This window comes from Pseudopipra pipra, chromosome 1, assembly GCF_036250125.1.
Source record: "Pseudopipra pipra isolate bDixPip1 chromosome 1, bDixPip1.hap1, whole genome shotgun sequence".
Taxonomy (NCBI): Eukaryota; Metazoa; Chordata; class Aves; order Passeriformes; family Pipridae; genus Pseudopipra; species Pseudopipra pipra.
The window spans coordinates 86,727,444-87,231,688 of NC_087549.1; the positions used below are offsets into that span (position 1 = coordinate 86,727,444).

General features: G+C 41.4%; 10 protein-coding genes and 1 long non-coding RNA gene across 22 annotated transcripts in view; 2 read left to right on the forward strand and 9 right to left on the reverse strand.

The window, feature by feature from the left end:
- The window catches only part of RPP40 (ribonuclease P/MRP subunit p40), a 12,843-nt gene extending 24 nt beyond the window's left edge, over window positions 1-12,819 (reverse strand). The window contains exons 1-8 of the mRNA XM_064663644.1: window positions 12,673-12,819; window positions 10,586-10,730; window positions 9,269-9,337; window positions 7,219-7,314; window positions 5,957-6,082; window positions 2,626-2,824; window positions 1,552-1,686; window positions 1-271 (exon numbers count right to left, since the gene is read on the reverse strand). The exon at window positions 1-271 is cut by the window's left edge and continues 24 nt beyond it. Of these exons, the coding sequence (XP_064519714.1) occupies window positions 73-271; window positions 1,552-1,686; window positions 2,626-2,824; window positions 5,957-6,082; window positions 7,219-7,314; window positions 9,269-9,337; window positions 10,586-10,730; window positions 12,673-12,789 (1,086 nt within the window). The 5' untranslated portion in view covers window positions 12,790-12,819 and the 3' untranslated portion in view covers window positions 1-72. The remainder of the gene's footprint in view (window positions 272-1,551; window positions 1,687-2,625; window positions 2,825-5,956; window positions 6,083-7,218; window positions 7,315-9,268; window positions 9,338-10,585; window positions 10,731-12,672) is intronic.
- Window positions 12,820-28,155: 15,336 nt separating this feature from the next.
- On the forward strand, window positions 28,156-37,197 carry PPP1R3G (protein phosphatase 1 regulatory subunit 3G). Its single transcript, XM_064663657.1, has one exon. It carries the CDS (start codon window positions 28,432-28,434, stop codon window positions 29,284-29,286), a length of 855 nt encoding a protein of 284 aa, XP_064519727.1. The 5' UTR covers window positions 28,156-28,431; the 3' UTR covers window positions 29,287-37,197.
- Window positions 37,198-37,516: 319 nt separating this feature from the next.
- Window positions 37,517-128,751, reverse strand: LYRM4 (LYR motif containing 4). Of its 3 annotated transcripts, XR_010432402.1 has the most exons (5): window positions 128,639-128,751; window positions 105,236-105,356; window positions 82,427-82,541; window positions 81,378-81,480; window positions 37,517-37,887 (listed from the first exon to the last, which is right to left on the reverse strand). XR_010432402.1 is itself a non-coding variant. In XM_064663674.1 (3 exons), exons 1-3 carry the CDS (start codon window positions 128,722-128,724, stop codon window positions 37,825-37,827), a joined length of 270 nt encoding a protein of 89 aa, XP_064519744.1. In that variant the 5' UTR covers window positions 128,725-128,751; the 3' UTR covers window positions 37,517-37,824. The 3 variants fall into 3 exon arrangements, 2 of the variants coding, with proteins under 2 accessions (XP_064519744.1, XP_064519739.1); XM_064663674.1 differs by lacking the exons at window positions 81,378-81,480; window positions 82,427-82,541; XM_064663669.1 differs by lacking the exons at window positions 37,517-37,887; window positions 81,378-81,480; window positions 82,427-82,541 and adding an exon at window positions 103,181-104,564.
- Window positions 128,752-128,763: 12 nt separating this feature from the next.
- FARS2 (phenylalanyl-tRNA synthetase 2, mitochondrial) lies at window positions 128,764-369,255 on the forward strand. Of its 9 annotated transcripts, XM_064663596.1 has the most exons (10): window positions 128,778-128,838; window positions 134,762-134,828; window positions 135,383-135,456; window positions 142,611-142,626; window positions 185,751-186,386; window positions 196,033-196,192; window positions 203,551-203,682; window positions 270,954-271,114; window positions 293,463-293,614; window positions 368,930-369,255. In XM_064663596.1, exons 5-10 carry the CDS (start codon window positions 185,769-185,771, stop codon window positions 369,066-369,068), a joined length of 1,362 nt encoding a protein of 453 aa, XP_064519666.1. In that variant the 5' UTR covers window positions 128,778-128,838; window positions 134,762-134,828; window positions 135,383-135,456; window positions 142,611-142,626; window positions 185,751-185,768; the 3' UTR covers window positions 369,069-369,255. The 9 variants fall into 9 exon arrangements, with proteins under 9 accessions (XP_064519673.1, XP_064519642.1, XP_064519701.1 ...); XM_064663603.1 differs by lacking the exon at window positions 134,762-134,828 and having other exon boundaries at window positions 128,764-128,838; XM_064663562.1 differs by lacking the exon at window positions 142,611-142,626.
- A 45,273-nt stretch (window positions 369,256-414,528) lies between these two features.
- On the reverse strand, window positions 414,529-416,610 carry LOC135418374 (nascent polypeptide-associated complex subunit alpha, muscle-specific form-like). Its single transcript, XM_064663682.1, has 2 exons — window positions 415,997-416,610; window positions 414,529-415,834 (listed from the first exon to the last, which is right to left on the reverse strand). Exons 1-2 carry the CDS (start codon window positions 416,094-416,096, stop codon window positions 414,801-414,803), a joined length of 1,134 nt encoding a protein of 377 aa, XP_064519752.1. The 5' UTR covers window positions 416,097-416,610; the 3' UTR covers window positions 414,529-414,800.
- A 2,842-nt stretch (window positions 416,611-419,452) lies between these two features.
- On the reverse strand, window positions 419,453-421,547 carry LOC135418383 (nascent polypeptide-associated complex subunit alpha, muscle-specific form-like). The gene is made up of 2 exons (XM_064663696.1): window positions 420,921-421,547; window positions 419,453-420,758 (listed from the first exon to the last, which is right to left on the reverse strand). Exons 1-2 carry the CDS (start codon window positions 421,018-421,020, stop codon window positions 419,725-419,727), a joined length of 1,134 nt encoding a protein of 377 aa, XP_064519766.1. The 5' UTR covers window positions 421,021-421,547; the 3' UTR covers window positions 419,453-419,724.
- A 2,828-nt stretch (window positions 421,548-424,375) lies between these two features.
- On the reverse strand, window positions 424,376-426,229 carry LOC135418392 (nascent polypeptide-associated complex subunit alpha, muscle-specific form-like). The gene is made up of 2 exons (XM_064663703.1): window positions 425,844-426,229; window positions 424,376-425,681 (listed from the first exon to the last, which is right to left on the reverse strand). The coding sequence occupies exons 1-2, from the start codon at window positions 425,941-425,943 to the stop codon at window positions 424,648-424,650; spliced, it is 1,134 nt and encodes a 377-aa protein (XP_064519773.1). The 5' UTR covers window positions 425,944-426,229; the 3' UTR covers window positions 424,376-424,647.
- Window positions 426,230-429,299: 3,070 nt separating this feature from the next.
- Window positions 429,300-431,153, reverse strand: LOC135418395 (nascent polypeptide-associated complex subunit alpha, muscle-specific form-like). The gene is made up of 2 exons (XM_064663719.1): window positions 430,768-431,153; window positions 429,300-430,605 (listed from the first exon to the last, which is right to left on the reverse strand). Exons 1-2 carry the CDS (start codon window positions 430,865-430,867, stop codon window positions 429,572-429,574), a joined length of 1,134 nt encoding a protein of 377 aa, XP_064519789.1. The 5' UTR covers window positions 430,868-431,153; the 3' UTR covers window positions 429,300-429,571.
- A 3,070-nt stretch (window positions 431,154-434,223) lies between these two features.
- Window positions 434,224-436,312, reverse strand: LOC135418396 (nascent polypeptide-associated complex subunit alpha, muscle-specific form-like). Its single transcript, XM_064663735.1, has 2 exons — window positions 435,692-436,312; window positions 434,224-435,529 (listed from the first exon to the last, which is right to left on the reverse strand). The coding sequence occupies exons 1-2, from the start codon at window positions 435,789-435,791 to the stop codon at window positions 434,496-434,498; spliced, it is 1,134 nt and encodes a 377-aa protein (XP_064519805.1). The 5' UTR covers window positions 435,792-436,312; the 3' UTR covers window positions 434,224-434,495.
- A 29,335-nt stretch (window positions 436,313-465,647) lies between these two features.
- Window positions 465,648-471,281, reverse strand: LOC135418401 (uncharacterized). Of its 2 annotated transcripts, none has more exons than XR_010432425.1 (3): window positions 470,132-471,281; window positions 468,942-468,992; window positions 465,648-468,604 (listed from the first exon to the last, which is right to left on the reverse strand). It is a non-coding gene; the product is annotated as an uncharacterized LOC135418401 (long non-coding RNA). The 2 variants fall into 2 exon arrangements; XR_010432426.1 differs by having other exon boundaries at window positions 468,942-469,093.
- Window positions 471,282-474,587: 3,306 nt separating this feature from the next.
- NRN1 (neuritin 1) lies at window positions 474,588-483,263 on the reverse strand. Its single transcript, XM_064663751.1, has 3 exons — window positions 482,938-483,263; window positions 478,817-478,961; window positions 474,588-475,899 (listed from the first exon to the last, which is right to left on the reverse strand). The coding sequence occupies exons 1-3, from the start codon at window positions 482,990-482,992 to the stop codon at window positions 475,668-475,670; spliced, it is 432 nt and encodes a 143-aa protein (XP_064519821.1). The 5' UTR covers window positions 482,993-483,263; the 3' UTR covers window positions 474,588-475,667.
- Window positions 483,264-504,245: the final 20,982 nt, after the last annotated feature.

The window sequence follows — 504,245 nt, forward strand, 5'->3', positions numbered from 1 at the left end:
ATAAAAAATATTTTATTAGAGTTTCTATCAGTAACACGGGATTATTAGAAAACTGCTTCTGTAGATGTAGCTTTATGGAGGACAATCATCATGAGCTCCTACAGCCATCTGAAGCCAGTAGTCCAGATTCCTAAAAATTACAAAGTTGTACAAGTTCTCTCCTCCTTTGTGGAAACCATGTTCACTTTCTCTCCAGGAAACAGGGCTGTCTGCAAAGCCATGCACAGTTAAGGTCAGCCAGTAAGCCAGTTTTGGTTCACCAAAATAGCAACTGCAAGCAAGAAGACAAGATAATCAGTAATTATAATGGAATAGACAGCACATTCAAATATACAGTATAAAGTAAAACAATCAAAGAAATTTCAGTGAAAATTTATTAACAGTTAAAAACCCCTCTTTAGTACACAATAAATAAGCTCAAAAGAAAATATTCTATCAGGAAATGAAGGAAAATATGAGGAAATGAAGTAAGATTGACTCTTCATTATTCCTACCATACTTTTAGACATGGCAAACCTGCAAGTTATAGCAATTAGAAAAAGTTCCAAGTTGTGAAGCACCAGTTCTGAACTTCCTACAGCATGCACTGCTTTTCAGAAAATAGAACATTCAATGAGAACAATTGCTATCAGAGAAAAAAAGACATCAGAGGAAGAAACATGGTCAGGCTACACTTGACACAAATCCTTTCACCACTAGAAAGGAAACAGATTATAAATAATCAGAGCCAGACATTATCCACTGCTCTTAAGTAGAGAATAAAAGCCAAGGAAATTTGTGTTCCAACCCTTGCCTAGGGAGGCTTTCTGCACAAGATTTGGAAATTGCTCAAAGAATAATGATCATATTCCAGCTAAAGCAACAGAATTATTGTCACAAGTCAGTGCTACAATCAATAGCCACCATCAAGCATTGTCTCACACATGGAGCAAGGAGCTTCCAAAATTTACTGCCAGTAGCACTAGTATAGAATACAACAGATTCCACACACATTCATGACACACTAATATAAGGTACTTTGATACTGAATTAGAACTGCAGCTCCCCCATTCATCATTATCCAGTGTCCAACATTACAGCACTTGATTAAAAAAACTCACTATAATCTATTGTAGTGGTGTAATAACCTTGAAGTACCTTGTGATACTCTTTTTGGTTTCATAAAGGGATTTCAATTATATTTTCCATCACTAGTTAAAAATACTAAATCAGACGTATTTGAGGGCATCTGATTCTCACAGATGGGAAATTTTAAAAATGTAGTAGCTCAGTACAGCCACAGTTTCTTGGAAATTCAGATGAAAAACAAAGTCATGACTAGAATACAGGGCAAGCACTTTCAAATTTGAAGTATCCAAAATTGTTTATTACTTTTTTTATACTGATGTTCAGCATAAAAAGCTCACTTCCTAATTAAAAAGAAAGTCTTCATTTTATATATTTTACTATTTATCTCCAACAGCACTACTGAAAATTATTTAAAAGTGATTTCAAAAATTAAAAAATGTTAAAGTACAAATGTTTTAGTAATGTGCTCCTGTTAACCCTTACCACAGCTGCTCCAATAACTGAATTATCTTCTCAGGAATTATAAAACCTGTGATTGTGCACAAGAAAGCTTTTTCCACCACTGTGTTGGGCTCAGGACAGCAGTAGGTTGATAAGAAGCTAGACGAATTGTTGTCTCTGGAAAAAAGCCAAACAACAAAGCAACTAAAATAAATATACTTTAAATATTTTATAGGAAGTCTTAGTAATCAAAACTAGTATCAAACAAGTAGTCTCTGTATATCACTTAAATTAATGCCAAAGCAACTAAAGACCAAGCAATTTATACAAAAGATCTCACGGTCCTGTGTGTTAACCCAGGTAAAGCTCCCAAACGCCACACAGCTGCTTGCTCACTCACTCCCCCCCAGTGCAATGGGGGAGAGAACTGAAAGGGTAAAAGGGAGAAAATGCATGGGTTGAGATAAAGACAATTTAATAAGTAAAGGAAAAGTTACACGTGAAAGCAAAGCACGCTAAGGAATCAATTTACTCCTTCCCATCAGCAGGCACGATATGTAGCCATCTCCAGGAAAGCAGGGCTTCATTGTGTCTAACCGTGACTCGGGAAGACACATGCTGTAACTCTGAACACTTCCCACTCTTCCTCCCCCCAGCTTTTATTGCCAAGCATGTCACCATGTGGTGTGGGATATCCCTCTGGTCAGCTGGGGTCTGCGGTCGTGGCTGTGTTCTCTCCCAGCCCTCCGCCCACCCCCAGCCTCCTCACTGGCAAGGCTGTACGAGAAACAGAAAAAGCCTTGACACTGTGTAAGCCCTGCTCAGCAATAGCTAAAACATCCCCGTGTTACCAACACTCTTGGTCACAAATCCAAAACACAGCACCACACCAGTTACTATGAGGAAAATTAACTCTATTCCAGCCCAAAACAGTACATATAGGCACCTCTAAAAACATAGATAAGTCATTCAAGAGTTACAACAAACATATATCAGCATAATAGCCTTTCTACTTACAGAAATGTGCCTTAATTATTATTCAACTATTTCTCAAAATAAATTGTGCCTTTCCTTACTTAAAATGTATTTAAAGATCAAAGAAATTCCGATACTTACAAGCTAACTTGATTCAAGACAGCACCCAGCCATTCAAAGAGTTCCTCTGTACTGCAGGACTCCTCTGGCTTTCCTTGTAGGTCATTACTTTGTAACACTGGACACTGCAAGTCCCTTAATGTGCTGAATGTTATTTTTGGCTTCAGGGCCTGTATTTGGTTTTTTGAGAAGTATGACATCAGTGTTGATCCCTCTGCACCTTAACAACACAGTACCATAAACAGCTGTTATGAAACTATGAAACAAAACAAGCACTGAATACATGAAACCTTTGAATATACATACAAAAAAATGCTGTGTAAAACTGCTTTCGTGCTGTTATCTTGCCCAAAGTCATAGAATCTTCAGCTTCCTTATCTTCTCTGACATAAATATTAGTGGAAGATTCAGAACTCAGTATAGCTCAGTAAATTTACTATTTAACTAACAAGCATAAATTTTCCAACAGAAAATTCAAACAGAATCAACTGGGTAAGTAATAAAATTAACCCGTTAGAAAGAGGAACTCAAGGATGTTCCTGAAAAGGAACACATGCAACAGAGCAGGAACATCATCCCAGAATGTTTTCCCTGAATAATGCAAAAGTGAGTGACTATAGGTTTAAGAACAGATTTATCAGTGATGCGAAGAGGAATTCTAAGGTAGTCTGGGGCACAGAGACTGAAGAGAGAAGAAAGGGGAGAAGGTAGAGAAATCAGACCGCGTCACAAATCTTTACTAGAAGAATAAAAGAACCCAAACAACAATGCTAAGTCTTCAAATGCAGTATGGCTGTAAAAGTTAAATGTACCTTGACGGACTTGTGGGAAAGTACTAGTAAGAGATCCAAACTAGCAGGTAAAATTCTAAAATCCTAACCTAAACTAAAAAACTAACCTAAGCAGACATATTGTAAATTCAGAGATATTAACCACCTTGATTTTGACGCAGTAAGGTAATTGACATGGAATCAATTCTCCTAAATTTCAAATTCCATTTCAAATATGTGTGCTATTTTCATAAAGTAACAATGGGTCTCTAGGAGAACAACATTTGAATACCACAGAAAAGGCACGTATGAACAGAAGAAATTCAAGAACAGGATAGTTAACTGCAGAATACAATATCTAAGACTTGCTGTCAAAAGATATAAACTGCTTAAACTCCCTCAGCCATATTTATATCATCAAGGAGAATCATTTGGGGGAATAGAAAAAGGAAGATTAAGCTGATCCTTTTTAGTCATCCTTCAAAAAAAGGCTTTCCAAGTACCAAAGGGCACAGTGACAAAGACAGGCAGCCACCGAATTCTTGTTTTTATATAGATATATTTAAGACTGAAGTGTGCCAGAGCAGATGATCTTCCTTCAGCCTATACTTCCTATTGGAAATTGTTCGACTAACAGGTTCAAAGAACATAAAATATCACCCTAGAATTCTTTGTAAAATATAAAAAATCATACATTTTAAATATCTGCTGCGTGTCGGAGCCTCAGCTATAGCCCTCACTTCAGGAAATTTCAAAGACTACAGTCAAGACCCCAACTGAACAATTCCTCTAGCCTACAGCATAACTTTCCATGTCAATGACAACCAGGCACATCGTCAAAGCAGTTTGGAGGCCAGCGAATTTCATCCAGTAAACATGTAAAACTGTCACAGAAATTACAGCACTAGAAAACAGAAAAGATTGTTTTGCCTCTGTCATCAAAGACATGAGACACTCCATATTCCCTTTTTCTGTTCCTCTTGGTGCTGACACCACTATGTGGGAAAAAAGGGTATGAAAACAAAAAATCCTGCAGTGCTGGCCATAGCAAGAAACACCAGTTATCAGCAGAAAGGCTGAAAACAGAATGTTCACAGAGGACACGATTCTCTTGACAAAATACAGCCCTTCCAGCAGAATCTACACCATGTCTCATGTCTAATAATCAAAATCTATAAAAGTTTTATTTTTGTCAGTACTAAGGAACTAATAGTCTTTCATGCATTATGAGTGCAAGATTCTTGCACAGAAAAGCATTGAGATTTAACTCCATACTCATGAAATGATTGACCTGACTTGTTTCGGAGATGTAAGAAAGTGAGGAAAAGAAATGCTGTTCTTCCTGAACACTGTTAACATGGGCAGCAACAAACACAAGAGACATATCTCTGCCCAGGGTCAATAAATCCAAGCATGAAGATATGCCACCTTTAGTTGGATTTATGTCACCATCTACGGTTGCAACCACCTTCACTATGACTCTTTCTTGAAGACAAGGACACGAATTGCAAACCTTTAAACAATTTCTGTATGACAAACAAGGAAGGATCATTTTCATATGTTTAGTTCTTAAAAAGGGGGAGGCGAAACATGAAGGACTAAAGTGAAACATGGGACACTCCTAAAGGAGCTTGTAAGCAGCTTTCATTTCTCAAGTAAGTTAACTCTCAGACTTGGAGAGCCAGGAAAAATGTAAAGAGGAGATGGGAAAGCATTCTCAGGGACATTTCTGATATCTGTTCTTACTAGCGTGGAGACTCAAAGCAGAACAACACTAAAAGCTATATATCTATGATGAAGAAAAACATTTTTGACAGTACAGACACCTGCAGTTTTCATCAATTCTATGCAAATGCTATATATGCCTACATACAGCCTGTTCTGAGGCAATACAAACAACTGAGAACTTTGAAAAATGACCCTCAGAGGAAGAACAATACTTAAGTCCCAGAAGAAAAAATAATGTAGTTAGAAAACAGTAGATAAACAAATACTAGAAGACGATTTGAAATAGTATAATTTCTTGTAACAATCTCTTACTCGGCTCCAACCTCAAACAAGTGCTTGAGAATAAAGTGATAAAGCAGCAGACTGTGTGTTTCAGTGCACATAGCCCAGAAATAGGGACTCTGTAATGTCCTATAACTCATGATGAAATCAAAGTTCCCCGTCTCAAGTATATGACCAGATACGTTACTTATGTGGACTAATAAAAAACCTCAAAAAATGTGTATTAATAATGTTTATGTATGTCAGACATTTCTAAAGAAGAGGCAGCACCATCAAATAGGAAAATTTTGCCAGAAAGCCTGGGCAACATAAAGAAAAGGAAATGAAGTAACTAATATATCTCCTATGAATTACTGTTGTGTTCCTGAACTGAAATGTTCTGTGTGTAGTAAATAACACCCTCCCCACAACAAATAAACAAAACAAACAAAAAATCCCACCCAAACACATTTTAATCTAACTTTTCCTTCCACTAAAAATGCATATGGACAATCACTAGAAAAGAACGGTAAACTAAAAATATTTGGACTTCATGTCAGTTACATCCTAGTTTTACATTTAGTTCTTATTACCTGTATTATACCAAGCCAGTAGGAAGTCAAATTCTAAAGGTTTCTTTTCTTTCAAGGCCCAGAGCACTCTGTTATGTTTCTTGCTCTCAGGGTGAAAGCCAGCATCGGTCAAGTCAATAGTTATAACTGCAGAAAATGTACAAAAGCAACTGGTACTCAACTAAAATAAATTTTATTATTAAATTAATTAAGAACTAGAAGAACACAAAGAAACCAAAGAATATCAAATACATCTTTACAAAGTATTTGATTATGCAAATATGACTCCCCATTATGTACATAAATATTCAACTCCTGCTGTCCTTGTTTTGATATAATCTGGAACTGCCTTCCAGCGACTGGAGGGACAGATTCCTTTTGAAATGACACTGACAGAAGGCCTTAAAAATATCTTCGTAATTATGAAAGCTATTAGCAGTAAAAAAAAAAAGCTAGAATTTCTAACAATAAAAGCCATGTAGACAGCAATGACACTTTTTCAACAGGTTGGTTTTTCATTAGGTGAATTCGTCCATGGCTAAATTATACATATTTTTCAAACAGAAATGTCGTGGATTTACTTCACAAACTGAATGGTAAAACCACGTCCCATTTTGCCAGAATACTTACTAGACATAACCAGTTTCCCCTTCTAAAGTTTTCATGTAACTACCTATCAAGTACTGCAAGTTCCAAAACATTTGAGATGGCATAGTGTTCATGTCGGTTATTTATTTTTATTTAACAAAAATCACACTCAAGATGTCTCCCCTGTAGTTGTTAAAAAATTACAGCATTTTCCAAGTACTCAGTATATGGAGATTACCATTTTAAATGTATCAAACATAATGCAATCCTCCCTTTCAAGCAAGCAGTCTTGGGTGAGGCTCTTCGCTGATTTTTTTTTTTGTACAGTGCACAAATTTTAAGCTCTACCTTAATCAGTTTAGTATTTTTCTATTTAAATCAGAAGGCATGGATACTATGCACAGCATACAAAAATTCTTGAGTCCTACATCGCTCCAGTATAAACAACACAATAAAAACTCTGAAATTAAAAATCTTATACAGTACTGAAACAGTCACATATTTGTTTCCTTATAGCTGCTTTATTATTTGGGAAAAAAGTAATTTTTCTTTTCAGACATTGCTTGTATTTGCACCTGGAAAAAGATGACCTAGACAATAACTAATTTCAATAAAAGGGAAGTTTCAACATTGCTGGTTCAACACCCTAATAAGGTGCTTCTGAAATAAGCGCTGTTAACATAAACAATACTTACTATATCTCATTGCTTTTTTGCCAGAGTACCGAGAAGGGCGACCTTGGAGTCCAAGTTCCTCATAAGTATCCTTATCCACTGATAGAATTAGTTTTCCTATAAACGAAACAAACTTTAATAGAAATAATCTTCTACTTGGTTCCCTTTGAAGTCTTCAGAGAACCATATACCTTTTACAACTTTAGCTTTGGATCAATGGCATTACTAATGTAATGCGGACTCCTTAGTTCCAGTTAAATGGATTACCAGATTAATCTTTAAAAAAAAAGTTATAACTCAATTACTGTTTTTTATCAAAAAGGTCTTATGAAGTAGAATAAGGAAAGTGTAATATTATTCCTGATACAGTCCTAGGTTTTGGGTTGTTACTACTTAGTTCATTGCCTCAATCTTTCCTCTACTTGTTCCCTAGCACTTGCTGTGTCAATAGCTGAGCGCTACATTACACAAGGGCCAGATTTAGTGAACATACATTGCACTGCTCAACTAAATAAATGAAAGTAGTTCTTCAACCTCCAGCAGGACTACTCACATTGAATAAATTATACCTGTTAGTGATGAGCAACTATGTGCTGGAACAAGTCCACTCCTGTGTTCATAAACCAAATCTGGCAGCTGCTGCTTGGTACAGAATTTCACACAACAGCTCTCTGCTACAGTCTTTGGGTTCTACTGTACAAGTAAGAGTATAGCACAGAATACAAACAAATCAGGTTGTCACTGAAGAGTTCACATAGTGACATCACCAGGAACTGTTAACACTGTCTCTGCATTAATTGTGCATACCTTGTAATAACTGTATCAAACAAACTCAACACCACTATCAAGTATCCATTTTGCTAGGACTGGGTTAACAGACACATAAAAGAATTCTTCTGAAGAATCTGAATTACTTATGCCCTCATGGGCACCTGTCATATTACAGTGACTTAGGCTAGAGGGCTGACAGACCAACTTGTATTTCTATAATATCTGAAATACCGTTAAACAGAAATAAGACAATGTATTTGAAGCCCAAAATAGCTTCGTTTTCTCTGCATGTAAAATTCTACCTGAGATGTGTGATGTTTTATCATGTTTTGTCATAAAATGTGATACAGCTGAAACATACTTTTAACGGGTTACGTAATTCTTAAGGAATCACGGAATCATCGTAGAACGATTTGGGTTGGAAGGCACCTTAAAGATCATCCAGTTCCAAGTCCCTGCCATGGGCAGGGACACCTTCCACTAGATCAGGTTGCTCAAAGACACATCCAGTCTGGCCTTGAACACTTCCAGGGATGGGGCAGCCACAACTTCTCTTGGCAACCGATTTCAGTGTCTCACCACCCTCGCAGTAAAGAGTTTCTTCCCAATATCTAATCTAAACCTACTCTCAGTTTGAAGCCATTTGCCCTTGTCCTCTCTCTACATGCCCTTCTAAAAATTTCCTCTCTGGCTCTCTTGCAGGCTCCCTTTAGGTACTGAAAGGTGCTCTAAGGTCTCTCCAGAGCCTTCCCGCTCCAGGGTGAACAACCCCAACTCTCTCATCCTCTCCTCATGGGAGATCATCTTCACGGCCCTCCTCTGGACTCACTCCAGCAGGTCCATATCTTTCCTGTGCTGGGAACCCCACAGCTGGATGAAGTACCCAAGGTGGGGTCTCACAAGAATAAACACCTAATATTTTAAAAGTGCTCCTAAGCAGTGCTGATGACTTTCTGTTTTGGCACAAATTCTGTCTTAAAAGATCAGTAGGAAACAAGAAGTTGGAATGCAATGTTTTCACAAAAATAATCCTCTGTAGCAATTCAATTATGATTGAAGCATTGACAATTTGACTATACATAAGCAAAGTTGCTTTTAAATTTCCTTTATATTAAATAATTTAACCATATGAATGAAGAACAAAATTAAAATCAATATTTTTCCAATTCAAACTTATTTCTAATAAAGTTAGCAAGTACAGTAAGCCTTATTTTTCAGTTTACATCAACCCAAATAAAAAGAAAAAACCCAACAGACCGCAATTGATACATATTACCAAAAACAAAACAGACCCCCATACCATTTGGTAGCAGAGCTGCAGTATTATCTTGATCAATTTTTGTATTATAGGTAAGGGCGTAGCATGAACCTTTAACAGCAAAGCAGAAAACCATGAGATTACACAGTTTTTAAAGACAGACATGACAATATAAGCAATTCACCCCAAGATAACCAAACATTGCAAATACCATTGGAATCACTCTAAACCCTTGTGTTTTCATCAAGTAACTTTCTTCTACCTTCTCAAGCAAAACAGCATTGTTATTATTTTTATAAGCCTTGGACTGGCAACATTTTAAAGGACCTATAATATGGATAACATTAACAATATGCACCAGTATGAAAATACTTCCTTTCATTTCACCTGTGACTCTCCCCGCTCAGCGTACAGAAAACCAAATTTTTTTCCAGATACATTCCTATTATCAGATGACACAAAGACAAGAGGGAAGACACATTACTAAATATATTTTGTAGCATTATCTAACTAAATAGTTTTTGTTTTTAAAATAGAAGTGTCAGATTCTGGGAACTCTGCACACAAATGTCATATTGCTTCCAGAAAACTACTGGCATAAAAGAACATTAATGAGATTAAAGGAAGTAAGAAAAGAGTCCTGCATTTAGCAAGTAATGGATCTCTTGTTCTCCTATTTCATCTGCATGTTCTCTGTTCTCTTCTCTTTTCCCTGTAAAGTTTTTTTGTTTCTCCCTGGCTATCAGCTGAAGGTTACAAGAGGTATCATAAGCCAAAGAAGTGGGCCCTGCAAGATGAAAACAACGTAGTCTGAGTATACAACAGCAAGTTGGCTGGGCAGAGGCTGTATCTTTCTTCATATCCTCTTTACTCCTACTATGTAAGGATGAGCTGCTGCAGCTCCATTAGCACAAAACAAAAAAAAAAAAGGGAGCATATTTTTTCTCTTGCCTGCTGTGTAACACAGCTAGCACAGCTCTTCGCTGAAGTATGAAGGAATGAGAATGGGAGAAGGGAGCTGATTTCTACAGGAATCTGCATAAAGATAAGTTGTGGAAGAAACAGGTGTGAGGACACATGGAAGCCCTCTTGATATCTGGCTTGCAGAATTAAGACAGAATAGGGAGAAATTAATAAGCAACATTCATAGGAGTTTTGGACCCAGTGGGTGTAAACAAATGCTGACATACCACAAAGCAGAATAAAAGCAAATAAAGAAATTCATGGAGAATTTGCTTAGTACTTTTCCTTCCCTTCCTTTAAAATATTTTTCAGAATAAAAAATAATAAATGGATTTTACTGTGCTATGAAAAAAATACACTATTACTGCATCTGTCATGTTATGATTTCCTCCTTACCTTTCTTCACGAAAGCATCAATGAATTCATGAGCGACCAATTCATGAATGGATAAATTCCTCACCAGGTAGTACTCTCCAATATCTGCAATTGTGCTTTTCAGCACTTCAGGTAGCAGGGCACATTCCGGGATCAAAAATGATACCTATTAGGAACATATTTGTAATGTAAATCCTATGTAAAAATCTGTTTTGGAAAAAAATCCAAACAAATAAAAAACAAGGAATAAAAAAAACCCACCTTCAACTTTTCAGACATCAGTATATTATACCAAAATGAGGAAAAAGGTAATATGAGGTGATTGTCTTCAAAATGTATCCATTTGTGTAAAGCCTCAAGGTACACCCAATACATTATTTGGGTTTTTTTCTTGCATTTTATATGCTATACAACAGTATTTTACATGTTACGTAAAGACATGACTGTACACAGCATGAGCTAACAGAAGATCTCGTTTCACATCATTATACATTTAGCTTAATGTCACACTGGAACACTTCCTTCAGCCCTTGCTGACCCATTTGTTGAAGCAGTTGTAACTAAATAGGTAGGCTAAGCATTTATGTAATCTTAGTGGAAAAGCAAAGACCAAAGCAGAATTAGTTTTGAATCAATACATTCTCCTCTGTAGAATACTTTAGAGGCCAGAAGAGCAAACACACCACCAGAGCAAGGCTTACAATTTTCAAATAAAAGTCACGAGACATACAGTAAGGCTACACCTTCTGTAGCAGCCTTCTAATTTAACATAGGAAACTGATTTTCAACAGGGATCAGCACCCAGCTTTTCTTAATAAACTCAGTATCCAGTCCTTTGGTCCAATTGCCTATCTTCAATTTACTTTTGGCTTAAAACCTTTCTGGTACGTGTTCCATACTCAAAAGAACCCTTCAGTCCAGCAGATCAGAGAAAATAAGGTTATTACATGGGCAAGTACGAAGCTTCCCAAGCAGCATAAAGGTCTGTCCCCTTGCTCCTCCCTCCATCCCTCAATAAACTTCTTTCCCAAAGCTCTTCGAGAACAGGTACATATCTCCCTTGGCATGGATGTAGAAGAGAAGCAGGGCTTCTGACAGACAGGCTGCCTGCCACACCAGTAGAAAGCTTTCTAATTAGCTGCTAAGAAACATTACTAAGGAATTTTAGGAGGAATTTTTTCACAGAAAGGGTTATTAGACATTGGAATGGGCCACCCAGGGAGGTCACAAAGTCACCATCACCTGAGGTGTTTAAGGAAAGACTGGAGTGAGTGCAGTGGTCTAGCTGACATGGTGGTGTTAGTCCATAAACACATACAATAAAGGACTCTGATGATCTGAGAGGTCTTTTCCAACCTAACTGATTCTGTGATTCTTTGAAACCGCAAGAGGGTCTGACTGGAACTTACAACAGTCAAAGACACGAGAGCAAGCTGCCAAAACTGGTGTCCAAAGTGTCCAAAACAATGGAGCAGTTGACCATTGCATCACATGACACTTTGGCAGAAGGAAGGACAAAATGCGAGAGGGCTTTCAGGTTGCCACCTGCAGCCAGGCTTCAGCCAAGGCCTCCCTCTCTGCTGAGGGAGCCCCTCAGCCCCCCCCCTGCTTGGACTGGGAATCTGTGGGTGCCGCTCCCCGTGGGACTTGCTGGGTAGGGCTGACAAAGCGCTATTACTTCTTCCACTGGCTCATCCTCTTCTCCTCCTTCTATAGGTTGGACTCGATGACCTTAGAGATCTTTTCCAACCTAATTGATTCTGCGATTCCTCGTGCCAGCGCCGTCTTTCACTCTTTGAGGCGCTGCGCGAGACCACAAACCCAGCGGGGGCTAATTTCTCCCCTTCTCCCCCCCCCAAAAAAAAAGAGGCACGCGGGCCACTTCTGGCACGGACCGAGGGACCCTCCAGAACACGCAGCCTGCGGCGACTGAAGCACCAGCGACGCGCCCCTGGGAGCGGCTGGCCGGCAGAACCGCCAGAGGGGAGAGGGGATCCCTCAGCCCCGCCGAGGTGGCCCGGGAGCGTCTGGCAGCTCCTTTCCCCTGCTCCCTCCCTCAGGATGCTCAGGACCGCCCCGCCGGGCTCGCGCCATCCCGCGCCACTCACGCGGCAGCTGTAGGCGTGGTCCCGCACGTGCGCCGCGTGCCGCGAGCGCGGGTGCCGCGCGTGGCCCTTCTCGCACACCAGCAGGTGCCGCGGCGCCCGCGCGAGCTGTGCCGGCATCTTCCCAAATCCTGCCGCTCCTTCTTCCTCCCCCCCCCCCTCCTCCTCCTCCTCCTCTGCCGACCGGGAGCGGCCGGGCGCCTGCAGGAGGGCGGGGAAGGGGCCGTGCCGTGAGGTCACGTCCGCCGGCTGCAGCGGCGCAGCTCCTTCCGCCGTGGAGCCCGCGGGCTGCGGGCGCCCTGCCCGTGCCCTCCCTGCGCGTGTGGGCGATCGGGGCTCTCGGTCCCCGCGGGGCCCGAACGGCCCCGGAACCGGTCGGGCAGCGACACCCACACGGCTGCGTGTGCAGCTGCGGTAGTGAGCGATGGTTAAAGCATGTGCGTGTCAGCGCCCAGAGGGAGCTCACGGGAGCTGGAGGGGGACAGCTTACGGGGGCATGCAGTGACAGAACAAGGGGGAACGGCTTCAAACTGAAAGAGAGTAGGTTTACATTAGGTATAAAGAAAAAATTCTTTGCTCTGAGACTGTTGAGGCATTGGAACAGGTTGCTCAGAAAAGCTGGGGATGCCCCATCCCTAGAGGTGTTCAAGGCCGGGGTGGATGGAGCTCTGAGTAACCTGGTGTAGTGAACGGTGTCCCTGCCGACGGCAGGAGAGTTGGAACTGTATAATCTTTGAGGCTCCTTGGAACCAAACCATTCTGTGACTCACAAGTTGCTCTGCAGGTATTGAGGGGCAGTGTTGAAAGGGCCTCAGGTTTCCGGAAAGTCTGCTTAGTTAAGCAAATATTGCACAAGGGCCATGAGATAGGGCCCTGCCTCCCATGTGTTGTCTCACTGCCCCTTCTGCACATTGTATATTTTATACAAAGAATGCACAAAAATTTCTTTTCTGCCTTTCTGCAGTATTTCTTCTCCCGATCCCCTACCTTCATGGCTCCTGATTTAAAGTGGTACCAAGCAACTTTCTTGGTAGTTGCTGTTTCTGTACACTGTATGAGGCTGTATGTAACCTTACCTTAAACACCACTCAAGTCTGTTCACCAAAAGTCCATCGAGCTGGCAAACCTGACTCTTGGTTTCGATGTCAGTTTTACAACAGTTGTTCTAGAGATCTCAGGCTTGCCCTGTGGAGATTTTGATCTGCTATTTCTAGATGACACACTCAGTGTTAATGTTCAGGTGTACGTGAGTGATTATTTCTCTCAAGAGATGCCAAGGGGAAAAGTTTCTTCAATGTATATTAGTATAGGAACTTCGTTTAGTGAAGAAAATATAGGTTATAGTAAGGTCATTTGTTCCAACAACTGCAGTGTTACACAGATATGAACCATCAACTATGCTATGACTTTACTCATTCACCACCTACATATCTTGGTGGTTTGATACTGTAACTCGAGCTCTCTCACTCACTGCCTGGTCAGGTATTGCCTGTTTGGCTGAGGTAAGCAGGTAGCAATTTGGTTTTCTAGATGTTCCAGGCTGGTGAATTTATGTTACAGCTCCAGCTTCAGCAGCCAATAGGCCAGGCTCCACTTCTAGCACAGACTGCAGTTTCCTGGTGCTCTGTCTATGTTTGAGTCTGCTCCGTGTTGCTGGCTTAGTAGCTATGAACAGTTTGCAGTGTGCAAAGGCCAATCCTTGCAAGGTCTGTGTTACAGAGCCGTGATTGCCTGATGGAAGGGGGAATGCTTGTTAGGCTGATTCAGACCCACTTGTTTCAGGGCATGTGCTTTCTGAGTGCTTGTGGGCTGGAGTGACATCAGGATGCTGCTGCTCAGAACTTGGTGGCTTGTATCCTCCACTGCGTGAGGCTGAGATGAAACCACACGTCACGAAGTCACTGGCTTATTAATGCCTGTGGAGGAGGGCTGAATTCTGCACTCACATTGCCTGTATAAATTGGATTGATTGGATTATTATGAATTGAAAAAAGGCTATGTAATCACGGTAGCCTTCTAATTTAAAGCATGCAAACATTAATGGGAAAAGCAGTACAGGATTAATGTCAGTTATTACCATACCCGCAAGCAGAAGCCTCTGTGTGCAGATCAGCATCACACTGTGATGATCAGAAAGCCTGTTCTACTACAGGGGTGAAAAGTTCAAGCCTCTGATCAATAAGCCCAGGGAGCCAGGCAGGAAATTCAGCTGTACTCATACTCATGTGGAGGTGGGAGGTTTTTTTGTGTGTATATGGGTTTTGTTTTGGTTTTGGTTTGCTTTTATTTGTTTTGTGGGGGTTCTGTTGTTTGGATTTTTTGTGAGCTTCTCTATGCTAATAAAATCTATGCTTTCTGCTAGAGATACAAAAGGATGGGAAAAGAAATGAGACGTTGGGGAAGGGTCAAGAGAGTCAAGATTCATGGTTGCATATTAAGTCAGTATTTTATGGATTCTGGCAGGAGTAGTTCACTGCAGCTCAGTGAAGCATGGAAGGATTCACATCGCTGTTAGTTCATATGTCAGGCAATTAATCTTAACCCACTCTTACTCATATATGTTGGCTGTTCTATTATAGAGTATGTGTGTTTTAGAGAACTCCCTGAAGATACTGAACTACATAAAAAAAATCCCACTTAGCAGTACAGTAGTCTGTGCTGCAACATACAGAATTTCCCTATCTTTAAATTATATATATATATGTGTGTGTGTGTGTATGCTAATTATTGGTTAATGCTGACATTTTTATAGTGGTTGTTACAGTTTTATGAGTAATTTGGTATGGAATTTCTATATATTGTAAAAAAACTCAAACCTTTTAAGCTCTAAATAATTTAAGATTTAAAGCTATCACAATTTTCCCAAGGATTTCAAACCTGTGACAGGGTAATGCAGTTCTACAGCAATTCAGCTTCGCTTGCTTGAACAGGCTGTAGTAAAGAGGAAAGGATTGCCTTGAGGCAACTTGTGGTAATAGCTTGGAATAGAGAAGGATCTCAGATGTTTCCTGAGACTGGTGAAATTCAATTCTGTTTTTGTATCAAATGACAGGGTTTGGAAAGAAAAGTCTGATCTTCACATAATGTACAATATCTCTAGTTGTGAAGTCCAGTTGCTTCTTGCATATATTTTTTTTTTCACTATGGAAGAACTATCTTAGCCCAATCTTTCTGCTGGATTTTCTGATTTTAAAAATAACATTATTAAGAGACTTAGAGTTTCGTAAAATCAAATATAAACAAATTATCACAGTATTTTGAAATTGGTTTATGCCTTTAAGATGAATCAAAGTATTTTTCTTTTCAGTCACTGTTTTTTCTTTCTTAGATTGTGTTGACTGCAGAAGACAAGGAAGGTTTCTAAATCTTTTAACCTTGGCTATTGTAATTAGTGCTTTGCAAAACAAACCAAACTGATACCTCTGGTGCCATGTCTGAAATTAATAAAGTGCATAAGACTGAAATCCAGCAATTTACTTGATCGGTATCAACTGTTTTTTCCGTTGAGGAAAGTGGAATATGTGGACAGCTAGTTTTATACCCTCTTTTTTACACACTTCAGTCCATATAGTCAGAGCAGTGATGGACTATAAAAAAAAATCTCAGACTTGTTCTTCAAGGGGATTACAGAAAAAGCTCTGCCAAGCTACTTCAGAAATCAGTTGTTCAAGCCAGGAAGAATATTGAAAGCTAACCGTGGACAAAGTGGTTGGATTTGGTTTAAAATGCAATTAAAAAAAACCAAACAACCAACCATCTGATCTGTTTCCTTTAGAGTTAAAGCCACTGTAATCTGGGAAACCTCATACTCACTCAGTTTTGTAGTATTACAGTGGGAGAAGAAATGTGAGGGATAATTCCTTCAATAAGGTTCTAGGGAACAGAAGTGTATTTCATCTATATTCCAGCAGGGTCTTCACCTCCACTTGCCTCCTAAGGATCAGATTTTTGTCAGGAACCTGCATGGTACTGGGGAATTATCATGCACTTTCTGTCTCCTCCTAAGCAAATCAATTGGCATTCACATTATGGCTAATATAAGACACATGCACTCTGTTCTCTATTCACACTTCCTTGCAGTAGGTAACAATCTGTGACCATGTTCCTCTGGTTCCTCCTTCATCTTCTGGGAAACATCCTCGGGAGCACTTCCACACCCACCTCGACCTTCCACAGGCAATAAATATGTGTCCTTCTCCTTGTCCCATTAAAAGATGGTGAAAAACTGCTGCCTTTTCCATTGCTAAGGTCTATTCTCCTGGCATTACATATGAGGCACTATTTCTCCTCAAATTGACTAACCAATTAACATGATTGTGTTAAACTTGTCCTAGCAGTTTTGTTTTCAATCTGTACATAATTTTTCCAGTTATATGAATTGGTGTGCTAAAGGATATTAGTTGTCCCTGCACAAGTTATCTTGATAGTATCCTTAGAGCATTTAATTTCTAGAAACACTAGTGCTGCTCCTAGGATTGCAGCAGATCACACTGTTACTTTAATATACTGTCATGAAGATTCGGAATGCAAAGCAAAGAGAAAATAAAACTAAGCAGTCCTTCCTGTACACACCTTAAAAATAATTTTTAAAAAGTGTGTAAATTTAGAAGTAGAATGCATTTTCTCTTAAGACCAGTGCAGAGTACTTTTTTCCTGTCACAAATCCAGCTTCCAGACTGCTTCAGGGAGAGGATTTGCCATTTGCACCAGTAAATCAGTAATATTTCCTGTACCTGTTATTGTGCAGTCCTTTGTATGTTAGTGCATATTGGTAATAAGTATTTTGATTGTCACTGGCATTTTCCCCCCAAAAAACTGTTTCTCTGGCACCTCCAAACCATAAAAGTTCCCATGCTGCACTTCATACTTCTGCAGCCTCATGTGGGGCTGGCTGTAGGTGTTTCCACCGAGGATGGACAGAAAAGTGTGGCCCTGCAAGTTTACAGGGATAAAATTTCAATCACCCTTTTACCATGCAGCCTCTGAGTCATGTGGTTGCTGGGTTCAAGCAAGGAGAAGCTGGGTTCAAGCAAAGAGAAGCTGCCAGCAGAGGCAGAAAGCCGCAGAGACAGGAGGCTGTTCTCTGAGCCAGCTGGAAGCCCGTTTCCCCATGGCTGGATGGAGACCTTGTCTCAGCCACCCTGCCTGCACATAGGTCATCAAAAAGCAGCTACTGGAGTGCTTGGATTCTCGATTTCTCTCTCCAGTATTATTGACAAAATCAAGGAACAAAAACTGTGTAGTAATTTAAAATAACCCAAGATTAAAAAAACCCGAACAAACAAAAGCATAATCCCAGATAAGAGTAGTACTTTCAGCAGGATCTAAATGTTTAGGGACCGGTGTGGCATTATCAAAAGTGAAGGACACAAGTTTAAAATTAGAATTGTACATTTCATTCATTTGAGCAAGATTCAAAGTTTTAGTCTAGAAATACACTAAAAAAATTATCCCTGCCCCCACCCTTCTACAGTGCTTGACAGCAGCTAATGTTTAACTGGCTAACAGGATCAGAGGAAGCAAATTTGGTTCAGGAAGTATTGAAAAGACTGTGTGACAGATTAATGTAAATACACACATGTATATGACTATAAACACATAAGAATATATGAAATACGGAAGCATAGATAAGAGTATAAACATATTTTAGACTTCACTGGTTGCCTGGAGGATTAGAGCTCTCTGCAGAACATACTGAAAGGTCACCATCTCACTGCTTTTATCCACTGCACTTAAATGTGAAAAATAAAGAAAGCGATTTGCATCTTGTAGTTGAATGCTACTACTTTACGGGTCTTCCTGTTCTGTCATATGAATCAAGAAATGATGATTACATGGATTCAATTGTAAACCATAGTGATAAGACACCCCCTGAACATACGGCAGGAAAGAGACATAGAATTTTACACAGACTCATTAATCTGCAAATTTGAAAGTGACACAGGCTTCACAGTTAAATAAAAATCCTCTGCATTCAGCCAAGGTAAACCTTTGGAGTGAAAAGGAAGGAACTTCTTTTGGGGAATGAACGCATCCTTCTTGTGGGAGAAGTAAGAAATGCCATTTCTTCTTCACTTAGTGGGATAAGTTGAAAACAGCATATAAAAATAAGTGAAATTAAATGCAAGGAGACAGAGCAGGGTGTGAATGACACCGCTTCTTCTTCAAGAACATCTTTATTTTGGAAACAAAGTGTCTTCTTTCAAGTGAAATTCCTTACAAGGAGTGGCTTCTTCTTGAAGTATTTTCAAACTGAAGTGAGTCCTTCTGCTTCACCGAATAAAAAGATAAACAACTCAGTTTTGGCACCATTAAGTTGCATTCACAGTCTATCATATTACAGAGACATTAGAAATGATGCACTGAATCATGGAAGTAGCAGCCTTTAAATGTCTCCTCAGTTTGGGAGCAAAAAGAAATAGGAGACATGGGATTTGTCCTTTTGTTTTAGTTGGATATGAAAATGGAGACAGAAGCAGTTACAGCAGATTAGTATCCAGATACCAGCAAAGGAAACATATTTAGCTAAACTTATTCTTAAATATAAAAATGTGAACTATGTATTATCTGCAGACGGCTTGCAAAAGGAACTGCCCTGAATTGTGCCAAGCCAGTACTAGGAAGAAGGAGTTTAAAAAAACTTTATTAAGGTTGCAATTCCAATTCATGATGATATGAATCATGATAACATTCTTTGATAAGATTTTAATGCCATGATCACATACTACATACATGGCTGGAGAACTTAGACTTCATTTGCTTCAGATGACAAAGAATGCAAGAAGGCAAAGGATGGTCCTACCATGGAGGCAAGTGATTTTCTGGCCTAAAGGGACTAAATTTTATTGCTGCTCCTGACATTAAGCATCTAGCAGTGCTATGCAAATTGCTTAAAATAACTTGGCTACCTGTTGCATGTTGCTAACTTTCTATCCCAATAACTAAAGCAGTCAGATTTCAGAGGTACTGAGCACTTAGAGCTCTAGCTGAAATCAAAAGGAGTGATGCTCTGAGTCCATGAAAAATATTCTATACTCATAAGCAACATCAACAGTCAAGTTGCACACTTCCAAAATGAGCACTTAGAATGAATGGACACTTTTTACCTTGGCCTTTCCACAGCTTGGCTCTCTAATGGTAAAATCAGGAATACTTCATCTCATAGTAGTCTACTATTTTGGAGGCACTTGAAGATACTGTGAGCACAACTGGAGATCCCGTGAGGAAATCCAATCACATCTCCAGAGCAGGACTGGAACACTGTTCAGTAAGTAAGGCCTACAGCTACACTTTGAGATCTGTAGAGAAAAGCAGTGACAACACTATTGAGCAGCTGTCTATCTTGTGTGCTTAATGAGACAGTCCTGAGAGAAAAATGGCCTAAAATGCAGAATTAAAGGCTGTAACCTAAATGATACGCTCAAAAAAATAAAAAAGGGCTGCATTAAGGTTATAAAAGCAATGTGACTTGGGGCAATTTTTAGTGTATTGGTGCTTGAATCTGTATTCCATCATTCTTTTAAGATGGATTTTTTTTTTAAATTGAGTAATTAATACTAAGCTCTGGTCTACTCTAAAAAAAGTAATGATGCATTGATTTGATGAAATGCAGCATATTGCCCTTTAAAATGTGGGGACTACAAAAGAGTGCACAAAGTGTATTTTTTTTTACTGAGTTTGCAGGACAAGGTTTATGTATATCTGTGTTTAAGATTGTTGGGTTTTAGCACAAATGTGGGCTAGGATACTGTCTTGAGAGAAATTGCTGTGGCTTCTTGAAGGAGCAGTAGCAGACATGAATTTGTACATGAAACGAGGCATAGAATTTCAGTGGCTACACCTAGTATCATTTACCCAATTAGTTTTATATTTTACAATGCTTATAACATTTTATAACATCAGCTTGGGGTAATGTGTCTCCCAACCCTGCAAAGCAGTAACTTTGCTGAATTTACTCAGATGTTGCATGTACACAGATACTTGCAAATAAATACTTCCTAAAAGTATTTGTAAGCTTGGGTCAAATTATTTTACCTGGCCACCAGCATTTTGTTCAACAATTCTTTGCAAATAGCCAGTATAGGTGTTGATCAGCCTGATCTTTTATTTTTGCTAAGCTGTTCTGTGCATCCAGGTTCCTTCATTGCTTTTGTCCATGTCTACAGTTTTCATAGCTCAGGTGGTAAGAATATAGTGGAGGCAGGGAAGAAGAAAACACCTTCCCAAAATTTAGTCACTTTACTACATAAGAAATTGATTCAAGCATCTACTTTGTTTTCATACTAAGATGTTGCAAATCTGTTACAGCTAGAACAGTTCAAGATTTTTTTTTTCAAGACATCTTTTCAACAAAATTGCCATCTGGTCATTGAAGAAAAGTTAATTTATTATAAAAAATAACAAACTGAAGAATGGTTTATTTCCTTATTATGACACACAGCAATATTCTTTTTAATACCTCTGTAAATGTTCCATGAACTGTTATGTGACAGGTTCAGCAGCAACCTTGACTTCACATTTACACACCTCCTCCTCCTTCACCCTTTAACCAGTGATTTCTGCCTTCTTTTCTCCCCACCCCAGGCTGCAGCAGATCACCTCTTGAAGTGTGCTAATGCACCCTTTCATTTCTGTATGATGATCTTTTTCTGTCCCAGATTAGTACACTGACAGTACCTTGCATTGAAAGGCTTCAACTGATTTGCCTCAAATAGAAAAAGGTCCTGATTTTAGAGTGTTTTCCAATCTTAAAGTGTTAGACAATGCTGGTTCCACTTGCACAGCAGGTGATCTTTTACACATTCCTTCAGTTTTTCATGTTGCTGCTGAAAAGGAATGTATTTACAATTAGATGAAATTGAAAAGCAATTGCAATCAACCATACCACCAGATGGAGCTTCTTTTCTGCCTTTCCTGATGAAGGTGCTGAACCTATGGGACTGTAGCTGTATTTATGGTCAATGAAATAAAAAACACTCTTTCTATTTTTACTTATGGTGATGCAGGACAAAGCATCCCTGCCTTCATAGATAGCTATTTCAGTGACTTCTGTTTGTATACTGTTAATGACAGCTATTGTGCCAGTCCTTTACTTTTGCAGCATTAGGCTGTGTCATGCAGTCTTGCTTCTTGTTCATGTACTTGAGAGTTTTCAAGTACAGGCTTACTTTTTAGAGCAGGACACTAATATTAAAGCAGCATTTCTGCTCTTTTTTCTTTCCTACTGTAACAACTATTAACATTCTTTAGAAAAGCAAATCTCTCTTAATTCAGCCCACTACAGAATCTATTTTATTCACTGAAATTCAACTCTGAAGTCTCTTTTTTGTGCTTTAGCAGTATTGTATTTTGTTACAGATATCTAGTCACTGGTATATATTTATATCAACTGAAGTTATGATGTTCATAAGTCATGAGAATCGATATAAATGACTGTCTCTCTTACAGGATATATTCTATCAGATACCTGTTTTACTATCTATTATCATAGCTGAGCAATTGAGGACGGACTGTAACTGAGGCTGTCCTTGGGAAATGCAGAGAGTCAGGGTTGAATTTACTCCTTTTCTGACAGTTTAAAAAAAATACACATTCAAGCATACAATTTTTAACGTAGAATTTTTACAGCAAGATTACTCCTCTGTTTTAAGCCAAGTGAAAAAAAATGGGACTGACGTACAACTTACCTGTCTTGTCTGCGATTGCTGGACTGAAAAGGTTGGTCTGCATTTGCCAGCAGTTATTAAAACAGGCTGTATTACACAACTCTGTTTTTCCAAAGGACAGGGAGGTATCTAAGCTGATGAGGTCAGGTTAGCATTTCGTTATGCCACGTCAAACGCAACTCTGAAGACCAGCAGGGTTTTGCCAGCCAACGTCATGAAGGTCCTTCTGACGAGCTGGCAAATTCTGTTGTCGTAGGAGAGACCAAATGAGTTCGTGCCACTATTGATTTTGAGTGAGTTACACACCTTGCTGCTTGTAACAAACACAGAAATACAAAACAGAATTTATGTGGGTACAAGTTCATGTTGTTTTCCATTTTCATGTCTCATTTCCAATGGGTAAATAATGCCTTAGAGAAGGAAGAAAGGAGAGGGGGAAATCTAATGTCTCAGGCACGTAATATTCATGTCCTAACAAAGAGGTGGTTTAAAGATGTGTTGTTTTGTCATGTTTTATGTAGTTTCTAGGAGTATATTTTGGAGGGTATATCAAGCATTTGGAATTTTGGAGTGTCCTTAGACAAGAGGTAAACATATCTTCTGTCTGAATAAGTTTCTTTACAGAGTTTTAAGAAGACATTGGTTTTGGTTTTCTGAAGGCAGACTGCAAAGTGGCAGAGCAAGAGCAAAATCCAGCAATTTAAGAGAGACAGCAAGAAAAACTTAACTATTTTAATAGCCTAGCAATAGTTTTGGGGGTAGAATGCCCTTCATACCAACATACTCTGGGTAGGATGGAGCTTCTTTCTCACAGAAATCCAAAGCAATACTAGCATAATGTAGGGCAAGATTTTGATGCAAATTATATTTTTCCTAGATTGCAAAACAAAAACAACAACAACAAAAAACCCACACAAAACCCCAAACAAACAAAAACAAACCCAAACAAAAAGCCCCATAAACATAGAGGTTTTACATGTGAGAACCTGGATCCTAGTGTTCATCAGAAACTTTTGAAAGAGATGCGGTTCTGCAACTTTCTGGAGATTCACATTAAAACAAACAAAACCCCTAAAACAAAACCCTTTTCAGCTCCTATACTGTCAATACATTTTGGAAGTTGAAACCATTTTTTCTCACTGATAATCTGAATTTCTCCTTTTCAAAGACTGTTTATTTGGGGTAAATTGTTGAAATGCAACAGTAAGTCTATAGGGAAGGCAGGATGACAGCTTGTATACGGGAGGGCTTTTTATCAGCATATAGTTTACTGACTGACAAACGCCTTAGGATTTTCAGTGTACCACATGAATATAAAAAGTTTAGATAATACCTATAACTATCAAAGGTATTAAACCAAATCTTGACACCTTTAAGAGCCACAAGATCCAAGCAACACTTCAGAAATCATAGTGCATAGAAGATTTTGTGCAACATGGTTATGTCACAGTTAATGCCAACTCTACTCTGAATTTAGAATCCTTTGTACCATTACTATATATTTACTTTTCATGAAGAATGGCCTTAATTTTATATCAGAGGCAGGGAAATCTTTGACCTACTGAAATCAATTACAAAACTCCATCTTCCAGGAGGTTAGCATTTCACCCAAATGAAGGGACATTCCTTGCCTTATTGCCAAATACTCAGTATTTGTAATTGAAAAGGATATTCAACATCATTATAGGAAACACAGCCATTGCTGTAGTTCAGGAAAATGGAGTAAGTATATTTTCCTGTATTTAAAGGAATCTCTACATCCCATAAGAAACATCAAAGTCTGCTGAGACACAAGAAAAAATATACAGCAGAGATCTCTAAAAGTGATTGTCTGAGCAATTCAAAGCTCTAAAGGTTTGTGCTTGCTGAGCATCCTGAAGAAATTACATTTAAATCTTGGTATTTAAGATGTGAAAACTAAAGTAATCACTTCCATTTACTTGTTTCCATTTCAGTACTTTTCCCATTACAGATCTAATGCATGCCTTCCTGAAGTACAGCTGCTTGGTTTTCCTGCATCAAGAAGAAATTAGGTCTAATAATCTAACTTCTGAATAATTTCTATTCTAGTTGTATGGACCCACTGAGATTTTCACTCAGTGTTGACCATCCTCATAAATGCAGTAAACTGAAATCCCATCCTTATTAGAAACACAGAGAAGTTAAAATTTCTGATGGGATAGGGAGCATTTTACTTTTTGTTAAAAATAATTGAGGAGGCTATTAATATCCTCGCTGACATTTTTGTAAAAGGAACATGACTGTTAAAACTGGGATGAAGAACTACACAATTTTCAAAGTGAAGCAAGTATGAATGCTGCTAGCATTTGGGAAAAGATGGTATTAATTTTGTGTGTGAACTGTGATAATCCCTGCATATTTCTAAATCCCTGTAAATTGTTTTATAGTGCTTAGCAGTTATGACTCATTCACATTTTCTTATAAGCTTATATTCTTTCATGGGGGACTGTCCTACAAAAGACTTAAGCGGGAAATTGGAGAGATCTCACATATTTGAACTAGGTACATCCAAAAGTAGAATACTTTCCCCTTGGACTAACTGGGAATTTTACTAGTTTTGGATTTGAAGGTTGAAGCTAATATTAAAGGTGCATTAAAAGAAATGATGAACAGTATTTGAATGGGTTTCACTATTACATTATGTGGTTGAATGGAATCCACAGAATCCCCTCCAGTTAATTGATTCTGGGTGTCTGCAAACAAATATTTTAATGTTCATTTCATTTTCAAATGATGACAACTATTGATCTAAGCAGCTTGATCAATTTATTAATCTGCATAGCAAACAGAGCTCCAAACCAAAATCTCCAATCTAATGAGAAATACATTCCCATGCAATCACAGTGAGAAAAACAATACCATGGATTGCTTACCAGTGATTTTTGCATTCCTTTTTAAAATGTCATTTTCAGTTTTCTTCTGAGGATGCAAATACTCCTACAAGATGTGTTTGTTGAATGCAGGATGGGATCAAGGTGGGCAGTTGGGAAACAAGATGGGGCGAAACGAAAGGTGGTGCTGTGTTGATCCTGTGTGTAGTTTATGACCTTAAACACATCTGGTCCAAGATCAGGGAATGCAAAATGCCTCCTGACTGCAAATATGCTCTCTCTCTCTCTTACTAAGAAATCTCTCTGCTTTTATCTCAACATCTTCTTTAATAACAAATGTGGTAAATTAGAAGCCTGAGATCCTGGTTGCCCTGTTCTTTTAAGAGAAGCCATTTCGAAGTATGTAACTTATCTCCTTAACTAATAACTCCTTAACTAATGTCCTCTGGCATCGTATGTTGCATAGTTGAACATCTGTTCTACAGGTTTATCTGACTTTAAATTACCCCTTTCAAAATGGTAGCAATTGATTCCAACTAAAAATCCATCTTTGTATGCCTTTAATTGCCTGATTTTAATTATTTTCCTGCAATATGCATTCACGTTGCCTTAACTGCTTTTGCTTTATTTCTGTGAATCGTGGTTCTTTTTCAAGGCCTGTCTCCCAGAGTTATGGAACATATAAGAAATGTGTATTAATTGCTATCCTATGACTTAACTCTTATCAATATTTACAGTTGGTTTCGCTTTTTCCTGTCCCTTATTTTGCTTTAACCTTTCACATTATTCTGTAATTTCTAGTAGTCCACATGGTTTTGCCTTATGAGCAAACGGCAGATTTTTTTTCCCTTTGCTGCTTAAAACATTTTTTAATGATTTGGCAAGCTGGGAAAGCTTCCACATGAGGAAGTAAGGACTGGTTTCTTAATTTCTGTTTTCCTCACCATAAAATAGATAACACTTCAAGAAAATAAAGTGGTAGTGTTGTATTTTATGAAAAGGATCTAGAACATACTATAAGTACTAAGCACCCCAATCTAAACATCATCCATCCATTTATTTTTCCTTCCAGCTTGTTAATTTTGAGGTGCCACAAGCCTCAGATAGGTGAGTCATGAGGTCTCACTTCCAGGGACAGGTGAGAAAGCACCTGCATTGCAACCTGTTTTCATCACAGTGAATGTTAACAGGAGAGTGGCCCAAAGTTTTTGTCCCCTGCTCTGTTACAGCCACTGGCAGGTCGGGAGTGATGGTGAAAGCAGCTGACACCAGCACCTTCCCTGTCAGCAGGAAGAAGACAATCGTGTTCCTCTTTCTTGTGTTGCATAACAGACCTCAGATGAGTAACTCAGGACCATGCTCTGGGGTTTAGTACCATTAATTTGAGACTGGTTAGTTCAAAGAGCTGAAATAGTGGCACACCAGCTCACTTGGAGAGGATTAGGCAAAGAAATGCTCCTATGAAGGGGGGCAGCTCGCAGCAGAGTGCTGGTGATGAACAGTTAATGGCAAAGTGGTGTTTGTCATGTTTTCTATTAGCACAGCGGGTGCCAGCCAGAATGTTTGTCCTTCGTTCCTCTTCTTACAATGCTCCAAACCAAACTACAAACAAATATTGAGTAATGAGATTATCTGGCACCTCTAAGTAACATTTCGCTGTTCAGCTCTTCTGTCAAGGTGTAGTAAGAACATCCTCACAGCAGTATCTGCTAAGAAAACTGTTTGGTGGTGTTTCTGCTGCTTTGATATTCATTCCTCTGTGAGACCCAGACTGCACACTCAGTTGAACTGCACTGTATTCACTCACACTGGGAGGCTGCTTTTTGGAAACCAGATTGATGCTAAAAATAAAACAAACTATGCAAAACGAACAAAAAACCCCTCCTTGCTATCCTCCCCATCCATAGTGGGAGTATACTGCTTCAGAAAGCATCGTGTTATTTGCATATGCTTTTTAGTGTCTTTTCCACAAGAAAAAGAATGGAAGGGAGTTTAATAATGTAGTATTTTTGCAATCATCCATGCAAATCACCCCCAGACAATACTGCGGCACACACAAAGTATAGAACCATGTTTGGAAACTTCTCAGATATGGATCTCACCGTACTAATAAAAGTATCTTGTTATGAGGATGCTGTTTACTATGCATCATGCCTAGAAAATAAAACTGAGGGATTCTACTTCTCTTTATTCGATTAAAAGGTAATGCCCGTATTTTGATTTTCCTCCTTGATTCTTTAATCGGAAACTTTAACGATAGTCTGACCTTCTAAGAGGGCATGTGTGCACACGTGTGTGCCTCCATAGCCTTTGGACTCGATTTTCCACGGGTACTGTTAGTACCGAGTGTGGGTAAAAAATAAAGAGATCGGCTTAAAAACTGTATTATACTTTAAAAAGTTAATGCCTTCGGAGTTTGTTTTACCTTTGGGGTTTTGTCCTCGAGCTCTGGTCTCAAAGCTTTTTCGCTGCAGTTAGGATGGGTGGAAACCAAACTAAACACAAAAGCCAGGGGTCTAAGCCATGAGTCTCACAAACTCCCAGCGGCTCACGGGCAGGACCCCGCGCTACTGACGCCCAGGCCGGCGGCAGGGCGGCGGCTCAGCCCCGGTCCCGAGGGGCCGCTCAGCTCCCGCCGCCTCCCTCCCCTGCGCCGCGGGCTCGGCTGGAGCTCCTCGGTGATGCCAGCACGGAGCTGGGGGGCTCCTGCTTAATCCTGACCCTCCAGGCTCTTTCTTCGGTGAATCTCCGACGGGTGGAAGCCTAAATTACGACGACGATGATGACAATAATAATAAATTAGAGCAATAACCAAGCCCGCTCCAGCAGCCCACGGCCCCGCGTTCTCCCCCGGCCCGACAGTGCGGGGCGGGGCGGGCGGACCCCGGCGGGCCCCGCGAGGCGCCTCTCGCCGCTCCCGCTGCCTCCCGCAGCCCCCGCAAGGCCCGGGGCAGCGTTGCTCTCTGCTCGCTCCTCCGCGCCCTGGTAACGGCGGCCCCCGGAGGGCGAGAGGACGTGCGGGGCCGCCCGTCGCGGCTGTTTCCGCGTTGCCCGTCCAGGGAGGTCCCGCCCCCGCCCGCAGCCGCCCCAGCCCCAGCCCCGGCCCCGCGGGGAGGCTCCGGGCCCGGCGGGGGGGGCGCGCCCCCCGCCCGGGGCCTGCGGCGGGGGCGCCGGATAAAGCGGTGCCGGCCCGTCCGCCTGCCGGCACAGGGGCGGCCGGGACGGGCCCAGCGGGGCGCCCCGCCATGGCGAGCCCTGCACGCCCGCGGCAGGAGCTGGCGGCGGAGGAGCGGCGGCTCCGCGGCGCGGCCCCGACGGTGCCCCGCGACGCCAAGCGGGACGCGGCGGGGGAGCGGCTGGTGCTGCTGGAGCTGCGGCGCTGCGGGCGGCCGCCGTCCCCCGGGCCCGGCGAGCGCCAGGAGGAGGGGGAGGAGGAAGAAGAGGAGGGGGAGGCGGCGGCGGGCGAAGACTGTTGCGGCAAGTGCAAGAAGCGGGTGCAGTTCGCCGACTCGCTGGGGCTGAGCCTCGCCAGCGTCAAGCACTTCAGCGACGCCGAGGAGCCGCAGGTGCCGCCCGCCGCGCTGTCCCACCTGCAGAGCCCGCCCGGCGAGGAGCGGGACCCGCCGCCGCCGCCCGGCGGGGACCCCCTGCCGCCCGCCCTGCTCCTGGTGCCCGACTTCCCCGACGGCGGGGAGCCCAGCGCCGAGCGGCTGCGGCGGCAGCGCGTCTGCCTGGAGCGGCTGGGGCGGCCTGCGGCGCCCACCGACGTGCGGGGCACGGTGCAAGTGCTGGGCGGCCCCGGCCTCAAGGAGGTGACGGTGCGCTACACCTTCAACGAGTGGCTCTCCTTCGTGGACGTCCCGGCCGCCCCCCTGCCCCCCGACCCGCCGGCCGAGCGCTACGGCTTCACCCTGTGCGTCCCGCCGAGCCTGCGGGAGGGCTCTGCCCTCCACTTCGCCATCCGCTACCGCAGCGCGCAGGGCGAGTTCTGGGACAACAACGGCGGCCGCAACTACACCCTGCGGTGCTGCGGCTGCCCCGGGGGCGGCCCCGCACCGCCCGCCGCCGCCCCGCCGACCCCCGCCGCCCCCCGATACTGACGCCGGCCGGGCGAGGGGAGCCGAGAGGACCCGGCCGGGCAGGGGGAGGCGGCTGCAGCCCTGCTCCCGGAGTGAGGCCCGTTTCGGGAGGGAGACAGCCAGCGCGCCGAGGCCACCGTCCCGGAGATTGCCCCAAGTCTGGTGGTTTTTAAGCAGGCACTTCGGTTTTGCCAGCGAAACATGGATGTGCGTAGGCTCGCATTGCTGTGGCTTGTGGAATCGTTCTTTTTTCTTTTTTTTTTTTTCCTTTTTTTTTTTTTTTTTTGAGGGAACAAGGAGAATGAGTAGCGTGGGCTTTGCTTTTCCCCTCTTGAAGTGAATTTTTGAGGTCTTGATTTGGGCTTGACTCCACTTACCCGATTAGTCAGAGATGCACAAGAGCGCTCGTGTGAAAACTTGGTGGCGTGTTCGCTACAATTTAACTTAGGATCCCAGCTTTCTCGTTCTCACATCCATTTCAAAGACATAGTAGTGCAACACCAATGGTGTGGTTTTTCTTTTTTTTCTTTTCCTTTTTTTTAGTTCAATGGACTCTGTAACAATACGATTCACTGTTGTGAGCACCTGTCAAGCTCGTGACAGGCTTGCGTGCCCGGCCCACCTTTCCAGGCAGTCTGTTTTGGGGCTGGATCTGGGGCTGGAGAGGGCTGCTCTGGTTTTTGTCATTCAGCACACTTTGATACTGCTCCCTGCTCCCCAGGCTTGCATGTAGATCCTGTCTGGCTAATAGCAGCCAACAGGGACTTCTGCGAAGATGTTTTTGCTTAAAATAGACTGGTGACTTCTTTTCACACAACTGACAAGTCTAAAACCGGGACGAAGGAGGAGTTTAAATATTTGCTGATGCTGCGTTTATCAGGAGAACTTTGGTAACACCTTTGAGTCATGCACTGTGAAGTACAAGATGGTGTTCGTCTCATACACGCTTCTGTATTTTCAGATTTGGGGAGCAGATGCTGCTTTGGATGACCTTCTCACTGAGGAGTGACGATGCGATAACAGAGAGGGTGTCCTCAGTAACGAATGAAAACAAGTGCCTTAGTTCAGCTCTCCTTATGTTACATTTTGCACCACATTTCTCAAGTATTTATAATTTATTCAGCTTATTTTGCTACATATTTTTCTGTATTTGTATGTTGCTGGGAAAGGACTTTGTTGTGCACACAGCTGGACTTTATAGCGCTGGACACTTGAAATGATTTTACGGTCTTCACTGTTGCACTGCAAGCCTAGAGGTTGACTATTGCTGGTGTCCCAAGTCCTGAAATTAAGCAAAAAGTACCAATGCAAATGGGTTTGTAAGAATAAAAAAAGTTTTAAAAAAAGTCAAAAAGCTCACCATTACACATCTTTTTTTTTTTTTTTCCCCCATATAGCAAAATGTAACAGGATACTTCTTGGTTTTGCAACCTGGTTATGCCCCTGCCCCCTGCCAAGGGGATCATGCTGTTGGTGTGCCCCACTCTGACCAGGGACATTTCCTGTCTGTAAGCAATGTTTAGGGCTGTAGCTGGAAATGAGTGCTGTCCTGCCACAGCCATGAGGCAAATCGCCCTGGAAGTCTACGACAGCCACTTGTGACAGGCATCTTGTGCAGAGCTGTGATGTGAGGAAGCTTCATGAGCATGGGTGGAAAAGAAGTGGGTTTCAGTTGAGTTTTGTTCTGGCTCCTCTGCAGCTTTGACTCACTTGTTTTCTTTTGATACAGTATCTCAAAATACAGGTTAATTTTTTGAATGAAAGAAAAGACATTGCCACAGTGCAGAAAACGTCCTGACATGGATGTATGTTCTTCAGTAAGACTTTGGAACATTATTTTCCTTTTTTAAAACAGAGATTTCTCAAGTCTTCATCTCCTCTGAAGATGTAAACATCTTAAAAGCCATTATGAGAACATTAGAAAAAATAGCTTGTTTATAAAATTGCCCATACTTGAAAATATTTTCAAGTCTATAGATAACCTGCCTTTTGAGATAGCTGGAACAGACCCAGAGCTAGCAGGGAGTCTATTGTGGGTAAGACTTGAAGCAGAGGGGGCTTCAGACTAAAGGTCCTGCAGTTTTGCTAACATGCGCACTGCTTCTGAAATGGAGCCTGTCCTCCCTCCTCCCTAAAAACCCTGCACATAAACCACAATGTGAGAATACAGCCAGGGACAAGGAGGTGTTTTAATTCCTTCAGAAACCATCCTGTTGTTAGACTGTACCAGTTGCTTTGACAGCGCACAGAGGAAAAGCTCTGTGCAGGCAAACAGAAGGACGTATGATTGTTTTCCAACTTAAATGTAAACTCTCGCCAAAACCATGAAAGGTTTTAAGGGAGAATAGCAAGCTCTACTACATCCCATACAACTTTGTTTTAAACCTACAATGCGTTACAGCATTACAGGATGTTACGTGGGATAATCTGGTATGAATTAGCCTTTCTTCAGATTGTTGAGTCAATGACACAGCGTGCTCTTAAGCTGATGTGTGGGGCTAACAGTGTCAAGTTTGATCCTTCATTTACTTTGGATTCCAGGAGCCCATTCTTTGTTCTGTGCTTTGTTTATTAATTGCTTCGGAGAAGAAGGAAACAACGCCAAAAAAAAGGAGGGGAGGGATCTCTCCTTAAACAGAATTTAAAGGAGTAGCCATATGCTAGTGGTTGTGTCTGGGCAGAGGTGCAAAGCTGGTACCTTGAAGAATCTCAGCTAGCTGTGCTTGTTGATAGAGGGCTAAAAATGTTCTCTGGTACACTGTAAACTATGGGCAATGGGTGTGAAACATCAACATCCAGAACATGTAACATTGCTGTGTGCTCTTCAGACACATGATTTGAAATTCAAAGTGCAAGAAAGTACTTGATGAGGCTAAACAGTAAAATCTTTTGAGTGCTTCCAAAAATTGGTGCCAATCCAAAGTCCTGCGAATCGTGTTAGTTAAAGCACAACATTTTTGTGCTTTGATAACAGGTAAAGTGCTTTTATTTGTTATAAGTAATTACTTTTTGTGAAAGAAAGGGGGGAACCCCTCTCAGAGGAGAATTAAGCATACTCCGTTTTAATAGACAGTACATTTTTGTGCTTTTAAGATTTTATAGAAGCTTAGGTTTCCAAAGGTTTCAGAGACAGCCTACACACAGTTGTCTGTATTTTCATAGCTACGGTTACTGAAGGCTATGGAAATGCAAGGCTTTACCAAAGATTACACTGGGCAGCAGTGTAAAAATCCAAACCGGACCATGTGCGTACTGAAGGATTGCAAGCCCGCACCAGCAAAACACGGGGCTGCTGCTCATGGTCATAGGTTGAGATACATGGCATAATTGCAACGTTATTCTCAAAGAAATATATTCAAAATGAAGCAGTTCTAATTCTATAAAATCAGAAGGCCAGTGGAGTAAACTGTTAAGTGAAGCACTCTTCTTGCTTGGTTGCATTACTGTTAATGTATTTTATAAAGATTCGAAGCATAACTTTTGGAGGATGTGTTCATAAACATGGTCCTTCCCCTAACTTTAATAAGAAATGATAAAGATTTATTGCCCTTTTGGAAAAACTCCATCTCCAAAGATTTTCATTTTAAGCATACTTCTGTCCCCTCGCCATGAATTAAGGGCTTAGGGGAGAAATAGCTGCCAAATGGTTTTATAAGTATATATAACCCAAAAAAATTTAATATAGTTGAAACTCTATAGGGGTAAATGTGAAGGACATCAAAGTTAAATCTTCCTTAAGCAATTTTTTTGCCATGTACAATTGCATTTAAATTCAGATTTAAATGATTCAGAAAAGGACTGTGAAGCTAAATTTATTTTGGTGTCATGAAGATCTGCAAACTTGTGTGAAAACTACTTCTGTTTTATTTAAAGTTGGGGCTTTTAGTCAGTACTTGGAAAGTCTGGCTTCTAGTCCCATTGGCTTCCCTGGGATTTGGATCCAGCCCAAAGTACTGCAGGAAGGTAGGGGAAATGATCTAGGCTTAATTGTCTATTCTGTTCAGAGTCTTGTGTTATGGGGTTAGGATAACATGGCACTGTGATGAATGTTCATCTGTCAAGAGTTCAAAATCTGCTGTCTATGCATGGCAGTAATTAAATCACCTTAATTGTTTTTTCATGATTCTTTTTAAGAGAGGGAAAATTACTTGCCTTGGATTAGCATATTGCCAAAGACTGTTATAAATATTTATGGAGTGTACTCTTTCAATAGAAAGCCTGCACATTCTTCACAGGTCTCCATAGTTTTTTTCTCTGAACACAGAACAGTAGTTATTTGAATGCACTACTTACCATCATTTCCCCCTCTTGCAAAGGTTCAGCAGATACTGGGTTTAACAGTAAAAAAGGTAAGTAGTTTAGAAAGAAGCATCTCTTGCAAAACGTATTTAATTTCCTCTGTAAGCTGCGGAATCCTTTTGAAGGTGCATATGTTTGTGAAACAGGTTTGAGAGTTCCATATTTTTTCCTTTCACACTTGTAGAAAATACACAGTTTTGGAAGACTTATTGGCTTCTCTATCTGTTTTTTTTTTCCCTGCTTCCACATTAAAGGCTCGTGCACTATTTTTATATTCTAAAATACTGAAAAAAGTAGGAATGTAAACACTCAGTTAAAGAGCTGCACACCTTACTTCTTTTTTTTATAAAGGTAGTCAAACAAAATATTCCTAAAAGTATGAAATAATTTGCCTGTGTTACGAATGGTGGAACAAAGCGATCAGTATAGTCCTGACTTGAATAATGCCGGGGTTTCACTGTAGATCATTATGGAAAACTCAGGAAAACAGTAGGTGCACAGCTCTTTCATGGCTCTGTTTACGCGTACGTATGGCCTGTGCTGGGGATCTGGAGAGATGCGTTTATGTTGCATTAAAGGAAGTAAGTTGAGGGGCTGGTGCTTCTCCATAAAATGATTCCACCTGCTGATGTTAGAGGGTAAAAGTCATGCTTTTAAGACCTGGAAACTTGGTGAAGTTTTTTATACAGAAATACCATTTGAGAAGAGTGAGTAGTAAATTAAAATCCTTCTTAGGCTGTTTCAGCATTGTATGTAAAGTGTTCACATGCTTCTCTCTTGGTTGCTCTCCTCCCGGACAGCTGTACCTCTGGTATATCTGGGTATTTTGAAACTGTGCTTTCTATTTGAGTAAAATTTCTTGAGAAGCTGTAACACACAACAGAAATGCCTATCCTTTGAACAGTTGCTAATATTAATCAAATGATTACTTTTTTTCTTTCAGAGTGCTGTTTCCAAGTTTATACTGTAAAAGTAACGACAAACTTGAGTATATGCAAACATTCAAATTTTGGCTTATACTGCTGAGGTCAATAGTTTGCTAAAATGTCAAGATCAGGAAAAGACAAACATTTTTAATATAATACAAAAGCAAACTTGTTTTGCTAAGACACTGCAGCTTTAGTAAAGATATTTATTGAGCTCCCTTCTAGTCTAAGGAAAAAATATATACTTTTTATAACAGTGGACATTGTACATAAGTCATGGGACCATTCCTTTGTGTTTTAACTATTCCTGTTGTTTACACTGCTTTGACAAAATCCAACAAAGCTTCTGACAGCGTGCCAAGAGAGATTTAATGAGTATTGCAACGTAAACGGAACTGGTGAAGCACAGAAGGTGCAGCTGTAAGAGCACAGCAACTCCGAGGCTGGACCACAGTGCCAGCTCTCCAGTTCGCTGTCTCCATCAGTGACAATGAGCACATGCCTAGCCAAGCCTAAGAACAGGGCAAGTGGACACAAACATAACACTAAAGTCATCCCAGCCTACAACAATTATTTCTGTGCTGGACTTCCTAAGCCAGATGTGGTTAGCAAATATTTTCCATCCAGTTTGTAGGATTTCAGTGATAAAGCATTTGGCAAGCTATCTTTTTATACAGAACTGGGCATGCTATGATAAAATTCCTTAAAATAGACATCAGGCAAGGAAAAAATAATATTTATAGGTATCTTCCAATTATGTACCACTGGTATGCACATAACTAACACTAGTTAAGCATGCACTTAAATGTGTGTTACAAGGAAAGGAAACACACAGGTCTGTCCAAAACAGGGAACAATCATCTAAAATGCCACGACTGTTGGGTTTGAGTAGTAAATGCCAATACCTTTGCTAGCTTTGCACTTCTGTTAACAAGTTAGATAGCGTTATGCAGACTTTTGGACTGTAGCAGCAGAAGCGTTCTTACGTTGCTTCTGATAAGTAATGCATAAATAATGTATGATAAGCTGATTATTAATTTCACATAAGAACTAATTTTTCCTTGTCTGAGAAAGTGAGCTGTCTTAACCTCTGCAGTACTGACTGGGGAAGGAGGGAAATTAGAGAGCCTGATTAATGGAGAAGTAATCTCCTTCATACTTCTGAGGGAAAGAGTAAGACATTTCATATTCCCATGGCTGCATGCCTATATGAGAGCATGTACCATCTACAGCTGTATTCTTGACAAAGAACTTCACTGGAAAGGTACTGGCATTTTGGAAGAACTGATTATGTATTGCAAAGGCCTCTATTTAAAACCAAATGCTTACTTTTTTGTAAACACGGTGAAAACCTAGATTATGTTATCAATGGAGTTGTACCTCTTTATAAGTTAGGGCTACACTATTTATAAAGATGTTTATTTTGCTTCCTAGCATACATTCTCATATCTTGAAATGGTATGCAGTGCTTGTTCCAGTAATTAAGCTGTTTTAAGCAAGGATTTTGCATGTACTGTTTTAGGGACCAAATTTCTTACAGTATAAAACTGGCAGTCTTTCCAAGCCTGTGTCATCTAAGACTATAAGATGTTACTACATTTCAGTGAGCTCAGTGGAAACTTAAATAGCAATCAAACCTTTCTTCCCCTGCACTTTCACCATTAAGTGCACTTAATTATCCACTTGCAAATATGGAGATTTAAAATGCAGAATATAATGCATTTTATCTATTAGAATTAATTCAATTTGAGTAAAATGTTCATTAAAAGCAATTTACATTGCAATACTTATATATCTAATAAGAGGAGAATTGTTAATGTATTTGCCTCTTATCTGAAAGTGTGAATGGAGGCTACATTTATAGTCTTAGGTACACATAGTATTTTATTCTGTACACTGTATTGTCCATGAAATGCATCAGTATACATTTCAATCTAACTGTACAAAATTGTAAAATACACAATTTTTCCCATTCCAGTGAGGAATGGGAGTTTGTTCTAAATTATACACTACAATTAGATACTTTGCTTTAATAATGTTAACACAGAACATGAAGAACACAAAAAAAATGTAAGTTCTAAACAAAGATGAATTTTGTAAAGCAAGAAAAATAAGAGGGGGGGTTTAAAGGCCACAGTGTCATGGAACTAGTTTTGAGTTTCTGTTACTTAAAAAACCCACAATAATCCACTGAAATAGAAGGAAACTTTTTTCTGCATGCCATTAAAATAGCTTTGCAGTGCTTAATTTTTCTGCACATTTCTCATAGAAAACAAACTTAAGCACATCAGTGACTTGAGCAGAACCTGATCAGAAATTTTGCTTGCTTTTGTTTTAATGTATGGTCTTAAAAGTGTTGGGTATTCTACAGATTTAATAATAAACAATAAAATGCGATACTGAGTGTTCTACTGAGTACTTTGCTAGGCAAAGCTTGTTGCCAATTCATGACTTACAGCACTTGAGTTACTGTTATAGTTAAGTTACTTTCCTTCTGCAAAATTCAGGAGCTTTGAGAAAAAGAGAACCTCAGATTAAGTGATGTGGTGCTTTCTGCTAATAGCTGCACCTCAACAAGTTAAAGGACTCTGTGGTGAAAATACATTTTAAAGCTTCCAAGCCTCAGTAATGCAAGTCTTACATTCTGCTAGTATGATCTGTTAACTGTTAAAAGTAGGACAAGACTAGTTATTAATTCTTGGAAACTTTAGTTTCCAAAGAACTAGTGAAATTTTTATGGCACCTCCTGAAATGTCAAGGGATCCTCTTCAAAGAAACCACAGAATTCAGCCTGTGATATTTGTAAGTATCAAGGTCCAGGAGACAAAAATTCTGTTCATCTCTGATTTTAATATTTAAAATAAAATATGTACTTAGTAATTTAATTCAGATGCTATATACTTTGAAATGCAACTAGATCAATAAGAACTTAGTAACTAGGTGAGGGATTTTAAATCTTGAGGGGTTTTAAATCTAACACATTTTTCATGGTCATTGAGAGACGAGGTCAGCAGCAGAATAACATATCTGGTTACAGGTAGTTTAATGAAGTTTTATTGTCAGAGTAGGGCAGGAACTATTCCATCACAGGGAACATACAAGCAAACGCATTTCAAGACTATCTTACATGCTATTTTAAATCACAGCCATATATCTTAGAACGTGTGAACCACTAGAAAATAGTACTTTGGTTGCCAAAAACTGAGTCTCTCAGGCATTTCTTCTGCTGAACAGAAAAGCTCAGATGTGTGCAGTGAATTTATGCTTCTGTATGTGGCACTGTAGGATGCTGAAGATGGTCCAGTGTTCCTTCAGGATCAGAGGCTTCTCATAGCTATGTGTTTCCTGGACTCTCAATAACCAATTTCTGCGTGGAGTACAGTTGGCCAATAGTAACCTGAAATCAAACCAAAATATCAGAAATCCGAAACTGGAAAGTAACCAGGTTATAATTTAGGCTTCACAAGAGAGGTTAAAAAAACCCCTAGGAACTGAGTAGCCCATATATTAAGCTTTTTCATAATTACATTTTAATTTCTACTAGCATTTCTTTTTGTAAATAATACTGTTGTCTAGACCTTAAGAAAAATAACCTATACATAAAATACCTGCATATATAAAATCTTGAACTAATGACATTGAGGAATACTGTTCAAAGTCTTATATTAAAAATTAACATTAGAAGTTATTACAGAGGAAAAGCAAGCAGGTTCTGTGTTTAGAAAAATGAAAAGAAGAATATAACGAAAAACCAAAATATGGATATAGTCAGATATTTTTTATGCTTTTTGGGTAGAGAGCCTAGATATAAATTGTGTGGCGTGGTATTATTTTTCAGTTCCTTTGGAACCCTAATTTAATTTGCCTTAGAAATGGTGAAAACAGTTAAACAGTTGTTAGTTCAGCACCAGCATTTTACACACACTGGAACTACCTCTTGTTAATGAGATGGTATTCAGACCTTCTGTTTTTGTGCTTTCTAGTGCAACAAGGAAATGAAAAATGACAAAAATGCAGCATTGATGATTTGATTCCTCTTGTTCTTTAGTACTTTTGAGTCTGCCTCATAACATTAGTAAATTGTAGTCGGGTGTGCAGTTAGCAAGTTGTCACACACAGCTCTTTGCTTAGCAGCTGAGATGTGGAAGGAAGATGTTTCATTCATATAGGGTAATGAAAGCAGGAGAAGGCAACATTTATTTTTAAAAATATGAATTCTGGAGTCTAATTTTTAATATCTATTATGCCCTTTCTTGCCCCTGCTTTCTCCCTAAGGCCTGGGTACACAGTAGCTCTGTGTCCTTTTCACAAAAAATTCATATATTTAATTATGGGATTAGGACAAAAAAAGCTAAATGCTTAATTACACTAAGCACAATATATTTAGTAGAATTTAATACTGTTCAAATTAAGTCTGACAGCAAGTCAGGCTCTCAAAGTAGTAAAAAATTAGGGAAGGAATTTTTTTGGCAGTTTCCATTTACCATTTTTGTGGGGAAAAAATCCTGGCTACTCTTAAATAGAAATTTCTCATCTATGCCCACACTCATATAGAATGTGAATAATATTGCCTTTTAGGAAATGAACTATTTCATCTTGATAAACAGCCTTGTCTGAAACTTGTAACGCATTGATTTTAGTCTTGAAATATTTATTACAAGGGAGCATTTATGAGCTGCTCCAAAGGAACAGAAGTTTTCCTTGCCAAAAAATATTCCCTTCTTTTGGCACTCTAAGTTACTAACAGCATATGAACAACTCTGATTATTTTTGAAATTACTTAGGAAGTATGTTGCATATGGAATATTTAAAACAAAGGCCATACGCAACTGTGGCATGTGTTACCAACACAAATTTTAAGCTGTCAACAAGTGTTACTTGTCAAAGAGAACTCACTGCTCTGGGTTATGTGTCACGCTGTACACTTTAGTTGCTGCCTTACCACAAACCATGCTGTAGTACTTCATTTTTGTATACTGTGTTTTGGAGCCCAAAGAATCTTTAATCCTTTCCCACACAGTAGAGCAAATTTAATGGGAGGCTCAGAGGGATTACAAAAATGCTGAAACCTGAATTGCATTTTTTTTTCTCCCCCAACTGGGGAGATAGATGAGACTGAGTACGTGACTTCTCAGTCAATCATATTCAGCTGGGGCAGACGGCTTTGTAGAAGAAAGGTACGAGCTGCTGTTTGCTGACCCTGTGCCAACAGGTGACATTATCTACTGCTGCACCTCTTGACTCAAACGCAATAAAAACACAGATTTATGTGTGAGCTGCTTCCTTAGTAAACCACAGGCATGCAGGCATTTCAGAGAGTGCAGAGCCACCAGTGCTGTGCTGTCAGCCTTTGCTGGGCTGCTGCAGCTTGCCTGCTCTGGTGCCTCCCTTCCAGAAGCTATGCCATGGCATTTTAAGCTGAACTTTGAAACGTAAGGATTTTTTTTTAAGCCATTAGCCTTGAATTTCTAACGTTATGATCAAGCCTTTCCCATGTGGTTTAGACAAAACAAACAGACCTTCCATTTATAGCTGCTGAAAAATTCGCATCTATAAACATCCACTGCCTCAGCAGAAGGACTGCACCGGTATCTACACAGACACTCATTAACCCTCAAAACCAAAACAGCCTTCTTACAGGGTCCTCACAGACGCCAAGTCTAAAGAAAGCCCTTCAGCAGCAAACGTCCATGTGGATCGTTCTCCCAGATTAGAGACTTAAGTGGCTACCTATTGTGTTCTTTTCTCATCATGCATGTTTGTAGCTTGTACACCACATGCCATTTACTCTTCTGGTAGGTGGCTGGAAGCCAGTGCATAGGTCAGTGTCAGGGTATTTTCATTAATCACAGGAAGCTCTTGGGGAAAAAGGCTCTACTATTTGTTCAGCAACTTTGTTACCCAAAATTTTGTTTACCTCTTTTAAGTAACACATTGCAATTGTATTCTGCAGGAAAGAATGTGCAATAAAGAACCACTTTGCCATCAGGAGAAGACAATAAATAGAAATATAAAAGTTGCTTTTCAGCTCTTTCCAAGTTATATGATGTTTAAATTTGCCTGCAAAACTATGGGCTTTTTAATCTTACAAGTCAAAACCTGACAATTTGTCCTTATTCAAAGATTTAGTGCAAGTCTACATGGTATCAGCTGTTTCTTGTGAACTGAAAAACTTACTACTGCCTTCTGCCTGAATCCAGGATAAGGCTTAGGACTTCAGAATGGGATTTATCAGCAAATGTGATACTACAAATGATGAAAAAGAAATGACTGAATAGTTACTGACCCATCCTGTAACCAACTATTCCCTGGTTATTAGGTGTTTGTGTGTTCATATGGAAAGAGTGCTTTTACTTTGTTGCGGGAAAGCAGCAATCACAGGAATAAGTCACTTCATGGAATCTTTCTTTGCTATTCGGGAAAAAAGCAAGTAGGAGAGGATTTCTCCGAGATAACAAAGTATCAGTGGAGTAGATCTTGCAGACCTATTGGCACTACTTGCAAAATATTACTGGAAGATCTTCTTCAACTTTTGAAGGTACGTGGCATGTTTTGGGTTTTTTATCCATACAGACATTTTACTTTGCAGCTCTGAGCTGAGGTAGAAGTGACTGCTTCTATTTTTGCCGGGCAAAAAGTAAGTTGAACAGGTTTTAAAAAAATTATGCCTCACTCATTTTAGAGTGCATAGTTCTGCTCGGAAAAGTATGATGACATCTTTCCTTGACAGCTCTGTATAAATTCCAAATGGATGTCTACTTCAATAATCGCCACATTTTCCCCTCCTTAGCTGTGTTGGCTCTTCAGTATAAAGGTGTCCAGGCATCTCTTTTTCCCTGTACTTTACAGAATTGTAATTACATGGTATAATAGCCTGCAATCTCTAACAAATCCTGCTGAGCCCTGATGAAGATACTTTTTCTCATTGCCACTGAACACTCATCTTCCTGCCAAACCTGACAGTCTCTGAACTACTAGCTGCCTGCTTGGGTGAGGACTCACTGACAAATTCCAGTGTGAATGCCCTAAAATTACTCAGGTAAGTAGCCAGGCAGCAGACCTGAGGAAAGGCAATGCCCCAAAGGCAAAGTACAGCCCAAGTGTACACCCATGTGGGTGGAGCAGAATAAGAATGTCCACAGCTTCAGCAAACAAATGCAAAGTCAAAATTCCAAGAAATCTGGCTTGTAATAGCTCTTAGTAGGATGGACATGTGAGAAGGAAAGACAACAGTATAGGTCTCAGCCTCTGAAGGAATCTTAGCACATTGCACAGGGGGTGACATATCTTGATTGAGTCTTCAGCACACAGAAACATCATCTTTCTAACTGCAATCAGGGGATGTTCTTATGTAAATCAATGCAATATGGCTACAGACCCTTGTAACAGTACTTTTACCATTGCTTTCTAAGCTATGTTGATATAACAGTCGTACAGAAGAGTTTCCCTCCTCTGTCCCTTCTATGTCTCATCCCATTTGTAACGCAAGTAACAAAATTAGCAAACTGTCTTTGTTTATTTAATAACTTTCCCCTCATTAAAATATAGTTGCTGATGTAATCTCTAGGGAACAGTTTTTGCCCTCAAAAGCAAACCAAGCCCTGTTTTTTTTTCATGCTACTGTTTATTTTTCGATGGCAGACAAAAGTAGGAGCAGGCTAACAGGAGAGGGTGCAACACTCTCACCCTATGTAGAATCAACTTAGCGGTAAAGACAAGGCCTAAACACAAAAAAGTGCCACCACAGCATAACAGTGTGAAAACACTGTAATGCAACAATTCCTTTAGCTCTCAGTTATTTAAAAATTGATCTCATGAGAGGGTCATCACTGGAGAAGTAACAATGCTTTCCTCTTTTTCTTAAAGAAATAAAACTGATGCACTACAGATAGTTTTACATATTAAACATGTTTACGTATCTTATATATATATATATAGATTGTTATATGCACAAGCATAAATATATAAAAATATATTAAAAAACCACAATCTCTAGATAGTAAACATAGCCATCCCCTCTCTTTTGTTACAAATGTGCAGGCAAGAAACGGTTACCTTATAGCAGCCAGGGATCACATATTTTCATAGGTCTTTATTATGGAGAAAAAGGAAAAAGTCCTGTTCATTAATATATTTGTACCACACACACACACACAAATACACTAAATCAGATTGTTTTTTCCTGTTGCACCTGAAAAGTTGACAGGTGTATCTCACGGGCACAATGCTGAATCTTAACTAGGAAGAAAACTCCCCGATGACACTGCAGTCATATCACATATACTGCTGCCAATCTGGGCCTCTAACACTATATGAAGAAGTTGCCCATTCACATTTTCTTGCACTATGACTATAAAATGCATCTTAAGTGAATGCTGACAAGAACGGGAATGTAGAAGAATAATGATTACTTTTAAGAGCTGGCAACAGTGTTATAAGTTGTTTACCTACTATGTTTTGTGTTGGATGAGGCAAACCAATTTGCAATCCTATTGCAAACCTAAGCACGGTGGTTATTGTTTTTAAGAAGGAATATCTTTTTTCCTCATGCGCAAAACCGGATATGCTATAACACAGCACACTTCATCATAAATATTTTTCATATTAACTGAGGTCAGATTAATGCTTTTTTCTTTGTTTGTTTTTAATTAATACGGACAGCATTTTTTGCAGTGATCTTATATTGCAATAGCAAACACACCAGTGTGGTACATAGTAAGTACAAAACTCAAACAGAACCAAAAACTTAACAATAACTTCAGTTTTTTGCCAAATGTTTGTGTTGGTATTAAATGCTGCAGCAGCAGCCTTATTTCTCTTTACTCAGGAGAGAATGTTGAAAAACTGCATTTGGCTTCTTAAGCACATAGGTTATTCCAGTTCTTCAGAGCTAGAATCAATGTGGAAAAAACTGATTTTGGAGATATTTCCCTTATTTTAATTGATTCCATTTATTTACACAGAATGGGAAAGGAAGTGAAGGAAAGCACAGAGCTGAGAAATTAGAACTATTGTGTATTTTACTTTGCCTATGTTTTGCAAATGCTGGCTTTTTTGTTTCATTGTGCCATAACATCTTCTACAACCACTGCTGCATGGAGCTTTTGAAAAGGCAGGAAAAATTAATTTGTAGCTGCCATTTTTCTGGCTTTCACTAGGTAGTGAAGTAAAGTAAACCAGCTAATAGGCAAGAATTCATCTGAAGGTTATTTCTCTTAATAATGATAAATTATGTAATTTTGTTAGAACCATATGCACTTTATCTCAGTACACCTTTGTTCAGCCTATCAGAAGCAGGATGACACATTTATTTAGCACTCTTATTAATTTATTCCATGGGCCTCCTTGAAGAGATACTCTTCAGTGAAAAGAGCAGCGAATCATATCTATTCCAAAAACTATTAACACGTAAAATACTGTAAGCATATATATTCATGTGTATTCATATATGGTGATCTAAAATAGCAAGGGAATCTTCTTTTAAAATGCTTATTATTTCTCAGTTAAGAGAGTCCATTTTTTTTAAAATTACACAAACATGCTACTGTCCTTACAGACAACACAGGCATGACAGATGTGGCCTCCTGCTATGAATAGCTACACACTTGATATACCTTGAAATAACAAGTAAGGGTCCTCAAAAGGGAAAGGAAAACATTGGGAATCTTTCAAGTCCCTTCCAATCTGGGTTGTTCTATGAGTCTATGAAAGCCAAGTGGACCAGATCATGTGGTCCTTCAGTAAAGTCACGCTGTTTCACTTCTGTCATTTCCTGCAATCCACTCAGCCTACAGATAAAAAGGAGCGTGACAAGGAAAATGCCACCTTAAAAGCACACAGGGCCCAACAGCAGATGGCATGGGCTGCAGCCTGCTGCATAGGGGAAGAATCATTCCTCTGCTGCTGCAAAGGTCACCTTACAAAGATGTCAGACAGCGGGTCACAGCAAAGTAAGCAGTGGCTGATTTTGGGCTTAAACAGCCAGGTGAAGGTTTGATACAATACACACCTAAGGAAGAAGCAGATCTGCAGATGTAATACTCTGACTGGGTGTGATCTTTGCATACTTTCACCATCCTGGCAATCTCCAGGCTCCCATCTCTCCTATCTCCCTACTTGTTACCTGCTAATATTATTTCAGCATCTTGCCTTTTTTCTCTCATTTTGCATAGAAAGCCTCTGCCTTCACAGAGCAGCTCAAACTCTTCAGAAAGCCAAACAGGGAAGAAGCAGGTCTTCTAAAGAGTCAGTCCCATCTGGGTAAAGGGGAAAAACAATATAGGCTGATCTCTTCTCAACATAGCATGCACAAGAGAAAAATCACTCAGTTAAGATTCTGAGTGTGACAAGGAAAGGAATATAAAACATTAGTACTTGAAAATACAGAGACAAAGAACTGGATAACATTGTGCTGAGTGTGGTATAACAGGTACTCTAGTAATGCTGAGACATTTGGTATGTAAATGCCCAAACCATTCACAGAGGACCCTATGTTTTGTAGCAACTACATAAGCAGAATTCATCAATGCCAGTGCGAGTGCCTGCCTTACTTTTGTCAGTAGTATAATACAACAGCCACTGTCACAAAACACACATTCTGCACTATGTCCACAAAAATACTGTAATGTTTGTGTATTGCAGATACATTAACTCCACAATACATACAAAAACTAAACTGTCATTATAAAAGGAAAATTTCACTCTTCAGTGTCTTCTTGGATCACTAATTATAAGAGAATTTTGCAATGAAACACTGAAGAAAATTAAGTCATTATAAACAGGTATAAGCAGATAATAAATATACTTACTGAGTAGTGTGATCAAGCAATTCTTTAGCACTAACAGGCTTTCATACTGTGAACTACTACTGCAGAACTGAGTGACCACAACATTATAACAAACATCATAATTTAAAGACCACCTTTTACAATCTTTGTGTATGAAGTCAGAAGCCAGAAATGTAATGTACTGAAAGAATCAACTTTAGCCTTATTTTTCATGTAAACTGGGGAACTTGGCTTCTGGGAAGAGCTGCAAAACAGTTACAAAAAGCTGTTACAGCATGTTTGTAGGTTAATATCTTTCAGAAAATTACTTATCCACCTGTGCCCCCCTGCCTTTTTTTTTTTAATACAGCACATCACCTTCTACATTTATCCTCCCTCCCAGTTCCAGAAAATTTCTGTGAAATTTCTGATTTTGTCCCAAACCGCTGGAACTTAGAGAAAGTTCCAGAGATAGTGAATACTACATGGACTTTCCATGTTTTTAACTGAGATTTCCCTGTCTAATTGATGATTGTCTAAAGCCTTGAAAAGCTTGCATGCTTTATCTTCACCCTATTTTTAAGTGAACGGTACATAAAGTAAGTGCAAGACCTCAAAGTACATGCATTGGGAAAGGCTGAACTTCAGGAGCTAAGACATCTTGGGACAGCAGCTACCAAGATACTAAGGACTGAAAAGCAAGACTGGCTGGATGCAGTTCTGGGAAGATACATCTGAGTGTCTATATAGAAGAAACATGCCAGAGAATATGTCAGAGCTCACATAAAAGTAGTCCAGGAGCGTGCAAGCCCAGAGCGGTGAGAACAGCTAAAGCCGATGATTCTTCAGTGAAGAAAACACCACAGCATTTTCTGCACAGGGCAATGCAGATGGCTCTAGAAAATGCTTTTGGTTTGGTCACCTGCTGCCTTTGAAGCCAGTAGCTGTTCTGATCCCAGTAGCTATTCTGATCCCAGCTGGGCTTGCGCTCACCTCCATTCAAAGTTCACACCTGTAGTATCTTACATAGCACAGAGTCACCCACGCGCATTTGCTACACTTTCACTTTGATTTTTAAGAGCAAGAAGCTTTCACAGCACCTGCAGTACCAAAGCATGTGACTGCACGAACACCTGCAGTAATAACTTGTCCATGAGACAAATGGATAATGAGTACACAACATGTATTATGCTTGAGGACTCTCCAGTGGGAGCTGAGATACCGCTCCATGCAGCATCCTGCCCAATATTTTATAGTAAGTATATATAAGTAGCAGAAGAACAGAGAGGTACTTCATCAATGCCAGTGTGAGTTCCTGCCTTACTTTCAGGGCTTAGATCTTAGATTATTCTCTTAAACAAAATAATTAACTGTAATTAGTAGGAAAACTGTATCAATTAAGGCAGGCTGGCACAATCACTTACTATAGAAAGATGCATCAAATATTCTTCCTTTCAAGCAGAACACATATGTGTACATCTGGTAAGGCAATACAGTATTTAACTAAATAAACTTGGATTTGTTTTTGTTATTTATACTGATTTTATCCAAAACACCAAACATAAAGGGGAAAAGTTCAGGTGACTCAGAACTGTAATACTGTTTAACCTAGCAATTTAAAATTTTCTGTTTTGTTAATGTCCTTTGAGCCACAAGGATGTTTTTAAAAAAATGCCTCTTTATCTGCTACTGAAGCTATACTTTGGGAAGTGAAAGACGTAGCGAGCTGCTGAATTTTGGATTCAAATGGATGTTAGCTGTAGTTTAATTATTTGGTGGTGATATGCCTGCTTCAAGACTCCAAACTCTTCTTATCAAAATTCCTAGTGCTGGTTACAGGACGGCACCAGGTACATTGCATTTTGTAAAACTGACAGGTGCCTTACCTTATTACCGTTTTAAAGTAACAAGGCCTTCTGTGTTTTGGGAGAAAAAAGTCAAGTCTGTAACTTACACAATTTTCCAAGACATAAGAGACAGACAAACTTAATTTTTCCTTGTCTTCCAAGAAGACTATAACCAAGGATTAGACTCAATTTTATATGAGGAACAATTTACTTTAAGGTTCCAATATGTCTCTTTCTTTGCACTGTTACCTTTCACACACCTCAGATGTGATTACAGGGTGAGCATTTCTCTGTGCCTATTCAAGTTACAAAATTAAATTTCAAAGAGCAGAAATAACAAACTGAATTTATCTTTAGAAAATGTAGCTGTATTTACAAAGATAAATTTTGTTTTGGATGTTTTTGATTCAATCTGCATCTTCATGCAGAAAGGAGCATGCCATCTAGGTAAATATTTAAACGTTGAGTCCCTACTGCAGTGTTGAGATCTCTAAGTGTAGCAGGACAGCAATAATATTTTATACGTCTGCATTAAAAAGACTTCCTTTTTCTTGGCAAAATTCTTACAGATTACTAAACTACACTCTGGTACTGACAAAATCTCCTTGTTTATCTTACTTTCTCTGATGGATGATATCCAAGGATTTCTTTTTTCTTGCTCAGCCATCATTCTTGGTTTAGTATCTCCCAAGCTTCAAACAGCATTTTTCTTTTTCCCCTCTCTTTTGGAAGAGTTCCACGGAAAGATGTACAAAAAAAGAGCATTGCCTGGACTGTCTACATTCTTTAAAAACCTGAGTAGGGAGCTGATGAGAAGAAAGGACGTTGATGTTTTAGGACTGAAGATGGATTTGTCGAATTTCAGTCAAAGTTTGTGACTGAGTTGTCATTTGCCATCCACTGTACCATGGACACCCTGAGATCACTTCTCTGGTTCAGCTCAGTTTCCAAACCAACCCACCAGTCAAAAAACATGACTTTGATCTACTTTATTAAGCAACCTCGTGGAGCTGCAACTGCAAACACAGTGAACCATTCTGTCCCCCTTGAAGATACTCCAGGTGACGGCAGGTAGACTTCTGTCTTCCTACAGCCTCTCCCCTGGGGCAGGAATTGCTACCCCTGCCTCTCAGCATCTCACCAAGCCGAATCCAAGCCTTTGTGCTCAAACCTGCCCAAGTTTAGGCCAGTGTCCTGCCATTAAACTGCACTTGAGCCGGGCAGCTCACGCTCACTCAGTTCCATACACGAATGAGTTAACTTCCCAGTGCTCTTCAGCCCAGCCTTTTTAACAAACACTAAGAAGAATTCATGGCTAGGCTTCACGAACGAAGATTTGGGAAGGCTCTATCCACATTTGTTACAGGCACGCTGGTGGCTTATGAGGCCAATACGAGACAGAACTAAGAAGAATTAATGAGGGAGAAAATAATTATTTGCAAACCCTCCAGCTTTTGAGCAGGAGATATCTGTGTTTGTATGGATATAGGGTATAGCTTACATTAACTTGTTTAATTGGACTAAACTAAAGCAGCATTTTTTTCTTTTTTTTTGGCAAAGATAAATTACTGGGTTTAGCACAGCTGGTAAGAGCTAATTCTGTACAAAGAGTTCTTTTCAGTAGTGTGGGTGGCAAAACACTTTCAGCAACTGGCTTAATTAGTTCTTCGCTTTTTGCAATAGAACAGGACAGTTCACAGAAGGAAAAAAAAAGAGATATTTTAACAGAAGATGTTTTATAAAATAATCCTGTTTGCTCTTCCCGTTTTGCCAGTCCTCCCTTATTTAATGCTACACTAAATGGAGGCTTGCCCTAGTATTTCCCAGCGCAGGTAACAATTAGAAGTGGGAGGGCAGCACTTATACCAAATACAGGCAGGAAGCAATGTCTGTTCCTCCGCACAGGATGGAGCAGAGCATTCCTCAAGCAAAACACCCTGGCCAAAACCAAGCCACACAGTGATGGATGCACCTCTGAGGGCTTTCCCCTTAGCAGAGCTACCATAAGGCTTGTGGGTGGCTTTTTTAGCAAGGACCGGGAAGCCCAAGCTGCTAACAAGTTCTGGTCCCCTGTGCAACCTCCCTGACACGGATCATTTATATGACAACAGGCAACACGGGTGCCAAGTACAGTCATTTCAGCTTCACTGCTCCCAGTGTACAGCCCACCAACTGCAGTGTAATCACCCACTGCCTCAAACAAGCACGAACTTTAACACAGACACCTTCCTTTCCATATGAGCTGGTCAAAAGCACTCGGACTCTTCCACTAGCACACACATGGATGTGCTGCTGTCAGCAAGTTACAGCTCCTACCAGATAAAAACTGGGCTTGGCAAGATCCACTTGACCTTCTGAATGTCAGTGAGATAAAGGGCAAAAGGCCAGGGAGGGCACAGATGCTTTAATTTACCTTCATTATAGGCCATCTATGAAACTGCTGGAAATTTTTTTCTACCTCTGTTGCTTTGAATAATGACTCTGAAGCTGTACTTCAGCGAGTTAAAAATCTATTAAAAAAACAATCCAAAATGCTACAAGCCATTACCAGTGTTTCTTTTTATCCTATTTAGACTGAAGAAAGGCAGGATTATGAAAAAATTTTGTTAGGAAAACTTGAACAAGAAGGGGAAAAATAAATTAAAAGCAATAAATAAAGAATATTTTACAAAGATAGACAAAATGACCAATTAATGAGGAGACTCTCCATATACCTTCAAGAAAAAGCCATCAATGAAACTGCGAATAACAGTGTTAATCTGTATCTATAATTCCTGTTTTTTTTTTTTTTTTAATTATTTTGGTATTTGTCCATTTGTTTCTGTTGGCAGCAAATAGAAGACAGAGGGGCTTCTCCTATAGATAATATTAGTCAGATTGATTTAAAACAAGAACCAATAAAACGTCTTCTAACTGCCCACTGCTCATTTACAGTCTGAACAGTCTAATATTGAGAATAATATTTCCTAATACATGCCTCTCCATAATAGTTGTTAGAAAGTCTATGGAATTTTTGGTTCTTGGAATGTTGTTGATGAATCTTGAAAAGACTGTTTAAACACACATTCCACGGCGGGGGGGGGGGGGGGGAGAGGAGGCAATTATGGGGAATAAATTGAATCTAGGAATTTGACAGTGAAGAATCCTGTCAGAAATAATTTCTAATACAATGCTTTCCTGTTTCTGTGGCTTGACAGCTTACATATTTTTTTCATTTTCTTTCCATTTATCTGTATAAAAACATCAGACCCAAAAGGGACACTGACTGACACTAAACAGAAGACATTGAAGCTACTTGCACACAAGCTACTATGAGGGACATAAATGGAAAACAGAGATTGATCCTTTATCTTTCAGTGTTAATCATCTCAGAGTTACTTTTAAGAAAAGGAGAGCAAGACTAACTGGCAAGAGATTCAAAATGATTATTTAATGTATATAATGTATTATGTCCTTTAACATACATATGCATTCAAAAACTATTTTGCTCATTCTATGCCAGCTTGTTTATTTTTCTATTCAAAAACGCTGTATAAACCTTACATATAAGCCTGTGTACAAAAGAAAACCCCCTCTGGGAAAAAAACACAGAAAAGTGAGCCAGTAGATGGCATTGTGGCACTTCAAAAGATATTCCAGAAAATTCCACTTAAAAAACATGCAAGCCTAACTATTGTGTTTAACCACTTACTGCTTAACCAATGCAATATTTTACTCCTGCTCAATGCTACAAATGCAGAACTGAATAAACAAAACCACGTGATGTAACTCCACTGTCATATTAGCCCTGACACAAATCTTGTCTGCTCTGATTCCCAAATCCAATTAGCTCTATATGCTAGATTTACAAATCTCTGTCTTAAAAGATGGTCCTTATTTGATGACTAATGTGCCACGAGCCATGGCCATCAAGTGTATACCAGAAAAGATGTGATTAGTTGAAAACTATTTACTAAAAAGCAATCATATACAAGATCTTACAACCAATGCAGATGATATTATTCCCTGCCATACAGAAACTACTGTGGAATAGACATCCCTTAAAAATGAAATATTCCCACTTTCTTTCAGTTAAACTGCTGATATGCCCTCACAGCTAGAGATGAAAAGACTGTAGCAACCCACCAGTTTCTTGTGTAACACAGCAGTTCTCTGTAGTGCTAAAACCACACAAACTCAGAACCATACTTTATTTTGACCATCTCTGAGGAGGGGTTTGGAGCAGAGACTTCTGGAGGCCTCTTCCAGTCTCAGGTATTCTATGAGGCTTATATATCAATACTCCTCATGACATTAATCTTTTAGAAAAGGTCTAGTTTCACTATGGTATTCAATTGGTAAGGAATTTCTAAAAATCCTTGTATCATAAAAAAACCTTTCAGTATAGTGTAATTGAGTCTGCCTACCTTAAGAATCTTCATTAACTTCAATAGTGCTCTGTAAGTGTCCAGTTGCATATATTCCTATTTTTTCTATGTCATTTCTTCTAAAGCAAACTTAAACAGTTTAGTTTTCCTATGGAAAATTTCATCTTCAGGTCTCAATTAGAGGATAGCCTAATACTTGGATTAAGAAACAAAGAAGCAACTTAAACTTCATCCACAAATTAATAGATCAAATATTTTTTCAAATCTAATATCTACAAAAACATCACACTCACTTGAATAAAGCTGGGCTTTGTATGTTGAATTTCCCTTCTTTTAATTATAAATAGCTTTTAAAACCACAAAAGAATACAAGAAAAATCTTTCTTCCATCCCCTATGAAGTTTCAGCATTACTGTGAATGTTGAAATATTAAAAATGGGTGCCTCCTTTGTCAAACAGAGGTGATCAGGTTGGACAGGAGCAGCCAGGAGAATAGGGAAAACAGTTCCTTCCTCTTATCATAACTTTTTTTAAAGTGATCCCATCCGTACAGGTAGATGACAAGCGTCACAAACCCCAAAGCATTTCAAGAGAATAGGATGGTGTAGGGGAGAACATAAGCACTGATCAATCTGATCAGTTCAATGATTCATCCTTTCTGGTATGTTGTCCCCACCATGGGTCACGAGCAGTTCCTCAGGGAAAGGGAGCGTGAATATGACACACATGCATACGTCCTTCTGCTGAAATGCCTCCTCTGCTTCCAGTGACCACCACTTTTTGGCAACTTCAGGGCCATGTGACTACAGCCATAACACCATTTTAACAGACTTGATTAATTTGTCTGATCCTCGTTTGAGCTCATCTACCTGCTGGCCTTCCCCAGTGTGCTGTGCCAATGAGTTCGACCATACAAATGTGCACTTCGTATTTCTTTTGAACTCTCAAGCTTGGTGGCTGATCATTTTGCTTAGACCTTGTAAAACATTAAAACCAGTCCAAAAAAAAGTCACTATTTTTATTCTCCTCAGAAATACTTTTTTTTTTTTTGTGAGAGCTTTCGAGTGTTATCTTCCACATGGAAAGATTAATTCCTTTGTGTACAAATATCCAGATATCAGGAAGGAAGAGATAACTTCCTGATTATCCACTAGGAAATACTCAACAAGCTAATATCCATGTGGTCAGGAGCAGACGAAGCAGGACTAATAGGTGGCACCATTTCTGAACAGGCTGGGAGCATCTTGACCCCTGCAACTGATCTGACAGTAGAAGTAGAAAAGGCGACCTGACTGACTGTTCTTACTGTTATTAAGGCAGAGTCTTTCAGAGTGTCCAGCTGTGTCTAGTGACCACAGTCTTAGTCAGAAAGTCTATTGTATTGGAGTGGATCCTTGGAATAAAGACAGCATGACCTTGCGTGGTGAACTCCAGAGTGTGGTGGCTCATGGGCAAAGGCAATCATCCTTCACCATCTTATTTATGCTGTGTATTTTGTCTTGTATCCTGTGAGCATTGGTGCTGGGGACTGACACAGAACCAGGAAGAAGATGACACTGTCTCACCCCATAATTCTGCCTTCTGGGAAATTCATATGCAACTTAAAATTGTTACAGGCCTCTCTTGCCTGCATCGAACTGTGATTTACAGGGGACACCACTTACGTGCCAGTGAAAAAAGAAATTTGATTATTTTCTTGTGTTCATCAGTTACCCTTTGCTATCATGAGAATGCTTGACGAGGAAAGCTGCCTGATCCAAGACAAGACACTTTCTGTGGCAAGATTTGTGGTATTTTCCCAATGCATTTAGTGGCTCCCGGTGCAGTGGCCAGGCACACATTAACAAATTATGCTGCATCTAGTATTGGTTTGTTTTAGAGAATGGTAATTATTGCTAACCCCAAAGACAAGAGAGTTTTTGAAGATGGCTATTGTTCCAAAACACAAGTTGTAAACAATTGGTACAAATTATTTAAACATTTTTTAAAATGGGCTTGGTGCTGATTCACCAGAGCTGAGGCCACTGTTTAACCAAGCACCAGTCAATGGGGATTTTCTCAGATACTAAAGAAATGGTGACAACTGAGGCTGTGCCACAGGCTTTCATTGCTCTTCCAGACCAAAGTTATAGTCAGAAAAAAATCCAAACCAAAACCAATTGCTCTTGCTTGCCCAGACATAAGGAAGATTTGTGGTAGACTTCACGCTAACATAGTCTCTGAAGTGCTGCTTATAGGACTGGTAACTATTTGTGAAAGAGGAACTTTCTAAACCATAGACACATAAAACTATGGATCATCTGGACCAGGCAGTGAGCTCAGTCTTACCATTCCCTCAGGTTGGAGGCTCCCCACTGACAACATCTGTCCAGAAGGAGAAACAGATGGCCAGCTTCTCTAGACTTTTCTGCCCGCCTGACCTGATGTTCTTTACACTAGTCACTTGGGCAGATAAATAAATAAGATTAATAAGACTAATAAGAACCCCTGGGTAAATTAAAGAGTTAATTATGTGACAGTACTTCTCAGTCCTAAACATTGGGCTAAATCACTGGGGTTCTCTGTGCAGTCACTAAAAAAAGCAGACTGACGGAAAATGCATTATCCTCAAGATACTACACTTTCTAATTTGCTGTACAATTCCAGGGTTAATTGACAACTTCTTGCTGTTTCTGAGAGCAGTTTGACAGATTTTTCCAGACACTCCGACACTGCCTACAGCAAATCTTTGTGAGGTACAATAATGTCTACTGGTCACAAGTAAAAGTTCTCAACTCAGTGAGAATTAAGTTTCTTAAAAAAAAATTTAAACATCTTACAAACTGGTGCACAGGATCTGCTGTACACATCAGCATTTATAGACTAATATTTCTCACTTTGTTGCAAGCTCGCAATCCAACAGTTACATTAAAATATACCAGCAAGGAAAAAATACAAAGAAGTAGAGCTAGCCAATTAGGAATTTCTTTAAACTGCAAGAATGCAAAATGAAATATAACTAATAAGTTAAAATTTTCTAATCTTGATTTTTGAGTATGTAAATCCTTCCTTCCAAAAACTCAGTCTTTAACTGCAAGTGAGTTATAGCAAAGTTCTTAAAAGTGACATTTAAACCATTCTTCTAAACCTAGCAGGCTTATATTGTCTGCATTTGTGCTGGTAGTAACTTGTGAAGCTGCCACCTCACTTTTAAAGCAGAGTAAAAACATTAAGTTCTCACAAGTTCCTACAGATACCTGTCAGCCCCCTACCAAATTAATGGCTTTTGTGGAGGAAAGGCTACAGCTTGTGTGCAAGCCTCTCCATTTAATCACTAGAGAATCAGTTCAGGAGAGGAAAACTGTAAATGTTTCAACTACAGGGTAAGCTTACACAAGATCTTGTAAGGGATGAAAGAACCACAATCATCAAGCCATGAGACCCAACAACATAGAAAAGGAGATTTCCAAAATTCACAGGTCCACAAAATGTCATTTAAAGTTCAGATAGGACAGACCAGCAAGCTACCACAAAATAAGGGAAGGTGTATTCAGAATCACTGCCAACTCCCTGGTGTTCTTCCTCCTTACAGTGGCTACATACCTCATCACCTACCTTTCTTTACTGGCCCACACTTCCAGTGCCAGCTTAAATTACCTTTTGATGAACGCCGGGACAAAAGCCACATAACACAATGGTTGCAAATTGAAGTCACTTCTTCCCTGAAAAGTCACACTGTAGCTTGTCCCATGGGGTGGCAAATATCTGCCCATCTCTCACTAGTTTAGATACAAACCTTCTAAAATTTATAGACTGGAAGCACTCGCCCCAGGAGCTTGTATCTCACTGTGTCACTTTGTCCCAGCTGATGTAAAGAGACATAAATTCAATTTTTTTCAGTCACAGAGGGAAATGTTGAATTGTTAAAGGGTATTGCAAGAGACGGACTAAAACTTGCCCTAATTACTACAGCCTGCCTGAGTCAATATGCAAGTGCTACAAAGCTTCCCATGCAAACTGAAGAAGTTAATCTTAGAAACAAGAATGATAAATACTGTGCTTTCATGAAAAAAAGCTTTTTGTTTGAACTTCTGATTAGGCAATAATAATGTATTAAGCATTTGAGGGAGAAACTTTCTCAGGAAATATAGTGATAACACATAATTTTCTGTGGCTCAGATGATATTTGACATAATTTCTCCTTAGGACCACCCCCAGCTAAACTCTGATGCCTTAGTTCCACAGTTATTCCAAGTTTCCTTCCATTAGGAAGGTTATGAAGAATGACAGAATAACTCCTTAAGTCACGATTTAGTTAAAAAAGCACGGGGAAAAACAGTTTGAGCAGATGCGATGTGTGACTTGCCTCATGTCAGATTAATGAGTTTTCCATTTTATGTTTTTATACCTGAAAAGTGAGTGAATGTTATTTTCAGTCTTTGCCTTACTCTATTTTCCTTAAAAAAAGAGGTGCAGCCCCTGCACGTGATACAGCCATGAAGTAACCCTGTCAAAGAAGTACCGCTCCTACAGAAAGGATCTTGTGCAGTTTGTTTGTGCAAGAATCCGACTCCGGAGGAAAGTGTAGTCAGGTCACTCTGGATCTGACAGCAGACCAGAGGTTCTTGAGTATGTGTTTCTAAGGCAAAAGGCAGTCAAATGCCATAGAATAAAATGATGGTGTTCAACATCATCCAGTGTCCCACCTGCAGCCACTAGTTTCATAGTGAGGGAATTCGGGGAGAAGAAGCTACTTCCTAATGTGATGGCAAGTCCTCACTTACATGTCTGTTCAGTAACACCCACTGAGAAGGGCAGAAGCAAATACCAATAGGCCACAGCTAATGTAAACAAATCAAACCCAACATTAGTCAATGCCAGTCAAGGAGAAACCATCGTTTGGAGGGTGAAAAGGTACTGGCAAAAACTGGCAATAAATTAGAAATGATCCACTGTGTTCATAAAAGGCATGTTGCCGTGGAATTTTGGTGCTGAAAAAATCTCCAGAGCAGTTAATTAGGGGTGAGATAAGAAAGGGTTTATTTTGCCAAGGCAGTAGATGTTACAAGACGCGCCCCTGTGCCCGAGAGGTTTATAATACCATCCATCCAATCCCAGATGTGTCCACCCTGTGGCCTTTACTCTGGTCCGCCCCGGGTCCACCCCCTGAATGGGTCTGGGGTGCACTTCGGGACCCCCTGTTCATCCCATCTTCATCTCCCTCAGAGCACAAAGGGTACACAGTTACCTAATTCTTGACCGTATTCTGTGGTTTAGGCCCTGATACGCTGTTCTGCCAACAATCTAGGCCTTGCCTTGACAAAAGACTAAACATTTCTACTGGTTTCAGGAGTAGGATTGATATAGGGAGCATAGAATGGGGTAAGAGGGTTAAGGAATGTGTAAACAAGGGTGCTAGAGAGAAAGGGAAAGGGACAAGGGACAAAGGAGGGAGGGTTGCTGCTTTTAAAATCTACTTCCACTACTTATAAAACTTACAAGTCTTATAAATATTAGAAAAATAAAAAAACATTAGGGGCTTAAGGCATCAGGCAGGGGCTTTCTATCTATTTCCAAACACAATAAGACTGGATGAAATCAGACACCAATTACTGCTAAGTTCAATGATGGGAAAGAAAATGCTATGTATGAGTGCCCAGAATTTTAATACGCTGCTTTTCTATCCATAAAGGGCCATCTCTATACTATTAAATGCTGAGAACATCAATTTTTACTGAATATGTTTTGCTTCCACTTTAAAAATATAAGAAAGAAAAAAAGTACCTGGCATAGAGATTTGGTCTCCTTATGCCAATAATGCTAGTCAATATTAGCATGTAAGTTTTTAATGATTCACTACACTGTTTGATTATCCACTCCCAAAACCCACCTTAATTAGCAGAAATATTGATTTTACAATGTTCAGTCCTACAAGCTTAAGAAATATGAGCTGATAAACCTAGTCCTGAATAATAAAAAATTAAACTGATATGGTAATAAAATTGTAACAAGGGGAAAATGTCCTCTTGCATCTAAATTGAGTTGCAGTAGATAACATTTTAAATAATTTTAGTTTATTGCCTCCTGCTGAGGCAATCGTTTATTGAATGCTGTCTTGCCAAGCAAGTCACCAAGTGCTCCTTGAGAGGATGATTGTACTGTTGCCACAACGTACCGTCTGGTTCAAAATATTCTCTGCAAAGTAAAATAGAGTCATAGCAGAAAGCAAATGGTGCCAAAGGTCTAGCTGACAGGCTTTTCCTACCAAGGAGAAAAGCCACATGGTCCAAATTTAGTTTTTAAAAAGAATGACAGGAAGTTAGTGCATACAAAAAAATTCCTGTCAACAATTTTTTCCGGATTTGTACCTCATAAAAACGAAATTTCTCCTTCTCTTTTATATGAATAGGAAATTCTGAGCATCTTTTCTATCTTGGAAACCATAGCATAGCTACAGTCAATGGACATACGTTTAAAATAGCAAAAAGAACTCCTGTCTTCATAACATTAACAGATAGACTCTTAAGTCTGAAGGGACAAGCATAATATGTCAATATTACCTTCTGTTTTAAAGTGGCCATAGCATTGCCAGTAGTTCCCAAGATAAAGCTGTAACTATTTAAGCTACAAAACCTTCACTTCTTTTAAATTCTGCATTTGCACAAGCGTTTTTGAAATAAAATGTTACCAGCCTTCTATAATAAAAGACTAAACACTCTCATTAAGTGCCCAGAATGACCACTTAGATGAAGACTCTTGTCACTTCATAGGTTTTAGTAAAAAATAGGACACACCTCCAACACTACTGTTTTTCCTCATTTCTTTAAAGGACCAACCTACATCACTGGGTCAGCACTCATAGAAAAGGAAGGAGCAAATGGTTTTATGTAAAAAGAACACATTTTAATCCATTCTTCCTTGAAAGCAAATGTATCTTTCAGAAAAGATAAAAAGCATGTCTCAGCTGTAAGTCAGTTCTCATGTAAAGAACTAAAGCAAATAACTAAATCCTGGCTAATATTTGACAGTTGCTGCCTTATGGAAACACTGAGGTCTGCAAGGACGGTGGCAGAATGATTAAATGGTAAAACACTATGTCAGCTGTTGAAGAGATTATAAACCAACAGCCTGTGTAACAGTAACAACAAAAAAGGCCAACAGGACAACAGCAAGCAGTGGCATCAGCATTACCAGAAACATGTGTGTAAAAGAGGCTTTAGTTCCTATTTCAGCATCAAAGCAAGTACCTTAATTCTCAAGGATCCCAGGATGTGGAAGGCAGTGAGACCTACAGAGATGCAGCCCATTTGAAAAATTATGATCTAAACATCTACTTGGAAAATCTTTTTTTTTTTTTTTCTTCCCTCTTCTTTTTGAAGAGATTTTTGGCACTGTTGATGTTCAGCTGGTTCTGAGTGTTGGGTGCCTGAGGATGCCCCCTCCCCACAGCTGGAGAAAAGCAGCCCTCAGGCCTGGGTAGTGCTGCTGAGAGGGAGTCTGTGCAGAGCTGCTCTATGCCTGCTGCTCCCCAAGGTTAAATAAGGGTTATCAGATGGTGCTTCAAGTGCATTGACAGGTCCATAAGGCTTGTTATGAGTCATATACACACTGCAACACAGCCAGGACTCTCAAATGGCACCTCAGGTAGGACGTACACTGGCACATTTCCTTCCCACTTGTAAGAACCAAGATGCTGGATTGTGACTCCTTTGCTTCTCTAGAAAAATGCATCACAAACACAGTCAAAACCAAGCAGTGGGGCTGGCTACAGAAGATATTAAAACCCTCCCATGATCGTATACATACAAGAGACGGCCAAAGGAAGTTTTCTTACGGCTGGCCATGCCCCTTTAGTCTCATCTATGCCAGAACAGCTATTCTACATCCAGTGCAAAAGTAAACTGGATACACTGCCAGCATAAGCACAACCCTGAGCAGACCTGCCCTAAAAGACATTTGATGAAGAGATGTATGAACTGCCAGCATCAGTCAAGAGCTGACAAACGGTATCTCTCCCTGTTGTGAACAACAGACAACCTTAAGAATTGGGGAGTTTCTGGGTGATTGCTCTGAGCTAGACTAGGTACATAACTAGGTACAGTCCCCCCTTGGGCTTCCAACAGACGGTGGACAGTGCTGGGTTGCAAGCAAGCAATGTTGTAGCAACTCAGGCTTTCAACATTTTAAAAGTTCTCCTTCTGTTTCAGCTTTAGGTGTATTTTTGTTTTCCTTTTGTTAACTTTATTGAGAAGATTACTGATGAAAACCAGATCTATAACAGAATGTTCTTCTTTATGTGAATGGCACCTTCAAAGTTCACCTAGGACCTGGCAATAGTCCCTAAGGCTCCTAATAAAACTCCTAAATGCAGCATGCTGCTTGTACTAATCTTTAGCTATTTACAAGAAAAACCTTGACTTACATTCCTTAATTAGTAGAATTTACTGAGAAATTAATACACAGGACAGATAGATGCATAGACTTAATTAATAAGGCAGCAAATAATGCAAACAGAAATAAAATATTATCTACTTAAAAATAATTAGGTACATAGATCCCTATAGAGAAAGCAGTTTTCAGGTCATAGTCTGCGCAATTGCAACAACTGAAATGGACTGGATACTGATTTTTACCTGTTACTAAAGCTTCCAATTCTGACTTTTTTAGTGTTTTGTACTAAATATTGCATACTTCAAACTTCTTTCTTAAATCAGTAATTTGGAAAAAATATGTGCCATTCTATGACAGTACATTTTGTCACAGGTAATTCAAAACATTTTGCCAAGCAGATCAGTTCATTTCACAAGTTTGCTGTGATGCAATGCAACGATACCAAATTTTTTAACATATATCTGGTTAAACTTTGTGGTAGAAAATCTGCATATTTGCATGTAAACAAAAAATGATTTTTCAGCCATCAGGTCCACTTGGCATTGAGAAGAATGTCGTCAGCACTCACAAGCTACCTTTAGTTTCTGCCAATAAGATCCATGTTGCTGCCTCTGAGTCAGGATACAAAAGGTAAACTGATGAAATTTTAGAAAAATGAATCAGAGGACCCAGCAGTGCACAAATGAAGGTGAAATGTTTCTATTTTTTTAAAAGATTCATTACAAATTATAACATTTGTCCTTATTTTTTTCTGTTGACATAAGTTCCTGATCCAAAGTCAGCAAAAGAACAAGGCAGAGGCTGATAATTTCTAATATGGGTGATGATTTATGACTGAACAATCGAAGGCAGTGATCTCATAAGGTCACTCCATTGTCATTGTCCTGTTACTGAACATTTTAACGGGGTATACTTAGAGGACCTTTTAAGAATGCCAGCAAGAAGCTTCCTAAACAGTATTTTCTTGCAGCTGCAGAGCAACCTAGAAATGTTCTCTCGTAGTAGAACCAGGACTGCAATAAGGTGAATAAAAAGGCAGTTGCGAAAAGCAAGTATCATGCAAAAATTGACTGGTGGTGCCTACAGAAAGGAAACAGCATAGATGTGGACCTACCAGGCACGCAGTCCTGTCAGATCTCCTCTTCTTACCAAGAAAGAAGTTAAAGCATGCAAAATAAAACTAACCTCTCCAGATGTGTATCAATACTTTAAGCATGGCTGCTGAGTTACACATCTACACTGCCAGCTAAGACTTCCCAAATTTTGAAAACTTCCAGTACTTGTAGCTGACGCTGTGGATGAATAATGCCAGAGGCTGTGCATGTATGAGGAGACTACGTACCTAACCAATTTCAACAAACTGAAGCTAGGAAAGGATGACATATGGTGGAAAGGAAATGTGGAAATTACTGTATTTTTTACTAGAAAGCTCTGGTCTCTCCAAGCATGTATTGTTCCATATAGTATTATTCTAGGTGAGCAAGTAGATATCTAATGACTAGATTTTCTTGCAAGCTCAAGTTCTTAAGTGTGAGACTGATGGTTCAAAAACACAACTGTGAGCCAAGTGGAACTACTGCCGTTATTTGTTATAAAAAGCATAATCAATTTCTCTCAATTATAATGTACTGATAGAACCTTACAGAATTCTCTCAGGTTATCAGAGACAAAAAACGTGAATACACTTTTACACTGTTACTTTTCCCACAGTCTTTGGTCCATGTCAGGAATGTAACCAACAGGCAGTAGAAGAAACTAGCTGCCACAGCCAGTTTTTATTTTTTTTGCAGTGGCTGCCAACTCACTGCATGGCTCAATCAGCTCAAATGGATTCCCTGTTGTTAATTTTCATGAATCATGAAAAATATGTTGGAGGACAAGGATGTCTGAAGTGTTCTATGCTCCCAGTCTACAAATTCACTTTATGCTTTGCTATTATCCAGCCTGAATTCAAATTACAATAAAGTGGACAGAAGTTACTAGTTCATAAAGTTCAAAACTGATAACATGCAAACATTTATTAAAGACAGGGGTGTGGAAATTAAAGAGAAAACAGAAGTATCTCCACTGAGGTAAGATACATCAAAGATATCCCTCTCTTTCTCCTTCATCTCACCTTTTCCTTTCCTTACAATACAGTAGACAGGTTTCCAGCCTTTGTCCACGTCCTCCCTTCCTGACAAAGTACTTTAGTTTTTACAGCTCATTCATGACTGGGAACACATCCACTCACTCCACCTCTGTGCAATGAACTATATCCAATCTCTCTCTCTTCAGCAAAGCATAACTTAATATATTAACTTCTATCTTCCATATTGTGTGTCAAATGCATGATAAATGTTGGTGCCCTGAAAGCTAGCACCATTTTATCATGCAAAACTAAACAAAATTCACCCTGTAAAATACTAGTATTTCATGCCAAATAACATCACATTGATAAATACACTCATCCTCTTCTCCTTCGTAAAAGACATGCAGGGGTTCTGACTCCATTAGGTCCCCTCACCTTTACTGACCTTCCTCGATGGTCATGAGACCATGGCTGCAGAAAGTGCAAATATCTGCAGAGGTTCTTTTCTGCCCACATAAACTAAGATGCAAAGTAGAATCACCAATCTACTTCTTGCATTTGTTAATTAATTGAGCAACTTAAACCAGGTTATGTTCAACAGATGACTTTTAACACATACCTCAAATTCTGTAGATTGTTTTCCTGCTGTATTTTCTGAGACAGCATAAAGTGGCCTTGAAATAAGTAAAGAAACCTCCACCAACAGATAACAAAGCAATAAAACACAGAACCATGTAGCATATCTGATAAAAGAATTCAGCATGGAAGGAGAAGCAAGGAACAACCAAACAACTTTATTTTATTTTATAAAAATCAAATTCTCAAGTTAGAGGAGAACTTGGGCAGGTCTAATTCGACATTTTCTGCAGCAGAAATATTATCTAAGCTCTTTTAGAACTTGCTTCCATGCCAGAGCAAATATTTTCATTTCATTGACCTTGCTAGGCAACTCCCCAACATAAAGTGTATGGTAAAAACACTCTCCAGTAATATCAAGCCTGGAATATTTATTAAAAACATTTGCAATCCATGAAAACAAATTCTAATTCTGTACATATTCAAATCATGAACTCAACTCTGTGTATTAAATAGCACAACAGAACCTCATCTAAAACAGGTTTTCATGTGGGAGAAGAGGAGGTGGTGGTGAGTGGGTGCTCTTCTCTACATTATTACTAAGATTTGACCTTTTGAGCCATCACTGACTAAAATTAGCATGCTTGATTTCAAACTTGTTTGGATGCATCCTGTACTATATTCCACTGCTCTACAGTAAAATTAGCAGCAGGATTTAGAAACATTATAACGTATTTACTTATGAGAAAATAAAGAGCGTATTAGGACATAAGTTGTGATTCTGTCTGTACTCTTCTCTCTGATATACCTAATATTGTGCCTAAATGACTACACCTTTCTATCTACACCATCAAAAATCAGAATATGTCTACCTACCACTGCAGCCTCTAAATAATAGAAATATTAGTGTGGAAGAAGACCTGTTGTGGTCTTATGTAGGACAGTTTATATAATAATACCATCACATTTCCAGGTCCCACTACTTAGGAATACTGAGTCAGCTTAGAAAAAAAATTGTTCTTGCCTAAGTTATGATTCTTTCAAATCCATCAAGATCGTATCCTGTTCTTCTCTAACTCTGTGGCTGACCCTGTTCTGTTAAGTAGAAGGAATAGGGAACTTTTTTTACGACTGAACCAAGAATAACTATCATTCAGTTTCGTAAGACAGTTGAATGTAATGGTCAATGGCATTTATTTAAGCAAGAAATACCTTTCTGAATGAACTGAATTCATAATGACTACTGTTGCTTTAGCTTACTGACAATTGAATTTCACGCATACTTGAGAGATACACAGATGAAACAGAAGGATTTCTACTATGTGCAAATCCAGAAGCAACATGTATTAGCATGAACGATGGAAGACAGCATAAAACATGTCTACCTTTTGGAGGCCAATTAGTACAATTTTTGGTGCTAACCTTTGTATCATACACAAAATTAATAGCAAAACAGCTATTACCGTCTTCATGGTTAAAGCCTGGTTCTTACAAAGACAGAAAGCTTATTTATGTGGATTGCTATTTAGTGAGCTCTGATCCACATTCTCAGTGGAAACTCATCTTGGCAAAAGTGCTGTGAATTTCATTCTTGTCCTTGAAAGGATCACATGAGAAATGCCAGCCAATTTCTGTAAACTTATCTAAATAAAGAACAGAAATAGCTTGTCCATTTTTGTGATTCACAGTAGAAATCAGAAACTGAATAATAGCTGGGAATTGATCAGGTGAGCATTGGAAAATTGGGAGTAGGTACAAGCTGAATCAGATGTAGAATATGCAGAACAGACATTCACATTAGACTGTATTGACAGCTGTAAGCTAGCACAAGATATTTAGAAAGATGAAACTAGAACAATGGGAGTAGAAAAATGTACTGACATAATATCTTTACCATTACCAAAAAGAAATACTGTGGGAACTGTAATATTGTGTCTGGACCACCAGACAATACTAATTACTTCACCTTTCAGAAGCAATTTTCTGGGGTGAAGGGAGAAAGAAATAGGTTGGTTGTTTACCATTTCTATGGCACTTGAAATATTTTTAAGTATCCACTTGAAATCTCCCCCTTAATTATGTGAACATCCACTTGTGAACTGTGAAAAGTTAGAAGTGTATGTATAGAAAAAGGGAAAAACACATTATTGAAAGAAGTACAGAGAATCAACAGATTACCTGAAAACAGGATGTTATCAACTATTACTGACTGCTTGTATTTTTGCTTACACATCTCTCCAGCTATGACAAAGACACACAGTTTGCTAGAATCCAAGCAGCTTCAGAAAGCTGGATATTTGGTACAGGCATGGAAGTCAATGTCCTCAGTCCTACAATACTCCAGTTAAAGAGCTGGTAGATGCACACACTGCATACTGGAATGAACAGAGAAAGACACACAGTGCTGGGAATTCAACTGTATCCCTGAAGAACCTTCACAAGTCCTGGGGGTTTACTGACCCACCCAGCATCCCTAGTTTTGGCAAAATGTGCTGCTGGTTGTATAACATGAGTCATGCCTGGACTGCTTGCAAGTGCTATGGAGTTCAAAGCGATGGGTTCTCCACCTCTGCTCCTCCGTAGCTTAGTCTAGAGTGTTTACAGTGGGAATTGGCTACACAATGTGTTTTTCTGATTTTTAACAACTATAAAGTGTAGACACTGCTAGTAAAATGAAATTATAAACTATTTATTTACAAGGGGACCAATGTTTAAAACATTCACTTGTGAACACTGAAAAGCAGATACTGAGGAGAGGATAGTGGAGAGGAAGGTACTTGGCAAATTGACAATTGAAACAATATAAAAACCACAAGTAACATTTTAAGTTCTTCGCTTACAATGTAAATCCCTTATCCACAACAAATCAAAGTAAAAAGAGTTGCTGAACAATAATGCAAGGAATCTGCTAGAATCTGACACTCCCAGAACAACAATGTTGCAGATACAGATTGCCACTGCTACCTGTAAAGCATCAGCTTCAATGTTGCACAAAACTGAAACAAAATATTGAAGCATCTCTCATAGATCTGCTCTTCAAAAAGATTTAAAGCCACTGATTTGCAAATACAAGACAGTTGTTATAACTATGGAGAAAAAAGTTAAGTCTTGTTTGAAGTTTTTACTGGTTAACAAATACAAATTTAAAACACCAGGATGATTTGAATATATTTTTTTTTTTTTTTTGCAAGGGCAACATAACTGTAGTAAAAAATTACTTCATGCCAGAGGATGAACATACACATTTCTGAAGAATGAGTAACTCTAAGACCGTCTTGTTTTAAGAAAGTGCATTTCTCAACAGTGATACTTTATGCTTTCCAAAGTGTGTGTGTAAGGCACCCAGGCCAAACTGGTGACAAAGCTTTTCTAAACATCTAAAAATATTATAAGTTGGCCACTTGCTGAGATACATGACAGTAAATCAAAAAGACAACATAGATTGCAGGCATAATAATTTTGAAATTCAGATATTCATCTATCTATACATTGCTTATTTAGAATTCCGAAGAATCAATATACAAGTGTCCTTTGGAGCAACGCAAAAATTAAAAAATTGAGTTTCAGGTGCAATTTGTCTTTAATACCATAAACACCACTCTGAAACTCCTGAAACTGCTTGAGAAAACTGCCTACTCACATTTGCATCCACTAGAAAGAGACTGAAATTCATAGCCAATCCAAGTAAGATACTGACTGAAACCCAGGACATTTTTTACACAAGGTCTATACAGAGGCACTAACATACAAATCTTTTCAGGAGCTCTTATTTTTCTTTCTCTTAGCATGCTTGTCATAAAACAAGAAGCACACAATGCATTCATTGAAATTGAGCAAAACCATGGCATTTCTGTCCTGGGAGGTACAAGGCACAGCATTAGCTCAGTTTTTTCCCCTTTACCGAGGTCTCATCACAGCCCCTGGCGCTGAAATCTGCCAGATATAATATATAAATGGAGCTGTGGCTGCATGGCCAAGCTTCCAGTGCGCTCATCATGGGCAAAAATAACAGCAGTACAGCTTAGCAGAAGTACGTGGGGAGACATTTCACAGGACAAATGAGAACAGTTAACAGTAGTGGTTTAGCCCTACTAAACCCTGAATTCATGGATCGGTACATTTGTTATTATAAAGGATGTACTTTTCAGGAAGAGTCTTGCTCTACAGACTTAGCAGAGGAAATGGTGGAAGTTAAATGATGTTTTTGCTGAATCCATTTGCAAAATTCCCGTGTGCTTAAGGTGGTATAAAACTTTGTTTGTGGAATATTTTTTTAAAATTGGTTGTATGGCTTTTTGATCAAATTTGAGAGATAAAATAATTCTAAAAAGAGATAATTCAAACTGTTCTAACTTAGGTTTTCCAGAAATACAGAGGCTGCTTTGGCTCAAGACAAACTGGTTGCCTCAGCAAGCTCAAAAATATCCCTGTATACAGAAATTTTGATTGGAGAGACTGAACTCACATGGAAAGTTTCAGATTTACCTCTCTGCCACTGAAGAACAAGGAAATGCACCTATAAACCAAATAGAAACTACCAAATTGTACCAATAAAAAAGGTTTTAAGAGCAAGATAGAGTCCTGTAAACGGTAGATGAATCAATAAGACTGTGGTTCTTCATGGAGAATAAAGATCAACAAATGACCCTGTAATAATCCAGTGATGCTTGTAAAGGATTCCAGAGAAGATGTGATTGCAGGGCTGATTGGTGCCATGGAACTTCATCACACACTGCATTTAAATCATGTTTTTTAACTCTGCAGCCAAAAAAAGTGGAGAAATTTTTGTTTTGTTTCTTGCAGTAATGTAAGAAGCATTCAGCACCCATGATGATATACTGGCTAACTCTAAATACTGTGCTCTAAAAACTAGTCTTCATCAAAGCATTGCATAGTCTAAATTCTGCAAAAAAGTTTCAAAGGATCACTTATTATGAAATGTTGCATTTAAGCTGGCTGTGTGTTGCAATGTGTCATGATAAGTAGGTCATATTTTCATCTTCTGATTTACCATATAAAAATTGTCATCTCTGTTTACTGTCAGCATGAAACCAACATGCTACTTCTGTCATAACTTCATAAGACTTACAAGGCTGAATTTTGGCAATGGTGGACCACAAACAACAGCCATGCTACTGTTTGCTTACTGTGCTGAGTTGGCAGAAGTAAAATAAAATCCACTGAGAGAATCTGCATCTCCTTTACTGTTCGCAAATCCATTTCATGTCTGCAGAGAAACACGTCTGCACTTGGCAAGGGCTCCACTTAAAAACAGAAGAACCATTGTTTCAGTGGACATTACAGAAACGTAACTCCCCAAGTGAATCTGATGCAGTAATAACAACCCTTCAACCGCTGTCCAATGATTTTTGCAGACATGAAATGAAGTATTTTATTGCTGTTTTCAGCCATCTGTGCTGCTTTTTCTTTCAGCTCAGGTTTACCAAAACTATAATGTAAGTCCCTGTACTTTACATCGCCACATGTTTCTTTGTATCAATACACCAATTAAACATATCACCAGTGTCATGGCTAACGACTGCTGAACTCCCACTGGCAGAAACACAATTCAATTGTGTATATAGGTATAGCCTGCTAATTATTAAGCCATGCTCCTATTCCAATTTAAGGTTTCTCTTAACCTTAATAAAGGGAATTCAGAAGGAAGCTTGCCTAGAAGTTGTAACGTGATGATAGGACTGGGAAGGCCGTTGCTAATTTGTGGTCTGACCACTCACTTTTGTCACTATGCACAAGTTAATCAAGCACCTACACTGAGGTTTTACTATGTACACAGAGTACAGTTGTAAAGTGAATTTCTTTTCTCCGTGCTTTGTTTCACATCGTGGCCCAGCATCTTGGAGTGCATGGGTTGGATTCTGCTCCAACTAAACCACTTGGGAGATCTCCAGAACTATGCTGAGTGTGCTCCAGCAGTAACTGAGCATTAAGCCATCAAGACTAGGCAGAAGTTAGTCCACAGTAAAAACCGAAGCGCAAAGCATATACAATGCAGACATCAGGTTCTTGACACAAAGTATTTTGCTTTCCTGGTATGTTTCTACAGATCTGCTCAATACATTAATGTGGGCATTGCTTCAACTTTTTCAGCTCCTGAGACAGACTGTATCTTTTAGGGGTAGTGATGTTTGAGCCCACACCTATTTGGTGGTGCTGCTTGTACCAACTCCAGCAGTTCCTTTTGTAACCATTATTTGTAATCACTCCTTGATTATTACAATGTATACATTCATGGCTATGAGGTGAGAAGGTGACTTTGCAACAAACAGTAAAAAAATAAATTAGCGATTGAATTAGCCTCTTCTGTTCTACAACTGAAAAACATGTTACTTTTCAGCTGGATCAGCTTTGTTGATCTAGATCACTGTTTTGGCTTCACTAATTGAGACAGTATCACAAAAAAGGGGAGAAGCTACTCCTTTTGACACTGAAAACATATTAACCAAACTACGCCCTGAAGCACAGACACAGAAATGCCACAAAACCTTCCAAAACAAATAGGAAATTTAAACTTGTAATATTTACAATATTTAATTTATTCACAGTAGAGACTATTTTAATTACTAGGACAAAAAAGCAGGGGCACAAAATACAACCTGCAAGTTCAGAATGAAAAACAACGGCTCAATCAGCAATGATTTCAGAAAGATTCACAAAATCTTGTAGAGGTTTCTTTTTGGAACCTTGTGGTTGAAATTTATTATTCTCTATTAATATGTAACCTCCTAACAGTTCTCATTTAACTTACCAATATACCACTATTTTCCCTCCCTCCCCTGAATTCCTCATCAGTTGAGCAAAATGAATAGCATGTGAAACAAATTAGGAAAAAATTAGAAAGCAAACAGCTTTATGCAGATAAACAGTATTATCTGAGGTAGTGCACCCAAATTTATTAGCATACATCATTAGAGAAAGGCTGCTGCAAACTGACAAGTCAAAAGAAGACTAACTCACAGGTAGCAGCAATGGGAATGACAGATTATTCACTGAAGTAGAAAAGGATTACGTAGAAGGAAAAGAGTTACGTATGGAAAATAAAGTGACTTGTTCTTCCATTTTATGCTCTTCCTTTAAAGCATGGCAGCTAAAACCAGAACTAATACATACATCACAAACCGCTGAAGGGCAATTCTGTACAATGCAACTATCACACAGAAATGGTGCTTTTCTTCACTTTGGTAGAGATGTATTTGTGAATTACAATGGTGCTGAGCAAGCCTGAAGTTTTCCTCACAATTCCCTGGATAAGAAGTGTGGGTTTTTTTCCTGCCTTAGGGCAATGAGTTTCACCACACAACCTTTGTCATTGAGGACTTTTCCCGAAGCTAATTTGCAAAGTGTTTTTTTCACACGCCCACTTCCAAGGAGCATTTCTAGCACAACATGTGACAACTTTAAGTACACATCAGAGTGGCTGAAGAAGTTCAAACCTTCCAGCTGAGGTGAGCAACTGACTGCACATGATGCAAAATTAAGTAAGCTTACTTAGGTACTAGTAATTTTTATTTGCACTATTGCAGGATGGGGATATACTCATAGCTGGCTGCTGCACCTCAGCCGAGGTAAGCGACTTTCACCAGAAGGTTCTGTATTACCAAACCTGGCTCAGCTGCAATCCTTTGTCTATGCTCTCAAAGCTCTGTCCAGCCCCACCTCTCATTCTGTACGGCAACAAAGCTTAAACATTTGTAGAGTGTGTTCTGTAACCAAGCTAAAACTACCAAACAGGAAGAAAAGAACAATTTACAGTAAGTGAAATGAGGATGCTGGGGAAGGAAGAAGACTGGGAAAGAAGGCATCTGAGAAAAAGGATGGAGACAACTGGGTTCAAAAATTTTCAATTGTGGCAGGAAAACATGTATGTCTCTTATGTGACATGTTTGAAATTTTAAGTTCATCAAATATTACTCAAGGAAATCAAGGTAAAGATCTGTGCCTTCTAGAAGCTTTTACTTGATACAGAAAAGTTAGACTAAAGCAATAATTTTAGGCTCAGTGGACTGTGATCTATGGTAACAGCTATTTGCTTGTAGGGGCAGATTAAAAAGTAATTTCACACAGTATTCCAATACGTATGCTATATCATTGACAAAAGAGACATTTTGGCAGCACCTGGCACTAAATAAATTGAAGCTGCTGATACATATTTAATACACAATGTTAACTCCTCTCACCCTATGGCCCAGATGAGAGTGGTCACCATGACAGGAAAATCTGAGTGCTGCAAGAAAAGTTCTAATGATTTAACATGTAGCTTCACTTATTTCAAGTTAGTCCAGGCAGAATTCTTATTCAGAAGCACTGGGGATCACTTGCTTGTTGCTATCTTTGTAGCCTAAGAAGTCAAGGCCCTGAAGATGTCCCCACTTGCCCAATTTGGTGAGGGTTTCTCTCTGTAGCAGTGCACTGCACTGTGGGCTCCCCCTCTGCCACTTGCCCCCTGTAAGCGATTGACCCTCTGTCTGGGCACTGCCTAGATGCCTTCACTGGGAAACCAACCTCATGTTTCTCCAGGGAGGACCTGCTTATACCAGCACTACTGCTGAAAGATGCTCTTTGTAGACCTTTGATTAAGCTCTAATTGCATCTTTTAGAAGATGGGGGATGATAGTCCACAGCTTTTAAAAATCAGCAGTTGTCATATGATGCACATTTTATCCTGTTACTGGCTATCACTGTCACTCAAAAAGCGGTCATGCCCCTTCCTGCATTTTCTCTTGCCCTCTCTGCTCCTGCTGACACCAAAATCTGTACAGCTTTTTGGTGAAGTGACTGTGAAAGTGGCCAGGCTATCCACCAAAACTCCGGTACCTGCCTGGAAAAAACTGTTTCCTAGGCAGCTTGATCCTCTTTCCCAAGTACCACACCAATTACTTACACCCACATAAGGACTGTCATTTCCAGAGGCAGTGCCATCTAAGGCTTTTCTTCAATGACAGACTGATGGTTGCAGTCTATACCCATTAAATCCTTCTTTCGTTTGAGACACATATGCTGCGTTTTCTTCCCTGAGCTGTTGAGTGACTTGGCTTAATCCTACATCACAGGCATGTCTCAGTGAGGTGCCTAATTGATCTCCCTGAAGTGTTCAAGTTTGTGCTCAAGAGCCAACAAAATTCTTCGCAATACCTCAGTATCAAACACACTAAACAAGATCTCATTTTTAATTGTGTTCAAACTGCAAGAACAAAGAAGTGTGCCAAAGTAACAGTTTTAAGCTATCGAGAAAGCAATTAAAGCAACAGCCACACTACAAAATAAGTTACTTCTACTACACCAAAGATGCTTTTTAAGGAAAGGAAGTTCAGCACTTCTGCAGAAAGTATAGTCAGCATGTATTGCAAACATCAATAAAGAAAGCAAAATTTGTGCCCTTAGTGACAGCTGTCTGTTTGAAAGTAGCAGGGGCCTTTTCATTTTCCAGTATACAGGGCACTGCTTTTCATCAAATATATTAGAACAGCAATAGCTATGTTCTGTGTCTGTCTTACCTGAGGAAAAGCATCTGGAAAGCACTATTGTACAACAACATTAGGTCCTTGCTGTGAATTTTTGTAGGGGTTTCTTCAGATCACTACAGGCCATTAACCTTTCGCTTCAGGTAAGTAATGAACAATGACTTTTCCCACAAAGGAAATCAGCTGTGTTACCAGTGGCAACTCCACTTTTTAATACATGCACCAACCCCCTGTGCATGCACTTGTTATTTATTTTTTTAAAAAATCAATTCTGGTATGAAATAAGAAAAGCTCCCCTTGGCTTCACCTTGAGCTGATAATGAACAAACACTCAGTGAAGCCTGCTCCCAAGGAAGTCTTCCTTAATAGCACTGATTAAAAAATAAAATGAAGTTTCTACTTAGGAAGCAAGATGTGCTGCTTCCTGCTTTCCTTCACCAGGGTATCTTGTAATTGGACTGGTGCTAATTAGACACTTCAGCCAAACAATTTAATTTCTAAAAAGTAAAAAAAAAAAGACCAATTTCCCTTGGTTTCTAAGAGAGCTATTGCCATTGACCAACACCAATACGCAGAGCTGTGAAATCAACACAAGACCTTAATTACACCAGGGGAAAGCACAGAAAATCCTGGTGGAGTCTTTCTTTTTTGTTTTACTTCTGTGCCGAATCAACATACATATTCAAGCAGAAACACAAAAGTGTTTCTTAAAGAACTTGCTCTGATTTAACATCTTGTACTACGGTAGGATGGGCAGAATAGGTGCAACTACCACAGGTTGAAAACTGTCTCTGTAACATTGGTGTGATTTTGGATCTATATTAAATCATCGCTTATAAAACAAGTTAAAATTTTTTACCTGACATCAGGGCATATAATTTACAAAAGAGGTGGTAAAAGCTGACAGATTCAGGACAGCAGCCCAGAAGAAATAGAGACATAATTAAAAAGTAGATTATTTCTTAGGCAGACACTAATTGGTAAAGACTTGCATCTCTCTGTTTTTTGTTTCTACACAATGGTGGTCAAACCCATATAAATACTACCAGGAAACTGAAAATCTTAAAAAATTGTGGGAATGCAGCAACAACTATTTTTTCTTTCCCACCCTGCTTCATTCTATCCATTTAATTCATCCTTTACCCTTGTGCCCTTAAGTCTTCTCTTCCTTTCATCATTTCTCCTATTAGCAGAGCTTCCTTCTCTCCAGAAGCAGCAGCTGTGAACTACGTCCTTTTAATGTCTCATTTCCAAAATGAACTTCCTCCATGAAGCGGGCACACACACCAGTCTGTCTCAACAGAACATGTAAGAGCCTTGGAGAAGTGTTGGAGAACAAAGGAGAGCCAGGGGAGACTCTGTCTTGCATCTTCTAATGCTGCCTCTCCCTTTGTACTTTCTGTATGGCAAAATCACTAAAAAGGATGCACTAAAAACCTGCATCCTACTATTTCCTTCCTTTAATTTCATATATTCGCATTCATAATTAGATTTTGTTTATGAATTTTAAGACAGATTTTATTTCATTTTAATAGGATGATAGACTCTTATTTTCTACAGAATACTTGTAATATTTTTGTGGCAGCAATAGATAGCTGCAGGGTGCCTCAATGTATTTTAGTAATCTTCATTCATACTTCTTTAATATTCTGCACACAGAAACTAGAATCCAGCAAACTGCTGATGGGATGCATTTCTAAATTCTGTATTGCCTCAAATACTAGCTCATAATTAGAAGCCCCAAGAGATCAGAGAGACTGCTATTCTAACCTGTTATGGAAAATCAGGTTCAGGAGAAACTTCTGATTCTAGGAGTATATAATTCACAAAACCAGAAAGCACCTCTTTTCTTTTTTTCCCCCCTAGAGAATAAAATACATAACGCCAACATGTTACAACAATGTTAAAAATGCAAAACCAAAGCCACAAAAGATGACTTGACATTTATATGCTGAATTACCCAGGGTTTACAGCACATTTTGTATTTTTAGACCTTTTGTCTTATAAATACAATTTAGTTCCAATCAATCACTTCTGTATAAATGTGAAAGAAACAGTTCCCACAGTGGACCTCTGGATTCTACATTAATCATTGCTCTGAAAGACCATTTAATTATAGTGAGAACAAAATACATCAGAATATTTCCCCAAAATTTTTCTGCATTCTACACAGAATTTTCTGCCATGTTGTCTTTGTATTGAGACCCCTTGTTCCCTGCTAACATCCAGGGAAGCTCTGCCTGCAAAACAAGATATGAATACAGATTTCTGCTATTCATAATGCCTGGTAACTGCATACACCAGATAGTTCAAGTCGCCAACTCCTTCAAAATGGTTTGCAGGAGAAAATTGCAGGATGGTGATAATATCCAAATATCTGCATAAGGAAGATTTTAAAGACTTCCTCAATTTTTCTTCTTATGTATGTTCAATTCATCACCTTAGAAATCGGCATGAAGATGCTATTACAGTAGCTTGAACACACCATAGGTTCCCCCAAAAGATTAAATAGTGAGTGATCCCAGACCCGCAGGCACTGATGAAAACTTTAGACAACAAGGAACCAAGGGAGGCACAAAGGGCAAGCTTCATTAACATACTTTCAGGGGATTAAAGAAAAATAAATCCACTGCAACAGGTATATTATTTATTCCTGTTGTTCACCTATGTATTTGGAAAACTAAATATCCATCCTGTCTAGCCTTTTTTTCTTGCTTAATTTAAAAGGAAGCCAAAAGTCACCTAAAAAAACATAGAAAGTGAATATGAATCAAAGGGCAATTATAAACTTACACTTCATTAAAGTGTACTACATTTGTAGTGACTGAATTACTTCACCATCGTGAGCAAAGTGCAGCATCATACTTACAGGTGGTATCTCTTCTTTGAATTCTAATTTTCAATCTAATGTTTTTGCTAACATCAATGTAAGATCAACTAATACAAATTAATCTCATATAAAGATAATCAAGAGTAACTCGAGTTCTTATAAATCAATTGCTCTTTGAGTGAACCTTGTTTTAGCAGTAAACATACATCATCAAAAAAAGAAGAAAAGCATTTTATACACTGGCATGTCTTTTTAAGAAAAGAGATTGCCATGCTTCAGGATTTTTTAAAAAAGTACAGATAATTACTGAATACTGTCTTAGTTAGTACAGCTACAATCCCATCAAATTAAACTTTATTGGTTTCTTGCTTTACGTAACAGTGATGTCAAAATAATTTGTTGTCATGCAGAAAACAGAACAACTGCATCAGGTGGGATTCTACATTACCTACATTGTCCAGCAACTATTAGATTAAATCTTTCTCTCACTGTACTGCTCTGCCTAATTCCTCAGTCTTCAGAGATGCCTTTCCAGACTGAAACCATGAAGTAGTAATACAGCACTGATTGGCAGTGTGCTGTTAAACAAGTAGTTTCATTTTTTCAGGGTGTTTTGGTTGGATAGCTCTGCTGTAATGATCCCCTTGATGTAACAGTATGATTCATAAAAAACACAGTTCACTGCCACAGCAGTACTGCTATGCCAACATCATGGACATTACTGGGAAGAATTCTCCATCAGTTTACAATCAGAAACAATCACGTCTCATTGCAACTTATAATGCCACACCAGATCTCTGAATTTGTTCCCATTCAAATCTAGAAGCATATTTTGCTTCACATTATAGCTCCAGTATCAGGTGTTTTCTCAGATCTCAAGGGTTACTACAAGTCTATTGCAGAAAGTAAAGCTGCCTTAAAACATGTATGTATTAACTGGGCTATGATGCATTCAAATGTTGTTCATAATAATAAAGAGAATGGGCTAGATTGGAAGGCTTCATTGAAAACTGCTGCTTACTTCTAGGCACACTCTATATAGCAAAAGGCCACTGTTACTACATGTAGAGCAAAATTAAGATCTAAACACAGTAGATGCAGACCTACCAACCCGTGAAGTGAAACACAACAGTTCTTTCAGTACCACAAGACCAAATGCACACACAAACAGTAACCAACTGCAAAAGACACAAATATTTTTGTGGAGAAAGTGACCCTACTTCTATAAGGGTAGCAGTAGGTAATGCAGGTGTAATAACTATGTATGCAGGTGTAATAACTATAGGTGGCTTGCACACCTATTAAAAACTTGTGTGATCATCAGCTAATAGCTCAGTGTTGGCAATGGTTTCGATGGATGCCAGGTAACCGCAGGACAGTTCTTCCCATTCTTCAAAGCATCTGCCATCCAGAAAGTGATCCAACAGCCTGGGCATCAATAGGAATACCTGCCTGTGTGGACATGACCTATGTGACAGTCATTGCACAGCAGATAATAAAGACAACAAATTTCTCTTACGCATGCATCATCACAAAGTCAGCAAGCACTTGTCAGAATTCACATAAAGAACTGTATATAACCTGTGCTATCTTCCTTATTCTACATCAAAGCTTTCTGAAGAGGTAGTTAACTTTGTGTAATGAAACAAACAGTTATATATGTTAAAGATATGTCTGCTTCTTTGCAGACATGCAAAAATAGATTAAAAATGATCATTCAGGGAACTGCCTAATGTGGAGGAGGCACCCTTCAAACCCATTTTTAGAAAACAAAAGCATGTCTGTGATTACTTCCCTCACATGGTAAGAATGACATACACTTTTCTTCACTTTGCACTCTACATGTTTATTCTGGAATACAACTTTTCATTCCCAGTTTAGCCTTTAACTGCTTCTTAAATGACTAACTGTGCTACGGGGAAAGGAGCTTTACGTTAAGACCAAAATTCTCAGCCAGCTTTGCCCTTCCCTGCTGGGCTGTATTTACAACCACACCTTACATTACTAAGTCTTGAGCAAGCACAAAGTGCCTGCACAACTGCTGCTGATTCAGAACTCTTCACCTGCAGTGAGACAGCCTGTTACACCCACGTTAAACAGGGGTAGGTGGCCATGTGAGACATAAAGCAGGGGAGCAGCAAAACCTGTGTTATAATTCTTGTTATGGCTTCGGGAATTAACTTTTGCTTTAATTTAAAAGACAAGACATTAAGAAGCCAAAAGCTCTTCCTTCACCCACAAGAAAAGACATTCAAGTCATATGTAGTGTTATTACTCACTTGAATCAACCATAATGCTCCAACGTGTCCTTCCCTAACTGAAATGTCATCTATACTACACACTTTATAAATGAGCCTAATGAGTGAGAAGGATTTTTGTACTGCATTAAGGAAAATGTGAGCAAGGTTAAAAAAGAAGGGATGAAATTCTGACATCCCTTCCTGAGCCGAACACTGGCAAAACACTGCAACTTCCAGGGATATTGTGCTTCCGCTTCAACACCACATTGTAAAGGTATGAATGATGATTGATGCTTCCTCATCAGCTTAAAAGATGAAGTGAGTGAAGATGCAGTCAGAGATTTCTGTGATGGAGCAAGTAAAAGTGACATAAAATGCTTTAAGTCCCTCTGGCAAAAGAGAGAGGCAACAGCCATATGCATCCTCTGGAGGAAGGCACGAGAGTACAACTGATATTGAAAGTAGAGTATGATAATTTTGTTCTTTTTTTAATTCCCATCATAAGCAGCTCTGCTACAGTTATCTAGAGCTATAGGGGATTCAGGACATTAAATATTCTACATTTAATAGTCTATAGTCTCTAATTATTTCTGCTGAATGGACTACTTCCCCTACATAGTACAAGGCAGCTGAACTCCTTCACAGTAGAGATGGGAAATGCCTGCTTGACACTTGGAACAGAACGACAGTGAATGATAAAGGGTTACCTTACCAGCTCTAGTACCTACTGTAATTAGAATTAGCAGTATGGCATTTTTTGCTTGATTCTCAGACAATATTAAAAGCCAGAAAACATCTGAGTGGAAAACTGAAGATCTAAATAAGCAGAGAAGAAAGCAAAAACACTCAAGGAATTAGAAGCCAAAACAAGGCTGAGGATGTTAAGTCTGTACCTAGTAGTTCTTATTTTTTCACCTCTTGGGTTGGGGGTAATGGAGCATTTTTAAAAATGCAAAAATACCTGACAAGTGCATTTATATGGGTATTTATAAAGTTTGAAAACAAACCCAAAACTAACCTCAGAGCAAATTATATGGGCACAGTATTCTGTTAATTTCATTACAGTTGTATTGTGAAACAAATCAACTCTCAAAATAGTAGTCTGAAAATAGTATTCACACATTATGTGAAATGTGTAATACTTGGCTTTTTGGATTAAGAGATGTAAAATTATTACAATTACCTCTACCTAGAAATAATCTCTTTGTTTTTAAAAGCGTGTATAAATAACAACACTTCATAGAGCTAACATTTAACTTCCTAGTTGAGAGAACTACCTGAAATAACTGGAAAGTTTAATCCTTTAAGAGATGACTCATTTCATGATGAAGGAAATGTAAGGCACAGGTTCTTTAATGAACACAAGAATGAGGGTGGGATATGAATTTTTTTATGGATATCACATCTCTATAAACATCAAAGACTGACAAACAATCTTTCTCTTCTCAATAACTTGCCCTATGTGCATTTGCAGTGGGCAACCTGAGGAAGTAGCTTATGGAGAAGGGAGATCTTGGAGTTTCCAGGCATACAGAATCTGCAGAAGTTTGCTAAATATGGTATCCCCCACAGACAGCTCTGTGAAGTGGTTTGATGCCTGTGATCTCTGGACAAGGAACCAATGTGTCCTGTCCATGCTTGGGATATTCCCAGAGAGCAGCCAGATGACCCTGCCTTTTACAATCAGCAGAGGAAAGACTCATTCTGGGTCCCATGGAGAAAGGGAAGAAGCCACTGGAGGCCAAAAGTTACAATGCCAAAAGAGGAAAACATTTTGAGCACTGACAACGAAGCAAAATGAAAAAAAAATGGAGCAAGCTGCTGCAGCAATTGAGCAGAGACCAAACGTCAGATACTCAGCAGGAGTGAGAAAGAGAGAATTGTTCCTCAACTAGAAGAAATGGCCAAAAAGGAACAGAAACTGAAAGATCACAGGACAAAAAAATCAATGCAGAATGAAAACAGGAGCCCTCCTGCCCCTGAATCCTAGCTCCAGCCCAAGGCACTTGAGAGGAACTGTGATACCCATATTACTTTGTATAAACTACATCTGTTTACTATTAGAGTTACCAACAGAACATTTTTGGAGAATATTTCCCATGGATGATTGCACTTTTAATAGTGCATATAACAGAATATCTAGAATGCCAAGGTTTGTAATGACCCAACCAAACCTTTATGTAAAAAAATGAAGAGTAAAAAATAGCTATCCAAAATGCCTGTTACTCTGCTAACATCCTTCTACAAATATCCACACGCCACCTACAACACATCAATAAGAAAGCCTCAAGCTTGGAATGAAACAACAGTGATGGGAGAAAATAAATGGAAAAAGATGTCCTCTTGCTTTTTATCCCCTTCACTGCTTTGGATGTACACACTGTTAGGCCTTTCAGCTTTGTTTAAATATTTTGTGCAGGAGACTGGAATCCTTAAGTGTTTATATGTGCATGAGAGAGTGTGCAAACATGGTGAAATTCAGTAGCTATATGAAGAAGTTAATAGGAATTTTTTTAAGCTACTGAACTATTCCTCCACTTCTACTGTTTCAATTTATCATTCCTTAAAATTCAATAAATCCATACCAAACCATTAAGTAATTTTGTATCTGCTTCAATAAGCAACATTTGATTAATGATAAGAAGAATGACTAGGGGTGGTATTACCACGAAGACCCATGCAGTGCAACATATTTTCTCCATCCTACTGGAAAAAAATATTGTGTAACTGAGACCAGTACTGTCTAGCAATGGCAGACCCCAGAGTGGAAATTCAAGGATGCCATTACTCTATCTGTGACCTGTGTGAAGGCTGCATAGATCTGCTGTTTTTTATCTCCCCCATGTGGTTAAGAAAGTTAGTAAGTTCGCCTTAGAGCAGCAGCTTCCTTCTCCTCCAGAGTATCCTCGAGTCAGATGAAAAGACTAGTGGTGGTCTAGGAAAACTTTAAGGCTGAACAAAAATTCATTAAAAAAGCAGAAAGCACAGGAAATTCCCAGTCTCACAAGTAACTTAGTTACTCCACATATTCCCATGTAACCCCTAAATTTACCTCTTAACTCTCTTTCCGGTATACAAAGACTGAGTTACAACTTGAAATAGTACCGACATTGGGCAGTTTACAAGTGGGTTTAATCACGTCAGTACAGATTTACTAATAATTTATAATCCATTTTGTCTTTGAAATAACTAATATTTCAAGCAGCTGGTATCAGAGGTATCTCAACTAGTATAATCTCATTACAATTAATAGCCTCAAACCATTCAATTGCCATCTCTCACTACTTCTCACACAGCACTGATTAGTTACTTTCCATTTTTCTTTAATGTCTCCTGTAAATTACAGTAAATAAGCAGATTACCTTCACCCTTTTAATTCTATGTATGTTTAAACAGTGGTGGAAAGGGTATGGAAAAAGAGGAGGAAATCCTTACTGTTATTGTTAATGTTCTAAATCTGTTATAAACATTAATGTAGCTGTAGGCCAGTTTAGACAGGATATAAACGACGGTCCTCTACTTTGCTCTTTTCTTCAATCATTAAAGTTTACTTAATATTCATGAAAAATACTTTTTATCCCTGGAAGCTAAAAGCTTCTCTTTATTCACAGACCAATTACACCTCTGGCTGTATCATAAATTACCTACATTATCAGGATAATATACCTATAACCTTATCTGGAGGACCAATCTTAGATACGAGAAAAGAGATTTGTTTTCATGCCTAATAATTAATAAAAATGCTTTGCTGTTTATTTTAGTTATAAAAAGTGCTCTTTATTTATGGTTGTTAAATATTACAAGGATGACTAGGAAATCTTTCAAAGTCAGTGAAAAATTTGAAATAGGGAATTTCTACTACTGTTTGTGCTTACTGCTCACACACACTGAATTTCCCAAGAGATATATATGCAATCTGGTGATTGATCTTCCCAAAGAAAGGCCTAGCTGGAGGCAGCTGGCTTGAGCTTGGAAAAAGCAGTCACCAAACAGGCATCTTTCTCATTATGACAGGCAAGGGTGGCATTGAAGGTGATATTAAAACACTTTTCTTGTCTTGTCAAAGCTGTCCCTGCAATGGGGATGAAACGCGCACGGTTTTCCACAAACTGAAGTTCAAAAGTACACCCGAACTTCTACTTCCATTGGGGGGAAAAAAAAAAAGAAGAAGCAGAATTTCATAGAAACAATTTAGCAATTACAACTTTTGCTTCAGGTGTAATCTTATGGATCCACCGCTCTTTTATGCCCACAACTTTATTTTTCATTTCTTATGGCAAGTGGTGATGCTACAACAGCTAAGACTAACAGTTGTTTTAGTCAAATGTCCATTCTTACCCTGCAAAAGTTTTCAGAAAAATTCATGATGTTGATTGAAATTCCAGTGTTTATCTATTCCCAAAGCAGTATTTTCTCCCACGAAGTATGAGCAAGATTCTTCCTAGATCCAACAGGTGATACAGTGGAGACCCACAAATTAAAACATCGTTTGTTTTAAAAATGATTTAAAATACATTGGTCTTAAGAAATAAGGCTAAAACAAATAGGCTTAAAATCTGAAAGCTGATTTGGATAGAAATCTCTCCTAAGTAGTACTTAAACGTCATTTTCTACATGAAAAATAATTTGTAGCACATGTACCAGAGAATAGTTACATGATTACTTTTAAGAAAGAACAATGGAAATTACAGGTTTGACAAGTATATACCATGACCAAATTAAACATTGTTTTTCTGCTCTGCATAATTTAAAGATACAGAATTTGCTTTTTTAAACAATACTGGCATTTGGAAATTGTTTATATCACAATAAAAGTATGCAGCATTATTCCTGCTCAAGTTCCCAAGCTTTGTGTAGCTAGACAATAGTGTTATCCTTAATTCACTGTAACCATTTTTGTAAAGTTTCTTTGTAATCAGTTCCTGTGCACAAGTGAAAGAACAAAACCAATAATAAAGTTCAAGACACTACCGTTAAGAGTAGCTTTTAGCTCTGTAAACTCAATGAGTCACTGCTGATGCTTGTTAATATGGCAGTAGAAAATGGTACAAGTGCTAGCAAATCAGAGCAGCTTTGCAGTGATATCCAGTCTATGCCACCTGCCCTTGTGGCCTTCAACCTTAAGAAAACCCAAGTTTGAACAGCGGTGGTCGAACACTTCCAAACACAGTGGTCAACACTTAGCCAGCTGTGTGCACTGTACAGGGATCTTCATGCCCACCATACAGTGAGTACTGTGCCATGGAATTGGCTGCACAAACAGGTAAGTGGCTTTTTAATATTATTATATTGCGCATGTCTCCTACGTTAAGTTTTAGAGTGTATCTGTATACCAACTGTGTACAACTTAAAAGCTGTGCAATATAATAAAGAAAAATGCCACTTACCTGACTTTCCATAACTGGGTCTATAAGAATTCAGAGTCTCACTAGTATGCTAAATATCAGCATGTCATAGGGGAGCAAAGAGTCAGTCTTTTGACAACGAAGAATGTCATGTAGCCTAAAAAAAAATTACAAACGGTTTTTGCTTCTCTAAAAGAAAAAACAACTATATTAATTTTTTCTGTCAAGCCAATCATTTAGGCCTTCCTTCCAAAGAAACAGAAAGTGTTTCTGTCACTTTCTGTCAATATTTCACAGGTGTTTCTGCCACTCCACATACCCTTTCTATATTCCTTTAGAAGAGATTCACTAATTTTCCTAAGTGTTTTTCCTAATTGTAATTTCTCTGTTGATAAATAAAGATACCTCCAATAGATACATCTCTTTCTAAATCTATTTAAACCATGTTCAGGGGCAGGAAAGAGTGTAACAAAGTTGGAGGAATTTCACAGCCAGACACAAAAAATTACTGTCAATAACCAAAATAACTGTAAAACCACAGAAAATATACTGCAGCTTTAGAACACTGTTTTAGTGTTCAATCAAGCTCAAATAGTAAAAATAAAAAAACCCTGTATTTTGAGAATGCATCAGTCCCGCAGGTGTCTTGACACAGCATGATAAATAAAATTAATGAAAATGTGACTTATAAAGGGCATGACAAAAAAAAACAAAACCAAAATCAAACAACCCAACTCTACCAAAAGCACACAAACCCAGAAAATCCTACTAAATTCTGAAAAACTGAAATCGCAGTGTGCCATCAATAAAATTTATACATCAAACTTTGATTACAAAAATAAAAATTACTTGCCCTTTACATACACACAATACAGAGAGATATGCTGAAATATTGATATACAAAATAACAGCAAGCACTCTGAGATCCTCTTAGTGCAATGAAAGCTGATTTGGTGGGAAAAAAGTACGTTCAATTTTCTGCAGAGGCATACTTTACTTGTACTCAGTAATCAGGCTAGACAGATACCTAATGCCCAAGTGTACAGCATCCTTTGATATGGAGTACAGAAACCTCAGGTACAGAACATTATATGGAGGCAAAATTCAGCCCCCTTTTGACTGAGGTCAACCGAAAACCAGCTTTACATGTGAGATCAATAGGCAAATGAGTAACATTTCTAGCCTGACACTATCTATGCAGTGGTAATTTGATACCACTGATTCTTTTAAGAGTATGGCTTATAATGATTTAATTTCCTTCTTATTCACAATATCTCCAATTCAAACAAACCAACCTCTATGATGTAAAACTGTTGGTTACTGGGGACAGACTACAGCAATATATTTTCCTCTGACATTACACAGTATTCCAGTTAACATTTCTTGACTCCAGTTTGACGTTCATTTTTGCAAAGATACGTGCCAGTGAAATAACAAAGGCTGAACTTCAGGTTTATAGTCAATTCCACACAAGCTCACAACAGAATTAAGAATAAAATGTTACTCAGTTTTAAACAATCAGAAAACTTCCACTGTGTCTCTGTAATGTCTGGCAAAAATGTTTCTGTACTTGGTGCTTTTCAACGATAATCAAGAAATTCATTACCAATGCTCACAAGTTTTAACAATAATTTGCTCGATGTCTACTGCTTATTAAGGTTTCCATTCCCAGATGCTCAATGGAATTAGAATTCAAAACTGAGGAAGAAAAAAGTAAACTTGAATTTCTTCACAGATTACATAGGAACTAAAATAAACTCTTTGGGATTCTTGAGAACAAATTCAAAACTCACATGAACTTTAAATCCAAGCCACTGTAAGCTCTCTAAAGGGAAGCTGAAAATCTAAAAGGCATTTCCTGAAAGAAAAACATACTCACAGCACCCAACACCAAAAAGCGTTTTCATATTAAGCGAGCTGTAAACCAACTTTGGTATATATAAGTGAAGGATTACCTGCTTTAAGAAGGGAGAATCCAAGCAAACAGGCTAAGATAAAATGCATAAATCATGTTCTACACGACTGAAGTTTGTGGCAGAACCAGAATTAAAACGCGATTTTTCAAAAATTCTGTTCTTTCATTACCTCACAGTCTTCGCAAGTTTCTTAGGTATCCAAAAATAGAACAAGCATAAATATACACAGCTTTCCCACTGTTATAGGGCAAAGGGATTACACTATTTTACTCTTGCCAAATTCCATTAATACTACTTAAATGTTTTCTTTCATCTCAGGAGAGACCTTTTCTCCAGTGTCATGTCCTTCACATTCATTCTTTAGCTGTGGCATTGCTCTCCATGCATCCTCTTTTTCACTAAATGGTGACTACCATTTCATATAGGGTACTGCAAAAATATCTATAAATAAAGTTGTGTCACAGAAGCATGGTCCTTACATGTGGTTTCAATCTTTCGGATGAAAAGACTACGCCAACAACTATTTGTACCATGGGTAAAAAACCCTCAAATTGTTTATTAAGGAGCATTTTACAACAGCACCTGTTTGTTGCCTTATAGTTAAGTGCCCAAAGATAGCTTTGAAAGAAATGTGTTCCCATGAGTAAGGGCTATGCAGCAAACACATAACTCTCTCTTAAAATGCCTTTGAAAATTCTGGGGAGAGGAATGCCTTACATGCCTTAGCCATTGTTTTCCAAAAGACTTCTGATGAAAAGAAAGCATGAGTTTAGTTAAAGGTTAAAACAATCATATACTAGCACTAATAACCTCTAAAGATACCAAACCCATCAAATACTAAAACCAGTAACAACCACTAAACCCCCTACTACATGTTTTATACAGAAAAGAACACCTGAATCTTCCACAATACCCCTACAAAAAATTGTATCATGAAATCACTAAACACTGCAGGACTATTACATATTTTGGAGCCTCCAAGGAGGCTGCAAGGTGGAGCTGTCATGAGGGGGAATATCCTTCATTCCTCTGATGTGGCTCCAGTGGGAACCAGAAGTTCATCAGGTAGGGAGTCAAGAAAGTGCAGTCTATCTGCAAAATACGTTTTACTGATACCCTCTTCATTCTTCCCATCTGTCTGTGATACAGGACTTCAACACCCCATGTGCAGGCCCTGGGATACAGAGACACTCACTGGCTCCAATTGTGGAGTAACAACTTGCTCCCCCTTCCCTCCAGAGAGGTGCTGGAGAGAGCAGTTATGGGACCACATCAGGAGTGCAGTCCCCTGCAGAAACACCATCAAGGTGGGCTGAGCAGTGCCCTGAATTGTGTAGAGTCACTGCTTTGTACCTTTGGTATCATTCACTGTCACATACAGTTGTTATTGGTTTGCTGTCTATCTTGGTAGCCTTATCTTCTGATATGTAACTGTAAGCTTCTTGCATTTTAGCTCAGTAACAAATGGTAGAAACAAGTCAAAATAACTGTGTGTTGATACCTACAGCACAGGAGGACAGTCTGCTAACAAGAACAGACTAAATATTCGTAGAAACCACAAGTTTGGTGCATTTTTGTACTCACTACAATAGCAGCAAAATGCTTAATTCTAAATATACAGTATCACAATCCAAACAAATCTTTGAAAAGTGATATTTCCATTCCTGTCATCCCAAAATTCCCTGTTGCTTTCACAACTAGAAAGAAAACCAATATTGAATTTTCAAAGAGGTTAATACCTCCAAAATCTGAATCTCAGCTAAACCCCAATTGGAAAATTTTGGAAAAAACATGTTTCTAAAAGTGGCCCGGTATATCAATATAGTACAGCACAGATTTTTACTAAGGGTGTGATTTTTATCTCAGTGGGATATTGGAAACAGCATTGCAGCATCATTTGAGTCACAGTCCCCTGAATGGGATAATAAAGAGCAGGAACATTAATGCAAGAAATGTCATCAGCTCCTTCTCCTCTTCTTGGGTTTCTTGGCACTTGAACCATGTTGTCACCTTACTTAATCCAAAACCAATACAAATGTGACCTGGAGACACAGACGGGCAGAATAGCCAGCTGGAGCAGAGCAGACGTGGCTTCCTATTTCAGACCTGCCTCTTACAGAAACCTTCTTTTGCTGTTAAGTTGCTCTTCCGGCTTTTTTTTTTTTATTATTATTCTCCTTTTAAAACACGAATTGAAGGATAGTAAGGTTTAAGATCAGGGTTTAAAATTATCTGGAGGTGGATAAGCACATACATATATAGAGCAGCCAAAAGGAAGGAGTGCACAGCACAGTACCTAAATAAGGGCACACTACCCAGAGCCGTTTAAGATACGAGCAGAATAGCAGGAGCAACTCCAGGAAAAACCTCTGCATGCAGTCTTCTTCATTATGAAGACTGAGTACACAAAAAGTATGTGAAATGTTTACAGCTTTGTTTGCTTTTCCCCCTCCGACTGATCCCAGGATTAACAATTAGTCCACGAAACCAAAGGTAAAAGTCCAGTAGATCATATGATGCTTGCTGTATCTGCCCAAACTCCTAGCATTTCCAAATCAGAAATATGTGCAATTGATTCTTTCAATATAGGAATATTTCCAGAAGAGATACTGCTTAAATGGATCTCAGTAACACAGAATTTACATTGTCCCCCCTCAATGTGACTTCTACTAACTGCCCTGTTTATCCAATACTATATAAAAGAAAACAAATAGGAATCTGAAATTCCCCTATTACCATTCCAAGGAAATGTCATGGAAAGATTCTTTGTATTAAACCAGGAGATCAAGTTCTCAGTTCTTTGAAAAATTTTAGATGGGACTGGGAAGTATTTAACGGTTTCTATTACAAAAGTGTTCTGACCTGATGGGTTCACTGTGAACACCACACTTAAGAGACTGAGAGTGGTAAAGAGCGGAACATTTATAAATAAATGTAATAATATCACAGTTAAAATTCAGGTCAAAATGCCAAGTCTTTCTAATACCATAGTCAGACCTCCTCACCTCCTGCTTTCTGTGCAAGGAAGAGAGATGAAACTTTCTATTACTTACCACAATGCAGGACATTCTGCCTAGAAATTTTAAAAACTGCTAAATTTCTGTCTCTGTAATCCAAAAAAACCCAGATTTTGAGTGCAGTGAGTTTTCTTAACCATTGAATCTATATTCCATGCTGGGATATCCTGAATCCCACATTGTGCAGTTTGATGGATGATTGTAATAGCTAGGGTAAAACTGGTATGTGGAATTGAAATTTTTTGCAAGAGTGGCAGGATTTTAAAATGTTATATCTAGGCTAATAAGTGTTAAATATATGCTGTTTGACATCTGAAAGCAGACTGATTCATAAATGCTATTACAATTCATAGAGCACTTCAGAAGGCCCTGGGCAATGGCAATTCATACATGTAAATTGCCAAGAGGTGGCAAGGAAGCTAGGTTTCATTTTTGCTGCTTTACCAAAATCCTGCAAAGAAACCATTACTTCACAGCTGAGATCTACAGGAAAACTATGGTAAAGTCTATCTGAATCACAGGAGTTTTTATCTAAATAACTCAAGCCAGATTCCTAGTTTAGTTGAAAAAAAACCCAAAGGGCTATCTGACTATTCCCTCATGTTTCTACAGTTAATACACAAACTATTATAAATCAAACCTGGAATTTGGAAGACTTCATGTCTCTATGACTAAAAGTCAAGTTTGAAAAACAAATTCCAGATCCTACCATCATGTGATGTAGACTCTGATCTTTTCAAAGCACAGTTTAAATACCAATTATAGCAGGAACTCACACATAAACACTTCATTATTTCATTTACAAAGCAACAGTCTGATTGTGTCTCAACAATGATTCAGGGCAGTGTTAACCTAACTCAGAAACTGCAAGCTCAAACTACAGCAGGCTTCAGAATCAAGATTTTTGAAATGCTTCAGGTCAGTAACATCATTTCACAGCCACTCTCATGGCTCTTGCTGCTGGGTTGCATGGTAGGTGTGCATGGATTTGTTTGGTGGTTGTTTTTCTTTTTTTTTTTCTCTCTCCAACTCAACTAGATCCAGCAATGGTTTCCAAACAATCAAAAGCCATTGCTGCTGCTGCCAGCAGGAATGTTCTAACCCAGACAGAACCCCCCAAGAAGGATGCAGCTGTTCAGGTCACTGGCTGTTGGGAGTGTCTGAGCCTGGCGTTAGTACCAGAGGACAGTGTGGGAGACACCTGGGTACAGGCGTCTGCGATCAGGTGAATAATTTGCTCTGTTTAGTGTCAGAGCTTAAAGAAGAAGTATAGAGGCTAAGGAGTATTAGGGGTGATGAGGGAACTGGCAGAAGAGCTCACCAAGCCGCCCTCTTATCATTTATCACCAGTCCTGGCTCACCAGGGAGGTCTCAGATGATTGGAAGCTGGCTAATGTAATGCCCATCCACAAGAAGGGCCAGAAGGAAGACCTGGGAAACTACAGGCCTGTCAGCCTGACCTCGGTGCCCAGCAAGGTTATGGAACAGATCATCCTAAGTGTGATAAACAAGAAACTGAAAATGAGTCAGCAGTGTGCCCAGGTGGCCAAGAACGCCAGTGGCATCCTGGTCTGCATCAGGAATAGTGTGGCCAGCAGGATCAGGGCAGTCATTCTGCCCCTGTACTTGGCACTAGTTAGGCTGCACCTTGAGTACTGTAGCCAGTTCTGGGCTCCTCAGTTTAGGAAGGACACTGAGGTTCTGGAAAGTTTCCAAAGAAGGGCAATGAGGCTGGTGAAGGGACTGGAGCACAGGCCCTATGAGGAGCAGCTGAGGGAGCTGGGGTTGTTTTAGCCTGGAGAAGAGCAGGTTCAGGGGAGACCTTATCACTCTCTACAACTACCCAAAAGGAGGTTGGAGCGAGGCAGGGGGTTGATCTCTTCTTCCAGGCAACCAGCAGTAGGACAAGAGGGCACAGTCTTAAGCCTGTAAGTCTTAAGCTGTGCCAGGGGAGGTTTTTTAGAACTGGAATTGCCTTTGTAAAATACCTTTTGTTGCTCCTCATTTCCAATCAATTACATGTGGACAAGAGGACATATCCCACTGTACATATGTTAGCTGACTCTGCTCATAAGCAGTGGAATATCCATGCCAGTAATTTTCTTCTGTACAGAGACTGGCTTATTTGGCAGCAATGAATGCCATGGGCACAGAACTGTAAATGCCTCCATGTAAGTGCCTGCCTGTCTGGAGATAGGCACACATGTCTGTGCATAGCACTTTTGGTAGACATTCTGCATCCTGGGAAAAATGGTGCAAGAAGATAATGGACCAAGAGGGTGGAGATGGGTAAGTCTGAAGCTAGTTAGAATGTAGGAAACCAAATACCAGGCAGGAGCATTCAGCGACGTCCAGGTTGGTCCTCTGAAAACTGCCAAGGCTTGAGCTATCAGTTATGCCGAGGTAGAGAAACATTAACTATTACTTTATGTTCACAGTCAAGAAGAACCTATCTAGCCCCACACTTAAAAGACTGGTCCATCATGGCCCCAAAATACTCATCATGTGATCCAGTTACAAAGTTTTAAGCCATCTCTTCATTTGCTAAGAAAGAAACGGCCATGATGTACACAGCTCCACCACTACAAACAGAAAGCCGACACTTCAGACAGCGGGTCTGATCGCAAAAAGGAGGATGTTGCGTCCAGAAACTTACAGTACAGCTAGTGTAGCTCATGCAGGGTTGAGATTGAAACTGCACTGACTGAGTCTGTCAAAGTCACACAGAATTACACAGAGATCCGTGATCACAGCACTCTGCTGGGCATTATTTACTGTACTGATCTACATCCAGTACCTTAGTAACAGATCTATCAGTAGCATGCTAAGCATAAATTTGCATTCATACAAGAAACGTCACATTAGCAACATTGTTCTGAAAGTCAGGTTGCAAAAGACGTGGTATTAACCTACAAATGCAGGACCCCAAATATATACACCTCACTGTGATGAGCTGCAACTTGTCATTTTTATTACAAAACACAGGACAGTGGGCATTCAGTGTTTCTCCCCAAGTGCCTAAGAGATCTCCTTTAGCTGTACATCTATTCCACAACCCTAGAAGCACTAAGTTAAAATGAACTTTGCCTGTTAATGAGTGTTAAAAGGAGCATTGCATGTTAAGGAATACCAGTTTTTAAGAACTGAAAAGACTGAATTTAATGCACGGTTGGATGAAAAGCAAGGAAAGGAAATACAAGTCTCCAATTATTCTGCAATAAGACAGGCTATGTTTTTATTCCCTTTGTTGAAGAGACTCAGGAAAGCATTACTTTAAAAACATGTTAAAATGAGAAGGAAATGGCATCTAAAACAGTTTCACTTCCTACTTAGGGTAGACCTGAGAGCAAGGGGAGCAAGCATGTAGGAAGGAGAGTGCTTGAAGAAAGGAATAAAAGCACAGTAGCTCGCACTTTTCTGCAATAACATTATGAGCCTGCTGAGAGCAATTACAGTAGCACAGACAGCACTTGCTTTATTGTGATCTTATTGAATTAAATCTGACGAAAAAAACTCTGAGATTCAGCAGGGAATTTATTAGAAAATTTTAATGCCAACCTAAATCTGATCCAAAGGCCTCCATATTAAAGGTCGTATCCATTACTATATGGTGGGAAACCTTGGATGTCTCTGGTCCTATGTTCTGCCCTTTCTCAGTTTTGTTTTCTTTTGTAAGAGTAGGTCAGACTCTCCTTCTCTCAGCTTCACAGCAATCTGTATTAGAGGTACAAGACTGCTATTTACATTTTAAAAAGCCTTAGCTAGCAAGTCAAATAAAGAACTCCAATCTTACTTTTTTAAAAAAGTTGAAAACGAAAACAAAAATCAAGTGGAACTCATGAAATGAATGCGCTGTGCAGCTGGATTTTTCCATTTTAGGTGGATATACAAAACATGTAACCTGATCTTGCCTGAATTATCTGCCACTCTTTCCAGATCAACTGTCATCCTGATAGGGCAGTCAGGTATGAACTGACTACTGACTTGCACGGAATAGTAAAAGCTGTGTAGTGTTTTTAAAAAACAAATTCTCAACTCTTGATTGCTACAAACATTTGAAATTGGAAGTACCATAACTGAAATCTGACCTTCACTGGTCTAGTGGAAGTGTCCCAGCCCATGGCAGAGGGGTTGGAACCAGATGATCTTTGAAGTCCCTTCCAACCCAAACCATTCTGTGATTCTATGAAAGGCTCCTTGTTTGCATGTCAGTGAACACAACGGTGGCAATGGTTACTGGGCACTTCTGAAGCCCCATCATTCCCCTACACAAAGCTTTCAGCTTTACAACAGGAGATGCACATGTTAAGCACCTGTGAAAAATATAAAGTGCACTGTGTAGCTCCACAGTGCTCTTCAGCTTCCCTGAAGGAAGTATTCCCTACAGATTTGCAGCATAGCTACTTGAAGTTACTCTTCTTTTAGCTGAAGATTTAGGAAATGAATAGAAACATAGATGACTGGTACTTTACTAAAAGATGAAAAAGACCACAAGTTCTACTTTAACACCGTATTCAATTTTTCAAATATGAAACTGTATTAGAAGGAAAAAGTTCATGTTCTTGAATGCTTATGTAATTTTGCAGCTTACATTCTAATGACTTCCAGAGTACCTTGAGCTCTCAAGTGCCCATATTAGTCAGCATAAATGTGTGAACACAAGTCTGGATGCTTGTTTTAAATCTCCTCAAGGTACTCTCTGAACAAAAGAGTCATCCTCTCTTCTCAGCCTATAAGATTATACATTATGGATATTCACTGCACCCCTTACTTTATCAGTAGCCCCAGTATTCACTCAACGTAGGATGTCTCAGAAAAGGAAGAAGGTTGAAACAAAAGTTTCCTGTACCAGACCCACTTACGTTTGAAAATACATCCCATCTGATGAGCTGGTAGCAGCAATTTCAGTCTTCCTCCAAAGTACTGGAAAACCTGACAACTGAACTAGGAGGGGGAAGAGGTGCTCCAGGTGCCAGAGTAGAGATATCCATGCATCCTGTGGTGCAGACCATGGTGAGGTAGAATGTTCCCCTGCAGCCCATGGAGGTCCATGGGGGAGCGGAGATCTACCTGCAGCCTGTGGAGGACTTAATGGAGGAGAAGGGGAATGCTCAAAGGAGGCTGCAACCCCATAGGAGGCGCTGAAGCAGGCTCCTGGCAGGACTGTGGACCTACAGAGAGGAGCCCACACTGGAGCACATTTGCTGGCAGGACTTGTGACCCTGAAGGACTGCAGCCCCTGGGAATGACTAACACTGGATAAGTTCATGAAAAACTGTCTCCCAAGGGAGGGACCCCATGCTGGAGCAAGGGAAGAACGTGAGGAGTGCCCCCTGAAGAGGAGGGAGCAACAGAGACCAGGTGTGATGAACCAAATGCAGCCTGCATTTCCTGTCCTCTGTGCCATTTGTGGGGGAGGAAGCAGAGAAAATTCGGAGTAAATTTAAGCCTGGGAAGAAGAGAGGAGTGGAAGGAAGGTGTTCTTAAGATTTGGGTTTGTTTCTCATTACCCTTCTCTGACTTGATTGGTAATAAATTAAACTAATGTCCCCAAGATGAGTCCGTTTTTCCTATGAGTGTAATTTGGTGAGTGACCTCTCCCTGACCTTATCTCAACCCACAAGCCTTTCATTGTATTTTCTCTCCACTGTCCAGCTGAGCAGACAGAGCAGCTTTGGTGCGCACCTGGTGTCCACTCAGGGTCAACCCACCACACAGCCAAACTAAATTTAGTTTCATATACACCTCAGGTACCTTAGCAGATTTGAAACCAAAAGCGCAAATACAATTTGAATGCCATTGAAAGGTCACCACTTCTTAAAGACTTGTGTTCACACAGTCATATGCTGACCTGAGCTTACCCTTCTAGACTTGGATGTGAATGACCTCTAGCTCAGGACCTGCGCAGTATTACCCATCAAAAGAGATTGATTGCACACACTTGTTTTAATGCAATTTGATTTGATAACTACTGTAATTTTGTTCATTAGATAGCTGTTTCTTATCAGTCTTGTCTCATTCAAAAAGGGAAGGAGAGGCTTAATTTCTTACTTATAACATTTGCAAGAAGTCAACAAAATGGCTGCTAGATTAAACAGGAAATATTTAATACTTAGTCTTTTCATATAAAATCTAGCCTTGATGCTAGAGTACAGACATCTTAGTTTTGTACACTGACAAAATCTCTGGGTTTGAATTTTTTTTAGGACTTGAGCAACATATGATTTCAGTTAGTAAGAAGAGGATAGGAACTGCAGAAACAGAAATTTCAGCAATGACACCAGGTAGAATGGCATCAGATTTTGCATACTAGTGTTTAACTCATCTCTTTGCCAGCCACTTTCCTATTAAACAAGTTCAAAAAAGTGAAATAATAACTATCATTCCATTAATAACTTTAGGTTAATAACTTTAAGTACTTTAATTAATTTTAATTAATAACTTTAAGTACTTTAGAATACTAAGAGTATTATGTGAGTATGGAGCTGGGATAGAGAACAAGAAAGGCAAGAGGAATGGGAACGCAGACATATCTGATCTTGAATTGCTCAAATGACAGGGAATTTTGCTAATTGCATCGATATTTGAATGTTTAAATCAGTCCTTTTGTTTTCTAGGACTGAGAGGCTGGTGGATTTCTTACTCACCTCTTGATAAAGAGGATTTGTTATCCTCAGGTTGATATTCTTTTCCTACTGTTTCAACTGATTAAAGAGGTCAGTCACATGCATTCTATAGGTCTTCCAACTCCTCACCTGCTCTTTCCCAATATAAGCATTTATTTTTCTAATCTCGTTTTCACCTTAAACAAATGGTGTATATGTAATACAAATGCTGCATTTTTATCTATGTAAAATATTATTTAATTCTACAGCATTTCAGATAATAACTACTTTAGTCAACATTTCCACTTACAAGTAGCATTGCAAAATTAGGCTCTACACAGTAAGACATTAAAATAATTAATTTTGTATCATATTTGAGTTTAATAATGTTAAGGACTTTTATCTGAATTTTTGTATATATATCTATATATATATATATTTACTTGAAAATCTGCAGTTCAACTTAAGGATCTCAGTTAAAAAGACAAGTGAAGTTGCAAAAAATACAAACAGCTGCTTCCCTACTTCTGTTTTTTCCTATCCTGGAGTTCACACTGGCTCTCACTTACATAGAAAATAACAGCATTAACTACTAAGTCTTTCTTCACTATTAATTAGGCAGGGTTTTTAGTTTAGTATTGTCTTCTATGTAGCCCATAAAACATGGTAAGACTGACACAATGTGATCAGCATCCTGCCAGCTTTCTGTCTAGGCAGATTTCCTCCTCCAGAATACTGCTGCTTAGGTGTAAAGGGAATAGAGAACAGATTGAGTTAGATGATAAAGGGATAGTGTTGTAAGACTAGGAATATCGTGCCTTAATTCCTGCTCTAAGCATATTTTGCAAACCTGGGCAAATAATTTTGTTCCCTAGGAGCCCAAGTCTTTAAATACATGGTTAAAGTTCAACAAAGTTCCTTAATTTCCACCTCAATATCTTAAAGACATCGGTGAAATGCACAGCTAAATCGGGCTACTTCTGTAAAGGAGCAGTAGCACGAGTAATTCTCTCTGCCCTCTGCCTTGCTTGTACAGCTGAGAGAATAGAAAAAGTCCCAGCTTTGACAAGTCCCTGGGGATGACACAAGAAATGTATGAGTACTGTCATACTCACAAAATTATTAGTAATAAAACAAGCAGTTTGAAAAGACTTACTTCCTTTTTTTCCCCATAAAGCATACCATACATGTGGCAAAGGTATGTTACTGTCAATGGGCTAGTTCTTCAGTGTTATTCTACAGCACAACTTAGCATACCAATTTTTTCTCCTCTTCCCCCATGAGCATAGATGCATCATTTTAAAAGCAATTTACAACATGTCAAACTGCTTAAGGAGACTCTTAAAAATCTAATGTATGAAGTTAACCATTGGCATGATTTATTATTGATGTTCCACTGTTATAACTTGACAATTAAGAAATATTGATAAATGTAAACACATTATTGATGTCAATTAAAAAGCACAAGATTGATTAACCTCCCAGAGGTATACTGGCGCAAGCAGCTAGACTAATCACTCCCAGTAAGTATTCACTACTGACAAATGTGTATAGAAATTAGACTTCTGAGAGACAAAAAGTACTTTCAAATAAAATTAAGATAATTTGAACACAGAACCAAAGCATTGGGTCAACAACAAAATCAACAAAATTACAAACGAGATCTGTATTAACGTGAAAAGCTAAGTGATTAAGTCATATAATGCTCTCGTTAACCACATGTTTGGACAAAAATATGGTTAAAAATTACCAAAGCAACTGCTCAGCAGTGAATTATGCTCACAGGAGAAAAACCATGAATGTATTATTTAGCCACTATACTGCAATATTCATAACTGCTCTGGTGAGGGACAGGATATTATTTCTACAGCATAAACAGCAGATCTTTGTTTCAAACTACGCATTTATGTACTTTCTATGGGTGACCAAATTATAAAGGTGAACTTGAAACTCTGGTTCACTCGCTGCAAAGAAAATAGCCTAGGAAGGATGTTCAGGCAGCCCATACCTAGAAGAGGGGAAACATATATCTGATGTACCCCAGAGAAAATAACAACAAGAATTAGTCAAATTTAAATGTGACTGGAAGAGTTTAGGCTTCTTTTTTCTTCTGCTTTTTACTTGCTTTCAGAATGAATGTACTGGCATAATGCCTGTCACCAAGATGAAGGGCACTGCAGCTATAGCCTTTAATGGACAAAAAAACCCCAGGCTCACCTCAGAAAGCACAGAGCTAAAGACAGCAGCAATGCACCAAGTGCCAAGGAGACTGCGTAAACACTAATTAAACTTCTCTCTACAGTCTTGTCTAGAAAACAGCTTTCCCTGCTTAAACTTCCAAGGGCTGGATGAGGCACGCTGATACTTGAGTCTAGCAACTTTCTTCCCTAAATCTTGGCCTTCATAACAACTTGATGGATCAAAGACATTTTCCTAACACAAGCATCTTACTACAGAGACAGTAGACAGAATCTGAATTACTGCAAAAAAGGTAATATTGAAACATAACACATCAATGATAAAGCTTCTTTGTTTGGAAGAGCTTTTATGTGAAGGCCAAACATAAGTTTATTGTCAAAATAAAACCAGACCACTGTGAATTTATCTGGCTGCAAATTCAGTCAAATGGTCTTAGTGAGAGAGACCATGTTTGGTGCTATGATAAACCACAGGGGTATTCAGTGGACCCCCAGAAGATTACAATATATGCAGGCACACCAGACACAGAGGACAGAGAAGAAGGCTTCCTTTTCTTTTTTTTTTTTTTAGGTAACTGGTTTTTTTTTCAGATTTTTATTAAATGACAGTTAACATTAGTGGATTTTATAAACAGTTTTCATTTTGACAAACATTTTCAAAATAAGAAAAAAAGCATCACCTTTGCAACTGGAATAATGGAAGAGTTTTAGTGACTGAACCAACAGAAGAAGCATGAAGATAATAAGATGGGGAAATAAAAAGCACTCATGAAACCAGATTCTTGAAGCAAATAGGACAAACAGGAGCTCTTTGCAGGCTGCCTTTATGCTGAGAATGAACAAGAGAATAAATTCTTTAGACTTGACAAACTATCTGTGAAAGAAACAAACAAAAGAAAGGCACCTGATTTAGAGTGGCAGGGGATGATTTTACAGCACATTTTCAGTGTGCTGAGAAGCATCTGAAAGGTCAGAAAAGAATTCAAGTAGCTTAAGGAGGAGCTAAAGTGCCTTCTCTTCCCGTAACAACAGCTAACAAGCTGTAAAGGGAGAAAATGTAACTGTAATATACGGAGAGACTGATGAATGAGCACGGGGGGGGGGGGGGGGACGGACGAAAGAAAATGTACCACAGCTACAGGACTAGGTGACTTGTTGGATAGTGAGGGTGTCAACATCAACATCGTCATCCTGAACTACAGACTGCAATTCAAGGGCAGCAAAACACAGTCCTGGGGATCAGAGGCACCAGACAAATGTGCCAAAGCTCCTCCTGGAGGGAAGCGTGCCTGCTCAGTTGCTGCTGCGCCATTGAACTGAACACTGTCTCCTTTTCATAAGCAGTACAAAACCAGGAAGGAAAGTTTTCTGAGCAAGGAAAAAAGAAATAAAACAACAACAGATTAAAAAGCAACCAACAAATGGTGGGAGATCAAGAGATCACTGGTGTAACAACAGCATTTTTCTTTCTTACTCTTTTCACAAGTCCTCCAAACAGCAATCTCTTTAATTTCCTGAAGGTCTAGCTGTACATAAAACGGGTTTACCCCTGAAAAGGGATGTTTGTTGAGAGATCAATGATCTGACGTAAGCATAAGTCACATTACACATATAAGGCTGTTACTAGGTTGTATGTTTCATAAATAACACACAAAATTGCCATACTTTTCCTTTTCCTATTCAGTAATAAAGAGATGCTCCACAAATGTTCTGCTCTGCAGTAGACCACATACAGCAAGAAAGACAAAAAGTTACTCAAAGGTTAATATAATTTAATGCAAGAAACTCAATCTTCAAACCCTCCCTCAATGGGCACCGCTATAAACCAGACTGACAGGCATCAAAGCAAGATCACACGGTCAGATTAGTAACACAGCAGAAGTAATTTGACCTGTGATCAAAACTTCAGCACTTATTTCTGCTTTCTCTCTCTTGACACTATGTTTTATTTGTACTAAGAAACACAAGCACTTGCTGTTACCTCATTTGGAAGAGGCCCCCCTCAAAGTTTTATTGCAACAGCCACTCCTAAGAACCATATTCATTTACACACTGGGCTGAACCCAGGAGAACTGGAAGCACAAGGAGTGAGTGGCAGATGAACTCATCTGCCTGAAAATGTGAGCCTTCTTTGCTTCTGAAGCTTTCTTGAGCACAGAATGGTTAGTGCTGCTAACTATTTCAAGGAGCTACTGACCAGCCGGGCTGATAAAACTTACTCTTTTCTATGTGGAAGTTTATACCTAACATTTGTTTGACTGGATGTGACATACTGCCACTCCAAACTGCTCATGAGAAAGTAAGTCCTTCTCCTGTCCTTCAGACAGCCCTCCTCTGTGCATAACATCAGATGCCTAGATCTCTGGAGGCATTATATAACTACTGTTACTATTTATGATAAGGCCCCAACCTCACTGGATTAGCCATTAAATACATGTAACAAAAATAATGACAGTTCTTTATGACAGATAATTAGAGTATTTTAAAAGCAGCTGCCAACACTCAACAGTCTTTATTTTTTTATTTTTTTTTTAGGAAAGGTAACCGCATACCTCAAATGCTGTGTTTTACCCTGAGCTCTTAGATCAGAAAGACAAAGCTTCATTCTATCCTCGAGTTGCCTCTGCTGGTGACCTAAAGGTTACTTTGAATGCAGGGTCTACTTTGGTATTTAATACTGCAGACAGAACCTGCCACTTGTAGTTTAGTCAGCAAAGCAAACGGCAGCGAATCACTTGTGAAAACACAATCTTGTTCTCCATCAGGAGAGTTAAATGAAAGCCTAAGGAGTAACACTGCTCTGGGGACTCACACAGGTGTAACTCGGAGAGCCATGCCACCTGAAGACGAATAAAATGTCTATTACACTTCCTTTACCCTCAGATGCCAGAAATTAAGCTGATATGACAGCTCTGAGCTTTTGGCATCTGTTACAGTATTCCAAATCTCCAAAGCTAGCCTACAGGCCAAGATGAAAAAGGTATCTGAAAAAGCTAGACAAAGTAGACCGTGCTGCTAACAAGTCCTGGAAAGGGACAAGTTCTGATTTACCTGGGTTTCTCCTTAAATTTACCAACACTTTCTCAAAGTCACTCCTACAACACCTATTTCTTTGTTCCTCCTCCCTTTCAATCCCCAAAACCATATGGATATTTACTGTATATAAAATGCATTTACTCTCCTATGGGAATATAAATCCAGTATAGCTCTGAATTTACTGCTTCCCAATTTCAATTCCAAGCTTTCTCTTGTTTACTGAAAGACAGGTATTATCCCTCCTATGTTATACATTCCTCTACCTGCATCTTGGTCTCTTTCCAAGCAAAGAGCACTGAAATTTAATATATGTTCAGGATGTCCACTGCTGTCTTAATCATATTCTTCCTGGTAGGTTACTGTTATAAAGAAGTTTTCAAACTGCATGCAACATAAGTGTAACTTGAACATTTAAACGACCTTAAAGGAAAGAAAATATCTAAAAATATCACCCTAAAGATCTTTGAAATTTAAAAAAAAACAACCAACAAACACAGAAAAATCCCCCCAATGGCTTCTAAACTGTAAGTCAGCTGATTTAAATCTGTTTTGTGGCTTTGCCATAAGCTTCCAGTATAATTTTGCTAAATGCATGTAAGGAACCAATCAAGTGAGAATTCATGATCTGCTAAAGCAATTAAAAACTGACTACCAGGCTAGGAGGAAGAGAAGTGCAAGAGGCTCGTGCCAATCATTTGCTAAATTCTAGATGCAATTCCAAGGATTTAGAACACAGCACATTGATGCTGTGTGCTGATTTGATAAAACTGTTTCAATAGGATCTTTGTCCATGTTTCGATTATGCCACTCACTTCCTGCTTTCCTACTGTGAATGAGGCATTTGAAAACTTTACTGTGTCTACACTTGCTTCAACAAGCTAAGTGGCTTGAGATGTAAGAAAAGTTCTCTGTGCATACTGTTGGCTCTATCCTGGTTGGAACATGAGGTCCAACTGTAATAAATACAAATATATTACACAAGTAAAAAAACCCAGCAAACTTCCAAGGATGTTCCTCTTATTGAAGAACTGTAAGTCTACAATTTTTTGTAGAAAAATGGGTATTTGCCATTGTGAAGCTGAAAAGAAAAGAAAGGAAGATAAAATTCAGGGAGATTCTCAAGAAAAACAGTAAATTAATCTGTGATTTTAAAACTTCCTTGCAGTGACAAGCCTGATAAGAGGAAATCATATTAGAGCTCCAACGTAATTGTCTGCCAGCAGGAAAACATGACTTGCCACTACCATACACATTCCTGAACAGTAGTGTGGGTGCTGGCCCCTGTGCTCAAGAAGTTTTTCCAGCTATTCTTTTCTCTTGGCTTTGAAACTGCTGTCAACATAATGAAATACATTTTTTTTTGCAACTTTCTTACATATTCATAAAAATTAGACAAAAATACGACTTGTAGCCTGAAACTAGATTTTTGATAATGAACCTTCTCCTGCAAAGGGCATCTAGCCTACAGTTCTCTGCAGTATAAACACAACTATGTTCAGATATACAGAATATTTCCTAAAGTTTCATAAGAGACAGTCAATTCCAGTGTTGTTCACAACTGTGTAAACTGGTACCAGACCCCCAATACTCAACAAAATGCTTTCAGTCCATAAATACATACACCTTGACACTTACTAATTTACCTGCTATTGCTGAAAACAAATCACAGGATTACTAGAACTGAACTATGGAAAACAACGGGAATATTTGCTGCTCAAAGGATGAGCAATCAATCCAAAGCAGGTGCAGTAAACTAAGATAGTACCTCTAGCTTTTGCTTTCTAGAGTGACTATAATTGAAATTGCTTGTCGTGCTAATATTTATTAAACATGCTTTAATACTTATGCTATTTTGATTAACAGAAAATTTCCTTATGCCATGGCTATATTATCTCCAGTTCATAATAATATGAGTGCTATATTTGTACATTCATTCAGTATAATTTCCACTTCCATTCAGTTGTTACTCAAATTTACGACATTGCCAAGATAAGATACTGCTAATGAACACCTCAAGAAGGCACAGTACTTGACTACACTCAGCTGCACTGACAGTTTGGCTTGCTAAAAAAAATAAATCCAAAAGAACTGTTATTTTGCACAAATTTCAAGACAAGACCATACTAATAATTTTGAATACGAAGAAACATAGGAATACAAGACCAAAATCTCACACTAAGTATGACATTGGCTTTTATCAAGGCATAGTCATGAAGCATTTTATTAAAAGAAATGAAGCTAAAGTTACTACAGTCAATGAATATTTCAAGGATTAGAATGCACTTTACAACATGCTGCAAATGTGAAAAATGCTGGAAGTACTCAAAGTTATCATTATCAGTGGAACCTTTCTAATAGAGTTCTCATTCCTTCATTCTTCTACACATCTGAAGGGAACAGTAAGAGAGGTCAAGCCCGAAAAAAAACAAATTCAAAAGAAAAGTTCATCTGTTCCCTTAAAAAAGCACCAATGACCAGATAGCTGTAAAGGAAGCAGATCCACATGTCCTGACTGTCTAACTGCTCACAGTACAATTTTTGTCTCCTTGCCCAAGGTTTGTACAAACCATGATTCTCATCAGTTTGGACTATTTAAAGAGACAAACGAAAGCTGTGAAATATCAAAACTGCTGAAGAGTACTGTAGTTGTGTGATGTCAAAACCGGTAAAATTGATAATAAAACCTTCAGGGCTGCCAGGAAAAACAAAATACAAAGCAAAACTACCAACAAGATGGCTGGTAGCTACAATATAAAACTGAGAAGAAAGTACTATGGAGGAGTATGTAAGAATGAGATCTATAAAATAAAACATGGCTTTAATCAGAGCACACGGGTCTAATATATGTTTTGAATTTCACTTTTATATTTTCATTTCAAAACTTGAGAGACAGCATGCCACAAAGAAAACTACTTCAAAACACTCAGTATTAGCCTATCTTCAAAGTGGCTTGTATAAATCTTAAATTTCAGCAGCAGCAGTACATTTCAGTGCAAATTCTCCTACTGATAACATACTCCAAATAGTAATGGAAACTCACAAATGAAGTCATATTAGCATAGCTGGGGAATGGCTGTTATGAAAATCCTCAAAGGACCTCAAGAGTTTGCCTCAGAACTTTTTAAAACTTTCTGGTTCAGACTTACTTGTGACAATGCATTTCTCGCAACACCTTTCTTTACAGGAAAGACACCACAAATTGTGTTGTTTACACAGTAAATGCACACATGCAAAATCTTTATAGTGTTGAAAAAGAATTAGAGTTGTTCCTTCCTGTAGACAGACTATTTTTAAAATAGAAACCAATAATAAGCAGAGGAGGATCAAGGCAGAGATTAATGTTCCTCCATGCTTTTCAGCATTATAAAGCTACTTTTATAACACTGAAGCAAATCGTACAGTGACTGACACGAACAAAATGACAGTAATCTGTCACTATTTCACATTTTCCACTAGGCTGATTCAAATAGTTATTTATGAACCTTACACTTCAATGGTCACTTTGATGACTAAACCATAAATTAGAATGTAAAGTGAATAGAAATTTGATTTTAGAGTAACAATAAATTGTCAACTAGGAGGGATATTATTTAATTTCTACCGACATACTATGAAAAAGTCGGCAATACCAAGATGATCTACATCATAATAAACCCCAAACTTAGCAAAAAACTGTATGCTACATCTCATGTTTGCTTCAGTACTTCTGCATTTAAAAATAAAAACACTTTATATTATGCTTGGTTAGTTTTAAATATAAAGTCTTAATAATGCCAGATGACTTCATTACTTAGATCTTCAATTAAATGGGGAGGAAGAATGAATTTTTTTCCACAGAGTATGATGAAATTTAAGAGCAAGTAAATATTAATATGAATTTAGATGCTAAGGTTTTTAATAGTCCCAATGAAAAACTGGCTTTAAAGACAGTTGCTGTTTTTACAATATTTATCTCTTGCTTTACAGCTGAAAGTGAGTGACACTGAAACATAACAGAAGTTCTGCAAAGCACAAAAGTTCTCAATTTTTTACAGCAAAAAAGATCTTTATTACCCAAACATCAAGTCTTACAGGGATTTGTGTAAAAAGAATTATCTTGATAAAATAATTTTCTTTTATCAGATTATTTTTTGTTAAAAAGTTCCATTGTGTATTATGTTACTCTGTGTGTTACTGTCTGTTACTCCTGGAAACGTGTAAGATAAACCCTTCCAAAACTGAATGCTTTGTCTGGAAAATTTCTACAAGTATGACATTTAAGATTTGATTTAAGAGATACTTCAACAACTGAACCTGGGTCCAGGCAGATGCACAGCAAGAAGGCATAAATGAAGTTAATCCTATTGTGTGATGCTATTGGTGAGAACTCAGCACCACACTCTCAAAAAACCTGGAGACAGGTTGTATTAAGTGCATTAACACAGCAGAAGGTCTGACTCCACCTCACAGACTTTACGCTATAAATATCTGCAGCCACGAGGTCCCTCCATAGCCACTGTCCCTTGAGCAGGGATGCTTCTCAAGGTGAGCTACCCCATGTGGTACCGAGGCTGAGAGATACCTTACCTGACACCAGACATCAACAGGTTGGTAACTGATGTTTTTTGCTTGTATGTAACATTTAAGATACATATAGCAAGCTTAAGCAGTAATTTTTGTATCCCATACTAACTTTAAGGGTAGTATGTAGTGGAGCATTGACCGCCAATCTGTTTGTAATAACTAAGTATTTCACATACATAAATTTACTGATTAGAACTCAAGAGACTAACTACTAGGTCAGATTTGTACAAGTGATACCCGACTCTTCTCCTGTGACACCCCTTCCTTCATTTTCTTCTCCAGCCTCTAGTACTTCCCTGGAGATGTATCAAGGATGTCAAGGCTTTCCAAGACAAAACCTCAAAAATAAGAGCTGAAAAGACTAATTATCACCTACAGATACGAGAAAAAACACCATAATATTTAAATGCAATTGCATTGTAGCAATCCAATCTGAATTGTTTCTTCGAGAAACACTTAAAATACAAAAATAGCAGTGTTTAGGTTAAAAAAAGATAGCAAAACTATGGTAGCACAAAACAACACCTGTTCCTGGAAGAAGACACGCCAAAGAAATAATTTAAGTTGCACCTAAGTATTCATACTTAATTGTCAAATCAAAGGGCCCAGCTTCCTACTGAAATAAGAATCCATCTAACTGACCTGTGGGTTGTTTAAAGATGCATGTTAAAACAAACCATGGAGGAACAGGTGCACATATTCATTTGATGCTTAATAAAAGTACTACTGAGCGTTGACTGGTGTCAGCAAGTGAAGATTTTGCAAGGAGGAACTGCTTAAGCATTGCAAGTGCCCTTAGAGAGTTCAGATGTAGAAACTTGCTTCCTTCCAATTTCCAGTGGTCACTGTAGACAGACAGTGGGTATGTATGAGAAGTTAAAAAGTATCTAAAGTTCAATGAAGTCTAATTTGTGTCTAAATGAGATGTTATAAATGCTACTCAGACAAGAAAAATACTGCCAGCGACTCAAATAATCCAAAGAAAAATGTATCATGCTGTATGGACACATTTACCCAGAATTTACTTAATTCACTTTAGGATTTTTTCGTTCTAACACTGTATCAGGACATAGGAAAAAACAAACACGGAAGAAGGCAAGACTATTTGAAGTGAGTGTCACACTCATCCTTCTAAACCTATGATGTGAGGAGGAAAGGCTGAAGAAAGGAATCTAACACACATAACCTAGAGGAAATAGATTCAAAGGAAAATTAGGGCAGAATAGAGAAGCAGAGTAAAGAGACAGCAAAACAAACAGCAGAGAAGGCAACAAGAGCATATAAACTTTTGACAGCAAGGCCTGTTCCAGTTAATGGAACCAACAACCCTAAATCCCCCTATTGCAACCATCATGTACAAACAGATGTTTCCCATGATTTCAAACTCAGACATACAAAAATCAACATTCATCTATGGATGTTTTGAGCAAGGATCTATTTTTTCCATCTCTGGTGGCATAAGATAGTTAACTGAGGAGGGTACAACTCTTAGATAAACTGAGAGAAATAAACATACCTGCCGACGAACAACCTCTAGGTTTGCTTTGGCTTTGTTCACTAGTTCTTCTATTTTTTCAGAATCCTTTATATTCTTGTTTTCTCTGAAGGCATCTCTTATCCTTCTGATGGCATACGTTCTAAACACAAACAATAGCAAGATGTGTATTCACAGGTGTGCTACAATTTATGAAATTTCAACATTCCTTAAAACAAGCTAATGTAAAGAAAAAAATGCATACACACACATACACATACATATTTTGCCCAATTTTATTCCTATATCTTTTTATTCAGGGTCTTGTCTTGCCAGAATTCAAACAGTGTCCAGATTCTTTAATTTAAAAAAAAGTGGGTTTACTGGAAGTTGTTGTAGAAACATTTAATATTTCACATATCAATCCATCCTTAGTGCTGTAACAATACTGTTAGATGCCTGGCATGAATACTGCAAAGCTCAAGAACAAAACAAAAGCCTAAGGACCAGAAAGTCATTTCCCAGATTATTTTGAATCAGTATGACTATTCTTAACCTGCATATTTTAAAGGTCATTGAGCTAGCCACTAAATACATTATATATTTTTACTAGGTCTGATGTTGTAAACTAGCAGTGAACAAAGGCAGACTGATGGATCAGCCATAACAAAAAGGACTCCTTCCCTGTCATCCTTTTCTTCTCCTGTCAAGGTATATTTCACCTCTCATTCCAACATCTCCTCATCCATTTCTCCATTAAGAAGCAATAACAGGACATTATTCTGCAAGCAGGAAGATGCTATGATCTCTGCTTTCAGAGAGGAAGATCCAAAGCTGTAGCCTTTTCCAACTGCCTCTTCTTTCCAACTGCAGTCTGCAGAATACTGCTCAATACAAAACGGGGCCCATTTCCATATTAAAATAAAATTTTCAGACTTAGAGGTAGATACTTTCTTTACATGGGTCTTTGGGAGGGGCAGGAGAAATGGCAGTAAATTAATCCTGCTCAGCTATCTCAATAGTGTCCCAATTCTGTACCACCACATCACATCAATATCACTTTTACTCCAGAAAGTAAAACCCTACATGTGGCACTGGAAAGAAACAAAAGGCTGCTGCAAATACCATAAATAGTTTAATATTTCAACAACCCTTTTCAATCTTGTATAACAGTGGAACTTGAGAGACAAAATTGGCTAAAACACTATCAAAAAATGCGAAGACAACGTTGAAAAATAAAATTATTGCAGGAAGAGACTGAAGAAAGGAGAGGAAGAAGAGGGAAGATGAATAGCCAGTGGCACTCTGTTCCATTAGATGGTGCTATCCAGCTCCTAATGCAGCTTTCACCAGCCAAACAGTGTGTTTTCTCTTTGAGCTCATAAATAATACATTTCAATCACAGGAATCAGGATGGTTATGGAGTGCCACTCTGCTGCCGCACACTGGCAGATGGCGCGTGCTTTTAATTAGGGCCTGTTCACCTATAATGTGACACTGGGGTGCAGGAGTGAGTGTGTGTGTGTTTGTATGTCTGAAGTTAATAGAATGTATTAAATATGGAAGCTCATTCTCATCTGCAGCTGCTGTCCCAGCAAGATTTGAAGGGGAAGCTGATTATTTCTTCTAGAAAAGAAACAACCTCAAATCATTAGGATGTAGTATAATTCTGTTGCTTGATAATGGATTGATTTCAAATCACCCCATATACATATGTAGGTTAAACTGTGCAGAAACATATATTTTCTGAAAGGACATGTTTCCAAGAGATACAAAGACTAACATAAACATATTTAGCTTAAAAGTAAAAACACCACCACCACCAAGTATCCATTAGTGGGTACAAGTCTTTCAAAATGCAATACAAACGAGTAAATGCTATCTACATAAAAAAGATAGATGGGACAAAAGCAAATTCTTGTTCAGTATAATGCCTACAGCTGGTTGTTTTTTTTTTTTGTTCTGTACATATGATGCTTTAATTGTTACATCTTGTTTCTCTTCCTCTCACTACATCCAACAATTGTTGAGAAAGAAGAGATACATACTTAGAAAACAGATCAATTTTTATCTATAATCATAAAGTTGCACTGTTTTTACCTTTTATGATTTCTTTAAACTTTTATGAATATTAACACCCAGCTACTCTAATGGAGTGTATTTTCAGTTCAAGAAGCATAAATACTAAAACCAAACGTACCATTTGAAGGCACAGCTCAAAATGCCAGTGACAGTGGTTATCTTTATGAAACTTCACAAGAGTAACCTAAAAGAAGCACTATCTGAAGACAGAGAGGCAGATGAAAGGCAGATTGGCAACTGAACAAGTGGCTGTACTATATGGATAATTATTTATCCAGGGGGGCACTAAGGAACAGAGGGCATACAGCACTGCAACAAGTTTAAGCCAACGTGAGTGAAGAGGAGCTGCTGCAATTTTGCCATGCTCCCTGGTAGGCACAAACCCTCCCTCTGCCTCCTTTAGATGAGCACAGTCAGTCTGATTTGGCCCAAGTGAGCCAGATGAACTTGGTAACCTGACAGAAGGCCTATGTACTACAAGAATTAACTTCAATTTTTGTTGTTTTGTTTTTTTGTTTCCAGATTAGTGAGCTTCATATACTCTGCATGGGATTGGATGAGTATCAGCACTGAGGAGGAGGGAATACAGCAGTTCTAATTTTGATGGATATAGTTTGCAATTGATCCCTTTCAGAAAGGCTAAGCAAGTCATGTAAACAAAGGGGACTCTTCAGTGAGAAGGTACCAAGCAAACTCTCCAGAGAAACAGAATGGGAAAGCAATTTTGGATACATACACTCAAAGAGCTCCTATAGACCTTTGGGAAAGGTCTAATTCTTAATGCAGTAGTATTCATGAAGAAACATAATGTAAATGAAAACTTGAACTACATTTCACAATGCACTGTTTTTCTCACTATTCTTTGAAAACAGATATTGAAAAATGGCTGAAAGACCCAATAAGGCATTTTGCTTTCGTCATCCAAGTGCACTGAAATTTTAATAGAGAACACCTTTGATTTTATCTTCTGCAAAGACTTCCCAGCAAGCTAGTGACAGCGGGGCCCAAGCAAGAGTGTACAGTTGAATATATTCACTCGGCACTCTCTTACTGTGCACACTCAAAGCACTTCTTGTGATCTCTACTTACATGCACCTGTCACACAATTAGTTTCCAATTAAATCAAAAGAATGTACTCAATGAGTAATAGACTTGGTGCAATGGCTTCAGACCAAAGCCATTGCAGGTGGGTGGCTACACAAGGTAACAGATGCACATCAGCAGAAAATAGAAAGAGTGATTGGGGGTTAATGCGCGAACAACACCAGGGCCAAAACATTACCGCAGACTCACAGGCAACGGGCACTACCTGCTAATGTTAAGAGACAACAATGGCTCTAAATAATAGTAAAAAACACAGAGAAACTGTATTTGTCCTAATACTCTACCTTGAAAGAGTTCCTCTTTTTTCTTCTCTGAAGCACAATCAAAAACCTAATGTGTCCTCAAAAAAATGAAGCCTGTAAGAAGCAAAGTCTGAACTAACGACTATTAATGAAAAATGAAATTGCAACTGAGGTACTTCAGAAAATAGTATCTGCTCGGGGATTTAGATATTTTTATTTCAAAATGTTTACTTATGTCACATCTGGCCAAAAAAAATTAAAAATCTTTGTGCTTTGCTAAGCCAGAGTGTAAAAAAAGAAGGTGAAACATCAGGCAAACATACTTGCTTTTTAAGTACATAGTACCAAGCTTTCAAAATAAAACTGGTCAAGCAATGCCTTTCTCAGAAACAGTTTGCATTTACCAGTATCACACACGTTAAAGGTTTAAGTCATCTTTCCAAGACACATTTACAAACATGTTGACATCTCTTGTCTTTGTGATTGTCAACAAGTACAATGTATTGTACCACACCACAGTTATAGGCAACATACAGCGAAAACAATGGCTGTTAAAAGTTGTCAGCCATTGAGTGCACACGCAAAGACAGAAGAGGAGGATTGTGGTATGTATACTGTGCAAGCAAAGCAGAGTACCAGGGAAGAGCCCAGCAAGTTAGAATATTCACAACTTTCAAAAGAGGTCTAGAGTAAAATGCACTTTTCCTTATTAGTTTGAGTTGTATTTAATAAATTAAGGCAAGTGATAAGTAGCCAACCTCTAGGAAGCCCACTAGGGTTAATAATTCTGGAATGAATTATATGATGCTTTTATTTCAGGACACAATGTACAAAAGTGGGATACTGATTTAGAATACAGTACCATTATATCAAGTGAGGGATCCTTTTTATAAAAAGGTCAGCTTTCTCTCACTAAATTATATTTTCTTACGACTGCTGCCTTCCAATTAACATCTATTAACTTAAGGTAGAAACAACATGAATTTTCAGAATTTTCCATTATAACTAGCAAAATGTGCACCAGATGAGATTTGCCTTACGATATTTTCAGAATTACATGTCATTTAAAATAGAAAATTTTTACAATAAAAAACTATACGCAGAAAAATCATTTTAGCTTACTTTAAAGTTTTATTAGCATTAGTGAAGATGTATGTCTCCATATACAGAACTGCTTCAGAGGGAATGATTATTTATATAAATATATGCAGGTGTACTCATACATTTTCCAAATATATGTATGTATTTACAACCTTTTTTCCTCTATAAAGGTCTCATTGAAAGACACCAATAAAGGTGAAGCAAAAGCTGCATGTAATTACTATTTAATACTAAAGAAAGGAACATTTGACAACAGATTGTGTGTTTGAGACTAGGAGGTAAGTACTTCATAGGGAAGTAGTTGCGATTTGTCTAATTAAACACAAGACCACAAGAGGGGTGTGGATGCAATGTTTTATCATCAAGGTGTTCCTCAAACTCCATCACTACACAGATTTTCAGCAATGCCACCTCAAGAGATAGCACACCACCACCACCTGCCTGTTTTCTAAAAATCAAAGTAAAGCTTATTCCTGGAAACAGGATTTGCTTGGTGGAGTGGGGGTGGTGGCTGAATGCTGGGACAGGAGGAAAGAAGAGTAAAGAAAAAGTAAAATTATATTGTTGGTTAACTCAGCATTATTTCCTCAAATTTTTTAATGAAGCAGAGTCACTGGACAGTCTTCACAAAAAGCCTACAGAAAGAAACCTACAAGCCATTACTTGGTTTCTTTGCTAATACACAAAATACAAGTTTCAAAGAAATTGTTAAGGCATATGTTTGGAATACAGCAGCACTAGAGATACTTTATGAGAGAGGATTTATAAGGTTCAAAAAGGCCAAGTGCCGGGTCCTCCACTTTGGCCACAACAACCCCCTGCAGCACTACAGGCTGGGCACAGAGTGGCTGGAGAGCAGCCAGACAGAAAGGGACCTGGGAGTTTGGATTGACAGGAAGCTGAACATGAGCCAGCAGTGTGCCCAGGTGGCCAACAAGGCCAAGGGTATCCTGGCCTGTATCAGGAACAGCGTGGCCAACAGGTCCAAGGAAGTGATTCTTCCCCTGTACTCAGCACTGGTGAGGCCACACCTGGAGTACTGGGTCCAGTTCTGGGCCCCTCAGTTCAGGAAGGTTATTGAGGTGCTGGAGCAGGTCCAGAGAAGAGCAACAAGGCTGGTGAAGGGACTTGAGCACAAGTCCTGTGAGGAGAGGCTGAGGGAGCTGGAGTTGTTCAGCCTGGAGGAGAGGAGGCTCAAGGGAGACCTCATCACTCTCTACAACTCCCTGAAAGGAGGTCGTAGCCAGGTGGGGGTTGGTCTCTTCTCCCAGGCAACTATCAGCAAGACGAGAGGGCAAGGTCTTAAGCTGTGCCAGGGGAGGTTTAGGTTGGATATTAGAAAGAAATTCTTTCTTAGAAAGGGTAATCAGGCATTGGAATGGGCTGCCCAGGGAAGTGGTGGATTCACCGTCCCTGGAGGTTTTTTAAGATGAAACTGGATGTGGCACTCAGTGCCATGGTCTAGTAACCACGGCAGTAGTGGATCAAGGGTTGGACTTGATGATCTCGGAGGTCCCTTCCAACCCAGCTGATTCTGTGATTCTATGATTACTCTCAAAGAACAGAGAAGAGGAATAAAGATTGATGAACATTAGAAACCACATTTGAGAGCTGGTGACTGTGACCCAGTGCATATGATACATGCTGTATGATCAGATACAAGGTTTTGTAGCTTATTTCTAAAGCAAATATTGCTACTTTGCATCCCAGAGCTCAAAACATCTAATAAAAACTTCAACCTTTTCCGTGAGATCCCTTTCATTTTCTTTAATCAATCAAAAACCAAAAATGCCTCCCCAGATTTTTAGAGAGAAAGACTCGTGGCTGTTTTATGAAAGAACTTATTTTTCTGACTATATCTTTTCATCAGTTTGTGCCTGTACCCATTTCAAAGCAGAGATCACGGATGACCACCTGATCAACAGTCATTCATGTTGGAAATCAGTTTTGAAAATCCCCTGCTGAAAGGAGGGTCAGTGATGGCATCAGATTAGATTACTCACAGCTTTGTCCAGCCATGTCTTTAAAAACAGGATGTTGACCAGGTCACCTAGCTGGGAAACATGCTCAATTGTTTGGCTGTCCTTATGAGGAAAAAGCTTTTCCTTAGAGCCAGTCTGAAAAACCCCTCTTCCTGCACTTTACATCTGCTGTCACTTTTTCTCCTGTCAGGCACCTCTGAATACTTTGATCTACTGGCTGCTTTCAGGTTCCCTCAATTTTCTCTTCTCCAGGATGAGCCAGACAGCTCCCTCAACCTTTTTTCACAGTGCTTCAGCCACTCTGGTGGTTTCTTCTCATCTGGCTTCAGGTTGTCCATGCCTTTCCTGTATGGAGGGCTGAGGAAGGCAAGAGTGGATGCCTTACTACAGATATGATCTACCAAGCACTGAGTAGAGAGGGACAATTGCTCCCATCAATCTGCTCGCTGAGCAACTCTTGATACATCTCAGGATGCTCTTGGCCTTCCTTGCTGCCAGGGCACACAGCTCAGTTACCAAACACTTCCTTCTTCATGGTCCCAGAATACTATCAGTGCTATTCACAGTTAACTATGATTATTTTTGCCATTCATTGAAACATACATTTTTGTTGCTATACTTCTAAACATAAAAACAGTTATTGGTTTGATTTTAAGTGTAACGAATCTTTGCAGAAGGGAATGGTTTTTGGAAGGTCAAAGTTAAAAAAAAAAAGTAAAGATGTTCAAATGAAAGCATTCTTTTAATCTTAATTGGAGTTGCAACTGCAATGTTATATTGCAGGAGAGGTTAAAAAAGAGGGTTACCAGTGAAGGACCCAATTGAACAAGTTGTTCAGTTAACGAGGGACCGGGCAAGGATGTGCTGCAGGAACTAGAACCAGAATTTGCTACAGATGAAAAGTGTCCTGATGGTCTGAAATGAGTAATAGCTCTCTGCTGAGCTTTCACTGCCAAGTCCCTGCCAACTGCTCACCAGGACACTGGGGGAGCTTAACAGTCCAGTTACCAGGTAGGGAATGCCATGAAACTACAAGTTCAAACCCTGACCAAGCTGATTTCTCTCTTCTTTCTTTTGAGACAGATATACACCATTCCATTTGCTGTGCTAGTGTTTCTGAACAGTTCTTAAAAAGGCCTGGCCTGCTGTGTATTATCATTACAAATTCCACTATATTTTCCTGGAAAAATCAGAGTTTTACTCCAGTGCTGTGGCCAACATTTCACTCTTCAGCATAGCTGGAGGTTCCCCTTCCATTCTAAGAAGAGAGACAGTTTAGCTTGTGACTTGGGTACCCTGAAGGGGGCTAAACATAGTGCACCCCTTGGTGATTGTAACTGTTCATTTAGAAACCCACTGGGTGCTAAGCAGCCTTGCTGGAGGCAAGCATTTCCCACTTGACAGTGGGAAATGATTTGCCTTTGATGAAGCAGTAGTGCTTACTTTTAATTAAACAGCAAGGCATAAAGCCTTGGAATATTCTACCTTCTTGGACTGCAGTGTGGTTGGTCAGGATGATGATGAGATTTTGATACAACATTTCTGAAGCGGAGCATTATTTCTGAAAGTAAAGAATCAGATATAGAAAATATCTACAATACCCATATTATTATTTTAATATGGAAATCATAGAAAAGCTAATTCCTTAGAAGAGAAAAGGGATTGAGTATCAGAAATGTGTTGTTAGCATAGAGTTTTAGAATAAATAAGATATTTTGACTTACGAAAGACTTAAAAAATAGTTCTCCGAAGGTCACCTGAGGTGAAGCATTGTTCGTCATCTTGATAGACTAGTACTTTTGAGCATACTGAACAGATTCCTAACAAAGTTTTATTTTGTAAAAGTGATCCTTAGATTCTAGTAATAAAGATGATTAATTTTGCCTCTTGGTTTTTGCTCAAGTAAACTTGTGCTTTTTGAGATAGAGGGATTTAAGCATTGTAAGTCCAAAATGAATCTAGTAAAAGAAATTGCATTGAAATTAGATAGGATTCAGTCACCTCATGACCAAGACAACAATAAAGCAGAAATACAATTTATTAAACAATCCAAATGAAATAACATACCACATGTTCAGACTGCTTATATATAACATACTAAAAGTTACAGGATTTAGAACATTGAAGTTATTATCCAGTATTTATTCTCTCATCCATTTCTATCAGCTTTATAGCTGATCAAAAAATCTTTGTTCCTTATAAAACTCAGTCAGTAATGACAAACATCCCCCACTGGATCTCCTATCACCATATGGCTCAATGACCTTCCCTCATTTATAGCAAAGCACTGCATGTTTAGTTTAGCAAATCTGCAACATCAATTTTGACAACAATGATGGATACTTGAAATTACAATGTAATACTTAGCAGCATAGAAAATTCTAATATATGCAAAGCCTATTAGTCAAACCTAGAGCCTAAAAAAATCAATTTGGAATTCATAACAAAATCACCATCCTACTTTGTGCATACAACAGAGTACTGAATATTATTTTTAGACATTTGGGATTGTAAATACAAGCCTTTGGACAATGCATGTAATGTTTCAAGGCTCAGAAAAAAAGGAACGCAGGTTATTTTGTACACTGTGAACACTACCTAAGGCAGAGAGAGTCAAGAGGACTAGATATTTCTTTCTGTAGTTTTTTCTATTTAATTAGTTACAGGAAATGGAAGTCTACACAATCTTTACCGGTGATTACACTAGCGTGAAAGAAACAGGGGCTGAAAACTCCATCCTTAAACAAGAGTGGAACAGTAACCAGAAATGCAACAGATACAAACTCTGGGTGTCTCTTCATCCCCACAGGAAATCAGAGGCAGCTTCTCACAAGATGACAGAGCAGGAGGATCCATGGGTGAACAGAGGCAAGGTTCGAAGGGAAAAGAATATTCTGCTCGGTAAAGCTGAGCGACTGATTCACCACGTCAGAGAGACAGATTTGCAGTTCTGAGGCAGGCATAGCTGATTTTCATCACCATAAATAAGTACCAGAACTACCCACCATACTTTCTGCACTGCCCGGCTCTCCACTCCTTGTACTTCCCAAGTGCTTTCAGCACAAGCAAGCATTGGAAAAAGCCAGACCCTGCGCAGGCTAGTCACGGAACAATATGTCCACAGCTCTATATCTTTGGGGTATAATGATGATCAGCTAAGACATATCCAAGATCTCCACTAGCTCCAATAAAATAAATTGTGCTTCTCAGGACCTGTACATTGTACATATTTTTCTGAAGTCCAGAAGTAACATAGTAATCAAAGTATAATACTAAAATCTGAGTGAAGTAACACAACAGTCTTGAAAGATACTTCACATAAAAGAAAGAAAGAAAAAGAAAAAAAAGGGTTACACCCATTTTCCTACTATTTCTCCTACAGTGACAATAAAAAAAAAAGTAGAATGGATGATTATCTGCCAAATATGAAGCAAAGAACATCTACCAGCCAAAATGTTTCTTTTAGGCTATGTATGGCCTCTACCTCTAAAACTGTGGTGCGTACACCCTAACTCTCCAAACTGTAGATCCCAGCATACAATGCAATACTTTGATCTGACCAGACAATATATGCTTTGAGACAGAAAAATGAGATTAAACTTAAAACTCAAGTCCAGTGAACAGAAGTCATTCAATAAACCTGCTGACAGATCTTCTGTGCATTGAAACAGTTTAATCACTGTAACAGAACTGGAGATCAGAAATACTCAGGAAGACAACAAGAGGGATCAACTTTCCTACTTCAAGAAAAGAAACATTGACAAATGTCTTTTAATCTAGTCAAGCCTAAGTACGTTAAGTATAGATGTTAAAATTTAAAGGTGAAGACAGGCTAGAGTCAGTAATTGTTAAGGAATCTTCCAGTCAATCTCTTACACTCTCTCTTAGAGTCTTAAAGTAAGAAGGAAAAAACACCTCACCTTATTCTATTTCTGTATCTATATACATTTTATTTAATAAGACTGAGTTCAGAGCGGTACAACTATATATCAAAAAAGGTTCTGCATTTCAAGCCAAAAGTGTGCTCCAAAAAAACCCAGACAGTACTTAATAGCTAATTAAAAGTCACAGGAAAATATTCACTCACATGAGTGATGGTAGCACTTTTTGTCCTCTATCTGCAAGGAAGGAAAAAGAAAACATACAGCGAACACCAGCTCCTTTTCCTCCCATAAGCACATGATTGCTGGCTGCAAGAAGTTCTTCTCAGATAACATTTACTCTAAATGTAGAATTAACATCTGCCTTAAAACTCAGTAACTCAGATGAGTACTGTCTAAGGTTACCGCACAAGATAATAGCAGAGGAAAAGAGGTATCAGGAGTGGTCTATTTTTCATAACAATGTTTTCAGTATAACATTTTATGACCAGATTATCTTTCCTTTGACATGTGACATGACCTTCCATTCCCCTGGGTAGCAGAAAAGGTTTCCAATCTAGGAACAAATTACCCACAGAAGTTGCAGAAGCACCAGGTCCCCAGCTAATGGTAACAATACCTTGCATTGATAAAGAATTTCTCCTTCAAGGGTTCCAACAAATTGTTGGGAAATAAAAGCCCACAATCAAGCCTCAAAATCCATACAGGTTAGTAAGCACTGCCAGTAGTTCCCAGAACAAGGAGTTCTGTAGATATACGTATAGCATACTTTTTTGCCCAGCCCTGCACTGCTGTGGCTAATAGGACTATATTCATCCTATGTTGCCCTTGCTTTCGGAGGTAATTGTGAGGATGCCACCATCAGTTTGATAAATACTCATATTTCCATGCAAACTCTGCAAATAATAGGCAGCAATCAGGGGTATAAATTATGAACTGAAAATAATAAATTAAATTTAGTAAAAAATATACTCAATAACTCTGGACATCGGGAAACCTATTTAAAGGTCTACATGAAATGCATTGCTTATTACTGTTTTGTAAACAAAACACTTGAACATTTATTTTCATACTATAAATTAGTTAGATCAGGGAAAAAACCATTATGAGCGAGACATATAATTTACTTTGGCCTGTAATAAAACTACTTAATCCATCAATGTTCCTCCCTTCAAAACTAGTTTACATGTGAAGACCATTAATTTGAAAACCTATTTGCTAATTAACTTGACTAGAAAAATGCTGTGATATTTTAGATGGGTCAAAGATGTTTTCTGAAACTTAGTAGCAGCTTAGTTTCAAGGCAACACAACACAGCTCTATTTGGCATCACAAACATAATTCAAGCTATAAACTTCAAGGGCCATCTTACACATTTCATTTGAGCTACATTGACTTCAAAATATTTTTCTGAGAAGGAGGCATCTAATGTTATTTAAATAAATAAAAACACTGAATACATTTGGATGAGTGAATTAATTATTGTTTCACAAAGAATTCCATTAGTGATTCAATACAAAACTTCACGAAATGTGATGGCTTGTACCTGGCCCTTTCCACTCCCCTATTCTTAACTGTGACTAACAATGCAAATAAATGAGGGCTCTGCACCATACACCCCCCCAACCACCCACCCTGGCCACATTTGACTCTTTCATTGCCATTCTAACACAGTCTGTAGAAATTTAACATTCATGAAATGCATAACTGTGACAAGATAAACTGAGTTTCTCTGACACCAAGGCTCTCAGGAAACCCATGCCCACACTTCTGCTTATGCAAACAGTAAAGATGTTTACATCTGTGTGTGACTGCAACTGAGTATTGTGATAACATGGATGTTTGTTGGGGAAATACATGATGCCACTAAATAAATACTACCAAGCAAAAATACGATGTATCCTGCAAGCAAATACCAGTTAGCAGAAATCACATGCTGTGTAAGAGAAGGATGGAGACAACTCTCTAAATATTGACCTCACAGGATACAATAAATTATTTTCATAGGCACTTAAAGTCACAGAATTAAGTTTAATTACATAAGCTTCAATACCACAAAGGATTAGTGATTATTAACAATGTATTAGAATGAATTATAGTCTCAGGGAAGTATTTTTAATTAATTTAAATTATACACACTTTCTCTGGCAGCTAAAATAAGAGAATCTTACTCTTAACCAAGCTAATGATGTAAAAACAGGTCTTTAATGGTTCCAGACCAGGATATGCCAGACAAGAAAGGACCATCAAGACCTGCCAATGAAGATTCTTCTGTAATAAGACTAACACACCTGTCATACTTCCTCTAGTTTCCACAATGGATTCACAGCTTGCTTTAAATAGGGATTTTGCAAAAGGATTACTGAGATTGAACAGAAGTGAATTCCCGACCTCTTGCCACCAATACATTCATATATGCATACACACACATAGTATTTACTTTGTGCATAGGCTTCTTTTCTTTAGAAGATGCAATGAGATATAACCAATTGCTATTTATTTAATAAGTTACCAAAAAAAAAATGTATCTAAGCAGCAGCTTTCTCCAAAACTTTGTAACAAACATGATGCTGAAGAAAGTCTAGTCCCAAGTACTAAACTGAGTCCTGAGTTTCTGAATACCATCCAAGCCTGGCATTTAGCGATTCCCAGCACAGGACCTTCAAATTTTCCTGAAGAATACTTCAAATATTTTATTTCACATACTTTCTGTTAAGGAAGAAAGCAGCTGAACTCAACTGAATTCTTTCACTATTATCATATTAAATGCATTGCATCCTGAGAAGAATGTTAGAACTTTATAAAGAGATCAGGTAAAAAGGAAAAAAAATCAATAGAATAGAATAGAATAGAAAGTAGAAAAAAATGTGAAGGGAAAAAAAGTCACATTCCATAATGCCATCAATAGTGTCTGGATGATTTGTGGCATCTTCGCTCTTGAGAAAGAACTATATCAAGAAGAATCACCAAGAATATTCCTCACTTAGGACATCCTCTGTACTGAGTTCTGTGCAAAACAGTCATGGAGCAGCTGGCTCAAGTATTCACACATGCAAGAAAACAACCAAGAAAGTTTCCTTTCATGCCCTCTTTTTTGGAAAAAGGAGACAACCATGCATAATCCAGGATTGTACTTTGTTGGTTAGCAAACCCAAAACCACATGGGAAGAGCTTTATCGAAGAGGCAGTTTAGAGACCATCCCTGCTGAGTGTTGCTGCAGCAAGTGGTTGTGAAGATTGCCTAATCTACAGCAGTTTCTTTTTCTTACAAAATTACTTTTTTCTTTTTTTTAATCCAGAACGCTGTCCTTGTAAAGAATACTTTAAATAATAGCTTGTGTCTACTGTGCCTTGAACCAACTCAATGTCACGAGGTCAGCATCTTTTCATTATGGGCTGCAACACATGGATATGGTGAGGAAGTAAATGTTAAATCCACATCCAAGAGTAAGGAAAGGAGGAGGACAGCATTTTAATACTTTGGAACTATATTTCCATTACAGAGTGTTTTTCATCAACCAGAAATCATGTGCATATGTCTATGGGCATGAATCAGTACCAGAGGCAGTAATTTTTCTATTATTATCATTAGTTCTCAAACAAATACCACTGGTAAATAAATGTTATGTAAGAAGAAATATGTCCCTCTTCTACTGTGCTATAGAAAGAATAACAAGCGGCCACAGCAGATTTAGTCAATTTGGTGCCTTTCCTAAAATAACAAAACAACTAAAACAGCAAATCAGTCTTTTGAGGAAGCCCCCACTCATCTGTCTTACAAATATAAAATTTCAATTTTTCCAGATCTCTGTATGCCACATATGTGCTCCAAACTCTTCCTTCAAATTATTACTATTCAAAATCCTCCTCTGTCAAAAAAAAAAAAAAAATGAAGTCAAGAAAATTACACCAAATCCAATGCATAGATATCATTTATTGTTTAGGAAGAGCATAATTTTACAAGGGTAAAATGAATGTATTTGGAAAATGAACTGTTGAACCTTTAAATCCAAGACAGCAACTCCAAATGAACATGATCAATTGAACTTAGAGGCAATGATTTCCAGTTGGGAAATGTTACTATAAAGAAATCAAAATATTTGGCCGAACTGTTTCCATTTAGTTTAAAATTCCTTTTCAAAGGATGATATCTAATGGTTATGTTTTGACATTTTGGAATAGAATGGTTTAGTTGTCATTCAAAAATATTTTATATATATACACAATACTGAAGTCAAATGGAAATACTTCAATACTGTCACACCCCAATTCAAAATCATGCTCTTATACCTCTAGATTTTCCCCAAAAGCGCATATATTTCCACGTTTTACTACAATTCAGATTGTCATCATCTCAGTCCTTCTCACAGTTCTCATCCTAATCAGAACGCTGAGCAGCATCCAGAGCTCTTAGAATACTGACATCTCTATTCAGGCATACATGATTCTGGCAAAATAAGGCAATATAATATACATAAAAGAGCCTGAAATAATCTAATGGCAAAATATTATGTGGTCACTGAAATAATAGCTAAAATTTCCCCAAGGAAAGAGACATTAGTAAGGCCAACCACAAACCTGTAAGTGCTCTACAAAATGATCTGCAAACATGCAGTGCCTGTTTACCTGTGACTTTGGGCTATGCTGCTGCCAGGTGAAAACAAGTGTCTGCAATAGCATAGGATGGTAACCACCCTGCACCCCGGGCTCTGGAATATCACAGCTGCTTGGAGCCTTGACTTTTTTATACTTTTCAAGTACATTACAGAGGGAGCCACATACTCATCATATGAGAAATTAACTCAAAGACTCCTAAAGTTTATCATCACTCAGAACACAGACAGCAATTACAAAGAGAGAGAACGAAAATAAGTTATCTGCCTTCTTTGCACAGCCAAGGAAAAACACATACTGTAAAGCTGAAATTCTGTCATCTTATTCCTACAAAGAAGTCAGACATCTCTGCTGGACAGAACTGACAATTTTATTTTTTTCCTGCATTTCTTATCTCAGCTACAAACTACCACTTTGGGTAGTTTGTCTTTTTTTTGTCCCTAACACAGAGAAACATAAACAATCTGCTGGCACATCTTGTCAATCACAAACTTCATTAGGAGATCCAGCAAGAAAAAGGCTTATTCAGCTTCGATACCTGTCACATGTAAAATTTTTAACAAGACTGTTAAAATACCTGAATGACAAAAGTGAAAAAAAAGACAGTGACAGGATTCTATAGACCAAGGACTAAAAACAAAGTGAGATTTTTCAATTAAAGTGACAAAATAAGGTATGTTGGAAGGAAGAGAAAGAAACACATTTTTGAAAAAAGAGTGTTCTTAAAAAAATTAACTTGGTGTGAATTATGTTGTCGAAAGAGTTGCTAGCAGAATCTTAACAACTTTATGCCCTCTTGAAAAACAGGACATTATGCAAGTACAAGTCAACTCAACCTATATTTGTGCAAAAATCCAGGTGCTCTGAACTGGTGTGTATCTGATATTCCCATAACCTGCTCCTTCCCTGGTTTGAGGAACCACTGAGACAGGTGCCACACAGGAATGGACAGCCTGACTTGCTATGGCAGTAATAACTTACTCCTGGACATCATCTTTCCTACTGTAACAGCAGCAGGAGATTGCACCTTTTGAGCAGCTTCCCTCCTTTGTATGGGCCCATGGGAAGTGGTGGATTCTCCATCTCTGGAGGTTTTTAAGATGAGACTGGATGTGGCACTTAGTGCCATGGTCTAGTAACCGTGGCGGTAGTGGATCAGGGGTGGGACTTGATGATCTCAGAGGCCCTTCCAATCTGGCTAATTCTATGATTCTATGATATGATGTGGCCAGAGTCCTTTTCTGAAATCAAGAGCATTAAACCCCTCAGCCCAAAGCCCATGAGCAGAATACCCTTGCAGCCTGCCGAGTCGACCTACTTGATCACTGCATACCAGACCCCTTTCCCTGAGGAATGAAAAAGTCCTCCTCATCAGACTTGTGCTCTAGACCCTTCACCATCTCTGTTGTCCTTCTCTGGGCATGGCTCAGCACCTCAGTGGTTTTCTTTTAGTGAGGAGCCCAGAACTGAACATGGCACTCAAGGTGTGGCCCCACCAGTGCTGAGTATAGGGGGACAATTGCTTCCCTAGTCCTGCTGGCCACACTATTTCTGACACAGGCCAGGATGCCTTTGGCCTTCTTGGCCACCTGGTCACACTGCTGGCTCCTGTTCAGCTGCTAGTCCCTTTCTGTTGGGCAGCTTTCCAGCCACTCTTCCCCCAGCCTGTAGCACTGCAAGGGGTTTTTGTGACCCAAAGGCAGGACCTGGCACTCAGCTGTGTTCAATCTCATACAATTGGCTCAGCCCATTGATCCAGCCTGTCTAAATCCCTCTGCAGAGCCTTCCTACCATTCAGCAGATCAACACTCCTGCCCATCTTGGTGTCACCTGCAAACTGACCAAGGGTGCACTCAATCACCTTGTCCAGATCATGGGTAAAGATATAAAATAGGACTGGCCCTAATACTGAGCCCTGGGGACCACCACTTGTGACCACCCACCAAACAGATGTAGCTCCATTCACAACCACTCTCTGGGCCTGAACATGCAGCCAGATTTCTATCCAGCAACAAGTACACCTGTTCAAGCCACGAGCAGCCAGTTTCTCCAGGAGAATGTTATGGGAAATGGTCTCTAGGTAGACAACATCCACAGCCTCTTCCTCATCCAGTAAGCAGGTCTGTCGTGGTTTAACCCCAGCTGGCAACTAAGTAACACAGCAGTCCACCTCCTCTCTCATTCCCTCTCACTGCCCTCGGGGGCAGATGGGGAGGAGAATGAGAAAACAGTAAAATATAGTACTAATAACGATGATAATAATAATAAAAACAAACAAAACAAAACAAAAAGATAAAAGGAAGAGAGAAATAAAACCCAATAGAAACAAGTGATGCACAATACAATTGCTCTTCACCTGTTGACCGATGCTCAGCCTGTCCCCAAGCAGCAGTCAGCCCCTTCCAGCCATCTCTGCCCAGTTTATATACCGAGCATGACGTTCTAAGGTAAGGAATATCCATTTGGGCAGTTTGGGCGTCTGCTGTCCTGGCCATGTTCCCTCTCCCAGCTTCTTGTGCACCTCCTCGCTGGCAGAGCACAACACACTGAAAAGTCCTTGACCTAGGTTAAGCACTACTTAGCAGCAATCAAACGTCAGTGTGTTAGCAACATTATTCTCATACTGAATCCAAAACACAGCACTTTATCAGCTACTAGGAAGAAAATTAACTGAAACCAGGACAGAGTCACCCACTCATAGAAGAAGACTGGGTTGCTCAGGCAGGACCTGCCTTTCGCAAACCCACACTGGCATGGTCTGATCCCATCGTTGTCCTGCACATGCTGTGTGATGGCACTAAAGATATCTGGCTTCATGGCCTTCCATGGCACTGAGGTCAGGCTGACGGGTCTATAGATCCCTGGATCCTCCTTCTGATCTTTTTTGTAGATGAGCACCACATTGACTAACCTGCAGTTGCCTGGGACCTCCCTGGTTAGCCAGGACTGATGATAAACAATGGAAAGTGGCCCAGTGAGCTCTTCTGCCAGCTCCCTCGGTATGCCTCTATGGATCCCACCTAGCTCCACATGCCTGTCTGTGTCTAAGTGCTGTAGCTGGTCGCCAACCATTTCCCCTTGGATTATGAGGGCTTCATTCTGCTCCCTGTTCCTGTCTTCCAGCTCAAGGGGCTGGAGACCTAGAGAACAAATTGTCTTTCTATTAAGACTGAGGCAAGGAAGGCATTAAGTACCTCTGCCTTTTCCTTATCCTGTGTCCCCATGTTTCCCCCTGCATCCAATGAAGGATGGAGATTACCCTTAGCCCTCCTTTTGTTGCTGATGTATTTATAGAAACATTTTTTATTTTCTTTTATGGCAGTAGCCAAATTAAGTTCTGCCTGGGCTTTGGCTCTTCTATTTTTCTCTCTGCATAGCCTCATGCTATCCTTGTAGTCCTCCTGAGTGGCCTGCCCTTTCTTCTAAAGGTCAAAAACTCTGCCTTTTTTTTTCTCTTTTTTTCCCCTTTGAGTTCCAGCCAAAGCTCTCTGTTTAGCCAGGTTGGCCTTCTTCCCTGCTGGCTCATCTTTCAGCACATGAGGACGGCCTGGTTCTGCGCCTTGAATATTTCCTTCTTGAAGAATGTCCAGCCTTCCTGGACACCTTTGTCCTTCAGGACTGCCTCTCAAGCGACTCACTTGGTCTCCTAAACAGGCCAAAGTCTGCCCTCTGGAAGTCCAGGTGGCAGTTCTCCTGATCCCCCTCCTTACTTCTCTGAGAATTGAAAACTCTGTAGTTTCACTATCGCTTTGCCCAAGGTGTCCTCCAACACTTACATCACCCAACAGTTGGCAAAAACCAGGTCCAGCGGGGCACCTTCCCTAATTGGTTCCCTCACCTGCTGTTTTAGGAATTTATCTTGCACACACTCCAGAAGCCTCCTAGACTGCTTCCCCTCTGCTGTATTATATTCCCAGCAGATATCCCATAAGCTGAAGTCCCCCTGAGAACAACAGCTAGCAATATTGAGACTGTTCTATGGCTCTATGTTCCATGACTCCCTAAAATCAGATCAACAACCATGCTGGTCAAAGCAGGAAGAGCAACTGGCACTGAAAAACCAGTGCAAATTATTTTGTTTGGTTTTGTTGTTAGGTTAGCAGAGATTTGCAAAAATCAGATGTACTAGTTTTAAAATCTTGAAGGACATGTCTCAGATGAAACTGCATGCATTCAATTAACTTGTTTCCAATGCAAAATCTGTTTTGACAATTTTTTTCCCTGATTCTTCTATATACTGGGTAGTTTTATTAATCAAATAATATTGCACATTCTAATAGAAAAATCAATTCCATTAAAATGCAATTTACAGAGACAAGGAAAAATGTATCTATAAATAAAAATGCAACATCCACCAATTAACAGAGAACGTAATGGATAACTGAAATAAATTTACAATAAATCAAGAAAAGACCTTAAAAAAAACCCATAAAAAAATTATTTGCAGAAAAATTCCAACAGAGAGACTTAAAGCTTCTGACACTGCTCATAACTACAAGAAATTAAAGAAATAGAAAGGAAATGAGCTGGAAGCATGCCATATGATGCTACCCTGAACTTATTACCACTGTTAGTATCTTTACAGGCCAAGGAAGGCTAGGGATGTGAAAATCATAGTAATGTTGCTTAGCTAGAATCTCTGGAGCTTATCCAGGCTAACATCACACTTGAAGTAGGCCTACATGTAACAAGGTCAGGTCAGCCATGGTGCTGTTTGGTTAAACCTGTCACAGAAACCTTCAAGAATGGAGATGACAAACTCTCTCAGGGGAGATCTGCTCCAGCCTTGCGCTGCCCTTCTGAAGAGAACTCCCTTCCACTAGATTCCCATGTATTAAGACCACTGAGCTTCAGTCACATTAAACAAGCAAGAAACTTTTAAGTTCGGATTATCTTCATTTACAACCAGATGTTTTCTGTACCAAAACTAGACACAACATAATGCCATTATTTAAATCACAAATGATATTTAGAAATACTCCTTAAATCCATTTAGTTGAGATTGTAATCCAACACATCATAAACCATCAGAAGTTCTAATTTTGTCAACCACACAGAAGAAAATAGTACACTCATTACAAACCATCTTTTTGACTCAAAACCTAACATCTTGCCTCTCTGTATATTGATTTTCCCCCAGTACAAGTCACTTTCCCTTCCTCAGACTGTCTGCATGGGTAATAAGGCAGAAGGGTAGACATGAAATTACTTACAGTCTACTAAATTCTCTCTCCCTGATGTTAAAACCTGGCCTATACATCTGGGCCTCTAAACACTCTGTGACATTTACTTCAGGACTCTGGAGATGCTCCTGTGTTATTCTGAAGACTGACAGCGGTGACCTCAGTTACTCTAAGACATGAATGATATTCTTCAAAGTTACTGGTCAAGTTCTTCCAGGTGGTAGAAGAAAATCCAGCACTACTAAATGACATATAGAATATATTTGCCAGGAAAGTCATAAACAAAAAATATTGAATTTTCCATCACAATCTATATGTACACCTGTCCTGGTTTGTCTGGGATAGAGATAATTTTTTTCCTGGTAGCTGGCACAGTGCTGCAGTTTGGATTTAGGATGAGAGTGATGTTGATAACACACTGATGTCTCAGCTGTTGGTAAGCAGGGTTTACACTAAGTCAAGAAATTTTCAGCTTCTCATACCAACCCACCAGCAAGTAGGCAGGGGCACAAGAACCTGCGAGGAAATACAGCCAGGATGATCCAAACTGGTCCAAAAGATATTTCATACAATATGGTGTCATGCTCAGCATATGAACTAAGGAGAAAGCTGGCTGGGGGCTGATGCTTGGGAACTGTCTGGGCATTGGTTGGCAGATGGCGAGCAACTGTATGTGCATCACTTGTTTTGTATATTCTGATTCTATTATTATTATCCATTAATTTTTTTGTCCTATTAAATGTCTTCATCTAAACCCACAAATTTTACTTTCCTTCCCGCTTCCCCCCCATTCTCTCCTCCATCCCACTGGGGAGCAGGGAGTGAGCGAGCAGCTGTGCGGTGTTTAGCTGCCAGCCAGGTTAACCCAGGGCAACAAAATTAGGAGAAAAAGCACAGTAAGCAAATAAGGAGACAATAAACAGCTGATCATACTCCAGACGTACACTTACAAATATGCACCGTTTGCAATAACAAAGTATTCTGACATTCTCTAACCAAAATCACAAATCAATAATATTAATCTCTAATACTTCCTACTTTGCTACAAGTTGGTTCTTTACTAAGTGTTAACCTAAGTGTGGTTCTAACCTAACCACACTTAGGTTAACACTGGAGGTTAACTCCAGTGTATTGCCATATCACATTACAGCAGCTCTGAGGACACGGCAGGACTGCTTATCTTGGCATAGAAGAAGCTAACGGGGCATCTATTTTACCTGTGGGTGTGGCATGAACACCGAGGCAGAATTGTTGTTGTCATCCCAGCAGATCTCTAAACATAACAGCTGCTGATCATTTCTTGCTAGAAAATGCTATTGCTTTTAGTGCTCACAAATGTGTATACACCACAAGATTTAATATGGTTGCTGATTTTACAGTGTCTGAGGACAGACCCATCAAAAACTGAGATATTTCCCTTACAGAAAGAGACAACTTGCACTTTGATATGGTGGCAAAAATCAGACGTGCAAGGTAACCACATATCTTAGTTTTCTATCCTTTAAAATTTGCCAGTGAACCAGGTACATACATACTTCATTTTTTGGGGGATCTGAGGTTTGAGTATGGTTTATTGGCAAGAGATTACAACAACTTCCCCTGTGCTCCAGCAGCAAGGGGCTGAGCTGAGGGAGGGGTCCATAAATGGTCTGTGAGGCTGGTGCCACCAGTTACTGGTACAACCAGTAAGGTGGTCCTGGCTTGCTTCCGCTGACTGCTGCAGATTCAGCTTCCTCACTGCTCACCCTCCAGCACAAACCCATTGCAGAAAGCATGCCATGGCCCAAACAAGAGCTTCATTCGGCTGTTCACCAACTGCACATCTTATGGGCCTCAAGCCATCTTTATTACGTACAATCCTTTCTTTGTTAGCCAGAACCAGGGCAACCTGGGATACAGGACAGTGAAAAGCAGAAGGCGGCCTTGATAGCAAGGGAACATGATTGAACTGCTGTCTTTCTTCTCATGAGGTTTGTGGAATACTTGTGCCTTGAAGAGCACAGAGTGCACCACGGTTATGCAAGTTCAGAGGCTTTTGTTCCCAATTCTTCCCAGCTGGAGATGATTCACTGCAAAAGTAGCTCACATGTCTCTGCCTGTGGTCCAGTTAAGTGGAAAAGTGAATAAACTACCAGTGGACAATGCAATTTTGCAGTGCTGGTGGGTAGCACCCCCCGTACACACAGCAGATTATCTAACATTCACCAGGCTTATGCCTAACCTTTGCCAAAAAACAGTGCGTGTCTTTCACTGATAACCAGAGAAGGCAGGCAGGCAGGCAGGCAGGCAGGCAGTGTAGCATCCTGTGTGGCAGGATGAGTGAACCCTGCTCCTGTTGCACACAGCACCCTGAGCCTAGACAAAGCACATGGTGGTAGGGTTTGGCTGTAACCTGGCTCCGGCTCTTCCCTTCCAGGAGAGACACAGCAGCCAGACTAGACACAAACTTTGTCAAGTTCACAACTTATTTAGGGTTGGAAGGGACCTCTGGAGATCACCTAGTCCAACCCCACTGCTAAGGCAGGGTCACCCAGAGCAGATTACACAGGAACATGTCCAAGTGGATTAGGAATGTCTCCAGACAGAGAGACCTCTCTGGGCAGCCTGTTCCAGTGCTCTGCCACCCTCAATGTAAAGAAGCTCTTCCTCATATTGAGGTAGAACTTCATGTGTTTTAGTTCATGGCCGTTACTCCTCATCCTGTCTCTGGGCACCACCAAAAAGAGTCTGGCACCATCCTCTTGACACCTCCCTTTGAGATATTTAGATGCATTGATGAGATCCCCTCTCAGTCTTCTCTTCTCCAGACTAAACAGGCCCAGCTCCCTCAGTCTCTCCTCATCAGAGAGATGCTCCAGACCCCAAAAACATCTTTGCAGCCCTTTGCTGGACCCAGTAGGTCCTTGTTGTTCTTGTACTGAGGAGCCCAGAACTGGACACAGTACTCCAGGTCGGGACAGTCTCTGTCCTATCCCTTCCTCCTACAGCAGGCATGGCCCTTACCCTGGTGCTTTCGAGGCAGCCCTGGGTCTGGCACAGGGACCAGGGGCTGCCCATTCCCTGCGCTCCGAGCCGGGCCCAGGGCAGTGCGCGTCCCGCTGTCGCTCCCGCCTCCAGGGCAGGCTCGGCTCCCCCAGAGGCTCCCCGGGTTCCGCACTGCCCCGCACCCGCGGCCCTGCCCCAAGCGCCGCCGGGACCCCCACGCCTCGGCAAGGAGACCCGGTGCCACCGTCCCCCCCGGAGCCCTTCCCCGCACCTGTAGTTGTAGCCGCTGAAGCGCTGGCTCTCCCGCAGCAGGGCGCGATACAGCCGCAGCACCTGGGCACGGCTGGACGCTGCCATGTTGCCGGCACCGGGGCGGCTCCTCCCGCGACGGCGGGGCCCCTTTTCCCCGCCCTCCCGCCTCCCGCGCCGGGCGGGCGCAGCCGCGGCGGGAGCGGGGCCGCAGGGCCGGCGGTGAGTGAGTGGCGGCTCGGCCCAGGCCCGGCGCAAGGCCCGGGCGGGGCGGGGAGAGGAAAAGGCGCGTCCCCGGGCGGGGCAGCCCCCGGGGCGGCGGGCTCGGGGGGCCCGGGAGGCCGGGTCCTGCCGTGTCGGGACTGCCCGGCAGCTCCGGCGGGGGGCACAAGGCGCGACCTGCCCCGAGGCTCCTGTCGGGCTCGGCTGTGCCCCTGTGAAAGGCCCGAGGCGGGGAGGGAGGCCCGAGCGGCTGGGAAAGCGAAAGCAGCGCTCAGAGACGCTGGTCGGTGACAGCAGCGTGGCGGTGCCCACCCCGCCCTTGTTGGTGTGTCACAGGCGGTGGGATGTGGTCCGGGGCTGGAAGCTAGCAACAAGTGATGTGTGCCAGGGGATTGCATCGAAATCGCTGTAGACATTTGCAGTCAGTGTTCCTGTACTGGAGAGGGTCCAGTGGAGGGCCACAAAGATGATGAGGGGTCTCGAGCATCTCTCTTATGGGGAGAGACTGCAGAAGCGGTGCCTGTTTAGTCTGGAGAAGACTGAGAGGGGATCTCATCAATGCATCTAAATATCTCAAAGGCAGGTGCCAAGAGGAGGGTGCCAGGCTCTTTTCAGTGGTGCCCAGAGACAGGACAAGGAGCAGTGGACATAAACTCAAAAAGTTCCACCTCAGCATGAGGAAGAGCTTTACGCTGAGGGTGGCAGAGCACTGAACAGGTTGCCCAGGGAGGTTGTGGAGTCTCCCTCTCTGAAGACGTTCCAAACCCACCTGGACACCTCCTCCCCATGTAACCTGCTCTAGGTGACTCTGCGTTGGCATAGGGCTTGGGCTAGGAGATCTCCAGAGGTCCCTTCCAACCCTAACTGTTCTGTGATACTGTGAAATCACTGCAGACATTTGCAGTCAGTGTTCATCAGTGCCAGTGTACTAGACTCGAGTGTGTTACAGTGTCATATGAGTTGTTCCTCTCTCAATATCCCGTTTTAAGAGGAATTCTCCTATTTAAACTAGCTTGACCTGTATAGTTATAGTTCAATTGCTGGTTAAGTAGTGAGAGCCTCTGACAGAGATTAGCAAGGATTTCCTGCCTCTTTTTATTTCAGTGCTTTCAATGCTTTTATTTCAATGGGAAACCTCTATTTCGTAACTCTTTTCTTGCTTTTTTCACCACCCTGAGAAATGACCACATGGGTTTTATCAGTGCCCTCCTCTAAGGTTCTCCATTTGTACAGGTTTTCAGAAAATGAATAACTGTGTTGAACTTTGGGTAAATTTAACACACAGGCCCCATGTGTGCTGAAACTGGAGAGGGTAGGACACAGTAAGGAATCAGTGTACAAGTGCCTGTGTATCTTACAGTCCACAGAACAACAGACCGAAGCCATTTAAAAAGTAGATTCTACCTGTTTATTTGCTAATTTTTGGTCTTTCCTCTCTGCTGTGAGTGTGAGCCTCTTCTTTTGCTTAAGAACTTCTTTTGCTGTTTATACCAGAGGCATCCTGATCCTTTTGTTGCTGGAAACAGCACATATCTAGCATCCTCCTTTGCAGAAAGTTTTACCACTGCAGAATAACTTTGTACCTTACAGGTATGGTGCTGCAGGTATATTTAGTACTGATATTTTAATGTTATTAATAATACAATTTATTTATAATCATGACAGAGCTCCTACTTTCTCCACAGTATGCTTTTTATATAGTAGATGTATAAATATCTATCATGTAGATATTCTACATGTCTCTGGCAAAAGTGTTTTAATTGCTGCTACTAATTAAACTCATTTTATTATATATGCGCTTTGGGTATTATTATCTGTGTCAGTTGTGCATCTAATACAATTTACAGTTTGTTGCAAAGAACTAAAATAGTTCTGTGCTTCTGAATGTAAATAGAGACACATATGGAATTATGTCAAATTCATCTCTACAGGTATGTTATGTTTTAGCAGCCCATTAGGCTTCTGGAAATGGAGGTTTTTCCATACATAGAAAATGTCTTGGATATTCTCTTTATCAAAGCCCAGACTAGAAATGTTAAGAGGAAATGTTGCATTTTTCTAGAAAAACGTGAGCAACTACAACACTGGGATAAGCAAAACTTCGGTTTGAGAGTTTAACAAAGTTATGTGACATCATTCTGTGGATGAGTGTGGCAGTTGTTCCATGGAATTTTGCAAGAGCCTTCAGTTATTGTTGGAAATAAAGTTTTTGTGTTACGATCTTCAGCTCTAAAAGATGAGAGAGTAATTAGGATGAAAGCATTAAACAAATTTTGTTTACATGAACAGTATTGATTTAATAGTTGAAAAGCAATTATAAATTATTTTGAAATAGCCTCTGGTGCTCATCCTGTTCCTGAATCTCCCTGACAGTTTCTGTGAGTTTCATTTTTAATTTTTTTTTTTTTTCAGTAACCATGTTTTTCTCTTAAAGAAGCCTGGAAACCCCATATGTTTAGAATAAGCAATAAGATCAGGCAATGCATTATCAAATTCAAAGTAAACCTATCAAAGGAGAGAAATCTTTTCTCTTGTCTCCTTTACGTAGTGTAACCTATAATACACTCAAGGAGGGAAGAACAATTTTTAGCAGAAACTTGTAATCTTTGTGCAGTTGGATTGACATTTTTATCTGGAAAAATTAATATTTTCTTATGTATTTTATTATTGCATTTCCTTGGAAGCAGTGGATTATGGTCTCAGAAGCAATGAATTATGGTCTCAGAAGTCCTGTCATTCTGCAGGAAGTGGACGTTGCCTCTGCTGTGACTGGAGTACACGTGTTTCTGCTGGCCTTTGTATATGTGCATCACTGCAAGCCTGCAGAGAATTTGAAGGACAGACACAGCTCAAATGACCATTGTTGTGTCCTGTGCCTATGTATGGGGAAGCACTAATAGCCACTTAATTAACTACCTCCTCATTCCTAGGGGAAAACCACACCTGAATTTAATGCAGTCATCAAGCCAGAACCAGTCAGTACATGGGTGGATTCTCCCCCCTTTTCCCCCCCTGCCCCCAAACCTCTCTTGTTTAAAATTTAGTGCTGATTAATTATTATATTTTATGGAGATTTTTTTTGTACTTGCAGTGATACATATAGTTAATGTCTAAAGGAGTTTGTGGGTGTTCATTTGTGCAGAAGTCTTTGCCTTCACCATTTGGTCTGAGGAAGGAAGGTGGCATGTGCCTTGCCTTTCTGCATCTCTTGGGATAAATAAGCACTTTGAGAAGGACAAAATAGTATCTGTACCTGGAACATTTACTAATATTCTAAGTATGTAGCTGCTAAAAGTAAAGGAGGAATTTGAATTAAATACCTGCAGAGACTGTGGACTGGTGTGAAAAGAAACAGCTGTTCTATTCTCTGGAGCATATTTGATGTCTTGTCGTATGTTGCCGAATAGTTCCTTGTAGTGCACCATTTCAGCTTTATGACATGGCACTGAACACTTTCAGAGAGCATGTGTTTTCCTGGTACACTGCTGTTGGTTTTTGTTATTTTTCTTTGGGGGTCAGAATGATAATTGATTGTTGTGATATTATCATCATCTCTTTTAATTATTGTTTTTCAGTTTATGACAGCACTGCTAACTTTACCCTGCTGCTGTGGTATGATGTCTCTCTTCTTCTCTGCTCTTAGTTCCTGATTGACAGTGTTGTGCACAGGGAGATCCTATACAGCAGAGTAGGACCGTTAGAAGAAGGATTGTAAATCACAAGAATTTCAGGATTTCAGTGACAAGTGTAACAAACTATAATTTAACCATTCCCTATGGTGAATAAGATTTCCACAGTATTAACAGGAGGCCTTGACTCACTCTGCTATTAAAATATTTATATTAAATTGGTTGCCCTAAAGAAAGGAATATTTTTATTCAGGAGGAGAAACTTCCATTTTTCAAATTCAGCTGTACCCCTAAATTCTTCGTGCATTTTGAAAAATTTTGCCTAGAAGTTCAAAGGGAAGGAAAAACCATGACAAAACTCTTATCTCAGTTTTTGTGAGTTTTCCCCATCTCTTTCCAACTGAATTGCAGAATGTTGTGTATTTTTTAAAGTAAGATTGTAAGAACAGTAATAATACGAAAACCAAATTCCAACCAGTAGTGCATTTCTGTTGTAATACTTGGTCTTCTAAGGGAATACCTGTTTTACCACTGATCCTAAACCTTTACTGGTTCATGATCTCTTGTGCTGCAGGCACTGAACTGAAAGAAACACCAAATTTTGTTTTCCTTGTTGGCCACAGTTTTAACTTTCTAATTTCTTGTGGCAGTGTGCAACAGCAGAGGACTTCATGGGCATTGTGTTGGCTGATAATTAAGCAGCTGATATGAAGCAGCTGGACAGTTCAGCAATCCCAGAATAACTTCTGGATTGATGATATGCATTGTTAATATATACCATATTGATTTTAAAAGATGTTGTTAGTGGACATATGTTGGAAAAGTACTTTGAAATGCTTGAAATAAAAATGCTATGAAACTCCAGAATAAAAGGATAATTTTGTGTAACAGTAATAGGCGAGAGAATAAATAATAGAGGATTAAAATTACCAATAGTGCTTAAATAGTTCAGCGTGTAATGGTTGTATCAAATGTGAATGACACTTTGAACCTTAATGCTGATGAAAGCCAAGGTATTTTTTATAATGAAAACCCCATAAGAAATTAACATTTTTTTGCTATGTGGTTCTTTGTTATACTGCAATCTTACTCAGAAATCTAATAATGAGAAGCATAAAGGACAGAATTAATTAGGTGTTCCCATCTATGGCCTCATCAATTCAGAAATGTTTTCTTTGCTGTGCTTTCCAGTGTTTTATCAAATTTAGCCTTAAATAACTTTCCTTTCTGTGGGAAAATATATTCTACTTTATATAGTGTTGCTGTTCAGAAATGTTTTCTGATGCTCAGCTTATGCCACTCTCTTCCCTGAGTTCATCCCACTTTTTAATTCATGCCCTTAGAGTCAAGCTGTTTAATTCCTCTCCCTCCTCTGTGATTTACACTATTGTCATATTTCTCAAGCGCAGTCATCCAGCCAGGCCACCTTATGTAGTTATTTTGGTATTTTTTCTGCCCTGTTTTAGAGGATGTTGAAATTTTTAACTTAGGAAGCATATTTAGTGTAAAACAAGGATTGATATTTTGTTTAAGAGCAACTGAGAGTCTCTTTGTAGCCAGCCCTGTATCTTTTTTCTTGACTTGTGATTTCTGGTTTGTCAGGTTGGTTACAAATGGTACTGCCAATCACGATTGCATCCAAGGTATTTTGCTAGAGCAAAGTTCCTTCTTCTCTTGAGTTTATTTTTTGTCATATGTGAATGTGCATGTGAATATGCATAAAAATGTGTGTAAGTGTGTATACAAGCATGCACGCAGTCATGTTGTGGTGGTAAAGGATGGGATGCCCTTCATCCCAGATTCTCCGTGGTTCAGCGCTGGGGATTGGTGCACAGCTAGCACAGTGCTCTGAGTTTTTTTTTCCGATTACCCGGTCCCCATGTCTCAGGTATACGAAATCAAAGACATCCTGCTGCTTGGGTGCATCCCAGTTCTTCTGCTCTCTGGATTATGGGCATGGGTTTTCTTCTCAGGCGATACCAGGAGCTAGCTCTACTCAGGTCAGGGACTACTGCTTAAGTCCTTCCCTGAAAATCCACTTCACTAACCATTTTCTTATAAATACTTCTTGTGTGATTATTTGCTAGAAGCAATTCCTGGATTAAAGTATCAGTAGGCGTGGAAGTATCATGTGGCTGTAAAGTAGTGTGGAGCTGATATAAGAAAACATGTTATCCAAGGTAAGGTAGAAGTAGAAAGTTCTTGTATAATGTATTGAAAAGGTGCTGTTGGGGAAAGGTATGACCTCTGATAACGGGACATGTGGAAGAAACTAATATTTTTAATTTTTTTAGGGAAAGAAAAATTAAAAAAAAATTTGCTTTACAATGGATGTGTAAATCATCAAGGATTAAGTGTATTGTAAGTAGGCTATCTATTTAGTTTTTCTGACTGTGGGACATGGGGAGGGGGAATGATTTTCCACTTGTAACACATTTTCATTTTATATGATGCTGTGCATCCATATGACTTTTTGTTCTGGTAACTTGGACTTTTACTCCAGCTAAAAAACCAACAGTTTGAATAGGAAGCTGAAACAAATTTTTTCTGGGGAGGAAAGAAAACTATGGAGCAATGTTTTAGTTGAAAAGAGGAAAACAATGTAGCCATATTAGGAACTGTAGTAATGGTAGAGTTTAAAATACTTACTTTTGCATGATCTTTGACATTTTTATTTTTCGTCTTGTGTCACTATCAGTTTTATGTCCTCAGAGCTCTGGCCACGTGTGACAGTGCATTAGGGACATATTCCTATATATATCACGTTTCTGATGCATTTGTAAGATCAGCTGAATTGTCAATATTTCCTTACATGCCTTCACACTTCTAGATAGAACTTCCTTTTTATTTTATTTCTGTTTCTGGTTTTTATATCTGTGTAATCTGGGGTGACTGTGTCAAAATTTTTCTTTCAGACAGTCCTTGAAGAGAAGAAACAAAGCACTGACTAAAGCTAATAGAGCTGAGGGAAGATTATCTGTGCTTGCAGGTAAATAATAAATTTAGCTTTCTGAATCTCTTTGCCACAAACAGTGCTAGCCTTTTTAGTTAGTAACAAGTTTTCAGTCCTTCTACATTTTAATTAATAATTGAATTTTAATTTATTTAATAATTAAAAATATTTCTTCATCTTCACCAGCTGCTAAAGACAGGTATGCTGGCTATCTAAAGTTGCTTTCCATATAGAATTGATGCATTTCTTTAGTCCTAATACAAAACCAAAGAAACTTTTGAGACATAAAGATAGAACAATAATAACAATAGATAGATAAATAGGTAGAAGATGATAATCTTCCAAAGAAGAAATTCAGAAGGACAAATTCTATCATCCTTATAGCAGAGTATTTCCATATCTTTGAATATAATCCCTTTGAAATCTGCCAAACCACCTAGGCAATAAGTTGCTGTTCAGCGTGTGAAGAGGTGGCAGAATTAGGTTCTCCTTACTTACAAACCAGTTATAATTGATGCAGGTCAGAATTCAGCATAGGATGCTCTGGTGAATGGTGAGGGAGCTCAGGGAGCTCTTGGGAGAGGCAATAGTTATGTTTTTACAAATCTCTCAGCCTTCCAGTCTGTTACATCCCTGGCCCCATGGCAGAATAAGCTAAAGGCAGTGTGTGTTTGTGTCTCTTTATAAAGTTTTGTGTGTTACCTCAAAATGAGAATGTGTGGCAGTTTAGACAGGGATGCAGGCCTATGAAGTGGAGCTGTCAACTTTCCAATAGGAATGGCTTTACATTCTGCTGAAAGGTGGGAAAGGGGGAAAAAATAGTTTAAAATATCAAATACTGTTCTGGGAATATTTTTGAGAGCCCAGGTCTCTCTCTGGAGACCTGAACTAAGTATCTCCCTGGTCTACTATTCTGAAGCATACCTATTTCAGGTATGCTTTGTAGCCTAGTGTTGGTTTTGCCCAGGATCAGACTGTGGGGTTTTTCTGTTTGTTTAGTTGTTTGTTTTTTGTTTTTGTTTTTGTTTTTTTCCTGGCACTGTACATGCGTTGTTTCTTTTAATTCATTTTTATGCAGGTGCTTTTCATTGTTATTTAACTTTTTCCTTTTTTTGAAAATGATTCCTGGTGAAGTATGTGTGCTCCACCTAAAATGGAGAAAAACAGATAAACAGAGTAAATATTGGGTCTTCACAGAGATTTAATGGTGCTTCATTTAATTTTTTTGTGTGTGTATGATTTCAGAATTGGTTTCACTTTGAAGAAACCGTTCAAGACCTTTGTTAAGAGTATACTTACTTTTGAGACTTTTAACATAACTTTTTTCATTGCTTTCTTATCTATTTTAGATTTTTAATGTAGCTTTTTTTCCCAACATTTGTTTTAACTTTGATTTTATTATACTAATTACTCTCACTGTGAAAATTACATAGTGCATTACACCAGCTCTTCCAGTGGGAAGATAATATTGTAAAATGGACAGATATGGTATTGTACATGTAAAATTAATAGATATTGAAGATGTAACTAAATATTGACTCTATATAGGTTTGATGAACTTAGGAAAGCTGCTTGCTTCTTTTATGTTGGCACCCTAACTTCATCAAGTTTTATGAAAGAATGTTGTTCTGAACAGATAGAGAGATTAAAGGTTAACTTTTCCTGTTTTCCCTTCTGTCCCTCTCCATCCATGCACAGATTGTGGTTCTTATTCCACCCCCCACTTTCACTCACAACATATCTTATTCTAATAGTGCCATTTTTTCACTGTTTTCTTGTGGTCGGTTGTATGGTTAATATAGTATTCATTCTACAAACAGAAACTCTGCCAGATAGATTTGAACTAAGTATGCGGTAACACCGTGTTTGTTCTAGTAACTGTTGTTATTTAAATTGTTCTTTTTAAAATAAACTTAAGAGATATTGCAGGTTCTACCAAATCCTATTTTCTCACGTGATATTAGGAGTTCGTTTGACCCCAGTGTCCCCTGACTACTCTCACTCCAAACCCTGAGTGGCAGAGCCTGCTGGGCCTGTATGGAATATGATCTTTCAGCATGTGGCAAATTGCAATTCTACAGATGGTTTTAAAGAAAAAATAATAACAATTATTATGGTTTAGTTTTTTTTCTCTCAGTATGTAATGGACATGGAGTTAAGTGAAGATTGTTTTATCATATGTGACCTTGAGCTATAGTAGCATCTTATTCTTCATTAATAATAAAGATTTGATTCTTTCATGTTGTTATTTTCTCTTCTTCCCTGACTTGTATGGCTTCTTTTGCCTGGTCAATGTGTGTATCTTGGCTTAAAATGCAAGATGAAGGGATGTTGCCTTTGTTATCTTAAGACTGGATGGAGAAACACTTCTGTGTGCCATAGTCTGAGAGGTGTATCCCAAGCTCTGTCTTAGGTTTTCTTTCACTGAGGCTTGCTCTGGAGGGAAGTGCGACTTGCAGATGTCTGCTGTCACAGAGAGGTTCTCTGATATAAATAAAAGACATGGCTTTCTCAAGGCTTTTCAAAGGTTTTCTTTTGTTCTTTGTGCTGGGTTTTGTGTGGTATATTGACATTATATGTCTAAGTATATCAATATTAGAAAGCCTTATAGGAGGTGTTACAGAGTAATATTAAAGATGTTAAAACATTAAGCTGCTCGGGAGCCCATTATCCTAGGATGCTGTGAGTCATGAACTGAAATATATCCTATTTTCTAGCATTAATGGCAAAGAAAGAAGTTAGTGATACTAGTCTTGTTCTTTTTAGTGTAACACTCTCAAACTTTTTTTTTTTTAATCTGGTGGTAGCAGGACTGGATGGAGACACAATTTAAATCTATATTTTAAGTCATGCTTGCCTTGCTTTGCTTGCTACAGAATATTTTGGAACTAGTTTTTCTTAAAAAGTTATAGGAGATGTCAGCACCTCCTGAAGGTTATAAAGACAGTCGTGTTCAGATGTAATCAAATAGAGTGTTAGAAAGTAGTCTGCCTGAACACTTATGAATTAATCCTGGCTGTAAACTTTTACCAGAACTGGAGAACAGTTGTATCAGGAAATTAGACCAGGATTAAGCAAATGCTTTTTGAAATTTGACTTGTATTTATTTGAATAGGCAGAACTTTAAATTGAACATTTTTAATAATAAAATTTATCATCAATATTTATCAGCAGCACTGTTTATAATTCAGTGTCAGTTGTTGCAGTTGAAGTGTTTTTAAGGAAAAAGACTACTTTTTTTTATCCTTAGGCTTTAAACATAATTAATGCATTTATTTAGCTACAGTTACAGAAAATGTTTCATAATGTAAGTAGAATATTCACATATCAGGTCTTCTGTCTTTTGGTAACCTATATACATTCATAACTGTAGAATATGCAAAGTAAAATTTTTAAGCTTGTTAATGGAGGTTGCCTAGGTAGTTAATTCTTGTGTGTCTTCTTGGGTATGCTTGTCCTTAAAAAAGCAAAGTTAAGTCTTTCATCTTGCAGCTCAGCACACTAAGGAGGCAGCACACAGGCTTGAAATGTCATGTGGGATTTAGAAGAAGAAATGCAGTATCCATTCACTTGTGGTAAATTTTAGTGCTGGAATCAAGGAAATAACAGCAAAGTGTTTAAAAAAATGTGTGATTATAGTAAATAAGTTTACTAAAAAGACCACAGTAAAGGAAACCAAACTGAAAATGTTTAGCAGTGCAATCTTACTTCATTTTTGTTTTACCTTCTGAAATTTGTATTGCTGTGAGACCAACTGTATTGAGACAGATACTATGATTGTGTGAGACTTGCTGGCAGAGCTGTCTGTATTGTTTGCAAATTTTGCTGTTCGTGTAGGTCCAGCATTTTGTGTTGGTTAAATGGATTGGAATGAACTGTGTCATTTAGAAACTGATGTGGTGAGTTGTTTGTTTTTTTTTTTTCTTTTTCAACATGCAAGTCAATACAACACTCTGTGTAGGCTATCTGCTTTTCCCTATACTTTTGTTTTATTTTTTTCATGCTTTATTTTTCTTTGAAACTCATGTGATTGGGGATTGAATATACAGAGTTTCTAGACAGATTTTCTTTGCTGTAACATAGTATCTATTTGCAATTCTAGTCTCAGACTTTGGGTTAATAGGTCTTGAGAGATCAAGGGGTCTTCTGCTTCTAGACCTCATTAGCTGTAAGGGAACACAACAGCCTAAATCACTAGCAAAAGATGGAAGAATAAAAAAAACCTGGTTGTTGATTTCTGTTTCGCTCAGTCAATAGGAAAGAGCTCCAGAGATAGGCAATCATAAATAAATAGAGTTTTTTGCATTATCTAAAAAAAGTGTTGGAGTAAATAGAATTTACTTCTTAGTAAAAGTTGGAGGTCCCATTTGCACATTTCAGAGATAGTGGGCTCTTATGGAGAGTGAGCTGACAGTAGAGTTTTAAAGGAGAAGAAAGTCTCTTTTCTTCTTTCAAGAGCGGTAAATTTATAGGACTCACTTTCTACTCACAGCATCTTAAACTATAATAATCCATGTTATCCTGCAGCTGTGGCTGTACTCAGTCAAGAGCTGAGTCTAGAACCATTTCTTACATGTCTTGACCCAGTAAAAAAGCCCTGCTAATGTTGTTTTTAATTGGATGCCTGAAAGTGGCTCTGCTGGCAAAGTGAAGGAGAAGAAAGATAGTAGGGATTTCAGTCACCATTTTCTGACATGTGTCTCTTTATTCTCTGACAGGGGTTGAGTGAGAAGGAATCAAGCAGACTGGGGAATCATTTCACATCCCAATTTAGGATTTTAGGGCTCCATGAGGGATGTTTTTCCATTGCATGGGAGTAAAATCCTGCAACTGACTCCCTGGTCATGAAGGCATAGCTGTCCAGGGCTTCTGAGCAGCTACAGCAAAGGAGGCCTAAGGTGTGGTAATAAAAGTTGTACTAATATCATTCCTTTTCCATTGTTTTTAGTATGTTTCTCTAACATGAAGTAGAAGGAGGTGCTAAGAGCAGACCTCTTTGGTTATATCTACAAAACTTTTTGAACTTGGATGCCATGGATTTGATAAAAAAAAAAAGGCCTTTTCCAACAAGAAAGCACTCATTCTTTATTTCTTTTGACTTTAGATGACACCAGTTTATCTTTCTGTTAATCTTCAAAAACCTTATAAATTTAGTGCCCTATTTCCAGTATATTGGAAGTATTCCAGTATATTTCCATGCTCAGATATGGCAATATATTGTTGCAGGGGTGAGCAATGTGACACATAAATAAATTTATAATGAAGATAAACCTGTATAGGAAAGAAATAGTTGGAATCTTTTAAAGCTATTGATGTAACAATAATAATAGTAGTCTGTTTTCCTTCAAAACCTGGAGTAGCCTCTAATACACCTTTATGGAAAAAGTTACTTTATTGTATGTAATGTAGTCAACTGTCAAATTATTAATTTAAAATTCAGATCTGAGGGGAAATTCAAAATCTGTAGACTCATATGGAGTCCTCTTCACTTTCACACTGCTGGAGTGCTTTTTGATGAAGACAAAAGAGGATGGAGTAGCAACTTGCTGTCTGGAACTGATCCATGGTTCATTGCATTAAATTGCAATTTTTTTCATTAACTTTGATCATCCTTGGATTGAACCTGTATGCATATGATTTAATTAGTAGCAAGCTCAGGAAATGCTGGTATGTTGGCTTTTCTAGTTTCTTGCCTACTGAGATGATAATTGCATAAACCAATATATTTGTATGTCTATGATATGGGAAGTGCAGAAGTACCCACAGTTTGCTTTCCTAGAGGTGGACCTCCACCTTAAAGTTAGACATTTTATGCTAAACCTCTTTTTTCTTTCTAATTATAACATCAAATCTGATCATCTTATGTTACACATAAAACAGGTCTATTTCTATGTCATTATGCTGAAAAAATGAGCAGATTGTAACTTTATTGTATGTCTGATTTTGAAACACATCAAAAAACACCCTACCCTTATGTTTAACCTTCTAATATATTTAACTCTTGATAGACTGATTTCACCTGAGAGAAAAAAGGAGATTCTTTTAATGTCAAATGTTTAGTTATCCAATAGAGTATATTTTCATCATGAATCACATTGAAGGTATTAATGCTGTTATTTTATTTTAGTTTAGTTTAAATTATGTAAAGCAATGTAGCTTCATGTTGGGATGTGCCTTTACATTTATGTGAGTTTGGGGGGCAACCAAAGGAAACCTCTCTCCATAAGGGCAAGTTTGTAGACAAGACTCTGAAGCATTTGAAATGTTTTTACCCTGAATCAGATTTCTATCACGTTATTCCTTGCTTTATTGTACCTTATTAGGTGAGCTGCCCCAATGCCTTACCTGTGGCAATTAATGAAGTTAAAGTATTTTTTGGGGTAAGGGAGGAAGGGTGGTGGGAGCTGGCTGGGGGTGTTGACACTGGATGCAGAGATTGCAGTGTAGATATGTCTTGTTTGTTTTGCAAATATTGGCAGACCCAGTTGTGAGTCTGAATGATTTACAGTCTAAAGGTTTATGAAAGCCACTAGGCTTCTTATGTATTAGTAGCATAAATAGGAAAAGTAGGTATAAAAATCAGGGGAGAAAGTGGGGTGGTAGCTTGTAAGCCTTTCTCATTTTAGCAGGTGTATAACTAGACATAAATCTGTCACTTGGGTTTACTTATGCTTTGGATAGTTTGCACCCAATTTTAGCACAATAAATAGGGATTCTCTAAGATGTCAGTTACATGCCTGTCAATGAAAGCTAACCTAAAAAACTTAGATCTGTGTCAGAAAATATTAAAAAGAACCTCAACTTTTTTTCCTCAGGAGCATTTAAGACCTACCAAAGCAGCATTAAATACTATACCAACAAGATTCTAAGGGTTTAGGTGGTATTTTCTCTACTGCTTTACAAGAAGAAAGGTTTCATAGTGACTGCAACACAGCACAGAACATATGCTCCTTTTGAGGCAGACATTACCTTCTTGAGTAAGCGTGACATATGCTTAGACCATGCTGATGGGTGATTGCATATCATCTACAATGATTTTAGGGCATATGTATTACAAGGATATTTATATGCTTTAGGGAGTGATCCAGACCACAGAAAATGAATTAAGTGGTGATCTAAGTTGTTTGTTTTTTTTTCTTTGTACCTAACTGCTGCTCGATGACCTTGTATTGCTACTTCTGCATTTGCAGTTGAGAAGGGATGTAGGTAAGCAAATGATTTTTCTCACTTGCCTTTTTCAATCTAAAAATTAGTAACTCCTTTTAGGAGAACAATATTTTTAAGGTGCACATCTGAGAAACAGGTGTATGAAAATGCGGTTTCAAACAGAAATAAAAGCAGAAAAATATCGTTTAATATATTAATGTATTGTGAAGCAAGATATCCTATCTTGCTTGTTATATATCTTGAGACAGCATAGGTAAAAGATCATGGTGTTATTGTACAAGTTAGGAAAACTTCTCTTGCTCTGTCACAAAACTGCTGTTTGACGACTGCCACAAGAATTTCTAGGATATAATTAGAGAATAGTTGTCTGACCTTTAATGATTAGAAATTGGGATTTGGTTTCTTGTGTTTGAATATTTCAGTCATCAACTTCTCTGGCTTTGAAATGCCTTATTGTTTCTATGTGTTTTTACTCTTTCAAAAAACTATCATCATTGCTGTTATAGCTCCAATACCTCTGAAAAAGCAGACCTTTAAATAGTAATGACTCTCAGTCTCCTGCCCAGGATCACCCACATTGAAATGTGCAGTTTGTTGCACAGCCCCTCTCTGCATGTATGGTTTGACTCTACAAAGTCTCTCCAGCAATCCCTGTTCATCTACAGTGAAATGCAGTGGCAGCTTGTTTCAGATTTCTAGTTGTTAATCAATTTGTTCACACTTAAAAGTGTTGCAGCCCGGTGAATGCAGTGAGTATCCTGGATGATGATATGAAAGAAGTGAAATAGATGTATGTAAATGTAATCTGCCCCCAGAATGGCAGATTATTTTCACTGACGAAGGTCATTGCTAAAGCAGACTATAATGTTGTATGATTTTTGAGAACCAGAGTGTTACTTTCATTTAAGCTGTTGCTGGGTGCTATGTTTTGCCATCAGTTTTTGAAGACACTATTGGGTTGAGTTTAATACTCATTCTTAAAAATTCCAGGTTTTAAGCATAGATTTCTAAGGAAATAATGGCTCCAAGATGGTATTTGTGTATCTGCTGTAAGCTCTCTTTTTTCCACTTCAGTTATATTTCACAAGGAATATCTGAATCACCAGAGACAGGAAGTTACAGGTGATGTGTGAGAAAAAAGGGCTTAATGAAGGAGAGAGATCCTGTTAATTCCTCTGCTAAATTGGAGGTAGCAGGATGAATTTGTCCCTTAGCACTGAATCTGCAAACAAGCTTTGCCTCCAAACACAGAGGAAATAAAGTTTTGCTGGTTCTGCTGCTTACAAAAAGAAAGCTTACTGTAAACTCCTTAGCCTGAGGATGAATTGTGTTCCATTGGCTGACACAACTTACTGAAGAGGAAAATAGAATAGTGCTGTCTGAAATATTTTAAAAGAACCAAGAATGGATGCTTTAGGAGAAAGAATTGGCATGTGTTGTCTTTCAGAGTTTTAGAAGAATAGTGTATCTACAGGAGAGGGCTTGAAACAGATGATGCTATTTTTCATAGTCTCTGAGATGATTAGCAAATGTTGGAACTTAACAAGTTATAATCAACTGTAAATGTAAGCTGTAGATTGTTGCAGAGGGAGAAGGCTGCTGCTGCTTAGACAATAAACCTTAAAGTAACACATCTACTTCTTTAAAGCTGTCAGTGTGTTGCCATCATCTGGAAAAGTACACAATAGCTTGTCATAAACCTATCAGCTCTTCTGCTTAAATGAATGTCTCTGTTGGTGATGTATTAGATCTGAGATGGATTATTTTTAAGTGAAAACTGTCATTTTGTAATATAACAACCTCTTTTCACAAATAAATTCTGAAGTAGAAATATTCTAGATGTTTGGAATATAAATCCATAACTGAGAAAAATAATTTTGCAGAAAAAAAGTCCAAGAATCAATTAATATTTACTTATTTATTTATGTATTTTAAATCTGTTTGTTTGCCTCACTATAGAGATCACAGAAATCTTCCAGCATATTTTGGGTTTTTTTTCACTGCTGTGGATAAGCAGCTGTGCAGGAGAATTCTATTTTCCTCATCTTACAGACTTGCAAAGTCCATTAATATCTTGTGTTCATAACTAGAAAGAAAAGAAAAGGTAGGGCATTTGTTGTGCATTGTGTACTACAGGTCAGGTGGGTAGTAAGTGGGGTTTCTAAGACCCGAAAAGTTGATGTTTAAGTGTAAGATTTCTCTTTGTGTGACTTGTTGAGATATTTGTGAACCTTTGAGTCTTTCCCAAGTTTCGCATGTATAGTCTCTACCCATTTTCCCATTTTGAAAATATCAAAAAGGATATTAACTGAACTATAGGTTTTCTTCTGTGTGTTAGCAATCAAATGTATTGTGTGGGTCTCTCTGAGGAACTCATGGCGGGGAGAGCACTAAATCCAAATTAGCTATAGTTAGGTTGCCCAGAGAAGTTGTGGAAACTCTGTTACTGGAGTCATTCAAACCAGCAAGACAAGTCCCTGAGTGACCTGCTTTGAACAAGGTGTCGAACTAGATCACCTCCAGTTCTCTCTTTGTACCTAAGGAAGTTTATGATCCTGCAATTCTGTGAAATAAAGAAGTGAAGTTTGTATTCATTTCCACAGGAGACTGGTCCTGGAGGTATCTTTTAAAAGTCCTATCATCCCTAAGCCCAGCTCTGGGACTGTCCATCTCTTACTGTCATTAGGCATTGTTTTCCTTGTGGGCAGTTTTGTTCCTCAGTAGATTGTATTTGTCATGAGAAGTTAGAAAGTGGGAGATAGACCTTCACCTTAACTGATGCATTAATTCTGTGGAGGACTTATAGCTGAGATTTTAGACAAGGATGTGCGTGTTGTGAGCATCTGGGATGTGGAGGAGAATTCCAGTTGTTAAACGATTGGGTTCTTTGTATCAGGATCATGTTATCCTACAGCTTGCACTTCTTTCTGGGGTGGACTAAGGTGCAATTACTGAACCCAAAGAAAGGGCTCATGCATCCTGAGAGCAAGGTTCAGCACAAACTCTTTTCCTTGTGCTGCTCATCTGTTCAGCCCTGCAGTTTTGGAAGAGCATTTAAAACTTAATTTCTCTAATCTTCCATTTGTACTGAGAAAGCTGCTCCTTTGTAGTACCTGTCACCAGTGAAAGGAAGTCACAGTCACAGCAGTAGTTTATTATTAGTTAATTTTGAGAACTGGGTATCCACTTTTCCCATTCCAGGGGAAATTACTGCAATTCCAAAATGTGATGGAGAAATACAACTCTCACTTTATTTTCTGTATCCCTTTCCCATTGCTTCTGTTAAAATGTTTTGGAGCTCTGAGAGTATCCCAGTCTATGCTTCAGCAATTAGTACAGTGGGCCATCTGATGCAGATTTGATTGCTTGAGCACTATAGTACGTGGAAAAATCCTCTATGCAACTTGAAGTGGTTTAACAAAGGAGGATGTATTTTTGCAGTCCACATTCCCCATGTACACACATGCAGAAAACATACACACACCCATTGCAGCCAAACCACCTGCCTTTTGGAGATCATACCTCAGGTGGGCATGGTCAGTCCAGAATTTGGACTTAGGTGACCTTATTCTGTTGCTGGGAACATTCAAAGTAATTTGATTTTTAAAAGAATGCTTTTCCATTTCTTGAAATATGAGGTAATGTATAAAAAGTAAACCAACAATTTTTAGAGGCTTTCCTTCAAGATGCTTGTCTGCAAGGCATGTATTAGGTAGTATACATCACTCTTTAGTACTACATGATACTATATTTTAAGATTTGCACTTGTCAAACTGTACCCATTCAGAGTGTCACTGATGATATTATATAAAGATCTCATCCCCAGATGTGAATGCAAAATTCTTAGAAAACTGTGGTTATATTTCTTACTGATGGTTGATAATAGAGGTTCCCTTCTGATGACATATCTATCACCTTTTGGTATTTATAATCTGTGATTTGTATTTGAACTAGACTTTTACCCTCATAAGAGGCTAAAGCATAAACACAGTGAGATGTGAAGCATCCTTTCTGTAGAAAGCTGTTTATGGTAGCTCTTGAGAGTTCTCTGTTGATCCTGAACCCTAAAATCCTAGATACAAATATACCACAACCTAGGGAATGAATTTGCACCATTGTATGACTGCTGTGTAATGCAGGTGATCTTTGTGTCTTCTAGTCATCATAATCTTTTCTTACATAAGGTAATAAATAATACAAGTACTTTTAAAAAGCTGATTCTTGAATATTCAGGGCTGAAGGCTCTGGGCTGACCATTGCAAAAAGACATCCCCCTGCCATTGCTCATGTCTTACAAGTGGCATGAAAGACCTGAAAACCTCCTTTTCTTGCCTTCTCTAGATGCTACAGAAAAAGATGTCGACTTCACTTATACTCTCTTTTTAGTAGTTGCAAGAAAAAAATGTGCTATTTATTTTGTCAATGAAATGCCGAGTACTTCAAGATGAGATTAACTCAGTAGAGGACTGCAAAATCTTTACTGCAACAAGCAACTTTACCCAGATGACTTGTTTGCTGAAAATAATTAAGAATGTCTGGGTAGCTGAAAGCTTTCATCTTCTGTGCACCAAGAGCGTCTGTTTTGTTTTGTGCATTTGTTTCTTTGCTCACAGAAGTTTCTTAATTTTCCAAGCCAGCCAGGAAAACCAGCAGAATTCTCTAAGGAAAACTCTGCTAGTGCACTACAATAAGGCCAAATAATTAGATTCATACTGTTAGAATAGATACACAGACAGCTTACAATCAAAAACAAAATGCCCCTGATTCAGCAGGCACAAGTTGGTTTCTGGTATAGTAGGACAAAGAACAAAGTTCACCTGTCTCATAGCAGGCTGGTTGGACTTTGCCAGCATTAGGACTGTTGTCCTAGAAAAACTCTGAGGTTCCTGAGTGGGAGCTGAAATAACCTGGTGCCAGCATCAGCAAAGATTTCATGTGTTTAGTTTGTTCTTCCAATATGGCTAACATAATTCCATTTCATATATCCACTTCCATAGAAAGGAATCTTTTAGAGCAGGTAAATATCATACTTTTAGAGCCATTTTCCCTAAATACCTGTGCTTGTCATTAGCCAAAATGACTTTATTAAAAAGATTCAGTGGTACATGACAGAACTGAGATTTTATACTTATTGTGTCATTGATTACCCATTGATCGGTCCGTTTATATGAAAGTAAGACCTTTTCCCATCAGGCCCTTCAGGCTCTCATTCAGATATTTAAATTGGACTGGATACCTTTGCTGGTTGTGCTTCTATAAATTATGGTTTCCAGAAGTGTAATTGTTAGCGGTGGGCTACTTATCAAGTTCTGTTTTCAGTGAGTCTGGCACTGACCCTTATTCAGTCTGGAATAAGGGTGGAAAGGAAAGAGAAGAAAACCTCTGCTTTTGCATTGTGAAGAGTTGATGCCAAATAATTCTAGATACATTCAAGAAAAAAAGATCTATTGGTCAAGGCTTACCTATGGTAACAATTTTTGGTTGCACATGTGGTAAAATTTCATCTTGACGAGGAATCATAAGAGATCAAAACCTGAACCTGTTTCCACTGAGATAAATCAAAATGTTTGTTCCTAGGAAGATTTTTGAGCTCAAATTCTACAATGCTGAAATATTTTCAGGTCGGGGTAGACTAATTCTTACTAACTAACTGTATTTAATCAAATGTGAATGCAAGACGGATTAGGAAAGTAAAATGCAGTATACAATTATGACCTGGAAAATTGAATTGAGTTTTATTGCTGGCATGCACATCTGATTTTTAAAGAAAATATGAAACCTCATTATGCATTTTGTTTCATTTTTATTTTAAGCAGGGTTTTAGCAAACTGAAATGTATTCAAAGGTTAAAATTTAGGAATATATCTGCTTAGGTGGGATGAATCCTGTCCGCACAAGACAATTATGAAAAGGATTTGGAACGGTCTCAGTGGACTGCGTAGCTGTAGATCAGTGATACCACTTATGGGCGCGCTTTTTTCTTTTCATAATGAAGGCAATTTAATGCCTGATAAAATGAGAATTTGTGTTATATCTTTAAATAATTTTTGTTTTGTACCATTTTCAAAGGTATCAGGAGAAACCTTCAACAGTGGGTGCAAAGCCATATCCAATGCCTTTTAAAAATTATCTGTCTGTTGGCACTAGCTGCCTCTGTTCATTCTTGTAGCATAGGTAAGATCTATCTACCACGGCAATGTACCTTACTCATATTATATTGAAATGCAGATCTTTTAAAAATAAGATGCAGTCAACTAAAGGAGGGAGTAAAAGGAATGTTTTGCCACTAGCATTGGATGATTAACGTTATAGAAGGTTTAAATTTTATCCTGGTTCATTTTTATAATAGAAGTGAAAACTTCAGGATGTTCAAGTTTAAGGTGATGGAGGCTTTGCTTCAAGTGTTTCATAAAATTATTTATTTAAAAAGACCAAAAGAGTTGTTTTTGTTGGACTAGAAAGGGGATGTCATGTGGAAAATGCTAGGGGTAAAGTCCTAAAACTTGACCTCAAAAGTTTATTTTCTTTGGTGGAAGGCTTTGTTCATTTGGATTTAAACAGAGCCTTCTGTTTGTATTATATTTGAGAGGTTGCACTCTAAACCCATATTATTTCAAAAAATGTGGGCCAGTTTACTGGTGAACCAAGTCATGTTAGCTGGTTTTTATTACTTCGCTGTGGGTTCATGGTAAGGCAGGGAATACAAAGCAGTGGAAATAATGTGCATAGCTATACTATAGTCTTGTCTTCCGTGCTTCAGCTGGGAGAGCTGAGTTTTGCAACTGGTATTTGAGACTATAGGAGCCAAGGATCTCAATTCTAACCCAGGAGCAGTAGGTCAGATTTTTGCAGCTTTTGTTGCAATACAAAATTCTGAAGATAACCACGTTTAAAAGAATGTACACAGTCAAAATAACTTTAATTTTGAAGACACTGGTTTCCTGAGTATTGAATTAAACAGAGAAAAAAGAATTCAGTGGTGCATAGCTTCTGTGTGTTGCACTCAGTGCAGTATCTGTTTGCTTCATTTTGGTAAACTGCTGTTTGGGAGTTTTTAAAAATCTGTTGTATTAACTATGATGGAACTCTGGGCTGTGTGTACAGACATTTACAGAACTGTGGCCTGTGTGGAACCATGTTCTCCTTTCTCTTCATACATGTTTACATATGCATATTTTAAGTTTAATTGTCATATTTTTGCCAAAATTTAGTGTAAAAATGTTTATGTACAAGTAATATGACAACTTAGTATTTGCAAAGGTGGATTGTAGACAGACCTGTCCTGTTCTGGATAACTTTATGTGAATCCAGACAGTTTTTTGTGATTGAGTTGCTTATATTGAGGTGGTAGAATTGCTGATGTTAAACAGAACAGAGTATTTTCCTGCTGTGTATGTGTCTATGAAAAATAAATACACCACTGAATTAAAAGTCCAGCTTGAAAGTATCTCGGTTTTAGCAAGTTCAAATTGCTGTTCCATACTTTTGTGCCTTCATTCATTGCATAAGCAATGGTTGGAGCTGTTAAAGGTTAGCACTAAGGAACAGGCATTTTGCTTTCACACTCACAAAGGCAAATCCATCTGTCTGCCTCAGTCTTCTCTTCCATGCCATTTCTTTTTGTAGTGGTACTTTGAGAGACCGAAGCATTCCTCATTTCACCTCCTGCCAGCTCTGACCTCCTTTCTCAATCCACACTTAAAATCAGCAGGATGGTTGGTCATTGCCATTTGGGGAGGTCAGGAGAGGAGGTAAACTGAGCTTCTACCATGGTTCTTATTCTTCTTTTTGAATGGAGGTACTCTTCACTGCTGTTATCTCCAGAGGAGTACTAACTTTTCAAATTTTGAACTGCCCCTCTCATGTAGGGTTTGGCCATGAGTCCATTCATTTGGTCAGAGATGTCTTTCTAAAGACATTTTGAAAGCAGTGATAATTGCAGTGCTTTTTCTTATTTGAAAGGAAGTTATTGGAGCTTTCTGTTTTCATGAATTCTTACAGCTACTGACTTGCCCCATGCTTCCAAGGGTCCTCTTAAAACAGTATTGTGTTCATGGCAAGTAGTTTTTAAGCCACGTAAGACCCAAATAAATATTTTAAACAAACAGATCTGCTGAAAACATGTGAGTAGTGCTGAGGGAATTATATCCCTTTATATTTTTTCTAGTAAAGGTTATTTATTAGGGTGAGCAGATGGGTACTACTCATTTTTGGCATTCATTGATAAGCCTACTACTTCTCCAGGTGGCTCTACAAAAACGATAACACTGTGTCCCTGCTCCCATTTTATTTTTATTTCTCTCAGACTGGTTAGTCACCTGTCTCTGTTCTCATCATTTAGAGCCATCTGCTGGATTCGTTTGCTTCTGTGTTTTTTGGTTTTTTTTTTGGTTCTTCTCTGTTCTAAAGTCACCAAGGGATCTCCAATACGGGCTGATGCAAAGTCTTTGTATGTTTGGTGAGTATTGGACTCAAGGATGTTTTCCTTTTGTCATTTTCTCTCCAGCCAGCTTGCAAGTTTTATTTTCTGTGGCCTGTCCTTATGAAGTAATCCATGCAACGCTGAATTATGCTTGTCCTTAGTGGACTGTTTTACCACTTCAGTGATTAATATAGGGGTTCTCTTGCTGGTTGCTTTTTTTTTTTGTTGAAATAGTAAAAGAATGAAGAACAATAGAGAATCCATCTCTGTTTCATTTGTTATCTCAAGAGAGCAGAAGAGCATGAATTTGTCACATAGAAGTGGTTAAAGCACAAGCTTTACCTCTATAAAACTACATTTAAAAAAGGTTAATCAAGAATTTATTTCTTCTCTGAAGAGATGGGATAGGGAACACGCTTCTAAAATAGAAAACCTTTTGCTGTGAGTGTGTGAGATTGTCTAGACTGTGTTTAGACTTCACTGTGTAGGACTAACCCACAGCTATCATGAGCATGCATCTCTGAAGTAGGTCAGTAGCTTCTTTTCCCCACCTGCTCAATATTCAGGTTGAAGTCTCCTCTTGGGTATTTTCATTATGATAAATGTACTCCCCTTTCTTAGGAAGTCTTTTGAATATATGCACTTTTACTGCACATTAGTTTAAAGTGTATCACCTGCTTGGATTTGAGAATGGATCAACAAAAAACATATACTTGATACCAGATGAAACAACTTCCTTGGCTGAAAGGCCAGGCCACAGTTTCCTGGCTCTGTTTCCCTGTGCTTTTCTAGTCTTCTTTCCTTCTTCCTTGCAACCTTATCCTACTTCTGCTTTGGTAGGCAAAGCTGCTTTGATGTGGGTAGGGAGTGGGAAGTCCCTTGTGCTTTGCCCCTGAGAGACCTTGGAGGGTAATGTGGTACATGTAGAACATGAATTCTCTGCTGTCTTTTGTTGAACATGTAATCAGGATTTGCAACAAAGACACTCTTTTCCACCTATCTTTCTGTGGAATTGAGTCTTAGTCCCTGGCGGGTCCTATTGACATAAGTGGAACTTCTCGTGGAGTTAGGAGCTGTTGTTTGGTGTGTGTAAAACTACTCTGGTGGGAGCCACAGAGATGAACTCATAAGTGGTGCTCGTAAACAGCTTCCAAGAGAGCTCACCTACACTACTGGACCTTGTTTCCAGGTTTCCATTTGTAGTCACAAATTTTATTCTCTAATATGTTATTAAACTGGTATAGGTAATACTGGAAGGCAGGTCAGTATAGACAAACATACAGGTAAACCTTAAATGTTTAAGCACATATTATGTGTGGCCACAGATATAAGAAAAGCTGAGGAATCTGATTATCTTGAACTCAGAGTTATGTATTTGTTACTTGTTAGTTATTAAGATTATTGTGTCACATTGCTCTTAAGGTTAGATAGCACTGATGTAACTGATCTTTACTGCCTAGTGGCCGTACCATAATAACTATGTAGTTTGAATTTCCATTCCAGTGCCACTTTCTTGAATATTTTTGCTAGAAAACTAAAATATTTTTCTTTGCAGACGTCTAGGATATCCTCCTCCTTTCCCTTCCAGACATTGTACCGTCTCCATATCTTTTTGTACCTCTTGCTTCAGCTGAATTTTATGCTGAATATTGAATTTCATAGTGAATACTACCAGAACTTTCTCTTGGCTTGCCCCTACTCTTTCTTCCCCCCCTCATTATTAGTTGTATGGTTCCCCCTACCCTGTACTGCATTTTGTTTTATGTAGCCGTTGAAAGAGTTTCTCTTGCCACTACTCATTTAATTAAGGAGATATCTGAACAGCGCATTTTTCTCTTTATGGTTACTGCATTATTTTTTCATTACCTATCCTTATATCTATTCTTGCTCTCCTGTTTTAATAAATAGCTATTGTCACTGAAATAGGAAGAACAAAGATAAATGACAGATGATAGATTTGAGGAGGCAAAGAGCAAAGTTTTGTAGATCAGGGTTTGGTGGTCTTTTTTGGGGGGGGAGGTTTGGTTGTTGTTTTTGGTTTTGTTTTTTTCTGTTTGTTTTTTTTTTTTTTGTTTTGTTTTGTTCTTTTGTTGGTATGAGGTTTTATATTTTTTTTTTCTGAGTGGTAGTGTAATATCTATGCTGGGATTTATTCTAATCATAGTTCATTGTAATCTGCTTAATCTGCAATGACTTGAGAACCCTGAGGACTGATGTAATCTACAGTGATAATACTACTGGCTAAGCAAGAGTGAAATATATAGATATTAACATACATTTGCATTTTCACAGGGTATTACTGTGTTCTTGCAACTTTTCTGCATCCCAGTTTGCCTCTGGTGAATGACATATTTTGTTCATGGCTTTGAAGTGTTAGTAACTGTTCTTTTTCTCTGCACAATTATTCTATTTGATGATTTTGCATTTCTGTAATATTGAGCTTTAAACTACAGTAAACAGACTGAGATGATAGCAGTAGTTTGTCATTTGTGATGGAGAATCGTGTCAATGTAGTTGAATTTAGTTTGACCTCAGTGATCTCCCCCAACTCTAAATGTCAGTCCAAAAAAAATAATATTTTCAGGAAGAATTTCTTTACAAAGGGAAGTCATCCTAGATATCTGGGTTTTAGTATTGATGATCTGGACCAGTGGATAGTGATATGTACTCTGTGTCAGTCAGAACTGCTTGAGGGAGAGCTTAGGTAAGTTTTCTTCACTGGAGTCCGTATTGTTTTTATTTCAGTGTAAGTCCCCCACCTCAAGTTTAAGGTATATTGCTGATTTAGAATGGTTTGGAGTCACTTTTTGTGGCTCTCCCCTAACCTCTGAACTGAGGCACACTCAAGCCTCAGAATGTACTGGTAAAGAACGTGATTTTAGTGCAAAAAAATTCTAAATTAATTTGACAAATGAGGACCAGATGTGTTTCTCTTCCTACTTAGTTTCTTGCAATTCATTCTCTATTCCAACTTGAACCTGTAGAGAAACCTACCTGGTGGGCATAAAAAGGCCATCTTTTGGAAGGAGATCCAAAGTAGAGACCCCCAGAGCAATGATCAAACAATGATCAACAGGTGCATCCCTTCCTCCTTAAGTCACAGTACAAATGGGCCATTATCTAATGCCTTGAATCAAGGCTAACTTATGTAAATAATAACACGGGGGGGATTCCTGCATTCATTTATTTAACAGGCAGAAATAGAAGTGGTTGAAGAGAGTAATAAAACGATATGATCCAAGTGGAGGTGTTGACGCAGATGCTTTGTGAGTACACACTTTTTACAGTTTTTGTGATGAAACTTGCTCATTTGCCTTACTTGAGGTAAATGAGCTCATCAAATTGAGGAAAATTTGAGAGATTGTCAGTTGTAGATTTCCCTTGCTGATGTTGCACATTTTTATTTATGTATAGTGTTCTCATTTACTGCTGATCTCCTACTTGGTGCTTTTTAAGCAACTGGGCTCAATCACATTGTCAGATAAATCAGGCAGCTACATGAAGCATCTGACCCATGGGTCAGTGTTCTGTCTTTTTCTCTCATAAAGGACTGAGGTACTGATACTATCATCTAAAGAAGACCTTAATCGTGGTGGAGAGGGGATGAGATGCTGGCATGGGAGATCTTTGAATAAGACTTGTGTCTTTTTGAAAAAGAAAGATGAGAATAATAAATAAATAAATAATCAGATAAATGGATGGCTACTAAATATTTTAGAACTTCACCCTGCTTGGGAATTCACCTTTATGAAGGTCATCTAAAGATGAGGTAGCAAGTAGAGAGAAATGCACATGAACCTGCAGTTCTGTAGGTCCTTAAAATATGTTTTTCTCCTCCTTGTTGTTTTTAATATAAGGTACCAAAGTTAACTGTTATTGATGGGAAAGTAGGAGGGAGCTTTATATTATCTAGATTGACAGTGTGAGTGGGATGATCAGAGGGAGTTCATCTATTCTTTCCAATAACTTCTGGCTAGGGCAGGGCATAACTTTCAGAGATGTGTTCAGTCTGCGTGTAAATACTTTGGTTCATGGAAATTGTATCACATGTGTTTCCAGGTATTTTTAAAGCCAAAGAGAGATTGGCTAGTAGTGTTCCTCAGTCAACTAGAGAAAAGCATAAATGAGTAACAGCTTGTAATCAAATACATATATATATATATATAAAATCTGCAAGTGTGTCTGTATGCACATGTACGCACATGTGTGTAAATGACACAGACCTGAATGATTATCAACTGCAGCAAACTTGTTACCAGCTCCTGGATAGGATCTATCCCAAATCAAGGCCTGTTGATAGACTGGGAAAAAATTCTACTTCAAACCTGTTTTCTAACCCAACTTAACCCAAACTAGTGCTTTTCTTTTCCAGATATGTCCATTTCCACAGTATATGTGCTTTGGGCTTTTCTTCCCTTTGTTCCTCACAGGTGTTGAAAGGGATCAGAGTGCTTTCATATATTCAAACCAAGATTCCAAACCATATATGCTTCATTTTCAAGAAACATAAACAGAATTTAATTGTGCTTCCTATTGTCAGAACTTGCTCTTTAATTCATGTGTAGTAAAGCTAGTTAAGTGATAACACTGATATTCTCAAACCATGATTTATTTTTCTGTGTATTTAAAACAACATCTTTATGTTGGTGGTTGCATTTACCATCCACCATTGTTGTTCTGGTCTTGGAAAATTACAAATTTACATTTCTAAATGTAAAATACGTCTTAAGGAATGTATGTTTCTAAAATGAAAGCTCCATTTCTGCTCTCATCTCCCATTCCAGAAGCTGGAGACGTTAAGTACAATGCCAAGTACTTTAGAGATGCTCTATAAAAATGTGATAAGTAAAGGACAGGCATGGATGGAGACCTCTGCTTTATTTTTTTACTCAGAATTGTGAAGAGGGCCTTTAGAGCTGAGCAGTTTTCCTATCTGTACATCACGAAAATAGTCTCAAATACTAGGAAGAGACAAACTTACTTTTATATGTGTGTTTTCTAAGCATTTTGGAATTTTTTAGGGGTGACAAGAAAAAATACCTCTGATGAAGAAAATATGAATTTATTTTTCTCCTCCAAGTATCACTGCTACTTCCCCAAGTAATCAAACAAATCAACAGCAAAAAAACCAGCTGATTTTCTTTCTTTTCTGTCTTTTTTAATCTCTACAATTATTCCATTTTATGACATGTGTTATCACTGTTCCTTCTAAAACTTTATAGACTCTTTGAAGTAATCAATATGAGTTGAGGAGTCACATGCATAGCCACTTAAACCTGTGAATTATGATGGGAGAAATTTCTATTAAACTTTATGGTGGGTAGATAAAGGCTTGTAAGATTTTCAATTAACCTGAAGGATTAAAGCATTACAGCTATTTTTCCTGCTTTGTGAGAGTGAAGAAATGGTAAGCTGTTCATTACATATAGGTAGTATTTAAGCAGGAAAATCATTCTGTTTTCTTAATACTTTGGGAATGAAATTAATAATTACTTATGGGGTTTTGATAGACTCCCAGATAAAGGCAAGAACAATAGTTAACCAGCAGCAGCTGCGTGAAAGATACTGGAATAAATAGATGTAAGTATCATGACACTGGAAAATAGATGTACCAAAATAATACTTAGTCTGGTTGATTGTGCATGTAGTATGCATAACAGGTTAATCTGAGGCAAAAAATCCAGAAGGATTAAAAATTTTCATGCTATAGGACGATGGGGCAGGAACAGCCCCATGGTTTTGCTCCATTTTTTTTTTGTATGTTTGTTTTTTTGTTTTGTTTTGTTTTTTTCTTTTCTCTTAATATATTGTAAGTGAGAAAGAAGCTTCTCCAGGAAATGATTCAGAGCAGGTGCCCCAAGTGAAAAGAAATCTTCTTCCCAGTTGATAGAAGGAAAACTTTGGTTCTTCCGGACACTGAGTGTTCTGCTCTGATCTGCTGAAGCCGTTAAGGAGACATTTGGGTTAAAGTATTACAAAGACATTGAGAAGTATAAATGCTTGACTGGGTTGGTGTCAGATCACAGAATGACTTACAGGTGGTGTACTAGAGACTACAGGAAGATTAGAGGAGTGGGCAATACTGATTGTAAATACGTAAGGAAAGGCTGTGGCCAAAGAAGGTAAGGTGTTTATAAACAGAAGAAGGATGTTATTATGTAGGAGAGTGTGCTCGCTTATGCCTATGGCTGTGTATGAGTTTGTTGTACTGGGATAGAAGAAAACAGAATATGGAGCATAACTCCATTGGATTAAAAGGTTGAAAAGAAATAATGACATGAGAGAACAGTATAAAACTTAATCCTATTTTTTTTTAATATTGGCAAAATGCTCTGGGGGATACAAAAATGAAAACCAGAGTTAAATAGGACGTTGAAGATGTGTAATAAATATATAAGGCTCATGGAGTAGGTTAGCAAGAATGTAAGCCAGAAATTGTTTAATATTATTCTACGGATTCTGAGAGGAGCAACAGAAGACTTTCTCTCATTTGCAAATGGTATTGTCTCTGTCCCTTCCTCTTCACACCTCGCTGCACTGTTTGATAACACCCTCTAGATGGTGATGAGGGATCCCAGCACATTTGAGTTTCTCCTGACTCCAGAAGTTAGGATGGATACATGGTGTGGGTTTGGTTTTTTTTAAAAAAAAAGTTATTTTGGACAAAGTGTTGGCATAATTGTAGGTGGTGTTTGAGCTAGTGTAGATTTAAATACTTAGATGATGAAATCAAATACAGTCATGAAGAAAATGTTCTGTTATCCTTTGCTTAAAACATTGCATAGATACTGTAGCCTGTTATTTCATAAGAAGTTATGAGCATACAGCAGAGTATTTCTAGGGAACCCATTTCTGGCAGGGATTATGTAAGTTTTGCCTTGGCTTTTCTTTGGGTTGCATGCCTGTGTTACTCAACAGCAGGACACTGTTTTAGAGCTCTGCAGTTTCCTTTTCTTAGCACAGCTAAGAGCTACTATCTCTGCTTTCTGGTAAAATGAAATAAATGCAGTCTTTACACCAGAGAGTGTTGGGATTTCTTTGATTTGCAAGTAGTTGCAGCTGCTCTGTTTGGAAAAACTAAACAACTCATCACCCCCACATACCTGCTAGAAGAAATAGAGTGCCATTGCAAGAGTATTTTTGGCTTGTCATATGTAAGACTGGAAGTCAGCATGTTACTGTTTGTTTGGGTGGGTTTTTTTCCTTTTTTCTATGTTTTATTTGAAAACAGAAATCTTATGTTATTTTTAAAAATACTGAAAGAATTGATTAGTCATCCTTCCTCTTGAAAATATCAAGGTAGTTTAAAACATTCTGCTGGATGAAAAGCAAAAGGCATTACCTTTTTAATCATTTTTGTATGCTGGGACATGTTGCTTTGCTTTCTGTGGAGTAAATCAAATACAGTATTGTTACAAAGGCTTAATGTTAGGCAGGTATTAGAGGAAATAGTGTCAACCAAAACAGATGGAAACCTGATTATTGCATCATTATTCCAGTATTTTCGTAGGACGGTGCAGTGATGCTGCAATCCCTTCATCTCTGTGACCCTTCCTTGGGCTTCGCTGGGAAGCCCAGAGCTGGACAGAGCACTCCAGGTGTGGCCTTACTAGTACTGAGCAGAGGGGAAGGATCACCTCCCTGCCCTGCTGGCAGTGATCTTCCTAGTGCTGCCCAGGTTGCTGTTGGCCTTTTGTCACATGTGAATGGCTCACAGTCAGCTTGTTATCCATCTGGACCATCAGGTCCTTTTCTACAAAATCACTTCCCTGCTAGGCCCCAGCATACACCAGTGCTAGAGGCTGTTACTCCCCAGGAGCAGGATTCTGCTCTGCATTGAACTTGATGAGGTTCCTGTAAGCCCATTTTTCCAGTCTGTAGTGATCCCTCTGACTGGCAGCATGTTTGTCTGGTTTATCAGCAATGCTTCCCAGTTTTGTATCTTCTGTCTAGGTCTAGGGCATGAATGGACATGTTAAAACAGTATTGGACCTCATATTGACCCCTGGGGTACACTGCTAGTGACCAGCCTCCAGATGGACTGTTTGCAAGTGATAACAGTCTTCTGAGGCTGACACTTCAGTCAGTGCTCATTCCACCTCACTGTTCACTTATCTAGTCTGTACTTTGCAGTTTGTTGATGAAGATGTCACGGGAGACACTGCCAAAAGCCCTACTAAAGTCAGGACTAACATGCCCACTGCTCTCTTCTCATCTGCCAAGCCAAAAATCTCTTTGTAGAAGGCTAGCAGGTGCATTAGACATGGCTTCCCCTTCACAAATCCATGCTGAAGACTCCTAATCAGCTCCACATATTTTGGAAGTTATTTCCAGGATTATTTGCTCCAACACTTCCCCAGGGATCAGGTGAGCCTGACTGGCTTGTAGTTCCCCAGATCCTCCTTCTTGACCTTCCTGAAGATAGGACTGACATGTTTTCTCCCATCTCTCTTTTCTGCTAAACTTATATAGGGAAGACCTTTAGACTGCAGTTGTTTTTTCTTGATGTAACCTGCTTGTTATTTTTGTAATAACACTTTTAATTTAGACACTGCAGATAAAATAATACTGTTCACTGATTTCAACTTTATTATATGTTGATCAAATCTTCATTTTAGATTTTGAAGCAGGTTAAATTTGTACCAAATATAAATAAGGTCATATGCTAAAAGTAGAATAATATATTTTGTTAATTTTTTTCCTCACTTCCACTTCATTAGCTGAAACCAGCCCAGGTTAATTGAGATTGGGAACTCTATTCCAGATGACCATCTTTAGAGAGTAATCAGTTTTCCTGAGAGCATCGCTTGGAGATTGTTAGGGAGGACACTTGTAAAGGCCTTCCTTTGATGCACACAAGAAATCATTTATGCGAGCTAGCAGCTCCCTAATACCCATTAGTCTGAAGCTTCATTCTGGTCGTGGGAGGGAGAGCTTGAAGTTTGGTGGGAGCAAACCAGGACATCAGTCAAGCTGAATTGATTTAAATAATAATTAAAAGTGGATTCTTTAAAGGAGTAGAGAAGGTTTTGCACATTATATGTTGTTTTCCTTGAAAAGGCTTTGTTCTTACCAGCTGGCAAAAAGTGAAATAAATTGTTTGGTAAATAGTGTTAGTTCCTTATGCTACAGTAAGCACTGATTTTTTTGCATGTTTAAGCAGTTATACAGCTTAACACAAATATAGCTGGTTTCTTAATATTTGCATGTTCTTATTTTATAAAATAATAGTTGATACATTTCCTACTTACCAACTAATGATTGATTTTGATTCGGGACATGTACAGTTGCATTTACATGGAAATTTGAATTCAATTAGAAATACAGAAACTAAACATTATGCACTTTTTCCCCAAAACATATTCCACTTTTAAAACTAGTGGAATAGACTAAACAAAGGCTGTATTTTTGTTAAATGAAGCAGAATATTTCTGGATATCGTGTTCTTCTAGTTTTTATAATTAATGGGCATCATCTTGAGAAGGAAAGGTGCAGGTGTTTTTGGTCTGACAAGACCATTATGATTTTCTTCTGGAAAAGTTAATGCACGAAATATGATTTATGAAGTGGCTAAAAGGCGTTTATATTATTTTCCATGGTTTTTAGAATTATTTTGATCTATGGTTTATTACAATAATTAAGTATTCCCAGATGTTAGCAGGTGCTTGTTTTACCATACAAGAAGATAGTGTTGCCCAGCTTTGTTCTTTTTACTTCTTTTTTTTATTGATGGATGTAAGTATTGAGTATATAACATTTTTTTTCTGATCTTACTAATTTTGACAGAAGAAAAAATATGAAGAAACTTTCCATGGACTATTTGTTTTTGAGTTTTTCTCCTTTCTTGTGGGTTGTATGAGAGGAGGACTGTGTATGTATGTATGTGCAGAGCTTAGATTATAGTTCAGGCTTTGATTTGGGCTTCCTCCATTCCACTAATAATAGTTTACTCTAATTGAAGGGAGGAACATAAATGTCTTAGCATGCCTCAGACAGATTCAGACAAATTTTTATTTAAATTTGTCCTTGTCTGCTGTTCTCAAGTAAGGAGACACCCATTATTTGGGTGTCAGATGCCTGGGCCAGCAGGTCTCTTGTTTCAGGTCTGAGGGGCTCATTTCCCACCCTGCCTGGACATATGATAGCAAAAAGGCTGCAAGATCATCTTTTTCCATTACATCAGGAGAAAACACAGGCTACCTCAGACTTCATGGCATCTGAAATTCAGACCAGTGCAGTAGATCTGTTTCCTGGGACACATTGTGTGCAGTCAAACCTCAAGATGATCAAGCTGTCAGGAGGAATCAATAGTGACTGAAACAAATGGTTGCTGTGACTGTTGCAACATGATTGCTTTCAGTACTGTTTTACTGCCTTATTTTGATGATGAATTAGGCCTAGGATGCTTAGGGGTAAATAAAGAATAATGGAATAAAGTGTGACTGTATGACTGTAAATCTACCTCAGAATATGCAGTGTCTGAAAGGTTAATATAATATGTAATAGTTGATAGAAATGCTGACAGCTGCCATATTAAAGTGGTTTTTAAGAGATAGCTGCAAACTTACTTATCTTGCAAACCAAAAAATCTGATTTCTTTCTTTTGACTTTAAGGCAATTAAAATTAATGTATTTGAAGAGGCAAAATCTGTGCTGTTGGGGTTTTGTTATGGGAATCCTGTAACCTTTAAATCGATTTAATAGTGGTATCCAAGCAACATATATATTGCATGCTTATGTTTAGGGAGTCTGGTTCATCAGGGATACCTTAAATCGCAGGGATTGCCAGCCTTTTTTTTTGGTTCTTTTTTTGGCACTGGTGGTAGTGCCCACAGCATCTTCCAGCTGTTAGCAAAGCTGTTACATATGTGCAGGTAGAACTTTTTCGTTACCTTGGCAGTATTTCTCGTCTGCTTTGAAGTAGCTTGCTGGAATTTGAAAATACTGTTTTCTAATGTGTACTCTGAACATTTCGATTTCAACATTAAAAGAAAAAAATATCTTCCACCTTTGTTATTTAGTGCTTTTACTCAGAATTGAACAAAACGTCCAGTAAAGGATTAGTTGTTAGAGAAGGGAAGATGATTCTACAGTTACTAAGCTTCCAAATTGTGTCTGAAGGCACACCCTTTACCCAAGCCTGTGAAGTGTATAATTTTTTTTTAATGGAGATTTTTGTCAGAGATTTTTTTCTTTTGTCAGGAAAAAAACCTCATTATTCCCCAAACCAGTAGCATGGTTATCCTTTTGATATTACTTCTCAATGACTCTGCAAACTGGTACGTTCCTACACACGTGATGCACACAATTTCATGCCTGCATGCATTTGAATGATAGAGATCCTGAAGGGAATGAGAACTTACTTTGGGAAGTGGTTCTTAGAAATATCTGGACACGTGGCTTACAACATTATGTGGGACCTGTTTATTTTGCCTCCTCTACAAGCAGAAAGCCTTTGGCTTTCCTGAGTACTTTTTTTAAGCTTTTAATAGATATGCTTTAAAACAGATTTGGTTTGTATGGACATGTTCAATACTGACGGTACTGGTGCAGCCAAATCTGACATGCAAGAACTCAGCTGATTAAATGAACAGATGCTTTTCAGATGGAGACAGACTGTTCTAAACTCTGCTCTGGCTCTTTTCAACAAGTGAGTGAAAGAGGAAATGAACATTTTTACTGAACAAGTAGTTAGCTTTTAATGTAAATTGTTATTATTCTGCAATACTACTGCTGCTTCATCATCTGTCAGTAGGTCTTTTGGGGGCCAGATCTCTTCAGTCTCCGTAGTGCTGCTTAAGTCAATGTGGCTGCTCTGCACAGTTCTTTTACACAAATAAATGAGAAGATGCAAGAGGAGAAGATGTGTGTGATTGTTTTGTCAAACAAAGACCGATCCCCTTCATTTCTTTCCTTCCTCTTGTCCTTATTGTACTAAAATTTATTTAAAGAATTGGCAAAAGAAGGCTTTTCGTCAAACTTTAAACTATTAAATTGTTATGCAGTTTTTACATGAATTCACTGGGCAGAGAGAAAAAAAAATCTGTATGTCACTTAAGGGAAAAAAATGGTAGGAAGACAATTTCTTCTTTCTAAAGAGGAAACCCCTATGCGACATTAGAATCATTACACAAAGCGTCAGGTTTCATCCAGGAGTATCCATTGCTCCACAGAGTCTGCCTTTGAAAGGGGAAATGGATTAGGAGATCTGTTAAAAGTCTGTTTCACTTTAGGTTGCTGTAGTCATGAATTGATATTCCATGGCAGGTGAAGACAACTTTTCCCATTTTCTGCAAACTCTGTTTTAGGGACTTTGAGTAGGGACAATTATTTTGCACGTTGGTATCATCCTAATGTGCAGAGGAAATTGAGTTTCAGTTTTACTTAAAATTTTAAGAAAATCTATTTCAGGTTAAAATTTTGTTCCTCCCCCCTCACCCTTTGCTGTTGACATGAAACTCTTTCTTTGCAGCAAATCATGTGGTTTAAGTTGTTGTGCAACATGGCATTTGAGGATGGGAATGATTAATAATTTTCACTGGGTTATGCACATGCCTACACCTCCAGAAAAGGACTTGATGAAGTGTGATGGATCAGACAGTACTTGGCTAGCTTCAGGTTTGTCTTTGAGCTTGTATTCCAGTAGAATCAAGCAAAAGTCTAGTTGAAAGTCCAGTAATTAAAATACAGTCGAAAGACTGAGATGACAGGACTTTGGGGTAAGTCTTAAGTTCTTTGGAGTTTCATAAAGTTTACAAATTGTACTGCTCAAAGCCTCATTTTACTTGACTACATAGTTAGCTTCATTTTTACCCAGTGTTGGTAACCTCTGGAAGCACAAGTGAATGCCTTGTGCATTGAGATGCTGAGCAGAGCTGAGTGAGTTTATAATTTTAATGGGAAGAGTGAAAAGCAGGCAGAGTCTAAGCTGATGCCAAGACAGATTTGGCAGGGGAAGAAGGGAATGGTTGATTATCAAATGGAAATTCAGGAAGACTTTAGACCCTGTGTGACCTGTTAACAAATGTCCCAGCATTACATATGTAATTAGAATTTTAGTCAGCAGAATAGTGATGGCCTGTGTCATAAGGTATAAAAGTTTTACCATCACTTCTATATGGTAGTTTGTATAACAACTGTTGTTGCTTGTGAGTCACAAGTGGTAATCTTAAGATCATATCAGTAAAATTTTTATGCTATACACTCTCCATTGAGTTTGATATACAGTACACCAAAAATATTTTACAGAAAAGAAGTTTATTTATTGACAGTTTAGAAGGTTTTACAATTTTATTGTAGGTAGTTTTCATTTCTCTCATCTGTAAATCTACTCTTTAGTTATTTCATTGCTGTATATAGTCAAGAAAGGAAGATATTTCAATACACATATAAGAAGCCTGTAAGAATTACTTGCAGTAAAATTCAGTACCTAAACAAAGTGCACCCAAGATTTAGTACCTTGAAACTTTACAGGAAATAAAAAACATGTGCTCTCCAGTGGATGAAAGCTGATAATCCACCTTTTCCCGTATGAAAAATATGGGAATTTTAAAATCCCATGAGTCATGATTTAAAGCAGGATTGTGATTATAATATTATGTTGCGTGTCTTGCTCCTAAAGTCAGAATAATTCTGGAAGAGGAAAGCCTTATTAAAAAAAAAAAAAGGAGGACTGGCTGTCTGGTCAAGATATTTACATAATATGATTAATTTATTTATGCCTGTGTGGAATGAAATTTATTTGAAGTAGTTTGAATATCTAGGAGGATTTGGAAGTATTATAGGTTTAATTGGTTTTGCAAGAGTCATACCCTACATACTTTGTAGAATAAAGAAGTTCCAGAAAGATGGATAAACAGGACTTTCAGAAACTCATGTTACATGAAGTACGTAGCAGATCTCACCTGAATTTACCTAAAGGAGAAGTCACACGTACCCTTTAGATCGATATTTGAGTGGGAAATTAGTTTAAAAATATGAAGAGCGTTGTCAGTTACTGTATTTTCTCTTTGTCTAAGCATTATAGTAGGTTTCCTGGATGACTTATTTGGTGTCATTTTAGCCAGTTGAGCATTAGTAAAGTTTAAAAAGTATGAAACTGTAGGGGTTATTCAAAGCAGGATTTATGGTCTAGAATCTACTCATCCAACTTGATTATACCCTGATTTCTGTTCAGTGTTTCCTTTGACTGACTAGATGTTGCATACCTGTGAGTAAGCTCTGCTTAGGGACAGAAGTGGAAGTGAGGCCTGATGAGACTGTGCCTCAGGACTACAAAACTGCCACGAGGTCTGTAAGGGCAGGGAGAAAGAGAGATGTGATTTTTACTTGTTACATTAGGTGGAGAGCTTCATTGGGCTGTCAGATCTCTGAAGACAGTACATCTCCATTGTGCTAAGGCTGTGGTTAGCATGCTGTGCTCAATGCCCCATTCTTTCTTTACAAGGATGTTGTTGCATCTCTTTTTTCTACATAGTGTATCCACAGTGTTTTCTGGTCTGCTGTCTGGTGGGACTGGGTTACACCTTACTGCTAATACGTTTGAGTTGACTATCAGTGATTTCCGTGTTCTGCTTTTTTGTTTGGTTGGGGGGTTTTTTTGGTTATTTTTGTTTGATTGGTTATTTGTTTGGTTGTTCTTTTGTTGTCCCAAGTTAAATCTATGTTTTGTGTTCAGGGCTACTCGGAAAATACCCCCTTTGGAGACCTATTCTTGAGTCTTTAATTTGCTGGAAGCAGAGCATAGAATCGCACAATGGTTTAGGTTGGAAGGGACCTTAAAGATTAACTAGTTCTTTGGGCAGCCTGTTCTAGTGCCTCACCACCCTCACAGTAAAAGATTTCTTCCTAATATCTAATTTAAGCCTACCCCTTTTCAGTTTAAAGCCGTTACCCCTTGTCCTCCTATCACTACATGCCCTTGTGAAAAATCCCTCTCCAGCTTTCTTGCAGGCCCCCTTTAAGAGCCTTGTCTTCTCCAGGCTGAACAGCCTCAACTCTCTCAGCCTGTCTTTTTTTAGGAGAGGTGCTCCAGCCCTTGGATCATTTCTGTGGCCGTACTCTGGACTTGGCTCAACAGGTCCATGTCTTTCTTGTGTTGAGGACCCCCGAGCTGAACATAGCAACACAGGATGCATTTTTCTGGCTAGAGTAGACTTGCCACTGAGAAGAATGACCTCAAATGAAAGCTTTTTTAGGGAGAGATTTTTTTTGTTTGCCTGCTTGTTTTATTGCACTTCTTGCCTGAGTGTGTTGGGAACCTTACCTGATGAAGATGGATGCGTTAGAACCTCAGAATGATGGAATGGTGTAAGGAAGAAGAATGTGAACTGAGGAATCTGCTTTAGCAGTAAAGAAGCAATTTGCTTGCCAAGTGACTGCTTTTCTATCATTGGTACATGGAATTTAAAAAGAGACTATTTTGATTCATAGAACTGATAGAGGGAAGGAGAGAAAGGAGTTGTCTTCTATTCTGAACATTTCTGTGATGGATTCCCTTCATCTTATATTTGTGTTTCTGATGGAAAGATCAATGGTAAGTCTACAAGGAGAAGGAACAAAAGCATGCTAGAAGGCATACTGGAAATGTTTTTGATGGGGTGATGACCTCATTTTTAGTTTCCACTTAGCTGGCCTCTTTCAAGGAATGGTTTCGTGTGCTAACATATATGTATTTGATCATCAAGTCTGTCTTGGAGCTCTCTGTCCTGCAAAATGCATTAAATAACTCATATGGGATTTTGCAGGATTGGTGTTTTAAAATTTCTTCTGTGTCTGGTTTGTTTATTGAAGAAAACAAAGATTAAAAAAAGTTGATTTCAAGCTGCTTTGTAAGAGGGTCAGGCTGTTTCCTCTCACAATTAAACTTAGTTTTCCTGCTGTCCTGTTCTTTCTGTAATTACGCCTCTAAGATGCCCTTTGCAGACTTATTCAAACAGCCCTCCATCTTTTCTTTTGTGACAGCATGGGTCTACTTGAAACGGCCTTTTTCAGGGAAACAGATCCACTATCCTGTTCTTTGTCTTGCCTTCACCTTCTCTACCCTTATTGGCGAGATGCTATATTAGTATTTTTGCTCCTAGTGTAGCAGATTCTGTGATTATGTAGAAGTGCACCCTGAAACGTTCTCTTTGCTGGGAGAACCACTCTCCCAGCATTGAGACCACTCTGTGATGTGCAATGCAGTAAGAAGCTTTCTACTTTGGGAATTGCATTTTTAGGTTTTTTAGTTGTCCTACTTAAAATTCATCTTCAGATGACTCTATATGTACTTTAAATGCATAAAAACATTAAATGCATTGGCACATACTGTGTATCTGACATCTTACATGACTTTTTCATGGTTGTGAGCATTTTTCACTAGGAGGCAACTGTTACTCAAGTGACATATTGTTAAAAAAAAGTTTTTGCTAAATGCCACAGAACAGATAGAAGAAAAACAACTTCTTTTTTCCTCTGCTTCTGCCAGTATCCACCTGTATTACCACCTTCTTTTACCCTGAAATAAAACAGTATTGACAGTGAAGCATCATTTCTGAATCACTGGGGTGCAAGCATCAGATATAACTAGTTAGGAGCCCTTGCTGTTCGTATTTTATAGTAATGGACAGAAGTAAAAACTTTTTTTTTCAAGTCCTTCAAGCAAGAAAGTCCCAGGCATCATACAGGTTCATGTTGTGCTTAATGTGTAATCTCACTGTTGTCAGGAGTGTAGCCAAGATGAAATGTAAGTAAAGAAAAACATTGGGATATGAGGAGGAGATGACCTTCCCAAAGTATTGTATGTTTCAGTAATATCAGTTGAAATATTGAATCTTGAGTACTGTATTCAGTTTCAGTCCCCTTATTCTCTAAAAAGAGAGATCGAACAGAAAGTAGTAGAAGTTACTCAAGAACTCAAGTGCCCAAGTGATAGAAGTGGTGACTTCTGTATGAAGGAATACTAAAAAAAAAAAAAATAATTAAAAAATCACAATACATACAAGTGCAGTTTGAAGAATGGAGTAAAAATAGTATCTTGTCAGCTCAGTTTGTTTCCACAGATGTTTCTGGTGTCATTCCCTAATTTCAGTGGGAGTTTTTACCTAGATCATCTAGAAATCTTAAACATGAGTAGGATGAAGTTATGAAGGGAAAATCCTAATCCAAATGAATTTTTCTGCCTATCCTATGCCATGAAACAAGATGAATGGACTAACTGAAATACAACCATGATACATTTTAAGTAAATCAGGTAGCGTTGTTCCAACACACAACTAGCAGGTGGTGTCTGTTTGGACAACCACTGCAGTTTGTCTACCATCATATTTCTTGCTATACAAAAAATTGCTGAGAAATTTTGTTGTAGTAGAAAAGGAACATTGTTGTGTTGTGTTTTGTTTACTGATAGTACACAGCTAACTGACTGTCAGTGAGCACTCAAACTTTGTTGTTTAAAATTGCTGTGAATATTTGTACTTCTGCCAGTTAATCCAAGAGTAGGAATGCCAATGAGGGGAATAAAATATGGAAAATAATGCTGTGTTTTATATAGCAACTGCCATAATCTAGAATGTTAAAGCACTTACTAAATAGATGCCGAGATGGATAAAATATGACAGTGCCTGTAAGCAAATACATCACCTGCTAAGCTTTCAGCGATATAACTGCCATAAAGCCATAAGCACCATTAAAGCTGCTACTAAAAGAAAGACTTGGCTAGACCTCTAAGGAATAAGCCCCTATTATGTGTTTCATTAGAAAATTTGTGACAATGATCATAGAGATTATAACAAACCAAAACAAGACTGGAAAGACTGTAAGATACTGACTAGTCTATTCTTTAGCCCCCATAGCAGGCTGAATTTTACACCTTTTTTTTTTTTTTAGCACAGCTATTTAGAAATTTGCATGAAATAATAAAACTACAATGGGGTCTGCATAAGCATTTTCTTACAATATGTCACGGAATTTGTAGAAAGACTTCTCCTTATAACTGAAATACAAATTTTTCTAACTTTGGTTTTGGTAGGTGAATTGCTGTATGTCCTAGCCAGGGTACGGTAGAGGCAAGTTTATTCCATAGAGAAGTCAACTTTCTATCAGATCTGATGATGATGGATGGAGCATTAATTTGTTCCTTCTTTAGGCTAAATGGTCCTAGTATATTCCACCTTTCTACATAATTCCTTCTTTGAGACTTGTGGTAATTTCTCTTACTGTCATTGGTCTCTTCAAATTGCTTCACATTTTTTATAAATGTTATGCCAAAATTTTGACTCATTTGTTCCTTCCTGCTAAACAGTAGGACAGGAGTGCTTCCTATTTTATGTAGTATATATTCCTGTTTATACTCCTGTATGATGGCTTTTTGTTTTTTTAAATCACATTTTGAACTTATGTTGAGCTCATGGTTTATTACAACCCTTGATTCTCCTCTGAAGAAGCTGCTGTCTAGCAGCGTATTTGCTGTGCTGCAGGTGTGCAACTGACTGCCAAAATACAGAAACTTGCACTTACTGTGACGAATCCTTCTGTTACTTTTCTGACCAATTCTCTAGTCTGACAGAATAATTTCGAGTTCCAGCCCTGTTATCAGCATACCTGCAGTGTCCTCTGCTCAGTTGTGTAGGCTGCTAATGAAAACACTCCCTGAAATTAGACCAATTAGATCCTTGCAAAAACCCACTCGGTACACCTTCTTGGTTTTGATAGTGAGATAGTAACAATTTTTGGGGTCACAGAATCAACAAATTTTGCCTTCATTCACTAGAAATTTCATGTAGAAAATGCCTGCTTATTAGAAAGCATATGTGAGGGAGTCATCTGCCTTTCCTTTGGTAATACAATCTGGAAAAAGGGAAATTAGGTATCTTGTGGTTTCAGGCATGGGCTGTCTTTTACCCACTATTTCTCAGTGGGATAGAATAAAGGTTGAAATTTTGAATGATCTGCTGGTGCATAAGACAGAAGTAGGACTAGTTATTCATATGTGCAAAGTAGGACTTGATTGTTGAGAAATGATCTCATAGCATAGAAAATAAAAGGTGGAGGTGCTTGTTTGCACACTAGTAGCTGCCAATAGTTGGATGATGACAGCAGGATATTCTGAGGCTGTTTTAGTAGCTTTGATAGTTGGGCTTATGTTTTGGACTCCTGTAATTAATTACTGTGTACTTGTAACAATGCAGGTCACAGTTGCTAGAGAAGAGGCAAATATGAAAGTTCCTTTCAAATATCAAAAAATAGTCTTTTGTTTCAGAACTTAACCTTTCACTTTTTCACTGGTGAATACTTTGTGTCATGGAATATATATGTATGATTTATTTGACATTTGTATCTATAGAAAGAAATATGGCAGGGGCTAAATTGTGTGTCATGAAGCATTATTTGACATACTGAAAAATACACAGAATTCAATGTTGGGGGTTTTTTTTGTGTGTGTGGAGAGAGACAGCCAAACACAGCAGCATGACTATAGCTGGATATAAAGTCATCAGTATTCTTACTGTAGTGTTTTAGTGGTGATGTCTTGTTTGCCTGTGGAATTGAAACAAACACTGATTAAGACGAATCCAAGTCTGCTGATATTTACACTAATTGCCCACAGGTTGCTCATGATAAAGTTGTGATTTTTGAGTGAAATGGTAGAAGTCAGCATGGCAGTTGTACTGACTGCACTAAATTTGATGCTCGTGGAATTTAAGCTGAAGAAAGTGTGGATACCGTTAGGATGGAATAATTATTTGAACAATTGAATGCAAGACATTCATGTGAAGATGTAATGTTATTTACACAAAATATCTTTGAGCGTACCTGGTATGTCAGAAGGCTGTGTTCTAAAGTTCTCAGATTTGAGTTCAGGCCTTAAGGTGCAAATTCCTGCTGTGTGAGGTACATCTAGTGCAGGATTCAGGCATCAGAACTGTACATGATTTTATAGTTTTCTTTATAAGGCTTACCTGGCAATGAGTTGGGTGCCACCCTTCTGCAAAGTGGTGAATTTCAGCTTGAAGTGTGAATATGTCATTTTCAGACATACCAAAAGATACTTTTTTATCATTTATTTCCCAATTTACAGCAAACTTAGAAAAAGGGCAACAGAAAGTGCCTCAGGTTAAAAGACCAGTGAAATTTAGCTCTTCTTTTTCTGATGAAACATTTTGCTTTACCCACTTTACATGGTATCAAATTTAACATAATAACAGAGAAGTAGTTTGAAAGTGTAAGACAGTAAAAGACCTTTCCCTAGTTTTCTACTTTGCTGTGAGAAGAATTTAAGGGAAAAATGTTTAATTTAGCGCTTTATAGTTATTTTATTTTAAATTCATGTAGTGCTAAAGAAGACTGAATGCCCACAACAGGCCTATGACAGCAATGATAATGCAGGAAACTACATTTCCCCTGCTTCTGTCTTAATTAAACAGCATCAACCTGGAAGCAAGAGGTTGTAATTTGTTATTTTTTTATATATTTTCTGTCTCCCTGTACCCAGTATTGGATCTTCTGCTGTAATTATGAACAGAGGTGCTGACTGTAATGATGTATTTTATACATGATTTTGCAATAGTCTGTGATTGAAGGTCCCTTCACTGGATGTAATTCTTCTTTAACTGATGTTGAAATGTTAACATCATGCCATGGTTGCTTTCCTTTCCTTTGAGCTGTATTTCTTGGTAGCTCTATAGTAATAAGTAAATAGGAATTGAAAAGACAGACTTCAGTTTCATTCAGCTTAAATTCAAGTCTTCACATCTCTTTGGTAAACTTGCAGTAAACTCACTCATTTTTTTTTTTTCCAAATAACATGCCTTAAAAAAACAAAGTTCATTTTTTGTGGCATTGCTCTTCAGCTTTGCAGAAAATTTAAACATTCCTATCCAGTCTATTGATCCTTATTTATCAACTCTGTGGTGTCAAGGAGTGAACTACACACTGAAAGCAATCAGCAACTGTTTGAGTCGATCTAATTATTCTACTCTGTCTCCCAGCAGATGACAGAGAGAAGAACTGGAAAAAGAGAGTTTTCAGCCCAGACACCAGTGAGTGCATTGGAATGGCAGAAAATTAAATGCCATAAAGGCCCAGGGTAGCAGCTTTAACTGTTAGAATTAAAAAAAACTTCATCCTGAGACTTTTCATCCTTGGCTTAGTTACCTGATAGATTTTATGGAAATATTTCTCAACAAAGTTTAGTTGTTCTACCGTGTCTAAGTAAATGTCAAAGGCAGCAGTTGGGCATTCAGGGTTTTATGGTGGGTTGACAGAAAATAATTGTTATTAAAAAGTCCCAAACAACATACACCAATACCCCTTCCCCTGTCCCAAACCCCAAACAACAAAAAAACGATGTCAAATAATTTAGACTGAATAATAAAGGATCTGATAATTTAAGAATGTTTTTCAGCCCTTATGTTATTCACTGAAATAATGTTTTAGCTTCATGTGAGTAATTTTTTTTTAAATAGTATTTGGTGTTCAGTCTGGCTTTAGCTAAGAACAGACCCCAAAACAGCTTTAGAAATGTCTGGGCTGTCATGTGGTTGGAACAGAGCAGAGTCCTGCAACATCATCCAGCTGAGCACACATCTTGTTGTGGCTGGAGGGTGGTGAGGGTATGTAAACAACTGGAAATGTTTAGTTGTAATTTACAAATATTAAATTGCAACGTGCAGGTTTATTTTAGAGGCACAGAAGTTAGATGTCTACAATTATGCATTGAAATCTTTACCGTTTTGATTACTTGTTTTTGACTAAATTGGGAGTTCACATTTGGGCATTCAGTAGATTTGTAGAAAGTCAGGTTCATCAGACATGATGAATATGATTTTGTCTACTCAGCCTCAAAAGTAAAGTCCAATATTCATATTTTAATGTTGCTTAGAAAATGAGATGATATACTATGCTAGGCAAGATTTGGTTGTATCAAATAACAAACTGGACAAATTTCCTGTAATTTTTTTGGTTCTTTGAGTATACATAGAGTAGCAGCATGAAAATAAAATTAGTATTTTTTAAAGACCCAATAAGGTAATAACTACAGAGAAAAAAAAAAACGAAATATAACCAGTCAATCCCTATGTTGGTTACATGATAGCTTATATTTGGGAAATTGAACCGGTGAACTAACAGGTACAGATAATAAAACAAGTCTAAACCATCATTTTTATTTAATAGGTCTGGACAGTGGTCCCTGGAACTCCAGGAATTTAATATAACAGGTTCGTAATGAAAAAATGTTAGTACACATCATAAATCTGTGGCTGTCTGAGTTAGATGTTGTATAGATGCTGGTTATGTTTTCCTTTGCTGAGTAAGAACTGATTGCCCTTACCTGTAGCTCATTATAGCAGTAGTCTCTTAGTTTTTATGTCTGCAAGGGAGAGGGACTGTGGCCATGCCTTTAATCTTAAACTAACTCATTGTGACCTTCCAGGTCCTGTGTAGTTGATTCTGGCGTCAGCAAGTCACTGTCTCCTGCCTTATTGCACATTTGAGACCTGCATCTCTGTTCAATAATGATTTGGTTTCAAAGCAAATTATAATGCTTTTAAATTAGACTGTCAATTTGCTTTCTGTGTGCCTACTGGTAATGGTAAAGATTATAATGTAGGATTATTTAGCACTAGTATGTGGTATCTGTCACTACTGACCTCACATTTCTTTCTGATTGCCTATACTGGTGCCACCAGGCATGACAATTTTCCTTTCTAGGTACTGTATCTTCGTATTTCATCTCTAGTCTGCCTTTCATCAATGACTACTACAGTGGTAGCAACACATGGTGTAGGAGACATCTTCTTTGCTGTTTCATGACACTGGTTAGATTTGCTTTCTTTTTCCTTTTCTACCAAGTTGTCATGGGCTTTTTTTGAGCTCTGCTGAGCTCTTGGACCTTGGTTCTGCAAAACTCTTCAGCAAATGCTCACTGCTATACCAGGCCGGCACCAGGTGCTTTGGCCCCAGCAAAGCCAAATCATAAGGCTGATGACATTCTGTGGCTTTTGTCTAGGTTTTCACTGGTAAATATGATTTAAAAACTCTTATCTTAATCTTATCTGCTTTAGATCTCATTATGTATTGTGTTTGTTTGAATCTCAGATGACTCTTAGTTCTGACAACTGATACAGGAGAGACAGCCCACCATGTAATACTCTTTTCCCTGGCTGGACTGGCAGGCTGACATGATTCACTCTGCATAATCTGAGGCAAGAGCAGCAGCACAGTTAGATGCAATGTGAAACTTTCTCAAAAGAGGCACCTAACAAACAGAGTTTGGTGGATGACAAGTTGACCATGAGCCAGCAGTGTGCTCTTGCAGCCAGGAGGGTCAGTGGTCTCCTGGGGTGCCTCAGGAAGAGTGTGGCCAGCAGGTCGAGGGAGGTGATGCTGCCCCTCTACTTGGCCCTAGTGAGGACACATCTGGAGTGCTGTGTCCAGTTCTGGGCTCCTCAGTACAAGAACAACAAGGAGCTACTGGAGAGGGTCCACTGAAGGGCCACAAAAATGATGAGGAGTCTGGAGCATCTCTCTTATGAGGAGAGACTGCGGGAGCTGGGCCTGATTAGTCTGGAGAAGACTGAGAGGGGATCTCATCACTGCATGTAAATATCTCAAAAGTTGGTGCTGAGAGGATGTTGCTAGACTCTTTTTGGTGGTGCCCAGCGACAGAACGAGGAGTAATGACCATAAACTAAAACACAAGAAGTTCCACCTCAACATGAGGAAGAACTTTACGTTGAGGGTGGCAGAGCACTGGAAGAGGCTGCCCAGGAAGGTTGTGAAGTCTCCCTGTCTGGAGACATTCCAAAGCCACCTGAATGCATTCCTGTATAACCTGCTCTAGGTGATCCTGCCTTGGCAGAGGTGTTGGTCTAGGGGATCTCCAGAGGTCCCTTCCAACCCTAACTGTTCTGTAATTCTGTGATATAATTTCCTCATTGAAGTAAATGCTGTCTTTGGTTCTGGTAAATGTGGTGAGCAGAGGTGAAATCCTATTTAGAAGAAGACAATTTGTGAATGCCATGTTGGATTGCAGGCCAACCCTGCTATAGGCCAGGTCCAGTAGCAATAGTCTGTCCCATGCTGCTTCACCCAGTTTGTTGCTTTCTTCTCTCATATCCCTGTTTGCCTTAATAATGCTTCATTTATATACCTTCCCATCTTCCCTAAATGTCTTCTGCCTCTCCAGTTGATCTTTCCTGGTCATGCTAAATACGTAATTGTAATTACAATGTCATTGAAGTTTGAGCTGCAATACAGACAGAGCAGTGACTCTGTAATTCTTGCTCAGGGGAATGTAGGTTTGAGCCTTAAAGTTCTGCACATTCAGGGAGAAGGTTGTTTCAGTGGTAATAACTCAGTATTTCTGAACTATTCAGCTTGGTTCCTAAAAAGCAGTTTTGGCAAGCTGCTTTCAGAACGTTTTGATTCTATTCACAGTAGCCATTATACATGCTAAAATGTTGATAAAATGATATTGCAAACAACAAAAAAATTCTGAACATGGAGAAAAATGACAATGTAATCAAAACAACTTGGAAAAAAACCACACCAACGTATTCAAGTACAGTGCTTTTGACTTGGGAGCTGCCGGACTAATGGATATAAATAATGCAATGCTTTTCCCATGAGGGTATTGTAGAGCTTAATTGGTTAATGGCTGAAAAGCACTTTGAAATCCAATGTAGAGATATGGTTTGGAAGAGCAGAGTGCTGCTTAATGAAAGTATAAATGCTTCTGCATAACACTGTTCTGGATATATGTCAGTGTGTCCAATTGGTGTCAGTGGTGATTGAATCCACGGATCACATTGTTGGACATATTTAACATTTGGCAAAGTGACTATGGCTATGTTTTGGTAAACCATCATACATTATTACTTTGCTTTATTTGCTAATAGGACCATCTTCTTTTTAACGAAAATTTTAGATTACTTTTTAATATACGATGATGCTTTGCATGCTTTTCAAATTTGCTTACAGTAAAAATTAGTGATGTCCCTTTAAAAACTAACCCTTCAAATTTATTATATAAAGAATGCTATATAAAATTATAGTATGCCTGGCCCTAAAACATACTTATATTAAAATTATATGAAAATTTATGAATAAATATAAAACATGGAGTCTGATGGAAACTTTTTTAATCCTTTTGTTTTGCAAGTTTTTGTTATGAAGAAATGAGACTTGGAAATTCAGAGAACTGATTTAGATCTTTAGTCTGTTTAGGGAGTATAGATTTTAACATGTGATTTGACAGAGTGGTCAAATTTTGTCTTTGTTTTTCTTCACAATGATTTGTGAGGAAACCTCAAGAAGAGTGTATGTGTTTGGTCTTGTGTATCTTTATCTTTGTTGGTTTTGGTTTATTTGATTTGTTGGAATTGGGGGTTTTTTTTCATTTGTTTATGTGAATTTTCAATAATTAAGTGACTTCTGTGTTGCCACCTTTTAGCTCCCATATTACATGATAAGCAATTTATTTGCAAAGAGCATCACTAGAATAAATGTCTTGAATGAATCAAGATTTTAAAACATGAATTCTAGACTTTGAGCAGCTCACAGTCCCTTTCAGAAGTTAGTATCTGTTATTACTAATTCTGAATCCGATGAATTTTTATATTTAAATATTCCCATTCATTAACGTATTGTTTTCTTCCAAAGCTTATGAGTATGGACAAGCAAATGAAAGTGATTTTTTTTTTTCCTTCCCCTTTTCTCTTTTAAGTGCTTAGTTTGTACTGCCCTAGCTTGGTATCTTATTATTAGCCTCTTTGTGTGGCTGCCAAGGTTTATTGCATAATTTTCTTGACAAATGGCTTAGTCATTAATATTTCAGCTCTGTTCCTACCAGCCTCAGAGAAGTGGTATGCCCCAGGCAGGTAAATGTAGTGCCTTCCTTAGAAGCCTTCTAATCTTTTCCTTAAATGCTTTGTCAGAGCCCATAACAGATAAATGAAGATGCAGTTCAAACTAGGGATGACTTATTTGTACACACATGACCATACATTTTCTAAGTAGGAGGTCTTGGACTGCAGTGGAGTTTCCACTGCAAGCATCTGCATATTCTATTCTTCATCCCTACTGAAATCTGTGAGACTTATTGATTCTGAAGTAAAATCCATAGAGATATTTGTGTCTGTCTTTCTTTTTTTGTTGAAATATGCTGTTGAAAAATGCATAGTCCTGATAAAGGCTCTGTCTGTTCACACTTTCATTATTTCTATAACAGAGACTGCTGAGTCAGAGTTTGAGTTGAGATCAAGTTCACATCACAGCTAGGTCTGAGGTGTGGAACTCTGGTGATATTTTGGCTCAAGATCATAGCAAATTTGTGAAACTGATCTCTTTAAAGGTTGATGTGACAGAAAATTGATGTGACAGAAAACTTACAATACTCCTGCTGCTATTTAGGGATGAAACATCATAAAAAAGGCTTGTTCGATTTAAATATTGATTGCATACATATTATAACCATGAAATAACTCCCTGATCTAAAATATTAATTATATTTTTTATTTCATAATAATACTTAAATTATTCTTTTAAACTACAGTGAGTTGGCTAAGGTATTACTAAGGAGGGCATCTGGAGATCTGTGGTAAGTCATGGATTTCCCTAGTTCTCCTGAAGAACGGACGGAGAATCATTACTGCAGGGAAACAGCAGGTAAAGCTGAAGACTTTTTCTCGTTTGTGGATGAACTGAGTGATTCATGTTAGCTGCCTCCTCTGGCACAACGTGTCTCAATCATTCTGTTTTCTTACTATTGAGTGGACTGGGTTTGTTTCTGAGGCATCAGAAACTTGGGTTGTTGGGCATGTTGAATATTTTGCAGCTGAAGTTTAAATGTAGCCCATTGGGTAGCATGTGCATTGTATCTGGGTGTGTAAGATGTTACTGAGTTTCTTTCTGCCATTTCCCTGGAGGAGGCAGGCAATCATTATTTGATTGGTGAATGACACCTTCTGAGTTGAAGGATATCTTCTTTGTCTGCCACAGGCACCTCCAAAGGGCTGGGCTGCTGTTGCCATTGCTGGGAAGGATCCAGCCCTTCTGGTGGCTGTGCTTGAGTGGTTGAGCCATTCTGCCTGCAATTGTAGAACTAAAGCATATACTTATAGCTTTATACTTTTCTGCAGTGTATTGCAGTGTGCTGCTTCACCCCACAGAGATCACCAACATGTGGTAACACACCCAGAGGTGACTTTTCTATGTGAGAAGCAGGGCTGAGGTTCAGGAGGTTCTGCTGTTTAAGGGATGCAGTGTGCACCACACATATGGCCCCCCAGACTGCAGAGTTTTTGTTTTATGGTGTAGTATTTTGCATTACCATAATAGAAATTATTAAGGCTTGAAATTAATTACTTAAACTTCCTTGGCTATCCTTTGCACTGTTACCGAGTCTACAGATCCAATTCTTGGTATTTAATAACTGACTTCATAAAAGTTATTGCTCTCTCCTCTTGTTAAGGCAGGATAAGGTCTCTATTGTTCAGTTATGCCCAAATAGTGTAGTTAATCCATGAGAACTAAGAAAGTACACCACTACACATAAATACAGCTAATATTTAATTTCTAAACAAATTTATTTGTACTCAGATGAAATTCTGTAGGAGTAAAATTCTTGTTGGAATATGCCTCTGTAGAAAAATACAGATAATTGAGTTGCAGATATTGAAGATAAAAAGAAGACAGAAGAGGTAGTGGTCAAATCTCGACTACAGTGAGGATTTTATAGGTATTTGAAAGTCTGTCCCTTTCATCTGACAGTTATTTACAATATGTCTTCTAACGCAGAAAGCTGTTTGGCAACATTTTCAAGGTATTGGAAAAAGAATATTCCCTCAGCAGCCAAAGGTAGTGTTTTTTCAGATTGCATTCCATGAGAAATGGATATATTTAAAAGCAGGAGACACATTTGAGAATATTTAAGAATGATGTGTGCATTGCCTTTTCACAGTCTGTAATTTGTAATATAATATATTCAAAATGTGTTTGGATAATGATGATTTTCCCTTAAAATATGGAATTGACTATTAGCTGTTTTGTGTCCTTGTGGAGAAAGGGGAGAGCCCAGGTATGTCAGCAGGAGCTCAGGTTCACAGCTGCTTTATTTTCAGTAGTATTTTGTGCATTAGTCATAGATGGCACACTATTGAAAGCTATCACAAAAGGGCCTTATTGCCATTTCTTCAGTAAATGACAGAGTCTGTTTTAATTTGTGCAAAAATAAATCAAGAAATAATTGATGTGTAAATGAGAGAAAAACAGATATTGTTTCTGAGCAGGGGTGATTTTCCTTAATTTAATCTACTGTCATGCATATATATAATATTTTTTTCAACGATAATGAAATCACTGTATTTCCTCTGAATTTGCTTGATTTGCTTTTATTCATCTGTTTTTTTTCAGTCTAACTGAAAATAGTATGGTTAGACGGTTCACCTTAAACTGAATTTTGCATATTAGGGAGTTTGGTGTCTTTCCATCCCCCCAGACATCTGAATTTGTTAACTTCTATTGTCAATTATGCTGTATACTTTTCTCTTTTGAAAAATTGTATACTGTCTGACTAGCAATTTGATGTACCTGATTAGCTTGCTGATCACAAATTCCAGTGTGTGGATATTCTACTTCTGAACTGCTTAAACCACATTCACTGTAGGTTGTCTTGAAACCTGATTATGGCAGTCTTTGAAACAGTCTAATACCAGCTTGACAGCACAGCTACAGAGTTTGCAAGTGTTCTGGCTACTGAAGTGCATTTTTCTTGTCTTGAATCATATATCTGGAAGCATTATCCTTTTAGTAAGTGGGAAACTTATGAATAAATCTGAACAATCCTGGAGTGACACTGTTTATCAGGGGAACTAGAGCCTTTGGGAGACCGCATGGGGAACTGAAACTTGTTGCAGTGGGATTACATTTGTCATCATTTGCAATATCTAACCTGAAACTGAATGGTGAGTGGAATCAAGGGATGATTCAAAAAGTTTTAAAAACTGGTGCTTGCCTAGACGTGTGTTTCTTTCTCCAAAGACTTGCTGCTCACTATGACTGACTTAGCCATTCTTGCAGTCCTAAAGAATGGTAAAGGTGTTTGAAGGTGGGCCTCAGAAGTAAGGACCACATTTTCTGTGCTTGCCTTCAGGTGCTCATGTATGTAAGACAGACCATGAAATGCTGGCTTTTATTCAGACAATAGGCATCTTCTGGATTAGTGTAAAAGGAGCATGGTTGCTAATACCTTTTATCATATTTAAGAAGTTCTTATATGTAGCACTGAGAGAAAGCAGGGTCATGCCTTATCCCAGAAAGGTTTTTTTAGTTTTCTTTCTTGATATTGCAAGCTGCAAAATGTTGCCGAAGGTGACATCATGATTAATGTATCACCATTACAGTGCAGTCAGCCAGCCAACTTATGAAACATTTTTGCTTCAGTTAAGAGAAATAACAAAATAAAAAAAGTAAGTTATTCTCTATGTTTCATGGAACTTGCTGACAGATTATTAACTAGATGAGCTCCAAGTATATGAAAAAATTAAGAGCCAAATAGTTGAAGGCTATGTTATCTTGCCAATGCTTGGTAGTGCTTGCAGCATTTTATTCGGTTGGTTGTTCAGCCGTCATCAGGGGGATCTAATAATGTTCTGCCCTGGGAAGGTCAGGTTCTACAATGCATCCATTCTAAGTTAACTGTAAGACTATTTCAGAGGTCTGTGTGTGTTACATAAATTCAGCATGCTTGGTAACACTGAAAGTCTGTTCTAGTGTGCAACAGTATATCAGCATTTTAAAATGAGCAAGAAAAAAATCTGAGCTTGTTATTAGTATTGCATGCAAAATAATTTATGTTATATCCTATGCTATATAGATATGGTCATGGCAATACAATGATATTTGCTGCTGTAAGCCTGCATAGTTTTCAAAACTAAAATTCAATGCTTAGCTAAATTGCTAAGCAGACTGGTAAATGTCCAATTTTAGCAGCCTAACATATGTTTATAGTTTTTGTTTTAACATATGCTATGTTGGTTGAACTCCCCTCCCCACACATACGGTAGATAAAAGCTGTCACATCACAAAATGGTGGCAGCCCAACTTTTCTAACATTTTCCATGGCACTTCAGAGTCTTGCATTAATTAGCTATTCTTGGATAGGAGACAGACTCTCATCTTCATAGAATTTTGGTTTCAAACCCGTCATGTACTTGAGTTTATGTATGCAGTAGCCCATCTGTGTTTCTGCAGCCATAAGCTGTAAAAAGCACAGGGCATAGAGAAAAGCAGTCAGCAAGAGTGAGGCTGCCCTTGGCTCATGGACAATAATACCTAGCAAATGATCATGAAAGCAGCCCCATTTGGTTCACTGTGGCTCTAGTTTGCTCAAACAGGAGCGTTCTTTCTCTTCCACTTCTCTGTGAGAGGTGAGTGAATAAAACAACGCTGGTGCACAGCCCTTATTCTTTTCATTCTGAGCTGCTAAACTACCCCTCTTTTGTCCTCCTTTTCCAAGACAATTTCACCAAGTCTGTGATTCTTTCCTAAACCGCAGTTGAGTTGAGGGGAATTGTGACAAATACCACTGCAGCTGTGATAATGCTGTCTTAATCCTTGCTGCACTGTGACATGGAAACCTGGATTTAAACATGAAAGGACATGCTGTAACAGTACAGCAGTATGATCCCTTATCACATCAAACTGCCTTTTGCATGTGCTCCAAAATCATGATATTTTTTGTCTGATGTACTTTGTGTGCCATTTCCCTGTTGTTAAGTTCTTGACTGTGGTGTGCTCCAGCATGTGTACTAACTGCTGAACCGCTGCATGGGGGTGGTTGGTTTTCTGTGGGGGATGAAGGAGCCTTGTCCATCAAGTGAAACTGCTGTAGATATGTCACAGGGTCTGTGGTAGAGGACTGACATTGGCAAGTGCGGTCACATCTGTGCTTGGTCTATGCACAGCATGGACAGAGTTGTTCTGATTCCTTCATCCCTGGGTGGCATGGGTGCTACCTCATGCCCCCTGGTCTGCCTTGAAGCTGCTCTAAAGCTTATACCCATGTGCAGGCATAGTTCCAAATGTATTGCCGCAACGTAATGTATGATATCATCCCTCTCAAAGCTCTGAGTTCCTGCACTTGTATTACACATCTCAGTATGGAGATTGAGGGACTTGAGGCCCATGGAGCTTCAGATGAGCTGCTGAGGGACCCTGGAATGTGTTGGTGGCAGTGGCTGGGTAAGTATCTGTGTAATAGGAAATCATGGGCCTGGTGCTTGCATGTCCACCTGCAGTGCTTTGAGAAGCCCCACCAGGGGCTGCTGGCAGGGCAGCCTGCTTCCAAAGCCCTGCCTCAGCTCCCAGCTGTGAGTTGGAGCCACTGTCAGGCTCCGAATGTGCGACCCACTGGTAATGCTGGTGGAGTGCTTTACCATCCTTGGATTGTAGATGCTAGTGGTGGTTGATCAATGTTTATTTCCCATTTATGTACTTGTTTTCAGCTACAGGACCTGCAGCTGCTGTTTGGCTCACTGTGCTTGTTAGCTAGCTGGCAGTCCTTTCTGTGGGATTCAGGTTTTGTCAGTGTGCACAGAAACCAGTTTTGTTTCACTGCCAAATAATAAGCATGGTGGAAATAAAGAAAGAAAATTATAAACTGGTTTTTTGTAGATGTTTAGGTAACTGTAGACAGAAATAAATAGACTTAAATAACTGTCTATTTGTTATTAAGTGAACATAAGTAATTAATGTGTTCTTAACTCTGGGTATGTATTGGTATGAGAAAGATAAAAAGATTCTTTATTTTCCAGTATTGGTCTCCACCTTGGTAAACATTATTTTGATTTGAATATTTTGTGTACGGTGTATAGAGTGTAAACATGTTTTCTTTTCTTTCTTCTCTGTGACTTCTCTCCCCAAATGTAAGTTATGACCAGCTGAGTTGGACTAAATTCAATACCATCTTTCTGTAAAGATCCTGGAAAAAGAGTACATGGGTCTGTGGTGAGAGAGGGAAGCAGCAGAGTGTTGGTGAAGGACTTCAGTGTTGCTGGTGCTCTCTATGATACCATGTCAGTGGCTCCTTTAGTGCATGTTTGCTGTTGTTTGCAGTACTTGGGCGTTGGATAACTCATCAGAAAAGATTAGATAACTGTAACTTTTTTTCCTTACTACTCACAGTAGATTTTGCTTCAGATTGGAATAATAGTACAGGTAATAATGCCATTTAACTATCTAAGGCACAAGCATAATGTTAGGATGAAAACTCTGATACAACTTCTTCTGTAGGTTTTTCTCCCGTACAGGTTTGTGAGGAGTATATTTCACTTGCTCAGAAAAATTAGTGTTTCTGAACTATCAGGAACTGATACCAAAATGTTGCTCATTACAAATACTGAAATATCAGATAGGCCCTTAGAGATGTATACATTAGAGTCTCCCTGATAAATAATGAGTCTTAAAATAAACAGATGAACAAATAAAAATCCCCCCTCCCCAACACTTATGGATCACGTTCTAATTTCTCTTTCCATAGATTTATAATCATGAGAACTCTTTCTGTGAAAGTTCAACTTCTCATATGGTTGTCTGATTCTCAGAGGAATGATACTTAGGAAACCAGCAAACATCACGAGAATTACAATAAAGTCACGAGAGTTTTTTGTACATTACAGTTATGTGTAAGTTTTGAATTGAATTTTTTAGAAAAATAAATGTATGGGCAGATGGTGATATTTACTTAAGGGAAGCTGAATTCATTATCTGACTAGAACTGGATATTTCAAGCAGCTGTTTAAAAATGAGAATTTTCGTTCCATGAAGGAGAACGTATGTTTCGGAAAAATGGAGCCTCTTCTCAGAATGTAAGACTGTCCCTTGTTTAGCCTGTGTCAGAGAGGTTTCTGTGTCTGTGTGAATTCATTTATGGGTGAACTTTCTCAGTAATGGTCAATAACTAATTTGGTGAAATAGTTTTGTAAACTCTTAACTGGCACCCTGCCAAAGGCAGTCCGTCTTAAAGGTTTCAAAACTAGATAAAAGTTGCAACTGCTCTTTACTTCTGAAGATTTTCGACCAGAAAAAGGATTAAACCAAATATTATGCTGCCTGCCAAATTTAATTTCTGTCTACCTGACTTGCCTTTATTTTAATTGATTGAGATGCAATTACTGCATGAAACAGACCCATAGAGAACATCTAGGCATAAGACAGAAGAAAGGAGGCCAAATGTGAACATACCCATTGTCTTTACAGTTTTGGTTTTTTGTGACTATATTCTGCTATGTGTTTATTCTATTCGCATACATATTTTAAAGCACGACAATATGAAAAATAATCTTAACTTGCTTGTTCTTTATTTACATTTGTTTCTCTTATGTTCCTGTGGAAAGTAAGCCAGATTGTAATCCTAGCATAAAGATGGAAAGGCATCTCTTGAAAAGTGTGCTGTATTCATTGTTAATGTCTTGTCTTCCCCCAGTTCTTTAAGATGACTTTCACAGAAAACTCTTTCACCCAGGAAACCTGTGGCCCTCTATTTCTTGGTTCATAGGGAAATACAAACCAGTTTGTTTGGAGCAGATGTCTTTACCTAGTGACTTAACTTCTAATACCTCTGTTTTCCCAATCTGTAATAAGGAAATCGTAATGCTTTAATTATTTTACTGGAATTTATGCTAATATTTCTGAAGCTCAACTATAGATTTTCAAGAAATTTTGCATTTCAAAGTAATTCGGAGTGACTGAAAGGTTCATCATCCTCAAAACTTCTTGGTTTTGTAAGTCTCTCTTTGAATGCTGCAGAGTAATGCAGCTGTGTATGCATGAAACACAAAGCCTGTTTGTAAACAGGGAGGATGTGTAAAGATGGCCCTTTGATAGGAAATGAGTACTTCAGTCCAGACAACTTTAAGAATCTCATCACCTCATTTGCCTTCCTGATATCTGACAACCTTGTCTGCCCAGTACAGCAGTGGAAGCTGTAAAAATAGCCTTCCTGGCAACATGTGGAAAAAGGGATTTTGTGCTTGCCCCAAAATGCTAACACTGGTTCTGACTATATGGGGCCTTTATTGAGAATCTCGTGCAATACTCATATGTGAACTTAATGTTCTGTTTATATATAAATAAATGGCTTGTGGTCTAACCATCTGTTTGTTTGTTTTTTTTTTTTTCAAAGTGGTTCAGTAGTTTGAAAGGTTAAACTGGTTTCGTTTGGTGTTAAGTAAGAATTAGTGGTGATTGCAGTGTGTGCCACATACATCAGGTTGATCTGAAACGTGTTCTGCAGCTTCTGCTAATGGGGGGAGGTGATACAACAAGAAGTTAATGCTTGGGGTTTTATTATAAGCAAGTTCTGCCTGCCAAAGGCCACTGTTAAATTTGAGTTTCTTGGAAGTAATGTTTGGTTATTGCCTCATATTTTAACTGGATGAAAAATACTGTTCGAAAGAAGGTCTGATGTTTATTCAGCTGTAAAGAGCATTTTCTAGAACAGGGCTAAAGATAGTTCTGGAGTCATTAATACTGATGCAGTGATGCAGAAGCCTGATAATTGAATAAGATATCCTAGCTGAAATTTGATCACAAGGGTATTTTCCCTCTTCTGAAGTCAAAACAGTGGTTTATAACAGAAACTTGGTCATACTAATCTAGCAGACATTTGGATTTATGTATACCTGAGATACTAGCAATTCCTACAGCAAGATTGCTGTTCCTAACTCAAATTTTTTTAATTCTTTTTTTACTTCTCTAGATTATAAAAAAGTTCACAATGGCAATGCTGTGGAAGTTCATGAGAGTAGCTAAATATTCTAAAACAGCTTTATCACCAAAAGTAAAGGTAAGAGGAATTCCCACCCATTCAAGGCATTCTTCATCCAAGTCTGTACCTTCAGATTTTGCTGCCAGTGCACCATGCTCAAATACTGTGGAACTGCTTGGTAAAACTTATCCTCAGGATGACTACAGCAATGTCACAGAGAAGATTCTTTCCAAGGTGGGGAAGAACTTGCACAACAGAAAACATCACCCACTGTGGCTAATCAAGGAGCAGGTGAAGGACCACTTCTACAAACACTATATAGGACGGCGTGGGACTCCACTCTTTTCTGTTTATGATGGTCTTTCTCCAGTGGTTACTGTACAGCAGAATTTTGATAGTTTACTTATCCCTCAAAACCATGCCAGCAGAAGGAAAGAGGATAACTATTACTTGAATCGTGACCACATGCTAAGAGCACATACATCAGCTCATCAGTGGGACTTGATACACTCTGGCCTAGATGCCTTTCTGGCAGTGGGAGATGTCTACCGCCGAGATACAATCGATAACACCCACTACCCAGTCTTCCATCAGATGGAAGGAGTTCGGCTCTTCTCCTGTCATGAGGTAAGAATTCTCTAGTTGGGGTGACAGAGACTTTGGATAAGTTGCGTGGTCTTGTGTTTGCTGTGAGCCAAGTTCATGCACGAAAGTGTGTTACAGCAACACATGTTATGCTGTACATTGATAAAGATGGATCATGCAGTAATACTTTGAGAAAAATATAGACAGAAAATGTTGAATTTGAAAACTATAGACTTCCCCAGAAAAATATGAAGAAATGAAAAGACAATATTATTGAAAGCTAAAAAACCATAACCTGAAAGGAAACAACTTGTTCAGTTAATGATCTGCACAATTCAATTCTATTTCTGTCACAACTCTCTTCTGGTGAGATCACTTTACCAAAGACCTGTCAGATTATACTTGAAGGACTCATGGATGTGAGTTGTTACAGCTACATCCAGCGTGCAGTTTTTATTGTTGTCTTTTTTCTTCTTTTAATAGCACTGACTGTAAATGAATGTCATTTTTTAAGGTAATTTTCCATTTTTCAGCTCATCCTAAAGCTGCATTGAAGGATTCTGTTGTAGCCAATCCTTATGTGTGTGTGATGCATACGCAGTAAACTCATTAGAGTCCAGAAGCATCAGCTAAAGAGCTCTAGGTAGATGTCCAAGATTCTTAAGTTTATATATTTTGTTTGCACAGCTTGCATGTTCTGCAAATGCCTGGGTGTCATTAAGTACTCTGCTGCATCATTGATCAGTGGTAAATATAAGCCAGTTTGTTTTCCAAATAGTAATTGATTTGTATAATTTGTGTACGCTTGTAGCAATACTGCCAAATTCACATTTCTATAACTAAAACTAGCTTATTCTAATAATACTGAGATGTAGACCGTTCTTAATGTGGTTGCCAATGGGTGACAGAAGCTTGGCAGGGAAACCTGATGGGTTTGGATGCCTGAGGGAAAACCAGGGTAATCACAGAGCACTGCTTTTCTCTGTGATGGGAGGTGTTTGCACTGCCTGCACTGGTGTTTCCCACCTCATGTGGCCACTGCTTCCTCCAGTACAAACACATTCCTACCTCTGCAGGTGTTCTGTGAGCTGTGTGGTGTGGAATCCAGCCTGCAACTGCTTCTTTGGTAACCAGGAAATGGAAATCTTACAGACTTCTCCGGTCTTCTTTATTTGCTGTTCTTTTCCCATAGGCCTACTTATTAATACAATCAGAGTATATGGAAAAAATGTATAATACTATATTAAGAAAATACCATTTCTTAATGTTTTTTGTTCATGACTTTTTTTTTTAACTTGAGCAGAAATTCAGGCATTCAGATGTAAAGGTTTTATCTGCCACAAAATTATAACATCAACATTCTTGCAGGAGGAAATTTCTGTAAATTTTGGTATGATTGATCTAATTATTGAAATCCTTGTTAATGAATATACCCCTTAAGGAATTTTAATCTTAATGACAGACTATTTCTTTCTATTCTACAAATTTAATAATAGGAATAGTAGGATTTTAATAACTGGGAACAGAGTAACAGAAATGTTCAGTGTCATATTCTATCTAGAAAAATGCAATGTTTAACAATCTCATTCATTGCACTGGAAATTGCTTGTTTCTTTTTATCTTCTTTCTTTCACCAAGAAAACGATTGAAATATTGGAGAACATTAATAGCTGATGGATTTGAAATTAGCTATGTGCTGGAAAATGTATCTGTCTCTCTAAAGAATGAAAGTCCATTGGACTTTCTACATTGATAAAGAAAGAATAGTGGTGTGGTGTACAATGCGTAAAGTCTTGTTTATTGGGCAACATGCAGAAATTCTAAACCTGAGCATGATCTGAAGCATTCTTTTTTGCTTCAGTTCATGTTTAAATGTTGATAGAGCCTTGCCATATATAACACTTTTTACAGTCATAATCACAAGAGCCTCGTGGAAAAAACTGAATGTGTAATTCTGAAATTTCACTGGGGACTGTTCCTGTGTTTTATATTCTGGTTGCCTGTTCAAAATAATCCACATTTAAATAATTCCAGGAGGAACTGCCTGAGCGGAACAAAGACGAAATAGAGGTAATACTACATGAGAGAAATATTCTAATAATAATTTATTTGTACTCATGTTTAAATTGCAACCCACTGAGCAGAAATGTGTGAATGTCAAGGCCTGTTACCCTTGCTTCAGACTTTTCATTCATAATCAGGCTGCAATCTCCGGGAAGAGGAAATTTCCACAGCACCAAGGATCAGAATCTTTGGAACCGAGGGAAAAACTGTTAGCTCTTAACTACAAGTCCTGGGTACATTTCATCTTATGGCCAATAGAGTAATTTTACACGCTGTAGTCAAGACTAGGTTAAAAATCCTGCCCTGTATTCAGTATAATCTTCTTCATATCAAAGGTAAAGTCAACACAGTGGAAGTAAGAGCTGGAAAAACAAATAAGAGTTTGGCAAATTTACAGTGTTTATTCTGAGATATTTCTGAGCTGTTTGTTTCTTTGGCTTCATGATGGTTGGTTGATTATTTTTTAAAGAGAAAGTTAATCTATAATTTAAAGATGGGCAGGTAACTGATGCTTTTCTGTGGCTTTGTTTGAGTGCAGATATTAAAGTACTAAAGAAATTACATCTTCCAAACTAACTCATTGCTAAAAGTTAGAATAATTCATGCTTAAATTTCTCATAAACTTTTAAAAAGTGTCCTTGGACTGGCTATCAAAGAACATTTGAAAATCTATTTAGACATGTTTTCAATATATTTAAAAATATTTTAGGTAATTATTACCTGAATGTAATATATAAAACAGTTAGAAATGAACTAATATAAATAGTTAAAACCAGAGCCAAAAATAGCTTCCTAGATCTGCTTCAGATCTGAACATAAAATGAACTGTTTTTCTTAAACAGTACACCCAAACAGTCTTTCTTTTTTATTATCCTCCTCCAACATACCTGTTTTTCTTCTGATGGTTGTTTAGATTTTTTTCCTTTCTATGGATTATGGTTTTTTCCCTTTTTTTAGTCTTTTGGATTGGCAGTTTTGTTACTGCTGTAGTCAGATTTGAACTGGCTAACTTTCCTGGGTGGATTATAAAAGAAATTATTTCTCTGCTATGCTGTTGTCTTTGATGCAGTTCCATAATTTATGGAAAAGAGAAAAAAAATCTCAGTAAATTGCACTTTTTGCATGTCAGCCAGAAGAGGGAGCCAATATAAACCCAATGGCAGTCAATGAACAGCTTTCAGTTGATATAAAAAAATGTTTACACATCGGAAGGAGACTTCATACGGTGTTTTATAGTCTGTACTGAATTATACATAAATTTTAAGGGGAACAGATGCTAAAACATAGGAATCGCTCCTCTTATTCAGTAACTTTGTTCCAATGGAGGTCAATACCAGATTGTTTAGATGAAGAAATGCATGTTTGTGCTAGAAGTAGTAGGGATAGATCTTTATTCTCCACTGAAATGTTTATGGTGGAAACGACAACTTTTTTTTAGGATACAATGTAAAAATGGTAAATATTCCAGTTACAAAGGACTACTCCTCCAAAGCATTCTATATAAATGCAAAAAAAAAAAAAAGAAGAGTAACTTCTAGTGTTTATATCCTGAAATGTAAAGAGTCTTAATCTAGGTAATATAAAAGGAGATTTTTCTGGTTGTCATCTAAATACGTACTCCTTTCCTCATCTTCCCATGTTTGTATACCTTGACAATAATACTTTTGTATTGTTAGAAAGAAAAAAAAAGTTGCTTTTGTCCTTTTCCTTATACTTTGGGATAGGTATGAACACTTGATTGACCAATAATCTACAGGAGTTTTTTGTTTGTTTTTGGTTTTTTGTTAAATCAAGTGCTATCCTAGGTTTTCACTTGCAAAACAAGTGTCTTTAGGTTTGACTTCTCCAAAATTCTGTATGCTACTGCAGCTTTAGACACTGTGCTTCTGCTCTGACACTGTATCAAAGGACAGCTCCTTCTTGTCTTCAGTCACTTTTTTAATGCTCACATGTAAAGGAATTTAAATCAACTTATAGTGTTCCAGAGATCAGCCTCTTATATGTAGTGATTTGGAGCTTTTACAGTATGTTTGAGAATACTCGTGTATGTAACTGGGAGTCATAATAGCAATGATTAGCTGAGCACTGAGGAACAAATATTTTAGAAGGTTTAAGTGGCCAAGGAAAGGTACTCTTCTTAGCCCTCTGCGACTCATGGATAGGGTTGTGAGCAAAGCATCAGTCCCAAGGAGCCTTAGAGATGCCTCTCTTTCTCTCAAGGAGCAGTGAAGGGTGTCCAGGAGCAGAGCCACCTTGATAAGAAAAAGAGCAGCAGCATTACTTTGCTAGAATATTCTGAGGTGAATCTGTTCCTGGAGTTTGACTGAGTGGTAGGAATAGAAGGCCTGTCTAATTCAGGTGGAACTGACTTCACTTTTGCAGTTGTCTATCTTAGTTGTGCATATTGTAGTATTCAGTATTTTCCCAATTGTGGTATATAAATCATGCCATAATAAATAGATCTTCACTGGTCTGAGGACCCAAATTGTATTCTTTGTTATTTTTAGTTGAAAATTTGACAGTGAAGGACATCAGAAGGTCTGTGAAATTTTCATAGTGGTCCATGGTCTAGAAAGTTCGAAAACCACTGGTGCATCTTTTATTGCAAAGATGTTATGTAAAATATTTTTTCGAACTTTGTCTTTGTGTCATCCAGCTAAAAAAAAATAAATCCAACAATACTGTTCAGAATAAAGCAGTTAAGTCTATTCAATGTGGTATTTTAATTGTGTAGGAAAAAAAAGGGCAAAATATCTACAAGTGTATTTGGGAAATCATCATCCTGGCTAGGCTTTGCGAACAAAGATTTGGGAAGGGCTCTACACATACTTGCTACAAGTGCGCTGGTGGCTAAAAAGGCGAGTGTGAGATAGACACGTCCGGTTGCAAAAGGCACAGCAGAAAGACTCCTTAGGTGGTATCGACAGGACATGGTTCTTTCTGCGTTGTCTTTTCTCCTCGAGAGTGATCCTGCGTGCGTTCTCAAAAGAAGCAGCAGCTTTATAGATGGTGTGTCTCCAGACCTCCTGATTGGAGGCCAGAATAGACCGATGATGATAATGTATTTGGGAAGTATAAGGTGCTTAAAAGTAAAGGAATTTCTATTGCCACAGAAGCAGAAGTCTGAGTCCGATAATATATGTCTCATTATAACAGATATCTTTGTAGCAGTGTTACTTTTTCTTTATGGTTCAGAGACATCTCAATTGTTTTCCCTTTGCTTCCAGAAGCATTTTCATTAAGTAAAACAAACAACCAAACAATAGAAATAACCTTTCTTTGCTGTAATTGGAGGACTGAAAATGGAAGGATGTAGAAGTTAAGGTGAGCACCTGCAAGCTTGTGGCTTCAAGTGATTTTTGCCTTTTTCTCCCCAAACCAATTCTTGATATGCAATAAAGAGCCTTCTGTCATGAAGACAGTGGGTTGGGGTTTTTTTTGGTACCTAAAATTGCCTGGCTTGGGGTGCAGGTTTACATCTTGGAGGCTGACTGAGACTGACATTAGGTTTTCTCTTTGAGATGTCTATGAGTGGCATCATCTTCATCATTCATGATCCATTGGTTGAGTTTTGAGTTCCACAGCACTTTTAAAATGTTATGGAAATGGCTTACTCTTAGTAAGTGGATTCAGAGTGCAGCTGTTGGTTCATTTTTAGGGACATTTATCGGGGCCAGTGAGACAAAATGTATTTGGTGTGGCAAGGTCAAGTGTTGCCACATGCAGATCTTCATGTAGAGATAATCTTAAATGCTGCTTTGTCTGTGAGCATGATTTATTCATTATCTTAATCAATGCATGACTGGCAGGAGGAATACACAACTGCATTGTGGAAAGACAGAATGCCGTCCTATAAAGAGACACTTAATCTTGGATTGAATCCTAAACGTATGGATAATGAAGGAATGTGAGACCAAAAAATCTGTCAAGTGACTGAGGAGACATTGGGATCTTGATTTAAATCGCCTGTGTGACTTCTGCCCTTTGTGCCAGGCTGAGAAATACGAGAATGTGCTTTTGAGGGAGCATGGCTCCATTTGTATTTGTCCAATTAAAACCCTGCATCTTCTTGCCATTACATGTTATCAAATATCATTTTATTCTTATTATGAACTAAGTTGTGAGTAAATTTCATGCCGCATGGTTAGGTCACTTCAATTCCTTTCTTCCTGCTCCTTTGTAATGCAGCATAATTAGATATGCTGTTAAATCCTGGTAATTATTAATTTTTTTAACTTCTGCATGGTGACACAATATTCAATGTTTTGCACACTTTCACTAAAAGAAAAAGCTTCTTGTCCTTACACTAGACAGACACATAGGTGCTTGATTTATGGCTACAGGAAATTTCTTTTCTGGTAGTAGTAATGACTGACCTTATTCAATACAATAAAATACTGCATTTTAATTTAGTGTACACTGAAGGAATAAATGTACATGAAAATGTGATGTCTTGAATGTGTCAGTGTTTTATGCCAGTTTGTTTCATAATTTTTTTCTCCATTTGCTCAGATATGTGCTTGAGAAAAATTGACATCAAAAAGGAGCAACCATAGGTGATTCTTCATTTTATCCAACCTTTGACTTTCCTGGCTTTATAGAAATGTTGAAGTGTTCCTAATCCAAGAGATCTACTTAGCACAGTTCAATCACTGTAATAGTGAAATTAGTGTATAAGTTAAAGCTGTTCATATTGAATGAAAAGTGGGGATGGAAAGTGGGGAATAAATATTAATACAACTGTGAGGGATCTTTTTTTTCTCAGTATAACCCCATCCACAGCTGCACTGGAGTTGACAGGAGCTGATGGAGCCTCTATGGAGAATACCAAAGTGCATCTTGGTGCCTGCCTGTAAGGGGGGCTGTTTTCTTGCCACTGACTGTTTTTGGGGGACTTTCCAACAACTGTGTTTTCACAGCCTGTCTGAACTGGAGTAGAATCACACCTGTGCCTAAAGTGGCCCAGCCCTGTTCCATGTGCCAGAAAGTCTCTTAGTGTCACTGGTATGCTGATATTTGATTACTGAGCTGAACTTGACCATTTTCATGCCCTCAGTTTCTTCCCTTCTCCTGGGTTACTGCTTAACCAGACCCATCTCCCAGCCTGGCTCAGTACACTGCCACATGGACACTTACCCTGGCTTGGGAAAGGAGATGGTGCATATGACTAGTTTGGCAGGATGAAGACTCAGGCAGGTTAGAGGGCTGGAGTATGGCTAAATGTGTTTAATGGTTCTTGCACAAGTTTTATTTCCACATCTGATATAAACTACTAAAATAAAATCTTGCTTAAGACAGTAATTACAACATCCATGTTTCAGGAATAATACAGCAGTAAGGAAAAGTATTTCTATGTACTTGTTGATACATATGCTGTATTTTAAAGACTAGTGTCCAGACTGTTTCTTACGGTGGTCTAGGGAGCCAGTTTTAAGCTGAAGGGAGGAATGAAGGGGAAAATGAAGAAAAGAGTTTTGTGTCCAAAAATACTGCTGATAGGGAAAATAGTGAATGTACCTTCTAATGTGTAAATAGAGCGTGTTCTGGTCAAAAGGGGAAACATCTCTGTTGCCTGAAGGAAGTTTCTGGCTTACTGAGTCAGGCAGTCAATAGAAAGGAAAATAGCTACTTGTATAGGGTAGTTCAGAGCAGGAACCTAATTTAGCCACTCTGTGTTTCTCTGTGAGGAAGCCTGTGTCTCTCCATTCACCACCTGGTGAGCCTAAGACAATTATCCTCCTTGGGCTAATGCTGGCCTCTGTGAATTCCCCCTGGCTTTCAAAACCACATGCTGGATGACCAATCTGTCCTGCTGAGAGCAAATTAGTTATAGGGTGGGTGTCATCTGCTTGTTCCATCCAGGGCAGAAATAATGCCAGTAGGAAGAAGGGGGTTTAATCTTTCAGGTGCACTTGAATAAAGAATCTATTATTTAAAAGTGTAATGCCTAGTTTTGTCAAGCTGTTGCCTTTTGGTTAGTAAAGGCATTTTTGACTGATGGAGAATCGTTTTATTTGGTTTTATTTCCTTTTTTATTTGGTGTTTTCTGCAGCACACTAAGGAGATTAAGTGGAGAGGTGCTTTTTCAAGCTGCCAGCAGTCTCCTTGTGACTAGCAATAAAAAGTTAAACGCTACTGGATTTTTTTTCTATTCCTTCAATCCATTTTGCTGCTAGTTTGCATGCTGTCTAAACTCAGACTTTTCAGGCATGCTCTGTGTTTGTATGAAAAGTGCTAGAAACTTGTCTTAATTAATTATATCAAGCATTTGTAGGCTACCAGAGGTTCACTTGAACTTTCTGTTGAGAGCATTTAGTGCGCGGAAGGCATCAAACTGCAATTAAAACAACTTCTGTAGGCATCTGTGAATTGTTAAGGTTACACACTGTTCGTGGCATCTCCTGAGTAAGAGCTAGTTATGCTGGGAAGCCTAATGGGAAGAAAATCTCGGTGCATGTTTTTTCCCTCTGTGTGTGCTTGATTGACTGTGGGAAGCTGGAGGAGGAGAGGTAGGAAAGGGCACTAGAAACACTTTCACAATTGACTCTCCCTATTCTCCAGACTTTAACAGATATTTTTTTTTTTTGTACAGCTGTAAGGATTTCCAACAAAAATACTGTTTACAGTATAAAACTGCCTGCTTGTCTCCCCAGGACACAGAGCCTCCAATGATGCTGTTTAATTAGTGTTTTATTGGTCTCTCTGAGAGGATGTAGATTTGCTGGTTTGTATCTGTCTGGGTTCACCTGGCCAGAAACTTGCAGGGATATGCAGGAAACAGAAATCTTCAATTTGCAGCAGATGTGGTGGGGAGCAGCCTCTGAATAAAGAACAAGTCTGTCACATCCCAAAAGAGCTGTCCATGTGCTTTGTAATTTATCTGGAAACCCCAGCTCAAGAACACGAATCCTTAAATGCCCCATAGATAAAAATTCCTGTACACAAAAAGGATGCTGTGTATGGGAATATGCAGGAAAGTGGTAGTTCTTAAATGAGTAAACTGTTCTCAAGATGAATCAAGTGTAAGCATCTTAAGGTCTCATTAAACTGCCAGTGATTTTTTTTTTTTTTGTTTAGGTGGGTTTTTTGTTTGGTTGGTTTTGGGGTTTTTTCTTGATTTTTGGTTAGTTGGTTTTTTTATGGCTTTGTGTTTTTTTTTTTTTTATTTTTTTTAATGTTAATTTGATTATACCTTTTAAAAAGTGTTGGATGTTTTGATACTTCTTTTATATCATTCAGTTACTAAAAAAGTTGAAGCCGTGAGATATGGTTTACTTATATGGTACAGAGGACTTTGTTCTGCATGATAGCTTTCACAGTAACAGAATCAGAAAAAGAGAGATTGTTCTTTTATAAATTAATATTTTCCTGTAGCTAATCATATTATTTGAAGATACAGTATACAGAAATAAAACAAATCTAATTGTTTGAATATTTCTGTTCTTATGATGATTTATCTCTGCATTTAGTGAACAGAATTTGTATAAAATCACAGTCTTTACGTTTCTTTTTCATGGTGCAGACTTAGCAGGTAAGATTTCCACTTGAATCAGTGAAATTTCGTTTTCTGTTTTCATTTAGAAAGTCATCGATGCAAAACACTGGTATTTTTGTTCTGTTGTAGTTGTTCTCCAACATTAAAGATGGCGAAGGTTTACAGTTGTTCGAGCAAGGCCATCGCACTGCCCACAAGCAAGAGTGTCACACCATGGAGGCAGTGAGGCTGGTGGAGTTCAACCTGAAACAAGTGCTCACAAAGCTCATGACTCACATCTTTGGTGACGGTAGGTTCTCCTGGACTGCTCCAGGTGGCTGTAGTTGCTTGGGCTGTGGAGACACATTTTGCTGTATAAATACAAACAGGAGGCTTAGGGGTGATGTTGACAGTTGGAATACAGAATTTTTTAAAAAAATTATTATTTTCAAGAGGCCACACACTCCTTTCTTGGTTTTCCTAAATACCGGTGCACACAACACTGTGTTGAATCATCCATTTTTTGTGAAAATGTTCTGGTATGCAGCATGTCAGAGTAATGTAGTGGGCATGAATACAGGTGGGGACACATGCCAGACTCAACTGCGAACACTCGTCGGGCAGAAGCAGGGTGTTAGAGTAAAAGTGGCGGACCTGTCGGTGTGGGACCTGCGAGGAGAGGCACCTCTAGCTCCAGTGCAAAGCTGTGCAGGACCCCCTTTGCTTTGTCTTCATGAGCCTCCCGTGTCCCCGGAGGGACAGGGAATGGGTGCACCATCGCATCTAGGGGTGCGTGAGAGCTTGAGTGCTGCTGGGGAGGGTGCAGGGCAATTTTCACTTCTCACCAGCAGCATGGAGATGGACAGGACCAGGGAAAGGGGTATGTATGTGCACATGCTGCTTTGCTGTGTACACACACGAAGCGCCTTGAGCGTTTCCCATGTGCAAATGAATTAAACCTTTCAGCTGAGGGGAGACGGTGTTTGCTAAGTTCATGCCAAGCTGAAAAATACTTGTCTTTTGGTACTTACAGTGGGATGAGGAAAGGTAATGAATATGTATATGAATGAAATATTCTCTCCTCAGAAATACCTGCTTTCAATTTCAGGAACAGAATTTATAAATGGCCTGAGTCAAAATTGCTACATTAATGCTATTTCCTTGCAAGGAGGCTGCTATTCTGAGCTGATTCATTTTTCTGTTGAGGAAATACTGGATGGTATTAGAATGTATCTTGCCTACTTTCAAAGGTCTTTTAAGATGCTTACTGCACTTAGAGCAGTATTTCCAAGAGTGGATTGATAATGGTACCAAGTCCTATATATGATTTCTTGAATATTTTTCTGGTTTTATTCTATTCCACCTGAACAAAAATTTTTAAGTTCTTCAGTTCAGAGTTTCTTGTGGGTGTATTTTACTGAACAGTGGTCTTTTGAAACATACAAGATTAGGATCAAAGTGAGTAATAGTAAGAATGATATTTTTAGATCAACCTCAGATGCTGGGGATGTTGTTTAAAGTGAACAACTTCTAGGAGTTATTAGTGATATCTCAGGCTGCAGTTTCATCCTTCTCTAACTGTTGACAGAGGCTACACTTTAGGCTTCAACATGCTGGCAGTTCTTCTGCAGTCCACACAGTAACTAGAAAGAAATTAAAAATATATTAATAAATTATTTTAAACATACAGACTAAAAGTAGATGCCACCTTCTTACTGTAGGGATTTTCCATTTCTATACCAGCTACATTTTTCCTGAAATGCAAAGATAAGATGTAGTTAGTGATTAAAATGAAATTATATATATATATGTATATATTTGCCCCCCACATTTCATGGAAATACTTGAATATAGTATTCAGAGAGCAAACTTCATGTTAGGCATTAGGTGTATGAGATCAGTGCACTGCAAGTGTCTCAGGACACACATAAATAAATTTCTCTTTTGACTACTGTCATCTTTTAGCTTCTGTTTTACTCTTGACACAATACTTTTGATAATTTTTTTTTTGTCTCAACACCTGTAAATTTTAACTTAATCTTCAAATGTGTTTTACTATGTCTATTGCTCTTGGGAAATTTCTGTATTTTTCCTTTGTGTGGGCATTCCGTAGGACCTCATGTTCTGTTGAAAGCAAAAATTTCATTCCTTTTATACTTCACATCAGTTGTGTTCTTTACAGGCTGTGTTGTCAGCAGAATATTGTAGTGAAGTTACACATCTTTTCTAGCAGGACAGCATGACCATTGCTGCAGTGAGCTATTGAAATGTTACGTTATCACACAGTCAATGGTTACTCATAGGCAGATTGTTTAGATTGTAGATTGTTTGCTGTGCAAGTTAATTTTGCATAAACTAGCTTGTGCCCTGAAGTCCTGGAATTGGATAGTTGTGCTTCTGCAGTACGTCTCTGGGAATTTACCATGTCAGATTGATGACAGATTGAGGATCCCTGTAGGATTTCTGCAGAAAGGTCAGATCATTGACCTGACCTTTTTTTTTTTTCCAATGTTTTTCCTCTACATTGTTCTAGGTTAGTTTTCATAATATTTAATGAGACAGTTTTGCTTTACCTGACTCTTTACCTACACTTATTCCAAAAGTTTGTCTTTTTATTTCTTTCTGGCTTTGACAACAGACAAAGGAATTACTTAGATATTAGATGGAGGGGGAAAGATCTGGATCATGCAAAGAACTGTCTTAAATACTTCACAGTGTAAGACAGTTCTATTTATGAGATTTTCTAGTGGTATACCACGTCTGATTTTGCATTCTACAAGTAGTTATCTTTAGTTTCTTTCATGAGATTATGATATCAGGAAGCTATTTCAAATACTACACCTAGATATCACATTCTTAGTTTTCCTCTATTACCTCTAGGTAAGGTGTACACTTGAAATCCCGTAATTTAACTTACACCTCCATCTCCCCATACAGATTATCAGTGTAGGAATTCTGTTATATCTCATTTAAGTTACCTTGTAATAAAGCTTTCCAAGATAAACTGTCTTAGGTTTCTCTATAAAGTTAGTTAGTCCTTCTCAATTACAGTTCTTTCTGTAACCCTTCCATAGTTTGTCAAAAGCTTTCTGGAGCCTGAGAGATTCAGAAATAATCTTACTATAGCAAATAGAAAAGAATGATTGTGTGTTACTTCTGTGATTTGTTGCTTTACATGAAATGGCTCAAAATTCACTGCTGTCCCATATTTATCTACCCAGTTTCTAGGCACTGGTAAGGGGAGGCAGAAGAGTGGGTGATGCTGTGCTTTGACTGATGGCTTTGCTGCTGCTGGTTTTCACTGAACAGCCACTGGACGTCTTTTAAATCAAACATGTTGTTCTGCTCTTTCTTCTTTTTAACTCTGTTGTACTGATACCTCCTTTGAGTACATGGAGATCTGTAGGTGTAAGGAGTCTAAAAAGAAAGAAAAAAAAAATCATTTATTGAGGACATAATGGTCTGGCAAATAACTTCTGAAAAATGTGAGCTAATGTAGGTTTATGGGCAGCCAGCTCCTGCCTGCTGCAAGTGTGATGAATTATCTGCAACAACGAGGTGCAGAGTAGTTACAAATTGACGCTCACCTCAAGAGGCCGCAGTTTGATACCTTCTGTGCTTCCCAGCGCCCACCCTATGCCCCTCTCCTTTTTCTCCCATAACCTCATGTCTAAAAATAATCCTCACAGGAACAAAGAGAATTTCTGGTCAGTGAAGACCATCTGGGTCCCAGGCTTTGTTGCTTCTGTGCTGTAGTGTAGCAAGAGGCTGCTTTAATGTGTTTGTTCTTTTCTCCTTTCTTTTTCAGTGCCTTTGGTCAAGCCTTTTTCATTACGAGACTCAATTAGGCTAGCACTTGTTTAGCTTAATATCTGATAACACCATTACTCTTCAGTGCAGGCTATGACCAGTTCCTTACCTTGATTCAGTATTCAGAAATAACAATAAATATTCACTATTTCCATACTTATTGGAGATGTGACATATAAGTTGCTGTGTTGGGTTTGCATGGCAAGGTTTTGGTAGCAGGGCAGCTACAGGGATGGCTTCTGTGAGAAGCTGCCAGAATTTTCCCTCATGTACAACAGAACCAATGCCAGCCATCTCCAGGACAGACCCACTGCTGACCAAGGCTGAGCCAGTCACGAATGGTGGTAGTGCCTCTGGGATAACACATTTTAAAAGAGGGGAAAAAAACCCTGCACAAATGCAGCCAGAGAGAGGAATGCGAACATGTGCAAGAAACAGCCCTGCAGACACCAAGGTCAGTGGAGAAGGAGGGGCAGGAGGTGCTCCAGGCACCAGAGCAGAGATTTCCGTGCAGCCCGTGGAGCAGACCATGGTAAGGCAGCTGTGCCCCTGCAGCCCATGGAGGCCCATGGGGGAGAGATCCACCTGCAGGCCCTGGAGAACACCATACTGGAGCAGGTGGATGCCCAGAGAAGACTTGTGACCCCATGGGAGGACCATGATGGAGCAGACTCCTGGAAGGACCTGTGGCCCTGTGGAGAGAGGAGCCCATGCTGGAGCAGGTTTGCTGGCAGGACTTGTGACCCTGTGAGAGACCCCTGCTGGATCAGCCTGTTCCTGAAGGACTGCACCCTGTGGAAGGGGTCTGCACTGGTGCAATTCATGAAGGACTGTCTTCTGTGGGAGTGACCCCAGCTGGAGCAGGGAAAGAGCAGCAGAGAAAAGGAGTGATGAACTGACCTCAGCCCCCCTTCCCTGTTCCCACTGCTGGCAGGGACGAGGTAGAGAATTCAGGAGTGAAATTGAGCCTGAAAGAAAGGAGGGGCGGGGGGAAGGTGTTTTTAAGATTTAGTTTTTATTTCCCATTATCCTACTCTGATTTGATTGTAATAAACTAATTTCCCCAAGTCGAGTCTGGTTTGCCTGTGACTAAGCGGTGAGTGATCTCTCCCTGCCCTTATCTCAACCCAGGAGCCTTTCGTTTTGTTTTCTCTCCCTTGTCCAGCTGAGGAGGGGAGTGATAGAGTAGCTTTGGTGGGCACCTGGCATCCAGCCAGGGTCAACCCACCACAGTTACTAATGGACATGTGCCTACTGGGAGGACTCCCGTGAACACTTTTAGGCTCTGAAACGAGCGGGTGTCCTCTGGTAACACAAGTAATTTCTTTGAACTGGAGAAGTTGCTGAGTTTGTATCTAGTGGTCAGTCTCTGGTTAGATTCAGCATTGTACTCTGTGTCACGCATCTCTTGGCCTTCTAAAATTTCTTGAAAGAGATCAATTTTTGCCAGCATGTCATAGGCTGTATATGAAGAAATAAATTAGGCTTAATCAGTTAAATTATACAGTACTACAGAAAGCCTAATCTTCATAATCCTTAAGTCCTTAGTGGTCTAATTTGCTCGGTATGAGCAATGCCCTTTATTCCTTGGGAATATATTGAGCACCAAGACAATATTTCGTATCTAAATAATAAATGTACCCATTTATTCTGTGACAGTCTATAGAAATGCGGTTAGAAGGCTTAATCTTGCCGAAGGCTGAGCACCCTCAGCATTTCAGTAAAGTCTTCTAGAGCCAAAAGTCTGAAAGAACACTCGAATATAAACTACAAAGGTATTCCCAGTTGGCCATGATACTGTATGAATAAAATTATTGTGGTATATGGGATTTACTATTAATTTAGAGAACAGAATGAAGGTGAGAGTTGTTTCTTCATTGTGAATTTGTTTTGGTTTATTCAGATTTTTGTTTGTTTGCTTATTCGCATTTAAAACAAAAGCCTCTTAAGTACTAATAAGCATTAAAATGCAAAAATAAAAAAGAGCTTTAAATTCTTTTTTTATCTCTTAAAATTTATTTTAATTAAAAACAAAGAGCTGAGATATCCCTTTTTTCCCCAAATCTTCATTTCGAAGTAATAAGAGGATTAAAAAGAAACCATTATCTGAATGTTGTTATTGAACACAAAACTACTTGAATATTCAGTGTCTTTGCTACAGTTCCAAATTTTGCAAGCTAAATGAAAATATTTTATATGCGTATGGCTTTACAGTGTATGCAGGATTGTACAGCCCTAGAATTAAAAATGCCAAGATCAGGAAATTAAAAAAATGTTTTCTGCATACCATACTGTTATATACACATAACTCTTTTGATCTATGTATTTTTTTTATTGTTATGCAGGAAAAAAACCCAATAAAATGATTGCTAAAATCACAGTACAACGGTGAATGGTCTGATTGCAAATACTTCCAGTTTTCGGAGTTCTGTGTGTAAAATTATCAAAAAGCTTTTTTATCTTTCATATAATTTCCTTAGGTTAATTTTTAAGAAAGAAAAGAAAACCTAGCAGTACCAGTGTATTTATCTTTAAACCTCCCTCACCACTTGAAAGTTCATAACATCTAGAAAAGTTCCCTGTAACTATTCAGTATTTTATATTTTGGTCATGCATGTACTTTTGTTGTAGCTTATTTTTTTCAGTTTCTGTAGCCACATTTGATGTTTCAAAAGTAGTCAAAGAAAATCTAATCCTTGAGGCTACGTAAAATATTTTTATTTGAAAAACTTTCAGTATAAATCATGTGATTTGATGTTTCACATTCCTTTTATGAAATGACGCAAAAAAAGCCTGAAAATCAAACCAGGAATGTTAACAGGTACTGTCACTCAAACAACTTTTGCTGTGCCCCTTATTTTCAAAACTGGACTTGCCTGGTTCTTAATGATCCTAATACTATTAGTATTTGGCTTAACTGAAGGGAAGATGGGCTTGGGGTTAAGGCATTAGCTTACAGATTTTGCACTTCAGTTCTGTTTTGTGTTTTTGCAGTTCATGTTTCTGAGACTTCTTTCCTGACACCTAATAGCTAGAAAAAATTATTTAGTGAAACAAAGCCTCTGTAAATCATTAGAAGAACTAAGGCTCATCAAATATACTCTGCTTTTGGCAGCAGTGTAGACCTTGTCCTCTTCTGGCTCTTCTGCTCTGAGATGCCGGGAATTTCCTCACTCTACCCAGTGGCATTTGCAGAGGTGCTGAGCTGGGGAGGAGGATGGGGAGTTACCCAGTGATGCTTTTCTCTTAGACTCATCTGCTGGGTCCAGAATGCTCTGTGTGTGTTGCATACCTTAATAATGTACAACTCTGTGCATATATATTTCTATTTGAGTATATTAATATCTATTTTGAACTTTCATATATAAACCTATACAGAGAGAACAGCTCTGTATTTTAATTAGGTTCTGATTAAAATAAAATTACTTGCCTAGATAATCCATGAAATACTAAGTAAAAATTAAAGACTCAGCTAGCATTTTCCTGTAAGAAGCAGTTAGTAATTTCTTGGTGCAAAGAATAACAACAGAATTACTGACTTTCCCATGATCTTGGCTCACTTTTGTTCCATGCCAGGTGGTTGCTAGAGTTTGACAAATGATTGATTTGGTTTCAGAGGGTGCTTGAATTGCACAAAGCATTTTTCATATTAGAAAAGACATGGTCATTTTTTTCCACAGGTTTTAAGATTTATCGCCTTGCATGACTGTTGTAAATTAGTTTGTTTGCTATTTATTTTCTCTGGATTGCTGTAATTGATGTCATTAGTTGAAGGGCAAGTTTTACAGATGGTTGGAGGGATGGCCTTTTATGCATACACCCTTTAATATTTATTTATTTATTTAAACACTGCTACAGGACTACAAGTCAGATGGGTAGATTGCTACTTTCCGTTTACTCACCCTTCCTTTGAGATGGAGATCAACTTCCAAGGAGAATGGATGGAGGTCCTGGGCTGCGGGGTCATGGAGCAACAGCTTGTTAACTCAGGTACTGAAACTCCTTTCCTTCTTTGACATCTCTGTTAGCAAACATTTCCAGAGCAATCAGCTTCACAGTCTGAAATGTCCCCTTCTACCCTGGTGAGCACAGACATATCCCTCAGGTGGAACGCAGCCCTTGCATGCTGTGATTTGAGAGTAACAGCTGAGCAAGTGATCTGGAGCCTGCAAACAGAAAGCTTGCCTTTTATTTTGTACAGTAAGGAGACAGACAGATGTCAGCTTTAAAAGAGAACCTGCAAATTAGACTGTGAGGTTTGTTTTTCTTTTCCAAGAGGTGTCAAGTGCATTCATAGTTATGATTTTAAAGTATCATTAGCAAATAACATCCCCTATTATTTGGAATATCAAAGTGCTCCTGTGTCTCTAAAGTATAGAAAGAGGAATGTGCTATTTTTCATATTGCTATTTGGTCACTGGGTAAATGGTAGGTAGATTTTTGCCTTTGTTTTGTTTCCCTTCTTGATTTAGTTATTTATGTAGTTGCAAACTGCATTAAGAGCACATCATTTATTTTAATTGAAATTATTAGGCAGAAATTTCACCTGACAATTTTGCTTTCTAAAATTTATAAGTATGGAAGAAGGAGAGGAGAAATTGGTGGATTTTTTTATGTCTAAATGGAAAATTTTGTGTGCTTGCTTTTTCATTTGCTGAGAATAGGTAATTCTTCGTTAGCGTAGGACAGACTGCGTGTGTTCAGATCTTTGTCATTCAGTATCTTCCAGTACTATTTATTAAGTACAGAAGACTTTTGGAATATGATTTGAAAGCAAGTATGCTTTCAGATAGCCAAGTTAATACTCAGTTGAATTTTTTACCATTGGTTTGTTAAGCTGTTGTTGTATTTTCATATGGTCTAAATTCCTCCTGTTGAAATCCAAGTATGATAACTATGAATTACTTAATTTTGGCACCAGTTACTTGGCACAGCTTGTTTTCCTCAAAGTTCACATGTATTTTAATGTGATCATTTTCCTTTTAAAAAGATATCCTCTTCCAGAGTTTCTCTCCAATGAATTAATGATTTATGCTAATGTTCTTTCTCAGGTTATTGTTTTCATGGTGTGGTAAATATAATATAGAGCTTCTAATGAGCCTTAGAAGTGAAAGACTGCTGTGTAATATTATTTCCATCAGATGTAACAGACCACTGTCCAGGCTTTCTTCTTGAAAAGCTTTTATGTTGCTCAATTCTTAAGTTTAGGTTCTTTTAATAGATGAAAGAAGAGCTAAGCTGTGGCCTCAAAACAATGACTGTTTACATCTGTGTGTGTGTATGTGAATGGATGTACACGAAACACAAGTCCTTTCTACACCAGTTTTTTTGGTAACTTTATTATGTGGGGACTTCAATAGCACTTTCTCACCCTTGAAATTTCACATTATTAAAATGTTAACACAGATCAAGATTTGCCAAGGGAGCTTGTCATTTCACTGGGTAGTGGGAATGATCCAGTCTTCTGGACCATTCAGATTTTCCATGTTAACTGCAAACAAGGTTTGTGTTGTCTTGGTGTGTAGATGAGCAAATACTAAAGGCTGCAAGTACCATTTCCACTAAAGCCAGTCCACTTATTGATTGTTTTTTAACAGTTGTTTGCATTCAGGAAAGCCTCCTAAAACAAATAAAATTGAGTATATGGTGTTATTTACTATTTTTTAACAGTGAAAGTTGCTATTTTAAAAGAAAAACATATACCTTATGACAGTGTTTTTATATAATTGTTGAAAAAATATGAACTACTGCAAAGATGCACTGACTTGTCAGGAAAGATGTTACATGTTCCCCTAAGTCTGATGATGCTAAACTAGAGTAAGTATTCAGTATAAAGTGAACACAGAAGATAATTTTTATAATCAATTTTCACTAAGTATAAAATCTAGCTTATTGCACTGTTTAACTTCCCATTTTTGCATGCTTTGTTTTTCGTCCTAGACTATACCTAAATACATAATTTTAATAGGAGTGCTATGTATAAATTTTGATATAGGAAAAGTTATTTTTATTCTCATTAATACAGAAACTTTGCAGTATTGTAGGAAGTATTCTTAGTTTTAGGACCATGATGAGGATACAAGGAAATTTTGTGGTTCAGTAGAGCTAATTTCAATTAACAGCACCCAAGGTATTTATTTCTTTACTTCAAGAGTTTGTTACCCAAGATTTGCAAAGCTGATGTTCATCGATAGGTGCTAAAGTTCCAAGTCTATATGGAGTTCTAAGGTTCAAACCTTTGAGTACAGGCTGTTGCTTACTCGGGGGCTGTGATCACATAGTGTTGCTTAGTAACTGTGAAATTGAAAGCAGTTAGGGTGTGATCCTTTGCTGATGAAAATCAATGGCAATGTTCTCAGTGCTCAGCATTGCGGAATATGGTAGCTGGGGATGGAAGTGAGAAAATTGAACTAAAGTTTACCTCAAAACCATGAGACTAAAAACCAGATCATTTAAAACCAAACCAAACCAAAGCGCAAACACTCCCTCCCCCGCAACCAACCAAACTAAACAAAACAAAAAAAAGAATTCCTTAACTTTTTGGTAAAACTTCTCGTGATGTTTTTAACTCCTGAAGTATACCATAAAATAATGTAAGGGTGGCACACCAGATCCATCCAACGTCCAGGACATCTCTCTATCACAATGATGTTCCAAGCCAGTGCCTAAAGATGAGTAGAACAGGCATGATTATGCTGATCCTTCCCTGGTATGCTCCTTCAGCTACCTGTTTCCTGAGCTGAAAATGTTTGTTTTCAGTAGTCATTGTGGAATATTCTTCCATTTCTTTGTCAAAATGTTTTTCAAATCCTAGTAAACCTTTACTCTATGCAGTGTCTTGTAGCAAGAAGTTGCATAACTTGCATGAGGAATTACTTTGGTTTTGTTCTGACCAGCAACTTAGAGTTGCCGTTAGAGCTCTTCTCTCATGCAAGAAGAGTCAGTGAATATGTTTCCTTTTACCTTGTTTAAGCCACTCAGTATTTGTTTAGATCTCAGTTGTCACTGACCTCTTTTGAAGCCAAAGGGTGCTGGTCAGACAGTCCCTCCCTGTGTGGGAGCCTATCCATATGTTCTGATAGTCATGATCACTCCTGCCCGCATCTTCTTTAGGGTTCTTTTTTCCTTTTCTGTTAATTCTTAATATTAATTTTCCTTGTTGACCTTTAATGAGCCTTGAGTCGAAAGAGAGAGGAGGTTTTGGTATGATGACTGCTGTAGATTGTTTTTGATCACTGGCTGGTGGTTGAAGCATCCTGGCACACAGCCAGCCATTCAGCTCTGGGTGGCAGCTCAGGCTGAGGTCTCATTTCCTAAAATTCTGAATCATGAAGACTGCTGTATTTAGGCTACCAGTAAGAGGAATTGGTAAAACTTTCCTGCTGTATGTAGATTTTTCTACCTTCCACATCAGAAAGAAACACTGATATTTACAGTCTTAAAAAACAATTTTATTTTATAAATATAACACATTTAAAGTTTTTACTTGTCAGTTTGAAAGGAGTAGGGAATGGTGTAGGGGTTTGGAAAAGGAAATGTCAGCTTTCCAACTTGAATAGTAGGAGATGGCATGGCATTAGCAAGGAAATGAGCAGGCACTGGGCTTTCAGTGAGGCTATGAAGAGAGCTACTTGTCAACAGCTTACACACAGTTACAGTTTTAAAAGTTGCTGGGTAGTCCTGGTTTCCCAATTGTGTGTAATATCCTGAATTTATAGCAAAGATAGTTTTCCTAGTCTCTTGTTAATTTTGTGAGTACTTCTGATGAAGAAAAAATTCCTAACCTTGTCTAAACATCTTCCTGAATACTGTTGAACACAGCAGAAGGAGTTTGTCATAACTTCTGAAAATCACTGCTTTTGTTTTAAAAGGTTGAAGCTTATTTGTCATGAAATCTGATTCTTGAAGTATAAGTCTTTGGAATCCCCTTTAACATATCAGATGCAGGACTTATTTCCAAAATTTGAATAGTGCTTGGCCCAGGGCTGCCACCTTCAGCCAAATAGAAGTCTTAACATGTAGAACTTATTTGACTTCAATGCTGCAGTAAATAAATCTTTACTGATTTATTGAAGATCATCAAAATTGCTGTCTGATTTCTTTACTCATTTATTGAAGGACATCATTTGCTGTCTGAGGGGGGTAACAACTTTTAAGTTCTTAACTTGTCCACTCCTTCTTGGTTTTGGCAAAAGGATTATGAATTTGGATATTTCTCCATGGGCAGCAGGTTAGTAGTTAACTGAAAAATTATGTCAATGTTACTTTGCAGGCACAGAACTGGGTTTTTTTTTTTAAATTTATGAATATGTTCTTAAATCAAATATTAGTTATAGGTGAGTTAGGTTCATATATCAAGCAGCAGGGGGTGTTTTGGAGAAGGGGAAATGTAATATCTTTCATCTAGTTGTTGTTTTTTTTCCTGCTCAGCTCTTGCCTGGTAAATTACATTAAAATGTTTGAGCAGATGGTGCATGTGGCTTCAGTAGTATGCCGGCCCATGTTCTGTCTCTGCTAACAGCTCTCTGCGGGGACCTTGAAATAGTTAACGCTGTGTGTGTCTACATGGATATAGTGTATAAGGGTAAATATAATGCATTTAAAATACATTCCTCAAACTCTTCAAGGTGAAATTAAAGTTACAGAGGTATTGGTGTATTGGGCACCTGGGGCCTCCCAAGAACATGAGGTAAAGCTGTTGGATTGGCTCCTTCAAAGCGATTTAGCTATGCTGTGTAAGCTTCACAGCTCCCCATACCAAACCTCTCAGGGGTCATTTTAGGTCACTGTGTGTCTTCTATGCAACCACACTACCAAAGTACCTTGAATCTCCCGGCCTTTCCTCTGCTTATTTTCCTGAGACCATTATGAGCTAGGCAAGTGCCATCATTGGAACTGAAGTGCATGGGAAGCTGACACGCATGCACACATGCACATGCACACTGCAGACAAAGAGTTTAGCTGCCTTAGTTAAAGTTAGCTTTCTTACAGTCCTTATATACTCAAGAGAGAGAGAAAGTCTGTGTTTTGAATGTATGGGGCTCTGTAGGTCCATCTTCCGGGCAACTTCTTTCTATGTCTGGCTGCAGGGGGAGCAGAGTCTCCTAGTTTAGGCAGATACCTGAAGATTATCTCACAAAGATACAATGTCTCAGATGAAACAAAATTAAAGGGAAATTAGGAAGCATCCCCATTTTGCTGCCTTCCCAAGGATCTCAGAAGAAGCCTGTTGAAGAAACCGGAGTTGAATGCAAGCTTTATAGCTGAGCTCCTGGGTCACCTTTGTCTCTATCCATCCTAGTGATTTACATCTGCACATAAATGCTTATGTGTGTGTATGTATAAAAACCAATAGAGTGAGACAAATAAAACAAATCAATGACCAATTAAGTACAGAGTGAGACATATTTGGCTTGTTTTAGTTTTGTTGTGTGGTTTTCTACACACACACACACACACAGTGTAAATCAGAAAAACTGATTGCCACATCTGGCTAAGTTAAGAGACCTTCTGTTGAGCTGGCAGCCACTGAAATTTTTCTTTGCTTAGTCAGACATGGAGCTGGTGTGGAGTTGTGGGCTTTTATAAAAAGATATGATTGAATTTTTATCTGTATTCTGCAGCATTTCATACAGATACTCACAAATGTATGTCCATGGCACATCCAGAGATGTGTTTACCCAAGACAGTGCTGCTCAGTTTAAAAGTGAATAAGTAATTTTGCAGATAACCTGATTTTCACTAAAAATCTGTGGTGATTCAGCGTGTCTGAAGGAGAGGAGCTGTGGTTGTAGTCACCTGGGTGGCTGTCAGCAAAACACTTAAGCAAAAGAGTTAAGGCCCACTCACCTAAGTTGAGGGGTGTGGAGCGGCAATTAGCTGTTCTTAGCTTGTAAATTAAGGGGTAGGGAGGGGTAATTTAGCTGTTCTTAGTTGACTACCACATCTCTTGACTGTAAAGGAATCATCCATAGCAGGAGACAGTAGAAATATCAACCACTTTCTTAGACTAACAATTAGTGCCACCCTTCTTCATGATTGCAAATCTAAGTGCTGGTTTGCTAGGCATCCCAGTACTGCAAAGGGAATAGATACAGGACTGCTACGTATATACACAAGAGCTGGGCTGTAGTTTGTGTTTTAAATTTTGGCAGGATTAAATCTGGACTCTTAGGATTTTGGAGGTTCAAGTTTCTAAGGAGCATGTATTTTAAAATTGGAGTGACTCTTATATAGAAAAGCTATTTCTTCTAACTCCTTTCAACCCACTCAAAGAAGAAATTGGAGAGAGTTTATTTCCTGCATTTGGATGGAGATTGCCTTTTGGGTTTGATTTTATTTTGGTTTCTTTTGAAGTGACTGTGAGGAAGTTTAGTCTTGCCTTGATAAGTAAGCCAAAACACAGAAATGAGTTATACAGTGGTGATACTCCCATCAATCAAAGGGTGCACTGTTTCATTTGTTATTTGATTCACTTGTTCTGTTACCTATGGCTACACCACCAGGTCTCATGTGTGTGTTGTGTTATAAAATTAAACTTTTCCTTTGCCCTTCCCTTTTTCTTATCAAGATACTTTGCCTGTTGTCTTCTATTTCATTTACAGATCTGTTTTTAAAACTGTTTTTTCATCAAGTTTTTCATCCAGGAGGAACCTATAAAATTTTTGAAATGTTGCTTTCTCTGATTTTATTACCTTTGACAGATTCATTATCTGTGTTAAAGTTGGGGTTTTTCAAAAGAATTAATATAAGCTTGCTTCCAGTCTGTAGTGTTTGTATATATTGAACAAATACAGTATTGCATTTAATGACAGTTCTATTATACCTATTTCTGGTAAATGTGTTATTTATTTACATGAGTATCTTGCAGGAGAACAAGTAAAGGATTGAGTCTTGGAAGTAAGTAGTAGTTATAGAACTTGGATGGCCATTTGAGTTTGTGGCTCCATATGATTTTTCCAGCTTATTGTTAAGAGTAGTAATGTCAGTAGATTTAGAGGGTAATTTCCCTTTCATGGTGCAAGACTACATTTTTAGTTGGTATGTAAGTTCCTTGTCTTCATAATTTAGAAAACTACTTTGTCTTCATCCTTCATTTTCTCACGCATAAAAATGTATGTGAAGCAGGGTTAACTCAGTCTAACACAAACCTTGAAACCAGTGAGAGTGGTTATTTGACTGACTGGTACGTCTTTCCATTGAGTGAATGAAAGCTCCCCCTAGCATATGTGAGGCTGATTTTAGTCCATTCAGAATCTAGAAAAGAAAAAAAGAGATACACAGTTGCATATTCCAAAGTTTCTGTTGCCTTTGAAGCAGTTTGCCCATGTGTATGTATTGCTTCTCCTTCCCTTAAGTTTTTTTAATCAAAAGTAAATTAAAGGTTTAGTAATTCACTATGATTTGTCTCCTTGGGATGCAGCAGGAGGACTAGAGCACCACACACAAGAGAAGGCTAAATAATGATGAATGTAGTTTATTAAGCAGCTCCCAAGTAAAAGAAAGTGCTACTCTCAAAAACCTTGAAGAGCAACAATTTATAGCACAGAGAAGGTGTTTCCCTTGGCTTTATTTATGCAAATGAAAATACAGCTAAATAATACTATTGAATTACTACACTGTTATGTGGTGAATGCTGAATGCTTCTAATCAGCCAGGAGTTGGTTCAATGAGCCTAATATAATTCCTCATCAGGCTAGGATACCCTGTGGGTATTTTTGTTGCATTGCAATATTCATTTTTGCTGTTCCCAGGACATTTATCAGGACTACCCAACTGAGGCTGGAGAAGAGATTTTACAGGCATGCCTCTAACTGTTCCTGACTCTGCTACACAGAGATCAGCTGAGACAGTTTCAGTTCATCTGAGATTAGATCAAGCATCTTGGGAAGTGTTTTCTTTTCACTAGGTTGCAAATACAAACTTGATTTTTCATTTCTGGAGGGGGAGGTCTTGGTTAGGGTGTTTTTGTTGTGCCTCATTTCTTGTCTTTGAGATTCGTAGTTGGTGAGAGGAATGGGCGAACACAGGTCTCCTACTGGAGGCTGAATGAGCAGCTCTTCCCCCTCTCTGCTCTGCCGTTGTATTAAGAAAATAACAAACTAGTGGTAGCGTATGGGTGGTAAGCCTCCCAAACTCCATGCCATTTATCAGAGTGTGTCCAGGTGAGTAATGAGGCATGTGTCTTTAGAGGGCAAGGCGTGGGGAAGGGAAAACCTGAGCATGTTGCATAGCTGAGGGAGAGAAGCAGTTTTCTAGTATTGACAGCGTGATTGTGGCAGCAGCCCAGGCTGAGCCAGTGGCACCAGCCTCTCGTGGCTCATTTCAGCCGGAGACTGAGAAGATTGGATTGCCCAGCTGTCCGTGTGCCAGTGCATACTGATCCATTGCTGACCACGCAAGCGAGCCTTGTCTGGAGACTGTTGTTTGAATTGCATGTAAGCAAACACAGAACAGCTCAAGAGCCAGAGCTGGGCCACCACTTCTCTGTCAATTACCGCCTGTTAACCGAATAACCTTTCATGTTATTATAAATTCTAGTTTTGTAAAAGTATATAGCTCAGCCCTGCTGGTGCCATTTTGGCTTGTATTACTAAGAGTAACTTACTTTCAATTTTGCTTGGGCTTCATCTTCAGATACCCAGATTTACTTTTCCTGTTTAGCATGCTTAAACAGGCCCTCTCTACAAGAAGTAGAGAGGATAAAACCTACAACACATGAATAAAAAGGTGTTCAGAAGGAGGTGATAATGCTGTGAAGGATAAACATTTTTCCAGAAGGAAGGAAAGAACCTAGATCAGGTTTGGCACCTCCATGCTGCTGGAAGGCAACTGCAGCACAGCTAGGGAGAGGAGACAGCCCATTCCAGGCAATGTACCAGCTAGTTTTGTGCAGGATTTGCTGCTATACCTGAAATGAATTGGGGAAAAATGCCAACCTTTATTAACACTTTTCCTCATGTAAATAACAGTGACAGATTACTAATAGATATTAAAGCAACGTCTCCTTTTTCTTGAACAGAATGGATGCTATAAATTATGTATTCTGATGACTATGCAGTGAGCATCAATAATAAGTTTGATCCTAAGTACTGTGGCAGAGTCCCAGGAAACTTTTGTATGTAACAACAAATGGAATTTAAGAAGTAATTGTGGAAGTCATCTTATACCTGTTTTGTTTTTGGCCAAGTGGAGGGGGGAAAGTACTTGTTTGTTTCCTTGCTTCTGAGGACATTGGGATTATTTAAAAACTTTAGTTGAATATTTGAAAATCTAGCCAAGTTCTATATTCCCTGGGTCAAAATGTTGGCTTTATCAAGAAAAAAAACACAAATGAATAAAAAGCCCATAAGCTGGTGAATACAGTTTTAGAGCTGTTGAACTCCTCACCCTACAATAACTTTTATTTCCTATTTATCTTAAAATTGTGGGGACACATGAAAAAGTAACAAAAAATATGTTTTCCAGCCCTGAAGTTTGAATTGCTCATTCAAATGTACCAGTCTTCTTTATGCTAATGACAAAGATTGTCACTGGCACAGTAATTCAGAGCTTTGTCTGCTAAAAAGAAATTAAAGTGGATTTATTGAGTTTCTTTTAGAACAGTGATTGACATAAAATAGTAGTAAGAGACGAAAAGTTAGTAGGATCTACTTAAGTCAAGAGACTCCAGCTAGGACTTTGACTGTACTGCTTGAAAAGTATTTAGGTAATGAATTATTCCAAAAGAAAAAGTACAGTGAGGAGAATCCTTTTCTCATATTAATTCAGACTTGCTTAGCATGTTTCAAAAGTGACAGTCAAAGATAAACTCCTGACTTGGACTCCTTTTTTTCATCTTGGAGAAATATATTCTTAATATAGTACTACTGTGTGGCTCACAGCAGAAGCTACAATTGCCAGGATGTCTCTGCTACTCTATTAGAACCTATCATATCACAATCAAGACAGGAGCAGAATTAGTCACTTCTACAAGTGCTAAGTTGGTTTCTAGTCTTACTGAATAAAAGCTGGTGATCCTAGAAAGGAAAACTGTATTTACACTTGCTGCTGCTATTTTTATTTATTTAGTAAGAGGTGGCAGCTCACCTTACACAGGAGAGTTTATTTTCTCTAGGGTGCTCTGCTTGCAAGATTGTCCTGTGCCTCTCTTGTGGTTTTTTATTTGTTTGTTTAGTTCCTTGCAGGCTAAAGTTCAGAGAAGATTTAATAACTCAAGGTTACAGGTCTTGCACATCATAGGTGCATGAGCAATAGGAACAAAGAAAGTGAGAATTTACTAGAGTCACTCCAGAACAGGAAGCTAGAGCTCACTTAAGCCATCTGAAGATTCACTTAATCGTACAGTGGTTTAAACAAAAGTTACTGTGCCTACCTTGCTCTCAGCTTTCACAGATCACTAGTGAAGTTGAGCAGACTGCCCATGTTCTGCATATGGCTGATTGGAGAAACTGTAAGCAAACATTAGAAAATTGTTGTATTATCCTCTGTAGATTTCCTAAGTTGTTCTGTACCATGTATGTGGTTTTATAGTACAAACCAGGTAATGAGAGTGATGCACAGGTGAGTATCTGGGTTTCTTAAAAGTGACTCTATGAGCTGCTGTCCTAGTGGGACTAGGAACAAGCTGCTCTTTTGTTCTGGTAGCATGTGATGCTGAGTGGACTGGTTTCTAGCTCAAAAGAAGTGTAATTTGTGCTGTTTCTGTACAGTTAGTCAGTACAAAAGGATCATAGTAGAAAGATAATTTCTTGTATATCCTGGGGTAGAGAGAAAGAAGCTGTCAATATGATATGACTGTAAGTCAGTGAATAGAAAATAGAGTGATTTTTATGGTTGTCCCATCAATAGTTCTGTATTTGTCATCTTTGTGTGGCTGTCACAGAAGCATTAAGTCTTAAAAACAGGAGAGGAAGAGTAGAGGAGTATGCAAGATCATTGGTGTACACAAATGTTTACATACACATGACTGGTGACTGGCTGGTTTTGGGTTTTTTTAATTATTGCTACATTACACACCTTTCATAAACTCCGGTGTTGCCCTGGAGTTTCTACCACGTACTTTTAAGCAATTGGTATTAAAAAAAAAGCAAAGGAGAGTGCAATTAGAAGATGAGATAGGTGGAAATTCAGGTCATCTTTCACCAAGTTTAGAAGCAGTTCCAGAAGTAGTGCAACCAATCATTTCCTATAGACCTGTGTTGGCGTTCTGATGTTGGACAAAGAATGATCTCACATTTTTGCCTCTTCTTCATGGATCAGTAACCATCAGAGACCTCTCCCCTTCTGGTGTTCTTCATTATATTGACCATTGGGTTTATAAGAGGAAGAGAAGGTACAGCAGCCACTTGCAACAAGCATGCCCAGAGCTTGAGATCATGATAGCATTGGTTTTGTAGACTAAATTAATAAAATAATTCTTAGAGGTAGAAACGCAGTTGCAATCATAAAAAAAAAGCACTTCCTTTACTTCACTGACATCCTCTTGTCTTCTTTCCATGACACCTGCAGGTGTGATACTCAGCAGTAAGAGAAAATCATGAATTCTTTCCTTGAAAGGCTCAATTTTGAAAAAGCTACTGTTCCCCTACAGTGACCTTCTTGCTGCCTTATGATACTCTGCAGGAAGAGAAAATCAGCAACTCTTTCCTTGAAAGTCTCAAATTTGAAAAGCTAGAGTTCCCGTACAATGACCTTTTTGCTGCTTTACTCCCATCTCCCTTTCATTATCTCTGTTCTCATGAGGCTTAAAGAAAAATGCATACACCTTAAGTTAGGGAAAAGCTCTGTGAAGGTACAATTCACAGGTGGAGTTTAAGGAAGGTGAACTAAGGGACACTGAATCTGTAATTTCTTTTATGTGTTCCACACATCTGTGCAATACAGAGCTGGAAGGGCCTTCCCAGGCTCCCTGGAGACACCCAAAAGGCTTCATAGCAGAAGAGAGTAATTGCAGCAAGTATGCTGGCGGCTGAAGGACAACCCCAAGATGATTTTCAAACCACAGCTGAGGAAACTGTGTCAAGGAAGACAGCAGGGGAGATGCTTGCATGAGCTCATCAGCTCTCTTCTCCATTACCTGTGGAAGTCTTGTACAAGACACTGAATTTGGAGGGCTAGGATTTGTCGCAGGCATTGCTTTACTCCTGGTTCTGGGCTTATGCCTTGAACAGGAAAGGTGTTTGACAGGTGATTGAAGGCCTCTGTTGATGGCCTGCAACCTGGTCCATTGACTTTGGTTTTCTTGCTCAACTCCCAGCCTGTTCTTTTAAAATGACACTTTTAGTTTGGATAATCTGGTGTACAGACATGCTTGCCATGTCTGCAGAGGTGTGAAATGGAAGCTGAAGCCTTCCTCTGGGAGAAATGAAAAGCATGATGAGGAGTCATTGTGAGGCTAAGGGTGGGATTAGAATAAAATGCTCTATTAGGAATCAGTATGAGGACTTGACCACTGGTGAAAAGAGGGAATAAAAAAGATGCAGTAGCTGTTTCTTGATAGCTGAAGTTTGAGACATGGGAGCAGCTGTAACTGGAACAGAGAAAAGGTCTAAGGAATCACAATATTTTTTTAAATTTATTTTTGTTTGGGTGTTTTTTTCTAAATGAAACTTAGAGGGGTTTGGTTTTGTTCTTTTGAGGACACGTCAACTGAAAAACCTTAAGCTGAAGCTGTAAAGTCTGATGGCTTGAAGAAGGTATGTTTTCCCAAGACCTTACATTTCTCTTCCACTCTCCCTTAGCCTTATTAGACTTCAATCTTCCTGCAGAGGAGTCCTACCTTACTGAAAACTCCTCACTTATTGTTGGCCATCATGCAAATACCTTCACGACATGATGCTTTGGTACCAATCCAGACTTGGAACACCTGTAGGTATCATAGCTTTGAGAAAGTATTAATATATAGATATACTAGCAGTGTGTCTTCTTCAGCTGCTGAAATGCATCCATTTAAACCTTTCTTTGATGAACTCACTGGTTTTCTTGGTGGTGGTTGGTTTGTCGTGTTGGGGCTTTATTTGCTTTTTAAGGCATGCGAAGAAAACATAATGGAGAGGAACACTGACTTTGGCTGTTCTTGGTGATAGAAATGTGGCCAGTCTGTGTTGTCCTGCTTAGATACCCTCTCTTGGATAATAATAAAAATGGTGCTGCTAGGTAGCAATTTTCAACAACACGCCTTAATAGTTTTTATAAAAGCTATATTATTTGGCATGTTTTACAGAGGAGGAAAATGTGACACAACTCAATGTAGTGAGTTGTCCCATGTCACCTTACCATCCACTCAGAAAGAGACTGGCCCTCTTGGTTGTTTGCCATCAGTAAGGGCAACAGTACTGCTACCTTGTCACCTTCCACTGGGAAGGTAACTCTTCACAGCATGTGTTTCTTTTTCTCTGCTTTTTCATTAAAGTGTCCTTTTCTGAACATTTTAATTAATTCTAAACATTGATCTCTGACTCAGAATGTTTGCTAGTGCTGGGCTTTTTTTTTTTTTCTTTTTACCTGAGAAGCTCTGAGCTGGAGGAATTAACAGAAACTTTGAGTAAAGTACATTCCAGTGTTACATGAGAACTCCCTGAGATTCCTAAGACTTTTTTTAATATCCACAAATTTTATTTTTGCAAGGGTTGTTTTCCTTTCTTGTAACATATGATTGGCTTGGTGCACTTGGACTGATGTATTAGAAAAAGTTTGGAAAAACCCCCAAAATTACATGTTAACAATTTATCTGGAATTTAGAGGTACTCAAATTTTGCATGTTACATTATAGTTAATATGATTAGATGTTGTCAAACAAGGCAAGAATTAAAATCAACATGGGATTATCAGTCCTTGCATGTCAAGATGATCACTGACTTGCTTGGGTTATAGCTGCTGAAACATCACCTGTAGTCACATTACTGCATAATTACAGCTTCTGGTCTGTGTAGCTGGCAAAATGCCAAAACTGCCAGACCCTGAGATCTGATCCTGTTGTAGGAGATTCCTATATATGATAAAATTACTAGCTTTTCAAATCAATTCTAAACATTCTAAATATATTTGTAGTCTTGGTGCCATCTGCAGAATGGTATGCAATTTCATATAGGGATATGCTGTTAGTCTCTGTCCTGGTGATCAGTAGTCATGTACATAAAGTATGTAGCACTTTTTCTGCACTGAGTAAGATTAGAGCACAGGCATGCTTACAGCTAAAAATTGGTTTATTTGATTTGGTGTTTTTCTTCTGCACAAAACCTGCATAGTTAACTGCATGGAAGGAATGATATCAATATTAAAACTATTCAATAGCATTTGCTTGAACTTAACATCTCTGTTGCATTCAAAGTTGTCTTCAATTTGCTTGTGTATGAAATGGAGATAATAACTTATTGACTTTTCACTGTTGTTTCAGTCTTGATTAGGAGTTGCAAAATGGTGTCATACCTACTGATGGAAGTCAGTCAGCAAGTGCAAAGTAGCTCGGGAAGTCAGCAAGTCTAGTCAGTAAACCTCTAGCTGGTAGAACTAGAGTGGCCCAGCCTTGGATTTTAGTGAAGAGTAGCCAACCCATGTCATGGATGCCAGTGGTAGCTTGTAAGCAGGTGCCAAAATGGTGTGCCATAGGCCTGGTGCAACGTTGGAAGCGTAGACTTTGGAGAGAGGCACAGCCTCTGACTCCTCGGAAATGCAAAACCGAGCAGGTCATAGGAAGAGCTGTCTGATATGGAAGCAAGGCTTATTGACAGCATCTTGTCTCTCTGAAAGGTAGCATCATCCGGCCTCTTCTGAATATCTACCAGCATGCTCAGTTTGGGATGGAAAAATACAAGGTGGTATGCTGCCCTTCTTAAGTGGGCAATCTTGCTTAGTACAGGCATGGATGATAGCTGGTAGGGCTTTTCCTCCAGCAAAAAGAGTTACTAGATGCTGTGCTTCCAGAGGCAGAGCACTTGTGCTGTGAGGCTGTGAGGTTGTAGTTAATGCTATTAATCAGTGCAAGGAACCCCCCAAAAGGGATTGCTGTTCTTGAGCGTCCACTGAGCAAATAAAGAGTACAAAAGAATCCCCACTGCAGAGCTCACAAAAACTAGCACTGACCTGGCAAGTAATGAGCAAACAAACTAAAAAGTGTAAGAAAAACTGATGCAAGTTGTCATCTTGGGCTTCCTAAATAAGCTAATAGCCTTCTGAGTATTGCTGGTCACACTGCTGTCCATCAGACTGCTCAGAATGTCCCTGCTTTACCAGTGTTATCCAAGGTCTGCACTGCAGCCACACAGAGGAGACCTTTGCTGGGCATTATTTTACTAGTACATTTTTATATTATTCTTTTTACTGCCTTGAAGATAAAGATATATGCTGACAAGGCTCATGCTGAAGGGTTCTGCTTTAGCTCTCTGATCAAAATTTAGAACTGTTGTCTGCCGTACAAACTCATTTTGAGAGGTATCCAACTTGAACAGTTCCAGAATCTATTTGTCATTGTTGTTTAGAAGAATTCGATGTTTTTGATGCATTTTCAATCACTGCTTACAGCACTGTAATGTTTTCACAGCACTTGTCTTGGCAGCTGTGATCCTTTGCTGCATAAGTGGTTTTTTTATTTTTCTTTTTTTTTTTGTTGTTGTTGTTTGTTTGTTTTTTTTACTCTGCTTAAAACACTTTCTGCTTGCAGCAGCTGTGACTTAAGCTCATCAAGGTAAAAAGGCAGCATTTTTATTGTTGCTGCAAATCTTTCTGCACTGGGTGCTTATAGGTACCTGCCAATACAGCAGCCTCAAAGCCAGCAACACTGATTGCAAAGACTCTGTGGGGGCAAAGTGAGACTAATGCCTATTTCCATCCCCTCTGGTGAGAACTGCTCGGAGCAGAGAAAACCCCCTCTGTCCTCCCCAGCACGTCAAAATCCGGCAGCTAGCTGCTAATTGCCTTTGCAGTGATTCACATGCCATCTGCCATTGCTGGGATCTTTTATCATCTGTGGTGGGCTATAGGCAGTTCCATAAACTTCATAAGGTTCTTCTGTCCATGACACTGACTCAGTGCAGCATGGTAGTAGCAAGGACACTGCTGCTATTCTCTGGGATAGGGAGGGGGGGGAAAAAAGGCAAGAAATATTATTTCAGTTGTGTGCCACTAAGTGTTTCCCCGCTCTCGCAGGAAGCAACCCATGGATGGTGGGAGAAAGATGTCAAAAATAATGAAAAGTGCAAAGGATTATTATGTATGTGTGTATCACACTGCATCTGCAGTCCAGGGGCGAGCAGAGGAGAGTGTGACCTGCCCATGCAGCGTCTGGGGAGGCGGCGGATGCCCTGCTTGCCTTGTGCCTGGGCAGGGAGCGGGGAAGGCGCTGGTCCTGTCGCAACTTATGTAACGGTTGCATAAGAGTGCTGGTGGTGTGACTGTCAGAAACTTGGGGGAAGGACAGGATTTTCCCTCCCTTTGCTTCCTTATGGCTTGAATCAGAAGCTAAGTCTAGGATGCTGTTGTTTACTCCCCTGTGTAGCTGGCGATTCTCCCTCCCCCACTCAGAGGGACCAGGGGGGCTCCTGCTTTTGTTTAATCCTGCCTTGTTTTTGCTCTTAGTTCTTGGGTTTTTTGGTTGTTTTTTTTTCTTTCTTTTTTTTTCTTCTTTGTCTGCATTTACATTTTGATAGTCACTATTGCTGCTACCAAAGCTTTCAATAATTAAATGATCTATCAGCATTTTCTAAAGCCACCTGGATGATTTGCTGAAATTCCACTCTTTTAAAGTGGTCTCTTCAAGACAGAGATGCTGCAGAATCTCATCTGTTTTTTTTCCTTCCCCCATTCAAGCCTTCTTTGAGGATGCTGATATGCATCATCTATGTGTGACATCCCAGGCGCATAAACCAGCTTAATATGTTAATATGTTAGGAAAAGGGGTGGTGAGGGAGGGTGAGAACATGACATTATCCAGTCGGTCCATTCAAAGCTGCAAACCCAATACTGTTTTTGCAAGGACCATTGGAGGGTGTCGTACACTTCAGTCCGTGAATAAATTGCTTCGGGAACAAGAAGTCAGAAGGTGACTGGGAATGCCGGCCCCTCATTCCCCAGACGAGCTCTTTGCCAGCTGAGCTGAGGTCACTTGGTTCACGTAGCTTGGACAGGCAGTGGCACTTTTGTACAATCCTCACGACTGCCTCCAAAGCGCCGTGGCACTGATCCTTCCTGCTGCTGCAGGGCTGCTGGTGCAGCGATTTGTTAGTTTCTGGTTGTCACTTGCCTTTGAAGCAGGAGGGGGGCTTTTGGCTCGCCTTTTTGTGCCTTATGAAACGCGTGTAGTTACCGGAGTCGGTGAAGGCGAATGAGTTCGGCAGAGTTGACGAGGTGATTAGAGCGATGCCTCCATCCGCCGCAGGGCTCCCCCGGGGCCGGTCCCGTCCCATTGGCGCACCCGCGGCCACTTTGGGGGGAGCGGGGCGGCAGCTGGGGGCGCCGGGCGGAGAGCGAGAGCCCCGCCAGCCGTCCCAGATGGACTCCTAATTTCCTCCCTCGCTCTCCACCCTCCCCCCTACCCCTTTGGCAGCGCTGCTTCCTTAAAGGCAGCAGTACCAGCTCCCGAGCTCGTCCCCGAGGGCGGGATGCAGCCGGCTGATGGGCAAGGAGGGCGGGGGACGGGGGACGGGGCTTTGATGGAGGCGTGTGCGCCGCTTGCCGCCGGGGCTTTAGTGGGTGTCGTGGGATTTGTCCACAGCATATGCGGTGCTGTTAATGATTGAAAAATTACCACAACAATTAGTCATGGATCGCTGAAGGCAAGGCCCCCAAACGCTGTGGACAATGTGATTAAATCCATGTATGTGACAATTAACTCTCCAGCAGGTTTATCCACCAAGGAGATGGAAAGAAGATGGACAAAAAAAAAAAAAAAAAAAAAACCATGACAGGCGAGAATAATGTGGCAGAATGGGTCCAATACAGCTGGCACTATCAATTTTAATCTGACACTGAATTAATCACACTTGGATTAATCCTGTTCATATAGCACCATTCTGGTTGCCTGTTTATTTATATTCTTCCTCCATTGTGTGCTACACAGAGGCATGACGGATTTAATTCCTGTCCGTTCCATGTTCTTAAATTTAAAAGGCAAATCCTTCAGTCATGCCATGTTTGAGGTAGTCCGTGGTGCAATTATCTCATAAAAAATGAGCAGAGTCCAGATGCACCATGCCATGAATCCCCTTCTGTATCACAGCTGAGTAATTCTCAATAAATATTTGTTCACCCAATATTCTCACTGGGTAGATCTAGTCCTGCCTGTCTGTCCAGTCAGCCAGACATGCAGACACACAAATAATGCTTGTGCATTTATGTTGCTGTCGGGTAAAATTTGGTGCACATTCATTGGTGGTTCTCATTGTGCTTATGATTTTATTTTGTGGCACCCAAAGCAACCCTTTTATAGTGTTTCAATGTTATGTTACTTTCCAGACTGGAAATGGAAGAAGGGCTGGTACAGGAACTGAAGAGGGCAGGTATAGAAGATCTGGCATAAAATTCTTTGAAGATTAAGACTTTTAAAGGAAAAGAAGTACTAATGTTTGCCGGAAGCCACTGAAGTCTTGAAGAAGAAACAGTGTGTATCAGTAGACAATCTACTCAAATTAGCCAACTGGTGCCCTTTCTAGAACAGTAAAGGTAGTTTGCTTGCTACGCTGTTGCTATGCCTGCTCCCTGACAGGTCTCTTGTTCACAAAGTGGCAAGTGCCATTTAGTGGCTTGGACTAGCCACAGCTTAATTTTACCTGTAACTGCTGCAGATCTCTCTCTTCTGTCATCTCTCCCCATCCTCCCTTTCTTGTTTTTATTCTGTAATCTCTAAAGAAGACATCTTAACTTTGAACTCAAGTTGACTTAAGAGATGTATCTAGGCATGCTGTAAAGATTCAGCTTTACTGCAGCATATTAATACTGTGGTCTGCAATGCTTGGTGTTACTTTAAGCATTCAGATTGCTAGTTTAAGTGTCAGACCTTTCCTGGCTTTTAGAATCCCATTGAAAATATGCGAGATACATAACTGTGTTCTTAAACAAAATTACTTAAAGGCTGGTTTAAACTGTCAAGGTTTTTAGCCAGAATCCTCTATTTATGTATCAGTAGTTTGAAAACACAAAATGAAATTTAGCTGAATCATCTTCTTTTAGAGTGATAGTTCTTGTCCTGTTGTTGCTAGTGAACACCGTCTCTACTCCTGCTCTGACCTGTGGGCTTAACCACAAAGAAATGAGCAAGTCCTCTGAAGGCAGTGGGCAATAAAAATATCAGTGACCTTGATATGTAATTTAGTTCCCAAAGGAACTTTGTCTTTCTGTTGACAATGTAGCTTTCAAAAGGTTGTTTCAAAAGGGGTAGGTGCATAAAGCTAGAGGATGTGAATTTTGCTTCTTGTGTTTATTTTCATGTGAAGGTAGCACTCTGCAATGTGGGTAGAATGGGTGTCCTATTCACTGATAGAAAAGTCCTAAGTGAAGGTCAAAAGAAATTTGCTCTAGTACGTCATGCACACCAGAAAATTTTGCAATAAGTTCTAGTTAGAATCTCAGTTTCACCCTCAACAGTAGTATTGAATATCATAGCCAAAATACTGCCAAATTTGAGATTTGAGTCAGAGCTGCTTCTTCCATTATGGCTTTCAGTAATTTCTCCCACTTCATACCTTTCTGCGTCTGGGGTCCATATCTGGATGTGGTTGAAATTACTTTTTTTGTCTTTTTTTTTTTTTATCACCTTTGTGAAAATCTCTGGGGAAATAACAACCAAAAATATTTTGAATGGGGAGGGTTTAAATCCATGTCTCCCAAAATAATGATGATGGAAAGATGCATAGCAAGCAGTGGATATTAGGTCTGATCTAGCAATAGTTTGATTCTCAAAATGTCCAAAGCAATAGGGAAATGGTTTATTTGGGAGCTTTTTGTGGTGGTTTCTTTTTTTAAAAATTTCTTTTGTCATTTGGCGAGATCAGTTTTAGGTTCTGATCTACTTAGATCTTCTGGCATTTGAGAAGAGGAGCTGAAAGTATTATAAACTTGTAGCAGAGGATTGCTAGCTCTGTTGGGCAGCAGGAATAAAATTGGCGCCATCAATATCAAAATACTGTCTGCACAGGTGACATGAAATACTAACAATATTAATTTAATTTCTTCTATTATCTTTTCCCTGCTCCCCCATTCCCCTGGTACAGTCTGGTGTTTTGCAGTTGAATTTGCTGCTGCTGTTTGATGGATAGCAAATACTTGCTGATTACGTAACTAAGTGACAACTATGGAAGTTATTTCTTTATTAAGCAATTTATCAAGTGATTAGGAGACTATTTATGTAGACTCTATGAACATAACACCAGTAGTTGAGTACTTTGGTAGGAAGAAAGTATGAAGTGGTTTGACGTGCATTTTTTAAGCAAACTTGGTTTCATTTATTCTGAGACTTCAAATCACAGAGGTATGATGCATTAAAACATTATTGCTTGGGGCTTTTTACACTGGGTGATACACTGGCCAAATGCACACCATGTTTTACACCAATCAACATTTATTTAAATTTAATTAAGGTTCATTGGACTGATTTGCTGTGCCTGCATTATAAATAGATCAAGAGTGACTTGGCTTAAGTTCGGCTAGCAAGAGTTGAGCTGCACTGTGCAGTTTCAAAATCAGTAAGTGCTACTGGCGCTCTTAAAATTCCAAGTAGATGCTTCACATGTGGCAGTGCTCGCGATCTGTGTCAAACCCGTGACACAGGGGTGTCAACGAGAGCGTTGTTAAGCATTCTGTGTGTGTGGGTGTTGGGGTCAAGGAGCATCGTAGAGTGTGTGCACGTGCTGATTGCATGGATCAATGTATGAATCAAAACCATGTTTGCTCACTGGCAGAAGAGATGAGCTTGGAATGGAGATGAGGTAAGAGGGCTGCCAACAGGAGAGTAAATGTTCTGAGTACACAGAACTTGAGGGTGATATGGTGAACTCCTTGGTACCCAAACCTGAACCACTGAGGGGATTCTTCGGATCTTTCCAATGAGGATATTTCCTCAATTCAAGCCACGGTGTACAAAGAGAAATAATTCTTTTTTTTTTCATTGTCTCTCCCCCACCTCTATATGTGTTTTTCATTTCCCTTCGCATACGTGGAACTGGATGGGAACAGTGCAATGTCCCAAGTGCCAAAAATATCTCAGTATGACTGTGAGAATAGAACTACTTAAACTACTTCAGTAGTCAAAAAGAGCATAATAATCCAAGCATCCTTCTGAGTCAGCACAAGGGGAAGCAGTGCATGGGAAAAAAGTCACCAAAACTTCGGAATTAAAACTGTTGATAGAGCATTCATATTCTGCTTTCCCCCCTTCCCTCCTAACTGAGCCTAAATTTTCCTTTTTTAATTTTTTCTCTTTGAGTTTTGGCTACAAAACCCTACTTGGGTCCCCACCTGAATGTTAAATATCCTTCTTGGGAGGACAAGTGAAGGTAAAGTGACAAGAATAAGCCCTGGATTGAATGTGTGGAGAAAATACCATGCTTTTGTTGGTGCTTAGTTTTTTTTATGCAATATATTCATGCAAATTCAAAAGGCTCTTTTGCATTATTAACATACCTCTAGCTTGGCCATCCTATGAAGAGCAATGGATAGCAGTGTATTTGTTGACCCATATATGGCTGCCCATATGTGGTGTGTCATCTTTGGCAGCACACTCCCTGGTAGTTGCAAGCCAACTCCAGTCTGGAAGCTGGTAAGACATATTAGCATTTGGCAGTGCCTTTGCTAGTAAGTTCTTTATTTCTGCATTTTGGATTGCTGGAATATTATTATTGATTTGAGAAGAATTTGAGCTCGGTAAGAAGTAGGAGACATAAAACCTCAGAATGGTTGGGTTGGAAGGGACCTTAAAGATCATCCAGTTCCAACCTCTGCTTGCTGTGTGCAGGTACACCTTCCACTAGAGCAGGTTACTCAAAACCCAATCCAACCTCACCTAGAACACATCCAGGGATGGGGTATCCACAGCTTCTCTGGACAATCTGTTCCAGTGCCTCACCACCCTCACAGAAAACTAATTCTTCCTAATATCTGATCTAGTTTGAATCTCTTCCTCCTTGTCCTGTCACTACAACGCTTGTAAAAAGTCTCTCTCCATCTATCTTTTAGGCTCCCTTCAGTTACTGGAAAGCTGAAATTAGGTCACTCCAAAGCCTTCTCTGCTCCAAGCTGAACAATCCCAATTCTCTTAGCCTTTTCTTATAGGAGAGCAGCTCCTTCCCTCTAATCATCTTGGTGGCCCTTCTCTGGACTCCCTCCAACAGGTTCATGTCCTTCCTGTGCTGGGGAACCCAAAGCTCCACCCAACTCAACAGAGTCTCACCAGAGCAGAGTAGAGTGGCAGAATCAACTCCCTTGATCTGCCACCTTGAGGTTTCTCTTTTTGGAGAAGGTTGTTTTCTTAGCTTCTTTTGGTCAACAAGTTGGTGGTAATTAAAGCAGTTTTTTGCCATGTGAAACAAAGACTAAAGGATAATACTGCTATTCCTTGGGGTAGTGCAGAATAATTCCATATGGTCTTTATTTTATAGTTCCATTCGTAAGAGTTTAGATCATCTCTTGGTCAGATTTCACGATCTGTGGGCACTACTGTATGTACAAGTGTAGAGTATGATCTACAAGGGTGGAGATGAGGTGAATGAAAAAGGCAGAGTATCATATTTTACTCAATGGTTTCGTGGTGCACTCATGATACATTCAGGATATAGCAAGTCAATGTAAAGGACCAGGTTCTCAGCTAGTGACTTTCATAAAGTTCTCTTTTCTTTAGTCAATAGAGAAAGAGAGCAGATTCAAGACAGAACAGCCAAAATCTTATCTTTGTTTCAATAATGATTCTGCTAAGGTAAATTTAGAACAAAGTTATTGGTTTTTATTCCTCTGAAACAGTTGTAAACCAGCAGACAATATATAAAAACTATGTAAATATGTGTTTATATTTATGTGTCTGTGTATGTTTATATATTTGAGTACATGCACGCACAGACTCTTCCAATTTTTCTGAAATGCCAAACATGTTTTCTACAGATAACATCCAAATATAGACTGTGGGTGTTAGTACTAGCCTTTCTTAAAATGCATATGTGGAATTGGATGACTAAAGAAGTAGAGAGGAAAGAGAAATGATTTATTGCAAGCTATCTCTGCTTTTACTTATGTTAATGTGCATAACCAACTAATGTATTTGACTGAAAAGCCTTGCTTAATTCATATGTGGGTTTATTATAGAAAAACTGCTATTATTAAACTTTCAAGGAACATATAATATAAAAGTCAGTATATACTTTTGATTCTCAAGCTGCATATGCTACAACTTTCTGAAGACATTGATAAGTAGGATGCAGATTTTCAAGTGATATGCTATTTGACAGACACCCTCTTTGTCTTTCTGTCACACCACAACGAGCTAGTCAATTTTGTGTGGGTATGAATTCTTTATTACAGGCAAAGAAAGTGTTTTTGTTGTACTTGCTCATATATTGCCCAGCAGGAATCTTGGAAGAAACAGATCTGCCTTTACAGACTTTCCTGGTAACAGCAGTATCATGTGGTACCAGTGAGCACTAGGTAATTCATCTGCATGCTTCTCTACCAGCTGTACACCTCCATAATTACTCCTCATCTTGGCTTTAAAAAAAAAACAAACAAGTACCACAGCCTTGAAAAAGGTGCTTGGTGTGTATATTTGAAGCATAACAAATTACAGAGTTACAGAATTGTTACTTGGAAGGGACCTCTGGAGATCATCTAGTCCAAACCCCTGCCAAGGCAGGGTCACCTGGAGCAAGCGACAGAGGAATGTACCTAGGTGAGTTTGGAATGTCTCCAGAGAGGGAGACTCCATGACCCCCCTGTTTCAGTGCTCTGCCACCCTCAATGTAAAGAAGTTCTTCCTCATGTTGAGGTGGAACTTCTTGTGTTTTAGTTTATGGCCATTGCTCCTTGTCCTGTCACTGGGCACCACTGAATGGAGTCTGACACCATCCTCTTTGAGATACTTATGTGCATTGATGAGATCCCCTCATCATGAGTTTTCTCCAGACTAAACAGACCCCACTCCTGCAGTCTCTCTCTTCATAAGAGAGATGCTCCACTCCCTTGGTCATCTTTGTGGCCCTCCACTAGACCCTTGCTTTGTGCAAGGTGCAAGACAACCAACAGAATTACAGTTGCTAATCCAGTTCAGGGATTTGTGTGGGACCAATGCTTGTGTACTTGGTCCCTGTACAGCCTGATACATGGAGCTTGTGCACTTACAGTATTTCCTCACAGCACACTGTGCTGTGCATAGAACTATTTAGCTCACAGGAAATGGAAGTATATTAAAAATACTTTTAACATTTGCCCTTTCCCACTCATAGCTGGCTTACAAACATCCACTTTTCTTCAGCAGAAGTAAATTCTTTGTCTGGCTGATTAACTAGGACAAAAATATGTCTTGAAGACCTTTGTGAGGTCATTATTGAGTCTGTCTTTTCAGAACATGAATGCGCCACCTGCCTTTCATAGCCCAGGGGAGCCTAAAGGCAGTGTGTGTCTTGGAGCACACAACAGAATAGCATCTGCATACTGCCAGACTGATCTGCTAATAGCCAAGGGAAGGAGCGAATTGATGCCAGGGGTGAAGAGAAATGCTGAAACCTTGCAAAGTGTTAAGCAGTGCTCACCTATTTATTAGACAGCTAATGCTGCCTGTAGCGTTACCAGTGGAGGATAAAAGAAGTGGGACATGTTGCAGATTGTTAATTGGTCTTAGAGCTGCGTGTTGTAATTACTAGCTTAGTTTCTTCTCTACAAAGGAAAAATATATCCCAGAAGGGACCAAAACTGAGACTGTTTTCATCTGCTAAAAATCATGTTATGTTTTAAAAATTTCTATTATTTTTTGTTTAAGAAAGAGAAAAGTAATTTTGCCATCAGATTGATAACCATCAAGAAGGCTTCTATCTGATTTTGACACCTTTAATGATCAAATGTTTGTCAGGGAACACAAGTTCTGTGTGTGTAATATGTTAGTGTTTTAAAAATAATCCCACAACAAAGGTGTTTAAAGTCAACTTGGTGGAAATACGCAAGGTAATTAGTCAGTTAAATTGCTTGTGATTTTTGTTGAGGGTGGGTAACTTTCAGTTGACTGTTAATTGACTTCTAAAATCTTAATAAGTTTTTTTTCTTTTCTCTGAGAGCTTCCATTTCATCATTATTGTCTTGCAGTTTGGTCCTCTCCAGTTATCCAGTTTATGCAAACTCTGGATTCTTTGTCCAACTACACTTTCTCAGTTATGCTCCCATTTACTCCATGCCTTACAGGCTAAGGATGAAAACAGTTGCAACATTAAACAGGAGATTGAATTGGTAACTGTTTTACTTGAGTACTTATTCTTGGGTAATATCCTCTGAAGTAAATCGATTCAAAATAGTAAGGACAATGTCTGGTGTTTCTACTGTCTGACAGTTAACACAAGATTTTGCCAAGTATTATCTAGGTAAAGATTTCACTTTTAATTTAAGTGAGCGGGTAGTTTATATCTTTTTCAGACCTGTCTGCTTGTTGCAGGTTGGCTGTAATGGGTTAGCAAACAGTTCTAAAACTGAATTCCTTGATGCTGATGGACAGATTCACTGGGAGCAGGGGGAGACAAGAAGGGGATGAGTTTCTCATCCCCATTACTACCATTAGGTGCTGTATCTGTTCTCATCACATGAAGGGGGAATAGGTTGCAGCCCTCCCTCCTCATCATGATTGTTTTCTTCAGTCCTGATTTGTGCTTGCAATATCAAAAAGAGAAATCAAGCCTATACTTCTGCATTTCCCCTCTCTACCCCCACCCTTCAGGCTCCCCCAGCAGGCACAAGAACCTCCTCTACCAGCCCCAGCTCAGCTTTCCCCCTGCTGGTGTAGCAGATTTACCTCCCACAGGAGCAGCCAACTTTGGCTTCCCCTACAGCTTTGTTGGCATTTAGGGTAGAGACAGGTAGAACATATTGAAATAAACTTTTGGCTCAGTTTAATGGTAATGTCACACTACAGCCCCTGAATCATATGGCCTAATAACAGCATCAGATGGAAGACATTCTTTCCATTATGCATTTTTTCTTTTTTTTTCATATCTAGAAATAAATGAAGCTTTATGTTGGAGTGAGTTTTTCCTTCGTAAGAAGGCTTGTCTGTAGCTAAGGACTCACTGCATAAATACTTCTTGCTTGCTTAAAATAAAGACAGTGCCTTGAAAACAATTTATGTGGAATTTCCTTCCTAGCTTAACTGACAACTTAGCAGAGTAGTGTTTGGTTGCTAGAGCACACGCTTCTCTAGGAGACAGGACAAGCTTCCAACTGTGCATGCAGAAAGCTTTTGAATTTGAATTACAATTAATTCACGTAAAGCATGAAATAAAAATGTCATGTTTGGAGGAGGGGTATTGTTGTTTATGCAGTTTTGCTAGAAGACTCACAGAACAAATGATTGGCTTGTACTACAGCGCAGTATTAGAACAAGAAGTGATTGCATTATTAGCTGACAAGTCATGAGTGGCCTGGATGCTTTCGTTTGTTCCCATGTAAAACCACTTTGAAGATTAAGGTCTGTCTGCTATGTCTCTCATCCTTTTTAACATCATATTCTGGTAGCTGTTACAACTTTACTTGCCCTGTGATAATTCACTGAGCTATCAACTGCAAATAGTTGTTCATCCTAAGTAGGCCAGGCAGATGTAAGAGCAAAAAGTTCAGATCATGAGGGAGAATATTCTGTGGCCTGAGTTTTTGAGTAAATTAATATTTTACTTTTGTTCATAAAGGGATTACAGTCAGAACTATATCGATTAGTCTGTGTCTGTGTGCACGTGCTCTTGATTGCTTGACAGCCAGGCTCTGCTTTGATTTTTGGATTGACAAAGGTAATGATGCTGGAAGGCTCATGGACAGGAGAATAAGTGGCCCCCAAAGGGCTTTCCTGCTACTAAACAAAAGCAGAAACAGCAATGCATCCAAACATGCATGGCTTCCACTAGGTGTAAACACTAGTTGACAGGGCAAGGTCTAAGTCTACTGATGGATTTTCTCATTAAAATGTTAGTTTGAGCCGAAAAAGTTTTTTTATTCAAAATTGTAACCTCTAAAAGAACCTGGTTGATTTCTGAGAAAATTTTTGTGATAACACAGTTATTTCTGGAATACTTAATCACTTCTTGACATGAAATGTTTTTATTTATTTTCATTGTAAGCCATGCTGAGGAGTGAAACATCACATTTCCTGAATGTTTTTTCTAAAACATCCTGGAAAAGAAAAGCTTTTAAAAACTCACTTTATTATGAATTGAAGGACAGATTTTATACCATTGTTTAGAGAAGCAGCCCAAGAGAAGTAGTAGTATGTAAGAACTCATATGGTTGTATTGCATGACATCTTGAGATCCTACCCATCCTCTATGACAGTATATGAGGGCAGGGCTTCTTTTCCACTCCTGTGTTCTTCAGTCTTACTGGAACAGTCTCAAGGAGCTGCTGTAAAATACTGTGATCTGACCCAGAGTACTGTAACATTATACAAAGCATTGGGTACTTCAATGTAAAAAAAAAAAAGCAACCAAAAGAACTGGGCAGCAAAAGAGAGAATTCTGTCAAACTTGAACAAGAAAGGGAAGCTTTAAGACTTCAGGTGTGTTATGTATAAATGACTTTAAGAAGATTCACATCTATCTGCCTGGGGGTTGAAGTTCCTAGACGAAAGAGATGAGGTGCAGGCATTAGAGAAAATGTAGCTTGGCAGCTGAGCCCTTCATAAGATGTGAATGAAGCAAAAGAGCTGACTTAACATCTTTAAAGATGGAAAAGAATAGTAGCTTTAATAAAAAAGAAGCGCAATAGGAGTTGCTATTTGCATATCAGTTAACTGATATATAAGTAGTGTTCAGGTTTTGCCTCTGCCACATACTTGTTTGATTGATATGACTGAACTGTCCTAACTTATAAAATATAGCAGTGTTATCCCATATTCTGATAGACTTTTCCATTGACTACGCCATAGAATCATATATACAGGAATTGCCCAAGGGTCTTCCCCTGCTCACTGCAACAGCACACTGAAAATAATGTTTAGTTTTGCTTTTTACCTCAGTTTTAAAAGATCTATTTGAGGCTTTTATTTTCACTGACATATGTAATTTAAAATCCCCCAGATTGCAAACTGGTAGGAGTTTAAAGCTTTTAGACTCTTAAGGAGCATGAAAACAAGCACTTTTTGTATTAATATGATAATATTAGTGAAAAATACCCAGAGATCATGTACACTTTCATGTGAGCCACTTGTCACTCTTCCTCTCTTTGGGTTAAATGATCTCTGTATTTTGTTAGGTTAGGGGGAGGTTTTTGATCACCTATTCATTTGGGTCATCTGCAAGGATACTGCATTGTGAATCTGTTTGCTCCTGCATGGACCAAAAACATTTGTAAAAGCTGAATTTAACAAGAGGGAGGTGGGGAAAATGTTGTTTGTTTTCTCCTGGCAAAGGAATGTGTGAAGCTAATCTTCAGAGTTTTCATAGGAAGGAAAATTTGTGTATCCTTTCTAGGTTCATCCTTGAGATGTCCTTTTAAAAGGAGCGGATGTTCTAAAATCCATTGATACTGCTGGCAGCTGAAAACTTAATAAAAGAAGATTTATTGATTTTTAATTGAATGAAATGCATTGTCCCACACACAAGATGTTATTTGAACTTGTAGCAGCTAGGACAATAAATAATGGCAGTGATGCATAATGACACATTAATAAATTTATGGTGGCACCTACTCCTTGCTAGGGCCTTACCACAGTCTCAAGTGACAATCAGATTCTCTGAAGACCTTGCAGTATAAAAATAGAGATATAAATTATCTACTAAAGAGAGTATGCCATCCTCTAAAAAAAATCCAGAAAACTAGTTTTTAGTGGCTTACAGGCATATTTGTATGTGCTGGTAGTGCATCTTTGGTAGTTTTTGGAGGCAAGGCATTTAAGCTTTCATTAGGAGGAAAAGAGCAAGATATGAGAAAAGAAAGATACGAGCAATAAATGGAGATATAACAAACTGGCCATAATAAAGCCTGTTCAAACTAGTCATTCCATATATCTGTATTTCACCTCAGGCTTTGCTTCTGGCATTCAACATCAGTTAGAAAAAATCTTTGGTCAGATTAATCTTTCAAACCTTTTAGGTGTTTGGGCAAGTTGAGGAATGGGAAGGAAATCTTCAAACGCTTGGGGGAAAGCAGTACTGTAAGAGTTTCTGTTAAACCTACTGCCTTTGATTCTTAATTTATCCATGAGCTTTTCCTTTAATAGAGAAAATCTCTACAGAGGAACGTTTCTGTGACAGCAGTAGTCAGCTCGGCTGAAGGCTCAGACTATGGGGGACAAGGGAGATTCCAGATAGGAAGTACTGGGGGATTTTGGCAATTTTCTTAGAACAAGAAAGCCATTTTTTCTAATTTACCAAAGTTGTCTGCAAGTGTCTTAATTTGACTTTTCATACAGTATAATATTAAACATGTGCTATTCTAAGCATGATTTAAAATCATCAAACTAAGGAAAAATGAGATGAAAACGTGGATTTTTAATAATGGCATACAGATCATGCAGTCTGTAAGGGGCAAGGAATATGTGCTTTCAAGAGGAGCAGCAGTGAAAATATTGGGTGAGGATTAAAATATATCTTTCTAATCTTCTGTTATGTTGCCTGAATAAGTTCATATCCCTTTGAGGGAAAGTGCTGTAATTCCAGTAAATACTGTGTAATCTTTGGGTAATGTCTTCGTGATTTCTTTATCCTAAGACCTGTTGATACTCTTAATGAAAAGAGAGAAAGGACAGGGATTTTCTTCTGTAGGTAAAAGACCCACATGAGAGCAGGGCCCCACATGCCGCCTTGGCACAGGACCGAAGTGATTCATGCCCTGAGGGTTTTCAGCTGGAGGCTTCACTGACACATCCTTCTGAGAGGCCAAGTTCTGCTAGCTGAAAAGGTCCCTGACCCCAGCAGTTTGTTTTCTTTCCCTGACAGGTTTTTCCTTTCTTTCAAGCTGGTCCCTGGCCTGCCTGGGATGTGTGAGGCAATAGGAGTGTATTTTGTTAATGGGATCAAGCTGGTGGCGCTTGGCTAATGACCAGTCACCCACAGAAGTTGTGCTGGCAGACCCGGGGAAGAGCAGGAGGCACCTTCTGGGAGAAGGCAGGGATGAGTGACTGAGGGGCAGTGACCTCCTGCCCCAGCCACAGAGCAGAAGTGACACCCAGGTCCAGAGGCTGAGGCGACTCAGGCCTCCCGGTCTCTCCAGTGCAGCTCCCTGCCCAGAGGCTCACAGCGAGGAGGTGAAGGCTGGTGCTGGAGTGTGTATGGGCTTCTTTCACACTCCATGGGGGTTGGGGGGTAGTTGAGGGTGATCTGAGCACAGGATGAGGGTGATGGAATGGGAATGGCCCCTGTGCCCTTGAGGAGCTTGCTCTCACTCTTGAGGCTAAAGGTTTGCATTCCTGCGCTTTCTGATAAACAGCCTTGAAACTAATTACAATTAAATGTTATTGACTCTTTTTTTTTTTTAATTTTTTTTCAGGTTGTTGCATGATTGTCCTGACCTTTTCTCTCTGTACTGGCTCATAATATTATGACATGGCAGACCTACCTGCAGCCAGCCTGGTTTCTAGAATTACTTGCCAGAGTTTTTGCTAGTGGTTTATCCTCTCTGTACATCACTAAATGCTCTGCTTTTGCATCCAAAGATATCTTAGAGTCTTTGCAATCTTATGTTAACCTTTATTTGAGGAGGGGGATGTAAAAGTAGTGCTTTTAATGTTAGTATTTTTTGTAACAGTTAAACGGTCTTTTAAGAAAGCTTCCAAATTCACCACAATTATATGTACAGCTTTTGGCCATCTCTGCTACCATGCCCTGCTCTTCAGAACTGGCCTGTGACTTTGCTTCTCTGTCCTTGATTTTTTTTCCTCTCCTTTTTTCCTAATGGCAGTTGTTCCCAGTTTTTCTGTGCCAGAAAGTTGAGAAGAATCATCTTCTGCGGCACTATACTGCTTGTCAGCTCTTTCCAATCCTGAGTTTTAATGAACAGTTTAGTTCCTTGCCTTTGTGCCTCTACCTCTGCGGTTTTGCTGCTGTGCTGGAGCTTTCCCTATGTGAGCAAGGGGAGTACCTGGCAGAAAGACAGGAGTTCTGTCTTTACTGCCTAAATAATTCCCTCTGACTGCATTTATCCAGCCCCCTCTTTCTCATTCTTTCTTTATCCTCCTAAGAAAACTAAAGAGAAATGTTACATCCCTAGGCCCCTTTATACTCATTTGTGTATCTGTATTATAACAGCAGTTCTTAGCACTTGCATAATCTTGCGCCTCTGAATAATCACTGTAATCATTTATGCATCTGTTTTATAACGGGAATGGGTCAGATTCTGAGATGGAGCAGAGCAGTTCTGGCTCTCCACTGCGTTTGCTGGTTTGTCTACCACTCATCATCACTCTTCAGTGCTTATTGTGCATTGTGTTTTATGTGTCAAAACACCAGGAGCCAAAGTCTTGAGGACTAACTTTTGTTCCTTTGATTTTTGTGGAGTGGTTTTCACACAAAATGTTGCCTGGCTTTGGGAAGGGGCAGCAGAGTAGGGGTGACACAGCTGGGTTCAAGTTTGTTCTCTCTTTAATCATGTTAGGCAAGGTGAGCAGGTAGTGTTTATACTCATAGTGAGGAAAGCTGAAATTACCTTCTGAGCCATGGGTCATGGGATGCCTGCTCGACTCTTCATACGTGGTGCACTGCAGATAAGCCTGTGAGGCTTAAAGGCCCTCTTTCCTAATCTGAGGGTTGATAAACTACTGATAGAGGGAGCATTTCCTCACAGGTTTCTATATTAAGGAACCATTTGGATGCTAGCTGCAGCAAGCAGAGATTCTTCGGAGGCACTGTGAGCAATGTCTGTGTTAAAGAGGTCAAAGAGCTGCATCATCTGTAGTCGTTACTACAGCACTGTGCGGGGAGTGCTGTGCCAAAGCTGGCACCCTGGAGGAGCATCTCTGGGTGGAGCTCTCTTCCTCCTCCATCACTCTTTTCTTTTCTCGGTGTTGACCTAGTTTATTAATGTTAATTTTATTAGTGCATCTGCTTCATTTTTGTGATTATTAAATGCTTTTGGGGCTCCATAATTTGATTATTTTAGTGCCTTTCTTGATATAATTGAAGCTCGAATGAATGTAGCCTGAAAACATACTTTATTTTAACTTGATAAATCTTGTACAGCTAAACCAATTTGTGTTCATGCTTTTTTTCTTTTTGCAACCTTGTGCTTATGTAATTTGTTTAGTGGTGAAATATTTTTTTCTTTTTTTACCCAGAGCGCCTGAAACTGTGGCGCTCTCTACTAGGTCTCTTTCTGTCTGAAAGTTTTAAACAGTTTATGTTTAGGGTCTTATATAACATATCCCATCTCTGTAATAGGAGGTTAACAATCCAATTAGACATCCATTGAATGATCCCATCCATTCATTTGCCTCAATGCCTCCTCCTGTGCTAGCTTCCTTTATAGTATCTTTTTATGTCTGTCCTTTCACATTACAGCTAGTTCATTTCATCTCAGGTGCTATGATAATTTCCTCATTCCCTGTTAGTACCACAACTTTCATAGCCTTCCATTTTTGCTGCCTATTTTTTTCCTCTTTATCTTTCATTGCTACTGTGAACCAGAATTTGTTTCCCATGGTACCAGGGGAAGGTTTCCAGTGCCAGAAAAGAGAGCTTCATAAAAAAATAATTGGAACTCCTGATGTACTTCCTGGGTGGCTCATCTTGATACCTTGCTCAGCTTGCTTGTTCTGAGAAGCATAGCAAGATCTTTCTCTTCAGCCTTACTTGAGTCATATATGCTCACTGAGTGAGTGGGTGGGGAAGCAAGAGAATTAATGCATCACTTACCTCCTTTGGGGTACTGACAATGTGCAGGCAGTGCTCATGTCTTCTCAAGAAGATAGCTTTGACATCTACTTTTTGTGAACAGTAGGGAAATGAAATGGTGATTGGGTTGGCGAGTGCTTCCCCAAGGAGGTCCTGGGGTCTTCCCAGAACCCAGGAGCCACAGAGGATCAAGACCTCCTGGGTTAAAAGGCCTGAAACTGATACTGACTCACCATGAAGCAACGGAGAAGTTCTTTCAACCTTTGAGCAAAGTCTTGCTGTAGATTTAATCCTAAAAATGTAATGTTTTATTTTCCTAAGCCTGTCCATGTTTCAGCATCTCTAGTAATGGTTTTGTGGTAGTTTAACTGTCTTGTTTGGGGAATATAGCATACCTCTTCATAGATCGTTGGAACAATTGTATTGCAGTTAGAAAGGATTTAAATCACAGTTCAGCTGCGTGCCTGTTTTGATATCCTCAATGGTAGTTTGCAGAGTTTTATAGACCTATGACTTGGCAGAGTAATGCAGATTACTCTAGAATATGCCATAGACCTTCTTCCATTGGGAAACTGAGAAAACCTGACTCCTGGTTAGACAAGGATAGGCAGTAGGAGTGAAGGATGTGAAGAACTGTCAAGCATGTTCTGATGCCCTGGAGAGCTTCCGTTACCACTTTGTATCGAGTGCAATGTACCTGGCTGTGCAAGGTACAAGGCTGTAGTGTCCAGTCATCTGTGCTGTAGCATTTGTCTTTTTCATTTTCTGTGTAATCAAAAGTCACAAACTTTACTGTGTTTGTTTTCTTTCCTCAGTGGGAATTCAAGCACTAGAGGAGTAACAGTTTGTTATGGCGCAAAAAGGACTTGAAACGTTGCCAGATATTTTCTGTAATTAAAAATCGAATTGGAAATACCCAACACCTTTCCTGTTCGTTGTACAGATTCCTCTCAATTTTCTGATAAATATCAGGGTTGTGACAAATAAAGAGCATGGGGAGTCAGTGGCTCAGGGGATTAGTAATTGGGTTCAGAGCCTTTCACCTTCAGGTCACAAGTCTGTATCTGGCCCAGCTTGGTAGTGACCAAAAATCACTGTTTGGTTGCTGCTTAGTGACTGATGTGAAATGTATTTGCAGGCTGGGTATATCACCAGTCCCCTGGGAACATTTGGCACTGAATGATACCCTTTGTGTTTTCCTCAGGGAGGCCAAAACCAAATCAAGGTTTTTCTTGTAGAAATACCACCCCGAAACCAGAATTATGCTGGAAGCTGTCATCATGCTATCTCTGCAACATGCAGGAGGTCTTGGCAAAGGGAATTTGTCAGCCAAGTACCTTTTATTAATACTACTGGTATATTTAAAATATTCTCAGAAACAATCTCTGATGCAGAACAATTAGAAAACAGGAAGGTTTACCAGATAGGGAACTTTCTTCATGTCCTTAGTTATTATGGTAGTATGCTCTAAAACTTAAGGGAAAAAAATTAGAAGCTAGCATCACTCTAAGCTAATATTAAAGTAGTATAATGTACATGTGGGTAGGATATACAGATGTCTAATGCTCAAACATTTTAAAGTTGTCTGGACTGGTGTTTTTAATTTTAAAACATGGCTACTGAAATGTCTGTTTGAATGAACCCATGTTAGTTCCCTCCTGAAATACTTGCTGAAAGTCTTTGTGAAATTAAGTGATTGCACTTCTAGGACAAAGAAAGATGTTTCTTTTTCAGTTTAAGGAAACATTTGGTATACGTGCTTCTAGCATTCCCTACGTGGTATGTGTGCTGAGTTGCACCTATGAAACAAGTAGGGTAAGATGTTATTTTTGATCACACCAAGAAAGGAATTCTTTCCAATAAATTAAGCAGTTTATATGGTAGTTTCTGTACAGTGGTTTCTCTTCGTGGCAGAGAAATTTTAGACATCTGGTGGAGATGATAGGCTGCCTGAAGTATAATGGAGCATTCTATCTGTGTTGGTAAAGTAGATGGTTGTAGTGTCCTACAGAGATGCTACTTGTACTTTCATGTTTTGCAACAAGATTTGTAAAACAGTAAGAGTGAGTCACACAAGAAAAGTGGTGACTGGATACAGGCATGTTACACAGATCAGGATTTCCAAGATAGGTGACTTTTTGCTTGGCAATAATTGAACCCTCAAATTCCAGTAGAGAGGGATAGACTTGTTGAGCTTCCTTTATGTTCCATAACAATGGTATTTAGTATTTGTGGGTTTGTGTAAAGTGAAAAACAGACAGAAAAGGCTACTCTGGATTGTAGGTTTGCAAAAATAACAGGCAGGTTGCACCTATTGCAATGCCCACGTAGATTTTTAGATCCTAACAAACGAGATTGAAATTTTCCTGTGTATGTAGAAAGAGGAGAGAAAATATATCCTAATTATCTCCCTGAAATAAAGAATAAAAATATTTGAATGATGAGGGCAAGGAACTGTGGGTTTTTTTCGCCATAATGTTAATAATAATGCCATATTGCAGTGTAATTTCTCTTCTGACAGTTAAAAGCTTATTAAGCTGCTATCATAGTAAATAGGTTATTAACATTGAAAATGAATGTCACCAACATCATTGAAAATTCTTTCAATTCCCTTAACATCTCTTAAATGCTCAGTATAATGTACCAATCTGTCTCAGTTTGGCATCTGAGAAATTATATGTTCTTAGAAAAAAATCAGAAAACTCTTTTTGTCACTACATTGTGCATTTCCCAAGAATAGAGAATTTGAACATTTAAATGTAGTAGTTAGAGATCTGTCCACCCAATAATTAATTTGACATTGCTGCATTTGGAATCAATTTTCTTCTTTCTGTTTCCCCAACTTTCTGGCTGAAGTTGACTCCAATTTAGAAATAATATGCCTAACTATGTAGCTTGGTTTTCAAAAAGCAAATTTGCTATCTTTGTGATTTTTTTTAATGGGGTTGTAAGCAGTTAAAACTACTATCAGAATGGGATCCAGAAATTCTTATGCTCTTGATGAAGATGATAGTCATATTCAGTAACAGAGGGATCAAAGATAATCTTGGATGCAGCTATTCAATTTGCATGCTTGGAAATCAAGAGTAATTCTCCTGAAATTTATGGATTTTAATCCTGAGCAGAAGCAGACCCAAAGCAACAAGATGAATGTAAATCATTGAATGCTTAACTTTTTTGTTTGTCTTGTTTTTGAAATACTTATTTTAGGTTTTTTTCCAACATTTCCATGCAGACAAATCATCAAAGCTACAGAGATAAGCAAAGGTGTTTTTTGTATAAACCTTTCAGATCTTAAAACTCCAAGTAAAAAGGGTTTTTTTTGTTGTTGTTTTTGTGGAGGGGTTTTTGTTGTGGTCTTTTTTGTTTTGGTTTGGTTGGTTTTGGTTTTTTGTTTTGTTTTTTTTCTTGGATTCCTGATTGTGGCTATGTTTTGTCAGTGTTGAAGCTTTTTATCAGGATATGTCAATGGTGTGGGACAAATGCAGAATGGCAAAAGAATAAAGCAGAAGGTAATGCTGCAAAAGTGACATTTTCTTTGTACTATACTGACCTTTTTTGAAATGCACTATCTTTAAAGGACACAAACACTACTTTGATTTGTAGCTCATCTAAGTGATAGCATCTTCCATATCCTCTGTCTCCTCTCAACTTATTAGATAATTTTTAGCTTGTACACAAGAGTGAGTATAGGTGAACTTTCACAGGAGTGAAAAACATTACTCACGAAATAGCACAAAAAACATAGCAGTCTTGTAGGGAAAGAGTCAGGAAGTCTTGGATCTGTGAGTGACTTTTTATGTGAGTCTGTCGAGGTCATTTAAGGCAAGTTGTCCTGAGGTATTTGAGTGTTGTGATGCTCTCTGTCTAATGGGAGTTGGTTCCCTGGAGCTGCAGGTGCCATTTTGCTCCTGTAGAGGGAGGAAAGTTTGCTTCCTAGGCACTTTGAAAAAGCGGAGGATGATGGAGTACCAGGAGATAAACAGTCCTTTGTGGACTGTGAAGTAGCACATAGAAAGGGCCTGACCACCCTTGTGGAGCATGTGTTATATCACTTTATGACTCAATTCTTCATCTGAAAAGTGGGATTAAGAATACTTCTTTCCTCTCATCTGTTTAGGCTGTAACCTCCTTGGAGTGCTTAGAGTTTGTTTATAGAGTGCTTGGGAAGATGGGTCTGCAGTCTCATATGGGACATCTCTTTCAACCAGGCCATTGCCCTAACAAAGATAGTCAGAGCCACCTGCAGTATCTGGATTTTCTTGAACAGTTTTAGCAAAGCACATGTGATATTTACTTTATATGATCTGAGTGCTGGAGCAGCAGGAAATACAATGTCTGGGCTCCCTTGAGAGCCATTTAACATTTTTTTGAGGGTTGCCTCAAGCAACTAATTTGCACTGCCACACATGTGTGCTTAAAGTCCCTTTTCTTGGGAAAATATTCCAGTGACAGGCCTTTGGAAAAAGCAAGAGGCTGTTGTTTCAACCACTGCATAGAAGTACTGTCTGTGATGTGATCTGGAGTAGCCTCATAGCTCTATGTGTTTCTGTGTGTTGCTCTTTGCTCCCTTCTCTGTTTGCCAGGTGTGTGATTTAGCCAGCTCCACTATTTTCAAAACCTCAGTTGAGTACAGAAGACTCTGTGGCACTGCTAGTTCCTTATTTCGAAACCTGTAAAGCCGAGTGTGTATTTAATACTAAATTTCATATAGCTCCTACATTGTTCATTTTTAATATGTGTCAAATGTTTCAGAATTTGCTCACTAATGCGGCTTGGTATCAAAAACTTTTCTTTTGAATTTTTAGTTTTTGGAGGAAACTAGTCAATTGAAGCTTACAAGCCTGGGTCAGGCAGCTGCTTCCAGCTCCTTACTGTGATTTCACCCTGTCTAGAAGCAATGCTAGTTGTAAAGACATCACTATTGACATGATGTCAATTTAAAAAAGATGCTTAAAAATGTTAGGTGTGGGTTAGTTTTCTTTGGTTCTGCTTCTAAACCATATCTTAAGACTACCACAAGAGTTAAACATCACTTTTTAAACCTCTGAAAGCTGTAGATCCTCGTGTCAGAATCTGAGAGAAAAAACCAAATCAGCTAAATATGGAAAGACTTGGTGAAACTAAGTGAGCTGGTACCATGGAAAGACATTTTCTTTTTTTTTCTGGATTACAGATTTGAAAAAACTTAGTCCTTACCCTGGTGAAGTGTTTCTAGATCTAGGATCTATTCATCCTAGATCCTTTGCTTCTTAAAACAAAGCTCAATCCCCAGAATAAAAGCTGTGAAGGAGTAAAACCTGAGCTGTGTACATGAAACTGTGTGTACATGCTTCAAAATGTGTTTTAATGTGAGTCCTGCATTCAAAATTGTCATTCTGGGCTCTTTTAGTAAAAAAGGGGAAGGAATATGTTATTAGGAGGATTTAACAATCAGGCTTCTTTTAGCTTCCTGGGAAAAAGAGGGTGATGAGTAAAACAGAGTTTGGGACTGACACTGTGCTCTTCACTCCCATTTTTGTAATTTTTGTAAACATGTCTTTATCTTTTTGTATCCCAGAACTCCTGAGTGTAACAATGAGACCAAGTGGTAGGTGCAAGTTTCGGTTTACCAGATGGTGTGTTTTTTAAAGCATTGCCATAGGCAAAATAAGTTACCTTTGTACTGGCAAAGAACTGGAGTTGCAAAGGAACCCCCAGACTGAAGAGAGCCCACATACAGTATTGATGTATCGTAACTAAACTCAGGAAATAATGAAAAAAGAAACTGAGTTCTAATGGTGATACTTAATTTTTAAAAGTTTTGTGTTAATAAAATAATCGGAATATGTAAAGCAAGCTGTTGTCCCACAAACTCTTCCTGAATGTGAATCGCAGAGTGATACAACTCAGTTTTTCCTAGCTGCTGTTCACTCAGCCTATTGAGGAATGGTAAATGAGCAGAAAAGAATGGTGAAGGAATTAGCACTTCAGGGTCTCCTTTCATTCGTCAAAGAGATGTATTTCCAAGCTTAATATAGTTTCATACATGCTGCCATCAGCAAAATCATTACTTTAAGAGATTTCCAAAATTTGTAGGGAATTAAGGGAGTCATGCTCTGAAACTCCAAAGACAATCATAAAAGACGTTAAAGATTTCCTTTGATCTCCCATTTGTTTTCCATAGTTCCTTCAGTAAAGGTGTAAATTGTTGACTATAACCAGAACAAGGCATAGTTTTCTGAAGCAGTATTCCATCAGTTAGAACACTTGCCAGAACAAACCCTCAACTTTAGGAATATGGGAGAAATCTTGTTCTAACACCAAACAATGAAGTGGAGTTGTCAGACAGAACTGAGTTTGTTGTATTATCTCACCTATTTACAGTTCTGATTCTTCCTATTCCAGGGTTTCTGTGTTTACCTAGCAAGCACAAATTATTCTCGTTATTGATCCTTGTATTTTTATCTCTCCTGATTTCTACATGATTTGATGAAGTAGCAGCTCCAACCAGCTTATTTTTCAGAGTGGGTTATCATGCTTTTGGGGTGTTTCCTTGATGAGCTCAAGCTGTGCAGATTTCATGGTGGGCATGTCTTCAGCCACACTGCTGGGATATTAATACATGATGCCACATTTGTGAAGAAAAAACTCCACCAGTGAACAATAATCAGGACCTCTTTTTCCTTGGACATATTAAAAGCCCAATTGTATGACTGAGTAACCTGTTCTAGTTTACTGTGGTTTGAGCAGGAAGGATTTGACTAGACAATCTCCAGAGGTCTCTTCACACTGCAGCCATTCTGTGAAGGAGATGATATTGGGTAGTAGAAGATATCTAATACTTTTCACTCAGGAATATCTGAAATAAGAATGGATCTCCAAGTATTACATGTGTGGTGTGGTCTGTCTGCTCACAGAGGTGCTCTTTATGACTTATTTTCTGCACTCTGAGTTGGTCAAATTGCATTGTCTTAGTTTCAGGCTTGGAAATGAGTTGACTGGAAGATGTTTGACCACCATCCTCAATTGTGCAAGGTATATTTCTGGAGACAAAGATGGGTGATACTAGCAGGAGAAAAGCTGATAATATCAGGGAGGAAAAAAAAGGACAAGAAAAATGAAGGATGACTTATATCTCCATCATCCTTGAAAGAAGGAGCTAGGTGGAGTGTTGGCCCACACTGTGGTAAATAACTTGCAGCAACTACTAAGGGTTAAAATCTTAATAGGGATAAAGGATAGTTGTTCAAAGTAACCAATCAATTGAGCACAGTTTTATTTACATAAGTAAAAATGACAGTCATAAGTTACAACAAATAGACTGAATACTGAGGACTACCAGTTCTTTTGCTCCAAAATTATAGATTCTGGTGCCAGGAAGATGTTTCTTCATTATGTACGGCGGAATACTTAGGCAGACCTGTTGTAGTACCTAGTACATAGATGTCAGAGGGGGTGCAAGCAAGTATGGACCTTCAGATGTGACAGGTCTCATCATTTCCATCCAGTCGACAAGTAATTTAATCAGCACTTTGTCAGAGCTAGAAATTCAGCATTTAGGCAATGTCAATTAAGATGGCATGAAAATGCTTTGGATACATTGGTCTCAACTCTTAGAGAAGGCAACACAGCATAGCTGTTTGGTGGGAGAGAAAGAACTGTTGTATCTTGATGCTAATTGGTTAATTCTTTTTTTTCCCCTTATCTTCCTATTGCATAGCTGGCCATACCTTAGTATTCAGTATTGGTTTTTAGTTACATGCTTATGATTATGCATAATTACTAAAACAGTTTCTGATTGATTCTGAAATTAGTATTTCTCATCAGGCAGTTTGCTTCAGACATCACTGATGGATCAGCTGTACTGTTTCTCGGTCAATGCCCAAAATTTAAAGAGCTGTTTCTCTTGAATTTTTAATTGGTTTTTCTCCACCCCAGTGTTATATAATGCTAATTAAGGCTATTTTTAGTAATTATGTTCCAAAAATGGAACAGTCTGCATGAAGAGGGACTAGACTATTTGGGAATTTAAACCCTTTTTAGAAGTTCAAAAGCAAAATGGTATCAGGGAAGTCGGATTGTGAAACAAATTATTGGCTGCGCTCTTGGTGCTGAAGAGCAGTTTTGTGGAGTAAGGCTAAGAGGCAAAATGTATATTAAAAGAATAAATGCTTTTGTATTTTTTCCTATTGAAAAAAGCCTTTGTATTCTCAACAAAGGATTTTATTTTGCAGGCTACACTTTTTAACAGTCTCTTGTTCTCTGCTGCTTGAAGTTTCAGATTATCTTAAGAGCTGGTCATCTTTGAAATGTGACCTAGCTAACCTTTTTCTGTAAAATTCAATAGTACTAACCAATCAAAAAAAAGAGATGCTTTGAAAATTTGACACTGTTTTTTGACAGTATTGGTGTTGTATGATAGTTTTATAGGATGCTGGAATAGCAAAATTTTTTCTTGAATCCTACCAAGATAGCATTTTTTCCATTTTTCGTGTAAATATTAGCCAAAGTGTGTATAATAAATTAGATGTATTACAGTTGTAGGGGGATAAAAAAAGCTCTGAGGGTTTCAGAAAGATTTCAATCCTCCACTTAGACATTTTTTTATGAAGAAAAATTGTTGTGTATATTCTTATTAAATACATTTTCACTTTCGTGTATTTTGCTAAACATGCTCATATTGTTGGATGACTGAATATATGAATGACCACTGATTCTGGATGCCGTTCAGCTGGTGCTTTTATTACATGGTAAATATGCTTCAAACCCATAATTGTAATTGTGAGTAACAGCTTAACAAAAAGACCAAAATTTACTGAAATTTGCAAGTGGGGCACATCGGTTCTAGTCTCTGTATTATATGCACAGCTACTGTCAGGAAAGGAGCACAGACACTTTCTGTTATGCTATTAAGTGCATATTTAATTAAGACAAAACACATGATTATACTTTTCTGTGTAGCATAGTTCCTTCCCAGATGAATCAGAATTTGATGTGATGGTCTCCTTAGGTGTTTACTGAATGCTTGTTCTCCTCTTGTGTTCTTTATTCATGCTGTTTCAGAAGCATAACTGCATGCAGTCAAACATTCACACATGATGCAAGAATGTTACACCATAATAAAAGGTTTTGCTCGCAGATATTCCCAATTAAATAAAGGAAGGACAAATCTGATGATTGCTTATCTTCTATGCCTTTTGGGTTTTTTTTTTTACTGTAAGTATATTCTTAAGCAGAACAAAATATGTTTGAAAATCTGGGAGGTCTTGATAGGTGTCATGTTACATCATCAGAAAAAAGTAAGTTAACTATTCATCCCCAATTTCATCATTGTACCTGGTTGTCAAACAGTAGGGGGATCAAGCAAAAGGAGAAATGTTAATGCACAGTTGTCTGATGTTTGTGCTTCCAGCATGTGCAACTAGCAGTCACCACCACTCTCCAGACAACAGTTTGGGTTTAGGTGAGGTAGATCCTGAGAGAGAAAATGCAGGAGTCAGCAGTAGGGTAGGTGATACAATTTTGTGGTGGAAGGATGTTCCGAGTGTAGAATCTTATTTGTGTAGGAAGATTTTTCTGTGTGAGAGAGAGTTGTAGTGGTAAAAGAATTTTTCAGCTGTGTGTGGCTAAGATAGAAAATTTAATCTTGTTGAAGAGCTACAGGCTGAGAGAAGCTTCTGTGGTGTCTGCAATCATAGCAGATGTTGAGCGTCTTTGATGTTGGTCCTGTGTGTTGTAGGAACATATGCCCCTGCAGCACTGAGGGAGAAATGCTGGCACTACTTTCTTGCTTTGTAGTAGCCTCAATTAATACTTTGAAGGCCTGGGGCAAGGGCTGATGTTTAGTGTTTTTTTAGGCCACCAAGAGATGAGTATTCTCTCTCCTTCTTTGGCATTATTCTTCAGGCTGCTCCTTTCAGCTGTTGTACTGTGCTGTTGTTTTCTAAGGTATCTCTCCTAAGCCTTGCCCTCAAGTGGAAGTTGTGTTTCATCAGCATGCTTAGTTCTTATCAGCCTTTTGGGCTGAAAAAGCTTTTTCTTTATAACTCGAAAAATATTAGTTCAGAAAAATAGTGTCTGTGTGGTATGTACACATCTCTCTCTCTCTATGTAAATATGCATTGTTGTGTATATGTGATCACCCTGTCAACTCCACTAAGCATAGCAGAGATCTTATTTGACTTTTTTATGGTAAAAAGGATCAAATTTTGGAAAAGCTATGTCTCTGGGTAGTGGTTTGTTTGGTTATGTTGTTCTGATTAACATCCCTTAAATTCAAAAATACTGATTCCAGATTCAGCATTGTAATGTCAATATACATTGCTCCTAACTATAGAAATGCATTTGTTAATATGGCATGAATTAATCATAGAATCATAGAATAGGCTGAGTTGGAAGGGACCTGTCAGGATCATTGAGTCCAACTCCTGGCCCTGCACAGGTCCATCACCAAGGGTCACACTGTGTGCCTTAGAATGTTGTCCAAACACTTCTTGAACTCTATCAGGCTTGGTGCTATGACCACTTCCCTGGGGAGCCTGTTAAGAACCTTTCCTGTGTTAGGAACCTTTTCCTGATACCCAACTTAAACCTCCCCTGACTCAGCTGCCTGCCATTCCCTTGGGTCCTGTTACTGGTCATAAGAGTGAAGAGATCAGTGCTTCCCCTCATGAGGATGTTGAAGACCACAATAATGTCTCCCCTCAGTCTCCTCCAAGCTGAACAGACCAAGTGACCTCAGACACTCCTTGTACAGCTTCCCCTCGAGACCCTGACATCATCTTCGTTGCCCTCCTTTGGACACTCTCTAATAGCTTAATATCTTTCTTATATTGCAGTGCCCAAAACTGCCACAATATTCAAGGTGAGGTTGTACCAGTGCAGAGCAGAACAAGACAATCCCCTCCCTTGACCTGGTGGCGATGCTTTGCCTGATGCCCCCCAGGACACGGTTGGCCCTCCTGACTGCCAGGGCACTGCTGACTCATATTCAACTTGTCATCGACCAGGACCCCCAGGTCCCTTTCCATGGGGCTGCTTTCCAGAGTCATGTCCCCAGTCTGTACATACAGCCAGGGTTGTCCTGTCCCAAGTGCAGAGTCCACAACTTTCCCTTTTTAAACTTCGTGTGGTTGGTGATTGCCCATCTCTCTAATTGGTCGAGGTGGCTCTGCAGGGCCTCTCTGCCCTCAAGGGAGTTGACAGCTCCTCCAAATTTAGTGTGGTCGGGAAACTTAGTATTCCCGTGAGTCCTGGGTCCAGGTTGTTAATGAAGATGTTGGAGAGAACTGGGCCTAAGATGGAGCCCTGAGGAACCCCAATATTATTAACAGTAATACTTTAGTAAGTGTCCTAAGATGTGGCAGAGAACAACCTGATTTTTGTGCAGGTGCCCTTAGAAATGCAAGTGGCAACCACTAAGACCCATCTGCTTAACTGTGAATGTTTACACCATAAAAAGAAATTCACTCTTGTAATTATATTCAGAATTATAGAAAGCTGTTGCTGCTGTAGATTATTTGATCCCTCTGGGGAAACTTCCATGAAACATAACAGCCTACATTTTTACTTTGTTAATTATAAAGCTGTGAACAGGAGAATGCAAGACAATCTCTACTATTCTTAGTGTAATAGTATCTTCCTAAAATATTACTGCCTTTATGAGTCTCAATGGAGGGTCTTTCTTTGTATGGAAAAAACCCCACACCATCCTATTGTATAAATGAGGAAATACATTCCACATGTATGAAGCAAATAATCGACACACATTTATCATGGTTTCTTATAAATCTGTGCACTTAGGTTATCTGCAGGTTTACTCATGATTTTTTCTCCATCTACTCCATCCAAAACAGATGTTGTTTATTCTTTTGAAACATTAACTTGTGTGTATTTTGCGAGAAAGGATAGATTTAAAATATTCTCTTTTCTTTTGTGCTGATATGGAAGAGCAGTTGAGAGTCATGTAGAGTAATGCTTTGCTTTTGGCTGCTATTGAGATCTTTCATAAAGATGAACTTTTTTTATTGCCCTCCTATCAGAATGTTTTTCTACGTTCCTAAATAGTGAAGATGTTACAGACCATTTTATTGCTTAAAGGATCTTTTCTTATAGATGAAAATCTTAAGATATCAGACAGGATCAATGGAAAGGACTAATCACTTTGTCTTGTCCATCTGGAATCCCAAACAGCTGAATATCCTTGAATAGGTCCAACAGTGTTTGTACCTTACTTGTGGAAATCAACTTTCTGTTTCTTCACATTACCACGTTATCTTCATATCACTTGTGCATTGTGGTTGCTATGATCCAGAGTAGCGGCTAGTGTGGATGTACCTTCCCAACTCATGTTCAGAAGACAAGAATTGCTCTGTGAGGCTTATGGTTTTCAATGAGAATATAAAATGCAGTCTTTTTCAAGGTTTTGACTTTTTTTGGCTTATTCACTGTTACTTAAAAAAGAAAAAAAAAAGAAGAAAAGGAAGGAAAAAATGAAAAGGAAGACAAGGTGTCTTAGTCAATTCAGCTTATTGACACGTGTCACTCCATTGGAGGAGATAACTCAAAACCCAGTTGGACCCAGCTCTGGGCAACCAGCTCTAGGTAGCCATACTTGAACCAGGGCCATTCAACTAGGTGGTCTTAAGAGGTACTTCAGAGAATTCTTTCCTTTGGTGCTTTGATATTTCTATATTCCACTGCGATCAGTTCTGCTGTGGTATGTGATAAGTAAATCATTATGGTCCTACTTCTGCAAGGTCTCTGCAGTTACCCTTCTCAGAGCATCATCAGTTTCATTGATGCACAGTTGCTGAGCACTTCTAGTTGCAGGACTGAAGCTGAGCTAATGCCCAAAAGTAAACATTTGCTGAATTTTGAAACCATCAGGCATATGAAACCATAGCCACTGTGATGTGCAGCTGCTTTTTATTGTGTCTGTGCTCCCCCAAAAGCACAGCTGTTGGAAGACACTTTATTGAACAGTAAAATCAAATCTCACAAAATTAGAACCGAGATAGCTCTGGGGGCAGAGTGTTTACTGTTGGCTTCACAAGTAGCCCCCACCACCATTTTCCTCTGAATTCATCAGCAAACCCTGGTTGTCACTCAGCTGAGCTTTAAGGTTAGAAGGCCAAAGAAAACTTCTTACAAAATAAAAATTGATTAGTAATGATTTTGTGTATATAACTTGAGGATGTGCCATAGTAACTCAGTCCTCTGAAGCTTGTAAGTGCTTTCTGGATGGTCACTGAGCACCAGATGGATTTGGCTGCTGTTGTTGAAATAATCAGACCTGGCTTTTTTTTGACAAGCACCATTTAACAACCTGAGTGATGGCCTTGTGCCTTTATTTCACCAGTGAAACCTATGCTTATGCTACCTTAAGAGACCACTGTAAGCTTTTGGGATACTTTTAAATCTTTACTGATCATTTTCACCTGTCTTACTTTTTTTTATTAAATCAAATTTATAGAAGTGTTAAAGCAAGTGTATCAACCATGACAAATACATAGAAGAGCCCCAAAGTGACATTGAGGACCCAGGTATATGTTTCTTGGCTCAGTCAAAGAGTTTAAGACTTGATAATATCAGCAGTCTTCCTGCAACTCCTTTGCCTCTAATCATCCTGGTACTGTGTTCCTTTTTGTCACATGTGGGCAAGCAAAGTAACTTTACAATGCATGTTAAACACAGAATTTTTACTTTTTCTTTTGAGTGGTGGCTGGGAGGAGTGGGAGATGTTTTGCATATAGTCTCTTGGAAGTTTTGTCTAAATTTTACTCTGGTAGTCTTTTGTTTTTTCTAGGAGTCTTTGTGGTCAGATAATACAGGGCAGTTTAAGAGCAGAGAACAGTACACCTTCGTAATTATTTGTGGAGTTGCTTGAAGTGCAGTTGTGCCAATTCACCTTCCTTTCTTACTTGAACTATGTGTATTCAAAGGGAGAAGAAATCAACACTGCAATTCCCCTATCATAGCATGTCTGTGTGACTGTAAATTTTGAGGTCAAGAATTTGTGAGGATCAGTACACAGTTGTGATCCTGTGATAATAGCTGGCAGGTTTGCCAATTTAAGCTGGTCTAATGAAGCTGATGTAGTGATTAGTTTATCTTGAGATTAGTAGTAGGAGCAGAAGATTGGGGAATAGCATACCAGGTTTTGGGTCACTGGAAGAGGCCGGTGTGTTCTATACCTTGGCAGATGAGTAAATCCTCAAGATATGTTGGCCATAGACTAGCTGTAGCAGAGCTGGCTGGTTTACCTCAGCAAGAAAGAAGTGGAGTAAATTGTCCTTTCTGAAGCCTCCTCTTGACCCAGGTAGACCAGAATTGACAGCTGAATTTGCTTGTTCAAGAAGTGGCCTGTGTACCTTTAGCCTTTGTGTGCCGCGTACACAGCCTTGCAGCTTCTCTGTCAGCAAAGCAAGGACAGCAAAGGGCTATTTCATTCATCTGAAAAGATTGTCTGAATGTATTGTAAAATTTTGACTAAAGCTAAAACAAGGTATGAGCAATATGACTAGCAATTTCACTGAGTTCAGCTTTCCCTCTGTGCTGTGATTAGGTTAATGCCAGGAGTGCCTAACTGTGTCATGGCTGGATCCCCTGTTGAGAAGTTTGAGAGTGACAAAGCACAGATGCTAGTCCAAACTTTCTTTCATTTCCTCATGTTAGGAAAGGAATTGGCACTGGCCTGTTTCTGCTCTTCTTTTTTTACTCTATGTGCTTACAAACTTTGATTATTTTTTTTTTTAAATTTCTATAAGGGTGAAGTTTTCCAAAGGCAGCCACAGGACTTCTAATAAAAATTACAGCTTGGCAGGAATCCTCCTGCTTTGTCTGACCTGAATTTCTGGGTTTTTTTTATGAATCTGAAATAAGGTGAATTTCATCTGATCTGAAGTATTGTTACGGGATGGTGTCTGATAGCTCAAGCGGTTGTGCAGTCAATATATGTTTATGTGTAAAACTGTGGAAACACAATCTTTCTGATTCTTCTCCTACTTATGCTGCAGGAAGCTAGGAACAGCAGTGGTGAAGCCCAGGATATATTTTTGTGTGCATGTGCATAGAAACTGGAATAAGAACTGGGCTGAGCGTGGTTTTTTGGGGGTTTTTTTTGCCATTTGGCTAATGACAGCTTAGATCTCATCTGGTCTGAATTGGCACAGCTTCACTGGTGTTGGAGGAGCTTTTATACTAATTCACACCAGCTGAGCTTGTTATGCAGTCAAGTCTGTGCAAATATGGGGTGGTGATTTTTTCCCTTTTTTACCTCTCCTTCTGCTTTCCATCTTGTGCTCTTGTGCTTGGTGATCTTTTGTTCTGCCCCTCATGCAAGTTCCAGGTCTGGCCAATTGACTGCACATAAACTGCAAGCCTATTCCAGAGTAGATCTTTTTACATGAATCTGTAAGTCTGCTAATTTTAATTCTAGGTTGCATAGATATGTAGAGGATTTATTTTAAATCCAAAAAGAGGATTTGCACTTTTCTATAGCTTTTTTTTACCTATGAAAAACACATATTAATTTTAATAGCTGAATACATTTCTAGATGGGCAAGCTCTATTTATTTAATTTGATTTTTGAGGACTCAAAATGAATACATACCGAAATCTGCTGCTGCTGGCGATTCTTTCTTGGAGTTTGGTGGAAGAGCTTCTGTTTCTATTGTGACAACATAAAGTAGGAAGGATTTACATTCATTCATTGAAGCATCACTATGCCTTAGAGTGTATCCCATTTTGCCTGACTTGAGGGAATTACATACATTTTATAGAAAGGAAGTTTATGCTAACATATTTGCAAATATATACTAACATATGTGCAAACTTCTTGTGGTAATTATGTAAAGAAACCTCAATTAATCTGGTTGTATTTTAATGGCTGATAACATTTTATGGCATTGTTCAGGAAAGCAGACCATCATGATGAAAACAGTGCTCAGAAGCTAAAAACCTCTTGTAATGATGTACAACTGGTACACAATACATCCTAGACATTGACAAATAAAATGAAATTGTGATCATTCTGTTGAGTTTATAATATTTTAGTACCCAGTCATGCCTGTGCAACTGTGTAATGATTTCATAGGATTTTGTGGTTTGCATTCTTAGAGGTATGCATATTTTGATAGTATGTTAATGAGAAAGAGATGATGAAAGGTAGGTTAGCAACTTCTGTGCTTCAGATGAGGAGTGCTCCATCTCACTGTTCTGTCTCACAGTCAGTAGTATTTGTATCAGAGAAACACCTGGGGAAACCCTAGAGTAGACAAATGTGATAACCAAATATTGTGTATCTTTCTTTCTAGCCAGGAATGCTTACTAATTCACTGATAAGGTAAAGCTTGATGATGCTTATTGTCCCTTATTAGACAAGAAGCTTTTTCATATATGTCTGATCTTGAGCTATACAGTAAGGAAGTTTATAGTCTCGGTGTCTCCTGATAAAATGGACTATTTAAGAATTTGAAATGCATATCCCGGATTCTTACTTGTTTTCAGTTTGTCATAGCAAATTCCTCACAAACAATATGAGTAAAAACTGTATAGTGAAGATTCTGCTAACACCACATCGCTGTGTAGAATTTAATACGTTTGGAAGTTCAAAAGCTTCACAAAGTTGGAGCGCAGTACAGAAACTTCTGTTGAAGTGTATTTTCATGATTCAGACATCAATTCTAGAAATGAATAATTCTTAACTGTGTTGTTCACTTAGTTAATGATTTGGTTTCTCTGAAGAAGTGACTAGTATGCTTCAAATTTCATGATTTCTAAGACAAGGTTAATTGTAGCACTTCCCTAGGGCTTGATGTTTGCAAGAAGACATGAAGAACCGTGCTATAAAAGTGCTTCATAAACATTAGTCTCTCATCTGTGCCTGGTTCCTGTCCTCCACTCTGCACTGCTGCATCACTGCTGAAAAATTATTATCTTTTATTGTTTAATTCCCTTTGGGTTTGAGATGAGCCAGATGGTGAGGTTGCCTTCTAGGGAGTTTTCTGTTTTGCATTATCAATTTTCCAATCCCTTACTAGTAATGGAGGAGTTGCAGCATGTAATCCCCTTTGGTCTAGGGGGTTTTATGTACCTGTGTGTTGATTTGATAATTCCTGCTATTTCTTATATTAACTTTAATCCAAAGTCTCTGCATGGTACAGAAGTGACTAGCTTCCAAGTAATAAATACAGAGTTAAACATGGTATTGCTAATTAGTGTCTGGGTACCTTTGCAGGATTTTTTTCTTTCTTCTCACAGACTGTAATAACAATAGAAATGTCAAGGAAATTTAACCACAAAAAGCATGCATTGCTTAGTCTTTTTTTTTTTTTTTTTTTTTTTGGTAAGCTGTCTTCCCAAGATCTCTATTTTGCTTTTTTAGTTTATGTTAGGACATATCCTTTATATTCTATTTTGGTAGCAGAAATCTAGCTCATGTCAGTGATGTGAGAATTTCAGAACTAAAACACTAATGAAATTGTAGCGTCAAAATCAAGACAGTGGTTGCTGAACAACTGAGAGGATCTGGAGTTTTTGTTTGTTTTCATCAGGATCTATTTTATTTGAGTGATTTATGTCAGGATTATGATAGGAAGTATTGTATTCTTGGCAAAGTTTTCTGCTTTCCAAAATGTTAAAGTAAAATCTAAATGATTATTTCTGAAGAACTAAAGAAAGAAGGCAAAAAATACTGTTTAACATTATTTGTAAGGACTGCATAGATTTTATAGGATATGAAGCTCAGCAGTTCACCATGTTAGCTAATCCTATGCAAAATTTAGTGTCATGTGTAACTGGACATCTGGTGTTTTTAGTAACTTGTGGGAACCCCTCACGTTTTTATTTCCTTGACTGTAAGGATTGCACTGCAATAATCTTAAAGGGTTGTCTGAGTACATGTGTAGAGTTTTGTTTTCATTAAAAAAAAAGAGACCATATTGGGTAATGGGTTACAAGACTAAGAGTTCTTTGAGTGTGTTGTAGATTAATAGACAGTTTGCATTAACTGTATGGCAGGAATTTGTTAGATCTCACAATCCCCAGAAGCCCAGAAATGGGCACCCAAAATCAGACAGTTTTTCTTAAAGGAGATTTTGCAGCCCTTCTCTTTCTCATCTGTGAAATGGTGTCATAATCCCAGTAGCTGTGTTAAATACTAACTGGTTTGTCCACTTTGCTTTGAATCATAGAATCAGCAAATGATGAAGTGCTCCTTAAATGACAAGTGACACTTCTGATTGTGGTTTCATGAAGAAGATAAGCCAAAGATGCTACTTAAAATGTTGCCATATAAAAACTAAAATTGCATGCTTAACCATTCACTACAGAAAGAATTGACAGAGAGTTTGCATGTAAATGACCTCAGCTACTAACATGTTAGTTTAAAATCTAATCTATTAAGAAAGAATACCACACTGCCATGTTTTACCTCCATTTTTTGGCAATGTTATACAGCTTTCCAGACTCCATTTATTTTTTAAGCCCTCTGAAATCCTATGTAATAGATATATATCAAGTTTTCTGTTGAGATTAGTGTTTGGGGCTTTCTCCTAGCTGAAAATTCCTCCTTAGGAAAGATCAAGAGTGATTTTCGTATAAGAATTACAAGCACACACACAAAACCATGATCACAGAATCCTGCAGGTCTGAGGGGACCTCCTGAGCCCTATTCAGTCATGTTTTAAATCCCACCCAAAAGAGCCTGTACCTATCGATGACTCCAGTAAAGTGAGCTGTCCCATCATGTCTGTAATTCTGGTGAGGTCGTGGCTCTGCACTACTCTTAGACTTTTATTTTATTTAGACATTTTTAATTTCTCCTGTTTGCTTCCCATACTCTGTGCATTATGTTCAATCTTGCTTTCAGGAGAGAAGCAAAGTATTGCTAGAGCTGGTCATGCCACCTTTTAAAATAGCTCTAGGTTTCCATTGCTTTTAATATTAGCAAGATCCCTTACCCACCAGAGGGAAGGGTTCCAAGCATATGGTGGTAGAGTACAGAGCAAGTAATAGGATTTGGGCTGATTTAATCTTTGTCCACAGCTATGCTGATATAACTTATATTTACAAATGCTGTTATTCAGTAAGTTCAGTGGGTATATGTAGACAAACTGATTATGTGTTCAGATGCTTCTTTACAAGATGCACAAATGTGCACCAGTTGTTGAAAAGTGGCCCCTCTGTGTTTTCATTTTGTTGTTTTTCCTTTTTCCATTTCCTGAGAGAGAGAGAGAGTGAGGAAAGGAGTCAAATTAAGGTGACTTTGTGCTGGAAAACCTAATGTTATTTGATGTAAATATAGAATCATAGAATCAGCTGGGTTGGAAGGGACCTCCGAGATCATCAAATCCAACCCTTGATCCACTACTGCTGTGCTTACTAGACCATGGCACTAAGTGCCACATCCAGTCTCGTTTTAAAAATCTCCAGGGATGGAGAATCCACTACTTCCCTGGGCAGCCCATTCTAATGTCTGATCACCCTCCCTGAAAAGAAATTCTTTCTAATATCTAACCTAAACCTCCCCTGGCACAACTTGACCATGCTCTCTTGTCTTGCTGATGGTTGCCTGGGAAAAGAGACCAACCCTCACCTGGCTACGACCTCCTTTCAGGGAGTTGTAGAGAGTGATGAGGTCTCCCCTGAGCCTCCTCTTCTCCAGGCTGAACAGCCCCAGCTCTCTCAGCCTCTCCTCATAGGACTTGTGCTTGAGTTCCTTCACCAGCCTAGTTGTCCTCCTCTGGACCTGCTCCAGCACCTCAATATCCTTCCTGAACTGAGGGGCCCAAAACTGGACCCAGTACTCCAGATGTGGCCTCACCAGCGCTGAGTACAGGGGAAGAATCACTTCCCTGGACCTGTTGGCCACACAGTTCCTGATCCAGGCCAGAATGCCATTGGCCTTCTTGGCCACCTGGGCACACTGCTGGCTCGTGTTCAGCTTCTTGTCAATCCAAACTCCCAGGTCCCTTTCTGTCTGGCTGCTATCCAGCCACTCTGTCCCCAGCCTGTAGCGCTGCATGGGGTTGTTGTGGCCAAAGTGCAGGACCCGGCACTTGGCCTTGTTGAACCTCATCCCATTGGAATCAGCCCAACTCTCCAACCTATCCAGGTCCCTCTGCAGAGCCCTCCTGCCTTCCAGCTGATCGACACTCCCCCCCAGCTTAGTGTCATCTGCAAATTTGCTGATTATGGACTCAATCCCCTCATCCAGATCATCGATAAAGATATTAAACAGAATTGGGCCCAACACGGATCCCTGGGGGACACCACTGGTGACCAGCTGCCAACTGGATGCAGCACCGTTCACCACTACTCTCTGGGCCCGGCCCTCAAGACAGTTCCTAACCCAGCACAGAGTGCCCCTGTCCAAGCTGTGGGCTGCCAGCTTTTCCCGGAGTATACTGTGGGAGATGGTGTCAAAGGCCTTGCTGAAGTCCAGGTAGATCACATCCACAGCCTTCCCCTCATCCACCGGGTGGGTCACCTGATCATAAAAGGAGATCAGGTTGGTCAGACAGGACCTGCCCTTCCTAAACTCGTGCTGGCTGGGTCTGATCTCTTGTCCATCCTGTAGGTGCTGTGTGATTGCACTGAGGATGATCTGCTCCATAACTTTGCCAGGCACTGAGGTCAGGCTGACGGGCCTGTAGTTTCCCGGGTCCTCCTTCCGGCCCTTTTTGTGGATTGGCATGACATTCGCCAACTTCCAATCATCTGAGACCTCCCCAGTGAGCCAGGACTGTTGATAGATGATGGAGAGAGGCTTGGCAAGCTCTTCCGCCAGCTCCCTCATCACCCTTGGGTGGATCCCATCTGGTCCCATAGACTTGCAGGGATCCAAGCAGCTCAGCAGGTCACTAACTGTTTCCTCCTGGATTACAGGGGAGCTGTTCAGATTCTTGTCTCTTTCTACAAGCTCCAGAAACCAACTGTCCTCAGGACAACCTGTCTTACTGTTGAAAACTGAGACAAAGAAGGTGTTAAATACCTCAACCTTTTCCTCATCTTTGATAACTATATTGCTGCCCATATCCAGTAAAGAATGGAGGTTTTCCTTGCCCCTCCTTTTGCTATTGATGTATCTGTAGAAGGACTTTTTGTTATCCTTCACAGAGGTGGAGAGATTCAGTTCAAGTTGTGCCTTCATCCCTCTAATTTTCTTTCTGCATGACCTAACTATATTCCTGAACTCTTCCTGAGTAGCCAGCCCTTTTTTCCATAATTGGTAGGCTCTCTTCTTTACCCTAATTTCTTTCAAAATCTCCCTGTTCAGCCAGACCGGTCATCTTCCCCGCCTGCTCCTGTGCTTTCAAAAGTTGCTTCTTGAAGTATGTCCATCCCTCCTGGACCCCTTTGTTTCCAAGGGCTGTTTCCCAGGGTACACTCTGAACCAATCTTCTGAATAGGCCAAAGTCTGCTCTCTGGAAGTCCAACGTAGAGGTTTTATTGATGGCCCTCCTTGCATCTGAGTATTGAAAACTCTATTATTTCATGCTCACTGTGTCCCAGACGTCCACCGACCACCACATCTCCCACCAGCCCCTCTCTGTTTGTGAACAGCAGGTCTAGCAGGGCTCCCTCCCTGGTAGGCTCATTTACCAGCTGGAGCAGGAAATTATCCTCTATACGCTCTAGGAATCTCCTAGACTGCCTCTTCTCCACTGTGTGGAGTTCCCAGCAGACATCTGGGAGGTTAAAGTCACCCACAAGAACAAGGGCTGGCGATTTTGAGACATCCACCAGCTGCTTGTAGAATAATTCATCACCCTCATCATCCTGATTGGGTGGTCTGTAACAGACTCCCACCAGGATATCAGCCTTGTTGGCCTTCCCCCTGATTCTGATCCACAGGCACTCAACCTTATTGTTGCTGACTTCTACAGAGTCAAGAGACTCTCTAACATATAGAGAGCTACCCCTCCACCTCTCCTACCCTGCCTGTCCCTTCTGAAGAGCCTGTAGCCACCCATGGTAGCACTCCAGTCATGTGAGTCATCCCACCACGTTTCCGTGGTGGGATATGGTAGTTGAGATAAAAACTTAGGAAACCTGCATTAAAGTAAAATGCAAAGTAAAAAAAGAACAAAACCACCTTGCATATTCTTTCTACATTAAAAAAGAAAAAATTATAAAAAATGAGACTGTGTGTATCTGGAAAGGGATTAAGAAACTCCAGATGGCTGTTAAAAAAAAAAAAATTAAAATGGGGGTGGAGAAAGTCAAGAAGAAACAGTTTCTATTGACTTGTTATTTCTTTTTTGGAAAGGTCACTGAAAATTTACACAGTGACAAAATAACAACCCAATTAGTATCTGTCCTGTAAAACTAAATGTTAATTTATTTCAGATTCTCCTCTATTGACAAGTGGGACTGATATTCAAGATGGACTTCTCTACATGAGTGCAGGGCAAAAATTACCAGACCAGTTATGAGTTTCTATAGCAATTGCTGTCAATTTTCAAACTGTAAAGAAACAAGATATTTTTAAAAACTATCTGTAGGTTTATTTTGTAGGAAGATTCTTTTTTAATTATATTTCTGATAGCTATAAAAGACACAATTTCATAATGAGAATAAATCTTAAAAGCACAGCAGCCCCATTATCTAACACTTTAAAAAATTCCCAGTGGAAAGTAGTATTTCATTAATTGTCATTACATAGGAATTATAGAATTAGGAGGTCTAACATTTCTTTTATCATTCATTTCTTTAGATGTCAGCAGCTCTACCTTTCCAAAATTAAGTTCAGTGCATAGCAACAGATTCATTACTAACTATGAAAAAGGAATATTAGTTAGACAAATAAAATCTTTTTTTTGAGAAGAGAATCTCTTTAATAGGGTCTTTAAATTGCAGTTCTTCAACTGAGCAAGAGAAATTATTTTTCTGAATATATTCACTGCTCCAGAAAGAAAAGCAAATAAATAGCCTCTGATAATTCATTTAAATATTTTAGCATTAAATTAAAGTGCAATATAATCAAAGCAGTATCCTTTATTTAGGTTGTATGTTTATCAGAATATTTACATTCATATAGTCCGTGAGGAAGATACAAAACTCACTGAGTGAGGGTCGGATCTTTCCCGTTGAGGAAACACAGACACACTTGAGCACATATCTCTTTCCCCAACAAGGCAGTGGTCTGTCTTCTGTGCCTCTGCCCTGTGCATGGAACGAGGTGACTTTTGGTGAGGAAGGAACTTTTCCATGTTTTACGGAGGTCTGTGTATTTTGGTTTTTTTCCTGTTGTCTTCAGTGGGCATCAGATTATATAGTGCTCTAGTTTTGAGCCAACTTCTAGTCAAGTCTAATTACATCTTTAGCCCACCTTATTTGCAGGTTTGACTGCTCATTGAAGGAGACTGTTGTTTTGGGAGGGGAAGAAAAAGGCATACAAGATGTGTCTGTGTTCAGTAAATAGTACTACCTTTCTTAGAGGTTGGGCCTGTGATAGAGCACTACTTGAGTGAAGGGGGTCAGACACCTTCATCCAAAGGAGTTTGTTTAGCTCTGGCTTCCTCCAAAAACTTGCAGTTAGTGCAGGCTCTCTGGTACCATGAGTTTGCTGTCAGCTGAACTCGTCCAGTGCTCACCATGAGGTGGGCATGGCTGAGTCAGGCTCTCTGCAGTTCAGTCCAGGGCTGTAGGCATCCCTCAGCACCTTCCCAGGACACAGGAGGCTCGCTCTCTTTAAACCTTCGTGCTGTGTCCTAGCAAGACAGAAAGAGAAACCTTCATCCTGGGAGGAACCCCTGTTGGATGGAGGAGCACTAGGAAGGTTTAGGAAGCAAAGGACATAGCTAAGTTTACTTCTTCTCCTGTGAAGGACCACTGTGCGATTCAGTTTCCAGGATGATCATTCGTCTGTGGATGAATTTGAACTGTGAGGTGTAGGGTTCCACTCATACAAGTGTCTGCCTCACTAAGGCAGTAGTTGGAAAGCAGGAAATGGCTGCCTTTAATGACAGCAGGCAAGAACAGTCTGTGCACTTGAATACTGCTCTGCCTTCTCTTCCTTCCTGACCAAAAAAGTTGAGTGTAGCAGCATCTCTGAACTCAAACTTTTTGCATGTGGCCGCTCACTGTGAGCTCTTTGTTGTCCCAGTGCCTGACTTGAGACCATGGGATCTGATTTGCAGAAGTGTTGAGTGCTCACAGCTGTAGCTGTAGTAGTAGGGAGTTGTTCTTTGAACATACTAAACCCCATGTCATGCTTGGTGCTCAGCAACAACAGGCCCCAAGTATTTCAGATTTGGAGCAAAATTAATAGATGCTTTTGATCTTAAGTCTCTGTGCCCAAGTTCCAGCTGCAATACAGAAGGCAGTAATACTTCCCCAAATCACAAAGACATGCAGAAGAAGAAGAAGAAAAAAAGTCTTTAATATTTTGCAAGCATTAAAATATTATGGAACTGAATACTTCACTGGGAAACTCATAAAAGAAAGAATGTGTCTTCAGAGCTCTGCTTGAATATTGCTCAGTGCAAAAGGCACTTGGGGTACATGTTCAGCAATGCAACAAATGCAAGCAGGGATCATTAACCATTGTCTCTTCTGTGTGCTGAACAGAGCAAAGTTTCGTGGAAAGATTAATACTTGTTTGTCTCATTGAAGACAGCATCATAATGTATTGCTAAGATGAAAGCATCTTAGTGTTCCTCAGGCAATCTTAATTCTAGCATTTCAGAATGTCTGAATGTGTCATTGAAACGCCAACTTCTGTGTTAAGGCTCACTTTTGTGGCCCATTTTCTGGTTGTTTTAAATTGAAAACTGAAAAATGGAAGTATTCTGTTGTATATCATCACATTCTTATGAGTCATCTGTGTAATACAATTACAAGTTTTTTAGAGTAATTCTGTCTGTATATACCTCTATTACATATACAAAATATTAGATATAATTGAGAATTTATATGAACATAGTGGGAGAAATATGGGGATTTTTTCAAGCAGCTGTGGATGATTGTGTGCTTTATGTGGCAGTCTTTGCCTTCTTGGAATCTTTTCTAAGGAAAATCTGTCCTCCTTCAAAGGTAAATAAAGCTGTTGGTCTCTGTGTAGTGGTGTGAACTGCTATATACAGTATACATACCTAGGTAGAGTAGTTACAGGGCTATCCTGCAGCCCATCCTTTTGCAGTGAACGTTCCCTTCATTTCTGGCTGTTAGTGGTCTATTTCTACTCTATGGCTGTAGCTCCAGCAATACATGGAGAGATTGTCTGTGGGATACTAATATGTATATATGTGTAGATCACCAGCTGGACATCCTCAGTGAATCAGTAACTGCATGTAACACCTAGTATAATAGAACACACAATCGGTGTAGGGGAGAGGTCGGCTGCTGTAGGTGTGCTGTAGATGTTCTTCATACCGGCAGAACCAACTTCTTGCTGCAAGACTTGTGCTGTAGGGTTGTTGTAGTCATGCCGTTTTGCTAGAAAGAACTGCAGAGCATAATCTACTTCATTTGTGTATTTTATTGCTTGTGTATCTATTTCCATCATCTTTTACGTGCCTTGTCAGCTGCATGGCAAGAGTAAGCAAGAAGCTTCTGCAAAATGTACAGCTAAGGTGCTTCAGCAAATTATTTCAAGGGCTTCAAGCAAAACCTTTCCTTATGTGTTTTCCTAAACTTTTCTTATGTGGTTTAGATGGGACTTCACAATATTACATTTATTCCAACTCAACAGTGTAGAAGCTGGTAGTACTGCATTGTGTGAAACTCAATCAAGCACTTCATGCCAAATTGTAATACAATTTATGTCACTTCTTAAGGAATGGTTGTATTTCAGAAAAATAATTATTAACTTAAATGTTCTACTCATAAGTAAAAAGAGCATGGAGGCCTGTCTGTATTAGGTATGATGGTCCTGTAGTATTACAGATGAATGACTTTTTTAAGAAGTGGCTATAGGCAGCAGGAGGAAAATAAGGACGAGAGTACTTGAAACATAATTTCCATTGTATTTGTGTCATCTGAATTTCAAAATCATGAAAGAAATTGCTGGAAATGAGGAAACTAATTAAAAGAAATCAGAGAAAGAAATTCTAAAGAGATTAGCACGAGGTGATTGCTCTGAGATGAAAGATTTTTGTTATCTTCCTTGTAATTATACAGTGATGTTTGTTTCATGATAAAACTTGAAGTTGAAATGGATGCATAGGGTCAAATTCATCTAATCTGATTTACATGTCTAAAAGTAAGTGTTTGTCTGTACATTTCTTATTATAGAGTGAATAATTATTTGTGATATTTTCTCCACATTTACAGTAGAACTGAAGGATCTGTTTTAGACCAGATTCTTAACAATGTGTAGCAGTGAAGTAGCCAACAGTATCCCCCAGAATTATGCTTCTCAGTATTTTCTTGCAGAAGCCTCCCCAAATTCAAAAATACATTAATAGCCATCAAGTTGTAAAAGAGCAGGTTTGACTTCAAAACACGAATGGAGTAGGAGTGAGAACTCTTTTGCCTAGAGTAAAACCCCTCAGTTCCTGTCCCAGAAGAGCTCTAGATATAGCAGTGCCACTGAGCAGGTGTAGGATTAGGCACAACTCATTTCCTTGGTGATGCAGTTCAAAGGGTTGTGGCCACACAGAAGTCAAGCAGTGCTCTACAAGCTAAAGAAACTGATTTGTAAGTTCAGGTTTTTCTCATCTTGGTGTTCCTCAGAACATGAGCGTGAGAGTGGAAATAGAGGAGATTTTAGGCCGAGACAGAAGAGCAGGTCATGGCTCACTATGTCTTTTCCTGAGGCACAGAACTGAGTCTCTTGAGGTGTCTGTTAGTGCTACAGCTATATAATTCCTGTTTTATGCATGCCTTGTGTACAAAATGTACCAGCAGACTACATTTTTGTAGTTGAGCACCCGTAGCTGTGTTATAGATGCAGATAAAGGTATTTGCTGGTGTCCAGGTAGACAAATGCCAACTGGAAACACTATATTTAGGAGCAATAAGAGAAATGTGAGAGGGTCACTTTGTGACATTATCTGCAGATCCTGTTTGGTAGTGTCTATAAATATATATTTAAATCTTATCCATGTCTTTAATAGCATAAGACCTATTGGTGGAAAAGATTTTGTCCAGGAATGTGCAATGGTTTAATTTTTTCAGATGGGAGATCAATACGTAGGCATGGGCTGTGAAGACAGTCATGCTTTGAAGAGCCCTTCCTGAGCAAAAGTTAAGAAATGTCCTTTGAGTTATTGTAGCACAGGGCTGATGGAGTAGTTCCTCTAGTAAGAAGAAAGGACAATTGAGGGTAATGCTTCTGAAAAAATTTTTCCAGCCCATGCTATATGAGAATACCTTTAGGTTGTGATTTTTTAAAAATAAATAAATTGTATGTACCTGGGACCTTGTTACAAAACACTGTAGTGGGATTCTGTTGGAGTTCATAGCATATATATGCTGCACTTCACTTTGAAATCTTCTTATAGCTTTACCATCAGAATGCTGAAGAGCTATTGACAGAGAGATTTTGAAATTCAATGGTTTACATTTATTATGTGTCTTACCTAAACCATACTAGGAAAGGAAGGACTATTATCCCAACCCCAGTTATAAGGCAAGTGATGCCTACATGATCATAAGGCTTTTCATGACTTTCTTCCCTAGAATGAGCTTGTGGCAGAAGAGTTAAATAATAAATTTTATCTGTCTATTATTTTTATATATTGTAGAGCCAAGGAACTCCATTCATAAGCCCAAGGCTTCTTTATGGTAGGTGCTGTAGAAACACAAAATGTCAGTCCCTGCCTGTAGAAGTTGAATTTATTGTGCAGTGTCAGGCTTTCAGATTAACTGTGAGAGCATGCTGCTATCAACTGAACGTGTTTTTTCACCTTTTGATATATTTACAGGTGTTCTGGCTGTTCTGATTCTTGAAGAGGAATATCAAACAGATGCTAAGAGCATCCTGTGCTACGATAGATAAACTGCTGCCTCTGTATCTTTCGAGGATGTCTTCATCTCTTGAAGACTGTAACACGTTGTGATGATCTTTGCATTCTTGAGCCTTGCTCTGTCAGTTGTTCTGGAGGGAAAGATAGTTTTGTAAGACACTAAACAGTCAACTTTGGTGAAATTTTGCCAGGAAAGTTGCATCTGGGGGCAATAAATATATATGAAGTGAATTTGTCCAGCTGTACTTATACCCCTGAAAAAATGAGATTCATAATTGAATTCCCGAATTATACTGTGGATGTGGTCTTTCTGCCAAGTAGCAGCCCCTCATGTATTTCTTTATAGCTGTTATTTTTTTCAAATCTACATGGTTCCAGTTTCTAGGGAGATTTAACAGTATTAAAAGATTTTAAAAGACTCAAAACCTCAAAATCCAACTTTGCCTGAATGAACAAAACATTAAGAGAGGAATTGGAGTTTGCTTTTACATACACAGAACAAAAAGAGCAATACTGGAGCCTGCAGGCAGAGCCAGGGTTAATAGACCCAAGGAGTCAATTAATTTTTTGCTCTGACATAAATTAGGACAGCAAATTGCACTGTTATCTGTGGAGATTGTCCAGTCTTGAGACAGGGATAAAGGAAAAGACCTTGAAAACTAAACAAGCCATTGTAACAGCTATGTAGACTGAAGTACAGAGAAAAGGAAGACCATATACCATAGAAGTGTTTATAGTTAATGACTGATGTCTTGTATTGCTCTTGGGAGTTAAGTGGATACTTTATCTTACATAATTTGAAAGGTTGAATGGTAAATGGTATTGCTGTGTATGGTTATGAACTCTGAAAAAATATCCAAGGGTTTAAGTAAGATTCTGTTTAATGGTGGTTTTGTCACTGATTTTGTTGTGTTTGAATATTTAGGAGGGCTTGTGGGAATGGGCAAGATGGCCTCAGGCAAAGGTAGAAAGATGGAAAGGAGCGAAGAAGGAGGACTGAGAAATTCATAGCTTCAGAAGCAGAAAGATAAAAAGAATTGGAAACTAAAAGTATCACTTTGAGGTGGGAAAAAATAGGGGAAGTTCTTCCTTGCTATTGTTTTGGTTCACTCTTTCCTCTTCTTGCTGATCTAGTTTTCCTGTCCTCTTCTGCTCTGGTCATCCATTTCCCCCATCAGAAATGTTTTCCTCCCAGCTGTTTGGCCTGGTGAAATACTGGTAAAATGGTAGAATGAATGTTAATTATATAAGTGGAAGAAGGTAGAATCCAGTGGTTGGCTTCCCTGGGTAGAAATTTTTTAAACAGGCTATTCCTTTAGTATGTAGGCAGCTCTTTTGGTTATAGAACAAAAATAAACATAGTTATTAAAAACTTATTCAAAGCCTTTAAAATTCTTTTGCTTAGTTTTCAAATGGAGAGAACAGAACAGATCAGTCTGACCCAGGAGACATAGCTGTAGTCTCAAAGTGACAATTATTGTTAGAAAATTATTCCACATAGGAGATTTAGAAAGATAAGTTCTCTTTCCACAGAATAGGCATAATTGAATGTTTACTTCTTGAGTTCTTGAGGAGTGGCTTTCTTAGTATGCATAGTCTGAAAGCCAAGTCCTCATTTTAGGATGTAATTTAAACTGAATTGTGCACAGGAGCCTGAATTCATCAATTTAACAGAGTTACAAGAGAACAATATGACAGTTTTGAATTTTGCTTTCAATGAGGAGAGGAGATCAGAGGAAACTCTGATAAGCTTTTTGGCCTCAGTTGCTTAACACCTCAACCATCTGACTTTGCACTTTCAGAAGCTCCTCTCTATTAGACTGATGCCTTAGTATTACTTTTTTTTATGTAAAACCTTTGACTCCCAACAATACAGGAGTTATGAAGTAGAAAATAATTTAAAATGGCTTATTTTTAGAATGAGTAAACATGATTTGCCTCATTGCTGTGGCACTCATGTAGAATGCACATTCCTAGTCTCTAGCAATAAGTAAATATTTATTTTGCAGAAGCTGTTTTTCAAAGCCTTGTTCATAAACTGTCCATTAATCACATAGAGCTCGAATGTGGGCATAGGTATTTGTTGCCAGAATTTCTGATGTTTTGTGTCAAGTCACATGTTCCTTATATCTATAATTTACTTTCTATGCAGTTTAAAGCTCTGATTTGTTTTGTAAAACACGATGTGTAGTCTATGTGTCCTTGAGAATCTGTTTACCCCTCTTCCCACCATTTTAGTTCCAGGATTTTCTCCATTAACAGTCATAGTTTGGACTGAAAGAAGGAGATCAAATTCAGGTCTTTGCTTCTGGAACTCATCCCAGATTTCAGCTACTCACACTTTGGGTATAATAATTTTTGTGCATTTTATGAAGAACACCTTGTATGCAGGCTGTTGTGTGCTCCTGACTTTGCCTCAATCCAAGATCAAAATTTAATTTCTTTCACTTTGCAGTAACTGCTGAGTATAACAATTTGAAGACCCAATTTAGGCTCTATTGAAAGAAAGATTTCTTTATTGGCAGTTTTACAGAAGTAGCAAAGACTCTTAAATAAAAGCCAGTACAGATATTAAAATAAGTGTGACTGGAATGTAAACCAAAAGGGCTTTGTCAACCTGTTCCTAATACTACGTTGCAAAATATGTCTTAAAATTGTCGTACAGGGCAGAATGTCTTGCCTCACACTCCTTGAGAAGTGTTTCTGTCTGTGGGTGTTTCTGAGGATTCTGGGTGATATAATCCATAGATTCTGGCAGGTCATTATATATGCCTTAGTGAATAGTTAGGAAGATTCCCATCTTGACTGATCAAATTTAACTTGCATTTAATGTTTCTTTTTGGAGAACAGCTGAATTGGTCTACATTTACATGTAAACTGATTCACCTAGGCTCGAAGCTTAAGACCAGGACAAATAGATATGACTTACCAAGGAAGATGATGACTCTTGAGCTCCTCTGTGACACATGGCTGTGATGATACAACCCTTCTGAGGTCAGATTTGGTCTGTCTCAGCCCCTACTGTGGGAAACCTCTCAAATCAATTCATTCTTTCTTGTTCCATCTTTGGCTACCTGACAAGCAAAGCTTCCAGCCATTTTCTTCTGATGGGTAGTCAGATTTTTCACATGTGGCAGCAGGAGCCTGGAAGTGTACAAACCTTTGAGGGCCAGTTGGGGAAAGCTCGTACGTAAGGAGGGCTTTATCTGTTCGACTGTGTTATTTCAAGCAGTCATTCTATGATTGCCCCACCAGATTCCTGGAATCTGCTGCTTTGGCCAGGTCTCATCAGAACATCAGCCTGGTTTTGCCACATTTAAAGCTATTCTGTGCTCATTCCTTCTATCATATTGACTCACATTCACTTGACTTCTTTGCATAATACTTGCCAAAATTCAGTGCATTTAAACATGTATTTGTGCTGGGAAAAGCTTTGGGTTGCTCTCTCACTCAACAGGATGATTACCTACATGTTTAATTTCTAAGCCACCTGGTCATTTCCAGTGAAGAATATGTTTACAAGCATGCTTTAGTCTTGTTGAGCCCCCTAAGCATTCTTCAGATGCTTTAAGTCAATGTTACATTAACTTGTAGCTTTACGAATAGCAAGTTGGAGAAGAGGTCAGAGGCAAAATAACTGAAGATTCATACTGCAGTGGAGATGTGCTAATGCTGATTTGAGGAGGAATTTTAATAATCTGAATTTTCCTTTTTCTTTTCTTTTTTTTCCCTCCCTCTGTCTGAGTAGAGGGAATTCTTCACTGACACAGCTTTCACTGTGGACAATTGAGAAGTTTGGGGTCTGAGGGCTGATAACTGCACAAGGATCATCCAAAAGACAAGTTTGGCGACTAGGTGTTTATTCATAGCTCAGATGACAATGCTCAGAGCTGCTAGCAGATAGAATTTTTTTGTCTGGTACAAAGTGCAAAGACCTGTGATGTATGCCAGTCCTTCTTAAAAAAAAAAAAAAGAAATTGCCAATATAAAATCAAAACATTCATTGCAGAATTAAAGTACATAACAAATCAATTAGGTATATATTGTGAGGGGAAAAAAATATTACAGTGAAAACCATTCTTATATCAAAGTATTAAAAAAGCACAAGTCTTAAATGTAAAGCTCTGCTAATCAGAATATTGTTCTGCTTATATTCTGTCACATTCTTTTTTTCCCCTGACTGATCTACCAGTAATAATACAGTATGATTACCAGTAATTACCAGTAATGTGGGGAAGGAGGAGCATCACCCCCATCATGTATACTTAAATGAGCATCAATGAATTAATTAACACTGATGCTTAATCTGGCATCTTTAGGTTTCAGGTTTAATGCTTCTGTTGAAATTAAACAGTGACCATTCAGAACCCTCATGGATATTGCTACAGGTAGTCTACTTTACCTCTGGAGAAGGGGATGGATTGTGTTAATCAGCCTACAGAAATACCCATATTATGTGAAAGTCTGGCACTTCTGAAATGAATAGTTTTGTCACTGAGGCAGAAGCCGATGATCTAGGAAAGGCAAGCTGGAAATTTGGGGACGCAACAAGATTGCAGTGAATTATCTTCCCTTTTTACATAGCCATAAAAATGTAATTACTGTAATATATGGGTATATGGAGAGAAATAGTACTTTCAGCATGGAAAAGAAACAGTTTATGGTTTACGCTTAAAATCAAAACTCAAAATCCTGCCCAAACACAAATTTCAATACATTCTGTGGCATCACTATTTCTTCTCTAAAAATAACTCAATCAACAGTAGCAAGCTTTGCAGTTCTTCATGTAATAGCTCAAAGTCTATTGCTTGATATAAGCATATTGTTTGGAGCAGCTCTGCCACGAGGTACCTTTTCGGTTCCCACCTGGTCCTCTGTTTCTTAGGACTTCCACAATTCAGTTGACAAACTGTCTGCTTTCAAAGGTCAGAAATTGCAAAATCTTGCTTTATGAGCACACAAGAAGGGACAAGGCAAAATACCTAGACTCCTCTGTGAAGTACTCTTAAAAAGTTAACTAAATTCCTGTGGCATTGCAATACTGCTGAGGCTGCAGGTGAGACTCAGAGAGGTTCTGCTGAGGACCTGTTTTTCCAGAAAAATAGGCAGGTTCAAGTGAATTAATAGAATTGAAGTGATGAGTTTGTCTCTTTTCCCAAGCTTGTTATACCTGCCTCTGTTTAAATGGGACTTGGGCTTGTTTTAGTCTCAACATTGAACATGACAGCATACATAAGGATGTCAGCCGTGCCCAAATAACAGGAGCTGTCTCCTTTCTGATAGCAGAGACAGGGGTCAGAAAGGAGACTTCTGCTTCCAGCATCCTCCATGATTGTGGTGAAGCTGCCAAGCTCAAGGTTTCAAAAAAAATTAGCTTAAATTAATACTGGCCAGGGAGGGACTGGTGTAGCCCTAGATGCACAGCTGCAAGATAACTCGGGAGCACACTGCCAGTGCTGATGGTGACGAGTCAGTTCTGTCACACATGCACACATCCTTTCAGCATAAGTGTATTTATTTAGGCATTTGTTTAAGTTTTTAAAAGCTCTGAGCCTTTGCCAGGGCTTCTGGGCTCCCAGCTTATTTCAAAATCAGTAGGATGATGGCTAAACATAGAGTTAGTTCCTGGTGTTGAAAAAATCCCTGTTAAATGACTCAGTGCTCCTGCGCTGTAAATGAAGGAAGGTATGAATATTTACTTTCCTGAAAGAAATGTTGCATCATTAATATCCGTACAGTTCTTCTTTATTAAATATGCTCATCTTTTCATATTTGGTGCTGCATAAAAGAGAATTGTGTATGTGAGAGCAGTGGCTTTTCCCAGGAGCAGCAGCTCAGAAGTTCCCTGGTTGGAGGTGTAATGCTAATGCGACAGTGCCTCACATCCCGTTGCTCTGTTTCTTCCAGAAGCCTCAAAAGAGGCAATTATGATCCTTTGAAATGCTGGTAATGATGTTAGTGCTGCATAGGCTTGACTTGGTCTGTGAGACCAAGGAAAATATTCTGAACAGGGAATTCATGTGTCTCTTTTTAAACACAACTCAGTCAAGTGTGGAAATGCTCAGCTCTAATGATAGTAAACGGAAGCGGCGTATAGTGTTATGTAGCATTTCTCAAGCCTGGCTGAAACTTTGGCTGTGGCTTTGCTTTATTACAACTTTTGGTTCCTGGACATAGTGATGTGCTCAATCTTGCTGCAGTTTTTGATGGAAGTAGAATCTGTCCCGTAGCCTTTAGATCTTTCATTTGGCAGCTGTAGGTTTTTCTGTCTTGTCACTTCCCCTTTTTTTTTAACTCTTAGGCGAATATTTTATCAGTAATTTTCCATGTTGTGAACTTAAGCTCTTGAATTTTTATCTTGTTTGTTTGTGTATTGCAGCTGGTGCTCAGGATAAAATTGGCTGGGCATTTGGCTTGGGTTTGGAGAGGCTGGCCATGATCCTGTATGATATCCCTGACATCCGACTGTTCTGGAGTGAAGATGAACGCTTCTTGAAACAATTTATTGGGCCTCACATTTGGCAAAAAATAAAGTTCCAGGTAAAATAACAAATATATGATAATAATTTACTGTCAGTTAGAAGTATGTGTACCCCTAGAGAATATCACATAATTGAAATTCTGTGCCATTAACTGATTAGGTTTTAAAGCAACAGCTTTACAGCTATCACGATTCTCTGATACACTGCAATAAAATCCAGCTTTTGATGATAACATTTTTTTCAACCAGATAATATTGTAAGTTCCTGCTGATACCCAGTGAACATCCCTGGTATGAGTAATGCTTAAGCACATATTTAACTTCTAAATATATCCAGAATAGGGATTGATTAAGACTTGTGTCTGATTTGGTTATGTTCTTGAATTGTGTCTCAAGAATTCTGTTTCATTATAAATATGTGTCTGATGAAGAGCATTCCCAGTTTTTTCCCATTGTTTTCACTCTACATTCATTGAAGTCAATGTGAGTTTGCAATGTTAAACTTTGGCAAAATGCTTTGTGAACGTGTCTCACCATTTTCAAGATGTCAGCTCTTTTCCCCAGGTGACTGGTGGGGAAAGTGCAGGCTGAGCTTGTATTTGTTTTTAACTCCTCTACTGAGGTGATTTTGTAGTTAACAACTTCATCTTACTTTTCTGTACTTACAAAGCAATCAGGCATAACTGTATTGAGTGGAATTGCTACTTTCATAATACTCTTCAGCATCAGCATGGGAAGGTTCAAGTCAGGTGTCATCAGCTGGTCTTTGGGAGAGTTGAGCTGATGTAGCTTTGTAGATGCTTGGTGAAGTCTGAAGTGCTAAAGCAGCAAAATACTTTTTGCTGCTGCCTTTTACCATTTTACTTGCTTTCTTTGTAAACAGCTTGATTATGTTCTTTTAAGAACTGAAAAAATAAAAGCGGAAATCAACAATGTAGCACTTAGGTGATGTTTGACTAGTCTCTACATTGAATCAGTAGCAGCATCTTTTTTTTTTTGATTCATGGCAATTCCCATACATCTTCTCTGGTATAGTCAAAATAGTGTTTGAGATAGGTTTGGCGGGTGGGTTTCGGTTTTTTTGGTTGCAGTTTTTTGGTTTGGGTAAGAGTTTGGGAATTTTTTTTGATTGGTTGGTTTTGGTTGGTTTGTTTTTTTTTTTATTTTCTTTGGTGATAGCTGGCATTAGAGTATTCAGCTTGTAGTTTATTATCACTTACAGAAAGAAGACAGTTTTTTGCCACTGTTCCTAAACATAGATCTGCTTGTAGATTTCCTTAACCTCTTACAGAATGTTTGTTCTTTTTGATAAGGAATGTTCAAATCTCCTTTTCAGGTCCTGTCTTTCTCACTGGCGTTGCTCCTGAGGTTGTGGCTTGATTTATAGATCGCAATCTGATCTCTGAGAAGGGGTTGCGTGTCTGATTTCTCTAAGTTGCATATAATCTTCATGTTCAGCTTCAGATAAGTCAGGTGTAGTGAGTCAATCTGAAGATGCCAGAGGCACAGCTTACTGTGGATAGGCTCAGAGGAAAGGACATGTTTTCTAGGAAGCTAAAAGGCAAATATTTTTTTTTAATTGATGCTGTTTGGTAGCATTAGCTGAGCAGCAGTCACCAGGAGCAGGTGGTTTGTATAGTTTTTCTGGGTATCTATGTCATTGATAGAAGAGTGGTGACAAGGTCTTCGTGGGTCTTTGAACATTTCTTGTTGCTGAACAGTGTTGGTTTCAACTGCTCAGCTTGGAAAAAGGAGAAAAGTTCCACAACCCAGAACTGATGTTGTAGGGACTCATGAAGTTGAGGCTTGCTGGCTGAAACACATTTTGAAGTAATAACATGAACCAGGAGGTATGGTGCAATAGGTGGGGGACTTCAAGGAAGAGGAATTGTCAGCTACCAGTGTGCTCTAACTTGAACCAAAGGGAAAGACTAGAGTAATATTGCCAGGCCATTACCTACTGCTTTATCACATTAGTGTGTTGGCAGCTGTCGTATCCCAAGAAATAGGACAGTGAAAAGTATACAGACTGGGAGAATGAGGGGTATGTGAGTGGGGCAGCAGAGGTGGAAAAATGAATTATTTTCAATATTTTCCTTCTCTCTTCTAAAGAAAAGGATATGGCCAGTGTTTTAGAAACAGATTTTTGCTCTGGTATCGACAACTTCTTATGGACTTTTTATTAAAAAAAAAATATTTTTTATTTTTATTCTTTTATCCCCCCCTTCCCTTTTAATACATAGATGCACACACCTGACTTGGATGTTTCATTTTCGGTTTTGGTAGAGTAATTCTCTGTAATTCTTAGCATACATTTGTCAATGCTATATCTGAATATAAGAAACTAGAGGCAAGCTTGGGTTTTTGTTTAAAAGGAAGTCTGTGTCTGGCTTTCGTCTGGTATCTTACTCTGAGCTTTTTCAAGCTCAATACTGTACATACTTCTGGTACATACTGGCATTGTTTTTTAAAGGGTTAATGACCCTTCGAATGAAAATACAATTAAATACTCTGTGGTGCTACCATAAGATCTCAAGTTTTTTCTTCTCCTCTATGTTATTTTTCAGATATGCTGTAAAACCAAGTTAATAGATCTTCTGCACCTGTCTGCTTTCTAGAGTCATAATTAATTAATCACATGGTTTATTCATATCATATTTGAAAGAAAACTTTTAGCCTGTCTGCCAGCGTTGATGTTGTAAGAAATCTCAATGGATATTTGAAAAGTGTCAGATTTTCTGCATGCAAAGCCATGCAGTACTTTTCAGCCTCACTAAGCTGAACGAAGACAGACCAGGTGCTTTGAGAGCCTTTCATGACGCAAATTTAATCCTGTAGCCTCAGAAGGTCTGGATAAATGTCCATCCTTTATGTGCTTAACCAAGATAGACCTCTCAACCTTTGGGTACTGTCTCCACCCTTTCTTATAATATGAATATGATCCACCAACATAAATACTTTTCTTTCTGTTCACTAAAACATTCTTCAAATACATGAAGTCCACACTGCATAGCAGTAACCTTTAGCTGGGCTAAATATACTTGCTCAAAAACTGAATTTAATTGGAGTATTTTCTTGGGACTTAAAAGTACATATTTTGTGTCCTTTAACAGCCTGAATGTGTCAGGCTTTTCCCTGTGTCATCAGTTGCTCAGTATATGTATGCAGGCTTCAGTAGGTCAAAAAGCTGCTGGGAAAAGCTGACAGTGCTTGTACCAATGTGGCCACTCAGCACAGCGGTGTTAGAGGGCTTCTCCCCACAGATCAGATTATTGCATGGATTTGGATTAGCAAATTGCTCTAGCTCTAGTCTGACACAAGTCACAGCAGTGTGGGGGATCAGAGGCTGGTAACTTGCCTTCAATCACTTGTGTAGGGCTTCTGCTCAGGCTGTGAAATGAAAGGCTGAGGATGGACAGGGCAGGAAGGACTAAGAACCTGCAAGGCATAATGTAATAAAACAAATGGCTCGGTTCCAATCTAAGTACACTGTGCTACATCCGTGTTTGTCAGGGCTCTGAGCATTGTTCCATGTAATCACTTTCCGGTTCATCCTGAGCCAGCATTCTTACAAAAAATAGATGTGTCTGTGGGCTGACAACTCCCAAGAAAGAGTACAGAAATGAAATGCTACTTAGAGAAGGGAGGCACCCATAGTTCAGATGGAGTGTGGAGTGCCCAGAGGTGTTGATTAAGATGGACGGTCTCTGGTGGCAGGATGGTTCCTGGAACCTCCATCATTTTGCTGCCATAGTAAGCAAGCAGCACATCATGTCAATTGTGTTCTCTCCTCACAAAGTCACTTCCATTTGATGCTGGTGTCTGTGGCTGCTGTTGTTTTAAAGTTACTTATTTCTATTGCAGATGAGCCTTGTGGTCTGGCCTGAGGTCAAGCAGAGTCATGTTTATGGCTGTTGTGACAGAGGCAGTGGTACGGAGGGAGTCTGGATCAGATTCCTAGCAAAACTACAGACTCCCCCTGTAAGATTATGGGAGTCGGTGTTGTCTTCTTTTCCTCATTTGTGCAATATCTGCAGTGAGCTTAGCACCACCTGCTTTTTACCCCCTCTCCCCCCTTCATTATCTTCAGGGGATGCTCCTTCCTTATATCTGCTGGCACATTTTGTCTCTCCAAACTCAGTTCCTTCATACTCAAAATAATAGACTTTCTAACCAAGATCATTCTAATGCTGTCAGAATAACTAAAGCTTCTGGAGCAGCTCTGCTGGGAGACCTGAGGGACTAGTAATTTTTGTCAGTGGAGTGAGGAAAATTTACAAACAACTTGAATTGACACTGCTCACCTTCTGCGCAGCTGCAACCAGAATGGTGTATGTGGCCCTAATCTAGGAGAGTCTCTCTAATTTGAAAAGTGAACAGTCGAGGTTAGCAGAGATGAGAAAAATCAGACATCAGAAAGATGTAGTTGTGTGGAAAGAAGCAATTCATTATACCGGAAAGTAAGTCAAAGCGGGCTCCTCTTTCTCCTGTGCATGATAGCAAAGGCTGGGCATTCCTTGCTCCTTGCTCAGTGTGCCGTAGGAATTAAAGTCCTATTCTAATGACAAAGGATTTATCCAGTAGCCCAGTTTGCACAATTTGCTGTATACGTATATGTATGCTGTATGAGCCCTCTTATTCACACCATTAGACAGTCCAACTTTTCTACCTTACTGTGCACTTTTCAGTTCTCTGAGACAGTCATCATCCCTGTGCATCTTTCCTGTGCACATGCCTAATTGTTGCTGGGAGACATAGAGCTTGTCCTGAAATTTTAGAAGATGCTGAAAATAAAATGGACTGTCAGATCCAAGGGGAAACTTTCACAAATTAAACCATCTTAGTGTATATCCTTTATTCCATGCTTGAGAAGGAGAGCATCTGATGTCTATGCCATCCATTTCAACCAGTTTGATCTTATTACGTTCACTGCACAGGGTGGGTCTGTCTGATCCATCATTAGTATGCTATTCCATATAATTTATATTTATCTCCTTATACTGTGATTAGCTTTATTTCCCAATAAAAAGTAAATAGATTCACTGGTTGCTACATTTTCAGATATTTTTCATCAAGATTAGGTAACTCAATGCTGAAATGGTTATTCATTTGTTATGTTTACTTTCTAATAGTGCATCTATTAAAGGCAAATACACAACCATTAGTATGTAAATTTAACTTGGATATCTGAACAAACGAGGTATAGCCTGAACTGTGATTTATTGTCTAATTAGTTTTACCGTAATTGAGGATATATAATGTGTGTGTGTGCATGTGGAGGTACAATAGAGAGTAGATAGATGATGGTGTAGCATAAACATTTTATTGGTATGACTTTGTGAAGGTTGAAATTCTAAGAGTGACTTACGTAGATCATCTTAAATGAATGTCAATAAAACCTCACAGTGCTGTATATCATCTCAGGTTTTTTATGCTCTACAGAACATCATGAAACTCTCTTTTTAGTGTTGGATATGCATGGAAAGCAAGCAAAACCACCTTCTTCATTGCAGAGATGCTGCAAAGCTGCACAATTGGATTAAAAATCACTTGATCATCTTCTCATCAGGATGTTCTATCTTGTGTCATTTGTAGGTAGTGCTGGTATTGAAGCTCTGGGAACCTGAGCCCTCTGGCCCCAGTCAGGCAAAGTACTGAAGCACATGCTGAGCTTTAAACTTGCAAGTAGTCCTATTTAAATCAATGGGATAGTTCCTGTGCTCCATCAAATATAACCTAAATGCCTAAATAGTTTCAGGTCAGAGATCTCCATACTTTCTGGGATCCAGCTGAGAATGATCAGCACCTTGCAGGGCTGAAGCAGTGGAAACTTTCAAAATGACTGTTATAAGCAAGAAGAGTTTAATCTGACGAAACCACAAACTTTGGTTGCAACATCTTCGTTCTAAGCCAGTTTTATTGATCAACACTTGGGTAAAGAAAGTCAACAAGCAAACATCTAGAGAGTAAACAGGCCTTAAGTTCCCATTCTCAACTAAAGAAAGTTGGCTGAAAACACAGTAAGGAAAGAAGAAAATAGGGGTTCGGAATGTGGAGACAGGATGGACAGACACATGAGACTAAATACAAGAAAAAACAAACCACTTATATAAGACAAAGTGAGAGGAAGGTAGAAGAGAAAAGTGCTGTACTTCAGGCATTGGGGCAATATGAAAAATTCTGGTTTAAAGTTAAGTTTAAGCAAGTTGTGGGGGGTGGGGTGAAAAGGGGGGAAAAACACAGGAAAGGAGAGTAGATTTGAGGAAAAAAAACCTGTTGAGACTGATGCAGAAGTCTTTTTCTAGATAATCAGAAAATCTTCCTGAGTTTTGTACTGTACACATGTACTATTGATCTCCTTTTGAATGATCAAAAAGTATGAGTGACCACAAAAATTATGACCACAAGCCATCAAAGCAATTTTGTACTTTAAAGTATTATCATCAGTTTTGAGATGAGAGTGGGGGACTTCAAATTTTGGTTCTGGATTTGCGAAACATTTAGTGTGTCAGAACCCAGACCCTTGAGTAGGGCTGCACTGAGATGATATTCACAGAATCACAGAATATCCTGAGCTGGAAGGGACCTACATGAATCATCAAAGTTCAACTCCTGGCCCTGCACAGGACCACCCCAAGAGTCACACCATGTTCCTGAGAACATATTACTCTCAGTAAAAACAACTACTGAGAAGGGATGCAGTTTCCGACAAACTAGCTGCTGCCCTTTGAGCTAGTACCAGTGATGCAGGTTTTCTTGCATACCCTGTTTCCATCCCTCCACCTACTCACTACAATCTAATTTCACTGATAGCCTCCCATTGAATCTGAACAAATCAGCAATAGTTTAATTCCTTTCTGCTTGTACTTTTCTAAGTAAATAAAATGAGTAAATAAAAAAATGTCAATAGCCCTTTGTGCTTAGATTAGTTAGTGATATTTATCTTATGTACTATCTCTATCTGTTGTCTGCTGGAGCACCAAAGGGTAAATCCATGGCATACATTTAGCAGCCACCTTGGTAATAGTCAGATGTACAGAGAAGCCTATGATGTTTGTTAGCAAATGCTGCAGTCTTCCTCTCTTTCACCTATGTTCCTTGAAAATACAGAAAGTATTTCTATGTTGTTTTCACAGTCTTAGAGTGTTTGAAAGCTCTCTTGTTCACCTCTGTTAACTTATCCCAATAGTAGATTTGGTCTAGGTGGTGGTGACTTTAAGCAAAATAACTGGTTTGAGCTGTTCTTTCTGCATGTTAGGAGCTTTCTGCTTTGTTTTCTGCTTTGTTTCTGCTCTGTGCCAACTGTCCCAGTTGGATTTTGTTTAGAGTGGGTGGAGTATATGTGTATATGTAAGTATATGTACAAAGAGCAAAAATATTTCATCCTTGCTTTCAGTTGTCCATGCTAACACACACTTTAGTCAGCAGAAGAATTTTTATGACAAGGCAAGTAATTCTAAAACCTGGATGTAATTATGTATTTCCTCAGATTTTCTGTTATGTAGGAGGTCCAGAGCTTTACTAACAAACCAAGCAAATGTCATGGAGGTTTTTGAAAGCTAGCGATGTGAAATACCAGTGTGTCCACCTGGAAGATGTCCTCTCTTTTGACTGCAGGTCCAGAGACAGCAGTTGAAACTTTTTGTTTGAAGGATTTTTGTGGTTTTGTGACTGCTCTCTACCAGTTGTTCCCATAGCCTTGGTTCTCACAGTATCAGGATGAGAAGCATAATTTTTTTTCTTTCCCATGTACCCATGTTCCCATATACTGTTTTGCTTTGGTGTTCAAGAGGTACCACGGAAGCTGCTTTTGTGGCTACACTGTGAGGTGACTCAGGGAACCCTTTTTCCTCTGCAGTTCCTAAAAGCCATATCAGTGCCCTGATCCACTTCTCAGTGTTGCTTCATGCCCTCAGCACAATTGAAGAGACAGCACTTTTGTTTTTGGAGGCAGTATAAAGGTTGAGGGGTGAATATGGAGAGAATGTGGTATACCCAGGTGTGTCATCAATATGAGTGAAGGACATTCCCAGCAATTGAGAGCAGACCACTAGAGACTTCCTTCCAATTTGTTTTTTAAAGAAAAAGAAGCTACTATAGCCTTGACTGCATTTTGAGCTCACTTCAACATGAAGTAGATGAATTTCCAGTTATGAATGCTGCTGCACTGTACAGTTCCTGTCAGTAGAATCATTTTACTGCTCATGTCTTTTTTTTTTGCAGGCAAAAGCCAATGCAACCCAGTCAAAGTACACCTGATACTATCTAAATGATTACTTAGCAAAAACTGCAATAAGCTTCAAAAAGCATGTGTTACTGTGGTTTGCTCTGATCTCTAAGCCTCATATATTTGCAATTTGACTGGTTGAGGCTCTTCAAAACAAATAGCTCAGAAATGAGTAATTCCGTTGCTGAATATATCAACCAATCTTTGTTGCATCCCAAATGATGAAGTATAATGGTGATACATAGTGCTTAAATAAGCCATGGAGCAATTTCAAGCAGTGATAAATATGCTGAAACCCACATTAAATTAGTATTAGGTGAAGGAGTAAACCTGGAAATCTAAAATAACAGTAGATTTCATATTGGTTATGTGAAACTAGAACCAGCTGCTGGCGGTTTTGACAGGAATCCACAGATGTTCAGAGCTTTCAGTCGTATTGTCTACGAAAGTATGTAGCTGGTAAGATGGGTAACCCTTACACACTTGCTAATATTTTTTCAATATTGGTTTAATTACACTGTGAATAACAGAATTCTGATTAGGAGGATGGCACAACAACAATTTTGACTTTAGGCTTTAGCCTTGACCTGAGAACCGACTCAATTTTCCCTACTCAATATTTCTGTTTTCCATGCTCTTTACAGTTGTAGTTCTCTTGTACCTCCTGCCTCTGCATGTCTTCTCCAAACTACCCTAGGGTGGAAAGTTCTTCAGGACAGGAGTTACTGTTCTGTGCTCCATCTGCCTACTGGGACCCTGGTTTCTGGCTGGCAGTCCTAGGTAATTATCACAGTCTGAATATCCGCATGCCTTTAGCAGGGTTTAATACATCTTTGCGAGTATATGTTACGCATTTGATGTAAGAATAAACTTCTGTTTAAGACGTGCCTAAGCACACACTATGCAAGTATGTGTCTTCAAAGGTACAGGTATGTGTTGGTATGCACACACAACCACAGAAATACAAAGGGGAAAAACAAGCAAACAAAAGAGATGTCAAACCCGGTAGGAAACAAGCTCTAATTCTTTTTTTCCAGTGTTGGATAAAAAGATAGGGTTTGTCATACATGGTTTACTTGTTAGCTCTTTTAACATTTGTGCCAATGTTTTACACGCAAAAGATATACCTTTCAAAGAGCTTTTGATAAAATGATCTTTAAAATCATGCCTAAACCCCTACAGTCATCTTCTGCAGTATGATTAGACATTGCAGCTCAGCTGTGGAGTGTCCCTGGGAAATGAGGGCTGGGGAGAACAATCTGTGTATGTGTGTATGCGTGAACAGGAGCACCTTTTGAAGTACATGTGTTAATAAAAAACCCCTGATTTTCAGCTACCACTTCTCTGATCAGAATATGAATTAGGCTACAGAGAATAGCCAAACGACAGAAGGCACAGTTGGGAAGAACCGTATTATTCTTATCATACCCGTCCTCAATTTCCGTCATCTTGTTAGTGTGAGAGACACATGAACCGTAGCAATGACAGCCTAAAACAAAATGTGACAAGTAAGTAGTGCTTTGGGGTGCATATGCTGCAGAGGATTTGGTTTTGCAATCTTATAAAAATTAATCACGGGGAAAAGGCCCCTCTTTTGAGGATTGCTTGTGTCCTCCTGCTCCTGCACATGTGTTAAATACAATTTGCATAATTGTTCCCTCATGTAACCTGTTCTCTTAAATCAGCGATAGTGAACCCATTTTCTGATTCTTGTAAAATAAGGAAAGACATTAAAGAAATACCTGTTCTGCACCAGGATTCTGCTTGTAGAGATTTAAATGTTCTTTATATTTTACCATTACATACTGAAATGCTTAGTGTACTTTTTGTGCTATTTGTGCTTGGTCTGTTCTTAGCTAATGGCTTCTTTGTAATTTTCTGTTTCTAAGTGTTGTTACTCTTTAACAAGAGTATATAGCTTTAGGAACTCTCAGGGTCTGTCTGAGAGTTAAAATTGAAGGCTTTTCTCCCTCTTCTGAGTATTGGACAAGTAAGGAGAGTCTTTTATTTCTGTTTCTCTCTAGCTTACCTACTGTTCTTTAAAGTTCGATATTGGTTTTAGCTTGTTACACTACCTTGGTGTTTTATTATTGATTTTGAACTTTTGTATGAATTCAGTACTTAAGTGGGGAAAAAAGTGAAGTTGGCTACTCTGGAAACTAAAATACTGGATTTTGCCCAGAGTCATAGAATCATAGAATATTTAAGGTTGGAAAAGACCTCTAAGATCATCAAGATCACCATTATCTTAGCACCACCATATTCACCACTAGGCCATGTCCCCAAATGCCACATTCACACACCTTTTGAACACTTCCAGGGATAGTGCAGGCAGTGATTCCACCACTTCCCTGGGCAGCCTTTTCCAATGCCACTTGGGCAGTTTTCCAAAGTCAAGAAGGAAACAGAGCTATTTCACTGGCAATGGAAATCATAAGAATATTTCAAAAGCACTAGTAACCTGCTCAGGTAAATTGCTATACATGGCAATTGGGATCTTTTAATTTCCTAGAAGGATAGATTTTTAGATGCAGTATTTACAGTAGTATTTCCCAGATGGTACAGATTAGCTCATGAGTCTAGAAGTGTAGAAAAATTAGGACATACCTTTGTAGCATAACAGTGTCCAGAGCGTTATATCTGAAGTTATATCTGCCCATACATCATTGCTGTTGTTTTGGAAATCTCTATGCTTTTTAGGAAGGAGAGAGAAAAAAAGAAGTACAGCTTGTTAAGTGGGAAGAAGGACTTTTTCAGGTGTTGCATGTGCCTGTAAGATTTGTGATGCCAGTTTATTTTGGTGTAAGACATATTCAAGTGTTCTAGAGTTTCTGCAATTTAAACAGTAACTCTCTGGAATGGTGAATATAATGAGCAGAATAGGAAATACAATCAACAGTGCTTTATATGAGGTTTTTCATCTAAGCTGAAATAAAATATTGGGTGCGCTTTGTTTCCATTGTTATGCTATGTATTTGGAAGAAATACATCTTCATATTGCTGCAGTCTCTTTCCAAATACTTGCCTTCTTTATTTAGATATAACTCTTTTATATGAATTGTTGATGGGTGCCATATTTTACCCCATTGAGCTATTTATCTCAGCGTTATTATTAAGCATAATGAAAAAAAAACATACAAACCAAACCACTTGAAAGGAGGGAACCTGACTTCTGAGCATGGCAAGCACTGAATGCCTGCAGCAACCAATGCTTTCTGCAGGAATTGCAGATGCTCAGCACTGCTGAAGAGGAAATTCTTAGTATCTGCTGAGAAATTGGGTTTCTGCTGACTTATACCAGTTTATTACCTGTTCCTTGCAGACCTGGTAGATACCTATTAGAGGGGTGTAGGACTGATGCATACAGTCTTTATTTGTTGATGGTTTGTTTTCTGATGTCTGTGTCTTCTCTGCCCTTTTTGCCACTGCTACAAAAAAACTAATAGAGTGATTTTGCCTGTGGGGTGGGATATTTTGGTAGGAACAACAGACAGAATATAGACAGCCTGTACAAAAGGCAGTCAAAAGTCTTAATTATTAGGTTTGGTGTGAGAATCCACTTTACCATTTTGGTGATTCCAAACTCACTGGATTCCTTCCCCAGGACATTGGCTTGCTCATTTTCTATAGATGACAGCACAACATAATAGGGATTGTCCCATCTGTTGCACTTTGTGTCACATCAGTTCTGTGGCAGCAATTGCTCAAATGGAAAAGAGATAACAGAAAAAGCATTTCCTGGTTTTTAGTTGTTCTGCAGTGATATATCTGTGGTTGAAATGGGAGAAGATTAATTAGCACCATGAAACCAACTAGCTCAGTGGGCCGTCAGCTGGGAGGTTGGGAAAGAAGCATGAGAAAAAAGCATATTTCTCCACAGTAGACATTGAACTGCTATAGGAAAATGTCAGGCTAATCTCTTCTTCACCCAGATGCTTTCAAAAGGGGGTTGTAAGAAGCTGAAATGGGTGAGTAGTAGAGAGACATCGCTTTTGGTGATTCTCCCTGTGAGTCCTATTCTGTTCTAGGGAAATGAGAAAATATTTTTGCCATGTTAAATACAGAGTGTGGAGTCCATCACTGGTGTTTAGGAATAATTTGTATTTATCTTTTGGTGATTCTTATAATCAGATCACAAGAGGCAAGGCATATCCAAAAGCCCAAGTGAATGGGTGTCTGGAAATCTTTCTGCTGTGTACACTGCAACATCCCTGCTTTTAATAGGATTAGGTCAATTCTTTCTTTTTTTATGTCCTTCCTGATTTTTTTTCAATTCCTTACTAATCATATAAAAATAACCTTTTCAATGGCAATAGTAGTGATCCTTTCTGGAAAGCTTCTCAAAAGCCATGCATTGTTTCTTAGGGTTTTAACCACAAGTCAGTTTAAAATACATATTTGCATTTAGAGAAGTGTATTGTGACTTTAAACATTTTTCATGACAAATTTAAACGAGCTTGACTTTAAAATAAATTTGTTGCATTTTAAAATAATATTGTATGTAAGAATGCAGTGTCCCTTTTGCTGAGACCACAGAGGCTTAGTAACTAGCATTATTTTTGGATGAACATGTGTAAAGGCAAGCTTTCTACTCACTGAGTCTGCTGCAGTACCAGTCCTGCTGTCCATTCTTCCTGGTGCTTGGAAAAGGTAGAACAGCTTATGAAAGAAGTTTAATCCCTTCATTGGCTGTTACCCATCTTAATTTTTTCAATGTCATAGTAGGTGTTGACTTTCCTTTGTCAAGCAGGCTCTTCTATAATAAGCTGTAACTTTTAGTGTGCAAGAAAGGTTGTACTTGTTCCTGTGCATGTGTGCATGTGTGTGCATTTGTGACGAGACTTCAGGGGGCTTTCCTGATCAAAGGTGCTTGGTTAGCATTGGAAAAGGTGACTAAATGAGATAATGTGCAGAACTGCCTGGTGACTACTTAGGCAGAATATAAGCAACTAAACTCTTTCTTGTTGTGGACCTTGAGGGAACCTGGAATGTGGCTCAAGAGAGAAAGTCTTATCTTCAGCAAGACCCCATAGGGTGTAGCTTATGTGGGAAGAGGACAGAGCTTACATGGTGGCATGCACTGCACAGCAGAGAGGAACCTGATCCACAGATTTGGCTAGACAGCAGCTGTGTCATCTCACACTAAGTGCTGAGACTTAGCTAGAAAGTCAAGCCTGTCCCCCACGGCACCTCCCTGCTCAACCTGAGTGTAGAGTTATAGAAGGGGTTAGGTTGGAAGGAACCACAGTGGGTCATTTGGTCCAACCTTCCTGGTCAAGCAGGGTTATCCTAAAACACATTGCACGGGATTGTATCTAGATTGTTCTTGAATATCTCCAGTGATGGGAATTCCAAAACCTGTTGCAGTGCATAGTCACCCTCACAGTAAAGAAGTTCATCCTCATATTCAGGTGGAACTTCCTATGCATTGGTTTCTGCCTGTTTCCTCTTGTTTTATTGCTTGGCACCACCAAGAAGACCCTGGTTCCGTCCTCTTGAGGCCCCCTCCTTCAGATACTTCTATACATGGTTGAGGTTCCCTCTCAGTCGTCTCTTCTTGAGACTGAACAGGCCCAAGTCTCTCAGCCTTTCCTTATAAGACAGATGCTTCAGTCCCCAGATTATCTTTGTAGCCTGATGCTGGGCCTGCTCTAGGAGCTCCTTGTCTCTCTTGTACTAATGAGCCCAGAACTGGACACAGAACTCCAGATGGATATCATTAGGGTGGCTTCATTAGGGTGGGGTAGAGGGGCAGGACCACCTCTCTGCTAGCAATGTTCTTCCTAATGCACCCTAGGATACCACTGGCCTTCTTGTCCACAAGAACATGCTGGCTCAGGGCCAGCTTGTTGTCCATCAGGACCCCCAGGTCCTTCTTCGCAGAACTGCTTTCCAGCAGGTCAGTCCTCAGCCTGTCCTGGTACAAGGGGTTATTCTTACCCAGGTACAGGACCCTGAATTTGCTTTTTTTGAATTTCAGATGGTTCCTCTCTGCCCATCTCTTCCACCTATCAAGGTGCCTCTGAAGGGCTGCACAGCACCCTGGAGTATTGGCCGCTTGTCCCATCTTTGTGTCATCAGGGAACTTGCTGAGGGGGAATCTATTTCCTCAAGTAAGTAATTGATGGATAAGTTAAACAATACTGGGCCCAAGACTGAACCTTGAGGGACACCATTAGTGACAGACCTCCAACTAGACTCTGTGCTACTAATTATGACCTTCTGGGATCTGCTCTTGAGCCAGTTCTCAATCCACCTCACTGTCCACTCATCCAGTCCACACTCCCTGGGTTTGCCTATGAGGATGTCTTGAGAGACAGTGTCAAAAGCCTTGCTAAGTTTAAGACAGACAATATCCATTTCTCTCCCCTCATTCATCCTGGTAGTTGTTTCGTTGTAGATAGAAATCAGGTTGGTCAAACATGACTTAACTGTAGTGAAAGCATACTGACTAGTTGTCATGGTTTGAGATAGTCCCCAAATCCAATTCCCTAGTTCCATCCCCCCTCCCACATCTCAACCTAATGTGAGATGGGCTTTTCCAGACAAAACACATCAGACTCAAAGTGGGGGAAAGGGAATATATTACAATGACTGTACAAATAAATATAACATCACATTATACACACGATCATAACTATCTCTACCATGACATATAGTATTTACAATGGACCAGATCTCTTCTCCCCTCCAAATAAAAAGTCCAGGAGGGAAAGAAGGACAGATCCCTTCCAGTCCTTAAGCAGCAGGATCTTCTAATGCAGCAGGTTCTGTCTCTCTTCTCCACATGCAGCAGCTGATAGCTGGCTTTCTGCCAGCACTCAACGAGGGAGGTATCAAACTCCCCCGGCCCCATCGCCTCACAACCGAGGGGTCTTCCGTGGGCTTCGTAACCCCAGACAAGGTCGTATCACCACGTCATATCACGAAGACACAGGGGGGTCTTCGTGAAGGTCTGGTATCTCCAGGAGACTCAGCTCCTTCTTGCAGGGCTTTTGTGCCACTGCCTCTCAGGCTGCCACCGCGGCAGCAGTGCAAGGGGGGGGAGCCAAGGTCAACTCCCCCCACATTCCATCTGGCCGTCCCGGTCCAGCTCCGGGACGTCTCTTGAGCTTCTCAGCTCCTCTCTCTCTCCGGTGCTGCTGTATTCCAAGGCTCCTCTAAAACAGGAGTCCATGTCCCTCTTCTCCAAGAGGGGTCTCAAGGGAGTTTTGGGGGATCTGGTATCAGTCTTACCCCAAACTCTGTCTCTCTGCTGCTGGCTCTCCTTTTCCCGGCTCTCCTTCCAGGAGTCCTTTCTCTGGTGCTGCATGTTTCTGTTGCTTCTTGTTCTTATCTTCTGGCTCTCTGCCACCTTCTCCGGTCAGTGTCGGCTGCTGCTCTGCTCCCATGGAGAAAAACATCTCCCAGCATAACTACAGGCACCTAGCCCAGCTTTATGCTGTTCCAGGTCCCCGCAGCCCCCCAACCGGGGCTGGGAGGGGGCCAGAGGCCCCAAGGGGCACAGAGCCCCTACCTCGTGGCTCACAACATGGCCACCACTCCACAACAACCAAAAACTACAACTCTTCTCTTCCGGTCTGGTTGTGATATGTTTACATTTCTGCAGGAGCGTCCATTGGGCAGAACTTCAAAACTTCTAGGGGTTTCCACCCCTTGGGGTCTACCACTTCTCTCAGCCTCTGGGGGAAAACAAGGTCCAAACCACGACACTAGTCCTGATGACCTTCTTGTCCTCCATACAGATAGAGATTGCCTCCAGAGTGTGGTGCTCCATCACCTTTCCAGGGATCAGTGTGAGGCTGACTGGCTGGTAGTTCCCTGGGTCCTCTTTCTTGCCCTTTTTGAAGGAAGCAAATGACATGAGGATGTCCAGTTTGCCTAGGTATTCTCTAACCCAATCCTCCTTTACTAAGGGAAAGTCTTCCTTTCAAGATTCCTTTACCCTGGTCTCCTGGGTCAAAGATCTCTGAGGACTGGTCTTGTCAGTAAAGACTGATGCAAAGAAGGCCTTCAGTAACTCTGCCTTCTCTGGGCCTCCCTATTACCAGGAAATAAATATTTCACCTTTGACAACAGTTTAATTTACCGTGTTTCTTGAAAACATTCTTTTCATTCTTATATTTTCTACAAGGTACTTCCTGTTTTTCCATAATTTCATGATCATTGTTCTTCAGTTTTATGATTGTTTTTCCTCATGGATGAAGGAGGTAAAGCCAAAGAGAGTTCTTTGCCAAGATAAGGAACAGCAATGACTTGTAACCCAGTGCTGTTTTAATTGTGCAGGCTGCTGCTGCTGACAAACAGGTTGGTCCTTCTGCCAAACATATGATTTTCTTCAAGGTATTGATCTCTAGAGTGGAGTCTGACATCCCTCCCCCTTTTTCACCCTTATGAAGGGCTGTGAACTGCACTAGTTGAAGTGGAAACTGGGATATTATTTGATTGATTTGACCTGTGGGTGTGTGTTGGCAAGTCCAGTCAGCTTCAGTGTCTGTAGGCAAATGCTCCTCATGGCTAGTGGCAGCTTTTTCTTCAGTTCTCAACTCAAACAAGAGCAGTGTCAGAACCAGGACTCCTAAACACAGCTTAGAAATCAAATATTTATGTCAACCATGACAAGTTATAACCTTTAGGATTGGAAAGAAACAAGGGTACTTAGAAAGTAAAAAGGGAGGAAAATGGGATGGCTGTGGGAATGTTTAGGCAATCCTTTCCTTTCCCCCAGCTGTGAAGCCCGTAGAAGACTTGCATAATACTGCTGCAAAACCTAAGAGAAGTTGTATCTAAGTTGATGTACACCCAGTTCTCTTCAGTAGTTCAACCCCTTTATGCTGTCCTTCATAGTTGTTTTAAGATGAAAAGTCACTTAAAGAAAGGAGGTTTGGTAATATTTTCATTACCAGAATGCCATGAAAAAAGCAATTTTCTTAAAGAGAAAAGACCTGTTATGCTATGCCTAACCATCCAGCTCAAGAATGCTGTCTCCCATGATGGCAAACAGCAAGTGCTAGATGAACAGTGAAGCAGGTATGAAAACAATGTTTTACTGATCCTGCTCTCCAAAAAGGGCTGATTATACTTCTGTGTTCATTTCCTGAGAAGCTCAGAGCATCACTGGAAGCTAAACTGTTTCTGCCATTCTCCACAGAAGGACAGAGCAGTGCATCAATCCCAGACTAGTCCATTTGCTTTGGTTTTAAGAGCTTAATCTCAGAACATATTTTTATACTTGCTTATCAGACTTTATGGAAGTTCTCTTTTGAAATTTCTCCACTTCCTTCTTTGAAGATGTGTGTGTGTTTACACATAAAAATGTGTATGTGTGTGTGTATACATGTATGAATATATAGAACTTACTATATATACTGAGAAAAAAATTCATTTGATGAAGGGAGGGGTAGAAAACTTATAATAGGGAAGGAACATTGTGACTGTGAATTTTAAGCCATGGCAGCCAAGAAATTCAAAATTATGTTCCCTGCAGCAACTGTAATTTGTCTACGCTGGTCATAAATACGAAAGTATAAATCTAAAAGCTTACACACTAATACAGAGAAACTTCATTATGTGCAAGGGGGATAAGTTACAGTTGTAAATTTGCAAATTTGAATTTCATGCCTGTTACGTGTTTAAATTTCCTATGATAATGCTGTATTAATGTAGTTTCACCATAGAATATATTAAGAAAGGCATATTACAGGACTGTAGCTTTTATTTTGATGTGAATATGATGTTGCATTAAAACTGTATTGTTTATGTAGATATTTCTCCAAAGCATGGGCAATGCAAGACTGTTAAAGCCCGACAGCCACAAGGCTGCTAAGTCTCATATTTTTCTGACTTGGACTGGTGATGGCAGTAAAGCATGGCTGGCTTTTTAATAACTTGCCTGCTGTGGAGTTGCTAACCCAGTTTTTGGTACGTGTTGTCATTAACCTTGCATTTGTGTTGCCGCTGTCAAAATACAAGTACAGCTTTTTCCTCTGCTGTGTTTGTCATTTGTTTGTTGTGTTCCCCCATCTGCAGCCGGCAGCAGGGAAGGAACTGAGTGAGAGTCCACTGCACGAAATTTCTCCTGTCCCCTCTCCATATTGCACTCATGGTTACTGCATCTGGGGAAAAGTGTGGGGTTTTTTCTTAATGGCAAATATTTATGGAAAAGGCTGGTGTTCATCCTATTTTAGGGCTAAAGACACTTCATGGTCTTTTATAGGTTATTTGCTGGCACTGCCTGTGTATTATCCCCTGCTGGTTTTCCTCCAGACTAGGGGGTTCTGCCACGTATTGTATTTTCTCTCCTGTGCAGCTGTGAGGTATCTGGATCCAGCCTAGCTGATGCTCCTTTGCTGAGTGCAGATGAACAGAGACTGCTCTTGTGGTGACCACTTGAACTTGATTCCTTCTGCCAAAGTGTCCAGTGCCACCCTGATGTGGCAATGTACACAGAGCCCGAGGATTTTTCCTATTTTGTGCTGACAAATGAGTTCTAGTGGATCTTGTTGCTGCTTGAAACAGCTGTCCCCCAGTGTCTCAAGCTGCTGCAATACATCCAGCATGTATTAGCATAAACTACTAAGAGGGGCAATTTTCAGCTGGCCTATGGCAGGCCATGAACTGCAGCGGTGGAGAAACAGGCACATGTTTTTATCAGCTGCTGCAGGGGCAGGAATCTCCAACAGCAAGGCAGAGCAGAGACGTAGGGATAAGGAATGCTTTCAACTATCACAAACCCATATAGAGGAGTCACAGCCCTGTGTTTCAGTGGTGCACTCCTCAGGTACATTTAGGCATATGCAAGGCTGGCTGGCGGAACAGAGTATATCACTGGTGTCCAGCTACTAATTTCTTTACTAAAATTAGCATCCTTAGAGGGAAAAGCTTGCAGTTTTAGTAAGTACAAGGCTTATTTATTAACCAGAGAAGGAAGTGTGACTAATGACTAGTAAACATGTATCCTTGAGGGTGGATCATCATAAACTCCTATTTTGTAATTTTAAAAAATGATAGTAATTCAGCACTCCTAAATGCTTTCACCCCTAATGATTTAAAAATGTAATGTCATTATTTGCAATATTTCCTACAACATGGGCTCAGTGGAGTCCTATGGGTAGTGTAATTACTGGGAAAGCGCTGTTCAATGCTGTTGAAAAATGTCAAAGATAGTGTTTGAAATGGAAAGTAAATAGAACATTCAAAGTAGCACTGTGGTGGCAGAGCTCTGATAGGACCAAAAGGAGTGGTTCAGAGCCGTCTGCTCTCTGCTACTCCTGGCCAGTGCCTCGCAGCAATGCTCTGTGGGTGTGATCACTTCTACCTTTTCCTAAGCCTCTTTTCAGTTCCCCAAAAACCTAAGGGGGGTGGATGGTCTGGGAGTGGAAGGAGGAACAGCAGGGCTTCCAGGCTTGGACAGCGTGCTAGAATTTGGCCAACACACAGACTGGTGAACAGAGCCAAGTGGTGTCCTGTTAGCTTCTCCCAGCATTGTGCTGGAGAACTTCTAAGCCATGAAGAGGATGTAGCTGGAAGTAGTGGCTGGAGTTGATAGCAGAGTAGAAGATTTAGTAGAAGAAGACATTCTTCTCAAGGGGAGCATTTAAAGTGTCTGTAAATTCATAAGGAAATGGTCTCTAGGGCTGGCATTTGCCTTGATCTTGGAAAAGGATTAATGGGCTTTAGACCAGTCTGTTGCTAAAGAGCAAGAGAGTTTAGAAAGGATCAAAGAACGGCCAAGGGATCAGTTAGACTACAGTATATGTTTGCTGGGGTGCCTGGATACAAACTTAGGAGCTTCATTTTGACTTGCCAGTTGGAGACTCTTTTACTAGCCTATTTGCACTTTAGGTGTAGCTAAAAAACTATTATGTAGCTCATGTAGCTCTACAACAAACAGATCAATACATTTAGAACTAGGGATTTTATCCTTGTACTAACTTTAGCGTTGATATAATACTCACTGCAATGATATTGACTGCAGCCAGGTGGTGAAGGGACAGTATAATACAGAATAATTGCCTTGCCTTTTACCATAAAAGATTTTTCTGCATTATAAGGCTCTGAGAAAAGGTTAGTACCTAATAATAGAAAAGTTTTGCTTATGTTATGTTTCAAGCATTTGTCCTTCTAGTCTTTGTAATACACACAAGCATACCTAGGCTAGTGACACCATGGATTGAGTCGAAGAAGCAGTTTTCCTATACAGTTGATAATCCACAAAAGCCAGACTCGACAATTTATTACATCTTTGAGCAACTTTGCTCACATGGAATTTGATGACACTAATAAGGTAAGTCAAACTGTGCCAATTACATTTGCAAGATCTGACCACATTGGGTCCTTGTGTACATCTCATTTTAAGTGGGAAATAGAGCGCTGTCTTCATGTGCCTGACATATTCCTGATTCTTTTAAAATCAATAGCAAATATTCACTATGACTTTTGGGTGCTCTATTCCTTTTGGGGTTTAGGGCATTACTGAATTACTTGAACATGTAATTATTTTTCTTTAGTGTCCTTATACCTGTGTGAGTGGAAGTAGGTACCAAGTCATGCTTAGGCTCATGAACCACATCTTCTGGTTGAATAATTAAATGTCTTGAAGCTGGGAGTTCAGTGAGTTTTGGATTAGTCCCCACAAGCTTTGAGGTGTGTTCAATAGGTTCCTGAAATAGAGCAGTGATAAATATAGTTGTAGATGGGGCTGAAGTGGGAATATAGGTGGCTACTGCAGGATTTTAACTTTATTTATGCTAACACATGTACCAGCTTGTTGACTGAGGAGCATCTCCAGCATTTGCAGCTGTGACTTTTGTATAGCAGAGACAATTGTGCAGGTATTGTTTTTTTTATAATTTGGTGTATGGATATGAATTCATTTGACAACTTTATTCCTTTTACAAGTTGGATAATCATTTGTGATTCACAGTTTTATTCACTGGAGGGGTTATTAATTTAAAACTTGCACTCTGTTCCTTATCAGATATTTATTGACTCATTTACACTCTACAGAACAGTATTTGAGTAAATCACCATGCTGTAAACTTGCCTTATTAACAGGTTTATTGCTTTAGCAGGTACTCGCTTAAGTTTCCACTGCTCCATCATAAAACATTCCCAGGCATGGAATACATTTTTGAGTGAGATAATATACTGTATAGACCAAAGTATCCATATGGGATGTCAAATACATATAAGTGAAATTAAAAAAAAAAAAAAAGAAGATGTTTCTTCTTGCAGACCTGAACAATCTTGTGCAAAAGTACTTTTTTCAACTGCAGGATATTAATGGAAGACAAAACTAAGACACTGTATGACCTAGAGGTCATGAAAGGAGAGCATTACCATTTTCTATTCTTCCAAGGGAGAAACATTTCACTAAAGGTGAGATCTGAAACCCACTGAGTCCAAGGAATTTCCATCAAAACTGGAAAATTAATAATTACCTGATTTTGTTTCTCTTCCTGTTTTTGCAAAACACTGTCTTCCCACAAGATCAGGTCTTTATATCTGCAGCAAAGATGCCCCTTTATGTCTAAAAACCTGTTGCGGTACTTGTGGAATGAATAATTATGCTAACAGCAATACCTTTCTTGTTGTAGATGTTTGGATGACTATACTAATGGGAAGTTGACTGATCCTTCTTTTTAAGGCAAAGCATGTTTCTTTTTATAAGCTTTAAATAACAAGGCACCTATTGACAAGACTTCCTTAGAAATTGGACAGTATAAATAATCAACATGTTGTGTCACATAAGAATCATATAAAATACATGTAAATTTTAAACATGAATGTGATAAGAATTTTTGACTCTGTAAAAAGTCAGAAAAATACTTTTACAAATTGCAATTCTACCCAGTGAATAATCACCCTAAAATGATCTCATCCTTTGAAACAGCTCTGACCAAAAGTGTATTCAGGCTTATAAATGCTGATTTTAGCAAACAAAACAAGTTTTTTCTTCTGAATGAATAAATCAAAGTGGTTATGAGGGGGTCTTTAAAAGATATTTCCTAGCATAAAATCTTGAATCTCAGTTGTTTATGAGGTCAGTTTGCACTCCAAAAAGCACTTCAGAAAGCCTCTAAAATGTGTACTCTGTGTGTTATACAAATTCAGAGCAATTTTAGGTATACTTACCAAGTCCAGCCATGTATAACAGTATGATTTTAATTTTTTTTTAGCCACTCAGCAGATATCCACCTTTGATCAATGACATCTCCTTTTGGCTGCCTTCTGAGACATACTCTGAGAATGATTTCTATGATTTGGTTCGAACTGTTGGTGGAGACTTGATAGAAAAGGTTGTCCTAGTGGATGAATTTGCCCATCCAAAGTAAGTAAAACTTTTAATACCTCTTTCCTGTGGTCAGAATATAAGTGATTCTTGGGGCATCCTGTGCAGGGCCAGGAATTGGACTTGATGATCCTGATAGGTCCCTTCCAACTCACCATATTCTATGATTCTATGATTTTATGAATATTTTATTTCTGTATACCAAGAAATTATTGATTCTTACAGTGTTTGCATATTTCATTTTTTAGTTCCAAAACCTTTTCACAACAAAAAAATAATTATGCTTACTTAAAAAAAAATTACCTGTGTTTTGGTTTTGTACTGGTACTGAGCTTCTGATATTCAGACCATCCTAATATCTTGTGCTCAGTTAGTCACAGCAAGAGTGAACAACTGCCTTCCTCAGTATGTCTGGCAGTGCATGACGCTCCTGTCCATGACATGTCTGATATTCTAGTCCTGCTCTTCACTGATTGACTGGTTTTGTCTTGTTCTCTTCCTTTCTTCTTCTCATCCTTATACACTAGTAGACCTTTACTATAGATGTCAGAGCCAATAATGGTTTGTTGCAGAATACTATTGTTGATGTTCAACAGGGAGAAAAAAAAAAAGACTTCATTCCTTTTTTTCTGACACTTATTTATACACTGTTGAACAATCTCTCAGGTTTCAAAACACCTTATGGATATAGCAGCACTGATATGACCATGGAGTGCACAGGGTACTTATCTAACTAATACTAACAGTTGTCTCAAAACTGACAAGTAACAGCTATTACATATGTGCTGTTTCTCAATTTTCTGTTTCCAAATCAAGAGATAGATAAGCTGCTAACTACCCAATTTTCTAAAACTGAGGTTTAAAATAATTTATCTTCTTTGAGACTTTTTTTTTGGTGCTGTAGAAAGGCAGATAATAAACCTAACTGCAGTGTTTTTTGAAGATGACAGGAAAATGCTCCATGTTGTGCTCCAAAAACCTATAGGTTTTTTTATTTTCTTCTTCATCCAGGAATTTGACCCTGTTGTTCTATTGAATTTGATGTGTGATGCAGACCAGATGAACAGATTGTTCTATGCCTAGTTTTCATGGTGGTTCAGTGGATTTTTTTTTTTGTTGTTTTTTTTCCTTTTTACCCTTTTTGTGTGGTGTTATATGTTTCTGCTGCGTGAAGAAAGCGAAATGCGAATGCAATGGTCATCTGAAAGCTTTGAATCATTAATTTTTGCGTGGTTCTCACGCTCACATAAATGGCGTGTGCAGAAGAGAAATATAGGTTAGGGTAAGACAATAAGTACTATTAATTCTAAAGAACAAGAAGACTGTATCCTTCAGGGAAATCCAAAAGCAAGTTTGTTGCATGTATGGGTAAGTTCATATTGTCACTTGGAGTGCACCATCGTATCAGCACAAGTACATAGACATTGAAAGCTGCTCACGCAGATCCTGCTGAAAACATATTTGATTATTTTCTATTATGATGATAGAGTACAGTCAACATTTTTAGTAAAAATTGGGATGTTGAACCCATTTCTGGAACTAACCTGTCCACTCATTCATGCTGAATGACATGACATGACTTATTGCTGCTTTTTGTCTACATGCTTCCCAGTGATAGCAAACAAGCAGTTATCTTTGTTGTTATAGTATCCTTTAGGGGAAAATCCTACATTTAGTGTAAGCAGCTCTGCTAAGGCTGAAGGTTTGGAGAAATCTCATTCCCTGCTCTCTGAAACAGAGGCAGTATTATTCTGTGATTACTCTTGCAGCTTACTGGAGAAATCCAGATACACTGTGAGGGCCTGCCAGCAGCACTGCATCAGTCATGGCTCAACTCATAGGTTATTCTTCTCTTCCTTACTTAGAATAGTGTGCCATACTAGTAGAGTGGTGAGATAGGGCCAGGATTCACTCCTCTGGATTTCTACTATGTGTGTTTTCTCCTTTGATATGCTTTGACACATCCAGAACATATACCAAGGATGACAGATGTTCCTCTGCAAAGAATGAACCTCTGATACCCTCTGTGACTTTTGCAAATAGATGAGAAAGATGACTGCTCACTGAGAATTATCACACAGATTTAGGACTTTACTAGTATTGTTCTCTAAAATGGTTAAGCCCTCACTCAGCAGACATCCAGATATGTTTTGACACTATAAGGAGGAAAAACTTCTCACCTTCATGTCTGAAGAATTTGGGATGTGACACTAATGGATTTATTGGTAAGTGACGTTGTAGTCCTCTTAGTTTGTTCAACTGCAACAGCAATAAAATAAATCTTTCAAAATGCCCCATTAAAAATCAGTGATTCCAAGGAGATTATCTACCACATTAAAAATAGAATCATAAATAAAGAGTGTAACATAATGGTTACTTTGCCCTTTCTCCTTAGAACAGGATGTGTGCAGATATGTAACTTTTGAGAACTGATGATGTAAGCCATATAAGTAATTTTGTCTGATCTCTAAAGGCTTTGGAAGACTAACTCTTTGAAAAGAGTTTTCTACTTAGTCTTAATTCTAAGATAATCGTCTTGTTATAGGAATGATACAGTGGCTTCTTTAATTCAGTGTTGCAGAAAAGCTTCTGGGCACAGAAATTAACATAAGAGATCCTCAGTGTTGCTATGGATCTGTATACTACAAATCGAGATACTTGTAACCATTGCACTGAATTTGTAGTGAATCAGCTGTGGACGATGGGAGAAAAGTGCCTAGGATAGGAAAACCTGCAGTGCTACTGTTTTGCATATTAGTTACAAGCAGCTTAATAAGTTCATGCTTGTAGTTAATCACTTCTAGAATTTAAAATTAAGATTTTTTTTTCATCCTTTAAAAATTCCAGTTTCATGAGGAATTAAGACATTTGGTAGTCTGACTTTCCTTCTTAAACCACCTTTCTTAGTTATAGGACTATAAAGATTGGAAACCAGAAAATGTTATACAAATAAAACTAATTTATAACACAGAAAGGGGTCTTTAAATTAAGATCTTTTATAGAGGCTGTTTGTGTGATACTGCGTAGTTGCCTTCTCTTTGGTTCAGAAACCTTTCAAGGTTTCACAGGGCTTCAGACTGATATCCATGCTCCAGTACATTGCAATTACGGTGTGTATTAGCAGTAAGAATGTATTCCTCTACAGGGAAAAGGAAAGGGGAGGGAAAAAAAGCATGAGACAAGTAATTGTTTAAACAAGGAAGAGATGCCTGAAATCAAGTAAATCAAAGTAAGTCTCGATTATCCACTTTGTAAGGAGATAATGTTGAGACAACTTTCAGGCACAGACAATTAAAAGATACGGCAGGAAGGAGTCTCATTGCTAAAAAGCACAAATTTAGGAGAATGCCAAGTTACTCTGCCAAGGTAATTAAGAACCGTTCCAGCGTAAATGCATTTTAGGTAAACTTAACAAAAAAACCCGAACCAAAACCACAGCATTGAAGTAAACTGAGTAATGTGTAAGGTGTGAAGAAGGCTTTCCAGAAAATAAACTTCCTTGTTTACTTTTGTCTGCAAAAATTTTATTTTATTTTCCTTACAGTGGAAACTAGTTGTAATGGATGCCAGGATAGTGGGACTAGATCAATCGTAAAATCTGTCAAGCAGAAAGTTATTTCATATTGCAGTCAAATGTTACTTTGAGGTGGAAAGATAAGCATTCCCTACTAGAAAATAATGTACCAGCAGTAGTTAGAACACATCGACATTTCTGTATTTAGCTCTATGGAATGTTGTCGTTCCTGGAAATTCCTGTTCACCAGTGCTACAGGTGGACCTCACAGAGCAAAGAGATATATGTGCTCTGTTCCAAGCTGAGAACCAAGTTTTAGCAACTAGGTTGAGGTAGATAGCTTTTGTGTAAAGTGGTTCTGGGTCAAAGATTAACTGTTGGGATTCTCAGCAGGAGTCCCCTGATCCACAAGAACTTCTTCCTTTTTCTTTCATCTCACCAATTCCAAACAGATCTGCCTATCCCAAATGCTCTTTATGAATCACAAGTGTCAAACTAAAAGGAGAACATGGACTTCCCAGGTGTCTGCAATCCCCACACACCTCCCCACATTACAGATGTGTGTCTGCACAAGGTATCACATGAAAGGAGATGGCCTGTTGGTCTCAGCTGTCAAACAGCAGCTGCTCAGGGGCTTTAGGTCTGCAGTTATACTGGGAAATCTGGGAATAGGGGATCCTTGAACAAGAGAGATGTGTCACCTGTGTGAAATATGGCTATTGCCTTCAGAACATACATCTGAGGGAGGGAGCAATTAGTACATGACACTGAACTGGTCAGAGGGTAATTCTGTCAGCTGTTGATACCTTCCCATTGCCTGTAGCATAAATGGGCATCACAGACAGAATGTGGTTGGGAAAATATCACCCAATTTTTAGGATATTCTGGGAATCTAAATGTTGCTTCAGGCTTCTCCTGTTAACACAGTCAGAGTGTAACTTCATTCAAGATGAATAATGCAAAATATGACTGTAACACACCTGTTGTTCAGGTATGTAAAGAATCATCTGGCATATATGAAAAAAAGTGTGACTTCGCTGAAGTGCCAAGGAACTTGAGTGAAACTGTGGTGGTTTTGGCAAGAACAGGAGCAGGGCATCTGTAAGGTAGGCAGAATAGAGAAGTATTCCTTTCAGTGAGCAAAACATTTTCCACAGTCCATCTTGTGGATTTCAGCTATCTTACCTTGGTATATTAGCTTCAAACAGACTTTCACACATTTGGTTGGTGGAACATATTTTTCTGTGCATGGTCTGTGAAATCAGTTCACTGTGACTTGCCTGAAGTTGTCCTATGCTGCATGAGCCATGTAACCAGACACTGGAAAGCAGTGGCTCTGTTTCTGCTACCTCACTGAATTATTTCCTTCAAATCCTTGGAGATCTTTAAGGACCTTTAAGCATTGCTGTGCAAATACATGATGAGTGAGGATTTGTAGCTGACATTTTTCCCTTTGGAACATTTTAGTGAACAAACATTTGCAAAAACAAAGAGAGTGTTTTGGACTGTATTGTTACTGAAGGAAGAAAAGAAAGTGAGGGTTTTTTTCCTTACTTTTTGCAATGGCTGTTTTATGCTCCATATCTTTAAGTTTGGGCCCTCTACTACTCAGCTAGTCTAAGCTGTCTAATCAATATCAGAAAGTAATCTCTTTTCAGTGGTCAAGACTTCTCCAATTTTGGAAAGGAAACAGGTTTCACAGGGAAAAAGAAAGGCTGACCGAAGGGCAGTCAAAAAGTAAAAAGGTCTCTGACCGCTATGAATAAGCAAATCAAAACTGCTGCCATGCAAAGAATCCCAGGGAGAGCAGTGTCTTGCATTTTGGTACACACCTGGCCAAAGTAATAGAGGAAATACTGGCTAGTCACATATGGTAGAATATGTGGTAGAAGTGGCACAAGACATTGGTAACCCAAGTTGTCCCTGATGAAGAGGACAGAGAGAGTCCAGGGGTGATACCTGTCCCCTACAATGCAGCACCACAAAGAGAATCCAAAAGTGCCAAGGCTGCTTATCTTTGCTTTGGGTGAGCCCTAAAAATGTTTTTTCCATCTTAGCATGCCATGTCTCTCTTCTGTAAGGTACCTTCTGTAATCCCATTAGGTGTGATGGCCTCACATCCTTGTTCTGAAAAAGTATTTTCTGCATTTTGCAGTGAGGTTGTTTTCCTACTGGTCTGAGACCTAATTTTTTAAAGTTTGATACTAAAATTTCTCATTTTGTTAGAAAGATAAGGGAAGGAAGGAGGAATATGGCTCCACATTTTCTTTTGCAAAAAAGATATGTAGGTAGGCTGAAAAAGTTATACAAAACTGTAATCAAGATATGCACTGTGTCCTCAGTGGTACTTAAGAGGTAAATTTTTAATCAGAACAACTAAAAATACTCTGAAAAAGCAATGTGGAGACAGTAAGGGGGGAAAAATTGATTTGCTGCATTTTGACGGCTATGATGTTAAAAATATAAGTAGGGAATAGGTAAGAAAGGATTTATTCTTGCCTTTGAGTCAATTACTTGCACACGTCTGGGGTGAGATCTGCACATTTGTCACAGTCTGTTAAATGAAGTGAAAGGAAATGCATTGGCTGCTGTGAAGAAGTAAGGTAGGTGCACTGTGGCACCATCTTTAGAGACTTTGGGAGTACTCAGATGACCTGTGTCTCTTCTTTTCCAAGCAGTAAAAGGAACAGATCTGACAGCAAAGAGTCAGATCCTGTTGACTGCTGTGTTGTGTCAATGCACGCCCCTAGCTTCTTGTTAGTATATGGAAAATACAGTGTAATAACATAATTTCATTTTTATTGCCAGATTTTGCACTTTCCCTTATCTAGATGGAGATAAAATCAAATACTTTTAGGTCTGGTGTATTTATTAAAGCTGGCTTGGTTTTGCCTTGCTTCTGAAACAGGTGAATTAAGCAGAATAATTCTTAAGTGCTTCTTTCTGCTAGTATTACGCAAATTAAAACAATCAGTTCAGTCCCTGAACACTGTGTTTTTCTTCAGCCTGAGCACTATACAATTTGCTGAGGGATTCTTTGAGATTACTTTTAACTGCTGAACTGGCAAAGTCCTAGCAGCAGCTTCTCTGCAGAAAAAAACAACCCAGAAGCTGCTTTTGACAGTAGCTAGCAGAGGATCAGTTTTCAATTAATGAACTATGTTCTCCAGCTCTGGATTTTTTTCCCTCTCTTTTGGTCACATGAATGTAAGACTAATGTTTTTTAAATTCATTAACTATTCGTGGGAGGCTCTGTCAGAGGATACTCATTCACTTTTGAGCCTTTCTTCAGCTGTCGCAGTAGAGTATAACTCCATAGTGGCTGGCTAAAGCACTACAGATGTACCCCCAGTCCATCTTCTCTTTTCTCTTTCTTGTCCCAACCAGGATCAGTGCCACCTGTTTTCTCTTGAGAATAAGAACCTTTTCTGTCCTTCCTGCTACAGACATGCTGATTGCAAGGTCTCCCACATGTGTCACGGCAATGCCAAGCACAAATACAGGCTGGGCAGAGAATGGCAGCCCTGCAGAGAAGGATTTGGGATGTTGTTTGATGCGAAGCTCCACATGATGCACCAGTGTGTGCTTGCAGCCCGGAAAGCCAACTGCACCCTGGGCCACATGAAAAACAGCATGGGCAGCAGGTCAAGGGAGCATTCTGCCCTTCTGCTCTGCTCTCACGAGACCCTACCTGTAGTGCTGCATCCAGATCTGGGGTCCCAATGTAAGAAAGAGTTGGTTCTGTTCCAGCAAGTCCAGAGGGCTGGAGCACCTCTCTTATGAAGACAGACTGAGAGAGTTGGGGAGGGTTTAACCTGGAGAAGAGAAGGCTCTGGGGAGACCTTGTAGCACCTTGTAGTACTTAAAGGGGGCCTGCAAGAAAGCTGGAGAGGGACTTTTTACAAGGCTATGTGGTGATAGGACAAAGGGGAATGGCTTTAAACTGAAAGAGATTGGGTTTAGATTGGATGTTAGAAAGGAATTCTTTACTATGAGTGTGGTGAGGCACTTGAACGGGCTTCCCAGGGAAGTTGTGGCTGCCCCATCCCTGGAAGTGTTCAAGGCCAGGTTGGATGGGGCTTTGAGCAACCTTGTCTAGTAGAAGGTGTCCCTGCCCATGGCAGGGGGATTGGAACTAGATCTTTAAGGTCCCTTCCAACCCAAACCATTCAGTGATGATTCTATGATTCTTTTACCTTGTGGGCATCAGCTTAGAAAACATACATGTAATGGAGTTTGCACTCCTGGTGTGTGCATGTCAGGCATTCCCCTGTGCCCTAGACAAAACCAATGGCCAGTGGTGTTTCACACAGAATCACAGAATCAACCAGGTTGGAAAAGATCTCTGAGATCATCAAGTCCAACCCTGTCAACTAGACCATGGCACTAAGTGCCACATCCAGTCTCCTCTTAAATACCTCCAGGGACAGTGAATCCACCACCTCCCTGGGCAGACCATTTCAATGTCTGATCACTCTCTCTGTAAAGAATTTCTTTCTAATGTCTAACCTAAACCTCCCCTGGCACAGCTTAAGACTGTACCTTCTTGTCCTACTGCTGGCTGTCTGGGAGAAGAGAACAACCCCCCACCTCGCTCCAACCTCTTTTCATGTAGTTTTAGAGAGCGATAAGGTCTCCCTTGAGCCTCTTCTTTTCCAGGCCAAACAACCCCAGCTCCCTCAGCCTCTCCGCATAGGGCCTGTGCTCCAGTCCCTTCACCAGCCTCATTGCCCTTCTTTGGACAGTCTTCAGCACCTCAGTGTCCTTCCTAAACTGAGGGGCCCAGAACTGGACATAGTAGTCAAGGTGTGGCCTAACTAGTGCCAAGTACAGGGGCAGAATCACTGCCCTGGTCCTTTTGGCCACACTATTCCTGATACAGGCCAGGATGCCATTGGCGTTCTTGGCCACCTGGGCACACTGCTGGCTCATGTTCCACCTCCTGTTGATTAGAACCACCAGGTCCCTCTCCGCCTGGTTGCTCTCCAGCCACTCTGTCCCCAGCCTGTAGCGCTGCAGGGGGTTGTTTTGGCCAAAGTGCAGGACCCAGCACTTTGTTTGCTTGATTCACAGTTGGAATGGCCTCAACTACTCTTCAGGTTCTTCCTCTTCCCTGCCTTTTTTTCCTTTGAACAGCAGCTGTGTTGAAATAGCAACTCCATTCTCATAGCAACTCCTAGTGGTCAGGGACTTTCTGGCCAAATTAATTTAGAGTAAACACTGGGCTGCTCAGAGGGAGATGCTTTATGAAGACGTGGGTTCTGCTCGTGTCCCACCAGAGCCCAGATAATCTACCACCTGAGTTGGTGAGGTTTTCATCTCAGCTGCCTAGAGGTTTAAAGGAGCCTGGGCTTGCACTCTGTCAGTCACTACAAGGTAACACTGCCATGCTGATTGCTACGTGGCTTCAACACTTCCCACTTTCTAGCAGTCATGATACTCTGCTGTCCCCAACCAGGACTGAGACTGTCAGAGTTTAGCTTTCCCAGATATCCTGAACAGTAACAAGGACATTCATGAAGCCCCTGCTAGCCATCTGGTAGGTCTTATTTTTTTTTCAGGAAACTGAACCGAAAAGCTTTTAATTCCTCCTTTTCCTCCCAACAAAAACATTCCAAGTTGTAATGAATATAGAGAATAATTGAGTAAATATGCACATGTATTTTTTTTTAAAAAGACTCCTTCAAATATTTTAGAAATTTTGAATTTCAAACACCTCTGTTCCAGCTTCTTTATAGCACCTACTGGATGAAGTCAGATAGCAAATATGAGCATGTTCTTCTATAGCACAAGCCAGAAAGTATTGTTTGATATGGACGTAGACCTTTTCAGTGCTATGTTTATTATCTCTACATGTGCAGACTTGCAATCTGTCTGCATATCTTTGTTAGGCATCCTTTTCAAAAGTATTTAAATGCCTGGCCTACAGTTTTTGAATTGCAGTGGGGATTCAGATTCCTTTGGGTTGCTTTGAGAGTCTCCCAAATAGAAGTTCCCTACCAAAATCAGAGAGTGTAATGAAAAACTATGAGAGGAGTGACAAGTGGGACAGAGAAGTCTTTCCTGTAGAAAAAGCAAGCACTTGAACTGTTCTACCAAAAAAAAAAAAAAAAAATTAAAAAAATCTTGCCTTATACAAAAATCAAGTGAGTTCTGTGACTTATGTCTTTTTACACAGCTTATGATTGCCAGTTCAGACCCCTGATGCCAGTGTTTATTTGAAGACTATCTGGTTGAATAAAAAAGAATAATCAACAGATGGGGAAAGACAGACTCCACCTTCTTTCCTGTCCTCGGTTTTCAGACAGGCACCATGCAAATAGCTGTTCTTAATGGGTTGCTATTGAAGTCTAAGGGTTCCTTCAAACCATTATATTCAAATCAGTTGTGGGGCAGACAGTGTTCTGCTTTACTTTTCTTGGCTCTTCAGAGACTTCACCGAGAGAATTGTCTTTACTAACTGAAAATAATTTACTGTTAATGAGCTTCAGTAGGAGTCCTGTTATTCTTCTTTGGTGGGAGCCTGGTGGCTAACACACAGGCTTGTGGGAGGGTCGGTATTCAAGAAAGGAAAAAGATAAAGTAACCACAGGTCCCATTAAAGGGTGGGGGGAAGCACAGCTCTGAAAGTGTGATGTATCACTAGTGATATTCCATAGGAAATGTAATCACCCTTCACAAGTAATGCGGAGAGACGAAAACTTAAGTACGTGAGCCACACAGAAGACAAGTGTCAACTCCCTTATGTGTTCAGGCAGACACGGAGGATAGACTTGCTGTATAGAAAAGGGATAGCTGGAGTCACAATGAATCATTTCTAAGAGGCTTCTCGGCTGAAGAGCTTAACCTTTCTTCATCATGTCAACCTGAAGTCAGCCATTCACCACCAGTTCTCAGATGCAGCCCAGAAATCTTTGCCACAATTCCCAGAGCACTTCACAGGAGGCATCACAGGAATTAGCAGGGTGATTTATTGACAAGCAGTGGGATGGTGAAAAATGGCTAAGGGAGTCAGCTACCACAGGATGCACGAGCGATAGCAATAGGCTTGTGAGTGCTTCTGAATTCAGAGAAATCCTAGTGAATTGCTAACCTTGTAGACCAGAGGTTGAGACTACTACTGTGCAGAACTGTTTTTCATAGTACGTAACTGTGAACATATTAGAGTTCGAGAAACATTGCAATGGCTGTGACTATGTCAGAGAGAGAGTGAAAGCTTTTGTAATCACCTTTGTTAGAGGTGAATATTGTTCCTCTCTTTCTACTCACTGAAATAGTTTCCTCTGCCTGTGCTGCCTTTGCTCTGATTCTGCCTGATGCTGCCTGGGATGCTGATTGCTTGGCTCTGCTTTCCACCTGGGGGTGGGATGCCATACTCTTCCCCTCTTTTCTTGATCTTTACCTCTGCCTCATCCATTCTCCCATAATAACACTGTAGCTGGCCATCGTAGCTGAGCAGGCTAGGAAGTCAAGATGAACCAGTCCTGTCAAGACCTCCCGTGATGGATGCCTGTGCTGCCGGCTAGGAATCCCTGCAAAGGAATATGGGTGGGGGACGGAAATGCGTTTTGGCTAGGTGTCAGATCTGTACCTGAAGCTAGTTTTTCTTTAATACAATAGATATATCCTTCATGTAACTTTTGTCCCACTCCTCCTAAATCAGTTTTTAAATGAACTTTAGTGTGACAGTATGGTATGCTTGTTTTCTGTACTGTCCTAGCAGTGTGAAGAAGCAACATATCTGTAGTGGATCCTGAGTTTCTCTTGAATTCTTGACTAGAAATCTGCATGGGAAGGTAGAGATGATTCTGTTTGCTTATATCTTACAAGAATCTTCCTAGCCACAGACAGCAGCCACTGTACCAAGGCAGTCATACCACGCATTTCTTGGGATGATGAAGGATCTGGCTGTCCTTTGTGTGTTGAGAGTTGCGTGTGTGTGTGCCTGCACATATTGCACTCACAAGACTTTCTCAGAAGTGTATTGAGGGGGATAACATGGTGACCCAGCCCCTAATTCTTAGGCTAGGTTCAGCCAAACATACATTCTGTAAAGTGGCCAAGATGGGAGATAGGAGGAAAAAGTCTTTCTATGCTTCCTAGTACTGCTGCCCAGAAAAGTGATGGATTTGCACTAAATAATTAATCCTGCTTTTTATATTTTATGGATCCGGAATATATTTTTGTAGGGACAAAAACCCTATAGCTAGGAAGTATTTCTTAAACTGAGTGAAAGCATTGAGTAGTTCAAAGGTTACTTATCTCCATACTGGAAAATGTCAACATTTAGGCTGAGGAGACAAGATTTTCTTTAATTTCAGAACAAATAAATGTCAGCATTCCTGAAGCAGATCACACTGTCTTTCATTGTTTTTTGTGTTTGATGGATATTTTATTTTAACCTACCAGTTAATTTTAAATAACTAATTTTAAAAAATTGTGGCCAAGTTCTATCAAGTGCTAAACATCCTCATCTCTGGGTAAATTGAATAGAAATTGATGGGACTGCACAACCAGTAAGATCTGTATATTATAGAGGTAGACCTGAACTGCAAAACTTGCATCTGGATGGTGACTGCTACCGTACCAAATTCTTCCAGAATTCAGGTTTCTGCCCTGCTTCTCTCAAATGCTGCCTGGTAACATTAATATTAACACTAACACCATGCAACTGATCTATTATTTATCAGGCATCACACAGAAATGCAAGGGAAGGGTGCCTTTTAAAAATCAGTCTGAGGATGGAGAAAAGATTTATGTTTAGTATTTTCATGCCTATTAGTACACATGTGGGGCAGATGAATAGTAAGGAAATGAATGACTGTTCATTCTTTGTGAATGAACACCGGAAAGGAGATAAATGAAGACTGATTTAATGTAGTTCTTGTGGGGTTTTTTTTATTACCTTGATATATGAAGGTTTCAGGATTCTGAGCTGAGATATTGCCACTCTCATTCTGTGGACCACAGAGACATAGGAGGCGGCACTATTAAGTGACATGTCTGACAAGCCATAATGGAAGTTTAACAGTCTAGGTGAGAACATTCCTTTCAGTTGTGTTGGGTAGATGGGGTGTGTATTGAGCAAGTGAAAATCAACTGGGATGGTGCAGTGGATTCAAGTTTTTCTTGAAGTAAATGGCTAGGCTCAGTTACACAAAGCCAGATGTTTTACTGTGAGTTATGTCACTTAGGCAGACATTTTTCTTAGTGTCTGCTAATGCAGTTAATACTGGGTTTGACTTTATAAAATGGGTCTTTATTTCTGGGCTTCTGAGTATTAGCAACTTTCACTGAAATCACTGGGTACTGTGGGAGCTCCTTTTCATTGTAATTATGAATAAAAAGAACATCTACAAGAAGATAACATATATGCACATATTCTGTGATAACCAAGTAGGCAAACCTGTTGCAAGTTTGATGGGCAAGAGATAAAACCTGTGACTGGTCAGACTATCAAATGGAGGAAATGCTGTGCTCAGTTCTGAAGAACACTTGTTTGTTGACCCCAGCTTTGTTTGCGTAGTGTACAGTCAACAGAGTGCAGCAGCACCACAGAGATGCTGCAATCATGGCTATTAGTTTTAATTGAAGAATTGTGTACTTAACTCAAAGCTTACAGGTAATTTATTAAGTTGATTAAAGAATGTACTTGATGAGTAGGTCAGGCGTACACTGAAGTAATGTCTTGCAAAACACAACAGTAGAAAGAAAAATACCATATCAAGGAAAATGTTGTGTCTTTTAAACAGTATATTATAGATTGTAAATTAAAATGTCCCATGTGACCTATTATACATGGTAAATTACTATTCCAGTGTAGTGGTTTGTTCCAACACATTCCACCACTTGCAAATGGAGAGACCATTTTGGTTCTGGAAAATACAATTGCTAGAATAAGTAGACTTGAAAATAAAATACACTATCAGCAAGCCACCTGTAAGTTATAGTGGAAAAGACAATAATACATTTGGAGCACTTAAGTGCACTTTGTTCACAATCAGGGTTGGGACAAGATATTTCTCCTGAGCGTCATCCTAAAGAGTTCTTTTTGTTGAAAATACAATCTGAAATTCTCAACAATTTATTATTCTTTTTCCTCCTTATAATAGGGAATTTTCCACATTGGAAAAAGGGATAATATTAGTTGTTGAAAAAATGTTCTTCTTTGAGTGACAGTGAAACTCCCTGCAGCTTTCAATGAAGCTGACAGTGTGACAAATGCAAAATTAGGACCTCAGAGCTCCATCCAAAGCCCACTGAAGTCAGTAGAAACCATCCCATTGGCTTATGTGGGGTTGGGATCAGGCCCTTTGTGGTTCCCTTGCTCGTTAAAAGCCCGTCTGCCTACAGAGAGCACAGAGTAATTTTTCTTCCGGGAACTGGGACTTATTGCCAGTGAATTCAGTTCTCGATTAAGAAATACGATGACTGTTGTTAGAAATCCTCTTGTTATTCAGGAGGGACATGCTGATATTTGCTCAGTAGAGTAAAGTGGTAGTTAATAATGAGATTTGCATTACAGTTGCATTCCAAAGTCCTTCCAGTTTTCCGATATTTTGGAACTACATAAGGCACCTAGATGTCATAGCAATACACTTGCACTCTGCTTAGCCACATTTTTATGCATTGTGTAAGCTGCTCACCTCTGACTGAAACATCAATCATCCCCAACTTTGTTAAGGACAAGTAAAAATATAGATTTATTATCAAATTTTCTCATACTGCAGCACCAGACCAATGAAGTATAGGACATGAAAGAGCAACTAAGACTGTAACTAAGAATGTGGGATTTTTTTCCACTAGATGTAACAGTGTCAACTCTTGCAAGCATGCAGTTAGAAAGGAAGGGAGGGCGGAGGAACTAGCCATTGCTGACTTTGACTTTGCCAAGCTGAACTTTCACTTTGTATTGCAATCATGCCTGGTTTTTCTGGCTAGGAAACAGGTTCCTTGTTGTTTAGTTTACTGTTTGCCACTGACACTCACTTGAGGATGTTGATAGGGCTATCAGGGTTTCCATTACTGAAGGATACAGGATGCTCCCTTTACAAAGAATCTTACTACCTTTTGGAGACCCTGTCTTTAAAAGGAATATATTTGCTTTGGAAGAGGTTCTGTGAGTTTGCTCATATAGTTGACAAAGATGCAATCAAGGTGTACTGTTCTTGGCCTTTCTTCTTTTCTGCAGTTTGTTCCTGGATTGCAAAAAAAAAAATATCCCAAGATTAATAACTTTTACAAGAGATGTAATGGCAGAATGGAAAATAAACTCTCAGATGACTAAACAATGAAGACTGGTTTGCTTAAGCATTATTAAGGGCCGTAAGTGAACTGAGACTAGCTCAGTTGGTTAGAGCCTGGTGCTTATAATGATGAGGTAGTGGGTTCAATCCCTATATGGGTCATTCACTTAAGAGCTGGACTTGATGATCCTTGTGGGGTCCCTTCCAACTCAGAATATTCTGTGATTTAGTGAGCTAAGTGAGATTACAAAAAGTCTACCTTAACTGCAGAAATTTGACTTCTCTAATCAAGGCTGCTTGATAACAGCCCAAGCCTGCCTTAAAGGATGCACATATACTTTCAGATGGAAAATCTGTCATGTACCTCATAACTGCTGCCACTGAGCAGTTCTGGTAGCAGAACAGTCCTGGAAAACCAGGGAGTGCTGGAGTAATCCAAGGGGTGTCCCCCTAGCTGGGGGTCATGTAGCCAGCAGTAGCAAGACTAGGATGCTACAGAGGGTGGTATATGAAATCATTCCCTAAACTGTTGGGAAATGATATCTTCATTACAGAATGTTTCTCTAATCTCCATCTGTTAGTTACTGCTTATTACTGTAAATGTGCGGATTATTTGTATATGTATCCAATTGCAGTTTAATCCTCTTGGTTCTTGTCATCCCTAGTATTTTGTGCCACTGAGTCCTAAAGGCTATCCACCTATTCTTTTTAAAGTGTAAATTTGAAATGTGATTTGGTTCTGTTTGACTTTGTATTAGGAGGGCAAGTAAAAAATACTTCCTAATTAACTTCCACTATATTCTGTATATTTATTTAGTCCTATTGTCATCTGTCAGATAAACAGCCCTGATCTTGTCAGTCACTCCTAATTCAGTTGTCTTTCTTGACTAATAACTTTTGCTGTCTGACTCAAGGACCCTTTATTACCTCCATATGTTTTTAGATGTGGAGGTCAGAGGGAGCCTGTATTCATGATGTTGACTTCAATGCTGGCTTTTATGCTATTATAATATTTAAAGTGTTTTGTTTTTCTTATTCCATTGGGAAGATTCCAGCTTTTGTTTACTGTGTTTGTGCTGAGCAAAATTCATGATCTTTTGTGAAATGGTGTGACGGGCTTTCCTGCAGTGAACTCTGTATTATGTTGCTGGATTTTATTTCTATCTATTTTTTGACAGTAAGTTTTGTAATCTGGTTATTTACACTATCTTTTTTTACCAGTGTTTCTAGTTTGTTCTTAGTCAAAGGCTTGACTAGATGTTGGGATCAAGAGATAGGATGAAAAGAAAAAGCCACCATTCATCTTGGTGTTGCCACAAGTGGGATATTTATTTTTCATTTGTTGTCAACAAAAAGTTTGGACTATAATTGCTCCATTGTGTGTTTTTTTTTTTTTCTTTCACGCTTTGATTGTTTGTGTAAGCATGTGGTTTTTTCCCTCTGATCATTTCAGTGATCTGTTGGCAACAGGCTGAAAAGCACTTTCTAAATCATATATGGAACTGGTAGCAAAGCCATAATAAAATATGTTAATCTGACACTTTTTAAGAGAAATTTCTGCCACCTCCTTAAGACAACCTGAGACCTTTTCATTCCAGTGCTCCTTGAGCTCAGCCTGGCTCCTCAATTGCAGTAGTGCCTATTCAGGTGCCTTTTCCCTGAAATTCTATTGAACTTCTGCTGAGGTGCAATGTTTTAACACCACAAAATAGCAAATACTGATGATAACAGATCAGTAAAAATGTCCCTTAGCATACCAAAGCAGTTAACCTACTGGCCTGGGAGCGTTGGAGAGAGTTCAATTCTTTGTGACCACCCCAGATCAGCCTGAAGAGTCTCTCTTTCCATATTTTTCCAGTAAGGTTTCCAGCAGCTAATCCTCCAGTGCTGCTTCCTAGGTTGCAGCTACAGGACCCATCAAGGAGCAGTCTCTGGCAAACACTTTTTTGTTAGGTTTGACTACAGTATCAACACAGCAGATGTTGTCAGAGTAAATAACCCCAGTAAATTGTCTGCAAAGCCCAACCTGTTCCACATGAGTTTGCCCCTTTATGAGTGTGGATCATATGAGTTCATAATTCCAAAGTCTCCCTGAAATTACAGTTCTGTTGCTTTTGCCAGTGAGTAGCACAAAGAACTGAGAGGCCAAAGTTGCAAGGGTGACTAAATAGTTTCTCATAATTTTAAGGTACTTAGCCCTGTGAGCTAAATGCTGTTCTTTTAATAAGAGTTAGAAAATACGGTATTAATTCTGCTTCTGCTTTCTAGGGGGCTTCAGTTTCAGCCACACTGATGGTTGAGCTCCTACCTTTTAAAAATGTATTCTGAGCACGCAAAGAAGCTCATCTGAGCTGCGGCTAAATCTGAAATCTTCTGCTGGCTCTCTTCCTAGCAGTGCTGGGACAAGCTCGTTTTTTGGATGCTTCTTTGTGCTGTGTTTTAAAATGAGGGTGTATTCCCTCCTTACTGAGAATGTTTTTGTGGGGTTTAGGGTCTTCTTTCTCAGCACTGGCATTTGCCTGTTTGTCTGCCTAACCCCCTTCCATCCCTCTCTCCCCAGTTTTCATTTTCAGTTTATTTTGTTTATGTTGAACTTTTGCCTGCTCAGCTGCAGCACAGCTCAGTTTTGGCAGCCCGCCTTGTGGTGTACAATTCTACAACTTCTGCTGCTGAGCAGCATGTTGGAAATTGCTTTGAAATAAATCCATGTTGGACTAAAAGCAGCATCTTTGTTGTTACCCCCTCAGAATAATTCGGTGCTATAATTGGAGTTCTCATCTGAAATAAATAAACACAATGTCATATCTATAGGTGGGTCTGGATGCATAGTCAGTGAGATGGATCTACAGCCCTGCCCTTGGAAGAGAGATGCATTTGCGAAGTGTGCATGTCAGTTCTGGTGCCTTGGAGCAGGTTAGGGCTGGAGGGCAGCCCCAAATCCCCGCTGGGCCATCTTGAGATCCGTCAGAGGAAATGTTTACTCTGTGCTGCTCTTGACATAAATTTGCCCTAAGTCTTGTGTTGCTTCCACTCTCATCTTTGGAAAGCTGATATTCAGGGTCAAAAATAGGAGGCTGTGGCTCCACCATTCTACTGATGCTTTACCTGTCCTTGGATGGCATGTGGGAAGGGAAATGAGGCTCTGGGCTTTTATACTCCTTTTATGTGTAGGCTGATAGCTGCGCACAGTCTAGGATTTCCATTTCAACGTGGATATGCAGGAAATTCAGAGAAAATTGAGAGGAATAGTCAGAGCAAGAGAATGACTGAGAAAAACAATTCTGGTAGAGACAATTTGGTAGATAAGTATGAGAGAGATTTAGAAAATCGTGGGTGGGCTGGGCAGGATGGGTAGAGAAGAATGGTTTCATGGCTTTTAGTACAGAAGGGAAGCATGACTTAAATGAAACTACTAGGAACCAGCTTCCCAGCAAGCAGGAACCCTTTGCAGGAGGGTGACAAAGGTGCCAAAAGTTAATCTGGGGAGACTGGAGCTAATACACAGAAATATACTGAGACATGAAAAACACATAGAAGCAACATGCATCTCAGGAATGGGGTGTGTTGAAAATGGAATTGGAGCTCGGGAGAGTACTACAGGCTCGCCCTAACACACATGCACATTGGCTTGGTTTTTAACTTAAGGTATCCAGTTCTCAAGACTGTTTAACTGTGTGTCTGGGTGTGGTGTGATGGTGTGATATTTTCTGTTGCAGATCTTTAGTCTGTTTCAAAACAGCCATTCATGTCTTCTATGGTGTAATTCAGTAACTTGAAATTGTTTTTTCCCAGGGCTTTGCAGTCTGGGCATTTTTGCTGTGGGCTACTGCCCTTTTCCCCCTGAATTCTTATAGTGTTGTTTGATATTTAAAAAACAGATCTCCTGAAACCTGATTGTGTTAAAACCTGCTGCTGTAAAAGTGGTGTTTAAATACACTTCATGCTCCTCTAATTGAGAAACGCCTAGGACACAGAGACTTGAAATTGCTTTTTCAAGCCAAAGATATGGTTGCTGTTTGTCTGTCACGCCAGTAATGGTTCCAAGCGTTTTTGTAAATTCAGTCAAGACACAGTCTACTGCAAGCCAGGAAAGCAAGGGATGAGAAGGTACTGATGAGATGAAAGTGAGGTGGGGAAGACCTGCAGCACAGCTAATTTGCAATTAGCATCTCCCCACTGACCTGTTGTCTGCCTGTCCTGCGACAGAAAGAATTTGGTTTGAAAGGATGCTAAAGATGTCTGTAGGAAGCTGTCAGGGCTATGTGTCTGTGGTGCCGGCAGAGGAGGAGCAGGTCGTGCCCTGTAAGCTTCTGCGGAAAGACTCATTTAGCGCAGCTTGATGGGAATTGGGTAATGGCAGTATGTTTGGAGATTAGATGGAGGAGTAAATGATGGATGAACTGCATTGCCCAAAAAATACTGTATACAGCTGTCATGCCTGCATTCTCAGGATCAATAGCTGTAGTAACAGTGAGTAGTTATCCCTACGCTGTCCCCTTCTTCTCCCCGACACTTAGCTCCCCACTGCACTCCTGTTGCTCAGTGATGTAGTAGCACCTATGAAAAAAAGATGAAGTGGTGTAGATTGCATTTTAAACATAACCGGAAATCCTTTTTGGTTTTACTGTGTTTTGGGGGGGCTGTTTTGTTTTTTTAAGGATCATTTTCCATTGCAGTTCCTTTCTAAACCTCCAAATGGACTTGTACATTTTTTGAGCATAATAAAATTAGTGAATTGGTGTTTTTTTTCCTCCTGCTTTGTCTGACAAAATTCCTTCTTCTCCTTTCGTATCCCAACATTTCTGAGGAACTGGGAATATTGGTACTGGCATTAGAGAAAAAACTCCAGGAAGAGGCTTACTGGCTTCTTCGAACATTGTGTAAACCCAAAGCTTTCAGAATTTATAAGATAAACCTTTTAGAATTGGTAAGAATTGGGTCACTTTTTGTATTGCCTCTTCTTGGTCTGAAAAAGGGGGATTTCGGGGACCATGTCCAGTTGCTTCTCTTAGAAAGGTGCCCCAAGATCTGTGCCATACTGTTTTTCCCTGCAATGATCTGCAGTTCTGTGTCTGTGAGCACAGGAGGGATGGAGACAAAGGCAGTTTCTTTGCTTGTGATTTCTGGACCTCTTCCCAGTGGGAACTGTGTTGCCCTAACTGTTGTCCGTGTGGTCACTCAGCTACTTATACCCTATGATTTCTCAAAAGCTACTGGTTTTCTGATACCTTTTCTTATACAGACTCCAAAGATCTGCAACCACTCCATGCTACTAGAATTAACCCAAAGGAAGACCCTTAGTCTATGGCTTGGCTTTACTTTGTGCTTCAATGTGGTCAGTATCTTCTTACTGTCTTACCCACCACTTCACAGATGAGTGTTCCACTGCTTGATGCTTTCAATCTGAAAGAAATCAGTTTCTGACATCACCTTAACCACAGTCTACATATGATGATGCTTATTAATAACTTCCATGTAGCACTATTGCATAGAAAACTAAAGAGCCACCTCTGATGCCTGGAAATTTTGGTGGACACTTGTGTGAGTACAAGTTAGCCAGTCATGGAACTGGGAGAAAACATGGCTGAAGGAGTTTTTTCTGTGCAATTCCTCTAAAACTGTCTAGACAAAATAATTTTTTCAGGTAGAACTTACGCAGCAAAAAAACCCCAGATTTATATGCCATGAATTTAAATTGTATAGTAAACTTCTGTATTACATTTTATATTAAATTTTGGACTCTTTAAAGTGATTATCTTTGAACATTGATACTTTTCTATAACTCAATTATTTTTGTACCTAATAAAATTCTAAAGAATTTGATATTATTTCTTAGTGCTTAAAACTGTATTGCCTAGTATTGCCATTAAAGTAAGTTGTTTAAACTATTCAAACTGTTTATGCAAGATTTTTCTCTTTGTACCCCTTCAAACCTTCATAAATTCCCTGTTTCCAGAAAATCTGTTGCTGCAAAAAGGCACATGCTTGTGCCCTTGCCTGATTCATTTTCCAGCCTTTACCATGCCCTGAGGCTACAGACCTGTTCCTGATTTTGATTATGTTGTCCAACCTTCTGGTAAAAGCGCAGTTGACATGATTTCAGACTGGGTCGCTCAAGGTTTTATCCAGTTTACCTCTGGAAACCTCTGAGGATGGAGATCGTGCAGCCTCTCTGGGCAACCTGCCCCGCTGTTTGACTGTCCTTATGGTGAAAATATCTTTCCAAAATATCTGATCTGAACCTCAGTTAATCTAATCCAGCCTCCATCTTCCTTGCATTCTCTATCACTACCCAGTTTATTTCTATATTAATTTATTTGCCTTTGGTGCTGATATCTGTGTCAAATTACCTGTGGAATTTTCTCTGTGATCAACATTTTCAATCAGTCAGATGAGTCCATCATTACAGAGAGCATGATCTGGAGCTTTTGTGGCTAAAGACAACACTTCTGTGGTGTTTCAAAGCTATGGGACTAGGCATGGGAGAGCAGTGGCACTGCTGGCTAGCTTAGCACAATGAACTGGACCATTAGTGCTACCAGCACAGTGCAACACCTTAAAAACTGGGAAGAACTGAATGGGAATTGAAATGCCCATTATTAGTTTAATGAGATGTAAATAAAATATTTGACCACAAGACTGTCCTTTTTTTGGTAGAGTTTGTTTCGTTTGGACATGGGGTCATCTGTGTCCTGGTTTCGCTATAGATGGAGGAGGTGGTGATGATGAAAATGAAACGGGAGCCCAGCTGCCTTAAAAACGAGGGCCAAAGGCACATGTGTTTAATCATTTCTCCATAAGGCTGGAGTTTTATTCAAGGACTAGAAGGATGCAGGCAGATCAGGAAATCCATAACACAAATCCTCTACCATCCTGAACAAAGTGACAACAAACAGGGTGACAATACCAGTTTACTTCTGTGGAGGAAATGGCTTAGCAGTTCAAATAATTAAATTGTCTTTAATTGTGAAATCAAAGTGTATCAATCAAGTGTGAAAAAGGGCTCAATAAATTTAATCATGAAACAGTAATTATGGCTAGATGGTAGGTTTGATTTTGTCTTCTATTTCTTTTGATGACACAGAGGAATCTATTGGTTATGATGCTCAGGTAATTACCTATCACAGTGATAATTTTAATGGCACATGATTTCTTATGTTTTCTACTTGAAAAATATGTTAACATGTAAGAAAAAAATAATTTTTGCTATTTTGTAGATTTTCATTAGCAACGTATTTTTAAATTCAATCAGGAGACAGTCTTGTAAAGCCGGTCACTTATATAGGATCACATTTCTTGGTCATTTTAAGCACAGTTGAGAATGTACGTGCAACACCATTGTCTCTACTGTCATTTTATTTCAGCTTTTCTAAGTATGTCTGCATAGAAGTGTTTTAATGGGACAACTGGCTTGTGTTGTTTCGTCTTCAGATTTTTCTTCCTCAAGGGAAGTCTGTTAGTCTTTTAAAATTACGTTACAACTTGCTCAATAACCAGCTTGGGAGTTGGAAGAAATCTGGGAGGAACGCTAGAAGGAGAAGAGACCTTTTGAGTAGCAATTTACTAGCTGTTTGTGAAATGCTGAGTTAATATAAAACTATATTACTATTCTACCAGTGCTAATAATGTATAACATTATTCTTCTGTATTGCATTTTTAAAATAATGTACATGAACAAATCAGTCTTCGTAACATCCTGTGAGAGAGATAACTATCAGCATTATTCTAATCCTCATAGTGTATTAAATGAGAATAACAACTGTTTCAAATGGAGAGCTCAACAAGAGGCAGAAATAGCACGTTTCCTTCTCAAAGTCCTGTAGCAGGTTGCGTTGATCATCCCATATGTCTTTCTTAAGCCAATTGTGACACTTTACCTTTGCAAAAATATCTCTTATCATTCTAACTTTTCAAATTTCATATTTTGCTAAAAATCATAGAGCAGCCCAGGTTGGGTCCAACATTTTGTGGGAAAGAGAGCCTAGATGAGGCTATCCAGCATGCTGTCCAACCACATCTTGGAAACCTACAGTGATGGGGCCTCTACGATACCCCTGGTGAAGTTATTCCAGTACCTGCTTGTTCTCAATATAAAAAAAAATCTTTTTCCTATTGAGATGAATGATCTTGATAGAAGATCAAAATGTACTTCAGAATGACCCATAAATTTTTATATAGTAGATTGCTACATAAAAGGAATGTATGTGTGTGTGAAGTCATCTGTATTACTATGTGAGGAAGGGAGACAAACCGTTGTGCTCTCTAGCGCAAAAGTCTCCAGCTTTTCTGGATTGAAGCTTGGATTTTGGTTGAGTTCTATCCTTTCAGGCTTCTGACAATACCAAACTCTATTACTGAATTCGAATCTCAGACCTAGGAAAAGCTATTGCATTTTTGTCAAGTTCTCAATTTTATTTAGCACCCCTCCACATGATGGAATGGACGTTTGGTTATGTAGGCAGTGTAGTTTGGTTATGTAGGCAGTTTAGTTAGCATAAGATGAAAATATACTTACTGCTCTACTAAGAAGAGTGATTATTGAGTTAGTACTTTTATGGATATACTTTATTGGCAAAGGTCTTGCAAGATATTCGACTGAACTACTGCAGACGCACTGTGCAAAATCCTTTAGTGGCATGGAGAACAAGGAAGCTTACAGTACCTTTAAAGTGATGACATGTTAATTGGTGGCTCACTCACAATGCTGAGGTTTCTCTGGTGCTCTTTTGTATTCTATGTCTGCCTAGATATGTTTCTGTGAACCGTGTAAAGTCCATTATTTCATGCATAAAATCTTTGATTGAAAGGGCTCAAATAATTAATGGCTATACTGCCTGTGCAGCAACCTATCAAACTATTGAAATATAGTATTTTCAATTATGTATCACCCTGTTTTAGTAAGTTTCTAACAAGCACACCTAACTTGTACAGGATGAATAAAATTCTCTTAAAAATTCTTTATGCATTTTTCTCTCTGTCTTGTTTACCCAATGTGCCCCTACTCCACTACCAGCTCACACTTTTCTTTCTTATCTTGGCTTTCCCTTCCTCATTCTGACAGTGGACTTGTTTACTCAGGCTCTCTAGCTATCAAAAATTCTTTCTTATGGCTTTTTTTCCCCTCACGGCCTTTGAATAACACTTTATCTCCAGATCTTACTTCAAAGCTCTTTTTCTCTTCAGTTGCAATGTTGCTTTTAATTGTAAATAGTGGTTTTTAATAAAGATTACTGCTAAATTAAAACGTAATCATTTTATTTATCAATTCAGGGGCAAATTAGTGTCCCAGGTGTGATACTGTGATTACTGTTATTACTTTGAATGGGACTTTGGTTCTGTCTTTAATTTTTTTAAGAATAGGGCTGCAGTGAGTCATTTTAATGTTAATCCATTGCAGCTATGACCAAATCAGACCACAAATTTGAAAACTTTTACTGCAGGATGTGCACTGCTGGGGATAGTCGGCAGTGCAGACTTCCTGGGATGGGACTGCTAGTTCTGTGTTCTACCTGCAAAGCCTCTCTTTTTTGGGGAGATGGTGCCAATAGATTTATTTCCCATGTTTCCTATGCAATGATGTCTCCCTGTTACAGAAGAGAAGGAAAAAAGTCTATACACCTCATAGTCTTCTGCCGTGGTTTGTGCCTCTAGGACTTTTCTCGATGCTGCGGGTAGCATCAGTGTCTGTTGCCTGTATTTTTTTCGGACAGGTATTTCCCAGTTCATGGCCTAAGACAGATCATAGTTTCTCAGGCAGAAAGGCTCAGTCTTGACAACCTGTTTAAATCCATATTACTGTATGATTTTCAAAACCATCTTGCTGTGCCTCAGTTGCAGATTTCATGTATAGTTAATTAAAAAAAGGGCAGAAGTCAGAAGTCTTGGTGTTCCTTCACCTTCCACTTGCCTTGCTATTCTTTTCATTTATACCAGTATGCACTAAAACAAGCTTCTGCTCCCTGCTGCACATCCATGAGGCACTAGTGAGATTCTGACCTCAAAATTTCACTTTCCTTTGTTCTGTAGACAATGGTAGGCATTAGACTAAATCAAGGCATGTTCAAAGAAGGTTGTTTCTTTACTCTGAAAGTTTAATCTCCACTTTCATAGGAGATTTCCTACATGGCATGATTTGCCAGCCAGTTTTATCAACAGATTTTTTTTTCCTCCAGAGCTCTTTTACCATGGCCCTCCAAACTTAGCATGTGTTTTTTGAGAGTCTTGACAACTTTAAAATTCCAAGTGTGAAAGTACAGACTCAGTTTTCTAAAATCTTGGCTTGCTTTTTTCTGACTTGTGTTCCTTAAAAATAACTGAATATGAAGGTTCTAAGTTCAGCCTTTATTTTTCCCCTTGAGGTGCAAACATGTTTCTCAAGACTTAGGGAGAATCTGCTGATAAAAGATGTAATCAAAATTTGATTAATCCTGCCACATGCTTACCAATTCTGCAAAAGTAAAGATTATTATTCTGCAGCTGATTAACTTCCTTCAGCAAGTGTTAAATGCACTCCTTTCTTTGTTATTTCAAACTTCACCACTCTTTCATTATGGCAAATTTAAACTTCCATTTAGAAATTATACCAATTAGTTTCAGGAGTTTCTTAATAAAAATTTCGGTAGACAATCTAGTAAGAATTATGCGCGCCTTCCTTTGACAAACTATACAATACACTTTTCCTTTTATATCTGCTTCAACTTGGAAATGCCTCATCAGATAATTTCAATCTGTTTTCTCTACCAAATCACCAATTAAAAATTTTAAATAACATAGAATTTGGGAAAAAAACCCCAAACAACACAAAACCAAGACATGTGACAGTATCATTGGCTGTTATGTTTTGGTCTTACTGAAACTTGACTTTCCTACTTCCAAGCTAGCTGAGATTTATATATGCAGCACTTACTTGGCAGCTAGTATCTGCAGGACTCTGAGGGGAGCTGCAGTGAAGTCTTTGCCAGGGACTGCGGAGCCTCCTTCCCAGCTGCCAAGTCTTAGCCCCAAGGGGGTGAGGAGAAATGCCTGAATGAAGCAGAGCTCTGCTAGTATAAAACTTGGTGTATGTGAAAGCAGTAGGCTCACACAGTACAAATCCATGCAGTGGCTCTAGTCCACAATCTTCTGCATGTGGTACTTTTACTCTCATGGGTAGTCCTTGGGGGTACCCCCAGGCGTTCTATTAAGCAGGTCTAAATGTCTATGCACAGTTATCACCTTTGTGTCCAGTCCTGCAAAAATTGTATGTATAGGCTGCGTTCATGAGTAGTTTATTCCGAGTTCAACATTCTTAAGTTTCCCTAATTTCAGAAATCTATAAATAAAGCAGCTCAAGGGTATGTAGCTAGTAATATCTGGATGCCTGCCTAGGCCTGCGTGGCAGAATGACCTGTACATGGTAAGCCTTATTACCATGCATTAGGTGATTTAGTGCATAGTTTTACAGGAAACATTTTAGGACATACAGACATATTCTAGCTGGAATTTCATTTCTGAATATGAGAATCTAATTTAGCTAAATTGCTTAATTCTTTAGAAGCACTTAATCTGATTTAGTCTGTACATGTAGTCTTCAGTAACAAGGGAAACTTATTAACCCAAAGATCTCTTTAAAAATTACATATTCCAGCTGGCTTGCAAGAAACACACCAATCAGTTGGTGAACTTGCACAGAAACATTCATTTTGAGATAACCAATGCTGGCCGAGAGCTCTGTGGGGATGAAGAGGTGCAATTTTCTTTATCAGTAAGGAAGCACTCAAATTTTCAAACCATTTACCCGTTTTGAACCTGCACCATTAAAATTAGTGCTCAAAATGGAAATACTTGTAGCTGCATCATGTGGATTTTGGCATGCAAATATGTGGTGGTCAGTTGAAGTAATAGGGGCAACTGAAGTTCAGACTTAACTTTCCCCACTGAATGGACACACTAGACCACTGATGGGTAAAGAAATAATCCACATGAGTAAGAGCATCAGAATGCCTCTCTATAAGGGCTTGGCTTTGAAAAGATAGTCTAGAAATATTAGTAAAAAGAGTAATCTAGGAAAAGTTTGCAGTGCTTCAAGAATCTGAAACATAAATGTCCAAGGAGAATAGACTTCCGAATACAGAACCTTGCTCAGAAAGATCATACAGAGTATAAAGAGAATTGCAGTTGTCCAATTAAAGTGAATCAGGAAATAGTGACTGTAAAAATGACATTGTAAGTTCTCTCTCAATGACTTACATACCAAATTTCCTCACTTTATACTCTAAAGGAAGAGACAATTTCTTACTCTCTGTTCTGCACAGCCTGTGATCTAAAATCAAGATATATGCTTTCTTCCTCTTTTTGAGCATCACTATCAGCAAATGAATTCTACTCAGAACTTTACAAACACTTTTTTGACCGATGCATAAAAGTGGATGAAAATATAACTATAATGTTGTATGGCTGATTGGTGCTGCATTTGTAGCAGAAGTAACTTAGCTTTCTTGACCTAGTAAATAGATTTGATCAGCAGTTTTATATTACATGGCGAGATGTTGCTTAGTGGTGGGCAAAACCATGCTTTTCTTGCTATAAAGAAATTATAAACAAGGGAGATTGGAAGCTTAAAGTGTTTAGTATTTTAAGTGTGACATTAGGGATATACAAGAATCAAACACAAACGTTATGGCATTGTCAACCCCTGGGACGTTGCTCCGTTATATTACCCATATGCAACTTCCCTGATAACACAGGGCCTCTGTCATCATGTCTGGTACACCTTCCTCTTTCTGTGGCCTATGTTAATAGGATGACTAATGGGAGAGAGCATAGCATAGGTTTCCCTATTTCTGCTGATTCTTGCCTGCTGGTGCAACTCAGAGCAGTATCCATGGTGCTCTAACATATGTTGGGAGACTGCATCCAGGCACAGTGAGGCCATGACTGGATGGGTGCCCAGGTGGCCAAGGGCCAGTACTGGTCCCTCATCCCTCGACAGAGTGACTCAGAGTCACTTTGCAGTAATTACAGCAGAGGACCTCTATCTGTGGCACTGGAATCGAGGTGATTGTGTCGATACTTCTGTAAAACTGAGTGCGCACAGACCTCGGCTGGATACTGATGTAATTAACAAAGCATTATGGCTTCTCTCCAAGTAGTTAGATCCTGAAATACTCTACCTCTTTTTAATTGCTGCAAGGGAAGGTAAAGCTGAGGATTGTGAAAATCTAGAAAAACGAAGAAAGGTGACAGGTCCCAGTGGAGAGAGAGGCTTCTGCACGCTTGTGTCTCTGTGTATTAATTGGCTGTTTGTGCATACACAAATGCAAGTTAAATGATGCATGTTTAAACATCCTCGTGTCAGCCACAATTTATGGAAAGTAATGCCTGTGTTATGAGGGAGATGAATTTTGAGGCTAGCAATGTAACATGGATATGAAGTCCAGTGCATTACCCCAGAATAAAGAGAGAAGGCAGCACAGTACGTACAAATTAGATGGTTAATGCAATTGAAAGTAAACACAAAATGTTTGTCTTAATTTTGGGTACAGGCATGGAAAAATACTACTGAAATGGAAAGTGGGTGATCAGAAATTTTCTGGATCATCTATATAGGAAAAAGAGAAATTGCCCTTCTCATTTCACTGTGGGTAGAAAAAAAATTACATTAGAGGGGCATATAGTTTGTTGTAATCCTAGAAATAAACATCTGCCTGTCCACTGTGGGGTGTTTGTGTTTAAGAAACTTGTTGTTTGCCGGAACTGATGCTTCTATAAAGAAATTTGTTTTGGTGCTGGCCTCAGAGTCACAAATCTGTTTTAAAACACTGCTATTCTTCATTCTCTCTTTACTGAACTTGAATCTTGGTCCCACTCTAGCAGGAGTCCCAATACTTCCATAAAGATGCAACAGGACAGCTGTAATAAAAGACTGTTAAAAGTTATTTTGTGTTTTCAGTTGTTATTATATGAAAATGAAGTAGACATAAGCCGGTGGCAGCACTTAAAATCTAGTGCAAAAGTCTGCTCTACTCTAGAACAGTCATGTGAACAAATGTTGAATATCACTTCCAGCACAGAAGAGATGAAAATACCAATATGCCATTTGTAAACCTGCTTCCAAGATGATCTAAAGACTTTATTGTCTTACACCCAACCCCTTTTTACACTATTCTTGTAATAGCCAGATGATTTATGAAGAAAATATCATTTGGCTTTTATGTTGCGAGCAACAGAAGAGTGATTGCTTCTAAAGTGTTCCTGTTTACTGAGATATTAATGGAGGGATAATCCATTTACATTTTTACAGCGGAAGTTTTGTAATGCTTTTGGGATTCATTTACTCTTTGCATTTGTGGAATAGCCTCTACTGAAATAAAGCTGAAGTAATTTGCTGTGGAGGAATGAAGTAGTTTGTCAAAAAAGACTTTTTTTGAGGCGCCATACAAAATCCTGCTGTTAAAATAATAATTTGGTTTTTAAAAACATTTTAAATATTTTTTCACAATCATCTTGTAAAGTGGACCAGAGTTGTAAATTCCACATGCTATATATTCAGTAAGGACTGTGCATACATTTTAACTATGTGTGTTTTGCAGATAGCGAGATGAATAAATATGGGTGATGTCAATTTGCATTAATCTTCTCAATAGCAGTAGTTTGGTTGTTCTGGCCTATTCTGTCAAAATTCTCTTCGAGGTGATAAGTGCTCTGATGTGCTCCTGCGTCTGCTCCTGCCACACAGTCCTGCCAGGAAAAGCACCAACATTGCTATTACTCTGTGCTACAAGGGCAACATAGAGTGCAGTTTTCATTTACTAATGAGTATTATGTTACTCTACTGTCTTGGCATTGCAGGAACTAGACAATGATTATTTTGAACTGCAGACAGTGTCCTGCTTATATGTTTTCTGCTGCTTAGGTAACCTTTGCAGAAGAATTGGAGCATGGAACAAGGGAATAAAGATGGACTGACAATGCACATGTAGTCAGGCAGCTTATTGGTAGTTGGAGGTGTGGTACTTTGGGAAAAAAAAACATGCAACCAAAAATGTGGTACAGCTGACCAAGTGCTTGGACGCCTCAGCACTAATAAAGAAAGAATCTGGAGCAGGAAAAAAAAAGCCTTCTGTATTGAGGGAACTTATCCCATTAGTAAAGTCTTACTACATTCTGTTTCTTTCAGATCCTTTTGAGGATGGAAACATTTTAAATTATAATAACTTGACTCACATGGCCTGCTCTACATTTAGCATTGCTATATGTTGTACTTAGTTTATTGACTGTTGGCTTGTATACTCTATTTTTGTGTACATATGTTTCTGTGTAAATTGCAAACAAAAGCAGGTGATTCCTTGACTTCCTTTTTAGTATTCTGCTCCAGTACCTGTAACAATTGGACAAATGACATGATGTTTGCTGGCATTATGCATGGTGTAGCTGTGTGTGAACACTCAGCCCTGCAGCTCAGGGAGCTCTCGTGGCCTCTCAGAAATACGCCACTTGTTATGTGATCAGTTAGTGAATAGAGGACACATGCTAAAATTACCCTTTACACACTTAGCTGTCCAACTCGGGATTCTGGGTGGCACCTGGAACAGCAAAGGCTTCTGAAAATGTAGCAGAGGCAGAAAAAAGCTGTACAGAATCCATGAAGTCCTGGGGTAGCATACCTCCCTGTAAGAAAAGAGAATCCAAAGCCAAAGGAGGACTTCAGGTTTTCTTCCTGTGTTAATTAGATTAGAAAAAAACAGATCTTGTATGGCCCACTATTCTTAAAAGCCCCCTATTCTTATAGGCAATGGCAAATCAGTGAAGTTCCTGCATCCTATATCAACCAACTGGAAAAGGAAAAAGGGAAAGGGCAAATAGGTGTTTTAAAATAAGCTTAGCAGAGGGAAAATACCTGTTACCCAAATTTGATTATTATCTGAAAGATAATGTTTTGCTATAACCCATTAAGTCATTGGTTTCAAAGCAGGTTCCCGTTGGGTGAAATTCTGTTGTCTGTGCTGGGATTGGAGATCAGACAAGGACCCCAGGATGGTGGGTTTGGACTTAAGGCTTATGAAGTATACCGTTCTGAGCAACTGTGTGTAAGATGGATAGTGCTCTAAAGCCTCCTGACCTAATCAGAAAAGCTTTCCTGATGAAGAAGCATAGCTGGCAATGTAGGCAATGTCCAGGATGGAGCTGTGCTATACTGAACTTGTCTTTCAAATGGCTGGAGCATGCATATGCCTCCAGCAGGTTGGCTCCAGTTGGTGAGAGGGCCACAGAGATGGATAGAGAGTAGGATATTACTTTTAAATCTGTCTTAGAATGCACTGGTTGCAAGCTGCAAGTATGCCTAGAAGAGAAAACTTGCAGTAGCCTATACCTGTGTAATTCTGTTCTTTTTAATTGCAAAATTTAGCTAGAGAAATATGTTCCTGAAAAACACTCATGTAGCAGGAACTGGAAGAAGCTGTGATGACTTTCAGCGCACAAAGAAAAAAGACATGAAACAAAATTTAGATTAATCAGCTTTCAATAATCCTTTGAAGTGTCCTTAAATCATCATTTTAATATCATACACTGAAGTGGATTTACATTGACTTGTGTGCTGGTTGTGGCTGGGATAGAGTTAATTTTCTTCATAGCAGCTGGTATGGGGCTACGTTTTGGATTTATGCTGAAAATAGTGTTGATAATACAGAGATGTCTGCTGATTGGTTTGCTTTGCTCGTGCACATGGCTTTTAGTTTCCCTATTAAACTGTCTTTATCTCAACCTATGAGTTTTCTACCTTTTGCCCTTCTAGTTCTTTCCGCCATCCCATCAGGGGAGAGTGAGATAGTGGCTGTGTGGGGCTTAGTTGCTGGCTGGGGTTAAACCACAACAACTTGCAAAGTTCAAACACCCTAGCTAATTTCAGGGTAAATCCTAGAGGGGAGATGATATGTCCCTAAAACATACTATTCATTTTAACACTTAATACTTCTTCAGAAATGAAGCTAAAATGATTATCCTTGTAGTGGGTTGACCCTGGCTGGATACCAGGTACCCACTACAGCAGCTTTCTCACTCTTCCTCTGCAACTGGACAGAGGATAGAGAAAAAAAACAGCTAAGGATTCATGAGTAGAGGTAAGAGCTGGGAGAGGTCAGTTACTGATCACCTTCACAGGTAAAACAGACTCAAAGTGGGAATAGTACTTATATTTATTATTAACAGGATAAGAGCCAAAGAGTGAGAAATAAAATAATCATAAAAACACCTTCCCCCCACCCCTCCTTCCTTCCATGTTCTCCCTCCTCCCCCCCAGCGGTGCAGGAGGATGGGGAATGAAGGTTACAGTCAGTTGTTGTTTCTGCTGCTGCTCAGGGAGAGGAGTCCTTCCTTCCCCTGCTCCCGTGGGATCCCTCCCACAGGAGACAGTCCTTGATGGACCTCTCCAGCGTGAGTCCATCCCTCGGGCAGCAGTTCTTCCCAAACTGCTGTCCCATGAGTCACTCTTCCATGAGGTGCAGTCCTTCATGAATGAGCTGTACCAATGTGAGTCCCCCACAGGGGCCATAAGTCCTACCTGGGAAAAACCTGCTGCAGTGTGGGCTTCCCTCTCCACAGGCTGCAGGTCTCCAGCAGGACCCTGCTCCATCTTGGGCCTCCCACGGGGTCACAGCCTTCTTCATGCATCCACCTGCTCCAGCGTGGAATTCTCCATGGGCTGCAGGTGGGTGTTTGCTCCCTGAGAGTCCTTCATGGGCTGCAGGGGCACAGCTGCTCCACCATGGTCTGCACCACAGGCTGCAGGGGCCTCAGCTCTGGAGCACCTCCTGCCCCTCCTTCTGCACTGACCTTGGTGTCTACTTTGTTGTTCCCACTCTGCCCTGGCTGGAATTCTTTCTGTGAAACAACCTTCTGTTCTTAAATATGTTATCACAGAGGCATTACTATTGCTCCTAATTGGTTCAGACATTGGCTCCAGGGGAAGTTTCTAGCAGCTTCTAAGAGAAGCCACCCCTGTAGCCCCCCCCGCTACCAAAACCCAGCCACAGAAACCCACTACAATCCTAAATGCTTAAACAAATGTTATGGATTACAAAATGATTCCTACCCAAATGAATTATAGAAAAACAATACCAAGTTGGAGATTATTCTTCAGAAGTTACCTAGTTTTCTATGGGGAAACTTACTGGTTATTTATGCTTTTATGCGTGAGTTTTTTAAATAAAACATTTCTTGATTTGAAGATCAGATTCCAAGTCAAGATCATTGTGCTGAAAAGTAACTTTTAGATGGAGAAAAAGCATGTTTTAAAAAAAATTAGAGAGAGATACATATATTAACTATAGACTCCACAATGTGTGGAAGATTGTCATTTTCAGAAAAACAGTTACCTCATAACTAAGACAACTTATTCTGAATCCAAAACTTTGCTCTTTTCATCCTGAGTTTCTCTGTCCAGCGCCCACGTTCAAAGAGGACCTTCAAATGCAAGCTGTATTTAAGCAGCTATATCCAGTAAAGTGAGTTTACCTGAAATGACTCCAGGGGGAATGATAAAAGCAATTGTAGCAGTCTCTATATAAAATAAACCAGAAAGAAATAGAAGAAATAACTTTCTACAGGGAGATCAATAATGAGTAGGACTCATGTTTTCTAAAGACCTTGGGAACCAACTCGTAACTTAACTTGTTAAATGCTGCTGACACTAAAAAGACTGACTTCTTTTTTCCCCAGAAGGCTGAAGAGCAGCAGACCTCTGACAATTAAGACCTTTAAAAACATGTCAGTTTTGACATCCAAACCAAAGACGTGCAGGGAAACTGTTAATTAGTTTTGACAATCCTGTGATGAAATCCTTCACTTCTGGGCCATGAGGTTAGAGATATTTCAGCCTATGTCTTCAGTCAACTGAAGAGGATAGATTTCTCCTTCTCTGGCTCTAGTATCTTAAACTTGCATTGAGTAAATGTGATTTATTTTTCTGTGCTCTGCTGGTGTCCTATGCAATATTGCTCCTTGGAAACCTGTGTGGAAGCAAAAACTGTGAAGATGTGGTGTCCTGAAAATGGGAATTGTGGTCAATTCCTCATCTTTAGCAGACTCGCTGTATAGCAACAAAAATAAAATGTTTGGTAGTGTGTTTTCATTGGAGACAAAGTTTGGTGGATTAATCTGTGATGGCAGACTGATGAAGCTGCTAACCTAAAAGAAACTAGCAGCGTCTAACTAAAGAAACTAACAGGTCTTTTTGGTCCTTTGTAGATGTGGTACAGGTAAGAAATTTTTCTCATTTCATTAGTGCTGCACATAAGATCTGGAGGGTAAAAAATGCTTTTTTAGTGTATTTGCTCTTTTTTTTTCCCTCAAAAGATTCAATGGTAGCTGGAGGATAATATTACCGAAAACTGAGATGCTTGTTTTCTCTTTTAAAGAAGTGTGCATTTCTTCCATTTTGCCTTGTGATTGGTGAAACTCTTCTGTCTGTGCCTCCCAGGCTGGCATAGCAGAAGCTAGCATCAATGAGAGGAGGAAAACTGCGGTGTTACAGCCAGGATTTTCTTGCATCTTTACTCTACAACCCCCCTGAAGTTTATGAAACAACGACGATATTTGAAGTGTTCTCTTTTTCCTTTTTGCTTGACTATGTTGTCAAGATGTTTTTCGAAAGAACTGATGTAACAAGCCACTGAAGAAAACGTGAGTTTGCTGATGATCATTCAAAATGTTTACTAGCCTTAAAACTACACGAGCTTGTTGGGAATTGTGGTGCATTCTGATTAGTGTATTTTATTAACAAGATGCTTCATATTTTAATGGGCTGTTTCTCTCAGGCATTTGAGGTGCTATTACACTAGTTATTCAATTTTACGAAGTTAAACAATAAACATTAAAAGTAAAACCTCAAGAAAATTGCCAGAGTGTAAAATAGATCTGTCCCTGGGTAGTTTTAATTTACTTTCATTTTCAAAATGTTTTTCTTTTAGTTTAACATGTATTCTAATATTTTAAGCAAGAGAAGACAGGCTTTCATCTGAGCCTCTAGGTCTGAAGACAAAGAAAAGAATGATATATTTTCTCCAGAGGATGGCAAGCTTTGTTTTCAGTTAACCCAAGCATTTCCAGTATGAGGCCTCTTGATACGTTTGTGCTTGAAATCTTTGTGACTAAACCACAGTGAAGTTGAACTTGGAAGACAACCAGTAAGAATCCTGGAATAGTCAAATTAGAACAAATAAAATAATTGGTGTATCATGTATTTCTGCATTTATCTACTTTTGTAGACAGTACTGGTACCTTTTTGTGTTTATGAACAGTAAAGTTATTTAGCTTTCATGTGCATGAATCTGAGAGATTCAGTGTTTTGTTTGGGCAGAGCTGTGAAAGTAAATATGAAACCCAGGGGGCAGATAATGCCCATTAATTCCTTTTATTTTCACCTGGTCTGAGGACATGTAATTATTTTTCATATGTTACCATAAGAAAACGCTAAACTGCATGATTAATATGAGTCTGTCAAAGGTGTAGAAACACATAGTTATTTTTCAGGAAGGAACAAGACCTCCCTTCTCCAAGGTGGAATATAAATCATGTGGATAAGGAGGGAAGACAGGCTCCATGTTAGAATAAGCCCAAAATTTCTAGGCAGTAAACTCGCTTGCTCTGCACAACCATTGCTAACTACCTCAAGCTATTAGCCCCAGGCACAAAAGGCTTACTTTCATGGCACAGATGGCATTTCACCTGCCCAGACAGCTGGGCTGATTTCACCCTTGAACCTCTTCTACAGGACACTTTCAAAAAAGTTAAGAACAGTAGGGTTTAGGCTCTCTTCTTGAATATGTGCATTCCTCCCAGTTGCTAGTTTGCAGAAGACACAGTACAAGCATGTTTGTTAATCTGGTGCTTTCAAAGCATAGAGCAGAGTAAGTGTGCTTGTCATCACATTTTGACTGTTTTTCAAAGTTATATTGCTGTGTATACATTTTTTTAAAAAAATTATGTTTTAAAAATATTGAAAAAACCTTGAAGAAAGGGTTATAAGAGGGATGGTAACCTTCCCTGTGGCTAGCAGTACTTCTATTCCCCAGTCAAGCTGTTTAGGGGTAGGAGCAATGCAAAGAATTGAGTATATAACCAGCTGTCTGTGACTTGTGGCTCTGGAGGCAGAAGTACCTCAAACAGTAGAGAATTTCTGATCACCCTGGGAGTGACAGGGGCTGATGCCAAGATTTGCGAAGGACTGCTGTGCAGAGCAGAGACAGCTAAGGTCTGCAAGGGCTCGTTAACACCTAGCATTGACTGGGACAGATGAGCTGGCCCTGGAAGCAGGGAAGTTGCATTCAGCAGTGTTGTTTCTGAGCGAATAAATCCATCTGGGCCTGAATGGCTGACATGAGGCCAGCTCTGATGTCTATCCATCTGTGGCACAGTTACTTGTGGCCCCACTTCTTCTTGGGATTGCTCGACTTCAACTGTACCATCTGCCTCCTCAGCTCTTGGACAGGGCAAATTGCTAATGACTGTGTCTGCTTCTATGGCCCAGTTTGGGCATTTCTACAGCCCAGATAATTGATCTCATGGGTGATGATCTTGTTTAATGGACAAAAGGTCTGTACTTGTTTGTGTCTTTTGGTTCTGACTTATTTGGCATATTTAGTGGAGTTGGTTTTTGTTTTCTGTGGGAGAATAGCATCCCTCTGAGCCCTCTGTCTGAAACTTGTTAAGTAGGGTAAAGATGAGGAGGAAGATCCCGACTGAGTGGAAGGGGGAAACCCACCATCAGAAACTGGAAAGTGGTAGGGACAATTTCCCTGATCTACAGTTGAGAGGATCATGAGAAAAAACTATAAGCCAGCATTTCAGAACAGTAATGGGAGAAGCTGCATTAGAGTTAAATCCTTCAATGCATTTGCTGCAGAATTTTTCATTGTCAGATGAAAAAAGGTGAAATATAATGGGTTCTGAGTAAAACAATTTGTGACCAAAGCCTTTTGAGGAATGAAAGCAAATTAAAAAAAAAAAAACAAAACCAACCAAACCACACCAAAAGCAAACCAAACACAATCATGCCTAAACAGTAAAGCTAGTGGAGCCTGTGGACAATTCTTAATTCTTTGGACTTGTTCTTGGGTTGGTGTTTTTTCTTCTCTTGTTTTCCTTACTCCCCTGCATCAGGCAGTGCTTGAGATCATCACCTTGTTGTCATATTTGCTTGGGGAAACAAATCTGTCACAGCAGTTTCCTGTCAATACCCTGTCTTGAGCTAGCAGCATGTGTCTAGCTCCAGCACTGTAGGATGATGTAGCTTTTGCTGATAAAAACCCACTCTTTTCATTATCTATTGAAGAATGAACCACACGCTGGCATTACCCAGATTTGGAAACCAAGTGTGCTGTCAGAGACAGAATTTGTAGCAATTCTTTGAAGTCACAGTTTCATTCTATGTATAGAATTTATAACTTCAGATTTCTGTGGAGCATAAAATTATTCACATTCAGAATAAATTATCTGATGTTCTCTGGTTTTTCAACCCCATTTTTCATTTTTTAGCATTTATATATAAAAACACCTTTATGGCATTAATATTCCCAATGTAACACTGTACCTATATGTAGTAGGATCCCCACAGAGAGCTATCAGTATCTTTACTGTTCTCTCACCTCTTGCTTCATTCTCATTAGGATTTTACATTGCTTGGTCTACTACTGACGGTGTCAGAGAGGGCAATGATATGAGGAGACTGATTATATAAGAACTGTTTAATGGTTACTGGTACCAGTTTGCAAAAATGTATTCCTGTAACAGGAATTTAAAATAGAATTGAATCAATCTATGAGGTAGGATGGTAGGTCTGTTTGTGAGGTTTCCTAAGAACAGATACTTAAAATGGATGGAAATGACAAGCACTAAGCAAATGAACATGTTTGTGTACTCGGTTAATGAAAATGTAGTGTGAAAATGGTGAATGTTACTTTGGGAATAGCTTTACTAAGAGTTGTATCAGAGATTCAAAATGATAGCTCTGCTTTCACCAGTATATGGAAAACAGAGATTCAGTAAATCCCAGAGCAAATAGTGCATGTGAGAGGATGGAGGCCAAAGAGGAAAATGCGCTTTAGTCTACATATGTGGATGCACATAAACCTTTCTGGTTGTTTTTATGACAGCAACTTGGGCAGGAGCGTTGATCTGCTGGAGTGTGGGAAGGCTCTGCAGAGGGATCTGGACAGGCTGGATTGATGGGCCAAGGCCAACAATATGAAGTTCAACAATGCCAAGTGGCAGCTCCTGCCCTTGGTTCACAACAACGCCAGGCAGCCCTACAGGCTGGGGGAAGAATGGCTGGAAAGCTGCCTGGCAGTAAAGGACCTAAAGCTGCTGGTCAACAGCTGGCTGAACATGAGCCAGCAGTGTGCCCAGGTGGCCAAGAAGGCCAATGGCATCCTGGCCTGTATCAGCAATAGTGTGGACAGCAGGACCAGGGAAGTGTTTGTCCTCCTCTACTTGTCACTGGTGAGGCCACACCTCCAATCCTGTCTTTGGTTTTGGGCCTCTCACTTCAAAATAGAGATTGAGGTGCTAGAGGGAGTCCAGAGAAGGGCAACAGAGCTGGTGAAGGGTCTGCATCACAAGTCTTATGAGAAGCAACTGAGGGAGCTGAGGTTGTTTAGCCTCAGGGGGAACCTTATTGCTTTCTACAATTACCTGAAAGGAGGTTGTAGTGAGGTGGGCCAATCCACTGGTGAAGAAAGTACTGTTTTCAGACAGCTCAGTACCAAGCTGGGTCAGGGGAAAGAGCTGCAAAAGTGGCCGAGTGCACACTGCACTGTAAGAGAAAGCATAAAATTCTAAAACAGCAAATTCTGCAGAAATGTAGACTGATATGATCTATCCAGATTCTCTGCAGGAACGGATGCAGAAAATGCTAAAGCAAAGCCCTTGGGGAGTTCAGAATATTTCCTACATCTTTGCCTGAACCATCTTTCCCTGAACTTACTATCTCGTGGCTCTTCACTCCGCTCTTCTCACCTCAGCTTCACTCTGCCTCAGAATGTTTTAAGTAGTTTTAGTATTTGTCTACTTTTCAGATGCTTGGTCTTTAGAAAACTTTTTCAAGCACATTTTTCTTTTTTAGCAACTTCTATCCAAAATGGGGTCTTGATCTTGGTTGCTCTTCAGGCATTGCTGTTTTACGTGCAGTCAATGAGCCCAGAGTTAGAACCACCAAATCATAGATTATGCTGAGTTGGAAGCAACACATCAGGATCATTGAGTCCAACTCCTGGCCCTGCACAGGACACTCCAAGAATCACACCATGTGCGTGATAGTGTTGTCCAAATGCTGCTTGAACTCAGACAGGCTTGGTGCTGTGACCGCTACCCTGAGGAGCCTGTTCCAGTGCCCAACCAGCCTCTGAGTGAAAAACCTTTTCCCGATATCCAACCTAAACTTCCCCTGACTCAGCTTCATGCCATTCCCTTGGGTCCTGTTACTGGTCATGAGAGTGAAGAGATCGGTACTTGCCCCTCTGCTTCCCCTTGTGAGGATGTTGAAGATCACAATGAGCTCTCCCCTCAGTCTCCTCCAGGCAGAACAGACCAAGTGACTTCAGCCACTCCTTCCCTTCCAGACACTTCACCATCCTCGTGGCCCTCATTTGGACACTCTCTAATAGCTTGATGTCTTTTTTATATTGTGGTGCCCCAAACTGCCACAATATTCAAGGTGAGGTTGTACCAGTGCAGAGGAGAGTGGGACAATCACCTCCTTTGACCGAATGGTGATGCTTTGCCTGATGCCCCCCAGGACACGGTTGGCCCTCCTGGCTGCCAGTTGCAGTGAATTTAGTTTAAATGTGATGATTGCTGCAGAGGTGGCACAGCTGTGGGAAGATGAGCTGGAATCTGTTTGTTGTGCACTGTCAGCGGTACCATCCTCTAGTTCCAGGCTTGTTGGGAAAATTACACGAAAAGGTAGCAGAAATGTTGACGAGGCACCAGGAGGAGCCTGGCATTTAGCAAAATGCCTTTCTTTGAAGACTGAAAAATTAATAAATGATGAAATCAAACCTGAAATCCTGCAGTGTAACTTTGGAGTTGGTGGCAGGAGCAGAGCAGCACTTTAACACTTTGCCTGAAGCGAGTGAGAAAAAAACCCCATTGTGAGTTAAAAGGAGAAATGTTCAGGCCATAATTGCCTGGTGCATATTTCTTATTTTCAGTAAACTGTAAACAGCCTTCAGACACAAGTGGCCCACTCTTCAAGACTGCTAAGTACCAAAAGTGTTGTGGGTCAAGTTGTCTAGAACATAATCTGAAAACAAAGTAGCAAGACAGATGTCAAGAGTTCCATACTTTTCATTAACATAATGAATGTACAAAAAGAAGAAAGCACTCATTTCTCTTTCAAAGTCCACTCAGAAATTTTTAGAGCTCTTTTAAAGCACAAAATCAAATAATTTTATTGCATGCCAAAAGAGAGCATTTGATTTTGAAGTCTTTAAGACATAATCAGAAGGGCCCAGGATGCCATTTGAGGCACTGAAGTAGCTCTGATTTTTAATGTTAACCTGTCTATCTCAGTATGATATTACTGACCTGTCCCATCTTGTGAGGATTAATTACTTAGTTTGCACTGGCACTTCAAAGATATAAAGCACATTTCATGTCAGGTAAGGTCTGCATTAAATGATTCAAGAAAGCACTAAGCACTGGTTTGAGTTTGTTTTCTTTTTAAGTCATCTGTCAGCACCTCTCCGATCTACCCATGTGTAACAGGATAAGTTTATTTCAGGCTGAAGGAAAGAGCAGGCTGTTTTGAGACATTTTCAGTTCACTCAAGCCATTTTTGCTGGCTATAGCTTTAAGTCATAAATTGATTTAGAATATGTAAACAGTTGATGAAGGTTGTGAATAGACATTTGAAATGCTTTTTGAGTGAGCATGTCCTTAATGCCGTAAGCTCCTCAAGAAAAGATTATCTTAACAGGGAAACTTCAAATCTTTATACTTTTTTGTGTTTCATCATATACAAAACCAAACCACTTCTCCCAGCATTTTGATGGGCAGTCATGCATCTCAGCTGATCATCTGGGAACTGCTGTTGGCTTCCAGGGACAGAGAAGAATCAAAGCAAATAGATAAACAAGGCCCCTGGATGTTGTGGGGGACTATAGAAAAGCAAAAGATCTGTCCAAGAGATTAACATGTACCAAACTCTACTGTGCCCTGAAAAGAAAAAAAAAAGAGGAGTTTCCAAGTTTGCAGAAAGGTAAAAGAATAACTTGACTGGCCTGACGCCTAAAGGTGTCACCGAAAGACCAGTTCCTGGTTCTTCTGAATTGGTCCAATCTCTTCATGAAATTAAAAAAACCGCCTGCAGTGGACAAGCAAAGGGCCTCCCTAATCCTCACTGACACTAACTCATGTAGCTGAATACCAGCTCTACACTGAGAGGCTGCTTTTGCTTCTCTATGGAGACAATTGACTTAAGGTCAGTGGATAAGTTCTTCCGAGCAGTCTGTCATGTGAGTGTGGTCTGGTCTCCTACGTCTGAGTGGAGCACTTTCTCTCTGTCCAGATCAGAGCACTTCCAGCAAACGAGATATTTTGAGGTAAGGTCTTTCCCATGGGGGTAGTTGATCCAATCTGTTCTTTTTTCCATTGCTTGGCTAGTCCCAGATGTTTATACTTGTTCACTTTGGGCTGTGATGAAGTAAATTCTTTTTTGCAGTGACCTTTGCTTCAAGCGTGCAGTAAATGGCCTGATCTGTCCATATTCCCCTCTATCCATGATACAACTTTTCAGTTCTGACTTTTCATATTGAAGATACTAGAAGGGAATTTTATAATACATGTTGTATACGATGATTTCAGACTACCCCTAAGCTCCTACTTTAGATTTTGACGTGTTCAAAAGGTGACAGTGGTGGTCGTCTGCTATAGGCTAATGTATATTTGTCTGGGTGTATGAAGTGTATCAACAATTGCAGCATTCCACTGGCTTATCTCGAGTAACATTTTTCTCCATTTAGGATCATTCCAGGGAGAGTCCATGACCAAATATGTGGTCCTTGTCAAATATCAGATACTACTTTGTACCGATGTCAGTATCCAAATCTAAAGAGAGGAGAGATCAGGTGGAAGTAAACTTAGGTTTTGGAGCAGCATTTTATCCCTGTTGCACGTACAAAAACTCCATTCCTCTGTCCAAAAGTTCTTTCAGCTCTCCAGGAAATCACCTGCTCTACTAAAAGCAGGGGTCTTTCAAATGAAAGAAAATTTTTGGTTTACTTCTTTCCATTTTTTCCCTTGGGGCATAGGTAAAGCCTCAGTCCTATGTGACTACCATTGAAATGTCACAAAACTAGGTAACCTGGGACACGAGTAGAGGAAAACCTAGGCAAAACAAGTGTTTTAGTGTCCTTGTGCTCTTAGAAGTCACCTTTGATGCACTAGTGTGCAACACATTTTCCCTGTCTCCAATACAACAGTTGGAAGAAGTGTTGCTATAACAGAATGCACTAAATTTTAGGAGGAGAGAAAAGGGCAGAAAACCAAAATTAAGGACCATATTGTTATTTCTTGTTTGCTTTTCTGAATGATGGTACTGCGGATAGTTATGTGCTTACTTGACTACCCACCAGCCAGCAGGCAAACCAGTTTTGTGAGGTGCACCCAGATTGTATTTGTCTGTCATGCTTATTCAAAAACCCTATTCTTTGCAGGTTTTTTACTTCTGCTTTCTGAGTGACACTTCTGTCACATTTTTTGGACTCATATAATAGTGGTTGACATTTTTATATCCTGAAGGCTTGTAGAGAATTTTAGTACCTGTAGGAAAAGCTACAAGTCTGGAAATGTATATTTAGGCTGGAGTAAATCATTCTACGTCACTACTGTTTCAGGTGTTTTGAATACCTCTTAGAAAGACCCCCTTTTCCCCTTTGGATGTAGCTTCCCCTCGATAGCTATTATAGCATGATAGAAAATGCCATTGTCAAGAGGAATCCTCTCTTCTCCTTTCCATTGAACTGATGTGACATGATATTCAGTCAAAATAAATGCCAATGGCAAAATAAATCCTTCAGGGAAAACTGAATACCTTCATGAATTCAGAAAGCAGTGGCTCTGCAGCAGCTGGGTGAAAGCCTGGCAAAGCAGCTGTCCTTGTTTCAAACCGGCTTTGCAGTAGGAGCGTCAAGCAGTGAGAAGGGAACATCTGTAAGTGCCTCCAGTGAAAGAGATGGCCCACAGTGATTTTTTCATGGGAGGAAGGTCTGCAGGACATGGATTGCTTCTTCTCTGGGAACTACTGCCTTTTATATGTCTTTCAAACTGCTTAGATTTCTGCTGGCTGGAGGATTTCAGGACACTGCTTCCTCTGTCTGGGAGGAGGAAGTTGAAGACTAAGCTAGAGGGTTACAGGGTCTGGTGTGGATTTGTACAGCAGAAACCAGGTCCCTCAGTCAGATTCTGTGTATGTTTATTAATAATGCTTTGAGGAAACGTGGAAGTGCTATCAGACAGATGGGCAGATCTCTAATTTTTATACCGCAGTAGCAATGAGGGAGTCCTGCACAATAACTGGCCAGAAGGAATGGCAGGGTCTCTGTGGCCCCAAACTGGTCTGCTAATTGCTACTCTTTCCCCTCAACTCTTTGTGCTACTTTGGGTGACATCACTTCTGCCAAGCTTCAGTTAACTCATCTGTAAAATAAGGCTAATCAGATTTGCCTACCTTATGAAGATTAATTTATTAAGTTTATATTGCAAAGTGGTGTGAAGGCATAAAATGTTATGGAAATGTTGAGTGGTAGCCATGTTATATTAATTCTGTTTATTGAGTCACATCACACATAATGTCAATGTGCTTCTGCAAATTATGGCAACACAAACTAATCAAATGTAGGCTTTCCTAATGCTGTTTTTATTTTGCAGTACTCTTGCTAGTTTTCCAAATCAATATGAGTTGGGTAAATAAATAAATAGCCTATCTTTTGTTTAGTAGCACAGGCCCTTTTAAATTCTGCTCAGGAATGTGCCTGGGAGTTTTAGTTTTTTCTGCTTCCTGTATTCTGATCATCTCACAGTTTTAACCCTTCTGTCCCTTCCTCTGTCTTGTTCTTCCCATGCTTTTTAAAAAGTGATTCTGCTGCACTTAAATCTCTTTGACCCTTGATTTTGACTTGCTGGGTCTAATGCTACCAATTTTATTGATTTTGATTTGAATTTCACTGCATCTTACAATCCGGACTGGTAGGTATAACCTCAGTACGAAGTGTTTACATGTGTAGATCCTATGAGGGAGAAAAAAGCCCTTCTGGTTCATTTACCAGGGGATACAGTGATTGAGTGTACAGGACTGAAAGTTCTGCTCTGCCTTTTCCTGTAGTGAACAAATGTGTTTTCTCAAAACCACAGGTAGGGAAGGAGGCAGTACTTGGCAAAGAAGCTTCCATTAAGAGCACTTGCTGGAAATGTCTGCACATTGTTCCTGAAAAATATACTTCAAGACACTGCACTCTTCAATTTTTATTCTTTAAAATGGACGAAGAACTTTGTCAGGAGACCTTTGTGTCTTGTTCTGGAAGCTGTTGTAAGATACAGACATCTATTGCAGTCTGAGCCACTCCAAAGGCAAAGCAAACCCTCAGATGATCCTTGAGTCCCAGAAGTAGGTTGTTCAAGAGAGAAAGGCATTAACAGTGACACAGGGGGCATGAAGTCTACTACACAGACTCCTCTTGTCTTGTTCTTCAGTGTAGTGGCAGACGTAATTAGGTGTTCCTGTAATCAGACCATTTTTAAGCAGAACCATCTTGAGTTGAACAAAAAAGTAGAGGTTGGAAAAATAAGTACAGTGCCTGTATGTAAATGATGCATTCTCCCTGAAAACACTGGTTGGAGAGAAGCGACATGTATAGTGTAGGTGTGTTCATTATATTTCTGCAGAAAAGCTGTCTTTGAAGGCGTGGGCTAGACTTTTGTGTACATCTGTGGTTGCCTACGTGCCAAGCAGCATGCCAGGGACCAGACAGTACGCCATGCACTTGGCATTATCAACTTTTTCAGCCCCCAAATGTCTGTTAGCTTCCAAAGCTGACATGCAGCAGTAACCTCAAGTGGATTGGCCTGGCCAAACAGGCACTGATTTGAGAATCAGAGAAGTTGATCTGGCTTCTAAGCTGCTTTACTGGTTTATTATGGGCTAGATTTTGATGTTAGTAAACTCAGTTTAAACCTAGAAGAACTTGGCTGAAGTAATTGGTGGATTACTTCAGGGGGTGTTGCTTCAAGTCTGGCACTTTCCCCTGAAGGCAGAATAGATTTTTTCAGTAGTGCTGTCTCAGGCTTCCTGCAATAGAAACTTCCCAGTGACCCAAAAATGTTCTCCAAATCTGGGGAGGTCCTGCAACATTGGCACTTAGTGTATTTTCCATATAAAGAAGCAATTTCAAATTCATTTTAATAGGCTTCAGTGGTTTTCTCTTGGGACTTGTGTAGTTAAATTCTTAATAACTCATTTGTTGAGCTATTCATTCTCAGGGATTTGAGTGTTCTCCCCGTGTTCCCATGGGAAAATGCCAGGCTCAGACTGTGTGTATCAGCCCCACGTGGACCAAGACTTGATATCACACCATCCACCATCATGTATTCATTCTGTGCAGCTTTTACTGAGCATCTGCTTGCATGTGGATCAGTCTTAGGATGTCAGCTCAGTTGAAGGGTGATCCCTCCCTCCCTCGAGAACTCTACATAATAGGGAGATTTTGGTTCTCTTGTCCAGGCTGTGGAGATAAACAGGGTTGTGATAACTTTCACAGATCCTGTTCATGAGCGAATCTTCATTGGGAGATAAACTGTACAAATGTCAAAATGGACAGCGGTCATATGGAGAGAATGGGGTAGAGAGGAGGAAAGATGGGGAAATTCTAGCTTTAGGTAATAAAATGCACAACGGCAACAGACTGGACTTTATGTAGTCACAGAATCACAAAATCACAGAATGGTTAAGGTAAGTGACCTTGCTGAGGAGGCTCTCCATTCCTTCATCCAAGTCATTGATCCAAAGTTAAACAATACTGGGCCCAATATCCCCTTGGGGGGACACTAGTAGTTACAGGCCTCAAACTAGTTCTGTGTCACTGATCACAACCCTCTGAGACCTACCATTCAGCCAGTTCTCAACCCACCTCATTCATCCAGCCCGCACTCCCTGAGTTCGTCTATGAGGATACCGTGAGAGACTGTCAAAAGCCTTACTGAAGTTCAGGTAGACAACATCCTCTGCTCTCCCCTTACCTATCCAGCCAGCTGTCCTATCATAGAAGGCAACCAGGTTGGTTAAGCATGATTTCCCTTTTGTGAATTGATGCTGACTATCCCTTGTCCTTCATATGCTTAGAGATAGCCCCCTGAATGAGCTGGTCCATCTGCTATCCTATTGGTGATAGAAAAATATGAAGCCGGATAATTGCAGACCCATGGAGTGTTAAGGGCCTGGCTACCAAGGGCTCGATGTAATTAATGATCTTTGTTTCTTTAGCATTTGCAACATATGGTATCAGAAGCCTTGAAAGTGCCAGATTTCCCAGCCTGGAAACTGCAGTTAGTGTTTTCAATGCACACAGCTTTGGCCTTGCTCTTTTTTTCCCCTTCACATGTTAATTAAAACGCTCCTGTCAATGAGCAAATGAGCAAAAAGTTGAGCCATGAGGTGCACTTGAAGTAACTTAGGGTAAGATTTTACTTAGCAAGCCAGGGTGTTACCACCTCTCGAGGTCTCTGCCATGGCAGCCTCCTGATGCAGAAATCAGCTTGCAGCTGTAGGCAGCCAATTCAGATAGAAACTGAGGTGTAGGGAGGTCTACAGTATGAGAAGCAGAAACCTAATTACTAGGAAGTCACAGACCTAATCACAAGGACCAAGCTAGACTGGCTTGATGCATCCCTGAGAAAAAGAACAGACAGCAGATGTTAAAATTAATAAACAAAATTAACTGCATACAAGGCAGGGGTGGTTTGGTTTTCTACGACATACAGAGGTGGTGCTTTATCTTACCATGGGAGCTGCTGTGTCAGAATATTGGTCTGTCTGTTTTAAACATCATCTTTTAAAATGTTCTTCACATAGATACTGGACAAATTGTGATCCCTCAGGTCACACAGAGTAAAAGACACTATCTGGCTGTGTTTCTCTCCTGAATGCCTGTAGTTTTCCACTGAATGCTTTCATATGCTTGTATGATGAATTGCCTCCAACCAGTAACTCTTTACACATACCTGTAACATTAAAATGAAGCGTGTCAGTATGGTAGCTAGTGCAAATGAAATTCACAGATTGAACTGGCAACAATGAAGAGGAAAAATCATTGGCTATGAGGGAAACTCAAGAAATATAGAGTAATGCACTTTTGAGACAGAATGTTAAGTGTCATCAGTTAGGGAAAAGTGATATGATTTCTTAATATCCTTGTAGTATTGTAAATGTGCCTGCAAGGCAAAACATTAATATTGCCAGTTTTTATTGCACTGTTTTTGGTGTTTTCGGATAGTGAGGAGTCAGGTAAAACTTCTTCCCACTGGCATTGGTCCCCATCTCCTGGGTCTTGTGCAAAGAGAAGGAAGCCCAAAAAAGCTTAGAGCAAATTTCAGCTGAAACTTGAGTATTAGCATTTTATTTATTTGTCTGTTTATTTATGATCTCTAAATATTATTTATTTGATTTAAATGTAATTTATTTATAAGCCAAAGCTTTATTTATGAATTTGTTTTTATGATTCCCATATGATTATACACACTGCATTTTCTCATAAAGTTATTTAAATTTATGAAAAAGTTGCAAAAACTTTTTTTTTTCACTGCAGAATTCATCAAGCTGTTGCATTAATAATAGCATCTAGGCAAAGGGATTTTTCTATTTGATGTACTGGTTTTAAACAACTTCGGTGAGGGTAGCTGAATTGTGTATTTTGCTTGCTTGGAAGCAAGTAATGTTGTGAAGGAATAATTATGTTTGAGACATTGAGAAGTTTCCAAAGTGACTTTACCATCAGCTTAGGTCAGTGATAGTATTCCTTCTTCTGAAGTCAGCTGGATGTAGGCACTTGTATGTTCTCATGCATCTTGACCTCAGGCTCCTTGAAAGCAGAGCTGATGTTCGTAAAGCTCTCAGAGGGCCTTCTGGAAATGTACACGTTTTCAGTAAGTCCAAAACCATGCCCCATTATATATATTTTTCCCAACAAACCTGTCATGTTCCATGTTGTATATAATGAAACTTGGATGCCTTGCAGAACAGGTAATACTCGAAGGATCAGAGAGGTTGCAACTGTTTGTGTCCACTTGTGTCTCCCCGGTGCTGTGAAAATTTTGAAGTGTGGGTACTTAAGCTAAAATATATGACTGTCGAAGAAAGAATGACCTGTTCAACATTATTGGTGCTGTTGGCAAAAGAATTTGAGGCTATTTCGTAAAGGAAATACAGGATGTGAATGAACCTTTCATTGTGGTGAGCAGCATGAGGTAGGTCAGTGTGCGTGCAGTGGGCTGTAACAGCTGCTAACTTTTGCTTGAATTATGAAGAAAGCCCCAGCACAAAAGTAGAGTAGTTTTATAGAAGACAATTTTTCTGAAAGAAGCCAAAGTTTAGTGCTTAGACAAGGACTCAACATCAGATGTGAAAAATTACAGTTCCACCTATTTTTATTTCAATAACATTAGAGAGCAATGGAGGGAAAAGAAATTTACTTCTGTGCTATGAGAGTGGCTTTGACTGATGACTAAGTGCCAGCCTGGGGAATTACACTAGCTGTGTGTGGCACGCTGTAGGTTTTCTGGATTTTGAAGGAACTGCAGAGTTTGACCTGCAGGTGCCAGCTTGGTCTATTTTTAAAATTTACCTGAAAAGAACACTTAAGAAGAGGCAGCATGTACTGTCTTCAAAAGCACCATCTGTCTCGCTCTTACAGAATAAGATGAACAATGTTGACTACTACAAATAGCGATAAAAACTTCCTGGATAAAATTTCTGCGAGGCCAATAGAAACCATAGCCTCTGCATTAATGAGCATCAGCCCTCCCTGTGACTCCCTCTTGCTTCTTACAGACTCTGAGGATGCTGGGCAGGAGTATGAAGAGCTGGTTTGTTCCTCCAAGGCAACCTGGCTGCAGCTAGCTATGCTGCCAAGAGCACGGGGCTGCAGGAGCAGCCTGTTTGTTTGCAATTTCACCTCTGGTATCAGCCTGTCACAAGGGTTTGGAGGTCTCTTGGATGCCTTAATTTTCAGATCTCCTTCATACTCGTGTCTTCTTTTCCCCCATTAGTCTCTGGGGAGAGAGCTGTGACTGCTAGTAGAATCATGAGTCTGAGCAGTTTCCTGACCCATGGGATGGAATGTGGGCCCCAGAGAAGGCAGCAGCGGGTCACTATTGACTTCAAGAAGATTGACATTTCACCTGTAAATTCTGCTGACTGCAGAGAGTGTGACAGGGGCTTTGAAGAGGGAGCATCTGAATATGTACATGCAGTGTTAGTAAGACTGATGAAAATACAAAACGCCGCTGAAATTTTGTAAGCCATCAAAGCAGATGGGAGACACTAAGAATGCCTTGGATATTTCAGAGTACCTAACTGATTTGCTCCTGGGAGATCTACTTCAATCAGCTTCTGAGTCTTTTAGGTACCTCAGCCAGGATTTAATGAGTCACCTTGTACTGGAAATAGCCTCACCACTGAAGACTCTGCATGTGCAGGTCGATCTACCTGTGAAGAAGTAGATTGAATTGTCCTGCACCAGGCACTGTCCTGCTGGACAGAATCCAGAAGCACTGGATTGCTTCTGCTCCAAACCTAGGTCTAATAATGTGAGCTCAGACACCTCTGCACCGCTCTGCTCTCTGTAGTGTGGATGTGCCATCTATCAGAAAGATACCTGCAAACAGTAGCTCTGGGAGGGGTAATAAAGCTTAAATGTGTTTGAAGAGGAAGGAAGTAGGAGCAATACAAAACTGTAAATTGCAGCAAGATGCCAGGATTTTTGAAGAAACCTCAGACTGAATAAAGTGACTGTGCTGACAACAGAAATATATAATCCCTTGTGAAATTCAGCTCCTGTGCAACCTACAAGCCCTTAAGCCTTATTTTAGAATGAACTAAACTCATTGCGGAGAAGAAGAGCAATGACAGCAATAAAGTCTCTTGGGGAACACGACTTAAGAGGGAGAAATGCCTAGCAGAAAAGGAATATTTTGTAGTTCTTGCAGATGTTGATGAATTTTAAATATACTTTAGGAATAAATTGTTGTTGATGGCCTAGGAGGTAAGGATTGCTGTCATTTATGACTGACATGAAGAAGGATGCTACATAACACTGCAAGTGCTTGTATGTGTAGGTAGTTCTTCTGGTGTAGGAGTAGTCTTTTCAACTCACTGCCAGTCCTTAAGGAGAACTATTTCTCTGCTGAAGATGAAGTCATATGCCCTGCACTTTGATTTAATTTGCTGTCTGTTTGATTGTTTCTTCTCATTAAAGGAAATGAAGTGAAACACATTTGTATGAGGCTGCAAATATTATGATGCTATTTTATCAATTGTGGTCCTGTCCCCCTAGTGAGAAGGTGTGTTCACAGTTGGTCCTTACATCTTGACAAACATCAGGAAAAAATATCCAGGCAGCAGAAGTTGTCAGAGATCTGAAAATGCACGAGACATAAGGATGAATTAAATGTTTTAGAACTGCTCAAATTGGGGAGGAAACAAATAACAGGTGACATGATAGCTGAATGTAAAAGTAATGAATAGTGCAGAGAAGGCTGGATGCATTCCTGTACTTAGTGATTTGGAGATATAACACAAACATCCAATGGAATTAGAAGGCACCACATTCAAAACAATTAAAAGAAAATCTTTTATGACAGAAGTCCATAAATAATCACTGACACAAGAATCTCTTGAGCAAAAGAGCTCCATTGGGTTTGTAAGAAGATTAGACTAATGTACAAATGAAATCTTTCTGCTTTGGTATATAAGGTCAGTCATTAATGGAGGAGAAAAATCTTCCTCCATTGGCTTGCTATCAGGGAAATATTCTTTACTGCATTTGGGACAGCTTTCTTGATGAACCAGTACTTGATCCTTTAAAGGACAAGAGGGACTCTTGATGCAACCTAGAACATTAATCCCTCTGTTACTGTAAGTTGTTTAAGTCACGCTCCCCATATTTCACCTCTTGCTATTTGAGGATTATTTTCTGTGGCTTAGCAAAACACTTATTTTTAAACTCACTTGCAGATGACTACCTCCAGATCAAAGAAATACACAATTTTTGTTTGGAAGTTAACTCAGAGAGCTAGATTTTTCTCTGGGTAACTTTGCAGTAGTCAATACCATTACCAGAATCACTAGCTAGGTTGAGGTTGTTTAGGAAGAACTTCTTTTTATAACAAAATAAAAGCTGTTGGTTGAATAGCAGTTGCAGAAATAGCAAATTAAAGTGCTGGCATTTTGTTGCATAGTTAAGGTGATATGGAACCAAAGATTAATGTGATATGAAAACAGCGGACAGTGCAAGGATACAAATTGGAGGAAACATGGTCGCAGTTTCCACATTATTCTGATTTAGAGTCACAGCCTAAAGGCACCCCACTGCAGCAGGAAAGAATGGAATCCCTCATAAAGGGCAAGTACAGTTTTCACATACAGAAGCATCTGCTGCATGGAAATGAATAGAATTTGGGGTTTTTTCCAGCCTTAAAATACCTTTTCACAGGAAGGTAGACTCAGTCAAATGCTTTGATTTTTGACAGTACAAGGAAGAAATTGACAAAGCAAGTCCTACAAAAGGCCACTGAGATGGTTGGGGTCTTGAGCAAATGACACATCGGCAGCTGAGGTTGTTCAGACAGAGAAAGAGAGCTAGTGCAAAGTAGAGCAACCTCGAGAGTGTTTTAAAGGGCGAGTTCCCAGCATCACTGCTGCAACTGTCTCCTCTTCAGTGTTACCTCTATTCTCTGACATTACTGTGGTGTTAGTGAGGCCTGTAGGGACAGCTGCACCAAGAAATGCTGTTTGCTTCTGCCATCACTGGCCTCTGTGAAGGCCATTAATTCAGCAGAGATTGCCCATGCCTTTTAACCCCTGGCATGTTCTGTCCCAGAGCCCTAAAAAGTATCTTGACTGCAGGGTGCTTCCCAGTGAAAGGATCCTCCCATAATTAAGTCCATTTTTGAAAGCATGTGTCCCAGTATTATCTGTAAAGGATCTGTATTTTTAGACTGGAATCCTGTGCTGTCCCTTCCTTCAGAGAACAGTATGCTATCAGGGACATGATCGGATGAGCTTTCCTTTTTTTTCCTGAATGGACTGCCAATGAAGTTGGAGCTCATGATCCTCAGTGCAACACTGAAAGAGAAGTTTTGAAACATCTTCAATAACTTTTATCCTGTCTCCAGGGGGGCAGAGGCATTAATAGATCACAGAATAGTTTTACTTGTTTGATTACAAAGATAAAGTTTCTAGGTGACTTTTTTCTCTCTCCTTTTTTTTTTTCTTTTTTCTTCATTAAAGATGAAAAGTGAGTCTCCTGTTGGGGAGTTCCCTTGGTCCATCTGGGACAGGGATTGAGCATTGTTTCTGTGTTAGGTAGCAAAAAGAGACTTATGAAAATAGCTCTGGTATTTTGAAGGGTGTTTCTTTCATTTTTTAATTTTCCTTTATTTTTTTCTTTATTTTTTATTTTTCTTTCTTTCCTATATGCATTAACATGAGGTTTTCTTACAGTGTCATAAAAGTGTTGAAAAGACTCACCCCAGAGATTAGATGTTACCAATGCAGTTTAGCTTTGATTAGTGTATAAATGTGACTACAGAGTTTTCATAAATGCTGACCTCATCAAAAGGATATTTTTAGTATCAATAGCTACAGCTGCTGAGCATTTAAAAGGCAAGTTGCAGCCTTATCTGTTTTCCTTCCTTAGCACTTTGCCCCTTGTTGGGTTCATAGGATAGCAAACTGGCTAATCAGAATTATCATCTGTAATTGAATTCAATAAATCCACTTAAATTGGCACAACTGCATCTTTGCAAAAAAAAATATTTCCCCTACGTGAGTGGTATTTTTGTTTTACAAAGGAAATATTAACAATTAATTAACAGTTTTTCAAGTCCAGCTCTGGGTCTGATCCTGTGAGCTGATACATGCATTCAGCTCCTAATGAATCTAGAGGGAGATAGAGACAATTGCAAGTTGCAGATCAGATTCTTATGCAGTGCCCACAATGAAAGAAAATTCCACACTCACATAAAATGAATTCTTCCTGAATACAAATACAGTTATATTTCTTCAGCTAAATATTAACAAAGACATTGCAGCATGGAATGTGTTAGATAAGCTTAATCTAAGTGCTAAGAAAGGAATGTGCAGAAGGTAAGTCCAACACATGACACCGTAAATGTCCTGAAAAATATATATTGCTTTATCGGGTAGGTTATTAGTTTTATTTGTTACTCAACAGAATGCATTTCAAAACCAGTGAGTAATGAATCATTTAATAACTTCATTTGTAAAATACTTAGTGTACTACTTTTTCTGCTTTTCCATTGAATTAGTACACTGGGTGATTTAGTGATTTCTGTTTAGACATAGCCAATGTCTGATAGGATTTACATCAAGACAATCATAAAATTAAAACAATAAATAAGTAGTCTGACAAAGTCTTTCAATATTAGCTTAATTCTTGCTCTGGCTTATCAAGGGTGATATTTATTACAGGCCTAAAAGGCATGGAATTAAAACCCATATGAATTAACAGAGGAATCCAAACCAGCAGTGAAAGTCAATTTCGTAGTCCATGTGCTTCCTTGCATAGCTAAGTAGGAAGGTTATATCATTAGAGCTAATAAAATGGCTTTGGGATAAGAAAAGCCTGCAAGTGTTGGACATCCGTATAAAATACGTTCTTACATCGACGGGCTTAAGTATATGAGCTGAAGTGCAGGAAGCAACCTCTGCAAATTTTTGTCTAGACTTTTTATCCTGATGCACATGCACTAAGCCCATGCAAATTGCAAGTGGTATTCCCACATTAACTGTCCATTTCCCCTCTGCCTCCACAACAAACTGTGGAAAAGTCTTCCTGGTGGTCTTCTGAAAGAAAAAGATACAGTCTCCACAAAGAGAGAGGGCACTGTCAGCAGCCTGTTAGAGACCTAGTTGCAGGAGGGACACAAAAACTTGTGAAAGGGCGTTTACTGCCAGCACTGTAACTCACTGCCTGTGGTGGAGGGGACACGGGTGACTATTGCTTCAGTGAATTTCGTGTGGAGAGGGCATGACTGGAAGTTGCTTTTTCTCACATTTTGATATCAAGATCCTCTAGAAACCATGTGGGTGCAGGACTCTGGGCTTGGCATTACCCAAAGGCCAGACCTCAAATCCTGGACTTGGATTTTGACAGTTTCACAGGAAGATGATTTAGGCCTCTTGGAGTTGGAGAGCTGGCTAAGTTGTCATGTGAGCACTTTTCTTCTCCCTATCATTTCTCAACAGGTCTGTTTGCTTTGATTTTGTGTTTTCACACCTCTTTCTGTTAGGTTTCAACAGAAAAGACAAAATTCGCATTGCAGGAATTTCAATTCAATTTTTTTTTTTTGGTTTTTGCCTTTGTAAAGGAGAGCACAGGCTTTGAAATGCCTGTCTCTCTGCCTTTTTTGCTGCCATAATCTAAACTGTGTCCTGTGTGACATTAAAATGTGCATTCAGTGCTCATCTTTTTCCAGTAGAGGTAGCAGCCTTTGCAGAACAGCGCTTTGTACAGCCTCCTTTTCTGGAAAACCAGTACAGAAAATCTCCAGGGCAGTTCATCAAAACAGATGCATGAAACCTTCAGGCCCTTTTTCCCAAAAATAGGCCCTTCCTCTATGTGCACATAGACACCTTCCTGTAAGGAGATTTTCGAGAGACATATCTGCAAGCATTTCCTTCTTCTATGCTCCATGTAATGAAAATCTGCTGCTTCGTTGAATTGACATCAACAATTCCTGTTTTAAACATGCGCTTGGACTTGTATTGCACTAACAGAATATTTTCATTCTGCATTTCAGGAAACACCTTTTGCAGGCAGGAATTCTTAACAAATCCTGCAACGCTCATATTTGACAAGTGTGCATATAATCTGATAATCCTCTGTGACTGTACAGTGATTAATGTCATGGGATAGATGGATATGACACTTTGCTGGGTCTGCTGCTTCCTCCATATTGTGCATGTTCAGCATATAGGTGTTGGTTCTGCTTATCATGGTGGTACTGGGCATCTCATTGACTTTAACAGAACCATGCTAGAAGTAAGGTGGTACTTGTTTTGTGTCAGAGGTCAGAATTGGGCACCTAGCAACTTCTCCTCTAGAATATATATGTGTGTGTGTGTGTGTGTGTAGGGCTTTTTTTTGCTTCCCATCTACCTTTCCTTTCCAAATTCCCTTCCTCAGAAAATTTCATAAATAAATCACTGGTGATCTAGGCATAGAGGAGCAGACTGAGGAGTAGGATTTAAAAATAGTTTGATGCCTGTAAAATGGATCATTTTCACAGTTAAACTATTTTTGTTCTTGTCTCAGAGGAATGTTGAAAGTGGAAGGAAAATGTTTTTGCAACAAAAATTATTGGCAATTTTCAACTAACACAAAAGTAATGGAAGTACTTGGGTTTTTTTTCTTTCTGAATTCTACTTGAGCACTTTTCTATTAAATACAACAATATAGAGTTCTATTATGCAGTATATATATATGAAATAACCCATATCAGTTAGAGCTGTATTTCCATCTTTGAAATTGCACTTACTTTGCTTTTCAGTATAAAGATCTACCAGTGTGAAAGTTAAACCAAGACACGTAGTGGTTTTTCCCAAATTCAATTCCTATATTTACTTGTGTTATTTAATTATTTGGAAAATCACAGTTGTCTCTTTAAAAATGTAAATGCAAATGGAAGATCTAAATAAAGGGCTTGCCTTTAGAAAGACTGTGCATGAGCTAGTTTGAGGACAGGGAGCAGTCTAACACAGCCGTACAGAACCTGGCACGGGCGGCAAACTTTCCCAGGAAGCAGCAGGGCAGATTTACTGTGTGTGGGCATCCCCATGCTTGCCTTTAATCAGTTGTTTAATCATGGCACTGTTTTGTGATTGTTTGATGTCAGTTGCATTTCTGAAAGGAAATACAAATGAATCAGATTCTCTTATGCCTTCAGCCAGAAAAACATCCCAAATCCCACAAGCTTCTACTTGCTCTCCCATGAGTCTCTGCACTATGAGGAGCAGAAAAAAAATTGCTTACAAACATAAGGTATTGCAAGGTGAACCCATTTCAGTGTTCTCTCAGTTCTCATACAGTCAAGCAGTATCATCTACATTGCCGTAACTCACACTGAAGTTGTAGGGATATGAAGGTTATTTTCAATCAAACTCAAGAAAGGTCAGGTTAAGATGTTCAAGCTTTGGTCCTAGGTGGTACCCACTGAAGACATCACATCTTCTGTTGGCAATTGCTTATGAGAGCCCAAAGCAAGTAGGAGGTGAGTTGGCAGATTCTCTGGTTTGGTCCTGGAACCATGATCTTAGATTGTGGCAAAAGCTTGTGTTCTGATTAACTATTCCCAGTCTTCACTCCTTCACTCATGCCATCCCCTGTGTTACAGCATCCAAATCAGGGGACTGATCTAGCTGAGAACTTGTCCTCCAAAAAAAAAAGCAGGGGGAGAGGGTTGTGCTTCAGCTGAGTGGGTATCATTTCCCTGCACAACCAGCTGTGTGGCCACAAAGCAAGGCTGGTGCTGCCACAGGACTAAGCAGAGCAAGGGCTGCTGCTCTTGCAAACCTTGTTACATGCTCTTTCAAGATGAAGAGGCTATGTGTGGTATTTGCTGTGGGAAGAAAATAATCCATGGCTTTGGAGGATGTCTAGCAGAGAAGTCACATGGATGCCCTTTATCTTCTCTTGGAGACTACCCTTTTCATGCAAAAATAGTTGGTTGCTGCCTTTCAGTTTTGCAGGTAACCTTTGCAGGCATTGCTGCATCAAAGACTGCAGTTTAGACTAATCATATTTGTGTTCAGACCTATTCCACTCTACACTATGATGGCTGAGGGGAAACAGACTTTTTTTTGTCTCTTAAGCTTGAGGATGACAGATCAACTACTAGTCATTGCTCTCAAGTCTAATAAACCACCCATTCATTCTGCTCAGATGTTTCATAATAGGCTGCTTTTTCCTGCGTTGAAATATCCGATGAAGAGAAAATTTAAACACACAATATATTACTTCAATAAATATATATATTGTAAAGCATTTATGCACAAAGTTTTACCCTCCTTATTTTCCAAGGTTCATAGTAGAAGTTTTGTCATAGCCTGTGTTGCCACTCGACACTACCAGATTACCTTTGAGAAGCCACATTGTCTCACATAAGAATTGAGCAGTCCTGTAGCAGGACTACACGTATTCACAGAGATGGTCCCACACATGAAATCAAGGTATGTCAAATGCTTGTATTTCATTCTTGAAGGGTTTCAGAGCTCTTTATTTGCATGGGTGTTTCTCTTGAATTGAGGTTCTTAGGAAGGCTGAGTGAGGTGCCTGCATTTCTCTTCACATGCAGAGAGGTTAAATTATTCATTGAATGACATTCAGCAAGTCCTTGTCACTCACTGTCCTTCTCAGCTGATATCCTGCCATGGTCAGAGATGTCTGATGTTTATCAGAGATGAATATGTTAGTTTAGGCAGGCCAGGCTGCTATAAATAAGGTATGAGCCTGTAATTGGAATTGATCTCATTTTTGTAGCTGAATGAATTGCCAACTCTCTGCTCATCTGCATAGTCTGAAAGTTTTACTTTCTTAAATATTTTTTAGTGGAGCAGCTTAAGCTAAGGTATTTTATTTTATTGCTGGTATGGATAGAAACATGAACATGTTCAGCAGTTCAGATGGTGAATGGTAACTCAGTAATTCTCTGTAGCTCAAGCATCACAGCATGTGAGTACACTTAAATTTCATTTTTGCTTTGTCTGTAATTCTTGAGATACTCATCTTGGTTACTAGCAAAAGACCAGCTGGTTCCTTCTGTCAGTGCTTTGCTTCCTTGAACCTGCTTTCCGTGGTGCTTTCTACCTCTTAAAACCAAGTGTGCTTAGTTTCTGCTCATTTGAGAAAGCAGAGAGAAGACAGACATGCTTGTCTTGAATAGAAATGGCAAAGCCAGGGAACATCATGGTTACTATGTGTACATAGGCATGTTTGTAGCACAAGAGAGGGAAAATTTTCAGCAAAGCATGGGTTTGGTTCATTTCTTGATGAAAACAAGTCTCTACAATTTTATCCCATTTAATTCATTTTTATAGTGGTAACCTTTGCAAGCCACTCAACGCTTCACCTGGGATGTCTGTCGCCCAGTGAATGCAGGCATGGGGGGTTTTATGTCATAATCCAAATTTAACTGTTGTGATCATTTGCCATCAGAATTTCAGTATGGGTGGATCAAGTTCATCTAGATCAATTGATATTTTGTGGTATTCTGTTTGAGATCTGTAATGGTGGAAGGTCCTCCATTTATCAGAGGCTGTTAAAAGAGTTGAGAAGTAAAAACAAAGGCACATCAAAGGTACTATTGATAGGAAGCTGAAAGCTGCCAAATACAAACACAGCAGAGAGGACAAGTTGTGCATCTTCTCCAAGTCTATCCTATGCTTCTTGGTTTGTGTGATGTTTCCAGGGGTTACAAGTGGGGGTGACCATGAAGCTGGTACCTCTGTGCTGAAAGTAGTTTTTGGTTAGTTTTACAGCTCATTTCCTTTGATTTTCCCCAGTAAATTTAACTGGCTCCAAGTACAAGCTTCGCAGCTCAATGCCAGCAAATGCCAAGTCAAAAATTAAAAGTAGAAGAGAAAAAAGGAGTGAAAAGCCAGAAAAAGAAGACTGAGAGTAGTTGCCATTTAAAGGAAAAAACCAAACCAACCAAACAAAACCCAACCACAAAACCCATAAGGGCTGCAGAGCGTCCATATAGTGGTCATGAATGTTGCACTGCTCAAGAGAGCGCTGCAGCTGGGAGTAACACTTTGATTCTTTTAGTGGGGAGTGAGCACAAACATCTTCAGAAGAGATGCTCATTTTATATGCAATGCTGTCAATGTGACCTTTGAGAAAAATTCTCTGGCGAAGTGTATTTGTTAGCAAATGTTCCTCCTCCATCCAGTTTGACTGCTTTTGTCCCCTTCCCACATACTATAGAGTAGCTGCAGAGACCCACCTCTCCACTTTCACAGCAGAGGGAGTAAAGAAGATGCAGTTTCCCCTTGGTCTGTGTCCTGCTGCTCTGTGCTGCACCACAAGCTGATGCTACACGAGGCAGGTACTGTGCAGGGATCCTTCATCTCCAAGAGTCCCAGTGCTGCATCCCTGAGGACCAGCAGAGAGCAATTCAGCCCTGCTGCCTGGGAAATGCCAACTGCAGAGATACTGAATATTCAAGCTAAACTCGGTGGCTTAATACAAGGATGAGAAATTATAAAAAAAAAAGTGCTCTTTGCTATATCTGCCTCTTTCTCTTACAGTATTTTTTAAATGCCTGAGTTGTGCCAAAAGATACAAGTTGCCTTTTAAACCATTCTTAAGTGTAAATGTGACATTTCCTCCACTAATCACACTTTCTTCGGCTGAAAGATAATAGAGTTGTCTGACTAGCTCAGCCCTGGTTTTTGCTTGAGTAGTTACTCCAGAATGAATTAGATCCACAGTGGTGTTAAGTTCTTCTCTTTTTTTTTTTTTTTTGTTAAGCACTAAGCACATTTAGCATCTCAGTTTGAATGTGAAAATATTCTAAAAAGTGAAAGATCAGTGATTTATATGTAGTACCCAGCATCCTTCTGCCCAGTCCTCATTTTAGTTTGAGCGGATGTCATAACAGATACTTCAGTGCAGAGAACATACTGTATTTTTTTCTCAGAACATGAAAAATCCATGCTAATTTCATGCCTGCTAATTCTCAATCTCAGGACAGCTTTAATTAAAATATAAATAGTATTGTTAGTATGGAAGGTATATAATTGTGGCTAATTTTTTTTAATATTAATTTTTTTATTCTTGAAAATCTATGTGCAGGTATGCTCATTTTCATTTTCTCTAACGAAAAGCAAACCACTTGATGCCTTTAGCCATATGGATTTTGTATGCCATTCCGAGCAGCCCAGTCTTATATGGCAATGACTCAACAACTTACTGAATCCAGTTAGCAGCTTTATAGATCATTACTCAAAGTATCTCATAGTCAAGTTTCATAACAGTCCCACTTATATTATCTCACATCCTTCATGTAACTATTCATTAAAGGCAACCATGCCTTCTTTCAGCAAATGAGTGATTCACCATTATTTCTATCTCTTGATTCCCACACCCTACTTCTATCCAACCTTGCTTTTTAATGTCCAAAAGCCATCAATCAGCTTGGGCTGATGTCCCACAATACAGGGGAGTAGTTAAAGGCAATAATTTTGGATAGAGTAATCTTTAATGGCAGTAACTTCTTAAGCATTGTTGAAACAGTGAGCTTACAAACATGGGCCTCCCTTCCCAGGATCTGTATTACATTTGTGAGAAGGGACAACTTCACTTGCATGGAACGAAATTTGTGCTAGTACAGAGGCCCTGCGAAGAATCCTAAACACCTAAGGTCTGCTCAGACCGCTGACCTCAGGCTTATCTGATGGCAAAAGTGTTACAGTGTTGCAGAGTTCAGCTGTCATTGCTGTTTTCGCTTACCTCTTCTCATGCTGTCCTGAACACATTCATTCATTTCCTAACTAAACTGGTGTATCATCATTTTTAAGAAGAGGATCTAACTGGCTGCTTCTGCTGATCAGCTTCAAAAACATTGCCACCCAGGGACCTGTCCCTCTCGTTTTGTAAAACGTCAGCTGAATCCTCAGTTGGCAGAAAGAGATGACATCCCATTGCCTTCAGTGGGAATAGGTCAGGAGCTTGAACTCAGCAACTTTTGGGGACAGCCAGACAGGGTTTTTTCCCTCTCCCTTATAGCTGTCTAGTTTGGATGTGTAACATGGTTTTACATGAACTTGGGGGGGGAAAGGAGGATGTGCTTCAGTGCTTACATGGATTCAGTGAATTACCAGCTTGTGATTTTATCCCCTGTTTCCACATGTTTTTCCTGGCAGCGTAGGTGTTGCTATGTGCTATTCTCACCCCTGCACTGTGCTGGCACAGTGGCTGATGTGGCCATTCACTGACCCAGATTGGGAATTTAGTCATTTTCAACCACATCAGCTTGCTAGTGTGGTTCATCACACATGTAGCCAGTCAGGCAGATGTGCTGGTTTAGTGCAGTAGGGCAAATCTGAGGAGCTGTGAGAAGCACCTGGAGACCAGACTGGAGAAAGGTTTGTGCAAACAGCACTGCTGCTCAGTTTTATTGGTTCACCCAGGTGCTACTGAAATGCTCACCCAGTATTTGTGGAAAAGAAAATAGGTAGAGGCTCAACCTTTAAAAAACAAAACCAAAAATAATAACGAAACTGAAAGATTCATTCAACACAGTATGGATCGAACCACGGGCTTTGTTGGTGAATGCTGAGCCTGATCCACATCCTTTCCGTGCTTCCCTGAGGAGATTCTGTAATGTATTGTGGGATATACAGAACTGAGATCTGTTGAGATACAAGAGACTAAGCTTGTGCCAGTGCAGATGTGCCAGCAATGTAAGAAAGTTTTCATCCAGCTCAGAAGTTCTTATAAATGTTTTGACTGGCCTATAACTGTCCAAGTCCCATGCAACCTGTGCTTTAGACTGATGCTTCTGCTTCTGTGATGGATTTATTGTGTCAGGGGTGAGATCATTTTAACCCTTCCCCAAGTGGATGGTAAAGTAAAATAACAGTGGTGTCAAGTGTCATGATATGGTGGATGGGTATTCTGTAGTTTTCAGGAATGAGATCTGCAGATACCTCTCTCCCTTTATCTACTTTGTGCTGCTCAGCAATCTGATCTTACTGGGTTGTCCAAACTGTGTCTCTGTGTCCATCTTTTGGTAGAGACTACAGTGCAAAATGTCACAGGGGTATTATAGTCTCCATCTTCTTCCTCTTTAAGGGCTACAGTGTATCCTCTGTCATCTCTTCCATTTTAAGGAGGTATGTTCTCTCATTGAATCCACACACCCCGCACCTGCGTTGGTTCAGCCATCTCTGCAGAGAGATGGCATCACTGGCTGGGGAGAGAGTTTGTCTGTGTGAGTGCAGTGGAGAGAGATGGTGGATGCAGAAGGGAGCGTGAATAGTATTTCAACCCTCTCAGCAGTGGGTTTTTCGTATTCTTTGGTACTGTGTATGTTTTGAAACATAATGTTAGAGCACCAGCCATCCTGGTGTGTCAAACTTGGCAAAGTAGAGAACAACTTCTGCTGATCTTAGTGGTATGACCTCCTTGTGACACTCGTCAAGGTGACTGTTTAGACTTAGCTACCTATAATCTCAGAAGGAACATCTCCTTCCTTGTCTGTTACTGTAGTTCAAATGAAGATCTACAAGCAGAGAACATGGTGTTTAAGGTTATGCCACCAAATTGCTACATCTTATGTACAATAAATACCAGTCACCTCTTCTATACCTCTAAAGTCAGTAATGTAAGAGTAACTTTAGTTCATTTCAGTTAGCAATGAATTAGTAATTCAGTTAGTAATTCAGATCTACACTGAATTACCTACAAGTAAGCATGTTTGTGGGACTGTGGTGCAGGAACCTGTGGCATATGTGAGTCTTTCTGCTGTGATTCAGGCAGTCATGTCAAGAATTTGATCTTTTTTTTTGAGGATAAAGGAGAGTATATACCTTAAACTTGGCTAAGAGAGTCTCCAGTTCAGGGAACAACAGGCTGCAGTACTTTCAAAGTAGTATGTGCCCCCATTAAGCCATTCTTTGTTACTGTACAGGATAAGTCATAAATAGTTTATTTGTTCCTTGGCAACTTCACATTTCATGTAAGAACAGAGGAACATGTATGCAGTGGAACTTGTATGAGATCAACATTTAATCCCTGAAAATTATTTAGCAAACATCAAGATTTCCCAAAAACTGGTGATCTTATCAATCCAAGCAAACTTGCAAAGGTTAATAAAAAACTAGCCCTTGCAGTGATGGCTATGAATGAACATATACACTTACATACACTTACATACACATACTCTCATACAAGTACATGGGGTTATTGTGGTGGCTTCTTAATTCTGTACTGCCATTGTATAGATAAGGAACAGGTACAGTAAGTATACAACAGAGCATAAAGTTAATTAACTTCTATGTCAGAAGGCCACAGTCCCTCCAGTTGGGGCCAACCAGCCACATCTTCATTTAAGGATTGGCATCTCAGATGTCTCCTAGTCCCTGGACTTCCCCAAATTCCCTTGGGATGCAGAATTTCAACTGGCTTGTTTGCAACATTGTTTTGTTAGAAGGAGGACTTTGCCCTTATTTTCAGTTAGCCTGGAGTTGAATGTGAACCTGGAAAGCTGAAAGCGAAGTGTTAACCTCTTGATATAAACTCAGAAAAGCTTAGAAGAGAAAAATGCAGTTCAGCCTATCAAGAATATGCAGCATCTTCTGTGTTTGTTCCTTAGAGCTTTCCTAAGACATCTCTCAGCCCTGAGGCAAATGGGACAAGCAGTTGAGTGACAGTTTCCCTTTGGGATGCTGTCTTATATAGTGGACTTTTCTGTTTTTTTTGTTTGGTTGGGGTTTTTTTATTGATGTAGGCAGTGAAAGACAGCTGAGCAGCACTTAGCTTTCCTATCTGCTGTATTTCAACATTTGTCTATAAGGCTAATGAAAGGGTTGCTGGTCTAAAGAGGTTACATCACTTTCAGGGGATAAACAAATACATGATGTGTGATAAGTTGCAGCTACACTGAGCTATCTCTGCTACTCAAGTACCTTTCTGCATTTTAAAGACCATTACATTATGTTATGCTAAAGAGTTGAAGAGTACTGCCACCTAGTTCATCCTCCTACTCCAAAACAGGATCAGCTCTACTTATAGCATTGCTGACAGACACTTGTATAACCAGTCCTTAAAGATTTCCAGCAATGGGGACCTCACTGCCTTTCCAAGTAAATTTTCAGGCTGAACATTTCTGCAATATGAGCTCATGACTTTCAACTCTTGCTGCTTGTGAATGTTGATGAACAGATTATTACCTAACTGTGCAGCAGCATTTTATGTCTTTGTAGCATGTTTTCATGCTTTCTGTTCTTTAGGCTGAGCAATCTTATGTTCTCTCAGTCTTTTCTTATAATTTGTGTTACCTAGACATCTGCTTGTTCTCATTGCTCCCCAGTGATCTCCAGTTGCCTCACATCTTTCTTGAGGTGTGAAGAGGGTACTTCAGCTGAGCCAGAATAGCAGTGTCGAGTGGGGCAGAAGGATGTAATTCCATCTGCATTCCAACAGTTCATCCCAGAGCGGTGCTTGCTTAGGTTAAAGCAGCACAGCGACATCACAGATTCACCTTCAGCTCGTGATTCTGTGTGGTCCTTAGATGCTTTGTGTAGTGCTGCTGTATGCCTAGTTATTCCCCATCCTCTATGCATGCAGATTGTTGTTCTTGGCTAAATACAGCAGCTTTCACTTGGTCTGGTTGTCAGAATTATTCAGCTTTTTCAGTTTGTCAAGATTATTCTAATCTTGTCTTCAGTTATGGTTAATGTAATATACCAGTTAACAAACACTTCTGCTGCGTCACCTATTCCATTAGTGAAAATATTGCATCTCCAGGAGTTAGGTTGAAGAACCCTACAAGAACAATCCTTCAGATTTAGCTGAACTGTGGATAAATCCTCCCAGAAACAACACATTATTGACAACTACTACAGCCATTTGCAATATCACCTTTTTGTAGTAATCACCAGTATTGATCACCAATTTTCTCATCTACATTATGCAGTTCCCTCCAACATTAATCATTTAGGGAGACAGGTTTTTACTACCTAATTTTATGAATTGGATTTAGTATTTTTCTTCTTTCTTTTTTTTTTATTATAATGTTTAAATTATTTTCCTAAGATTTTTCAGCTTTGTCTGAAACTGCTTGGAGCTGCCAGTGGATTCTTGTTTTGTGGCATGTTGATCTTAGACCATTTCTTCTTATCTGGTTTAGCTGACTGTGAAGATATGTGCCATATGCACATACACACGCCCCTACAAACACCTGCCCCCCCAGTGTTTGCTACTTCCTGCAATTTATTGTTTCATTTATTGATTATTGATTTATTAGCCTGTTACCCCTTTATAGATGGAAATTAGGTTGTTTTTACTAGATTTGCTCAATACATCCATGTTTTCTATTTTTTTACTTTTTGTTTCCGTTGTATGCTTACAAGTCGTTTCATTACCTGCACCAGTCTTTCTGGGAAATTAAAGGCAAATGGTCTGTAGTTTCTATGGCTTCCTAGCTTTTTTTTTCACGTTTTCAAAAAAAGCACTCTGACCTTTTCCAAACATTTTTTACCTTAGTTTGTCCTCTACAAGCTCTCAAAGACAACTGAGAACAGCTCTGAGATTTGTTCTACTCATTCCTAAAATATCTTAGGGCAAAGTTCATGTCTTGGACAATTTGAGAACATTTGGTTTACTCTGGTGCTCCCTGTGTATTCCCCGTTCTGTGCTGAAATCTCATTCCTTCTTTCCTGATATTAATTCCTGCTAGTGGGAGGATCACTTGGCCTTTTTCAGTAAAGTCATAGCAAAAAAATGGTATTTTGATCTTCCTAGTGTAATGTCTCAATGGCTTTCTTTCCTTTCTTAGTGTCAGACCAATAATTTCACTATATTCATGGAATCACACATCTCATTTTGTGCCCTGACTTTTTAGTCTTCATGTCCACATGATGTTTTATTGCATGATGCTCTTATTATCTTACTGTAAGTGGTGTTCACTATGCATACTTCCGATTACATTCACATTTTTATTTTCATTAAGAGTAACCATAATATTAAGGGTGCAATGTGGCAGCTAGAGTTTTCCAAACTAATGTTCATTTTGACAACTGTAAAAGTTCTGGCGAGTGCACATCATTGATATATGTTGTCATCTTTTGGCTAGTTTCAATAGCGCTGGGACATTTTCCCCCTCATTGTGTTCAAAATAACCAGGCAAGCCTCACCTACAAGATCTGGACTCTCTGTCTGTCATCATGGTCCAAATGTATGACCTGTATAAATGGGATCCACTGAGAGAAATGTTTAACAGCTTGACAGTTTTCCTGTGTGTTAACAGTAGTTTAATCTGCTGGCCAATAGTTATCCTTACTTTGAGAACTTTTTCTGAGTTGTCTTCCCAAGGCAGCAGCTGTCAGAAAAACGACGAGAACAGGTTTCTTGTGACTGTCTGTGTGGAACCACTCTATCCTCAGGGAGGGAAAGTGGGGAATTTCTGCATCTCCAAAACAAATCCAGTTAGCCAGATTAAGGCTCATAAAACCTGACATTTCTGAGAGGAAAAGTATCATATGGACTAGAAAGAAATAGCGAACAACACTTAATTGCACAAGTGGCTGCAGAATTTTCACCAGCTTTGACATGTACTGTCAGCAGCCCCATTGAGAAACCTCCTATATTTGCACACACGCAGCTACAAATGCTTTTAAGTTGCCTTCTAGTGCTGCAGGATGGCCAGGGGGGCAGGTGCTTTTAATGTATTGATTTTCCTCAAAAAAAAAAAGCAGGTAAGTGATTTCTCCTAACTTCTGCTTTCTATTTGAGTCCCTCTTGTCTTCTAGTCTCAGGTTAATTCATCTCTTCCTTCTCCCTTCTTTTTCTCACCATCCTGTTTTCTTCTGTTTTCTCTTGGGTTTAGTTTGCCATTTAAGAGCATTTTTGGTTATCCTGATGTTGGCTCTCCACTCTTCCTGCCTGGTCCATTCTGTATGGGATGAGTTGCTGTCTCCTGCCACAGTCTGTTTTGTTTCCAGAACTACTATACAACTTGCAGAAAAGAAAGGTGACTAGAAGTGTGAGATCATGGGAACAGTAACCTGAAAGAAGGGTAACTCAGAGGGTTTGTGCCTGCACTTAGATAAGTTCCCTCTCTATATCAGTTTGCTACTTGACCTTGGAAAAGTCATTTAGGTTCTTGGTCTGAGTCCAGAGCCATGTTCCTCTTTACTTCAACTCTTAACAACTGTAGAGGGAACTTAAACATCTAGCTCCTAGGACTGATGTGGACAAAACCACTAATCTCAGTGATGAATGTGCCTAAAACAGCATTCAGACCTTCCCATGCACTTGTCTGCTATCTAACTTTGTAGACTTTTATTTTTTCTAGGACTCAGTGGAGATACATCTGAACCAGCTGTCAAACTCCCATCCATCTTCATTTCTTAGGAGAATGAGTTGTTTTAAATTCTCATAGAAATTCCCTTTTTACTCGATTATTAAATATGTTTTAATTTGACAGCAATGTTATTTTTAGTAATACTTTTTGTAGCCCTTAGTATTAACATCTAGTTGGTGGAAAAAACTGCTAAATATTTATACTTCTTGTCTTTGATCTTTCACTCAGAAGAACTGAAAAGGTATCACACTTAACATTTTTATTATAAATATTGTAGATAGCATTTGAAAGAGTCCAAATTCACCTCTCTTGTCGGATTTGTTCGGATTATTGAGATGGGTTGTCACTCATAAGTACAGGTGGCACTTCAGTTGCCAATGGTTGGAAAATTTTGAGTGATACTATTGCACCTAATGACCAGTAATGGAATCATTAATATCACTGTTTGAAAGAAGTTTTTTCCATCCTCTTACCTGCACACTGTAGCTCAGAGGGAGATGAATATAATGTCTTTGCACAAGAAGCAAACTCCACAAACGGTGTGTCTTCCAGGGTTCTCGAAACAGAGGCAGGTTGTGTCCCTCATCCAATGCAGTACTAGCCAGTTGCCCTGGAAGGGCACAAGGGATTGCGAATGAGGTACATAAGTCATGAAGTTCTGCCAGAACCACAGAGCCTGTCGCTGCCAAAGATACCTTCTTCTACCACTGAATTACGAGGGATTTAGGAGGTCAAGAAAAATGTGGAAAAAGTGGGAGAGCCAGCAATGACAAAAAATATGTTGATTTGTTGTTGTTTCCCGCACTTAAATTGTGAATTTTTCTTTAAGAATTTTCTGGCTGGTAACCAAAATGCTTCAGCTGCCTGTTCTACCAGGACTTCCAGGTAATGCTTGCTTCTGTTCTCCTCAGTATGTCAGTATTGGATATGTCAGCCAAGTTTCTTTTCCAGAGAGAGGACGTGATCCATCAGAGGAATTTTTTGCCTTGATCTCTCATGGGAAATGTAGTCCTGCCATGGTTTCTGAACTAAACACGGAAGGAGAAAGTCAAGGAGCTTAGATGCCAGTTCTCATGAGACACAATATCAAATTGAGTTATTTTGTTCATTTGTTTGCTCAGTTAGAGAATGTTTAAGTCTCTAGTGGTCAATTTTTTTAACAACAAATAACAAAAAGTATTACCCCTTCATTTTGTTTTGGTGAAAACAAGATTAGACTTTGAAAAGCCTTTGGCATGGAACCTTTTCAGTCAAACCTAGGGAAAGTGAAGCAAAATAAAACTCTCTGCTGTACACAAAATAGGTATTCTGTCCTGTCTGACGCCAAGACTATCTATTTTTCTCTCTTACTTTCAGCATCCAATTATTTTTCTATGTTTAGTACATAAAATTAAGTGTCTCAAGTATTTTACCAAGCAACCTTCTCTTATTTGCCACCGCAATAGGTAGAAGTTATTTCACTGGATATTGTATATGTGTGTTTGTATCAGAAAGTTTGCTTTTCTCTGTCTTTATTCCACCTGTGCAGTATCCTGTCACAGTGATAACCCTGAAGAAAATGTAGGGTTTTGTCCCCATTCCAAGTCTCACAGGTTTGCACATGTTCTGGTCTTTGCATGTATGCCCACTGCATGGCTTTCTTTCATGGCTGAAGGGCTCAGCCTTGGGAAGTTGAGAGATCATTCCATGCAAGGGGTTGAATTTATCTGGCATGATGAGTGCTCCGGGGTTACTATGCTGACAACAAGGAAAGTCTTGAAGATATTCAGCCTCTAGCCTATTCTTGAGTCTTCCTGGATTTAGAGCAAGATTTGCAACCGACTCACTTGATGGACTGGTAAGCCCCTAAAAATGGAGGAGACCCAGTGTGAACTGAATGCATAAAGTTCATCTTACAAGAAGGGTAACTCTCAGTCGCATCCAACTTTCAATCCACATGAAATGGATTCCTCCATATTGGCATGGATCAGATATGATGGAAATTTCTGTCACCTGTGTTTGATAGATGATTTTCCCAAAGAGATGGAGATTGGAGGACAATCAGTCATCACCAGTCGTGAAATCCATCCCCTTGAGAACTGTTTTCATACCTGCTTTACAACCACTGATCATCGCTTTCTTCAAGGAATCAATGAGTCATTGTCTTTAAAATGAAAAGAAAAAACACAATCCCAAATTACAAGACTTAGCAGTTTTTTCTGCCCTTCGGTGGCAGCAAAAGTCTGTATCACAATTAGCTTATGATCCTGTGGGTACTCTGGATTTTCTTTTAGTATAATGGAGAATGGTACTTTTCTTCTTCACCCTAGTGATATTTCATTGTTGCCTGCACGTAATGGATTCCATTACTATTGGTGCTGCGAAGCTTAAGAGCTTTTTAATAGGAAGTGCTTGAATCAGAGATGGGTTGACTGTATCCTTGGCTGGTTACTGACTCTACTGTAACAGTGCACAAGGAAAATACTCTCTCAGTTTCTTGTGTGACTGAGTCTGTTTACAAAAGTTTAGCAGAAAAGACCTTACACTGCTCACATTAGTTCTTTTGCTGGCCTGTGTCAGCAAACCAAGGTAATCTGTTGGAATGAGAAAAGGTCATTAGAGGCCAAAGTGCTGGGCCAAAGCACAAGTAATTGCTTGAACTGTTTCACTAAACATTTAGTGAGTACATCTTACAGCCAGGTGACTTTCAGGTGTTGCCTATGAAATAATTTTTTTCAGTATTTATCTATTTGTATCTCTTCCTACATGCAAGAAATTAATTGATTAGATGATAGATTTAGGCAGAAAAAGAAAGTCATGATCAAAGCTTTCTAACAAATCCAATGTATTTTGAATACTGGACAATGGCTTAGGTCCTACATATGGCTAACAGTGTCTCAGTGACTGAGAAGCTGAAAAGTTTCCAAGTGCTTTCATTTTTCATCCACCTTTTATTATCTTAACTAGAAGGTGTTATTTATGTTCTTTGTCATTATATCCCATACCGTGCTCTTTATCTCTCTCAGTAATCTGGCTATTAACAGAATTTTGACTTTTTTTTCCTACATGAGGAGAGAAGCTTAAGATGGAATTAATAGTAAAGAAAGAATGAAAAGGTCAAGCAGGTTCAGGGTTTGGTATTCAGATACAGATTCCACCAAGTCCAGTTAGAAAAGAGCAAAAAGTCCACTGCTGTCTTAGTTTTGTGAAATAGAAGAACAGTATTTCAGTCCAACCATATGTCAGTGAACATGCATCTCTTTCAAAGTGACCACCAAAAAAATCCACAGTAGTCAAGTAATGTTGACAGTCTCAACATGCTTATGTTGACCTAAACTATCTTTGAACCATCCTTCTGTCAGATATCAGCTGGAAGAGGTGTGCAAGAGGAATGACCATTCCCTGCTTTCTGTGGGTTTAAAACAATTCTTTCTTCTGGAGGTGATGCCTTTCACTGGCATCAAAATCACCTTAAACAAAACATGTCCCTTTTTAAGAATATGCTGTATGTACAATATGCTCTTCCAGAGAGATGAAGTATTAGCATTTGAAAGGACTGATGAGAATGCATATTTAGGAAAGACCTTTGTTCAGAGAATTACTGCTATATTCTATGTGCGTATCACCATGGTAATTGAATTATTTGCCACTGACATAAGGTATATAGCACAAGCCTTTTGCCATTTTCCATGATGTACTTCTTAGCAAAGAGTGCCACTTGTCGCTTTAAGATTTATAGTAGGATATTTAGCAGTTGTGTCTACTATCATAGGAGATGGATGTGGTTTGAAAACGTGAAACAAAAAGGAACAGGTAATTAATTATATCTTCTTGCAGTTTAATATTCCTCCCCATTTCCACTTAAACCGTGAACCATTCTGGAACTGCTGGAGCCGCAAAGCAAAACCACAGCTGTGCTCTCCACGTGGCTTTTTCTACTGGAATGCTACTAACATGAAACAGTATTTTTGTTTCTTTCCATCATCACCGCTTTCAGGGCGCTGGTGCAAATAAAACAAGCCTTTCTCTTTGTTGAGGTCATTCCATGCATGCTCAGAGCATGATGTTGATCTCTGTGAAGGGTGTAGCAGCCACGGAGTACTGTGTGAAGGTTTATGTAAGGGAATTACTTGATTAATCTTTTTGGGGGAGATATAGGATACAAACTGCCATGGCAGGAATTGGGAGACCCTCAAAGAACCTCATTAACATGACTCACTAAACAGAGAGAAAATAATCTCAAATATTTGTGCTACCATGTGCATAGATCTTTCATTTTAAATAGTATTCCGTAGGAAAAGGTGGAATAATAGGTATGGTGGTGAATACTACTGCTTAGTGAACTGCTCAGCATATGAAAGAGATGGTACTCTTTTTTGCTCCTTCATGCTGTGGGTGATTGTCATCTCTAGTTTTCTGTTCCTCAAAGTCAATCCAGCTTTCTAGAAAAGTGTGTAGTTCTGTGTTGTTCTCACCACATAAGAGCAGGGGTAACCTCCCTGCAGAAGTCTCTGCCGATGGAGAATAAAACACAGTTAAATAGTAGGGATTTTCCCCACTCACTCCTGTCCGTTTTATCTCCCTCTGCCAGTACAGGATGGAGAAGTTTTCATTCTTGTTACAGTATTGCATGTAGAAGAGAAAAACAACAATGCCAAGAATTTATTCTTTATGCAACATTTGGTTTACCGAATGACCCAGGGATTAGTCTTATGTAATGACTGAGACAGGTTCCCCTGTCAGGATATTTAAGTGCTTTGCTGTTGGTAGCTTCTGGGATCAGCTTTCTAGACAAGTAGCATTTAAAGCATCCTTCTGTAGTTTTCCATGAAGGGAAAGCTAACACACATGTATTAATTTTTGTTGCCTAACACACCCTTTCATTCTAGCCCTGGTGCCAGTGTCACATTGCTTTCATGTTCATTTTATTAGACTAGTGGCAGACTAAGGCCCCTTCGTTTCTTGTTATGCATAGATATCAAGCTGAAATATCCAAACATATACATTGACCTTCGGGTTGACTCCATGCCACGAATCTGACCTTGCAGGGATCAGCTCCCTAGCACATGGAGGCAGCTGCGTGACAATCCTGAAAAATGTGAGGCAAAGCTGTTTCCTCGCAAAATCATATGAAAGAGCATTAGGCATTGTTTCACTCCAGTGTTTGTTCGCGGTCCGTATCTTGTTTCCTCCTGTGGCATCAGAATAAATCCCTGACTTCCTTTTCCCTTTGAGCAGTGCTTCACTGTACTCCCTGTGTTTCATTACCTGAAAGCCGCAGGCTGGTGCAGAGGAGCCTTGTGACACTAAGATCAGCTGAAGCCTAATGGAGAGGAGTCCACGTGACTGCAAACCACGTGGACTTGTCTGGCGGTGCAGTTTAGGTGAATAAAGCCCAATGTGCTCACTGCTAACCTTCTACATTTTTTTTTTTTTTTTTTTTTACCCAGTGATGCTGCTGTTCTAGGTTTTGGCCTCAAAATTTTGTTTCTCAGAATAGAGAGCTACTGCTTCCGTATTGTCAGGCTGCAGCATGACATGCAGCAGAGAGTTCATTATGCATTAGCAGAGCCGTCTTTAAGGTAGGCAAACAGTCTGTAGCTCTGCAGAACAAAAGAAAAGCAAGAAAGGGAATGAGCAAAGGTAGTATTTGCTGACAATAATTTTTTTCAGTTGCAGTTTATGGGATTAACCACAGGGATTAACCACAGTGTCTTAGTATTTTATTTGGGAGTGGGAGGGGGGGAAGTATTAGGGGAGGGAAGAGCTAATAAGTGTTCTTCCCCATCTCCCTTGAAAGGTTAGTATTAGTACTCTGAAAACAATGCTTAAGGTTTTTGAAATTTGCAGTGTGCCTTTTATTGAAATAGCATTGAACCATTATACTCTTTCTTTCTAATTAGTAACAAAGATGCAAAAAACCCAAGTTAAAGGTGGGAGAAAAATGTAGCATCCAATGTTGCATTCATGCAAGCTTATGTGTAGCCAGCCATGTGTTGTTGCAACTTCATTTTTTGCTTATAATTGAATGAAGATTAATTACATTTAATGCAATCCAACAAGAAACTATTGTCCTATTCTGACATATTTCATTTGCTTCGTGAAGGAATGGCTCACTGGGATGGAGGGAGGGGGGACACAGAAACACATGAGTCAGGAGTAATTGTCACCTTCAGTTAGCCATGATCAGTGAAGAAACAGTGTTGTAGAGACCCCTATATCAGCTTACCCCTACGTTAAGCAAACTTGTGTTTACATCACATTAAATGGTGGTAATGACTATTCCATCATGGGATATATTCCCAATATTTACAAGACTTCAGGATCAAACCTGTGACTGTACACCTTCTAGATTTTCATCTGAAGCAATTTGCAAATGTTTTTGATCAGGTGTATTACTGTAGCACCTTTAAAAACTGAAATACTACCAGCTGTAGTGATGTTTGCCAGCCTGCTTTTGAAAATTGTTTCTGTTGAGCCCCGATTCATTATCCCTCTGTCTTATTCAAATTTCTTACTGACAGTGTAGCATCTTGCCAGTCCCATTTACTTGCTTTCCCCCTGTCTGTCCTCTTGACTGCTTTGCAGAGGTGGAGCAGAGCAGAGCAACACCTTCCCAGCAGTTACACCTCCCCCTCTTTTCTCAAAGATCACTTTTCCACAGCATTTAACCTGCACACAGGGAAAGCTCTTGGCTGGCTTTTAGCAGTTAACTGCAGTCAGCTTAACACTTTATGAAATGCAGTTTGCCCTTTCCAATACCAGCCAGATTTAACTTGCTTTATCTTCAGAGCACACAAAAAAAGAAGGAATGCTTTAATTTGAAGTTATCTTTTTTGTTGTAAACTGCCAGTGGGAGCAGGGCAAGCTTCCCACCCATGTCGGGTGGAACAGAGTTAGTATCAAATAGCTATTCTGAGGTAAAAACTAATTGTATTAAATAGCTATTGTGAGGTAAAAAACTATCTATGCCTGTTTTTAGTAGGATTTGAGGTTGAAATTAGTGTCTTGAGAATTATCTTTGTCTATAAACACAATCTTAGTTCTAATCAAATAGTCATAATAAACATGGATTCTAACATGAAAGAATTTCAGGAGAGAGATGACCCAAAGCTTGCTAAATGCCTTTATGTGCCATTAAATGCAGAGTTCTGCCAGTCTGGGAGCTCCTTCTGCCTGATACTTGATCTCTGGTCTCCTATTATTTTTCCCTTCAGATTTTCTCTCTTTCACTGAAGTGAGTGTTTACCTTTGAAAGAAGAAGCTGTGTGGGCTCCATTTGACACTAAAAAGTATGCCAGAACTGCCATTTAAATTCAGTAACACAAGCACTCCAATTACAGAGGTGCCCTTGCAAGAGCTAGGTACTCCAGCCTGCTTTTGATGGAGAGCAAGATTTTTTTCACTCTTACTCAACTTACTAGTTTGTCCTGGGTTTTCATTAACTTGTCTCTGCCTAACCAGCAACTCTTAAATACTTTTTGCCCCCATCATTCCCTCTTTTCTATTCCTTTTCCGTGTTCTCCTTTGTCTTTTTCTTTCCATAGTGCAGGGTAAGAAATTTTGCACTGCCGTTTGGTGCTCCACTTTGGGAGCGATGACTGCCTTCATCCTCCATCTCTGTCCTTCTCCCACAGATGAATACTTGCTCATCACAGTACTTCAGATGCATTTTATTCCTGTTTCTAATTTACAGTGAAGGCAAAGAAATGAGAAAGAAATGTTTTACTCTGTTTTGCAGCTGTTTGTTCAGTCTCCTTCCCCAGGCTGAGGCCTGGATGGTAAGGCTGTGAGATGCCCCACATCAGCTGGTAACATCGCTCTCCAGTGCACAGAGGTTGCACGGTGTTTTCCTTATGCCCATCACCACCAGCCCCACTGATCTGAGTGGGGTATGTGTGCCCAGTGCTCACTCAAATAGCCCCATTAGCACCGAAATGAGAGAGCTGTGGCGTCAGCAGCGGTTCAGTGGTTAGTTAGCACAGCCCTCCTCATGGGATTGTTTACTCTGGTAAGAAGCTACCCCACTGCAATATAAGTCGAGGTGTAAGGTGGACTTCAGCAAAGGCCTCTGCGAAAATTAAAATTCAGGTCAGTCCCACATCTCTGGACTGTGTATTTTAGCATTAAGGTGATTTTCAAGCAACAGGAACAAAATTAGACCACAAATAAAAATGATCCAGAGGGTGTGTGTTTGGCCTCATGTATTTGCATTTGTAGGCACATGTATTTATGAGTCCTCTTTTGGTCTGTGTTTTGTAGGACGAAGAAGGTCAGCCATTGCTACCGGATCGTTTACCGCCACCCGGAGAGGACTTTGACGCAGGACGAGGTGCATCGCATCCATCAAGCTATTGAAGAGTCAGCAGTTCGAGAACTTGGGGTTGAGGGCAGGTTCTAGCACTGCTGGTCTGAAGCCCTAATGACAGTTGCTTTTTTTCTTTCTTTCCTTTCTTTTTTTTTCTTCTCTTTTCAGGGTTTTAGTTTGCAAGAGAGGGGTTTTGTGACTGAATGTAGAACATGGAAAGCGATTGATAAATGGGCAGTGGTAAAACTAGCAGGTAATAAACATTACTACTGAGAAATCATTGACAAAGTGCTGGTGCTTTATTTTAAGAAATGGGAGAACAGCAGTAATGTAAGATTTCCCTCCTGTTACGATAAGAAATACACTGCCTGGTGGTTTTCTATGTTGTTAATTGGTCCCTGGGTTCCATTAAACCGTAAATACTTGGCATTATTTCTGTGTTGACAGGATCTTCTGTCCATGTAACAAGTGAAGCAAATCAGAGACATAGATTAGCTCAGGGAAGAATAACCCATCCTGCTGCCCACCCCTCCCTCTTTTTTTTTAAATAAGAAATGTCAGGTTTTCCTTCAAGAAACTTTCCAAGAAGTACATCTTGAAAAGTTTGGCTCTCTTTACTTTCAGAGCCCATGGGTGTTACTTTCATCAGCTACAGAGAAGGACCCACTGTGGCTCCGGGGCCAGACTTGGCTGTCTTCAAATGCTGGGGTCATTGGCAAGTTTTTCCTGTTAGATCCTCTTGCTCCCACAGGAGCAGAGCCACTCAGTGAGTTGCTCCAAGCTGTGCCATCTTCCCCAGGGAAGAAACCCCCTTGTCGCACTTCTCGCATAGGCACCAGTACCAGATAAGTCTCTTCCCCTGTCACCATCAAAGGATTGATATCACCTGGGGCAGGACGGCAGAAAAGAGAAATTCTTCCCTGCAATGCCCTGAAAGCAGCTGCCTTGATCTATCACAGTATCTTACTTTCTAGCAGCAGTGTCTGCTCAGGAATTTGACCTTTAAGGCAGGAAACCAAACTAAAATGGGATCTCCTGCTATTTGAGGCACCAGTTGCTTTACAGGATGCTTGCCTTTTTCATTGCAGGTTATAATAAGTAAATTCTGGTGATGATTTGATGCTAGGGCCTGTAGAAGTGTTCGAATGATCTGATAAATACTTGATGAGCCATTGCAGATGCTGATATGGAATATGGGACCTGTTTTTGCTTGTAATGGTATTTCATACAGTCTTGCAGGTCACATCTGGTTGCCTTGTGCAGGCAACGTTCCCTCCTTCAGGGAAGAAGGCAATAAAAATGCTGCAATAAACAACATCTAACACAGATTTATACCTTATCAAGAAACATCTGTGCAGCAGGCTTGTACTCAACCATAAGAAGCCAGTCACTATTGCAGATGTGACAGAAGCACAGAGCTTATTTTAATTTCATTACTCAACATATTTAGCTGTGTAAACAAATCCTAATCTAAATCGTTGTTTTGTTATCCAAATAACTTGATTATGAAAACAATATGCTAGACTTTCTACAAGGCAAAAAGAATGGGTTCCATTTAGGCATCAGAAAAACCTACTTGGTTATTTTTAAACCATCGTCTACTAAGGTCCTTAAATAAAGGATAAACATCCATTTGATGTTTCTCTGTCTCCTTCATCCTTCGCCTTTTCAGGATGCTCAGTGAGGACCACTGAAGAGGAAGAGCACTTCCCTGAATTGCACTGAGCAGTAATTGTTCCAAGGCAGGGCCTAATCAATGCTGCCACATGGGGCAGCAGATTATGTAGATCTTAACTGATGGAATTGCTTATGGAGAAAGTACAATAACCTGCCTCCTGTATGAAAGAACTAAGTCTCTTGGGAAAAAAAGACACTATCTGGGGCGAAGTAGATGACAAGATTTCCCTTTTAATTTATTATTTATTGAAGTTTCCCTTTTCTGCTCCCTAAATCCTTCCGTTCTTCTTTCATTCTGATCAACTAGTTTTGAGAGCATAAAAATCTGGGGAAAGCAAGGAGAAAACTGGACAATGAGTCTTTGTCACTGCAGCCACTGGTCCCCTGTATGGCTTTGCAAGGCAATTTGGATTTTCTTGAATCAGCCAGTCTCCAGTCACTAACATCCACCGTGTTTGACTCGATATCTCTTTTCCAACCTAAACAATTCTATGATTCTATGTGCCTGCACTCCGTTGAGCATGGGCTCCCTGCGACAGCCAGGTCTTGGTGCAGTAATGTTATTCTTTGAAACCTGAAAGATTAATCTCACGGGCTAATAGGATAAGGGGGAAATGCAAAGCTTTCCCTGAAGCTGACCTAATACCATGGAATCATCTTCCGGAGTAGGTGTTTTCATAGCAGCAACTTTCAGACAAAAATGTGAACTATTCCATTAAAAAAACCAAACAGCTTCTTCAGGAGCAAGCACAATTCAATCACATGAATGCCTGTAAAATCATAAGGGCTGGCTGTGAGCATAATATAAACACTTGGGTAAAACTTTGTCACATGTATTCTTGGATTAATCTACTCTAAAGACCTATTGTTCTGACAAAGATACACCACAACTAGCAAAGCAGACCTCAGGTCAAAAGGCATCAGAGTTGCATTTATACTGCTGTCCTTTGGAAAATATGTTTTTCCCTTTAAAGCCTGACCTTAATTTTACTGGGGAAATTCGCTATGGATAGTAGTAAACTATCAAACCATATGATCCCTTGTGGATACCAACAGAGAGCCCATAAGAGTCTTAAGGTTGTAATAGCCGTTATTTATTTTACCGCTGATCAGGGACGTAGGATGCTAACAGTATCTCGGAGACTAGACTGATCCTTGGTGGGAGTGTGGAAAACTTGACTGAGGAAGTCGTTGGTACAGTCACTGTCCAACCCTTGTCAAAGAAAAGGCGATCCTCTGCTGTCACTTGGCTTTTCTCAGGACATATTTAGCACAAAGGTAGGTGAACTACCTTGAAGACCAAGAACAATGTAACTAACAAGATAAGATCCCTTGCTAGTCTCTGCTACCCTAAAATCTGTTTCATGAATGTTCCTCAACGTTGGATGGGCTACAAGTCTAAAAAAGGTGGATGAGTTCCTCAATATCAAAGCGAAACCATGCCATGTGGGAATATTAAGGGGAGCAGCATTCGAGTAATTACTGTGCATGCTGACTGACTAGTGTAGTGACAGGCACAATGCACTGCTGCTTGTTTTTATCAGCTGCCTGTGTTTATTTTTGCGTGCCTCTGGGTTTTATATCAGCATCCTTTAATAAAAGAGAAAAAAGTCAATTGTAGCAAAAGAAGCTACACATCCCCAGGAATACTAGCTGGGGATTTGTGTGACTGAACAGTATGTATGGTTTAAATGTTCTGGGCGCTGGTTTTGTTTGTAGTTGCCATTGGTTTTCAAGCTAACCATGATTCCTCAAAGACTAAAGATTTAGCTTTAACATGCAGTTTGGGATCTTCCCAGTGAACTGGCAGCAGATTTATGGTGCACTTAAGTCTTACCTGGTTTTGATATTCTTATTGAAGGTGCTGCAATGGAAATGTGTTGTGATCTAGATAGGCAGTAAATGGCTCTGTGTCTTTACCCTTGAGACTGCAGTGACCTCTGCCATAGTATTGCCAGGCACAATCAAACAGTTGCACAAATCTGAAATCAGTTTTGTACCGAGAATCCAAACTATGTTAGTAAATCACTGGTGGCCATCGTTTCCCTTCCATTGAGGATGTTACTGCTGTCCCTTCTGCAGCTGGTAGCCATACTGCAGCACTGAATTTACTACTGCTTACTCTGTGCACCTGTATTGAGTTCCCAAGTATGAACAAATTGGTCTCAGCCCTTGAATACTTTCATGTAGCGATTAGCTTTTTTTAAAAAAAATGGGGGGAAAAAAAATTGTGGGCTTTTTGAGTGTTTGGTAATTTTTGTCTACAGTGCATTTCAACTCTCCCAGGTAAACGCACAAGTATAGGAGTACTCTTTGGTGGTTCATTGAAGTAAACAGAGGGAGTCTTGCTCTGAAAAGCAGAATTATGTCCATCTTATTGAGTTCATATTTGGGTAAAACTAAAAAACCTTGTCTTCACTGTGGGTTGACTGAAGATTGGCTGGTGCTCATTAGTTAAAGCAAGGTCAGAAAGTATTCTGTCTTGCACCCACCCCCCCAAACAACATAGACACAAGGACATTCTGTCAAATTCAGTGTGAGCACATAAAATGGTTGTGCTGGGTATTTGAGGCCTGCTAGTTGGTATCACTGAACTATCTCCATCAGAGATAGTTACCATCTGGGAGAGGAAAGGAGTTTGTACTTCAGCTCTGAAATAAGCAGCCATATTTTTGAAGCTCAGAGCTCTCTTCAGCTGCTGCCTGCTGTGCATCTTTGCTCAGAGAAGACTGTTTTCGTAAAACAGATTTGCTTTCTGGGTAGAACAGGCCATATTGACTAATTACACACATCCTGATCAAATTTTAAGATTTGTGAGCATTGCCTCTGAAGGGCCACCAAAACAGTGCTCTGTTTTGGTGGGGCAGTCTTGTGAGGACCTTGAACAAATTTGTAGGGGACAAGAAACCAGTCTTTGGTACTTACTACCTGCTTTTAAATGTTAGTGCAGTTCAACACAGAGCTGGGTAAAGGCACTGACTTCTCCAGAATCTGTTGTATAAGCTTTGATCATCATTAACATCTGACGCACTCAAATGTTTGGCAGGTTTTGTGCTTTTGTGCCTTTCTCATATGGCCTCTGTTATTCTATTTATGTTCACTGTTAACTAAGTAGAGTCTGTTTTAGTCTACCTATTGTACTTGGACTACTGACGTGACCTGGTTTTCCCATTTCCGTTTTGCTTACCTTCTCATACAGTTCTTGCTTTAAAATTTGGTGTAACTTTGGTGAGGAAACAAAGTCAGGCTTCAGGCAGGGAGATTTATTATACCACAGCCTACAGCCTGTGCTCCCACACCGCATTACTGCAGGGTCTCTCTGTGCTCAGCCTCTGGATGCAGGTGATTAACATGCGGTCCAGGGAATTGTGCCTCTGTCTGCTCAGTAATTTGCTGGGCAGCACTGCAGTCATCCAGAGCAGCTGCCACTTAAATGGGCAGAAGATTGTTCTCTTTTTATTTTAGTGTCTGCAGCTTCCCTCATATCACTGTATGATACAGCTAGAAGCGCTGTGTTGGTTTTTGCTGCAGCTAAGCATCAATTAGATGCATCTCGTGATGCAGTGCTTGTGCAGCCATTTGTCTGCAGAATCACTGTGTGCATGTAAATAGGTATTCCCATCTCCATCTACAGATGTGAGGCACATGGATACCAAGGGTCAGGATTAAAAAATTATTAGCCCCCCAACAGGTACAATTAACTGCTTGTGGGATTTTGTCAATGTCTATGCAGGTTTGAAAGTCCCAAATGTTTAGTTACTTGAAACATTTTGTAACCTGGCACTCAGTGGCTGTGGTGACACCAGTGTCATTCTGTGACAGGGGAGCAGGTTTAGGGAGAAACCACAGGGTAGCTGAGAAGCAAAGCTCTGTCATCCTCGACTCAAAGCTCTGAATTATCCTCCCTACCACCATGCCACAGAGAGGCACAGATGTGATTTTGGCTGCCTGCCTTTGCATAGGCATATAGTAAATAGCAGGCTTTTTGGTCATCAGTTATTGTTGTAACTGATAATTAATTTAATAAATTATTGATTCTCATGCCAAATCTTTACTCACTGGTGTTAGAGAAACTCATAATCATTCACAGGATCGTTATTGACAGATCTAAGTATAGGAATTGAATAAAACATGTGGGAGTGGAAGTGTGGGTCTGAAGGTTGGTTTGTGTCTTCTAGATCATAAGGGCAGGGATTGATAAAGGCTTAATTCAAGTCAACAGTCTAATCTTGTACCCACACCAAGGCCCCTTTTGTTGGGTGTTCAGCAACTTGGTGGTGATTTCAGGAGGAATGGGGTCATCTGGGATCACCAAACAGCTCTCCAGAGATGGCTGCCCAGTGTCCATCAGGAAGCCCTTGCCTGGGCAGTGAGGACTCTGACCACACGTTACGCCTTACACAGCAACGCTGATGGAGCCAGTACACATAAGCCTACCTTCTTGGGCCCTCCCCTGATGCACTTCCTTTGGTCTGAAATCTTCTAAATTCTAGTTAATCTCCCTCCCATGACCCCAGGCTTGAGCTCTTCTCTTTCCACCAAAATGCCCCACTCAGTGCCTGGAGCCTTGTCAGAAGCTTGCTTGGAAGGCTTTCATGCTGGCTGGCCAAGGGACCAAGAAAACCAGATTGATGATCCCTGTGCAGATGCCTTAATGCTTGGGTGTCTCCTCTCAGCTGCTATTTTTCCCAAAGTTTACCAGAACATCTTGCCTCAGAGACTCTCCACTTGAAGTCCAGGGTGGATGTGTTTGGATTCAAAAGTCAGCGACGGTCACTAACAGTAGGAGTGTGAGCACCCATCACTATTGCACACACCCTTGCTTCCTTAAGAAGAGGAGATAGGGAAATAGCAGGGTTGCAATGAAGGCTGTCAGCATAAATAAGTGTACCCTAACTGAAATTTCAGACAGGGGAGACAGCATATTGGTAATAACCTGATGTCCAGCATGGTCCCTTGCATGTACTTCCAGAAAATGTTTACAAATGTATTTTAGATAACTAATAACAGCAGCCTTCTGTGTGTGTTTACAAGCCGGGGTGTTATAGTCTGCATCACTTTTCATTCCTTTCCACTTGCCAGAAACTTAAAAGTTTGAATTTGGTTAAGAATTATATGATCTTCTGATATTCCTGGTCTTCCAGCATGACCCCTTATGTCAAGGAGGGCAGCCCAGCATTGGTAAGGAGATTTTCAGCACCTTACCAAATTATGTTATTTGTATGTAACACACATATGAAGTTGGTTGGAGTGGTTGATGTGAGTCTTGCTTCTGTGTTGTGGATACAAAAGCACAGTTGTTATTCCCTATATTCTGTCTGATTAGAGACTTTTCTCTCCTGCTGTTTTGCTCTGATACACAGAAATCACCTTTTTCCAAGAAAAATTCAATACTTTCTGGTGCCTCCTGCTGTCATAGAGCCAACAGTCTTCTGAGCACTTTCCCTTCAAAGAGCCATCAAATTTTGGGCAGCCAACTCCCTTTCCCACTTGAGATGTTTTTTCCAGCCTGAAAGACTTTCTGGCATCTGTTTTAGGCTCCTGTGCAACACCTGCTGCTGGTGACAATGCAGGTCTTTTTCTACCTTGAGAGAAGAAAGGTGACTTAATAGAAAGGCCAACTTTGTAAAAGAAATTTGAATTACTTAAAAGTCCTGCCGTAATGACAAAAATCTAGCCTCTTAAAAATTAGGCACAGAAGTCAGTTCTGATCTTTACTAGAGAGCAGGTTTGTGCAGTGGTAACATTTCCATGTCATTGCATGTCTGTGAACACATTTCTGCCTACATACTAGAGCAGGCTGCCCGTGACACCTGGAAGGAGATCCAGTTTAAGGCCAAGGATGACAGCACATGGTAGGGACAGGGAGGAGAAATTCCTACCTTGGTTTTAGTGTCTTTCAGGAGAGCCACTGTAAGATTTATCAGTTACATCCTTGAAGGGTACCTTGTTACCTGTCAAGAGGAAAAGGCTCTGCATAGGATGGGACAACAAATGGGAAAAGGGCTCTTAACTTACAGGGTCTATTGATTGCTGCCACGTTTTCTGGGCTGAAAGAAATCAGCTGGAGGAGTGCCTCTCTTAGCACTGATGTTTTAATGGAGACATGATTAACAGGAAGAGAAGTGCACCTCCCACTGGTGAGTAGACGTGAGATGATCCACGTGGACAGCTGGCCCTGCATTCACATAGCAACTGTTACATACTGCTAGGGAGGAGGCAATTTGTCTGATGTAGATGCAGATGACATCATGCATGGCCATCTCCACCTGGAAACCACCTCTACAGTCCAGGCTGACATTGAGCCAAACTAAGAGCCTCCTTGCAGTCTTCCTGATATGGAAAAACTAAAGTTAAAGGGTTATATGCAATCCTCAGATTGTGAGGTCTGTCATAGGTCATGATGATCCCAGTGGCCTTTCCTACATGGCCTTCAAGTTATTTTTAGTAAATCCAGAGCATGATGTGTGGGACCCCAGCCAGAAAGCTCTCTGGAAAAGCGCAGCCTGTAAATGAGTAATAATAAGCTTATTATGAAACTCTTCCTCTTAGTGGCAGACCTAAATAGGCACAAGATTGATCATAATTGTGAGATTTTTGTCTTAATGGTGAAAATAACCCTGAGCTTTCCCACAAGATCTTAAGGATCTTGAAACATTCTTCCAATGAAGATCAAATGATACACATCAGACGAACTGATGACTGGAGAGGCTGAGGTGTTTACCTTATGCCACAGATTAAATCCTGAACCCAGGTGTCCCAGAGTCCCCCCTGATCCAGAGTCCTATTCTGTAGGTAGTGTGGGCCCTCAGGAATGAAGGAAAAGAGGACCTTGGTGCTTTTCCTGATCCTTGCAGTATTGGACAAGATTAGGCCCCACTCCCTACTCTGTTTCTCTGCACTGCAGTGGCATTTAATAAATTACACTGAAGGCTTTCTTCACCTGAATTGCAAAATCAAACCGGAAGTGGGCATCACTCCAGACATGACAGTACAGAGAACAGCAGAGCTTCTACTTCCTCTGGTCCTTCCCTGTACTGAACCCAGTGCTTGCATTGGGGCAGCTTAACTCAGGTGCATCTTTATAGGGTGCCATGAGAGCTAAGACTCGTGGTGGTGACTGAAACACACTTCCTCTTGTGAAAGTCTGATAAGCATTTCATCAAGTTATGAAATAGAATTTTGTCCTTCTTGTCTCAATATGATAAGTATAAATTGGTAGTGCAGGCTCTTACATATAAGATTATGTATGCAGGAGCTCTTAATGCATTATTTTTCTTGCATTAACCAATTCTGTTTCTCTTTGTACCCATGCAAACTTCTGTCATTCACATCCTGTGGCAAGAAGCTCAGTTTAACTAATCTGTGTTAAAAAGAGAGTGTGCTTTGGATTGTTTTGAACCTGCCATCTAGCTTTGCCTGGTGTCCCACATCCCAAAATAACTGGTACAGTCAACACCAGGCCCTCAGTAGCCAGAGAAGGACTGACAAATCTGAAAAATCTTTGGAGGAGAGTCACAGAGTTGATCAGGAGAGGTGGAAGTACAGGTAGATGAGTTCAAATATAAGATGATGCAGAGCTTAGCTCAGGAATGACTAACAAATGTGTGGTTTGTGAGACATGTAGCGGTCTGATGAGCACGAACACCCTCCCACTCTCCCGAGCGTGAGAGAAGAATTTTTAGTGTGACACGCAGGGATATAACAAGGACTAATAGTGTGACAGTCAGGCTGAATGTAAGGTAAAATTTCCTGACAATGAGATGTATTTTGCTGTGAAACAGTTTCCCAAGGGAAAGGGCAGGAGCCCAGCTGCTTTGTCTTTTTTAAAGCCAGACTGGACAAAGCATTAGGAAAGGTAATCTAGACAGCAAGTGTAAATTGGCAGGAGGACAAAGTGGTGATTTAATAGGTCCTTTCCGTTTCTGGCTCCTATGATATGATATTCTGTGTAATGAGTTTTGACTGGTTTTAAGCTTGGAGGGTAAGAGGAAGATAAAACTGAGCAAAAAGATTTAACAACAAGAACTAAGAAAATAACTGTACTGTTTTTCAGTAGTTATGGAAAGTGCCAGACTCGGAGTTCCTTAAGCCAATGGTACTATTTGAAAATAACATTGCAAATGAGAAAGCAAAAAGTTAAATTGCCAATGATTATAGTAATGATTTATTTTTACGGAGTCCTGGTAGTGGCGAAGTATCCAAGAACACATTTCATACTGGGGCTCTGCAAATGTGACTGATGTAATGAGGTATTGGTGTAGCTGACACTGAAATGCAGCACCCACTGCACTGAAACAACCTGTTTTAATGGTGAACAGCAACACCAGGCAGCACTTTAAGATGGAGTATAACTTCTGTAATTGAAACTATAAAAGAATTGTCATGGTTTGACAGGATTTCATTAATTGATGAATTATCTAGTCAGCAGTTTCTTTTGCAACTGCCCTTACACGTGTCTTTGCTTTTAAAGCAGCAAGATATGGCAATAGTGACCTGGCTTCCTTGGTTGCTTCTGGATGGACAGGTAGAAGTCTGCTGAACTAGCATGAGCTGAGACAAATTGGACTGGCATCAAGGATGGGCACGATATCACTCTCGCTGGTCATGACATCACTGGTTCCCATGTCACCCTCATACTCTTGCCTTTTGCAGGTTTTTCAAGAAAGGTTTCTTGCAGATGCCAAATTTTCCGGACTGTTGGCCATAGTAGTTTGTTTCATGTCATAATATCTTGCTTTTGTCATAATACCTGGGCCTGATGGCCAAGTGTGGCTGCTATATGCAAGGGCTGTCTCGTGTAGTTTTTATCTCCCCTTTGTGAGTCCTGACTTCCAGACTCTGAATTCCTGGAGGACAAAGGCACTCTCCTTTCTTTAAGCAAACACAACAAGGGAGCCCTACTGGAAAAGAAAAGTATGAAAATATGAAATAAGTAAGGTCTCTGTACGGAACCAGAACAGGCAGTTTGGAAAAGCTGGATATATATTATTATATATATTATTAACTGGTGAAATGTGTTGGTTATCATTTTTTTTTTAAATAACAGTCACAAGTCTAAAAGAAAGAGAAAGTGGTCAAATACAGATGTTCTGCATTGTTTATCACCCATGAAATTAGACTTTCTTAGACAACAGCCTTGAAGAGACACCTCAGTTGAAAGAGGAAGGAAATAAGCGAGGTGAGAACTTGAGTGTTGAACTTGTCATTCTTCTGGAGCCACATGCTCACACTGGGACTGACTCATATGGCATTAAAATTGTTTGTTCTCATTTATACTATCTACAAGACTATGTCTAATGTAATATTTTTTAGTTGCACAATTAACCAAATGCTATCCATTTGTTAATGAAGGTGGAAAATATTCCTGTATAAAGTGCCATTGACAACTGAGTAGCTGAGGTACTGTATGGTTTGACTACCTCTAGTTTTCAGACAGATTTACCAATACTCAAGATTTTTATTCAATAGTCACTACACATTTAGTCCTATTGGGTCTTAGGTAGTCACGCAAAAATCAGTCAAAATTTTCCTTTGAATTTTTATATTATTCATAGGAGTTGGTTTGAGCAACAGTTCTACTTTATTCACCAGAAAAAGCCTATGAATTCAGGCCTGAGACAAAATCCTGCCACTCTCCTGCTTCCAAAATATCAGAGCCAAAAGAATATTTATATAAAAACAAGTGATATGGCAGTCTTTTTATTTATTTAAATTGATAAGGCATTTGGAGATTTTAGAAGAATTGCTACTTTATGTTGTTTATGTATTGGTGAGAAGTTAGCTTGAAAGCCACTGTAAACCTTCATGATCTGGGTTTCGCAGAGCTTTCAGGTTCGTAGTGTTATGGCAGCTGACAAAATTCTTCCGTCATGTGAGCTGCCGAAATTGCAAAGTTCCTCTGAAATGGCTCGATTTTTTTTCCTGGACTTTCTTATGTGTAACTCTTCTGACTAATAACTTTCAACTAGTCCCAAGACATAGACTGTAGATTAGTATTTGGATAAATAAAAACGTACATCCTTTTAGTAGGTTGTACATTTCTAGATTTCTTTTTTTAATGAATGTGACTTATATTCCTTTTTCATTTAGGCATCTTACCAATCCTACTTTTCTTAATAACATAAGAGAAAATCTCTCAAGCTGTGGGTGGTTCATCAGATGCTGTTACCTGATACAACACTCAGTCTGGATATACTGTCTTGCTGTAGGAAAAGGATGGTCTCTGGCAAGAGGTGGTAGGTCCCTTCCCTCTGTTTGCTTGTTGGGTGCTGGTATGAGGAGGCTGGAAAAGGATGAAAAGAGACCTCATCTGGGATCAAGCAGCAAAACCATGGCATGAATGAGTCCGAGAACATTGCTTCCCACTTAAATACTAAATTCCTATTAGGTAAAGGAGAGATGTAATTCCAAAATCCAGGCGCAGGACAGATCTTGACTGGCCAGAAAGGTCTAAGTTCCAAAATAAATTGTGTGCTTGACTGAAAAGGGAGTTGGAAGCTCTGCTTTTTATTTCCCGCAGTGGCACTGACAAGGGGGACATGGAAGAAGTCATATCCCCTCAGTTTGCCAGTCTGTAAGATGGGAATGGTGATGCCAGTTTTCCTCTGCTACGTGTTTTGAGACTTCTAGAGGTAACACTGCACAGTCCGCTTTATTAGCGTGGATCTTTAACGAGATGATGTTTGCGTTTACATTGCGGCACATCCCAGGTGTACAGGGACCATCCACAGTATCTGATGTGGTACAGTGAGAAGGGCTACTCCGAAACCGTTCCTGAACTTCCCTGGTCACCATGGCAACAGAACAGCTTAGAGCAGCAAGGAAAGAGGAGAGTGATATATTCTGTTAAGGATAACTTACAGCATCAAGGCTGCACTTTGAAATATCTCTGGTTCTCTGCGTTTGGGCTTCAGGAGACATTACAGAACTCTGGGATTTCCTCTTCTCCAGCTCACCTACAATGAACAAATATGGGCCAAAAGATGGAAAACCACAATGGAGAGAGAACTGCAGGGTAGCTTTCCCTTGGCTTTTTGGTGATAGGGTGGGTGGGAGAGGAATCTGCATCTCTCAAGCCCTTCTGCAAGGGCTTGGTGTCAAAAGCTGGTGAATACCATTTCCTAACCCGCTTTCTACCCATCATTACATACATGCTGCTGCCATGTGTTGCTTTAATCCCTGGGTCAGCTACATTCCTAGCACAGGGACTCTTCCTCCAGCAAGCCCCACAGGCACTGGTCATACCAGAGCCTAGAGCAGACACCAGGGAAGGATGCCCTCATTGTTCAGGCTCTTCAGATGGAGAAAGGCATTTTGTCTGTACCCTGCAGTGGACTCTGGTGTTGCCAAGCCCTGTGGGAACCTGATCCCAAACCCTCACAGTGAGTTTTGCTGCAAGCACCTGCCACAATGGGAGGAAGTCCTTTAGGAGAGGACTAGAGAGAGCTGATATCACTCCAGAGGGATCCATTCACACTGTACATGTTTCTCTAAGCTTGGCAAGGTGAGTGGGGCAGTACCCTGATGTTTGCTGTGTTGTGTGCATTGAAGGTTTTCTCATCTTTATTCAGGCAGGGCGTTACAAACAGGCAGTGAGGGGAGAGCCAACTTGGCCACGCAGAGCCACAGTCAGGTTCCTCGACACCAAATAAAGGACTGAGAACAGCGGTGCCTTGGCTGCCAAAGGCCTGCTGAAACATGTAGCAGTAACCAAGGAAACTTCATGCTAGAACCAGCTAAACATGATGAATTGCTACCTAAAGACTGACTGCTGAAGAGTCCAGGTAATTTAGCCGCTCCTCTCGGGGAAGGTGGTGTGTGGTTATCTTTTGTCATGGCCCTTTTGTGATAAACATTCCTAGCATGATGAAGTGGGAATCCCACTGCCTAGAGCCCTTGTGCCTAGCACAATGCATGCTCAGTGCTGGAGGGGCTCTGAGAAACCTCCACATCCCAGCAGTTTGCTGCAGCTGGGTGTTTTTGCCATGCCATCAGGTATGACTTCCCTGTCCCATGGTGCCAGGTCAGTATCTTGCACATGGGCCCCATTCTTGTGTGATTTCTGCTGGTTTTCAGCTCATCTGCAGTTGGTCGCCAGGAGCAGGTTCTCCAGGCAGCAGCAACAGCTGGGGGGATGAAGCAGTCATTTGGTGCCACATCCTGATGAGCACATGAAGACTTTTCCTTAGTGTCCTGCGGCTCTGTGACCGGGATCTTGCCTGGAAGAGTGCACTGATTGGTCTGCTGGCAGAGAGAGAGCTGGTGGGAGGCAAACACTAAAAGCTGTTTCAAGGCAAACTGGAAGGTGTCAGAAAGGTCACTTTGGAAACAGGGAAAGGACCAAGGGATTAGAGGGTGACATGTTAAGTGACATGAACTTCCTTGCTCTCTGCTGCTTCTAATTTAGAGTTTGAAGGAAAAACTGGCAAGAACTTTCCTGCCGATGAAGCATCATACAAATGGACATGGTTGCAGGGTAGGGAGCATAGGTTTTATAAAGCAAATGATGAAAAGCGCCTTGTGGGCCACACTTGCTGGTGAAAATATGACTGAATTTCTGAAGATGAGAGGAAGAAGACAGGGGCCTATGAAGTCTCTTTAAAAGTTAGGGAAAGCATGGGGGAACTTACAAGAAAAACAAGATAAAATGGCAGTTGCATATAAGCCCACAGAGGCACTTACTCTTCTGCTTTCCCTCTTACACCCACGCACTCAAGCACATCTTCCTGTCCAAAATAGTAGGGAAAAGATATCATAGCCTTTATTGTCAAGAGTAATTTCTCTTCACATGTCACCACCGACAAATTCTCGGAGCAGGGAGATATATATTGCATAAAACTCATCTGTCTGCTTTTTTCTTTTTCTAAACCTGAACAAAACAAGGAAAAAAGACCCTGTGAACTGTGGAGTTGAAGAGCTACATGTTGACAGCTCTTGGATGGATGAAGGCCAAACACAACTATTTGTATGCCAGTAATGCCAAGGGAGGCACAGCGTGATTACATGGGGAACCAGGGCTCACCTTTCCTCATAGGAATGGCTTTCAGACAGCACCCCTTTGCCTTTGGGATTGTTAGGGAACCTGACTGCAGCTTCACTGAGCATTTCACTCCTGAAATGCTTTGCAAGCTGGAGGGTTTCCCACCCCTCATGTCCAGCCTGCAAGAAGCATTGTTGAAAATCACCAGCTGACTGCTCTTGCTCAGGAGTAGGATGCCCCGCAAGGTGATTCCTTTTGGTTGTACAGGCTGCACAGCAGTTTTACGCAGCAGGATGAAGACGGGTGGCTGCCAGCTGGGTTTAAACTTGTGCCATCCCCCCAGGCTGCTGGCGAAAGCACTAACGCTCTGCTCAGAAGGGCTGAGCTTTGGGTGTCTCTGGGGAGATGGGGCCATCATGTGCTCAGAAAAGGTCGGTGTCATCTGCCTGGATTACATGAGCAAAAACTTGAGCCCATGGTAAATGTGCTCACACTCTCCCTTTCCAGGGATGATCGCTTAACACACACTTGGAGATTCACACAGCAGACTGAAGGCAAGTTGGGTCTTTGTCCTGTATTTAACTGATACTCAACTTCCCTTCTAAGTATTGGCACAAGCCCTCTTGGCTTTGACTGGTGTTTGTCCAACTCAGTGAGACTCTCCATTGCAGCATGCTAGAGTGAAAGACTCCGTCAGCTCATTTAGTAATTAAGTTTGTTCATCAGAGTCATGTCCCATGCAGAGAGCAAAAAAATCCCTGGCCTGCTGTGGATTCCTCTATTCTATATATTCATTCCTGGTTGATGGTCAGAAGAGAAGATTTTTGTGGTTCCTGGTAAGAAATAGAATTTTGAAAATCAGATTTGATTTTTCTTTTTCTTTTTTTTTTAATTTGATTTGATTTGATTTTGCAAAGGGCTACATAATACCCAAGAATACCTCAATCCTCTTCCAGTGTTCCCTTCTCACTACATGAAACTGCCAAGTCTGAATTGGAAATACATGAAAAAATGTAGGGTTTTTTTTATGATGCTTGGAAGAAAATGGATTTGCAGAGCTTCTCTCTTTAAATGTGTCAACATAAATGACATCCTAGCAGGTCTTGCAGATTGCATGGCATAGGCAAATAACTGCTATTTATTGCATCGGCTGTGCAATTTTTTACCTAGCTATTTCTGCCACATGCAGAATGGATGAAACAAATTTTCCTCATACATTTATATATACATTTATACATTTATATAGTGTCTGTCAAGAGTTGCATGCCATGGTCTCCACTAATGCTCATTTACACCATGATTCCTTATCCAGGATTTAACCCCTCCCAGAGGAAAACTACATCCCATCTGTGATACTTATTAGGAAACAAGCCAGATTTTGTGCAGTGGTCTGTCTAACAGGTTACACATGGCATTTTCCTTCCCTTTGGCTTCCCTAGTCTCCTCTGGAAAGGTGATTTAAGGCAAGTCTATCACAGGAGATAAGTTGCAGGAGAGACACCTTGCAATTGGCAACAGAGGCTAGCACTCTTTCAGGTCTCTCAGTCTTTCACTACCAGCTTGTTTCAAAGGGACAGCAACATAAAAGACGCAAGTATTTAAAAAGAGAAGAAAAATAAGTCGTGTGAAGCTCAACAAGGAAACTCAAGTGCTCTGTGCACGGATATGAGTAAAAACGATGTATATAAGCATGTCGGAGTTAATTTGTTTGAGAGTTTTGATACTAAGGCAAAAAATTAAACTATTTTTCTATTTCTTCCTTCTTGCCATGTGTATCACCACAGCTGTTTGCTCCACTGGCTTTGGGTATTTTCTGCTGGTATGTCAATTATCAAACATATTAAGCCCCAACGGGTCCTGTGGATGAGAACATCACTTCTGTTCCTTACAGCTGTCATCAGAGGGACAATGCCTGTGTCTAAAGGCACCCCTGTATTTTGCTGAATCAGACTCTCAGTTTCCTGCTACGGTACCACATTACAATTCTGCTCTCCATTGCTGACCTAAATATCTCCCTTTAGTGATACATACAAATTATATCTGTGATACAAACATTGCGCGTGCGTGTGCCTGCATGCTATTTACTTGGGCACAGCTTTTACCACTCGTTTATTTTTCAGAGTAAGAAAAATAAAGGTTCCTGTACTTAGCCTACAATGACAGTTTTGCAGCAGGAGAACACTGAATAAGAAAAATGAAGACTGCAGAAGTGGAAGGAGGAAATGAAAGTTGCTCTACCGACAGGGCGACATGAATTCAGCAATGGGTGGATTAGGCTGAGTGTTATCAGTGATGATGAAACACAGCAGACTGTGGTAATGAAATATTTATGAATGGGGAAATGATACTGCATTCTGCAGTGCAGCACAGGGGAAAGTGAAATTTCAAGAATACTGTAATAGCAAAGCCCTCCATTAATTATCGAAAGCAAGCTGTAATGCCAGTTACTATGACAACAGGGTCCCCTATGTATTTTGCACCATTTGGGGGAGGGGGGAAGAAAGAGGGGGCTGCTTCTATTTACTGGAGTGCATTGTATTTCTTTTTCTGTTGTTATTCTTAATTAAGACTGTCCTAGCCTGTGACTAGGCAATTAATTTAATGATAAAATTATAAAGTGACTATTGGCTAAAATATAGGCAAAGTCTTTAATAAGTAGCACTGGTCTTTTTATTCTAGAAGGAGTTAAAGATGCCTCTTTCCATATTAAGGGGCATACTATTGTAATTATTAATATTCTTAGATAATATTAATGCATAATAATGTAATTATAAAAAGTGAAATGCTACTAGAAGTATTATTACTAATAATTTTGACTGTGTCAGGCTTTCACCCACAAAGCATTTTAGAAGCAGTGATTAATTAAAATGTCAATATTGGCATACTAAATCCACCGCTGCATTTCCAGATGGGGCAGGGGACTGTACAACCTCTGCCCACTTATTCTTAATTACTACTTACTTGGTTTCTTAAACCCATGACCCTCTTTGAGATGTCCACTTATCATCAGCACAGACAAGGGCTTTTCCTGCCCTCACCTCCACCTGGTGCGGTGCACATGAGGAAAGCAAGGTATAGACCATGATGAGGAAGAAGGATATTGGCTGAAACATGTCTCAGGGTCCCTGTCAAGGTGTCCCGTTAAAGCAACTCTGACAATTCTTCATGTGGCAGACATTTGTGAACAATATAACTATAAATAAATGGAATAGGCAGAGGAGTGTACTCAAACCCATCTGGTCTGATGACTGTAGATGCTAGGGAGGGATGGGGATAATGGGCCACAGACTGACGGGCTGGCTCTCGCTAGGCAGCATTTGCTACTGTTGCTGCAAGAGGCAGAGCTCTCCTCTGCGTTGACCATTGCTCTGGGTCAGTCAGATATTTTGTATATTTTTAGCTTCTTAATTTAGGATTTGCAGCACATTTCATCAATTGTTATCAAAGGGCTCTACAGATGATCTTACTGTAGCTTACTGCCAGGTGGGCAAAGAATGCTTCAGATCCATTAAATGCCTGGCCTAAGGTGATACAGGTTATCAGTGGCAGAGGGAAGAACATGAGCCAAATCTCTTAGTTTCACCTTCAGGACCTTCTTCCACAGCGTGCAACAAACTCCTGATACTCAGCTCTTCTAGGAGGGAAGGCGTGGCAAAGGTAGGAAGGGAAAATGACTGGAAACTTGCAGTGCAAGTGCTCTCTAGCAAGTAGCTAGATGCCATATTTTCTGTTACACATTTCCCAGTCTTATATGATGAAACAAGCCAGAAGTAGGCATCTTAGCCCTGTTCATCTAGTTGTGTGCAAATGTGACTGGATGAACAGCAAGTCAAACAGCAAGTTGTAGCAACAGGATTTCTGTATCACCACCTAATAGGAGGTGCCATGAAGGACATAATTTCTTACGTGTGAGTGTATGTACATGCACATATGTGTGCATTCACTCATGCATCTATAAACATGTTTTATATGAATAGAATTCAATAGACTGTGCACTGTGTTAAACATTGGCTTACAGAGAAAGAATTTTGCCTGATTTTCTTCATGTTGATGTTGCGAAATATGGAGAGAAATTAATTTGTTATTTGTTTATTACTGCAAACATTCCTGTCTTCCCTTCCTTGCAATTCAGAGCCCTCAGCTCCTCTTTGCTTGGATACCTTATTGCTATCCTGATTTCTGATTGCCATTCATTTCTGCTTGCAGAAATCACCTGCCTAGACGTGGCTCAAAACAGGAGCTGGGAATCCTCTGTGCCATTTAGTAGCCTGTTCTCCTTTTATTTAAAAACAAAAACAAAAACAAAAAAACACAAAACAAAACAAAACCAAACCAAAAAAACCCCACAAGCCAAAGCACAGCACTGTGAGAATGATGTGAACACTGTGAGCAATAAACAACGGAGTAACGTAATCCAGGCGATGAATGGCTGTGGGAAGCCGGCAGGGACAGCAAGGGCTCTGTTTTCACTGTGATGAGAGCTGCCCCAGAGGACCGATATGGATGTGAGCTTTCCTCTCCTTGGCTCCAAGGCTAGAGGCATCCAATAAATAGCTCAAACTACACTCACTCACTTACAAACAGCATGAGGAAGGACAAGCCTGTCAGGTATGGGAAAGAAGAGCAGGTCATATTGGTTTAACAGTTTCAGAAACTTGACAGATAAGGTTTTGATAACTATGTTTGATGTGGAAAAGGCAAGAAGTAGCTGTGGGCATGGGAAATATGATAATATTCCTCAAATACAATGTCTGCCAGAGACAGGTCAGATATATTAAAGCTGCCCTGGCATGTGGGGATGGCAGGGCATCCCCCGTAGCTCTGCCCCATGCCGTGACCTCTGCATTCAGGTGCATTGCAGAAGGATGACTGTTGGTAAAGGTCATAGATGGACTTCAGAGAAACCCAGCACCAGCATTCAGATCCATGTCATTTGGAACAGAGGATAGGGAGGGCCTTGAGTGCTGCGTGAAAATCATTAGTCACAGGGCTAATTTTAGGGTAAAGGAAATTGTGCCACAAATAATTCCGGTTGCTAACTAGAGGGCACTACCTACACCTCTGAGTATTTGGTGATGTCTGTGGGCCCATAGCGGCAAGAGGCTGAGCTGCAATGTCCCCTTTTTCTCTTGTAAATGGTTATTGATTGGCAGTCTTGAGAGTGTGCACGTGTGTGTGTGCGCGCGCATGTGTGTGTAAACTTTAGTTCATTAATTGTCACATACCTAGGGTTGTCAGGGTGTTGGCAGGAGTATTCTGGTGGCCACGTAAACTTTGTCTTCTTTGGGATGGAAGGCATCATTAGCAGATTTGTACAACTTTGTGTGGAAAAGACAAACTGTGTTCCTAAGATGCATCAGCCAGCTGAGGTAAGCCTTGCCTGGCCCTCTGGGTTTGCTTTATCCAGCTGCTGCCAGCTACAGTATAAATTAGCCCATCTACACAAGGATTAACCCATAAGCCAACCTGTGTCAAAAGCCATCCTTGTTGTCTCAAAGAGGATGGAGTTGAAAGCTACTGTGCTACAAAGATTTGCACCAAACCTTGGGGTCAGTCTAAAATAAATGTCAAATGTCTATAATACAAACATTTAGAAAGAGCACAGACTGGTATTTATGGACATTTTATCCTGTTGAAGTGAGAAGCCTGTCACCAAGCTTGAGAAAGCAACGTCCGAACAGCACTAGGAAAAGCAGGATATGAGGCTTAGCAAGTGAAGGAACTGTGCCTGCACCTGCCCAGTGAGTAGGAGGAGGGAGGGAAATCGGAAGGGGGATTAGTTTCTGGTTTTTTCTGCTTCTGACAGCCCCTAAGGTGCTAGGGAAAAAAAAAAATCCTTTCACTAGGCATGTTTGCGTCAGTCCATAAATAATGAATATCATCAGTTCAGACTGAGCAGGGGCTTCCCTCAGAGGCGTGAAAGCGACAAGGGAGGAATTCTGGAGTGGGAGGCCCTAAACTGCATTGGTGGCATTTCTCCCCCAAACTCCATGTCCTTGTTGCAATTCAGCCCATGCAGGTGGCCAGCCCTGCCCGAGCCTGCAGCAGGAGCCCAGTTTGTATTAAACCAGTGGGAGGAAAAGCCCCCTTTAATAGCTGGGGGATTTTATGTCCATGCTTTGGCTGTTTAGTCTTTCTAGTGCTATTCTGTTTGGTTCCTGCAGGGACTGCTAAGAGACATGGAGGAACAGAGAGCAGTTAGTCAAGGGCAGAAATATTTGGATGCAGTCAACAATAAAAGGAATCCCTGAAAATTATAGATGTTTTTCAGAGCAGCTATTTTCTCTGCCTGCAATGTTTCATTTGCTCTGTTCTGAATTACCCTGAAGTGCAACTAAAAGACTCTAATGTTTGAAATCTGGAAATCCTTGGTCCCACAGTCTTAATATCATTCCTGGCTGTGAAAGAGGAGGGGAGGACAGAAGGATTTATTCTTACTAGGCTAAAGGGGGATTTACACCAGCAGTTTACATCCACTTGATTGCAAATCTGATCAATATGCAGGCAGTGCCAGTGGGTGGGAGGAGGGAAGAGGTGCTGGTCTCCCCTGCTTCTAAATGAGCAGTGCAGCTGTGACACCCTCCCTCCACAGCCCCAAGCCAACCAGACACTCTGTGCCCTCTTTCAGCAAATCTGGAATAATTTTATATCAGCTCCTGTGGGAGGAGGTATAAAGCTAAGGCTGCAGTTCTGCCTCTGGAAATTCACTTCTTTCCTTCTTCCAGAAGCAGGTGAGTCCTGACCTTTGAATGCAAAGTGAGGATGGAGCCAAGGCACAGAATTTAGTTTGGCTCTACAAGTGACAACCAGACCCGATATGGCAGAGAACACTGTACCCTTCTATCAGAAAATATTGTAAAGTTACAATACATAAGGTGACTGACCATCAGGGAAGGAAGGAAGGAAAGCCAGCTTGTTTTTCCCTTGGCTAATCCTTGGCCCTCTTGCACTTTTGCTGCTCCCCACAGCTGCCAGGTGGAATGTGTGCATATGGGTCTGGATGCACTTACAGAGCAAGAAGCACTTGCTAAGCTGAGAGGATTCTGCATTGCTAAGCAAACATTTAGATGAGTGATATCAGGCTTTTCTTAAAGAGCATGAGCTTAATTTGATACTCAGCAGTCAGGCTGGGCCAATTCACATTTGCTGGGAGAAGGCTGCCTGGATGAGTGATGGGAGACCCTGATACCTGGAGCATAGCCTGCTAAGTGAGAGAGGCTAGAAGTCATCATCTGGGTACTTTGGAGCAATGTCCTTTATGATCCTCTGATTCATGGGCAAGGAGCATCACATAACTCAGGGACACTTTACAAAGCCCTGTGGTGCCATCCTTCAAAGTTTCACTACAGCAGCTTCAGGATTGACTCCAGGCAATTCTAGGCAATTCTCTAACTCAAGGCCCAGCTGAACAAGGACTTGGTTCAGCTCTCTACACTTATAATTAGTTGACACACTGCTACAAGACAAAGAGAAGCTGTGGAGGAGTTTTCCTGCCTAGGAAAATTCATGGTGACAGAAGCGAAATCAAGGCTGAGCAGCAAAAAAAGAAAGAGAAGAAAAGGAAGATCTCTATGGAGGATGGTGTTGCCCCTAAAGCTGCTCACAGCTTTGTACTACTGCTGCCAGTTTTTCTCCTGGTTAGGGTTCTGCCAAGACAGGCAAAGCCTTACCTACCTATCACTCTTGACTGTCAGATGCAGATGAGGTAAAATGAGTGAGAATGACCTATTGAGTGTCCTGTGGCTGGAGGAGTATCAGGTGACACACCTGTAATTACTAGCAAATCAGCTGGCAAAGCCTAGACCTTTGGGCTATTACACTGCAGACCTTGGTGTGCTAAGGGCTGAGCCCCCCCCATACCAGCAGCTGCTTGTAGCTAGCTAAACCTTAAACCAGCAGCTGCAGTCCATTAGCAGGCTATGAGTGCTCTTATTACACCAGCACAAAGATTTGTGAGATGTGTCTGATGGTGATTTAAATAACCTGGAAGACTTAACACAAAAGCGGGCAAGAAATGATCTTGTGATTTACCAAAGGCCGAGCTGTGAGCTGCAGCACCAAGGGGCTTAAACAATGGCAAGGGACTTAAATGACTTGAGATACCATTAGCTCTGGACATATACTTTTGTGGGGATCTTATCAGTTGAGGAGGTTTTGGAATTTAAATCCCTTCTCCCTTTTGTATACACTAGTAAAAGTTGCTCCTGCTTAATTGTGTATCTATCAGGGATGGATTAGCCAGACCAACTGTATTGGGGGGCAGCAGATTTGGTGCTGCTAGTATATTATACCCTCAATCCACTGCTAAAACAGTCTTAACCCAGAGTATGTGCTGAGATGTTAAGCATTTTCTGTAAAGAGCTACTTATTAAGCAGACAGAGCCTCGAGACAGGAGTAGATTTTCTGTGAGGAAAAAAAAAAATCTTTTTTTGGTTAAAATTAGTTTTCAGATTGCAGGATTGAAACCACCTGAGGTTAGAGCCTTGCTGCTCTTCAATAGGCAAATGAGATATTTCATGAGGAATTTCCTTTACGTGACTATTGAAATGAGCGCTGTCTTCCAGCAGCACCTTCTGCAGCACGAGGTGTCTCTCTCGCAGGAGGAACAAAGCAGGGAGCCAGGTGAGATTGTCGGGCAGACAATGGATTCCCTCTGCTCTATGGGACGCTTCACAGTGAAGTGGGTATTGCCATTTATTGTGAGTGCTCTGTCATTAACTGTTCATTGTAATGTATTAAACAGAGGGATCTCAACAGGGCTCTCGCCCGCCCTCAGAAGTGTTGCCCTGGCTTCCCTGAAGCATTGTTTGAGCTGAGCATGACAGCACTTGTCAATGGAGCACTTGTGGTGACATGTTTGAGAGTCCTAATGCACTTTTTAATTCTCCTCCATCAGTCTCCTGCACTTCCTTTCAAATTCAGACGTGGATTTTTCCCCCGCTCCCTCTCGGAGGATGAAGGCTGTGTTTGCCATTGTCTTTGTTCTGTTTTTGCCTCTAATGTGAGCTGTTCTCTGACAGTTTGTGAAGCAGCCCTTTATCTAGATTGTGTCCTAGCTCATTTTCCTTCCCAGAGGACATGTCCTGGCTCCAGACACTGAGAACAAGTGACAAGGATGATCAGAGATATGAACCAGCTTCCTCAACAGGAGCAAATAAATATACTGATGGTCTTCAACCTCTGAGACTGAAAGGAGGTGGAAGCTTGTTGGAGCCTGAATGGAGTGGAGAGTTGCAACCACTTCAAACAGTTCCTCACTCCTTCCTTAATCCTGCAGACAGTTCACATAAGCTAGCACATGGCAGACTCAAAACCCACACATAATCAAGCTGTGGGAAATCCTTGCCACAGGCAGAGGTGCTGGAAATTTCTGTGGGATCAAGGGATCATGAAACATGCTCATAGAAGATATATCCATTGAGAGTTATTGCATACAAAGGCTTTGCCTCAGGTTCAAGAAGTCCCTGATCTACAAGTGGACTTCAAGTTGCTCCTCTGGACTCACTCCAACAGGTCCATGGCCTTCCTGTGCTGAGGACTCCAGACCTGGATGCAGCATTTCAGGTGGGGTCTCATCAGTGCAGAGTAGAGGTGCAGAATCCCCTCCCTAGACATGCTGGCCACACTGCTTTTGATGCAGCCCAGGATATGTTTGGCTTTCTGGGCTGCAAGTGCACATTGCTGGGTCATGTCCAGACCCTCATCCACCAGCACCTCCAAGTCCTTCTTGGCAGAACTGCTCTCCACCTGTTCATCCCCCATCCTGTGTCGATACAGGGGGTTGCCCTGAATCAGGTGCAGCACCTTGCACTTGGTCTTGTTTAACTGCATGAGATTCCCATGCACCCACTTCTCAAGCTTGTCCAGATCCCTCTGGATGGCATCCTCATGTGTGTCAACCACACCACTCAGCTTGGTGTCGTTTGCAAACTTGCTGAGGGTGCACTCAATTCCACTGTCTGTGTCAGTGATAACACTGGTCCCAGTATGGACCCCTGAGGGACAAAACTTGTTACTGATGTCCATTGGGACTCTGAGCTGCTAACCACTCCCCTCTGGATGCAGCTGTCTTACTAATTCCTTATCATCCTAACAGTCCATCCATCGAATCCATCTCTCTCCAATTTAGAGAGAAAGATGTTGTGGGGGACTGTGTCCAAGGCTTTACAGAAATCCAGATAAATGACATCCGTAGGCCTTCCTTTGTCCATTGATGTAGTCGCCCCATCACAGAAGGCCATGAGGTTGGTGAGGCAGGACTTGCCCTCGGTGAAGCTGTGCTGGCTGTCTCAAATCACCTCCCTGTCCTCCATGGACCTTAGCATAGCTTCTAGGAGGATCTGTTCCACGATTACATTGCTATTAAGCTTTAGTTGTAACAATGATTATAGAAGTTTTGTTTAAGTATTGGGTTTCTGTGTTGCTCAATGACTTTCCTATGGTGAACGTATGTTGGCAAAGTTACGGCACAGTTCAAAACCTCAATACTTCAAAAGTAGGACATGCTACTCTCCTGGGCTGAAATGGAATGAATGAATGAATATTGGGGTGTCAGTGATATCCGGGTGTGTTACCAGGTCCTGTCTAACTCTCAGGGTGCCTTGGTCCTTCAGGGATTTTGATGATCCCTGAAGGACTTGAAATGCAATGAGTGCAAGAGACACAGCTAATGAGGGAACCTTTCTGTGGCAGCAGCTTCATTGTCATGAACACTATCTCTAAAAGAGCTGATTTCTTTTCTGTGCTTTATATGATGCATGAAGCAAGGGGCTGAAAATCTATTTTAATGCCAGTGAGTGGTGTCAGGTGAATACGAGCTGACATAGGAAACCAGGCAATTAGAGCAGCTTCCCTTGACCCAATATTAGCAGAGGGTTTTCTGCGAGGTGTGATAGATGTAGATCCTCAGCCATTGATTTTTTTTGTACCTGTCCACGAATATTATGATAAAGTGTTGTTTTTGTGAGGTTATTTTTTTTTAAAGAGAGTTGAGTTGCTGCAGCTTTGTGAAATATTGGTGATGGACTTATCTATGAGATACCTAAGTACCATGACACACAGAGCATTAGAATTCATCATGCTTGTTATTGTCCTTTTACAAATGACTTTATGCCAACCAGTCAAAGCCTGGGACTACAAATGCAGCTACACAGAGGTAGCTGCACACCAGCTTCTGTGCAAAGGGTCTGATTTGATCATAAAAGAGGTACTTCCAGGGACCATGTAAATAAAGTTTTTCATGAAGCAGATAGGGGATGTGGACTAAACACTGAAATCAGGAGAGGATTGCAATTACAAATGTGACAGGAGTTTGGGAGAAAATATTTGTCAGCGAAAGGTAATGAATGTGTGCCCAGAAACCCATGGACCCAGAGAAAGCAGAAAGATGGATTTTTGTTTGAGAAGACTCCCTAGTGGCTTCATGACACCCCTTTTAAGCTTGATTGCGCTTTAGGACTCATGAATTCTGTGCAAATAGGTTCACCTGCACCTGAAGTCCTCTGTTTTCCTCTGACAGCAACACCATTTCAAAAAACTCAACTGGCTGACGTACAGAATATTTTTTCCATTAATTCAGCCCTGATTATCAATTCTGTTCCCTGGGGTAAATGGCCCTGGATGTACCCTTTTCTCCTTCCATCCATCTGTTGTGTCTGCCCAGGAATTCTTTTAAGTTTCAGCTTCATTTTCCTCTCTCACACCTGGACAACTTAATCATTGAGACATCCAGCCATAAATACATGGTGTCCCTAGAATTGCTAGGGACTCCTTGCACAGTCAACAAAACCCCCAGAGTCAGCAAAGTGAGGGGAAAAACACTTTAAGGTACCTCAGGAATTGATGTAAAAATTGTTGTTTATGGCAGCCAAGTCCAAACTAGCTCACCTGAGAGGCAAGTCTTATCAATTGAGGCTTGAGGCTGTGGCTGGCTCCAAAGGATGCTAGTGAAGGAGTCTCAGGATTGCACCACACTGCATAAATGAGGAGGTAAAGGTGCTCAGATTTGGCTGAATTGAAGTATACAGGGTGAAAGACTTTGGTTCATGGCACGAAGCTGAGCCAGAGGAGGTTTAGGTTGGATATTAGGAGAAGGTTCTTCCCCCAGAGGGTGGTTGGGCGCTGGAACAGGCTCCCCAGGGAAGTGGTCATGGCAGCAAGCCTGCCAGAGTTCAAGAAGCATTTGGACAATGCTCTCAGGCACATGGTGGGACTCCTAGGGTGGTCCTGTGCAGGGCTAGGAGTTGGATTTCGATGATCCTTGTGGCTCCTTTCCAACTCAGGATATTCTAGGTCTTCCACCGACGTAATCAGAATTTGATCATCCCTGTTCAAAGGGTTAATCCAGCATAAAACTAACCATGGTGCAGCCAGCATGCATCTACTTTCATCATGGGGAAGTTTATCTTTTATATCCATGAGGGAGTTAAAACAAGGGGAAGACTGTACCTTTTGAATGGAGAGGATATTATAGCTGGTGTGTGATTGCTGAACAGTTTTATTGAGTCTTTATCCCACTACTACTGGCCTGAGGAAGAAGAAATTTTATTGGTGAAAAAATTCTGAGTCTCTCGGGAGTGAAGCATGTAACACCAAACCTATTAGTTGAATTACCTTTGGGTTTGTTTTTTTTTTGAAAACTGCAGATAAACCAGAATTTATTTTAGGGCATGGACATTAGATAATCTGAGAGGACTGATTTTGACTGAAGCCACAGAAATGGGGAATAAAGATTATGCCATACTTGTACCAAGCATCCTATAGGAACAGAAGAGGGATACCTCTTTGTTTGCAGCTGGGGGAGGATAACATTGCTGCATTGATGTGTGCCACCAAGAAGTCATACCTCCCCAGGGTGGTTACAGTGAGTCCTCCTGCCTGAGAAGGTGCAAATCCAGAAGCTAAATGTTGGCATTCTCAAGCAGTTTTCTTCTTGCAGGCTTCACATGACTGATGGCCTCTTTTTATTTTGCCAGACATCCATTCCACAGAGAGAGGGGTAAGAAATAGCACTGTAGGTGATGAAAGCCCCGTTCCTTCTGTCATCCACAAGTGACCAGACAACTGTGTGTGCCAGCTTGCAGCTGAATGGGGACCTGCAGGCTGGAAAGGCAGACATGCAGGACTTGCAGAGGTAAGCACTGACAAAGGGCTAGAGAGGAGGTCTTATGTCATGATCCATATCAGAGCCAAAGCATCAGTCTCCAGTGCATGTTGTGCCCCAGATAAACTGTCAAAAAGTAGACAAGGTCATATACAAGATGTACATGTCTCAGCAACACCATGTGTAACTCAGGTTACTCTAGACTTTCAATTGAAATAGTAGAGTTAATCGTTAATTGTCTTACCCCGGTTGTCCTACCCTGCCCTGGTGAAATGGGCTTTTTCAGTCAGTCCCACTCTGTCAGACTCATTTCTTATAAGATGCTCCTCCAGTATTTCACTTAAGATGTTACTATGCTTTTCAGGGCAAAATCGTTTTCTGCCTTCTTTACAGCAGTGAGAACCCCTCTCCGCACTTGTTTCCTGATTTAGCCTTGCTGCTACTTTCTCATTTCATCATACAAACAGTGGGGAATATTAATCAAGGCCTGTAATAATTTGGATTGCAGGTGGTGAAGTGCACTATCTTTAAGTCATAAAAAGTATGTCCATAAGCAGCAGAAGCAATGAGTTTCCTAAGGACCTGTCTAGAGATTGAACTCTGCTGTCTAGTATGGGCTGTATTGGCACTGCAGTTATTCCCACAGTGAGGTGATCAATAATGCTTGTTTTCATTACTCAGTGACTTTTATCTATTAATTATATAGGAACTTCAGGTTTTCTGAATCTTTCCCACTCTTACAACTTGACAAAAGCTTAGTAGTGAACCTAGTTTCGTTGGAAAATAAGTCTAAAATTTTGCAGTAAAAATGTGGGGTTTGGCTTGCTCAAATAGGGTAGGTGTTAGGACACACAAGGTCTTAATCGTTAGTACACTGGGTAACAGTGTATACTCTTGTCTCAACCTGGCCAGAGAAATAAGCCTTCAGCTTTTAGCGGTGGTAAAACTACTGAAGAAGAGCGAAGTGGAACAGATCTTGGTTTCCTCCATCTCAGCTTGGCCTGCCAACAAAAAAAATTGGGCAGCAACACATTTTGCACAGTCCTTGTGAACATCATTAGCAAAATATCTTTGATGTGCCCAAGCAGCCGTCTGGCGTATTCCTAGGAAGTGCTCAGATCCCAAGGGGATTTTTGGGAAAAGTTGGGAGCAGTTGCACTGCTGATGTTTCTGGGCAAACTCCTGTATTTCCACAGGTATCACTTTCACAGAGTAGAACTGCAAAGCAAACTCTTCACTCCCTGGTGATGGACATAATCACATTGTTGGTAATGTGATCTGCCAGGAGTTCAGCAAATAGCATCAGAGCCAGCCCCAGCAACTGTACTTTATTTCTTGGTATCTATAGTTTGTAAGAAGAAATGCACTTTGGATTCCATCATCATTGTAAGTACTGTAGACTTCAATGAGCTGAGAGTGGTTTTTTTGGTTGGTTTGGTTTTTTGGTGGGTTTTGTTTGGGTTTTTTTTGTTTGTCTTGTTTTGTTTCATGGGTTTGTTTTTTTGGTTTTTTGTTTGTTTGGTTTTGGTTTTGGTTTTTGTTGTTGTTTTTAAATGTTCACTAGATTTATCCACATTAAGAACAAAAACTATTACAACTATTACCTTTTAGGATATCCCATTCCTGACAGTGGCCAACAGAGGATAATGTGAAAATAGTGGATGAACAGGAAAAACATACAGGGGTGCAACCCCAGGCTGCAAAAAATTGCAGGTCAGACATTTCCTAGGTCAGATGTATTATCTGTGTATTTAACAGTCCCCAACAGATTTTGCTTCCAAGTAGCCATCCAGTTCTTTCTGAGCCATATAAATATTAATATGCACAGCATCCTGTGTTAAGGACTTCCACAGCCTCCTTATGTACATGGTGAAAACTATTCCCATGTGTTTGTTTTGAACCTACCAGCTTTGCTTAATGTCCCCTGCTTCTTATCCTGGGAGGAACTAATCAACCTCTACCTCTCACAAAGACATTAATTTCTTCCATTGTTGGTTTTCCAGGTTTTTCTGTTTTCCCACCAACCTCCTTGTACTCAGCATTGCTGATTTTAGAATTAAAGGTCTCAAGTCATCACAAGATAACTTGTCTTTTGTAATGGATTCCCAAACAGCAGAGCAGGATCCTTGAAATCCAAAAATGCGCCTGGCAATGGTGCCTCAACAGCATCTCTCATGTATGTTCTCAGGAGAAGGAGCTCTGGCAAATGGGAGCTGCTAAGCATTTGGAGTAGCACAACCCTCGTTAAAACATTGCTGTGGCACTTTGCAGAGGTGGTTCTAAATGCATCACTCTCTGCCTTGTGTGATGTTTGTGTGATTTCCAGGGATATAGGGGAAAGTAATTTGTACTGAGACTCTTCAATCAACAATAAAAAGCTATTATACAGCTGGAATACTTGGCTGGTTTTCTTGGTGCAGACGACAAGTTTTGAACATCTGTGTTGCAATATGAGAGAGATAATCAGACTGTCTGGTGAGGATGGTTGAGGGGCAGTCATTTGCAGAAAGTAGGGCAGCCTCGCGTTTGCACAGAAGGCTGCTTGCTGCTTTGCATACATCGTGATGCCAAGGAAAAGTCTGCTTCACAGAGGCGCTGAACCAGGGAGCAGCATCTCTAGACCCTCTAAAAGGGCACCAGACTCATGATGGTGTGACTTTGATTTAGCGAATTCCTAATTGTGTAGAAGAGCAGATTTGTTTTTACACAGAAGCTTTTAAGCTGTGATGCTGTTTTCATTTGCTTGTCTGCTGCACGGAAGAAAAAGTAGGGAAGACCAGCAAGTGGGTGTAACAGCTGGGTACCTGGACTTTGGAAATACTGGAAAAAACTGCCTGCTGCTTCATTCTCAGCCTGTTGCTGCACAGATTGAATCTGAAGTTAGGATTTAAACAGTGAAATCCCTAGCTAGTGTCAAGTCTGACAGCCTGCTGCATACTGTCTTGCTCTGATACATCTGAACTCCCCCCACTACCAGTTTCAGAGGCAGAACAGCCCTTGGGATGCCTCTTCCCTGTAACTCAGGGTGTGGCCTGATAGCGGGAACACTACTTACCCTCTGCATTTATCAGGGTGGGGGGGCACTGGAGAGGCGTTTGTAGGCGGTGGAGCAGAGCCTCTCCTCGGTAGCTCCCCATGTGACTGCAGCACAGACTGGCAGGAGCTGAGGAATAGTTGGGCACTATTCCTGTTATATCTTCTCAGAACGAGGTATCTTTTTAACAGCTTTTCAGCAGCCAGAGCTCACATCCAGAACCGTAGCAAGGATGCTGGATGGACAGCAATTTTTCCCACTAGCATCTTTCGGTCTCAGTCTGTAGAGGACTGGTTTTTTATCCCTATGTTCAATCCCATTTGTGCTGTATGGGCATTCCCCTTAGGGCAGCCACCTAGGGAGGCAGACTTTGTGAACAAGTGCCAGGCGTGTATTTCTCAGAGAACAGCCATCTGAGGATGAATATTTGTAGTTGCTCCTGGTCTCTAAGGTGTGAGCATGTCACTTGGATGTAAAAAGCACTTATGTTACCCATCTCATAAACCTCTGGTCCCTCAGCCTTAGACAGATGTCTATCTTTTCCATTTGTTTTGGTCAAGCTATTATGTGAATGAATCTACATCTTGCTGGTCATACAAATAAAAAAAAAGATTGGAAACTCCTCAGGGGAGAGGCTGTCTATATCAGTGCCTATTATAGCTCACACACATCCCTGAGAGGCAATGCCTTATAATTAATCGCTAAATAATTAATAATAAGAAGAAGCAGATACTACTGAGGAAATAATTAACCTCCTTATGCTTTCAGGGAAGTCCTATGGAATGGAAGAGTAATTAAAGGCTCTTTAAATGACACAGAAAAATCCCCACTGACCTCAGTCAGGACAGGTTTAGGAACTGAATCCAATAGGATTTCCTTAGACATCAAATGAAAATAACTTTGTTCCTGTAGGTAAAATTTCTTAATCTGATACTTTTGGTTCATCTGTACAAGTGTGCAGCCTGGATGAATAATTTTATTTTTACTTCATTTAATTTAGGATAGCATGAAGTCGTTAGTGATAAGGTATGTTGGAATTTTCCTTGGAAAGCAAGCAGGTGGCTAATTCATGTTGGAATAGGGGTTCTCACAGTTTCATTCAGGCAGTATCATACAAGGGACAAATCGGCTTGCAAGAAGTATCTTTAGATAACATGATCCATCCACAAAGGCACAGAACGAGAGCATAGAGTCTTTTTCTGTTCATGCCTGAAAGAGACTTTTGCAGTCATTGCAATGTTCCTTCAGGTGAATTCACACAGTCAAGTAGAGGAGACGTGAATTTTCTGTGACTTTGGAGCTGTGATGGCTGAGGGAGCTACAAACACCAGCTAAGCATATCAGGACACAAAACTACGCGACATTACTTAATCAAGGTAAGCCTTGCAACTGTTGATTTGTAGCTTCATCGGTCTCTTCTTGCAAATCAAAATGCAGTAAAACACATGACCTCCCCAAACCCTTGCAAAGGGTTAAATCAGAGTGAGTTAGAGCTCTGAATTTCATCATTCCCAACAGCATTCATAATGGGCCCCCTTTGAAGGCACGTGTCTCAAGAGCACCTTGATGCACTGATAATGAACACGTTCTGGTTTTCAGGATTCACCAATGTCCTTTGCAAATCCTTCAAATTTTCTTTATCTTCTTATTATACAGCCTATTCCTTCTCTCCTGATACCAAGTAATGGGGATTGCATTATGCTGCTTTTGTCAAATGCATGATAGAGAGTATGAGAAAATGTCAGTCATTTTGATTCTGTCTTTAGGGCTCTGAGAAAGTTCTGTCTCTCAAGAAACTTCCTATTTTGTCACCGCAGAGGTACTTTTATACCTCAAATGTACTCTAAGTATTAACTTAGACATTAACACTCTAGTAGCGCAGTGGAAAATTAAATTGCCTTATATTCTCCTGAAGCTGCTTTTGATGGGATATTCTGCATGGAATGGCCTCACCATTTCAGATAATCCACTTTACATGTATTCCCTTCCTGTTGCTTGGCCCCAGATAAATTGTACTAGACATCCTTGAAAAGGTGGATGGCCTAGAGCTATGCTGTATCCCTGGAGCAATTCTGGGGAAGCCCACTTAGTCCCTGTGCTCCCTATCTCCCCTCACTGGTGCAACTTAACCAGCAGCTCCAGGCTAAGCCCTGGTGGGAACCCTGGTTCCAGCCCAGTGCATTCAACCTCCAACCCATCAGAGGGAATCTAAGCCACACATTTTCTTCACATCTGGGAGGCCAAGAAGTCTCCCCAGTCTTGGCTGTCCTGCTAGCACAGGCCAGCTGTCCCTTCTCCTTTAAAGACCAGGTGCACAAAACTTCAGTGGATGTGGAGGAATAGCAGAAACTTTTAGGTGAATTAGGGTCTCTTGTTTGGTGGCATACCTAATCTGACCAAATTGCTAACTGCTGTGGAAAGGACAGCTGTGTTCTTCTCCTTCCCCCTTGGCTCAGTGCTGCTTTTCTGCCAGCTTCCTTGCATTGATTGAACCATGATGCAACTAGTAATGAGATGGAGTGATTGCAAACACCACCCCAAGCCCTTGGCAAGATTAATTTTCCAGTGGTGTTTTTCCCCATGCAATTGCAGAGTCTCTGGATCCAATGCAAGGGATATGGAGGAAATATAAGGGAGAGGGTGAGACTCGGAAACAGCCCACGAAGGACTGCTGGTCCTATTGAACACTGCTCAGACATTTGCTCTCCTGTGATTTACACACTTAGGAAAACCCTAATCTGGAGCCAATTTTGACAAAGGTCATCTCAGATAAGAAGGGGCTTCCCAGCTGAGTTTCATTAGCTGAGCTATAAACAGTATATCACTGCTGTGGCTGGGAGCAGGGATAGACAAATGCAGCCCCTCTGCAGTACAGGGTGGAGCAGTAAAGCTATAGCATCTCCCACAGAAATGCAGTTCTCTGCCTAGTCATCACTCTTGTTTCCGTCCCAAGGGTTAGTGAGGTGCAGGTACCTGACAGTACATTATAGCTCAGTCAGTGTGACAAGTATCGAGCTAATCTGTACTAAATATTAATACTACATGTGGATTTGACCCATCTGGGTGGTTTAGGAGTCATTAGGATTAAATTCCAGAATAAGTCACTGTAATGTCCCTTGTTGCTGGATGGCATCCAAAGAGCAGAAGGAGGTAAGGTAAGGCACAAAAGCCTCCAATGGAATTGGTGAGAGCTCAGGTGGTAGTGACATGATAGATTTTCCTGGCAGGAAAAGCAGTTCAGGATATTTCCTCCCTGCTGGTGTGTGTCCTGCAGTTCCCAGTGCCCCAGCACTTCTCTCCAGCCAGACTGGAAACTCGGTCACTGAAATGATCTGCATTACAAGAAAACACCCAGACCTACAACCTCCAATGCCACAGCCACTGTTGCACAGCATCAGAGTCCTTGGAGTGCTAACAAACATCTGAAGGCCAGGAACATCTGGTGCCACCACATCGTTGCTGCAAGAGTCTGAGATGAGCTCAGCTGGTTACAGCATGGTGTTAATACCTCCAAGGTTGTGGGTTTGATCCCTGTATGGGCCATTCACTTAAAAACTGGACTTGATAATCTTTGTGGGTCCCTTCCAACTCAGAATATTCTGTGATTCTGTGAATCATCTGGTCCCAGACCCTCCAGGACATTCCTGCTGAGTTTGCTGAGCCTAAAGGTACTTTTGTGTGCAAGCACTTGCGAGATATAGCAGCACCCAATTTAAATTCGGGTTCTTAATAGAGGGATTCACACTTTAAAATTTTGCCCTATAAATCTGTGAAATCTCTTCAATATTATCTTTCACCTGCAGGGCACTGATGTTTCAGTCCCTTGATGCTGAGACCTGCCTGTTTAGGCATGTCAGGGACCTGTGTTCCCCCAGGCACATGGCACGTACAGTAGCCACAGTAAGAAATGAGAGAAAAACATGGTTTGAGCCTCCAGTTCCCACCCCTAATATATATTTCAATGTTTTGTTCTGACTTAAGACATTATTGCATAAATGCTCTACTGCTGCCCTAAGGGGATATTTTAAAGTGTTTTGATTTCTTTATGTTGTTTTCTTTTTATTCTGTATATCAAACAGAGCAGCTGAGAGCCTAATGCAGACTCTAGGAAGATTGAATGGTCCCAGCGTCACCATGACACACCCCTCCCTGCAGCAGCAGGTGGCTGAGAATGTGAGTTTTGCCTGGAGAGTAGAAGCAGGAGTATTCTATATTTTCAGTAAGAAATCTCAAGCAAGATTGTACTGACCAGGGCCTTGTGCATACAGCAAAAATATCAGTGGTAAATCACAATGACAATAGGCATCTAGCATCAGCCCTCTGTTTTACTCAGAGCATAATTTTCCAGCCCCACTCAGAGTAAATTTTTCACTTCTTTCAACCCCCCCAACCAGTATGCTGACTCTATTCTGGGCCTCCAAGTAGGCAACTCAACCCCTCAACAATGAAAAGGTCCTTGTGGATGAGCATTTTTGCCATCCTCATGTTGCTGTGACAGTCCCTGTCCAGCACCACACCAAAGGTAGCTCTGAGATTTTCCTTCTCTCCCTCAACCCTAACCATTGACTTCTCAATCCTAGTGACCGACTTACCTTTAAGACAGGGTCCCCAGTGTCCAAATACTCAATATTTCTCAGAGATGGATTCTGCAATTAGCTTTCTGTTTCTGCAATTAGCTTGCATTTTCTTTCAGCCCCACTGACACATGTCCAGTGGGGCTGGAGGCTTCTATTTTTCCTTTACATTGGCCCTCACCCTAGTTTAAGCCCTATAAACAACATCCCAGCCCTCCCACAAACTAAGCATTTCCCAGCAGAGGTTGCCTTTTCCAGCTTCCATTCTCTTTTGGTGTCCTTCTCCCAGCCCCTATATAACCATAGCTCTGGGCTTTCACTTCTGTCCTATAGGGATGCAGCCCTGCTCATGCTGCTTCTGGACACTCTGCTCTACCCAGACCCTCAGTTTTCTCAGAGAACATTTCACAAAATCACAATGGTTGAGGTGGGAAGGGATGTCTGCAAGCCATCTGGTCCATGCAGGGACACCTGGAGCTGGTTGCCCAGATAGCTTTTGAGTATCTCCAAAGCTGGAGACACCACAGCCTGTTTTATGCAAGTTTCACAGGACTTAATATCTAAACAACTGCTGGCCCACTAACACACAGCTTCCCAGCACTTACTGACAGTAGGAAATTATTGTAGCTGCCCCAAAATCTGACTCTTCAAAATTTTCTTCACACAGCTTTTCACGCTTAAGAGAGGTGTCCAAATCTATGCCTTGCCTATCCTGTGCAGTTTAAAAGAACCGGGGAACTCAAACCCTTTAGAAAAACTCTGGCACAGTAATAGTAAAGGGAAGGAATTTCGACGCCTGGAGGTGAAATTTGGGAAAGTCCCAAATAATGCACTTTCTGCTGCATTTTTTCTGCTGCAGTTTCTTTCCCTGAGTGATGCAAGAGTTCGTCCTGTCTTCATCTCCTCCTCTCTCACCTATAACCAAATTAAAATCTCCTCAACATTGCCTGTTTTGACTGGAAGCATTGGATAGATGCTTCCCTATGCTGTTTCGCTGCCTGCAAGTCACCTGACATCCTCAATGACATTTTCCCCCTTTCAGACAAGTGACTCTAGAGTCCCTCAGTACTGGAGGTTTTTCCTCCTTTTCTCCCCTTTCTTTCTTCTCCTTTTCCCTGCCTAAACACCTGTTGGAAAGAAAATGAGACATTAAAAATAGGCACACTTGCTGTGGGAGCAGGGAGGAGCTGCTACCCCTGACTCAGTGCAGTATTAGATTAGGGCAGACTAGCTCTGGGTTCAGTGTCTCATGGTGTGTTCCAACATCTCAGTCAGATATTTCCCCAGAGGGGAAAAGCCTTCGCTTTCCCTCTGAATTCATCCATCACCAGGAAGACCACACTCATCAAAAATGTGGAATCTGGCATTGCTGCAGGATCATTGTAAGGGTTTAAGAGAGAACATTTCACCACCCTATATATCTTGTCAGACAGCACCTGGCAAGTCAATTGGGGAAGTGACTACCCTTCCCAGCTGAAGCACTGGTTTGAAGAGTGTAATCTACAGGCACGGGTCAGCTCAAACCAATTCTCCCAAGCTGGGAAACCCAGAAACTCAGAGCTAACAACATTTACAGCATCTACCTGGCTTTCTATATTCTATATATGTCTCTCTCACAACAGAGTGGTGAGCAATTGCCACCATGAAATACTCCATACACAGTGTCTTATTCCAGGGTGCCCAAGGCTGACTCCATTGACCAGCACATGATAGTCTTATTCCCTTCTCCTTATGCCTGCAGCCACTCACACGCCAATTTTCATGTGAGTTTGTCTAGTCCCTGTCTCAATGCACTTACCCTGCTGCCACTAATAACAATGAGATTCATGGGTGAACCTTATCCCATGAGAAAAGTTATTTTCTTCTCTTTGTTTTCTAAAACTCACAGTCTGGTCTTTTCATTGGTTGTGCCTAAATTCTCTGGTCATAAGAAGTAGCATTTCTACCATTTTGGGTCATGACCTAATAATTTCATTATTGCTGTTGTCTCCAGCATTTAGTTGGGTGAGAAACTTCAGGATTTTAACAGGCAACCCTTTGCTGGGTTGGTTGCAAAACTATTGTTGCTATTCTCTTGCCTGCCAGAGCACAAAGCATGTATAGCAGTACTCAAAAACCTCTAAAAAAAAAAAAATTACACAGGCTGATCTGGATCCCTTCCCCCCCACCACGACGTGGGGGAGCCCAGTTCTAGTTCCATCTCCATCTGAAGAACCATTCCGACGTCTTGAGGGATGGGGAAAGGGAACTCCAGCACTAGGGGTTTCTCAGACTGGAGGGGAGAGGTGCCCTCCCCTCCCCCCACGCACTTGGTCCCATGGCAGGCACGGAGACAGCACACAGGGCGTGGAGAGGAGGCAAGACAGAGTTTATTGTTGGGGGTGTTACATTTATAGGGTTAGGAGGATTCACAGACTAACCAATTACAGGTTGCAGGAAGGGGTTAACAACCAATAGGAAGGGGTTAAAAGGGGCCAATGAGAACACTTCAGGATACATTCTTGCATGGGATAACACTTGTCGTGGGGGGTGTTGGGAAGAAGAAGCATGTGTTTGCAAAGAGACCACAGAGCCATTTTAAGACATGTTTAAACAACAGTTTTCCCATATAATGCAGGTTTAGTGCCACAGGCTGACACTACAGACTGTCCTGGAGTTTCTCTTAACCCATCCTGTGCCTAAAAGTGCAGTCCCATGCAAGGAGAAAAACAGATAACCTGGGAAGCTAATTTATTCATTTCTTTTCCTGCTCAGGGAAAGCAGGCAAATATGATTAGTATGGATTTTATATACTGCCTATAGAGATTGTGATAAATGTAACCTCTGCTTTATGACTAATAAACATTAAAAAAATGTGTCCAGAACTGATTAAGATACTGAAATCAAGATGTTTAGTTGTGGCAAGGAAAAATCCTGAGTACTCCCATTTTTTGTTTGCAAAATCAAAAAAAAAGTCTACTGAAATACAAACAGCAGAAAATCAGGAATGTCTCCTTTTCAGAAATAAAGCCCTAAACAGTTAATGTCATCAAGCAAACTGGGAATAAACCCAAACTCCACATTAATGTTTCTATCAATACACAGCTGAGATTAGTTCAGGAGTGTCTGATTTCAGTGTAGCCTGTACTTTGCTCTGCTATTAGTACTTACTCAAAGAACCAGGCTGAAGCTACAATATCAGATTACAGGCTGTTTCAGTCAAGTGCTGTTGAAGCTAATTTATCAGAGTAAAAAAATGGTTATGAGATATTAGCAGCTACTGAGGCTTCACTCACTTTTCCTTTCTTTCTTTTTACTGCCTGCATAATGAAGACCAATTGCTATTTGTCATTAGGCAAAAAAAAAAAAATCTTGTTTTCTATGACACTAAGCAAGTGTTCTCACTACCCCAGCAAATAAATGCCTTGAAGGTGGGTGAAGGTGAAAAAGAAAGAAAAAAAGAAAGAAGAAGAAAAGCAACAGATAGGAGAGGTTTTACAGGAAAAGCGAAACCACTGAGTGAAAACTGTGGTGTGAAGGATGATGAAAAAGGCTGTTCCTGATTCAGTGTCCCAGCGCCAGGTCCAACAGCCATTGTTGTTGTTTGCGTGGACACGAACCCCTGCCCACACCAAAGTTTGAACGATGGCTTCCTTTAGCCACGTGTCCTGTCATTTTCCATTGCCTCCAGAACAACAGAGGGCCATAGTATTTTGCTGTTTATCGTGAGTTTCATTTCCAACAGCCAAACTAGACATCTAAACTGTTTTCTCTCTTCAGCTTTCAGAGTAGAGAATGAAAGCAGATAACAGAGAAACACCCTTCCCCCCCCCCAGTGTTTCTGAATGTATAGAAGGAATGGTCTTTCAAGGATTTTGTTACAGGGTACATGATAGAGAAGAGCAGAGAGGAGGACACAGAAATTTTGGAGAAGCAAGGGAGAAATATGCAAAGATTTTAGGAGCTTCCTGTCCAAAACAGAATTAGAACTGCTATCCTATCACTTTGTAAATTAGCAATATTAGGCATGATACATCTTCTGGAAGCAATTGTCATTAGGGTACCCTGGAGCACATTAGGACTGCAGCACTCTATGCATTTATATACAAGGGCCTAGCATGGCATGGTGCCACAGAAACAAATTATACCTTTTACTAGTAAAATATCAAGAACTGTAGAAGTATAATTATCAGTTTTACAGCATGACTGCTGTACTGCAATAATTATGGAAAAGTTGACATGTTAGTGCAGGAAAATAGGTAAAATATCTTTTTATTTCACCAATACACTCTTCTAACTCCTACTAGTGTTTGAAATCCTGATGTTCCTGAAGGGGACAAAACCCAGTTCTCAGCAAAAGGAAACTCGATAAATCTGAATCACAAACCTTGGAAAACAAGGGCTGACAAAAACCTCGTGATCTGAAGGAGCTGGACCCTTCTCACAAGACCTGTTAAAGTTCTACCTCATGGATCAAGCTTGGCTCCAGCAGAAATCAGAAAGGACTTTTGAGATGATTGTATCAAACCATGTCTAAACCCCTGTAATCCCTCTGTCCCCCATGTAATCCTACTAGAAGAAAAATTAACTATTTGGAAATTGCAGTAAAAATTTGTGTAACTCCCCAATTAACATAGGTTATCCCCTTCATTAACATACAGCCCCAGATGCCTTTAAAATAGTGTTCTCGTGTTCAATAAACTATTCCAGTTTCCCCATACTGGGATCGTGTCTAGTTTTTATTTTTCAGACCGCCACTTGTTCCCAGTGGAAGTGATGGCCTGGAAAATTTTTCTTCTGCCTCATTTTTCCCTTAATCATCTGTGGATAATTAAGGGCCACGTATTAGCATTCCAACCCTTGTTAAAATAGGCCCTTTAATTTTTTATATTTTTACCTGAGTTATAAAAAAGATTGTTCCTGCATAGTATAGTGGACTTGTCATAAACATTTGAGGTATACCACAGTGTCGTATTTTCTGTGCAATATAATAGCATTGCATTTCTGTTTCCCAAGGACTAAACTTGAAAATGAATGCCTTTATGAAAAGACTAATTGATTGAAGTTGATTGATTCCATTCATCCTCCAACAGACTCCTCAGCAAAACAATTTCCCTTTAATTAAGTAATATGATGCAAATTACTTGGCAATTGGTTTAATAAAAATATATGATGCAAACTAACATGGGGAAAAAATCTTAAAAAATGCAGAATAATTCTCTGTGTAGAGCAGGTAATGGGGAGACTAATGAAAATGAGCTTAGAACAACAATAAAAAGTATGATTTTATAGACTTTTTCAACATTTCTATTTTTGTAACAGTTAGATGGATGTATCCCTTGCTACCTCCCTCATTTACTAGCGTTAAAGATATTTGAGCTGTCCCTTTTTTCTCTCTTCTACCCAATTACTAATGTATTTTCTTAAATAATAATACAGTGAGTTCTGATGTTAATGCTTTCTGGGGTAAATACACATACTTTTCTGATTTATTTTTTTGATCTATGTTTTTGAGTTTCAAGTGAGAGAAGTTTTCCATTTCTTGTCTAAACCCTTGTGCTAATACTCTTGTGCCCTGTTGCATGTATTATTGCTCATGTATATTTTGTAGAAAACCTGTGGGACAATCTTAAGGCAAAATGTCCTCTGCCTGCACTCCTCATCTCAAGTACTGCTTGTTTAAAATTTGTAGATGGTAGGGACTATCCAGTTGCAAAGATTCATAACACGGTATGTGGCAATTTTGGGGACATCCTTATGAAAATGTATCTCTTTGTAGCACATCTTTTCTCTATGTCCCAGTCTTCTGAGGAGTCATGTAAAGGTAGCTCCTATCTGTCATTTACTGTCATCTGTCCCTTTATGGTGCGGGTAAACCCTAGAAGTTATTGTTGCAGAAACAAGTATTTTTCCAGGGATCTCTGCCCAGGGATACTCACAGGAGGAAAAGCTGTTTGGTAGTGCATGTGGACAAGATGGACAGAGAAAATGGAGTCACTGCAAACTGATGAACTCCTGGAAAGTACTGAAAGGTTGCAAGAACATGAGCAAGACTGCAAGGACAGGGGAAGGTACCCAGAGAGTGTTACAAAAGGGCTGACTGGAGCAAACCTTGGTCAAACTCCTGTAACTCAGATACAGAAAAATGTGTGATTTTCACATAGGTTCTTGACTCTTCTTGAGAACACTGCTAGCTGTGTAAGAGCCCACCTTTATGGTTTCAAGGACTCAACATGTGTCTGAGGTAGCATCAAGCAGTCTGATTTTACTGTGATTAGTTGCAGTTCTCATGTCTGCAAAATTAGCCCAACAGCCTAAAAAGAACAATTGTTTTGGAGAGAGCTAGTATTTTTTCCAACTTTCTTTTAAGACAAAAATCTTTGACTGTCATTTTGTAGATATCATTTGTACTGACTTCAGCCACCATCAGAAAAAAATAAGCACAAATACTAAATTTTTTCTTTTGGTTTTAGTATTAAATTAAGTTTCTTTAGGAATCCTTTAGAAACACAAATATACCTCAACTCGGGCTGTGGCCAGAGCTTCAGATCTTATTTTAGTTTAATTTTCTTTACTGAAGCAAACCATCAGTCTTTCCTGGCAGGCAGTTCAACCCAACTAGAATATTTTCCATAGTGAGCTCTAGATACCCAGCATTCTAATGCATGCCTTTAAAGAAAGAAGAAATATCCAGAGTCCTGATGCATTCAATCAAAACAGCAAAAAAGTGATTTCCAACCAGCATTTTCCTCAACAGAGTAATGCAAGGGGAGAAGCAATAATTTCATTCTGAAATCAGCAATGTCAGTCCTTGACACAAAGGAGGTTGGTGAAGAAAGGTTAGCTTTGGTGTCATCGTGCCATTAGGTCTGAACACCTCTGAGTGATCACTAGTACAACCTGCCATTCATAGGCCCCTGAGGATTTCTTTTTAAATGAAAGGTTGCAAAAATCTCATTCCCTATTCCAGCACTGCACACAGGACATACTTCCCTTCCCCCATCCATTGGAAGAAACTAATTGGAATAAGGTCCTTAATGGAGGGCAATGGCAATTCTGTGCAGGTGAGAAGGCATAAAACATTTGCCAGGCAAGTATTTTTGACTGGTGTTCAATGAAATATTAATACACGACCTTCATAATTTTCTCTTTCCATTAAATACCTCAGGGCACTGGAACCAAGGTATTTGAGAAACACTTCCGCTTCCTGGTAATCAGGGTTTAAAAGAGAAATAAAAATATTTCTGTGCTCCTTGCATTTGTGACCAAAAAGCCTCCTCCAGACTGACTCTGGTCTTAGATGCCAATGTCCTTTTGAAAGGATTTTAAAAGAAACTGAATATGAGAGACACATAATTTCTCTACATCTAAAAGCAACATTTGCCTATGGAGATGAAGAGATAAAAGGTTCTTACTTCAGCCACACCACTGCTGGATTGTTACACTGACCTTTCCTGCCCAGCAGCATTTGAGAAAGCTATGTAAGATCTAATAGACTGGAGCTACCTATTACCCAAAGTTCGGTTGAATGTAAACCTTAGTAAATGGTCTGTCTTTTCCTGAATGCTGATTTATGTTCTAGGGTGGAAAGCCAGCTATTTTAAGCAGAAATGATGTAGTAGGTTCCTACTCTTTTCTTTTTCAACCAATGCTCAGGATCATGAATATTTTCATGCATAAAGCTACCTTAGTGTTCAAAGACAACATCTCTTCACCAATGTCAGAAATACCAAAGGTGACTGAACTAGTTTATAACAAGAATAAAGCTTAACTCATCTATTCTTTGCCATATGGATGAAGACAGCTATCTAGAAGCAATAGGAAAGATCGCTTTGGGTCCAGAAGAACAAAATGAAAATGTCAGAGTTGATCAGTGGATGTGCCACAAGCTTCCTTCACGAGCTTTGGAAAGTAACTTCATTATTTAGTCTAAATGTATCATAAACACCCCAGTTTCTGCTACACTCAGAATTATTGTGTCATGATTTTGTATCTATACTCTGCAGTGAAATCCTGAGGCAGCGACAGGCTGCAGAAGATTCTTACCCATGACTGGAATTTCATCCCAAGGCATCTTTACCATCCTGAAAATATGTGGTAGTTTCTAATGAATTAAAAGATATTGCTAATCTGAGGAAAAATAATGCAAATGGTCTGCTCTCCATTCCATGGGAAGACAAGTGTGGACAAGAAGAACAGGGTTCTGTCCGCTCAGGGTCAAAGGCGCTTTAGGTGTGTGCTGTGATCTGTTGGAGTTGAGCTCTTGTCTAGAAAACGAGGGCTTTCGGGACTGCTCGGCGTCTGGCTCCTCACGTGGAATCAGATGTTGCAAGCAGGCAAGGGTACGTCCAAGAGAGGTTCTGCCCACTTGAACTTCTGAACTTGTGGAGCTCTCCTGGCAGTTCTGGGCGTAGTGATTCCGTGGATGTCAATTGGCTGTTCTGGAGAAAAGCTGGGGATTAAAAGAAGTAGTGAGAGAACCAGACTGAAAATGGGTGAAAGTGTTGCAGAAAGTGAGGCTGGGCAGCAAGAGCTCAACAATAAGAACAAGGGTGTTTCCCATTCCCTGGCATTAGGAGAAGGACGAAGGGAAACAAGGAGCTCGGCCCCCGGCGAAAGACCCACCGGTGCAGTGTTTGAGGAGACAGGGTGTGCAGCAAATCAGGCGGTGGGCTTCGAGCAGTGAGTGAGGGGAAAATAGGATTTCAGGCAAGAAGGAAGAAGATCCCTGAAGAGGCTCAAGGCAGCTCTCCTCAGCTCCACGCTTCTAGTCTTACAGGCTGCCTTGCTTCCTCCTGCCGCCGTCCCGAGCTCCACTCTTAGCACTAGGAAGGTGCTCTTGCAAAGGGTGCAGTGCAGTCACGGTTCGCAGTGAGAAGCAAGAAGTCACTGGTTGTTCAGTTGTCAGTTCCCAAGAGGTGCCGTTTGCCCGGAGACAGGGGGCCCAGTCAGCAGCCCAGAAGGTCTCAGGTGGCCACGTCCTCCCTTTTGAAGCGGCCTCCATTTTGAAAAATGTCAGTGGCCTTCCGAGCCACCTCATCGGGACGTAATGGGGGGCACAGAGTAGGCGTGTCGGGAAGCCTGTGAGCCCAGAGTATCTCAGCCAGTGGAGAAACGGGCAGGGAGCAGCGCTGCGGGCAAAGGGGCTAAAAGGGGGCTGCGACCTGCACTGAGCTGAGCGACCTCACTGCGGTTTGTCCAGTGAAGTCTCCCTTTTATTGCAATGAAAGTTTATTTTTTTCGTCAGCTCCTCTATCTCCTGGCTATTTATGTGTTTCCCACTGGCTGGAATTTCAGACGACCACAATCCCATGGTCTCTACAGCCCCGGCTGTCCCGGACCTTCCCATCTCCAAGGAGGTCTTTGCTGTGTGTTCGTAAGAGGTGGAGCAGCACAGCATTCCTTTTGCTTGTCAGAGGCTCCAGCCCCCTGGGCCAGGAAGTTGCCGTCACCGCTTTCCGGGAACCTGCTGGACTGTTGGTGCTTGGCTGTGTTGCTTCTCCAGCTGCCGTCAGGGTAGTTGAAGTCTCCACGAGAACCAGGGACTGTGACTTGGAGGCTGCTTCAAGCTGCCTGTAGAGGTCTCCTCCACATCTTGCTCCTGCTCAGGGGGCCTGGAGCAAACCCCCACAGCAGTGTGCCCATTCCCAGCCTGCCCGCCCTTTGATCCTGACCCATCAACTCCTGAGTGGCTCGCCGTCCACCCCAAGACAGAGGTCGAGCCCTTCCGAGTGTCACCTCCCAGAGACCTACGGATGTCGTCTCCCTGGGCTCCTGTGAGGCCCTGGATGTGGTTGCCAGCGCATTCTTCCCTCTCCCTTATGGGCCCTGTCCAATGCAGCCCCAGGGCAGCCCGGAGGAGCCCTGTCTGGGGCTGTGGTGGGCTCACTGGGAGCAGCCTTCCAAAGCCCCAGAGCGGGAGGATGGTGCCCAGGCTGTGCTCAGGGCTGCTTTGGGCGTGGGGCCGTCTGCGCGAGTCCTGCACGGGACCCATGTGTCCTGGCTGCCACGCCAAAGGGCTGCTTCCCCAGGCGAAGGGGGCAGGGGAGTGACCCTGCGTGAGTGCCTGCACCTGTGTCAGTGACGCAGGCCCGGGGTGCCCTTTGGGTGCCCTTGGTGCCCTTTGGGCCTTGGTGGATCTGCTTGGTGCCATTTGCTGGTGCCACCCTGCACTCCCTCCCCATTCCATGCAGACACAGGCAGGTGTTGGAATAAAATCTTTTATTGCGTAACCAGAAGAAAACTGTTAACTATATCTACGTCTACATCTATCCCTACATCTTCCCTACATCTCTATCTACATCTTCCCCACATAAACACCCTCCCTCCCTCCCACTGGGATAGATCCCCAAACGATCTATCCCTCCCACTGGCATAGATCCCCAAACGATCTATGCCTCAACCTGGGATAGGTCCCCAAACGACCTATCCCTCAAAGTGGGATAGATCCCCAAACGATCTATCCCTTTAAGAGGCCTAAGCCAGTCTTTCTGCCCCAGCCCCGGCTGCGGGAGCCTTGATCTTGCTGGCAGCCCCCGGCTCAGAGCCCCTCTTCCTCTTTGTCCCCCGCCTTTCCAGCTTGGTGTCGTGTGGGGGGACGCTGCTCTGCGGTGGTGGCAGGTCTGTCCCCACGTGCTGCTGGGAGTCCTGAGGCTTCGTGCCGATGGCGTGGCCGTGCCCCGTGCTCAGGACGGCCTGGGAAGGCTTGGGGACGCTGCAGGCCTTTTGGGGCATCTTCTTGGGCGGGCAGAGCGAGGGGATCTTGTGCTGGGGGCTGGTGCCGCTGGTGCTGCTGGTGCCCCCACGGTCCGTGGGCACGGGGACGCTGCTGCCATGATCCTGGCTGGTCCCTGCAGCCCCCGGGGAGCAACCCAAGTGCCCCTGAGTCCCCTTCGGCAGGACCTTCCCACGCGGCAGAGCACGGCTGGCTGGAGTCACCCCCGGGTCCCTGATGGCTTGGACCTGGAGTGCGGCTGAGTGGCTGGCAGTGGTGGGCCTGGGCGGGGAGGTGTCCTCCTCCATGGCGACATCACTGGCCAGCGAGAGGTCGCAGCCTCGAGGGGTGTCCTCCTCCATGGCGACGTCGCTGGCCAGCGAGAGGTCGCAGCCGCGGGGGGTGTCCTCCTCCATGGAGACATCGGTGGCCAGCGAGAGGTCGCAGCCGCGGGGGGCGTCCTCCTCCATGGAGACGTCACTGGCCAGGCTGATGTTAAGTGCCGGGGTGACGTCCACATCCATGGGGGTGCTCCCGTCTGGGGGGCTGCCACTGCCCAGGGGTGTCCCGGAGGTGTTGGCGGAACTGGCAGGGCTGCCCTGGGTGTGCCGCGCTGGTGGGACCGGGGCCACTGCTCTCCCCTGATGGCCGTAGGGCTGCAGTTGGCCCCGGGGGGCACTTTGGTCTGCCCCAGCCAGGGGCTTCCCACTGCCCTGGGGCCCCCCCCGGGCAGTTGGTGGAAGAGCAACACCAGGGCTGCTTGCCAGTGGGGCTGGTGGAGGCAGGTTGGCTGAGCCTGTGAGAAAGAGCAAACCCCAGAAGTCACATCCCAAGCTGGGGGTGTCAGGCGCTGAGAGGACTGAGGAGGAGGAGGAGGAGGGCGAGGTGCAGGGGAGGAAGGGCTGTGAATGTCCCCACCGCGCACCGCGGGGCTTTCGGGGTCAGGGTCTGTCCTCACCTTTGGGGCCGGAGCTTTGGGGCGAGCGGAAGAGCTGCACGAGCCGGGTCAGGGCTGATCTCCAGCTCGCAGAGCGGCGCCACAGAGCTGACAGGGCCATGGTCAGTCAGACTCGGTGGCCGGTCGCTTCTGTTGACTGGACACAGGTCTGGATGCTCCTCTTGGAGCATCTCCAGGGATGGAATGTTGGGCCTCCCATTGTGTCATAGAGACAGCAGTAATGCTGGGGCTTCCCTTGTTCTGCCCCACCCCCAACAGCTTTGCCAGCTCTTCATGGGCAGAGGAAGGGTTAACCAAAGAGCTCGAATCACATAACATCCTGCCTTGGAAGGGACCCACAAGGGTCGCCCAGTCCAACTCCTGGCCCTGCGCAGGACAGCACAGCCATCCCACCATGTGCCTGAGAGCGTTGTCCAAAGGCTCCTTGAGCTCTGGCAGCCTTGGGGCCGTGACCACTGCCCTGGGCAGCCTGTTCCAGTGCCCGACCACCCTCCGGGGGAAGCACCTTTTCCTAATGTCCAACCTAAGCCTCCGCTGACCCAGCTCCGGCCATTGCCTCGGGTCCTGTCCCTGGTCCCACAGAGCAGAGATGGCCGCTGCCCCTTGGCAGGAAGCTGCAGCCCCCGATGAGATCTGACCTCAGTCTCCTCCGCTCCAGGCTCAACAGCCCCAGTGACCTCAGACCTCAAGTGCAAGGTCCTGCACCTGGGTCAGGGCTTGGCTGATGCCACCTGGCACAACATCAACTTGCAAATTTTGCAACACAACAGGGAGGACCAAGAAGGCTTTGGCTAAGAGAGACTATTTACAAGGGACTGGAGTGACAGACCCAGGGGCAATGGCTTCACACTGGCAGAGGGCAGGGTTAGATGGCATATCGGAAAGAAAGCCTTCCCTGGGAGAGTGGTGGGGCCCTGGCACAGGTTGTCCAGAGAAGCTGTGGCTGCCCCATCCCTGGAAGTGTTCAGGGCCAGGTTGGACGCGGCTTGGAGCAAGCTGGTCTAGCGGAAGGTGTCCCTGCCCGTGGCAGAGGGGTGGTTGGAAGCAGATGAGCTTTAGGGTCCCTTCCTTCCAACACGAACTGGTCTAGGAGTCTAGGAGTCTTGAAAAACAGGAGACTTCTGCAGAAGCCAGGAGGTGAATAAAAACATTTGCCACTTAAAGACAAAGTCTTGTTGCCAAGGGTCATCACCTGATTCTGGGGACTACTCTCATGACTTCTCACCACTGGAAGCTGACATTGCTGAAAGCGCTAGAAATTGACCTAAACCCAAACAATCCGACAAAAGCTCCCTGATGGAAGGATCCTGGAGCAAGCATATCATCCTGGAGGCGATGATAGGGCAATTTCTGCGCCTCTGCCGTAAACCTGTCAGTTCTGGCCCTACCCTGGAGAGTTTTTTTTCTGCTCTCCATTCCATGGGAAGACAAGTGTGGACAAGAAGAACAGGGTTCTGTCCGCTCAGGGTCAAAGGCGCTTTAGGTGTGTGCTGTGATCTGTTGGAGTTGAGCTCTTGTCTAGAAAACGAGGGCTTTCGGGACTGCTCGGCGTCTGGCTCCTCACGTGGAATCAGATGTTGCAAGCAGGCAAGGGTACGTCCAAGAGAGGTTCTGCCCACTTGAACTTCTGAACTTGTGGAGCTCTCCTGGCAGTTCTGGGCGTAGTGATTCCGTGGATGTCAATTGGCTGTTCTGGAGGAAAGCTGGGGATTAAAAGAAGTAGTGAGAGAACCAGACTGAAAATGGGTGAAAGTGTTGCAGAAAGTGAGGCTGGGCAGCAAGAGCTCAACAATAAGAACAAGGGTGTTTCCCATTCCCTGGCATTAGGAGAAGGACGAAGGGAAACAAGGAGCTCGGCCCCCGGCGAAAGACCCACCGGTGCAGTGTTTGAGGAGACAGGGTGTGCAGCAAATCAGGCGGTGAGCTTCGAGCAGTGAGGGAGGGGAAAATAGGATTTCAGGCAAGAAGGAAGAAGATCCCTGAAGAGGCTCAAGGCAGCTCTCCTCAGCTCCACGCTTCTAGTCTTACAGGCTGCCTTGCTTCCTCCTGCCGCCATCCCGAGCTCCACTCTTAGCACTAGGAAGGTGCTCTTGCAAAGGGTGCAGTGCAGTCACGGTTCGCAGTGAGAAGCAAGAAGTCACTGGTTGTTCAGTTGTCAGTTCCCAAGAGGTACCGTTTGCCCGGAGACAGGGGGCCCAGTCAGCAGCCCAGAAGGTCTCAGGTGGCCACGTCCTCCCTTTTGAAGCGGCCTCCATTTTGAAAAATGTCAGTGGCCTTCCGAGCCACCTCATCGGGACGTAATGGGGGGCACAGAGTAGGCGTGTCGGGAAGCCTGTGAGCCCAGAGTATCTCAGCCAGTGGAGAAACGGGCAGGGAGCAGCGCTGCGGGCAAAGGGGCTAAAAGGGGGCTGCGACCTGCACTGAGCTGAGCGACCTCACTGCGGTTTGTCCAGTGAAGTCTCCCTTTTATTGCAATGAAAGTTTATTTTTTTTCGTCAGCTCCTCTATCTCCTGGCTATTTATGTGTTTCCCACTGGCTGGAATTTCAGACGACGACAATCCCATGGTCTCTACAGCCCCGGCTGTCCCGGACCTTCCCATCTCCAAGGAGGTCTTTGCTGTGTGTTCGTAAGAGGTGGAGCAGCACAGCATTCCTTTTGCTTGTCAGAGGCTCCAGCCCCCTGGGCCAGGAAGTTGCCGTCACCGCTTTCCGGGAACCTGCTGGACTGTTGGTGCTTGGCTGTGTTGCTTCTCCAGCTGCCGTCAGGGTAGTTGAAGTCTCCACGAGAACCAGGGACTGTGACTTGGAGGCTGCTTCAAGCTGCCTGTAGAGGTCTCCTCCACATCTTGCTCCTGCTCAGGGGGCCTGGAGCAAACCCCCACAGCAGTGTGCCCATTCCCAGCCTGCCCGCCCTTTGATCCTGACCCATCAACTCCTGAGTGGCTCGCCGTCCACCCCAAGACAGAGGTCGAGCCCTTCCGAGTGTCACCTCCCAGAGATCTACGGATGTCGTCTCCCTGGGCCCCTGTGAGGCCCTGGATGTGGTTGCCAGCGCATTCTTCCCTCTCCCTTATGGGCCCTGTCCAATGCAGCCCCAGGGCAGCCCGGAGGAGCCCTGTCTGGGGCTGTGGTGGGGTCACTGGGAGCAGCCTTCCAAAGCCCCAGAGCGGGAGGATGGTGCCCAGGCTGTGCTCAGGGCTGCTTTGGGCGTGGGGCCGTCTGCGCGAGTCCTGCACGGGACCCATGTGTCCTGGCTGCCACGCCAAAGGGCTGCTTCCCCAGGCGAAGGGGGCAGGGGAGTGACCCTGCGTGAGTGCCTGCACCTGTGTCAGTGACGCAGGCCCGGGGTGCCCTTTGGGTGCCCTTGGTGCCCTTTGGGCCTTGGTGGATCTGCTTGGTGCCATTTGCTGGTGCCACCCTGCACTCCCTCCCCATTCCATGCAGACACAGGCAGGTGTTGGAATAAAATCTTTTATTGCGTAACCAGAAGAAAACTGTTAACTATATCTACGTCTACATCTATCCCTACATCTTCCCTACATCTCTATCTACATCTTCCCCACATAAACACCCTCCCTCCCTCCCACTGGGATAGATCCCCAAACGATCTATCCCTCCCACTGGCATAGATCCCCAAACGATCTATGCCTCAACCTGGGATAGGTCCCCAAACGACCTATCCCTCAAAGTGGGATAGATCCCCAAACGATCTATCCCTTTAAGAGGCCTAAGCCAGTCTTTCTGCCCCAGCCCCGGCTGCGGGAGCCTTGATCTTGCTGGCAGCCCCCGGCTCAGAGCCCCTCTTCCTCTTTGTCCCCCGCCTTTCCAGCTTGGTGTCGTGTGGGGGGACGCTGCTCTGCGGTGGTGGCAGGTCTGTCCCCACGTGCTGCTGGGAGTCCTGAGGCTTCGTGCCGATGGCGTGGCCGTGCCCCGTGCTCAGGACGGCCTGGGAAGGCTTGGGGACGCTGCAGGCCTTTTGGGGCATCTTCTTGGGCGGGCAGAGCGAGGGGATCTTGTGCTGGGGGCTGGTGCCACTGGTGCTGCTGGTGCCCCCACGGTCCGTGGGCACGGGGACACTGCTGCCATGATCCTGGCTGGTCCCTGCAGCCCCCGGGGAGCAACCCAAGTGCCCCTGAGTCCCCTTCGGCAGGACCTTCCCACGCGGCAGAGCACGGCTGGCTGGAGTCACCCCCGGGTCCCTGATGGCTTGGACCTGGAGTGCGGCTGAGTGGCTGGCAGTGGTGGGCCTGGGCGGGGAGGTGTCCTCCTCCATGGCGACATCACTGGCCAGCGAGAGGTCGCAGCCTCGAGGGGTGTCCTCCTCCATGGCGACGTCGCTGGCCAGCGAGAGGTCGCAGCCGCGGGGGGTGTCCTCCTCCATGGAGACATCGGTGGCCAGCGAGAGGTCGCAGCCGCGGGGGGCGTCCTCCTCCATGGAGACGTCACTGGCCAGGCTGATGTTAAGTGCCGGGGTGACGTCCACATCCATGGGGGTGCTCCCGTCTGGGGGGCTGCCACTGCCCAGGGGTGTGCCGGAGGTGTTGGCGGAACTGGCAGGGCTGCCCTGGGTGTGCCGCGCTGGTGGGACCGGGGCCACTGCTCTCCCCTGATGGCCGTAGGGCTGCAGTTGGCCCCGGGGGGCACTTTGGTCTGCCCCAGCCAGGGGCTTCCCACTGCCCTGGGGCCCCCCCCGGGCAGTTGGTGGAAGAGCAACACCAGGGCTGCTTGCCAGTGGGGCTGGTGGAGGCAGGTTGGCTGAGCCTGTGAGAAAGAGCAAACCCCAGAAGTCACATCCCAAGCTGGGGGTGTCAGGCGCTGAGAGGACTGAGGAGGAGGAGGAGGAGGGCGAGGTGCAGGGGAGGAAGGGCTGTGAATGTCCCCACCGCGCACCGCGGGGCTTTCGGGGTCAGGGTCTGTCCTCACCTTTGGGGCCGGAGCTTTGGGGCGAGCGGAAGAGCTGCACGAGCCGGGTCAGGGCTGATCTCCAGCTCGCAGAGCGGCGCCACAGAGCTGACAGGGCCATGGTCAGTCAGACTCGGTGGCCGGTCGCTTCTGTTGACTGGACACAGGTCTGGATGCTCCTCTTGGAGCATCTCCAGGGATGGAATGTTGGGCCTCCCATTGTGTCATAGAGACAGCAGTAATGCTGGGGCTTCCCTTGTTCTGCCCCACCCCCAACAGCTTTGCCAGCTCTTCATGGGCAGAGGAAGGGTTAACCAAAGAGCTCGAATCACATAACATCCTGCCTTGGAAGGGACCCACAAGGGTCGCCCAGTCCAACTCCTGGCCCTGCGCAGGACAGCACAGCCATCCCACCATGTGCCTGAGAGCGTTGTCCAAAGGCTCCTTGAGCTCTGGCAGCCTTGGGGCCGTGACCACTGCCCTGGGCAGCCTGTTCCAGTGCCCGACCACCCTCCGGGGGAAGCACCTTTTCCTAATGTCCAACCTAAGCCTCCGCTGACCCAGCTCCGGCCATTGCCTCGGGTCCTGTCCCTGGTCCCACAGAGCAGAGATGGCCGCTGCCCCTTGGCAGGAAGCTGCAGCCCCCGATGAGATCTGACCTCAGTCTCCTCCGCTCCAGGCTCAACAGCCCCAGTGACCTCAGACCTCAAGTGCAAGGTCCTGCACCTGGGTCAGGGCTTGGCTGATGCCACCTGGCACAACATCAACTTGCAAATTTTGCAACACAACAGGGAGGACCAAGAAGGCTTTGGCTAAGAGAGACTATTTACAAGGGACTGGAGTGACAGACCCAGGGGCAATGGCTTCACACTGGCAGAGGGCAGGGTTAGATGGCATATCGGAAAGAAAGCCTTCCCTGGGAGAGTGGTGGGGCCCTGGCACAGGTTGTCCAGAGAAGCTGTGGCTGCCCCATCCCTGGAAGTGTTCAGGGCCAGGTTGGACGCGGCTTGGAGCAAGCTGGTCTAGCGGAAGGTGTCCCTGCCCGTGGCAGAGGGGTGGTTGGAAGCAGATGAGCTTTAGGGTCCCTTCCTTCCAACACGAACTGGTCTAGGAGTCTAGGAGTCTTGAAAAACAGGAGACTTCTGCAGAAGCCAGGAGGTGAATAAAAACATTTGCCACTTAAAGACAAAGTCTTGTTGCCAAGGGTCATCACCTGATTCTGGGGACTACTCTCATGACTTCTCACCACTGGAAGCTGACATTGCTGAAAGCGCTAGAAATTGACCTAAACCCAAACAATCCGACAAAAGCTCCCTGATGGAAGGATCCTGGAGCAAGCATATCATCCTGGAGGCGATGATAGGGCAATTTCTGCGCCTCTGCCGTAAACCTGTCAGTTCTGGCCCTACCCTGGAGAGTTTTTTTTCTGCTCTCCATTCCATGGGAAGACAAGTGTGGACAAGAAGAACAGGGTTCTGTCCGCTCAGGGTCAAAGGCGCTTTAGGTGTGTGCTGTGATCTGTTGGAGTTGAGCTCTTGTCTAGAAAACGAGGGCTTTCGGGACTGCTCGGCGTCTGGCTCCTCACGTGGAATCAGATGTTGCAAGCAGGCAAGGGTACGTCCAAGAGAGGTTCTGCCCACTTGAACTTCTGAACTTGTGGAGCTCTCCTGGCAGTTCTGGGCGTAGTGATTCCGTGGATGTCAATTGGCTGTTCTGGAGGAAAGCTGGGGATTAAAAGAAGTAGTGAGAGAACCAGACTGAAAATGGGTGAAAGTGTTGCAGAAAGTGAGGCTGGGCAGCAAGAGCTCAACAATAAGAACAAGGGTGTTTCCCATTCCCTGGCATTAGGAGAAGGACGAAGGGAAACAAGGAGCTCGGCCCCCGGCGAAAGACCCACCGGTGCAGTGTTTGAGGAGACAGGGTGTGCAGCAAATCAGGCGGTGAGCTTCGAGCAGTGAGTGAGGGGAAAATAGGATTTCAGGCAAGAAGGAAGAAGATCCCTGAAGAGGCTCAAGGCAGCTCTCCTCAGCTCCACGCTTCTAGTCTTACAGGCTGCCTTGCTTCCTCCTACCACCATCCCGAGCTCCACTCTTAGCACTAGGAAGGTGCTCTTGCAAAGGGTGCAGTGCAGTCACGGTTCGCAGTGAGAAGCAAGAAGTCACTGGTTGTTCAGTTGTCAGTTCCCAAGAGGTGCCGTTTGCCCGGAGGCAGGGGGCCCAGTCAGCAGCCCAGAAGGTCTCAGGTGGCCACGTCCTCCCTTTTGAAGCGGCCTCCATTTTGAAAAATGTCAGTGGCCTTCCGAGCCACCTCATCGGGACGTAATGGGGGGCACAGAGTAGGCGTGTCGGGAAGCCTGTAAGCCCAGAGTATCTCAGCCAGTGGAGAAACGGGCAGGGAGCAGCGCTGCGGGCAAAGGGGCTAAAAGGGGGCTGTGACCTGCACTGAGCTGAGCGACCTCACTGCGGTTTGTCCAGTGAAGTCTCCCTTTTATTGCAATGAAAGTTTATTTTTTTCGTCAGCTCCTCTATCTCCTGGCTATTTATGTGTTTCCCACTGGCTGGAATTTCAGACGACGACAATCCCATGGTCTCTACAGCCCCGGCTGTCCCGGACCTTCCCATCTCCAAGGAGGTCTTTGCTGTGTGTTCGTAAGAGGTGGAGCAGCACAGCATTCCTTTTGCTTGTCAGAGGCTCCAGCCCCCTGGGCCAGGAAGTTGCCGTCACCGCTTTCCGGGAACCTGCTGGACTGTTGGTGCTTGGCTGTGTTGCTTCTCCAGCTGCCGTCAGGGTAGTTGAAGTCTCCACGAGAACCAGGGACTGTGACTTGGAGGCTGCTTCAAGCTGCCTGTAGAGGTCTCCTCCACATCTTGCTCCTGCTCAGGGGGCCTGGAGCAAACCCCCACAGCAGTGTGCCCATTCCCAGCCTGCCCGCCCTTTGATCCTGACCCATCAACTCCTGAGTGGCTCGCCGTCCACCCCAAGACAGAGGTCGAGCCCTTCCGAGTGTCACCTCCCAGAGATCTACGGATGTCGTCTCCCTGGGCCCCTGTGAGGCCCTGGATGTGGTTGCCAGCGCATTCTTCCCTCTCCCTTATGGGCCCTGTCCAATGCAGCCCCAGGGCAGCCCGGAGGAGCCCTGTCTGGGGCTGTGGTGGGGTCACTGGGAGCAGCCTTCCAAAGCCCCAGAGCGGGAGGATGGTGCCCAGGCTGTGCTCAGGGCTGCTTTGGGCGTGGGGCCGTCTGCGCGAGTCCTGCACGGGACCCATGTGTCCTGGCTGCCACGCCAAAGGGCTGCTTCCCCAGGCGAAGGGGGCAGGGGAGTGACCCTGCGTGAGTGCCTGCACCTGTGTCAGTGACGCAGGCCCGGGGTGCCCTTTGGGTGCCCTTGGTGCCCTTTGGGCCTTGGTGGATCTGCTTGGTGCCATTTGCTGGTGCCACCCTGCACTCCCTCCCCATTCCATGCAGACACAGGCAGGTGTTGGAATAAAATCTTTTATTGCGTAACCAGAAGAAAACTGTTAACTATATCTACGTCTACATCTATCCCTACATCTTCCCTACATCTCTATCTACATCTTCCCCACATAAACACCCTCCCTCCCTCCCACTGGGATAGATCCCCAAACGATCTATCCCTCCCACTGGCATAGATCCCCAAACGATCTATGCCTCAACCTGGGATAGGTCCCCAAACGACCTATCCCTCAAAGTGGGATAGATCCCCAAACGATCTATCCCTTTAAGAGGCCTAAGCCAGTCTTTCTGCCCCAGCCCCGGCTGCGGGAGCCTTGATCTTGCTGGCAGCCCCCGGCTCAGAGCCCCTCTTCCTCTTTGTCCCCCGCCTTTCCAGCTTGGTGTCGTGTGGGGGGACGCTGCTCTGCGGTGGTGGCAGGTCTGTCCCCACGTGCTGCTGGGAGTCCTGAGGCTTCGTGCCGATGGCGTGGCCGTGCCCCGTGCTCAGGACGGCCTGGGAAGGCTTGGGGACGCTGCAGGCCTTTTGGGGCATCTTCTTGGGCGGGCAGAGCGAGGGGATCTTGTGCTGGGGGCTGGTGCCGCTGGTGCTGCTGGTGCCCCCACGGTCCGTGGGCACGGGGACGCTGCTGCCATGATCCTGGCTGGTCCCTGCAGCCCCCGGGGAGCAACCCAAGTGCCCCTGAGTCCCCTTCGGCAGGACCTTCCCACGCGGCAGAGCACGGCTGGCTGGAGTCACCCCCGGGTCCCTGATGGCTTGGACCTGGAGTGCGGCTGAGTGGCTGGCAGTGGTGGGCCTGGGCGGGGAGGTGTCCTCCTCCATGGCGACATCACTGGCCAGCGAGAGGTCGCAGCCTCGAGGGGTGTCCTCCTCCATGGCGACGTCGCTGGCCAGCGAGAGGTCGCAGCCGCGGGGGGTGTCCTCCTCCATGGAGACATCGGTGGCCAGCGAGAGGTCGCAGCCGCGGGGGGCGTCCTCCTCCATGGAGACGTCACTGGCCAGGCTGATGTTAAGTGCCGGGGTGACGTCCACATCCATGGGGGTGCTCCCGTCTGGGGGGCTGCCACTGCCCAGGGGTGTGCCGGAGGTGTTGGCGGAACTGGCAGGGCTGCCCTGGGTGTGCCGCGCTGGTGGGACCGGGGCCACTGCTCTCCCCTGATGGCCGTAGGGCTGCAGTTGGCCCCGGGGGGCACTTTGGTCTGCCCCAGCCAGGGGCTTCCCACTGCCCTGGGGCCCCCCCCGGGCAGTTGGTGGAAGAGCAACACCAGGGCTGCTTGCCAGTGGGGCTGGTGGAGGCAGGTTGGCTGAGCCTGTGAGAAAGAGCAAACCCCAGAAGTCACATCCCAAGCTGGGGGTGTCAGGCGCTGAGAGGACTGAGGAGGAGGAGGAGGAGGGCGAGGTGCAGGGGAGGAAGGGCTGTGAATGTCCCCACCGCGCACCGCGGGGCTTTCGGGGTCAGGGTCTGTCCTCACCTTTGGGGCCGGAGCTTTGGGGCGAGCGGAAGAGCTGCACGAGCCGGGTCAGGGCTGATCTCCAGCTCGCAGAGCGGCGCCACAGAGCTGACAGGGCCATGGTCAGTCAGACTCGGTGGCCGGTCGCTTCTGTTGACTGGACACAGGTCTGGATGCTCCTCTTGGAGCATCTCCAGGGATGGAATGTTGGGCCTCCCATTGTGTCATAGAGACAGCAGTAATGCTGGGGCTTCCCTTGTTCTGCCCCACCCCCAACAGCTTTGCCAGCTCTTCATGGGCAGAGGAAGGGTTAACCAAAGAGCTCGAATCACATAACATCCTGCCTTGGAAGGGACCCACAAGGGTCGCCCAGTCCAACTCCTGGCCCTGCGCAGGACAGCACAGCCATCCCACCATGTGCCTGAGAGCATTGTCCAAAGGCTCCTTGAGCTCTGGCAGCCTTGGGGCCGTGACCACTGCCCTGGGCAGCCTGTTCCAGTGCCCGACCACCCTCCGGGGGAAGCACCTTTTCCTAATGTCCAACCTAAGCCTCCGCTGACCCAGCTCCAGCCATTGCCTCGGGTCCTGTCCCTGGTCCCACAGAGCAGAGATGGCCGCTGCCCCTTGGCAGGAAGCTGCAGCCCCCGATGAGATCTGACCTCAGTCTCCTCCGCTCCAGGCTCAACAGCCCCAGTGACCTCAGACCTCAAGTGCAAGGTCCTGCACCTGGGTCAGGGCTTGGCTGATGCCACCTGGCACAACATCAACTTGCAAATTTTGCAACACAACAGGGAGGACCAAGAAGGCTTTGGCTAAGAGAGACTATTTACAAGGGACTGGAGTGACAGACCCAGGGGCAATGGCTTCACACTGGCAGAGGGCAAGGTTAGATGGCATATCGGAAAGAAAGCCTTCCCTGGGAGAGTGGTGGGGCCCTGGCACAGGTTGTCCAGAGAAGCTGTGGCTGCCCCATCCCTGGAAGTGTTCAGGGCCAGGTTGGACGCGGCTTGGAGCAAGCTGGTCTAGCGGAAGGTGTCCCTGCCCGTGGCAGAGGGGTGGTTGGAAGCAGATGAGCTTTAGGGTCCCTTCCTTCCAACACGAACTGGTCTAGGAGTCTAGGAGTCTTGAAAAACAGGAGACTTCTGCAGAAGCCAGGAGGTGAATAAAAACATTTGCCACTTAAAGACAAAGTCTTGTTGCCAAGGGTCATCACCTGATTCTGGGGACTACTCTCATGACTTCTCACCACTGGAAGCTGACATTGCTGAAAGCGCTAGAAATTGACCTAAACCCAAACAATCCGACAAAAGCTCCCTGATGGAAGGATCCTGGAGCAAGCATATCATCCTGGAGGCGATGATAGGGCAATTTCTGCGCCTCTGCCGTAAACCTGTCAGTTCTGGCCCTACCCTGGAGAGTTTTTTTTCTGCTCTCCATTCCATGGGAAGACAAGTGTGGACAAGAAGAACAGGGTTCTGTCCGCTCAGGGTCAAAGGCGCTTTAGGTGTGTGCTGTGATCTGTTGGAGTTGAGCTCTTGTCTAGAAAACGAGGGCTTTCGGGACTGCTCGGCGTCTGGCTCCTCACGTGGAATCAGATGTTGCAAGCAGGCAAGGGTACGTCCAAGAGAGGTTCTGCCCACTTGAACTTCTGAACTTGTGGAGCTCTCCTGGCAGTTCTGGGCGTAGTGATTCCGTGGATGTCAATTGGCTGTTCTGGAGGAAAGCTGGGGATTAAAAGAAGTAGTGAGAGAACCAGACTGAAAATGGGTGAAAGTGTTGCAGAAAGTGAGGCTGGGCAGCAAGAGCTCAACAATAAGAACAAGGGTGTTTCCCATTCCCTGGCATTAGGAGAAGGACGAAGGGAAACAAGGAGCTCGGCCCCCGGCGAAAGACCCACCGGTGCAGTGTTTGAGGAGACAGGGTGTGCAGCAAATCAGGTGGTGGGCTTCGAGCAGTGAGGGAGGGGAAAATAGGATTTCAGGCAAGAAGGAAGAAGATCCCTGAAGAGGCTCAAGGCAGCTCTCCTCAGCTCCACGCTTCTAGTCTTACAGGCTGCCTTGCTTCCTCCTGCCACCATCCCGAGCTCCACTCTTAGCACTAGGAAGGTGCTCTTGCAAAGGGTGCAGTGCAGTCACGGTTCGCAGTGAGAAGCAAGAAGTCACTGGTTGTTCAGTTGTCAGTTCCCAAGAGGTACCGTTTGCCCGGAGACAGGGGGCCCAGTCAGCAGCCCAGAAGGTCTCAGGTGGCCACGTCCTCCCTTTTGAAGCGGCCTCCATTTTGAAAAATGTCAGTGGCCTTCCGAGCCACCTCATCGGGACGTAATGGGGGGCACAGAGTAGGCGTGTTGGGAAGCCTGTGAGCCCAGAGTATCTCAGCCAGTGGAGAAACGGGCAGGGAGCAGCGCTGCGGGCAAAGGGGCTAAAAGGGGGCTGCGACCTGCACTGAGCTGAGCGACCTCACTGCGGTTTGTCCAGTGAAGTCTCCCTTTTATTGCAATGAAAGTTTATTTTTTTTCGTCAGCTCCTCTATCTCCTGGCTATTTATGTGTTTCCCACTGGCTGGAATTTCAGACGACCACAATCCCATGGTCTCTACAGCCCCGGCTGTCCCGGACCTTCCCATCTCCAAGGAGGTCTTTGCTGTGTGTTCGTAAGAGGTGGAGCAGCACAGCATTCCTTTTGCTTGTCAGAGGCTCCAGCCCCCTGGGCCAGGAAGTTGCCGTCACCGCTTTCCGGGAACCTGCTGGACTGTTGGTGCTTGGCTGTGTTGCTTCTCCAGCTGCCGTCAGGGTAGTTGAAGTCTCCACGAGAACCAGGGACTGTGACTTGGAGGCTGCTTCAAGCTGCCTGTAGAGGTCTCCTCCACATCTTGCTCCTGCTCAGGGGGCCTGGAGCAAACCCCCACAGCAGTGTGCCCATTCCCAGCCTGCCCGCCCTTTGATCCTGACCCATCAACTCCTGAGTGGCTCGCCGTCCACCCCAAGACAGAGGTCGAGCCCTTCCGAGTGTCACCTCCCAGAGATCTACGGATGTCGTCTCCCTGGGCCCCTGTGAGGCCCTGGATGTGGTTGCCAGCGCATTCTTCCCTCTCCCTTATGGGCCCTGTCCAATGCAGCCCCAGGGCAGCCCGGAGGAGCCCTGTCTGGGGCTGTGGTGGGGTCACTGGGAGCAGCCTTCCAAAGCCCCAGAGCGGGAGGATGGTGCCCAGGCTGTGCTCAGGGCTGCTTTGGGCGTGGGGCCGTCTGCGCGAGTCCTGCACGGGACCCATGTGTCCTGGCTGCCACGCCAAAGGGCTGCTTCCCCAGGCGAAGGGGGCAGGGGAGTGACCCTGCGTGAGTGCCTGCACCTGTGTCAGTGACGCAGGCCCGGGGTGCCCTTTGGGTGCCCTTGGTGCCCTTTGGGCCTTGGTGGATCTGCTTGGTGCCATTTGCTGGTGCCACCCTGCACTCCCTCCCCATTCCATGCAGACACAGGCAGGTGTTGGAATAAAATCTTTTATTGCGTAACCAGAAGAAAACTGTTAACTATATCTACGTCTACATCTATCCCTACATCTTCCCTACATCTCTATCTACATCTTCCCCACATAAACACCCTCCCTCCCTCCCACTGGGATAGATCCCCAAACGATCTATCCCTCCCACTGGCATAGATCCCCAAACGATCTATGCCTCAACCTGGGATAGGTCCCCAAACGACCTATCCCTCAAAGTGGGATAGATCCCCAAACGATCTATCCCTTTAAGAGGCCTAAGCCAGTCTTTCTGCCCCAGCCCCGGCTGCGGGAGCCTTGATCTTGCTGGCAGCCCCCGGCTCAGAGCCCCTCTTCCTCTTTGTCCCCCGCCTTTCCAGCTTGGTGTCGTGTGGGGGGACGCTGCTCTGCGGTGGTGGCAGGTCTGTCCCCACGTGCTGCTGGGAGTCCTGAGGCTTCGTGCCGATGGCGTGGCCGTGCCCCGTGCTCAGGACGGCCTGGGAAGGCTTGGGGACGCTGCAGGCCTTTTGGGGCATCTTCTTGGGCGGGCAGAGCGAGGGGATCTTGTGCTGGGGGCTGGTGCCGCTGGTGCTGCTGGTGCCCCCACGGTCCGTGGGCACGGGGACGCTGCTGCCATGATCCTGGCTGGTCCCTGCAGCCCCCGGGGAGCAACCCAAGTGCCCCTGAGTCCCCTTCGGCAGGACCTTCCCACGCGGCAGAGCACGGCTGGCTGGAGTCACCCCCGGGTCCCTGATGGCTTGGACCTGGAGTGCGGCTGAGTGGCTGGCAGTGGTGGGCCTGGGCGGGGAGGTGTCCTCCTCCATGGCGACATCACTGGCCAGCGAGAGGTCGCAGCCTCGAGGGGTGTCCTCCTCCATGGCGACGTCGCTGGCCAGCGAGAGGTCGCAGCCGCGGGGGGTGTCCTCCTCCATGGAGACATCGGTGGCCAGCGAGAGGTCGCAGCCGCGGGGGGCGTCCTCCTCCATGGAGACGTCACTGGCCAGGCTGATGTTAAGTGCCGGGGTGACGTCCACATCCATGGGGGTGCTCCCGTCTGGGGGGCTGCCACTGCCCAGGGGTGTGCCGGAGGTGTTGGCGGAACTGGCAGGGCTGCCCTGGGTGTGCCGCGCTGGTGGGACCGGGGCCACTGCTCTCCCCTGATGGCCGTAGGGCTGCAGTTGGCCCCGGGGGGCACTTTGGTCTGCCCCAGCCAGGGGCTTCCCACTGCCCTGGGGCCCCCCCCGGGCAGTTGGTGGAAGAGCAACACCAGGGCTGCTTGCCAGTGGGGCTGGTGGAGGCAGGTTGGCTGAGCCTGTGAGAAAGAGCAAACCCCAGAAGTCACATCCCAAGCTGGGGGTGTCAGGCGCTGAGAGGACTGAGGAGGAGGAGGAGGAGGGCGAGGTGCAGGGGAGGAAGGGCTGTGAATGTCCCCACCGCGCACCGCGGGGCTTTCGGGGTCAGGGTCTGTCCTCACCTTTGGGGCCGGAGCTTTGGGGCGAGCGGAAGAGCTGCACGAGCCGGGTCAGGGCTGATCTCCAGCTCGCAGAGCGGCGCCACAGAGCTGACAGGGCCATGGTCAGTCAGACTCGGTGGCCGGTCGCTTCTGTTGACTGGACACAGGTCTGGATGCTCCTCTTGGAGCATCTCCAGGGATGGAATGTTGGGCCTCCCATTGTGTCATAGAGACAGCAGTAATGCTGGGGCTTCCCTTGTTCTGCCCCACCCCCAACAGCTTTGCCAGCTCTTCATGGGCAGAGGAAGGGTTAACCAAAGAGCTCGAATCACATAACATCCTGCCTTGGAAGGGACCCACAAGGGTCGCCCAGTCCAACTCCTGGCCCTGCGCAGGACAGCACAGCCATCCCACCATGTGCCTGAGAGCATTGTCCAAAGGCTCCTTGAGCTCTGGCAGCCTTGGGGCCGTGACCACTGCCCTGGGCAGCCTGTTCCAGTGCCCGACCACCCTCCGGGGGAAGCACCTTTTCCTAATGTCCAACCTAAGCCTCCGCTGACCCAGCTCCAGCCATTGCCTCGGGTCCTGTCCCTGGTCCCACAGAGCAGAGATGGCCGCTGCCCCTTGGCAGGAAGCTGCAGCCCCCGATGAGATCTGACCTCAGTCTCCTCCGCTCCAGGCTCAACAGCCCCAGTGACCTCAGACCTCAAGTGCAAGGTCCTGCACCTGGGTCAGGGCTTGGCTGATGCCACCTGGCACAACATCAACTTGCAAATTTTGCAACACAACAGGGAGGACCAAGAAGGCTTTGGCTAAGAGAGACTATTTACAAGGGACTGGAGTGACAGACCCAGGGGCAATGGCTTCACACTGGCAGAGGGCAAGGTTAGATGGCATATCGGAAAGAAAGCCTTCCCTGGGAGAGTGGTGGGGCCCTGGCACAGGTTGTCCAGAGAAGCTGTGGCTGCCCCATCCCTGGAAGTGTTCAGGGCCAGGTTGGACGCGGCTTGGAGCAAGCTGGTCTAGCGGAAGGTGTCCCTGCCCGTGGCAGAGGGGTGGTTGGAAGCAGATGAGCTTTAGGGTCCCTTCCTTCCAACACGAACTGGTCTAGGAGTCTAGGAGTCTTGAAAAACAGGAGACTTCTGCAGAAGCCAGGAGGTGAATAAAAACATTTGCCACTTAAAGACAAAGTCTTGTTGCCAAGGGTCATCACCTGATTCTGGGGACTACTCTCATGACTTCTCACCACTGGAAGCTGACATTGCTGAAAGCGCTAGAAATTGACCTAAACCCAAACAATCCGACAAAAGCTCCCTGATGGAAGGATCCTGGAGCAAGCATATCATCCTGGAGGCGATGATAGGGCAATTTCTGCGCCTCTGCCGTAAACCTGTCAGTTCTGGCCCTACCCTGGAGAGTTTTTTTTCTGCTCTCCATTCCATGGGAAGACAAGTGTGGACAAGAAGAACAGGGTTCTGTCCGCTCAGGGTCAAAGGCGCTTTAGGTGTGTGCTGTGATCTGTTGGAGTTGAGCTCTTGTCTAGAAAACGAGGGCTTTCGGGACTGCTCGGCGTCTGGCTCCTCACGTGGAATCAGATGTTGCAAGCAGGCAAGGGTACGTCCAAGAGAGGTTCTGCCCACTTGAACTTCTGAACTTGTGGAGCTCTCCTGGCAGTTCTGGGCGTAGTGATTCCGTGGATGTCAATTGGCTGTTCTGGAGGAAAGCTGGGGATTAAAAGAAGTAGTGAGAGAACCAGACTGAAAATGGGTGAAAGTGTTGCAGAAAGTGAGGCTGGGCAGCAAGAGCTCAACAATAAGAACAAGGGTGTTTCCCATTCCCTGGCATTAGGAGAAGGACGAAGGGAAACAAGGAGCTCGGCCCCCGGCGAAAGACCCACCGGTGCAGTGTTTGAGGAGACAGGGTGTGCAGCAAATCAGGTGGTGGGCTTCGAGCAGTGAGGGAGGGGAAAATAGGATTTCAGGCAAGAAGGAAGAAGATCCCTGAAGAGGCTCAAGGCAGCTCTCCTCAGCTCCACGCTTCTAGTCTTACAGGCTGCCTTGCTTCCTCCTGCCACCATCCCGAGCTCCACTCTTAGCACTAGGAAGGTGCTCTTGCAAAGGGTGCAGTGCAGTCACGGTTCGCAGTGAGAAGCAAGAAGTCACTGGTTGTTCAGTTGTCAGTTCCCAAGAGGTACCGTTTGCCCGGAGACAGGGGGCCCAGTCAGCAGCCCAGAAGGTCTCAGGTGGCCACGTCCTCCCTTTTGAAGCGGCCTCCATTTTGAAAAATGTCAGTGGCCTTCCGAGCCACCTCATCGGGACGTAATGGGGGGCACAGAGTAGGCGTGTTGGGAAGCCTGTGAGCCCAGAGTATCTCAGCCAGTGGAGAAACGGGCAGGGAGCAGCGCTGCGGGCAAAGGGGCTAAAAGGGGGCTGCGACCTGCACTGAGCTGAGCGACCTCACTGCGGTTTGTCCAGTGAAGTCTCCCTTTTATTGCAATGAAAGTTTATTTTTTTTCGTCAGCTCCTCTATCTCCTGGCTATTTATGTGTTTCCCACTGGCTGGAATTTCAGACGACCACAATCCCATGGTCTCTACAGCCCCGGCTGTCCCGGACCTTCCCATCTCCAAGGAGGTCTTTGCTGTGTGTTCGTAAGAGGTGGAGCAGCACAGCATTCCTTTTGCTTGTCAGAGGCTCCAGCCCCCTGGGCCAGGAAGTTGCCGTCACCGCTTTCCGGGAACCTGCTGGACTGTTGGTGCTTGGCTGTGTTGCTTCTCCAGCTGCCGTCAGGGTAGTTGAAGTCTCCACGAGAACCAGGGACTGTGACTTGGAGGCTGCTTCAAGCTGCCTGTAGAGGTCTCCTCCACATCTTGCTCCTGCTCAGGGGGCCTGGAGCAAACCCCCACAGCAGTGTGCCCATTCCCAGCCTGCCCGCCCTTTGATCCTGACCCATCAACTCCTGAGTGGCTCGCCGTCCACCCCAAGACAGAGGTCGAGCCCTTCCGAGTGTCACCTCCCAGAGATCTACGGATGTCATCTCCCTGGGCCCCTGTGAGGCCCTGGATGTGGTTGCCAGCGCATTCTTCCCTCTCCCTTATGGGCCCTGTCCAATGCAGCCCCAGGGCAGCCCGGAGGAGCCCTGTCTGGGGCTGTGGTGGGGTCACTGGGAGCAGCCTTCCAAAGCCCCAGAGCGGGAGGATGGTGCCCAGGCTGTGCTCAGGGCTGCTTTGGGCGTGGGGCCGTCTGCGCGAGTCCTGCACGGGACCCATGTGTCCTGGCTGCCACGCCAAAGGGCTGCTTCCCCAGGCGAAGGGGGCAGGGGAGTGACCCTGCGTGAGTGCCTGCACCTGTGTCAGTGACGCAGGCCCGGGGTGCCCTTTGGGTGCCCTTGGTGCCCTTTGGGCCTTGGTGGATCTGCTTGGTGCCATTTGCTGGTGCCACCCTGCACTCCCTCCCCATTCCATGCAGACACAGGCAGGTGTTGGAATAAAATCTTTTATTGCGTAACCAGAAGAAAACTGTTAACTATATCTACGTCTACATCTATCCCTACATCTTCCCTACATCTCTATCTACATCTTCCCCACATAAACACCCTCCCTCCCTCCCACTGGGATAGATCCCCAAACGATCTATCCCTCCCACTGGCATAGATCCCCAAACGATCTATGCCTCAACCTGGGATAGGTCCCCAAACGACCTATCCCTCAAAGTGGGATAGATCCCCAAACGATCTATCCCTTTAAGAGGCCTAAGCCAGTCTTTCTGCCCCAGCCCCGGCTGCGGGAGCCTTGATCTTGCTGGCAGCCCCCGGCTCAGAGCCCCTCTTCCTCTTTGTCCCCCGCCTTTCCAGCTTGGTGTCGTGTGGGGGGACGCTGCTCTGCGGTGGTGGCAGGTCTGTCCCCACGTGCTGCTGGGAGTCCTGAGGCTTCGTGCCGATGGCGTGGCCGTGCCCCGTGCTCAGGACGGCCTGGGAAGGCTTGGGGACGCTGCAGGCCTTTTGGGGCATCTTCTTGGGCGGGCAGAGCGAGGGGATCTTGTGCTGGGGGCTGGTGCCGCTGGTGCTGCTGGTGCCCCCACGGTCCGTGGGCACGGGGACGCTGCTGCCATGATCCTGGCTGGTCCCTGCAGCCCCCGGGGAGCAACCCAAGTGCCCCTGAGTCCCCTTCGGCAGGACCTTCCCACGCGGCAGAGCACGGCTGGCTGGAGTCACCCCCGGGTCCCTGATGGCTTGGACCTGGAGTGCGGCTGAGTGGCTGGCAGTGGTGGGCCTGGGCGGGGAGGTGTCCTCCTCCATGGCGACATCACTGGCCAGCGAGAGGTCGCAGCCTCGAGGGGTGTCCTCCTCCATGGCGACGTCGCTGGCCAGCGAGAGGTCGCAGCCGCGGGGGGTGTCCTCCTCCATGGAGACATCGGTGGCCAGCGAGAGGTCGCAGCCGCGGGGGGCGTCCTCCTCCATGGAGACGTCACTGGCCAGGCTGATGTTAAGTGCCGGGGTGACGTCCACATCCATGGGGGTGCTCCCGTCTGGGGGGCTGCCACTGCCCAGGGGTGTGCCGGAGGTGTTGGCGGAACTGGCAGGGCTGCCCTGGGTGTGCCGCGCTGGTGGGACCGGGGCCACTGCTCTCCCCTGATGGCCGTAGGGCTGCAGTTGGCCCCGGGGGGCACTTTGGTCTGCCCCAGCCAGGGGCTTCCCACTGCCCTGGGGCCCCCCCCGGGCAGTTGGTGGAAGAGCAACACCAGGGCTGCTTGCCAGTGGGGCTGGTGGAGGCAGGTTGGCTGAGCCTGTGAGAAAGAGCAAACCCCAGAAGTCACATCCCAAGCTGGGGGTGTCAGGCGCTGAGAGGACTGAGGAGGAGGAGGAGGAGGGCGAGGTGCAGGGGAGGAAGGGCTGTGAATGTCCCCACCGCGCACCGCGGGGCTTTCGGGGTCAGGGTCTGTCCTCACCTTTGGGGCCGGAGCTTTGGGGCGAGCGGAAGAGCTGCACGAGCCGGGTCAGGGCTGATCTCCAGCTCGCAGAGCGGCGCCACAGAGCTGACAGGGCCATGGTCAGTCAGACTCGGTGGCCGGTCGCTTCTGTTGACTGGACACAGGTCTGGATGCTCCTCTTGGAGCATCTCCAGGGATGGAATGTTGGGCCTCCCATTGTGTCATAGAGACAGCAGTAATGCTGGGGCTTCCCTTGTTCTGCCCCACCCCCAACAGCTTTGCCAGCTCTTCATGGGCAGAGGAAGGGTTAACCAAAGAGCTCGAATCACATAACATCCTGCCTTGGAAGGGACCCACAAGGGTCGCCCAGTCCAACTCCTGGCCCTGCGCAGGACAGCACAGCCATCCCACCATGTGCCTGAGAGCGTTGTCCAAAGGCTCCTTGAGCTCTGGCAGCCTTGGGGCCGTGACCACTGCCCTGGGCAGCCTGTTCCAGTGCCCGACCACCCTCCGGGGGAAGCACCTTTTCCTAATGTCCAACCTAAGCCTCCGCTGACCCAGCTCCGGCCATTGCCTCGGGTCCTGTCCCTGGTCCCACAGAGCAGAGATGGCCGCTGCCCCTTGGCAGGAAGCTGCAGCCCCCGATGAGATCTGACCTCAGTCTCCTCCGCTCCAGGCTCAACAGCCCCAGTGACCTCAGACCTCAAGTGCAAGGTCCTGCACCTGGGTCAGGGCTTGGCTGATGCCACCTGGCACAACATCAACTTGCAAATTTTGCAACACAACAGGGAGGACCAAGAAGGCTTTGGCTAAGAGAGACTATTTACAAGGGACTGGAGTGACAGACCCAGGGGCAATGGCTTCACACTGGCAGAGGGCAGGGTTAGATGGCATATCGGAAAGAAAGCCTTCCCTGGGAGAGTGGTGGGGCCCTGGCACAGGTTGTCCAGAGAAGCTGTGGCTGCCCCATCCCTGGAAGTGTTCAGGGCCAGGTTGGACGCGGCTTGGAGCAAGCTGGTCTAGCGGAAGGTGTCCCTGCCCGTGGCAGAGGGGTGGTTGGAAGCAGATGAGCTTTAGGGTCCCTTCCTTCCAACACGAACTGGTCTAGGAGTCTAGGAGTCTTGAAAAACAGGAGACTTCTGCAGAAGCCAGGAGGTGAATAAAAACATTTGCCACTTAAAGACAAAGTCTTGTTGCCAAGGGTCATCACCTGATTCTGGGGACTACTCTCATGACTTCTCACCACTGGAAGCTGACATTGCTGAAAGCGCTAGAAATTGACCTAAACCCAAACAATCCGACAAAAGCTCCCTGATGGAAGGATCCTGGAGCAAGCATATCATCCTGGAGGCGATGATAGGGCAATTTCTGCGCCTCTGCCGTAAACCTGTCAGTTCTGGCCCTACCCTGGAGAGTTTTTTTTCTGCTCTCCATTCCATGGGAAGACAAGTGTGGACAAGAAGAACAGGGTTCTGTCCGCTCAGGGTCAAAGGCGCTTTAGGTGTGTGCTGTGATCTGTTGGAGTTGAGCTCTTGTCTAGAAAATGAGGGGAAAAAAGTTTTTCAGGCAAGAAGGAAGAAGATCCCTTAAGAGGCTCGAGCAGCTCTCCTCAGCTCCAGAGTTCTAATTTTACATGCTGCCTTGCTTCTTCTTCCCGCAATCCTGAACTCCTCAGTCTCCTGGTGTCCACAGCCAAGGTTGTCCCTGACCTTCCTACTTCCAGGGAGTTCTTTCTTCTGTGTTAGCATGAGGTGGAACAGCACAGCATTCCTTGTGTAATCCTCCTCTCCCAGTCTTAGGAAGTTTTAACCTAATGACATGAGAAGAATCCATATATGCTGCTTACTGCTACAGGGAGAAAATGTATGTGGCTAAAGGTCAACTGGAACTGAATTTTCCAGAATGTGTGGTGCAAGAAATTATTTTTTTCAAATATGTTATTAGCAGGAGGCAGTATTGAAATGTTATTGCCCCACTATTAGATGGGGATGGTCACCTTGGAAACAGGGCCAGAGAGGAGGCATAGGTGTTTTACGCTTTCTTTGCCTCTGTCTTCCACACAGATGATGAGGTCCTGGTCTCAAAGACCATGACTACAGGAATTATCAACTCCGAGTGGACCCTGAAATTGTGTGCGATCTTCTGCTTCAGCTGGATTCCTGCAAATCTATGGAGTCTGATGGAATTCATCCCAGAATCTTCAAATAGCTGGCTGTTATCATCATGCAACCTCTCTCAGTGATTTTTGAGCAATCTTGGGAATCTGGAGACGTCCCAGGTGGATGAAAGCTGGCAAAAGTTTTCCTGATTTTCAAGACAGGCAAGAAGGAGAATGCTGGAAACTACAGGCCTTCAGTTTCACTTCAGTGCCTGGTAAAATTATGGAAAAGATCATTCTGGGAAGTATTGAAAAACTCATGAAAGACAAGGGAAGCCTGTTGATGCAATCTGCTGGATTTCTGTAAAGCTTTCGATACTGTCTCTCACAGGATCCTTCTGGACAAAATGTCCAGCACAGCTGGATAAACACATCATGTGGTGGGTGAGCAATTGACTCACGGGTCGAGTACAGAGGGTGATATTGAGTGGGGTAACATTAGACTGGTGCCTTGTCACTAGTTGGTTTCCACAGGGCTCCATCATGGGCCCTGTGCTCTTCAACATCTTCATAAATTATTTGGGCATGGGACTGGAAAGGACACTAAGCACACTTGCAGATGACACAAAACTGGGAGGAGCTGTTGACTCCCTTAAAACCAAGATGGCCCTGGAGAGAGACGTTGACAAATTAGAGGACTGGGCAATCACCAGCCAGATGCATTTCAACAAAAGGAAGTGCTGGATTCTCCACCTGGAATGGGGCAACCCAGGATGTACATATGGACTGGGGAATGAGATGCTGGAAAGCAGTACCATGGAAAGGGACCTACCTGGGGATCCTAGTCAATGACAAGTGTAATATGAGTCAGCAGTGCCCTGGCAGCCAGGAGGGCCAACCGTGTCCTGGGGGGCATCAGGCAAAGCATTGCCAGCCAGCCAAGGGAGGGGATTTTCCTGCTCTGCTCTGCACTGGTGAGGCCACAATGTTGTGGCAGTTTTGGGTACCACAATATAAGAAAGATATTAAGCTATTAGAGAGTGTCCAAAGGAGGGCAAAGAGGATGGTGAAGGGCCTTGAGGGGAAATTGTGTGAGGAGTTGCTGAGTTCACTTGGTCTGTTCAGCCTGGAGAAGAGGAGACTGAGGGAAGACTTCATTGCAGTCTACAAATTCTGTGTGAGGGGAAGCAAATGGACAGGCACTGATCTCTTCTCTGTGGTGAGCGGTGACAGAACCTGAGGGAATGGCCTGAAGTTGCGTCAGGGGAGGTTTAGGTTGGATATTAGAAAGAGGTTCTCTACCCAGAGGGTGGTTGGGCACTGGAACAGGCTCCCCAGGGAAGTGGTCACAGCACCAACCTGCCAGAGTTCAAGCAGCTTTTGAATGATACTCTCAGGCACATGTTGTAACTCTTGGGGCTGATCCTGTGCAGGGCTAAGAGTTGGACTCAATGATCCTTGTGGGTCCCTTCCAACTCAGCATATTCTGTGATTCTGTGATACGCGTGGTGTTTTCTCTGTTCAAAATGCATATATTAATTACACAGCTTTTCTTCCAGCCTTTAGAGAAGTGGGGGTTTGTTGTTTCATTTTGGTTTTTTAACAGGAAGAGCATGCTATTCCCTGTCTCTAAAAAGAAAGGTTTGGTGAGCAAAGCCTGCTGAGAGAGAATTGAAGGAGTGTGTCTTTTGGAAGCAGTGAGATTTTTTGCTTTCCAAGTGCCCTCTCTTTGCAGACCCTGGGAGATGCTGTTACCTCAAGGAGCCTGAGTTTCCTCCTGGATGTTGACTCTCAAAGGGAGCTAACAGGCATACAGGATGTGTAATCAGTGGAGCTGGATAAAACAAGGAGTGACCCAATTTGCCAGTGCAGACACATTAGGCAGCTACTGCCTTAATTACCTACTGGGTGTCTCAGGTTAGGTGATGTGACATTTTCCCAGTAATTACAATTTTCTAGGCTCCAATTCACTTTTTGGTGGGCTTATCAAGGCCTCCTAGATAAAATATGCATGAGCACATCTTGCCCATCCCCCACAACTAGGCTTCTACCAACAGGTTAGCGGGCATCTTGGTGTAGTTGGCAGCATTGGAAATGTTTTCCATCCTTGCTGCAGCAATGTGATGGGAGAGAGCTTACTTGTAAGAGTCCATTAGGCTTGCTCTTGGTACTATTTTCTTGATCTGATTTCACCCATATTTTACTGGAAAATGGTACGAAACAAAGACAGGACTAAGGCATAGCCTTTAAGAAAATGCAGACAGACAAGATTATAAATGCTTTATTTATTTTTTTATTTGTCTCATTCCTGAAGCTGCCTTCATCAATTTCTGTAAGAAAACATTTGTTAGTTTTAGTAGTATTACAGTAGCATTGAGTTAATGACTTTTAGAAAACGGTTACAGAGATATCTGTTTGTCTCTGTGTGTGTATGAGAAAGAGAAGTATGCCATCTATATAAAACATTCTGTCTGTAGCTGTAGCCAGTTAGTGTCAGAAGACTATTTGTAAACTCAGTTGTACTCGGTGCTAACATTGATTTCTTGGCTGAATTATTTTGCAATAGGATAAACCCACTAATTGTGCATCTAAATAAAGTTGAGTTTTAACAAATTGAATTACTTTTATTTTACCTTGGATGATAATTTATTGACACAAATAGAACTCTTTAATTAAATTTGGCATAACCAGGTCTGCCAAGGACAAATTAAACCCTTTTGCCATGTAATTTTTGTAGGTTTTTTTTTATATTTTAGACCCTCCTGATATTCGTAGATTAAATTGTGTTTATTACAGCTGTACAGACAGTCAGTTATTTTGACTGCACAGTTCTTAAGGATCCCATATGGATTTAGAATAGATCTTCTATGAAGAAGGACTATTAATTTATAATTTCTCATTAAATACATTAGAGATTGAAATCCACTGTTGCTATTCTGGAAATAGATATCCTAATTCAGGAGTACCAAGCCTGCAATTTGTTAAAATGGAAGGAAAGCAAGGAGGACAGACTTAACATTTATCACCATATCTCAAGAGTTCAGATCTCAATAAAGCTGGGAATGTTTAGTAGATTAAAAAAAAAAAAAAGGTGCAGTATCACCAGTGCTCTTAGGGAAGGTGAAGACTCGGGATGTCAACTAGGGGTGTTATCTACACCTCTACAGAGATTGCTTCACCTAGAGAAGAAGCTAAGGAGGTGGTCCTGTCTTATGCAGTAGGCATAGCAGTGTGATAATCCTTGTTGGTCCCTGTGATCATCTTCTTAGTGAAGTGCAAAGGAAACTTGAACCAGAATGTGAAGAAAGGTCCGTAAGTCAGTTTACGTGTCAAAGAGTGAGGCTGACATGACTGCTGGTCTGCTCTGCAGGACAGACCTCAAGAGGTCTCCACTAGCACCTCAGATCCGCAGCAGTGAGTGCAGCCAACCCACTGTCTCGAACAGCTGTCATTGTCTCCAAGCAAGCAGACGAAGAACTAAGAACCCTTCTCATGAACGATTAGCAGATACCTCCTTGCTCACTAATATGCCTGCAAGATCAGGAATGGAGGGGAAAAAAGCTTTTAAATTGACTTCTTCGTTTCATATTTTGGACAAGAGGACAGGGTTTAAAGTCTGATTTTGTTATTGTGCTTCACTCAAAATAATGACGCATTTTTAAGTTGATTCCTACATTCACATTGTGTTTAGATCTTACAGTCTTGTGTTGTACAAGTACACATTGGTACTACATCCAGATATTTATATTCAGAATAAAAGAAAAAAATTGCAGTTAAAACCAACCAAGAAACAAAGAAACAAAGATACATGCAATATCAGAGCAGACATATCAGACTTCAGTTAAGGTTTCACCCTTCCTAATTTTGCAAACGTATTGCTAAATCATTTCCAAACAATAAGATATCTGATTTCGTCTATTCATGGGTGGGAGCTGGACGGGGGGAGGGGAGTGGAAACCCACAACAAAATAACAACCAATCAACTAAAACCCCCACAACACCATCACCAACAAAACCATGAACAAACAAAAATTCCACCCCCCAAAAAAAGAGTGACTTTGCTGCAACTTGGTTCAGGGAATGGCCTATTTGGTTTGTAGGGATATTGCTCAAGCAGGCTAGAATGTCTGAAAACCTTCCCTGAGATAAATAGGGCAGTAGAATTTGGGACTATACTGAAATGTACAGATTTATTCACATAAACACATTAGGGTGTTTGAGGGTCACTGATTACTGTTATTTTCTACTCGTAGCATGCTTTTCTTGCCTTCTTCCAGTGTATAACTTCATTTTTAAGCATTTCTTGTGCTGTTCACTGTCTTTCCTTAAGTAATATAGCAGACAGAAACCATCAAGCAGCTCAAAACACCCTCCTTAGGTTTTCAGAATACAGTTACTAGCCAAGGAAAAGCACAACTTCTTCCCTCCTTTACCCATCTAGTGCCTGCTCTGTAAGGATGACAACTGTCAGTGCCTAGGCTGACAGGGTACTAAGATGGTAGTTGTCTTTATGAGAGAGGAATTCATATTTGTCTGACTTTAAGAATTTTTATTCCCTTGGTTTCTACCTTATTTTTGAAACGGGCTATATACCTGCGTTTGGCAACAGAGATGAGGGAGAAAGCAAGGGTGAGGAAAGAAATCATAAACAAGGCAGTTCAAGACAATCCCTTGTTGTGAGCTTTCCTACTTTGACACATGCTCATTTATTTTATAATACAGCAATTGAAGTTGATTGCTTTGGCTGCTCTTGCTCCTGGTTCTTGGTTCCTGTCCTGACTTCTGGAGCACTGGGAAGAGTCTACCTCCTGCCAAGCTTGCAGGCACAGAACAGGTGAGGTCGCCAGCATCGTCTGAACTCTGAAAAGCTAGTCCTCTGCTGGGCACATGAGGGGAGTTGGGGCTCAGGTGAGATGGCAAGGCTGCCAACTCCTGCTGGGGGTTCAGGGGAGTGAATGGCACAAAATGGATATGGAAAGCCAAGGTTGATGCTCAATCTGTTGTTTTTTAAAAAGCAACAGTTTAAGAATTTAATATAAATGGGGAGAAGCCAAACCAAACATATTCTTTCCCGAACAGGTGTAACATAAAGTTCTGGAAAATTTCTAAAGATATCTCATCTATAACACCTAGAAGAGAAATTTTTAACTATCTGCTGGCACTCAGTGGGTAGGTAGCAGCTGTTGTCTGCTTGTTGGTCTTTTCTCTCTTTAAGGTCTGTCTTCTCACATGATTCTCCCTGTGACCTGTTAACAACTTAATGTTGTCATTCAGGTTCAGCTACTGTGCTGCATCCTGTGTTGGACACTGCACTTTGAGCAGAGCATAGACTGATTGAAGAAGGTCCAGGAGTCCATGAGCTAAGTCTTCTAAAGAAATACTGAACTAACTTGAATTGAGTGAGATATATGATAATCACCTTCAAGACTGTAAGAAGCTACCGTGAGAGAGGAAGGAAATACAGTCACAGAACCACAGAATTCATGAGATTGGCAGGGACCTCTGGAGATCATCTAATTTAAGAACCTCTTATGAGTAGGGTCAGCTAAAGAAGGTTGCTCAGGGCCATTACTTTTGCATTTTGAATATCTCCAAAGACAAAGAAACCACAACCTCTCAGGAAAACCTGTGCCAGTGTTCAATCACCCTAAGATTTTGTTCCTATATTTAAATGGAATTTCATGTATCTCGATCTGTTCACATTTCTTCTTGTCCTGTCACTGAGAAGAGTGAGGGCATGACAGAGAAGAGTCTGACTCTGTCTTCTATATTCCTCCCATCAGGTTTTTACACACATGGAGAGGATCCTTCTGAACTTTTCCTTCTCCAGGTTGAACAGACCCAGTTCTCTCAGCCTGTCCTCATATGTCAGATGCTCCCATCCCTTAATCATCTTCGTGGCTCATCACCGGACTCACTCCAGTATACACACATCTCTTTTTTACTGGAAGCCCAGGCATGGACGGAGCACTCCAGATATGCCTCATCAGGTCTGAGAAGAGGTGAAGGATCACCTCCCTTGATCTTTTGCTATTACCATTCTTTTATACGAAGTCACTTGGCTAACCCAAGATCAACTTGGTGTCCACCAGAAACCCCATGTCCTTTTCTGCAAAGCTGCTTTCCATCCATTTATCCCCCAGCATCTACTGGGGCATGGGGGCATTACTTCCCAGGGTCAGGATTTTGCTCTTCCTTTAGTTGAACTTTGTGAGATTCCCATCAGCCCATTTCTCCAGCCTCTTGCAGTCCCTCTGAAGGCCTCCGCAAACATCTGGTGCATCAGCTGCTTCCTTAAGTTTTGTGTCATCTGGAGACTTGCTGAGGGTACACTCAGTCCCAGTGTTGAGGTGATTAATGAAGATGTTAAGCAGTACAGGCCCTTGCATCAGCCCCTGGGGCTCACTGCTGCTCAGTGGCCTCCAGTTGTACTTCATTCCACTGACTACAATCCTTTCAGCCTGGCAGTTCAGCCAGTTTTCGGTTCATCTCATTGACCACTTCTCTAGCCTGAACTTTACCAGTTGTTCTTCATATAACTATTTGTCAGCTCTGTAGTTGGTAGGACAAGAAGTCAAATTGCAGCAAGAGACATTAATATTAGGCAAAATAAAAGAGCTTTCCAATGTTTTTGACAGTGAAGCACTGGGATAGGTTTTGTGAGGAGATGGTAGCTGGAATAGATGATCCAGTAAGATTATCTCCAGACTTTTTTTCTTTGATCCTTAAGAACATTTTCAGAAGCATCAACTGTGTGTATTTCTCTCTCAGAATGAGCTAAAATGGAACTTGATTGGCTGAATGCTCACAGGGACTGCTCATGAAGAGGGAGAGGGATAAAGAAATGGAAGGACAGTTTCAGTTTAGTGCAGATGTACACCCTGAAGTGGGAATTACCTCAGCCCACGTTGCCATGAGTTGGATGTCAGGAGTTTAAGTTCAGACTCCTTGGTCTACAGGAGATTTTTTTTTTTTGTTCAGACTTGAACTATTCCCATATGCTTTAAGCATCTTAGCTAAGTATTAGCTACTAGTGCATTTCAGCATATCAACCATCATTGTTTATTTGCCAGATTAAATATAATCACATGAGTTTAAAAGAGAGGAACACAGAAATAACCATTATGGCTATCCTTCTGTGGAGAACGATAGAGACTGGGGCTTGGGAATAAAATTCTTTTCTTTTTTCCCTCACATGGACGCAGGAGTGCCTGTGTCTGTGGCCCAGATAGAAGAGCGATTGTCATCAGCAGGAGAAGCTGGATGTTCAGATTGCCCTGCAGTCAAGGGATGTACTGCTGGTGCCTATAAATAGAAAACCTCTCTCTCTCAGAGCACCGCTGCAGCTGATAAGGTGGATATAAACAAACATGGAGCACAAGGGTGCAGCTGAATCTGATGAAGGCAAACACATCTTTACTTCAGTGGAAGTCCAGTAGACTTCAGTCCACACCTTCATGCGTCATTTACATCCTCCCCAGGCTTGCAAGATAGGGGTTCCTTCTTCAGACTTAATGGCTTTCCTGGACTGTAAATATGGCATGGTTTCTGCACCAGCCTACTGGAAGATGGCTCCACATAGCTAGCTCTCTGCTTTCTTTGCAATAGCTTCCCTTGAGCTGCATGTTTCACAGAACTGCCCAGTCCTCACTCTCTTATTCCTTTAAAAATTTGTCCAGGTCCAGGAATAAGATAAGCAAAGAAAGTGCAGAGCTGCCTTCCCTCTCTGATTCCTATATGAGGTAAATGGGCATCTGGGCAGCCATGGATCAGGCCAACGGGTTGTGAAAAGAGGCAGGAGGAGACACTGCCCAATAAAAAACTGTGGATAGAAACATTGTCCACTATGTTATGCAATTTCTTTTTAGAAGGGGAAACACAAAGTTAGATATGTTGGTTTGGAGGCAAACTGGTTGGATTGTGGTGCAGGAGCAGATGGCACAGGATGAGGTTTTCTTAGCTCTGACCCAAAGTTTTGGTACAAGTTGGGGTGCATGTGACAGAAAGGGGTGGCAGATTTTCTTAAGGGACTCTGAATCAGAAGTGATTCATAGCTTTTGAGGTACTCGGATATTTCATATGAGTGCCATAAAATGACTTGAAAAGCAATAAATGTGAAATATGAGACTGGATGAAAAGGAAAGAACAACATAGTGATCCACCCACTTTTTATGGACTGAAGAGACCGTTATGGCAATTCAGTAAGACTTCACCCATAGCACAGGCTTCGGGACTTCACTGAACTGAATTCCTACTTCAAGAATAAGCAAGAGCTGTTATTGAACTAGAGCACATCTTTCAAGAGAAACAGACCAACTTTATCTTAGATGGAGAATGGAATAGGAGAATCCACCACTGCCCCGGTAAGTTGTTCCTTCTCTATTAAATATACATTACTAGTTCTTATTTGTCTTATTTGTATGGCTTGTAACAGTCTGATTTATTTCATGTTAGTGTGCTGGCTAGAGGGGCATGCTGTTTTCTTAACTCTGTCTCCTGGGCATGGGACTCTGAGCATCACTAAAGGCTTTGCATAGAGTTTTCATTTATTATGTTAACTCACTCCCTTGAGCCCTAAAGCCCTGGGTTAACCAGGATGCCCCTGAGCTCTCTCTAACTCCTGATTCTGGGTGAGTACCTGGGCTGTGACCTCGTTTTGCATGGAGGTGCACACAGGCTGCCCCTGCCACCACTCACTATGCTCTGCTTCTGCACCAGAAAAGACCAGGTGAACTAACTGGGGAGAAAGCATCTTCATCTGCTCCCCAAGGAAGATGGGAAGGGTATGGGGACCCTGTGATGTACCACAGGATGTGTACATGTACAGGGTTGGGCTAGGTGGATGCACAGAATATCCCACATTAACAAATGCTCAGCAATCTGTGAGCCTTCCCCTGTGAACCCCATCTCCAGATACACTGTCTCAGGGCTGGTCTTGCTAGTGCCAAGCACAGCAGTAATGAAACTTTCTGAGGTAAAATGACAAGCAAATGTTTTGCAGTTTTCTCTCTAGATTTGATTTTGATTTCATTTGAATGGTTCTATGCCTAATTGCTTGCCTATAGTGAAAACTTAATGTGTTGATTTTCCAAGGGCTACAGAGCAGCACTTGGAGAACAATCAGTCAGATGTTTTGTCACATCCCAGGCAGCCCTAACAGCATTTGCCTGAAATGAAATGTAACATCTCTACACTGCAGGCAATATTTTTGCTGATAATGCTTCTACATATCTTGCTTAATAAAAATAGATCCCTCCTTTTTTCGTTTAGACATCAGTTAAAGGCAAAACCAAATCCTCACTTTCATTAAGATGACAGAGGACAAAATTGAAAGATGAAGTTGTTCTCCACATTTGACTGCGGTCACATCAGGTCTCAGACTTGATCCTAAGCCATCTGCTAATTGCTGCAGTTTTGCAATCAAGTATTGTGAAGATAATTTAGTCTGGAAGAAGCTGTTGGAACATGGATTCGTCCTTGGAAGTCACATAGCATCTCCGTTAATGGGTACTGCAGATTGCTAAGCTGCTCCAGCCTGCTTTGCCACAGGATAAATTCTGATAGTGTCCTGTCTTTTAAAGACTAACATGCTGGGGTGCTGAGTAGATTTGGAAAATACTGCAAACTAAGGAAAGCTCTGAGACCATCTGTCCTTAATACCTGTAGGGACACAGAACCTGCAGATTTGATGGTCAAGCACCCCAGAGCACCCAGGAATTCCATATCAGAGCACGCCAGCAATTTGCCTGACAGCATGTGGGAACTGCTTTGCCAGGCAGTTGTGGGGCACATAGGGCAGGGGATATGGGGTAGGCCATGCTTTGCTGTGTTCTGGTGGTTTCTTTGTCCTGCAGCTGCCAAAGCCCAAAATGCAGCACCGCTCTGCACCCCAAACCACTGCCAAACACACTAAGAAAAAGGCAGAAACTAAATGCAGAGTGTATTCAAGGCAAAGAGGGATGTTCCGATTACTGAAATCCTCTGTGTGCCCCTTTGAATGCAGCAGCAGCAACAGCACAAAGCATTCCTGGACCTGCTGTACCAGCCTCCTTGGGGGCCTTTGTCCTAGGCACAGGTCTGTCAAGGGTATTAGAAACATCAGACTAAAAAAACCATGATGGAATGATGGGCACTGATGTGTCATCATCTTCTGCTGTTATAACCAGTGCTGTTATGATCTCCATTACTCTGATGCCCCATTTGACTCAGTCTTTTAAGGTACATGTCCTCACAGCACCCTGGTGAGAGAAGGGAAGGGCTGCAGATGGGCACAGACACCATGTCTGTGTTAATAATAGTAACAAACATTCCCAGAGCTGTCTGGTGCCCCCAAGGCCAGAAGCATCATGTGGGCTGTGGTGGTTTACAGCGTCACCCCTAAATGGGACGACAATTTAGTAGGCACAGGCCGTAGCATGAACTGTGTCCAATGGGGAGGCCACATGCCTGTTGCACATCCACCAGTCTCCTCTGTCCTGCCCTGTGCTTGATACACCAAGACATCCTCAAGCTCTGAAAACTGGGATCTGCAGGCTTCACCCCCAAGTTAGTAGTTTCTGGTTAAGTGAGTACTGCTTCTGCTTTTGCAACCTGTAGAAGATGATGCTTTGGTGCTTTTGCTGTTTCCCCAGGCCCAGGTGGAAGGGAACAGCTGCCTCCTTTGGGCTGGAGCTTCCAGAAGCATGGCTGGCCATGTCGATCAATCCCGTCCCAGCAGAGAAGTGAGATGCCACCTCTGGAGACTACTAGTCTCTGGCACCTTCTGATCAGGTACAAGCAGCATGGGATCAGCAGCTAGCTTGGGTTGGGGTGGAGAGTTGGAGGCTGTTGGACAAACTGCCATCCTCACAACTGCTCTGTGGGGCATCCTCACAAAATAGGTCCTCTCCTTACCTGACCATGGTCACCTCAGACTCATACCTTCTACATGGCTACAAGGTTTTCTTCCTCCTCCCTCAGTAGCACTTAAATGGTCTCAGGATGACGTTGAGATGGAGTCATATTGTCTTTCCTGGAACAGGTCACTGCGTTCTTGCTGTTTGCTGCCTGTGCTGTACAGGCAGGCGATGTAGTGCCTACTGCTGCTCTCAGCACCCAGCCAGCAAGCAAAGGATGCTTTCAGGGGAGCACAGATTGCTCTGTGCAAGGCTGCTGACTGACCACACTAAAGAGTGCTGGGTTGCCCTGCTCTTTACTGCCTAGCTATATTGGTAGGTTATTGCCTGAAGGGTGAAGTGTATCTGCATTGGAAGCACTGGCAGAAACTCAGTGCCCCAGGTCCTGCAACAAAAGATGTCAAGACGTTCACTTGCACAAAGATGTTTTAGACCATAGCTGATGGGATATGTCAATTCTCATTGTGAAATTTAGTTTTTGGGGGAAATAAAAATAAGAGAAAAGAGAAAGATAAAGGGAAAAGAGAAAGATAAAGGGAAAAGGGGAAGGGAAAGGGAAAGGGAAAGGGAAAGGGAAAGGGAAAGGGAAAGGGAAAGGGAAAAGGAAAAGGCAAGGGCAAGGGCAAGGGCAAGGGCAAGGGTAAACTCTTCCAGTATTCACCCAGGAAAAATGCTGTTCACCCCAGGTATGTGCTGGGCATGGAAAGGAGGTTGTTCCCAGCTTGTGACACAGTGGATTGCTGGACAGGTGTGGTTCCAGCCTACTGCTGCTTTGTTTGATGCAGTTTCTGTGGAAGATCCTTGGTTGAGGAAATGGTGGGATGTGTTCAGCATCCTCTGCATCCATACCCATGATGTAGAGCCTCTCATTCCTCACAAGGGTTACAAAGAGGGATGCTTGAACCCAGATGGGCAGGATCTCTGGTCTTGGGCCAAGTTTGCTAAGGACAGTCCCTCCCTCACAGAGCCAGGACAGTTTAGCATCAGACTTTGAGTGGATAAGTCAGTCTGGCTGAACACTTGCTTGTAAACAATCTTTATCTGTGTTATTTTGTCCCTACTTGGCCAATAGGCTTGTGGAAGCCTCACGTCCATTTCCCACAGTCTAAAAGCAGGTAGTGAGAGAGACCACCACTCTTGCTCAACGCCATCACTCTTAGGCTGCCACAGGAATAGCCATGTCGTTTACTTCCATGATCCTGCTATGACAAGTGTAGCTGTCTCGTCTAGTCAAAAAATGGCAGAAATCAGCTCCTTCTAGTCAGGGGCTTTTTAACTGGGTCATGCTGAGTTCAGAATGATTTGAGGACTAGTGTGAGAGGACTGAGGACAAGGAGAAATTCTTCTGGAGGACAGTGTAGGAGGACATACCAAAGTGGCACACTCTGTATCATTTGTTGTTTGGCTCATGCCATGACCAGGCAGTGCTTAAGAACTGCTTGACTGAGTGCTACCTGGCACAAGCCAAGATCATGACAGATGTAATTCAACAGTGGAGGCAAATGTGCTCTGGATTCTAGGCACATGCCCTCACCTCATTTTAGTTTTCTGGGCAGAGGTATACCCAAAGAAACTATGTCTCGTTTTCCTACGGATATTGGTCTCCCTCCCACTGATCTCAGATTCACCCAGACACTCTAGGTAAGCATACAAATATTTTTGTGGCCCCAACCATGTGGCTCACCATCGTTTGGGAACTCTATGACGGAAGAGGAAACTTACCCTGTGTCAGTCTGGCTGCTGTACTTGGGCTGCTTATATCGGTAAAGTGAGGTACCAGAAACAGGCAAGATGGGACCTGTGCTCATCATGCAGCCTCCTCAGGGCAAGGATCTGTCTTTTCTTCGTTTGTCTGCAGAGCACATAGCTGTGGCCTTGTGTAAATAATGCATAACATGCACAGTCATATTTTCTACACATCCCTACCCGCACAGATGGCTTCAATGGGAAAATGTCATTGCCGATCATTAAAAGGCAACAAACTCCTCAACTACCAAAATAAATAAGTGGTATATTGTTGGCTTTTACAGTGAGTAGGATCCTACACGAGGGTTTTTTCCCCCAATGTATGCACCTTCAGCAAATTGATTTGATAAAACAGAGCTCCAGACATCACCTTATTTCAAGTTCAGTTACCTAGGAAACTGCAGTGTGCTGCTGGGACGAGCTGCCCACTCCTGCTTCTGTTGGAGCTATTACACACATCAGCTCTTCCTTCAGGAAGAGCAGAATGCTGCCGATGCCAACTTCTAGCCTTTTTATGCAGATACGGGCTGTGCATGCGTGCAAAGAAAGACACACAGTTACAAATGCCCGTGGGAGGGAGACACACATACTACCCACACCTACCTACTGCTCATTTAAGTATGAAATGACATGTAGATGCAGCTATTCATAGTGTGCCAATGTGTAGATGTATGCACTAGCTCTATGTACATATGCATGTGGACACACAATCCTATGCAGAATGGCTGGTGTGTATGTGTGTGCTCACACATGTAGGTGCTGCTTCTCAAGAGATGACTGAAGTTATCAGGGCTTCAGCAAAGTGGTAATTTAATCTGAGTATCTGAGGTAACATGGTCTGGTTCTTTTCAGAGGACTCACTTGCGGAAGATGAGTTCATCTACTTTGGGACAACAAAGTCTTTGCACTCTCTTCTCTGCAGTTCTGAGAAATGAGGCCCTTGAAGAGCAGCTCGAGCACATTGCAGTCGTGCTGGCAAGATAGTTGAGTGGTAAGGAACTGAAGCACCACAGTCACTTTGAGGAACTCAAAGTACCAGATTAGCATAAGGTGTCCACAATGGCTGCACATCTCTCAGGTGCACAGCGGCCTCAGGACTGGGGAGGCTCAAGTGCTGGGCTGAAGGTGGAAGGGTATAAGTGTACAACTGGAGTGGAGAACCCCTTTTTTTTCCCTGCACCAGGGCCCGGGAGCTATATCTCACCATGGAGGTGTGAACACATACATAGTCAACTCGTCTACTCTTGTTTAGCCCAGGTAACACTGACTGGAGCTAGTTCTTATTTAGTAGACAGCCCTGTCAATGAGAAACATCCTATTCCTCACGCTGTCATTCAGCAATTTTCCAGAGACAGTGGTTAGTTCTAACGTTTTCTTCTACAGAAATGTGGAGCCCAATATGCATCTCACAGATGGGAAAATAAAATCTGCTGTGCATATCTCTCTGATTAATTTGCTCTGTGCCATAACTTATGTAGCCATCTGCAGGTGTCAGCAGCTCTTTACACTGTCTTTCACCAACTACAAATATTGTGGCTGCTCTGGTAGAAAGGCAAAATATCTTGAGGAAGTGAAAATGGTTGGAAGGGCTGTCCTGAGGTGCCATGGTAGGTGATCTGTTGTCTGAGGAGTAAAGCCTATCCTGATGGACTTTGAGGCCCAGTATACATCTTGCATTGTTTGCAGAAGATCACCATTAGCTATCCTCTAGGGGAAATTGGTGAGTAACAGAGATAACAAACTCAAAAGAACAGGAGGTGAAATCCTTATGTCCCTCTCCTCATCTCCATAACCTGCATCTCTGAAGTAAGGAGCAGCAGAATAACTAGTATATGGGCTAGAGCAGTGGCCTAAAAACACCCACCTGCAGGGAGCAGGGCTGTGTCTGGCTTTTTTTCTGAGGTCTATCTCTTCTTCTGACCTGTCTGGCTAGACACTCAGCTCACCATCAGAGATGTCAGAGTAGCAAGCATCAAAACTGTTGAACCATGCTATACTGCTAGACAAAAAATTACCCGTGAGGTCTAGCTGTCTAGCAAGAAGAATCCTAACATTATAAGTCACGCTTTGTAGAATACTTACATTTGATACACAAATACAGGATGCACGTAGTACACTTTCTAATCCATTGCATTGTGTTCTCACACACTGACTACAAAACATATAGTTTCCATCAGGAACTATCCTGACAGGCATTTGTCTGGTGCATGCTTGCCATGTCAAAACTATTAGGGTTTGCAAGAAACTTGTTGACCTATTTAATTTGTGTATATTTAGATAGACAACTAGACAGATAGTCAGGTAGATACTTGAAAGTCCAGCTCAGTGACAGAAACCTTTATTTTTATCAATGTGTCAGCACTGTCATTGCTGACATTTACTTGGCATTACTCATGCTCATAGAGAGTCCCATAGTTCATAGAGTCATATCATAGAGTCATAGGATGGTTGGGTTTGGAAGGGACCTTAAAGATCATCTAGTTTCAATCCCCCTTCCGTGAGCAAGGACACCTTCCTTGCTAGACCAGGTTGCTCAAAGTCCCATCCAGCCTGGCCTTCAACAGTTCCTAGGGATGGAGCATACACAGCTTTTCTGGGCAATCTGTTCCAGTGTCTCATGACCCTCTTTAATTGTTGCTTATAATTTTTATAACAAACTTGGCCCATGTCTGTAATGCGTACTACATAGGTCTATATGTGTATACGTAGAAATATGCATACAAAGATCACAGAATCACAGAATATTCTGAGTTGAAAGGGACCCACAAGGATCAAGTCTGACTTTTAAGTGAATGGGCCCTACGGGGATCAAACCCACATTATTAGCACTGTGCTCTAACCACCCAAGTTAATCTCAGATCTATATATTTATGCCCATATACACATAAACTCAGAAAAATCTCTATATATGTTTCAAACTCATAAACAACTAATGTGGAAATGATAGGCACAGGTTTTCTTTCATCCACTACCTCCAGGATGCAGTAGGGCATTTTTAACAGCATTGAATGAAACCAAGAGACTGAGCAACAGCCTACTCAGATCAAATCTCTGCAATGCATTTTTCACTTCCTGGGGCAATGATTCATGCAGCTGGGGACCTACTTTTATGAATAGATGTTCAGAGAAGGGATTTGGCTGTAGCATTTCTATCAACGCCTGGGACTCTTTCCTGCAAACTTTTATATGTGTCAGACGTTTCAACTGGGTTTATGTGCTGTTCTGCATAGCAGCATCTCTGGAAAGGTTTGCTTTCGTGGCTACCTATAAGTCACTGATCTTTGATCCTTGTGTGCCTATATCCTGGAGGATATTATGGGGTTTTGGATGTATTTCTCATTTGAAATACTGTAAATCATGAATAGAGAAGCTTTGGCAACAGCCAAACTTGTGATAATTGTCTGAGCTGTAAAAGCTTCTGGGGCCTCACAGGGATAGTGGCAGCAGATGCATCTGTGCCTGTGTTACCCTGCTTTCCCAATATCCCCAAAGCTTGACTGCTTTTTTTGACAACATTACAAAAGCAGTGTAGAAAGGGAAGAAAACACAGAGAGAGTAAAGCATTTACTTACTTATAGAACTGAATCAAGATATAGATGGTGCTTAAAAGATAGAGGACTGGCCAGAGAACTGTAACATCTAGGAACACTTTTTTACTCTCCAGCAGATATTTTTCATTTCCTGTGCCATGTATATCATCCTGCACATCTCCTCTCTCAGGAAACTTATGCAGGTAACAGAAAAAGGCCCCAGAATGCAGCAGGTCCCTCATCCAGATCCACAGACCCATTAACTTTACACAGAAGAACCAAGACCATAAGGAGAAAGAGGAGATTTCATCCCTTCCCCTCAGCTGGGGTCAGAGTTGGCTCCTTGAGTTCCTAAAGCAAGAGTGTGTTAGAAACATTGAGGAGAAAATTAAATAATCTTCTGTTGGGTGTTTTGTCATGTGTGCTGTGTATTTTATTTTCTGTCAAACAAATATTGAATAATGGTGTATATGGACAACACTTTTTTTGAAAATATCACATGCCACCACCACATAAATTAAGCCTGTATTTTAACATAAAGTCATAGTTTATAATTTTTCCTCAACTTTTCAAACTTTTGAGTGCTTGAATATTCAATCTTATCATTCTTCTAATTTAGAGAAATGTGACTAGTAATGCTGAGGTGGCAGCAAGAGTGGTCAATTGACACAGATTTTCATCAGTGGTCCTGTGTTACTAAGACAGTAGAAAGCTTGAATAGTGGTGGATAATAAAAGCTGGCAATAAAAAAAAAGCTCATTTTCAAGTCAAATTATAACTGAGCTGTTTTGAGCTGTGTTTTACTAAATCCACTCGCAAGAGTAGAATAAGTAAACGAATTTCCTGTCTTGTAGGGAATATCTTCTAGAGAATGTTTTCTCTAAAAGAAGCCAGTGAATTTCAGCACTGATAACTTTCTTATTCCTATGACCAATTATTTTCAAACATGTCATCTACACTAGCTCTCAGTGAGGATTAACTATATGACAGGCTTGAACTTTTAAAAGCAAGTGAATTTTAAATTGTGAAAGAGCAGGGGGAAAAGGTGAGACTAGTTTTTACTGTACAGAAACATGTAAAGTTTTTGACTGCGTCATCATTCACAGTCTTCTTGCCATAAGTGTAATGAGAATTATTTCCTTTCTCTTCTTTTTTGATTCCCTAGAAAACCCCCACACTTCATGATTGGATGGTGTAGACTAATTTTGAATTAATCATTTGTCATATGAATAGCTTATTGTAAATGAAACTCCCTCATCTAACCCAGCAGTATTTTTCTGTTAATTGCTTTGCAAGCATTTAAGTATATTTGTAGTTCAAACTGCATGAACCAATGCTAGTTCAATTATACATTTGTGTTTGTCTGACTGGATGGGATTGGCACAAAGAGCTAGGTGTTTTATCTGACTCTTTGTGGTAGTCAATTCAAAATCCAATTTCAGCAAATATTCATGGACATTATGTGAAAATACGTTTCACTGTACTCTTCCAGAAGTATATTTCTGTATTGTTTCAGAGAATTACTCTTGCAATTCTCACACTCCCTAAATCCTCCTAGGTTAAAAAGCATGCTGCTGTTGCACTGCTCTTCTGCAGAGGAGAGGCTTTCATCCTCAGAGCTGGCACAAATCTAACACTGCCACTGGATATTTGTGGAAATGCTGCCTATACTTTTCTAACAACATGTGGGTTTGCACCAAGTGTGAAATGTTTTAGCCCTAAAGCAAATACTTAAAGATGTAAGAAGCTGGTTGCTATTAAGGATTTGATTTGTGACAGTGAGTTCATCCCTGTTCATTCCACTGATGGGATCTGTGTTATCAGAACATCAATTTCCCACACAGGTCACCAAAATGATAGACCTTCAAAGCCAAGAGAATCGAAGGAGTCAATAAATGTGCTCACTCAAAATAGAGAGGAGAATATCAGGGGTTCAGTGTGACCTAGGTCAGCAGAGTTTCCATTCAGACCTGTTGATCCCCTTTTTTTTTACTATTTTCAACTAAGGTCTAATTTGAGACTTCAGTAAACCCCTGGAAAGCCTGTGGAAAGCCAGCAGTGCCCAAACAGCACCCAAACAGCTGGTGGCCAAGATCAGATAGCCCACATTTCTCAGTGGTGTCATATATATATATATATATATATATCCTCCTTTGGTTGGAGATATTAATGAGGAAGACATTTCCAGGATGGAAAAGGATATCTGGACTGAGAAAATTTAATCCTGAAAAATGAAAGAAGAAGACTAAAAAGAAGATAATCATAAGTTTCAGGATTTAAACTTCAGTAGAATAGGATGTGATCTGTAGGAAAAGCAGTCGGTGTCATAGCTAATGTTTGGTTTTTTCCAGAGGTGTCCAACCTGGCCACTCTTAGCCAGGTAATATCAGACAAGACAGGCAACACACTGGCTTCAGTGCAGCAGCTGGGGCTGCTTCCTTGGGGCTTGAGGGCTCAGACAAAGCATCATGTGGGAACAACTTAACGCCTATTACCAGGCGTAAGGTGAACAGCAGGAGTTGATCCTGTGCATTAATCCACAGCAACTGTGAGATAAATCACATTAGTTTAAATATCACTGAAGGAAATTTGGCTGACGTATGCAAACTCATTCAGCTGCTTTAATTGTAGCACTCAAGGAAAAGGCGGTGATTTCAGCAGACTGAAATAGGATGGGGAGTCCTCACTGCATGAGATGAGAGACCACCATACACAGCTACTCAGGCCAAGAGATAATAGGAAAATCCTGTCTTTCAGGCAGAAAAACAAACTATGCAGTCTTTCCCTTTCCATAGCACCTCTTCTTAACCAAACCAATAAACAACATTATGAGGCTTGAGGGACTAGGCTGGCACAGGGCACAGGGACTAGGCCGGCACATATCCTGCAGTTTCATTCTCCACAGAAAGACATTTTCAGGTAGAGATGGTTGAAATAACTCCAGTCAAAGAAGGAGCAGGTGGGAGATGGTTTTTTATTCATTAAGGATAGACGTAAATCTATGTTCTTCATCTTTATTAAAGAAAATTAGAAACCCCTCAGAAACAGGTTTTTCTTTTGCTAAAATAATGCTTAGCTTTTTTGTTTTGGTTTGGGGTTTTTCTGTAAATGAGGTAGGATATTTTACATTGAGAATGCCTTTTTTTCTCATAGAGTTGGCCTGAATCCTGCAAGTTAAGTATGTGCTCCCCATCTGTTTGGTGGTGAGCCCAGGTTTTCAGGGCCGCAAAAGTGAACTGATAGTTCAGAAAATAAAGTCTTTCTTCCTTGATTTTTTTTTTATTTTTAGCTGACAAGTGTACTGATGGCCAGTTTAATTTGATTTGACACAGATGGTCATTCCACTTGGCAATCATCCACCAAAATACATGTCACCCTTGGCTAATGACCTAGCCTAATCGATAATCTTGTGACATCTTTTCCACATTGTATATGTGCCTGTGAACTTCCTGCAATAACCCCTTCGTGTTTTTAAATCCCAGCCTGCCAAATGCCTGGCTTCAAAATGTCATTTTTTCCTCACAAGTAGGCACCAGCTGCTGAGCAAGCTTCCAGTGATGCTCCCTCCATCTTAGCCTTCGGGACTGGTAGGAAGGGACATGGGAAATGTCATGAGAGGAGACATCTGCCCTCTGTTTCCATCTGTCACACCATGCCAGACCACAGCCTGAAGGGCTGGAGCTGGTGGCCTGTCATTCCTTCCCCTAAATCTGAAATAGAGTGATGTTGCATTGCAGCTCTGTAGATTGAGGAATGAGATCTCTTTGCACCTATATTTTATAAGACATCTTGATAATAATTATTAATGATCCATAATAGTCCTAGATCCTTATTTTCTCTGCATCTATAATGATTAGGACTCTGTAGTTTTGCCCTCTGAGATGCCTAGTCACTTCTGAGGAGAAAGTTTAGTCTTTTGCATGCATTAAAGCCTTCAAACCTTATCAAGAGTCCCCGGTAGCCCATGGTTGCCTGATCAAACTCAGGATTATATGACATGCAGGATGCCATTAGCTACTAGAAAAGTAAGTGATGAACAATATGTTTGCAAGATAAAGTCTTGTGTCCCCATGGAACATTTGCCAGTTACTCTTTGAAAGACATTTTCCAGCCTGATCTTTCACTGGAATACTTCTACTCAGCTTACATTTGTTTCTGTCACAGGGCTATTTGCTCAATAAATTAAACAGTCGATAAGCGCAGTGACCATAAATCTTCTCCATCACTAATTACCTTAAAAACAAGGAGACTGCTCCTCTGCCTCCTTTATTTCATTTGATAGTTGTAGCTGCAGCAGCTGATCTGGCTAATAATCCCAGCAGTTTGTCTTCAACTAGGGACGATTGAAGTGTCATGGGGAGGGAAATTATGAAAATCAGGCATGTGCAGTGTAATTCTTCTCATGAGAAAACATATTCATATAAAACAATGAGAAGCCATGGAACTTCCTAACCTGGATGTTACATACCTTTCCTTTGGCTGAGGTTGTTTTGCCATTGTGAAGAAATGCCCTCTGGGAACTGCCACTGTGCGACTGCTAACACTTGGCAGTCATTTCTCTACGTGAGCTATGGGGAATCTCCATCACTGTGCAGCCATCTGAGCCTTGTTTCTGTGAGATCCCAAAGGCCTTTGCAAGGTTTGTTTATTATTAGCCTCATTTATCACTCTCATGACTGATTTTGAATATAAGGAAAGTGGATCCTATTAAAGAATTCATGTGTTACTATCTAGGACACAGAGTCAAGTGTGGAGTAACCCACATTTCATCGTCATACTATTAAATAACCAGTATTAATTCACTTCACGCCAACTAGCTGAGAACAACCAAACTAAATTTTGACATGTGGCAGAGAGCTGACTTTTGTTAGATTATAGATATCATATGTGGATCCAGGATATTTCATTAAAAAAAAAGGTTAGTGAGTTGTTTTTGACATCACAAATTTCCTCGTTGTTCTGCTAGGGAAACATTTCCAGTTTGTGGTGCCCTCTCTGAATTGTTGATTCTAACAGTGCAGCCCAAATTATGTGGATGTAGATGACATAGAAGTCCTGCCAGCATTTCTATGGTGTGTATGTGTGGGAGGAAATGGTATTTGGAAAAGGAACAAGATTGCACATCCCATCAATGTGCACATCCCATCAACACACATCCTACCAATGACAGTACCAAATCCACTTCCACCCTTTGCTCTGCATGTCTATCTCCTTGTTGAGCTGAAAAACTGTTTGTTATACAATGCTGTGACGCAAATCAAGGTAGTGACATCACACCTGCAAAGTTGGATGTCACCAGCCCAAAGGTCCTGTGCACTCAGCACACATGAGGTATGCAAATGGATGTCAGGATCTGGCAGTGTGTGATGCTGTTGTTGTTACCCCTGCCTGCACTCACCATCCCATTTCCCATCATGCCAACCATTCCTGTTTTACAGTGGCCACTTCCTTTGGTTTTCTGGCATACAAGAGTGAATGGTGGCAGAGCTTCTGGGAACACTGTGCACTCAGGGATTTTTTTTAAGAGGGATCATTACAAAAACAAAGGTCATTTAAAAACACACAAACACAAAATCCCATTTTAGAATAAAAAAGTGCAGTAGAATCTGACCTTTGCTATGTCTTTTGCCATGGTTCCTCACTAGAGCTTTATATGGTGTTCGTGGTCATGCTGTTTTATTATTCCCATGGCTCTCTTTCTTCCTTCTAAGCATTAAAAAGAGCAAAGCTAAGAAGCACAAATTTTATTTGGAACTGGTTGACCTACCCTTTGCAAACAGCAAGTGCATTCTTGGGTAATTCACAAACAGAAAAATGAGACAAGGTCAACTATCAACTCATTTATTGTGGTTTGACCCATATTACTGAGCCTATGGTTTGCTCCTGAGCTCTCCAGGCCAGAGTCCTTTCATACACCAGGGTTTGGGATTTGCAGACTGAGCACAAATCAAGGTCCTTTCCTTCACAGGGCCTTCCAAACTCACCTTGCAGACTGGCAGGATGATTTTGAGTGCATTGATGAATGAGTTAGGACACTGAGTCTCACTCTGAGCACAAGGAATAGAACTCTCTATTCAAGTTTTCAGACTATATCAACAGTACAGAGATATCTAGAAGAGAAATCTACTGCAGCGCAAGGGCTTTTTGGGGCAGGAGGAAGAAACTCCCAGCCACAATAGCAGAAGGACATATGGACATTAGCTGTATAGGAGCATGGAGTTTGCCATGGAGAGTTGCTACATGGATCAGAAAATAGTGTAGATGTGAATCAGCTCTCAGAAACCAGTCCGACCATAGAAATGGACACTCATGGCTCAAAAAAAGCAAGAGAGGAAAATAATTCATCTCGACTACCATGAGGTTCCCCATCTCCTTTTTTGATCAAAGCAAAGCACACCTGTGCAAAATGCCAGTGGTTTTGTATTGTTCACCCTGCTCTTGTGCTCTTAAGAAAAGCAGACCTTCCCCAGCCCACACAACCCATGTTTTTTTTCCATCTGCACAAAGGATCTCACCTCTAAAATACTCTACAGCTCTCACAGGAATATCACTGGCTTCTCTGGCCTATCTCTGTGGAGAAAAAAATGTGAGACAAACACTAGGTGATGCTTTCTGATGGCTATGAAGGTACAAGGATAAGCAGAGTGGCTTACTTAGAAGGGAAAGGGCCCAGGAAGCCTGGCTTTCATAGGTATTCTCAGGGTGCCAAGTCACACACATACACACTTGATAAGGAACAGTTCCTTTTCTCAGAAATGCCAGTTTCATCTGGGTGCTTGTCTGTCACTGGACAAATGAGAGATTTGGCCCAGGACAATTTACTTCACACAAGTGAATGTGTAACTGCCCATCTTCAGTCTGACTGATGAGAGCCCGGGTAACTTGACAATATTCCTCCTCCTACATCTGAGGGATGTCTGCTGTCCATGAGTGCTCCTGCCATTGATATGGATGCCATGAAAACAGGCAGCCCTCTGCAGTAAGCAACATCTGTAGGTGGCAATCTATATGAGAGTGAAAAGTTATTTTCCCCAGCTTATTCTGCAAGAACAATGCAAAGAGCGTATCTCATCAAAACGCTGGTTTGATTTTCTTTGCTTTCCTTTTTTTTTTTTTACTGATCAAGAGAAGAAAACAAAGCCATTTCTTTCCCAAAAATCTCCAAGGCAAAATTAATTTCAGATCCCCTCCACGAGATAGCTGGATACAAGATCCTCCCTTAGGTCACTCAGCATATTCATTACACTGCTCTTGCTCCTCTAAGATAATGGATCATGTATTCCAGGACTTGCCTGCACTTGCAAGTTAGCACTGATTAAAGTAAGATGCAAATGTAATGTACCATTGCTGCTTCTTAAAAGCAGCTCGAAGGCTGAATTAAGCAGGAACAATGCACTCTGATTTTGCAGAAACAGCATCCACACAGGGTATTAATCAGGAATAGATGTTTGGAAACAACATGGAGGCATGACGTAGGTGAATCAGCCACACTCGCACCTCTCCCCGAGGGCCCTGGCTGCCCTTGCCAGTGGTAGAGGAGAGTGTTTCAGGCAAGAGCTGCTAAATCTCCTATGGATGATTTCAATTAATACTGTACATGTTGAAGTCTGTACCATGGTTTGCAATAAGGAAGCAGCAGTTACCTTAAAACATTAATATTAGTTGAGCTATCTGCTTTGCTAAAGGATGGGTAAGAATATAGTCTGTTGTGTTTGCCTGTTGAGCGGCCAAGTAAATTAAAAGACATCTGACAAAATGTTCCAGCTGCAAATGAAATCCCAGAGCTAGATGAGACTTGTCCACAAGAGCCTGTGACAGGTGATGTTATTGCTGCTCGGACAAGTTGTCAGGCAAAAAAGCTATGAAGGTACATTTAGTGGGTTGCAAATGCTCTCTTCTCGTCTTTCAGTTTTGCAAATTTTATTGAGTGATGTTGCCTTTATTCTGTACTTGTCCCTGCTCAGCAGAGGCACTTGACAAGTCATCTGGGAGGATCTATCATTGCATAACCTCATACTCGATGGGCAAAGCAGTTCACCTCTTCTTGCCCCCTTCCTGCAGCCAAGGGCTCCAGGCATTCCTCAGGCATCCTTCAGCAAGGTAGTCCTGGGGAAAAAAAAAAAAAAAAGCCACAAAAGCTCAAGATTTGGCTTTCCTCTCTATTTTTTCATGCCCTTAGCCTAACCCCAAATACTTCAAAATAAATAACTAGTATCATTGTAAGGAAAGTTGTGAGGTAATTAGGTCTCTGGTCTCAATTTATATGCAGGACTGGAAAAACACCCTCCTCTTGACAAGATTAAAGCATCTGTGGGAACTACTCATGCTTGCAGGCCATCTCTGGCCACTTTGTTCCTAGGCCATTGCAGGTATCTACAGAGATGATTATAGAGACTTCCTGGTCGATGGTGAGAGAAAAGCAGGTGCTTCCAGAAGGCAATGTCAGATTGGGCTCTGTGCTTGTCAGGGACACACAGGCTTGTCCCACCCAGGCCTGTGTCAGCTGGGCATGGGTCTGGGATTGCCCATGTTGCCAGCTCCTACACCACAGCACCGGTGAGTCTCTCTTTCCCATGTACTGTGGGGTAGGATCCAGCACCGAAGCTGATTTCAGGGGGCAGCTGGCTGAAGGTAACTGTGTAAGGGTTGTTCCTGCCCTGCAGCTCACACAACACCCCACTGCATCTGTCACCTGGGTGCAGCCTGTCCTGGGGACCTGAGTGTGCAAGAGAGGGCACAGAAGGGGGCCTCTGGAGGCAGGTTGGCACAACAGTTTTGGTATTTGGAGTGAGAAGGGCAGGGATAATATAAAGACAAACTTCTTGAGGAATAATCTGCAGCCCTGCATGTTACCTGGGGACTTGCATTATCTAACACTGCTCTGTCAGCTGATCTTACAGGAGATTTAGGACAAGCCCCTCCTCCTGCTGATGAGCTGTGTCAGAATTTGCCTGGTGATACAAGTGAACAAACATTACCTAAGGGAGTCTGGCCAAGTCTGTGAACAAAAACTAGCTTCAGACAATAAAAGTGCATACAACCAAGCCTGCCTTTCAGGGAGGACAGGTAAAAGCGGTGAGATACAGCAAAAACACACCGAAAATGGCCTGTTTTCACACTTTTCTACATAACCATTCACTTTTGTTTTCTTTCAGAAACAACCTTCCCATCAATCCAACACTGAAGCAGTTAAGACAGGGGACCCAAAGCTACAGCTAACCCATATCTGCACAGCAGGTTAAGAACAAAATATTTCATTGAGTCTTGAAGTCTATAACTCAAGCTGTGCTTAAGCTTGAAGATCAGCAGCCACAGTTCCACTTGATTACACTGGGAACTGAGATGATCTAGAACTTCTGAAAATCAAGTCCAGAGTCACTCAGAGTTGCCATCAGTGGCATAGACTCAAGGAAACTTTCTGATGGTTTCATTTTGTATTTGGAGCTTCACTGGCCTGGAAAATAATACATGAGGCATATTCTCCATATTACTCAGGCAGGTTCCACATGATCATCTCCATTACCAAATACAACAGTCCCAGTTGCAGTCAGTGTATTCTTTTCCCCTAAATTTCTCTTCCAGAGATACATTTCTCCAAAAATAGAAGACCTGAAACTTCACTTTTATGATCATAGAAGATTTTGTTCACACTATACTCTTTAACAGGTGCCTTCAGAGTCTAAGCCCATTTTAGGAACATGTCAGAGGAAAAAAGCTAAAATGAGTAGCCAAAGCTGCTGTCTGACCTTTAAATACATTTTTAAAGCTCTCAGAGCTCCACAGCCCGCAAGGAGGTTTTTTCTCACTGCCAAATGCAGAGTACATGCAGGTCAATTTTGACCCCAGCTCCTCCAGAAAAGTTGCTAAGTCTACATGATAAAGGCAAGTGCTATTTACACAGAAAGTTGGGGCAAACCTCTGCATGTCACCAAGCAGCTTTCCTGTACACTGAATGGAAATATTCAGGGTAAGCTTTTTTCTCTTGACTATGTTTCCTCCTACACCTTCATCCTCTGAAGCAGCCTCTGTAAGTAAGAAAGATACAAAGTTTCCTTGTCACAGTGTAAAAATACTAAAGCTCCACTGCCTTATAATCTGCTCCTTTTGCTGGGAGTCCATCAGGTCTCCAGGATGAGGTGCTAGGAGACACTACCCCTATTACTGGGTTTGACATTTGGAGGTCTCAGCTGACTACAGTCATGGTTGGTGAGGGGAATATAGTTTACAAAGCTGCTGAGGAAAGGTGCTGCAAAAAGGCCATAGTAGAGGAGGGTAACCAGCTGAGAACATGATGGATTTGAGAGGGCTTTCCTTCTGCCCAGGCCAGGAGCTGAAAGAGGCAACAGTAATCTCATATATTTGTTAGCAAGTCTTTGCCCTAGTGAGACTTCAGAAAAGCTGGTCAGAAAACATGGTAATGATTGATGACCAAATAATGTTGTTTATTTAATCAAAAGAACATATTCTGCAAAAAGAAAATGTTTTAAAGGAGCAAGTGTTTCCTGAGGCTGTTCATTTATCACATTGGAATTCTAGAAAGCCACAAAAAAGGGTTGGAGACCCTCACAGTCCACATGATGTCCACGTGTGGTCTGTGTCATTCCTGAAAGGCGTTTAGCCAACCTGTTCATAGTCATTTCTCAAGCTGGAAAATTCAGTTTGAGCTTAGGAGAAAGATATCTTTAACAGTGAAGAAGAAAGTGCAGCAACAAAGGCTGAGGAGGTATGGAATCACCCTCGCTGGTGATTTTTAAATCACTAGATATAAGCCACGTTTCTCATGGCTACATGGATGCCTGTTGTGGAGACACTGCTTGGGATATTTGGGCAAAGAGTGTCTTGATGTAAGAAGATTGAATTTTTTTGTTCAGATATGATTGATTTAAAGGCTGTAGGTCCTTTTTCAGGTTACTCACCTTGTTGTTAAGGTTGAGTTCTCCAGTCACTTCAGTGCAAATTAACTTTCGTTGTAGTCTTTGGCTATTATTTTTCGAGAGAGCATCCCTGCAGACCTCCAGGTCTTTGCTCCAAAGAAGCTTTATGCAACAAACTGTACAAGCAGCAGTTTGCATAATACCTGTCCACTGTCATAGTACCTCATCACCCCCTGGTCACCCAGCTCAGGCCCCACTGTTATGATACGGTCTATAAAGTACATACATCTGTAGCAAGCAGTGAATTTGGTCACTCAGTCAAAGGGCTTGTTTTTACAGATGAGCTCAAACAGTAAAACTTAGTAAAGTCAGTCCTCCTTACCACATGGACACTCCATCCTGGATGCAGCCATGGCTCTGTCATAAGACGCGAAATCTCAAAGCACCACATACTGCTAGCAGCAGAGAAACATGGCAACTGTCTGGGACTAGTCATCCCCTTCAGGTTAAATTAAATTTATGTTGGTTTAATTTAAGACATTTGGGGACAGTTTTCAAAGCTAGAATAATAAAAGCCACTCCTGAAGTGAAATAATGGATGGCAATAATATTGACATGTGGCAATAATAATAGAGATGTACTGCCCACTAAAGGTTTTCTATTAATGAAATTGAACCAAAACAAGTTTCCGTGTGAACTATAACCTAGAGACCAATGGTATCTTTAAGAAGAGGGATCACTGTCCTCAAACTCTGCTGCGACAGAGCAGGAATTCCATGACCCAAATGAGTTTTTTACTTTGTGCTTTAACACAAAGAAAGTTGAGGCAGGTTGAAAGACACAAAGCATATACTTTATTCATGTGTTTTGTAGCTGATGGCATACATCAAGTTCAAGGTTAAAAGGAAAACTGTAGCCAACCAAGATGAGATGAAGTCGGGAGTCCTCAGGTGACCATCCTCTCCTGGGTGTCTGCTCCAGTGCAACAAGGGATAACAGTTGTACCGACAACCACCCCCTAGTAAAATTACACCCTTCATTAAAGCCTGCTCAAATTGCCTTTCAGTGATCTTTGTCTGATGACAACACCGGCACTGACTGGATTATGCTTAATTAAGTACAAATGTTGCACGTTAATTGGCTGATAAGCCTTGTACTTGTCTGTAATTAGGTATTGCTTATCCAATATTAAAATTACTATTATTTACTCATTATATGTAATATTTGTTCTGATATGCAGTCATTGGTATGAAGGCACCAAGTAGAGACTGTGTGGGAACTTCAGTGCAGACTATGAATTATATATAACTCAACAGCAATGCAATGAGATAGAGGAGAAGAGGACAAGAGGATGGCTGAGGTATAGGAAGCAAACCCTTTCCCAGGGAATACAACATAACAAATGCACCAGTGCAAGGCCATGAGGAAAAGAGTATTGAGAAACCAGGTGCAAGGGGCTGCCAGAGCAGCCCTGGAGTAATTTTAAGTGAAAGGCTACAAGCAAAAAAAGCCTCCTAAAAATTGGAAAACCTTTAGCAATAGGCCAGTACAAGTAGTTAAGCACTGTGCAATATTTGGATAACACAACCCACTCTAAGCCTCATAAAAAAGACATATAAATAGGCAATGGCGTTTTGAGTATATCCTGCACTCTAAGTACACACACAGTTTTAAACTATCCCATGCATTTGGCACACAGCAATTGATGGGAAGGTCTGAGCTTTTATTTCCAAGTTTCATTGTGCATACAATTTACTGTAGGCAGGGAAGATTAAAGAGTAAGGAATGCCTAAATCTAGAAAGAACAAAGTAGATCTAAAGAGCTGGATGTCAGTAATTGCATCAGGTGAAAAAATACAATTAGTGACATTATAATTACTGAAATTAAATATCAATTTATATGAGTATGCACTGTAATACTTTTGACAGCCTCAAGTATTATGTGATAGCAAATAAAAGCAGAATAACAGCTCCTAATTTGTAAAGAAGTAGAATCATAGAATCATTAAAGCTCACTTAAAGAATTTTATTCCATAAGGTACAAGAACAAGAAAGGTTTTAGTGCAAAGAGGATAAGTGCTAATAAATGCCCAGTAAAACCATGCATGCATCTGCAGCTATTAAGACATACAACAGCTTTTCTAACATACAAACCTAGTACATGAAGTAACAAAACCTGCAGCAGCACCATGGAAAACTTTGGTCTGAAGGACAGAGTGGTAAGAAGACCATTCCCTTTGGGGTAGGATCCACCTTGTTTTAGATACTGCAGGCACATGAGTTGCATGCTAGTTGCATCTGTGGCTTCCTCTAGTCCACAGAGAGAAACAGGTACCGCTGGGGACAATTCTTACCATATAGATATCCATTTAGCATGCCTGGTGGTATGATGAGTCCAGGTGATTTCTCTCCCTTACCAATGTTCACGAGAGAACTTATCATCTCCTGGAGAACATTTTCTCCAGCATGTGTCTCCAAGGTTGGCCCTTTAAGTGTATGAGAGCTCTGCAACCACAAGGCAGTTATTTTTTTCCCTTCAAAACAGCTTCACTTTCCTCTCCCATCTCTCCTCTTTCCTCCAAGTGTTTAGGTCCTTTTTGCTAGCAGGATGGCATTTTTTCCCCCCGTTGCTAGGTTGGTAGCCTAGTTTCCCAAGGAAAGGAAGCTTATGAGATCACACTGTCTTGTGCAAGTGCCAGTCGGTCCCTCCTAAATAATTTTTTGAGCTTGTGAGCTGAGTTTGATCAAACTTGACAGGGGATAGAAGTTTCAAAGGTTTAAACTGCCTACAAGTGCTGTGGAAGTAGGCAGACAGAGGAGAAAAAATGCTAGGAGTGCATCCACTGCAGAAACAAAACTGTATTATTAGACACCAGAGAGTCCACATCAGAGACAGTCATTACCACTGAACTCCACGGGAGATACAATTTCACAGATTCAGTAGCTCATAAGACGACTTGATTAATATGAACATGAGCAAAATGTTCTTCTCCCCATCTTCTAGAGCGAAAGTCTTCCAGTTACAGAGCAGCAGGGGCAGAGCTCGGAAACGACAGGCCGGCAGAGTGAGTTTAGAGCTAATTGCTGCTCCTTCTCACACCAGTGCTCATGTGGAACTCTACTCGACTTCCCTGCGACTCCGGTGCCCCCATTTGCATGATCTAGTTCACATAAAGGATAAGATCAGGAACTTCAGAGCATGGGCTAAAGTGAGCGCAGCAAGTCCTAAATTGCCGTGAGCTGGAACAGCTCCACTGTGGTGGGTGAGTCTGCGTTACAATGGGCCATCAATTCCAAGCGTAGCTCCGTGATAAAGCGTCCAGCTTGTTCTTCCTTGCGTTTGTCTGTATTGCAGTTGCTAATGGCGATTCATTTAACACGAGCACGAGTTGGAACATAAACTAAAGACCAGCAAAAGCTGTGCCTGGTGCGTAGGCTGGCTCTTGCTTGTTCCTGCTGTGGCTTTTCCTAGAAGTCAGCCACCTCAGGGTTGCCTGACTGGTGAGCCTGAACAAAATCCTTGCAGTTCCTTGTTAACACTTGCTAGGGAGAAAAACAAGCTATTCACACAGATGGGGTTCAAAGAGAAACTGAAATCAGTCATCTGACAGAAAAAGACCAAAACAAACTAGCCACGGAGGACATTAAAATGGAGACTGGGAGTTGTGGGGAGTTGTGCGACTTTGTGTGTTCAGTGAAATATTGATGTTTTCTTCTTCTCCTAAGCCTTCTAAGTATTGATGTGCCAGATATCTGATTTAGGTGGAGAGAGTGCAAATCACCAACACCTAAAGAAAAGAGAGGGAAGATAATTAAATGAACCTTTGATGCACAGCAAAACAAGGAGCTTGCAAGAAGTGAGAGACATGGCTGAAAATGGACTGGGATCTCTTCAAGAAGGGCAGGTATTGCAACTTGTCCTCAACAGCTTAGCCAAGGGCGCAGCCTGAAATTCACAGCCAGAAATGCCTGCAAAGCAGCATCTGCATTAGGGTGGTATGCTACACCATCCTTTAAGATGAGGCTTCTTCAGAGGGAGATGTGAACCACAACTCTTGGGCACCCAGGGCTGAATGTTTTCTGTTACACAGCAGATCTATGAAGCCACAGGGAAGCATCCTTTACCTATTATTTGTTGTTGTCACTTCAATTCAGGCATTTTTCTTCTGATGAAAGCTAAAAGATAAAATGATTGTTCTAATTAATAATGCCTACCTCCTCATGTAGCATTTTTCACCCATCAAATGTTTCAAAGTGCTACTCTCATTCAATAGACACTAGAAGTAAAGGTGAAAAAGATCAAATGAAATGTCTTGGCAACAGAATAAAGCCAAGTCTTGCATCACAGATCTAGTAAAAGGGACAAGGGCACCTATTAAGCCTCAATAAAAAACAAAGCTTAGGACAATTTTCTGACATATTGGGTCCTTCAATGAGGCGTTGCAAAACTAATGTGACCAATGTTCCATGCCAACGAAATATGTTCTGGATTTTTTATTTGACAACATAATTTAAGGATTTCTTAGAATATGGGAAACAAAATGAGGCAATGGCTTTACAGGAATTGTTCCTTTGCAAAAGGCAGCTTGTGCCAGGGGACTGGAAAATTGAAAGTGCCCCAAGGGAGCACAGGAATGGAAAAAACCTCCTACACTATCCAGTGAAAACACAATGCATTAAAAGAAGCATAAACACCAAACTGGCAATGTACTGTAAAGCTTCTTGTACTTAAGATACTACTATTAGAAGTTCTGACAAAGAGAGATGCTATACTAGACACATGATTTGACTCTTGAAGAGGTGCATTTGGCAGAATTATACCATGTACCTAAAGGAAACTTACCGACAGTGCCTGCAGCAAAATAGATGGTTTAAGGTGGGATAAATCTGTTTAAAACAACTCCTATCAATATAAGTGGTTGCTTCTTTCTTATGCTTTCTTATGTCTCTTTTTTTTTTCTAGTTTGGTTGACTGAGGTTTGGTTTTTTTGTTCCCTCCATCAATTTGAATATCCAGTAGTTTCCAAAGTGTTAAAAAAAATGGTGGTATTAAAGTGGTATTGAAGGACGCACTCCCCATCCACTCTTGAGGCTGCTTCACAGCAAAAAAGGTGCCCTGCAGATTTGATCTTTGATGCTTGAGAGATTTAGTAAGTTTTTCACAGTCCTTAATAAATTGATATCATAGCCAAGAAACGTGAAGGTGCAAAGCATGATGCACAGGCAAGCACTTTGTATTTTGGTAGCATGAACCTGGAGTTCATATTTGAATAACATTCCTGTTTCAGGTAAAACTGAGCATACAAAATCCTTACCTAGGCAGAATGCATATTGACTTCAGGCGATACTTTTTCCCGAAGAATGGCTGTGTGAAGGCCAGGACGAGTTGTTTGCCCCTGCAGTAATGTTGTTTTTCTAGCTGAAGAGACTTCCAGCACCTGGGAACAAGGATTTATTGCTGCTGGTGAATATCAGCACTCAGATGATGGTCAGTCTCACCTTGACCTTCGGGAGGCTGTTTCAGTCTTTGTTTTATATCAGCTTTGGAGATAAGCAAACAAACAAAATAAAACAAACAATAAAGCCTAAAAAGCTAGGCCACAGGCCACAGGCTGGGTTTCTGATAATTTAAAGCACTTAAACCTATTTTTTCAGTACCTCCTGAAAGGCAAAGCCTATGCTAGCACAATCTGCCCATCTGTTAGCAAACCCACAGTTCAGGAGTACGGGGCTTTGAGCGAAATCTTTTACACAGACCCACCATGGGAATCTGAGGGGAAAGGAATAACCAATAACTCACCAATAACAGTGCTGTTGTCACTCTCCCACATCACCTCCAGCTTTTCTTCGCACTGGTGGAACTGGGCAGCAGAAGATCCTTAGCCCAAAGTAAATGAAAGCCCCTTGTGGTATCACGATTGCAATGAGCCTTGGGTTGAAACTGTCCCTCAAGAGAGGCAGCAGCCAGCTGGAAGCACATTTGCCAACAGCACCATTGATCATCAGCTGCCTGTAGCCTAAAGGAACTCTTTCAGACAGCTAAAATCGTATCTGATTTTGTAACAGACTCCTCTGCAGTCCTTATCACTTTGCCTGCCCCCAACCCTGCCAAAAAAAAAAACCTACCAAAAAAAACCAATAAACCAAAAAAAACCACCCAAACCCACTCGTGATGAAAAATGAAGTGGCTCAGAAAAATAACCCGATTTGCCACCTCCTCCTGCGAGTCCTGGTAGCCAACTCCTGCACTAGCCTCGCTCTGCAGCACCCTGTAGGCAGGATCTGCAGCTAAGGTGAAGGAGAGGGAAAAGTGGGAGGAGCGAGGGGGAAAGGCACAGAGGCTGCATACCTAGAAAGCCGGGGTTATTCTTGCTGCCCACCCTGGGGACACTACCTCTGCATCACGCAGGAGTAACAGAGGGAGAATCTGGCTTTCTGGATTTAACAAGCTCACTTTCCTTTAATTGGGGCCCTCAGGCACTGCTGTAGTACACCTAATGGCACTAGTCATTAATTAATCAGCCCTGATGAATAGGAAGGCTGAACTGGCCTCTTTCTCCTTAGGTTGTCAGCCCTTCACAGAATCTGCTGGGTTTCACTGGGCAGGACAGCAACGGCACAGATTTAAAAAGGGTCCTGAAGAGGAAGTGGGCTGGAAGAGTCACCAATCCACTCATCCCTAGACTGTGCAAATGAGCCAGGGACCAACAGTATCTGGCTGCTGCTTCTGAAACATAGACATAGCCACCAGAAAGTCCTGTGAAGTGAGTACTGCAGCTTACTTTTATACCATACCTCCCCCTGCTCCCTCTGTAAGCACCAACCAGTCTGCCTTCACTATCATTCATATATAGGTTTTCTTCAGTTCTGTATATTTGTGCTCAAGCTTTTTCTCCCAGCACAGGCCTGCTCCATCTCCCTTTTACAGCCTTTGAACAGATGGGAAAGGACTTCCCCCCCCCCCCCCCCCATAAAGCAAAAAGAATCGACCACCACCACCTCAGCCCAGTGCTGGCACGGTCTCGCCGTGGCAGAGGGCAGCCCAGGCAGGGGCGAGGTGCAGCCCTGCCTCCAGGGCTCAGCCAGGCTGCTAAAAGGGGGAGGCACGAGGTGAGCAGCCGCCTGCCAAGCACGGGTGCATCCAGCGCTGCCGGGGAAGGAGCCAGCTCCCCGCGGCCCTCCGGGGACTGCGGGGCTGCGGTTGCTCAGTCGGAGCTGGGGACAGGAATTAGGGCAGGCAGAGCCGCAATGGCTGCAAGACTTCCCGATTATCCAGCCAGCTAGAAATGCACTGGCTTGTTTTTTTGATCGGGCTATGGGTTTTTCCCCTGTTGATCTGCATTTATGCTTTTGTGTGTGTGTGTGCTTTTTTTTTTTTTTTTTTTTTTAGTAGGGGATAATTTTACTGTGGTCTCTGTCAACATCTAAATGCTTTTCTGTTGCATTTTTTCCCCTCTCTAGTTCACCACCTCACGTTTGCCCAGGAGTTAAGAAGGGATGTTCAGAAGTTTGAACCTCTTCCAGCTCTTGCTACAGCAGCTGCTGCCTGGGGCAGTGGGACCAGCCTGGCAAGCGACACCCCAGCCTTCCCCCGCAGCCCTTACAAACCCTACAGGTGCAAGGCGGCAGGAGGCAAATCCAGTACACTCAGTCCCTTTCTGGGACTTGGCGGACGGCTTATGTTTCCTTGGCCACACAACAAGGCAAGGCAGAGCAGCCACCCCTGGGGGCAAAAAAAAAAAAAAAAATCGACTATCGCTCGCAGGCTTCAGAAATAACCCCTGAAAGGGGCAGGAAAGGGAACAACCAATGCCTCGCGCATTGAGGGGCTCTTATAAAATGAACGGGGGAAGGTGAGGGGGGGGTTGTTGATTGCTAGTGTTCGGGGAGAGCCTCGCTTGCCGATTGCCCAGGAGGAGCTGAGCCGGCGGGACCAGGGTTTGGTACACTTCCTGCTGTCTGTGCGGGAAATCCCGGGGTGCTGCTAGGCTAGCCCGGGAGGCCCGGTGGCACCCGACAATTAGAGGCCCCAGACAGGAGAGTCCAGGGAGAGGCAGGAGGGGAGGGAAGGGGCCCGGGCAAGACCACAGGGCTCCTTCTCAACCCGCTGGGCTGTTTTTCCCCGGCTTGCCACCGTTTATTATCCTCCTCGATGGAGGGCTAATTGGGGGATGTGCTAATTACGGAGAGATTATCCATTAGTAATTGAACCTCACGCCAAGATAACTCGAGTCCTCTAATGAGCTGGAAATCGCCCCCTTATTATGGCGTTTCAGTTTTCTTCTGAGGGGTGAGAGGGAAAGCTGGGAGGCTCCCTTCCACCTTTCTCCGACGGACGGGCACCGTCCAGCAGCCGGGAAGGCGGGGGCGGTGTCGGGAATGCCGGCAGCGGGCGGGACCTGCGCCCGGGCACCCCGGGGCGGAGCGGGGCTGCCGCCGGCAAGGGTCCCCGGAGCCCGGCCGGCGTAGCCAACAGGCTGCGGAGCTCCCCGTACCCCAGCAAGGGCTCTCTCTTCCGTCTCTCCTCGGCATCTGTCATTTCGTGCTACAGGAAACCATAACAGCAGCGCCTGACCTCATGAATACAGAGATGTGCACAGAAAAATCAATTTAGGTCTATATCCTCTGTGGGGAGGGAAACTAACCCAAACCATTTAAACAAAGCTCTGCTCTCCAGGGTTTTCCTTTTTCTTTGGTGGTGGTGGGGACTGAGTCTAGCGGGAGGCCAAAAGAAAACGAAATTCCAGCAGACCTGTGTCTGACGAAGCGAGGCTGAGCTCTGCAAAGCCCCCCTAACACACGCATAATGTATTTTATCATTAAAAAATCAACATTGCTTCCAGTGGTAAAGGCGCCTGGCTCCAGTTCCTGAGCACATTCGTTGCTGGGATTCAATTCGTTTGGGAAATGCAGATTGGCTTGCGACCCACTGTTTGATTTATGAACTGTTACATTTGCTATTGCTTACACATTACATTGCGGACCTTGGGAAGGGAGGGGAGAGGGGGCGAAGGAGAGACCCTGCCACCCTACACATTGGTAAAGAGAGCTATTGCACAGGGATCGGCTCCCCACTGGAATAAATCACCTCGCACCAACTCGTGGCCCCTACCTCCCCATCACCCACTCGCCCACCCGCCCACCCCCGGTCGCCAGCTGGGCTCTTGCTTTATAAGTAAAAAGGACGTGTTTACTCTTTGATGTGCATTTCTTTATAAAGGCACCGGGCGCCTATAAATAGCCGAGGTTAGAGCAGCTTCTGCTGCGAAATCAATACCCCGTCCCCCCCTTCCCCTTGCTTCTTCGGCTGAGCTGCCTTATTAATTATGAAAGGGCTCCTCTGCGCCCCGGCTCCGGCTCGGCAGCCTCCTCCTTAATGGTGGTTGCTGCCTTCCCTCCGTCGGGGCTCCGCACGGCTCCGCGCCCGCGGGAGAGCCGCGCCGCCCGCCCCCTCCTCTGCGGGGGGCTCCCTTCGCCAGTCCCGGGCGGCTGGGAAACGAGGGTGCTGCGGTTCGCGGCTTCGAGAGGAGGAGGAGGGTGGGAGGATTTATAGCGTATTTTTAAGAGAGAAATGAAGGGGGGGAAAGAAAGAAAAGAAAAAAAAAAAAGCGGAAAGGCTCTGACTAAGCGACTCAGCCACCCTGTCCTTGTTTGAACTGAAATTGCCATGTTCGTCAAGGGATGAGTTCAGGATTTAGACTTCCTTGCCTTAAAAGCCCTGTCCTTTCCAAGATATTCTAGGCATATTTTATAAAAAGGACGACACCCTCATTTCAAACAATAATTTTTATTTTATACTTCTGTCTATACTTTGTAGCAAATCTTTTTTTGTTTGGTTTTTTTTGCTGAATTGACTTTATAATAAACTTTTGTTTAAATTACATATTTCATCTCTTTTAAAATCAAGACTTTTTTTTTTTTTTCAAAATCATTTCGCTGTTGTTGTTCTGTTTTTTTTTTCCTTTAGGTTTACATTTAAGCCCCCTTTTTGTGATCTCTACGGTTGGATATTCAGGTATTTTACTGGTATGTGTAACATCTAAAACAAAGAGGAGGAAAAAATTAAAGGCAGTGAATTCGGAAAGATGCCTTCGAACAGCAAGTAAAGGTAAACTCTCAGAGATCTTAGCAGCATCCCTTCACTCCTCCGGGCATTTAGACACGTCTTTCTTTTGCTTGCTCCTTCCTTCCTTCCTTTCTTAACTGTTCGTTTCCCTCTCTTTCTCTCCCTCTCTCGCTCTTTTCCCCTTGAGGAAAAATGTTCTTTTTTATTTATTTTTTAAATTTTTTTGCAGTGGAATGACCAAAAAAAACAAGCGACTGTGGAGGAAAGATGAGAGATTGTGAATTATTCACCATATGCTTCACACGTGGACATCTACCTTGGATTTATCGCCAGTGCCTTTTTCTGTCTGCGGTTTTTGTTCTCGCCTCGCACACTGCCACATTTTTAGCGGAGCCCGTGGCTCGCCGGGAGGTACCCGGCCGGTTACAGCCTTAGCAGTAGGTGGCCCAGAGCCGTTCCTGAGATTGCTTTTGCGCAACGAGGGCTCGAGTTTGTTTCTTTATTTTTTGTTTCTATTTTTGATTCGAAGCGTTAGTAAAGCTGAGGTCCGATTTGGGCTGCGCGCCGCTGCCTGTTTGGTAACATTTGGCAAATAAAACACAAAAAAATAAAGGGAGAACGCTTCCACAGTCCTACATGGGTGTTTCACCATCATCAGCCACCACCACCACCATCATCATCATCATCAACCACAGAAAAGCACAACGTCCCCAAAGCAACGGATGGACACTTCCTCTATAGATCCAGCACATGGAGAAGGTGTGGGTGTGAGTGTGCTCGCCCCCCTAGAAAGGCAGCCAGGTCACTAGGGCGGCCCACAGAGCCGCAAGGAGCAGGGGCAAGGCCGGCGGGAGGAGGGACGGTGCCGCGCCGCTGCCGCCTCCGCACAGTTCAAATAAGCTGCCTTGGAAATCGAGGTTTTTGGATTCCCGTCTCAGTTTCTCCCAGAGGTCTGTCGCTCCTTCCTGGCAGTCAGTGAGCGCTGTGAGGGTGCAGGCGTGGAAATCATCCCAGTACCTGCAGGAGGGGAGAGCAGCCGGCATCAGAACAGGCACGCGCCCACCTTCCCGGGGAGGGGGCCGCCCCCTCGGGCCGCCGCCCCCACCTCCCGACGGCTGAGCTGAGCGGGGCATGCCTTGAAGGGAGGCTGGCGCCCGGCGGGGAGGAGCCGCTGGCTGTGGTTTCGGGTGTCCCCCCCTCCCCAACCCCGCCTTCGGCACCAGCCCGAGCGGGGTGGTGCAAGAATTGCTTTGCTGGGTTCCTGACGGAGGGGTCTTTGACTGAAGTGGGGAGAGGACATGGCCCCCTCGGCTGGCAGAAGCTAGCTTAGAAGCCCACCGGGCTCGTCTCGAGGGTTTTTCGTCACCGGTGGGAGCGGGCAGGCGGGGGTGGGAAAGGCACTGCTTTTCCCAGGCAGGAGGCGGTATCCTGGAGGGTCCCAGTGCGGCGTTAGAAACCCTCCGGAGGGATCCCCGGGGCGGGAGCGAGCCCTTACTGCAGAGGCAGGAAAAGAGGAGGAGAATGAGAAGAAGAAGGAATAGGAGAAGGAGAAAAGGAGTATCTTCTCCTCTTGGTCCCTCCCGGGTGCCTTGCACCGACCCGCAGCAGGGCGGCGGGAGGGAGCCCTCATGCATGGCCAGGGCTTTATAGACAGAGAAGGGATTATCTTTCCTCAGGATATTTTCCAGCAATTCCCTCACGTTTTCCCTTTTCCTTTTAATTCCCTTCTTCACGGGAACTGGACCGGTTTTTGTCGCCAGGACAGGACCCGTCCCATGGCCCCACCTGAGGAGGGGGAGGGAGGACCTTTCCTCTCCACGTTTGTATTATCGAAAATCACCCCGAATCTACCCTCTGCCTCCTATTTCCCCCATGCCTCAAGGCAGACGTCTGCAAATCTGGATCTCGATTTTCTTTCTTTTCCTTTTTTTCTCCCCCCAAAGTAGTCCTACAGCCTCTAATTTATGAGCACTCTAAGCTGGTTGTAGACTCCCAATGTTTGCTACATTTGTAATAAATAATGAGATACTGAGAAGCCAGAGTCTGAGAGTGTGCCTCTCCTGCAGTATTTCTGCTGTAATTGCATCTCCCAAAGGAAAATTAAATCTTTCACCATCTTCTTTCAATACACATCCCGGCACGGGGTGAAGGCAATCGGGTGGTGGGACGTGGTCGGGAAAAGGACCTTCCTTGGAAAATAGGTACTTTTTACAGGTCAGGACCACCTCTGGTCTGGTACTGCAGGGCAAAAGGACATCATATCAGGACGCTGCTGCCTCTGGGTATTTATTTCTGATGTAGGTAAGGTAAACCGCAGCCCAGCATTTACAGTGAGGTGCCAGCCTTAGTAGGTGTTTGACTCAGAAATCTCTAGGTAGGAAGAGAGAAGTGTTATAGAGTCTCTTCTCATTTTCTTTTCGTCCTTTCCTTTCCTTTCCTTTCCTTTCCTTTCCTTTCCTTTCCTTTCCTTTCCTTTCCTTTCCTTTCCTTTCCTTTCCTTTCCTTTCCTTTCCTTTCCTTTCCTTTCCTTTCCTTTCCTTTCCTTTCCTTTCCTTTCCTTTCCTTTCCTTTCCTTTCCTTTCCTTTCCTTTCCTTTCCTTTCCTTTCCTTCTTCCCATTTCATGTCTTCCCATTTCATGTCTTTCGGGTTTTTTTATTTTTGTGCAGCAAAATCAGGGAAAAAATATTTTAAACGTATTTCTCTCTAAGCACATTATCTCGTTTCTAGATGTGAATTTTTTCTCTTTTTTTGTTCGTTGTTTTTTTGACAGGAGGAGTTTTTGCTGGAAAACAGCAACGGGGATACGGGAGAATACCCTGCGCCCTGTGCTGCAGCCTCTTTTTTTTTTGGTTTTTTTTTTGGTTGGTTGGTTGGTTGGTTGATTTTTTTTTTGTTTGTTTCCCCCCCCCCCCAGACATATCGAAAATTCCCGTTTCTGCCTCCCTGCAGACCCGCAGAGCGGCGGGCGAGACTGAAGCTGGCGGCTCCAAGGCCCCCGGCACCTGTCCTAGGTTTAGGTCCCACTGTTGCCCCGAGCTCTGGGGAGAATTACCCCAAATGTAAGGGCTCCTACAGCTGTCCTAGTTCCACCAGCTTCGGAGAGGAATTGGGAAGGAGCTCCTGCCAATTTTGGAAGGCGAGCTCTTTTTCTCCCTTTATTATTTGTGTTGTTGTTTTCATCATCATCACTATATTAGTAGTAGTTTTATTATTGTTGTTATTATTATTGTTGTTATTATTATTCCCCTTTATCTTGCCCCTTCCTCCTGTTGCCCTTTGTGCCGGGACCGGGGCGAAACCGGGAGGGAAATGCGCTTTCCCGGGGCCACGGAGGTGGCAGAGGAGAGGCGCCGCTGGGACGGCACCCCTCTGCCGCTGGGTGATTCATATCATGGCTGGGCTCTTTTTAATTACGTTTTGCTTTCCGAGGAATCGCCTCCCCAGCGCCGGCTATCCCCAGCCAGAGTAGCCTGCCTCCCCCGGGCCTGCCTCTGCCTTCCGCACTCGGGGGAACCCTGGAGCCTGCCAGTGAGCGTGTGTCCCGAGGGCAGCAATAAGGAAAGGGATAACGCTCCTCATGCACCTAATATCAGCACCCCAGTGCAAAGCAGGGGAAGGAAAAAATACACGAAGGAGGGGAGGAGGGGGAAGCCCCAAACAAACCACCCCAGAATCACGGAGGCAAAAAATAAAAAAGACGTTGTAAAAATTCCCTCCAGACTTCACTATTCCCCAAGCCCGGCCTGTCCCCATGGCAGTGCGCTTGGGGGGACCCTGGGGCACGGAATCCAGCCCCAAAGCATAAAGCCCGCGTTACTTCTGTTCCTTCCCTCACTCCCCCCACCATCCAGCCTCGCCCCCCTTGCCCAGCCCAGGGTGACCCTCTAGTCCCATTCTCCCCCCGCGGCCCCGAAGAAGAGAGGAAAGACCTACGCGCAGATCGTTTGGAGATTTCTCTTGTCGTCCAGGTCCTGCGGGTAGTTGGCCATGTTATCGCCCAGCCGCAGCAAACAGTCCGAGAAGCCCCTAAAGACCGCATCGCACCGCCCCGCCGCTCTCACTGCCTGCACCAGGTACGCTGGGGGGGCAGTGGCACAGGTCAGCACCGCCGGCCCCCCGTCCGCCCCAGTCCTCCGCCCCGCCACCCCCCACTCACCTCTTTCCCCCCTTTATTCCGCTCTCCCTCCCCGCCCCCTATTGCATTGCTAAAGGCGCGACCTGGGGCAGGAGAGGGGCGGTGGGACCGAGCCAGGGTCGCCATTGGGCAATCGAGGAGGTGAGCCAGGGGCTTTTCGCCCTGTGCTTTTTCAGTATGGAGGAGTTCGGTGCCCGTGGCTTAGCAGTGTTGAATTCAGTAATTTTTAAATCCCCCCCCCTTTTTTTTTTTTTTTTAATTTGAATGGCGAGGAGGAGGGGAGGTGAAGATGCGCTGCCTGCTTCTCCCCGGACTTGATCCTTTGTTAGAAAATTCTGCCTTGAAGCAGCAGGCGCAAGCACACGCTCCCCATCGCCCAGGTCGCAGGGCAAATACCGTGCAAGGCGCAGCGGGGAAAAACAAAATTAAAAAAATATCACTAGAAAGAGCTGCGACAGAGACACGCAAAGGAGAGACCACGAAGTCACGCAGGCACCTGCAGGGGCGTCAGCCTGGCCATGCTTGTGTGGGACGGGGCCCGGGTGAGCCCTGCTCCCCCAAACCCGCTGCCCCGGGCATCCCTCGGGATGGCTCTAGGAAAGGGAGCGCGGTTCAATACAACAGTAATCAACACAAGAACAGCCGCCTGCAAACGGTGAAATAGGTGCGTGAGATGACTCCTACCGTGTGCCCCGTGGGGGCACGGGACGGGACGGGACGGGACGGGACGCAGGACCCACGTCCTGGCCTGTGCCGCGCACAGCATCGCGCACACCCCCGCAGTAGCCCAGCAGGCTGGGCTACCCGGGAACGGCGAGGGGGCTGGCCCACAGCAGCTCTCCTGCCCGTGACAGGAGCTGGGGACGCCGTGGTGTCCCTAGGCCTGGGGGATGTCGCTGCGGCCAGCGGGGGCGGGAGGGGGCTGCCCCCTCCTTTGCGGAGGAGCGCCCTGCCGCCCACACCGTCGGGTATTGGGGTGAGGGTCTCCCCCAGCCCCCTGTCCCCAGGGCATGGCTGTGACGGGGTGTGTGTGTGTTTCCTTGCCGAATACCAGCCATAAGCTAAATGGCTGACTCCAAAAGAGACTGTTTCAACCCAAATCCCCCTCTTGCTGTTTGATTCATCGCTAACATGACTTGGTGGCCACTCCCCTCTACACACACACACACCAGCACCAGTCGTCATATCAAACCTCCAGCAGGCTCCAGACATTGGCTACGATAGGAAAAAAAAGCCAGGCAAACAAATAGAGAAGAACCGAGGATCATCCCGAGGGTAAAACCATGTCCTATAAAACCCGCGCCATCCCGCTCCGGCAGCTACAGCGGGAAAGGGGAGGGGGAGTTGCCGCGAATTTCTCCCAGAACGTGTCGGGCTGCGCTGAAAATACGGGGTTCGAAGCCTTGCCCCGGGCCAGGGTGGGTGTGGGAGAGGGTCAGTTTTGGGACCAGTGGCGAGCCGAGCATCCCTCGCTCCCGAGGGGCAGCCTGGCCCTGTCTGCCCACACCGCTCCCTCCGCACAGGATACCCCCGGTCCAAAGACGCCCTAAACACCATAAATAATTTTTTTAAAAAAGCAAAAGCGGATAGACAAGGCTCCTGTCTGGTTAAAAGACAGTGAGATTTCTCTTGAACTAGGTCGTTTGTGTCTTGCCGTGGCCACGACCTTCCACACCCCCGCCCCCACTGCGAGATAAGAGTGTGCAGTAATGTACAATGCAGAAGGACCGCAGGAGCCCTCCGTGACGGATTGAGCCCCCTCCCAAAAGCCGGTCCCCCATCCTGCAACTGGTCCATCCCTCCTGTCCCTTCCACCGAGACTCAGTCCCCGCTCCCTCCCACCCCCCAAGCCCGGTCACCTCCCAGAACGTTAGGGATTTCGGACAGCTCCAATCCTCTCTCCTTAAATAAATAAATAATTTTTTTTTTTTTTTTTTTTTTTAAATAAGCCCCGGTGCATAGACGTTTTGGGAACGAGCCGAACATCCATTTCAGACGAGCCGCTACCGGGGACGGGGCAAAGGCGACCGGCCCTTTGCAAACCACTCACCGACAACCAGAAGCTGATTTCGGGGAGGGGGTGTGTGTGTGGAGAGGAGGGAGGGGGAAGGTTACTCGAAATACTGAAGGAGGAGCAGAGAGGAGAAAAGCCCTGCACGAGCTTCAAAGCTGTCCCCTCCCAGGGCACCGCAAAGCCACCGCACCGCCACCATCCCCGCGGTGTGCAGCAGTATTTTGGGGTAACTTTCCGAATGACTGCTCATGCTCACTCCAGCCCGGGAACGGCGTTTCCCAGCGACTCTAGCTGCCTTTTGAAATTTCACCGTCAATAAAATCCTTTCTCATTTGAACCAAATAAACACACAAGAAAGAAAATCATCCTCCTCTTCCAAACGAATGAACCAACACACAAACAAAAAAATGCAAGAACTGAAATCAAGAATAACATCCAAATAAAGCCTTCCCCCTTCTTTCTCTGACAGTACAAAAAATGGCCTTCTGAAGAGTTCAGCCTCATTTAAAATAGAATGGCAATACGAATGGAGGGGTTTGCATCATTTAACCACGTTTCCCAGAGGTCAACATTTCATTGCAAATTTTTTTTCCTTTTCTACTTGAGGAAATGTTCAAGGGATTTTGCCTCTCTTTTTAATTCTCTTCCCCCCTTCTCCCTTTTTCCCCCTCCTCTTCTTTCTTTGGTACTCACAAAATGCTGCAGAGGTTTTATGGAGAGGAGAGTGACCGAGCAAAAGGATCTCTAAATAGCAATGCCGAGCATTTTTTTTTTAATTGTATCAGAATTCCTTTGCAAATATTTTGAAAGGGCTCTTCACACCTCACAGTCTAGGTAATAAAAGATACGCTTTAATCCCCCTTTCCTTAAAGCCCAGTTTTGGATCATGTTCGGGATATTCATATATATATTCACATATAATATATATATATATATATTCATATATAATCTTTAAAATCTTCCTGTATAGGACCAAAGTAGTTATTAACTTAGATATTATTTAATGTCCGTAACTCAAAAAAATTTCAGCAAAGAAATGTTGTGTAAAATGAACCCGAGAGCAAACCAACAAAAGCAACCATCGAAAACCCCAAGATATTAAACAAAACCAGCAACGAGCACACAAAAACACATACTGGCATGGAAGGAAATCTGTTCTATTTTAAGTAACAGAATATATAGAATTTTTTTGGACCCGTTCAGTTTTTGACAGTGCTTCTCCGAGCACAAAATTAACGATTGGGCAGTGGGACTCCGCAATTTTTTAAAATATTTTTTATTTGTTTAATCCCTTCATTTCGAAGGATTTTTTTTCCCCCTAAAGTTAGTGACGGGTTTTGTTTGATTTTAGGCTGCTCTGCAAATGGGAAGAGCTTCAAGGTGCCAAAGGGAGCCCTTCGCTCGTCCCCCTGATTTTCTGCAAAAAAACTTTCCACCTATATCTCTCGCAAGTCATTTTATGCCGGTTCTTATTTTTCTGTCTCTCGAGGAGTTACCAAATTGTAAGTGGAAAGGAATGCAGGAGATATCCGAAAACCACGATACAAATACAAATACAACCGGTCGTGGGGACGGAGAGAACAGGAGGGAAAAAAATGAGGAGTAGGGGGGAATAAAAAGCAAAGTATGAGTGAGCATGCACCGATTCAGGAAAACGAACAACAAAAGTGATTTCAGAGGAATCAGAAATCGGTTCCTGCGGACTCCCCTGCCTTGACAGCGTGCCGAACGGCGAGGCTGCCACCGCGAAGGGAACGCGGGCAGCGGAGAACGCGGAGCGGGGATCCCGCCGCCGCCGCCCCGCACCGCGGCCCTCCGCGCGGGTTATCCCGACATTCCGCTCCTGCATGCATCAGCCGGGCTTGGGTGCGCACAACTTGACACGGAATTTGGCAGTCCACTTACCTATCTGTACAGCAAGGATCAGAGAAATATAACTGCCGTTCAACTTAAGTCCCATCCTACATTTAGTAAAACCATTTGCGGCTGCAGATCTTTAAATAGTTACTTTGGAGAACGTGGGGGAAAGCTGAAAAATAGACATTGCCAACAAGTTCCGAGCAGCGGAGGACTTTGCAGACAAGGGGGGGAGACAAGAGGAGAAGGAGAGGAAGAGGGAGGCAGCGGGAGAGGGCGAGGAAGGCTGGCTGGGAATGGTTCGCTCCATTAGGAGGGGGCGGAGGAAGTACAGCCTCACGCCCACCACCGGCCCTGACGTGGGGGGATGACACCGGCCGGGTTTTTTCCCCCCTTCCTCCTTTTTTTTTTTTTTTTTTTTTCTTTTTTAATATAAATGTGCACCTTGGAAGAGAAACGCCATTTATAGGCATCACAGGCTGGATTTACCCGCTCTCCCCGTGTCCCCCCGCCCCATTAATCGCCGAGAAATTCCCCTCCCCGCGTTCCTCCTGCCCCGTGTGGTGAAGACGGGGGCGGTAGCCGGGACCGTCCCCCTGGGGCGGGAGAGATGCGGGGTCGGGAGGGGGGACACACGCACGCACGCACACACACACACATACACACGCACACACATAGACACGCACACGCAGACGGAGGAGCCACCCCCCCGGGGGTGGGGATAGCACGGCAGAACCCCCTCCGCCCCCGGGGCCGCCTCGTCGGGGCTGGCCGGCCCGGCCCCCGCGCTGCGCAGCATGGAGGGGGAAAGGAAGGTGCGGGGGTCCCCTCCCCCTGCCCGCCCCTCCCCCACCATGACGTCACCCCCAGGCTGAGGTCTGGGGGGTGCGGAGGGGGGAGACCCGTCTCTCCCGGCCTTACTGCCGGTGCTCAATCCCGGCGGCAGCAGCCCGGCTGTGGCACCGCAGAGGGTGGCGTGGGGAAAGGGGTCACGCGTGGGGCAGCCCTGGGGAGTCGTGGTAGGGCTGGTCTGCAGCTGGGACCATCGCACACAGCCATCGCAGCCTATCCTCTGGGGACAGGCTACAGGTGTGTGGGGCTGGGTGAAGGGTATGGGGCTGGCCGAGGCTCCATTGAGGTCTGCCGGGGACAAGGCTTGTGCTGGGGTTTCTTAGTCAGCCTGGCACCCTCATAGGACCCTTCTCGAGGCTATCCCCTCCATCAGCATGAGAGGGACTTCAAGGTGCTGGCATGGGCTTCTCCCAGTGCTACTTAATCAGACAAAACTCCATCCTACAGCCTTCTCCTGTGGCTCTTCCACTGCGGAGTTTTTGCCCCTGGCTCGGCACTGACCTTCACCAGCCATCTGTAGCATTTCCAGGAGCCATGTGGGGCTGGTTGGACCAAGAATTACTGTTGGCCTCCACTCCTCCCAGTCCCGGACCCCCCCTTCTCTGCAGTCCCACAGTGTCGACAGTGCTACAGGGCCCTGGACCAGCTGGGCTGCTGGTTGGTCCCTCTCTTTTACAAACCACACATGTCAGTACTCAGACCTGAATGACAGAGATAGCAGCTGCAAGGCTGGGTCCCCATGATCCTCATGGGCTGCAAATGCCTGAGGCCCACGCGGCAAGGACAGGGATTGCATGGAGTTAAATGCAACTGAAAAGAGGGAAACTGGAGGGCAAGAGGAAAAGCTTTCTTGCTGAGAGCTCCATTCACAAAATAGTGCTGGTGAATGCCACTGCCTCTTTAGGTCTACCTAATGTGTGCAGTGGCAGCCTGCAAGTGCATCCTCTCAAAAGCCATCATGAAACTCCAACCACTGTTTTCCCAACTCAAAAGCAGGAATAATGTTGGGTAATTACACTGGCCCTCAGCTTGGGCCCACAGATGAAAAAAGGTGGCTTGTCTCCCCTGCACCTTCCCATTATTTCTTTTTGTTCCACCTTTCCTTCCTATTTATAGATCTCCACTATGGACAGAGATGAATTAGAGGACAGAGCTGGCTGAATACTAACCTGAGGAATTAAAAAATAAAAAAGGTTCATTTTCAGCCAGCTCCCAGAGCCAGCTCAGCACCTGGGCATATGATAGTGAATGAAGTGCAAGGCACAGGGTGTGGGGCTGTGTCCCCTGGCAGCTTGCCCTTCCATTCACTTCACCATAAAGCTGCAGCCCAGAGTAGGGTTGTCTTTTACGCACTCCCAAAGACAGTGGCAGTGGCAAGGAGGCTAAGGCTAAGCTTTGCACTGTGCACAAAGTTCTCTTTCAAAGAAAGAAAAGTTTTGAGTTTAAGCTGGAGCTAAGGCAAACCGCTTTTACCCAGCCCTTTGCTGCTCTGGTGATGGGTGATTTTGTAACGCAACAGCGAGACTGAAGCAGATATCAAAATGTGGAGCCCTGTCCTTTTCCCAGGAGGGATGTATTAGATAGCCCAAAAGATCTTTCATGTCTCATAATTGGTGCATTATCAGCATAAAAAAGGAAGAGGGTGAAAGGAGTGTGGGTTGAGGTACATGGATATAAACACTGGACTTACCAGCTCTTGGCAGCTCGACCATTGTGGCTGCATTTGCTGTTAAGACAGACAAGGCACCTTTGCAGGAGCACCAGGTTGTGGAGGTTGCAGCAAGAGGAATTTCTCATTTCACTCCTCTGCCCAATTGATAACTGTATTGGATTATTTGTACATTCGTATCTGCTACATTTTTTCTGCTCCTTTTTTTTTCTGAGGGCAGACAACCTTCAGGTTAAAGGTTGGACTGGCTCCAAGAGGCTTGTGTTGAACATTACACTCTGCAAATCTGCTTTGGAATTAACTTTGGGGCAGTTTCCAATGCACGATCAGGAAGAGTTTAATATCTGGCTTTTGATATGTCCATCACTGCCGAAATGACTAGAGCCCCTGGCAATATGGCCACAAATCTCATACGAATGGGCATTTTAGAGGGATTTCTGGCCAAGCAACAACAAAAAGACATCTCACAGCTAGAGGCATCAATTACAGAGGAGAAAAGGGCCTGGCCAAATTCCTCTAAATGTTCTTGAGTATTGGGACAGTCCAGCTCTGTCTGAAATTCAAGCCTGGCTCCAGCCCTACCACCTTCCCTGCCCCAGGAAGGGGCCCATTGTACTATAGATTCTGAACAAAAGCCAGCGGTTTCAGCCCATCTCAAATAGCAGCACTCTCAGCTCTACTGGGACCTGGGGAGCAGAATGAAGTGGGGACAGTTGTTTATCAAAATGTCCTTTTTTTTTTTTTTCTTTATTTTTCTCTTTATTTTTTTACCAACATGGTATTAGAAGGAGTCATGTTTTAGAAGGTGCTTGAATATCAGCCCATCTCTAAGAGACATCTGTCTGTATTTAAGGAGAGGAGTGTCTGACCGGTGCCCTGCTCAGTCCCTGTTAGGACGATTAGCTCATCAGCACGATTTTGCCCTTGTTTTTAAGAAAAAGGGCTCCATCCAGGCAGCAGCCTCATGCTCCGCTCGTTAGGGTTGGCAGCCGTGTCGTCCCGTGGCTGTGTGTGATTTCTGCCGCGGCGGAGGCAGACGGACAGAGCCCACGGCTGCTGGCCAGATATAGCTCTGTCAGAGATAGCGACGAGTGCGGTGTGGGCTGCGCCGTGTGCCCAAGGGGCTGGGTGAATTTTCGGGTAGGCAGCCCTGTGCTATTGCTGGCGGGCACAGAGCAGTGTGCTGGGCAGCTGATTTAAATCCAGCTCAGCTCCATCGAAATCATCTACCACAAGGGGACCCACCGCGTTTAGAGGATGTGTTTCTCATTTAGCTTTCGGCTGGCTGACTGTCATGGCTGAACCTCAAAAGAGGCAGCCGGCTCAAGGTAACAGAGAGCTGCTTTCCCTGGCAAAGCTGTCTGCATCTCAGCAATTATTTTCCCCTTCATCCTTTTTTTTTTTTTTTTTTAATAATGCAAAATATCTCTTCAAACAGCTCACACCATGGACTTCTTCCTTCATGTTTACAGGCTAGTAATAGGGATAAAACCGAAATCTTTAGTGCTGTCAGTCAGAGACTGATTTATTCTAAGCATCGGCTCAGGTTGGAGGGGAGGGTCCAGTGATCACGGTGATATTTAAAAGTCCCTCCCATGGGTGTAGAGAAATGTATTCACTCTTAGCTCATCCTGCAGTAACACCGCCTCTACCAGGAGGTGACCGTTTGCTTTTTCCCTCCCTCACCGTCAGCTGGAGACCCGGCCCTGGTGAAGCTGATAGGAAACTGGAGCCAGTGACTTATGTCTCTGTACCCTCCTGTCTCAGAGGTCTCCCGGGAAGGAGGGACAGAGTGCCAGCTTTTTACAGTCCCGCAGAGCTGGCTTTCCTTGTTTGTGCTGTGGTTCCCAGTCTTCAGCTGCTACCTTCCCCAGAAGAAGGTGGCCAGTCGGAAAAATACATGCAAATATAAAACCTAGCTGATAAATGAGTAGCTATTCAAAGTATGATCCTCCAAGATTATATTTAAGCAGAAAAAATATGAGAACACACTGAAAATGTGATAGGTAGAATTAAAGAAATACCTTTCGATAACAGCCAGACTTCTAAAACTTTTTTTGGGTGGTCTGGTTTATTAGACATCTGGTTTCATTACTGGCTGGATGTGTCTGACTTTAGCTAAGCAGAAAAAATTAAGGTTATGCATCCAAGACCAGAATTTGTCCCACATCTGTCTAGAAATTAGTGCTTAAATGGCACTTCAACGTTGACCATGAAGATCATTGTCATTTGATGTCTGTGAAAATATATTTTTAAAATAAAAACTGGTGCTCTGGTTCCAAATACAAAATTATGAAAGAAAAAAGTATGTAGCTGTGTGGATGTAAAAGGGACATTATTGCTCAATACTGAATCTTTAAAAAAAATAGAAAACGCTGGCTAAGATATTTGACACAGAAAAAATGATCTGATATTAACTTAGAAAAGTATTAGAATAATGTAATCTTCAGACTCAGCTTCTGGGACTTTCAAAGGGAAAGACCAGAACACCAGACTTCTCTAGGTTCATTTGAAAAAATCAGTCTCTCTGTTCATTCTTCAGTACTTTTTTCTTTTAAAAAGCAGTCTTCAAAAACCAAGACATCACTTGACCATGATCAGCTTGTGCCAGCCAATCCAGTAAGGAAAGCGATGTCTATTATAGAAAGAGTGGTGTTTGCATTTAACTGCATTCCTCAGGGATTTATTTTTAGGAAGGTGCCTGTGTGTTCACCCAAAGCTGCATCTTATGAGCATGACCCCTTTATACTGGATTGTGGCACTGGCATTGCTACTGAGCCCAGGTGGGCTGAGGTAGGTACGTGAGCCTGCGCTGCTCTAGCCAGATGGAGTTCACACCCACTACAATTATGTTTGCAACACATGATTTGCTTAAGATGCCTGTGGATGTTTCAAAAGAGTAGCATGGTTTCAGTAAAGCAGTCTCAGAAGAAAGCAGTATGAGTCCTTGGCATCCTTACCACTGAAATTTTCCTTCAAGAAGCAGAAGCCTAAGGCCAGTCTTAGGTTTTTTTTTTAGCTTTGATGGGAAGTGTTGTACACTTTTCATCGTAGACTTGAGAGAAGTATACAGACTTGGAAAACAGCTGTGAAAAGGCTTGTATTGGTGGATTTCCTGGCATTCAGAATTACTATTGTCATAGAACAGAGAACCATAGGACAACACATGTTGGAACGGACCTCCAGAGATCATCTGGTCCAACCTTACATAGAAAAGGGAATCTAGATGAGATTATCTAGCACCCTGTCCATCATGTCTTGGAAACCTTCAGTGCTGGGGACTCCACCACATCCTTGTGGAGGTTGTTCTGGTGATTGATTCATTGTGGTGAAATCCACACCCCGTAAGGAATTGGAAGGCTTGTGATGAGCTGTATCTATTATGCCAGAGCTGTTGATCACTCTCTGACATCCTTAATAGATACCTTGGCCAGGATACTTGTCATCCTGAGTGCATGATAATAACCTTGAATGCACTCCCATGGCATTAGGCTTCTCTGATTGCAAATGCCAGTAACCAAGTTCTGGATCTTGGTTCAGAACCAAGCTTTGATGCCAGAGTAACAGTGCAGTTGTCAGAACACAAACTGGATGCATAAACCCTATATCCTCAATATGTATCAATAACTAGTATTAAAAGTTGCTGACTTGTGAACATTTCCTGCTTCCATGGACATTGGCAGCACAATTTCTATTGACCACAGTGAGATGGGATGTACCTCAGTGGGGTGATATTCTAAATCACGTGTTTCTGCCATTGATTTATAGAGTATCTACTGCCACAGCAGCTATTAACCTTCAGTTACAGTAGGACTTCAATAACTGAAATACCACTGAGTTTTCTTTATAACAGTCAATATGATTTGTTCTAGAAAAAAAAGCATAAATATATATTTAAAGAACAAGCCATATCAGATTTCCAGCTGTCATAGGAAGATACTGCTTCTAAATTTCAAATTTTTCTTCATCAGTCCTTAGTCATGAAAACCAAAGTTTCAGGGGAACTTGAGGATTTAGGGAGCAGGAAACCAATATGTTAATTAATTGTGGGCTGATGAGAACATTGCCAGGACAGATGTTCTGCCACTCACACGGGCATTGCAAGAACTTCAAGCGAGATCTCGCTTTCCTAGGAAGGATGAAATATGAGAGGAAGAATGTGTACAAAGGTGAAAAGGACTCTGTGACAAGGAAATGCAGGATGAATCTGTACATGCATCTGCAGTCTGATTTGCAGAGATGCTGAGGGACATGCAACTTCTTCATCCCCCTCCTTCTCCATTATTAGCTTTAGGAACATATTTATGACACTGAAAACTGCAAAGGTCAGAGATAAATCCGATGAGTCTGAGTAGAAAGCTTCTTCCTGATGTGAACTGGGAACTGGTTTCAAAAAATCATGACTTGAGCAGAGAAGTATATATTCATTAAAACCCATCTTTCTTCAGAGCCCGCATTTGGGCCACATTTTTTTTGTGCATGCCACAATTGGCACAATTAACTCAAATATCACTTCTGTGTGTCAGCTGCCATGCAGATGATTGCAGCTGGAAAAGTCAAGAGCAGTTCCACGGTGGCTGTTCATAAGTACTTGGAGCAACCAAACAGCCAGCAGCCTCCTTGAGGATTTGTCTTGCTCCTGAGCATGATCTAGCAGTGCAATAAAAAAGCTGAAAAGGGATGTGGATAGCTGTGAACTAAGACATTTCATGCATCACTTAGCCATTGCCATTAGCTTACATGTATCCAGGATCTAAAACCACCTTGGTGAGCATCAAAGGCCTTTGCCTACTAACATTAAGGAGTTACTTCTCTTTCTCATATTGTTCTTTGCCTGTGCCATCTGTGATCATTCTCATCTTTGGGTTTTGTATTGAACTGTTTGATCTGCTAGACCCTAGTAATTTGGGGACTGAACCCCAAGGGCCTTGGACAAGCCCCCTCCAGCTGGGGAATAGGCAGTAGCCATTAGAGGCAGACTGGGAAGTGGCAGGCTGCTGTAGTTTGTCTGTCCCGTCACTAGAGTGAGACATGCTCACAAGCATCCTGGTCTCCTCTTTCTCGAGGCGCTGAGCAGGCCTGTGGGGTGCTGGTGCACGTGGTGGCATTGAGGGGGCATCCTGCACCATGAAGATACACCTTGGTATCTTCAGCAGGCTGAGCCTTGGGATTAGGAACTCTCCAGATTACCCCATTCTACTGCAAAGACATACTTTTTTTTACAGTTATCTTAGAATAGTGGAAGTGGGGAACAGGGTGGGAGGGCCCCAAAAAATCCTTTGTCATGACCTCTTGATAGCTGTGATTACTAACCTGTGATTCTTGGGCCGATCCTATCTGTAGTCCAGCTGAGTCCCCAGAATCTTTCTATTCACTTCCAAAAGTCTTTGAGACAGACCAACACACTGAGCAAGACCAAACAGCAAGATATGTATTGCAGATATTTCTCGTCGAGGCAGCAAGGAGAGCAAACTTTTTGCTGAAGGTTAAAAAGACAGTGGTATTTCTGACATCTAAATAAAATGACTCATTGAGGGAACTGCCCTCTCTTCCCCTTTGTGACATACCCACCTGAAGACCCATGATTCATGACAATGTATTTCAGAGGGTCCCATAAGGATGTTATTTTTTCCCCCATTTTTTCTTTTTCTCAGAGCAAAGTGTGATGCCCAGCCAGTGAGTGGCTTGTGCAGTCCAGACAGAGAAAGCAAGCTGTTAAAAGGTAGTGATTGCAGCACTGATCTCTTGCAGGCTCTGCAGTGTGAGGAGGTGGTTCTGAATCACAATGAACTTAATTGAACAAGAAATGGCATTGATTTTTCCTTTTCAGCCCTCCCCATTCCTCACAGCAACAGTGCATTGAACCCTCTGCCCATGCCAAGCAGAAGAACTGCACAGCACAATAGAATGGAGATTTTTTTACTTTTGTCCTATAACTAACATGTATTTATTTTTAAATAGGGTAAAAAAACAAAGCTCTCTAGGCTTTGAATTGTCATCAGGGAAAAGCATTGCTGGTGCAGTATGAGTTTCAGGATCCCAAGGAAGCAGGTTATGTGAGAAACTGTAGCTTGCTCTATAGCCCCCTGACCAGGAAATAACGTTGTTTGAAAGACTATCTGATTGTTGGAAGAACTAGAATGACACAAGAGCCAAGCTGCTGAAGGGCTCTTAAAAGGTCACTTTATTTCACTTTTTTAACTTAGACAGATAAAGGTGCATAAGCTGTCTTCAATCTGCAGGGAAACAAGGAAGTAAAGCATTCTATACTCCAATTATTGAATCAATGTTATTTTTTGCCCTATTAGGCATGTTAACATATAATTACATGTTCCAACAGCTAGTGATTTGCTACACAAACTGTTAAACATATCAGTGAACATATCCAGGGGTTTACTTTTACTTAGAAGTGTATGGGGTGTGTGCAAATTTTCCAGTGTCTCTCCCACTGATTTCCCCAAAAAGTTAAAAAAAAAACAAACAAAGAAAATTAATGAAAGTATCTGGGAAATTCACTAGCAAATTCCTGCTCTGGCATCATAATTGGGTTGCCTGCAATTCACAGGTTGTTTTGTTCTTGAGGGGAATTCTTCAGCTGAGATTACCAGGCTGAGCAGGGGAGGGAAGAACAGTTAAGGGAAATTTAGGTGCACGGCACTAGGTAGAGCAGGACATGCCATACATCACAGTGAGATCAGTTCTACCCTTAATGAACATGTATTCCCAGTAGCAGGTACTGGACAGCAGATCAATTAGATCTTATGTTGGAAATGGGAGGGGAGGACAAACCCCACCACACCGTCAATTCCGGCTGCATTTCGCTTTAATGCTGGGGCTGATCTCAAGAACTGGCTGCTGCAGAGTCAGCACAACACCTTCCTCTCGCCTGACTCCTGCCACTTGATATTTTCATTGCTTTCCGAGGAGTGATTAAAAAGACAGTGAGTGTGTATCGGGTTTCGTGGAAAAGTCCTGTCATTGACTTCAATAAGAGCAGGATCAGGCTCTTCCAGAGTTGATATAATTCATGAAAGTGCTGAACATTGTACAAGAACTGAAGCAGTGTGTTGTGTTGCAACACGATACATATAATGAAGTTACTGGCATCCAAGCACTCTGTCTACTGGGAAAAAATGCAACCAAGAATTGCTGTTACCAAAAGGAGGGGCTACACTGAGCATCCTGAGAAATGATACTCAAGGAAATGGCAATATTTTGGGTTTGCATACCTGTGAACCTCTTGGGCAAGTCTTCAACAGACCTCTCCTTCTCCTGCTAAGCATCCACACTCTGAAAACTCACCTTCAACCTCGGCAGAGAAGGCCATGGATTTCACCTCCTCCAAGCTTCCACCAAAGTAACAAGAAACTGGTTTTCACATTGTAAGGTAACAGGTGCTATTTCTACCCTCCTGATAAAGGGAAGTCTCTAACCAGATGAGTAGGTTGAAGAAGCCAGCCAAGACCAGAAGCCCCAAGGCAATACAAAGTGTTGGGAAGAACTGGGTGGGACTGTGCTTCTCTCTGTGAAAACGAAAGCAGAACCATTTGCCACAGCTCGTAGCAGTGGTTGTGGCTGGGCATACCTTTTGCCAGCAAGACCTTCATGCCAGCAGGTAAAGGCTATTGCAGGCCCACCAGCCCATTCCCACACCTAATGCCCTTGTCTCCCCACGATGAAGCTGCTGAGAGATTGGAGGTTGGGTGTGAGCACTTGGAGAGTATCTTACACCAGTTGGCACTGAGTGCATTAGAGGATGAAACACCATTCATCTCAAAAGTGAGGCAGGTGTTCAACTACTACATCTGGGTTTGGATTCTGCCATTTTCCAATAGAAGGTCTTGAAGCAGAAAAAAAGTATCAGGAAAAACAATAGGAAGCCTAGCAGTCTGATACTCTATAAATCCAATAGAGTGAGACTACAAGGTGTAAAGTTTAAAACTTAAAATATTTCATATGTTAAGAATATTCCAGTGATTCCATTGTGAAGATTACACCTAGCTTTACATGCTAAACCTCCTTTTTCTGACTTTCTGGAAAAAAAAGGCTGCTTTCTACTTGCAAATTTTCAAATATTTTCTCTAACCAGAGCAGAATTTTTGCGTGTATAAAGTCTGTGGTTAATCTGACAAGGAATCTTAGAAAAATGAGTCTTTACATTGAGACTGGGGTTTCTTGTTGGTACAGGATTTTAAGGTGGTGTTTTGGTTTGGTCTCTTTATTTTAAAACGCCCTATCTCAAAACTCAAGGCATGGAAGCATATAATGTGATTATTTAACTTTCTTCTCATAAATATTTTGACAAGGACATTGTTTAATTTGAAGAATTCCACAGTGCAATTGTTTTAACACATCCCTCTGCTTTTAATCTGCTTCACATCAGCAACAATCTATGCTCTTATTTAAAGAAAAAGACTGCCTACTTACCAAGGTGCTGTGCTTTTACAAGAAAAACAGAATGGGAAAACCTGTTCTGTCTATACTAGAAATTTGTGAATGAAAAGACAAACTTAGGAAAATTAGAGAAAACTGGGCAAGCAGCTTAAATCAGAATGAGAGAACATGACAAGTTGAAAGGAACCCATAAGGATTATCGAGTCCAGCTCTTAGCCCTGCACAGAACTATCCCCAAGAGTCACACCACATGCCTGAGAGTATTCAAAAGCTGCTTGAACTCTGGCAGGTTGGTGCTGTGACCACTTCCCTGGGGAGCCTGTTCCAGTGCCCAACCACCCTCTGGGTAGAGAACCTTTTTCTAATATCCAACCTTAACCTCCCCTGACACAACTTCAGGCCATTCCCTCAGGTTCTGTCACTGGTCACCAGAAAGAAGAGATCAGTGCCCACCCCTTTGCTTCCCCTCACACAGAATTTGTAGACCACAATGAAGTCTCCCCTCAGTCTCCTCTTCTTCCAGGCTGAACAGACCAAGTGACCTCAGCTGCTCCTCATACGGCTTCCCCTCAAGGCCCTTCACCGTCTTCATTGCCCTCCTTTGGACACTCCCCAATAGCTTAATATCTTTCTTATATTGTGGTGCCCAAATCTGCCACAATATTCAAGGTGAGGCCACCCTAGTGCAGAGCAGAGAGGGACAATCCCCTCCCTTGGCTGGCTGGCAATGCTTTTCATGGTGCCTCCCCAGACATGGTTGGCCCTCCTGGCTGCCAGGGCACTGCTGACTCATATTACACTTGCCATTGACAGGACCCCCAGGTCCCTTTCTGTGGCACTGCTCTCCAGCATCTCATTCCCCAGTCTGTTTGTACATCTGGGGTTGCCCCATCCCAGGTGCAGAATCTGGCACTTTCCCTTGTTGAACTTTATATGGTTGGTGATTGCTCAGCCCTCTAATTTGTCAAAGTCTCTCTGCAGGGCCTCCCTGCCTTTGAGAGAGTCAACAGCTCCTCCCAGTTTTGTGTCAGACATGCTTATATCCTTTCCAGTCCTGCATCCAAGTCATTTATGAAGATGTTGAAGAGCACGGGGCTCATGATGGAGCACTGTAAGGACAGTATCGAACACTTTACTGAAATCCTAACAGTTTACATCAACTGCTTCTTGATCACCTAGTTGCCTTACCTTGTCATAAAAGGAAATCAGGTTTGATAAGCAGGACTTTCCTCTCATGAAGCCATGCTGGCTGTGACCGATGACAATGTTGTCTTTCATTGTTTTTCAGTGCTTCCCAGAATAATCTTCTCCATAACTTTACCAGGCACTGAAGTGAGACTTACAGGCCTGTAGTTTCTGGGGTCCTCCTTCTTGGAAAAGGATGATATCCTCATCCTGGAATGAGATGATATTTCTATACTGCCTATTGCCATTAATGTATTTGAAAAACCTCTTTTTATTGTCCCCCACATTTCTGGCAGCTTCAGCTCCAGTTGAGCTTTGGCTGCATGAATTTTCTCCCTACAGTGCAAGCAGCATCTCTGAATTCTTCCCATGTCACTTGACCTTGCTTCCATTGGGCATACAACTTCCTTTTTTGCCTTATTTCCAAGAGAAGATCCCTGCTCAGCCAAGCCAACCTTCTGCTTCACCTGCTTGAGTTCCAACATTTGGGAATTGCCTGCGCCTGTGCCTTGGGAGGTGGTTTTGAAAAGTGGCCAGCACTGATGGACTGCAGCACCCAGGGGACCTTACTTACTAATTCCCTGAGCAGCCTAAAGTCTGTTCTGCTCATGTCCAGAGCTGAGGTTTTGCTGGCACTTTTCTTCCTGTCAACAGAGATTTTAAACTTTATCCCTTTATGGTCACCATGGCCAAGACAACCCCCAGTCTCCACTTCGCTCAGGAGAGGCACTCTGTTGACAAGAAGCAGATCAAGGAGGGCATCTTTTCAAGTTGGCTCCCTTAAGACCTGTTTCATAAAGTTGTCATCCATTTTTTTTAGGAATCTTCTGGCCCTGATTGTACCGGATATGTGGTGCTCCCAAAAACCTTCTAGAAAATCCATATTGTTTCTTTCTCTTGCTAATTTCTGCAGTTTAATGCTAGTTAAACAGGTTGCTAGATGTGCTTGTATGGCTGCTGTTGCTAAATGTGGGGGTACAGGTGACCTCCAATGGTTGGGAGCCTTGGTGTTGTGTGTCCAGTGAGGGACTGTGCCAGATGAGAGATGCAGGGGAGATGCTGGTGGTTTCAGTGTTGCTGCTGCTGAGATGATGACAGCCAGCAAGGGCTGTTTGTCCTGATTGTCAGGAGGCCCCAAATCAGATGCAGCCAGCTCCTCCCTCCCACTCTGTGAAGAGACAACAGAGGAAATGTCATTGTCTCCTCTCTGTAGATGACTAAGGAAACTCTCCCTCCCCTCAATCTTGTTAGGAACATTAGATGTGTCTTTGTGCTTCTGGGACATGGTTGAGAAGGGGAGTCGACTTGCCTGGCTCCTTTGGACAGTCAAAATAATCTTCATGCTGGACTTCCTAGTTAAAAAATAGAATTAAATTATATATTTTATGCAGTAAGGTATATAGTTTATCTATTACTTTTCCAAATAATTAAGTTGTAAATTTTATTGATTAGCATACCTTTTGCTAGAAGCCTTTGATGCAGGCACAATGCTGGGTTGCAGGCAGCTGGGCACTATTAGCACCATCATCACCTTATGGCTTGTTTCCTCTCAGTATCTGCTCAGGTGACCACATTCCCACCAGCTTTGGTGTGACTCAAGTCTGGCATTGAAAGTATATTTGGGCTCAAGAGCTGTAAGTTGTAGGAGCTTTGCCAGCTCTATTCAAACAGAGAAATCCCAGATAAAATGAAAACCTAGCTGGCCTTTCCTTCTTGGTGTTCAGTTGTCTTACTTGCAGCAAACCACACCAGCATCTTTGGAGAGCTAAATAACTTTCTCTCTTACTGCTTGTTTTGGTAGGTAAGAAAGATTTCTATTTCACATCAGTGAGACTAAAATGCAGCACTGTGAAGTGGAAGATAAATCTGAAGTGGTATCAGATTTTTCAAATCCTAGCCCATGTTCTGCTCACTGGGGACCCCTCCAGCTCTGCAGCTGGCCTACATTTAACCTTGTATTTCTTGGCTTTGCAGCTCCTGGGCTTAAAAAACAGATCTCCCTGGATATCATCCTGTTTCTTTCTTTTACTTTCTTCATCCCCAATTTCAGACTGTTGGAAGAATAGTAGATGGAGCTGGTTCTTTCTTTCATGTGATCCATTGTGGGAATATGTCTTGTTTTCCCTTGTACAGTAAGAATCCACCATCAAGAAATAATATTTCTGGTTTTCTTCTCTATGTTTGTTTGGTTTTTTCCCACCCAGAAATTTACTTTAAAATAGTGGGTTTTGTTTACTTATGCCCCTTTCTCTCTTGTGCTTTTCTTCCAATATTCATGACGTTCTCTTCCTTTCCTCCTATTTTCTTGCTGCTTGTGTTCACAGACATGTAATTCATCACAATTCACTTTATAAAGCATTGCCAGTCACACCATGTGACTTTTCACTGGCCATGATGTGCAGCCTCTATTTTGGGTGATGGTCCAGGTTGTTTCAGCTATCTCTCTTCAAGATAGCTAAATCCAGTGTTACTTTCAGGCCAAGAGGTTCTAATTTCACATCAATCATAGCAATGTTATTTAAATTGGTAGGGTTGAAAATTATGACTATACTTATGATTTATTGATTGGTTTTTAACCTTTACAGGTTTTTTAAGGAACCATCTTCAGGTTCACTCACTGTACTATGCTTCCTTACGGCAGCAGCTGCCTGAGCAACACCTGTCAGAGGTCCCTCGTGTCCTTTCACATGTGAGTTGACTGGAACCAAACAGGGCATCTGCTGCCATTAACAGGGATCCACGTGGTATCTCTCTCCATATTGGGCTATGAAGTGGGCTGACCCTGGCTGGATGCCAGGTGCTCACTACAGCCTCTCTCTCGCCCCCCTCCGCAACTGGACGGAGGAGAGAAAAAAACAGTGAAGGATTCATGACTTGAGATAAGAGTTGGGAGAGGTTCACTTACTGATCACCATCATGGGCAAAACAGACTCCAAGAGGGGTTATTAACTGAATTTATTACTAACAGGGTCAGAGCAAAAGAGTGAGAACTAAAATAATCTTAAAAACACCTTCCTCCCACCTCTCCTTCTTTCCATGTTCTCCCTCCTCTCCCCCCCAGCAGTGCAGGGAAATGGGGAATGGGGATTAGAGTCAGTTATTGTTTCTGCCTCTGCTCAGGGAGAGGAGTCCTTTCCCTGCTCCCATGGCGTCCCTCCCACAGGAGACAGTCCTTGATGGACCTCTCCAGTGTGAGTCCATCCCATGGGCAACAGTTCTTCACAAACTGCTGTTCCGTGAGTCGCTCCTCCATGGGGTGCAGTCCTTCATGAATGAGCTGTACTGGCGTGGGTCCCCCACAAGTCCTACCTGGGAAAAACCTGCTTCAGTGTGGGCTCCTTTCTCCACGGGCTGCAGGTCCCCAGCAGGACTCTGCTCCATCTTTGGCCTCCCATGGGGTCACAGCCTCCTTCTTGCATCCACCTGCTCCAGTATGGGCTTTTTCATGGGCTGCAGGTGGATCTCTGCACCCTGATAGTCCTCCATGGGCTGCAGGGGCACAGCTGCTCCACCATGGTCTGCACCACGGGCTGCAGGGGCCTCAGCTCCGGCGCCTGGAACATCTCCTGCTCCTCCTTCTGCACTGGCCTTGGTGTCTACCTTGTTGTTCCCATGTTCTCACTCCACTATTCCCTGGCTGGAATTCTTTCTATGCAATACCTTCTCTTCTTAAATATGTTACCACAGAGGCGTTACTATTACTCCTAATTGGCTTGGCCTTGGCCAGTGGCAGGAAGTCCATCCTGGAGCTGGTTGGCATTGGTTTCACCAGACGAGGGAAGCTTCTAGCAGCTTCTAACAGAAGCCACCCCTGTAGCCCCCCTAGCCACAGACGACAGACTACATTTGATTAAAAGCTCCCCTGATAGCTCATAGAATCATTTAATCATGGAATATTCCAGGAACGAGGTCCTGCACTGGGGTTGGGGCAATCCCAAGCACAAAGAGAATGGGCGGAGAATAGATTTAGAGCAACTCTTAGGGAACGGACTTGGAAGTGTTGGTGGATAAAAAGCTTGACATGACCCAGCAATGCATGCTTGCAGCCCAGAAATCCAACTGCATTCTGGGCTATATCAAAAGCAGTGTGGACAGCAGGCCAGAGCAGGTGATTCTGCCCCTCTACTCCACTCTTGTGAGACCCCACTTGAAGTACTGCATCCAGGTCTGGAGCCCCCAACATAAAGACATGGACCTCCTGGAGTGAGACCAGAGGAGGGCTGGGAAGATGATCAGGGGGCTGAAGCACCTCTCCTATGCAGGCAGGCTGAGAGAGTTGGGGTTGTTCAGCCTGGAGAAGAGAAGGATATGACTCTATGATCCTGAGTTAGAAGGGACCCACAAGGATCATCAGAGTCCAACTCCTGACTCTGCACAGGACCAGCCCCAAGAGTCACACCATGTGCCTGAAAGTATTGTCCAAACACTTCTTGAAATCTGTCAGGTTGGTGCTGTGACCACTTCCCTGGAGAGCCTGTTCCAGTGCCCAAACATCCTCTGGTGAAGAATCTTTTCTTAACATCCACCCTAAACCTCCACTGAAGTAGCTTCATGCTGTTTCCTTGGGTCCTGTCACTGCTCACCACAGAGAAGAGATCAGTGCCTGCCCCTCTGCTTCTCCTTGTAAATTGTAGACTGCAATGAGGTCTCCCCTCAGTCTCCTCTTCTCCAGGCTGAACAGACCAAGTAACCTCAGCCATTCCTCATACGGCTTCCCCTCAAGGCCCTTCACCATCTTCACTGCCCTCCTTTAGACACTCCCTAGTAGCTTTATATCTTATATTGTGGTGCCAAAAACTAGTGAAGCCTCACCAGTGCAGAGCAGAGCGGGAACAATCCCCTCCCTTGACAAGTTGGCAGTATTTTCCTAATTCCCCCCCAGGACACGGTTGGCCCTCCTGGCTGCCAGGGCACTGCCGACTCCTATTACACTTGCCATTGACCAGGACTCCCAGTTCCCTTTCTGTGGCATTGCTTTCCAGCATCTCATTCCCCAGTCTGTATGAACATCCAGGGTTGCCCCATCCCAGATGTAGAATCTGGCACTTTCCCTTGTTGAACTTCGTATGGTTGGTGATTGCTCAGCCCTCTAATTTGTCAAGGTCTTCATGAGGGGCCCTCTCTGCCTTCAAGAGAGTCAACACTCCTCCCAGCTTAGTATCATCAGCAAACTTATTATACTTTCAAGTTATATATGCAAGTTATTTATGAAAACGTTAAGGAACACTTGCCCTAAATGGAGTGCTGCAGAACCCCACTAGTGAATGGTTGCCAGCCTGATGTTACCCCATCCACCAGAAACCTTTTTACCTGACCTGTCATCCAGTTGTTAGCCCAAGAGAATCTGTTTTCCCACCATAGATCTGGAAGCGTCATACAGAAAGGACAGTAGTGAGAGCAGCAGGATGTTCACTTCATTAGTGAACAATTATCTCATTAATGTAATGAGATCCACAAAGTGTATAAGGGTGCAGATTCTGTCGATGCACAGACTTAGAAGTCAGCAGTGTAATAAATTCCTGGAGCAGTTTCACTAACTTAAGAAAATTCTATGATGACACTTGTCATAAGAGGCAAAATCTGCTCCCCCAACAAACCCAAACCAGACATCTCTCCTGTGTATCCTGTTCCAGGTTCTTGACTGTGGAGGACTGCTAGGCACAGAACTATTAGTCTTATTAGCTTGAAATTACGTCTTGAGAAAGTGACTGAACTTGGAAAGCTGGAAAGAAGAATTCCACTGAGGACCCACAGAGCTGGTGGGGGACATAAAACTGTTCATTATTCTTCAGGTCTGGGGAAAGTTACGGCAGAAGTAAAGAATTTATTTTGAAATACATTCTGGTTATTTCAGACACTAAGTGAAATTTGCAGCAGCTGAATTGTTAACATACTGTTTTTTCTTAAAGGGAAGAAAATAGTGTAAAGTCATGGCACACATGGGTGCACTCTTTTTTTCTTTGGAGTGAGATCTAAATTAGTGTGATCTGAATTAGTCTGATAAACTTAGGAGAAAACTAGTCTGGACTTTTGTAACTGGGAGACATACCCTATACAATGCAGCAGACAACACACACGCCATCTCTCAGGAGTTGCGATTAAGGATGTGGGTAGTGGCTCATTCCTGTCCCAGACCTGAGCCCACCAGGAGCTCAGAGAGTTAGGAAGTAAATGCTCTTAATTGATCCTGGGTTTCCATCAAGCTGATTTAATCGCTTGAGTTGAGAATTGCTCTATCTTTGTCCCTAATTTCTTCAGGATATCTGGATGGCCTCAGGAGATAGAAAAGTAATATTTGCATGGAAGATCATAAAAGAAGAGCTACTCCAGGGTAAATTTTGCCCTTTGATGCATATTTTGATGATAAAGGAGTGTCCTGGGCTAAAGAAAGAATTAGGTTTACATCTCATGTAAAGGCTTGAGTCTACTGCTGCAAGATTAAACAATCAGCTTTAAATCGGGGGTTTATAGCAAATGATTGTTGGTTTGTTTTTGTAGTAACAGCCACCATTAAAGAACTTTTGGGTTTCTTATTGAAGACACAAAAAGGGAGAGGCAAGTGGCTAAAGCACTTGATATATAAGGCAGTAAATTTTATTGTATGAACATCTTTTTTTTCTTCTCCCTTACCAATTAGAGGGGAAAATTTAAATGTTATTATATTGTCAGCGAATGTAGGGTTGGTCTTACACTGTCCTACTTTGTGATAGAGGAAGAGTTGGGAATCCCCCCTGACCTATGGGAGTGGCTATTCATTCTGGTTGATTGTTTAAAGAGACAACATGCAAACCACATACAAAGTGAAAAAAACAGACCAAATCCCATCACAAAGATGACTGTCTTCCGCACTAATTTTTTTCCTAGCAACCTGTCTGGAAAAACACAGATTCATTGCAGCTGCTTCAGAAACTGGCAAGCTTCTAACTATGTTTCACTGCTACAGGTATTACTTTTAGGATGTTTTTTTGATCATATATGATAAAAGGTGACTTTGACTTAGCTGGTTATTAGCTAACAAGCACAAAAAGCAACATACAGAAGAAGAGAAATAAGGCAGTGAATGAAAATTATGTAGGAGGGAGAGAGTGACTGCAGGAATCATTGAGTCATATTCTAGCTGCTGCTGCTGCAGGTGGTGTTGCCAACCTGTTGTAGTAATGTCTTGATGACTGCTGGAAGATGCAGTCAGGGTGGTGATATTTACTTCTTGGAGAAGGCCACCCTGTACCTTTCAGTTGGCCTTGAAATAAAAAATGCTCCTCTAAGAAGTATTGTGGCTTCATCCTGTTAATGTAATCAATCCATACAGTCAAAGTTTATGACTCATGTCAAGCCCTGATGTTGGCAAGCCTAGTAGTGTATTGTCTGATCTACGGTGTCTTTAAAAGAACACTTTACATGGGTGCATTTTCTCATGTTGTCTCCTCTGTTTTGTGGTTTTGGTTTTTTTTTCTGTTGGTTGGTTTGGTTTGGGGGGGTTGTTTGTTTGTTTGTGGTTTTGTGTTTTTTGTTTTGCTTTGTTTTTTAACCTTGTCAAGTATCAGACTTGATTTAACTTTGATTACTTTCAGAACTGGCTTCTTCACAAGCATGTACCCATGCACCAAGAGCTCCACTGAGGACAGTGCTAGACACAGGCATGCATTAAGGCCCGGACTAGACACAAAGACACTGCATTGTAAGATGAGTTATACCTCTACAGCCGCCCCTTTTCAATTACATTGCTCTTCTTTTCACCAGGTAATCCTGATGTCTGCAGGTAATGTCAGTCCTCCATGGCCTGAGGATTCATCTGATTTGTGTCCAACCAGTGCGTGCTGCTCTTTCCTAAAGTTGAGGTCTCAGCCATCACCCCTGTAGGTTATGGTGATTGGGAGATTAGTGAGTTTGCCCTTGAACACAGCAGTATCACAAGCATCCCAGAGAGAGAACACAGGCAGCTCCACAGTAAGCTTTCCATTATAAGTTTCGCCACAAAAAAACCTTTGGATGACTTGCATACAAAAGTAATTGCCACCTCTGTGTGTGCAGCTGCCTTGAGCCTGTGTGGAAACTCATGCAGCTGGACCACCATGACAACATCAGTCTGAATTTGCAACTACAAATTAGCTGTTACTGTCAAGAGCTGGTGGCTCTTCCAGCCATGGGTCCAGTAGGCATCACAGTGGTGCTTTGCAGCGGCAGCTTGGCTAATATCTAATCCTCTGTTCCCTCAGGGGCTGCAGAACAGCCTTCTTTTGGTAACATCCAACTTAAAATTCCTTCATATAATCTTACAATAAATTTGGAGTTTTAAAGAAAACAATCCCTTAAGCAGCTGTCTATAGTCTGTTTCCATAAAGATTTCCATTTAGGAACTAGTCTCCTTGTTTATCTTACAGAAAATAGTTTTCCAGTGCTTCAGATTTTCAAGGGATCTTGAGAAGGTGAGGAGGAATTTTGCTTGTACACAAGCTGTGGGAGAACATTTGGCATTTCTCTTCCCACTGGTCTGTTTCTGTCTCCAGTTGGGATCCATTAGAGTTGCTCCACTTGGCTGCTGCCCTGCTCTCCTTCACATATAAGCAACAAGACATCCATTTTCACTCTTTTCTCCAGTTCAAATAATCTTGTAATCTGATAAAAAGGGCCATTATGGGGACTAAAAAAACAAAAAGTGGCAAGTCTTGTCCCCTCCTGACTTCCCTGACATTACCTTTCACTCAAGCTGCCAGAAAGCAGTATCTGCTTCCCTTGTTACCCTGGCATTTCCTCTGCGTGATGAAGAAAAATCCTCTTCCTCATTACCAGCCATGCATTGCCTCCTGCTCTGCACCTGCATCTTGTTTTCCCCAATTATTTTCTTCACTTTAGTTTACAAGTCTTGATTTAGAAAGGAGTGAGCAAATGTAATTCTTCCCAGACACAGTTATTCTCCTCCTTACCAATCCACTGAAATGCCGTAATAATTGGCTCCTTCCTCTTCTCTTTCTCTCTCCTCAGATTCCCCTCTTTTCCCAGCCTTTGCTATTTCACCTCTCCTCCCTCCTCTCCTTCTGGCTTGTCACACCTGCTTTGTGGTTAGCAGTGGGATGATCAGCTCTGTTGTGTGGTGCAGGAAGGGCTTTAACCAGAGGCTCTGTTTGGCACCAGGATCTTGGGGTGCTGCAGGCAGTGGCCAGGGATGCCAGCTAGCCCCAGACAGTGTTTGGCATTGCACTCAGCGTCCCCTTTGGGACCAACTTCTTTGTATTCCGGAAGAAACCAGTGGGTGACA

What these genes read in the sequence shown, in the direction of transcription:
- FARS2 (XM_064663603.1), top strand. Translation starts at nt 185,769, where the DNA reads ATGGCAATGCTGTGGAAGTTCATGAGAGTAGCTAAATATTCTAAAACA. An exon ending in GGCTCTTCTCCTGTCATGAG is followed by an intron (nt 186,387 to 196,032) that starts GTAAGAATTCTC and finishes GTTCTGTTGTAG; the next exon opens with TTGTTCTCCAACATTAAAGA. An exon ending in GGCAAAAAATAAAGTTCCAG is followed by an intron (nt 271,115 to 293,462) that starts GTAAAATAACAA and finishes ATTTTTTTTTAG; the next exon opens with CCACTCAGCAGATATCCACC.
- LOC135418395 (XM_064663719.1), bottom strand. Translation starts at nt 430,867, where the DNA reads ATGGCCCTGTCAGCTCTGTGGCGCCGCTCTGCGAGCTGGAGATCAGCC. An exon ending in CCAAAGCTCCGGCCCCAAAG is followed by an intron (nt 430,606 to 430,767) that starts GTGAGGACAGAC and finishes TCTTTCTCACAG; the next exon opens with GCTCAGCCAACCTGCCTCCA.
- NRN1 (XM_064663751.1), bottom strand. Translation starts at nt 482,992, where the DNA reads ATGGGACTTAAGTTGAACGGCAGTTATATTTCTCTGATCCTTGCTGTA. An exon ending in GATCCTTGCTGTACAGATAG is followed by an intron (nt 478,962 to 482,937) that starts GTAAGTGGACTG and finishes CTGCCCCCCCAG; the next exon opens with CGTACCTGGTGCAGGCAGTG. An exon ending in AATCTCCAAACGATCTGCGC is followed by an intron (nt 475,900 to 478,816) that starts GTAGGTCTTTCC and finishes CCCCTCCTGCAG; the next exon opens with GTACTGGGATGATTTCCACG.
- LOC135418396 (XM_064663735.1), bottom strand. Translation starts at nt 435,791, where the DNA reads ATGGCCCTGTCAGCTCTGTGGCGCCGCTCTGCGAGCTGGAGATCAGCC. An exon ending in CCAAAGCTCCGGCCCCAAAG is followed by an intron (nt 435,530 to 435,691) that starts GTGAGGACAGAC and finishes TCTTTCTCACAG; the next exon opens with GCTCAGCCAACCTGCCTCCA.
- PPP1R3G (XM_064663657.1), top strand. Translation starts at nt 28,432, where the DNA reads ATGGCGAGCCCTGCACGCCCGCGGCAGGAGCTGGCGGCGGAGGAGCGG.
- LYRM4 (XM_064663674.1), bottom strand. Translation starts at nt 128,724, where the DNA reads ATGGCAGCGTCCAGCCGTGCCCAGGTGCTGCGGCTGTATCGCGCCCTG. An exon ending in TTCAGCGGCTACAACTACAG is followed by an intron (nt 105,357 to 128,638) that starts GTGCGGGGAAGG and finishes GTTTGTGTTTAG; the next exon opens with AACGTATGCCATCAGAAGGA. An exon ending in TAGAGGTTGTTCGTCGGCAG is followed by an intron (nt 37,888 to 105,235) that starts GTATGTTTATTT and finishes GTTTGATTTCAG; the next exon opens with GTTACTATTGGCCAACTGTA.
- LOC135418392 (XM_064663703.1), bottom strand. Translation starts at nt 425,943, where the DNA reads ATGGCCCTGTCAGCTCTGTGGCGCCGCTCTGCGAGCTGGAGATCAGCC. An exon ending in CCAAAGCTCCGGCCCCAAAG is followed by an intron (nt 425,682 to 425,843) that starts GTGAGGACAGAC and finishes TCTTTCTCACAG; the next exon opens with GCTCAGCCAACCTGCCTCCA.
- LOC135418383 (XM_064663696.1), bottom strand. Translation starts at nt 421,020, where the DNA reads ATGGCCCTGTCAGCTCTGTGGCGCCGCTCTGCGAGCTGGAGATCAGCC. An exon ending in CCAAAGCTCCGGCCCCAAAG is followed by an intron (nt 420,759 to 420,920) that starts GTGAGGACAGAC and finishes TCTTTCTCACAG; the next exon opens with GCTCAGCCAACCTGCCTCCA.
- LOC135418374 (XM_064663682.1), bottom strand. Translation starts at nt 416,096, where the DNA reads ATGGCCCTGTCAGCTCTGTGGCGCCGCTCTGCGAGCTGGAGATCAGCC. An exon ending in CCAAAGCTCCGGCCCCAAAG is followed by an intron (nt 415,835 to 415,996) that starts GTGAGGACAGAC and finishes TCTTTCTCACAG; the next exon opens with GCTCAGCCAACCTGCCTCCA.